We start from the raw sequence: 557443 nt of genomic DNA on the forward strand, positions 1-557443 counted from the left end.
TTAGGCTAAAGCAGGTGATTCTTCTCTTTTTTAACCTAAGCAAGATAAATGAGATTCAGATGATTTCAGCGCCTATATGATGCTGTGGATTTTGCTCTGTGCACATGGAAGCTTAAATACTGCTAGCTGCCTCTGGTGTGTATTCGTATTTACAGCTTGCATTTGTCACAGTGAAGTCATGTTGCCTTAATGTACCCCCCTAACCAGGGATTTGCTTCTTGCCTTTGTTGAGCACTGCTTCTGTCAAGTGCAATGACCGGCCATGTATGAGATATGCCATGGCAGCAGGCACCATTAGGCAGCAGATCTACAGTAAATGAAGAGAGCCAGTGGTTTGGCTCCGTTCCGTGGTAGCACATAAACATGAGGATTAATCCTTAAGCCCTTCAACAAAGGTTCACTACCATCACTCAGTCCTTATCAGGCTGCAAGCAATGCGTGTAGCCAAGAGAGGAGATGATAACAGGAGGCATGGCTCAGCGCTTCACAATAAACCTTAATGGCAACAGTTGCAATCAGCTGATCTCTGAGGGGCGATGGGTGAATGGATCATACCTGGCTGAGCGTTTACACATGCAAACACATAAACACATGGTTCAAAGGTTCAGCGTGCAGACCAGGGCTGGTTTGTGTATCTTTGTATGCTGCTGCAGCATACAGTGATATTTTGCACGTGCATCCAACAATGTGGCATCGCTCTGATTGTTTGAATCTGACAAAATGCCTCCTGCGCAAAACAAACTCAAGCTGTTTTTCAGTGTGGCATCAGTGACCGGTGAATGGGAGCAAATTCCTGCTGCCATGTTCCAAAATCTCATGGAAAGCCTGGAAAGGTGGTGGTGATGCTCGGGCGTCCACATACTTTTGGCCATGTAGTGCCCCGGTCATAAATCAGTCTCCTGAGCAGATATGAGCCTTTTATTTGTTATTTCTGTTCTACGAATGGACGTCCACACAACTACTCAGCGGCAACATCCTCACTTTTAACTGATGAGCATTTTAATCTCCTGTTAAAAATCCTGTCCTTCATAGCAGTGAGCTACTCTGTCTTATCATACGAGGTTTTCTTTTCTTAGTATGTGTATGTGAAAAGCTGCTGCTCCTGTGCAATCAATGCCAGGTGATGAGATATGATGAGGATGGAGGCAGATTAATCCCCCTCCCAACCACTCCCAACCCCCCCTTCCCCTCTCTCTCCCTCTCTTTCCCTCTCTCTCTCTCTCTGTGATGCTGCAGCTCCTGTAGTCTCTCCAGTCTCCAGTAAACAGCAGTCATGGCGACAGTGGTCCAACCGCTCTCTCTGGATCGAGGTAAGGCGCTCGGCTGTCTGCTTGCCATCAGAGGGCTGCTTTTTTTGCGCGTTTTGAAAACTTCTCCAAGGATCTGGCAACCCGGGGTTGATCCAGGTGTTTTCGCCCGACTCGGATTTCCCTCAGATTATCCTAACGGGTCGGTATTTCAAGGCAATGTGAGCTCAGGCTGTTCTAAAATAAAAGCGTCCAGCCTGTCTGTTCCGTGCGTGTGTTTTGCTGGACGGAGCGCTCGTTTCTTCTGTCACATTACTGCGGGGTCTTCGTGGGCACATTCATTAATTCGCCGTCATTTATTTGAACATTGGATACCCTCGCACCGCTTGCAGCGCCTTTCGTTTATTCCCATTTTTATTATGTAACCTCCTCTGTGATATTATCCTGTTACAGCTCGGTTTTTGCGCTTCCTCTGCAAAGAGGCACGGAAATCTACTTTGTTAGATAGACAACTTTTGTCTTTCAATTGGACAGGTGCAAAACAGGCAGGCTGGTGTCCTCATGGGGAATATGAACAGCCTTTTTTATGCTTGCAAACATGCAGAATGCAAGCTTGCACACAAAGGCTAATGATGTTTTCTGATTATGTTACCCAGCCTGTTTGGCTAATGCACCACAGGTAGTGTTTACTAAGAGCTGAGGCAGCGTATGTAATTGTAGACCATGTGACTTAAACACATATTTGTGCTTCCCCTGTTCTCATTCATAGGGTGGCAATGCCTGCAGGAGGAAATTTTGCACGATTAGCATTTGTTTAATTTCCCTTCTTAAAGAAAAGAGCTGCTTTGCTACAACAAATACTTTTAATAACATCACAATAATACCACTGGGAGGATATTTTTTTTTAGAAATACAACATGTCCTATATACAAGCTTGAGAAGTGCATCCTCACTTTAAATCTCTTTCTTGCTCTAAGTGTCTATTTTTAACTATAATAACTGAGAAAGATCCCAGTCTTACGTTCAGACCAAATGCATCTCAGCTCGTGAAATCTAATATTGCAGAAAGCTTGCATGGGAATTGGGTGCTGTCAAATATAGAGAAAGGAGACACCTTGGCTGTTTCATTGGTGCCAAGTAAAGCTAGCATCGGCTCCCTAGTCGCTTCCAAGCCACAGGAGGCGATTATTAATACACGTTATCTGGTGGGAGCATAAATTATTATGCAGAAATTAATCTGACTGATGTCACTTGTTAGGCAGAATCCGAGTAATTAGCCGCAACTGATCGTTTTCTGCTGTAAGGAATTAGATTTTTGTCCATGTGCTCGATTGCAATTTGTTCTTCACTAAAGCTTCATGTTTGTGGGCAGTGAAGCCTCACTGATGCACAGTCTGCAGGGTGCAGGAGTGCCATGCCATGCAGAGTTAATGAAATGAGTCTATGAGGTTGCACCTGGTAGATAAACACTATAACCCACAGTTTTTCAAGCCACTCGTCCTATAGAATTATAGAAAAGGGCTTAGCTGTTCTGATTTTACCATCTTGGGAAAATGTCAGCATTCAGCCTTGTCTGAACTTCTGTTGGGACGGAGATTCAGACGTGACCTCAGCCTGTACGAAGGCGAGCTGATCCATACTCACATGCTGTGGCATGAATAGGGCCAGTCAGCGGCTGGCAGCTGTAATGGCACGAGGAGTAGTAATGATAGTTTCACACAGGATCCGTCAGAGAGAGAGGCAACATTACAGACTCTCTTATTTCAGCTGCTGCCACTTTGGAGAAAACACTATAATTGCTAATGAAAAGGCAGTCTCGCCTCGTGTTGGGAGTCGGCTTTTGCCGCCGAGTTGCTGAGTGTGTCAAACACACGCAGGGAGGAAACCGGCAGAGATGTTCATTTCCAAAGCTCCCACTTGGCTCGTTGGGTCACAGCAGGATGAAAAGATCTTACATCACTGCCCTTCCTGTTATTGTCGGAGGAAATGACTGTGATAAGCAAGCACCAGCACCCTATATAGAACAATGGGTTTGAACCTCCTTGAATGTTTCATAAAAACAGTCCGCAATCTCTGTAGAGCTGGCATTTAAGTACATACAGGCCCAGAGATGACGCTCTATTTGATATGAAAAATGAGAGCAGAGGTTATTGTTGGTGTATCTCAGTCAGTCAAGGAATTTAAAAAATGGTAGAGACACTAGTTTCGGCACGGACCCCTTTGCCAAATCATCTGTGTGTAATGATTACAACCACAGCAAAACAAAGCTCTGAAGCTAGCTGCATAGCTGTGAGCTACATGCTAATGCTAGCATGCAACATGCTCTCAGCGAAAATGCTAACATGTTGATGTTTAGCGGGTGTATCGCTCACAATGTTCACCCTCTTTGTTTACAGTGTTAGCATGCTAGCACATGCTAATTAGCAGTAAACACAAAGTAAAGCGGCCAAAGGTTTAACTCTTAACCCAAATTATTCAACAAATAATTTTCGACCTGATGACGGTGTTTGATCATTTCTGAGGACCATGAATGTCTCTACCAAATTTAACGCTTTCAAAAGATGTTAAAGAGTTTCAGTCTGAACTGAAAGTGATGGAGCGACCAACAGATCAATGATCGCATCCTTTGAATCACAGTGCTAGCATGTCTAAAAACCCCACTTGATAGGAATTAGCCACCTTAAATGAGAATTGACTACTGTGAATAAAATGCATGGCATATATTAACAGCTGATATCAGACTCATATCCTGTATATCTCCATCCCATAATTGAAGAACTGTCTGCCTCCACTTACAGCAGGTGTTATCAGCCCTTGATGATAAAAGATTGACGTTATCTACAGTGCCTCCGCTTCAGTTCGTGACTTCCTGCATTTCCCAGAATGACCTTTGATAACCCAAAAATGCAGCTGCAAACGTGCTGCCTTCAGCTGTTGGTTATACAGGTAGAAAGATGGAGCGATAGCGAGCTGGTACCTTAGGAAGGGCTTGAAAGCAATAGATTTTCAATTTGAGGGAAAGGGTTGGGTCGTGCTCTTTACACAGAAGAGAACGCCTTGTAGCTGCATCGCACTCTCGTCTACAGACGCGAGCTCCTCTTTTGAGAAAGTGGTTTCAGTTCATTTGTCCCTGTGAGGCTGTCGAACATCACTTCACAACAGTGACTCCAGAAAGAAGCCTTTAGTCCTTCGAGTCTGACTTCTGTTGCTTTTCTTCACTATGTGGCGAGGTTTGGTTAGTTTAACAGTGCTGCGCTGTTTACAGCCTCCTGTCTGAACAGACTGGGAGGAATAACTGCAGCACTCTACTGCCCTAGTCCTTGTTTTCCCTCAGAGAGATCACAGCGAGTTCAGTGATTTGAGGCCAGACCTTATTCCCATCACATGCTCTCAGTCACACGAGCAATTTGAAGGATTAGAGGGCTGCTGACAGGCTGACGTCACTCATAGCTGGTTATATCTCAGCGCACGTCCTTTTAATACAGAAATAAGGTTCTTAGAGGCTTTGAGGGACACTGTCCAGTAATTAGCAAGGATGAGGAAGACAATAAGCGCAGTGTTTCACTCTCTGCTCTCACCACAGGCTCCTGCAGGAGCCATTAGCCCTCAAGGAGTGATTTATTTGTCCTGCTTTGAAGGGATCGTCGCAGTAGGGCAAATTAGAGCTAATTCTCCTGGCATGGGCACAGGACTTGTTTAGTAAAACCCTGCCGTCCCATTTTACTCATTCTGAGTGTGATTATTTCAGTTTTAATGGGCAGAATTAGCAGCAGAGTAGCCAAGGGCACCAAGGACACTCAGGTCAAAGTGGCGGCGGCAGATGGCAAGGCCTTTTCAGGACGTTTCATTCTAGCATGCAGGGCACCCAGATAGCATCTCTCAGGGTACAAAGGTAGGAGTGGAGTCAGAGAAAGGTCATTTAAGCCTTTTCTGCCATCTGCCGAGTGACATTTGAATCAATAATCAAAGCCAGAATTTGAAAAATAGGATCTTCAGGTTTCAGAGATTGAATCCCGGCCGCGTGGTTTAATGAGCTCAGCCTCTGATGTGGACGTGTTTATTTACATCGGTGCAGTTTTGTCAAAATGACACTTCTAAGTACTGAAAATGAATTACACTCAGTTCTGCCTCTATTATAAATTGACTAATTATACCAGAAAACTGGAGCGCTGCCCAGTGCGAACACATCCCCACAACAATGCTGTGAAGCCTTGTGGAGCGTTGAAGCCTTCATTACGTGTCACTGTGGCTTTGTTCAGCTCTGTGCCTTTTCTCTAATCAGCGAATGATGAGGATGACCTTTTTTAGTCACAGCCTGATGTTAGAGGAGCTCAGGGAAATGAGTTTCCAGAGTGCGGTGCCACACAGACAATCATGGTTCATCATCATCGTCATCATGGTTGTTAGAGCATCACATGGCTTATTCAAACTGTGACCTGTCAAGAAATATAAATACACTTTTGTTAAAAAGTGATAATAATCCAATAATCTTTCCATCTTTTCAGTTCCTTCCATGAACGATTTTGTTCAGCTTTTTCTGTTTTTCCATTTTTTTCTAACTTGGTCGATGAGAAGGCCTTTCTACAACCTCCAGAGAGAGGCAGACGTGGGATAACTTCTTGCTGCATTCAATCCATGTAGCTGAGTGTTTTTCCAAGAAGAGAAACATTAGAGCATTATGTTCTGGTGTGTTTATGCCAGTGTTAGTGGAGAAACTCCAAAATGTTGTTAATTGTTGTTGAAATTAGGGATTCGAAATGGTCGCTGGTTCAGAGACTGACTCTAGGATATGATCGTTGCCCTCGACTCGTTCATACACTGTTCAGAATCTGCAAAAATCCTGTTTTTTAAATGACAAAATACAGTACCAGACAACAAAACAGCTCAATAAGCGCACCATTATCACATTTATGTTAAGTGTTCTCGTGTTTGTCTGTTCCAATTCCCTTTCACTCCATCTGAAAACACACAGAACAACAAACAGCTTCATCTTTTGTTCCCGCTTCTCTTCCTTCGTGTTGTCTTTGTGTGGTGAAAACTTGTAGCAATCGTAACAGAAGTTGTTGAGGCCTATTAATGTTGAATGTTTTGCCCGCGGCCCCGTAGGCCCATCCGTGTTGAAACGCTGCCTTGAAATTGATGTCACGAGGTGATATTTTCGACATGGCAAGTCAAGTACACTATACGTTTGGCATTCAAGTGATTACGAACCGTGTGAATAATGCAGTTGGACGTCACAACAAAAAGTAGAAACACCATGACTCATAAACCAGGAATCGTGACAGATTTTGCAATTGCTTCCCACTTAATCTCCATAAACAGTTCTGGTTTCTGTTTGTAGTCCGTTTAGTGTTGACCAATCACGCTTTGGTTGCAGGTAAAGGTGGGGTGGGGAGCAAAAGAGGCGGAGCGCATTGATTTAGCTTTTTATTAGCTTTTTTGTAATTGACCTCCATTCATATTCAGCTTTCTGTTTATAGAGATTACCCAAAACGTCAAGATAATCAGACTGTCAACAAGCACTGGAGCACAGAGGAGGAAGTCTTGGCCCAGATATCCATTATTTGTTAGCTGGGTATCCACTGGCTGCACTCGAAGCCCCAAAACGCCGGCGACGCTGGCTAAGTTCCTGTCAGACGATAACCGATGGGCTCAGAGATTGCTTCCCACTCTACTTCCAAACACAGTAAACACAATCCTGCCTGAAGAGACCACAGGCCCCCTGGTCCTTCACACATTCATTCAGGATCTTGCGGTTTGATGTGTAAACGAAAAGGAATATTGCATGAAACTTCTTGGAAAATGAAACAGTCTATTAGCCAGTATTTTAATTCTGTTTGAAGAGCGAGAACACCCTTGAAATTGATGAGAGCATGTAAGTGGAGGGAAGAGCCAGCAGTAAAACCTGCAGGGCACAGGTTTTTTGAAGCTTTTCGAGACTTTAATGCTACATTTAACATTGGTTTTTGGCAGTTTAATAATGAATAAATATTGGGAGTCCATCATCAACACACAATGGATGCTTTGTTCGGTCCAACTAATTGCGAAGTCTTGACAGTCGCGTAATTAAAAAACTTGCATTGAACTTAGCTAATTTAGTCATTAAGTATGACTAACGAGAATACCCTCGTCCTAAGTATAGCAGAGGGAAATTAACTCCTGACAGGATCTCTGCTGGCGTTATCACTCTGCTTAATATGGCACCGCTGCACTGCACTGACGCAGCGTATGCACAAGTTATTTTGACTGGTGTTATAACTCTATAAGATATCAAACGTCTCTGTAATCACAGCTCATGATTGTGCAACATTGTGGTACCTCAGTGGGTTTTTTAAGCTTTTTCTGGCAGATAATGAGAGAGATACTTTTTTCTTGTGTCACTGTTCTTTAAAAAAAAAAAAAAACCCACAGCAGCATCAGCTCCCTTTTCTTTCCCTTTGGAGAGGAATCAGTCAGACTACACAGTGAGAATAACCTAATTGCACATAGTCTGTCTGCTTCAGAGATATGCTAAATTTGGCAGACTTGCAGTTGTCAACTTGGAAGTTGAGCGTATACTTTCCATTGTGGCTGATGCAAAACTCATCCAGATGTTGCACACATCTGGGCTCACTGAATCCTGTGAAACTGTCCGTCTCTGGCTTGAAATACAGCCAGTACTGTACGATGAAGCACTTGAGAGTGGAACTTGATTTCCCTCCACTGCGTTTCTAGTGAAACAGTGATTAGACGTTGGCGGTGGTGACGTAAGCGTTCAGATCTATCAGGCAGGCGGGAACAAGAAGGCTGGAATGCTTCGACTGAGTTACACAACAGGTAAGAAAAGCAGAAGCTTACTTCAGTGCAGGGACTGCAGACTGTGGAATGACATGGGAAAAACGAGCTGGTAGATCAGTAAGAGAGGTTAAAGGTACATAATCAATATTTTCACATTAATGATGCATGTATATGAAAAAATGTCAATCAGAGAATTAACCTCTGACCTTTCCCTCAGCTCTGCGGAGCTTGTTTCAGCTTGTTGTTTTAGTTTTTACAGCCCGCAACCTTCTGACAAACGCAGCAGGACACTTGAAAACCCACTGCACACTGCTCCAGAACCGCAGGCAAACAAAGTTAGCGGCTAGCTGGTGACCACAGTGGCTTGCAGCTGAAGAGCCAGATATTTCCCTCAGGAGTTAGTGGAGACCAAACAGAACAGAATTAAAGGACTGAGATTATGGAACTTGCATTGATTAAGTGGCCAGAGACTCCAAGTGAATACTGATGTTGCTCTGTGTCTGCTGGATTTGTGCAACAACAACTGTATGCTAACAAGCTGGTCATGTGAGCATAATGATATGTCAGTGTTCGCAGCTTGTTTCCACTGCTGCCAAGCTGCCAAAAATTCAGGTTATGCAAGTTAAAGTAGCAATACTGAAGAGCTGGGCAACATGGCTGAGATAATATTATGATTTCAACATCAAGTTTGTCTACATGAGACTATGGCAAATGTATGAGAGGTCACTTGATCTCACCGCAATGAACTGTGCTCACTTGTATAACCTTCAGTAACACATTTTGTTCCTTTTATTAAACTTTGAACAGGATTTAAGAGACATAACATGATGGCACTGAAAGCCGATGAAGGATTTGTACTAAATGATCACAAACAGCAGAAGTACAGAAGTAGGCGCAGAGAAAACTACCAGAAGTAAAAGCACTCATTATGCAGGATGATCCAGAGTTACATTAATCAATAGCATAAGATCACTGTGTGTTTTTTGCATGGAAAAGGAAAAATAATGTAAAGCAGCTGACTATTTGGAGTGGAAGTTTTCCTATAAAGTATTTTGAAAGCAGCAATGCGTGGCTTGATATGCTGTTTATTATTTATTTACGACATGCTGTAAAAGTGTCAAACCTAGCATGCATGTTAGCACGTAGCAGAGCCGATAAGTCATGGGAAGGTATCATGTTGGCTGTATTACCCTCCGGCCGAAGTTATTCATAGACTGCATGCATATATGTAACAAGCACACCATGTGGGTGTTGTGCACATGCTTGGTGTTACTGTGCTTCACTTCTTCTGTCTTTTCTCAGCTGAAGGTACAACACGAGATGCGTGTGGTAACTCAACACGGTTATGTCAGTGTTGTCAGAGTGCACAGGGTCATGCCAGGTGCTTTTCCCCCCGTCTCACCCTAGACTGTTGGGTAATGTAATATGTCATTTCGCTGCACATCTGATGGGGGGAATCATTTCCCATTAATGTGATGTAACTGTGGTTCCCTGCAGTCATCTCAGCTGCTTTGTCATGTAACAGAATCATCCTTGGATGCCTCCCCTGTTCCCCTGGGTTTTTACACCCCATCTGATGTCCCACTTTTACATCAAGCATGCAGAGCTCAGGGTACTGATGTGCACCCATGAGACATTTTTGCCTAAATCCATGTGGTTCATTTGAGTTGAAGACACAAACAAAAGGAAGACTTTCTTTTTTTTTTTGCTCTGTATTATGTGCTAGAAATAATCCAGCAGTCATGTGCACAACAGTACCAAAAATGCTGTGACAGCAAAGCAGAAAATCTTCCCAGACATAGTTTCTGTGTGAGATTCGACATGGAAACAGAAAAGGGAAAATGTGCCAACACAGTACCAGCAGACATTTCATTACCTCTGAGCTGCTCATATATGATCACCTCTTATTACCACTCATTTTTGTGTGGAAACCTGCAATGACATTGTCCTGTAATCACTTTTTCTGCATCCATGTGCTGCTGCATTTAGATAAAACTGCGACAGGACATATATAGACAGGAGCTGTCAGTCAGTAGAGGTAACATTGGAAACTTCCACTGAATTTGAACTCATGTGTTTGATGCAAAGTTTATGGAAAATTACCCTAATTCAAGTGAGAAAGATTACATCAGGAAATGGGCAGGCATCACTTCTGGTTAGTGAGATGAAAGCACCACCAGAAATGACTGCAATATCAATCTTTGAAGTTAAGATCCGAACGCCTCGTCACGTCCTTGATGTGGATAACGAAAATGGTGCTAATGAGCATGTGAAAGCAAATAACGGCAGAGAGGGGGAAAATCTTTCCTGGATGGCCCTTGACCTCTATTTAATGAGAAAGAAATGCTCATAAACCTCAGAGACAGATGCCCTTGCTGCTTGGATGTGTACCAGCTCATTACAAGCTATTCAGAATCAGTGTTTTTTGATATTCAGGCACAGGAGGAAAAAATTGACCCGTTCACCTTGATAGAATGTATTAATATGGCGTACTTAGCAGAATATCAGATCTTTGAAATCCCATACGGTGCATTTATTTTTCAGAAAGTAGTTAAAGGAGCTGCTGCCAGTATTTTACACTGCATCATATGACAATGTGAAAACAAAAGTTTCAATGCTTGTAGTGAGGAACTACAGAGAATTATCACCTGAATCTGCGGCTTTATGGGGCTTTAAAGGGAATTTCAGCTCATTCTTTAGCTGTCCCGTTCATAAATTTGCTTTTCATCCATACAAGGCTGGTGTTTTCTGTGGAAAGGCTCTAAAAAGCCACTGTTCAAGCTGCTCAGCACCGAGAGAGACTAACTGGTGAACATAGTGGAGCATTTAGCAGCTAAAGAGCAGGATATTTCCCTCAGGAGCAGGTGGAGACCAAAAGCAGAGCAGTAATTGTACTGGGTTTCCCGACTTGTTTCAGCTGCCTCCAGGTGGTAAAAAACATCAGTTTTTGCAGGTTTGAGTAAATCAGTGAGCAGGCAGGTGGCATTGCATGGATAGAAACATATGTTTTTCATGTTTGTCATTGGAAGTCAGTTCGCCCGAATCAAATAAAAAAAGCTTCTTTTTAACTGCTGGGTGCAAGGTTGATCTTTTACTGAAGCAGTGTGTGCGACACTGTGTTAAGAGTTGTACTTGAAGACTTTGGAGGGTGGTGTCTGTTTTCACTCAAAACCAAAACTCCAGAGCTGAAATGCAGGGATTGAGTGATATCTGCTAACCACCTTACCGGCTGCTGTCGTAACCTGTCTTTAATTCCAAAGCCAATATAATTAGTTATTTAGAGCGCACGTAACACAAGTCAGCTGGAAGTATTAAATAATGTGATCTGAGGCCAATGTGATCTGTATTAGCTAGCTATCACTATCATCATTCATTTTAACAAAAAAATCCAAATAGTTGCTGGCTGGACATGAAGTCTGAATGAAATCAATGCAGCATTGTCACTGAAAATTGCATTATAGTCTATGTTGTGCAAGAAAGCTGTAGAAACAGTAACTAAGGGGGAGGCAGCTGAGTGAAAGGTCAGTTGGAGAATGACAAGCAGGTTTTGGGACTGCATCTGGCAGCAGCACACCGACAGCAACAGCTGGTTGGACAAAATAAATCCGAAGAAATGTTAAATTAACATTGTGTCTAATTTATATACACAAACCTGCTTTTTCATGAGACTGTTGAATAGAATTGATTGATTAATGGCTGAATAGCATTATTCCGACGACTCGCCCCATTACCAGCTTTCATCTGCCAATACAACTCTCACTGGACTAGTTCTCGTGAGCTGCAACCCGCCTCGATGCGAACTGAGCCTGCAATTTCAAGCAGATCAATATAATCCTCAGTGCTTTATTAGAGGGCGCTTGAAATAGAAACAGGCATTTGATTTCCGTGAGGCGTGCCCATTGTCTCCATATGTAGCATAAAGGTGAAATGCAATAAAGGGTAAAATCTTAGCGTGTTTCACGTTTCCTTTTTATGGCCTCATGCAGTATTCACACAGCCGGAGCTCGAGATTACTTCTTTTCTTGTCTCCCGAAGGTCTGCAAACAGTAAAAGCCCCTCTGTCTGCCGTCTGCTTTATTGAGTTACTCTATATTCCCAGAATTCAATATCAGTGTGTGTGCCCGTGTGTGTGTGTGTGTCATGCCTCAGTTTCTGTTTATCGCTGTGAAAAGAGACTCTGGCACAGCCTTGAAGTAAGATGACTGTGTGGAGAAACTGATTAGTCAGTTTGTGTTTGCTTCACTGCTTGTTATGATGACACTTTATTTTCTAATAGTATATATTCTTTCCTTGACATAACATGAATCCCCTCAGATTAGGGCTGCAACCAGCAATTATTATGTGATGTGTACATTCAGTTTGCTACGATATAAAACTGAGAACAGCGGATCTCCATGTGGCTGCACTGTTGTTTAATCGACTAGTATCGGCACGATTTGCAATACTAGACTGCGTTGTCAATTTCTTCATCCCATTTCGCTGCACACACATGATGCACAGCCATGTGAGGCCGATGCAGAACAGATGTAGAGTAATCTGGAGAATGTGTGTGGGACTGTTTTGTATTGATCAATCCATGTTGGGCAACCAAGCGTGGATGGAGCTGTGGAAGGTCTTGCAAAAAAGATGCTGTTGTTGTTGTTGTTGCTTGGTGGGGTGACATGAATCTAAACCAGGACCGTAGGCCGCCATTCGAACAAGGTGTGAGCGTTCTGTTTGGAAAATAATGTTCAATAAAATGAGAAATTCATAAACTGTGGAATAGATCTAAGCAGGATACGTTTCAAAGCAGTCAGAGAGTTAACTTTGCGGCTCTTTGAAGCTGCTCTTATCAATATTTTTACATTAACAATGGATTTATTGTCTAATTCTGCAGTTCACCCCGGCTCTCTGGGCTGTCTTAACATCTTTCAGGTCCTTGCTTTTGCTTTAAGGCCCACAACTTTACCGTCTTCAGCAAAAAGCTTTAAAAACCCGCTTTAACCCTAACCCTGCCCTGCAACAAACGGCAGGCAAAGTTAGCTAACAGCAGATGAAGAGCCAGATATCTCCCTCAGGAGCTGGTGGAGACTAAAATAGGAGCTAAAAGGAGAGGAAATAGTGGAATTACATTTGTTAAATGGACAGAAGAGTAATTTTGCTTTGCTAGCATGTTCACCATATCAATATATGGTGATTAATGTGTCAACACTGTGTTTGCAGCTTCTTACTTTGCTCCAATGTGGACAAGATATCTATCAATGCATGCTTAAAGAGCAAAAATTTGAAAAAATCTCATCTGTCTGGGGAGACAAAATAATTAATTGTTCAATCAAATTATCCTGATAGACAATTAAATCTGTTGATAATAAACCAACGTATTTTGAGGTGAAACTAGAACTCAGGGAAACTCCGGAGCTCCACCGTGAAACTGTACCAGTCACCTCTCTTTGTGTGGTCACAGGTCACACACACTGAATAAAACATGTTATTGAGTCCAGTGATTGACTACCAAATCACTTCCCTCTGCTTCCATTATGTATCTCTATTTGGCCTGCCAGTTTCAGAGGGCAAGAAATTAATCAGCCAAGCTGACGGACTCATTCGGCTCAGGCTAATTATGGGAGGAGAGCTCAGTAGACCCCAGAGTCACAGCTCTAAGTTAAGGCTTACGGTTTAGTGTAAATGCTTTGTAATGCCCTCAGGTGCCTACTCTTACCAGGCAGTGTTACCTTTGAACAAATGAGTGCCTGACTTACTCCCTCTATCCTTTATTCTTATGCATAGAGCTGAGCCAATGCAAACGACCCATGGACGGGACTTCTATTCTATCTTTCTTGCCCCAGCTGGCCTTGACTAAGTCTATTTCCATTATCCCACCCATTGATTCGCTCCACCGCCTTTCGCATGGCTGTGCTGTTAATGTAATTGAATGGGGCATTTTTTTCCACTCTGTCCCCTTGGCATGAGTACCCGCACACTTATACTCACACCCATTCTGTCCTGCCAGATGTTGCCAGGGCTATCGAGCTGCTGGAGAAGCTGCAGGAGTCGGGTGACGTCCCCGGTCACAAGCTCCAGTCTCTGAAGAAGGTCCTGCAGAGCGAGTTCTGCACAGCCATCAGAGAGGTGAGTCACTGTCAGGGGAGGGAACCGCTGGCCTGTGAACACCAACGTGACTCATGTCTTTTCATTCCTTTTCCTCGGTAAGACTGTTTATTTTTTTTATTTTTATGACCTTTCTCATGCTTGCAGTCCTTGCTATTGTGCTCTTGCTCTTCCACTCAATCATTGTGCTCGGTGATGGGATGTTGTTTCCTCGGAGATGCTGTTGATGAAGTTGCTGCTCTTTCACCTGTTAAATCCCATTTGCTGCGTTGTCCATCTCAAGACCCACTTTTTCTGTTTATTCCAAACAAGCCAGGAGAGTGGACTTCACTTTCTGTAAGAAAAGACGTGGATGAGAGATACTAGACAACAGTTGGTTGTAACTTAGATTAAACTTTGCAGGGGAGTTTCATTATAAGCCGATTTAAAGCTCATACCTTGCATGAGCCTGTGTTAAGTCATGCTTTATTACCTTCTGTCATGTCTGAACGAGTAGAAAGACTCATGTTTCAGGAGGAGCCTGAGGAAAATATTCTTTGTTGGTTTACACTGGCAGCATATCATAGCTTTGTTTGCAGTCCTTAAAGTAAAGTGAATTTCTTGCATTATTCAGCTGAATTTGGCCACTGGTCTTTCAGCCAGTGTAGCAGCTGTACAGATGTTGACTATAAACTAGCTAACAATGTATTCACTGACTGTGTGTCCGGGGGCGTGCCTGTGCTCACCAGGACCTCCAGCTGTGTCTCTCATTTCCCTCCAGCACCTCCAATATAAAGTAGATTCATAAAGTTCAAGAATAATCACACATTCTTCACTCAAGTTGAACCATTTTCAGCTCGTATAGACATTTGCCACAGGCGAATCTGTTTTTATTTGCACCCATTCACATCTTTCTATCGACTTTCTATCTAATCATGCTGCCTCTTAAATTTGGCTCACATCTGAACACACTTTGAGAAATGGGATGAATGCCTCATTAGAGTAATACCATATTTTCAGCCTTCTATTATTTGAAAAGAGTCTTAGAGAAATACAAACTGGAGAGAAACAGATCTTTCTTTCAAAGTGTTTTGCAGCGCATTTAAGAGGAACTTTATGTCGCATTTTTTGTTTCGCTTGTTACAAAAACTCAACATTGTTAAACTATTGACTCTGGCAGACTCTTTTATACCGAGACAGAACTTTTCAAGAGGCTTTTGGTGATGGTGGTATTATTACAGGGACGACCTTGGGAAGTAAACATCAATGTGCCGGCTAAATAATGAGACGATATGAAAAAGACAAAAGCATAGCACAAGCTAGCGTATTTATCCTTTCTGTTAGATGTGTGCTGCCTATTCCCTCAGCACCAGAATGCTGCACAGGATGAAAACTTCAGTCTCTGCAACACTTTTGGTCACGGCCGATTTAGTTTATAGTATAATTAGCCGCACAGCAAGTGATTTACATAGATACAAAGTCACTTTTATTCATGTAGCATTTAGCATTGACTTTGTGTCTAGCTGGTGCAGCCGCCTGCTATTGCAATGCTAAAAGCTGTTCATGCACTATAGTTGTGCTGTGATTTAATGATACTGCAGGTGAAACACTCCCTGATTATGTTATAGTATACAGTGATGCTAAAGAAAATAGTATGTTGGGGGGAATTATGGCAATAAAAGCAATATCTGAGCATACCTTTATGTCACTGTTGTTACATCAGTTGAAAATGACTGCAGCATAATGAAAATATCAGAGATTATTACTACTGTAATATTGTCTTAGTGCCGCTGGAGCTGAAAAACAAAACCCGGAGGTACAGTGAATTTTTAAACATTAAAATCATCACAAGGCCAGAAAACATTATTTGCATTTCATAAACTTGATAAGCTTGTTACACTAAATTTTAATTAAGCAAATCACCATTAGAAATGGGTTTTAATCACATTTTGTGTGAGTTCTTGTTTTTCTCCTCTTATTAAAATGCTTTCATTCACATGCGAGCAGAACCGCCACCCACTGATCCATCAGCTTACCACCATTCATCAGGAGGACTGGCTAGAAAACAAACGAGAGCATTCACTCTACATGACACCACTACACAGGCTGATAACCACAGATCTGGTATATTGAGTGTCCTGTCTGTTGTGAAGCATCACCCAGTGACATGTAATTGTTGAGCAAACAGGAGTTTGCAGTGCAGAGACACGGACGACAGATGCCACAATGGCGTCCGCGTTGCAAGTTAATTGTAAACAGAGCGAACACGTAAATTATCCTGGAATGAAAGCAGACAATTAGCAGCAGACTCGATCAGTATGTCAGGGAGAAGCTCAACTTTATTATCTGGAGGGAATTGTGTTGTAATTAAAGGGACATTAAATGAGATTTTACTGCTTCAGAGCACAAAATAACCGACATATATTTTGAAATATTGATCAGTGACTCAAGGATTTCTCAGCCTACTGCTAAGGTCTCTGCTTCACCAAACTCACTTTTTAAGCCATAAAAGTTTCTAGTACCATCTGTTTGTAGCATAGATATTTATAGAGGGTAAACAAAGTAACCCTACAAATTGAAACACAGCTGCAAACAGGGCTCATATTATTTGAATGCTAGTTTGAATGCTAATTTACAATACAGGTGAGTTAATAGCAATGCTAACAACCGTACATTAGCAATGGCAGTGCCGGTCTGCGGGTCAACTATCAGACGGGTTAAGATGACACTTTATGCTGACATTCATTGTATCAGGCACTCACAAAGAATTGTAAAAAGTTACAAGCAAATATTAGCATGCTAACACGGTAGACTAAGATGTGTTTGCATTTAGCTCACAGAGCTGCTAGCATGGTCGTGGAGCCTTGCGGAAGCAATATAAGAAATCCTTTCGCCTAAAAAATACATTTTTATACAGTTTCTTTGCTAAACACATGATAGAGGAAACTAATTTCCGTTTCATTTAGCACGACAGAACAGAGGTCATACGTAGAAACAGTAAGCACTGGATTTGACGCTTGACACCATAAGCTAGCTTTGACAGGTTTAGGTGTCTGAAACCATTAAAGGTTATGGTCAGAAAGATCTTGAATTTAATTAAAAATATAAAAGGTTGAGGCAATCTTGTGTTTTATACAGCCCTGACCTTTTCAGTACTTAACCAAGACCACAATCGTTCCCTAACTTTATCCAAGTGCTTTTAGTAACCAAAATATGACCATAAGGTCATGTTGATCATGCTTTCGTTGCCAAGGGAGGATATTGTAGGAAAACAAATGAGGTAAGTTGACAGTGAACATTTTGCAGATCTGTTCAGTAAGCACATTACCTCTTTGTTTTGATAAGAAAAAAAAAAAAACCACCCCACAATCTGGGCTGCATTATGTTTCCCACAAAATGCTCTTACTGATGCAAATTAGTTTGTATGAGCATAATTTTTAGGAGGCAATAGAGCTTCAAAGAGGTTAAATCTTGACAGCCCGTGTCAAACAAGCTGTATCACTTAAAAGTAGTACAAAAACCTACTTTGAGATAATTGTACTTTACTATTACTGTTTACCTGACATATATTTCTACTCAGAATACTTACAACAAATATGTATTTTTTCTACGTGGAATAGAGGTCAGTGAATGGGCCTCCATCAATTACATAATATACTTATATTTCTGTAATCCTTTCAGCATGTTTCTCATTGAAACTCATTAAAAGCTTTATTCAATAAATGTGGGGGTTCATCTATTTTTCAGCCAGTGTCTCATAATAATGAAATGTTTGCCAACACTGGCAATAACACCAATTACGAGGAATAGCTTCTGACAGAACATTACGTAAAAAACCCTTGACATCACACAAAGTGACAGAGAGGAAGAAAGCACTAGTCCTCTCCTTTCACTGGGTCCAGCTCTGCTCCGGCCTGATTGGGGAAGCCTGGCACATCCTGACACCAAGTGTACGTCTGGCGACCGGCTGACTGATCTCAGTGCCAGTCACTGGAGTGCAATGACAATGACTCTCAAAAAGCTCTTAAAAGGGCCTCAGCAGCAGCAGCAGCAGATGCCCTTTGCCAAGAGGCAAAGATGCACCCCACTTCACCCACAAACAGCAGGCTAAACGCAGTCACCACAGAAACCATCGGGGATGCTCTGGGATTTAAGTGGGCCACTGCAAAGCTGACTATGGGTTATAGTCGATTACAGGTTTGTGAGAGCCGATAATACAACAGCTTCCCTCTGTGGTGCTGAGCCAGCTGGAGGACAGGTTGGACGTGCTGCTATTGCATAGTGTAGATTATTATTGTTGTTACGCAGAGCATTAAAGGAGTTGTTGTGGTGGAATATCGCAGTTCTCAACAGCTGTGTCCTCTGTTTGTATCGGAAACAATCAGGAGACGGGCCCACGGTGGGGGGGAGTCTCACAGGCAAAGCAGCAGTGTGGCTGGATTTAATGGTCTGACATGCAAGAGTGTTTTTGAATGTGTTTGTTTGTGACAGGAGGGAGCGTTCACAACCACAGGCTTCAATTATCGGATGATCTGTTCTTCCAGTTCTTGGCGTCCTTCTGTTTCAGGCACGAAAAGATCTGTTTTCAACTTCACTTTGAAGAATCAGAGTTTCATCCCACTTACTGCTACGTAGATACATAAAGTGTCCTTTACATCACCGACAAACATTCATCAAAGTGTTGTCTTTGGATGTGCTTGTTCCTGCTTTGTAGACAGCCATTGATTCCCATTCATTTTAATTTGCAGAGACTTAAAAATAACTTCATTGTCACTACTTCAATTTTTGCATATAATTTGGTTTTTGGATTCGATTTTTAAAACTTATTTAAAATCTCAGATGTCAGAGCTTTCCACCAGCTCTTGAACGCATCGCCCTGGAAGAAAACAGCAGTTTCGACTACAGAATGATAGACGCAATTTCAATAACATAATGACACTAATATGAATCCAGTCGCCACCTGGAAGAGCAAAAATGTATTCATGAGTCTGTAAAAACTAATAAAAAAAAGCAAAACTGGTGTAATACTAGCATGACACTGGTCTAATCCTGTAACGGGGCCAGTTTTCCTCCACTTAAAGCCTTGTTGGGATTAAATCATATTCTAACTCATTTTGACTGCCCTTACTTCTCTTTCCTGTGTGTCATCCATCAGTATTAACCACTCTCAAGTTAAAAGAGCCATAAAACACAGGTTAAACTGCTAAAGTCCTGCCCTCCTGTTATTCATTTTGATCACACACACCTCTGTGACATTTCATTATCACAGATGACCTTTCTTTCAAATCCGGGCCTTGTGTGATATGATTCTTTCCTCCGCAGGCACATACGTGATGTAGCCCATTTCACAGTCTGCTGGGCCAATGCAGAGCCCGTTCAGATGAACATACATATCCTGACTGCAAGCCCACCTCCAGACCTGATCCTGTACTGCGTCGGTAGAATTTACCAAACATGAATCAGCCTTGTTATGGATGACAGGGCGCCTGTCAATATGAAGAATGAACAGCAGGGAAAAGAGTGTGTTCAGCAGTGTTGGGATAAATGACAAAGAGAGAGAGTTTGATGAGCTGGTTGTCTTTCTCCGCCACGTTCATCAATGACGGGCGGGGAGGGGGGGCGGGATCTCAGATCTGTGCGTTAGTCTCACTGCATCAGCTTGAATGAGTTGTCAGGGTCAATCAGCCTTGCAAATGGGAAAGGAAGGACACAAGACGAAATGACTGGGAGAGCTAACCAGCTGGAAATGATGGAGAGTGGGAATTCGCAGTATATTGGGTTAGAGAGTCCCACATGACGAACGCAGGAAGTGCAAAAAGCACGGCGAGAGCGATCGCATCTCTCATCAGCTTTCACATTGCAGTTGATTTTCCACTTCAGCAGAGATTTTCAATCAACTTAATTGAGTGCGTTGTTTTTTATGGATGCCACAGCAAAGCGAGGGCGGAGGATTTGTGTTGATTCCACGGCGATTCCCACGTCACATTAAGTTAAAGGATGAAAGGTACTTTTAGTCAGCCCGTGCAAGTTCAGTGTTTTCCCTCTGCGTCACGGTCAGCACCACCGAGAGGCAAAGTGTATTGTTAAGCCCTGTGCTGGTTTTCCAGCCCATCCCCCTGCATCCTTTCAGTCTCTCTGAGTCAGTAGAGGAAGCAGGAAGCCATGGTTACAAGCAGTGTCATCTTAGTTTGCCCCACAGGCATCACTCTGCATTCCCCGGCCTTGTAGGTGCCAGTGTCCGTATCCTATCAGGAATAACGCCTGTTTGTGCTTCGCCACAATCCACTGCTGAACAAGGCCAGAGGAAAACATGTAGAAAGGGGTTGGCTGAAGGTGTCGGTGTTGTAGTGATGGACAGCGAAGACGTCAGAAGGGGAATTGAAAAGATGCCTGCAGGATAGCTGGCCTTTTTAGAGCAAAGTGGAGACACAACAAGAGCAGAGGGACATTCAAAAGCACACAGCTATTTGTTCCTTGTCATGGCTCTGTTATGCAGGGCTCAACATTCAGGGAACATGCAGAGAGAAACTGGATGTGCGCAGTTAATTATCATCATAGAAAGAAAATTAATATTAAACCCATGTTACTGTCTTTTTTAATAACAGTGAATTAAACATGTATGTGAAAGGGGTCGCTCATAGTGCTCAATCCACACACCTGATTCTGCACTTCTGCTATCCTCTACCTAGCGTTTTAGCATCTTTCAGCTCATCGTTTTGGCTTTTCCAGCCTGCTGCTTTACTTTGCAGGTGTAGCAGGCAGCTGTTTTTGGCGAAAAGCTCTAAAAACCCAGCTTAGCCACTAAAGAGCCAAATTATTTCCACAAAGGAGGAACTGGAGACAAAAATGGACTAAATGGAGACTGAATATTCACCAGGTGGCAGAAACAAGACATTGAATGCTAATGTCTGCAGGGTGTGTAAATGTTCGCTACTTGATAAAGGGATGTTGTGTTTTCAGCTTCTTTTGCTCCAAAATATCAATTAATGGTGCTTTATGGTTATATAATACAAGATAAATGTTTAATTTTCTTTGAATATCCACCAAAAACTTCAGTGTGAGCAAACAGGACTTAAAAAGAAACCTCATGTCTTTCTATTTTTTAACTATGCTTCAGCACTGTCAGACTGTGTTAGACATGCAGCAGAATCGTATATTCCATCTAATAAATGAGGAAAGAATGCAACATTTATTAGTGCATCCGCTCATCAGAAAGCAGTTTCCAACACACGCACAATGGTCATTAATTAAGCTTTCAACTGCAAAATAAGTAAGTGTAAAATCCATCTCTGATGCACCCTGTGAGAGAGCTGAGAACTCTAATTTAACCCACTGCTGTGCTGCTGCTCCCTCTCACGCAGATGCCAAATATCGTATGAGCACTGCTGCTCTATCTGTAGCACTCCCGTCCTGTTTGAAAAGAGCCATTACTAAACATTTATGTAACAGAGACCAATGTTTGCAGGCCTGAAAGCCATTACTTTAACAGATAGATGAAGCCAGCAATGCCACTGATTCCATGTCTGAATGAATCAGAACGAGAGACAATTACAGGTAGAATGAATCGGTGTAATTAGCAGTAGCTGTAGTGTTTAGAAAAAGGATAGCGGAGGGAGAAAGGAAGCCACTTTGCAGGCAGACAGAGGCCTGAAAACCTTCCATGGCATTTATAAAGCTGTGCTCAGCCTCAAAAAGTGCAAAGGTGGAAGAAGTCCTCGGGAAAAGGTGTCATTTGGGAGTTGAGTCCCCGTGTGGACTGCAGGCTGCATTCTCCGAATGCATCAGCGCTATAAATCTCCAAAAATGTGTTGCAGTCTGAAACGTAGAGCCGCGCTCCACAAAGCTGCTCATTTGGTCTTTGAGATTCATGAGCAAACAAGACAACAGAAGCTCAGGGATATTTTTTCTCCACTCTGAGATCTCTACTTGCAAATATCTCAGGGTTTGTACCCTATAAGTATACATCCTTTTGATGATTCAGAGAAGCGGGGCCTTTGTAATGCTGTTCTGTGGTACGTCAAAGCTACCAGGCGCGTTCGCTTGCAGGCAAGCTGCGATGCTTTGATGAGAGACATCATCTAGTGAGCGGAAACAGATGATTAAAATTCATCTCTGAGCCACAGCATCTGATATGTCATGGACAATAGTTTCAAGTTTGTTTTGCACTGACAAATGTACAGAATCACTACTCTGATTAGGATTTATTTGCTCATTTGCTCAATAAACTGCCACAAATGTAACATTAAAACAAGCGGACGTGTTTGTGCTCCATCATTGCTCTGCAAAAAACATTCCTTCAGAGGCTTTTTCCAATCAGCTCATACATCTCAATCATTTCAAGCTTTCATCTCCTATTGTCAGGTTCATTATTTGGTTTCAGCGCTGGAGGGAAGTGGCAAATAAAATCTGAAAACTCTTTTTAAACAGCAGCGTTCAAGACTTCCCTCCCAGAGACGGGTACTTTTGTGTTGCAGTATATTAACCACACATCCTCATTCAACACTGCCTTCTTCCCTCTTCTACTCTTTGAACAAGTTCAGTTATAAAATGTCTATAAAAGACACGTCTTAACTGGAAAGGTCAGCTGTCTGCATTGATTCTGTCTGCCTCAGCGAATAGGCACAAAACCTTGTTTTTCACCCAAATGGCTATACAGCAACCCATATCTTGGCACCGATTCAGACCCAGCAGTAATGTATCACTTTGTGTTCTGGAGACTTTTTGTGCTGTCTGCACAAGTCCAGGACCAGCTTGTGCCTCCGTTTCCTGAGCGAAGAGTTAAGATCTTTTCTTACTTTCTTACTTCTTACTTAAGTAATGCATGCATAAGGTGCTGCACACATGAGCTGCATTATGTTAAGGCTAAGATTATGTAATATTCAAGGCTGGGACCCAATAACTCCCTTAATACAGTAATTGAAATATTCTCTTATCTGCTCTGAAAGGCGTCTCACTTCGCTGCTGTCTTCACATTTCAAAGGGATTCAGTTTTACATTCTGGTCTTATTGAATTTGACATAATCTTTAATTTGCCCATGCTCACCTACATATACACATGTGGGCATAATAAGGAAATTTCCACATTGTTTGCATGTGTCACATGAATGTAAACAGACTTTTTTGGCTATCTTTGGGAAGTGGACGACTCTGAGCCCGAGTGCTGGATGTTTTCCATCAGTCAGCTTGTTAATGCAGAACGTGTCAGTACAGCCAGCTGTGAAGGAACCCCATTATTTGACTATGGAAATGAACTGTTTGAGCTCAGACGCAGCGAGGTGATTTCAGTTTTCAACCATGTGAAACATAATTATAACACCTGCCTCTCTTCATTTCTGTCAGGTGTACCAGTACATGCATGAAACAATTACAGTGAATGGCTGTCCGGAGTACCAGGCGAGGGCCACGGCTAAGGTAAGACCTGCTTTAGAGATCTGGATCTGAGTTATTATTTGCATTACAAAAACATTCATTATGACTGCAATGAATGTGCCGACCTGTTAAATCACATTACGCAACGATGTCGTTCTCATCTTTTCTTCTGGCCTAAGCAGAACAAAATCGAGTGTTCTACTTTGCTAATGGCCCTCATTAAGAGCGTGTGTGTAATTAAGCATTTACCGACTTTGTTGGATCAAGGCAAAAGGCTGAACCTCAATACCACATGCTAAAGCACTACCGTAAATATATTTTTGTCGCCATATCACAGTTTCATTGTTGACCTTCATGATTGGCTGTATTTACACAGGATGTTCCCATCTAGCTGCATATGTGAGAGATTAGTCCGAATAACTGCAATTAAATTTTCTGCCTGTAAGTGCTACTTTAAGATTGAAAGTAAGCATAAGTAATGAACATATCATGTTGTCAGAGCACTGAACAGGATATCTTGGTACTTATTTGGCGAGATATGGACTAAACTTTGATTTAATCTGTGGCTTTTATCAGAGGGTTTAAGGTTACGTTACATTTTCATCAATGCAATTAATGCTAGCATCAAAATCAGACATGTATTTTCCCAAAACAAAGACTGACAGCATATTAAAAATGTAATGTCTTAAAAGCCCCCTCTTCTTCAATTCCCAGCTCTTCATCCTTGATTCAACGATCTTCACTTACTTAATGTCTGTGATTTGAGCCATAAATCTTTCCTCAATTCCACATAACGTTCACCCTGAGTCATCAGATGAGCAGAAACCAGATTCCCATCTTTAATCTGCTTTTCTCCCATAGGACACACATTTTGTTTGCCTGCGATGTCACTTTTTATCCTGTTACACAACCTGGATGAAAAATGACTCCGTAAAAACATGTAATGATAAAAGCACATTTGCTTTGGTATTGTCACAACCGAGTGACGGCTCACCGGGTTGGATTGATTTCTTCATTGTGTTCTTGTTGATCAAAGTCTTTAGCGTGAATTCAAGTCAAACCAAAATGAGCTATTTCTATATTCACTTTGCAGGCTTTGATTTAATCCTGATCCACAGCTCGGATCAGACTTCTGAAGAGATGACAGCTCGCATCTGCTCATTGATGTGACGCATATAAGATGTCAATAACTGAAAGATATCACGCTTTCTTTATATCTTTGCTTGTTCCACTGAATCATTTATTATTTCAGGCAGATATGTTTTGTTGTCACAGGTGAAGGATAAAATCAGAAAGGTCATTTCCAGGCGCAGTGTTAATGGATAAGATATTTTGATGCACAGTCGAGAGCTTGACCCGGTCACTTGAGCAGGACTTCTCATCAGTGCCTCACCTGTGAGAGGCACGAGCCTTTGTGAAAGACAACAAAGAGATCTGGCTTGCCTGATTTCATAAGGAGGATGAGGATGATGAGATGCGTGGAGAGGAAGAGATGAGAGCACCTCTCTGTCCTTTTGTGATTCAGTGTCCAGCTGGGTCCACTCCTCTTCAGTACATCACATGGAGTGGGTGGATGATGTTCATAGAAATGGATGACAAAAGCAGAGGGATGTGTGTCTTTGTGAGTATGCAGAGAGATTACGTGAGGCTTCAAATGACCAGATCTGTCCTGCTTTGTTGGCTCCTCCATCCAGCACTCTGCCCGCAGCACAATAGTGGAGAGTCTGGTGAATTGCAAATGAACACCTGGTTAAAGGAAAAGCTCAACATACAGATAAACACGCTTATTCACTTTCTCGCTGAGAGTTCGATGTTAATACCTCTCATATGTCAGTCAGTGCATTAAGTATGGATTTAGGATCAGCGGGTGATTATCTTAGATTAGCATAAAGTCTGGAAGCAAGGGCTGACTTTGTGGTTTAAGAGTAACATGCTGAACATATTTTGGGAGAACAGCCAGATGCAGGTGTTTTTACATTTGTGTACAAACTAAACAAGATAAAACATGTTAATTAGTGAGCTTTAGCTGTGCTGGAAGGTGTTTATGTGAACTTAGCTGTTGCCCCCTGCTTCTACTAGCTATTTAAGCTAGGTTAATCACCTCATAAAGGCTAGCTGTCTCCCACTGCTTCCACTAGCTGTTTAAGCTAGGCCAATCACCTCTTAAACTTTGGAGCGAGCCAGGCTAGCTGTTTCCCCCTGCTTCCACTAGCCGTTTAAGCTAGGCTAATCACCTCTTAAACTTTGGAGCGAACAGGGCTAGCTGTTTCCCCCTGCTTCCACTAGCCGTTTAAGCTAGGCTAATCACCTCATAAAGGCTAGCTGTCTCCCACTGCTTCCACTAGCTATTTAAGCTAGGCTAATCACCTCATAAAGGCTAGCTGTCTCCCACTGCTTCCACTAGCTGTTTAAGCTAGGCTAATCACCTCTTAAACTTTGGAGCGAGCCAGGCTAGCTGTTTCCTCCTGCTTCCACTAGCCGTTTAAGCTAGGCTAATCACCTCTTAAACTTTGGAGCGAACAGGGCTAGCTGTTTCCCCCCTGCTTCCACTAGCTGTTTAATCTAGGCTAATCACCTCATAAGGGCTAGCTGTTTCCCCCGCTTCCACTAGCTGTTTAAGCTAGGCTAATCACCTCATAAGGGCTAGCTGTTTCCCCCTGCTTCCACTAGCCGTTTAAGCTAGGTTAATCACCTCTTAAACTTTGGAGCGAGCCAGGCTAGCTGTTAGCCTGTTTCCACTCTACAGTATATGCTAAGCTAAGCTAAGAAAATCAGCTGCTGGCTCTAGCTTTGTACTTCATGCACAGGCGAGAGTGATATCCATGTTCTCATTTCACTCTTTTAAGGGAATAAGCACATTTCCAACTATATCCAAGTATTTAGGATGCACAGTATGAGGCATTAACATTATCTTATTAATTTCTGCCATTACATATTACTGCATTTGGAATATCTCCTGTCATTTGTGGGGTGGGCACCATTGTCTGATCTCAAAAAGTACACTTTTATTATTGACTAGGTGAATTTCACTCTACAGAAAAATTGTGATGGTTAAGCTGGGCAAAAAAGAAGTTTCCATCTCTTTTTTCTGAGCCTGGAGCAACCATGAAGACATGATTTAAGCAGCTTTAAAACTCCTTCTTACTTTTCTTTCTTTTCCCCAAACTTTGAGAAGTTACTGCTCCTAAATCTGCATTAAAATTGCACATCCACTGGGCAATTAAGCACACAGCTAATGGCCTGAGCTGGCTTAGCTGTGGGCACGCGCTAAACTGGGAGCACTGGATATTTTTAGACATTTTTATTCTCTTCAGAGAGAATCACCAAGCCCGGCCACGGTGCCAATTGCATTCAATCAATATCAAACATAGCCTGAGAATAAAAGGGATGCATACTGTAGCAGCGGTATTGGAAATGAAGTCTATAAGCTGCCGGCGTAATGGTGACGAAATATGTGAAACATGCTTCTGTTCATCGGCCTCTCATACTTTATCTGGTGAGACGGCAAATCTCCTGGCAGCTGAGATTTGTGTTTCACCTGAACCATTCGATTCTCTTTGATTGCTTCATTAATTAAATCAATCCAGCCTCTAATTCTTGGCTCGAGGCCATTATTACTGATCTTAATAGAGACGGGGACTATCAGGGCTGCATGGGCTCAAGAGAAAATAATGAGAGCTGATGATCGAGTGATATATTAAGCCCTGCTGTACAGTCTAGTGTGGTTACCAAATAAGTATCCTCTAGCAAGCTTTTGCATTTAAAATGCCTCCTGTGTTTGAGAGGCGCCGGCCATCTGCCAGATTGTTTTTTTGTTCACAGAACGCCAGATAAAGTTGTGAAGGTCGATGTGCTGTGAGGTCTGGGAGGCGACGGCATGCATGCTGAGGAGCTGCCTCTTAGCCTCACAATGGGACTGAGAGGGAGGGAGGAGGAGAGGAAGAAAAGGAGGACAGGGCGAGAGAAGGCAGGGAGAGGGGAAGTTGGTAGATTACAATAACCAGATTAAGACGGGCAGCGGGAGAGAAGAGAGAAATGAGCAAAACAGTTTGAGCAGGAATGAACGCTGATATGAAAATGCATATGAATATGGAGCAGAGAGCAGAGATGGAGGTGCTGCCTGGAGGGAGCATCAAAGACCTCAAAGTGCCAAGATACTTGTCTGCTGCTGGGGAATTTGGATACACATCTGCAAAAGCTTCTGACAGAACCTCCCCTCCTCTGCTTTTTTACCCTCCCTTTTTCCCCATCTACCTCACGTATCATAGATGATGTCGACTTGACAGCGAGGCACCTGTGGCAATTCATCTGTGGATCAGCAGCCACGTGGTGTCTCTTTCTCTGTTCGCCTGCCATTAGCTTTCCCAGGCTCGGCTAACAAGCTCCTGGGTGCTTTGTTCTGAATGTACAAGGAGCGGGGAGCTTGGCTTGGGGTTCAAAGGAACCCCATAGCCAGAGAGCAACATCAACCAGCTGGTAGGGATACAGAGGGTGAAAGTTGTCTGGCTGCTCCTCCAGCGTGAACTTGGATGTGTTAATCCATGTGCTTAGAGAGCCAGAGAACTTCTCATGTGGAGTCTAAATCCCCGGCCCTGACTAAATCCTGAGGCTTTGTTATAGCCGTCCACCTTCACCGTCATTTTGTAATACTTTCAAAATTGGTTTCCTCCTTTGCAGTCACTGTGAGCGTAATGTAGAAGACTGCGAGACTTTTACCGTCTCAAAAGTGTTATGTTGATGCGGGCTTGCACATTTGCATTGGGATGAGACGCCTTGATTACAATGATCAAAATATTCAGTGCAGTGATGGAGGCTTAACTTTCCCATGTTGATAGTGACTCCCAACTGTGAACTGAAGACTGCTGTCCAGAGAGAGTGGAGCGAAGCAGGACTACATTTCCCTGTTGTCTCAAGTGACAAATATGTTTGCTTTGTTTTTAAGATGCTCTGCCAAAGAAGATGTATTTGAGCGCTGAAGTCGATTCTTGACCTTTGAGAGCAGCATTTGCAGGAAACGTTCAAAGGTCCACAGACAGACTGTTATGATGTTTTGTTTTGTTTTCCTCTTGACTGTGTGCAACCACCAACAAGCTCTACTAACAAAAAAAATGTAATGTAAATGTAAGATGTTGGACCATAAGGATGTCGGTAATGTGTCTCAAATCATAGAAGCAAATTACCCACTTAACATGCAGGTAAAGAAAGGAAATCATGTTGAGGCTGGCAGGAATTCTTTTGTCTATCCTGTATAATTTCTCAAACTAAATATGTATATTTTTAGGCTTTTTTGATAGTTAACAGTAAGATAATTGCGTTTTTTTCATCAAACCCTGCCTTGCTCCTCCTCCGCCAGGCCACAGTTGCAGCCTTCGCAGCCAGCGAAGGTCACTCCCACCCACGGGTGGTGGAGCTGCCTAAGACGGAGGAAGGGCTGGGCTTCAACGTGATGGGCGGCAAGGAGCAGAACTCACCTATCTACATCTCCCGCATCATCCCCGGAGGCGTGGCTGAGAGGCACGGCGGCCTAAAGCGAGGGGATCAGCTGCTGTCTGTCAACGGCGTGGTAGGTCGAGCCAGTCTCACATTCTGATACGCCGCACAGAGACGGAGTCTTGATATATGGATTGGAGGCAGAGCACTGATAAGCTTTTCTGCCCTTATTTATTATTTAAGCGTGCCTCCAAAATATATCCTCAATTCCAATAAGGAGGAGTGTTTGATTTCCAGTTTGATATGTGAGTCAACAGTCAGGAGCGCTATTGAGATCAAAGTGCTGCACATGTCTTGAGGAAGGAGCAGAAACACTTCTTCAACCACTCGAGAGACCTGAATTACACCGACTAAGCCTGCTCATTTTCACGTAATATCACGGGGTATTAAAAATGAAGGAAGTACTCCTTCTTCCCCAAGACGAGTTGCTATTTTTAAGAATATATTCAAATCAGCCTCCTTCAAAAAGTCCACTCTTTCTCTCTGTCTCTCGACCTCCCGCAGAGTGTGGAAGGCGAGCACCACGAGAAAGCGGTGGAGCTGCTGAAGGCGGCCAAGGACAGCGTGAAGCTGGTGGTTCGCTACACTCCCAAAGTGCTGGAGGAGATGGAGGCTCGCTTTGAGAAGCTCCGCACGGCCCGGCGGCGCCAGCAGCAGCAGCTCCTCATGCAGCAGCAGCAGCAGCAGAACCTGACCTCTCAGCAGAACCACATGTCGTAGGTGAGGCGCTTCATTGCTTTAAGGGTGAGGGGTGACTGGAGGCGGGACACCAGGAGCCAGCACCAAAGAAGAAGAGGATGAATGAAGGCCAGTCTCAACTTTTAATTGGCTGGGACGCACTGGAAGAACGTGCTTGTTTCATCATATGGTGCTTTACATTCACGCAGCTCCATACGTTTAAGTTAAGAAGTTGGTCAACTGCAATTAACACCTCAAATTTTAAGCCTGAAAACTTCAAAACAGTCACATGTGCTTATATCTGGGTGCACTGAGGCTACAGGACACACTCATCTTAGCTTAGCACAGAAAAAAACAAAATCCACTGGCACCTCTAAAGCACACTTAGCGGTTAGCTTAGCTTAAGACTGAAAGTAGTGGAAAACAGCTAGCTGGGTCCAGAATCAGAAATGTAAAAATGACTGTTTTCTGGGGATTTTCTGTTCGCCACAAAATACTTACAGCACAGAAATCCCCAGAAATCTGTTAATCTGTACACAAACCAAAGTGGGCTTTGAGCTTTAGAGGTGTTGATTGGTGGATTTTTAGCTGTTTTCCCATGCTTTCAGTCATTATGCTAAGCTAAGCTAACTGAGAGAAAGGGAATAAGTGCATTTCCCACCATAGCAGCAATCATGATGACTTTAAAATGATTTTAAAGTCGGCAATAACAAACAACAGATTTGCTGTTTTTGTTTTGTTTTTTTAGTAAAACAATAACTGATCTAGAAACTCAAAATTCACAGTATGGCACTGCCTCCCATGGCTTTATTTTGGCTTGGGGTCCGGGTCTAAGCAGCTGAGCCTGAACTGGACTGAGGTCAAGTGGAGATGAGCGCAGATTATCTTTGAGCTTCAACATGGACTTTTGGATCTGAAGTGTGTGCTATTTTAGGACTGCAGGAATGCAGTAAAACAAATGAAAAGGGGAGAGTGGATGCAGATTTCCACATTCAGCATTTATCATTCTGCCGTCTTTTGCATCTATTTTTGACTCCAGCTGATTACGAAGTGCTTTGTAATTCATAAGAGTGCTCAGTCGCTGAAAGTGTAAAAACTACCATCGCGCAAGCACAGAGCAAAGGAATATAGATGGAGGGAGGTGACATGGAAGCAGGCTCAACTCTCCTTTTGAGTTTACATTCGCTGTGCTCTGCTTTGCCACGCAGCTGCTTTTATTGGCCCGTGTGCAGGTAGCAGGCATTTACCCATCAGCACGAAGCCTCATACCTCAGCGGCGTATTTTGCAAATGTAGCTGCCAGTATCTTCTGTGCAGACGTCGCTGCTCCTGCTGTGTTCTGCCAGTGGTTCTGCTGTACGGGCTGTAAATTATTCAAGCTTAAAACGATTACATCTGTGGCTCATGCTCTGCAGGTACGCGGATAAGCAGATGCAGCCTGCAATGCTGTTACTTGGAAGCTACAGCTGGATGGAGGGTCTGCATACTTTTAGACAATATTTATGCACTCCAAATTTAGAACAAAGCTCTGCCAGTCACACTGAACCATATTTTCAGTGTGTGAAAATAACTTAAAGGCAAGAAGAAACTTTTCAGACAGTCATCACACAAGCTAAATCAGATCATGCTACGGTTAATTCGGCCCAGGCCTCTCGAATTATTCCCTGACGTACTGCAGGCGGGCATGTGGCCAAGATCTCTGTGGCACTGCCCGTTTGATGCTAAATCCCTCAAGCATATCTCTTGTCTTGGGCTTGGCACAGTGCAGCTTGGGAAGGTATTTAGGAGCTTGTAACAGTGTGTTGTGGTGGATCGACAGACAGGGAACCGAACAGGGATCGTGTTTTATCAATGCCGCCATGCTGACCGCAGAGATTTGCTGTGGCGGCCAAGAGACTGCCGACCAAGTGACACACACAGGCAGACAGGACTGCGACATAAACAACTGGTTTGCCTGGAATTTGTCTCTGTCGCATGCACAAACATCGCACAACTAGCTGGAGCGAGATCTGAGCTCCTGATCGATAATTAGTTAGCGAAAATTTACTGCTGTCGTCAGAGCCTGTGCGGTGGGTATAACTCTGAGTTTTGTTGTATTGTGGTTCGCAGGGTTTGTCTTCCAGCAGTTTATTGCGAGGCAGCAGCAATAGCATCAACACAGCCTGCCTGTGATTGTAGCAAAGACAAAGCATTCGCAGGGTCTCTCATGCAACACAATGAACCGAGTCACTGAATGCGCCATGCTAGCCACCATTGTCTCTGCACTGCCACACACACGCCTTCACAAACCTCGCTTCTAATTAGCAGATTTCTACATGAGAATTCATCACACTTTATATCTCCAAAACGTACGAACGTCTTGTTTCCCTTCCCAGGGAAAGGTCAAAAGGGAAAAGAGGAAGTAAAGCTACCAGACGTGCTACAAGTACACTCAATTGTTATACTTCCTGTTGAAAAAAGTGTATAAACTGCACCTGAAAATATGTTTTCTTGCATAAAAACACGTTAGCAATAGTGGAGGAAGTGTAAGAAAATTAGGACACGTAGCACCAAAAGTAGCCTTTCAAATTAAAAGTCCAGCACGAGCACACACCTGCAGGCCCAATACTCAGGTGAAGACACACATCTAATTGGTGCAGGGAGGTCCTCTTCAACGTGGGTAAGCAGTGGACCGCCTCTGTAATCTCTTCTGATGTTGCTTTATGTGTGGTGATACATGGCGAGCTATGTTTTTTAATTAAGGATTAAGCTTTCTTGTATTCAGGATGACATTTGAGTAGTGTGATGGCATAAAGCGAGGTTTTAGCGTTGGCAGGCCTGATATGCATACACGCCCAGAACAGAGTAATCTATTGTACGTGGGGAACTTAAAAAGTTTGTGATAATGGATTTACAAGGATTTGAAGCTGTTATGAGACCAAAGCAGCAATTAAAAGCTCTAATCGTGTAGTAAAATCATCAGGCAGTACAGAATTAGCTTGATAAGAGTGAATAAAACATCCAGTCTCAACTGGCTGCGAGCTCTGAGGCATTGCTCTCAGTCTCTTCCTCTTTGTTTATGTTCGGCAGGTTGTTCCAAAAGAAGAAGAAGTGAAGGAGAGCGAGGAAAGGTGGATCTCAAAGACCGTCTGTTTGTGTTGAGGATCCCAAAGGAATCTTCTCCGTTGTGGAGGGAACCAAGCAGAAGACTCTTTCACTCTCTCCCTTCCAGTGTACCACCGATTACTGAGCAAAAACAAAGAGAGAGCCGTCTGTCCTAAAATTGGTGCTTTGAAAAACAAGTATGAGGGAGGCTCGCACTGAAAGTCGTCCATTTTAACTTTGTATTCCCTTTTATAAGTTGTTCTCCCCCGGTCGTGACTCTTACTTGATCTCCCCTCAGTTGTGTTTTTGTTGTTTCGTTCCTCCATTTTCGGTTGCTTACAGGCGTCCATCGCACCGTGGCACCTTTGCCATTTTGTCATAGATATCATTTGTACAGTGGTGTTTCTATTGATTCCTCAACTGGTGCTTGTGTCTCTGTATGAATGACCATTGGTTTCTTTTCTTGTGTCAGACTCGTCCTGTTTTGGATAAACGTGAACTCTTTTTTACCTTCTATATTGTAGCAGGAAAGATTTTGTATCTTGTAGGTTTAGCAATAACACGCATCCTTCGGTTTTTACGTTTCACCACTAAATTCATGATCGGACACATGCATATATACAGAGTTTATGGCGTAGGTGCAAATGTAAATCACTGTAAAGCAAACTGGGTCTTATGTACTGTAAGGCAGCTTCTTCGTCCAAATCCTCTGTGCCATTTAAAGAGATTATTGATTTACAGGTGGCATGAGCAATTAATGTGCAATAACTGCGTTAATTAACAGACTTTGTAAGCTACTCCCGACTGAAATTTATGGAGAAAATATATGTAACCAAGAGATTTTAACAAATCAGCCCTCAGAAATGAGGAAGCAGACTAACAGAATGTCACCAGTTTCCATTGGGAATTAAAATATGCTAGAATTATGTTTATTTTCCAGACGTGTCTATTTTATAGTTTATGAGATCAGAGATTTATCATAAAGTTTTATTGTTCCTTTTAAATATTATGTATTCTTTCTAAGATTATTATTTAAAATCGATTCATTGTATAACAGCTGGATATTAGCACATAGTAGATTTCCTCCCTGCGTTTCTGTTCTGACAATCATTTCCCCGCCGCCAGTTTATTCTTCTGTCATCTCCATCGTTGGTGCTAAGCGCTCCTCCTTTTGTTTGCACTGCAGATCACTTCCTCGTTTTTCATTCCCCGTAGGTGGCGCTATTTTCCTTGTTTGTTCCAGGCTTCACCGCTTAGGCTGCTTCGTCTTTATCCCAAACAAATCCAAAACATTAAGATGCATCACTTCCCTTTTTTTGCCCCCGGAGAGAGGAGAGCCAATCCAGACGCTGCATGCTCAGAACAGCGAATGAAAAGCTGTGATGAAGTTTTAAAGTTTGCATTGTCACGAAAATGTTGCATCTTGGATTTAATGACTGAAAGTGAGGATTTCATTTTCACCTTGGATCCTTTCTGATCTGCGTCACATCTAAATGCACAAGTCCGGCAGAGCAACTTTCTTCTTCTACATGCAGAACGCGTGCCACGCTGCCACATGTTGCCATTTCCTAAATAACCCGTTAGCGCCGAGGCCACTTAATGCCAAAGCTTTTGCATTGGGTCGCCTCCGTGCTCAGGTTGTACAAAACACTCCAACAGATCCCTTTTTGTATCTTTAAATCACAGGTACTCTTTCTTAATTGACTTACATTTTTGAAGCTGATGGTCCCGTACTTACCGTGAAGATTCAAAAAAAGACAACAAACTGTTGATATGCAATTGTTATACATACTATATTTGTATAAATAAATCTATGTGCTTGTGTACAGTGAACACCGTGTCGACCCTTTTTCTTTATGCAATCATTCAGTAGTTAGCAGACTGTGAACAGGAGCAACTGTGTTATCATTCTGACACCCAGAGAGGCACTGATTCGTTAATTATGAGTAATTATTTAAAAAAAATAAATAAAAATTTGCAAAAATCTAGATGTACTCCACTCAGGTTGATAAATTCCCCAGAAGAATATAGTTGTATGTAGCATAAATGAAGCCCTGCTGTAGAAGTAGTACACATTTTACAGCCAAAACTTCATTTCTCTTAACAAGGACACTTCACTGATCGCCTCAGTGAGGTAAAACTATGAACACTATGAGATCACTGAGACCGCCCTGTGATTTAAACCTTTACCTGTCACCTCAGGACATCTGCCATGTCTCCTCTGACGTGTCCTGACTGTTGAACATCGCCTGGCTTTCCCTCTGCGCGCTGCGCCCAACAACATCCCTCATTCAGTCCTCCACATTCGACCAGCGAATGATGAAGTAAAAGATTAGCTGTCATTTCCGTGCATGTGTGTGTGCGCAGTGTAGGAGGTAATTGTCACAATAGCACCCCATGATCTAAGTGCAGCTGCTGAAGCTGGAGTGATTAAGCCTTGTGCACCACCTCTGAAGGCTCATCCAGGTTCGCAGCCCTGGAACAGAGAGTCAATGGCCTTTTGTTAGCTCGCCACAAAGAGCAACACTGAAACCAATAGAGAGGCTCGTGTAAACGGAAGGTATTACACTCAAATGGTGACAGCAGAAGCACAAAGCAGAGCTGTTTCTCCCCCGACAACATGTCGCACACACTGTTAAGTCCTGTTGGAGCTGTTCTCCACCCTGAATAAGCAATTCTGCAGCAAATGACCAAAGCCTGAGGTGACAAAACTCAAGAGAGCAGGTGACATTAATGCAGGTGACAAATCCCTCCCCTGTGCCCACGGCTGTTAACCAGGAGTGCAGAGAGCCTGAATCTCACACCTTCTCAGATCACACTGTAGCTGTGATGAAAGCAGAGAGTTTAATGATGAAGACAGGTTCAGCTCTGATACACTGGAGCCGAAGCACAGACGATTAAACGGCGCTGGTTTTCTGGTCAGCGTCTCTAAGTAACACTTTCTAACGTATCGCCTTCTTGATCTCTTTTGTAATCCTCTATCTACACCTCCGCGCCCTGAAATAGCACAGAGAGCGTTAACGCTGCCAACGTTTCATGCCTCCTAACAGTGATATCACATGACAATAATCACCATGAAGCAGTCGCTGAGGTTGAAATATAAGCAATAGAATATTAAAAATATCAAAATTTAACATCATACTGTGGTAGACAGGTGTACAGTAATGATAAAATCAAGCAGCAAGCATACACAGATGAATAAACGAGCAATAAATACACTTCCATTGTCAAACTGACAGTCAAATGTCTCTTTTTTGCTTTAATATGTGAATGTAAGCGTGTCAGTGCTGCAGTAAAGTGACAGTAATGAGCTCAAGAGTTCAACAGTCTTATGGCCTGCAGGACGAAGCTGTCCCTGAGCCTGCTGGTGCGGGACCAGACGCTGCAGCACGGTCTGCCAGACGGCAGCAGGCAGAACAGTTTGCGGTGGGGCTGACTGGGGTCTCTGTTGGCCCTCTTCCTGCACCGCTGGGTGTCGAGGTCCTCCATGGATGGCAGCTCCGTCCTGCTGATGAGCTGAGCGGCGTCCACCGCCCTCCGGAGAGCCTCACGGTTCAGAGCGCCGCTGTAACTACCACGCCAGGAGGCGATGCAGCCAGTCAGGGCGCTCGCAGTCGTGCACCTGTAGAAGCTGCAGAGTCTCCAGAAGGTGGAGGTGATAAATGGAAGATGGATGCATCTGTTTTTCTTCTGTTGTGTGTGTGTGACCAAATGTTTTATCATATTTTAAAAGGTATACAAACAAATGAAAGGTATCATGCACATAGCCAAAGTAAAATATGGCCTCGGGTGAATGGAGGTGAATGATAAACACCTCAATACCTCAATATTAGTAGATCCATAGAGAAAAATGCCACTGAGAACAGGAAGAAGGAAAAAACAAAAATCTTAAAAAATGGAGGTAAATGTGTATTCTTACAGGACTAGCTTAACTTTGTGAAAAAGAAATGTGTGTTTTGCAGATAATCTGTTTATTTTCATGCTGCAACAGGCAGATATCTAACATCCGAAGTGTGTTTGTGCAGAGGAGAAGCAGGTTTTCAGCCTTTCAGATGTGAGTTTATTCACGCTGTTGTTTGTGGAAGAACTTTCTTTGAGCATGTTTTTACGTGTGGGCGTGCGATCCGTCACACTCGGATAAACAAGGCCTTGAGAGCGCATGAATGGACTGTTTATTCTCACCTGCAAAGCATAAAGACGCACCAAGACGTCTCCACTTGCAAGTGTGTGTATAAAATTCAACATTAAGTGTGACTTTTAAAAACACACACTCCAGGTGCTATTCCGATTAAATTCTCTGAACGCCTTAAGCCGAAGAAGCGGCGCTCGAAGCGGCGCTATCGTCAAAATATCAGCCGAACAAATCAGAAATGCTACGTTTGAGCATTTCCAGCAGATCAGAGGTGTAACTGCAGTATATAATCTCCTGTTCTGTCTTCTTGCTTAGACAGCTGTACAACATCACAGATTCTGCCGGAGGGCAGAGTTAATTCTCCAAAGAACCCAGTCAAACATTCAACATAAGATCAGCATCCCTCACAAATGTGAGAAGATGTATGAATGGGGTTATTACACAGAGACTGTAAACAGCTCCCTGAGCTTTAAACCTGCTCATCACCAGAATCCAAACACAGAGGCTCAATTTGACAAGTGCTGATGTGGGAAACACCTCTCTCTAGTGGTCTCACTGAGTACTACAGTAATGCCTGTGCTTGCCTTTAAGTCCTGAGTCCATTTATTAGTAATGTCCACTTTCAGATAAGAAGTTCACAAAAAGCAGGTCGATTTCATGCTCCACCTGGACGACCTTGACGCGAGCTCGTGGTGCGTCCTGTGTTGACGGCCCAGCCTCAGCTGAGCGAGGGACTGAAGCACAGTGCGGCCGTGGAAAAATGACATCAGTGACATTTGGAGTGTCGTACGCAGCCGTGGAGGTTAGTGAAATACAAGCCGCTGCAGGAATGTCCACAATGTCTCACAGAGCTGCAGCTCGGAGACGCAACCGCTGTGGAGGTGCTGGGATTTTCCTATAGGCAAATAGATGGATGGATGTGTATGTGGACATGTTTAAGGGAATGATTCAGCATAAAATCATTTACAGGCTAACGTCTCGCCTGCTAACTCGCCTCCATGTGAAGTTTTACCAAGCAGACAAAGTATCCAAGAGGGTTTTTGAGGTGATGTCTGAGGTAACTGTACTTCATTCAATTTCATTCTACATTATACTTCTGCTCAAATACATTTCAGAGAGAAATATTATACTATACTGTATACACTGTAGTAGTATTTTTATATTACAATAATGCTGCTTTTACTCAGTAAAGGATCTGAATACTTCCTCCACTGTTTCAAGTATTTTGTACTTTTGCACCTCTACAAGGAGGGAATATTTTTTACTCACTTATCTGACAGCTTTAGTTCCCAGTTTCTTTACTTTTCAGATTATTAATTTAAATACAAAAATACTCACAGTTGCCATTTTATCATCTCACACAACAGCATTATACACTGTATCTGTGGGTAACCATACAGTATATTAGAAACACGTCTCTAAACATGAGAATACGACACTCAACAGCAGAACAAACTGCAGCCTCCAAAATGACCTTAAAGTTGTTTTTTAAACACTTTTAAATCTTCATGAAGTTTGGCTTTGTTGCAGGGCTGCATTAGTTTTAGCCTGGTGTGCCTAAAAAATGGATAATAAAATGAATAAAATTATGTTGCAGGGTTTTTTAATATAGTTGAGAATAGCTTACTGTTGACCAGCTGCAACATAGAAATGATCCTTAATGACTCTTTGATGATCATTTTTAACTCAAATTACATTTAGCACAGAGAACTTTTGAACTTTTACATTGAGCCACCATAATGACGAATCATGCAAGAGAAGCATAAAGAAAAACTGAAGTGATACAATGTTTGAACAGTAGATGTTTTTCCTTTAATTCAGCAAAGACTGAGCACATGAGAGCAAACAGAGGCAAGAAATACAATTCAGGGAGCTCAAAATGAAAATACAAGAACAATAACCACAAAGGAAATATAGATTTAAACTCTAAAAATACTGCATACTTTACCAGCATGATGAAATACATGATGCAGCGTGACAAACATGTAGCGCCCCTCCCCCCAGAGTCCCACTATAAGTACAATTAGAGGCCATTTGTTCTCCACTCTGGTGTTGAAGGTATAATCAGGGGTGTTAATGATGGCTCACATTTGGAAGGAGAGGACAAACAGGTACACACAGACACATCAAAAGCACCGAGAGGCACTAAAATGTGATCAAAGTCAGACAACATGTGCATTTTTTACTTTTAAACTGGAACATTTTCACTGGCTTTTATTTACTGGGAACATCTATGTGTCTGTTTTTGTTTGAAGCTTTGCAGAAAAACAGATTTCAGGGGGATAAAACGTCCTTTTACACTGCTGGAACGACTCGTTGCTGTAGGTTACAGCACTGGCAAATGATTAATGGTATCAGCTGACCTCTATCAGTTTCTAATGTGATCTCCACACCTTGTTAGCTGGAGACGAGCCCTGCGCGAGACGGCCTTGTCACGTAATAAATAACTTGCCCTTTTATTGTGATAAAACCACCTTTACTGGACGCATTATTGTGTAAAATGCACAAGAATCTGCTGTCAAAAAGTATTCATTTCGCTGTGTATTCAAAGCCGATGATGCAGTTTGGACGTGTTTTATCTAAAATGTTGCAAAACCCTCCAAACTATGACTAATCAGTGTTAGAACGATGGCATCTGCTTTCACCAGGAGGTGATGTGCTTCACTTCTTCCAATGCTGTAAAAATGCTCAGTAGTGCGAGCTAGTCGTCAGTTTTTGGTGTCATTTTGACGTTTCTAACTTTGCTTGCTGCTGACACCGACATGTTTACGGTGATTTCACATTTATCAGAGTGAACAACACAATGCTTACTTGTTTTTTTCCACTATTTTAGCTCATTTTACCTCCTACGTGATGATTAATGAAATATCAGAACACACGGTGACAAAGAAACAGAAGAGTTTCCAAAGATTCAAACAGAAAAAGCTCAAACTTTTGTACAAAACAGTGAAAGATTTAATATTCAAGACAACATGGAAAGAAAGACACGAATACCGCTTAAATACCACTTCATGTTGGAATAAAGCAACATTACATTAACTGCCATAATTAAATACGTCTCACTGGGTATAATAGCATGTATAGAATAAATGCGCATTTACATTACATATTTACAATCTCATGTACAATATAAAAGCGGCTTGCCACAGGCCCTCAGACGCAGCTGAGCCTCCTTCAGATCTGCACAAAACCAGTTCTTATCTCTTGTTGCAAATGCAGCTGCTGTTTGGTAAAAGCAGGGCGCCCGCCTGTGGCAGCGTATCCACGTCAAAGCCGAGTACCCTTCACAGGACGTGGTAGACCGGCCTGGATCCGGGGCTCTCCGGCGTGCAGGGCTGCGAGTCGGAGCTGCCGGGGGAGAAGGTGGCGGTGTCTCTCAGAGATGCCGGCCCGCAGCTGGGCTCCACCGAGGACAGACGGTCCACGATGCTGGAGAGACACTCCAGACTGGAGGCTCCGACTGCCTTATCGGCCAAGCAATCTGAGAAGAGGAAGAGTCGGGATTTCAATGCAGGGATTTGTGTAGAAATGCACAGCATGTAAGTTTATTAAAAAACACAGGAAAATGTCTTTCATTCGTAAATTTCATCCAGTTTTTATGGGTTTTTATCCACAATATACTTAAATCCTGGTACTACTCCACAGGGCAAAATAAAACATACATTTCAAATAATCTACCGTTCAGTTATTAGTTTTTTTAAGCCCTATGCTGGCACAAATGCATGCCATGTTCATATCAGGCTGCTGTTGCTGTCCAGAGGTCTTACCATTCTTCGCATATGAATAACCGTTGCTGTAGTTTGCATTCAGCTGTTGCCACACTGGACTGTTGCTGTCAGCCTGCAAGGAAAATGAGAAATCAAATTCACCCTTGAATTCTTGTAAACACTTAAAAAAATGCAAACAGAAATGGTGTGGTGGACTTGTGGAAATATACGTGGACTGGGAAGAAGCAGAAAAAGGGGCAAGAAAAGCAACCAGTGCCCTTCATGATATTCTGGACAGGCCAATAAATCCTGAATTCCAAAGTTATGGGCTTCTTTATTTCACATCCACCTTAAAGCCAAAGTGGCAGTGTGTGCTCCCTTCCCCTGCCCGGCTCTGAGCGTGGCCAATCGATTGTATCAGTGGAAGCAACACCAGTTTGTGCAAGATGACACTTTCTCCGAGTAAATCTGCAGAAAATCCTGGCAGCGGTGCAGAACATGCAGTCAGGATGGAATGCAGAAAAGCGCCCAGTTTTCCCTGCCAGGCTTCAGTAAGGTGGATTTAGCTCAGTTTATTAGGGCTATAAAGTGTCCAGTGGTGGGAAAGCCATTACTCCATCCAGCATCATAAGTTTTTCAGATACACTGTCACCTTCACACTGTTGTTGGGAACAGCTAATTCATCCTGACTTGTAATAACACACAGAGGACAGAGATACATGTAAGACTCCTGAAAAGATGTTTGTATTAAAGAATTATGGAAGAGTATGACATGCATGGAGAGGCATGGTAATTGAGGTCTTGGGGCAAGACAAGCTTATTTGATTAATAGGTTTCTAAATGGGAAATCCAGGCTGTATTTTGAAATGAAATACTCCACATGGTAATGAGAAACTGCACCAGTGCTTTGCTTAAGCTGGAGCTTTTGTTGTTCACTTTGGTCAACACTAAAGGCCTTTTTGGGTGATGTTTCTACGAGCTGAAGTGCTGTCTTGCATGCAGTTGTAGTTACTTCTCTGCCTGACATTGTCCAGCAAACACCTGCAAGATGTCTGCACCAAGAGGCTGAGCATGAGGATCGGAGGTCTTACCATGCCATCAGAGCAGCTGGACAGCGGGCTCCCAGGCTCCGAGCCGCTCTCTCCAGGTAGGCCGTAGTAGTTTTCCACCTGCTCTCGTAGCAGGTCCTGCAGGCTCTCGATGTAGTGGATGGCGTTGCGCAGGATCTCCACCTTGGGCAGACGTTGGCTGGGGTTGGCCGAGGTGCAGCGCCTCAGAGCTTCAAAAGCGTGGTTGACCTTCTTCAGCCGCCGGCGCTCGCGCATGGTGGCAGCCCGTCTGCGGTCCACAAAGTTGGACTTGCGCTTGCAGGCTTTGCAGGCCCACTGGAGACAGTGTCCCGGCTGGTGAGGGGCTCCAGGGACCCTGACGTGTTCGTCCTCCTCGGACCCAGCGAGCTCCACGCCGGGGCCAAACTCCAGGCTGTCTGGAGATGAAGCACACGCTCTGTCATAGTAGACCTGGGATGGTGAGAAGACATCCATAGCTGGTGAAGAAAGGGGCCTGAATGGATGGAGAGATGGGCGCAAAGGAAGGAAGCAGGGCAGAGGAGTGGGGTGAGAGAGAGGAGACCTCTGAGTGATATGAGGGGTCTGTTGCCCCGGGCCCCCCTTATATGCCCCCAGGCCAGAGCCTAGGGCCCACATTGGCCAGATCTAATTACCATGGCCCATTGGCCCAGCCAGAAGGCAGGCTGGGGTTAGCTCAGCTCCCTCCCTGCCCCATCCCAACCCGCTGCCTCTCACCCCCCAGTACCCTGCAGAGTTTCCCACATCTGCACTTACTGGTGTTTTCCTACTCATCACCACTCTGTGCTTCCAAAGGCGCTTCTCCTGCAAGGCCCTGATGAATACGATGCTTGGGAATGTTTGTCTGTGAATTTTTTATGCCTTAATCACCACATGACCTGTTCATAAACAGTCAGAAGTGCTCCATTCTGCTTGATTTATCTGTAACCGGCCTCCAGGCATCACGTCAAAGCTGACAATGAAAATGACACTCAGCTATGAAGACATAAATATTAAAGAGAGTGTGTTTTGTTTGGTCAAACTGTGCAGAAAAAGAGGGTGACCATGTGCATGAGTACGCAGGCCAATTTTTACGGTGGAGACAACAGCGTTGCAGATGCAGCCCAGCTGCAAAGGAAGGTGTAACATTTCAAGCCCTGTGAATTCACATTAAGACCCCTCTAAACACCCCCAGCCCGTCGCTGAAGGTGCTGCGAATGAGGTGATCCCTGTTTGCCAAAGCTCATTAAAGCAGTAATTACACAATTGACACCAGTGCGCAATTCCCTGCACCGCTCTGCTTCCAAGGACCAAATTTTAGCCATTAAAAGTTATTGACACAAGTCAAGTACTCAATTCAGCACAGGACAGATGGCCACTGTGGTGCAGGAGTTTTTATTCAAGAGGAGGACTGAGGGTGCAGAAATCACTTTGATTCGACTGGAAATAAATTTACTGGATATTTTCAAGATATCCCACGAGGCTTTAGACGTTTTATCAAATGTAATTTTCTTCACATCAGCGTCTCCTCAACAGCACTGCGGTGAGGCTGAACTGTCCCTCTGCAGAACTGAGTCCGGCAGACGCAGATCATCTGATTGCAGCTACACCCTGACGAGCTCGGGTAATGATGCTGTTGACAGCTTACACGGATACAATGCGGATATTTCTCACAATGTGTCAAAACGTTTGTCGGGGCCCCTGCTCTGGGAACCGCGCGCACCTAAGAAAACACCTCGCCTCTGAATTGCCGTCGGAGTTTGGATTAGGCACAGCTGAAGAAGACATCGGCTCGGCTGCGCCCGAAGCTGCTGGGAAGATCAAAGGCTGCTCGGGCTGAGAACACGGTCGACAATGAGAAAACCTGCATCAGCCAATCGCTAATTGATGCCGGGGATTAGATTGGCGCAGCACATGGCGTTACTGTGAGCGCCGGAGCTCGCGCTGGCGCAGCGGTTGCGCACAGGCCTGCGCTGTGATCTGTGCGCACGGCTGGTCTCTTGGGAACTCTCTGAGTTTGCTTTTTTGTTGTTCTCAGGGGTCAGAGACAGAGTTAAGTGAGGGGCAGGGGGTGATCTTTAATGTCCATCTTCCTCACGTCTGAAAACCTTATTTCTTCTAAACTGCCTCGCGCTTTGACTTAATGTGCTGCTTGTTTGGCGCAACACAAGAACCCTGACAGAGAGGCAACTTATCACTTAACCTCTCTGCAGAGCAGATTCCTCTCAAAAAGCCCGTATTTAATTCTAGTGTTTCTGTGAGTTTGTTTACGTTTGTTTGGGAGTTTTAATGTTTTCTCTGTAATTGAAAAAGTCGCATTTATTTTGAAGTTCTTAAAGGAAAATAATAAAGTTTAACAAAAAGAAAGATGCATTCTTCTTGCAGGCTCTTTCGCCCCAAGTCCATTTTACACTCCCCTCAAGAATTAGTGAGACAAAAAACATTTTGAGTGGCAACACCATTTGTTTGGCAGCGAGCAGAGAGAGGTGCGCTGCCAGCCCTGCTGCAGTGAATCCTTTTCCTTCAGGATATTCAAGGAAAGTCTGGATAAATCAGAGCAGTCGGGCTCCAGGCTTATCCACCCTCCTATTACAGCTCGCCTTTCATCAGCTTTGACTTTTAAAACACTGCCTTCACAGCCAAATGAGAATTATATGGTGTCATCAGTAACACCAAAATCCCTGTAAAGTTAGACAAGAGAGGCTCCAGGAGGGTTTGTGGGTCTTTGTGGGGAGTGCGTGTTCAAAATAAGAGGTTCAAACACAGCTGGATACTGAGCTTCAACAGCAAATATAGCTCTTCTAATAGTGCAAAGGTTTGCGCACAGTATGTCAGCATATATAGTTATAAATCTGGTTTTTGGTCACATGGAGTTCCCTCACAGACATTAAATTAGCAGACAGCATGGAGCAGCACAATGCAGTGAAGTAAAACTGCTATCAGATTGAGTGAGTGAGCAGGAGCCCATTAAAATCACATTACTGTTTAGGGATATCGTGTTTCTGTCTGGTCTCTACAGAAAACAGGATATTTGGTAAAAGATATGAATAGTTCTGATGAAAAGAGCCTCATAAGAGCTCTGCATGTTTCTCAGCTTTTAAATCAGCTCAGTGGTGGAGAAAGTGGCCATATCATTTGCTTAAATCAAAGCACCCATTCAGATGGATAAAAATATCTGTGACTCATACAGAGAGTCCTCCATTCAGAAGCGTGGTATTTTCACTTAAAAGTACTGTAGTGTGTATGGAGGATGCAGAATGGCCCAGTTCAAGTTCTTTATTATTAGGTCACTTATATTTTTGTATTATTATTATTAGTGATACTTGACTTTATTTTAACCACTCGTGCAGTTTCCTGTTGTGGTTTAAATACACTTTAGAAGGACATTTTCATCTGAAAGGCAACTTGTAGCTATGAAATACATGTGGTGTTTGTGAGTAAAAATACTTTGAATATTCCCCTCTTAAATGAAACCGAGTACAAAGCAAATCCTAGATTTGACTGCTTTGAATGTCAGCACACAGAAGACAACATGCTGTATGACTTACAGACACAATAACTGCAGTAACACTACTGCAACGCATAAACTAAGACGAACTCCGAGGGGACTTTAGTGCTACTCAAGAGCCCGCCGCTAAATTAAACAGCAAATTCAAGACAGTCGATCAATTAAAACCATAATCGATGCTGCTGAAATGTATATTACATCTCACATCTACATTTCGCAGCTGTGGCCACAAAAGACCTCCTGAACTCTTCTGTGGAGCATTTTGGCATCTTTAACCGGTCACTCAACACATGTTTTCAGACACTAACAGCACAGAAAAGAGGACGACCTTCACACTGGAGCGTGGTTTCAAGTCTCCCACTGCTTCTTTCCCATCAATAAGATAAGGTTTTTGAGTAAAGTAAAGGTGATAAAGGTAGAAAAACTAGTTTCTAAAGAAGAAAAGCACCTCAAAATAGTGCAGGATTTGAGTAAAAGTACTTTACTTTGCAACACTGCTGAAGCCACATTCATGTATTTTCTCAAGTCTTCCAGATAGCTTTGATTTCCAATCCTGGATGTTAGACTGAGGTCTTTAGCTTCTGATGAACACATGCGACACTTCGCATGGACACACATGTGCGTGCGTGTGTGTCTGCAGGCCTGAGAGATGAGGCAGAGTCCCAAAGGTCAACCGGGGCTTTGTGTCGTCCACAGAGATCTGAGGGAGTCCTGCACACCCCGACATCATCAACAAACGCCCCCTCTCATGTCAACATACGACAAACAAGAGTCAATGGATTTCCACACTGATAGCATCACGTTTTAATAGCTGCCATGTAAACGCTTTGCCATGTGACAAAGAGGCAAGCATTGATGAATTAAGACTTAATTTTGCTTCGCTATCCCAACAGGCTTTGCACCACAGCCTGGTTTCCACGTCCCCAACATACGATAGGAGAGGGGAGGAGAGGCACGCTGCGTTTGGAGGAGGACTCGAGTTACTGTTGCAGGATCAGTCCTGCTGGAGGCCAGTTGGAACAAAGCGAAGCAGCCTGGCAGCGAACGACTCCCGAGCACATTTTATGGACCTCTAACAGCCGTGAATGCTGGGAGAACTGGGAGATCTTGCTCTGATGATGGAGTTTTTTTCTCTGTTTGTGTAAAACTCTGAGATACAGCGAGGGAGCTCTAAGTCTGTTTCATTTGCAGAAAATTTTACCCACCATTTGTCCCTGAGGTCACACTTGAAACATGGAATTTTTGTGCTTTTGGACATTCATGACTTATAGATAATACATGGTGTGATGCTTGCATCGCCTCTGCTTATCCCAGAGGTTTGGATGCGCTTACTTTTCCAGCATAGAAGAATGAGGAATACAGCAGTTTAGAGTATTGCAAAGGTAGCAATTTATTTTCTTGGTCAGTTATGTACAAATACTTAAATACAACATCAGCTTCCGTAAAGAGTTTGTGTGCTTCTGAATACAAAATAAATAAATCTAAACATCACGTTATTATAAAATATGTACAAATTTGTTGCTCCTGCTGTACAAACGACGGCTGCATAGACAAACAGAAGGCAGAATGGCTGAATAAAGTGGAAATAATTTAGAGATAAACAATGGAAATTTTAAATCTTGAAATTGTTTGGCAAGGTCTTGGCTAGCGTTTCAGTCTTCGGCGACGTCCTCGCTGAAGTGGACTTTCTCGTCGCTGGTGATGCTGTTCACGATGGAGGACAGGTGGAGGAGGCTGGAGGACGCAGAGGACTCGCTGGTTCCTGAAAACAAAGGAAACTGATGGTTTATTCTTGTTTATTTATCAGTTTGTTGCTGGTTGCAAGTGCAGGTTTGACAGATGTACCTTCTCTCTGGTTCATCATTACTGCGGTGGAATGATCAGCAGAGGTCGACCACGTCTCCGAGGCCTTTTTCCAGTGGTACTCATCACTGGCCGCCTGTAGAAACACATCACACGTAATCAGTCGAGTTTTTTCTCATTCTGTGGATAAACATGAGCATATTTTTAACTGATTACTGCCACACTGAAAAACACTTGTAAGGCCTGACGCTTTTGAATGAATAAGACAAGGATGAATATTACCAGAAGACCGACGGGATAACTTCATATTATCATATTATCAGTGGCTGAATATCACACATTTAGTCCAAACACAAAACATATCAGTGATATTAACATGCAGGAAACACATTACAGCGTCATTGAAAGCACCACAGTCTTTAAATGTCCATGCAGGAGTATTACAGGGAGGTTACTGATCCAACAGGGAATAAGAGTACAGTATAAAATCATTGAATATCTCAGACACACCGAAGACTCCTAAGGATTATAATAGGAATACTGTAAGGGTCTTTTTTTGTGATGGGTGGCTTCCACTTGTTGCTTACACTGTGTTCTTTGGCGTTAAAGTTGTGGGACGATCCGTTTTGCGGTTTCTCCTGCTCGTCCAGCGTCTGCAGGAGGTCCTGCAACCGTTCGATGTAGCTGATGGCGCTGCGTAAAATCTCCACCTTGGGCAGCCTCTGGTTGGGGTTGGCCACGGTCTTCCTCTTCAGCGCGTCGAAGGCCTCGTTGATCTTCTTGAGCCTCCTCCTCTCCCGGAGCGTGGCGGCCTTGCGCCTGTCCGAAGGCGCAGACTTTCTCTTGCAGATCTTGCAGGCCCACATGAGGCACTGGCCCTCGCAGTGCGCGCGGAGACCCGGAGGGGCGAGGACGTGCTCCTCCCCGCTGCTCTCCCCCCCGGTCTCGGACGGAACATTATCCTGGCCCGGGGACAGCGGGCTGTCGTCGCCGTTGTACAGAGGGGACACCCCCGCCATGTCCAAGTGCTGTAGTGGTCCATGGTCCCCTTCTTCCAAATAGCGCAAATCATTGAAAAGATAAGGGTTGGTCTCAAAAAGGTCCATCATATTGTTGCGCCCCTCTCTCTGTTTTGACTGCGGGGCTGTGGCATTTAAACAGAGCGGCAGGGACACAAGTCACCAGGCTTATATATAGAATGTGAAACTCTATCCAACACTTTGGCTGTCCCTCTGCATCAAGCATCTTTTCTTTTTTTCAATGGCACTTTACAACCCACTGACTTTGCGTAGGACATGCATGTACATTAAGGCCTCCAGGAGCTATTGAAATGTCACCTCAGGTTTCATAACAGGTGCTTTACATATCTGCATCCGGACAAAATGGCAACACAGTGATATATTCCCCGCCCTGCCCCTGAAAGTGAAAGACATAAAAGCATGAGCAGGGCAACACTGAATGCTAATACAGAGTTACTGCTGCGACTTTCATACAGGAAACACCTCATAATGGGCTTATAAGTTCTACTAACAGCTTTATTCGTGCCTTTTAAGATTAATAATATGCCACATGACAGAACAACCTCCTGCTGCATGACCTGTTTTATATCCTGACATGAAGTTTGCACTTATAAATGTTAAAGGGTCATTTCTAAAAGATTTCCAGCTTTTTAATCAGCAGTTACAATCAATACGTTGTTAAGAATACATTTATATTCAAAGATGGCCTGAAGCTCATTTTCACAATTATTCATTAAAAACTTATTTACAACCCGCAGACGCTTCATAAAGTATGTCTTGTTGTGGTATTTAGAGTAATCAATACTTTATGTTGCATTAAAAAGACTAATCCATGGAAAATGATCACCTGGCCCTGCAGTTCCCTTCAGGGCGATTTAGCCTCTTTCAGTTCAGTCTTTTAGTTTTTACAGCCCAGCCCCTTTAACGTTTTGGTTCACAGCTCTCATCAGCATCGTTTCAGGCCCGGCTGGCAGCTGTGAAAGAGCTCTAAAAGCCCACTGGACGCTACCTGCTCAGCACCAAACAGCCGACAGACACAGTTAGCAGCTAGCTGGTGAAATAGTGGAGCGTTTAGCAGCTAAAGAGCGAGAAATTTCCCTCAGGAGCCGACGTGGACCAAAAGCAGGGCGAGGAGGAGAGTGAAAGCATTTATATTCTTCAGGTGGACACGAACACGACTCTGAATGGATACTGATGTTGCGTCCTGTCTGCTGAGCGTGTAAATAAGCAACTATTTGCTCAGAAGCTCACCATATCAGATTATTAGGCGATGATCTGTCAGTGTTGCGTTTACAGCTTGTTCCTTCTGCTGATGAATTAAAGCGTTACCGAAAAAGCATCACCATAAAATCATTTACAAAGCAATTGTTATAACTCATGTATGCACTACTAAAGCATTTAAGCCTGTTTTTGACCACAACAGCTTGCAGAATGAGTGCCTCTGTTATTCTGTCACACAGAAATCAGACCTGAGTGTTTCACTGGAGCTGTAATGCTCAATAGGCAGGTTGAACTGTCATGCCCTGAAAGTATAATATCATTCATGTGCCGAAGCCATATAATCCTGTACACGCTTCAGATGTGTTGCTCCTGTTTTAGCCGGCGGGAATGGTATGGCCAATTGTAACTTGTAGAAAATCCCAACATAGATGCACCGGAATGTGCAGAGTCAAAACAGCTCTGACAAATGCATGCAAGGGACGTTAAAAATAGAAACGTGGCTCTCAGATTCATAAAAGACATAAAAGCCCGCGAGGACGTGACATATAGCCTGTGGCATTTTTGCTACAACCTTGAAAGGTCTACAATTGCAAACTTCACAGGCGGGAATGTGAAGGATTCCTATTTTTGTATGTCTGCAGTTCTAGTGGGGTTTTACTTTTACCCTATGGGTGTCCCTGCCCCCTCACTCCTGGCTCCTTCGCTCCCAGCTTCTGTTACGTTGTTGTGGAAGGCTAAGCGTCACGGGTGCTTTTCGGCGTTTGTCATGGTGTCGGAAATACTCTTTCCAGCCAACGCGGTACCTCTAGGTCTGACAAACGCTTGAATATAATGTGTCAGTTATGCGGCATTCACGTCATATTATACAGACTGTTATTAAGAGCAGCCAAGTGAGAAAAACTATTCATATCAGCCGCCTGGTAGTAATTCCAATTAGAGGTCTCTTATTTGTCTGAAGCTCTCCTTCTATCTCTGAATCATAATTAACCTGCAACAATAAACTGGTGGCAAAGAGGCTGCTAAAGCCACCAAAGCTGACAGTTAGGGCAATATAAAATCCCATATTATTCATGAAGGAGCTTTGACTTTGCTTTTTTTGAATCTGGTTTTCCTTGTCAGTGAAATCTATGTTTAAATGTTGGTCTAATTTAAATTTATTGTAACTAGTGTTAATCTTGGTGTTAATAGTGTCCACACTCATTTCTTCCCCCCTGACTAACAGTGTTGTTGTCTCACAACTACTAATATCAGCACAGCTCAGTTATACTGACATTTTTTACAGTGGGTTTTCTCATTCGAGAGCATGCTGACTCACTGCTGTAGCCCTACTGAGACACTCAGCCCCAATTAACTGTATTAGTTCCACCTGTGCAAGTCACAAAGCCTGCTGTGACAAAGCTACTGGTTTTTCCATCTCTGGGCTTCTCCTCAATCAGTTAGCTCAATACAGGCAGACATTTGGACTGTTATTGCAGGTAAAGCATTAAATTAATGAGGGTTATGTTCTATTTAGATTATACCAGCAAGCCAACATGCGAAGAAGCCAAAACTGTCTCCTGTACATTTAGTTTTTAGGAAAGTGCTGATTTGAAACAGCAATATAATGAGGAAATGTTTATAATGAACACATTTCTATATAAACTTTCCTACACTATCAGCTTGTGGCACAGCAGCTTTTATGTTTTCATGGTTTTCAAATGCAAGACATGAGTCGCTATCTCTGCTGAAGTCCTGCACTTTGAATGCCCCAGCCCTGCAGGTGTGTAATCAATGTAATTGATTACACAGGTGCATTTATCAGCACATTGTCATGTGACTTTATTTTAAAGCAAATGGCACCCATTCACATGAGAAAGTCAGCTGATGTGACGTGCACAATATGTCCCTGTCCAAACGCTGTTTCCTCACTGCTAATGCAGCAGGACAGAATATAGATGGATGTGTATTTCATTATCAGATCATCGTGCAGCTCATGCTGCAGTTACCCCAGAGACCTTGCATTATTAATGTATGATCAATCACGTCCATAGAAGCCATATAAAAGTGCCTCGATGTTCTCTGGTAAAATGCTTGCATGTTATTATCACTGGTGTTAAAATAGAAAGCACATTTTTCAAGATATATGTATTTCATCAAATAGTGCAAATCCATGACATTTCCCTTTTTTTTATTCAGAAGCGAGTATTCTCAGCGGCAGTCACTTGTGGAAAACAATATAGCTTTTATTATTGGCTTGTTGCTTGTGAGCTTGCCATTCGGCAGAAATGATATGTATGATATAGAAGAGGGTGACTGTGCATATGAATGTGGTGCATTCATTCTTACTGAGTGGGAGGTGTTGGTTTCTGAGCGCGCTTTGTCAGGTGAGATAGATTTTGTATCCCATAGTTATCCCAAAAATCACAAAACGTGCTGCATTTCCTGTCAATGACACTTTTTTATTTTCATGCGTACAAACAGTCACTGTGCAAAGGAAAAGTGACAAATGATGATGAATGAACGATGATTAGGAATACATTGGAGAAATTGCTCAAAATGTCTTCTAATATAAATTAAAATTAAGCCCGGCTACAGATTATAATTGGCCTCGATCACTGAGCTGAGATGAAGAGTCCACTTTTTTGCGATGAATGGAGTTGTTCCCCTGCTGTGCCACAACTGTGTATTTTCTCCCCCGGGGCTACTGTGCATCCTGAACCGGACCATAAATTCCCGTCAGTGTCAAGGGGTTGACGCTTCAGCTGTCAGGGAGAATCATGGGATAGCATGGGTAGAAACTCAAACTGGAGGATCTGGCCTCTCGGGCAAGGAGGTGGACTGCAGGAAGTGTAAATCTGTCCAGAATCCAAAGAGGCTCAGAGTCAACAGCTCTGCAGTCTGAACTCTGCATCTAAATACTGAAAAAATATGATCCAATCTGTATATATCGTCTGTCTAAACTGACACAACCTTATTTACAAGTTCAGTATGACATTTCACTTCTTTACATTGTGCTGTGTGTGGTAAATAAAATGCTCATTTGACAGCAATTGATGGACACTAAAAGTCAAAAATCAGTCTCAGTGGAATAGCTGGACATTTTTGAGAAATGCTTACTTTTTATTTTGCTGAGAGTTAATGGGAAGACTAATGCCGCTCTTGTATCTGTCTGTTAAATATAGCAACAAGGAGACATTTTAGCTTAGCTTTGCACACTGGAAATGTGAAAGCAGCCAGTTTGGCTCTGTCCAGCAACAAAATCAAATTACAAACACCTCAAAAGCTCCATAACACATTTTATAGTTGTTAAATACAACAACAGAAAAAATGGTGTGCAACACGTGCTAAATATGAGGCTAAAGCTAGCAGAGTTAGCTTATTTTAGCAGTAAATCAGGAGAGCAGGGGTAAATAGCTAGCCTGGCTGTGCCCAAAATCCAACAACCAGCACCTCTAAAGCTCACTAATCAATACATTGTACATTTTTTGTTTAATAAAATGACAAACAAAGATTTATGTAAAAACAAGTGCTAAATATGAAGCTAAAGCTAGCAATTATCTTATTTTAGCTTTAAACGGCAACAAGGGAAAACAGCTAGCCTGATTGTGTCCAACCTTAACAAAACCTGACAACCATCACCTTTAAAGCTCACTAGTCAACACACTTATTTTATTTGTTTAATAAAACAATGTACAAAAAACATATAAAAGCAAGCGCTAAACATGAGACTAGAGCTAGCAGCATTAGCTATCTTAGCATTAAGACTGGAAGCATGTGGAAACTGCAAGCCTAGCTCTCCCAGACAAGATGTGATGTGTTAATTGGTAAAAATTAAAGTTACTGGTAAGCGTATTGCTTCACTTCGAACAGAGCCAGGTTCAGGTGGGTTTATTCCCCTGCATCCCCCTCCTGTATAACCTGCTTCCAGCCACATGCAATTCATGAGGAAGAAGAGTTAAAACATTTTAGAGTAGGACGTGATCCCAGCAGGGTCAGTCAGTATCTCCTCCAGTGGTAGTGATTCAAACATTTTTCTTAGGTGAATAATTGATCAGGCACAAAAAAAAACAAAAACACTGGCGGCAGATTTATTCCTTTATCAATCAGATCCTTCTTTGAGGATGGAACAGAGTCATTGATTATTTCACTTCACATGTGGAAAAGGAGACAATCAAGGTCAAAATCCATGAATATTATTTGGTATCCATGTCTTAAAAAATATCAAGGACATATTCACCATTCATTTTCCTCCAGCCGGGTTGAGTATGTGTGAATTGATCACATTAACTAAATAATATTAATATCTTGCCGGTCAGTGGTCCCCTTACCCCCACGAAAGTATTCATAGGCTGATGCTTTGATGCTCTGAATGCTGGGACTTCATGATTTACTGCAGTTTATCTGTTGCCACTTTGCCTGAATGCTTACTTTGTTTCTCTCTCTATTTGCTCGTCTCATATTTCCAGACCGTTTCCAGATCCCCAAACTCCAAACCCGCAGTATCATGTTGTCCCCGTTCTCAAGTCGAGTCCATGTGATTTTTCTCTCTCCGGCGAGTGTTAGAAGAGGGATCCAGTTAGGACCAGTGCTGACATGGGGGTCACAAACAGAACTGATAATGAACATGAACTGTAGGACCCCTTCGCTCTCCACGCCCATCACACACCTCTTACCCCCCACTGCACCTCCTGCCTCAGACAGGCAGCACACTCATTGCACTGTTTTAGAGGAAACTCTGATGACCGTGACCGACACACCGTATATAACCCAGCTCCACACCTGGGATATGAATTAGCCTATCAAGGGTTAAGTACCCTGGTCATGGGCCCGATGACAATGCCTCACCTGGGATCATGACCCTTTGACCTTCGGGGTCTCCAGTCCACTGACTCAGGCTGCAAGAGAAGCTGGTGGATGAGTGGAAATGATCATATCTCAATACTGGCTCCTGGTCAACATAACTTAAGTCTCAAGTGAGAGAAACAGGCAAACGTTTATAATTTCATATAATCACTATTCGGTTTTTACAAGGTAGTTCAGGATTAGACAATGTGGGCTGTGTTTTCGGATGAGTTGCATGTTAGTTTAAATTTGTTTAAACTTGAATCTTCCTTAAAAAAAGTGACATGCGAACCTTTTGCGAAGTGCTTCTTTAGCTAAGACTGTCAGTCATAGACAGGAGAGGAGCAACTCAGTGCAGAAAACTGCAAATATAAAGAAACAAGGACAACAGGTGGTTTCAGTGAGCAGCAATAGCAAGAACACTCCCTCCCTCTTGCAAAATCTGCTTTCCGGAGATTACTTTGCAATCAGTATGACCAGTAATGAGACGTCTCTTGCTTGAAGCTCGTGCTTCTATTTCTGTTCACGCTCAATATTAACACTCTGTCTTATTTTTGAAAGTGCTGCCTCAGATTATGAGCAGAAAATGGATTATACGTCAGGGACATTAAACTGGACGTGTCGTTTCCATAGGAGAGATATCGGTTAAGTTTAGAAAAACAGCCTAAATTTCTCTCACAGCTGAGAACCACTTTGCAGGAGCTGGAAATTAGGCAGGTTGCCAGAGTACCATGCAGACAGTATTTGAATTTAAGCATGCAAATCTTGCACAATTCCAGTAGACCGCACTTAAAAAAGAAATTCTTTTTGCAGGATTTAACGCACAACTCACTATGTTTACAACAAATGTAATTGCTGTTGTTTTATTGATATGGAGTAACCAAACTTCAGGCCTATATGCACAAACGCAGAGAATTCCTCCGAGCCTTCCTGCACAGGGCTGGAAGAGTGCCAATCGAGGCTAAAGTCTTGCACAAACAATGGCTCCCCTCGTTGGGCCGACCAGACCCTGAGACGGTCAGGATCAGCCAGGAGCGCAGTCCCTGCCGGCATGATAGCATCTCCAACTGAAAACACAGCTAATCTTTTTGGCCTGGCTCCTTCAAACTCACAGAGCTAGACTCAACGGTGGTCAAACAAAGCGGGGAGTAACTGTCTCTGGAGCTAAGCTAACAGACGGCTCCTCTCACTCGTGCCCTGAGCTGCGGGTTAGATGGGGGGCTTGGGTTTCAAAGGCGAAAGGGGAGGCAACGCTGATGGCATCTGCCTTCTCTCTGGTAGACGACGCAGGGATTCAGTTCAAAGGCCGAGCGGCTGAAGTACATCAATTAGCGAGGGAAAGAGCTCGCTAGCTTGCCCGCTGGCCAGCTAACTCTCTATGACCTCAGAGCATTGCATTATGAGGCATGATGAGAGTGTTGCACTCCGGTCACATAATGTCAATAGCCGCTTGCAAATGGACTAGTATTGATGGACTGGCTTAAAGAGTTGTTCCTGCAAATGGATGCAAAGAATAATAACTCTTTAGTATTGGGAAAGGAGGAAGAAACACCAACAAGCTTGCAGGTCAAGCAGATTTTACCAGCTGTTCACGTCCTTTTTTCGCCATTGTTTCAACAGGTTTCCACTGTAACAAACGCTGAGAAGAGGCCCTCTGCAGCTTATCACCTGACAGCCGATGGTGATTTAGTTTGTGATCTGAAGGCAGTGGTGTACGGGCCATACCAGGGCAAATCCCAGCGGGACGCCGCATCGGTGAGCCGGTGCACTGTCAAAAAAATCCATAAAGTTTTTACCGGCTGAGAGCAAGCTGCATGCAATCACAAGCAAGCAAGCAAGCCCCCACCTTTCCCAGAGCTGAATTTCCTTCCCAGTGCACCCTTGTCTGAAGGTCCCTCCTGATTGATTCTGTCCTCATTCAGGAGAGTGATGGATTAGATTAGCCTACTTGCAGTTCAGTGTGTATGTGTCTGGTATTATATCCCTGTGTGCCTGCCAGACAGAGATCGGGGCTTAGAGAGGGCACTGGCCTTGACCCGTCAGCAGACGATAGGAGACTTCTCGTCTGGCCAGTGAGGTGAGACGCTGACCCCGTCGCCCCCCCGGCCGGGCCCTCTGTGTTTCACTCTTCTTCATGTACTTTCTGATAAACGTCTTCAAAAAGTGCCTTTCATTGCACAAAGAGTTTGGAAATTGAATCCAAATCAAAAGGAGATTATTTTTCCAGGCAGCCCGTTGTTTTATTCCCAGCATCGCTTTGATGTCGCAGCCTGTAAACGATATGCTGGAACATCGCTATCCTTAATATCACACTACCTCTGGGAGTCGGGGATGTAGCCAGCGATAACACAGAGTGAATCCAATCATCAGCGAGTGTGACTGTAGCCATGGCAACCCGGGTGACAATGATCCACCAATATTAGTTTTTCCTGAAGTGTCTGAGCCTAGAACAAAGCGTGTTTTGTTACAATGAAAATTGGACTCTTGAATAACAACAACAGCAGACTTATTTTTTGGGCGGGGGGGATAAAGCGCCTGGCTCCAGGAGAAACTAATAGGATATTGATGAATGTCAGTGTTGACGAGTGAGACGAGGGGCTCTGCTGCGCTGTATAATTGGTTATATGGGGTCTATCATTAAAACAACAGATAGCAAGAGCACTGAAGCTTTGGCTGGATGCAGGCAATAACTCGATAGCCATAAAGCCGCGGTGGGTAAAGAACACAGCCATGTCTGACTCAGCCATTACGGAGAGCCTTTGTTACCCAAAACCCACGTTTTATCCCACTGATTCACAAATATAGTTAATATGAGCCATCTTCCAAAGGCGAATCATCCAGAGGCATTAGACATGGACTTCTCTCATCTCTCTACATGTCTGTAAGTCCTCTTTAGTATTTTACACAATATTTTGATAATCATTTATCATGCAAAGATGACAAATGGCTCCAGCTTCACTGGCTTCAGTTTATTATATGTATTTAGTTAATAATGATCTACTAATTCAAAGAATAACTGATGGATTCTTATGAGCTGCAGGCCTCATTTTAATTATAGTGTTATGAAACTGTTCATCAAAAAGATGTAATATTAGGATATGTCATCCAGAAATAATGACTATGGAGGATGAATGAAGCGGACACTCAAAGTGAACGCACAGTTTATTAATATTAGGACATCAATAGCATATTGTTGTTACTTTTAATTAGATCTCCTTTTTCTTCTCAGGTCTCTTAAAGCTCCTTTAGTTTGGGCAGTCAGCTAGGAATAAAGGATTTTACCTCATCAGTGAACTGAATAAGCATCTCTGATATTTTACAGTACATGCAAATTTAAATTGCTTCCAAATTCACAAATTTAGAATTATCAACCAGAGCCAGCGTTGTTTTAAGTTGGCTTTGTAAGACACTTTCATTCTCGTCCTCTTTATCATTGAAATGTCTTCTGAAATTCCTCTGCAAACATGTCAGCCCGAATAAATATGAGTGTGGATGATGAATTGAAGTGGACACTCGAAAGCTTTGCAGCCACCTTTTGACCGTCTTAAGTCTTGTGACACTTCAAAATCCTTAAACTTTGGAAATCATTAGCAGATAATGAATTTTAAATCGTCATTGAACTTACTAGGCATGTTTTCGGGATATATTTCAGATGCAATATAAGCCTTCGAGGACAGATACCTCCTTAAGTACTCTTCATTATTTTAAGTGTTGTGAAACTGTTCATCAAAGAGAGGCATGTTTTCCAGAAATTAATGAGCGTTGAATGAAATTGATGCTAAAAAGGTCCCTTTACAAGGCAGCCAGCCAAGTATGAAGATGTATTCCAGTTTGAAGTGTTTTAAAGGTTAAGAAGGATTTAAATAAGCAGTGAACTTCGTTAGCATCATGTAAAATAACCCAAATAAACAGAAATCCCCTTGACTTCCCGCTACAATGTTTATGATGGTCCGGCTTGGCTGGAAGCAATAAATAAAATGTGATTTATAATTGATCCCTGTAATGTTGACAAACGGGCTGAAGGCTGTGTGAATACATACGTGTGTGGCCCACAAAATGTAAGAGAATCCTGAGATTCCCACTTTTGACACTCGCATGAATTATTCTCAACAGGTTGCTCTCCACACCCAAGACCCTCCGGACTAGCATTACTGTCTAAACACAGGAGAGGGGAATTGAGCATTGATGATTGTGTGTGTGTGTGTGTGTGTGTGTGTGTGTGTGTGTGTGTGTCCTCGCCAGCGAAGCGTGCGTGTATTTGCATGCACGCACCGAGTGTGCAATGCTGCAGGCATGGTAAGCATTTTATTCTGGAGGTGTGATGCTGTTGATGCTCCTTCACGTGCAAAAAGCCGCAAAGAACAAACCGCAGTGTGAAGCTCGAGGATCAACTGTCCTGTCCGAGGTGCCACACGTGCATGTGTACGCACACACACACGAGCCGTGGCTGGTGTTGTGCATGCCGGCGGCCCTGAAGGTCATCACCACCTGTTTGATACAATAAAAAATCTAGTGTTACTGTAGTGGAAGTTATTGGAGATAGTGTTTCATTGTGTGTGTGTAATAGTAGTGCAGGTGCATGCAGGGAAATGGTCAGATGGGTGTAATATTATTGATAGGGAAGCATCAGTCTGCGCTCCTGCGGCTATTTTATTTCATTGTCTTCTTGGTGGGAGATAACCAGGAAGTCGTTTACTGAGACAATGTTTTTGCAGAGAAAAGAGGTTAATGAAGAATATAATGAGTCGTAATCCGCTGTAGAAATTAATTGTCCATCCAAAATAAAGGTCAAGACATGCCTGCCAGCTCTGCTCGCAGATTGAAAATCAATTGCTGTGAGAAGAGAGTATCTTTCTCCAGAGAAAGTCCCTGGCTGAGGTTTTAGGGGATGGTTGCCCTTAATGACTTAATCCAAGTGCAGTCTCAGTGGTCTCAGTGTATGTGTGTGAGTGTAATCCTCGCTGTGAGATGGGAGGCCAGAGCTGACCTCACTGTTTGGTTTCACAGGGTCTCCGGGGGCCCGCGGAGGTTCTGGGGCTGGTCCTTACAGCAGAGCGGTCTAAAACACTGACATTCAGGCCGGGGTCCGCGGGGACCGCCGGGCCCCGGCTCCTGTTACCGCCGAGTTAGTCACGCTCTGTGAGATTTATGTGTGGAACAGTAGTGAGGGCTCTGGTTGCACGATACCACCGAATTGTCGCGATATTAAACCCCTGCAGTATTGAGATTGTAGTGCCAAAGACGCCCAAGTATCACAGCTTTGTCCATCTATTGTACATATCAGCACGCATGTCAACACAGACCGATCAGCAGCAGGACGTGGTGAACTTTAAAAGATCATTTCCTTAATTCACATTCAGCCCCTGCATCACTTTTTGACATGATTTCTGTGGTCAGATACTCTGAATTATGCAAGGAAAGGATGGTTAAATTACACCTCCACACTTTAATTAACGCCATTTTAGCCTTCTCCCCCAAATGGCCTTGGGGATTAAAAAAAAGATGAATTCTGCTTCTTCTTCTTCTTCTTCTTCTGTGGTTGGCAGGCATTGAAAAAGTAATTAGATTATCAATAGTAAAAAGACGAATTTTTAAAAATTAGCCTTGGTGAGTGTTATACTGTCACATATTAAATTATTATTCCCATCACGGATGCATTAATGTGCACGTGTGTTCACTGGTGTAGCTGGTCAAGGTGGAGCTAATTTGAACTCTTTTATATACTGTTGAGCATTTAATCATATCAGTAAATCATATCTTATAAGCTCATGCTTCGTGTGTAAACTCCTAATTTGTGAAGTAACCAGTAAGTCCTGTTTAGCTGTGACGTATTGACTGAGTTAAGTGACATAAAGGAGCATAAAATTGAAACACTTGTAATGTAGAAGAACCTCAAGCTTGTATTTAACAACAGTACTTACATCCTTTACTGTCAAATCAAGTTTTTTTACTCTATCAGATCAACACTGTGAAACGATGGCAAACTGGAGGCTTAAATTTTATCCGCTGAAATCAAAAACATTTCTCCTGCACTTCAAAAACTTCACTTGTATCATTTCCTCGTATAATTGAGTCACAGTTTCCAGCTGAAGTTGACTTTAAAGAACTGTGCAGAAACGAGTGTCTTTATCTGGAAATCAGACGATGAAACTCAGAAATTGCTTCAAACAATCAGACTTCAGAGGAGGCTGAGATGATCTGAAAAAAAGAAAACTTTAAAGTTTAGATTAATTTCACTCAAAAACAACTAAATGAGATTGTTGCCGCGCCAGAAAAAGAGCTGATAACGTTTCTATCAGCATATCTTTATCATCTAAATGTAAAACTTTAGTGCTTTTTTCTCTAAAGTTGATGCTTCTTCTCCTCGCGCACCAGCACAATCTAATGATGTCAGTGGTGACTTCTTGACTCTGACTGTGCTAAATAAAACTGGCAGTGCTTGATTATGATTGTAATTATATATGTAATTATGATTATTCAAAGGTCTGGATGCGGGTGGTGGTTATGCATTAATGACTGTGTAACCCCTGTGGGGTTTGCTCAGCTTTGGTACAAATGGCATTGGCAGGAATATAAGTTTAAACAACGCAGATGTCAATGCCAACACGTTTTTGAGCGTCACAAATCCCCTCAATCCCTTTTGAGGGCACTGTATCATCACAAATTCCTGTTCGATACTTGATCAGAATGGATGTTCCTCTTTATTTATCACCGGCAGCAATTCAGTTGTTGCTCAGCAGACGCCTTCACGCAGGTTACGACAACAGCCCGACAGAAAAATGTGCCAGCGCATCTTCATGTGGAGACCACACAGCTAGATAACTGGATGTGTGGTGGTCGTTTTTAAAGCAAGCACTTGTCCTGGCTGACATTTGGACAGGCCGCTGGTTAATGTGTTGTTTCACACTGTTTAGCGTTGATAGGGTGGGCTCGTGGTGTGGATGGAGTCAGGCGGGACCACCTCTCTGGTGGCTGACCCTGGGTGCTCAGGGCAGGGGGACAGGTGGAGCGGGACCCCCCATACTTAACCACGGACCTCCAATAGAGAATGCTTTGTCATGTCTCCCCAGGTGGATTATCAGATTGGGATTCTTCTGCATTTAATAGGCTTTTATGAAGAAATCGCACCACATTTCATATATTATATGTTCATCTTGTGGCAAATATTCAGGCTTATTTCCAGCAAAAATAAATCTACTATCATGAGCTTAAAGCATCTTTTTTCAGACATTAAACTGGAAGCTGGACTTTTCAACTGTGAATGTTGGCTAAACAAAAGCTGTGTTCTTACACCTCGTTCTTTGTGTAGGAGGTTTTTAGCATCCCTGTGCTACACTGCAGAGACATAAGGGCTGCACACACGCCCCTGCATGGATGCAGACCACAAACAGGCAGCATAAACAATGCAGGGTCTGCCTTGTGTTTTATCTCCTTGCCACCCACAGTTTACACCAGCGGGGAGCTGAAACTTTGCGCCGCCCGGGGTTCATCTGAAAGCCCCCGGCTAATCACCATACCCGAGTCCATCACAGAGCATGGCTCCAGCCCATTAGGACTAAACCACCCTCTGGCTCCCAGTCAAATTATCAAAACACAAACTGTAACTTTAAACTGCTATTAGACATTATTTCAGTTTCCCACCAGCCCAGTTCCGCTGCTGGCTGAAAATCAAGCCTGCTTGGTTGGTGTATTTGGCCCTTTGGAGGATTTCAGACATTGTTATAAGAGAGCAGCGCCGATGTTTGAGACCCTCACGCTCATTTGGACATTCTTGGTGAGTGAGGAGTTCCTTTGGGGGCGATGTTTGAGTTTTGAGTCATTTCTTCATGCTTCTCGAATGGAAAGAAGACAGTCAGGATGATGAACAATAGGAGGGAATGGAGTCATCTTGGACCAGGGATTCCCCTCTTTCCCCCTCTGGTGTCCAGGACTGACCTGCTTGACCCATTCTTAACAGTGCTTGACTTGAGGAATGCACATCTTCACTGTCTGCAGCAGACGCCTAATAGCACCCTGAATTCATCACTCTTTATTTAGCCCTGTGAAATAGATTATTCACTGATTCCAGAGCTGTTCTCCGTGCTCCTCCCACCTTGGCAGATGAAAAGCGACGTCAGTGGTTGTTGGTTGTGTTTGTCGGACATGTTTTCCTTGATTCCCTCTCCCCGTGTGGTCCCTGCCGGCCTGCTTTCAAAAACAGCCTCCCGAGACACAAGAAAGACGGAGCTCCACGCAGCGGCTGAGTCTGACCTCACCACAACAAGAAGAACCCACAGTGTACTGAAACATGCATCACACCATCCAAATGGCCATAATATCATAAAATACGTTTGATGATCGCACAGGATGAAGCATTTTCTGGATTAATGGAGGCCAGTTTAAGATAAACTTTCCAAATCAACAAAGAATTAGCTCTACATCAAGTTTGAATAAAGTATATTTCAACAAGTCGTCAGCACCTGCTTCAAACTGAAGTACAGTGTTGAAATCTTAATATAATCTTGATGTACAAAGAGCTTCAATTTTCAAACACTTTTATTTTTATCTTAGATGTCTGCACATCTTTTCATGTGCAAATCATCTAATCAGTGCTACATTTAATCATAACGTTGCAAAAAAAAAAAGTGTATTTAATGGTGTCTCATAGGCATGCATGAGCTCACAATCAGAGATTTAACTTCACAATATGTCCCTTTAAGAAACATTTTCCCTCCATCACTCATAGTCAATTGGTTTCAATGACTCCACCTCATGTTATGCCCAATCTTAATATTTTGTTTCAACAGGATGAACGTTCAGTTGAGGAGACACATGAGCTCTAATTGCCGGTTTCAGAGTGACTTTAAATTGCAGACTGCATTTAAGTCTAATCCCTTTTCACTTTCAGCCCCTCCAAACGCTGGAAATAAAATATGTCGAGGTGAAGCTGTTTTTAAACTGAGGTTATACACACCAAAATCGTTAATACGCCACCAGTGTGTGCCTGTTCGTGTCCATGTGCTCCATGCTAACTGGGCTCACACAATGTTGAGTGATGGTAATGTCCTGGAAGTGTCGAGGTCAGCGTTCTGATGATTTTTGTGACAAAAAAAAATAAAATAAAATAAAAGATGTTTATAGCTGTAAATGTACCCAACCACTCCTTTTCTCTTTCTCTATGAAAATACGTTTAAAGCATTGTTTCATATTGTGTTTTAATATAGAATTTTGCATGTATTTCTTAACCAATTTCCTAGAAAAACTGCAGTATTTGACCACCTAATATTACATTCCATTTGGCTCCTGAGATGCTAAACAATCTGTTTTTCCATGTTTGAAATAATGCTGCTACATGGCTTTGCACTATGTTAGCATCAGAGCTAACAAGCTACCCGATGGTTAGCTGCTGTTAACATCACATAACAGAATCTGCCTGTAAAGGACTGGGTGTATTATTTCAGCCTTTGTCATCTACTGTAGGAAATATTTTCCTTGTCAACAAAGGTCTTCACCTCGGAAACAGTCGGTACATTCGGAGGAAGGAGGTCTGGCATGGTGGGTAAAAAGGGAGGAGCTATCGGACAGCCTGGGTAAACACAACGGGGTCATCCAGGGTTCAAACCCAGGAAACCTACAGTAAGGTCTTCTGTCTTTCTACTCTGTTATTCTGCCTCTTCTGCTATTTGCCAAACACCTCTGAAATTACTTTGGTCACCACAAAGGTCACAATTCCCCCTTTACCTCTCCTGTGCAACCATGAAACTTGTCCATTACAGCGATTCAGTCCTCTGCAGAGTGTGTCTGCATATAAAAAGTGTGTGCATGCATGTTATTGAAACCGCTGTGCCAGGTGAGATACATCCACAGAGACACTCCTGGTCAGAATGTGTGGAATTTCAAAACCTGTCTCCCCCTGCAAGGAGTACGAAGATGATTTGCACCCATGCGGCCTCAGCGTTATATCACCGCGAAGAAGTCCTCACTCCACTTCACTGTGCCCCCGGAGTTAAAGTTACATGATGAATGACAGGGCAATCAGATCGACTTTCCAATGCAGCGAGACACTGCCGCCCTTGAGACAGCGCTGGAGGAAGAACTGCTTCACCGCCAGGCCAAAAGGACATCGTGATAAAGAAGAGGCGGATACAGAGTGTGAAACTTAACAACAGATAACAACTGATACGATAAATTTCTCTAAGTGATCGTGCTTTATCTGCACCAAATAAACTGATCTTCATGACCTAATTATCATGAGAAGAATATGAAGCGGTGGGCGGAGGGGGCCGGGGGTGGGTTGGGGTGATGGGGTTAGAGGGGATCGGGATGTCACTGCTCCGCTGAGCCTTCATTGAGGACTTGATGGATGCTCTGTAACCAATGGAGATAGAGTGCCCCCACAGCCAGAGCGAGCACACAATCTTCTCAGCAGATTAACTTCCATTGATTTATTGAGATTTACCTCTGGAAAGAAAACAGCTGGCAAAAGGACAAATACCAGAACTGTCAAGGGATACATTCAACAGGAGAAAAGCCAGCTCATTTGTTAAAAAGATGATTCTTATCACTGTAAAGCTCAATAGATTTAGCGAGATAGCATTAGCCTACTGAGCAGGCGGGTGTATGACACAAGAAGATGGATTTGTGTGGTGAAGAAAACAAGGCCACAAAAAAAAATCCTTAAATAATGGATGTTTTTTGTGTCAGGGGTGATTTCTTGTTTTTACCTGTCCAAAGAAACACAAGGGAAAGTGTAAAGAATGAGTGTTTATCTGCTGTAATGTGTGCTACAATTGCTAGCATGCCTGCCTAACTAGCTTACTAGCTCCAAGTGTTACCTCCAAACCCAAGGAGCACATCATAAACTACAGGTTACATCAGTTTGTTGGATTATTGGTTAAATTAATCCAATGATAGTAATAATGTTTACAATTAGCACATTCACTGAATTATGTTTCCCCATTGTGTCCTGCGTCCTGTCACAGTTGATAGCATCTCTGTTCTGCTCTCCATTGAATTTGGGGGAAGCTGACTTTCCAGCAACCCTTGCCAACATTACCCAAGATAAAACATATGTTTACCAAACACGTTTGTTTGTCAACATCAAGCCAATAATTTCTATCAGTTTGTCAATATTTCTTTTTAATACAAGTCAACTGGAACCATTAAAAAAAGAGCTAAAGTTAGATTAATTAACTAGCTAGCTAGCTACAGCTATAAAAATCGTTGCTGGAGTGAGTATTTGTCTACTTCAGCCCAATATCAAGGACCTGTTGTTTCAACAATAATTAAGACTGTTGAGTTCTTAATCTGTGCCAGTTATTATTGTGACTATGTGCTGTGTGAGAACTGAAAGATTGGCAGGCGCTGAATCGGTCGATAAAGGGAGGCTGAGGCTAGCGAAAGGTCAGTTGCCATCCTGTATATTCAGCAGACATTAGCATTCATTTGGAGTCGTGTGTCTGCACACCTGATGCATGTAAGTCTAATATCTCTTTTGCTTTGTTTTGACATATCTGCTAACTGCTAACAGCCCTCTGCAGTTGAAAAAAAACAAAACAATGAGCAAAAACAGCGATCGGAAAGAGAATAAAAAAGCTCCACAGACTCAAGGAGAACATTTACTATGAAATCTAAAAAATAAAGATTGGTGTAGCTAAATGGCGCTGAGGGCATGGCTGCTTTAAGGAGCCTGCGCGTTCTAATAGGCTTTCTTCTTATCATGCGTGAAATGGCCTTGCTGCTAAGTACTGATTTCACAATTTTATCTAGGACGCTGCTAAACCTGCCAGAGGTTAGAGATGTCTGGGTAGGCTGAATAATTCAGACTCAGAGAGGAGGCTATTAAGTATAGATTATCTGAGAAGTTGAAATCAGAACAGAGGACGTAATGCTGGAGGCTGATGATAGCTATTGAGGAAGAAATCTATAGGCCTGTGGGATTTAGTTGAACAGAGGCAGAAAAAAGTGCAGTTTCGCCTCGTTCGGCCAAGTGATCTCTGCTTTCTCTCTCCCATATTCCTACTGCTCCCCCTCTGCTATTAACACTCCTCCATTAAAGTGAAATATCAGATGTGGTCTAACATGAACATTAACAGAGCTCCCATGACATCAGCTCCACGCTTTGGCCAAAAATCTTGAATCTTTGGCACAAAAACATCAACTCAGCTAAGTAGCTTTTTTAGTGTACTCATAATGCCTTGAACATTGACTTGGGGTAAATTGTCTTTTATGTGCATTATGACTCAAGGGGTGCACTCCTATATTTTAAACTGCATCCATTACAGACTATAAATGCTGTCAACACTCCATAAAGAAACTGGCAGTGTGAGGCTTTTGCAGAAAACAAGGATCATCAAATTTTTTTAGTGCACTTTACTCTGTATTTTTTGTACAATAACAGAAAACAAACATCCAATATTGGCATCATTAATCCACGGCTTGGACATAGAGCTGGTTTAAGTCCCATTACACATTAAATTAAGTCACGCAAAGACATAAGATCTTTAAACCATCATCCCACAACATCTGTTTTTGTCCCAGCCTCCTCCAGACAAGTCAGGACAAGTCCGGTCATGTCGAGTCACTTCGGGGGTCTTGGGACTTCAGGGGCTTAGAGTCATATAATCACACTTCACACATGCAACATGGTTTCACGTTAAGTCAGTTTACATTACAAGCCATGTTACAGCATGTCATGTTACGCTACAGTTAATTAGCTGCTATTAAATTAATCACATCTCATCAAGCTGCATCGGAGCATTTCATTCCGGCTGTGTGCAAAAGAACGCTAAAAGATAACCTTTTGGGAAAGATATCCGTGGACATCCACTAGACTTTTATATGCCAGAGCCTCTGATCTGAAGTCCAAAGGGACCAATTTGTGTTCAGTATTTGTACAATAGCAGCTCGTACAGTAGTTTCCTCCTGTGAATGCAGCCGTGTATTGGATGCAGCTGTAGTTGTGTTTAGGTGTGCCTCTCCGGGCCTTCTGTGTAATAATGTTACACGGCTTCTGCTCGACAGATGTGCGCCTCTCTCCTTCTCCTCACACACACACATGCATACAGATGTGCATGGAGGAGAGGAAGAGGGAAGTCCCCCTCCTCCCTCCTGAAGATCCTTCCACACCTTGTTGATGGGACCGGAACTTTCCTGTGTTTCGCCGGGGTGGGCCCTGCTTGACTCATGGGGCCGAATGAGAGGGGTCGTGACCCGTGCCGTGAACTGCTTCCTGTTTCTGTTGAAGTGGCCTTCCGAGGCCTGCGGTGATCACAGGAGAAGCTGGCGGCCAGCCGGAGCGCATCCAGTCTGAGGTGATGCTGCCACAGTTAAAAACATACATCAGTGGAGCGGTAGCTGAACGGGAGCGAGGGGAAAGAGTGAGGCGCTGTTATTTACTGCTATAACGGCTACAGGGAGAAATACGTTCACTCTGTCAGGCTCGGAGGAGGAGAGGCTGTGTTAGACTGGGGGCTCCATGGAGCTTCATGGGGGAAGTTTCACTGATATTTCCGTCATAGTGGTTCAGATCCGTTTTTAGGTTCACGTCCTTTTGATGGGTAATTATGGTTTATTACAACCTGGGTCCAATTTTAATATGAATGATAACGGATTAGATTTAGAAAGTGCTTTATCACGATACTCAAAGTGCTTCAGTGAGCTCACCAATGTGCAGCCATTTTGCACCAGAACACTCACATCAGCTGGAGGTGGAGAGGAATACTGAGCCGATCACACAGGGGGGGTGATTAGGTGGACAGATGGAGAGAGCCAGGTTGGGAATTTTGCCAACACCTGGGAACCCCCTACTCTTCGCGATAAGCGCCATGGGAGCTTTAATGACCACATGAGTCAGAACCTCAGTTTAATGTCTCATCCAAAGCACAGCGTCCCCATCACTGCATTGGGATTTTTTTTATTAGGACCAGAGGGAAGACTGATCCACTTCCAGCAGCAATTTAGTTTTTCCCTGGAGGTTCCCCATCCAGGTAGTAGCTGAGCCCGCACCTGCTCAGCTTCAGTCATTCAGCAGACACAGGGCTCGTATGGCTGCTGACAGAAGCGGTTTTGGCTTTAATTTCTGTCAGTAACGGCAACATTGTGTTCACAAAAGTATCTGATTTCTGGGAATTCTGCAACTTTGTTGCAACAAAGCTTACGGGACAAGAAACGGGAGGGGTCACATGATCAGACAGGTTGTACAGTCAAAGTCAAGTCAAAGAGTTTAACGTCAGTTAAAAACAAGTGTCCCTGAACAATGAAAGTCTTCCAATCTGAATGCAGTTTTAGCAATGAACCAGGAAGGATAAAAAGTGAGACATATAAAGTACAAGAATAATACACATATGCAGTATCAATACAAATATACAGTAACAAGCTGGACTAAAACTGAAATGTCAGTAATAATCCGTCACTGTACAAGAAAATGGTCCAACTGTGATTTATCTTGAGACTCCCTGAGGGGTCCCGACCCACAGGTTGGGAACCACCGCCTCTCCCTTCACTGCAATGTGACAATTGTCCCTTTAAAGCATTTGAAAAACACCAATTAAAATGGTACGATTAGCTCCAACACTGAGACACAATGCAAACCCGGTGGACAACAGTTAGACATAACTGTCGAGTGGCTGTAAATTCCAAAAATCAGGAGAATAACAAAGATGTTGTCTTTGCTCCTGGAAAGCTGACTCTTGAGTCGTCAATCAACTTTCTGTCAAATCAATGCTCTTTCAGCCTGAAATTACCTAATCCTTGTTGGTCAAATACATGTTTCAGATGAGAAGCTCAGAAAATCAATGTTAGTGCAGGAAAGGTGTCATTAATACCCCAAATCACTGTGGTTAAGGTGACAATGGGGCACTTTGCAGCAATTACAGATTGGATCTTTTAAAGATACACTCTTATCTGACAAACCCAGTCACCTTATGTGATTTCTCCCCAGTCGATGGCTCCTCTGACCTCCTTGTGCCCTGCTGACAACTGTCATGGCTGATTTAGGATTATTTTTAAATCAGGAGCTGTCGAGGACTGACGGGACGGGGATGGGGTACCCGTATCCCTGGAGGCCTTGTAAATCTGGACAGTTTACTACAGAGAGGGGGAGGAAAACGGCCCTGTGCTCTCCCTGTCCAAGCCCGGTGTAATCCCACCACTTCCTCTCCTCCGCTCTGCTGCCCGGGCTCACGCCGTAATGCATTTTCTGTAACTAACAGCCGTTGTTTCCCGATTGTCACGCTCCCATCCCTTTCTCTTGGAATGTGTGTGTGTATACTTGTGTGTGCGTGTGTAGCAGCAGGATAGGGTGTTGGGGTTTAGAGCTCTCTGCTGTCTGGAGAGCTGTGGAAATGGAAGGAAGAAAAAAAGAGACTGCTAGTAGAGGGTCTGGAATTGCAGTTAATATTAACACTACCCTCCTCCATTACCATCCTCCTCCTCCCCTCAGTTCTTGCCCTGTGAGTGAGCTTTGGCAGCCAGGCGGGGCGCTGCGACCTGGGCCTCCTGCTTCCGTCACACTCGTCGAGTCTCCTTCTCGAAACAAGAACACATGGATGTCAAGTCCTCTTGCGCTGGCAGTCTTCTGCCCCTTTCAACAGCTTTTACTCCTTTAATTAGCCATGTCCCCCCATCTCCACATATAGGGTGCGTGACAGGCCGAAACACACATATACTCAACACGGGATGGCACACCGAGGGCAGCTTGGCAGCAGTCGGGGGGCAATCAATTCACGCTCTTGTCTCTCAGTAACATCCTTCACAACACTTCCTGACAGGTCTGAGTCGAGTAGCTCATGCGCTCCACAGCACTTAGTGAAGCTGACGAGGAGGTCAGATCCCTCAACGGAGCGCAACAGGTTTACGGGAGATTGGCCAACCTCGCCCCTTAAGTGATGAGAGCATCGACAATAAAATTCACCCGCCCCCTGTGGCTGATGTTAACATTTTAGCCGACGCTCTAGTCGGTGTTGTGATAAATGATGAGGTGTCATCAGAGGGCAACAGCAAAGCCAGAACAAGATAAAATGCTCTTTTAGTTAAAAAACTTTAGTGTTTGAGCTGCACACAACAGAGGAAGCGGCCCCTCGCGGCTCGTGACTGCGAGTTGTTATTTGTTGTATTTTTAGCTTCTTTCAGATTATTCTGGTGGCTTTTGTTTGTTGGAAAATGAGACAATCTTGGTGAAAATTCAGCAGTTGCATTCAACCCACTTTTTCCAGATCAGACGCACCCAACTGTCTTTTTTAATAGTATATATAAGTGAGGACAGCATGGACAATTTCATGTACTGAGGCTCCATGCTATCATATTATTGAGCTCTTTGCTGCATGTAAAGTTTGTGTTTGTGGAAATGTTTTGAGGGAGCAAACAAGTGAAATTCATCTGCCGAGCAGAAGATCAATACCACGCAATTGATCTTCCCATTTAACCTGCAAGAATGTGAATGAGCATATTTCTCGAAATGTCAAACTATTCCTTTAAAGACACTATGTGCAGAATTTATTTTATTATGTCCCAGCAGGGGGCACCAAAATCAGAGATGTTTGAATCCTGCACACGGTGGCTTTAAATCTACTCAATTCTCTCGCAGACACACCTGTCAGACACTCACACAGCTCATTACTCAAACTTTTTTAGATGTCCAGATATTTAAAGCCCCGATCTCTGAGCCAGATATGAACATCGCAACCAAACCAGATCAAAAAATAACCAAACAAAGCAGTAAAACCAGCCTATTGTGTTATTACGATCAGTTGAGAAACACTCCAAACAAACGCCTCGCAGCTCAGACTCTTATTAAGGATTAGCTGCATAAAGCTGAGATACTAGTGAATTAGTATAATCTAACATAGCTTTTAACCAAGCGTTTCCACGGAGCTCCAGAGCCATTAATCTTACAGGGACACACAGAAGATAACGGTGCACACGTTCTCATCTCCTTCCAGGTAAGTTGACCAATCCTGACGTATCCCTTTAAGCATGGCGCTAAAAGAAACAACAACAAACGTGGCAGGAATGAAAGATAACCTCCATACTTCAAAGCTGTCTGCAATCAGAGCGCTGTGAACTCCAATAATCTGCTGCACAGGAGGTGAGGCTCTCTTGCATGAACTGTGTGTTTTCACTAAAATAGATCCCGGCCGGCCAGGCTGACCCCTGGGGAGGGGGTAACACCGCAGGTCCTCTGCAGGTTGTTGCAGGGAATCAGAGCGGCCAGCAGCCCGAGCTGAGGGCTAAAGGTTGAGGGGTGTGTGAGGCAGCCTATGACCTCCCGATTTGGCTCGGGCGTAACAGCCGAGCTCTCAGGGGGAAACCCCTGCATGACCCGGCTCACCCTGCGTGCAGGCCTCGTCCAGTGCCACCCTGCAGCCGCCGCCACACCGCCTGCACCAAGGTGGAGGCACAGGGAGGCGAGGGTGGAGGCAGCTTTTTTAATGGGAGACAAAGGTTCGGCGGTGTGAGCGCACTGGGACTAATTCCACTTTAGTTCAAGTCTAGGTTAAATGCGTTGGGAATGAGTCAATGCTGGCTGAGGAGAGTGTGACTAACAGTGAGGGTCAGTAACAGGGAGCCCTTTTCTGGCTGCTTTCAGACCAAAAACAAGCTGAGAGGAGGGCGACTGAGCGAGGCCTCTGTGCAGAGCGAAACAGATGAAATGAATCCATCATCAGCTCAATATTCTCCCCCTCCACCCTCGACGGTAACGAAGGGTGCTTTAAGGGAACGGGCGGGGGTGAAACGAAGTGGAGCGTGGGATTGTGGAATAAAGAGGCCTGACTTTCGAGTTGTCATCAGCATTCATGCCAGACCTCTGCGATGTTTATTTCAAACATCCAGGTGGCTGATCATCTGCGATCAGCGGCCTTTCTCACAAACAGTTAGCGCCCACAATAAAACCATTCGCAGAAAACTGGTCACGTGCAGGAAAGCAGGAAAAACAAAACACTTGATGGAACCCTTAAAAGCCCGAGACGCGTCTGCTTTTCCTCCACAAAGAGACGAGAAACTAGTAAGCAAGCGCTCCCAGCAGGTACGATCGTACATGACTCTGAACCCCCAAATCCTCACAGACAAATCCAACATCTGCTTTGTCTGTTACACCAAAAGACCAAAGAGAACAAGTTGCCGTATGTGTGCACACACACACACACACTTATACATGCAGGATTGCTCACTGTTAACTGTCTGCTAAGCTTGGCTCCAGATGAATGAGAACATCCAGACGATGGCAGCGCTGTCGGCATGAAGCTGCTCATACAAGGATTTCAGAAAACTGGGAATAACTTCTTTGGAATTTTAGAAAGTGTCGTTTGAACCTCTGTCAGTCTTTGAAGGTGTTGCTTTGGTTTGAACATCACTGCTTTAAGTGCGAAAAAACTGTGACGACGCTCATTTGGCTTCCTGGGTAGAAAGCAGATGTAATAAACACACACAAACACACACACACACACACACACACACACACACACACACACACACGCTGATGTGAATGTCTTGTCATTTATCATAATTTACATTAGCGGTTGGAGCTGGAGCTGAGGGGCTGCAGAGCCAGAGCTCGATGTAGATCAGATACCAAAACATGGAAACAGGTTTTTGGAATTCCACACATTCTGCTCGAGACTGTCTCAATTAAGGTCGGGCGTCAAACCTCAACACTTGTCGCGTAAAGACGGAAATTTGTGTGAAGTATCTAAAGGCTCTTACACCCTCGGTCATGTTTGTTTTGTCTGCACAAATAGCTGCAGCCAGGAGATGTTTTAGCTTAGCTTAGCACAAAGGCAGCAGGGGGAAACAGCTCACCGGGCTCTGGCCAAAGGTCTGCCCACCAGCACCTTTAACGCTCACTAATTAACATAATTACATCTCGTTTGTTTAAAATGTACAAAAACTGAAGCATTTCGAAGGGTTCAGGGCCAGACTATTTCCTGGCTTTGAGCAAATGTCAGGCAACCAGCACAGACTCCAGGAAGCACTGGGTCTGGTTACTTCCTGTTTCCAATCTTTATGCTAAGCTAAGCTAACTGCTACATAATGAGAGTGACATCGATCCTATAAATGTATTTCCCACAATTATGAACTATTCCTTTAGGACTTGGGCTGCAACTACACATTTTTTCATTATGTATTTATTTATTGATATTTGTATTAGTTTAATTGATTGCTTAATCTATAAATTGTGGAAAAATTCAAGGTGACCAAGTCAAATTGTACATTTTTTCTTGCTAAAAGTTCAAAACTCAAATTTTAAGCTGCTGTTTAAAAATTATTCATGTAGTTAATCAATTAACTGAGTCATCAAACTTGCTGTCGATTAGTTCTCTGCTGACTGATGATTAATTAACTCATTGATTTTATTGCAAGTTAAGACATTAAATACTAATGAATTAGGATGTTTGACACCGTAAAATTAAAAAGAAACATGTTTATGCCCTAAAACATGAATATTATTAAAGCATTGTTTCAGTATTAGCGCCAGCAGACAACAAAGTGTAATAAATCCAGCTCCAGTCTCATTGGAGACATTCCTCCTGCTTCACACACACACACACACACACACACACACACGCTCATGGTGATCACCTCCCCTCCAGGACAATGCAACAGATAAGCAGCTCGCCCCTCATTATCACTCTGGGCCCAAACAGCAGCGCGTCGCTTGGCTAAGCTGCATTTCCTCTCCACCACAGCCAACATTTGCTCCTCTCTGCTACCGTCCCCTGATCCTCAGCCACTGGCACCCTCAACCAATTGTTGTTTACTCATTCAGGGCAATGAGGCTCGCCAAGGAGCCAACTGCTGCAGGGAGGAGGAGGAGGAGGAGGAGGAGGAGGAGGAGGAGGAGGAGGAGGAGGAGGAGGAGAGCAGGGGTCAATATATGTTAATGTCCAACCCTCCCTCTTTCTTTCTGCTCTGTCTTTATGCGTCTGCAGAAAGGAGGCTGGCAGAAATAGAAAATCGATGTACCTCAGGTCATGCTTGGAGCTGATTCTGTGCGTGTGGGCGTATTCATATGCTTTCATGTGTTAATTGTGGAGTGTGTGTGCTCATGGAGGCGTCGTGAGGGGAGGTGGGGATGAAGTGCAAGTGATGAAAAAATGCATCCTGGTCTAACACCTCAGTGCTTGTGTGATTTGGAGACCTAGAGAGGCAGAGGTGTTAACAGAGGAAAGGCAGGTGCTAGGTTCAGTGTGTGTGTGTGTGTGTGTGTGTGTGTGTGTGTGTGTGTGTCTACGCTCAGCCCTGAAGGAACACATCCTGCACACTGAATGACACTATTAAAAAACCAGAAGAAATGCAAGACTTGTTGCACAAAAATAATCCAGGCACCTTTGTGCTCTGAGTCGAATTGACTTAATTCACCATCACAGCCCTTCATTTTTGAAATTACTGGAAAAGCAGATACGCAGCAGTGTAGCTGAATCAAAGCAGCGGCTCGATGAGAGGGAGGAAAACAAACACAGGCGCCAACATGTTGCACATATCCTTTTATGTGTTACGTGTGGGACAACAAAGTCCATCAAACCACACACAGCACCAAAATTCTCCTTTTTTAATTTTATTTCACCTAATTTTCCTGCAGACATGCACAGAAGAATGAGAAATAATCCAGCAACCTGTATCACTTTTTCATAAGGAAACCTTTGAAAATGTTAACTAACAGCAGCTACACATCAGTAATGTAAAGTGTCTCACTTTCTAATAAGCCATGAGCAAAAGTTAGTGAGTCATCTGCCATTATGGATTTTCTAAAAGTCAGCAATTAAGGGTTTTTGAGCTCCTAAATCTGCAGGAATTTATGTAAATAAATAATTCATAAATGGACTGCAGGGCTTTCTTCCAGGTCAGAGGTCATATGGCGTACTGGAGGGGTCTACCTGATGGACTAAGGAGCAAAAAAAAGACTGGAGGATGAGCAGCAGCCAGAGGGATTTTTCACAACCTGGCAACCCAAAAGTAGCTCTAAATAATGTCTTTTAATAATCTAGAAAACATGAGCCATCTCTTACACCTTGCACGTCTTGTGTACGATCACCTCTTCAGAATATAATCAGGGTCATTTATTATGAACAAGTTGTGATTTCAGGTCCTGTAAAAGTTGTAGTTCTGCCCCCACAACGGTCGCTTTGTACATTCCTGTCTTACCGAAGCCGTGATGCACACACAGGGGAAAAAAGAGATGGAGACTAATTTTCCCATCACGCAGAAAAACAGGCACAAACATCAATTTTGACAGCTTTGTGCTCCTTCTGCCTCTGTTCCCGGCAGCGAGCTGCATTATCCGCATTAGTTTCATCTCTGTTGTCAGCCCATATTCCTTTCTGGAGACAGCAAAGCCATTTCCACAGCACAGAGTGTCACCGGCGTGGCATTATGGCCCGTAGAGGTGAGGCAGTAGGCAGGGGCAGAAAATAAACAGTAGTAAACAACAGTAGCAGTGGGGAGTGGGCCTCCCTGCTGTGTTGATTATTGGAGGGCTGTACACAGGCCTGATCCCCCCCCGGGAGCTCACCGAGCGGGAACGGCTGCTGCTGGCTGCCCACAGAGAGGCCAACAACATCTGGGCCTCAGCTCAGCTTAGCTCACCTCATTACAGTCTTGTTGTTGTGTTGGAGCACTGGCAGGGAAAACAGGAGCAGTAACAAGGAATCAGCAGAAAATGGGGGAAAAAATGCTGCGATTTGATGTGAGAAGACGAACCAGGATGTAATTGAGAAGCATGAGGAAAGCGGCTGAGGGTCAATATGTGTAAATTATCTGTGAAAACTGCTCTTATCGGGGTAGAAAAGACTGAAAAAACACATTAAACCACAAACCACTGTGAGGAAATCAGAAATTCTGCCACAGTGACTTTCATTATACACTTTCACACACCTGAAAAAGGCTGAGTGGAAAAAGCATCCATCATATCAGCAGCGGCGGCAGCACTGTCTGGTTACAGTGTCTGATCTTTAATAACAATGCCAGCACAGACCTGGAAAAACAGTCGGCTCTGCTTTAGTGTTTCTAAATATATTGTTTACAGAGATTCCAGAGCAAAGTCAACCTGGGCACCATTTGCAAATGAGTTATTTATCCAAGCAGGGATTTATGTTTTCGCCTAAAGGCATTGAGGCAGCAGAGTGTATTCACGTTTTCAGAGTTGTCACGTGGTGTACATTCATTAAGCATATATTTCTTTATCTGTACTGGACTTGGGAAATGGCTGCAAGCCAGTTTCCTAATGGCTGCTGGTGAGTTCATCTGAGCATCACTGACTCACCACTGACTGTCCTCTGGCTCCCTCTGCTGGTGAAATGTGGCAATCATAAAGAAAGAAAAGCTGGTAAAAAGTGTGTCCCTGCTGCAAAAGTACAAGACAAACCGAGTAAATGTAAAAAGCGTTTAAAAGGTAAAAATTTGGGTGATTTGTAGAACTTTTGCTAATGCTAATTCAATATGCTAATGACATTTCACAGCCATTAAGCTTTTTTCCTCTATAAAACAAATAACTGATTTCCATCTAGCTGCTTCAGTTTCAGGGTCTTGGTTTTGTGTATACAGCCTCACTGGGACACTTGAACATAACAAGCGCTTGAACATAACACTTATACTTTTTCCTTGCAGAACAAGTCAAATAGTGTGAAACAGGCTTTTGTCTGCTCTGACCTCCAATTTAATCCAAAAACTTTAATCAGAGCTTGTCATTATAGAGCTGTATATATTATAGTAGATGTTAGGATGATTGTACATCAAGTTCACTCAATGTCTTTGTAGCCACATCCAGAGGCCAAAAGGTCAAGTTCAGTTAAAGAACAGCTACCATGGCCTTGTTTCAGCAGGAGGATGATGATGCTGCTCATGGTCTTCTTCCTTAGTTTTCACCCCATATGTTCAAAATCATTCTTCAAGGTTCATCTTCTAATTCAAGTATATTCCTAACGTTGAAAACCTGTTAGGATTTTGTATGAACATTGATATAATAAATGTACGTACAATTCACCACAGTAAACACCAGCAGTGCTCAGAGGAGAAGAAAGCCTTCTGTACAGTTTTAGGAAGAAAAAAATGACATGAAAACTCTTTGTTCCTCCAATTTATTATGAAAATGTACAGGGGAATTAACGGTAGGACTTCTGGTAGCGGGCACGAGCTCCAGGTCCACCGAACTTCTTGGACTCGCAGCGACGTGGATCGGCGACCAGCAGGGTCCTGTCGTACTGGATCAGGATGTCCTTGATCTCTTTCTTGGAGGCTTCATCCACATCTGTAACAGGACAAGAAAACATATAACGTTATCCTCCAAGTCCTTCTTTATACAAAGTGTTACTAGATTCTGTGTACTTGAATTTGTTCAGAATACAGTTTACACACAGCAGTAAACAACGTCCTGTGTAAATTCAGATTTTCCAATCCAGGCTAAAGAGACCTTTTGCTACACTTAAACTTTCATTCTCATTTAGCTCTTTGCTATAAAAAGTTATGAGCCTTTTGGAATTACACATTCAGTAACAACTGAACAAAGTCAGCAACAATTACATTGTGTAGAACGCGTCCCCTGACCGGGGACTTTGTATGAGACGACAGCATTTAAGCCCCAGACTCCATATTTATCTGTGTAGCAGACATTCAGTCTTGGCCACTGCTCACAACTGACTATAGTACCAAAATTTAGTTGAAATGCTGTGACAGATATGACCACTCCTGAGAATTCACTCGTTAACGTCAGAACATAGTTGGCACTTTTAATACAGCACTTATAAAAAAAATCATTTGTATCTTTCACATAAACATTTATTGTCCTGAAATACAACACATGCTTATAAAACACCACTTAAAGAAAAACACTTGCATGTATCTGGGCCAAATTCATTTGGTTGAAGCATTTGTACAGAATTTAATACTCACACTTCTGGTAGTAGGCAACCAGGGCTTTGGAGATGGCCTGACGGATAGCTGGAAGGCAACAACAAAAAGTAAATAATAGTACTGTGAGAAAAAACGAACACACACACACTGACCGCTAATAGGTAAATGTGATAAGGAGAGAATGTTCTGCCATACCGTAGATCTGTGCCACATGTCCACCACCCTTCACTCTGACTCTGATGTCAACTCCAGCAAAACGCTCCTTGCCCAGCAACAGCACTGGCTCCAGAAGCTGCAAAGAGAGCATACAGTGAGGTCAAACCACAGATTGTCAATCAAGAAAAGCAATTATGGCAACCTGGATGTCTGCAGGTGTATAGTCTATATAAACACCCTCCTCATGTTGCACTGCTCATCCCCCTGTCACTGCCCCCCTTCACAACAAATGTTTATAGGTGCGGCCCTCCATCAGACAGGTGCACCCTGATGTAAACCACCTTTCACAGGGGGGCTCACCTTGTACTGGAGAGTGGCAGGCTCCACCATCTCCAGGGGTCTGCCGTTCACCTTGATCAGGCCATTCCCCCTCTTGCAGTGGGCAACTGCTGTGGCGGTTTTCTATGACAGAACCATCATCATCAGAATCAACTGAAAGGTGGTATTTAATGTATACATCAGTAGCTTTACGCATTAAGGTGAATACATGTCCTTTCCTTCTATTCTAATTCAAACATGTGGTTGATCAAAACTTGTTATTTCTCGGCTCATGTGACGGATTACGATTTCTGACCTTTTGACAGTAAAAATGGAATTAATTTAACTAACCTTTTCATATAAGTACAACGATTGCTTGAGAAGTCATATAGTTAAAATTAAACGCTGTCATCTTCTGTGAAGTATCACATACCCAACACTGCTAGCAACCAGGTTAGCAAGTTAAGCTAGGTCTGATCCATTGCAGTTAAACCGACCGGCGGCTAACGCAGTTATCATCTTACAGGTACTTCACAGTCATGTACAACCATAGCAGAGCTTCAAGCGAAATTTCAGTACGTCTTAACAGTTGGTATAACAGCTTATTTTCACGGGTATACCGGTGCAAATCTACGACACGCCACCACTTCATGTGAGCTAGTTTAGCTAATGTGCGCTAGCAAGACAGGGAAGCCACAACACCGCACGTGGAATAATTTCTGTATTTTACTTACTTTACGTCCAAAAACCTGGACAGACTGCAAAGGACCTTTAGCTGGCATGTTTCTGAAACACACAGGGAACAACAGTTACATTAGAAACCGGTGAATGACAATATTTTATACTATTTTGGCAGGTCGGGCTGAAGAACGTACCGTCTTCAGCTAGGGTGCCGTACGGAGAGACCGAAGGGGTTTCACATGCCGAACATCAGGGGCTATTGCGCGACAGTTTAGATACGATTTGTGGTAGGATTTACGACATTAGCTCTCGCTCTACCTCCATTTTACATTTTGTTTTGCTAATCATTGTAGCTGTTGATGGAAATAGCTGTTTCTTCGTAGAAAATTGTGGTTCAGTCTCTAGAAATCAGCATATATTTGATAAATTGACTTACGCTTTGCAGACAGTTTTTTGGGTGCATAAGTAGGTCTTGGACATCGCTGAAAAGGGGACTTTTGGGTGTCTTTTCCAAAAAGGTAACATTGGTGCGGTTACATTGTGCATCCATATGAGTTTAAAACCAAGTGTAGGTATGTTGTGACGTCAAATAAAGCATTTTTACATCTTAATGCAATTCACGGTGTTCATTTTGTATGTATATTAGAGTATCCACATATAAGGTATATTGACTGGTATTTATATACATGTGTTTAGGCACTTCACTGTTTCTATTGTTCCGGTTCGATGCTAAATCAGCATTTCCTTGTCTCAGTTGTTTAACTCCTAATATTTTGCATTAAACTCCAACCAGCCAATATAAGCCCGGTTCTTTGTGCATTTCTTTTGCACGGTAACATCAAGATCATCACTTGATGATAGCACAAAAATATCTCAAAGTGGACAAAAAGCCAGTTTTAGAAACAATAGCTGATTCTGGAGTAAAAACAGAAGGTCGGTGTCAAATTCACACTGGTTTTGTGATGTGAAATGCTTTCATGTGCCATGATGTTACTATCCCAAGAAATGAAGTTTTAGCCTGTGACAGCAAGCTGAAATCCAGGCTGTTGAAAGGATGAGACAACTGTTTTTTAGATTAATTAAGGTGTTGCAACAGTGAGGGAGGAAAAAACGCGGTACAGCAACCTCACATTGTCCCCTTACTCTTGTTTTAGTCACATACAACTATATTAATAAATCATTATTTTACGCATCATAGTTTTGTGACTTCACATGGGAACCTCTTTTATTATGACAGCAATAAAGTAAAGGCATGCCATAACAATCCATAAAACCTGATTACATAAAGAAAACAACAGGAAAACGGTATTAAAATCTGAAGCTGAACGTTGTCTGTCATCCAAACTCTGAAAAAGAGACAAAAAGTCATCAAAAGCTGAAAATCTGGAGACATTTGGAAGTAATGAGTACATACTACCTTAAAAGATAAACTGTATGTTCAGAGGAGGACAACTAGCTGTCTAAACAACAAAAGCCAGAAGAAGAAGCAGCAGCACTGTTCTGCTGCCAACTAAAGACAAAGGTCTGGATACACAAGACAAAAAAAGGAAAGAAAGAAAGAAAGAAAGAAAGAAAGAAAGAAAGAAAGAAAGAAAGAAAGAAAGAAAGTAGGAGTCTTAATTTCTTTGCATGGTTGCTTCTAGGAATTCGGATCAGATGCACCCAGCTTATATACTATGTTGATAAGGATGATTATATAATAGCTTGTTGCACGGCCTGTATGTCATTTAAGCTCGCTGTACACTGTACATTTTTCTTGTGAGAGATATGTCATCAAATCACAAATCATCTCATGTTGAATCCCTCGTAAACTGTGATTTGTCAGTAATGTTATGCTTTAAAAACTCATGTTTTAGTGAGTCTCATCTTCAGTCACTTCTGTAAACCTCTACACAACAGCACCCTCTAGTGTTGGTGAAATTATTAACACCATTATAGCTGTGACATCATCGCCATCTCAGCTGGGGGCAGGCTGTATCATCAACCAGATGGTGTCTGGCGGAGATCAGCGAAGAGTATTAATTTCTCCTACACTACAGGGTGACAGTTTGCCTCAAACTACACAAACTCCCTGCACCTTTGTTTCATCAACCCTTATTTTTAAGCTTGTGGCGAGCCAAACCACAGAGATCGTGTGGTTCAGCGCTGCTTGGGGCTGAGGAGCATAGGGTCAGGGCGAGGGAATTGTCCATGACATGGGAAAAAGGAAGTGGCGAGCTTTTGGGACATCACATCATCAAATATCAAACTGTGGTCCTACACAAGAGACAGGCTTTGATCTGACCACAATGTTGGACAATGTTGACGTGACCAAACTAGACCCTGCAGTTTGTGGGAGGAAACTGCCATCAAACGATCCCCTCTCTGCTTTCTCAAAATTCAACAAAACAAATGGAGTCTTTGTGGTGATTTACTCAACCAGATTGATGAGGGTGAAAACTACCAGGCGCCTTCTCTGTACCCTTTATAGGGGCACTTGTCAAGAATATCGAGGTCTCACATCATGCAGTGCGACTCTGGAGGCGAGAGAAAAGCAGCAGCTTCAAGGCTCAGTCTTACCCTTAAAGGAGGGAAGCAGCAGGGCCATTCCAGGGTCAGAGAGGGACTGAAGATAGATAGCATCTTGGGAATCTGTATACAGTGGTGTGAGTCATGGTGCGGTGTGCAGTACCTACCTATTCCTGACATTTACTACAGCAGGACTGGTGTTTACAGTGTCAGCCACGGGTGAACAGGCACCTGGCTTCTTTTATTGTCAGAGGGAATGAGTACTCTCCTCGGGAGCCGTGCTTAATAATGTTTTTTGCTTCTCTCAGTCTCAACTTCATGCTGCCCCGACTCCTAAATTCTTCATTTGTGTGAGAGCATAGATTTACAGGTTTGACATGACAATCAGCCATCTTCTCCAGTGAGGCCTGTGAGCATTTTGGAAATGGAGTTCTATTTTTAGAGGTGCATTAATCCAGTTCTTGGCCACAAGCTGTAGGCACAACATACGACAAACTACCTTATATGTCATTATCACCCTTTAAATGTTATGGTGAACATATTAGAAAACAGCTACATCAAGAGCAATATTTGCATTCATGTGGAGCCTGTTTTCTTGCCGCATGATTAATAGAAATCACTCCTGAGGACCATCTTTGACTCTGTGGGGGCACCAGCCTTCTTCTATGGAGTGGTATGCTTGTGCAGCAGCTTCCCAACTGCTAACAGGAAGAGACTTAATAGACTGGTTAGGGAGGCCAGCTCTGTCCCGGGATGCCCCCTCAAACTGGTGGAGGTGGTGGAAGAAGCCATCATCCCTGATGGAAAACATGTCTCACCCCACGCAGCACCTTCTGAGAACACTGGGCAGCCCCTTCAGACGCAGGCTGCTTCACCTGCTGCGTGTGAAGGAGAGATGATGCAGGTCTTTCCTTCCTGCTGCTGTCAGACTTAACAATTAACACTGCTCTGTTTTGGTCTCCATCAACTCCTGAGGAAAGTATCTGGCTCTTTAGATGCCAGAGGCGTCACTAAGTTCACACTAATATAATCTGTTTGCCGTTTGGTGCTGGGAGGTCAGCAGTCTGCGGGCTTACAGTGAACCAGAACAGTACATAGGTGCGTGCTAATATATGGTATGAAGCTGAGAGAAACTGCATAGTTTGCAAGTTCATAAAGTCAACCCCGCACATTGTACATAGTCATTTGATCCAAAAATATGGCATAGTGCAGCTTTAAAGTAGCCTCTGAATTCATGTGTCTGCTTTCATACAGCAGTGAAAGGAGCAGAAGAATGAGAAAAGTTCTGTGCTGGAATGAAATGAAGACATATGTTAGCCGTTTGGACCTTTTCCCTAATTCTCTCTTGCAGTGACAAATGGCGCCGGCTCCATTGAAGAGTCATTACGTGAAGGTCTTAGTCCCAGTCTCTTGTTTTCTATGCATCACTCTCTCTTCCAGCGCCCTTCACCTTTCAGTTTATGCATGAGGAGTTTATTAGCCAATAGATAAATGTTGCTATAGGGCGAGAGTGCCAATATCTACAACAGAGGCAGGCAGACGGAGGAAGCACTGTGTGGGGATCCCGGGCTGGATGATAAGCTTTCAGATAAACCCCTGTTTGTGTTGTGGGTCACTGGGGGCCCGCCGTCACCGTCTGCATAGGAAGCACGTTAAGGCCGGCGAATCGTCGCTGATTTCCTGCTCTGCTCGGCAGCCTGCTAAAGCATACAGTCCTTTTGTGTTGCTAACTGTCAAGTCCATCTTACAATGTCCAGACCTCTCAACCATTTAAAGTTAAACGCTCTCAGGTTACTGCTTTAGGTGGTGGTATTTTCAGCGCAACCTCTGCAGAGGGCTGCCAGCCCAGCACCATCAGATTATAACTTATTCTGTTGGCATACGGCAGATAAAATCATTCTGAGAACATCCGAGATTCTTAAATCCCACTTTTTTTTTTAAAGAGGCAGACAGCGAGCTTCAGTGCTTTAGAAGAGGTGCAGAGCTTACAGAGGGAGGAGAGTCTGCAGTCATCCAGTAAAAGAGCTGGCAATAAATAAAGACCACACCATATATGTGCATTTCCTCTCCACAGCCTTATGGAAACACATCACCTGGAGGCGCGACCCCTCGACCTTGTCTTGTCACAGCACCCTGAGCATGAGACAACGCTCTCAGATTTACAGGGGAGGAGATGCTGTTCCTGGCCGGCCATAGCGTCTCATTTGACCATAATAGGCCTTGCGGTGGTTGAAAAAGTGTTGCCGGTAATTGAAGTTTCCCTGAGCAGAAGGAGAAGATCTGCTAAACCCGGTAGGCGGAGAGGCCGAGAGGGGCGCAAAAGGTTTTGTGAGGTATACAGAAGTGCGGTCGCCCTGGTAACAGGAGAAAACTCTTTTGGGCTCATGAGGCAGAAAAGTGTCCTCCCTCAGAAGCAGCTGTGAGGCCCATGAGTCTGCAAGTCAAGAGAAATATGATTCAAGGCAACAGGTCTTACCTTTTATATCCTTGTGCGAGGATCCATAAATAGCTCCCTGTCTCACCATTTTCCTCAGATGTACCAACGTTTTCCATTTTATGACACAGGTACAATTCACATATTTGTCTTAAATGATCAGATACATGTGGAAAACACATACATCTGTACACTTTCATTCACTTTCAAGACATATTTTGAACCAGTGCCCAAAATCCTGGGAGCAAAACACCTTCATTTGTCTTTTTTGTCTGCATATTTTTAAGCTTTTTGATTTTTCAATGCGCAATCACTCTGTGGTGAACATCCCTTCTAATATATCTGTGACTGGTCTCACTTCCAGTCACCCCTGGAAGTGAGAGGTACCAAAATGGCTGCCACCCTCCCCATGCCTGCCTGTCGCTGTGCCATGGCAGCAGTAAATATTGACGTCTGCCTGAGTGGACGACAGCTCATAGCGCTAATATGTAGCCCCGTATTGAACCCTTGTTTGGACTTGAGCCCCTTCCATTAATTTGGCTATTTCAGCACGCATTTACCGCATAGCAGTGGGCCTTGCAGCTGTCCTGTGCTCTGTCAACTTCCATGTGGCCTTGTAGTTGGGGCCACAGGATAATGCAGACGTGAGTGGGCTCAGGGGTGCAAAGGACATATCGTCTCTACTCCCAGAATGCAACCTTTGTTAATGTTATGAGTGAAACTTACAGACCTTCCCTCAACATTTACTTTCCTTTTATAAAAGATGCATCTGTGTAGGAAATTGGAAAGAAACATGAAGACTTGTAGCAGCTTGAGTTTTCATTTTTAGATTTTTTCAACACAGTAATAGGCCACCCTAAATGACTTTTTTGATTGCACCTGCTTCCAGTAAATAGATGGGATCTATTTATTAAGTCTGCTGTAACATCCGGCACGTTGAGGAAGGAAAATGTGTTGAAACCATGTGTCCTGTAGTCACGAGGATGCAACATGAAGCAGCTGATCGGCAGAAGGGTCCCAGAGGACGATGCTTTCACTGCACTCTGCAACAGTTCGACTGGTGTCCATGTTTTTACGTCAATGTCAGCCATTAATTTATAGATTTCATTTAAAGGTTTCCACGTATAACAAATACTTTTGCTAACAAGGCTTAAATCTTGTCCTTTTATTAGAAAAATATCTGCAGATATTTGTTGTTTTAACTATCATTATCCAATTTTCTAATGCATAATAGTTTTAACAATTGAAATATTGTAAAATGTGACCTCACTTAATTGATTCGAGAAAGACGTCTCTGGAAGCCTTGTTACTTTTCACATAAGACAGTTGACTTGGTTAGATATCTGTTTTATGAGCATCATTCAGGATAGTAACTCTTGTTGTGTTCAAGGCGCTTCTTCGACTTCTGTGGCTGTATTTGGACTAAATGAGGAGTGTTATTTAGCACAAAATGATTTAATCCAGCTCGAGCAGGAAACCTCATTATGTATCTCAGCTGGCTTTTGTGTTTATAGAGCAGGTTGAAGGGCTCCAAGCTGCACTTGAAACACTGAATTCATGGCGCTGATCTGGCAGTACAGCAGGGCCAAACTTGCCAACATAACAGCCTTTCATTCGCCATTTATCTGCGCTGTCACACATGCACCGGTACTTCCCCCTCGATCCATCTCACACACACACACACACACACACACGCACACACACACACACGCACACACACACACACACTCAGCTCGCCCACACAATCTGCTTCATCACCCTCCTTCTTCTCTTGTTCCATCTCGCTCTCGGTCCACCCCTACTTATTTCCCTCCATCTCACCCCTTTTGTGTGAGTGTGTGTGGGTCGGCTCTGCTCAGGGTTCACGTATGAGGCAGTGGCAGCGGGGTGAGAGCGGGGCCACGTGGGGTCTGGCTGACATCTACAGCGATAAAGCCAGAGAGGGTCACCGCCATAGCAAAGCCCTCTTTATTCCTCACTTTTATTCCTTCTCTCTCCAGTGTTTCTATCTGATGTACTCTGGAACACTGAGCTCCAGCCTGCTTCGGCCTTTGACAACATCTGGGAATACAATGATGAATATGATTGCAGCCAGCCACTAGCATCCCCTCATTTCTCTCCCTGCCTTTGCTTGTGCCTGCACACACATTAAAATGTCCAAAAGATGATGAAGTGTGACCTTGACAACATGATAACTACATGTTACAACTTGTGGTCTATTTCTCTCATCAGTGCACATAACTAATGATCATCACGTCATGCTGCTGTCAGCTGTTTCTTGTAGTTTGTCTTCAGTCTCAGAGTATATTCAGTCAGTTTATTAGAGTGTTTTTGGTATCCTCTTATCTTTATGGTATCCATATTGTGTTTCCTCGTGTGTCTTAAGTCTGTGCTCAGTCACTGTGTTCCAGGCTCCCATGGGGAGAGGAGACAAGGCTGGGAAGCTCTGATGGGAAAGTGGGCCAGCGCTCTCAGCCCTCCACTGGAGAGCTCCTTAAAAGGCCTGGAGAGATGATGTCGTGGACTCTTTCCTTTCCCCCCCCTTATGTTTTTTTTCCTCCCTCCTACATCAGCGGAGAAGCCCGGCAGCAGGAGCAGAGCCAGGCTTTGGCCAAACTCATCATGCACATCAGAGAAACACACGACGCTGATGACTTCATTGAGCTGAAATAAGGCTTCCATCCATCAGAGGCTGGAAAGGCTTGTTATGAAAGATAGGATTTCCCGGATTGGGACTTATTCTGCTTTGTTGTACTCACTGTGTTTGCTTAAAGTACTCTTTGAATTTTAGAGTGTTGCTAACATTTGTGGAACTGCGGCAAAGTTCCCTTTATTTGCAAAGCAAAAGCAGAAATGAGGAGAAAATGCAATATCACAACAGCAAGAGATGCAGAAGTGGTCTTTTGCAAGTTGTGTTTGGCCAAGAGCGAAACCTTTTTATTTAGCCGCTTTCCGCATATATCGGCCGGACCTGCTACATCCTGGTGGCTCTGGCCAATCAGAACGTCCCAAACACGTTAAATAACGGATGTCTTCACACGCAGCTGCTGCTCTGTCTATTTCAGCAAGCCCGGCTAATTTTTTCCATCACAGCCTCGGCGACAGGGGTCAAGAACCACTTCATGTACACAATGCCTGTAAGGCCAATACAGATCCCTATGCCCTGTTTAACCCCACTAACAATCATTTTGGAGCCTTTGCACTGGCTTTTCCTCAGTGAGCTTCCAGCGCCTGCGTAAAGATGCATCAGGCGCGTGTTGCTGAGCTTTTCGCCCTTTCCTCACGAGGCTCCCATCTCTGAGCCATCTGCTGTTATCTGGGGAATGTTCTCCGCACACTTCATGGACATATATGTACCAGGGCTTTGACATCTTTGCTATTTTTAGTGTCGGCCGCCACTGGAGGTTGTTATAATGATGTCACACAGGCTTTCAAAATAAATCTGATTGTTTATCTTTGGTTGCACTTCCTGCCCACTTTCCATGTCATGCTTGTTTGTGTTTATGCATCTGTCAGAATGGATTTTCTTTGGGGGGGGGGGGGGGGGGGGCTGCATCATTGTAAGGACTTTATCTACATATCTATCTACTATACCTTGTATCTTAATTAGAGTTCACAAATTTGTTCTTTTAAATTTTGTCTAACACTTATTTGCTTATTTGCCAATAGTTAGGTGAGATGATTGATAACATGATCACATCTGCGACATCCTTTTAGCTTGGATATGTAGCTGGAACCATTAGCGAGTTAGCTTAAATGTGTTGCTGGAGCCAGTAGCCAGTTAGCTTCAGTAATTAGCTCAGCAAGAAGCCGGTTAGCTTAAAGATGTAGCTCAGCCAGTTAGCTTAAATATGTGTCTGGATTCAGTAGCCGGTTAGCTTAAATATTCAGCAGAGCAAGCAGTCAGTTAGCTTCACCTATGTTAGCATAAAAACACCAAGTTGCTGTATTAACCCCTGTAAGCCATAAATTGACATGTTAACACTTTTGGTTTTGCACATATTAAACAATCAAGATGCAGCTTATTAATTGGTGAGTTTTAGAGATGCTAATAAACAGATTTAGCAAGGGATCCAGGCCAGCTGTGTCAGCTGTGTCTATTTCCAGTCTTTATGCTAGGCTAAGCTAACCAGCTGCCGGCTCCAGCTGCATATTGAATGTCCCTCTGTGTGGTGCCAATCCTCTTGTCTAACTCTCAGCAGGAAAGCGGATGAGCTTACTTCCCAAAATGTCAAACTACTCCTGTTAATATCATCAGACCGAGTTTAGGGTACGAGTACAGTTGGGAGAACGGCTACTGGGGGAGTTAGGACATGAGGTTGGAAAATCAGTCTACCTTTGGGCTAAAAGCATTGAACGGTGAACACTTATGCTCCCTGTACACCATAGACAACACCGGAGTGCATGCTGATCCCATGTGACAGCTGAATTGTGCTCTGTTCAGTCTTTGTTTGGAAACTCAGACACAGGAAAGGGGAAGTCACCCTTGAGGTGTTTTGCAGGGGTGAAACAGACTCTGCAAACACCGACATCCCTCCCTGCTTTCCTCTGCCCTTGCATCACTCCCGCTCCCTCTATCATCTTCCCCTCCGGCTCAGGTAAGAGCACACCGGGGCTGTTGACAGGTACCACATGTGATGAACAGCGTCAGTCGTCACCTTGTCTGCTGCGACACAGCCACACCTCGCTGTGAGGCCCATGCCTAGCAGATAGCACAGCTGAATGAAACGTTACAGTAGGTCGCTGCTGTTGACAGTTTCCCCCGGACAGCAGTCCCAGTGTGTCATGTTGTCCGGGACGAGCAGCCGACCTCGTCCGCTACGTCCAGAATGCACTTCATTTACATTCCTGTGGCTGCACTTCGGCCTTGGGAGATGAGGATTGTGAATATTGGAACTAAAACTGCTTTGACCCAATTTATAGTGCGCTCTAAATTTAAAGTACATCAGAGATAGCAGTTCACTAATCAGGCTCCCTTCACTGTGACAAAAAAGCTACATTTATTTGCATTTGCATTGACTAAAACCATGGCTAAGATTATTAGAGATCAATGGAGGACACTTGTAGTATGGTACACTTTAAAGGGAATCACATTAAATCTCAAAGAGTAAGGTTGGTTTCTTTCTTCTTCTTCTGTTTCATGCCATTTTTCACTAAAAAATTGCAGTCGAGGTGTCAGTTTGCAAAATGACTTTGTTCCGTCGCTGGTCGTCCTGTATAACATCCAGCAGGAATCCAGTCAGCGCTGCTCTAAACCTGCATTACCTGGTGTTTTGCCTCTCCTGAGCAGTAATTGATTGTCCCAATAGTCATATCTTTTTGCCTGCAAGCTTCATTCTACAGTGTGCTGCACAAGTTAGTGCTGATGATACTGTCAGATGGCTGCATAAAGGGTAATAATCAGATGTGGGTGGCTTCACTGCATGAGGGAGAGTAGCACAAGTAACACTTATCTATTTTTAAGCTGCTGCTGCTGCTTGAGGGCTTCCTTTGTGAAGTGTGCGGATGGAACTGAACATCCTCTCTGTATAATAGGGAAGAGTTAAAAGCTGGATTTTAAAGCTGGACACAGTTCTTGTTTAAGTAAGTCTGAGCTGGACGTGATTTGCTTGATTTAAAGACAACTATCGCCAAATAGCCTTTTATGGGTTTTCGAGTGCCCTTCAGGAATAATTCATGTGTTCAGAGATGCGGCTGGATGGAGGTTTTAACCTCTGGCCGAAACAAACTGCGTATGATAGATACTAGTCATGGAAAACACTGTATCCATTGTAACTTGCTGTAGATTTTAGGATCCCTAAGGTCGTGGGAGATGAGCACAGTTAGGAAACGAGATATATGACACCTGTTAATTGAAACGTGAATCTGTCCACATGTGAAGCGAAGTGCCTTGAAGTACTGCCCATGACAAATGAGATGGTCTGTGACCTCTGACCTCGGAGAATGCACCCACTGGGCTTGCACCCCCTGATCATCCACAGGGTTGAGTTCAGTTCACAATGTGTGAGCGGTATTTAAACCTGATAGGGCCGGGGCTTTAACGACTGAACACGGCTCTGTTTTTCCGCTCGTGCTTCTTTTCATCAAGCTGAATGGAAATAATGAGGGCAGAGGGTTTCAATGGCTAAATCAAGAACTCTAAAGCAGGAGAACCAAAGCTTTGAAATGATCTAAGAGATAAATGATGCCAGTGGAAGTACGGGAGTGTCCTTTTCGGTTTTCTTGGGAATCATTTTGTGGAACCTTTGATTCTGTGTTGAAGTATTTCAAGCTCATGACTATTGATGATTATTGCTATCATGCACAATAAAAATAGCCCATTGGGAGAATTAATGATTGCGTCACAATTTGATGTTCATAATTTTCATTATAACTCCAAGGAAGAAAATAAATGCTAATGTTGCTGTTTGTTAACATGTTCAGCCTATCAGCTTCATAAAGTGATAAAACTGTATGTATGTATATTTTTCAAGCCATTCCTCATTACTTCATACTATAAAAACTCTTCCTTTTGAAGATACCCACTGAATTAGACTAGCTTTGACTGATGAAACCTCCATTAGCTTTCTAACTCCATCACTTATACTGGAGTCAGTTTAAGAGGGATGTCTTCACAGCCAGTACAGACAGGAGGAACAATTTCAGTGGCCAATAACTCTCTTTAAATCTACATACGGGCATGTGAGGACTGTTTTAAGGCACACTTGAAAAAATGTTAACATATCCTTTAACACAGTTCCTGTCTGGTCATTTGTAATCTTGCAGTTTCCTTAAAGGCTCCTCCATAATTTTGGTAATCAGTACAAGGACATAAAGCATGTTCATCTTCATCTGGCTGGAACATGATATTTATTTTTGACAGCAAAAATTGATGATCTTTTTTTTCCATGGCTTGCTTGACTGGAATGATTCATCGTAGCTTTTAGCACTAACCCATTACAGGCTTCACCACAGCTCCAGATTTTGGCCTATTATTAGCCTCTTTTCTCTAGGAAACAAGGTCACTCAAATAGCCTTGTCTTATTAGGCTGTCACTACTCATTTGGCTTTAAAGAAACACACATCCCAGAATTTAATGTGTCTGCATCGTACACTAAGTCCGCTGTTCATTTGCACATACCTGACATAACGCCGGCACCATACATTTGAACTGAGTAAGCACAATCAAACATCCATTGTTATCATGCCGGTGTAATGGCCTGGGATTGAAAGAGCACAATCAAGTGATGCTCCAGCTGTACAGCCCCTGCTAAGTGAAAGCGACTGCCCTATTTCTGTCTGGGGCTGCAGCTCAGCTGTCGTCTGCGAGTAGATCACCTCATGAACACCCCGCATCTCTTCACTAGATCTTCCCTGCCGTGACCTGCACCCCAGTTTTGGTGCATGTTGCTCTTGTTGAGATATCACCTTTATTAAGACTGCCAGGTGGCACAGATTATTTTGTCACATGGTGGTGCATCTGTCAGATGTGATATACTCTATGCATACACTGAGATGGCACAAAGAGGCTGCAACAGCTCCAGTCTGTCCCTTCCTGCCCTGACCCCAAAAATGCAAATGGTGCATCTGTGCAATGATCACTGAGTGTCCCCTCTGTGCCATACATGAGGTGTTGCGCAATGCTTAACCTATTTGGTCCAAATGATTAAGGGACCCAGAGCGGATTAACAGTTCACAAACACACGGGGAGACACAAGCATGTAAAGTAGCGTCCACAGCTGAGGAGAAGGCCACAGCGTGTGACCACTGGCCAGATCAGGTTGCTATTATTATTCGTCTTGATGAGAATGGTCTGAAACAATCTGCCCCCCTTCTTTCCCCACCTGCCTTTCTCTGAACTGCCTCTCCCCTCTGTCCGTCTCTGCCAATAGGTTTCTCTTTGTCCACTTCACTGCCTGACTCGGGACTGACCCTGAACAGAGTCTGCTTTCTCGTTCCACCCTGCCCCTAAATACTTTGACAGTTGAAGCCCCTGGTGACATTGGATGGGAAGGTGAAGTTCTACACATAGTTAACATGCAGTCAAATGGAGACCCATTCATCAGTGATGGATGTGAGCTGAGCCTGGTCCAGATGTCACCTTGGTGTTGTTAGTTCATGGATGAGCTCTTGGAAGAACAGTGTTGTATTCCTTTAACTTTCACCTGATACCACAGGCTGGGACAAGCTTTCATATCCACGGTGACTAATTGAAAGGGTCTGAAGGGCTGAGCCAGCACTATCAGGGTATTTCTCAACATCACTTTTTAGACATCCCCTGATAACATCAAAGCATGACTATTTCTATCTGCCCGATAGCGATGCTGTCTGGACCCATAAACTGGGGAAGGAGATGAGTGTGTCAGTGTCGCAGGCGCCAACAACAGCCATTGGGTGACATGGGAGCATGGGAGCAGGGCGTCTGGCTTCTCTCAGATGGGACTGAGGTGTCCACACTTCACCAGGCACCCCCCGTGAGTGCTGCTTGTCTGGGTCACCTGCACTGACATGCTGGTGGCTATGACTGGATATGCTTACTGTAATGCAATAAAAATTAGGGATTTCCCCTGTTTGATTGTGTGCAACTGGGACTTTTGGAAGGCATATCAGTATTCTTTGAGACTGGCGCCATTGGTAACTCCTCCGATACTCAATATCATTCTTGATTTTTATGACAAGCAAATTACCAAGTTGCACCACCTGCCGTGGAGCTTTATTATCCCTTATTATGGAGCTACAGTCGGCTCAAAAAGAGCATCTAGGCACTAACTAAACACTCCTGAAAGCTACACTAATAAAATTGTAACTAATAAAATTCTGTTACAGCTAATAAGTAAAATAAGTAAAGATTTATTTTTAAGAGGTTACACAAAGGCAGCCGGTTATATTAGCTTAGCATAAAGGCTGGAAACAGGCAGAAACTGGCCTTACTGTCCAAAAAAAAGAAAGTCTGGGCTGCAGCTGTTCATTACAGATATGAGTGTTATTGATTTTCTCATGGAACTCTTGATAATTAAAGGAAGCAAGCATATTTCTCAAAAATGTCAAACTATTGTTATAATTAATGAAAGAATTCACTGACCCCCAAATTAAAACAGATGCAGACTTACACTATGGGTCAGATAAAACCCTCCAGAGGTGGACAGTTTTGACTGATATTTGACTGATCTCTGATAAATCAGAAGGCCAGTTTCAGTCGATATTAGCTGCTGTGCTAGCATACAGTAACATGAATTTAAGTGCTGCTATAGTTTGTTATAAACACCCAATCAAAAAGTCCACCATCCCTAGAAACACAAACAATCCAAGAGCTGAACTCCTTCCTCTTTTCCAGCTGTCTTTCCAGGACACTTGACTTGGACAACTCATCTGGTTTCAGGAACCCCACAGGAGAACAGTCCCTTCAGAGACACTAAATTACAGCAGTAAACTTGAGCTACCTCTGGGGGATCAGTCATAGGTGCTGAGGGCTCTGATAATGAAGTCACACCGCCGTGAGCACGCCGACAATGACGCGACTTTCAGGTCTGTCAGTGGGTTCGAATCAGCTCGCTCATGCAAGTCTCAGCGGCTGAATGCAAACAGTGAGAGTGCTCCAGTGTAATTTTGTGGTATTGATACACTTGAGTCACTCCCAGACACTTTTATCCTCTCAGGGAACAGGAACAACAGCAAACAGTCATCAGAGATCAAAGCAAGGGGTAATGAAAGACAGGAGTTTGTCCAGAAGTCTCATGACACATGCCGCAAGACCGCCCTAATAGTAACAACTGCCTGTCAGAGGCGATGCTGACAAATGATTTTCCTCTTGCGATGTATAATGTGCTTCCTGCTGAGCCCTCCAATGTCTCATCTTATAACAAATATTGAAAATTCTGATTCATCCTTTGGCGTCACATCAATTGCCACAATAGTTCACACTGATTGCAAGCAAACATTGCGGCAAAAGTCATTTCAGTGACAATTTCATCACGTTCAGTGTTAGTCCGTTATTCTCTGCTTACTAACGCATGTCGTCAGTGACATCGCTGAGGTAAATACAGCTGCTGAGGGGGCACAGCAGCATGCATAAACAGGATGCATCACTGTACATCCCAGATGTTTGTTACACTGTGAAGTGGCGCATGCGGATATAAGTTAAAGGGTTTCAGTGCCTTTCAGAGGCCCCTCTTGCGTAACTGTATTGTTTACATTGTAGATTTTAAGCAAACTGGAGGGGAGATTTACAAGTATGGTGGAAATTCCTTTTTTTTTTGCATTGTGTCCTTTTTACCTGAAAAATACAGGTAGAACTGAGTCATGCTTTGATTTTGAATTTAGGGAGTAATACATTTCTGACAACATATATTAATGAAATCTAAGGGCATTTGTACTTTTACATGTGTATGCATTTGCTATCACATATTCAAAGCCTTTAATTGTTCTGAAAATGAAATGTGATTTATTCAAAATACCCCTTTAAAACAACTGAAGCAAAACTGTCAGATAAGCACTGATTTTTGCTGCTTGTGCAGCATGCATTAACACAGTCTGCAGCTCTACAACTCACTTGTGTACATCACACAGCACATTCTCATTACGTCCAGAGCTGGATGTGGCCCACATGGCTCGCCTCGTGCTGTCAGTCACCGTAAGGTCGGCCCTCCACGTCAAACAGCAGCTTACACATCGCTTTCCCTCAAGCCCTCCTGATATCAGCACACTGAAGCCGCTGGCCAACAACTTCCTGACACTGACGCTGTTGGTGTTCCACCATCCCTATGACTCAGTAGAACCACAGTAATTTCCCATGACATTTCTGTAACACTGAGCATCAGTATCAGCTGAGCGGCTCATACTGTCTGTGTCTTAACCTCCATGTTCTGGCACAGAGTCACTTGTGCCGCAGCCCAAGTCTCATTTACTGCCTTTGCAGACAATAAATTATTTAAATCTGTCTACATTCAGTGGCACTGACATGAAGTATGGCTCTGAAATGAGAAAATGAGGGTGGCGTGACTTCACACAATGGCTCATGGTCACAGTTGTATAAATGTTTTGGATCATGATTTTGCTCGAACAGCTTGTTATTCAGGATGTCAGCCTCAAGTTCAGTAGGTGGGTGGTATCTAATCAAGCACGAGCAGCATCATTTTCAGTTTTTGAAATGTCTTTAAACCCCCAAATAACATCATTATGATCTGTAATGACACCTTGATGTAAAAAAAAAGAAAAGAAAGAAAAGTGGCTGCATGCTTCATACCCACAACTTGCGTATGAGGAGGCAACACCGCACCCCCCGCTAAGTACACATGGGTGTTTGCCAACAATAACACATGGTGGTGCCAAAATAAAAAAACACTTTATGCCTGGCCACCTTGTTTTTACTCCAGGTTGAGCTGGACCACCCCAGTGCTGAAGTCCTCTAGACATTCCTAGCACTTCAAGTGTTACCCATCAAATCATTACAGGTACTTTGTGGTAAGAAGCCTTTTATTTTCCCTCAGTGAGCAAATGTTTTCATTAGATGGAAACTAAACATGGTACATATGACATAGTTTGATTTCATTTGAAGCATTCATGTGTGGAGGAAGGAGGAAGCATCTCTAAAATGAAAGTTTATTTAGTTAACATGACAAAATGCCATTTCCTGGAGAGAAAAGAAAAAAGATAAGTCACAGCTAGTATATCAAAGTCAGGAGGGACACAAGTTCATTTTAACTATGAAAACAGCATGAGACAAAAACAGTAATAGAACAATGTGCAATATTGGGGATGCAGTCTTTGGTCATAGAGTCAATGGCCAGTAATCATATTCTTAATTGATGTACAGAAGCATGGGCATTGCTTGACGCAGCCCATAGGAAAACTGCAGAGATCCATCCATTCATTATTTTCATCGACATTTTCCTGTCTTCTCCTCTGGTTTTGCATAGTTTTCTGATTTATATGCTTTATATTGTTGCCATAGCGCTCTAAATTTGTCTGACATACCTGATTTTCTAATGGTTTCATTGACAGATACGTGATTAAGAACATACTCACGCTGCATGGTTGATACTATGACTTTGCAGACAGCCTAAAATTCTGTGCATATTCATGTGTTTTATGTAAAATGAATGAATGGAGCTTTCTTAGCTTTAGTCCTCCTACCACTGAGAAGAGCCACGCAATATGGTTAAACACTTCGTATGTAAATTGGACCTTGTGTTGAGATTTAGTGAAGCTATTCATGTATTGTTTAATGTCCTCTATTGTTCTTAGAAACCCCAATGATATTTTAGATTCAGTTATTTTCACTGATGTAATAATAAATGTCATGGCTGAATTCAGGGTGAACTATGACCTTTATTATGTATCCAGTAATATCACAGTAAAAAGTCTGAATACATGACAAAATGGAGCACAGAGGAGATGGTACAAATACTTGCTACTGTATGTAACAGTGCCTCTCTCTCTCTGCCTGCGAGCTAGCTGAATGTTATGTAATATTTTCAAGTACTCTTGTCTTATTTGGTGTACACAGTCTATAAGGGATTACCCTGTTCACTCTCCCCTCATAATCTGCTGATGATGACGTTATACTGCAGCTCCTGAGCGCCAGATCTCGCGAGATTCTGGAAAACAATCCAGCCGCCCTCTCTCGCTCTCTCTCTCGCGTTTCCCCCCTCCTCCCCAGCCCTCCCTTCCCACGCCCCAGTGCGCTGTGGGATAGTGGCACTATAAAGTATATCCTCTCTCGGAGAAAGATAAGAAGCCCGAGACAGGAGGGGGATGAAGATGGCGGACGCCAAGCAGAAGAGGAATGAGCAGTTAAAGCGATGGCTGGGCTCGGAAACGGACTTGGAGCCTCCTATTCTGAAAAAGAAGAAGACGAAGGTGAAGTTCGATGATGGCGCCGTGTTTCTGGCCGCCTGCTCAAGCGGCGATACCGAGGAGGTGCTCCGAATGCTTGACCGGGGCGCTGACATCAACTACGCCAATGTAGACGGTCTCACCGCACTCCACCAGGTTTGTGTTAGCCTGCTATAGGTGTTAACGTCAGTCACTGGGATTGCCAGCATCGTTAGCCGCAAATATCGGTTTGCCATTAGCAACTGCTTGTCCTGGAACACCTGTCAAATGGAAGCCATTCTCATCCCGTTGTTTACCTACCTAGCACACCCGTCCTTTTCGACGCAGAGTAACGTTAGAGATGAACACACTGGCTTCTCTCTGAGCTTGGCTATGGCATGATTGTTGCTTAAAACCAAAACAACTCTGCCAACTCTGCATGCCGTTTTCAGAGTGCAATCTACATTAAGCAACAAAGTTGAAATCCAGGACTAGTTTTTGCCCCAGTAAACTAGCCTGAGTCAGTATCTTCAGTCGGTGGGTGCAGTCTAATTGCTGTGCTGCTGCATTTCACATTATAACATTGGGTCGTTTTCTGTTGTAAATTACATTTAAGACGAACAGCCATCAGTGTTTTTATGGTTCAGTGGTGTTGCTGGCTTAAACTAATCTCGGATACTACGATCGAGTCATACCCGCAGCTTAACATAAATGTTGTCATTGATTGAGACACTCATCCAGTCAAAGTGAATTCCACAACGATGGCTCTAACCTGGCTAGCAGTAAAAGTCGTTTTGTTGATAAACCCTCCACCGCGACTGCGACTACTCTCTGGAGGGGAAGCAGGAGCTAGCTAGCGTTTGGTACAACGTCATTCGGTTGCAGGCTAATGTTGCCTTTGCAAGGCCTTAACTGTGTACTACTTTTACGTAATATTAACATTGTTGACAGCTGTGTTTGGTATATCAGTTAAAATGCCATGAAGTGGTTAACAGTGGTAAATTACTTCAGTGTAGTATTAGCTCAGCGGAATGTATGCTACATTAGCAAGATAAGCTAGCTGTCGTTAGCTGTTTTGGAGGTTTAGCTAAGGTTAATTCATTCGTTAGCTAACTCGAGAAACTACGTCAGCGGATACCCCTTTGTCTCCAAATGTGACTTTTGGTGGCTGTGGTGTTTTTGGTTTAACTAGAAACATACGTGTACCAAATACTTTACTACTTGGCTGGAATATCAGCAGTGCTAAGCTAAGCATTTGCCCGCTAACCACGGTGGCTAACGTTACGGTTACTAGCCCGTGTACTTTCAAAGCCAAATAATGAAAATGGCAGCCTGTTTTGGCTGTCGTTAGTCAGTAACGTCAGCTGGTACCTTATGTCCGAGGGTTTTTGAAACTAGACATGGCAAGTTGTCTGATTTATGTGCTTCATGAGACACCGGTCCAGGGATTGAAACGTTATAGTAGCTGGTAGTTGCAGTTAGATCACAGAAAGGAGAGCTCTGATATGGCCAGGTTGCCAGGTTGGATTCAACGATGTGTAACGTTACTGTACGTTCAGTAGATTTGCTTTAAGATTTACATTGCTTCCGTTTGGGTTTGCAACTACTTAATTGTTATTTATGAACACGTCAGTGTAATTTGTGGATTCGTTTATATTGTCTTCTACCTGGTTCATTCTTTGCTGTGCAACCTCAAATCTGTTAAACAAGCAGAACATGAGATATCAACAGGATCCCTTTTCAGATAGAAACATGTATTTTACTGTAACTAGTGTCATTCATTAGAATACGATTGTAGTATGTTAATGCTGGCAGCTGCTGCACATCAGTAACAAACTTTTTCAGTTTTTAATACTTATGGAATTTTTGTAGGTTGTGATTGAATTTGACAGAGGTCTGTAGCTAGATTTGTTCCCGGTACATTGCATTTATGTGTAACATGAGGTACCTGACACCTCTGGGGCAAGACGACACCCCTGGTACTTTATTATGGCCAAATCAAAGTTCCAGTTATTGCTGGTAGAAGCAAGCATTTACAGTTTCATTCATTGCATCAGTCAGGATGCTTTCTCCATGTAGTTTTTTGGATAGCAAATGCTTAAATGATCTAATGATTAATGAAGGAATTCTTATATTAAATGTTTAATGCTAACATAGATTTCCAGTGAGGTCACCTCATTACTCATGCCCACATGTCTAGTCTTAGTAAGCCTAAGCACTGCTAAGTGCACCACCTTGCTACATGGTCTGTTTGTTGTCCAAGACTTTACACCTATTAAAAGTTTTAAAAGCAAGCTTTCTCAGATAGGTCATTACCTTTTTGTTTACATGATTATTTATGTGAATATTCTCTCTGTGCGTTTATTAATGGTGTTTTTAAATCAACCACTGTTTGTGCTCAGGGTCTGCTATAATTAAATCTGGAATTAGCATGGCCCCCTGCGCAAACTCATTGGGTGGAAACGTTGCCTTTTTTTGGGCTGATGTCCAGGGATGAGCTAGAGTGAGGAAAGAATTTGATTTGCAGTGCAGCTCTACAGACCTAACCATCTCTGGAGACGAGAAGCTGCTGTTTGTGTGTGTTGTCGGCCGGCATGTGATCCGGGGGTTTGGGGTCTTATAAAGGAGTTGAAGGAAGTAATACAGGGATTTATGTTTAAATTGCTAATCTCAGAAGTGCAGCGAGGTCGAGCTGATGTTATGTGTCATTTTTAGGATGAAGTGAAGAGGAGATGGACAGTCAGAGACATCTGATGTCTGTCTTGATGTCTTTGTCATTCTTTCCCTTTTTTTTAAAGGCAATTAACACATACACATATATCACTAGAAATATTGACAGTTTTATTATTTTATTTGCAGTAAACTGAACTTTCCTGTTCTGTTTAATGACTGACCCCTCTGGCTTTGTTGTGAAGTGTGTCATGTCGTTACATGAGGGCTCACTCCTCACTGGGTGCAGCGATATCGCTCCCAATGCTGGTGACCGGTGCAGGGTTATAAATACCAGCGCCACAAGTTCTCCTAACTGGGTTTCAAGAGATGATACTAAGTTTGGATATGACTCAGAGTCTATAGCTCTGCTTTGTAGTGCTGCCCTGGCATAATCTCACATTTAGGTTAGAGGTTGTGTCTTTGTGTGAGTCATGGACCTTCAGTCGCTCAAAAAATGACTATTTGCAGAAGGGCCTGCAAAAATGCTCTTGTCTGTTGTCTTCACGATGAAGACCACTGCAGTCTGCGTTATGCATATGGACATTGTTAGGGACGAGGTTTGGCGAACTAACTGAAAATAATCTGTGACGTCTTCAGATTTTGATGAATGCAACAACACCAGAGTGCAGGGTGTGACTTTGGATAGGTTTCGTACTTTCCAAATCACATTTACATTTTGTGATGTGATTGACTGAGGCAGATCGGTTCACCCAAACAGACGCTGAATGGGTTCAGGTAAAGAGGATGTACAAGTGAATGCAGGGTCCGGTAGGCAAGTGGAGATTCCAGATCCCGTCGGCTAAACTCGTCTCATAGGGTAGCATTCCGAGTCCTGTCGTCCTAGCCTGTGCATTCCTCACATGACAGTCGCTGGAAACCATGGCAAAGAGAGAGCAGAGCAGACATTCCTCAGCTGTCACCTAAACCCCTCCCCACCAGTCACTCTCTTTCTGGCCTGCCTCTCCCCATACAATGCCAAGGCCCAGCTGACTGTTGCCCACTGAGCTCCATCAAGGCAATTAGTGCGGAGGTAACCAGGGCTTGTCGCTTCACACGAGAAAATCTCCACGCTGACCCACACCTGAACTTTTTTTCCTTAAGTGTCCGCGGCCTTTGCTGATCCCCAGGACAGAGGTGACAGGACTCAACCCAGCTTAACATCTCAGAGTTGGGTGTTACAATGCCTCTGCTCTGTTGACATTACACACCCTCATTATGGCCCTGAAGTCGATGAACATTATCTTGCACTGTCTCCATGACAACGACTCAGGGAAGGTTGCTAGTCACTTGTGTTGGTGGATTTGCATGTACAGAGTGGGAGTTGCGTAACCGACTGAACAGAGAAAGAGTCTTTGGCAGCGCTCAGCAGTTTGAAATGAGAATCAACTTCATGAATCTTGTAATGGAACAATTACGGAGCATGTGGCGGAAGACGGTGCGGTGGCTGTGTTTCTTTTCATCCAGACCAGCATCAGTCATATTAACACATTACATAATTGCTATGGATCTCACTGCAGCCCCAGCTCGAGATTCTCAGCTGTGCCTGAGGCTCGCAGTTGGCTAGAGAGAGGAGCAAAAAAGAAAATGCCTTTGACATGTCCTCTTCCTTCTGATAAAGGCATCATGGCATCCTCTTACAGACCCCAAGCCCCCCGTCTTTCTGCCTGAGGGAGAAACTCCCGCCATCTCATATGAGAGGCCCCTTGGCCGGGACAGGGAAAGCCTCATGTTGCTTTATAGAGCTTCCCTATTGCTCTCACCTGTTTTGCTATTTTACACAACAGAGATGCAGGTGAGTGAGTTATGAAAGGTCTAATCCACAAAAAGCTGTCATCCCTCTCTCTTGATAATCTGCCTGCATCATAACTCCCTGATCTGATGACTGTTAGATAAGGACTACCTAGGATTACATATTTTGAGGGTGAGCTGTAATACACAGTGCTGTTTTTTCAGCAGCTTGTGTGGGGTGTGTGGGGATGTACAGCACGTAGCCCACAACATTTAGGAAAATGAGGCCAGGTGACAAAATAATGCTCTTTTGCACGTAGGTTTCATTAGAAACCCTACTGATATTTGGCACCTTCATTATACATTAATGGTACATTGAAGACATGTATGGTCATCAAAATCAGGTTTTCAGGCTTTCAGATAACTTTGAGAGGGAGATGGACAAAGCCTTTCTGATTGCACAGCATGATTTGTACTTTATTTTAACTTATTGAACATCAAGGTCAGGGTAGTTAAGACATCACTTGGTTTGACTTTGAAGTGCAGCGTGTCATTTGATGTATTGTCCATTGTTCGAGTGCCATTAATTAGTTGTGTTCTATAAATTACCCATTCTTTAGACACGGCTGAGTTGGCAGCAGGATCTGATGAGCTCGACCATTGCGTGTAATACAGTCCATGGTACCAGGGTGCTTTGGCGTGTTGAGCAGACAAGCTGCCATGTAGAAAGATGGCATGCCTGTTTCTGTTGTTTTAATCATGGAGAGAATTCGTCTCTTAGTTCCTGCTTCTATGATATAACCGGCTGAAGAGTTATTGGTGGGGAGAAGTGCTCCAAGGCTGACATAATAAAGGTTAACTACACTTAAAATGTTAGCGTAATGAAATAAAACATGTGTTGTTGGGTTTTTATGGAAAGCTATTCCAGTACTAACAGGAGCTCGCTGCCCAGCAGTTAATGCCCATGCTGTCTTCAGGCATTTGATATTTGCCCATTTTAGCAAAAGTCTGCTTCTCCAAAGGTTTCACGAGGAGGCTTTCAGGGTCTTTGTGAAGGCTTAAGGCCGTTGTACAGTAGCAGCTAGTCACTCATGCATTTCTAACATATTGTTGAATACATTAAGATGCAACTTAATAATTCATGGACTGGAATCTAGACAGTCTAGATTTTATTGTTCTTTGTCTAGCTCGAATAGTCAACAGCCAATCCACCTTGAATGTGATATGCTTTTGTTATGTTTTAGCATTTTGTTTTGGCTAATATTCAGACCTGCTGCTTGCCATATGAGCTATGATTATGTGTCATTGCTAATGACACATCTTTCTTTGATATTTCAAAACCTGGTCTCAAAGCATAAGCCTGCACAGACTCCTGTAATTTGGCTCTGTTCAGTGCGTACAAGAGACTAATCATAATTTAATTTACTGTATTCTTCTTTTGCCTCTTGGGGCCATTATTCATCGTTTTGATGAGTGATCAGTTTCTCCAACGGCGCCGCATTCTTGAGGGTACAGTAGAGAAATTATTATTGCATCATAACATAATTAACCCCATGAAACAAAACAGATCTTGCAGAAGTAAACCGTAGCCATCTATTAAAGATCAAACAGATGGCAGGAGCAACATTAGGAGTACAAGAAAGAAAGCATGTCTGGATCAGTCTGGATCAACGCCAACCAAACCTGGACACAACAACAGAAACAGTAGTAGATGGACAGTGCAGTTAGATTAAGGGATGTTTTATTACATTTTCTGCTGCTATCAGCCCATTTGCATTTCAAAAACCAATCAGCAGCTGCGTCGTGTGCAATGTTTCACCAATATTGAAGGTGCTAAAATGTGTCTTGAACTTTAAACAGCAGGCACCAAAGAGTCTCATGTCCCTTTTTGTTTTGAATGATGATGAATGATGCACTGGTATGAGATAAACGCCATAGTCCTATGTTAACCCTGATACAAAGAGGAATATGCCACCCATTTCAATGCTGAATTCCAGTCTGCAGTGAATCACTGTGGCACTATTGTAACATCAGCATGCTCGATGACTGAGGGGGTTAATTTTAGAATTGGAGCCCCAGAACATGTATATTTTACCTGTGTATAATTGGCAGGTCTCTCCCTGTCAAGTTGGCCTCGCTCACAGTTTCATTCAGCTTTTCTACCAACCCCATAATCAACAGCAGGAAGTCCTTGTGGTGTTTGCGCGCCAATGCTTTGCAACATGCCAGGTCATCTGCTGATTGTGACACGTCAGTGTTGTTCTCTAACACACTGTGTCATGAGAACACGTATGACTTAAAAAACTGACAGCCGCCGCGTAAGCTAAATGGGTCAGAAGGACTGGTCTCTGCTGTCTTAAGCACAGCATTTCTAACAGAGTAGTCCATTTGTGACGGAAGTTTCTTATTGAAAGCAAATTCACATTGTTGGCTCGATGCAGTGGAAACATAACCTGAACACCGTCATTTTGGGGGGATCATATGCATCCCGATTCTGTATATGTCAGTGCTGTGACAATGCACAGCAGGGATAAAATCCCCACCAGAGGATCTGGAACGATGAGGGTTTTCTGAAATATTTCAGATGAGCGTTGCTGCAGGTTGGAACTGGTTCACCTGGGGTCATAAGGAGAATTCCTCAGTAGAGTCAACCTGCTGCCACGTATATGAGCTGTGCTCACTTGACGGCAAGGCTACGGTCACTGACTTGACCTTAACCAATAGAGGTGGACTTCTTATGTCCCACTTAACTTTTTAGCCTGATGCAATCATAGCATTCCCGTAGCAGTGCTGCTGGAAATGCTGTCGCCTCCTTTCTTTTTGATGATGTCACTCTACTACTTTGATGCGTATTTGTCACCCATACATGAGGCTGCAGCTCTTATCTCTGCATCGTGGAAGAGCTCGAGAGGAACTTGCCAGGTGCTTTAACAGAGTTGTGCCCACCACTCATTTTTCTGTCTGCTCCCACTTCTCTAAGACGTGCATAGTATTGAGCTGCCGTGAAATGTTTGCGGGATGACTTCACCTTGTTTTTTTTCCCACCCTGTGGCACATAGTGTCTGTCTTCTACTTAAGCCAGGTCTTCTTGAAGTCATCCTGCTGTTGTTAGCTTGGCGGCGGTCACATGCCTCACGCTGAGTGTTTTTTATGAGCTGTTTTTGAACTGAAAACACCTGGACCCAGAGACTGAATTCCTCATTGTCTTGCAGAGCAGCGAGTACAATTAAGGCAGAGATTGCATGTCCATTTGTTGTCTGTCGAAGGGTGAGGTTACATTCCTTCCATTTATTCTCAAAATGGCTGCATCTTCGGCTGACTGACTGAGGGACATAGAGGTGAACATTATGGCCCATTACACACAATCTGCACTTTGTGTTATTGTTAAGCCGTGAGATACAGAACATGATACCCTCACGTTCTCAATTGGGAAAGTTATTCCTTATTGTCTGTACCTGTCACACAGCACATTACTGTATTTTGAAAGTGCATCATATGTGTGAAATGGTGCTTATTTCACGATCTGTTTTATATTACCACCAAGAATAATATTATACTGATACAACATTCAAGCCAGTATCAGCTGATAGGACAAAGAACTAATCTATGCTGCCTCTCTAAAAGTCTTTACACTTAATTGGCATGTATTTTAGCAGTGATCCCTGAGTGGCCATGTGATTGAATGAAGCCACTGTTTGCTGTGATGCTGCCCCATTACTGTTCTTTTGAGTAAGCACATGCGAGTGATCCTCTTCCTGTAGATAAATAGCAGTGTCAGTAAATGGGCCTGGACCATGGCAGTCTAAGTACTTTGGCTTGTGATTCAAATGGACTTATGTAAGTATGGCCTCTGCACTAGCTAGAAGCTGATGTTCCTTCTGTTAGTTTGTCTGTTTTTTATGTTTTAAATCATCTTAAATGGTTTTAGCCCTTGTTGCATGCCAAATGTCCCTCACTGGACAATACAAAAGCTGTAACTGCTAAAAAAAAAAAAAAGCTATCTGGTGAAGGAAGATAAGTAGGCTTTTACTGTCAGCAGAGTTTCCTGCTGGTGCCATTCAAAGTCTTCCAGTATATACAAATTTCATTTAAGATTTGATAACAGATTGAACTGCTTTTGCTCATCAAAGAGAGGCAACACAAGCATATCATTTTGATAACAAGACCGAATGCAAAATAAGAGATAGATGGAATGACATTATTACGGTGTCCTCAAACTGAATTTTATCCCCATGTTTTATAGAGCATAAATATCCGGTCACTGAATCCAATCAAGCTGAGATGTTAATAGACTGTTAAATTAATATTTAATTAACCACAGCCGCAGCTGTTTAGAAAACAAAGAATTCATTACAGGGCAACAATAAGACACAGTCCAGTTACAGTCCTCAAGATGTAGGCCCCGGGCATTTTATGGATTATGTTGAGTCAAAGAAATGTGGTTCCTTTCCATATATTTTGATATTCAACACCACAGTGCAGGAATCTTTCTCGATGATTAATTGATGACCACAGTGTCATCTCTGGGCCAGTTTTAAGCCTCTCATATCGATTATCGATCATTAACATGGCTAACCAGCCAATCGGGAGCTTGCCTCAGATTTGCATGCATATCCCTTTGTGTCTTATTCAGGTTGCTTGAAGGACAATAAAAATGGATGCTCTCCTGCTCTGCGTTTTCAGGCCCAGAACTTGGGGAAGAAGGGGGGTATTGCTCGTCTTTCCTTACTGAGGTGGTGATGGTAGGAGGGATCAGGGTGTAAAGGGTTTCAGGCCAGAGAGGAACAGGAAGTGGCTGTTTATTTTTCTCATTTCCTCTTTGAGGCTCCACTAGTGAGCCTGCTTCTTCCACTCTCTCTGCTTTTATTACTGACACTAGTGTAACATAGACACATGTACACACATTCAAACATACAGTTAGCCGCACTTCCTTGCGTAATAGTTTACTTAAAAAACGTGAATCGAAGTCTTGCTGTGGACTACAGTTGTCCTTTTTTTGTAGAGCTGCAAAAAGAAAAAGAAAAATCGCCGCATTGACAAGCGCAATTTTAAACAGGATTTTTGTTCCATTTGTTTACATGAGTGATTATTACATTTAAGGTAATAAAACACTGTAAACACTGTATTCATCTTCTAGTAGTCCACTCAAAACTATGAATTAGTGTTGGTCTTTGCGTGACAGTGTACCAGGAAGTCATCATGCATTGTGACGCAGTGTTACTTTGGTGATGATCCATATTTGTGCTGGTAATGGATAGAAATTGGTAGCTTGCCTGCAGGGCAGACCCTGGCACCCACACTATCCATTTAACCTCTTGGGTTCAGAGCTTGTTGGCGTGAGTGGTGACACCGTGCCAGTACGCTGGGGTAAGAGGGGGTGGGAGGGGGGGATGGGGGGTGTACTGTGGACCATTCTCAATGCCTCTTTAGTAGACTGATTGTCAGTGACTGCTGACTGAGCTATCTACTGTCCTCCGTATAGTAGCCTCCACATAAGGGCTCTATTATATGGAAATATCAACAGAGGTTGTATTCTGCCATCTCTCCGTGGCTATCTGACCTCTCTGCCTCTCCCCCCCGGTGCCCCCTCTCGCCTCTGGACCCCTCACATGGAAACTAATTTGGCTCTCAAGTGGGGCTATTGTTTTGGCTGCCGAGCGAAAGCCCAAGTGAAACATACAGTTACAATCTCGCCGGCATTTTTTTTCCCCCCTCTTCCTCAATCCTGGTCTTCTTTTTCCATGGGAATCCCAGGGCCATATATGGTCGTCCTCAGTAGCAGCAGCAGCAGCAGCGGCGGCAGCAGCAGCGAGAGCACCGAAGGCAGAGGCTGTGTGTGTGTGTATGTGTGTGTGTAGTCTGGTTGCAGCTCCCAACAGGGCTCATCTAGTGGAAGGACCCAGCTGGTCGCCCTGCAGCATTCTAACCCTCCCCCTCGTACCCTCTGGCCTCATGAACCCTGCCAATAGCACAGGAGCTGTGAGCTCTTTGTCTCAGGCGTAAACAGACACACACATAGATGTACACCACCTTACAGAATGAAAATTCACATTGTAGTCTCTCTCACAAGTTATAGATTGGCTGATTGTGTTGTAATTATTTTTTATTCACGCCTGGCTTATTCTGTTTCCAGTGTAATTTTTACTTTTTACATCACGTCTCTCATTGTCTGGGCTGATCAGTCTAACACACACACACACAAACGCAGACAATAACGCTCTCATACTTGCATGCAGGCGGTAAGAAGGAATTCCTTTTGTGGAAGTAGCTGCACGCCTCTGAGCCAATGACGTAGCCCGTGAGGAGTGGCCAAAACGCTGATGCCTGAAGCCCCAAGGCTAGGAGTATTACTTATCTGGGAATTTCTCCACTGGTATGTTAGTCCAGGGACTTGCTGCTTACCGGTTCTGTGCTTTCAGAGAGAAGTTGTAGAGGAGTAAAATAAGGGAGAGAGAGGCCGGTTGTGATCTCCAGGAGAAGCTGCGTTGTTGTCCATACTGTTGCTTCATACAGGAGAAAACTGGTCTTTCCCTTTTGAGGACAAACAAAAAACAAGTCCTATGTTATTAAGCTTTGTTGTGGATGCCTTAAGCACAAATTCTGAAAGCCAACAAGCCTCCTTCTGTCTCCATTTTGTACATGCAATGTTTGAGAAACCTTACACCATAATACCTAGATAATGTTTTGGCTTTCCTGACAGATACTAGAGGGTTTCAGCCGTCATCCATCTCACCGCAGAAATTACAGCAGTTTCACTCCCCCTCGCATTACACAAAGAAGAAAACTAGAGAGGATTTACTGAAAGCAAGGGCTACTGATAGCAAGGGATGGCAAAAATTAGGAAGTGGAGTTTGTATTTAATGTGTTTTCTTAGGGAGAATGGTAGTGATATCACCTCTTGTTTCCACGCGCCATGTTTTTTTAAAGTGCGCCCAGTGTCTTGTGGTTGTGTAGGTGCTTTGATCCACGCCAAAGTCCCTGATCATAATGGAAGTGAGAGTGACTCAAACCTTTTGCGGTTTGGGGATTTGAACAGCTGTTTCAGAGCTAAGCAGTCCCCCCTCACTTTGATGATTATTTGTTTTGTTACTGTTGTAGTTTAAATGTCACATAATCAGCTGATCATCTGTGAGGAGATTTTTAATTGGGACTGTTTATTTAGTTGAAAGTTCACTTGTCCTTATGAAAACTGTTGACAGTGAAGTCTGTGGATTATCCTGTGGATTCTGGACATTGTTTCTGAAAATATATGTCTCTGTTGTGTTGAGAATGACAGTATTCAATGATTGAGCACTGCAGACCAAATTCCATTCTCCACCATTGGCAAATAAAGCCTAAAGCACAGGGGTGGATACCACAGGGAAAAACAGAGTAAAAATAAAGGAATTTTTGTGCCTGATTAAGGTGAACTGATGAAGGTGTATATATGTATGTGGGATCATTTATATGGGACAATATTGCAGAAGTGAACAGAAGTAAATTGATTGACGTTTTACACATCTGACAGAATAACTGTCACCAGGCCATCGTGTGAGAGGGCATGTTGTTGTTGAAGAAGAAGAAGTAGATTCTTGCATTGCTTGCATACTGTAATATTTCTCTGTAAATAGTATGCAATTCACACGCAATAGATTTCATAATAAGGTATTGGGCACATCCCGCAACCCCGAAAGGGATAGGCGGTATAGAAACTGGATGGATGGATGGATGGATGGATGGATGGATCGTATTGGGCACATACTGTTTTAGCGTACTAAACAGCATTTTGGTAGTCAATTTCAGAATCAAGCAGTGACTGAATGTTGGCTAACGATATAAGAAATGCTACACTAACATCAACTAAGATAGAGGAAACAAATGCCAGTTATCTCCCAAAACAACTACTCCAACTAGCTAATGAATTACCTGATGATGTCGATGAACTTGTCGAGGTGCGCTAATGTTAGCTGCAGCTGCTGCAGAGGACTTGGCTTTCAGGCTATCAAACGTGGTGCACTCTCCAGCTTTTATATTTTGTGTTTGAACCGGACTTCTCTTTGCATGTAGCATCACTAATATTGCAGTGCGTTTTTTCTGCATCGAGTTTTGACTTGACTCGACTCCCCATTGACCTGAATCACTGTGTCTCGCTCTCCCTCTTTCTCTCTGTACTCGAAAGTACTCTCTCACCCAGGTGTGCTCTCAGGTACCAAAATTTGCCATCAACTGATTTAACGTGAATCAGTGCTCAGTAGTGCCAACATAATCTAGTCGGTACCCTTAAAAGTTCCAAGTTTGGCACCAAACCGTAGCATGCGCCATTGTTATTGTCACTGAATGTGGAATAGCTGTTTGTACAGTGGGCTCAGTTGGCTGCCTGTGCCACTGAGGTCCCTGCCACTCTCAGCAGTAAATAGTGCAGGAGCCACAGCAGCAGTTTTCTGCAGAGTGCTTGAGTTGGCCATCTGAGGGTGCTACTAAAGGAAGTCAAGGAGGGGAGGGGTCTTCAAGTGTCCCCTTGATGTGGAGTGCTGCTAAATTAAGCTTGGAGCGCTCTACACGATGGCCCAGAAGATAATAAACCTACTCTTTTATATGCTCTCAGTAGCTATACCCCTTTGCTGGGGTGTCTCTCTGTGAAGCGAAGTGTGTGGTGCAAAATTTTGTGGTTGTCTTCTGTGCTTATGGGTTGAGACACTCTTGTTGTTAACATAGAATGAAGCTCATGACCATGACCTCTTTTTGTAACTGATTTTATTCAATACAAGATGTAAATCTGGCTAGCTAAATGTATTTTGATACAAGTCTTGTAGTCTCATAATAATCAGATGTCTGATGTCCTGCTAGCCATCACATCCACACCTGCAGAAACATAGGCAATAACTTCACTGTGCCTTAAAAACACATTAGCTACAGTTTTGGGTGAATGGCTGAACATCACCAATCAGGGTGTTGTATTTCTTTATGTCAAGTCCATTGTGTTTTGAATGATATAGATTAGAGACTAGTAGTCGTGGTACCCACATAATTGGACTTGAAGACTTTTTACCCCCATATAAGGTCATGAGAACCACTCCAATAACAGTTAAAAGTCATGCCCACAAGAGGTTAAAAAAAGAAAGATGGCACCTCAAGACGCTCCGTCCACATTAATTTTTCTGATGCTGTCTCACAGCGGTTTGCTTTTTGCACTGCCTTCGGGGGCTATCCGAGCAACCCCCGTGTGCTTTAAAATGAAGTCCTTTCTCTATTTATTTATGTTTCTTACAAAAGCCTGACAAGCCCTGAACCCATGTTCCCTTTTTGGCTTTGTTGTCGTGGCAACGACTGGTCTCCTTTCTTAGGTGCACGTCATGGGTACATTTTTGGGCCCGCTCTGAGAAAGGCTTAGCCCATCTTCTTTGCGGCGCTAGCAGGGAGTAGGGCTTGAATTCCTCTATATTATTTCAGGATTAGACTGGTGCATATGATGGACGCTGTGTTGTTTCTGTCCTAATCTTATCCATATTTATCCCCACTGGTTTAGGAAAGTTAATCTCTTGATAGCGCCTATAATCAACCCCACGCGGGTGCAGTTAATTGATGAGTGTGTGAAGTTGGAGGTATGTATATGTTCCTGTTTTAGTTACCTTCCTGTCTTAGGAATTTGTTGCCCAAGCGCTGCTCTGCTCTTTTGAAACCTTGTCTGACTGTGACAAGTCAACAGGAACAACACTGAAGTGGTATTTGCATATATCCAGCATTTATGACTGCTGTTTATCTAACAAGGTTAGGCCTGATGACATGTTCATGTTTGTCCATGTGAACAGTATGTTCTCCAGGTGTGAGGCCAGTGTGTATTTTTTTATGTGTCATGTCTCCTTGGGTTGCTGTACATTATCTCTGGCTGGCTGGGCAGGTTTCTCTTGTCTGCTCTTTTCACAAAGTGCCACTTGAGGCCAGTTCTTTCTCGACAAATACACGCTGACCGTCCAGGCGGCGATGTCTGGCTGATGTTTATTTTAATGTGCTCCCCTGCACCAGCTCATAAACACAGAGGACACGTTTTGTGATTTAGAGCTGATGTTTTGAGGAGCTGGAAAAGAGCATAGTAAGAACAGTCCTGTATTGTGAAATAAGATTCCAAGTGGTCTGTCACAGCTTCAAGGATCAAATGGGCTCTGCTGAAGCATTACAGTAGATCCTGCTGCACTATACATTCCTACAGTATAAACATAAGATTGCCTATGGTTTTATTTTTCCATTTTACAGCACTGTTCAATGTGACCTGATGAACCTGATGAAAGATCATTTCAGTCTTCTGAGATTTCTCCCTGTTACACATTTCTCTTTAAAACCCTTAAAGAATTTTTTTAATGACACCTCCTCTCTGTGGGTTATGAATTTTCATTAGATTAGATCCTTGACTTAAATGGACCATGGTTCAGATTTTTCAACTTCAGTTAATTCCTAATTAGATATTAGTGATTTTTACTGATTTTCTTGCTCCTCTGCTAACCACATCAACAAAGCCTAATGGATAAACAGAGTTTAATGTACACTGCTCCTGAAAAGCTCTATCGACCAATTAAATGGAGCATCCTGTGTCCATTGATTAGGTTAGTACATGATTTTTTTCCCTCTTTTTTCCCCCCTGTTACATCAACTTCCCAGAAGCCTCAGTTTCCATTAGAGAGGTCTTTTTATCAGAAAGGGCGGCGAGGACTGATCCTTAGTCCTCCCTGGCAAACCAGACATGATACATCAAGCGATATCTGACACACTGTGGCCACGTGGCGTTTCGCCAGTCAGTATTTCTTTTCTTTCTCAAAGCAGCAACCTTGGCTTTCTCAGGTTTACTGCATGTGTTACTTGAACACAAGTAAGTAACAGTAACAATGAATTGAAATCATTGAGAGGATTCATGCACAGTTTGGATCAAATACTAATCCTGCAATACAGTAAAAGGTATCGTCACAAATCCAACATTTTATATGCATTTTGTCCTGGTCTCCATCTGTTGTACTGTATGACTATATATTGTAGCTTAGCGGACATTCAGGCTATTGTGTAGTTGTGATAAAAAAAAATCACACTTTTACCTGTGGTTTACTTTATTCATGTCTTCATCCTACTCTTCTCTTTTTTCGTGTGTAGTCGTGCCATCCATCTTGTATTCCCTATTCACCCAGCAACTATCTACCTCTGACGTCACACTGTCTCAGGAGCTAAAATGCTGTTATCAAAGGGATAACGCCCTGAACTTACTGCCTACCTGAGCAGCATGTTTGTGTCGCTGAACCTCTTGCTTTTCTTTTTTGGCCTCCCATTTTAACAGGTTTGAGCAGCCTGTGCCAGACTCCCAGTCATACATCAACACTAAACACAAGTAAAAGAGACCAAAAAAAAAGAGAGTATGAAGCCGAACCAAACGCATCACAGCCGGCACATGATGCAGCGGTGTCGGGTGGAGCCATTGCCATTCAAACACTTCCATGCTAACATTACTGTTTCCTAGAGTTACATGACACGATAAGAAAGACGGAAACTCATTCTGAAATGTCATCGCATTGGAAAAGGGCAGGCACGCTCGTGTGATCTTGTGATCTCGCAAATCCAGCTGTTTCGTTAAGAAAATTTGGAACGCAGCAGCACAACATTATCGTTTTCGATGACAGCATTTGACCCTCCCACCCTGAGCGTGACATCAGAGGAAAATGGCCGCCTCGTGAGTATGGTGAATTGCCTTCACGCTCAACAAGGCCTCCTCTTTTCTCCCCATCTCAGGCACACTGGCCAAACAGGTTTAAATGGCAACATGTCTAAGAGTGAGTCATTACATGTCTGAATGTTCCAGTGTGAGCACAGTACAGGTCCTATACGTCCTTTGGAGGCTGATTGTGATGTGTGACACAGGATTAAGCCCACAGTGTTTCTTAATATAACTTAAATGAAAGCTCAAACTCCCCTTCGACCCCTGCTCCTCTGCTCTGTCGGATTCATTCACTCTGCCTGCTGTCAGATCTAAAATATTGCCTTTTAGATTTATATATGTATATATTTAATGAAATTAAGAGGTGAATGTTGGTGCAAAGTGAGGTTGCTGTGCTGCCCCCCTGACGTTACTGCTCATCTGTGCATATTCTTGTCTGCTGGCTGAGGATTTTGCTCCCATGCGCTTGAATCAGAGGAGAGGGGATGCCATGGTACTTTCTCTTGACCACCTTCTTCTTTCTCTTGCCCCTCTGGCCACTAAACTACGCATACTCTTGATGCAGGCTGTCACTCTGGCACCTGTCAGCTGTAGACAATTACAGCCATTAAGGGATTACTTTGTTGGGCTCCAGTAGCTGCTGGGAGGAGCCAGTGGACGAAGGTGATGCAAAGAGGGAGGTCACAGTCAGCGCTGCGTTCGCCTTAAGGGGCTTGTTTCCATTCTTAGAGAGGGAGAAGACTTTGAAGAGATAATAAGTGTGTGGGTAGTAACCGAGGGGGAGGATTTAGATGGAGGGTACAGAGGACAGGTTTAAGACAAGAAGCAGAAAGCTATAAAAAAAATCCCTCCCTTTTCACCTCTGTCATTTTTCTGCAGTCACAAATGAAAAACACCAAACATCAGAGACCTGACGTCTTCTGTTAGAGGGGGTTCTTTAACACACAGCAAAGACTACAGCTGACGGCCATCAGACAGACACCATGCACATTTGTTCTGCGCCTCCACAAACAGAAATAACCCGTCACTATTCTGTATTTTTGATGCAAAAATGCAAACTGTGGAAAATGATTCAGGGTACAGATTAGTCGACCGTTTTCATCTCCAGTTGGAGTCAGTCTATTTGTGTGAAGAGAGACTACTATAGTGAGACTAAGGGTGGACCAACAGATTCACTCGGCTTTCACTGACCGCCTTGGATGGCAATTCAGCAGGCTCAGTCAGCTGTCGATAAAGGCCCATCTGTGCCCCTTGTCTTTATTTCGAATCCCATAAGGAAGTTGAATTCAGTGCAATGAGGATAATGCAGGACAGGCACAGCAATAAGGCAACACATGAATGTGACCGAAGAGTGTGATTGCCCTTGAAAAAGAAGCAGCCATACTCCCGCTTCCTCAAAAAGATGGAGTTAATGATCGCATGATAGCAGAGTTAATGTAAGTGCAACCAATGTGACTGTAGATAGATAGATAGATAGATAGATAGATAGATAGATAGATAGATAGATAGATAGATAGATAGATAGATAGATAGATAGATAGATAGATAGATAGTCTGTTACACTTGATTACATGTAGTGGCTGGACTTATCCTGTTTGGAAGACTTATGCGTCCCAAAGCTTGATTGTTAAAGCCATGAAGCACATGTCGTCTTTGTTGATAGAACCAAATTGTGGACTTGGATGGGAACCACAAGCTGCCATGTGCTGGGACAGCGTAGCCACATCATTTGACGTGCCATTAGCAAATTCACGAGGGTGACATTTCCCTGATGACGAGAGCTGCTGACTGCAACGCTATTAAAGTCATATTTCTCCTTGTAGCCTGCGCTCTAACAAAGTTGGATGACCCCAGTCTGTAAAATAAGTCCATCTGCACCTGGAGAAACTCTGTGCCTGAGCACCCACACACACAACCAAATCACATCATACACAAACACACACGCACACCGTCAGATAAGCTCAGCGAGGCCTTTGCAGGCGCTCTTCGGCTCTGGCCATGTACGGCGTTGTAAACGGCCCAAATTTGGACAAGGATTTCAGCCAGATAGTCGTGTGCCCCGAACGTGAGGCCGCTGTGTGTGCGTGTGTATCTGTTTCCCTTGTCAACGCATTTGTTGTCATAGCAACCTCAGGAGACAGAGAGAGACAGTCCAGGCGCAGTGTGCGGTGATGGGGGCGAGGGGGCTGGGGTGGCAAACTTTGGTTTTCATATTGCACAGTGGTTATTGTTGTGGATTTGAAGTGCAGACTGATTATTTACAGTGAATGTGTGATTCAGTCAGTTCATAGCTGTTGAGTGTTTAGCTTAGCGTGAGAGATGGCTGCAGAGACGTGCTGTTTTTTCCACTCGAGGACTTTCTGACCAGTGCTCTGCAGATCACCTGCATCATCATGTGTCTTTGATGTGAGGTCATGTCTTAACCTCAGGGCCTCTGCGTGTCCTGAATGCAGAGTGCACTACAGCCTCTCCGTCGGTGCTTCTCCTCACTCTTCTTTTGGATGTTGAGCAGAAATATGACCTCCTTGACAGCTTGCTCCCTCTCAGGCGTTTGGCCAAGAAAAGCTGCTTTTGGTCAAATTGTGTACAAATTATGTGTAATATTTTAGATTCAGTATACAAATATATTGAGAGGTCTTGTAAAAATGTCTGCGATTATGTACACCGAGACGTATGGGTGAAGTCTAAGTGTAACACTTATTTATTTTGAGAAGTTTCAACTTATTGGTTGAATTGTTCAAATATATACTAATCATGTTTGTTTGGAGACGGCAGTGGCTTAGTGGTTTTCTGTATTGCTAAACAGTTAGAAGGTCCTGGGTAAGCTTGTTGTGGCGTGAGAAATTTCACAGCGGTGCAGAACCATTCCCAATACAGATGGCTTTTTTTTTCTTTTTTTGTAGTATTTTGGGGGCATGTCTACTTCATTAAACTGGAGACAATAGAGATGAGACAGGAAATGAGGAGAGAGGGAGATTGGTGACAAAGGTCCATGGCCTGGCTTTAACTGCAGGGATGTTGCAACAAGGCTACAGGGTTGGAGTCTTAAAACCAAGGCCACCAGAATATCCCTAAAGACAGAGATATTAAAGGGCTTTCTTTAGACCACATTGAACACATGCATTGAGCCAAAGGACCATGACTTAACAGGAAAATAGATAATTTATCATACAGAAAGTGATGAAGAAAACATTATAAAAACACACTAAACAACATTTAACTGCTTACAAAATGCAGTTCGCCCCTAAAGATCTTATAATAATCTCATAATAAGGCACATTTCCCTTATACATTTAAGCAACACTGTTTAACAAACAGTCAAGTGCTGATTAAATGTATAACGGAAACCTCAAGCACGCCCACTCTGGTGCAAATTCTGCTTCATAATGTGGGAAACATCACAACAGCTCCCACTTCATGAGTCAGAAGATCTCAAAATAGGTCTCACCCACTTGCAGCCACTTTTTATTTCTGTGGGTATCACTTTTGTTCGCACTGTGCCGTCAGTCATATATGGTTTGATTCGTTGCACTGAGGGGATCAGAAATGGTTATGTAACATCATGGGTGGCGTGAACAAAATGAGACCAGTGCATGCTTCGCGCCAACTGTCCTTCGATGACAGTTTGAGTGTGGGATGTGCCGATCATCATCAAACATCCAAGATATTTTTGTGGATGGTCTGCTAGTTTGCAGCCCAGCATCTTAACTTCTCTTTGACTCTATGCAGTGACCAAAATAACCTTCAAGAAATTTGGCTGCATAACACTGTCTGTACCACCTGCCCCTGCAAGTATAGGCTTAAGTGCGCCATGATTTGGCCTAACAAAGATACTTCAACATGAAATTTCACTTGTATTCAGACGTCCCTTAAGGTGCTCCAGATTTCTCCCACACTGAATGACATGCGTGTCGGGGACATGGCTCTGGGGACGTCCTCAACCAAGACGCTGGCTTTAAATCTGTAGCTTGTCCCCAGCACCAGAGAATGGCACGTTCTGCATAGGACTGATTAAATGAAGAGGGCAAACACTTTGTGCAAAATGCGCTAAATAAAGCTGTTTCACTTTTGCTCAGCCACAGATGTGGATTTAATCGAGCCATTCATCAGCTGCTCCGTGTGAGAGAAGAACGTATGGTGCGCTCGTGTTTGTGGTTATTCCAGTGGTTTGATTTATTACACTTGTGAAAATATTTGGTTAGCAGGCAAAGCTGACTTTTTAAGCAAAAAGTGGTCTTTCAAGGTGCTTTTAAAACGAATCCTCTTACTGTTTGCATAAAGAGCAGCATATAGGCACAGCACGTCCAAGCCTCCATCAGCAGTACTACGCTATGTGGTATTTCAAGCACCCCTGCTATGTGCAGGCATTCGCTCCGACTGCCAAAATTCCCCAACAATTCTGAAAGCACGTGGCAATCAATCGGACACAGCGCAGTGCTTTTTCCATGCAAGCTGTAACTATAGCACAGGCCATGCTACCGTCGTAAGCTCATGTACATGCACACATAAACACACAAAGCGCAGGTCGCTCTCCTTGCTTCTTACACTGGCCTGACTCTCCCCTTTGCTCTCTCTCCCCTCTCTCTCAGGCATGCATAGATGACAATGTTGACATGGTGACTTTCCTGGTGGAGCATGGAGCCAGCATCAACCAGCCTGACAACGAGGGCTGGATCCCCCTCCACGCTGCAGCCTCCTGCGGATACCTAGACATAGCAGAGTAAGTACTGATAGGCCTGTTTACGAGGCAGTTTCTAAGAAGCAGTATCTGTTTCATCAGGGTTGATTTCTGCAAACTCACCCCTGCATCCTGTTTTCTATCTTGCTTATTCTAAGAAACTTTTTTTTTTTTTTGTAGCTGCCACACCGTTCAGTCTCAAGTTCGTATGAAATTATCTGAGCACTAAGGTCAATGAGGTTCCTGTATAATGGTCCAATTGATGCTACACAATTTCAGTGGGATTGTCAAGCACAAAGCGACGTTGACCGCAGCTGAGGTCTGCACCATCCCGTCACCTCTTTGAGCCCCCTGTTAGTGACCTCTGTCTTTATAGTATATTAGTCGTTGCAAGTCGGATGTCCCCTCAGTATGGCCGAGTGCAGGGCCGTAATCATGTTTTTTTGGCCCAGTAAAATGGGATTTTAATCGTTATGACAGTTTTAAGGTTGCAGAGCAGCAGTCTTTACCGGTTTCACCGTTTGTTGTAAAATTAATATTGCTTGACTAATTTCCTTTGAGATGAGAGGTGTTTTTTTTCCTGAAACTGGGCTCTCTATGCAGTAGAAAGGCAGATATTTTTGGAATTGGTGCTGCATGAGCAGAGATAACAGAAAAAGGACTGTGACGTTCCTTTTTGCTCTAAAGGTAGAAAACCCACAACGACCAGAATGCACTGCGAAATGGCAAGCGCTTCGTTTTGGCTTGTCCTGTTTTTCAAGCTGGAAAACTTTTGAGGCAGAGTAACAGAATCTCAGTTCGACAGAAAGTCACATTTGTTCATTCAGCCGAATCAAACAGACATTCTTGAGGCCCCTCTCTCAATCGATCGGACTGTCTGTGGAAGCAGCCGTAGAAAAAAAATGCACATTTACAATATGTAGTTTTAACAACAGCCCCAGAGAAAGTGAGCTGGGTGTGGGCAACATAGAGGGAAGTAAAACATCGCTCTTTTTCATTTACTACCCACATTATAATGATACAAAGCTAGTTGAAAATCTGCAAGGTTTCCTTTTTATGCCATCCTCAATGCCCGCCAATAAGCGCATGCTTACCATAGAAATGCCCATGGTGCTATTTCAGCTAGCATGTCAGGATCAGCATGTTAGAAGCCATCATTTTCAGAAGCATACTGTTCTTGTCACATTTTGACAGGAGCAGAAGCACATCTCATAGCTCAGATACACACAGATCGTTGTCAGCCACTATATGTGGAATCAAGCTCCAGAGTTGCGTTCTAGTATTTACTTGCCGCTAGTCCTTTTCAGGTAAGAAGACTGCTCAGAGGGCACAGAACACAACACAGAGATGTTATCAGAGGATATTTAAACAGGCTAAAGGGGGCTGAAGGAGCTCAGTCGTGCTCATTGTTTAGCACAGTGTGCTGTGACCTGCTTTACTTCTGTGTTACATTACAGGAACCTGGCTACAGATTTATCCCCACTATTGATGTTTTCCCAAAGAGTAACAAGTGCAGCTATCTGTAGGAGGATAAGCATGTAGCTTATGTACAAATTAACTGCCAGGCACATTTCTGCATGGTAATATCTTTGTTTCAACAATGATGTGGAGAAATCATATGTTAACCACTTCATTAAAATGTCTTCTCAGTCGTAGTGTCATAACTTCTCAGACCCAGGAAGTCTGTGTCCATGAGCGCAGCATCAGCACTGGGCTAGTATTACAGAAAACAATAAGTTTTTTGTTGTCACATAATGAATGAAAAGGTCAAGTGGTTGGCCTGATATGGGTGACTAATGGAGACATCATGTCATAGAACGAAAGTCTGCAACCTGATGTGGGCGGTGAGCTCTCAGTAGACCCATTTTAATCCCAGCATCCTCAGTCGCATTGACGGGAACTCCGAAGCAGGACTGTATCTCTCAGCCCCTGGTGTCACCACAGTCATCTAATGGTAGGGTTGGTTAAAAATCCCACAGAGAGACTCCAGACCACAAAGCCATCAAACCTAGTAAAGCTGACCCAAAATAGGCTGAATAGAAAGTCCAATCAAGATGATATAAAACTTTGAAACGTAACTGCACTCAGTCAGTTGCCATTTGGGGGGAAGTCACAAGCACTGAGCCCGTTTCAAGTGGTGTGTTGGCCTAATGAGAAGGGCCTGAGTCTCACCGCAGCTTTAATTGGAAGCAGCTGGAGTCAAGATGTTGAATGGTTAAAGAGGCCTTGAATCTCTGCTGGTGGGAGACAAAGGTAAATAAAGGGTTAAACCTGTAAGTAGCCCAGCATACGAGGTGAGATGCTGATTCTGGTTGCGTGTGTTCGTCTTGTTTTCAGTTGATGAGTCTGTAAAGGGTCATGCAGACATAGTTTTAATATTTATTCAGTTCAAACTAAATCATCTGTGAAAATAAAGATATATACCAAGTAATGTTTTGGTTAGATCCACAATATGATGATTAAAAAAATAATTCCACTGTCGCCATTGTCTGAATGATTAAAAAAAGGCATCACAATTATCATAAATATATTCAGCATTCTAGCTTTGTTGACAGAATAATCACTGCTGTCAGGGTTTGTAGGCTTAGCCATTGGGAAATTTTTTCTTGTCACTTGTCACTTCAGCCAAGTAGATGAAGTCCTCTTCTACGGAGCATTTGATCCGTAGCAGTGAATGCTTCGGTTGCATCTGTTGTTTCAGCACTGTAAGAGGAGCCGACAGTAGCCTCGTGTAAAACCCCGGAGAGTCGTAAACACCCATGCCACACACCTGCCTGGATCTGTGCCACTCCTTGTCCAGACTCCTCTTTTTCTTTATTTTTTAGGTGAGGCATGTTCACTGTGTTTGCACAGCCTGATGGAAGACCCTCTGCCTTTTAAACACAGTGCTGATGCAAATAGTGTGTCACTCAGCTGAACATGTGCCGTGGTTACTTACCATTGTCTTATAGTGTTTGCTGAAACTTCAGTGTGTGCTGACGAACAGTAAAAGACTTTTGCATGATGAACACGTCCTTGTCTCTACACATGGGCCTTTACCTTCATTTGGGTTGGTTTCATTTTCCCCCATCAGTATTTGGTATATAACAGATTATTATGCTTTTAATTAGGGCTGCACCCAACAGCTCAAAGCTTCGTTTATGACACTGACATTTGAATTCTAGATCAATATTCAGTAGATCATAAGACTGTGATGTTTATTGCAACTTCATCCACGTTATATATCTGCTGTCTTACCTTTGAAACACAGCTCATGTGTTTTGTGGCCGTCAGTGTTGATAGGGCAGTATGCCTGACCTGTGACCAATCAGATAGCGCTGTGGGTGGAACATGTGTTGGCCATTTGAAGCTTTGTTTGAAAATCTTAGTAGAACCTTCAAATGTAAAAAATCAGAATGACATTTGGCCCTACATTTAATTACTAGAATTAATTTATGTAGTCAGTTGGTGAACAGAAGATGTCAGGAAGATGAGACTGGTAAAACAGGAGATGCAGATTGTGGTGTCAACCAGTTCTGGCATTGAACCAAAAGCAACATTACACAGCCCTTGTCCTTCAACTGTTTCCTCATCAGTTAAAGGAAATAACAGTTGCCTTTAACTCCTTTCCTTTTCACCCCGTCAAAGGTTAGAGTTCGACCTCGACCGCAAAATTCACCTGGACCATTTCACAATAATGCCGCTCAGGGAAGTTTTGAAGTTTTGTTTGTGTATGCATCATCTTGGCTCAAAGCTAACATGTTTGTGTGTATTGTTATTGCAGGTATCTCATCAGCCAGGGTGCCAGTGTAGGAGTTGTGAACAGTGAAGGTGAGACACCTCTGGATATTGCCGAAGAGGAGGCAATGGAGGAACTCCTGCAGAATGAGATCAACAGACAAGGTGCAGTATGACAGACATCTTGAACTGAACCGTCTGGGTCATGCCTCTCTCCCAGTGCAGCCTTCATAAAAATCTACTTCACTGTCTAAGTATTTCCAGTGAATTGAATCACTGATTATAGACCATGGCTAACATAGCTGCAGCCAAAGAGTTATGTATTTTAATGCAAAAAGAAAGAAGAAGAAGTGGCGACAGACCAATTCTACATTTTTGTGTTGAGACTCTGCTTTATTTATTGTTATTTAACATTGACAGTGCTCATTAATAAACATTGCTGAGGCTGTTTCTTAATCTATAGTCCATGTTGTGAGCACTCGTGTGATGATTCGAACCTTAAAAGTTGAGTCTTTCTATTTTTGGCCAGGGCATTCTTGAGATGATGAAAGGCTCTCCCCTATGGTGAGAGGCCACGCACAGACGTGTTAACTGGCCCCGGGCCAGAGGGGTGCTCCTCAGCTCATTTTCACTAATAAAGGTCGGCTGGCTTTCCCCTCTCTGCAGCACAATTTGCCCTTTTTAAGCACGCTTTACAGCCTAACATTTTAATACATGTGCTTGCATGCAGAGAGAAATGCTGCATTTATAGTCACAGCCATTGATAGAAAGGTATGAGATGCAAGTTGGTAGCCAATCACGTGAGCCTTATGGACGCAGCAGTCCCATTAGAAATATATATGCTTGTCCACAGGGTCAGAAGATGCACAGTTTCCATGTAACATGCTGCATGTTTCAGTGCATCGGTGTAAACTGTCTAGTGTCTGCAGCAACTTGAGAAAAAAAGGCTAAGCTGTCAATCTCCTGACGGTCCTACAAGTTAAGGCCCAAATGCTTGAAAGCACATGGCACCCATTGATAATTCCACCCAGAGCGCTGTTTGCTGTTACGCTCCTTGGCCGTGTTATATAACGGCGGCGAGACAAGTACCCACCCGAACCTCAAGCATCTCGACCAGCAGCAGCTGTCATCTTTGATTTGCCAATGCCTAGTGGATGTGCTGCCTGGTTCAGAGCATTCACACGCTGTCTCCTCCAAGATCAATCACGAAGGGACGCAAAACCAAATGTGCATCTTCATTTGCCACAGTTAGACTTCACAGAGCCAAACTGCTGAATATGTTGTCATCATGTGCACACCATATATTCAAGTTTGAGCTTTATTTATTCATTCATCCATGCAAACTTGCATGACGCTCCTTTGGAGATAAAACCCAGCTGAAGAGTGAATTCGCAGTGATCCTGGCCTCAGGGCAGCTGCAGACAATCCACAGCTCAGTCCTCTATGCTAGAGGTAGCAGGCAGCATTATGCAACGAGCTGTTGTGTAACGCTTCTGTATATTTGTAATGTGATTTTCTCCCCTCAAAGAGATACCAGTCATGGGGTTAAACTTGTTAGCATGTGGCCATGGTTTCCCCTTGGCAGGGGCACCCTCCAGATCCTCTCCTTGACCCTGATTGGGTCAAGTGATTGGACAGCCCCGCCACCCTCCATCCCTCCTCCGTCAGCAGCCTCCTGAGGGCTTCTGCCTGTCCTTGTAATGGACTGAAGGTGGACAACATCAGAAATGTTTCTGACTCACGCTCCCTGGTGCTGAGAGGACAGGGGTGTAATTTGGATCAGGCTGACAGTAGTTTCCTCTCAGCTCAGAATAAAATAGTTTTGCCACTTTTTTTTCCTTTTCACATTTTGAACAAGCCAGTAAATATACTTTCCTCTGGAGATCCGGCTGCTTGCTTTAGGGTAGATTTCTATAGATATTTCATTTCAGCCTTACCAGACATACTGTAGGGTATTGTCAGTGAGGTGAAGGGGGAGGCAAGTACTTCCCTGGTCTATTGGATTTTCTCTTTATCTTCTCAATGCTCAGTTAAAAGATGTGCTGTTCTCTTGTAAAAACTCAACTTTGAACTGCTGCCAATTCTTCCACTCAGCTCTTGTTCTGTAGTCCTACTTAGAGGCCATTAGGCTCTCTGCTTTTTATAGACACAGTGTAGGCTACTTCCCAAGAGATCACGGGACGCTGCCCTACCTGGCCAACTCCCATTGCCTTCATTAATTGAACTCCTTTAAGGGGGTTTAGGTTAAATTTCCTCCGTAGTGTAGATGCATTTTCTCCTGTCAAATACGGGTGGTTTCACTCGACAGCTGAAGTTTGAATTATGACGTTTCTGGGGTTGTGTCACTTTGATTTAACAGAGTCACACTACACATAACTGACACTGTAAGCTCTTTTAATGACAACATGCCACAAAACAAGTGAAATGAAATGTCTTGTGCAGTTTGGTAAAAGTCTGACAGAAGTGAATCATGTCTTCGATTTTGATTATGTATCTCATGTTTAATCGTATTGTAATGTCATAGAATATACCTTTAGTCATCTCAGGTCCAGTGCCTGTCCCAAAGTCACTTGGTTCAAAATGAAATTCAGATGTTTAGGCATCTTCTTCACATTTGGTTTCACTTTCTGAGACCTCAGTTCGCTAATCCTCTTAATGAACAACATGTCCATTGTCAAACAAGCCGGAATAAAACAGTGTCCTTGGTGAGTTTAATGTTGCACATGTTGGAAAATGGATGGATTTTCACTGACATTTTAGCCTTGTAGACAGATTTTCAGAAATCCAAAAGAGCAGAAGGCTGACAGCAGGTGTCTCAGTGACACTGTTTAGCAATCGAGTGTCCTCTTCTTGCTCTACAGATCTTGAGCTCTTCTCCAGCTCGCATGGGCTAAACCAGTGGGTAAAGCCAGACTAGCAGGCACAGGTGTCCTCTTTTATTGGTTTGATAGCTTGGGGCAATATTGAAGCTTCCTAGGGTGTCATGAAATGAGTGATGATGTATCCTTGGGAGCAGAACAAAAACCTATAAGATCAGCTGAAGTTTTGGCTCCAGCCCCAGAGCACTTCTTGGATCACTGTTTATGTAGCTCAGCACCGTTAACGCTCAGCGACGAGTCAACGACTCACGCAGCACTACATTTCAAACCGTCTCGTGTTCCAACCAGGTGTCAACAAGACAATACAGGCCTGTTTTCACGGCCGCGCCACATGCAGCTTATAGCTTAGACATATTGGCCCACTTAAACTGGCTGAGGCCTGTGTGTTTGCAGCCACTGTTTCATTGTCAAATTGACAGAAAATTGGCACAAAACTGTTTGCTTAAGCTGAACAAGTGCTTTACAACACCCTCTAGTGTTTAGAGAGGTTGCCAGAATAATGTTCTGTCTGTTTTTCGATTGGATAACGTGAATACAGGTAGAGGAGTACATGTGTGGAAGCTATGATTATTGTCACATTATCTTTGCAGTTAAATATCCAGATATATGCCTACTGTATGCACTGACATATTTTCTGTTCTCTCCAATAATCCATGGTCAAAAACTAACAGAAGAAATTCCAATCATTCACTTACATTTCTAAGACAAGTCGAAGTCTTAATAAACCCCTTGATGAAATTGTGCCTCATTCCTCCATTCTCTGGGTTCAGTGTTACAGCTGGCAGCTTGTTCCTAAGTAGCAGGTAATCCTTCGCTGCCTCTCTGACAGTGTCAGTCTCCTCTGTTGCTTACCAGGGGTGGACATCGAAGCAGCCCGGAAAGAGGAGGAGCGGGTCATGCTGAGGGACGCCCGGCAGTGGCTCAACAGTGGCCAGATCCAAGACGTCCGGCACGCCAAGTCCGGAGGGACGTCGCTCCACGTAGCTGCTGCGAAAGGATACGTCGAGGTTTTAAAGTAAGCTTGACCTCACAGGTAGTAGATGGAGTGTAAATTTGATGTCTTTCCATGCTGGGACAAAAATGTAATGACCAGCTCAGTGCAGTCAAGGAACTGATGAGGCAGAGCATTATTTTTCTGTAATAATGCCAAACATCTTGGTCTCTGCATCTCGTCAGTGAGCTGGTCTGACATTGCCTCTGTAGGCTGTTAATACGGCTACGCTGCTCAAGGATAGGAACTGCAGCCGTCTGTCCATCTGCTCTGGGAAGCCAGCCAGCACACTCTACTGCCATAGATAGCTCTAAGATCTCTGATGTTTCGCACGACTACCATATACAAAACTGGGATGTAAATGTTTCCCCCCGTCATGGCAGAGTTATGGGATGAGATGTTAGTTTTAAAATTTTCCGACCTCATTTTGCTCCTGCAGTGTCCATATGTTTAGGGGATGGACTCTGTAGCTCATAAATCCAGCCTGGGGTTACAATGCTGACGTACTTCTGGAAGCCTGAACCTTGGCATCACCTTGAAAGATTAGGTTACTCAAATCTGAGAAACCCACATTTGCTAATTCTTGTTTTGCTTCTCTCACACTCCCCGCTTCTTCTCTGTGCAGGCTTTTAATCCAAGCAGGGTATGATGTAAATATTAAGGACTACGATGGCTGGACTCCTCTACATGCAGCAGCACACTGGGGCAAAGAGGAGGCATGTAGGATACTGGTGGAGAATCTATGTGACATGGACCTCATTAATAAAATGGTGGGTATCTGGACATGTCGGGTCAGTGAGTGTAGTGCAGTCCATGTTTTAGGTAACTGTGATTGTATTTCTATCTCTCAGGGCCAGACAGCTTTTGATGTAGCAGATGAAGATGTTCTGGGATACTTAGAAGAACTACAAAAGAAGCAAAATCTGGTGAGTCAGCGTGGCTGCTTCTTGTATAAGGACTGAGTTTTAATGGTGGAATAAATGGGTTTCATTGAATGGGCTCTGAAAAAATACTTTCTAAACTGCGTTTGAGTGAAAATGTGCATCTCATTTTTACCCTGTAGACTGTGTGCCTCTCTCTTTTCCCCTGTTTGAAATGTTGATTTTTGTTTTCTTTATTCCAGCTGATGAGTGGCAAGAAAGATGTTAAGAAATCTCCTTTGATTGAAACGACAACCACAGGAGATAACAACCAATCACTGAAATCACTCAAGAGGTAAATAGCTCAATGGTGGTAAATGTCTTCTGAATTCGTAGCTGTCTGTAGCACAGGCATAACGGATTAAACTTCTTTTTGAGTATTTCATTCTGTGTCTTTTGACTGCGACGCGTTTTCTCTCCTGCAGTTCAGAATGCTGCACCGATCCTCTGCTTCTGTACTAACGCTGTTCAATCTGTGTGTTGCAGCAAAGAAACACTGCTGCTGGAGCCAGAAAAGAGCGCCCCACGCATCGAGACCTTAGAACCCGAGAAGGTGGATGAAGAAGAGGAGGGGAAGAAGGACGAATCGAGCTGCTCCAGTGAGGAAGAGGAGGACGAAGATTCAGAGTCGGAGACTGAAGCAGGTACTGTGTGTGTGACTTATTTTAGACTTGTGTGGTATCAGTAAATCTGAAGCTGAAGCGTTTACTGGTTGTCAGTTAAATTATTCACATAGAATTTAATTTAGTTACGGTTGTGCCTTTTTACCACAACATGTTCAGAAAGCGGCACCTTTACATGGCACAATAACTTCTTCTCTGAGCACGCTCTGTTTTTATTAATTGTCTCACACTTACTTTCCGTTTGACCCCTCCAGACAAGAGCAAGCCTTCAGCATCGGTGAGCAACAGCACGACGCCCACCTCGACCAGCATCACCGTGTCACCTCCAACTAGCCCAACTAACCAGGTGACGACCCCCACTTCACCAGTAAAGAAGGTACGGCCTGGTGGACGAGTATTAATCGTCCTGCCCCGAGCGGACAGCTGCCACATTACTGGCATTTGAAACAAAGCAGGACAGTTTTCTCAAATCAACAATCAGTTGATTGACTCAAAAAGGCCTTCGAGGAAAAAAAAATGCTGCAGCTCAGCCACGATGCGGTCATGTGACTGTTTACCGTCAAACCTCCTCAAGCAGGATGTGCACCTCCAAGCCAATGCAGTTTTGTTCTGCTGTGACATGCTGGTGCCTCATTATATACACAAATCAATACAAAAAATCACCATCTATTTAGTTTTCCTCCCCTTTGAACACCAACCTAATTTCACAGCTGGCTGAAGACACTGAGGGTTTACATGAATGAGTTTACATTTCACACTCCAGGCCTTCACAGAAATACTTCTTCCTGGTTGTGATTAGCTCGTCATGTTCAGTACAGCAAGCACACAAAGCTAACAAATGCCACAGAGGCCCTGAGAATGACAGCTACGACTAATTTTCGGTGGCGTTTAACAAACATGGCAGCGGTGGGGATGATTGATGGCCAATTCTGGATAATGTTAACAGTTTACTGTATGACTGTTAAGATGCCAGGAGGCTAGAGTGTGCAAAGCAGTACACTGGGTTAGTTGTGAGGAATAAAACTTCCATGGTAGTGTTTTCCCACTTACAACTCTGCTGCCCTCTGCTGGCAGAATGAGGCCATGCATTTAACCAACGTGAACCTGCTAAATTTTCCCAAGGGCATGTCTGCTTCCTTCAGTGTGCTAGTTTAATCAAATACCCATCGTGTTAACTGTTGGAGAGGCATTTAAGTGTTTTGTGTGGCCAGAGTTGAAACAGGATACATTAAGAGCTGAAAATGAAATCCCCAAAGTAAAAGCTGTGGCACTCATTCCATTGAGAGTGACAGCAGACACCACCTACACACTGCGTCATCATTTCACACTCCTGAATGCAGCCTAAATAGGGAGGAACCATTTACAGTATTCTGTCTCTTTCTGAACGTCCGCCCTTTTGTTGACGTCCACCTACCCGAGGCTTTCTGAACGCGGTTTCCTTTTTTTCTGCTTCTTTTCTTGCAATGATCTTCTTGTTCCGGTCCTTCTTTAAAGCCTAGCGCTCACACATCACAATGTCTTCTGTCTAACAAGAGTGAGCAAAACATTAACAATGTCCAGTTTTGACACTACCAAATGTTTGTTGGATCTGCCACTTACTCCAACTGAGAACAATAATGGTAGTCCCTGTTTTGGCGGTAAGCATTGTGTGGTGTGACTAGGCTGTAAAAAAGTCTCTCCTTGCCATAAAGTGTGTTTCTTTTGCTGCTGCTTCTGTCTTATTCTGGCTTTTTCTCTGTCTCAACCTCTCTGTCCTCCTCCCTCCCTCCCTCCCTCCCTCCCTCCCTCCCTCCCTCTGCGTCTTTCTCATCCCGGGCTCTTGTCTTGGTTGGCTTTAGTTTGATTGTATTACCCCCCTCATGCCTGTGGCGGAGCCAGGCTGTCCTGCATTGTGGCGTCAAGGCTTGCGCAAAACTGGCATTTCTCTAGTGCCCAAAAAACCTATGGTGAGGCATTGGTGTGCACCAGAGTTGTTCTCTCATCCTACATGCACCTGTGCACTGACAGAGTTCTTAACAACACTTCCCCTAACCTCCCCGGCCCGATCCAGGTGACGCTGACTGAACCTCCCTCTCGCTGACTTTCACTCATCAACCCTACATGGTGTTGTTCTCACTTGTAACCAGCAAACGCACTGTCCTTATTGTGCTTTCACCGTGTGTCTTTGTGGCTTCTGTGTTTTGTTTAGTCGCTTGATCATTTATTGTTAAAAAAAAAATATATATATATGGCCAGACCTGAATCCAACCAGATTTAAGTATCCTTCCACCACCTTTTGTGTAAAGCATTACATAAGTAGCATATTTTGAGAGTCCAGCAGTAGTATTGTTGGATGTGATGTTACCTCTTAACTAGCATGCCCTTCCTTAGAAATATCCTCTTACGGTCTCATCATTTGAACTTAGAAATTGCAGCCCCTGGAGTTGAATCCGAGCCGTCTTTAACCACTGTTTTGGCCCTGTTGACCTTTCTGTTACTTACCAAGATTACTAAAAACCCTTATTTAACACCTCCACTCTTTTAAATGTTTTACTTTGTGCACTAAACCGCTGCCCCTTCCTCAGGCCCCTCAGCCCACTGCAAAGGTCTCAGCTAAAGTGGAGGAGGAGCGGAAAGACGAGTCTCCGGCGTCGTGGCGGCTGGGTTTGAGGAAGACAGGCAGCTACGGGGCGCTAGCGGAGATCACAGCCACCAAGGAGGCTCAGAGGGAGAAGGACACGACCGGGGTGATGCGCTCAGCCTCGAGCCCTCGCCTTTCCTCGTCCCTGGACAACAAAGACAAAGAGAAGGTCGACAGTCACGCAGTCACATCCTTCATTTTAACATGACGGGCTCCTTTCATGGAGTTCTCATTTAGCAGCTGGCAATTGTATATATACATGCAGTGCGTACTGTATATATGCAGTGTGTACTGTATGTAGTGATATTTAACAGCTCTTCCATAAAAAGTAACTCAATGGGTCCTGTTTGTTCCTCTGTATACAGGAAAAGGATAAAGGGACCCGGCTTGCCTACGTGGCACCCCCCATCCCCAGGAGACTGGCCAGTACTTCAGACATTGACGAGAAGGAAAACAGGTGAAGCCCCGGAGCCGAGCGGCTCTGTGCAAACATGCACTGGCATGAGCGGCACCTGCTGCCCACTGCTGTGTGTTGCAGGCAACACAATGCTCTGCATGGTGTGTGTGGCCCTAAGAAGCTGCCTTTGGTTAGGTTGCTATGTTGTACAGCAATGGATTTTGTAGAGGGTCGATTTCATAATGGGTAGAATTGGGGTTAATGGGGGAAGACTAAGATTTGTATCACAAAACATTAGTATCTATATCAGTGTCTGTTTCTGGAAGCCTGGGGTACAATTGTAGCTTGTGGTTTCCCAGGGACTCTACTGCTCTGATACGTAGTGGCTCATATACCCGGCGACGCTGGGACGATGACCTGAAGAACAGTGAAGGAAGCGCCTCCACCAACCGAACCCCCAGCTACCAGCGCAGGTTAGCTTCTGCAGCGACACAGATCTCTGCCAGACTTCCATCCCTCGTCCGGTCATCAGATCTCTGCTCCATCTGATCTGATGCATGTATCCATTATGAGGTTGACTTGCATTGCTTCGGAGCTAAAACCATCACGTAGACAGCATTGATAGTTGTTTATCAATCATCTACTGTACATTTTGCTCGGATTACGTCATCAGAGATATGTACGTACATGCTTCCATGCACAGCAGCAGCCACTGAGAAAGCCATGCAAATCAGCCGAACGCCTTTCTCTATCACTGCCACAGAGTCTGTTGCATGACTGCACCTGTCCCGTCAGGTTGCTGTGCCAGTGACTTTGCAGTGCATTACTCAGACATTTTAACAAGCTCATACACCTGTTTGACTTCCAGATAAAGTCAGATTCTCAGCGTTGTTCATGGCACAAAACCTTGGCTTGGACTTATGCTGCATGCATGTCATGTGGGCAAAATACTAGACTCCGCCTCCTTAAGAGATCATCAAGTCTTCTTGTAAAAATCGTATGAATTTGAACGCGTCACTGTGTGTGCTGACTGGACGAGGTGATTGCAATCAGCAAAAAATTACAAGAGCCTTTGTTTACAGCATCTTCAAACACGATTCAACTCGTCAATTTAACTGTTGTTGCTCTCAATTGTCCAATCAGCAGCGAGCCCCACATGGCATGCGTGCACCAATAGTGTGCAAAGCTTTAATAGTCTTAAATATGTATGTTTTTTTATACTGTATCTGTGTGTGTGCGCCTCCACTGCTAATATGCCTCTCTCGCCCACCCGCCTGCCAACACGCCAGCACGTCCCATACGCTAGCACTAGGGCGGAGCGGCAGCACGCGGGACGTGCCAGCCAAGTCTTCGTCCACCTCCAGCTTGGACCCTAACACCTGTAATACTAAACCCTGGCAGCCACCCACCTCCCACTACCAGTCTTACAGCATTTACCGCAGGTACACCAGCCTCACCGGGGCACCGCCGTCTCTACACCCATCTGTCCTCTCTGACCATGTGTCTCTGCCCTGCTGAAGTGCCTAACATGTGTTCCATGCCCCCTCTGGTTACATCTAATGTCCAAATGAATACTGGAAGAGCGTTCTGGTTGTTTTAACATTCAGAACTGGCCTCTGGATGAAGACTGGTTCACTCGGTTTAGATTTAAGAGTTTTGATGATGTTTCTTAGATCTTGGAAAGAGAATTTCAGATTTTTTTTTAATTGCAACTGCAAAGCTTGAACGCTGATGTCATTGAGTCATACTGTGACACTGCAGTACTATCAATGAAAGCTTAATTTTCACTGAAACTGCAGTATTTAAGCTGCACTCCCTTCCTGGAATGACAACAGACTTTGCAAAGACAAACAATTGATCCTTTCAGTTTCCTGCAGAGGGTGTCACTATGACTGTATTAAGCCTATATGGCATAAGCCTGATAGACATTTTTGTTCACAATACGTACAGAGCCATAATTACTAACAGCAGAAACAGGAACTGCAGCATTCAGACTGGCTGTCAAAGTGATGTTTCAAACCTCTGCAACATAGACCAGTGAAGGGAAGCCGTCTTCTGCTCCATGTTTAATGTTTAAAAGCATCAGTACGCAGGGCCTTCCTGTCATAGAGAATACACTGTATTTCTCCCACTTTTGATCACATAAAGCTGTACTTTCCCACTCGCTTTTATTCCTTTTGCCCCTAATTTCATACAGTCCCAATGCTGATATTTCAATACTAATTCTCTCAGTCTGTCAGAGCAGCTGTCTAAATTATTGTGATCAACGTCAAAGCTGCCATCACGCTGGCGTCCCGCTCTGTCTTACCGGTCACTCTGCTGTGCTTATGTCCGACTATTCGCCCTCCAGTGGCTCTTTTAGCAGAAGACACGAGGACCTGAGCTCCTCGACCACCTCCTCCTCCACGACCACCACCACCTCCTCATCTGTTACCTCGCCCACAGGCCATCGCGGCCTGCTCTCCAGCCTGGGATCCTCCTCCACCCGCACTGGCTCCACCAGTCTCACCAGCAGGTACGTGAACAGGACACATGATGGTGCACATGTGCTATACAAAGCTTGTAGATAATCCACTAATTTTGTAACTCAGTGGCTTTTCTTACAGAGGGTTTATTTACGTTTTTCTGAAAAGCTGAAGCATGTTCCTGGTGTTTTATTCTTATTGTGAGCTAAAGAGCTGCTGTTGTGCTGGACTGTAAAAAGCACCCTGTCATGTTAACACAGCCATTACAGAGATGCTAACACTTTAACCATCATGTCTTGTGAAATATTCTTCAAACAGGCTGCTAAACAAACGAGCTAATGTCACAAAGTAAATAATGGTGATATGCAATCAGCAGTGAAGTTATCTACTGTAAAACCAGATGTCTCGCTAACGAACGAGTTCACAATGTTGTCACACAAAGTCAGTCACAAAATCAGCTTGCAGCCAAGAAAATGCTTAGAAATAAACCTTGTAGCGTGTTATATATGGGTGCAGGGATGCTTCAGCGTCTGACCTGAAATGTCTGCTGGCTGACATGTGGCTTCATTTAAAAGCCCTCAGCAACCACAGATTTCAGTTTTTAGTAAAAGCTGTTGAAGTTTGGAAGCTTGTTTCTGAAGCTCTGGTGTGTGTGAACAGGTACTGGTCAGAGGAGAGTGCAGAGAGGGAAAAGGAGAAGGAGAAGGAGTCTGCTGCGGTCATCCCCACTATAAACACTGGCTCTACTACGACCACCACATCGACCACTACCACCACCGCCACATCGACCACTACCACCACCACTGGCACCGTCACTGGCTCTGAAAGGCGCAGGTAACACACACCTTTAACCCGAATAACACATGCATGAGTGTCCTTATATGTGAATACCTGGAAACACACCTTACTGCTAAGTTATGTACAGAAGTCATGTACTTTTTCTGATGAAATAATGAGTTGACACAGGAGCAATAAGGGGGAAGAATGAGTTCAGCTCATCAGGATCAGAGTGAACAACTGGCCTGTTATTAGATATGAGAAGTTGCCAGCTTATTGTTGTTTGCCTAAGATATGATGCATATAATACATTTTGTTTGATTACATACAATTTGCAGGTCAGATTTTGGTAATTGCTGTTACCATTTTGGGTTTAGTGACTTCTAAAATCCCATGTCTTTTCTTTCTTATCTTGACATGAGTTAAAATTGCTGGGGAAAAGGCCAAGTGCTTAACATATTACCTTGCTTTGCTGTCTGTAGACATTTACAGTATTTGTTTATGCATTTCCCTGATATTTCCAGTTCAAATAGCCTGGACATTGTTGGAACAAAACATTAACTGTAAGCAGCTTCCAGAAATAATTGGCGTTAAGCTTAAAAGCGTCCATCAGTCAAGCAGTGATCCAGATGCATTTCCTCTGTTTGAGAACATGGCGTGTCCTCTTCAGCTCACAGTGTGGAGGTGAAGCGAGAGTGTGTCTGTGCTGGTCAGAGAAAGTGTGTGTTTGAGTGGGGTCGAGTGCACGCCTTCCTGTTGCCGTGCTGAAATAAGCCACCTGTCGTGGTGGGAGTGGAGCAGGGCTGTTTCAGAGCCTGGGCCGCTCCAGTGACTTCTCCTTATAAGGAAGGTGGGCAGAAGCTGCACATTTTCCTCAAGGCCAAGACTCCGCTCTGCTCTGAATGAGTTCATACTTCTGTGTGGCCAACAGAGGCGTTCTCCACTCTGAGACAAAGTGCCAGAAGAGCTCAGTGTTATTTCCCAAACTGTTGCCTGTTGAGCCTTTTTACCACAGTGACTTAAAGTAGATTAAAGGATGGTTTTAACGTTTTATCTTGGGTAACATTTTCCAGGAATATCCTCTTTCACATACATCTTCATTACAGGAAATCTTCGTCTACCATCTTCTTTTTGACATAGCAGCTTCACTTTCATGCTCTCTAGTATATCTGCAGCCATCTTTTAATCACAAGTCACCTTTTGTAACCTTAAGGCGCCATATATGACACGATGACAGCTACCAGACATTCATGAAAGAGATGTTAACTGGAAACGGATCTTCTCATTTCTCGCATCCACAACAGGAAACCTAGAGCCGGAGCTTGGCATTATTGTTCATACTGGCAGATGATTGAGCTTGTGTGTCTTTGTGTATGTCAGGTCATACCTGACGCCAGTGCGAGACGAGGAGTCGGAGTCCCAGAGGAAAGCTCGCTCCAGACAGGCTCGACAGTCCAGGAGGTCCACCCAGGTTAGTCAACCTGCGTCGTCTTTCATCCGTCGACACTTTAACCTCTCCATCCCTCGTTAAACGACACCATTCCTGCATCAGCGAGTAAAACGACGGCGGAGTCTCCCATCAAAATAAAATGTTAACAAATGGTGACATGGTTTGCCTCATGGTTTAATAGCCATAGACGGTTTAAATAAACGAGACATCGCTTCTGTGTCCACAGGCAGCACTTCACGACCAGGCGTGTACAAAGAGCTGATCATTTTACAGCTGCGCCCTTTCAAAACTGACCGAACCGCACTGTGCTGCAATTTATGACACTAAAAATGAAAGATTGTAAAGCATAATTAGGCTGTTGACTCGTTAGAGGAGAGCTCGAGCGAATGCAAATCAGAAGATTGAGGTTATAAAATGTAAAAAAAAAAAAAAATTACCCAAGAAAGGAATTTAAATTCTGGAGATCCTTCATCGCTCTCTTCTTCCAGGGTGTGACTCTGACTGACCTGCAAGAGGCTGAGAAAACTATCGGCAGGAGTCGTCCCACAAAGACCCGGGAGGAGGAGAAGGAGGAGAAAGAGAAGCAGGACAAGGAGAAGCAGCAGGAGGAGAAGAAGGAGATGGAGACCAAGGAAGACGATTACCGATCAAAGTACCGCAGCTTTGAAGAGGTTAGTTTCTGCTTTGAGCTTTGGCAACAACTTTCCTGTTTGACTGCACCGACCCGCTAACCTGTCCTGCCTGTCCACCACCAGCGCTACCGGCCTTCGTCTTCCTCCTCCACCTCCATCATTTCGACAGCCAGCACTGCCTCCGTCCCGTCCTACTCTAGCACCACTTTGTCATCCAGTTCCAGCTCCCTCAACAGGCCTAACAGCCTGACGGGCATCACCTCCTCCTATAGCCGCTCCTCCAGAGATACGGAAAAAGGTCGGTAACTTGTGCCAATGCCATCCGAAACACGCGATCTGAAAAGTGCCTTGAGTAGTATTGTTTAGTAGTGTTTAGTGAGTATTTGTTTACACTTTAAAAGTTACATCTTGTCCAGTCTTGATGCTCTCTTGGAGCAGGCGTGCTAACACTGCTAAAACGCCAGCTTTGGCGAGTATTAAAACAACTGGGACGCCGTGTAGAACATAAATAAACCAGAATGTGAATGTTACTAATCCTTCTTGCCATAGACTCAACTGAAAACAGCACAAAGACAGTATATCTAATGTTTGGGCTCATCAGCTTCATTGATTTTTGTAAATATCTGCTTATTCTGAATCTGATGCAGCAACATGTTTCAAAGACTGATGCTCCAAAAACACCTGTTTGGATCATTCCACAGGTAAACAGGTTGATTGGTAACAGGTGATAGCATCATGATTGGGTGTGAAAGGGGCATCCTGGAAAGGCTCAGTCGTTCACAAGCGAGGTTCACCGCTTTGTGAACGCATGACTGTATAAAGGAGATTACTACATGGGCTCAGAAACACTTCAGAAAACTGTTGTCAGTAAACTCAGTTCATTTACAAATGACTGCAGTCTGTTTTTATTGACGTTTTACGCAGCGTGCCAACTCTTTTGGATTCAGGCTTGTATAGTTAGCTCAGCGTGTGGATGCTTGACTGTCTCAGTTCCACCTGATGCTGGTGTCTGTCTCCACAGGTCCACATTCACATGGGCAAACTGCCACTCGCTGATTAGGGGCATTGAGACAGAAAGGAATTGGGTTGCCTTTTAAATTAAGTAGCTCCTTTCTTAACGAGTAAATCCATGTAGCGTCCCTGGGAAAATAGAAGGCAGCTTTAGTCTGTTCAGCTGAAGGAAGGAAACACTGACTGCTTTGTTCTCCCGCGACCAAAGCCTTTTTTTTCCTTTTCCTATGAACTCGAGCCAAGTCCAGTTGTTGTCCTGATTGTGCCCTGCGAAGCAGTCAAATCATCGCCTTGTTTAACCCGAACTTTTCCATTTTTTACTTTGAATTCTCGCTCGGACTTCTGTGTGGGAATTTGCATGTTGTTATAGTGAAAATAATAAGGGTCAAAGGTCAAACTGGGATCAGCTTCAGAGGTGTAAAGAAGGAACAGATGTTGTAATCATGTTGGTCTTCGTCCTTCTCGATGGACAGAACTGGACAGAAAGGAGGAGGAGAAGGAAGGAGAGGACAAGTCTCAGCCTCGCTCCATACGGGATCGCAGGCGGCCCCGCGAGAAGAGACGCTCCACTGGGGTCTCCTTCTGGACCCAGGATGTAAGAGACCCTCAGAGATCACTCAGTGTTCACAGCGCTCTGCGTGAGGGGCTGGACTTCACAGACGCTCCTCTGCCATCATTGGACAGTCGTCTGTAACCATCCAACCTTTTTTTCATTCCAGGGTGACGAAAATGACCCTGACCAGCAGTCTGACTCAGAGGAGGGCAGCACCAAGGGAGAGCCCCAGGTACCCCACACGCACGCACGCACGCACGCACGCACACACACACACACACACACACACACACACTGCACAAAGCAGATAAAACTGACTTTTAAGCAGGAGCCCTCCAGCCAGAATCAGGCCAGTCCTATTGCGTTCCCTTTCTGCATTTCTTCTCCACTCTGGTGCTTCCTCATGTCTCATCTCATGAAGTCAAGCAAGTCCAGCAGTCTTTGATATTCACTCCTCTTTCCTTGTGCAGCTCTGATTTCCTCCCCTCCCACTTATCTTTCCTTGTCACCCTCTGCAGCCTTTGAATTTTTATTGCCCCCCCCTCCCTCTGCTCTCCGTTTCCATCTTCTGGTGATTGTCTGGTTGCTGTGGTGACCTTGCAAACCAAAAAGTGGTCCCAGCCGTAGATCGGTGGGTTTTTTGAAAAGGGAAGGAAGCCTGGGTCTCCGGGGTCAGAGCACACATTAACAATGAGTTTTTCCAATTTGAAATTTGGATATGAGATTTACGAAAACACTTTTCAACCCTCGTTGTGCTCATTTGTGCTTATGAAGTCACTGTTAATGAGAGTTTCAATCGGCGTCAAGCAAACTGAACATCAGAAATTATTAACCGGTCCCTCAGATACGAATATCTAATTAAATGCATTCATACTGTCCGTGGAAGACACAGCACAGGGCAGAAAGGGCAGCGTGGTGGAACTTTTGCCGGCTGGATGAACTTCCTGTTGGAGTGGGAGTGTGTTTTGCAGGGCGGACAGTAGTCGTTAACTTGAGTACAATCAGCAGAGAGATGAGAAAGCAGCAGAGCGCTGAATAGGAAACAAGCAATTATCTCTGCATGGAGATGGAAAACTGACAAGAAAAGCTTTAGAGTGTCTTCCTTTCCAGCCCAGCACTCTGAATTAAAAGCAGCAAAATGTAAAAACAGTGCAGGTTTGCTGGAGAATAGGCCTTTCGCCAGCCGCGCAGCGAACGGTGCCGAGCTCGGCGTTTATCTCATCACTTGAACTGTGTGTTGATCATTTCCCTGGAAGGCTGCAGGACTTCTTGACTCAGATTGTGGCATTGTTGTGTCACCGCCCTCTGTCCGCCTCAGGAAGCAGACCGCAATTTTAAAATAGCTGGAAGCCCGACCCTCCAAGCTGACCTCCCTATCTGATGTCTGGCCCCGCTCACAGGGCCGCCGCCGTGGCACTGCAGGCCCGGGAGGTGCAGCACGCCTCGAGGCGCTGGCTGGCACGGCGGCTGTTTAGGAACACGAGTGTGTGTTTGTAATGCAGTGTGTGTAGGAGGCCGACTGCAGAGGAGTGAAGGTCAGGCGCTGATACGAACAGGAAGGCTGTAGAATATGAAGGTGGAGGTTGAGTGAAAAATGAGCAACATGTCTTCAGTTTGTTTCTTATTCCTTGACTTTAACTCTCACTCTCTGTTTCTCTTTCTTCCAGAGTGACAGATTGTCCAGGTACGTGTCACCGCCTTCGCTCTATCTCTATTATGTTTTTATGTCTGTGTTGCTAAACAAGTCGATTTTATCTGGCTGTTACAGGAACGAGATCACGTCCTGCTTAGATCGCAATGACACTCTGTCCAGCCGTGGCTACGGTGAGAGTCGGAGGACATACTCAAGCCGACTGGACAGAGACGACACCACTGACTATAAAAAGGTATGCCCTGCACTGTTTTAACTGGTTCTGCTTTTAATGCAGCATTTCTTAGTATATATGTCTGTAATGAGCACTTCATCCCATGATGTTGAAGTAAATAAAGCCATACTCCAGGTCGTGGGTTAAAGGTTTGCTTCAGCTCGTTTGGCAGCAGACTTTTATTTCCAGGATCGACAGATGATGCACTTTCACTCTTCAACACAGAAAACTGATTTTTAACTTACTGATGTATAAAGGAAAAATGTTCCATATTCAAACCAACAGTTTCTGTATGTAGAGTTCCTCGGTGGTCTGATTTTTCTGTTTGTTCCCTTCAGCTCTACGAGCAAATCTTAGCTGAGAACGAGAAGTTGAAGGCCCAGTTACGCGACACGGACCTGGAGCTGGCGGACTTGAAGCTACAACTAGAGAAGGCCACACAGGTACAGCCAGCTCGCACCGCCTCGGCCGATCGGGATCGATCACATCACGCTGAGTCTTCTCACTCTGATTTTTCTCTTTGCAGAGGCAGGAACGTTATGCCGACCGATCACAGCTTGAGATGGAGAAAAGGGTAATGACAGAGCCAGTTCATACCGCAGCTTTATTACAAATCTCCATGAACTTTACTGATAAGATGAATAACTTCTGTCTCTCTCAAGTTTATCTCAACCTAAATATAGAACCCAGCAGTCCTTCTGTCACTTATTTTGCTCAGTCCGACCTGCTTTAAACATGCTGGTAACACCACCACTGGGTTTATGTCTGAAGGTAACAAGCAGGCCCCAATATCATCTGGGTGGTGGTATGATCTTAACCTGAGTTTTTGTATCAGTCTACTCTCTGCTGCTGGCTGCCGTGTCACACATAGCCGGGGTCAAAAAGGACTTCCCCCCCCTCCTCGCCACCCAGAACACCGCCACCTTCTCTCTCACCTGTTTTTTTTTTTTTTTATTTGTTAAACCACGGAGGCAGCGTGTGGTCACCTCTTCTCAAGACTGCTTATTTTTGTTATTTCTGTGTGAACGTGTGTTTAATCTCCATTTATGCAGGAAGTGGAACAGTTGCAGGCTGTTAAATTTGCTGCTGAAAGAGCCCGTGCATGTGTGTGTGTGTGTGTGAGTGCGTGCGTGTGTTTTCATGGTTTTTCCCTCACTCGTTCATTAGTCATGCCGGCGTCTTCAGCTGCAGCTGTGTAGCCATGAATCCACAACCCCTGGATTTTTAAAATTTATCCACTATTTAAGCTATAAGACCATCCTCCATGTGTCCATCTGCCACTCTCCACAACCTTTTATAATCCAGAAATGTCCTTTTTTTTTGTTCAAAAAAAGACATTCTGACCCCCCGTCCATCAATCATTGACTTACAATCCAAACTCTAAACATCTCCATCATCATTTCTTGCCTCTGAATTTCGTTTCTGTCACTGAATATCTAAGTCTGAACTGGCTGTTGCTTGCAGACGCCTCACAAGACATGCGTGTGTTCAAGTGTGTGTGCTATCGCTACACCCTCACCATCTTCCACACCTCATTTGATGCATTGTGTAGATTCTGCGTGTTTTCTGCTCGGCGCCTCTGTGAAATGTGCCAGCTAACCTGCTTTCCTCCGCCCCGCAGGAAAGAAGAGCTCTAGAAAGGAAGATTTCTGAGATGGAGGAGGAACTTAAGGTACCGCCACACACAGTCACACACGTAGACGCAGCATTTTATTCTCTGCTCTGGACTGATGGGTGTAGAAGATGTGCATTAATGGAGTCAGAAAGGCAGCTAGCGTGTAAGAGGTACTTGTGAGCTCCAGCATCGTGCTAACAGCTGTCGCCTCAGTCTACGAGTGTCTCTTCATGTAGAAATCAGTCATCTCAAATGTCATGATGCTGAAGAGATAATTAGAATATTAGACCACATTTTACATTCACCATTAACCAGCTTCTCATTAGCAGCATATTGGCTCTTTGTTTGTCCTTATAAAGCACTTATGAAGGCCTTAATCTATTGGTTTAGGTTTAGGTTACACCTTCCTTAGTATCAATAAGCACTAATAAGGAGGTCATTGAGGGCCTTGTAGTTGTAGAATATAGTGATGCAGAATAAGTGCTTCGTATTGATGTGTGGAGAGCCAATAAGCTACTGATACGCATGCTAATAAGCAGCTAGCTAATGGTCAACATGTGGACCTTAAGACAAAGCGCTACCAGTTATTCTAAAGCACTTCTCAGCATTTCATATCTTGAGTGGATTGTTATTACTTTCAGTAGGAGTGATGGGCTGAGCCTCAATAGTGTAGTAGTAAAGTATGAACGTAGTTTTCCTCGAAATACTTGTCATGTCTGTTTCTAAGGAGGCATTAATACACAGTGAAAATGAGTCCTGTCAGGAATGTATTGATGATATGTTAAAGTATTGATGGTCACACAAACATCAGAGAACAAACTCTGCCACAGACTGTCTAACGTTGTCAGTATGTCCTTGAATGCACCGCAGCCTCCGCTCTGCAGATGTAATTTCCAGAAATAAAGCGTTTTATCTTCGGTTCCTCCCCTCCGTCCACGCGCTGGACTCCTCGTACGCTTGAGAAACGCGTCGCCGTGCGGCTCTTATTCCCTTCAGGGCGCGTCTCAGGTCAGCTGTTGTAATCGAACTGGACGTAACGTTTAAGCTCTTCGATTGAGACGCTGCTCTTCCTGAACGCTGAGGAGGAGGAGGAGGAGGAGCGTTGTTCCCGTGGCTCTGATAACTGAGTGTGTTTATTTCCAGGTCGCAGACAGCTGGCTGATCTTATCAGTGTCACTTTTCCATTCTGTCTACAAGCATCACGCCGAGGCGGGAAGCTCTTAATCATTCCTTCGGTTTTCCTAAATCTGTCCCCATTTTCTAACAGTCTTCCTTTTCTGTTTCCCTCCCTCCTCCTCCTCCTCCTCTCGGCCCCTCTTTTCTGTTCATTTATATTGTCCTGTCTTTCATTAATCCTCTTCTTGAAACCCACTCCTCCTCCTCCTCCTCTTCTTCACTCCCTCCTTCCATCCTCTCTGCCCCCCCCCCCCCCATTCTCCTCTGTTGTGGTTATTGTTTCCCCTCCCCTCCCTCCCCCTCCCCCCTGCAGAACCTCCCCCAGGTAAAGCAGGTTCAGGCCCTGCGGCAGGTTAAAGAGCGGCTGCAGGCTGAGAACCGGGCCCTGTCCCGCGTGCTGGCCAAGCTCTCGCAGTCCGCCTGCAGCCAGCTGCCCACCGTCGACCTCTAAGCCACGTCCGTCTGTCCACCACCATCTCCTCTTCCTCCTCTTCTTCTCCTTCTTCTTCCTCCTCACTTCCCCTCCCCCACCCTTCCCACCCCCATTCTTCTCATGCTCCATTCGTGCTCTGCCCGCAGCCATAGACAGGCAGGTGCCCTCCGCCCAACCACCACTGGTTTTGTGACTCCCCTTTCCGCCCCTCTCTGACTCCCCAGAGCTTTTGGTTTTCAGATTGGGGAGGGTGTCTTTTTTTAGTTTTGACAACAGGACACTCTCCTTTTACAGTACTCAGCTGGCAGGTGATTTCCCTCTCAGCTCACAAAAAACACCCTAAATATGTCAGATTAACAAATGGGTGGAGGAGAAGCTCAGGTAGGTGTGTGTTAAGGCTGGGAGGCGTCTAAATTGACTTCATTGTGAACAAACACACCACGTCCTGTAAAGGAAAGTGTCCTCTCTGTAGTTCGTAGTGGTGAAGCTCTCGTCAGAGGGAGCTCAGTTGTTCCGTTTGGCTTGTTCTGGCTTCTTTGCATGAAGTGGCTTCCTTTTTTTTTTTTTTTCATCAACTTTGTTGGTCCAAATCTCCCAAAATTTTTCTCTTTTACTCCCCAAATCTTAATCTGACTGATGACATCAACCAATGTTAAAGTCAGCTGCATGCACCAGCAGGTCTGTGTGGACGCAGGTTTAGCATCGTGCCTGATCAGGATCAAAGTAACATTACAGAACAGATGCTGAGGTTTTATTTTGAAGGGGATTTGAAGTTTATTTTTGGAGTCTCGGTGTTGTGCATCAGCAGAGAAACTTTGAAAACTGTAGCTCCTGTACATGTTTTTAAAGACGAGTCAACATCATCTGTAGAATCTGAAGACACACGGCAAATGTTAAACTTATGGTACCAGAATCTATGACTTCCCTCTGCAGTCAGAGGGTGTTCTGCAGTACCTCGTCTGCCTGTGAGGCGTTCAGGAGCATCACTGTGGATACTACAGCACCCAGCAGGTGTTAAGAAATTTGCACAAATGAGCAGAACATACCACCAACAGTCATGTTGGCGGTGCGTTCAGGTGCGTCCCCGTTGGATTCTCTGTGTACCAAGAGGCCACGCAGAGGTGCAGAACAGCTGCTAGCTCACCGTTAGCATCCTGAGTAACCAAAACAACCTGCAGCTTGGCAGTATGTCAGCCTTATTTGTAGAAAAATAAAAATCCAAATGAGCGTCTCCTGACTCCTGCTGGGCTCTGTACGATAGCACGCAGTGATGAGTTCAAGTTTCACATGTCATAGATCAAACAGACGACAAATAGCGCCACTTTTTTTAACCCTCCGCTGTGTATTTCTCTGGCTGCTGGCGAGCAGCCGCTCAGATTCTGCATGGCTTTTCCTCTCAGGATCTTTTGGCCTGTGGCGTGCCCGCTTCCACCCCCCCCCCCCCCCCCCCGACTCGGAAAGCAAAGGATGTGAATTTGACGAGAGAGAGAACAAACCCCAGAGATGCTGTGTGACTCCCAGACTGCTTACACAGGCTGCAATTAACGATTTGTCAAACCGGCCTGACTGCCTGAACGCCGCGGCAGACCTGTCGAGACTTGTCTAAGCCTTCTCTCTCTGTCTCTTCCTCCCTTCCCCGTTTCCTTTTTGTTCCCTTTCAGATGCTCCCAGACTTGAAAGCAGACAACCAGAGACTAAAGGACGAGAACGGAGCGCTCATTCGAGTCATTAGCAAGCTTTCCAAGTAGAACAGACCCCCGCCCCCCGCCTGCCCGCCCCGTCTTCTGCACCCCCTAGTCCCCCATGGCAGTGACTAATGGAATTGCACATTTAGATATTAATTGCAACAGACATCAGAGACAAGACTCCTTCTTTCTTTTTCTCCTCCCAGCTCCTTTTTTTTTTATCTCCCTTTCGCTCCTCCACCGCCACCGCAAACAGCATCCATCCATCCACCCCCCCACCCACCCACCCACCCCCCCGGCCGCTGTCCCAGTAGAACCACCGAGTTTACAGAGCAACAGGAAAAAGGGTTGATCAGCATGTCGAAGGGCGGGGAAGCCTGAAAACTATTTAACCAGTAAGCCTTAGATGTACATACAGAGAACAGAAACACACTCGCATCGATCTCTTCTCTCTCGGCTGTCACTGAAGAACAGATATTATCCAACACCTGATTTTATTTGTGCCACCATGTTTTTGTTTCCTCTCCCTGCGTTAGCGTTGTGTGCTGTGCAGTTTCTTCTCCCCCCCCTCCCCGTCGCCCCTCAAAGTGCCACCTCTGAAGCCCCCCCACACACACACACAGATCATCAATGCACACACACCTTTTTTTTTTTTTTTTTTTGTACCTCTGTGTGTCTTCCTCCAAGAGGGAAAAATGTTGAATTCTCGCTTTAGCGAAACGAGGCGGACCTGGTGGAATTTAAGCTTTCACTGTATGTGCAATATGCATTTCTTTTTTTTTTTTTTTTAATGCTTTAATGATGAGTCCATCACAAGTAGGATTTTTTTCACTCTTCCACCGCTTCCATCGCTCACCTTCCTCCTCTCTTTTTTTTTTTTTTTTAAGTTTGTAGTGTAGTTGGTTTATACTCTGTATTTCTCACTTTGTTTTAGCAGGTACTGAGTGATGCTGTATATACCTGTATGTATTTGTTTGAGACCAGCACATGGCATGCGTTTATGGTTCCCGTCTGTTACTATTAAAGGTATACAAATTCCAGAGGACAAAAAGGTGTGTTTTAATTATTTTCTTTTATAGCCTAAAGACATTGGATACAGTACAGTAGAGCCTCTCTCTAACACGGGACGGCTGGCAGTGTTCAGTGCTTTTTCTTTTCTTTTTTTTTTTCCTCCAGTTTAAAGTAAGTGTTCACATAATTGTGAGATAAAACGAAATAATCGCTTCACTACATTTCACTTTCATTGTATTCAGTATCTTGGAAGAGTGCTGTTAATTTTGTTTCCAGTTTTTTAAAGCTGTAGTATTATAGCCGAGGTGTTGTCACTAAAAAACAAAAAAAAATAAAATAAAAAAAATAAAAATAAAAGAGTATCTTAGGTATCGCTAACCCAGTCCTTTTTACAATGTCTACATGCACTGTCAATGCCATGTGAGGAGTCTTGATGTCAGGTTAAAGCAAATCGCCACCATCAAATATTTCATGCATCTGAAAACATTTTATGCATTTCAGTGGCCTTTTAAGGATATTTTAGTAAAAGAAGTAAAAAAACGTCACTGCAGATGGACTGATGACCATCTACTCTGGTTTAGACTTTGTTTTTTGTTTTTTTCTTTTTTTTGTTTTTTTTTTTCGTCATCTTGTAAAATAGGTGTGTGGCTTAATACATGCAAGCTGTGCTGTGACTACCAACCACTGAAGAGTTCATTAAAAATAAACTTGTACATTGTAAAGTTCCCACGTCTGATTATTTTCATCATTTTTTTTAATTGATTTCGTGTTTTAAAGGTGGATCTACCTGCGCTGCTCTCATTCCTGCACCTTCATGATGAGTTAGTCTCATCTTATTGTTTAGGATTGATCTCTGGCTGCTCTGAGGCGCGTTTCGCTTCTTTCTTGGATGAAATCGTTCACGCATTCGTAGCTGAAGGTGTTTTATAATCACATTTCTGTTTAAATTTGATTTTGCGACATATTTCAGAATATTTGTCTTCTGGTTTTTTGTCACTAACTCAGTGTTATTGCTGCCTTTCTTGGCCAAAACACTCGAAAAATGAGGTTTCAAATCTCAGTGAAGCTTTCTTTGTTCAATAAATGTTAAATAAAAATTAAAAAATACACCTCGGAGGCTTCTAACTCCATCCCAATACGATGAGGGTGAATACAATATTGTTTGCTCTTAAAGTAGCTTTGAATAATTGACCTAAAAACAGCGCTCTGTTGCTCTGGATGGTAAAACCTCACTGAATTGTTTCAGAGGAGCTACTTGCACAACCAGACAAGATGAGGGATGAAAGACTTTCTTTTTATAATGTTGGTGAACTCGCTCTTTTCAGGTTGTTAGAAGCTCGTGAGCAGTCGTGTATGTCTATGAAAATGCCATTCAAAGACATTTATCTGGTGCTTCCACTGTTGCTGCGCTCCATCATGCCAGTAGGTGGTGCACAGCTGTGCAGGCTCAGGTGCATTTAGCATCATTTCCCTCCAGTGGAGCGAGAGTGCAGTCCTGATCGGGGCAGTTCAGCCTGTTTGTGGATCTGATCCTCACATTTAAATGCAAGCGTGGTGCTCAGCTCACGTCCACGTAAAGTAGACATGCAGGGGTCACGAGTGGTGTTCCTCAGCCTCACGCCGCAGCGTTGAAAGACCTCCAGAGCTTGAATCAGCAGACCTTCTCAACCGCTCTGCCTCTCCAGCAACAGGAGGAAGCGTCTCTTGACAGCAAGTTTGCGTCAACAGATCATGCCGACGGTCCTCCCGGAGCCTGAAATCCCTGCCGAGGCGTTCTTCCTGCTGAAGCTGCACCGCTTCACTGCTCTGTATTATAATCCCAGATGGCAGCAGATTTGGAATTAAGTGCAGCCCAAAGTGTGCACAAAGCAGACGTAAAGCAGCAGAATGAGACAGATTCCTCGTCATTGTGGAACCAAGTTTGCAGAGAGCTCTAGTTTTCCATGTATTGGGTGCGACTTGTTCTTTAAACCCATGATGAAGCGCTCCGTTCTTTAGATTAAGCTCTGGGGATAAGCGGTCGTATCTGCTATAATTGCCCAGAGTCATGCAAAAAGCGTCTCAGCCTCTCCTGTTTTCCACTGCCTCAGCACGTGGTTAAGAAGTCTGGTTTGTGTCTGCGCTGTGACATGGACGTGCTTCCTCAACCGTCTCGAGGAGAAAGTCTTCATCAGGACTTTGAGAGAAGAAGAAAAAAAGATCTTTTAGACAGATCGTTGGCCTTAAAAAGTCGTCCCATGAAATCATAGTAACAAATGAATGCTGTTGTTTGCCTGTCTCAAAGGCGAGCTGTACCTGCATGTGTGCACTCTGATGGTAAACCTGCGTCTTTCTTCACATCTGCTGCAGATGATAAATGTTGCTCTCATCAACACTTAAGCGCGTTCAGTTGCAGGCATTTCAGCTTTGAAGCAGATTCATTCATTTTGTTTTGGCTCATCTGTGAAGTCTAAGGACTAAACATAATAAACTGTTTTATGCATGCTGTCTACAGTTGTAAATGAATCCTGCTCAGTGTTGCTAGCATAGTAGCAGCTGTGTGCAGTGCAGTGCAAATCAATCTGCAAAACATTACCACATGATGGCAAAAGTGGCAAAATATGTGGACAGACCTCGTAATGCATGCAAAGCAATGTGTCCACTTACTTTTGGCCTTTTTTTTTTTTCCAGAGGTAGTTTTTTCATGCTATTGTTTTGTCTCACTCCAACTAAAGAAGGTTTAAGGCTTTTTAGACAATTCCATCATGAAACTAGCCAGGTCCATGAAGAGGAGCCCTGACCTGAACCCCATCCAGTCAGATCTCAAAATCTAAGACAATTAGTAGTGAAGTGGAATAAAACATAAAAGAAACACCAGCAGACAAGTACTTCAGTGAAGCACCAGTACTGTGACCAGTAATAAATCTCAGCAGGAGCTTTCGAGGCCTAAAAATAATTCTCCTGATTGCTGGCTGGTGTCTTTGATTCCTGATAGCAGCTCCACCATCAGATGACGTGTTGTGCTTTTCTAGGTTGGAAATCATCCACAACAAAGGAATTAGATTCTGGCAACTGGCGTCACACACAGACACTCACACTCATCCTCTCCACTCATTTTATTTCCGCCGTGGCCTAATCTCCCTCTCCTCTCCGCCGTAAACTGCAGCAAGCCAAACAAACCTCCTCCCCAATTGCCATTTTAAACCTCCAGCACACGCTAGACTTAGACACACTGGATGAGCAAAAACCATCGGCCGGGACAAACAGCAGCGGGGTTTTTCTCCCATGGCAAACAATGACGAATCGAGGCATCCTGATGGTGTGGCGGCTCGAGTCTGTCACTGAAACAAAGACAAACGGTAGTGTGGATAAATGAAAAGAGGATACAGAGACTCACTCTTTGACTGTCACTGAACGCAGCACAGGAACATTCAGGGGGTTATGAAGGAGACTGTCGCCCTGAATGATAAATTCATCAATCAAATAGTCGGTTGACAGAGAATTAATCAACAAGTATGATCAGGAAAGTCCTTTTTGAAGGTGAAAGTGGCTCCAGGTTCCCACTTCAGCTGCTTTTCTTTGTTTTATGTGAGTGAAAATTGAACATTCACAGCCCTCGATACAGAATTAAAGTGATTGTTTGCAGCCAGATGAGGAGCCATAAGGAGAAGCTGGAGGGCAGAGGAAGTTAAGGAATAACTTAAATGATTCATATGAACAGGCAGCATAAATATGTGTGTTTATCTATCGTTATGTGTAGTGCTGACTTGCGTTTTTATCTATAATTCAATTCAATTCAATTCAATTCAATTCAATTTTATTTGTATAGCGCCAAATCACAACAGAAGTTGTCTCAGGACACTTTCCATATAGAGCTGGTACAGACCAAGCTCTTTTATCTACAAAGAAACCAACAATTGCCCCATGAGCAAGCACTTGGCGACAGTGGCGAGGAAAAACTTCCTTTTAACAGGCAGAAACCTCGAGCAGAACCAGACTCTGGGTGGGCGGCCATCTGCCTCGACCGGTTGGGTGAGAGAGGAAGAGCAAGAGAGGGAGAGTGAGACAGACAGACAGACAGAAATGCAGACAGAGAGAGAGAGAGACAGAAATGCAGACAGACAGACAGAGACAGAGACAGAGACAGAGACAGAGAGAGAGAGAGAGAGAGAGAGAGAGAGAGAGAGAGAGAGAGAGAGAGAGAGAGAGAGAGAGAGAGAGAGAGAGAGAGAGAGAGAGAGAGAGAGAGAGAGAGAGAGAGAGAGAGAGAGAGAGAGAGAGAGAGAGAGAGAGAGAGAGAGATGCAATCTTTGTAACAGTGACAGTGGATGTAATAACAGCAGTAGCAGTTGCAGTGGATGTCAGGCAGGGCCAAGGCAGGAGACGCAGCTGAAATCCACAATCCAGATTCAGCCACTGTCCATGGGAACCTGCAAGACAACAAAGCACAGAGACTCCGGGGAAGGAGCTAAGTTAGTAACACGCCGTGGTAGGACATGAGAGCGTGCGGATGGAGAGGGACAGAAGGACGGAGGAGCTCGGTGTATCTTTGGATGTCCCCCGACAGTCTAATCCTATAGCAGCATAACTAGGGGCTGGTCCAGGACAAGCCTGAGCCAGCCCTAACTATAAGCTTTATCAAAAAGGAAAGTTTTAAGCCTACTCTTAAATGTAGAGACATGAATCTATATATTTGTTAAATCCCTCCTGAAGCCGATGAAGCAGCCTCCAGGAGGACAGACTGCAGGCGTCATGCATCAACCTGCGTACGACATTGTGACATCAGTATGGTAATGATGAAGTCATTCCGCTCCATTGATCTGGGCTGCGTTGCAAAAAAAAATCATCAACTTTGAGAAGTGGTGTAGCGAAATGCATCATCTAAATGTAAATCCACTTCCAGTTTAACCGACGTGTTTCAATGCACCAGACAACAGAAAACTCTGTTGCTTTGTGCGGTTAAAGATCTGTTGACACCAGTAAAACAAGCCAGTTTTCTTAATTATGACAAGCTGAGTTGCACAAAAATGCTGATTCAGCTGCAATTGCATATAAAGATTTAGCTCAAATTTACATGATGATTTAAATTAAGCACCAGGCTCAGTCTGCTGCAGTGTGATCTGTTAGCCTTTACAGCTGAATAATGTGAATGCGACTCCTTTAAAGCTGCAGACGGTCTGATTCCTGCGCAGACTTTCACTGTTTTGCAGGAAATGTGTCACCCACAGCTCACTGTTGTCCTTCTGCTTAACTTCCTTCCTGCTGCTGACCATGACCACGCACTCACAGTCATGTACTGTACGCAGAGGAGGGTTAAACCACAGCAGGCAGAAACACTTCAAATCCACCATCATCGGGGAACGATGACAAAAGGCAGCTCCAGGATGGTGATGCCAGCAGCCGGACGTCCACCAGAACTCCAGAAGTCGTCTGCTACAGCCAGCAGCTGGCTGGCTTAGCTTATCTTAGCTTAGCTTAGCATAAAGACTGGAAACAAAGGGAATCAGCTAGCATAGCTAACAAATCCACCGCCTCTAAATCTCAATATTTAACCTTTTATATTTTGTTTATTTAATCTGTTAAATACCTCATTGTCTCCTTTACCTGCACAGCCATGACGAACATGGCTGAACGCCTGATTTCCCAGCATCCCTCTCTCCTCATCCCGCCTGCAGTGGAGGGTCTCTGCAGAACCGCTGGCCCACTCGACATCTGTGTGCAAACCCAACATCTGGGAGTCTTGGGAGAAACATTTCTAGAATACTTACTCACTCTTGGATAAACAATTTCATGGGGGAGTGAGCTCCCAGCGCAGGCGGCGCGCTCCAGAATTACCCACCTAATGGCTTTCAACTGAAACATTACTGTCAAATAAAGGAAAACGTGTGAATGCGAGAGTGGCCAGTAGGTTATGCTTGATATGAATTTCAGGTTATTCGCGACGCTCATTCAGAGGGAGCATTCAGAGAGGGTGCAGGGTAGTTTGAATACATGTAAACAGTGAATCAAACACTCATAATGGAGCCTGAGCTCTCTCGCTTTGGGAACTCGTCGCTGGAATGTTAAAGGATTTGGTTAAAGGCAGCGTTTGTGTTGGCACTGAAGGAAACTCTCAGCGACAACCTTCGTGCCCCTCGTTCTTTTCTTCCTCCTCAAGAGCAGACAGAAATATGCTAAATATGCAGCAGCAGGACCTGAGTCCATAGATCAAGGTTTATTTTTAGGAGAGGCGCCTTGCTCCCTTGCTCCACCCTAGTTTTCTCATTATCTGTGACAGGGTTGGCACATGCACAGATAATGGCCTCATGACTGGTCTTCCCCTCACCCATGTGGAGGGTGGATGTCGCATTTTTAGACCTGCAGAGCGAACAGCACGCGTCCATCCACAGCCTCTTTTCAGGGGAAAAAGTGACATATCAATAATAAACTCGCCTGAAAGTCAGTGCACCCTTGGGTGCAGTAGACTCACACAAATCTAACACCATATGGCTCACACCCTTCAGCTCAGTTAACTTATAGTGCTGTTATCCTTGCATGAAATTAGGTTTCTGACAGCACCTATAGCAGGCTTAAATCACCGCGTAAAGTAAAGTAATGGCTGCATGCACAAAGGCTGAATGTGGCTATGAATGCCGTGCAGAGTTATTAGGATGGAGCCATGCATCAGTATGCAGCAGGTTGTTAGATTACATTTCCTCTAAGCTGGCATCATTACACAGGAGAGCTGCACAAGGGATGAAACAGCGATGCTGGCTGTGCGGCTCGTTTCTAGAAAGCTCAAACACCGATGCTGGACTCCAGTCTGCTATGTGTTTTTTCCTCAGCTCAGATTTCCATTTTTCTGAGCGCTTTGGGGACTTTTCGCCGATGTTGATTTAAAAGTTGAGACTTAACGTTTGCTCCTGACCTGATACAGTTTTGTCATTTGCTGACGCCTCCAGGCTTCCTTGAATCATCAGAGAAGGTCTTCTGACAACCAACCAGTGGTGGAATAAAATTAAGCACAGTTACCTTAATGTTAAAGCCGCTTGCTGCTGTTGTTACACTTTAAATTTCCCCATACGACATGCATCATGCACAAAATATATAATGGGTGTATGAAATATGATGCAATGTTTACAGCTTTAACTACCCGGCAGCATAGAATAACATTACAGAGAAAATGTGTAATGTGTGAAGTTTTGTCATTATTTTATTTCTCTCTGTGATTTTCTCTTAAGCAAAGCTCTTTGCTTTCAAAACCTGCTGAGAAAATGACTGAAGTAGCTGAACCGTAGACTTCTGTTGTATGTGAAGGACGTCTGACTGAGGGTGTTTCTTAAAGAACTGAACGTGGACATAAAGCCGGTGCACGACTGCCTTTGCAGCCTGTAAAGACGCAGAGGTGAGCAGCAGGCTTTCAGTCACTTGTCAACCTTCCCTTCAGCTGCGCTCACTTCAGCGTGTGAGACGAGATGAACCGGGAGGCTCTCCTCCGATCAGGGCTGCCTGGATGAGTCATCCGGCGCCTGAGGGAGTCAGCCTGTGAGATCTGCGTGGGAGAGCTCGAGCGTCGTCAAACGCTCCTCTGCGGGGACGTTGCTCTCCAAATGTGCAATTATCAAAGGCCTGTTGAAGACTAGAAATCAGCGACATTGTGCTGTCTGTCTAAGTCAGAGTAGAGGAGGTGTGGAGTCTTTTAGAAACATCACTGAGGGAATAAATTTACCACTGAAGTTACTGCTGAATGGTGCGTTCAAGGTCCTCAACTTTTAAATGTCTGCAAAAAAATGTCCTTCTGGAGGTGGGAAATAGTCCAAATCAGTGTTATTCAGAGCATTTTAAAGGATTCACTCTGAAATAATATGATGTATTTCCACTTCACAGGGAATAGTGTCCTTGATAAATGTTTGATGCTGAGCAGCAACTCAACATTACATCCATTATCAGTTAATCTCTCCTTAGTTTTTATCATTCAATTATTCATTCAGTCTATAAAAGGTTCTTCAAGGATTTCAGGGACCAAAAACATGTGTCAATTTACCTCATTTTGATGTATTATTATTATTATTATTTTCTTTCTTTATTTGGACTTGCACTCTTACAAAGCTGTAAACAGTACTTCTCCCAAAGCAATAATAAAAAAATGAAAATAGAGCAAGGTGAATGACAGACTTCATTATGAGGTGAAGTAAAATATTAAAAATCTCAGTTTTTCAAGGATCAAAATTATGCTTTAATATCTATGAATATCATGAATCATCATCTTTAATTAACATACATGTTATTTTGTAATTTCTGTTTACAATTAGAAAAATGAAAGAACAAATATTACAAATTACTCTCACAGTTAATTCATTTATTGGTATTTTATTTAACTTTCTCTCTGGTCATCACTACACTGTGAAAAGTTAAAAGTAGGATAAAGCGTGATTATATATGAACAGCTGTCTTTATTGTAGTGTCACAAAAGTACCATAAATGTCTTTTAAAAAGTGCCATAAATTGGCTTAGACAAATACAGGTCCCACAGGGAATATTAAAGGACTATTACAGGCTTTTTATTTTCGGGCTGCGCTCCACAATGACTTCGGCTTCCATCGGAGATGTTCGGGTATTTTCGGGCTCGCCCGGTGTGCCGGAGGGCAGAGCGAGCGCAGCTGCTCAGAGCGCTCGCGACAACCGCCATTCATCTGAGCGGACCGAGGGCACACCTGGTCAGACCGACGAGAGCAGTTTAGCGACCGAAAGAGTTTCACACAGGTGAGTTTCTTCCGGAATTCACACTTCTGCGCCTGTTTCGTCCACTTTTGCGCACTTTGTGTGACTTTTACTGGAGAAAAAATCAGGAGAGATAACCGGAGAGTTGCAAGTTTGACGCATTTAAGCTAGCAGCAAACTTTAGGAACCTGCTATTCTTGACGTTATGTACGTACACAGCCACGACGTGGACCTGAACGACCCAGAAAAGACTATTTAAAGTTTATTTTGTCTTGGTGCTGACTTTATTTCCCCCCTACCTGTCAGCAGCACCCGGGTTAATCGCTTGAGGAATGCGGTGCCATTAGGAGCAGAGCCGAGAGCTGAAAGTTCAACTTCAACTTTAAGTTAATTTTCACCAACTTGAGGAACTTATCTAAAGGGATCATGGCCACGGGCGGGTTTAAGTCGAACGCCACGACGGACTTTTTGGAGGAATGGAAGGCGAAACGGGAGAAAATGAGAGCCAAAATGCTGGGGGACATTGCGGCAGCGACCGGGGCTCCTTTGGGTGCCGGCAACGCAAACAGCACCGGCGGCCGCCACGCCGCTCCGCCGGGCACCGAGCTCACCAACAACGGCAACCCGGACCGAAGCGCCGCCAACTGCCTCCCCGCCTCCTACTCCGTGGCTCGGTCCTCCTCCGGCACAGCTTTGAAGAGACCCGAGGAGGAAGCGCACCACCCCGCTGCACCCGCAGCCACCCCGGTGAGCAACCTGAAGAAAGCCCCGCCTCAGATGGAGAAGGCTCAGTGCGCGACGCCGGACTCCAGCTCCATGGCGTGCAACGACAGTGACAAGGAGAGCCCATCACCCAGCAAGGCGAAGGAGAAGAACAGCTCTGGTCCCAGTGCCAGGAAGGGGAAAGGACAGATCGAGAAGAGGAAGCTGAGGGAAAAGAGGAGATCCACAGGTGTTGTCAGCATACCATCCAATGAGGTGAGTCAGTCCACGATGGGTTTATTGTGATACTAATGTGGGACTTTGCACGAATCCCCTGCAGGGAAAGTACATTTTGTCTGGGCTGTCATCTCCACAGGGACGTCAGAGGACAGTGTAAGACACAGAGCAGGTATCTCAGCAGGAGGGGGGGGGGGGGGGGGGGTTGTTTATGCCCAAGGGCCCATGTTGTGGTGGAGGTGGCTGTCAAAAATACTGCCGCGACCCGGTGACAAGTGCTGTTTGCTGCATGAAAAATCCTCAGGAGTGGGATCAAGAGTAGAACTTGACTGATACCGAGTCTGTGAGGCCGATACTGATATCTGAAAGGTGAAAAAATAAACATAACACAAAACATTTCTTATAAAATCCCTTAAAATTAGTTTATAAAGAGAATAAAGACCAAAGCATCCACTCAGAGAACATGCTGCAGTTGATCAATAATGTTGCTGCAACCAGCAGTTGTTTCCATTATCTGTCAATCTGTCGGTCCTTTTTCGGTTGCAGTTGTTTAGTCTGAGTGTTGTCACAAAGGAGGGACAAATGAGCCCATTATGATGTCCTCAAGTTGCTCGTTTTGTCTTATCAGTGGTCCAAAACCCAAATGTTTTCACTTCGTAACAACATAAAACAGAGAAAAGCAGTAAATCCTCACATTTGGGAAGCAGAAACTAGTGAGTATTTGTCTTATTTCACCTGATAAATGACTAAAACTGAGCGTTGAGCTGATCTTTGAAATGATCAATGGACTAATTTTTGAACTCTAACCAAGTGTCAAATTTAGCAAACGTGACTGTAAATTACAAACAGTAAACTTAATTGGAAACACAAGACAAGTCTAAAAATGACTTGTTATTTTGGTCAGACTGTATTCTGGAAGAAAATAAGTGGGTATGCTCTTAAATACTTGTGGCCACGGGTGATTATGGTCCGTATACTTATCAGTCATGGCTTCCACAGCCAGCGTGCGTCCATGTAAAGTCAAATAAATGACATAAAACAGCAGGAAGCTTCGTCTCCCATAATGCAGTCAACCAGCTTTCTATTAAATGTCCAAATATAGAGGGATGCAGAGGGCGACCTTTGGTGCAAGGTGACAGATTATGAGTGAAATCTTGGTGCCTTAAGTGTGTTGTTTTTACATTTTAGTGTTATATTTGATCTGATCTGAGCCTTTTTTTTCTCTCTTTTATAACCTTACACATTTTATGTTTCTTGGCCGGCTCATCCTGGGACCAGGTTGGAGAAATGTTCTTGCTTCGACACATCCATAAATAATTCAAATGGAGCTAGAGGAGCACTTGTTTTCCAAAAGCCTCCAAATTCCTCCCGTACATGTGTCTGGTTTAATCGAGCCTCTGATGCGAGAGAAATGTAAGCAGCTCTCAGAGAGCGAGGGCTTGTGGGCTGCTGGTGGTGGTGGTGGTGGAGGTGTGTGTGAAAGCGGTGTTGGGGCGTTCGTTGTTATTGAACTGAAATCATGTCACACTCGTCCTAATTCCTGTGGTTTGGACACATGCAGGAACTCTGGTGTGAGGCTCTGCCAGCCAGCAAGCTCTGCCGGCCAGCGCGGTGATTATGTCTTCAAAACACTCAGATTGTACAAAAAAACCCTGTTTTTATTAAGGTGGTGGTGCTGGTTCCCGTACCCTCGTCTCTCACTCGATAGCCACCCTGAGCTCGCTGCCCCCGGGCCAGCACAACTTGGAGTTTGACCAGTTTGTCGGTTGCCGCTCCACATCCTGTTATTAGGTGCTCAGCAGTGCCGAGCAAAGCCGTTTGAAAGCTGGTCACATGCCAGGCTGTAATACTGGGCTTCAGCGCTCCGGGCTGTGCCAGATATGTTAGATCGGGCCCATAGGCAGCTGATTATGTAGTAAAAGAGGGCGAGCAGGCTGTTACTGGGGGAGCTGGGAGGTAATCTGATGAAGTGGTGGGCTGATTTGTTTCAGCGAGGCGGGAAGGAAGAACTGGAAGTGTCAGACTCTTGGAGTGTCCCGACTGTGTCTTTGCACGTGTAAACGTTTCAGAAACCTGGATTAGCCCTTAATCTGGTGACGAGAAACCTCAAACGTGCTTGTTGGAATCCTCTGATTGATGGGTGGAGTTTTCTGATCGCTAACTGCCATGTGAGCAGGTGCCTTATCAGTTTGAGTTACGTAATAGAATAAAAAAATGTGCTGAAGAGAAAGTGAAAGTCTGACAGCGGTAAACAGACCGGATCCCAGATACAAGATGTAACCAGACAACAAGTTTAATTTTGACCCGTCATCACCTTACTTATGTAATTAACGTTAATTAGCGGCAGCGACCTGCAGCTGGCGACTCGTTGTAATGGGCCACAGCAGCAGTTAGTGGTGGCTAAAAATGAAAAGCTGCTACCTTCGTACACCGCTCTTTGTTAATGAGAAAGAGAGTTACCGATGCTTTTAATTATAAAATACGTTTTATTCTGTTTGACGCAGTGGAGTCCTGACAGCCAGAAACTAAACTGAGTTCATCGTCAACTGCTGAGATGACTGAATCAGTGCGGAAAAGAGTTGATGTGATGATTTAGCCTTTAAAATGTCAGAATATGATGAAAAATGACACTTTTTCAAAGCCCATGAAGATGTTTTCAAATTGCTTGTTTTTCTCTGAGAGTCCAAAATGTACATTATGGGTGGATTAGATGGATTATGAGGGTATGGGGCCCCGGGCGCAGGTGTCTTAAAGACCCCCGACACACACACCGGAAATGTTATTTGCCATATCTTACAGAGGAATAGGGACCCCTTGGGCCCCTGGACCCCCTGGATGAACAAGCAGTTTGACTGTGTGACATTTTCCACTGTTTGGACATTGTGTCGATCATATGATTAATGGATTAATCAAGAAAATAATCATCAGATTTATCAATGGTGAGAATAATTGTTAGTCGCAGCCCTAAAATATTCACAAATATGTGGCGTTTTGTCAAATAAATGACTGTTAAATCGACTTAACAGTTCAATTAATTAATTTCTAAGATAAAGAAAATAATGTGACGCTGTTTATTGAATTAATTCAGTCTTTTTCTGACACACTTTATCTTCACAGACGACATATTCAGCTCAGAGACACTCAATAACAAGTTTTCTAATCCCACGATAGTAATGGAAGTTTTATCTCTCAGATCACAGGAAACTTTGGAAATCAGAGGGAAACATAAAAATGCTCCAACTGACTAATATTCATTCATTTTGTAAAAAGTTTCCCTTTCTCCTCCTGTTGCATGAAGAGGACCAAACTATGCAAATGAAGACTCGCTCACACAAATTCCCTTTGTCATGTGAATATGAGTGGACAGGTGTGAATAGAGATGCCTGGGATTATCTCCCCGCTCGTTCTGGGCGGCACAATAGCTGTTGAGCGGGATTTGAGAGCATCAGGGGAACTCAATCTTATGCCTGTTGAGGCTATAATGGCCTGATAAAAGCTCCGTGCTTCGCTGGAGAAAAGACGTCCCTGCACAGCATCAATCACCTCCCGAGCTACAGGAAGGTGTCTCCTTTCTCTCACCCCGCTCGCTGCCTCGGACTGGAGGGCATTGTTGCCGATGCTGACCTTTGACCTGCTCACAACGTTGCTTATGCAACAGAGGAATGTGGAAGCGAGCGAGCAGAGAGGTCGAGCATCTCTGTGAGGTTTGGGTTCTCGCGTCTGGAGAGGCTGTGACGTGAGCGAGCTTCCCGTCTGACAGCGTGCAGTCTGAGGGTGATTCATGCCGCTCATTGTGCAGCTTTTTACGGCCTCGCTGAGTTATGAGGCTGCGGTCAGGCTCTCCAGGCGGGGAGTGTGAGTTTTGCTTCATGTGCAGGGCTGGATGTGCCCAGCGGAGGCTACCGCTCCGACGGCCCCTCGCGGCTATCTGTCTGCAGAGTCACTGAAGAGGTCAACAGGTTTAACATGCGATACTGTGCCGAGCGCTCGGGCAGTTAACACTCCGGTGAGACGAGGACACGGCAGACAAGAGGGGTCCTGGTTTAAGCTGGCCCTTTGGAAATCCAGTGTTTTATACAAACACATCTTGACCTCTTCAACAGCAATGGCAGCTGATGGGAGAGCGCAGCCCTTACAAACCCTTGAGCCTTGAGTCACTCGCTGTAAACACAACACACTGCAGCTTTAATACACAATGTGACACCATCACAAGGCGTGAACAATAATGTTTTTAACAGCCTTAAAGCTGCTTAAGGGAGCAATAAGAAGGAGGAAGTGAAGTTTTAGAAGTCTTTTACAAATAAGACCGTTTGAAAATCATACGAGCTCAGTTTTAATGTGGAGATTAAACAAACACTTTGCTGTTTTTCAGGGAAATGCATGTAAATGTGTGTGCCGAGGCTCAAGTGAGGCTCTCTGTGCTGAGTTTTGGCATCAGCTCTTTCCTCTGCTCTCTTAAAAACTGCCTGCACTGACATTAATCAGCAAATGCCTTAAATTCAAACACCCCTGCCTTTGTTTGTGCCCAAATTAGTTTCCGCTCCATTTTATTCTGCGGTGGAGTTCAGTGAAGGGTGAAGTTGAACTGTATGTTTGGATGAGGGCCACGCTGAGAGCCGAGTTTGGGCGACGTGAGGTCCAGTTTTACCCCAGCGCAGCTGCAGAGGGTGCGTGGTTCGACGCTGGTTTAATGAAATAGATGCTAATGTGTGTGTTTTCGTTGCCTCTTCGACAAGAGCAACCACAAATTTGTTAGAAATTAACGTGTTCTGCTGCTGCTTCTCAAGCCTCCACAGTAATTTCTGAATAGATTACCAACATATTTACTCTTTTGCCTCATTAGTCCACATGTTGAAACGTGAGTGTGTGTTTGTTCGACAGTGCAGCTGCATAAAGTTACACTCCTAAATCCTTACAGCTGTTTGCTTATCAAATATAAATAGGCTCACAATTCACAGGTGTGCAGAAGAATGCAAGAATGTTAATTTGCATAGCGTGGAGCGTGTTTCACTTGCTGTTAAAACCTTCTCCAAACAAGGGCACATCATCACAGTAAATACCACAGGGATTTAATCATGGGCTTAGGTAAGCAAGGAGCTATTTAGGCAGGGTGCTTTGTTTCCTTCATTTCACTTGTTAGTTGAACAACAGCAGTGCTGAACTCTTTAATTAAAACACGTTCTTCTCCAGGTGAAACTTCCCAAGCCAGAAGCACCAGTTATGGTTGACTTACGCCTCTGCCATGAAGTCGTTACCAGCTCGGCCCTTCTCCGCACTGGACCGGGGGTGTCTCAGCACTTCATAAAACACGCAGCGCCCTCGTAACGGGCTGCGGCACGAGGTTGTGTTCAGTTTGTAGGAATGTTACGTAAACTTGAGTTCCCATTAAAGTGACCCCCTGACTAGGTGAGCGACCATTGTGCTGTCAGATGGCATCAGATCACTGGATTAAGGCTGTGAGAAGGAAATGTTAGAGTCTGCCACCAGTGAAACAGCTCACCACCTCGCTCCATCCTCGTGTAGGTCAGGAAATGGAGCCTCAGGACTCAGGTATTAGACACATCCAAAGTCAGAACATCTGATCGTGGCACTTCATCCTTTCTCTTTGATATTTGCTGTTGGAGTTTTGCTTGTTATTTGCACAGAGTTCAAAGTCTCTTTTATCCAGGTCGCTACTCTTGAGTTATGGCTGTTAAGAGACTTTTGGTGGAGCAGACTGTAGATGATTACTGAAGAACAAGAACACACAGTCATGATAAACCTGCACGGCCCCTCGAGCGCTAACGTCTAATGCACACATCTCGTGAATGAGACGTGATCTCAGCGAGTCTTATCCCACATCTCTTGTTGACTGAAGGTAATATAGTCGACTTCAGCTGCTGGTGAAGGCCCTGAGTCATTTCTCACCTCCCTGCTACTGCTTGAGTGACACGATGACGGCTAATCTTTAACTGCTGAGTGTGTACATACCCGACACACACAAGTTTGGCTTCAATTAAGCATTGTATTGCATTGGTGTCAACTCTAAGCTCTAAAATAAGCCCCTAAATAGAGCAGAAATGATTGATCCTGTGGAATTTGCATCAGTCAGATGTTGTAAAGGCTGTGCTGAATGATCTGGTTAAACTCACTGTGCAGCATAACCCATGTAAATATTTAACCAAATTCACTTTGACTGTTTTCTCTGCAGGCGCAAAGCAATGTCAGGGCGAATAGTCTCGTCTCTGTCTGACCCTGGATTCAGGTCATTGTCTGAAAGTTCAAACTATCTTCACTGTTTACACCTTTTATAGAAGTTCATTTAAACATTTTTTAGAGCCTCTGTCATAATTTCTCCTTCATCGCGTCTTCATTACCGGCGTTCACGCTGAGAACATTAATGTGTGCTGTGGTAACTGACACGCAGCTCATAGAAATTTACTGTTTGGGATTTTAATCCTAATAGTTTATGGAGGCATGCGAAGATAAGCGATAATCAGTTTCATGCTTCTGCTTTTGGGAAATAAATCCCCCCCCCCCCCGTGTGGTTGTTGGGGAACTTTGTACTTAGCTGCCGGGCGTCTTGCTCGTTTGATGGCACGCAAACACACACTGCGGGGGGTGTGAAGCAAGAGAGTCGTGGATTAGAGGAGTGTGTGAGTGCATGTTGTGATTTTGTGCGTCTGTAATGTGTAACCTATTTGCCGGACATTCCTGTGTGTTTGCTGACGACTGTGGGGAATTTGTGAGTCAGCCCTAATCAGGCCACTCTGCGTGATTAGGCATTTGGGAGCCGGTCTGTTTGTGTTCATTAAAGTAGAATTACTCGGAGACCCCAGTCTCATGTTTCCCATTCTATTCTATTTTAAATTCTGGGACACTTTTGGTATTCCCGTTTCTCACTCCTCCAAACAGCGTCATCTGAGCTCTGCAGATTCAGAGGTTTTTACACTGATCTTTTAAAGCGAGACTTCAGAAACAACTTAATCTTCCTCCTCCCTATGACATGAGAAAGTTTGTTGATTGTTCGGCTTGTGTATACTTGTGTTACTGTCACACTACTGTTCAGCACTTTTAAGATGTTTTCAGCTTGGGAAACAAAGGCAGAGTCAGCACTCCTGTGTCCTGTAACTGCCTCTTCTGACCACAGTGGCCACTGTTCTGGAAAAAGTTACATAGTTATACTTTAAGAACTAAAAAAAAGCAACAATACAAGTTAAAAAACAAAGTATCAAAATGAAAAATGGCCCCATTCAGGCTGTTAAACTGTTAATTATTATTCATGCTTGTTTTAGGAGTATTTTAATGCAATGCCAGGTTCAGACGACACAATATTTTTGTCTGTTTCGATGATCGCTGTGTCAGGTTAGGCAATTACAGACCCGACATCTGCCGGATCGCGCTGTAATCGTGTAGTCTGAACCCTGCATAAGGTTTTCCAGGTGGTGCCTTGATCCTCGCATTTTCTGAGCACATCATAGTTTTTGTCTGTAAAATGTTTTTTTTCTGCAAAGTTACTGCAGTTGATAGAAATGCTAACCTAACCTTGTCTGCAGAGGCACACAGTGTGACACTTGATTTGAACTCTTGATTAAAAATCAGAATAGGAGCAGGTGAAATGTTCCCTTTGTTGCAGTAAACCAGCGACAAGATCTGTCATCTATCTAAATTGCATAAAAATAGGACCACTGGTAATGTTTCATCTTCATATTTGACTTTCAATTACAGCTTCACGACTAAGCCAGTCAGGATATTTAACGTCAGTTCAGTGTTGACTTTTCCCAGCTGGGACTTAAGGTGTGTGAACAGGTAAAACGAATAACAGCAAACACAGACACACTGTAAAATAGATCATACAGTCATCAAATATCCAGCTGCTAACCATTACAGAGTAAATCTAGACAACATGCGGGTCAATCAGTCCATCCTTCAGAGAGGAATTGATTCCAGTATTCTCATCTGTTGCTTTGCACTTGAGGAATACTGTTGTGATACTGATGCCAAAATGCATCTCACTGTAGTTTCATTCAAATTGTGCCTGAAATATCACGAAACATTTGGACGATCCGTTCCCTCAGAATCAGACCAGCGATGCCTGAGGTTTCATGTTTGACGCAGCCACAGTCCTCTGCTCACTCTGCCGTTTTATACATGAGGGACAATAAGCCTCAGTTGCATTTGTATGAGTGAATGCACACCAACAGACTGATTTTGTCTGCAGTCTAGCAGGTTTCACGCACCGCCTCTGTGCTTTATGTCACAGTGGATCTCGCTCTAACTGATTTCTCCTGATAAGCATCAAAGTTTATCTGACGAGCTGGTTTAACATGCGTAACCCAACCTGCACTTGAGGGAAGAGGAGCAAACATAATTTCCTCCTGTTTCGGTCGAGAGGGAAAGTGAAAGAGTCAGACGGAGGAATGTTGGCCAAGCAGGATGATGTTTTTGAGTCTGGCCGGTGTTTTGTTTGGCGATTTTGCTTCTCATTTCTTACCGACGCGGAGGACAAACTTAATTTTCACAAACGGAGCTGCAAGAAAAAAAGATTCAATCCTGAACTTCAGTGGTGCTCTTGGCATGTGTTGCCCTTGAACGAAAACAAATACGATTTATTAGAACAAGACATATGAGGATTTATGTGGTAATTGAGGCCGAAGTGAAAATATTTTCAACACCAGCAGATTGATTTAGTTTTCTGCTTGAGACAGACTTAATATTGGATAGATGTGGAGGATTTTCCCCCCATGGCTGTTTGAGAAATTGCACTTAGGCCACAGAAAGTCGCACTTCAAAAGGACACAGTATTGAAAACACAGCTCAGAGAAACAGCCCAGGAATGCAGTTGAACCCTCGAAATCGAATAAATATGTGGCTCTAAACTGCCAAACGCACGAAGCCTTGATCTTTAAGCCTTTCTTCCCCACAAAGGAGCCTGAAACCTGCTTAAGTTGAGGGAAGGGCTACCGATCATCAAGCTCATGCCTCGAAGCTTCAGCGTCTTTGTGTCCATGTACTCGTGCACGTGTGTGTTGTGTTTACCAAGGCCATGTACCACTTGGACATGCAACCCTGGAGGAAGTGATTTTATACTGCACCTCCCACAAAATGCCTCATTTTCTCTTTCTAGCTCTCTTGCTGGACTTGGGACGACTACATTGGCACTTTGTTTTTGTATACACGAGCATGTAGATGTGCGTTTACGTTCATTTCCATTTCTGTCATTTTCAGTCCAGCTTTCTTCATACTGACAAGGGCAAATGTACATTTCAGCTCACAATACTGGACAAGACAGAATAAGCTCGGAAACAGAGCAGACAGCTGCCAGAACCGATAATCCACTCCTCTGTGATATGCAAATCTGTAAGTCACAAACGTCACAATCAATATTAATGCTTGCTCTCAATATCTGATATCTCAGGCGGAGTTTATTGCAGACAATTCAGATTTGGATGGCAGTAAAAGTGTAATTAGTTGTGTGATATGTGTGCTATTATAGCCACACCTAAGTTTGAGAAGGAGCCATTGTTACAGTTGCGGTGATGCTATGGTTGCACTGGTTCTCCCATGAAACCGCTGAGCGCTCCATAACGGCTGCTTCCTGTACGTCGGTGTTGAAGTTTACTACCTATAATCTGTTAGCGTTATTAGTAATTGATTGATCATGTCATGCCTTTGCTTTGTGGTTTTTAGTCAAATCAGCCCATCATAATGTCAGGAAAATTACCTCAGTGTGTTTATATGACTGTATATTTAAAAGCAGTCAAATAAAAGCCAAGAAAGCGTCGAGCAGACGGATATTACATTGTGGGATTAAACGCTAACATAAGGCAGCACGTCCTGGACACCACCTGCGTTTTCATCTGCATTTTATTGTATTACTTCATTTATATGGACAAAACCTGACAACCGTTAAATGTGCCGTGAAGTCTGAGGGTAATATATTCTGTCGGAGCTTTTCTGCTTCCAGCATGTGGTGAGAAACACCTGACGTTAAACCTGTTGTACTCGCTCCGTCCAGTCGTTATCATGATTTTGCACGACATCTAGCCAGCAGCCAAACTGAGCGCAAGATGGTTGGATTGCAGAGATAAAACACAAAAATCTGAACTGAATAAGTGGAAACTCAGAGAGTTCAGTGCGGACACAAATAGATTGGTTGTTAAGTGCCTGGAGTCGTGATTAACTGCCCTCTATAGCAGCGAGGACGTGACTTATAGCCACAGTTACATTATGATGCCATGGGACTGATATCTGGTGACCTTATGTTACAGTGCGATATGACGATGTTGAGTAAACATGGTGGTATAGCAACAAGGATAAACACAACAATAGCCAAGCTGTCAGCCTTGACATCGTCGGCACACCCTGTTAGCGCACACACATACACAACAGCACAGATAGATGGATGGAAAAAGGTGTTTGAGGGTGTTCACATCCACGTCGGGTCAGCAGTGAAACTCTTTTTATTGGTGCTCTTGACTGGCTAAGACAGTCAGCTGACCTCAATTCAGCTGCTCATGTGTTTCACAAGAGTTCTAAAGCACTGAAAGCTGGCGTCACATGAGATTTATAATCGTGTTCATCATGATGTGAATGTTACCACCCTGAATGTCAGCGTTTTAACCTCATCGTCATTGTATGCTGCAGTACAGCGTCAACACAACGACGCCCAGACAAACACTGACCAGAACAATGCCACACATAGCGAAGATCCTGTTTTGTCTCCTCGACACGTGACTGATGCCAGATCATCAGACGTTTTTGTCTTTGAACAAGTCTTGTCTGACTCATTTGGACCTTTGTTGTGGGTTTCTTTCCGTATTGCTGCAGGTATTGTTTTATTGACCTACCTGATCTGTGTTCACTTCGCCTTGTTAATTAGGTCGCTGGTTATTGACTCAGAACGCCTGCGACGCTGAAGGCATCCCATGTCCAAACAGACTGTCGGGTTTAGGCATGCAGACAGACAGGCTGATAATAAATTATAATACTGCATCTGACAATATCCATTCCCACTATTATACAGCTGTCTGTATACACCTCTGCCCTTAGACTGATGTCTTCTGACCGCAGTAAATTAACGTAAAGTACGTTTCATGATCACAAAGGAAGGTCAAGGCACAGAGCTGCAGCTACGCTTTGATTCATGTTTACTCTGATCTCTGACCTTCACACCTCTCCTTTCTGCTCTTATCATGCTGATTATTAGTTGCGATGATTTGAGGCTCGTAGATGTTCAGCTGTTGGAAAAACACAAAAATGCCAGCCTTTACCTTTTAAGGTGCTGTATCTGAACTGCGCCACAGGACGTAAACAATTCTGCTTTCGCTTTCTGGTAACTGAGGAGAGATGCAACAAACATGAGCTCGCAGGCCTGAACGTCTGATTGTGAGACTTTCAGTGATGTTTGTTTCCTCAGGGGTCCGTCCACTCACCGCTTTAATTTAGCGTCTTCCATGCTTTGAGCTGTACTTCGTCTACTGGGCTGATCACAGCAGTGGGATTTTCCAGACCTCAGGGCCACATTCCTTTTTATTTCTTCTCTGACTACTTCCCCGATATCTTCCCTCACTTGATAGTAAAACCTTGCGTTATTAATGCTGCAGCTAGTTTGGTTTTTACCTTTTGCTGTCTGGCCACAAAAATGCGTCCAAAGCCGTGAGTGAAGGTTGAATAGACCGGCGTAGAGGCGTATCAGTCATGCCTTCATGTTCAGAGAAAGAGAAGCGCGGCGGTAATTTTTAGCATAGCCGTGTCTCGTAGCCCTCTCTCCTCTGTGGGTATTAACCTTTGCCTGTGGCGCTGTCGGCCTCCTGAAAGATTCATAGCCAATGAAACTCCTCAGTTCAGCGTGACAGATTGGATTTTCATCACAAGCCGCCCGGGTTGATTGTATGCTTTTCTTCCTACTGTATGTCATGAATCCCCCTTTTCACCACCAGGTCCTTATTTGTCTTCTTTGTTGCTTCTCCTCGCTCTTTGGCCTGTGGACGTACATGCTTTATTTTCCTTTGTCCTCCTCTGATTCTCATAAAAATCCTGCCGTCCTCAGCTATGTCCTCAAACATCTCATTAGTAAATCAGTCCTCGAGCCTTCATGCATCCACAGTCATTTGTTTGCAATTTCAGGCTTCAAGCTCATAAGTAAACATGAGGTATAGCCGTGTCTGTGCCCTCTGTGCCCTCTCCTCTCTCTTTCTCCTCAGCTCTATATTTCCTCCTTCCTCCCCCTCTTCGCCGTTGGTCCGGCAGCCAGACGTGGAGCTGTCCAGGCCAGGATGAATGGCCCAGTGTCACCAGCTCTATCTGTCCACGGGGCTGGATTTATCGTCCTCGCTTCAGCCTGAAAGGTCACACAATCAAGTGCAAACAGTCGTCGGCCCACCTTTATCTAGGGGACGGGGAGAGTGTTGCACGGCCCCCTGGGAATTCTTTTGAGACGTTGCTGAATGTAAACAGGAGTGCAACAACCTCATGACGGTCACAGTGGACTTTCAAGTCGCACTAGGCGTGATGTTTACATCCGGGTACACCTGCTTTAATCACAGAGCGGAGCTGCAGTATGTAGCATCACCAAGCTGAGGCACAAAATTGGGCCTGTTGAGTCTCTTCAGGGTATTTTGGGCGATTTTTGTGGTTTAAAAAAAGTTGTGTGCCGCTATCTGAGAAGTTGAACTTCTCTTTAACCTTTTTTCATTGATTGAGGCTGAAAAGTAACACGAATGGTTCAGTTTTGGTAACCTAAAAATATCAGTTTGAGCGGTTTGGTCGCAGCCTCGGGGTAAAGGCTGCCTGAGAGGGAAAGTTTTTGGGAAAGCCCTGACCTCTGAAGGAAGTTTGTTTTTGGAGATTGGGGCTTGATTTTTGTTTGACTTGGGCTCAAACAAAAGTAGTACTGACTCAGATTATTTTCATGTGGAAATAATTTCTTCCAGTTTGCCGTTTTCTACAGTAATTGAGTGAATTCTGTCTCCTGAGCAGCAGCATCTTCTGGTCGCTCTTTGGTCTGAAGCATCACAGTTAATCATGAGTGCTGAGCGTGTTTCTTTCTGTTGACGAGTGAAGGTCACTTCCATTTGAGGTTTTCATTGTTTGATTGTCCATTGGCAAGTAGGCAGTTTGGTAATACCCTTTTGCTGGTTATTTTCATGCAGATAATTTGCTGGATCCTTTCTTGTGCCTCCACCAGGACTGAAGTTTCATTCGAAGAAATAACCAACCTCAAAATTCGATGAATCAATTTCTACAGCTTACAGAAGAGCAGCCATCTGATATCTCCAGAGTGACGAGCTAAATTGAATTTCTTATTTGCAGTGCTCTTTTTCTCACGGCTCCATCGTGTTGGCAGGAGACGCTATTTACATACTGCATGCTTTTACACTGTAAACCAGTTTTTCATTTCCAAGCTCATGTACTTGTGTCGTATCTTGTGCTCGTCTCTTTCACGGTTGGCGGGTACTTGAATTTAGAGCTGATTCAAAGTCTGCGTGGTGAGCAGGCTGTAACCTTTCCCAGCCAATGCTGTTAGCTGTCAGGGGGGAGTTCAGACTGTGCTTAGCATGACTCATGGTCTAGTTTGGTGTCTGCCAGCGGACAAACACAATGGACTCTGTACACAATAGTCCTGCCTCTCTCCTGCTGGAATGCAAAACATGCTTCAACGGTTTCCGATACTGTATATTGTGTTACTCGGCAAGCAGGCAAGGTGCACAGCCTAACCTACAAACACACAGAGACCGACACCACGAACCTTTGGTAATGCTAAATATGCTGGCACAGTATTTGGCAAGTTGTTTTTAATAGTTTTTCCTTTTGCACATTTTCATGTAATGAAACTTTTCTTATAAGACACCCCTTAAAAAGTTTGGTTTTGGAAGGTTTATAAGGTGCTGGCAAGCATCTGGACCAAAATCCATTCATTAACAACTTTTTAAACATTCATAAATAGTTGTAAAAACATTTTATTATGAACTCATTAGCATTTATTATTGCAGAGGGCTTTCTCTGTTGGCATATTGCTCAGTGAGAAGAGCCCTTATTGGTAATGACTGAACATTAATCTGTACAGAGCACTGTTGCTCATAATAAACTTTCAGAGATTTTTCACAACCTGGCAACCCAAAAGTTCCCGTTAATGGCTCGTAACTCATCTATAAAACATTAATCATTATCATTATCCAGTCATCCGTTTGTAAAGAGTGTCTTATTGGAAAGTGGTACCGTGTTCCTGGCACTGATTCACCTTATAGCCAGTTCCTGAATGTTTTTATATTTGCTTTCTGTGTAAGTTTGAAGTAAATGGCATTAAATAGACTTGGTGAATTAGTCTGACGGAAAAGTGCGGAAAGCCAAAGGCCAGTGCGATTAGCATCAAGAACAGACAGATAAATGGATGAAATGAAGAACCACAAAGTCATTTCAAGCTTCTTCTGTAACAGATCAACTCTCAGCAGAGCTTCTGATGTCAGACCCAAGGCGCACTGACGAACATTAGCGTGATTATTGTGCCGGTACAGCCCGAAGAAACAGCCAATCACATGCTGACTGTTTGGTTTATCCTCATGCGCTCCAGACTTAATGTTCTCACCATCTCCCTCGGAGGAAAAGAGGATGTTTATTGGAGTTACAGTAACTCTGATGAGTAAAGCGCTCTTCTGAAATACCACGGGAGGTAATGACACGCCTCGCGGTGTCACATGTCACTAAGTTTCCTAGCTGTCTTCATCGCTAGTCCACCCTCCTCCCACTCACTCAGGGTTAATGGGAGGCCTGTCATTGTTGAGAAAGCGTCCACCCTCCGCTTTGATGCTTCTCCTCCCTCCCAAAGAGTCCTCTAAGTGGGGATTCAGCATGTCGTTGCTCACAGGAGGGATGAGGAGGAGGATGAGACTGTGAGGGAGGTTACGTGGCGGTATGCGATCCTGTTGTGTTTGCACGACGCTGCTGTGTTGTCTGAGCTCCTGCCATGAAAATCTGAGTAAATCACGACTGCCTCGGTGGAGAATGAATTATGATGGGGATCGATTTGCCCTCGGGATCGCTTACATAATGTTACAGAGCATGTGCAGTTATGCAACCGAGTCCTTGCACAGGAGCCATCCTGTTGCACCTCTGCCAGACTTTTGATTTTGTGGATGAAACTAATTTGCGAGTAACTATTTAAGTCTGGATTATTATTTCCAGCAGGAGTCATGGACGCTGATGGACATGGTCTCTGTGCCTAAGTGTCGGTCCAGGACCCGTTGTGAGCGAGGTGCTTTCAATTAATCTGGCCCTGTTTTCCAGCTGGCTTCCTCATTTACATGCAAAGCTTTGCCGCGGCCTCTCTCTGCTTCTCTTCAAGCTCAGGACGGCCCCTCTTTCCTCAAGTGACGCATGAAAGAGCAGATAAAGAGCTTTAGTCTTGAAAAATTAAGAGGGTGCAATCAGCTGTCTGCGGTTGTATATTATGTTGCCGGCGTTGCAACTGAATATCTCTGTTGTGGCACTGAGGAGGCATTGCTTTTCACCCCTCAGACTTGAGTGTGAAAGCTGTGTGTGCAGTGTGTGAAGGTATAACGATGCAGGAACTTTTTAACATCACAAGCAAGGGTTCAGTGTCGACAAAGGGAAATGTATTTCTTTCAAATCTGTTTTTTCCAATCAAGTTTAGGCCGAACGAGCTTGGGTTTGGCCCCAGGACATGCCTGAATGCACATTCTTTTGCTTTGCACTCTTTGTCTTCATCCCTTTCTCTTCCTCCCTGCATATTTCCCCCTCCTCATGCCCCGATGAGCGGTTGGTCTTCTTCCAAGGATATCCATTATCGAAATACTGAACTAATTCCCCCACTCAATCTCTTGCTTTCCCTCTTCTCCTCCTCCTCTCACATACTCACCAAATCCGACCCTCGTCTTTTTTCTCTCTCTCTTTACTCTGCTGAGCTCGATAAGCCGCAGCAGGGCGCGGGGTCGTGGAAGACTGTGGAGTGACGGCAGCCATTTCTGTCCAGCGGCGGAGAAAAGCAGTTCATTTGTCCAGACCCGCAGTGTAATTTTCCCAGAATCTCACGAGGAGAGCCAGCGTTCTCATGAATAACAAACAGGGCTTTGCTCGGGGGAAGGAGTTCACAGGAGTTCTCCATCTCTGCTTTCTCACCTTAGATCTTCGGGCTGCCTCTGAAAGCCCCACCGAGTTTATTGCAAATTTCTGGGGCGATCCTCTCTGCGGGCTAGACTTAAGGAGCGGGATGTGCATGCAGTAAATCTACCTGCTACAGCAGAGCAACAAACATAACAGAGATGCAGGCTTTTCTCCCGTAGGGGCAGTGTAGATGAGCCCTGATTTGTGTCTCTCACAGGAGGAAGTTGACAAGCCAATGTGGCATGCACACACGTTTATTTAAAGACAATTATCCCCCTGCTGCTGCCGCTCTCACACACCTATATGTTCCAAAGCAGTGCAGCGTCTGAAGCCCTCAGTTATATTTCTTATTCACGTCCTCTTTGTGTTGCCTTATCCAGGTTAAGGGAGGCTCCAGAGCTTAATAGCTGTCAGCGAACCTCGTGGCTTTTCTAATCTGACATCCCCACAGCTTTTTGGTGCAGAGGGAGGAACTGGCAAATAACCAGAGACATGCAGGGACGCAGAAGGGGGGCAGGGAGCGATAACTATCCACATCCTCTCTGTTATTTGTATGTAAATAGAGGGATGCAGCGATGCGTTGAATCAGCCCTCCAGCGGGAGCTAGAAGGGAACTGAGAAGGGAAATTTTATTGTTGCTCTGAGCTCGTCCGCTGACTGTGGCTGTGCTGGTGCACGAGGTGGGGTGGAGCGGTGAGGAATGCACTAATCACGCAACGGCGCTGCCCTGCCCTTGCCAGCCACCCTGCCTTTTGTCTGCACTTGAAAACAAAAACAAAAACTTGCAAGGTTTCAAGCATTTCTCTCTTTCACGTTGACGCATTGATAGAAAGTGGGGAAATGGTCATTGCCTTGGTCTTGCAGGAAGAGCCCTCAGTTTCCCAGTCCTGTCTTCTTCTCCCATTGTGGCAACAGGAATGCTGTGACACAATCAATAATCTAGGCCGACGTGAACAATAGCTCACAGTGTCCTCCCTCTGCTCACAGCTCCTCACCTGTCCTAAATTTTGTAAAATGCCCTCTGATATCAGCACCACTCATCGGTAATGATGACATGTAGCATGCAAACACACTCAGGGTGTCTTATGAGTCGTTGGTGTTTACTTTAAAAAATATTTTATGAGACAATAAAGTCCACAGTTGAACACAGCCAAAAACTGTGCGCACAGGAGCTGCGTGCTTTGCATAGCGGAGAGATTTACTCTGAGCTGAAGCATAAAACTTATTGTTTCCCAGAACATGCTGTGCTCTGCTCTCCTGCAGTAAAACTATATTGCAGCTCTGGTGTTCTGATGTAATGTTGTAACCAGTTGCATTTTTACTAAAATAAATCTTGGACTGCATATGGTTTGGCGGTTTGGCCCGGAGCACGGTGCGTTTCTCATTAGGCTTACGCTGTTTCCCTCCAGTGTATTTTCAGATTATTTTCCATTTGGAAGTGAATGATTGACAGCAGGAAGCAGACAGAAAAGCTCTGTGAAGTTTCTGTATGTCTTGTTCAGGGACAGTCATCACGTTGACTCATCGCCTTTCTGCAGTAATTTTATTTGCTTTCTTTTTGCATATTTTTCTAATGAAGAAGCGAGTCAACCTCTGAGCTCTACATATTAATCTTATCATTTGAAAAATTACTATTATGAGAAATGCCTATGTGTTTCTAATCTTTCCAACATGCTGTGAAAGTGTCTGAGTTTGGTCGCACAGTATAATTAAACATTAAACATTGTTTTCCATCTGCAAAGAGAAGTGCTGCCAAATTCACCTCCTGGCTGATTGACTGGTGAGATTAATACTTTCACAAACAGAAACTGACAACAAATCTCAGAACTGACTCAGGGTTTGTGATGCTGTTGAAGGTTTGTTAACATCCGTGTATAATTGGGTGGTGTTTCCGGATGACAGTGTTTTTTTCCTCACTCATCAGGGCGCGATTGTGACTGATTGATTGGGCTGTTTGGCTCGACTTTTCCCAACTTGTAAGAATTCAACAGCGGAGCATGCTTCTCTGATTAGCCGCCCTGAAGCTAATGCACAGTGTGATCAATCAATCAGTCGCCTGCTGAGCCGAATCCTGCTGCATTTCATCGTATCAACGCTGTTTAGGCTAAAAACATTACAGATTGTCCTTTTTTAGTTAATGCTGTGTCTGAAACACTGCAGCTAAAACTCTGAGGGTTGCAGAACGGCACCTCCCTCTCTCTGTGGCCAAGATTCATAATTGAAGTGGTTCCATAACAGCTATTCTATACAAGCCAACAACTCAGTGACTCATATTGGTCAAACAACCAATTATTGCCATCATCAAAGAACCAGCTCCTCTTTTTCTCTCTCTTAGTTTGTGCCTTTCATGGCTCGTAACCACCAGACAGCCCTCGCCTCTGAAATGACTCCGTCAGTGTGTCGGCTGGTTGAGGAGATGTCAGGGTTGGAGAAAACACCGGTCGAAATACGAATGACCCCGGATTGTTCCAGATGTCCAAACAAACCGCCAGCGTCTGAGCCGTTCACATGCTGATCAAAGCTCCGTGTGTCACATGCTGCACCGGGTCCAGTTCCCTGTCCTCCTTTCAGCAGATTGATGCCAAGATATATTAGATTACAGTCGGAGCAGGGTCAGGTAGCTGAGAATTCACTTTGGCTTAGTCTTAATTGATGCATTGAGGTGATTAAAAGCTCTGTGAGTCCTGACCGATAACCAGAAGAGTTTGGCGTGGAGGCATTAAGTTTCTGGGTTGCAGGTCCATCCGTCCATCCTGTTCCTCAGGTTTGCCTGAAGGGAATTTCTTCATGGATTAGATTTTGGTGGTCAAAGATCAAGACTTTGACCTTACAGACACAGTTTTGACCATAAGTCAAGCAAGCAAAGGATGAAATGATGAAGTGATAACATTTTATATCCAAAAGGCCAAAGATCAGCTTCACTGTGACATCAGAAACACTTTTCCGGTCATTATTCGACACCACCACCATAACCATGACCATGTTTCGCGTTTGATCAGATACTGAATTGGTGACGCTAACCTTGGGCGTCCACCTTCAAACTGTGCTGATTGTTTAGATCTTCTGCGCTGCCGGGTTTAACATGTGTGCGTGAAGCATCCACATTTTACAAATGTGTAGCTTCTTTGCAGCAGCATCCATATTTGAAGTGTTGTAGTCATTGACCATTGACCACTTCAGCTGTTTCAATGCAAAAATGCAATATACATATGTCTTTGTGCGGCATCATCTGAATCAACATTAAACTTCCAGCGCTGTGTTCAAGAGGGTGTTGGTCTCATACAGCGCAGCATGTCCCGACAGGACGCGCGTGTTCGCAGGTGTACGCCTTAAACGACCCAATACCGTCTTTTGAGTCTAAAACAAAGGGCTGCTGTTACGTGAGGTTAAAGCCATAAAAGTATCACATAACTTCAGATAATACTGAGGTGAATTTAAGTAGCTATTGTTGGAAAGCGCACAGAGGATTTACGATGCCTGCATCTCACTGTATCACTGGATTTAACCACTTCCTGGTTGCACGGCTACATACATCAACAAATAAAACTTGTATCAATACATTAGACTCATCTTTTCAGTACAGTGTACAGAAGATTGTTCAAATTAAACCTTAAAAAACAGTCAATTTCCTTTGTTATTTAAGCGTTGAGGAGTTAACTAGTTAGGGAATAAGCAGCTGGTTTGCAGCTCCCAGAGGTGGACAGCGGAGGGTTAACAGGCTTTTAAGAGGAGTTCTGTAACGCTCAAATGTTAATACAAATGTTTGTCTTTCCTCTTGCCTGCAGCGCTTTTCAGGGCCAATTTAATCTGTTATTTTACAGCCTCTATAAATACATGCACCCAATCACAGAGTATAATTATGTAATGCAGAATGCAACCACATAAAACGCGGGCAAGCACGGTACAAGGCACACAATAGCATGTTGGTGAAACCCTAACCTACCAAACTTTTCCGAGCCTGTACAACACCACAGATGTAAGACCCTCAACACACACAAAGGCGGCTCCAAAGACAACCTCGTTTGACAGAGAATGGTGAAAAGTTCAAGCAGGCCAAGTCTGTGTGGAATCTCCCCGCAGTAAAACAGTTAAAAGGACAATGAACATACGATACAAAGAGAAACCGATACAAGGCTTTTACGTAGCACCAGTGATTGCATTTGCGTGACTTCTTTAATAATAGCTTCTATTTTTACCCTTTTATCATCTCAGAGTTTGCTGTCGTCAGTTGAAATCATTAATCATGACGGTCAGCGGCTAAATGTTATATGTTAAAGATCTGACGACAAAGCCTTTAAAGGTGCACGATGCAGGAAATGATGCGGTTTAGGCTGCACAATAAGAGGAGAATAAGAAAAGACAGGCAGAGGGCAGGGACAAATCCACCGCCACACACTTCTACTCATCATAAGTGGTGGTACTTTTCTATGAGTCTGAGTTTTTAGGAAAATCCTGCAATAAGAAGCCTGCAGTTAAGTGGCTATTAATTACTAAAAGGATGTGTGCGTGAAGACCATCAATTTCTGCACGTGTTCGTGTGTTCAGAGCGCGGTCAGTGACGTCAAAGAGATTCTGGGAAAGTCATCTTTGTGTTTACTTTAATTACGTGCTTTGCTGCATGTGAACACACATTATCAGATCGCTCTGTCGGGAGCTTGTGTAACCGGTTCGGTCGTTGGTCTTCATTAGAGAGCAATTCATTTGAAATCGCTTTAATTTGCGCCGCTGTAGCGAGTTCTTCTTCCCACATTTACTGATTCATTTGCTTGTTTTTCTTTCAAGCATGCTGGGATATGTAGTTGACTTAAAGCGGGACTCTGGGGCTGCTTCAGTTTCTACAGTCCAAATTCCATTTTGTCCGCAGGGAAATCCATTTAACCACTGTTTTATGGTTGAAATTGCAGTGTCGATTGCTTCAGAGAGTTTGCCTTGAGGAGAGCAGATGGTAGCTTGCAGTTTCCTCAGTGTGTTCTTGCCCTTAAAGGATGAGGAAGGAGGGCATGTGCAAAGCCACCCTGCATGGAAAAACAGACCCCTGCCCCAAAAAGATAAGGGCCAGTTTTGACCCCATTAATGCTGGGAAGGATGTAATCGCGTGGAGAGAGAGAGAGACCGCAGGCATGCAGCAGTGAGAGGCAAACCATTGTTACCTCCAGTGGAAATTACATAACATAATCACAGGCTGCAGCCACACACATGTACTGTAGGCTTCCCCGTCCATAGTCTTCTGCCTCTGTCAAATCCCCCCACTCATTGTTGAAGAGCTTCCAGAAAAGCTGTGCCACATGTTTATTTTGGGCAGGATGCTTGTGCTGCATCCCAGTTCCAGACAGGAATTCTGAGCAGGTTTTGAGTGGACAAAATTAAATTTACTCCAAGATGTCAGCGTGAATGCTAAAGTCGCTATATTTGTGTGCAATAGGAGGTACAGTACAAAATCTTACATGTAGCCTCCTCTTTTTTATATTTAATTGGCAGTGGCTTTCCAAAGTCACCGTTTGTGCTTGTGGCGTGTTTGTACAAAACCGTAAAATACATGGATTTTGTCACACTGAGCAGTTTTTTCCCCCCAAAATCTTTATTTTGGGTTCGAGTCTAAGCTAAATAATAACTAGAATTAGCGCCTCGCACAGTCAAGTCACCGGTTGAGCTCACGGTGACGTTTGTGCTAAATTTGAAGTTTCTTGAAAGCGTTACTGAGATATAACATTCGCAAAAATGAGACAGACAACCAGAAGACATAACGCCTCTGCTCACAGCTCCAAGTAAATGAAAAGCTGGATGTTTGTATTCTGCTTTCTGCTAATAACAAAATGAGACAGGAGGGTGAAAGATGAGATTCAGATCTTCATTAATCAGATTTTATCCATGCGAAACTGGATGGAAGTAACAAATCACTAATTTGCTTGGAAATCCTTTACACTTGAGGACTTCTTTCTGTTTAGCCTTGATTTGATCTCAACACAGAAAAAAACCTTTAAATGGAAAAACAAGAAGGAAGGTACCTCAAGAAGTCGTACAGACATGAAACAGAATGGCAATATCTGCTAAAGGAAGTGCAAGAATGTGGATTAGAGAAGACATAGAGCGACGTCAAGGTGCCACCAAGTGCTGGTAGGACCCGGACCACGAAACCACTTCTGCACCACGGAGACCTGGAAAGAAGACAGGCTTCACATATACACGAGGGGCCCTCAGAGGGAGGGGATGTGAGAGATGCTAAGAGAGCATGAAGCAGATAAAAGCAGACAACGCATGATGTAAAACACGTTATGAAACCAGCCCTCTTGGAGCGCAGTCCTGCAAACTGCCAGAGCAGAATACCACAGAGATTACCTTAATGCACATACTTTATTAGTCTGGAATTAAGACAGATTTCTGAGGACAGTCCACTGCCTCAGGCCTCTTTATCTACCAATTTATCACATTTCACCCCGAACAAACGGCAGAGCATCAAAGCTACAAGAGAAGAAGAGGAGCAGACATGTTGGTTTTGTGCTTATATCTGGACTTGGTCAAATGCCAGTCTTGGCAAAACATCCTTTGTTTGTCCTCAGCCTGAGGGTACGGCATACAGAGCAAGCCCACCAGAGCACAAGAAATGCAACTGACTCGTCTCATGTTTTGATACAGTATGTGCCTGTCGAGGTGAGATAAGACCGTACCTGCCAGTGAAATGAGACTGGTGTCTAAGTCTGATCATCGTGAGGCCTTAGATAATATCTCTTCAGTTATTGAACGCCGGTTCTGTTCGGGGAGCAGAAGCCTGTCTTGTCATATTAATCTCGCACCATGCATTCTTCTCAGCGCAAAGTCAACACCGCAGCATCTTCTAGGTTTGGCCTGGACGCAGCGCTTTATATCGGGCTCCACACACACCAACATCTGCAACGGGATAGCAAGCCCGGTTTGGCCGGATTGGTCAGTGGCCACACAAGTTTAATCATCCCACCAGATGTAATTTTCATGTTCGGCAGCTGCACGGGGGGGGGGGGGGGCAGAAGAAAGGTTATTTTCCTGAGTGTCTGCTACTCATCTCTGCTGGCGAGAGGAGCTGACTCTGGAGAGAATGTGGTGTAACCTGCCAAAGCAAACCCGCAGAAACTTGATGAGTGTCCCACTGCCGCGGCTCTGGGGATCAACTCGCAGTTCATTGAAATTCCTCTGATATTGGAACCTGGCTCGCCGCTCGGTGCTGTACCTTTTTTCAGACTGATTACTCTTTCTTCCAAAACTTGAGACTTGCCACTGCGGCTCTTACAAATTTTCATGTTGATGCATGTATATCTACAGAAATATGCTTCTGTCCTCGTTTTCATTTGTTGTTTTTCGCCTGCAAATCATTATTTTCTACTCAAATGCTGCCAAAATCCTGCGGCTCTGAGTGCTGGTTACTGAGCTGTCAAATCTTGTTCTATTGCTCCACTTAGGAAGGAACTGAAATAACCTGCCTATTGTCGGCTTTCTGCAGTTACCTTTGTCATGTAAACGAGAAACTTAATCCTTAATCAGCAAAGGCACTGAACCTCGTTAAAATAGATTGTTCTGAAGAGACCTAATTTCTGAGCCTCGCAGACGCATAACTGGGTTTTCATAAGAGCTCACGAGAATAACAAAGATGTAGAAAGCGGTGGTGAAAGAAACACAGTATTGAACATTTAATCAAGTAAAAGTACAGGCTGATCTCCAGCAAAATGTGCTTATAGGTATCAAAAGTAAAAGCACTTATCATGAGAAATGACCCCTAATATATTATTGATATGCTAGTGTGTCCTCACCTTTATGTTGCAGCTTGTCTGCTTTATGCTGTTGGCTCATTTGATGCATAACAATACTATTAAGATGATAAAGTTTTATATATAAAAGCTCAAAGTTAGCGGACTAAAGTGTAATATTCCTGTTTCAAGTGTGCATGAGTCGAAGTAAAGAAGCATTAAAAGGAAATAATACAGTACAACTACTTCAGATATGTAGATTTAGTTGAATAATTAAGTAATGTAAGTGCAGTGTGCACTTAAATTAAAACAGTTAAATGAAAAGCCGTACTGTAGTCGTTTGTGCAGTGTGTTCACACAGTAATAGCTGTAGCTGTAGACCGAGGCGGTACTTCATTTGTACACTTGTGTTTGATGCATATCTGCATACTCTGATGTGTTTGCATTACTACTTCTTTTACATGGTCACAGTTTCTTTGGTTTGAGCATGGATGCCATTAAGATGCACATTTGCTTTCAGACAGTTCTGCACAACATGCAGTGTACCTTAAAACTGGATTATACTCCCTTTGTGGGCCTCCATTAAAGGCTTCATTGTGCTTTATTTCACTGTTTACATCTTGGTCATTTGTTGTTGTTTTTGAAGCTGCAGCGGTCTCATGTCGAGGTCATTAACGCCTCATCTCTTTGCATCACAACTGTTGTGCTGTTTTCCTGACTGCACCTGCCTCCAGCTTACGCAGACACCTCACTTTTAACACTTTTTAAGGTGAATTAATCAAGTCTTTGTGAAGACTCTTTAATTGTTTCGGTTTACAAGAGGAATACGTGCACGCACAGTTGTAAACAATGCATGCTTCAGCACATAAGTGCTACCAAATGGTTTGGGAATGTGTTGTGGAAGTGACGTTATTGCCTGTCTTGTGGTCTCACAACATGTGTGCAGCTATGAACACTGAAAGAAACGTCTCCTTTAACATCTTATTTCACCACTAATTGCCAGTCATGAATAGGAAACTCTGTGGGTGTCACCTCCCTTTTGTTTTGATTGTAAATCTTTTTCTTTTTTATGCATCCGTCATCCAGTTTGTCTTTCTCCCGTCTGGAATGATTCCTCTCTCAACAGGAGTCACCGTGAATAGACGTGAAAAGGGGGAACGGTGTGGCATGGAGAACAGGCTGGCAGAAGTGGGCTTTAAATAGATGTTTTCCACTCATTGTTTTTCTTTCTAAGCCACGTCAGTCACAGCTACAGTAGTCCCAGAGGCCGCTCTCCTGCCGGGCTGTGCGGTAGGTAGATGGTGCTCAGTCTGCTGTTTGTTTGGAAGAGCTGCTCCTATGGGCTGTGACTGGGCTCAACTGTGAATTCCACATATGGGTTCAGCCGCGCAGGCTGTTGTGTAATATGAGGCACAAATGGGGGTTTGGGGCATGTGAGTAAGCCCATCTAATTGCACATATTCTACCAGAAATACATTTGCAAGTGATGAACTGAGGCCATATTCAGTCCAAGGTTAGCACTGCTGCAAAAACCCACTGCCTTGGTTCATTTCAGCGAGACCCCTGTGTCGGCACAGTGGGGGTCTCGCTGCAGAGGGCTCGAGCCAAACAGTGTTTGTCCAACAGAGAAGTGCAACTTGGCTCAGCTGTACCCTGAATGTGTCATGTGGCAGTGCAGTGCTGAGGCCAAACAGGTACGAGTAAGCACACAGAGTACCGTGTAATGTAATCTGTATAATTCTGTTGTTCACCTCACTGTTGTCCAGACAAAAGATAAATTGTTTGTTGGCATTTTTTGCCATCTGATGAGCCTCATGTCACCTGCACCACCAGCAACACGCCCAAACCACCGAAACCTAAAACATATTCAGATTTATTCTGAATGCCCAGCGAAAAAGACTGATTTCTATTCTGAACAGATTTTGGCAAAGCCTGTGCTCTCGTGTGATTAGTAAGAAATCACGATGATAGATTTGGATGTGCAGACTTCTTTTTGAACAAAAAAGGACAATTTGAAGCTGTTTGAAGCTTACTGTATCATTATTGCAGCAAATACGTCCAATAATCCAAGGAAATGTTTTCCTCCCACAACAGAAAGTCTATAAACAAATAACAGTGGGTACTATAGGAATTAGAACAGCTGGATTCAGTTTTTTGTCCTCGAGGGGACCTCACTAGGGGTCTAGCTGTTGTGTTTCAGATGGTGTCAATTACAAAGAAATTGCAAATTCACAGACTAGTTTTCAGTGTGTAGACGAATGTTTGTGCCATTTCTCCATTAAAATGCAAAACGAGCCAGAGCTAACGAGACAGAGATGATTTATTTCCTTCAAAGCAGCCTAATCCCACCGCTGAATTTGATTCTTAGAAGACCGTCGTTGCCCAGCGAGATGCTTCGCCTAAAATAATTGAATTGTGACCTGCTCTGCGGCTGCAGGCTATGCTGCTTGCCAGAGGTATTTGTTTTGCTTCTGCAAGACACTATCTCCTTAATTAGGCTGTGATTTAGGCTTAGAAATTCCTCTCTAGATGGCCAGGCTCTTTAAAGCGACGAAAAGGAAATAATCTCTGGAGAAAATCTTTGCTTTCCGAGCCATTCTTCACTAATGGCTGGATCAAGGCTCTGAGCAAGCTACAATACCAAAGCGCTCTGGCATCTTGAGGACACCGCAGTCTGTTTTGTTTGGTGTTTGATTGAATGCTAAATTTGTCCGGCCTCAGTTTTGAAAGAGACAACATCCCCTTGTGGCTCAAGTATGTGCTTACTATAGGAATGTTTTTACCGTGAAATGTGTTTTAAACACGTGCTAGACGTTTCCTGGATCTCAAAGTCTGCCTTAATGCCAAGCTTGGACGTGACAAAGAACTCAAAAATTACACAAACAGGCATGGAAATGATCAGTTTAATAGACATAAAACTACAAACGTGCAGGTACTAATCCCGGCTGATCTTATCGTCCACATTATCGTATACAAATGGACACGAGTAACAGGTCATTTCACCTGTAAGTCTGACTGATTTTGAACTACCTGTAGTGTCTGATTGTCACATACTTCAAAAAGCAACAAAATAAATCCAAAATAAGATGTTTATCATATCATTTTGGCACAAAAAAAACACACGACATCATAGAAGCGTGTCCTCTGACCGCGCTTGTTTCCAGGAGTGTTTTTGATCTCTCGTCTGTAAGACTCCATGATGGCACCACCTGTGTTTGCCAGGAGATGTGACACAACCGCAGATCTTTTATTGCCAGGTGTGTTGTTCAGGTGCTGGTCGGGAAACAGGACGGTTAAGCACTGCCATCAGGTGCCCTCAGGCTGCTACTGCTCTCCAGCTGCCCAGCAGTCAGTCAACACACACACATGCACACACAGGGCGAGGCTGACTCACCCCTTCTTGTACTCTAAACAGCTGTCTTCATCAGTCACTCAGCAGGTACAGGTCGTGTCATTTATGGTGTTTTGTAGAAGAGTCTATTATTCCACAAAGGCGTGTCGCGGGCGTGTTAGGCGTCAGTGTTTCAGTAGCTAGGCTGTTTAGCATTTATTAATTCTGATTCTGCTTCCTGTCTAACCCTGGTTCAGATTATTATTCGGGTCTGAGAGAAATATGATACGTTAAAAACCCTCTATACAGCTTGTTTGAGTTGCCACAACAATGCAGTTGTAAATAATGAAGCATTTTTCTTTTCTCTTTGGGAAAAACTAAGAAAAATATACTCTGTGTCTGGCCAAACAATACATTGAATGCTTGTAGCTGTGCAGATGTTTTTTGTTGAGTTGGACATGCAAACAGCTGTTTCTGGTGCAAAATGCCATAGTTTTGGCCTTATATATTTATAGATCACTGCGTTCTTAGACCAGCTGTGCCTGCATGACATTATTCTTAATTCAGTTTACAAGAAGAAAGACACCAAATCACATGCAACCTCAACTTTCATTACTTCCATTGTGGTTCCTCATGTGAAGAAAGCAAAGATGCAATATCAAATCACAGCCAATCAAATCAGTCGGAACAGTAAGCATGACATGCTTACTCAGCAATGGAGCCAGAAACTCAGTGAATTCAAGCCTCAGTGTCGGGAGTTGTTAAGTGAAATATTGTGCATATATATAAAGTGAGAGTGGTGCTGCCATGCTGATTTCCTCCATCAGAATTGGTAAACCAATTAACTGTAATTAAAATTAAAAATTGATAAGATGACCCAGACATAAACATCACAGAATAACCCCACCAACACTGACAAAGCCGAACCCGAACGAAAAGGATTCATAAATCAGCAGAGTAATCAGCATAAACACTTGTGCAGCCAATCAGGAAGCAATTATTGTGCATGTTGTAATTCACCCTGTTAAGATTTTAACGTGCATAACTTAAATTTCACAGGCTGGAAGTGTGAGATACTGAGTTATAGTGAAAAAGCCTGAACTCCAATGTTTTGGCCATTCCTGATCAAATTATTTGAATGCTGGACTTTGCAGCGTAGTTACACAGGACCATTATTGCTCCAGGTATTATTCCAGTCCTGCTGAGCCCTGAACATAACCGTGGATTGTATTGCGTTGTAGTCTATAGGATCGGTAGGTTAGTTTGCTTGTAAAAATCCACAGCGGATGTTGGGCAGCAGTATCATCGAGCACTCTGACAATGTGTGAAAGCCATTTGCACTGTGGTTACTGCTGCCACTTTCCTAGCTTCCTGGACGCTGTGGACCTGGCTTTACTCCTGCCCAGCATGTCTGTGGTTCTTTTGATAGGTCTATGAAACCTGAATAGTCCCAGAGTTGTTGGAGTGCTGAATGAGCGCGAGCCCTCGGCCAAGAAAACCCGGCGTCAGCAGCCAAAAAACACGATGGCCCAGCAGAAGGGCAGCGAGCACTGAATGGCACTTGGCTCTCTGACCGTCTCGTTCTCATTAGATAAACCCAATCGGCAGAGAGGCGGGACAGATTTCTGCTCCTCAAGCGGCAGAGCTCCAAGATATCTCCTCTCTTTGCGGGGTGTGCATCGTGAGAAGGGTCTGCTGACACAATACCTCTCTGTCTAAGCGCTGGTCTTGTTTCTCCTTTGCCACATGGACGAGTTCGGTCCGTGCCAGGTTGCAAGGTAGGAAAGGGCCAGTGCGCTCAAGAGGCTCTGTGGGTAAAACAGAAGAGTGGTCTGGGATAGCAGATGTTAAACAAGCCATTTGGCATGGCGCTGAGGGCCAGGGTGTACGCATGGGGAGATACCAGACATTCCAAGGAGGAAGTTTATGGAGAATTTGAGGCTGCCAGGCACAGCTCAGGGCCAGGGGTCACTTTGGAGTCTGATGATAAAACGCCCATGAGATAAGCCAACTTTGAGGCACAGGATCCCCCTCCTACCCATCTCTGTCACCAGTGTGAACATGCATACAGTCCCAAAGAACACCATGAGCAGGTCAGCTTAGGATGTTGGATGCTGCCTCTGCTTGTCATCGTTCTTTCTTCTCTTTGTGTGATTTTTTTTTTTTAGCTCTTTTTCCTAACCAGTGTTAGTCATCGGTTTTGTTCTGCTGCAAGTGCTGCTCAAGCATATGTAGTAAAAGTGCTGGAACGCCCCCGCTGTGCAGTGGCTTGGTAGGACTGGTGAGTTTATGCTTTGTGCCGTGCTGTGCAGAAAACATCAGGACAGGAAGGAAGAAGAAGTGCGCATGCCAGCACCGGAGCGAAAACAAGATTAGGGGTTAGACAAAACACAGGACCACTTCCCCCTGCGGCCTGTGTACGGCACACAGCGTGCACCCCGTTATTACCGCTGGTTTGCAGGAACAGGATTCATTACCAGGACGCAGGACTCGGGAGAGGCTGCCGGGATAAACGCTCCAGCAGCCGTCACCAGCAGCCTGCCCCCGCCGTCTATCTGTCTTGAGTTACAACCAATCTGGTCTGTGGTCGGTACATACAGATGTTAAAGCTATCGGACCTCTCTCAAGGCAGCCCAAAGCTCTTCTGCTAACTGAGGGAGAAAGCAGTTATTACTCTATGTCATGTATTAAGAGGATGAGTGTCAGTATGGGCATGTCAGGATGGCTGACATTTGTGTTACTCTGCGGACCATATCCATCAAATTTCCCATATAAATGTACTCTACTACATTATACTTATTTAAACCATTTAAACTATTGATTTTCCTCTTAAACGTCCTCTTAATTTATAAGAATTAACATCGCTTTTGGCTGAGTTTCTACATTTCTGGTAACAGATTGTCAATATCTATGATTTTCCAGGCAGCTATTGATTTACATTAATGACTTTGATATTCCAGTGACAGACTGGGTGATCCATCACAATGAACAGGAAGTCTATTCATTGAGTGTTACCTCATAACAGCGAGTGTACTTTGAGAAAGTGAATTCAGTCTTGATGTTCTCTGTGCCGGATTACACAACTCAAGTTTCAACTCACAGCACAAAACAGTAGATATCAAACTTGTTCGTACAATGTTAAGTGTATTTAGCTAATGTGCTAAGCATGCACAAGTCCTGGTATGGTCCTTTAAGAGGAAAACGGTATGATATACAGCATATAAATATCATATTCGGGAACGAGTGCAGCATCATTGTCAGTTTGTCTTTTGCCCAGTTGAAGACGAGAGCGAAGAAGCGGCTGACTTGCTAACTGGGCTGTAACTACGAGCTGCATGTTTTCCATTGAGAGGCCAGTCAGCAGACCTATGAGCAGGAGGCTTGAGCAAATACACAAAAAGATAATGCAGCACAACAGGACTGGTCTATTTCCTGGGATGGCAGTGCCTGCAGGAAATGGAAGGCAGACCACAAAAGCAGGCATCGGTCAGTTTGTATGAGCCACGAGTTTGACTGACGTGCACTTTTGTATGTTGTTCCCTCAGTCGTCATGGATGCATAACTGAGACTTAGGTACGTGCGGCGTGTTTTCAAATCTGGCACGAATGGAGGTGATGGGTTTTTATCTTGAAAGGCACGGATTCCATCTGAAGTCGCTTGAAAAGCACAGCAGGTCTGGCATTTTCTCTGCAGTTATGCAAAACCAACGTGTTTGCATAAATTCAACCAGCGGCTAAATATTTATCAGGGATCCAAAGCAAATCCACGTAATTACACAATTTTCCATGATCTTCAATAATTCCATGGCATTAAACAAATTCAGTTAATGTCATCCATTAGCGATGTCTTACGGTTTTACACCGCCTGTCATGTAACCCTTGGTTTTTCCGTTCAACTCATTACATGTTGCTTACCTGCAAGTCTTAATTTTATCAGCCTCTTGATTTTAATGTCTCCAATAAGCCCCTCATTCACGGCTCGATCCTGGTTTGAATCCTTAATGATTGTTTTGCACCTTGAGCTTGACAGGCAAACTACTGTTTTCAGATTGATATGGTGATTCATTGATGTTCGGCTCGGCACAGCGCGAGTGGTGTTCAGTAAAGCTTGGTAAACTAGCGTTACTCTTAAAGCCTGTCGGTTTGTGCATGTTGAGGGGTCACAGTCGCAAGACTATTGAGGTCCGCTGAGGGTCAGAGGCACGGCGTGGAGCTGCAGCGAGTCTGTTAAAAGCAGGGAAGAGGTTCATTTAAGGTCTCCCACTGGCCTTTTATACACTTCACTGTGCTGTAATCCACGTTTAAGCTCTCTTAGCCACGCAACAAGCTGTTTCAAGGCTTTGCAGGAATAGCCATGTTTCTACCTAATTGTTCAACGAATATAAATTAGGTGCGTTTCCATCAACTTCTTTGGAAGGAATAGACTCGGCCAGTTTCGTCAGGAGTTAGCGGTATGGGCTAAATTACGCGTGGCAACAAGCAAGGTAGAAGAAGTAGAGGTCGCAAACTGCAAATGAGTGCAGTTATTTGCCAACCAGCAATAAGAGGAGGAAGAAGAAGGAGAGAAAAATGGAGTTTCATGTCAGCTAGTATTGGCTCAGAGCAGAAACAGTTGATCAGTGATGCGAGTTCATTGTTTTTTGTGTCAGGAAAAGGTGAAAAGGTGTTTCCATCTCAATTAAGTGCATTAACTGCAAAATGTCCGATGAGAAACCTCAAAATGCACATAGAGATATGTTGTAGCGACCATAGCTACGCCATTGTGGATGTACGCCTCCTTGAAAGTGCAGTTAGCCACAGAGCTGTGATAGGTCAGCATTGGCTACTTGTGTTTTCTCCCATATGTTTTCAATGCCGGTGGCCATCTGTGATAGGCTGTAGTATCAAGGATGTGGTCCAGCCCACTGCTGCCGCATATCACAAAGCAAATCAGACAGCGCAGAACTGTGGGGAATATTGTTAAAACACAATATGACCTGATCATGTGCGATACATATGATCGTTCTGGGGGTCCTATTGATGGATGATACCCAACTGTAAATTCTAAATCAAACCTTGCGCCTGTCAGCGTCTAACTGATGTTGATAAAAATTGGAGCCAGACTCTCCGACACTCTGCTGTGGGAAGCCCTGTTATTTCATACTTGAAAGGGGAACAAGTAAAATATACATGCAGATGTTGCCAATAAAAGGTTTATTGCTGCAGTTTTCTGCTTTGAAACTGCTTGTTGCGACATGCACGCAGACACCGATACCTCTGTGAAATCGGCCTGCTGATGTATCGGTCAGCTCCAGTTTCAGACTTCTTGCCAGGCCCAGCATCTCCGAGCAGGGGCCGTGTGGTTTTCTGTGGAGGTCTGCGGTGTTGGAGTGTAAAGTCCCATTTAGACAGAGCGAACCCCCCCCAAAAGCTGTAAATACTGCTCTGTCCTCTCACCCCGCACGCACACACCCGCAGCCAGACGCTTTACAAGCCCGCTCCAAAGTGCTGCTTCGTTCCAACCGACCGTGGAGGTTATAGACCAGAGGACAAGTTTGGTAAACTTACAGTGCACTGAGGGCTGTTTCCCACAGATGTATTAAAGCTTTTTCAGACATCTCTGCTCAGCCCTGCTGAGTCCGAACGACTCTGCCCTCAGGCCTCAGCTCCGTCTGCCACGTCCAGAGGAATGCTGATGCTGCTATCTCTGGGTCAACAATCACAGCCGGACCCCCTGTTGTTTGTTTGTCGACGTTTCTTCTCTTTTTTCCTGCTGCACCCCCTGTGTAAAGCGAACTCATTTTGAGGTCTGGCGGAGTGCTGATTAAAATATTACAGTCTCACTTGGAGTCAAAATAAGGGTCAAGCAGACTTGGAGTTCAAAGCCAAAAAGTGCAAGGCTTTCACTTGATAAACACTCGATTTTAAAGAAAGCAACCCGGGGCTTTGTGGCCAATACAAGCTTTGATTCTTGAGAATGTCTTGTACGCTGTTTGACTCGACTCTGTCCCCAAACAACCCTCTCACAAAAAAAACCCAAAACACCCTGTTGTGCAAGTTTTGGGACTTAAATCAAACGAAAAGGCATCAGATTTTGAAGACTGAATGAAACCAGACAGGATGGACAATGGTGACAAATCTCAAAGGGGGTGACGGAACATCTCAAGAATGTCCAGCTCCAGTTTCTGCTGGGAATTTATTCATTTCTAAATGTTTTAATGCCTTTCATGCCCTCGTTACTCCTCTTCCTCGATTCTGTGTCGGTCTGTGTACCATAATTACTGCGTGCTCCCATTTTGGCCTCAAATCAAGCAGAATTCTAAGTTTGTTGGGGAAAAACAGAGCACATTCTTCCTTTCTGCATGCTAAAATAAAACAGGGGCAGGCGTCGAGTGCCCTCCGCTTCAGACTTACCAGAAACTCCTGATGATATTTTGATAAAGAATGCTTCATGTTTTGGATGAAGGTCACAGCAGGTGACAGTTTTCTCTGCAGGATTAAATGTGACGTTTCTGGCACAGATAGGGAAGGCCCAGTCACGGCTTTTTGAGGCTGTCAAATGATGTCTCACTCCTGCTCAGTCGACGTACCTCTCCTGGACCTAACACTGACCTTGGCAGTCTGTGGTGTTACATTAATCAGCCAGCAGCTCCAGGGTGGATGTCCTCACTTTGATCTCTGCCATACCTGAGCGCAGCGCTGTGCCCGTCTCCACCGTCGTCCGAGCTGACTGGCACTCCTGATTAAAAGACACCGGGCATCAGTGTGCCAGCATCCCTCTTCTCTAATAGATCATCGTAATGAAGTCACTGTGCTGCGGCGGGCGGCAGGTGATTAATACACACAGGTCATTAAGCCTGTTGTATAAGAGTGTGCCTCCGGCAGAGGTGCCCTTTGCTTGTTTGGAGATAAATCTGAGGACTAAGTGGACAGGGCACTGGCAGGGTGACAAGGCAGCATGCATGTTCAAATTGGATCTTAAGTAGCTTGTCTTAGAAGAAGAGGGCCAGACGACCAATTTCAACAAACATCCGACGTCTCTCACCAGCGTTAAATGTACGCTTATCGCAGATTATAATAAATAATGAATGAATTCCGTATAATTAAAAGCACAGCATGTAATTACAAAAGACGGAGTTTGATGTAGATACAGTAGATCAGATGTGAAACAAACAATGATAATATGTAAGATCAGCTGGTGCTTCAGGGAAGTTTTAGCTGCTCGAGGGGGTAAAGGAGATTGACAGGCGGCTAAATGAAACACACCTTAAAATTAGGGATTTTCAGCTTCTTAACATTGTTGTTAGATGTTTTTGTACATTGTAATGCAGAAATTTCTCATATAATGCCTTTAAAACAGCCACAACTGGTGATGTTCAAACAACCCTTCGACCAGCAGGTCAGCCTAAAGTCCAGTCCTGAAGCCTGTTATTGTATACTTGTTGTTGAAGTCATTGCTGTTGGCACAGTTACTGCCTGGGCCTAATTTGCATTTTTAGGACGGTTATATTAAATGTATCAGACATAGATCAGACAGTAAGTGTTTCGCTTGCTGGGTAGAGGCCCAATGGAAATCTTCCTGTACGTGTTTGCATTGCTGCAGCAGCGGTCGCCTTGGACGCCACAGACGTCGACAGTTTTTTGTGCAGGCTTGAAGTCATGGCACGTCGTGAGGGGAGCAGGCTTCACTTTGAGTATTTATTTTCACAAGTTCAAATCAAAGAAAGGCTCGAGGAATGATGTGCAGGGATAAGGAGAACCTGAGAGGGGCTTAGTCTTCACTAGCTTATCAGCTTAACAAATGTGTTTAAGATGTAGGTAGATTATGCAAGACCCTGATGTCTCATTCAGAATCCACCTCTGCTTGCAAAATGAACCCCTTCATTATTGTGAAGAACTTCGCGTCCTCACCTTGTCAGAGCTTATTTCATAGTGAAGAAACATGAAATATCGCCTCTTAATTAAAACTTCTTTTAGATCTTCGTATGTCTGTGCCCCTTTTCACATAAATGACTGCATGTACACCATCTGTAAAATCCTTCAGTGTAACCCGCCCCGTCTGAGTGTGCTTGCTGCTGAACGTTTGGGTGACATCAGCCTTTGGCAGCCCGTCATTTCTTGCCTTTTTTTTTTATATCCTCTGTCTGCTGCTGCAGGTCTGCTGCCGCACCATGTGCTCAGCTCACTCATGAGACAGCATCACTTTGACAGTCACTGAAAAGGCAAAGAGCAGGGAACTGAAGCACGCTGCCTGCTGTTGTGCAGACAGAGAATTGTATGAATTTAGATATTTGCAGAGGTTTAGAATAGATGACCAATCATTTTCCTCCACAAAGAGAGAGTTTCCAGCCACAACAGGCATTCCAATAGACCGTGAAGCTCTGCTCCAGACGTAGCTCCTTTTCCTGTGCTAGGTTACTGCTGAGGCTGGAGCAGATCGGCGTACGAGTCTTACTCGTTTTACTAAAGTAAACACTCTTGTGAGCCCGTGACACTTGGCCCTGCTGTAAACAGGAAACAGAGAGGATTCTGGAAATCTGGCTGCTTCATCTCAGCTCACACTCATGTTTCTTATCTCTGACTTGGCATGTACTTAAGTCATCATCATAGGAAGCAGTGGCGCTCAGTGTGTTGACTTTTGGCTGCATTTTATATTATTTACCCAAGTTATGGCTCATTATGGGGCATTTACTCTTACTGACCAGCATTAATAATCATGTATTTCAACAGCATTGTAGGATTTTGCATACTGTCAATTAATCTGAAAGTGCTGGTGCTGCACGAAATGCTCTCCCATCATGCATTATCAGTTAATCAGCATCGGTGGGGCACTGTGATGACCTGCTTGTATTGGTATGAGCATGACTGTTACCATGATCCTTTGCATGTCTTTTAACTCATGCTTATTGAAACAGAATGATCTCATGTTTGTAATAACTATTAGTATTGGACCCTTTGTAATGTGAACACATCAACATCAGTCGAAGCATCACTCATTCATCCATCCACACCTTGTTTCTGTGGCCCAAGGTAAGAAATTGGGCAGAAAAATACACAGGCTCATGTTGATGATGTCAGGAGCAGAAACATCCCTTATATGGCTGCATGCAGATCCCCCTTTTCCCTTTATTTGGAATAGAAGAAAAGCACAGCAATTTGGAATACTAGAGGGCAAAACGGGCCGCATCTCCATCCAAAATAAACTTTGAGATTCCCAATTCCACATTTCAGGCAACTGGGTGCATAGCAGAGTGGTTAGTCACAGCACAAATCACCAAGTGTTGACACAGACAAACTTCTGTTTAATTTCATTCAACTCCAAAACCTCTGCCCTTTATTCCCCACACATCGGCCGTAATCTTGAGACGTTAGCAACCACGAATTGTTGCAAGAAAACATTTCATGTGTAGGCTTGTGTGGGTGTGTGCATCCGATGCAAGAACACCACAAACTATGGAAATCAAACAAAAGTCTGACATGAATAAATACCTCTCTGAATAAAGTAGTATTTATTGCAGGCCATGCTCCTGTTATCCGGTCCAGCCTTGTGCACATGCATGTTAAAGATGAGAGAGGTCTGGGGAGTCGCATCAGGAGGAGGAGGAGAGCGCTAGCGCTGGACTGAAGGAGAGTCAAAAAGAAAAGGAGCTGGCGTTTTCCCCAAGGACAGCTGATAAACCGTTTGGCAGGAAAGGCTTTGCAAATGACTGCATTCCTTGTTAACCTTGTAAGGCTATTTTTACCACTAAAGAGCCTGTTGAGCGGGCACCTTTTGTTCGCCCTGCAGCGTGAAACAGGAAAGACTGGTTTGCGTTGTGACCCTCTGGGAGTTTGGCTGCGATCTCTGTCTCTCGTCACGATCCAACCATCCATCCTAATGTTGAGCTGTGTTCATGCCATGCATCCTCACCGCTCCCGACGCATGAACCCAGCGACTCCACCGCACAGATCACTGCAAAGTAATGCAAATAGGAAGCTGAGGTCATGCTCATATATAATGACAAAGCTAAGATTGCGAGGGATAAAGTTGGAGGTCTTCCCAGGCCATGCCTCAATAATGAAAGCTAACTCCCGATTCTTCTGAAAAGGATGTTTGCTCTCTATGTTTGTACATGTCTTTTATTGTGTTTTCAAGGGACATTCCACTGGTCAGAAATCCCCTCTGACTGTCCCCGGGAGGTGAAAGGCCCTCAAACAGGCTGTCTTCCTGTTGCCGGACTGAAGTCCATCTAGTGTTTGGTCGTGTTTGAGCTGTAGCTCCTCAGGGATTCCTAGAAGCGAATGTGATCATGTCTTAAGAGGATTAAAAAGGAGACCCTGGACATGTTCAGCCAGAGGTCAGCATCGCTGTTATGGTGGGAATGACCTCGCCTGTCACCTCGCATCTCTAAGTGCATCAGCATGCACTGAAGTGACCGGGCCTCATGCCAGCACCTCGTTTCTTTACTTCATGTAAATGAGAAAATTCATTTCTTAAAATCAGAGGAAGGCATTAGAGCAACCTGATTAGCACAGCAAGGTTTCAGCTGGAGAGGGCTGATTTCTCGGCTTTGTTTAAGGGTAACTAACGAGTTTCTAACAGGATTTTTTTTTTTTTTTTTTACAAGAGCCCATGTGCATGGAAAAAATGTGCATGGAAAGTGGAGCTGAAGCAGAACTGTGGCGGAGTTAAAGGGAACATCAGCGCTCGCGGCCGTGCATCTCTGTATCCAAAACAGTAAAATCAAAACGCAGAAATGAAGAACTGGTTGTTTTAGATGCATTTGCATGGCAAAGATGAGCTGTTCTCGCTGCAGAACGTGGTCAAACTGTCCTGTCAGTCTATGAAGAATAACAGTAATTATCCTAAATATACTCTTACAATGACCCAGCCAAGGTTCAGACCTACGGCCTGGCTAGTGAAGAAATTAGATTACCGACGCGCTGCATGTAAAAGCAGGTTTCAGAGGAACCTCGGGCGTGTTTTGTAGCACACAAAGTTGTGGCTGCATCCCATTTCATGAATGGCTGCTATCAAATTTGCAGGTCCTACATGTCAGAATGAGCAAGACTCGGGTTATTTCTATGCATATGAACTTGGTTTCTTCTTTTCTAGATCTGGTTTCTGTGTACATGTAAGTGTATTCTCTGTGGCCGTACTTCATCTATCATTCTCTTCTCCCTCTCTCAGAGCCTGGATGAGCTGGATGATGACGACGCAGGGGAGAAGGAGCGGAGGGAGGAGGAGGAGCTGGTGCAGGCCAACACTTTCCAGAACGAGGCCATGACAGCTGACCCTGCCACCGGCCACTTACTGGTAAGACGTGACATGAGTCTCCTCCTTCCTCCTCTCATGATATTGCTGGTGGTATCCGGCCATGTGGATAGTTTGGGTTGTTTTTTGTCCTTTTGATGACCTGTGGCCCAAACATTACCCTTTGGCCTCCAAATAACCCCTGTAGGTGGCTCCCTGTGGCCACCAAGGTCTATTAGGTCTCTCTTGGGGATGAGGCAGCGTGACTCAGTGAGATAACCTGTAAAGATTCCCTGTGAATCCTCACAGATTGCACAGAAAAAGAGTTGATCGTTCATTCATGGCCTAAAAGGCTTCCAACAACCAAGAAGAGACACGATGTCTCTGCTGTAGTGCCTGTGAATTCAGGTCTGCATTGCCTGCCAGAGCCTCGTATGCCGTTCTGCTTCTCCTCCACACTTCACTCAAGCAGACTCTTGTACAGATTGATGCATCGCTGCTGCCAAACAGAGGCACTGTTGCCCAAGGAGACACCCAGATAGCTCAGGAGCTGAGTTTGTGTGAAAAGCTGCCGTGATGCAAAAACCCGAAGGTGTCTCTGCATTTCATCATCACTGTGAAATTGGTGAAAAGCAAAAAGAAGCACCCGAAAATGCTGTTAAAGCTGCTCGGAGAGAGGGTTTGTCTGGTTTCTGGTTTTATATTTTCAGTCATTCAAGTGTTATAATCGAGAAAAAATAACTGAATAACTGCTGGATTTGAACTGTTAGGTGGACAAAACAAGCAATTTGAAGATGTCACCTCAGGCTTTTTCATTGCTTTACGACCTAAATCAGTAACCAGTGCAGCAAATTATCATTAGACTTATAGATGATGATGAGAGTCATTATTTGCAGGACCGAAGCAGCGTCTCTTGTCTCACACTGCTCAGTGTTTCTCAATGCAGCTCAGGTCCACACACTTCAGAGCCGCAGTCATTAAACTTCATTTGAAAGCTGGTGTTTGGATCCGCTTTGTGTATAAAGGTGAATCAGAGTGAATCAGAGACCGTTGATGTCCACAGAATGAATCTTTTAATCTTGGCAAGTAATTCTGTGTTTATTTGATGGAAGTGAACTCATGCAGAGACACCCCGCTCTCCCTCCAAATAAGTCCAGGAGGCGCCTGTAGCGTGAGGACGTAAGTGAATTAGTAAAACTGAAACCAAATCAGAAACGACACGCTTGTAATTCAAGTCTTTTTGTTTTGTGGAGAGCAGTGGTTCGTATTCAGTAGAGCAGGGTAATTTCAAACTCCTCAAATACACGGAGTGACTTTCACTAAGAAACTGAGCACGGAGGGATATGAAAAGCATCCAGCTGTGTAACAAAGAGTGAAACCTCCACTCTGTATTTCTGTCAAACACCTTCGACATGAAAATTATTATTCGAAAGAACTAAAGAAATGAAAATCAAATGGCTCTGCCACTGTGCAGCAACTCTCATATATGCACCTCTGAGTTGTATTCCAGATGGATCGGCTGTTCAGCATCAGCACGCTTATTTTGTTTCGGGCTGGAACCGGCTGAGGCTGTTTACGAGAAGCCGGGGCTTGTGTATGAAACGTGTACACAAACGCTGCACTAACAGGAAGATTGTGACAGCACCTGCTGAGATGTTGCACGGGCAAGAAATGAAAAGCCAAGGGTTCAGCTATTTACATAAGTTAGCCTGCACATAAACAAACATCAAGCCATTCAGTAAAACGGGACCTTGTGCAGCTTCCCCGCAATTCGTCCAACGTTTAAACAGAATATGTCCGTTCATGCCCGCCGAGTCTGTTCTCACTGTCACGATGTGAGGCCTGATGCAGACCAGATGTGGCTATGCAGAAACTAACCATTAGATGTCTCACTGTCACTCATGGAAAACTGACATTCATGCTCTGCTGGGGGCTCATAAGGAGGCAGACTGGGAGAAAAGAGGAGCAGATCCAGTGTGGTCAGCGGATTTACTACAGAGCTGTCAGTTGGACATCTGTAGAGACAGAGCATCCCAAAAATGTGCCGTTCCTTGCAGGCCCCATTCATCACCGGGAAGACAAGCAATTGCCATGTCAGGCCCGTTATGATATACGGCATCCAGCCGGGCCTCTTGGTTATCTGGACAGAAAGTTTTTAAAGAGACGCTCTGTTCAACTTGCTGTAGGGCTGTTAAGTCTGCAGGTCTGCAGGGTTTCCCAACCAAAACAAGCTGTAACTCTCCAGTGTTCGCCGCTGAACACTTAATGGAAACTCCACGGAGGATGTTGGATATGAAATGTTTTATCAGATGTTTTAAATTCTGCAAAGATGTCCTTTTTCCATCTCTCTCCACGGACCCGTGTTCCATCTAAATTTGCTTATCGAGATGATGCGATCTCTGCGTGCGTACTTGTGCACGGACGCACATCTCCTCTCCGTGTGACAGGACACATGTATGTGATATGTGCAGCCCCAATGATGGCTGATCAGAGAGGCCCTCTGCAGGCATGTGGTCCTGGTTATCAGGCCTTACCTCTCTCTGGTATGCAAGTCCTACAAGGAAACCTGTTTCAGTGATCCGGCAGCCAGAAGCATATGGAACATTCCTCTGGATCATCTGCATTTAATGTGGCGCCAGGTTCACAACAAAGCAGCTCAGGTCCTTTTCTGCCTCTCCTTCACATGGAAAATGCATACTGCTCACAATTCCCTTGCTGCACTTTTTAACAAGCCTCATTTGCATTTTTAATTAGCACCTTCCTTTCCAAAAAACTGTGCTGATGCAGAGCATCTTGTCTGAACAGCATGCGGACGTTCGCTAGCCGTCACGTGGCGTTTCCAGCCGGGAGCAGCAGCAAACTGAATATCGTCTTGCTGCCTGAAACAATATTTGGTCACATTCACACCCCTGTTGATTCAAGATTTTAAGGATTGCTGTTATATAAGCCAACTTAATCACACCAGTGTTTATCTTTGACAGGACTGCTACCAGTAAAAATACTTTAGCTAGTTGGTGAGAAACAAAGCAACATTTTCACAGCAGACCAGCGACACTTGATTGAAGCATTAACATGGAGAAGAAGGTGCAATTGCAGATGAACCAGTTGGAATTTTTCATACTGCAGGCATTGCGTGGGTGCAAGAAAAAATCATGTAAGAAAGAGTAAAAAGGGGAAAAATGCTTTTGACTAACACACATGCAACAGCTGCACCCGTCACAAAAATGCCGAGAGGTTAACTCGACTTTCTGCGGCTGTTTACACCGCAGTTTGAAGGTCAGCCTTGTTTTCATCTTCAGCCTTCAATTTACGTTGCAGTTTGGCATTTTGACACCTTCTTCTTCATCCAGAATCAAAGACGCGGACAGCAGGGTTAGCATCTTAATTGAAATGTTGTGTGAGAGAACTGCAAAGCATCTGTACTACAGTCATAGAGCTGTAAGGTACAGCAAGCGCCGCATCAGCTCGTAGTTATGAGCAAAATGTGCATGTTCTGAATAGACTGCAGTAATAAGTGATGGAAAAACACTTCTGATGATTTCATTAAAACATACAGAGGACTCTCTGGTGATCTTTCCCAGCATAGAGACTTTCCAGTTGCCCAGTTGTGCTGAGTTTATTAATTTGGCCGGTGCTCTAGATGCCAATCAAGCACACTTACGTGATCTCGAATCTATCGAATGCTTCCAGTAAAACGATGATTTTTATCAGCTTTGTACAGAGAAATACTCGGCAGCTGGATGGAAAGCCAAAGATCACCTTTTCATGGACTTTCCTTGTGAGATTTAGAATATAATGAGCTGTCCTTGCAGGTACAGGTACACACAGAAATGCACATGGAGCAGTACCCTGCTTGAGCTGAGCGATGAAGTTTTATTGTTGATATTTGTCTCTGTTTTCTTCGTGGCTCTGAGCTCCGCGGCGGGGCTTATGGGAGCTGTCAGCGTAGCTCAAGCATGATAAATAAAGTTGCACAGGCTTGTATTGTGTGCAGTGAAGAGGTCGTACATGAATTACGCTGACCTTGTCTCACAGAATCATATCGCAGACGGGAGGTTGCACACCGTGAAACACCGCCGAGAGCTGCAATAGTGACGTGGCAAATGAAGTCTGGGCTGTTTTCTGTAAACACGGTGTGATTTCAGATTTAGATTTTTGACGGCATATCAGCCACAGAGGGCTGAGGATGATCAGTTTATCCTAATAGAAGGAATAATGGCCTGCAAGCTACTGTATATGATTAAAACCAGTTTGATACTGCACAGTTTATCCCGGTATTAGTCACTTCCACTAGCTGTCAAATACTTAACACAGTATAAAATGTCCTTAATGTCCCCTTACAGTACGTAATGTTACTGTGATTACTTTATCATATACTGCAGAGTTACATATTACTTCTTGCAAATATGACAACAAAACCAAGAGGGAGGGACGTCTTTCTCCTTTCAGTGTGGATGGAGTCACAGTACAGATTAGTGAGGGTGGTGCCCTGTTGGACGCTTAAATGGCGTTTTCTGTTTATGCATCCGCAGTAGGATGGACCCGCTGCCTCAGTGCGACCAGCTGAGACTGTCTGCGGGATACAGACTGCGCTACAAGATAATGAATTTGCATGAGAGTGCAAGTGATTATTAACAGATCAGAAGTGGTGCTTTTATTTATAGCACAGAGTTTAGTTACAGTCAGTGCAGCTTAGAGGGGGTCTGGTGAGGAGAGGCCATTAAAGAACAATGAGGTTCTATAGTTTATCTTATTCTGAAGATATTCATTTGCTGCTCCTGTCGCAACTTCAAACTCAGAATAAAGCAGATATTTACAAAAACCAATGGAGCTGACGAGGTCAGACATTAGATTAGCAAATGATCACACTTATTGATGTTGTTCTCAGGCTCACAGTTGTTTTGGATTGGACTTGTCGGACGTACACAGCGCTGTTTTAAACACACATAATCCTTTGATTTGCTGCTTCTTTTGTCCTTCAACAAACTCTCTCATCACTGATGTGGTGAGTCTGATTACTCTGGAGACATTTTTAATGTCACTGTTTGGTCTGTTTTGATTTGTCGCTTCCTGCAGTCGGAGGAACGCTTCGTAACACCAGGATTTCATTTTTACCAAACCCCCGCATTACATCACATTTGAATCAGTCTTGCTCTTTTGTTTTGACATCACGGTGCGCAAATGAGGATTGGCATAGCCTCGCGATGTCCGCTGACCACCGTGACCTTCCCTCACATCGTTGTTTCCACTCATATTTCAACCCTTTTTCACCTCAGAAAGCAATCAGCCGCAGTCCGCAGAGCCTCGTCAGCTGGACAGCGGACTTTGAATGTTAACCTTCCTCATGCTTTATCCTCTGCAACAGATGTATTAACATTTCTGGGGAACCCTGAAAGCAAGCAGTTATTTCCTACATAGTCAAGTTTCCGGCTGGAAGCCTGCAGACTGGGTTTGCAGGTCAATTGTATCTTCAAAGAATCCTGTTTGTTTATTCAAGTTACACTAGACTGTGGAAGCAAGAGATGAATTTACATTTAGACAGCATTTTTCTCTCGACATCGTCATCTGTATTGAACGGTGGCTCTGCTACAGGGAACCTGGCTTTACAACCACTTTGAAAACTATATCTCAACTAAAATCTTACCTCTTTTTCAGCCTCGTCTCTGCTGATTTGGTAGCGCTTAATGCAAGCCGATGACAGAAATCTTGTTAGAAATGACTTCTGAATTCAACTCTGGGAAGTTGTGCTGGACATTTTTAGCTGTTTTCTGACATTTTATGGACTAAACAATCAGTTACTTTGGAGAATAATTGACATATTACTCAACAATGACAGATATTTTGCCGACACTTTATATAAAGGTGCTTACATAATGATTGGTTTAGACAGGAGTTTTGCTGACAAGCTTCATCAGACCTGTTGGTCCTACTTGTGTGTCTCATGTAGCAGATACACTCATTTTCGTTTATGCAGCTGTCTGCACTTCACCTGTGTTTCACCGACGTAACCGCGACCTGAAGCGGTTATTTACACTTCAAGACAATTTCCTCACATGCGAGGTTGATGCTCGATAAAAAGGCGCTGAGTAAATATATTTATCTACATTTTGGTTACTAGGCAGAGCAGAGTGTGCTGCTTTGTGGACAGAGCCAGCCACACACACACACACCTCACACATCCTCACACAAGTTTGCTGAAAGCTGTATGAATGCTAATAAGCAGCTAGCAGCTAATTGAGAATATGCGTACCTTAATATAAAGTGGTACCAATACTTCTTCTTGTGACCTAGATGTATGACTCTGACCTTCTGACTTCATCTTGATCCTCAAACTACAGAGTCTGTAACCCCACTTTGCTCTGTCTGCCTCTGATTTTCCAGAAGTCTCCGTGGTTGAAGTCCCACATTGTATTAAACTAAATGGGTTCAGGCCCAGTCTGAAATTGGAGAACAGCAGACTTGTAGAGTAGCACCATCTGTCTGCCTTTGACCAAATTCCTAATAAGACTATGACAGATAAGATAAGGCTCCAACTGGCGGTGCAGGTATGGCAGCTGTGTGATTACACCAAATCCTCGAAAATGTCAGTTTATAAAGCAAAATTTATCAATTTGCTCTTAAATCCAGGTGTTGCTTGAACTTGGTCTTATGCACAGATGAGGTGTTATTTAGCATATGACATGCTGCTGCTGCTGCTGCTGCTGCTGCTGCTGCTGCCCTCTTACTGTCCTCCATCTTACTAAATCTATCCAGACCTGAGCCAGGGAAGAGACGAAGGCCGGGATTTCATCCACAGTGAATGGATGATATGTCACCGAGACGGAGAGGCAGGCGCAACGTTCCCCCTCACCCGCTGAAGCCAAGTTCTGACTGATGAATTGCAGCAGAGCCAAGGCCCCTCAATCAAACCCGGGACCCTTCACTGCACAAGACCTTAGGAGAGACGAGATGCGTATTCATCTCACAGCGTCGGCGACACGCACCTCATTTTTTTGAAGGAAGCGCCATTTTACCGAAGGCGACTTTATTGGAGCATCACTGCTGTACAGATCTAAACAACCTTTAGATCATACAATAATGGAAAAAGAAGATAAACATGCTCCTCCATATTGCAAAACAAGATTGCCTTTCACACCTCGAGGCTACGGAGCTCCCGCTGAACTATTAAATGCAGCAAAGCTCATCTATATATCAGCTCAGCAGCTGCGATTCACAAACGTTCACACACAACCTGAAGGCTTTCTATAAATGCCGCTTCTGATAAATTTCTCTTATCCTGTAGGTGGTATTTTGTGTTTTCTCTTCTCGGGTGAAGCAACACAACCCAAGGCAGACGAACACAATAGATGACACCTAAAAACTCATTCTGGTATATACCTCTGTTGTGAAATTGCAGCACTGCGACCCCGATTCCATAAAAGTTGGGAAGCTGACTGAAGCATAAATAAAACAGATGTGATAATTTGCAAACACTCGTTGACATAAACTCAATATCCAACATCATGCATCCTCTAAAGGCTCAGCCGTCCACAATAAAGTTTTACTGCTTTCTGGAGTAGCACTACTGTTAAAAACATGCTTAAACCTTCACAGCCTTGAGTTATTAGTTATTGTTTTTGCACTGAAGATACTCCTTTCCTTTTTGTTGCAGGATACCCCCAGATCTGGGAGCGGCCGCCACAAGAGGTGAGACTCATTTTATTATTCTGACACTGAGGGTTTATCTGCTTGGGCATCACTGGTAATATGTGAAGAGAAGAAAGAGGCCGGGATGAGAAGCAGCACTTTGAGTCATTAATTAGGAGAACAGATTCCCTCTGACGGGGTCCGAGGGCCTTTTCCTGGCATGTCACCGTTTTATTTGTTTTGGTTTTTTTTTTTTAGTGCTACCCTTTCTGAGCTTTTATGGCTCAAGAAAGATGACTATTGATGACTGCTTTGAACAGTTAGTTGACAGAACACCATCTGGACCCTGGACACTTTGTTCACTCTGGCAGGGGGTGTTGAAAGAAAATCGTTTTGCTTTGAAAGGTCTGGAGTCTAAAATGTGTGGTTCAGTTCGGTCAAGATTGCTTTGGCATTTGATAAGGGGCTTTCAAACTTGAAAAGAGAGACGGCAGAGAGCACAAAATAAACGTTCTTTCATCTGCTTTCATGTTACAATAATAAGGATTATTTCTGTTGTGTATCTCTGAACTGCTGAGGGAACATTGTCCAGCTTCTTCGTTAGAGTAATCCTCACAATGCAGCCTGTAACACACAATCAAAATTACAAATGCTGAGAACCTCTGTGTGCGTCCCGTGTGTGTTTTTGTGTTATTTGCACCCAAACTGAAGTTGCGGCCAAACCTCAACATCCAAGTTCACCAGCTGACGTTCAATCTGCCCATGTAATTATGGCTGCTGCTCTCATCAGCTGGCCTGGCTACACTTGGACGCTCTGCAGCTCCGCAACGGATAACCCGCCAGGTGGGCTGGGCAGCGCAAGATGGCTGATAGAGCAACTTTATAGATTCGTGCCTCTCTCTAATTTACTCCCTTTCCGTCAGCCGTCACCTGTCTCAGTCACTTTATCTCCTTTCCGTCTTGATTCAAGCCGTCGCTCTGCAAAGTTTGTCCCTGCTTTCCACAGAAACACCTTTTGTGTTTAAAAAAAGATTTCTTACATGCAACATCGCATCAATTCCTTTCAAATATCTTTTAATAACGTCTGGCTTTTTCTGCAGTTCGACATTTCTGCTCAGTTTTAAATGTCCCAAAATTGACGTAAACTCTCCAAAAAACCAAATCTAGTTTCTTTATTATCATCTGTAGCTGCTGGTTGTTAAGGACATAGTTCATTGAAATTTCAATATCAGCTGCATATACTTTTTGGTATCAAAGTACAAGTACTGCAACAGTGTACTGCAGTACAGAACTGGGGTAAATATATCTGGTTACTTTCATCTCTGACAGAAGTTTGGTAAAACGTGCACACTGACTTGAAGTGTTTGTAACGTTGACTCAACTCAAACTATGTTTAGCTACTGCTAGCTGTTCATTTTAGTAGCTGTTAGCTACAAACCATCAGCCGCAAGAATATGTCATGGTAACTATGGTAACAGCATGAGAAGACCTCCGTCTGTTCATCCCAAACACATTTTCTGTCGTCCCCGGGAAGACGAGACAACGTCGCTATCGAGTCGTGACGTACAGTATGTGCTGCAGCTCGTCTTGGATAGTTCAGGGGGCCTGGGAGATTTAAGCATCCAGAACCAAAGCACACCTGGGTCAACTGTGCCTGCTTAGAAAGCTTGAAGTCTCAGCTTCCATTGAGAAAAAGACGAGTGGCTGACATTGATCAGCTACACCTGCAAGCCCCCACCCATAAATTGTTCTGATTATGTCTTTAAAATGACTGATTGCGGTTTGTCTTGATGTGTTTTTGCTGTTTGAGGAGCGGCACATATCAGGGCGAGGCGAGGAGTTAATGAGATGGTTGAGTACTGTGTGCTGTGGTTTCCAGTGTGGCTTTAACTTCTTCCACATTGACGCTTGAGTTTGTGAGAGACGTTGTTATACCTGCGGCAGCTGCTGTTAAAGGCTCTCCTGTCTGTGCTTTCTCCTCCCCACCTGCTGAGGCTCCCAAGAGTGTGTGATTGGCTCAGCCTCTCTCTCCCTCAGACCTCACCCTGCGGGGTGCTAATGGGCCACGGTGTGATATTTAGTATCAAGGCCATGCTTGTTTAGACTTGGCTTCAACACCCGCTGAGCACCCAGGAGTGCCCGTGTGTTGTTTGTGTGTGAGTGTGTGTGTGTGTGTGGGTGCGACCGGGGAGATATCTCTCGAAATGAGATGACATGCATGGATGTAGGCACACAAAGCATGTCATTGTTTTGTGTTTGCCTCTTTTTCGGCATCAGGGTGAGAGGATGCGTTTGTTGTCACGCTTTGTAACATATATGTGTGCGTGCGTGCACAAGCGTTTTGCATGTGTGCTCGCGTGTGTGCGCTCATGCCGATAAAGGAATCGGTGAGAGAGACAAATGAAATGCACTTTATCTTGGCGTGGGCGAGACCCAAGGACAGCGTTTCAAGGACTCCGTCTTGATCAAAAGCGATGTCCGCTGCAGTGTTTGGCTCTCTGTAAGAATGAGCGAAAATAAGCTGTTCTTCTGTAAATGTCAAGGTACAGAAAAATACCGCCTCTGCTTGTGTACAACAAATGGCTCAACTGCCTGAATAGAAAAAAGGAGAATGGCTGAGAGGAGTCCCAACTTTAAGCCTGTGTTTTACATGATGGAGCTCTGTAGTTCATTAAGTCTTTATCCTGTGTAAAGTCATGCTGGCTGATATGAAAATGTACATTTTGATGTATTTTGTGTCCTCTGATAAGCAGAAATCAGAGTGACTGCTGAACCAAAGCACCCACACATCCATAAGTTTAACCCACAATGCCATCAGCAATCTCTCACCGTATCCATAATATGGTGTTTTATGGCAGCAATGAACATGGATATTACACTTATTTATAAATGTTTCCATAAACGTTCTTTACCTTTGTAACTAAATTAGGATCTAAATTGTTTTGTTTTCCTTTAAAGCCTCAAGCAACAATCGAAGCTGAAAAACAGATTTGGTTTTCCTCATTATGAGCGTAACGCTCAGTTTTGCGGCTGCAGGCTGCCTCGCTCTCGATAGTGGACCAGTTGCAAAATAATTGCCTCCATTAGTCACTTTGACTCCAAAACATGGGAAAACAAGGTCCATAATGAGATAATATTTGATCGAAATATGAAGTCTTCCAGGACAGGAGGGCCATAAACACAACGTCTCTTTGGTTTATTAGATGTAGATCAAGCTTAAACCAGCGAATAATTCAATAAGGCGGCAAAGGACATTATTTTACTTATTTTGTATTGTGCAGGTATGTAGATCTTTTAAAAGGCCTGTTCATGTTGAAATAATGCACACGCAGTTTGTCTCTCGTTGTATTGGTTTGCCATCTTACGCACATAATTTTGACAGCCTTAATGCCCTTATATTTGAAGATTGTTTTGGGTTTTGGAGTCTAAACATGAAGATCTGTGCTTACCTGACTACATCGTGTTGAATCCACTCAGGTCACATGTTAAGAGCAGACAGTCTGTCTGTTAAATCTGAGGCAAATGCAGCGTAATCCTTGGCCTTGGGGTCTGAGTTGCACAGTGACTGTGAGATACTGCTGTGAGAGGAACCGGTCATTCTGCCCTTTGTTTGCCAGTGACCCCAAAGGCAGCCAGGGGAAACAGTGTGCACGTTTAAGGAAAGTTCCTTCACACCTGTCTGGGTATTTAGCATTTTAATGGTCGTATAACCACAGCCACACTCCTTCCCACCGCTATGCCATAGAAGAAATATGTTGTGACAGTCTGTCCGATCTCAGAGGTAAAGGTACTTTGTAAAGTAGTCTAATAGAGGGAACATGGTGTGTGGCAGATCCCGAAAGCAGTGCAGACGGTCCAGAGGAGTTCTGTTTGTCCTTCGTCTTGCCAGCAGCCAGTTTCAGCTGTAGAAATATGCAGACAACCCCCTTCAGACAATTCAGTGAGGCCTACAGGCTCCCCAATAATTTGATTCCCAGGGAGATTTTATAAACCCGGCGCAATCTGTTCCTACCGGGGAGCGGGAGTCGTTACAGTCGTTCCAGGTTTCCACGTCAATAATTGTTGAAATAAGGTCAGTAAGAAAATGAATATTCCCTCCCAGCTGCCCCAGAAACATAGCAGCGCGGAGGTGCAGAGGAGATAAGGTTAATGTTCTGCTCGAGCTGCACACAAAAACCTTTAAAACCTCCTTTTTTTGTTTTCTCACCAGCTCAAGAACAGTGACGCACAAGTTGCCGGCGCCGCTCTTGAGCCCATTTGAAGTTATAATATGTAAATTGTTCCTTAATCAGAATCCTTTTTGCACCGAAGTTGCAAACCCTTGACGGCCTTTTCTCCATTAATGGAATAAAAAGCAGAGGGGTGTTGATAATGCATGCCTAATTGAAAGGGCAAACACGCAGAAAGATGTGTCATCCCATTGAAGTTTAAATAATGTGGCTATGATTCATACCTTCAAACAGCCTCGTGTGAATACAGTATTGGACACTTTGAGCAGTGGAAATGGACACAAAATTCACTGTTTTTCCTACTTTCTTCTGCATGTGAAGAGTTTGAAGTTAAAGAAACATGAGCATTCAACAACTTGTTTTGTGCGTTTGGGACAGCTCTGCAGGGCCGGGCTCTGAGGAAGAGGTGGGCGGAAACAGCAGACAGCGACACAACCGTCACGGCAGAGATGGAGGAGCTGCAGCACCAGGAAATTTGGAGAAAAGGATGGAGGAGCTTGAGAAGGTTTGTCGTCTGATGCTGTCGTTCCTGCTCGTTTACAGCCACTGCTGATACAAATTATACTCAACCAATCCATTATTAAAAATTTGGCGTTCAGTGCGTCATAAATGTCGACTAAAACTGGCGTCATAGCTCCTTTGCTTGTCTGTGGACATGGCTTCTGCCTGAGTTTTCTTTGGCAGTGGTGCTTATTTAACAGTGAAGACAACAACTCCCATGATCCCACGCTCCTTCACAACATCATCACGCTCCATCTTTTGTTATTTAAGATAACTAAATAGTAGAATTGGTGAGCTGTAAAAGTCCTTTAGGGCGTATGTTTTTATTTTGAGCTAGGCTAACGGTTTCCTCCCTGCTGCTAGCCTTTATGCTAAGTTATGCTAATGACCTGCTGGCCATAGCTCCATAGTTAATGCACAGACACGAGAATAGCATCAATCTTCTCATGTGAGCCCTGGCAAGACAGCAAATCTGTGTATTTCCCAAAATGTCATCCCCCAGTGTGCCCGCTGTTTGACCATCGCAGTATCAGCTCCACGCTGGAAATAGGTCATGAGTTCTGGAGGAGTATCAGCAAATCCTAAAATGAGTCTCAGTGGCTTTTCCTTCCTCTGCTTCCTTGGGTGTAACCAAAGCTAAATCAACCCCAGACACCATGGAAATGTAAAATCACAGAGGAAGCGTCGGCTTTGTGATTGACATCTGCTATCACTACCAAATCCTATCAGCTTCTCAGCGCTGCTGAGGTTTGTGATCGTCCCTGAAAGCCTGTTTTGGCCGACTGAAAGCCTCTATCGACGGCACTTTGTTTAGATGAATTTCCGCTCCTTTGAGCAGACGTCCAAGTTCTGATTTTCTGGCTAAAAACTGCGGCTCAGGACTGGCAGAAATTCTCCTCAGCGTTGTTGAAGAGATGACCTTTTATAGTGCAGATATGTCTTTTCCCTCCTACACGGCTCCTATCAGACACTCAAGCCCTCACTGCAGTCAGCTGGGAATCAAATGTCACCCGGGTGGCTTTCAGAGAAAGGTTTTTAAAGTAAGTACTGCTGTGACCTCACTGACTTTCTGTGTGAGATGTGTCTCCGAGTCAGATGTTTAGAAACACTTTAAAAATCACGTTTCACACACTTACTATTGTGCACGTTGTTTCACGGGAAGACAAAGGTCAGCTCTTATGAGATTACTGGCAGGTAAATCTCTGCGACTCTAGGCTGAAACTGTAGACTTTATTGAAAAAACTGCACAGGTACAGAGATGTACAGTATGTTCGAGTGTCATAAACATGCCCACTACCGTTCAAAAGGTCGAGTCGGTACAGTGAGGCAGCTGAGAGGTCTTCATGCTTTTAGGTTGTAGAAGTCCACTTTACAAATAGATGTTATTTTCTATGAAGGCTTTGCAAAAAAAGTCTTGTTTTTTTGTACACAAGGAACAAAATATCAATATAAGAAATCACCAGGCATTGGTAAAAGAAACTGGAAGCTTAGCATCAAAATGTGTGCAGATGTAAACAGGAGCAGCTTCCTGTTTTAGCTCCAAGTGCCTGTAACAAGCTGGAGACAAAGCTAGAAAGCTAATGAAGGTTAGCCTCAGGTTAGCATTATTGGACTTTAAAATACTAAGTGTGTTATCAAAACTTAACTGGACAGCAGAGAAGCAGGAGTCAGATATCACTGACGGCATCAGTATCTCAAGGCAACGCCACCAGTCCACACACACTCACACACACACACACACTCACACACACACCCCTTCAAGTGCACCACAAGAGTGAGGCTGATGAATTGGGGCTGGAGACCAGATGAAACCGTCCAGATCAAAGTAAACCTTCTACAAATATTTAGCATCGTCTGCGAGTGTGTACGCTGGTGTTATCACAGTGTACACTGCAGAAAAACACGTCCCAAATATATTTAAAGTCCAATTTTAAGCACCGTTTTGGTTCAGTAATGATTCACTTGAGCTTTTATCAAAGGGTGCCTGAGAGGAAAATGACTGCTTACGACACGGCGGGAACATGGACTAAATGTGTTTTAATGGTTTCGTTCTTCTTCTTTTGGGCCAAAAGTATTTCAAATGCAAGTTTTTATGGATGTTAAAATAGCCATTATTGAAAGAAAGAGGACAAATATAACCCTAATCCAGGTTTGGAAAGTCACAGAGGCACGTTAGATGACACGTTTGGTTCAGGGTGAAACCACTGATGAAGATTTAACCTGCGTTTCTGTGCTGGTGTGAATCAGTGACGTTTGTTCAGGCGGCTTTGAGACGAGTCGAAACGACTTCAAAGCTGCTGTTAACTACAGCACCTTTAAAAACCAGGACCAGCACACGCTCATGTCGGCCACATTATGCTCTCTTTGTCTTTTCTCCTGTACCTGCCCACCTGGTTTCTATGGAAACAATTCATGCTTACCTGCCACAGAAGGAAAGTAGAAGTCCTGGTCTGATCCTCATTTCCCTCATAAACAACATGTGTTGGTTCATGTTAAAAAGTTGTGTGTTAACGGCGTGCAGTAAGGAGCAGCAGCCATTTATTCCCCTGTGGTTGTTGGAGGAGGCTGACAGGAACGCGCTGGCTTTTAGTCAAGAACAATTTGACAGACACACAAAAGCTCTGTGGAAAGGAAGCATTAATGCATTGTTCACAGACAGTCTGTTGTGTTGATTATTACAGATCGGGTATTTTGGCGAATTAGCTTTTTATTGACGAATGCCTTTTAAAACCAGATGTGCTTCGAGTAAAATGTGCTTTCAATGAAGTGCTCTCGTGTAAGCTGCAGCTTTGCGTGATTAATACACAGGCCTGAATCTACTCAAATGCCCAATTCAGCTGTTTGAATTTGAGCTTTTTAAGCGACTCTTTCACCCCGGTTACGCTGTTATTAAAATGGGATCTGTATCCGGATCCGTTATCCGGATAATAAACAATCCGATCTTGCCTTTTTCTCCACACCTGGTGTGTTTAACACATCTTTGTTATCCTCACTGAGATCAGATCTCTGTCCTCCAGAGCAAAACCTGGAAATGAGTAAATGGAGGTGACGGCAAATAAGTCCCACACTCCCTTTAAAAAAGAGTTTTTAAAGTTGTTCAGTCAGAAGAAACTTAAGAAACTTTGTGAAACGCTGTTACGACAAATTCTTCATTATTTGTCCCCTCTTTAAAATTCAGCATTCATTTCTTTGTGTAAAACATGTTTTGGCACTTTGTCTCAGGGTGTTGTGGTACTGGTATGCAAGCAGCTCTGTGACTAGATAAATTATATGTCTTGTTAGCAGCAGATCAGATGCACAGACTGTCATTTCATACCGTATATCACTCATTTCCCACCGAGATGGCTTTCCTTTTTCACATACTTCTGTCGAATGATGCATCTTTCGGTGCTTTCATGGCACAGAACAGACGTGTAATCAGTAATTAGAGGCCTGTCTCTTTCAGCCATCTCGCTTACTCGCTCTCGAAATTCCAACAAAATATATTTAACGTTAGCTAATAACAAATATCTGCACCAATGTTCTGTTGTGTACAGACGCCAGCGTGCTGCACAGACTGTGTTTACACCCGTCTATGGTCCAAACACAATGCGAGTGTGTTTAACCTTTTTATTTTTTATTTTTCCTGTCAGGCAGCAGGGTTTCGGTGCTTTGTGTGCCAAAGTGTTTTGGATCTGACAATTACCATTTCTCATAAAACTGAAGTAATTACAGAGTACTTGTTAGTCCCATAGCGACTCGTATGAAGCAATGCCCCATTTTCATCTGGTGGGAAGATTCATCATTCATGTAATCACGGTGCTAATTTGTGTGTGCGTGTGTGTGTGTGTGCAGGAGCTGGCCAGAGAGCGTCAGGAGAACGTCAGGTTGCTGAAGGCCCACCAGGACAAAGACGACCTCATCGGGAAGCTGAAGGAGGAGATTGACTTGCTGAACAGAGTGAGTCCAGCCCACGTCGTTTGCTGCTCCGGTGTCTGATATTTTGAGCGCTCCTTTGTGTGCTCGTGTGTGGGCGGCTCGTGGGGGTTGTAAATCATCATCTGCCATTTGAGTGGAGTTGTGTATAATAGCTGTGTGTTTTTCTGCAGCCATTTTCCTGCATTTTAGCCCGATTTGGACACTGGCAAACCTTTATTTGTGGATTTACACATTTGTTTCAAGAAAGCATTTCAGAGGTATCTAAACACAAACCTCACCAGAGGCTCGATGACTGGTCAGTGCGGCAGAAACAGATTTGCTGCCTGGTGGGTAATGATCAGACGTGATTGTGTGTCTCAAACAAACTGAGAAAGACTTTGTGTGGATTTTCGGTCATATTGGACAGACGCTGTCGTGGGCCTCATCTCAGAGAGTTTGGGCAGATCGTTTTTCGTTGAAGAAAGCGAAAAAGAAAGAGATCGATAAGTTTGTGAATTGCGCTCCGGCAGCTGAAAACACCACAAACACCCCAGAAAAAGATGACAATCAGCCGCCATTTAGAAGAAGAAGGTTTCATTTCACAGCTGGAAACGAATGAAAAGGTTTTCCATGTTCAGCGTCCTCTGCAGGACTCAGCTCGTTGATTACAGTTTGATGTTCATCATTGAATTAATCTGATTTAAACAAGTGAGCTATATAACAATTCAGCCCTCGTGCTGCTGTCATCATCGGGGAAATTAGCTACAGACCAGGCTGTGAATGTCTTTATTTCTTTAATATGGGGGTCTATGGGGACTGGCTCTCTTTGGGAGCCAGCCTCATGTGGCCGTTTGAGGAGCTGAAACTTCATTTTCCAGCCCTGGAGGTTGCTGCCTGCTTAAGACGTGAAAAGGCTGACACGAGTGATGATAAGCCATCTTATTTTCTGATTATTGTCAGATATTAGAGCCGTCACACTCGCAGGGGTCGTGTGTGTTTTTGAGATTGGTTTGGCCTCAGCGGTCGGGGTCCTGTTTCCTCCTCACAGTGTGGTCAGGGTTCACAGGTCAGGAGAGACTCGTGTAAGCTGAGCGTGCTTTATATTCAGCAGCCGGAGCGAAACCTCCCCGAACCCTCTGAACCCCTTTCACCCCGGACTGTCAGCCGTCCCTCCTCAACTCGCAGCCTTTGCCCATGTTTTCTGAGTCAGGAGGCTGGTGGTGAAATGCATCTCAGTTTTTTGGCGTCTGTGAAGGGAGACGTAGCGGGAGGGAACAGATCTGACAGACTTTCATGTCTCAGATATTCTGAGAAAAGAGATCTTAGCTCTCCCCCGCCGAGCCAATCAAATCTAAACAAGAGATCGAGCTCCGCCGACAAATACAGCAGTTAGCGATGTGAGCATGTTCAGCGACCGGTCGATTGGATGTTGCTTGGTTATTATCTCGACACTCGAGTCATTACGATACACACTGCGCCGCCCATCTGCAAACAATAAGGGTGCAATATTGCAGGAGGCATCAGGTCGATAGCATCACATGGACAGGAAGCCGGTCATAAGAGAAGGGCTTTATGTAAGGACGGCCGACGCGGTGATAGCCATCAGAAATGTCCCTGAGAGGGGCCGCCGCAAGGCCTGATGGGAAAGCGGGAGATAACGGCTGATCCAGTCTGCCGTCTCCGCAGAGGAAGATTGAATCCTCAGTCACTGTAGAAGTTTATTTAGGAGAGAGAGAAAAGATGAAGCTCGACCGCTGGACCTGTATCTGCCTCTCGATACGCTTTGAAGAGGAATCCTGTAATGTAGAGTTCAGATCCGTGTGAGCTCATGATGACATCTGCCAGCTAACGATGAAGCTGCAGATGTTAGCCTGAAAGCTGCGTGGAGCTCTGCGGGTTCATCACTGTGAGCGGCTGTTTTCACATTGTTATGATAAAAATATTGATCATAGGGCTTTCAGAGTCCACTCCAGCCAATCTGCTCTGAAACATGTCGTTCTATAGATTTACTCTCGAGCTGTTTAGTTTGACTTTTCAACTTCCTCGAAGTGCAGTTGGGCTCACTTTGCAATGATGATGGAGGAAACCCAGAATGAGGAGTGTCACTTTGATGAGGCAGCGCTGCGGCATCTGAGACTCTCTCTCATTTGCAACTAATTGAAGCTGCTAATGTCTAATTTGTTGCTATCAAGGCAGCTTGGCTGAAGGGGAAACCTGGCAGCGAGTAAGGCTCGCTTAAACTCGCAGACTAACGCTCCGACCCGCCGGGCGCTCAGCGGCGTGGAGAGGCAGGGCTGTAAATATTCATGTGTCCAGGAAGCGCTCACCCCAGAGCTCTCTGTTTCGCCCTTTTCTCAGGACCTGGACGACATCGAGGACGAGAACGAGCAACTCAAACAGGAGAACAAGACTCTGCTGAAGGTGGTGGGTCAGCTGACGAGGTAGAACCACCCTCAACGGCCTCCCTCCGTCCCGCCCGACGGACGGACGGAGCGTCCCCGTTCTGTCCTTCCTCCTGCCCTCCTGCCCCGGGTCAAGTCCAGCAGCATGGCCTTTTATCTGTGTGATTCTGTCTGAACCTGTAAAGTAGTCATCCTCAGCCTCGCAGCCTTAAACACCCCGAGGAGGATTTATCCCATTTGTCGTGAGAGCTGAGCGAGCGTCGTCCTGTCCTGACGGTCTCACGAGGCTCGTCCGTCATCGTATACATATTTAATGTAAATTTATTGTACATAGGCCATTTAGATTGTTCATGTTTTGGGTTTTTTTTTTTTTTTTTTGATAAGGTCTTAAAAAGCAAAAGTAAAATGAATGTATGTGCTGCACAAACACGCACACTCGAAGCCTTTTAGAGGTTGAAAAGCAGTGTGTGCACACAGCAGCCACCCAGGTAAATTTAACAAGATCTGAAGTGTTTGAATTGTGTCTCAGTTTCACCAGCGAACTTGTGACGACGGAGCTTCTGTCGAGGAACTCTTGGACCAAATTCAACATAATTACTGCGACAGCACCAGCAGCCAAAGTGGGCGTAGTGCCTTGCAATGCGTGTGAGATTTTTATTTTTATTCTTTTGTCAATCCTTAAAAAAAAACTGTTAAAGCCTGGTGCTTCATTAATGAACATTAGTGCCAGGTTGACTTTGTTCCATTAAGTCTTTTGAAAAGCAGCAGGGCATCTGCACGCCTCAGTGACGATTCAAAGTGTGTCCAGTTTTAACGATAAAGTGAACACAAGCAGGACTTTATACCAGTTATGTGCTTCATGCATTTCAGCGTTCACACCTGAGTATTATAGCAGTCCTTGATGAAATGTTTTAGGGGGAAACCCGAGCCTCGTATATATGTGGATTCTTTGTAAGAAGCATTTTGCTCTCTGTAATTCGTTTACAAGTTACTCTAAGTTAAGTCTTTGACGGCCGTCTAGCCGCTCTGTCTCCAGCGTGGAAGAGGTGTGGAGTGAGCTACAGTGCGTTTTGTTTTTGTATGATAACCAAATGAACTGAAGGAACATACTCTTTGACATGCATCTCTCTCGTTTACTCAAGGGAACAGGCTTGGCTGGCAGCGGCATTTTACTTTCTGTATGTAGATCGTTTTGCTCCGCGAGGAGCTGCTCGCCGAGCGTTGCAGTTAATCTGTAGGTTTTAGTCCATCGGTAGATAACTCTGCTTCCACACACACTGGCACATTTTGGGGTCAGGATGAGCCCGTTGCAGACAGACATCACAGACCCGTCTCTCTTCCCATTACATTATGCATGTACAGAAGATTTAGACATTTAATAAAAGTTTGATTATCTCTCTCCTCAGTCGACTCGCTTGTGTTCATTAAGACTAATTTGATGTGATGATACCATGCCATGGAGTCAGTAATGCAATGTGACGGTGGCGGGGGGTTCACTTCCTCCGGCGAGCTCTCGGCACACGTACGCCGATGCTTCAACGTGCCATTCACCAGCCTGACTGCAGAAAGGCCTCCATCCTGGGAGGTGAAGCCTCCACCCGCCCCACAGAACCTCTATTAGGCTGCTGAAACGCATTAATTCCCTCACTGGGCGACAGAGTGAGGAGGGACGCGTCTATACAGGAAGGATATCAGCACTAATGTCAACTAAATATCCAGAAAATGGCCTCTCAGCCGATCGGCAGTGCTGGAGGGCTCTCCATAATCCCTATTAGCATTTTTATGACAGTTGTAGGGTCTGTCAGTTGGAGTAGTCACAGGGGGCAAAGACAATTCATCTGCGTCTGGTTTGTCACCAAACGCTGCTCGTCCGCTCTCACCGTCAGCGTCAGGCCGAGGATGAATTACAGGTCTGGTCCCACGTGAATGTGTTGGTCTGCAAAAAAAAGTGGCTTTGCAAGAACATGTCATCATGGCGGCAACCTTTTTGAGATAAGTGACAGTCCGTGTTGTCATTTTGTAAAGCAGGAAGTGTAACACTCGAACAGATGCTGCAGATTAACGCGCCAACGGGAGCTTCTGCTCTGTGTGCAGCAGGGAAGAGGCATCCACAGATGACGCAGAGGTCAGGGTAGGTCAACACAGGATTTGCATTTTTAGCATATTTGACATTGACTTTGAGGTCAGTAGAAATGTAGAATTACTAACTTTCAAAGAGCATTTATACCTTCATGTTGGGAAATAAGTAACACTTTATGCTGCGGGGCCTTCATCAACTATTTAAAGTTCAAAGGGAAAATGTTAGTTTAAAGTAGTTTGTAAGCAGTCTGCTCTTGAAATACAACAAAATGTAGATAAAGATACCAATAATTAAAATCTTTTATTTATACATTTATAAACCCTCTTTGAGACCAGGGAAGCACACTTTAACAAACACAGGAAACAGCTCGAGGTTTAACTGCCAAGTGTAACATACCTGAAAGGAAATGGCAGAAGGATCCACTTGTTGTGCCAAACTGCAGTGAAATATTTGCTTATTCTGTCTTCTGGCTCTGCACAGGTATGTCTGTTCTTTCTGAATATATATGTGCTGTTGATTGAATTACAGCTCTTCACTGTACAGTTTCCATGCAAATGCGCCAACCGAATGTTAAAGAATTGTGTGTTTCCTATTCGGGAGACATCACCTGCACTCTCTCTGCTGGAAGCCATTCAGATTCCTGCTTTTAGAGGAGAATTATTCCGCTTTCTAAAGTGTGATCAGCCTGTGTGATAGCTGAGAAGGCTTAAACCTGATGGCATTTAATTTAGTGTCACTGTCTTGTGCAGCATAGCTTGAAACGATCATGTGTCCAGTCTGGTTTGTTTGTATGTATCTGCCTCTGCAAAGTGCACCAGATCCTGAGAGGCTGATAGCCGGGACAGAGATGAGAAGCAGGCCTTATCTTGTCCTTGTAGAAACCAGCCATATTTCATTATCAGTTGGTTTCATGCTCTCGGTTCTCCGGCCAATCTCCTCAATCTCCAGGGTCCCTGGTGCAGGGAAGCACTCATCCACACAGAGGATGTCAGGGGTCAGGATGGCAGAGAGAGCGACAACGGATGGATGCAACGATTCTGGACATATTTGTGCAATTTCCTCTGCCTGTTCCTTCAGCTCGACTTTATCACAGCAGCCCATTTTCTCAACCGCTGGCCTGAAAATGACTCGTGCCTTCCTGCGCACCTTTTAAACCTCATTATCTCAAAACTGCGTGATATCTGAGGTGGTACTCTAAAGCCAGTATTCAAATGAAAGTGTCCTCGGTGATGGGAGATGATTGCGTTCAGGGCTTCTCTGGCAGCCTAATGTCACGCTGCACTTCCAGCAGAAGCAGCAGTCTCGCAGCATCTCTCTCAAGTTGGCGAGAATTCTGTCACGTCACCCTGAAAGTGCTTTTTGAAGCTGCTCGGCCAGCCGTTTCCTGAAGACACACAGCGCCACGTTGCAGCTGGAACTGCAAAAAGCAAGACTTCAGCCACTTCGCATGCACTTCCCTCAACACCTGGGCCACATGCGGGGCTGCCCTTTGTTGAAATGCCCTGTAAAAGTCAATGGGATTCTGATACAGTTCACAAACTGAGAGAAATCAACTAATGGCAGTGTAAAGGCATGACATTTACCGAACAGCATAATTTAACTGTGAGTAATGGAAAAGTTTGGGTTGGGCTGCCAGAGAAAATACTGAAGTAGAGGAAGACAAATGGGATTATTTTTTGTACTATGAGTCATCACAACCAAGAAGCTGCTGGATAATGAAACAGAATGTGATAAAATACCTCTAAAAAATGGAAATAAATGCTAATAACAATGCAAATGAATGTAAAATGTTAACGTTATGCTGATAATGGTGCATTATTAGCCAGGATTGATTGAAACGCCATCGTGCGTTCCGTTTAGAAGACATTTTATTACGTTTTGATAAGTGATTATTACTTTATCCAGCAGCTATTACATTATCAGCCGCTATAGAGCACATCCGAACACTCTCTACCCATTCCATCTGCTCCATTTTATCAGTGCAGCTGTCACCTAAATCACTCTCTCACCAAAATGACTTCTGCCGACGCCCTCCACCCCTCATAAGCCATTATCCTAAAAAAAAGGCATGTATTTGAGATGGCTGTGAAAACCCATATTCTGCTCTGTCCTTTGGCCTGTTGGATGCTGTTTGAGCTGGTCTGGCTTCTACAACTTTATTTCATCTCCTGTCCTGAGGCTTTGGATCCGGCTCTGTCCATTTTGACTGGTGGATCTTTGAATTATGGTGCTTATATTTGGGTTTTGTTTTTTTTTTAGGCAGCAGCACTGTGCATGTTTTTATGGTATTTATACAAAAATAGCAGTAGAGTGGAATAAAGAATCAATTTTTTCATATCCAGAAATTGAGTCTGCCACAGTCAAACATATTCTGAATGTAATTAAACTCACTTTGATTTGAGCTTCAATATTCATGAGGAGGCTCCGCAGGCTGGAGAATAAACACGAAGCCCCTCCAGCTGACAGAGTTTGCACAGAGCCTTGACTTGTCTCTGCATTTGGAATTAACAAAAGACGACCATTTTCTCCTCAGACTTCCACCTGAGTGCCTCTTACTTCATGCAGTAATAACGGGCTGGTTCGCCTCTGTGCTGGGCGTAACGCTAGCTTCGCATGAATATCTGATAGCAGGCGGTGTGTGTTATCCATGAGCAGCGCGTCGGACCACAGCTCATAGTCATGGCAGGATTAAGTAGCTGCGGAGCCCCCCGGGGTAAAGTTGGGTTGTGGGCCCCAATTAATTTTTGGTTTGACAAATTTAATGTTATCCTGGAGAATGTACCACGGAGCAGCCTGAAGGCCTGTTTGTAGTCATATTCACACTCATATCTGTGATTAATCCTACACCAGCTGAGACAATGAACGTGAGGCTTTCAGGGCCCTGAAGGTTAAAGAGCCCTCAGGCAGTTGCATTTGCAATTTTTTTTTTGCACTTATTTCCATAATCCTTTCAATACTATTTTTCTTTAATAATATATCCAAAAATAGGCGATTTGATACCTACAGCCAATAATCATCTGTCATTGCTCATTAACATGCACACGTTTAGGTAATTAATGTAGAGAAGAGGAATGATTGATGTTTGGCAAACCTTTAGGTGGCAAGGAAGCTGTAACCTGAAGAGACTATTAAGGATCTCTTTACCTCATTAATCATGACATGAGGCTCCCTCTTACATGATAGCACATCAGCCATTTTTAATGATAAAAAGTGTCTGTATTGATTGGTATGACTGGGCCTGGTATTACTCAGCATCGAATCGGAACCCCTGAAAGAGCGAAAGCAGTTTTATGACTCATGAACTGAATTATTCTGGGTTTCAGGGGAGAGTTTTTGTGTCCTCTAAAGGGCAGAATACCACTCTAAGGGAATAATATACTTGTATTTTATTTGACCTTTGCACAAAATGTGGAACTCAAATGCTGCTCAAATGCCATCGTCACCTTGAGACTCCGTCCTGCGGAGGCAAACAACACACATCTGCATGCACAGGATGCACAGCAGGGGCTTCACACGGACGTTTCGACGGGTTTTAGTGTGGTAAAACAACAGCAGCGGCACAGCAGACCTGTTCAGTTTGTTGCATACACGCACGCCATGCTGAAAGCGGTAACCCCCTCGCAGCATAGCCAGAGGATGACAGACTTGAGTGGCTTGTTTCTCTGTTGGGAATTAAGTCATCTGTTCCCAAGATCTCTTCCTGGCCCCCTTGGGTTGCCATGGCAACGGGATACGATGAGCGTATCCCAATCAATCTTTTCAACAATTGTGTCTGGTGAGGACCCCCCAGCACGCGAACACACACACACACACACACACACACAGAACACACATGAAACCAGCACACTGTGTAGAAAATGCCAAAGCATTGACTGGCAGGACAGATGGAGAACACTTACTGTAGACGTGGTGACAAAGTGCTGCTCTGCATCTGCACCCACAGACCTTTAATGGCTGCTGGAAACATAATGGATGCTTTATCTTCTGAATGCATCATTTACTTGAACCGCATGAAGATAAACAAGCGTTTGTGCTCCAGAAACCAACTCCTGAAGAAGACGGAGAGCTTCCCTCCCACCGATCCCTCACTTCCTGCTCTCCTCCAGTGGGGGGCAGTGTTCCCAGCCTGGAGCCCACAGCTGTGATACCCAGAAGCCGCTCATGGCTCTTGTGTGATCCTTGGTGACTGGCTCTCCTGGTGGAACCCACCATAAGCATGGCTACCCACTGCCCAAACCTCCTGATGCACATTTCATCTTCCGCCTGTGCTTTGTTGTGAGTGATGTCAGTGGAGCTTCTTCTCAGCAGCGCTGATGCACTTCCTGTACGACACAGTGAGTTACGCAACAACCTACGTGCTGCTGTGTGTAAATACTAATGGATAAATGCTGGAACACAACCCCCTTTGATCCTCCATGTGCTATTATGATAATCTCATTCCTGACGCCTCTTGTTTATGATGGATCTGTTATTGACTCTGGTAATCAGGCTGCTGAAAATGCTGCTAGTTCAGTTTGGTTGTTGCTGTTTCCATCATTTTTTCCCATTTGCTCATCCATTTTAATGGGCCCCAAACCTCTAGAGAGGGAGCATGTGAATTTGAATGTTGTTGATGACTCACAAAGTCCACGCCAAGCAGAATAGGAGGCGGCTCTGGGGAGCATCAACAGCCTCTGAAGGTCACTTGACACTGTTACCATGACAGCGCCGGCCTCCCTTGGAGAAGTTGTCGCCGTTTTGTTTCGTGTTGTTGCGTGGCGTGATTTAAGAAGGGACGTGCGTGAATGCAGCTACTCCTGCTCGGCAGGTACGCACACACCAACATGAGCATCCCCTCCCTCCTCCTCCTCCTCCTCATCAACACTACCGAGTCAGCAGGGGAGAGGCAGAGGTGCATGTTCAGCCCTGAGCAGAGGCTCATTCTGAACTTCCCCCTGGGAAGGACACACAATCGCACACAAGCATCATCACGCTGAGTCAAAAATAATCTCTCTGGTGAATCCTGGGAGTGTAGAAGCCAAAGTGGCCGGAGTTTCACCTCCCTGCCATCCTGCAATATGTAAACAGAGTGTGAGTACAGATGGATCAGACACACACATGCGCTAATCATCCATCTGTCATCTGCACTTACTCTGAAAAATGGCTGTCAACCACTTAAATGCTGCCGTCCCCGTCCTCTTTGTCCTTCCATTCATCCATCAGCCATCACCGCCCACAGATACCCGCCCTTTCTATGGAATACATGCATCGCCAGACGGCTCACAACTGGGTGCTAGCTGAGTAGGAGGAGTGCAGGGTTCATCCATATATGCATGATCTTTCCCATGGCAGCTCACTGGGGAGCTGACTTCATGGGAAGTCCTAACAAGGCAATTATCCCCATTAGGTGTCATTTGACTCCAGCAGAAGGTGTCCTGAAGATTTGGACCTTGAATGCCTCTCGAGCCTTATTGCTGGAGACTAATGTTCTCGTTTAAAGGGCCCCATGGATGCTTTTTGGGTATTTTAGCCCATTAACTGTAAATTGCATATATTTAGAATACTGTCTAGCATTTTCCAGAGTTTTAATATTGTTTTCTACCTGTCAGTCAGTCACTGGCTTCTGTTTATTTCCCTGTTGCATGACAGACAACATGCAGAGACTTTAACCTTGCTTGAGGTGGTTAATCCTTCTAATGACTGACAGTGAGGGCATCTTCACAGGGGAAATCAGTTTTTAGGCTGCTTTAAAAATTCATGTTTGGTGCTTCCTGATCCAAGCTTTTACACTCACCTGTTGCTGATAACTAAGAGTTCCTGCACACCAGAAACTCTCCAGGACCGGTACATCGGATCAAAAACCATATTTATTTCAGATGTTTCACTCCTCAAAACAGCATCAAGTAGATTCATTAATGTCATAATTAATGGACTGGATTGTATTTCATTCATTAATTTTCATTAATCTTACCTGATGAAGGTCTAAGGCATCAAACAGGCCATTAAACATGGGTGCATGTGATTTTTTTTAGCATTAGAATATTATTATTATTATTTATTTCCATTTTACTCATGTATACATAAATATTGTTTGATGAAATGCAGACAGAAAGGGATGAATCGGTGCTCTTAACTTTTGTCAGAAGCTGCTGCACCTGTTGCATCATGATCCTCAGACAAGACTTTGTGTTTCTACCAGTGAAACAACAGCCTTGTGCGAAACTGTTACAGATAGAAAACTCGCCTCTGAACGTCTGTGTGGATTAAAAAAACAGAGTTCATGCTAAAATTAATAGAACAAGAAATGCACTCTGCAAAAACTCGTTACATCCAAACCTTTTTGGTACAGTTTGCATCACACCTGGTTCCACAGAGAGAAGTGGCCCTTTTGTGGCCCTCAGCTTTAAAAGCCTGTGCACGGCTCTGATGCTCAAACCCAGACGGCAAACAATAAAAAAAACATTGAGGCTTTGGAAGGAACATGTGAATTTGGTTTCTCGTGACCCATTAATTAATAAATCTTGTGAAAAGCAAACTTTTCCTGAACAGCAGAAGGATTGTTTTCTCCAGCTGGACTCGCCAAGGTTTGATATTTTGCCTGTCTTGGTGCTGCCAACTTTTGCGTCGTGTGCCTTTAATACCAACTGTCTCAATGCTTTCTTTAAAGTAAACTCTTGCCAACTGAGCTGCTGAAAAAATGAAATAAGTGTGTCTCTGTGACTGGATGTGTGTTTGTGTGCGTGTGGCTAACGCTTTGCTGCCATCCTCTTTCCTATTTCTTGTTTTCTGAGTTGCTTCACTGGAGCATTACGGCGAGCTGTGCTGAGAGGGCCACCTGGAGCATCCTGGGCAGGTAACACATGGCTGAAAAGGTCATTCTCCATGTGGTGCTACCCATGATCCCACAGTGGCAGGAACCATCCACTGGGCGCATGATGGTGTACAGCAGATCCAGGAGAAGCAGTACCTGGCTGGTATGAAGTGGCCTTCAGGAGGTTGTGAAACTGACCTTTAAAACAAAGAAAAGCAGGACTGTCACCTTAATACTTCCACCAAACGTCTTAAAAATCTTATTGTCTGTCTGATTGCTTGACAGTCTGCACACCGACACAGCTTCTTCTCAGATATGAGGGTCATCTTGACAGGTTCTTGATGTGTTTTCCGAATAATCTGAAAATCTGGCTGTCACATCAGATGTTAAAATCCACAAAGGACCACTGTAACTTTGGCATCCATGACAGGAGAAAGGTCATCTTGACTGCAGCATATGGAATGACAGAGGCAGAGAGGGAGCAGGAATAGACTGGAACAGCAGATTTTGTGCTCTTGTTTACATAATGACTGGCTGTGGGATGGGGGGGATATTGCGGGAAACATTGTGAAACAGCAGTGTTAATGGTTTTGAAACTCCTCTCCAAAGCCATTAGTGATTAGATAAAGACTGTAGATGGATTTGTAATGATGCTCTCGTGCCTGCTCTCTCTCTTTATCTCTTCCCTCAGCCAGATGAAAGACAGCGAGAGTCTCACAAGGCCTTTGTTGAGGACATTATTTTAGCCTTACACTCACTGTATGGCCGCTAGACCACCTGCGATTGCACCTGTCTGCTTTGATCACCGGTTAGTGGTAAGAAATAGGAAAAATGTAAAGTTTGAAAGAGAGCTACTTGTGGTGCTGCAAAATTTGACTGACGTTAAATAGCCCAGTCAGAGCCCGAATCCACCCAATCACCACAATAGTAGTACAGTTTATATTTTAGATGGAGTTTTTCGGCCTTGCCTTTGGGCTCCTGTTTCATTAGTTTAATTAGGAGAATTTCAGGGCCAAATCTGACATAAAACATAACAAGTCCTCACTTATAGGAGCAGATGTATGCTGCTACAAGGCTTTTATTGCAGAGCTGACAGAATAGTAATTTGAAAAGAATAAAAATCAGCCTAGAAGTAATAATAGTAATAGTCGTAGTGATTGTTACTGGATGAGGTGCCGCTTCATTATGGCCAGATGGCGGGTTGTTTAACACCAAACACTTAGAGTAAAACTATATCTAGTCATGTCTCCCCTAAAATATACTGTCACAGAGCTGGATTGGTCTGGAGGTGTATTTTCAGCAGCACAGCAGGACTGATAATAGAAATATTACAGGAATATAAAACACAGGCAGCAGTGTGTCTCGTGATCCTCTCACTCTTCAGCAAATCCTTGTTGCTACTTTGATCATAAAGGTGACACTACACACTGCATACACTGTACAGGCTACAACATAGTGCAGAATTGTGTATCTATAGTATATAGTTTAGAGAATATTATAGATCCAGGATCAAACTGCCAGAAAGTTGGGACTCAGTTGCATTATGTCTGCTATTTCAGCAGCAGACAGCACCATTGATTTATCAATACACAACACTGCCAGATAAAGGATCAATTAGTCAGCCAGACTAGACCAACACATTCAACTAAACAACCCCTCTGCTCCTGCACTCTCTCTGCTATTAGGAGATGGAAAGGGGGGATGGCAGGTTAATAAGGGGGGTGCATTGTGGTCATTTTGCTAACAAGAGGGATAGCATTCCCCCTCTTATCCATTGATTACAGCCTCTTTTGGGGTGAAAAGGATAGTACAAAAAGTAGTTAAATTTATCTTTAGCTGGCTGAAATAATTTTTACTTGCCAAATCCAATGAAACATAGCTGAGCTGAGAGAAAAATCTGGCAACACTTGACTGGCAGCACATATCTAACGCTAATGAATCTTCCTAATTAACCTACATCCGGCTCCTTTTAACTGCCCCGCCATGTTTCTGTGGGACTGTTTGGAAACTGAATCTCAAACACTTTTTTTTTTGTTAATTTTGCGTTTAAGAAGAAATTTTTTGCCGTCTTAGAGTCCAAAAATGTCGCTACGGGACAAGTTACAGGAACAAATAACCGTATTTGTGTTACTCTCTCTGCCGCTGCTAACAGTTAGCTTAGCTAACGTTACAAGCGTTAGCCAGCTAGCATCCCAACTGCGTCATTTGTTCTCCAGCGGTAACAGTCAACGGCGCGACTCAAACCGGAAGCTGGAAGTTACCTGTCCTGGTATTATCAGTTGTCCTTGAAGGATTTACTAAGATGCCAACTGCTTCACAACACCGAGGTAAGAATCTGCAGCTTGTACAAATTCTATTGAGGTTGAGTTAATGTGTTAATGTGCCTGCTCTTGTTTGCTAACAGGCTAATATTAGTAAGCTAGCTATGACGTTGCTTAGCTGCTCTTTTCTGCTGTGGGCCAGTGGCTAGCTAGATGCTATACCTGAACAGTATTTTTATTAAGTGCTTTCATGTCTTGGCTGAGCTCTTTTGCTTGTTGTTTGGCACATAATGTGGTGCTTTATGCTGCTGATTTTATGAAGTGCTACTACACTTTATACAGACACTGAAGATTATTGAGACTGTTGTGGGATAAACTGGTCCCCATCATTAAATCCATTGGATGGTCATCTCCTCATCATTTCACATAAGATAACAGAAGAGCAGACATTTTCCCAGCAGTTGATGTCACTGCTCCTGTCACTCTCAGACTCACCACCCATCACTGCTTTTGCTGGTCATAAAGCAATTTATAAGTACTATCTCTTCCCCAGAATCCACCTGTAGGTTTGTAACTGCCCCGGTTTTATTATTACTCTCACATCTGTGCTGAGCTTGGTGTTTTCTTGTTGGTCTGGCCTGCATCAGTTAACACTAACTATCCACTTGACATAATCAGCATTCACATGAATAATGGGCTCTGTATGCAGTGTCTGACTGTAAGTCTGTAGTTTGTTTATCTAAAACCTTCTGAGTCTGAATTGCTGCAGCGATTATGTTAGACCACAGAGGGACAAACAGCGACAGTCTATCTATTGATTTGACACTGTGGCTTTCTTTCGTTCTTTCTTTCTCACAATACATCAGCTTTTTTTCCAAATAATGCGCACAAACGCTGATAACCTCACCTCGTCCGTGTGCTTCCACTTTCTTTGCTCATTTTCTTTCTCTCTTCAGATATCACTGTTATTCTCTCCAAGGTAAATCTCACCATCCACTTCTCACCAGTCTCACAAATACTGCCATTTTGAAAATCACTGCTTTTCAAAGATGCATTTAAAATGTTGGTATTAGGTCTTTGGCGTGGACTTATGTGGGAGGTTGTCTGCTTGAACTGCTATTTCTTTTGCCAGTGAGACAAGCAAACGAAAAGAAGAGGAAAACTTTGGGGATTGAGTTGCATCTCCATGCGTTCTCAAAACACATTCGTTGTCCCTAATTAAAAACTCTGTAATTAAGAGGCATAATGTGATATTTGCTGCTAATTTAGTGTTTTATTTGCAACTGGAGCAATTGATGTGTGAAAACGATACTGCACCTCTCAGTGAACTGCCTCTGGAGTCCTGAAAATAAAAATGAAATGTAGAACGGCCAATATTATTTGGCATGTTACTGAAATTAGAGAACCATGCTGGTGTGCGGACATTCTTATCACTTTTTCAATGTTTCAATGCTTAGTATACAGAGTAGCACTGCACTGTTCTATGTTACTAATGGATGTTTTCAGGGCTTGGCAGCTCTTTCAATGTACTCCCCATGTAATGTCCATTCTTTGTAACTGCAGCAGCAGCAGCAGCAGCCACTTAATCACTAGAAAAGGGCTTCAGCAGGATGTTGATTTATCTCACACAGTCAAAGTGTTGGGCTGGACAAAGAGATGGAGTGCTTCACTTTCAAACTGCTTAGAGGAGGCTGCAGATTCGCAAGGGTCCCTCCATTACTTTTAATCATGTTAAGCAGCCAGAGGATTGCAGTGAATGCAGGGAGATGTGTCTATAGGATCCAAAGGCTGCACAGAAGTGAAATCTGTAGGATAAGCTCAGCTTGGAGTGTATGGGGAAGGAGACTTAGCTGTAATGGCATTATACAATGGCACCTAGCTGCAGGCGCTAAAGAGCGAGAGCAGCTGATCACATGATGTGCCACAGTGGGTCCACTTACATCGCATTGGCCTTGGTGGGTATTCATCTGCTTTTCAGATGGTAAGCCTCTCTCAGCCCCTCTTCCTGTGTGTGAATGGAGGCTATAAACAGGCTGAGACGTGCCAAATATTCAAGCTTCTCTCATCGTTTCCACAACTTAACTGATCTCAAGACTAAAACAACAACTTTTTGATTTGCAGTCAAGTGAGGGAAATGTGGCAGTAGGGAAAGCCACTTGACCATGGGCTCCATTCAGTATGCACTTCCAGCTGACAGGCTGATGAGCTGCAATCAGCACTCCCTTTCTGACTGGTCCATGCTGTGGCAGTGATTGTTGAGTTATGCTGGAGGAATAGTCAGCCTGGGCAGCTTAGAGCCAAATATTAGAATATATGTTTTGTTATTCATTTGAAACACTGAAAACAATATATGGAAATATATATGTGGAGAGATAATTGTGCAACAGGTCATGACACTAGATGTTAAGCAGCCTGTACAGTATAGTCTCCAACCTGGTGGGGTCAGTTTATGTTTGTGGTAATCCTGTTCTGTGATACAAAAGGCCACACATGCCATAGACACTTGAAGGAAGAAATACAAAACAGAGCAGTGTATAACAATCAGGAATGGCTGCTGAATACTTGTCCCTCTGCACTGGCCTGTGAAATAAGACAGCTGATATACTTTCATTGAAATTAAGTCATGTCAGTGTGTTTATATGGGCCACCAGATGATAGCTTTATACACTTCACTGGGCTAAGGAGTTAATACAGCAGCTAAAACTGCCTGACTGTCATTTTTACTTATTCAAATGTTTGTCTAAGCAGCACATCCTCATCTCCATAGGCTGTGTCACCAAGCCGTTAACAATGTTTCGTAACCTGAGAGCTTCAGTATTCATTTTTACAGCGGATTCCCATTTATCTTTTGATAGGACTAAATTTCAATTTCCTTTTTGAATCACTGTAATTTTTAAAATAAGGGTTCAGGGCCCATCTGTTGGAAAATGGCCTGAAATGAGACCTGCCTGTTATTTTGGTAGTAAATGACCACCAGATCTAATACTGTTGTTCTTCTAAAAGGCTAACGGACATAATGTGCAAAGTAGAAAAAGCTTTTGTAATGTCCATTCTACTCTAAAGCAGATGGAAAGGAAGATTGTTCATAGAAAATGATTAGATAATGATTATGTAGTGAGTGTGTGTCGTGAGATTTCCAAATGGAGCTCTACTCATACCGGTAAATTACTGAAAATGGCAAGTGCACCTTACAGTCTAATGCTAACTATATATAAGGAGATGTTGGAAGCTTTTTATTGCCTCTAGTATCGCCATACTTCAAAGATGCCTGTTTCATTACTTGTTTCTTCTCTTGGGAAAGTAAGCACTGTATTACTGTAGCATACCACTGCTAGAACTCCTGAAACTAACTTGTCATCTCTCCTTGTAACCAGCCAATTCCAGCTATATTTGTCAGTTTGTCTGCTGAGATTGCACAACCTGTTTCAGTCTAAAGACTGTAATTTCTGTCCTGATGTCTGAGAAAATCAGAGACCCCTTTTTAAGGCTTTCAGAGCTGCTCTTGAGGATGAAATAATATCGCAGATACAGTAAAATGTGTAAGTGTAAAGCTCCTGTCTACAGTCTTGCACAGTGCTAAAACTAATTTTTTGGAAGCTAAATGCTGACATGACGCCTGACCTCCCATTTTTCTTGCCCCTGCTGTTGTGACACTCTGCCAAAAGCCTTTAGAAAAGAAAGTTTTCGATTACAGCCTTTCGGCAGAATGACAGCTCTTCCTCTTCGTCTAAGTTTGCCTGCTGGTCCGCCTCCTTTCGTTTTCTTTTGCTCTCTAAAACCATCGAGCCAAACTATTTTCTCTGAGGTGTTGGGACGAGTGAATCTTTTGACCATGACTGATAACCATGGATGATCTGAGATGAAAATTACAGTGCAGAACCACCAGCCGTATGAAACACGATGGCATTGCACAATCTTCCAATCCTCTGAAAGGAGCGAAAAAACTACCTCAATGAGTACATTTCAGTAATGATACAAGCCTCCTTGTGTTATGTGCTGAGCTAAATTATAGATAATTCTGCCCACAAAAATGATAGGGTGTCGGCTGCTCCTGTCATCTCTGCTTAACCATTCTGTGATTAATTGTTCTGGCTCTGAGATCAGCTCTGATCCCTACAGGTGTGGATGGATCTGCTTTGTTCTTCAGGAGAACTTTGTTGTTTTGCTGCTCTTCATTTAGAGCACAGGTGGTAATCAAAACTTGAATTACAGTGTGATGCTTCATAATTACTCCGCCTCCTTTGGACTTGTGCTTTTCCTCAAAATTTTCCACAGATGGCCTGTCTTTGTTATGTAAGTGGATGCTTATTTTTCTGAATAAATTAAAAGTAAGAGATGAGATTCTAGCAATAGCAGAGGGAATAACATCCATTAAATAAGAAGTCTGCAGTTTTCAGTTTGTCCTTCACCTGCTTCTCTGTGGCTTTTGCATACATTTGGTACTTAAATGGCATAATGTGTAAATGAATTATTCAACCTCCTTCAAGTGATCCCCGTCCAAGCAGCATGCAAACTGCTCTAATTTATAATTTGAAGAAAGGATAACATTTCTGAACCAGAAAATTTCCTCTATCCTTGAACAATCAGTAATTACATTAACCTTTTTCTCCGTCACTGTTTCTGAATGACTCTCAATCAAGCGAGTGGGTAGTTCCCACCTTATGAATTACAGAGCAGGACAAAGTCAGTGGACAGCAATGACAGACTGAACCGTTTTAAGACAAACGATTAATAAAAATCATTTTAAATAAATGTGTTTTTTTGTCATTTGAAATGGTGCAATTACTCAATCGAACAAGACCGGTAGGATAACAATATGACTGAATGAGCTGTTGTTTGAGTGCTTTTGGAAAATTAGTTGTTTTTCACTGAAAGCTGTCAAAAAAGGTCAATATTTGTTGGAAATATGGCAGTAAATGTTTGTTTCCGTCAGTGTCCATGCAGTAGGACACCTCAGTGGCCAGTGTTTTGTTTGTCCAGGGCACCAGAGTGTGATAAAAATATATGTTGGTAAATCTGTCTGAATTATGAACCTGATGTCACTCAATATGTCCTGAGATCCACAGGATGCAAGTCATTTGTTCCAGGCTGGGAGCTGTGGATCTGTAACATGTTGTACCAGTAGCCTACAGCTGTGAGACTCCACTTGCGCTGACATCACGTGACAGCCCGACTAAAAATAACCCTCTCTCCAACACATGATCAGGATGATACCCGCACTAAGAATAGGCCCACTGGAGGGAAACGATATGATAGTAAATCATCAGTGAAGCAATGGCTGCAGTGCAACAGAGAAAGAGTTGAATTATTTGGCCTTGAAACAATGTGATATCAGCGAAGCCTGTGACAGGATAATTTGCTCGGTGGAACTATTGCTTGGTATCTGTCAGGTATACACACCGCAAATTGACTGGAGGAAGGATCTGTCGAAAATTAATCTAGCTGTAACCTTGGAGGGCTGGGTAAACAAAGGCAGCTTGTGCAGCCGTTTTGATCATTTTTGGTATTTAACTGCTGCGTTTGTCTTTTTTTTATGGTGGGTTACAGTGAGGGCAACAGCAGAATAAGATTCAAATACACCTGACTTGTGTAATCAGCACACACTACAATCTACCATCAATAAATCCACAAGAGTGTATTCAAGCCATTTCTCTGCCAGGGAATGATCATCTGTGGTGGGTCTGGAAAAGACCTACAAGCTAAGCAGAGAGAATTAAAGGATCGCTGCTAACAGCTGATTATAGGGAGAAGGAAGCTGCTTGGATGTGTAGGGGAGGTCTTGACCCTGGAGGTAAATAAAGTCTTTCTCTCTTTGCAGCCTTGGATGCAAGCGAGCAACAGTGCTGTGAATTCATTGCTAACTTCCAGTAGAGGGAGTGTAGGAGTGCACTGACCTGGAAGAATGAAGGGAGGTTTGAGGATGGGCCATATGTATGTAGGAGTGGCAGGACAAACAAGAGGTCTGTGGGCCTTTTTCAGGCTGAGTGGATCAACCTTAAATAGGTCTTGGCATGATGAGTGTATCAGCTTGTCTATATGTCCCCCATCTGCTATTAAATTCATAGAGCCATTAATACTGAGTCAGTGGGCCCAGACGAGCAAAAGTGAGTTTGCTCAAATTTGCAGAAATGTAATGTGTGTGCTGCCACCTGACCCTGCCTGATTTGTCATTAGTTTGTCAAGAGGATTTTTTTTTCCTAGGATACCTAACCATTATACATGCTCAATATGTGCAATGATAACTGTATGACTGTATTACTGAAATGCAAACCGATGTCATTAAGTGTTACTGACAGGAGCAGAAGAGGAGCCTCACAGTTAAAAATCATTCATGAGAAGTAGTTAAGGCATTAAATATATATATCTTGATTTTATTGTCAAGGCATCATACAACAAGAATTTTGAGCATTATAATTAACACAAGCCAACAATAAGGTTGATTTTCATGAACTTCCTAAACCCTTTATTTACTGTTAAAAGGTATACTTGGAGCAAAATCCAAAATGTATAACAGTACCACAGTTCAGCCTGCAGTATTTTCGTTATCAATTAATCTGCTCATTGTTTTCTAAAGTAATCGACTATTCATTTGGTTCATCGAATGTCAGTAAACTGGAAAGCACTTGTCCAATAGTCAATTAATCTATTATTGAAGCTGCCGGTTATGATGCCGTTATCATGTTCTTATGTCAGCGCATCAGGTTCTTGTCATCTTTATCTGAAAATAAAGTTATGTGGATTTGAACAATCTTAGCTGTGCAACACGTATTTCCATCACAGTTTAAGGGAGTTGCTATCCTCAGTAGGTGAGTGGTTACTTTTAACAACTTCTCACAGTTGGTGTCATGTGACTTCCTTAATGACTGTTGTTCACACAGCCAGCCACACTCAAGTTGATTCATAGATTGTTGATAATGACCCCACAGAGGTCAAATACCTGGGACTACCCACCAGCCAGGTCAAACTGAAGAGAGGAGAATCATTTTCATGTCCAGTTGCCCTTGACAATAACATTGTCTGATATACGAGATTGCATCTCAAGACTTAAGGACCACCTTTTTTCCTCTACATGTCATATGATATCCACACTATGCACATTGATTTATTTCATGGATGGGCATGTTTCGTTGCCCTTGGGTGAGCAGAGAAAAGATCTCATGTATCAAGGATCATTTCACATGGGATTGAACCACAGAGCAGCCTATCACCATGTGCAAGAGCCAGGTAATATATTAGCTTTGAGGCACTCTATGTGGAGTTGGCTGCACTGTCACTGGGAGGCAGACAGGGAGCCATCTTGGCTCCTATAATAAGATGATGTGCTCTCAGGCAAACATGCTAGCCCCATTTATCAAGCACCTGAAAATGACTGGGCTGACAGACGGGTCGATGTATGATCATACGATCACAGGTGTTATCATGTGTTGGTGTGGAGGTGTCGGTGCATGGCTGGCCCAAATATCTCTGGGCCAAATGCGATAAGGCTAGTTGAAGGTCTGGATGCACTGATAAGAGGAAGTGGCTCACCTTCTACTTGGATGACCCCTGAGAGGATCAGGGTGGCTGTGGTGAAGGACATTTCCTCATAGGCATTTATGTTGAGCTGATTTCTACATTTCTATTTGGAAGTGGAGGGTTTGCTGAGCTTTTGTTGAGATTTGTTGAAACTTTACTTGTATATCAGGATATCTTCATCTTTAAAATATCTTGATGACCTAAGCATGTATGAAATGCATGTCATAACATACAGCCACCTCTAAGAACACCTGCTCCTCTGTATGTAGCAGACTAGATATGATCGCAGCTTCCCATTTAGTCCGTGATGCGTTCAGTGTATTTAGGGAATTACCCCACCATGTCTCAGCCTTAAGATAATCTCCTGAACTCAATTTTGCCATAACAATAGAAACCATTAGCAGGCTCAGCGGTGGTGAAAACATTACAGGATTTTTCCCCCTCAGGATTCTTGGATTAGGTAAGTGTTAAACCTGCTGTCTTTGTCAGTTTGTGTAACTTCACATTTTTTCCCCCAAACTAAAGTCTACAGTCGTTTTTGCCATAATTGGATCCAACGATTACAGATTAACATTGTGTGTGTCTCCTTATGGGGCTTGTCTTTTGAGCGTGCATCTCTCCCCCGGCCTTGCAAGCTGTTGGCCGGCTAAGGCGCAGAGCTGACCGGAAACAGGCAAGATGCTGTGTGTTGTAATCTGTGTGCTGCATTTGGAATAATACAGAATTTGTAATATCCAAAGGGAGTTTGCTGTTTACTGTTGCAATACAGAGGCCATGTTGACTGTGGAAGCAGGTGAAGAATTCCAGTGGAGCTACTACCGCACATCTGGCTGCCTTCAAAAGCAGAACCTAATTTGTTGGGAAATAAGTAACTAATGACTCCTGACAGCAATCATTCAGACGAGAGGAAGTGAATAATGGTGAAGACAGCAAGATGCACCTCTGTTGATTTTCCATTTTGTTTCAAACACTTCTGACCACTTAAAGTGACTTTCCAAGATCAAAGAGCTGGCTGTGAATCTTCAGCTTTCAGCATGCTGCCAGTTTTCAACAAGCAAATTTGTTTCCGCAAATGCAAAAGTCATTTTTTTGAAGGCAAAACATAACTTCACAAAGTAGCCGGGTCCACGTCATGGAGTGTTGTGGGTGGTACATCATTGATCTGCCTCACTGCGGTGATTGAGAATCACAGAAGGTGTGATTGGAAACGTCACTTGAGAAATTCTTGTCATTCAATAGTGAATCTTAGCCCAGTGGTCCTCTATTTGCCATCTTCTTGGTGAGGCTTTAAGGGATGGCAGGGAAGGTTAAAATCAATATAAGAAGATTAATCCATCCAACAGCATACAGAACATTACTTAGAGCTGTTTACTCGCTTTACAGATCTGGGAAATTGGCAGACATGTCTGAGAGACTTTAAGCTCTTAATTTGAATTTCAACAGGCCTATTACCCAGACTGCCTTATCCAAAAAATCCATTGATCATGTCCAGTTTTAGCCACGTCACTCATTTGCAGTAGCCAAATTCGAATTAATTATGACAGGATTTTTTTTGTTTTGTTTTTACGAATGTTCTTATTTTTTTCATTCTCATTAATTTTTTAGATTCACATACCCATGAGTCACCCTGCTGACTGTTGATGTGACTTATTATGCAGCAGCATTGACGAGTCGATGACCGTTAGTTATGCATGACATTTCCTCCAGAGTATGACTACGGTCTGTGATCTTTCAGACAGGCGGTTCCATTTGCTGACTGTGGTGGTAGTTTTCTCTTTTCTTTTCTTTGCAATGACGTCTTGAGATGTGTAATTTTTGGTGGGAGCTCGCTCATTTCTATGCAGATTCATTTGCTGCCCTCATGTCCTGTCACCTCTACTTGTCACCCTTCTTTTCTGCTCTTACCCGCTCCTGAGCATCATCATCTGCAGCGGCTCTACCCTTGTCATCTGGCCGTTAACGATCAGGCAAGCTGACAGCTGCCCACCATTTACCCATGAGGCCTTCCTCTACGTACAGATTCATGGTGGAAGGAAAGGTGCAGCTTCAAGCTTGATCTACATGCATAACACACAATGTGCTCCTCCTTTCCCACATCAGGCGGCGAGTGTCAGTGGGAGAGGGGAGAATGGGGGATGCAGAGATGACACAGTGGCGCATGAGTGTCACATCATCCATCAGTCTGTCACAGGCTGTGGCCAGGCTTCTCCCAGTGATGCTGTCGATCTGTAAACAAGAGAGAGAAACACCAGGCTTCCCGAGGCGCCGTGTGTGCAGGCAGTCAGGGCAGGGCAAGCCTCTCTCTCTATGAATCACACACCGGCAGAGGGCTGATTGGACCAGAGCGGGTTTTTTCATCCACACAGCCAGGTGTGGATGACTAATGCTGCTGAAGAATACTGCTCGTAAGCAACTGGCCGTATTGGAAGCATGAAAGCAATTAATGGCCTGGTGACATTTTCTAATGAGGGAATAACATTGACTGGCAGAAACTAACAGGAGTTTTCTGCGTCAGCACCTTGAAAAGAGCAGTCTGATTGGTTGGTTGGTTGGTTGGTTGGTTGGTTGGTTGGACTGAATGATCAAAGAGTGTATCCTCTGATGTTTTCTTACTGAACTGTTTAAAAGCCTAGGCACTTAAAAATGCTCATTATGTCTCTGTTTAAATGGCGTGTACAGTGGCATCTACCATATATCGTTTTTTAAGTCATTCTTGACGTGGAAGTGACGTTGATTGGCACCTATACTGTCACTGCTGCCAGATCTCAGGTGTTGGTGAAGTAATTGGCTGCTAATGGCCACATTCAAAACCATCCCAGCACCCGCTTACAAAGCCAAGCACTAATCAGTTGTGTGTTGTATGTTGGAGGGTAGGGGAAGGGACTCACGCTGTCCTTTATTGCCCCTCTAATTATTTTCCCCATCACATGATTAATATTGTCACTTTGATTTTGTTCCGAGCCCATTAGTCGAGAGAGACTGTGATAGAGGACACTGTGTGTACAGCGAGGGGTCAGCGATGTTTGCCGCCCCATCACTTCCGGGCCTCAGAGGCGTCTCTGTCCTCCAGGACGGGGGGGACTCTGAGCCAGGCTTATGCAGCCAGACTTGCCGCCTGCCTAGTGGGGGCTGCTGGCTGGGATAGGGCCAGGGCCACGACTGGGGCCAGGCTATTTCTGAACAGGACCAGGGAGGATGCAGCTGGTGTTCCTGCTGTTGACAGTGTCAGTGTGCCAGCGGAGCCCCTCCAGAACCAATGAGCTCTTTTATATCAAGAAAAAGTGCCATTAAGGCCAGTAATCACTGTACAAGCCATGTCCAGTGCCTTGGCTGGGGACACCCAAGGACAAGAGGCTTGACTTAGAAGGATTTTTTATACATGATATACTGAGCCAATAATGGGCTTTACATAAAAGTAAACACTGCTTCATTAATGCCACTTGCTACCGATGAGGTCAAGATAAGATATGAGTTTCAGTACATATTCTCTCTTTAAGGACATTCTGCAATATTGACTTCATCTTTCTCGTAATTATCACCTGCTCATAAAGCTCATGTGATTTGGTTGAAAGCTCCAGAATCCCCACTAGATGGACTGTGTGGTAGAAATGATTTTTCAGTCAAGTCTTTTTTGGTCAGGTCCAAAATCTGTTCACATTGTTGTGAATGAAAATATTTTGTAGCTTTAAATAGACCCTTGATTATTGGATTCTTGTATTAGGAAAACAAACTATGCTGGACAGGAGGATGACCTTTCAGTGCTGGATAAAGACAGATCACCGCAGGGAGCCATATGTGACTCACCAGAGGAAGCAGCCTGTCTTCTCTTGGTTATTGGAAGAGGCTTGACACCTTATGTTGAGACTTAGTGTTACACTTCCTCTGATTATTTATGTCAACAAGTCCATATCATATAGAAATATATCACCATATACCATATTATGTTGCTGTTAAAAATACCATAAAGTAACAAAATTGAACCCATGCTTTTCAAAATTAGTGCCTTATTTTCTAAGATGCAGTGCATAATTGACTGATTGTGGGTCATTTTGAATTTTATTTATTTGGGAAATGATTTGTGCTTTCATCCTTCCATTCTCTATACCTGTTTGTCTTTTGTAGGCTTGTGGGGGACTGGAGTCACCTGACATCAGGGCAAAGGGCCGGTCAACTCTTTGGAGGAAACTCCACACATGCAGTGCCATTCGCAATAAATTGGACATGTGTAAGTACCGCACACTTCGATTAAGGTTTCTAATCCCCAGAATGCCCAATGACAGCTTAATTCAAGTAGATTCTGAGGCGTTTGTTAATCATCTGACTCTGGTGATTACAGTATATTATGTGCTTAAGAACCCTTACAGCTCCTCCTGAGCAACACCTCGTCTCACATGTCATGTCGACTGGTTTTATGTTTTTATGGAAAACACAAGACAGAGAGCTCTATTCATCCTGCAGCCTGTCGGTTTGTGTCTGACCTTTGAGTGCAGCTGGGCTCTGCTTTTATTCAGTTCTCTTGTGCAGCCAATAGAAAGCCTAGTTTGCTACCTGAGCGGACTAAAAATGGAATTATCAGCCACTTTCCATATTCATGAACCCTGTGTCACATGATCACTTTCCTGGCACGGCTCAGCTGGCCCATTTCCTCCTTTGAACGTCAAGCCTTGACATAAGATTGAGGCTTTCATGATAATTTTATTAAAATTTTAATTTGCCAATTATCATAATGCAAATTTTAATTGACAGAATAATTACATAAATCATTCCATATGTGCAGCTGAAGCATTTTGGCATCAGTGGCGTTAAATTACAGAGAAGAGAATTTCAAAACAATTGAGGTAACATTATGACTTACTGGCACTTCACAATAAAATTGTGTGCACTCACTATACAACCTCTCCACTGGTTTTGAGGCCAGTGTAACAACATATTCAATCACTCTAATGAAGGATTGTCCTTGCAGGTGTTTGTGTGGCTTTTCTATAGACAGCCTTCCTCTGGGGAAATCATCTTTCCTTCATGGGCAAGTTCTTGTAGGATGCTGTGTGTGTGTGTGTGTGTTTGTGTGTATGTGCGTGCATATGTGTTTGTATTTGTTCATGTGCAAGGACAGGTCATGACTTACTATGAACTGTCAAATATACACACACACACTCACACATATAAACATGCTCGCAGGGATCCCAACATCCTCGGGGAGGGGATTTTTTTGAAGCGTCCTTGAAGGTGACGGCTGCCCAGAGGGGAAGAGAAAAACAGATAGGGCATGTTAATATGTGTAGAAAGGGTCATCTTAGGTTACATGGCCTTGCCCACCATCCTTGGCGTCTCCTCACTACCCAGCCAATCACAGCCAAGGACTCAGTGATGCAGTGCCCCTCTTACTGGAGGGATTCCTAGGAACTGCTGTGTGACGATGCTGGCTTAAACAGCCCAGAGTCTCTCCTGTCTCTCTCACACCTCCTCCTCCTCCTCCTCCCCCTGCTCTCTGCCCTCGGGTTTCTATCTCCCAGCCTTTCACAAGGTTCATACGCCGAGTGTGTTTGAACAGAAGACGATCTAGCGCCATCCACACTGCTCCCATAAGACTGGCTATACAGAAGGCAGACAGAGTCATCATCCAGCCCTCTTTCTCTCCACCTCCCTCTCTCCTCCAAACAAGGCTCCACCTCTCACTATCCCTCCCTCTCTCTCTCCTCTCTTTTTCCTCTCTCTTTTCTCTCTCTCTCTCTCTCCCAGCCTCACACACAAACACACACACACTCTTTCTCTCCAAGACTCCCTTCTCGTACTCCACATGAGCGTGCTTCCTTGTCAGGGCGAGCAGATTTGATGCTGAAGGTGTGCTGCTGTTGCCAGGTAAGAGCGCACATTTCCTCTTTGGGCTGCCCCAGAAGTTACAAAGAAACAGGACGTCTCCTGCCTGTTTGTGAGTGTGTGTTTTTTTTATGCCGGCGTGGATGTGTGTTGGTGTGTAGGTGACATAATCAGGAGGGGTGGGTGATTTGAGCGTGCCACAGGGGAAGTACACTTTGCTACAACTCCCGACGCTTCTCTGTGACACCAATTTTGGCGCCTGTTTTCGACGCGCCTTTCATCGCCATGTGCACTGAAGGGCTTTTGTGCGTGGCGTGCTTGCTGGGAAGCTGCTGTAGGTACAGGGTGGAGCGCAGCTGGCGATAGCAGATCGGCTCCAACATATAGAGCATGTCTCTGGTTGCGAGGGGAGACCACGGTGTGGATGTGTGGGCGGATGGAGAGATGAGGAGGGGAGGGGAATGGAGATGGAAGACGAGCAGCTGCTTTCATCTCATGGAAGCTAATCCCTCGGTTTGTTCACCTCTCTCCATCAGATAAAATGGGCCGGCTGTGGCTCTGGTGCCCCGTCTCTTCTTTTTCCCCACTCTCCTCCATCCCTCAATTGTGATGGGTTTATCTTGGGCAGGGAGGAAAGAAGCAAGCTATTGATTCGGAAATGAGCTGTAATGCCATTTGAAAAGAGAACAAGACATCCCTCTCTGTCTGTGACTTTTCTCCTGCCTGCTTTGTGTCTGACTGTACCTTGTGCTGATAATCTATTATACAAACTCACCAGTGATAATGAATTCCTGCTCAGTCGCAATCTTTTAAGCTCAGGAGTCTATACAGTGAGTGAGCAGATACAATTGAAAAGCCACTTGAGTTCCATATGTTACCCAATATCTCAGCTATTGTTATGATTGGTGGGAACCCCCCTTGCTCTAAAGGAGGCTTATCACTTCCCACAGGTTAACTGATAGAGCGCCAAATGGCTACTGCACAGTGCACACAGAATGGATGGCTCCTGGCTTTCTGCAAACATGTCAAGCATATCCGTGGTGATTGTAGCGCGGCTTCGCTGACAAATAAGGCATCGTTAAAACATGGGCGGCCTATCACCTCTCGCCTGCTCCCAGATTACCTAATATCTCAGGAGGCAGGATCAGCCAATGCGACGGGAGAGAGAGGAGGGGAGGGGAGTCGGGGTTGCTCAGGTGTTGCTGTTTAGCCCAGCGCTTGGAATACATTAGCCAGGAAGCTCCCATGTGTCAAACTGTTACCAGGTGACGGAGGGAGTGAGAGCGAGGCAGCACTCCATGCTTCCCCCACCCAAATCTAAATGACCCCTCAGCTCATTTCCCAAGGCAGAGCTTATGTTTACATACTCTGTGGGAGCTTCTGCAGATGCTCCATTTCATAAGCACTAACTGAATCAGACAGGCCGAGGCTGTGCCTGCCCTGATGGATGCAGCGTGGACCGTTGGCCGGCAATAGCTTTTTGAAACACCTTGAGGGTATTTTTCATGCCCATGGGTTTCAGGGAACCCTGGCTGAGTGTAATCATCACCTGGGACTTTTTTGAAATTGTGTGATAGGAGTTTGGGTGAAGATGAAGCTCAAGTGATATTATGGATTCTTTTTGGTTGTGAAAGCTCCACACATCGTCCTCTGATCTTATTTACAGCAAACCTGAGGGGGCAGGAGCAGGTGTTGACTCCCAAACTAATCAAGTGGTCACTCAGCTGTCTGTTGTTGATGTTGTATCAGGCTTATTAAAGAGCTATTAATGAGAAGTACACGCCCAAAGTCCCGAGACTCATGTCTTAGCAGCACTAACCTTTTGTCTGGGCTGAGTTATCTTGAGTGAACTTTTCAAAAAGCCAAAGGCCGTCAGGACACAAAGGGCATCTGCCAGGATTACTTTGCATCTGGCTGAAACCTCTCACTTATGATCAGTTTATTAGAAGACGTAGGGAGAGGAGGTGGAGGCAGGAAAAAGCAAAGTGTAACAGAAGCAAGGACAGTAAAGACAGTGAGGCAGGTGTTTGTTTCTGCTCTGGATAGCAATACAAAATGGAGGATATAAATAGCATCTCTCTTATGATTTGACCTTGTGTGTGGCCGTTTGGTAGTGGGCGCCTGCCATGTGAGCAGGACGTGCACAGATGAGTGACGCTGTCACCGCAGAGGCCAACTCATGCTGGTGGAGATGGATGCCTCAGGGCTAGTTTTTCTGCTCTTCTTGCTTGGATTGTCCTACATGCCCATGTACCTCCTTTATAATCATCATGTCATTGTCTTTGCGTCATTCTAACCACTCATGTTAAAGATAACTACAAATATGAATATTAGAAATGAATAGTAATTACAGGAGTAGCTTTTTTTGAAGAAACTCAGTTGGGTATGAAAACATTGATTGAAAACTGAAAAATATATTACTGTCCCTAAGTTCCAGTATCGATCAGTCTAACTGACCTTGAAATGAAAACGAGCAAAAAACACTACAGTCAATCAGTAGATCAGGAGAATTGAGAGTGACACATGTTGAATATGGATCCTTCCTCAAATGTGCTTCTGTCATCAAAAACCAGAAAAATCGACTTGCACAGTGTTGATTCCTCCAAATGAACATGACTGCACACAGTTTTCTATTAGCTGTGTTTACTTTCTTCATGGAAATGAAATATTGAACACCACTGTAAGGCAAATTAACCGTGCCTTCACTTCATGTACGTTGGACACAGGCTTATTTTTCACATGCTGTCTTTTTCATAAGTCTAAATCTCTTAAGCTTATATGCAAATGTGTTTGTCTCTCGTCTTTTCCACTGGAGGACAAGGCTTAAAATGTGAGTGTTGAGTTTATTAGTTTGCTAAAATGCTAAAATGTTATTATTTCATCAGTCTCATCGGTCTAAGTCAATAAAACAAACCAAATTAAAGAAAGCAACATAATTGACCTGAATTGATTTCATTTTCATTATCTTCATCCTGAAGGCTGAACCATATTTCAGTCATACTAATAAAATCATTTTAGCTGCTTTATGATGAGACCGCGAGGACCCAATGAAAAGTGTTTCAGTATTCTCCAGGTTCCCGTTTATTGTTTCTGAAAGTCTGCTTTCCATTTTAATCCTCATGAATTCTGTATTTTACAATTTTAGCACATTCATCAGAAGTGTCTAATACTGATGGATCAGTAAAATATTTGATGAATATTTAAAATTGAATAAATATGTTTGATGTAACACATCAGGTCACAACAGGTCATACTCCATATGCAGCGCGAGCACACTGGGTGGGTGGGTCTGACCTCGTTTACGATGCTTGACCAGAAACAGACGCAGCGTTTTCATTTTGTCAAAGAGAATATCTGACTCAGTTCGACAGCCACCAGGTCTTTAGTGAACTTGCGTCTTGTATCTGCCGATGTGGTCGCACTCCTGAGCGTTTGTAGAAGTGATGAGCTATTGGTAGCACGCTACCTCTGTCTCTCAGAGGACCTCTTCCACGTGTGTGTGTGTGTGTGTGTGTGTGTGTGTGTGTGTGTGTGCGTGTGCGTGTGCGTGTGCGTGCGCGCGTGTGTGTGTGTGCGCGTGTGTGAGACACCAAAACGTAGCATAATTTACTTTCTCTTCATTTGGAGCAGGTGCTGTGAAGAATGCCTATCATGATTGGGAAAAAACCTGCTTCTTAAAAATGCATCCACATTTTGGCAGTTTCCATGGTGTTCCATGTTCTGTGTTGTTATTATCAAGTTACACTTTGGTCCAAATCAACCTGATGAAAACAAATCAGAACGTCACGTCCAATCCAGTGAGATTCAAAGGAAAAAGAGTGATCATTCTGCGTCGCAATCACTTCACTTTCTGTCACATGTACAGTAATAAGGCACTAATTGGAGAGGGTCCTCCTCATAGCTTTTATTGCTCGGCTAACTGGTATCAGCGTTGCTGTGGAGGCCTGACACTGATAGGCTAATTAGCTTTTCTAAGTCCTAATTTGAAGCTCTGTGTTGGTGACACGGTGTGTAGAACTGATGATCTCTGTGGACCCTCTGAGATAAGACTCTGATTACATGATCAATCCACTTGCTTGATGTTCTTACAAATACACACATACGTGTTCTCTACAGAGCTAAACGGAGGAAGATACACATTCTTTTAAATGTAATGCATGCAAAATGTTGATATTTTTACTATGTGACAAGCTAAACAATCATAATTGGAGACATTTTCACATAAAATAGCCTCCGTTTGCCACAATAAGAAATGCTTGTTAGTATGAACCCCAACAGCATCCATAGCGTGGCAGACAACAGAAGACCTTCAGAAACTTCAATGAGTATTTCAGAAAAGACTCACGTTGTTTGATAATTGGGGTGTGCAGTACACAAACATCACTGCAATGATCATTTGGCCCCAAAGATGATGATTTGACCAAAATTCAGAAAAGCATCTCACGAATGACAGCTTAAGTTCTCTCTGCTAACTCCACCATGCTGCTTGTTTGACAGTGCAAAGCTGCTGAATTAAACAGAGCGTGAGTGGGACCTCTCCTCACAATAGAACAAGGCTTATAAGCATGTTTTCATTTGTGCAGAAAAACCAAAGCATTGTTCGTTCTGCGACAAAAGCCTATTCTTCCATGTGTACACGACTGCATTTAAATTCACATTTATCTGCTGCAGCGTGGTCGAAACTATTGCTGTTAAGTTGCAGTGAGTCTGAAAGGATCAGCGCCGCAGCCTGAGCAATGTCTAATGAAGCCAGTAAAATAAACAAGCCTGTGTTGGATATGTCTGCCTCGGTTTGCAGATACAACAGTCTGCTTAATTAAATACAGCAAGTGAATGGCTTCAGAGTAGTCAGAGTGAATCAATGTTACATTGACAGCATTCTGGTTCGCCTTCCCAAGGAAAATGTTTACAAAAAATAATATTACAGGCTGTTATTCATTTTGTGAATCCACCTCTTTATCTACATCCACAACTGCCTGCCATAAATGCACAATAGACTGTACAAAGTGTATTTAAGGAGGCTTTATTTCACTGCTTTGTCGTGACTGTCTGTCAGAGAGGTTTTCATTTACAGAAGTTATTTTCGGTCTATACGTACAGCGACGGTGGCGGAGGAGAGGTGTTTCATTGTGATAGGTAAGGACGAGAAAATGATTTTACGGCAAAACTTACTTCCAGTCTGAGAGCTGTAATTTTAAAATCCCCTTCAGGGGGAAATTGCTTTTGCCCTCCTACATTTTTTTAATATCCTGATTCATACTTAGCAGTGGTAAAACGCATCATCTGCCCGTAGCATTTCTCCTGCCGCTGCCCGAAGGTGCTTTGTGGGGAAGTTATTAGAGATTAATACCATCTGGGTGTGTGGGACTGCTGAGGAACACAAGCCTTGGCCTGCGTGCTCTGTGTCTGTCCTCCTGAGTCCCCAGCCTCGCCTGTACATAGTGGGCGAAACATCCCCTTTGCCTAATGAAAGAGTAGATTAATTATTACTGAAGGGCACGCAGCATAAAAAAGAGGCCCTGGAGGACATTTTCTATGTTTCATGAATGTAAAAAGGCATTTTAAAAGAAGGCCATCCCTCTCTTCCTGTGCTTACCTCACATCCACCCAGCCCTAAAGACACATGGGGGCATCCCATGATGCACCTGCTCGACAGGCTGATATCAAGGCTTTAACTTAGTAGCAAAGGAAACCGAGGAGAAAGTGCCACCTTACCTCCAGGGTAATGTCTGTAATAACCTAACCAATTGCTCGCTTTGTGTAATTGTCTGTTTGACTCACATTGTTTGGCTTTTTTTGTCTGAAATGATTAGATTAGAGGTGCTCCACACTGGTCCCCTGTTGCTTTAGCCACTCTGTATTGACAGTGTTAAGTGTCGGCATGGAGATGAGCCTAGAATCCAAATTATTCTTGTCTGTTCTTCGTCGCCCATTCACAAGTTTGTAAGAGTGAAACAGCTGCCATTTTTGGGGGGGGAAATTTAGTATCTGGACCAAGTGTCACAAAGGCAAACACATCAATTTGTGCAAAATGACACATTCACAACTCAAGCATCATGCTGAGTCTTATATAAGGCAGAAAAGGCTAATTGTGTCTTTACAGCTTTTCACAATTCTCCAGAGCCTCCGTCGGCGTCCCCAGAAATATGTCAGCGCAACAAGGGGAAACAGAGAAAACTATGTCCAAGTTAGTTGCCTCTTGGCTCTGCCACAGCTCCCTCGCTGCTACTGGGCACCCTTGGAGGATGCATGAGTCATAAAGCAACGCGACACCCAGCAGTGTGTGATACAGTGGCACGATGGGATAAAAAAAAGCAATTAAAATCAGTGTCACCCTGCACCGCCCTGTACGTGACTCAAATGACCTTGGATTTAAAACATATCACAATAATCTCAATATGTGCCGGAAAGCCTGACTAGTTGTCACAGATATACAACTTATTGCCTCTTTCATTTTCCACTTCTCTGCCAGCTCCGTGCATATTGGACTGAGGAGAGCAGACACTTTGCTGCATTGTTTTCCTACCAATCAAGGTCACTGCACGCTCATTAAATTCGCTGTGGACGGATTAAACAGAGTAAATGCACAGGCACATAATCAGCATTACAGCCTTAATATTTTCAAGTGACCCCACTGTGACGATGATTTAATTCTTCTCTCTAATACAGCAAGGCAAGAGGTGTCATTAGCTGTTGAACCAGTGAGTTAGACAGAAACCCCCTCCCACAGTGTGGCTCATCCCTGCTGTGGAAAAGAGATTGCGAGGGAACGCCGAGTGATAAGGAAACGGCATTCCTCCCTTTCACCCCACCTTTTCTCATCTCTGGCCCCGACGATTCTCCATTACTGTTAGTCGAACTGCATGTGTGCCCTCCGCCGCCGACCGCTGAGATTTGCCTCTGATGCAAACATCCTTGTTTGTCACCATGGCAACCAAGTCTCCTGCCTGCTGTAGGTTGTCATGCCAGCCGCCTCCCCCATGCTCCTCCTCACCCGTTAGCGCTGTACTGTAGATGACACGTGTGAGCCCTGTACACCGTTCTGCATGATCCGTCTTCATAAGCTGCTCCTGGTGCGTCGCGCTGCTGTCCCCGCACCTTCTTGAGATGGTCCTCTTTTTAGCAGCCGCTCAGAAAAACGATGCACAGCATTACACCCTCAACTACAGGAATGTTTTCACTTGAGAGAACTGCCAACCAGCACAGCCAGAGTCAATTGCTGGAATAACAGCACAACCAGCAAAAGCCCACAGCTCAAAAGACAGAGAGATATAACAGCAAGTGGCCTCAATTTCCTCTCCTCTTGTTTACTCTGCCATCTACCAACCCCTTCATCCTTGAAAAATGGAGCCGCCTGACATGTTTGTGGCTCCCATGAAGGATGATGCAAATGTGGAGGCATATAGATCCACGCTGTGCAGAGTTCATTCTCAGAGCCAAGCTTCTTGGGGGGCAGACAGAGGCCCTTCTTCCAAAACATGTCCACCCAGCCAGACAAAAAAACACTCATTACCACAGCACCACGGGGCAACCCGGCCCACTTGGGGATAATAACTAGGCATCTGCTTAAATTTGATATAATGCTGTGGAACCGGGTAGTCTGGGGTCTGTGATAGTGGCAGAAATGATTGTGCTCTGTGAAGCTGTTTGACTCCTGCACTTAACTGCTTAAGCTGAAGCATTTGAAGCTAACTGAAGCTGCTCTGTTATTCACACCGGAGGGTTTAACTTGATCTTTACAATGAAGCCTCAGGGTAATCTGTACTATGTTTTGAGAGGATGATTACACTTATTTACTGCTCTGTAGAGAACCAGAAGTTAAGACTGTGATGATAATGAGTGACTTTTTTCCCCTCTGTGTGATAGGATGGACCTCAGGCTTGAGGAGCCATTTTGCTGCTGGTGAAATTTCTGAGATTACATTTGCTGTTCCTTATCTCCTAAATTAACTCATTACCTTGACATCCTGCTTTCCCTCCCTGGGAACACATTGGCCTTGAATTTATAATGAAACATGGCTGTCCCCTCACGTCCCACATGCACGGCAAGAGACTCAGCGAAAGCCTGTAACTCCTCATGCTGATCTTGCCATTGATTTTGACTCCACGGCCAAATAAATAACCTTGGGGAGAGGGGGGCTGAAAAAATGAGAAAGAAAGGAAGACGGGACCTTGGGTAAAAATAAAATGTCTCCTATGTCTGTCTGGGTCTCCTCTGAAATGAAATTCTATCCAACTGACAGTGTGATTTTTGGTTTCTTAGCATGGTGTCAACATTTTCAAAGCCATCCTGACAAATAGGCTCGGTGCCAGTTGGCCACTTGAAGAGTTGTCCTGATTGTTCGTAATACAGTGATGTTGGCCAAATAATTTGGTGAGAAAATTCTTTCTCTTGGACATATTTGCTGCAATAGGAGCCTGGAGATCAAGCTGTCACACGGCATTGTCATTCTTTGTCTGCTGTCGTGTCTGAAAATGGCTGGGGAGATACAAAGTACATGGTTACTCTCTAAATTGGGTTCAATCAGACCAACTAGGCAAAATATTTCAGTCCTGTCAATCACATCCTTTCCTTGAAGCTTACACTAATTGCATATGCAAATTGCCTAAGATTATGAGTTTCCACCCGCTGTAGGGTTTGATGATTGCGAGTTGAGATAATGATGGATTTCCTCACATTCATTTCTTAAACATTGTTAATGAAGAGGCAGCCACTTACAAATATGGATTATGCATGCGTTGTGCATTGCAAAACAATCTCTGTAAGGCTGCCTCCATTAACGACAAGTTTTCCAATTAAAAGTCCCAGTGCCCAGTACCCAGACTGAATATTAGTCACCTTAATGCTGCAAAATCACAAATAAAGAAAAAAGAATAGCATCCCATTTCTGGAAGGATCCGTTTATGTTCGGGTTTTGTGTGTGATTTTTAGGTGAACAGACCCTTTAAGGGAGGACAAAATGTGATAGTGACCATGGAGGCTGTTGGAACCATTTTGGTTATTTATACTCAATGCCAGTAAAGGTGCAAGAATATTAAATAGGTAACTATAACAGGGAAACCAAAATGTGCAACAACAACAGTGGTTGCAGAGGAGCAGTGACAAAAGCAGCTGAAGGAAAATGAGATCAGTCATGAAGGTGCAGACACCCCCTAACAAGCTGAGCGAGCCAACAGCATGTTAGCAGTGAGATGGCAACAAAGAGCCATGAAGTAGAAAAGCTAAAGCTTCTCCACGAGGCAATACAACCAATCATTTGATCCTTTTTTTTAACCAGTACACACAATTAGGCTCATTCAGCCAGCATGATTATTCATACTGCAGTCCAAAATCAATGAAGCACCTTGTTTTCAGTGATTAATGATAATTTATTCTGCACGGAATACAAATCTTTTCTAAAACCTCAAATCAAATTCTTTTGACTAACAGGGATTTCTGTCTGTTTCACTGTGTAACATAATGAGACATTTTCTGGCGGCCACGCAAGACACCCTTGCTCTTCAGAGAAGGTGCTGAACCTGTTCAGTGACAGCAGGAAGGGCAACCTCCATGTCAGAGCGTCACACTAGCACACACAAACATCCTCGCCACGCTCAGCCCTGCAGCACCTCCGGACCTGTTCACAGATTATGAGAAGCTTCAATCAATAACTCTGGATCCCATCCTCCCACTCTGGCTGGCCAACCCCGCTTAGAGCTCTCGTGGGGCCAGTGCACCAGGCAAACACAGACCAACATCCCTGACTGGCTGCCGACCTGTTACTTCTATGTGTTCAATCAATACAAAACTCAGTTTTATGAAACCATAAGCACAACATCCTCGTCGTAGTGAGCAGGCCGGAGTTGCTGTCGTCATTGTGATCAATCAGGGGACTGTTTGCTGTGCAGATTTGGAAGGAGTGGGTGCAATGAGGCATCATATCCACTAGATACTGCTGCAACCTGAAATCTGTCTGTCCCCTTGGAGAATCAGACATGATGTCTGGTGGCCAAAGCATTGTTGCATAACAGACTCTCGGAACAACACCTTCATCTGTTCATCTGTAAATACCCAAGAATCAGACAAACAAGGATAGCTCAGCTCAGGTTCCACAGATGAAACACAGCTTCATCAACACTTCAACACAACCTTGCTTTGTTTTGAAAGAAAGAGAAAGTTGAAGCGTTAATTATCAGCCCTAATTAAATATCACACAATTTAGTTCTTGAATAACTTGAGGACAGGCCACAGAGTGTCAGAAAAACAGCATCACTGTTGGCACATTCATTTCTGAAGACCCGTTAACATCTCTTAATTGCCCTTGGTTCCACATTGGTGCACACAGATTTCAATTTTGCCAACACAAATTGCGTTATAATTTGAAAAGGCAAAATCGAGATACTGTACTTTCATCAGTAGTTCACTCCTGAGCAGCCAAGCAGTGAAAAATTAATTAGATATGTCAGGAATCTTATTTGTGGAAGCTTTAAATCCCAGAAACGTGTGCTGTAGGACTGTTGAGTTGGCTGTTTGGCTTGATTGCGTGCACACTGTTGTCTCCTCTCTGTTGTTGATTTTTGTGGTTTAGCAGCTGTGAGAAGCTGTTTGCTCTGCTCCCAGGAGGATATATCCTCTCTGGACAAAAAGCTCCTCTTTTCTTGCCCTTTTACTGTAAATCACCTGGTGCTGATTGAGCCCGTGTATCATGATGTTGTCCCTCCGTGTTGTCTCACCGTCCCTCTCTGTGTACAGTGAACACAGTCAGTGACTCATGACTCCATCTCAGGCTTTGGGGTCACTACATACTAACTGGCTCTGTGTTTACTCTCCGTCTGCCTCCTATCTCCTGCACTCCGCCCTGTTGTCTCTTCCTCTCTCACACTGTCCATCAGTCTCTCTCTGGGCTCGCTGGATGCATATATAAAGAGATTTGGGTGGAAAACACACAGTCACAGGGCAGCGTGTGGTTGGTTGAATTTGCAGGATGAATGTGTTCAGAGCAGGAAAACTGAGAAGTACACAGTCTTGCCCTGGAGTGTAATATCATTCATTTAATGTCAGTTAAAATTGTCCCACAGAGGCTAAATTATTGTTTCCCTCATTGACCTGCTTCACCAGCCCTCCTTTGATGTTTATTTGACACCGTTTGTGAGCTTGATGTTGTGCCTCAGAGGCATCGTTGCCGACTTGAATGACTGGAACACAGGCCAGACCTGTGTTAACATAACAAACCTAACATTTATTCAATGTGACCCAGATTCTTTAACAGAATTTGGATCATCAGGGGGTCTGCGTGATTACTGAGGAGTCAGTAAATCATGCTAATGCTCTCCTGGTTCTTGTGTTTTCAATCCTTCACATTAACCACATACTTAAGCAGAGTTTATCTTGTAATGTTATTTAAAACAGGATTTGGCGTCGTTCAGAGGCTTAAAGGGGTTGTGGCTCCCGTAATCTGATACAGCCGCTGAACTAGTCTTTTAAATGTTGAATCGATATGTAGCTAAATACACTGGGTCTCAGGTCTTGGTGGTGTGCCAGCATGTGGATCAAAATGACTCCTTGCCTGTCGATAAAAATAACCCGACGCTCAGTTTGTCTGTCTATAGCTGTGTTTTGTCCTACTTCAGCCTTGTAGGAACTGCACTACTTTCTCACCTCCTCTGATTCTGACCTCCACAGGCCTGGAGATGCCGTCTGTCACGCAGAAGAAGTGAAGTACATGGTTTTTTTAGTGACACGGTGGGATGATGTCACAGGGCCTTGCCTTAAAATGCTAAGCACCCCCGAACGTCCATTTATCATCTGTGACTAAATGTTTTAATCAGAGCAGGTGATGATATAATCTGCTTAATGAGCTATCTTAAGCACAGGTTGTAGAGAAGCATGGAAAAACCAGGTGAGTAGGTGAGGATGACCTGTGAATGTGCAAAAAATAGAAATAGTTATTAATATCCAACAATGATATAATCAACCATCGCAATATTTCAGTGTGGACATCATCATATACCAGTTCATTAGACACTGCCCAGCCTTAGATAGATGGATGTAATATAATATATGCATACAGATGGGTCCCAAATTAAGGAAAGACATGAATAAATGAGCAGGGAAACTTTATGAATGCAGATGCTTCTGTTCAGGGCATGAGGGGTCACTTAATGATTTGATGAGTATGAAAATGGAAAATGATGTGATCGCAGCCTCTTTGAACAGCTATGGTGTGTGAGAAAGCCATCACTGTCAGTTATTGCATATTTTGTATTTTGAAAACTAGATTTGGTGGAAGGATAGACGCATGCAGCCGGTGGCTATGGGTCACAAGCAGACATTAAATGGACTCTGGTTCAGATCCCTGATCTGCTTGTCATAAGAAGATACTGTTTACTATAAGCTTCAGTAGCACTAACATCTCCTTGTATCTAACATCTGGGTGTAAGCACAAAAATCTATGTGAACATTGGTTTGAAGGCATCGCCTCCCATTGAAAATATGGATATATTTCTTTGAAAGATAAACAGAAACTCTGAGCCTTATACACTATCTCCAAGTGGCTCAAGCACCTGTATTACATGTTTGTGCCTCTTGGCAAACAAGACACTTGCCTGCACCCCCAGTGTAAGTAACTCTGTTGCAGAGCAGAGGCTAAATGCCTCAGTAACCACAGAGGTAGAGTCAGATTCAGCACCACAGCCTGCAGGACAGCTCCCACCCTCCTCCACAGCAGAGGCTGAGGCTGAGGCTGAGGCTGAGGACCACCACAGGAGCCAACTTCACACAAACTTTCTCATTAACTTGTGTAATGAGTTGAGCGTATAGATGCAAAGAGTCCCAGACCCCTCCGTCCCCGGGGTGGCTCCTTCTGCCCCACCATCAGTCAGCGAGTCAGTGTGTCAGATGTTTTATTCAACACAGCTGCGTGTATTTTTGGCACCTGGCTGCTTCATCAGACAGGACGTGGTGGTGGTGGTGGTGGTGGGGGGTGTGTTGTAGGTCTTCAGAATGGGGTCACGATTGCTTCATGTTTCCAAACCTGCCGGACCACCGTAGGCTAACATCAAACAAGCAGAACACCTGTTTCCAGACAGCGTTCCTCGTTCAGCCTCCGCACAGATGAAAGGAGCAGAGAGTTTTCCACCGGGGGGAAATTGAACTAAGATCAAAGACGTGCCGTTGTTTAAGTGGTGGAACAGAATGGTTTTCAATTGATGAATGTTTGGGGTCTGTGTGTGATGCAAAGTTTGTTCCCAAGTAACACCGCTTGGTTTGTGATGTTGGGGACATGTGGCCCTCATGAGGCTTCAGAACATTTTTGGGGTATTTTCAGATACAGATGTAATTTCTGTGGAAAATAAGGGCTTCAACACTTAAGGGCAACGACACGATGATGACAGGATATCACATAGGCATAGACTTTTTATGGTTGTCTGACAATGCAAAGTCTCTGCTGCCAGCTTCCAGTGGTGACGATGATGATTTTTAAGTGTTCATCAGTCGTCTTTTATTGAACAAATGAATTGGAATCGTCTTAGCTCAGATATTGATCCCTCTGTCTGACCAACCTACGTTAGCCGTTCTAATGTTAGCAGTGATTTCCCACCTTTCCTATGACAGAACTAGATTCAGTCCACTCTCTGTTTGTTATATTTGTTTTTTTTCCACTTTGCTTTCTAGCCTTCATTTTCTTAAACTTTCTTGCATCCACATGAAAAAATGATTCTCAAAACAATCCTCAGTAGCCTCAACAGTATACATCTCAATTATTAATGCATAGTAATATCACAGTAGTTGTGGCCATGCATATTCTGCAGCTGATATTTTTAGATTGCAGTTATATGTTCAAGATAGTTTCCATAGAGGAGCAGCCTCAAAGCCCCATAGCCCGGTGCTGAATTGTAAAGCCACAGAAATGTCAAAATTTCCATGTTGTCACACACAGAGAGAGACAGACACTGGCTGAATTTCATGGGCATGAGTTTGAAGTGCATCCCCCCAGAGAAAGATGGCCCTCACATCTTTCATTTCCTCTTTCACTTTGAGAAGATATCAGCCGAGTGGAGAGCAGCCAGTGAACCGAGAACAATATACATATTGGATTACCACACCACAGGTGGATATCTCCAGCCTGCATCCGTCACCACAAATGGACAGCGTCGCTCAAATTTGCAGCTCGGCTGAAAAGTGAAAGGAAAAACAAACAGCCAAATAATTGAGCCACATGTGGACATTATCAGCATCCATGTGCCTCCCCTTGCTAAGTCAGAAATAAACGGTTGCCAAGGGTTTGCTCTCAGAGGGTGTTTAGGAAGCTGGTACATGTAGATGAATGTGACTTGCTCAAACCACAAAGGATGAGTTACATGTTTCAATAAAGGGACACCCTGCTGTTTGCACATTAATTACATTTCCAAAACAGAATGCAATGAAAAGACCGAACAGGGAGCTTCTCAGTAAAAACTCTCTTTGTTCCTTTAAATTAATTGTGGTGGAATATTTCCATAACAGGCCCACAGATTAAAGTCCTAAAATCCAGGGGATAGTCCTGAAAAACAAAAGATCAACAGCTTTTGCTGCGCAGATCATGAGTTCTTTTGAGAGCATCAGAGGATTTGAAAATTGAGCAAAGACAACACACCATGAAATGCCATCGCATCGGGCAACCACTCTGCAATGGCCAAAACATAAAATGTCCCGTCTTCCTTTAATTCACCATAAAATGATTTTCCTCCCCCCTTTATAGAGTCTCCACTGAGGTTAGCAGCCATGGTTCCGCAAATATTCATTAGGCAGAAATACAAAATCAGAGCGATTTACTGGCATCAGCCACCTTTTGCCCTATCAATTTGAATGCATAGCATATCCGTAATTCATTCAGTTGCAGTAATGGGATCGCATCACTGTTGGAGTGGCAACCTTCAATAACTGCAACTCCAATAATGGGCTGAGCCCCTTTTATGCTCATCATGCCCTGCACCTACATCAATGGTAATGATTGCTCCTTCATCAAAGTGTGGAAATGCTGTATCCAGGCCGTGCACCTTTCACTTCATATTCATTAAATCTGCCTTTAGCCAGCCAAAGTCTTGTTTGTATTCTAGCCTCACATATGTCTGAATATTAGAAAGGATGTGCTATGTGAGAGGCATTCAGTAGAGCTCAGGTCCTTTTTCACCATTCTGTTTCTTGTTTTAGATTTTAATAGAGCCTGTCTAATACTGGATTTGTACATGCATTAGTACATGCATTTATTTTTCAGAAATATCTTTAAACATGGTTGTTTAAGAGCTGTGGTTAAGGTATGTTCACACTTAACAATATAAACTCAATAGATCCTTTTGAAAATTGGAATTTGTAATTTCCAGAAATGGTGAACTTGCACCGAAAATTGGTGCAAATCCACATGTCCTTGAAGATTCAGTGTCCTGGACAAATTCCAGTAAAATATTCTCAGTGTTTATGGACCCTATTTTCTCACGTTTTTCAGTGTTTCACTGTTCCAACAATCGTCAGCTCCGGATTGGTCGAAATAAACCCTTAAGTCACCGAGTCAGATGTGCAAATATTGGGAGAGCGACAGGGAGGGTGGGTGTCAGGCAAACAGGTGAACCAGCATGTAGAGCCAGAATATTTTCACATTAACTTCTTTTCACCGTACATTTAAATACGTCAGACTTGAAGAGATTTTCCCCGTAAAAAACGGTAACTACCGGATAATGGAAATCCTGGTTGACAGACTCACTGAAGTGGGACAGCAGCTCACGAGGGAGGGAGTGATTTCGTCATGTTTTTCTGCAGTTCGTCCTCTCTGACTGGTGGAGGGAGTGTGGTTTGTGAATTTGGGCCCAAAGATGCCGCTCAGAACAAAATCGTGACAGAAACCTACACAGTACTCTGTGGAAATGTTCTCATTTGGTTTATTTACATGCACTTAATGTGAGCAGGAGAGTGGCAGCAAGTGAGCGTTCATGAGCAGCCAATGATGAATTACATGGCGGAGGGTTTGATTAGCTTTTTATCAGCCCAGGGGACTCTTGGGGATGAACTGAGATTTAAGGGCTGCAGAGAGCTGACATGGTGTTGTTTATTTGGACGGTGCGTGCTTGGCTGGAGTGCAGCGTGCCACAGAAAGATGAGCAGCAGACTACCCTCTCTACATGCATTTAACAGCCCCTGTCCTCTATGATGGACTCACCAGGCTTATTTTTAAAGAAGCTTTGCAGTCATGTCAGTGGTAACATAGCAGGCACGTTTTTCCATGAGAAAAACCCAATGTTTTCTGTGGTAAATCAAGTTTGATCACCTGGAGAGGGCATGGGAGGGTCTCGGTTATTTATTAATCCTCAAATTGGTGCTGGAAACCAGTATTAATCCTCTGCATTTAGTCCCACCGTGTACAAGTGTTATCTTTGCTGCCATGAAGGGAAGCACTCCAGCTATGCTATAGATTTTCTGTAAGGTTCAAGGTCACCTTGAGGAATTTTAATGGAAAAATCTATCTTGGAATAAGATGATAACTGAAAGCAGGTTAGACTATACATGTGTGGCATGTGGGTACATACTGTAGACTGAACGTCTTGGAACACCTACATCTTATTTACTGCATGCCTGAAATAACTGGAAGATAATCACACATGAATAACATGCTTAGAAAGAACATCTTGGCTCAGAAATCTCTTTGGAATTGAAAACTCAGGGTTGATTAATAATGAATAAATCTCATATTATTCTCACAGAAGTCCTTAACTCTGCAGAATTCTAATCTTACACACAGAGAATGCTAAAGGAAAAACATAAATGACTTGGCCAGAGTACAGAAATGGCTTGTTATCAGTACAGCATGTGTGAAAATATACTTAATTATACCCACAGCAGACAGCAGTTTCTACTGAAAATAACGAAATACTGCAAATTAACGAAACAAGAGAAAATGTACGTCCACTTGCATTATTAAAAATGTCTAGAAAATGTTTTATTTGGCTGTTTTAGTCGTTGGGATGCATCTTAAGACAGTACTCCAGTGTTTCACCACCTTTTTAAGTCAATGAAATAATCTTTGCTAACTTCAAGATTTATTATTGTAAAATATGAGCAGGAAGTGAGGTGTGAGTTTCCGCTGCAGGTGACGACCAAATACTTGTCGCCTTGTTTGTGTAACTCTAAAGAACTGAAATCACAAAGAAGACTGAAACAGTGCGGCTTTGAAATGTTATCAATATGGCAGAAGCGCGCTCCACCTCGTGTGTGTGCAGTCTGTCAGCATCCATTTCCTTCACTTTGAGCTAATACCCAGTATTGAGCAACAAGCAGGCGTGCTCCAAACAGAAGCCGGCGCTAAATAGCCGTACCTAATAAAGCCTAGTATTTCCAAAATGGGAATCGGTGCATCCAGAGTGTCTGAAACAGTTGGACTAATGGGCTTTGATGACAGTCAATGTGCAGACCTCACCTCTCCTCACAGATTTATGGGATGGGAGACCAGAGGGCTCATATGCTGGTAAAGTGGATATGGATTGATGCTATTTACAAAGCACAGACACACATAAAGAGAGAGCATTAACCTCTGATCACTTTAACAACCAGCAAACATTTTAAATCAAGTTTACTGTAGATTTGAATAGACGAGGATGCGTCTCACAGAGCAACTGAACAATCTGTTGACGTGCATCCATCCTGGTCTGGTCTAATATTAGTCTCTATTTTATATACATAATTGTAATCTCCAACCAAAAATGATGTTTTTTGGACAGAGATGATTGCAGAGAGCCATTCAAACTGTGTTTACTCCAGCTAAGTTGGCAGCAACATCAGTATCCTCCCCAGAGACAGTGGCCTGTGGGTGTGATTAAGCAAAGCTCTACACTGGCTTTTATTGAAGCAGAGGATTCGGACACCCTCGCTGCTGTTGGTTCATGGTCAAAGCAGTCATGTTTAGCATGCCCTTAATGTGGCTTTCACTCATGCTGACAATGCCTGTAGCTTCATGATAAATGGGTTTCAGCCCGGTTGGAGTCGTGATAGATGGTCAAACGTGTAATCATGCCAATTGAAAAACCTGCTTCTGAATTGGATAAAAGATTGGATTTCTGGCACATCTGACTTCTTCAAAATCGCCACCGAGGTCACCTGGAGCCTGTATGTTTCACTGTTCAGCATCAGTGTTGGTCAGCACAGACTGGGATGGACGTTAGGAGTGCTAAATCTCACTTTCATTAGCTTGCTCCTCTCTCAAAGGGCTCCTGGTCTGCTTCACGTAAACAATATCCAGTTAGCGTCTTTGCTTTTCCTGCTTCCAAAGATAGCCTCTATGGTGCATCCAGACTGGTGTAGCGAGGTTGACTATATTTACCACCTTAGTCTAGACGGCAGCTGTGTTTGGCCAGCTGAAGTTAATGGCTAACATCTAAGCTGCTGGATGTACTGTACAGACATGCAGCCTGTCAGCGACTCCACTGAAGTCTTCCTGAAACTCTTCCTCATATCATCACCCAGTAGAGCCTTTTATTTATATGCAAATGCAGTTTTAGTGAAGTGTGAGTCTTAAATTAGTTGGAAGTAATCCTGTACTTTTTCATCTCCCCTTCATCTCATCGGTAACAGTTATATCATGGCTTTTCGGTTTCCTTCCTCGACGTGTAAAAGATGCATTGGCTGTTCTTAATCATGGGCGGATGAAGGAGAATGTGCAGCTTTTTTAACTTTTAAAATTACCTCTTTTTCATCATGTTGAAAGCTTCCCAAAACTCAGAAATGTTGTGCTTTAACACTTGACTGAACTGAAATACGGCAGTTCAGTTTTAAGTACCAAGCTGATTCGTCTAAATGCGTGTGCAGATCTTCTGAGAAAATCTGTAATAAGAAAGTCATGCAGTCTCTTAACTCAACCTTTTACCGGAAAATATGAAAACATGATTCTTCTACTTTTCGAGTCTGCTTGATGGGTGTTCTGCCAACCTTAATGAGCTCCAAAGAGGCATGTTTTCCTCTTTGTAACCCACTTTCAATCTCCTGAGGTATTTTCCAGGACAGAATACCAGAAAATCTGTACATATTAGGCTGAAAAAGAAGGTTAGCATGGAATATGAGCCCACCCTTTAAGTCCTATGTGGTGGGCTCTGATGTTGAACACAACTCATTCTCAAATCTAATCAGCAAAAGCTGCTTTTGTGGTTTGTTTTTTTGTGCTAGAACTGGACCCCTTGACACATAATACAATAACATGATATAATATTCATCAGCCGGCATGCTGTTGACAAACTCTTGGATAACCACACTATTAATAATTGAAAAGGGCACAGGCTTCAATGCAAACATAAGGGCAGGGACAGATGCATCATCTTGTAATGGTTCAGATTATCGTGTTTCTGCAGAAAATGGGAAAAAAGGTAGATTTAAAGTTTATTTTGTTCATATGTTGACTTAAGACAATTTTAGCAGATTTCAGATAATGAAGGAAATGTTGTTAGAGGAGTAAATTAAAACGTCCAAGGAGCCTGTCCAGTCCTCCCCGTACAGAGCGGTCAGAGACGTAGCCAGCCTCTGACACTTCTTATGATGGCTGCCCAGACCTGTCACCGTCCATAACCCAACACCCGTTCGATTCCTGGGAGACGGAGGCGGAGGCTTGGCAAAGGGGGCGGAGATGCCGGAGATCTGAGGTGCTTCCAGTTCACCACAGGCAAGAGCTTCCTCCACCCAGCCCCCTGCCCTTCTTTTGGCTCCAGAAGCAGCAGTAAAAGGTCAGTGCATCCTCTGCTGCCTGCTGCGTTATTTGCCCTTTCTGCTCGCCAAGATCCCCCATTGACCTCCAGTCAGATTCCTTCCCTCGCCAATGAACTCGGTGGCACTCCTGCAAATGAGATTTAAGCTGTGTCTATGCGTTGCTCACTACCTTTCAAACAGCTGTAGACACCACAGCTTCTTTTCTATTCAAACATCCATTAAGTTGAGATTACAGTCTGTATAAGTGGACCACAGAAAATAGAGGAATTACCTCTGATGTGAACTCCTTTTGTGTCCTGTTGTCTTCAACCACGTCACCCTTCTCTCTTTACCTTCTTTATCTCCATTCATTCTCTTCTGTACTGCATTTTCCAGGCTGCGATACTAATACGAAGGACCTCAAGAATTAAATGTATGAAAGGATTCCTGTCCTGTGAGAACCACTTATCTCCAGAATGTAAACTAAAAGCAAACCTGTTTTCAGCTTTTGCAGAAATGGATTTTGCAGATAATCCTGTTTACTGAATGTTTTATTTAGCTTTAGAAAGTAAATGAACACTACATTGGTCCTTTTTTAAATTTCCTTTTACTGAATGTATGTGGGAAGAAACAGAAAGAGAAGAAGATGAGAAGGATTTGGAAGCTTTGACATAACAGAGATTGTAGAAACAGTAGGACAATAGAAGTATATCCCTATTTTTTGTACATTCAGTGAACATATGCTCCTATTTTTCAACCAGCCAAATAAGGTTGAATGATAAGGTAACATCCTCCTACAGTAATAAGAAATCAGTATAAGATAGCTGTGATTGATGACGTACTATATGCATTTTATTCTGTTACTTGGGTGCTTATTCATGTGTGTTCATGGTAACACTGGAAATTTTCATTTTGGATTCTGGATTCTTTGTCCGTATAAACAGCCTATCTTGACTGCGTTCTACAATAACCAGGAGGATATTATCTCGTTACCTGGATGCTCGGCTTAGCAGCATTCATAGCACAAAGTGTGCTGAGTGATGACGAGATACTGTAGCCCCACCTGCTGTACAGGAGCATACAATGTCCAGCCATGTTTGAGACACAAGAGAGAGAGAGAGAGAGGGAACACATCTCGGCTTATTATTTTTAGGCTGCGTGTTTCTGCTTCTCTGCTCTGTAATTATGCATGCAACTGGCACACGGCAAGTTATTTATACTGTGGAGCGTGTTGCCCAACTGCCACGAATCCTCTGATTGGTGCGACTGCTTTTCTAGGTCAGTCAGTGGATCAGATACACGCACACACACACACACACACACACACACACACACACACACACACACACACACACACCAATATTCTCTTTCTCTCACACACAGCCAAATGCTTCCACCGGGGAAGGTGATGTGCATTACTCGCCTGGTTGCTCCTCTTCCTCCCCAATCTAAATATAAACATGACTCACAGCAAGCGATGGCACTTGCACTGACTCAAGATGGCGGCATACCTTCAGTGGTTCTTTACTAAGTCTGACAGGTTCTCCTTCCTTCCGCTGTTGATGGGATATTTTCCTCCCTTCATTGTAATGTGTGTGTGTGTATTCTACTGCTGAGAGACACACCCAGGCTTTACAGTGTGTTCCTGACTGCCAGTGAAAGACTGATAATTGCTGTTGCCTGGGAATAATCTATAGGTAATGAAAGTGGCACTGCCAGCTGTTGTGTGCTGCTCAGTGGCCCCAGGGGTGGTAATCAGGTGGGTGCTCATCTGGCGGCTGCAGAGGCAGGATGAGGCTTGGCTGTGCCCCATCGCCTCTCTCTCTCTGTCTCTGTCTCTCTCTGTCTCCTGGGTGTCTGTGCCCTCGGACAGGCGTTGGTGTAAAGGAAGCAGAGGCAAAATGTGTCAGTGTATCATTTCTTACCTCAGCACCATACAGTGCGTTTGCTGTAATTGAGAATAAACAAAATGGATGTGCATGGCTGTCAGGATGCACTGTGGGGCGTGCAGTACAGTAAGCCTAGATAAACATGAACAGATAAACTACTCGAACCAAACTCTGAAGGCTCTGATTCAACAGTAAAACCATGAGAATGAATTGATATGGTATATGAAACTTTAACTGGCAGACGGCGACTCCTGAATTTGACAAGAAATGGTCCACTAGAGAGAAGATGTGTCACTTTTTTGGATTTGTCTGGACACTCGGTCAATCTACAGCAGGGTTACGGAGTGATGGTTCTTCTTCCTCATAAACACCTTCGGTACAAAGACCAGCTTGCGGAGAGCACAGAAACCCTAACAGCTGCCGCCATTTGTCATTTCAATCAGTGAAGTCAGACGACTGCGCTGGCAAAAGATGAGAGGCTGCTGGTTGAATGTTTTGTCCTCTGCTATTTGCTAAAAAGAGAGGAGAGATAACAGATTTGTTACCGTCAGAGCTTTGCAAACGTGCATTTTGCTAACCACGGTGTCAGAGCAGAGTCAACCAGCAGCCTTACCGAATCGTTTTCCTCGTCCACACCCTTTAATTTTCACTGTCACATGCAGTGAAATGCTGCACTGTAGAGCTCTGGCTTTTCATCCATCAAAACACGGCTGGGTGCTCCTTCCAGACTGTCACAGAGTAAGCCCAGCAAAACCAGTATGCTGGCATGGCTACACGTGGTCCCTGGTGAAATACGTTATGTTGATACGATTGATGCTTGTACTGTCACCTTGTTTGCCCACATGCAGAAGTCATGTGAGATGACACACTGCTTTATATAAGGTGCTGATTGGTGTGACTGGCACTCATGCAAACCACCCAGATTGAACTCATTTCAGCCCAACCTGTTGGCCTGACTGCCGGCTTTGTCCCCGTATTGATCATCGCAGCTCCACCAACAATGCCTCATTGCTGATTGTTTCAACCTTGGATGTTTTCTTTTCTAGCTTCAGCTCCTTTATCGCCACCATCCTTCACACTTCACTCTGACACATCCCTTCTCTCTCTCACAAAGCAGAGAGAAGATAAAAGAGCTAGTTTTTCTTGAGTTTTATTTCATTCTGTCCATTTCAGGATCGGCAGAAGTCAGATTAGTATCGCTCTTGATTCCAATGTCATAATTTCCCAGAATACAGCTGAAAATCAGACCTTTTCTGTTCTTGCTCACATTGCTCTCGCCCTTGGCCTCAGTGGGTGAGGTCTGGTTGTCTCCAGTGCAGGCAGGCTGGAGTCTGAAAGCCAGCAGCCTGAAGGAACAGAACCTTTAAAGTGCTCTCTGTCACTTTACATTTCTAGCTTTATATTAACATTGCAGGCTGCAGAGCAAAGGACACGAGGGAACATTAGCTGCTACTTAAAGCAGAAGGCCCTCAAGCTCCGGTTGAGTTCAAAGTGTCGACCACAGAAAGTTTTGCTCCATAAAAAAGTCTTGTTGCACCTTTTAGTAGAACTGGACTGGTGTTTATTCGCCTTCTCTTAGCTTCAGCTGTATGTTTGCTCTGCTTCATCTTGCCTTCTTGAAAACAGGATATTCGTTGATCTTTAAAACCCTCTCGAGGAGGCCCAGATGTCCTCTGGTCTCGGTTGTGATGTGGTACATGATGAAGGGGCTTATTTTCTAAGGCCAATTTTGTGCTCGGTGAGGCTTAATTTCTTTGCGTCCAATCAATGAGTCTTGGGTCAAGCTGTTGACGTGCACCGTGTCTCAGTCCATTCATTGAGCCGCTGTCGAGCAGGAGAATGTCAAAGGAGGTGATGGACATCACAAAGCCTGTAATGGAAATGTAGCAGTACGGTATGTTCAGTGACTGGCTATGAGTCAGTCACATCTCCGTCTACAGTGACCACAAAGAAATGAGGCGATGTGTAAAATCACACCTAAGCCTACATCTGAGCGTGTCAGTTAAAAAGATGCCGTTCTGTGGTATTGTAACATCCATCAAGCTCCCTGCGTGGCCTGATGTACTCTGCACTCTTTTTGGTGTCCCGCAGGCTCTCTAGAAAAAACTGATGAATATGACATTTTTTTTGGGTGTCACCCCCCCCAGTCCCCCTTCAGTCCCCCTCATCACATCTCCTCCCTCCACCTCACTGACGGAGTAGTGCAATCTAGACATGCAAATATCCCGGGAGTTGGGTGGGCAGTCAATGTGGCCAACTTGGGAACATAAATTACATTTGCATGCGATTTGAGGGGATCAGGGGCTCAGTGGGAGCTGCTGTGCACGAATAACAAGTCAGAAGAGGGGCTTGATTGCACTCTTCTGTTTACTCTTCAAGGTGCTTATTGTTTGTCCTGTCTCATGCTGCTACTGTCCTGTGCTTAAATAGCCACTTATGAGCCATGAAGCTGACGAATGTACTGAGAGTCATTTGCTTGTTTTATATGGTAATTGTTTACTTATCACATATTTACACTCAGTTATAACTATAAAAACAATCTGATAAAACATGCTCCCTTCATCATAGTTTTCCCTTGATTACCTTCAAGAAGGGTTTATTGCAGGTGTGCTGTATTAGACTTTCTTAACAGCCTCAAATACATTAAGATATTCATTTGTTATATTTGATACATGCCAGAAATGAAATCCTGAGTGTAATGCCATATTTGAAACACTTCATTTCTTCGTTAAGTGAACTGATGAGGTAAATACTATATAGGCGAAAGCCAATATTGCCCATTGATTTATTTTATTAAATGTATGCCATTCACAGAATAGGAGATTGCCCAATATCAACATATTCCCAGGCAGAGTTTGAGGAGGACGACTTTTGTTCTTTGACACAGTTAACATGTGGATCGTGCATGTCAGCATCAGGAAAAATCTGCCTAATATTTTCACAACCGCTGTACATGCAAGCGCTAAATTATTCATTCATGCAATTTCTGTCCGATCCACGCCACGGCAACGAGCAGCAGTTGTGTCCAGCGCAGACTAGCTCACATGACGCAACAGGCCACCTTATGTAACACACATCTCTGCTGGAACTGGAGCAGAAAACCACACAAGCAAATCATGGGACTCTCCCCACCCACTCCCAGAGAGCTCATCACCTTTTTTAAAAACAAGGTTGGCTGTATGCATATGCAAAAAAATCATCAGAAGAGTAATTTAACTTCCCAGTCAGTGGCTGGTTGCGTCTTCATTAGGCACTAATTAGTAATCAATATATGATTTTCCTGGAGAGGGGTCTTTTACGGCAATGGTAATTGCTTCTTATAATATGATGAAATGCAAATGGAATAGGATCAGTCCTGAAGTTGTGGGCTGAGGCTGAGCTCTGCAACAATGGAAGCCTTTGTTTACCAAGCAATGATAATGAATGTAGTGTGGCACTGGGAAATTACAGTCCTCATTTTGGCATTTCCTATGGACATTAAGTTCCAATTAAAAGGGGAAATTGAGCATCCTGAAATGAAAGGATTGACTGACATTGATTATGTGGACGATATAATGCCGAAGCTGAACCAATTCAATATCCCACTTCTAAATGAGCATCCAAATGTACGAGTTACGATAATCAAAATGGAACAAAATAATCCCATAAGAAAGATTTCTTAATGTTTCTACATATATGTGCTGTCATAGTGTTAACCCTGGCTGAATCCACAGTAAGCTGTTGATTAATTTGCATCACATATAGGCTCTATTAAACACTGAAAAAGCAGAGTAGCATATGTTGCATTTTATGGTAATATATGGGACAGTGCCAGGACTCGGCAGGGACACTGTTCTACTCAGAGAGTCACTTAGTTTCTTTCTTAATGGGTTTTATCATATGAAAGGCCAAACACAAAAGGGAGGCACAGACTTGAATTATGCTGCTGCTGCTGCTGCTGCTCGGAACAACTCGGATCAGGAACAGGAGCTGTAAGTGCTCCAATGGCAAGGAAAAAGAATAAGAGGGCATGAATGAGTGTTCAGAAAATGACTGAAGGAGAGAGTATAATTATTACATGTACAATGAATCCAAGCACATGCTTTCATTAGATGCTCAAGCATTTCCAGGACAGTCCATGATATTTGTCACGTCCCTTCCTGAAAATGACATTAAGCAAAACTCATAATACAACATTTTGGGAAATCTGCTTATTTGCTCTAAGAAGCTGAATGTCTAAATGAAGGCTGCATCTCACAAATTATTTCTTTGCACTATTGCTAGAGCTAGCCTAGCTTATTAGTGAGCCGAATCCCAACAAGGCTTTTTTATTTGTTGTGTCGTGTGTTTGCAGTAACGTGTACAAATAGATCATGAGATACTGTGCTTTAGCGAGCAGTTAGCTCAGTTTTTCTCCACCAAAAATACCTTCAGTCAGTAGCTCCAAACATGGGTTGAACATGACGCGCTAGGAAATAAACTGATAGATAAACTCGTCTCCTAGTCCAGTGTTTCCCAACCTTTTTGAGCCACAGCACATATTTTACTTTAGAAAAATCACAAGGCAGACCACCAAACAACAATGTCATAAAAAGTATATTTATTGAAATATAATGAAAATCTAGTCTCAATTTACTCAATTTGCTTACTCAGTGTGGGACCTGGGCCTGTTTAGTTGAACACAAAGCTGATATTCTTGCAGGAATTGAAGAAAGACACACAGGAAGATTTCACCTGATTGGTGCTCTAAGGCTTAGAGCACCAATCAGGTGAAATCTTCCTGTCCTAGTCATTGGAAAAGAGTCAGTCACTTATTTTTAGCAGATTTACCCGCATTTAAAAAGCCCATATATTTGCTAATTTTGGTGTAAAGGTGGTATAACGTTTGCAGTTAGCCGTGGTTGAAAAGGAATATCAATGTATGTTGAGTTGGGTCTCTAGACCTGTGAAGACCTCTATCAGTGTACTGAACCCACAAAGCTTCAAACTTGGAAATCTAACTCGGTAAGACATCAAACAGGTGAATTTGTCTGAATGTTGGAGTAGCCCTTTAAAGTCATGTTACACTCAACAAGTTATTTCAGAGTCCCTCTTAAACAAACACTGACGTGGCTCTGCGGGCACCCGAAGGTCAAATTCTCACTGACGCCTGAAACCTTTTGTGGGTTTCGTGTAATGAAAATCAGTTCAGGTTTTTTTTTTCACGTTTAATCCGCACCCTTTACTGTCCTGTGTTTGAGCAGTTTGAGTTCAAAGAGAGAATGAAAGCAGTGATTTAACTTCGTCCTTGGACCTCACTCTCTGGGGGTTCAGGGAGTCTAGACAGAAGTTCTGCTTAACGATACGCTTCACCGTTGAATAGGTTGCTGATTAGAAAGTCGACAGAAGCTGGTCTTAGCTATGCTGGATACTCATTTCCTCATTTTGCCAGGTTTGATTAGCTGTAACATCGTTGTTTTGTGAAGTTCTGAATCACTTGTATTTGAGCTGTGATGTGATGATAAATTCCGAGAAAAAAAAACAACAATAGGTCAAATTAGCATGTCATTTTCTGCAAAGAGCAGCACGATGCTCATTACTCTTTGTTGTAAATCTTCCCGGTTACAGAAAGCCGAAGTGTTGATTTCTTGCGTTCTTCCTCATCCTCATCAGGGCAGAGGAGCTCCACTATTGCAACCCACGCTTGTGTCTCCATACTGCGCCTCTCTGCCTCATCTGCAGCCCTCTGCTCTGTTAATTATGGATAATGGACGTGAGCTGGGGAGGTAGAGTCCCTTCTGCCAGAACAAAAACAACTGATTAGGCAGAGCAAGCTGCGTCACAAAGAGACCATGACGGCATTACCTCTGAACTTACCTCAGAGCCTTTCGAGCTGGTCTGAGCCCCGAGCGAACTCGTATCCGGTACTGTAGGTGGTAATAACACCGTTTGAGTCTGTCTCAGATCATCAGATCTGGGCTTGCCGGCTCACAGAACTGGCCTTGATAAATTAAAATACAGTCAAAGAGACTGTCCAAACTTTGATTGCGTCCCATTAACCTATAACTGCAGCTACCCCCTCCTCATTTCTTCAAACGCTCTATTCTTTTCACACAGAAGTTTCAAAAGAAGTCGATGTTTGACAAATCACGATCAAAGCTTTCAGGGACCTCAGCCGTTTTGTCCAGTTTGACATGCTGGACGTTGTTCTGACTTCTTAATGAAACATAAAAGGTCGTAAAAGGTTCAAATAGTTTGACTCAGAATACTGAATTATGCCATTTTAAAGGGCCACAGATCCTGCCTGCACCCCGCTGGCTTCGCCGCTGTCTGAGAACAGAGGTGGAAATCAGCCTGTCACTTGTCACTGGACTACACTTCTCAAATTCTGGAAATAAATAAATAAGTGGAAACTTCCCATGGGTATTAAGGGGAATTTATGGGAATCAAAGAAAATAATGTGAATAAAATGGAAACATAGGGGTTATTATTATTATTATTATTATTATTACTACTGTATTAAACATGTCTTTTACAGATAGAAACACACCTTTTACTGTACCATATCAGAAGTTAAACTTGAGTTAAATAAGCTGACTCACTTAACGTTGTATTGAACTTTCATTGAACAAAAAAACAGAATAAAATAAAATGTTTACACCCCTTCAAAAAACAGAGACTACATTCCACAAAATAATTGGCCTCCTTATCCTCTCCATGGACTTCCTTGAAGTCAGACAATCATGCCTCATCTTCACTGTCCAAACTAGTTGAGGATGGTTCTGTGCCAGGCTCAGAGAGCCTCAGCTTTGCCCAGATGGCCACCAGTTTTTCAACTCGTGCACTGGTCAGCCTCTTGTGTGCCTTGGTGTAAGTGTTCCCAAACAGGGACCAGTTGCACCGGAAGGTGTCTGATGTTGGTGGGATCTGGAGGGTGATGGAAAGTGCCACAGATCTGCAAAGCTGCTTTCACTAAGTGGCTGATGAGATATGCTGGCACAACTGCCATATTCCATCTTGTACAGTTTCTGATATTGAAATTGTGCATAATTTCCAAATTTCCCCAAATCCCAGAGCTTTTTCTCAGTAGGAAAATGTCCTAAAAATCTCCTAAAAATTTACTGAAAGTTATCGACCCTTTGCAGCCCTCTGCTTGGCTCCAGTAAATACTGTAAAGAATTGAGAATATAATCACATCCCCCAATTTTCCTCTTTATTTTCTATTACTGCAGTATTTTCTGGGCTTGTTCCACTGCTGCCTTGTTGACTGGAAACATCGTCTCAAAGCAGAAAACAAATCTTTGATGTGTGGGGGCAACACATTCAGAATTTTTGCTGCTCCCTTGACCCTTGTTTGGATCCTCATCTGCAAAGGTTATGATAGTTCTTCCTTAACAGTATGGAGATTGGTCAGTGCTCCCTCTCTCTTAGGAACAAACCTCCACAGACGTTTACTGTATCGTCTGCAGCAGGACTAATTCAATTCTTCCGTCCTTTGCTGCCAGCTGCATGTCCCAGTCAAACATGCTCTCATCAGACAAACTTGATTAAAACAGTCTAATCTATGCGGCTGCTAGATGATGCAGTTTGTGCGTGTGTATGCGTGTGTGTTAGTGTGTGTTTCTGGCTTGATGTCCTGATGTACAAGAGGACCTTCGTTTATCCATTTAAACACTGACAGTGGGCCAAAAATAAGCATGTAAGGCCACAGACAGCCACCTCGATGACAATCCCCGTGTAGTTTGTAACTTGGAAAACATGTTCCTTCAGCATGAAAGGAGAAATGAGTCTGTTGATTTATGCACCACGCTCCCAACTTGTCAGCTGACCTACTTTTACAAGGAAAAACTGCGATCTGGGAGTGGATCAGAGTAGTATTATCCACTGATGACACAGTACTCCACTGTTAGGACAGCTGATTTCATTCACAAAATCAGAGTTTGCGTCTTGTCACAGGTCAAACATTCGGCCCCACCCAAAAAGTCATTTTTGAAAAACCTCGCAAAATTTAGCTAATGCAGCCTATGGAAGCCTCATGTAAGATTTGTTTGTGTTTCTGTGTGCATTTTTGGACAGAACAAAGACTTTGATTTTGTCCCACATTTCTTTCCGTAAAGTCCTGCTGTGAAGGTTAATGGCCGGAATGAGGAATGACTACAGTGACCAGTAACTTTTCATACATGCATATGCATAAAAAGAACAGAGGCCGCTCTTTAATCGAAGTCCCTTTTGCACAGCTGACCTTCACCGTGTATTGCGCATGACTAACTAATAAATTGTCTCACACAAAAGACCATTCTGCTCATCTGGATAATGCTCATATCAATTGGCTGTAAGGTAATGACTGAAAACTGACACTTGGCAGCTTCCTCACATTCAAATTGCTGTCGTGTGTGTGCGAAGGCACGTGCATGCACGAAGGGTGGAGGGAGAGGAGAAATAAATGTTGGCCCGGACACAATGAGGTATATTGTCTGGCGTGGAAACCAAATTTCATGGGAGCTCATTAGACGGGCCACCTCAAAGATTCCCAAAGAAAGAATTGCCGAGTAGGATGAGCGCAAAATTGAATTTTCTCTACTCTCTTAACTGCAAAATAACCCAGCACTCAGTCTGCCTAACGAACTGGATGTGATCTACAGTGTTTGAGATCAAGTACATGCACCCACAGCAGGAAGTGCAAACATAGTCTTTAAATGTTCAAGGTTAGTCCTTCCTTCCAGTCTTGAAATGAAAAGCATCATTTTAAATGGAGTGTATTTAAATAAGGTCTAGTGTGTATGTGTGTGTATGTGTGTGTGTGTGTGTGTGTGTGTGTGTGTGTGTTTGCGTGTATCTGCATGTATTTTGGGTGATGGTGGGTGATTTGTGCTTATCATAAGGTCGCAGTTGCCATTTCAAACACTGAAAACTGTGGATTTTCTAGAATAATGCCTCAGTAGTCCAGCTTTGTATTTTCACTCCTCGAGTTTTTTATGTTCTCTTTTTTAAGCTAGTTTCACATCTCAGGAATTAAAATGGCAAACGGTCATTACTGGAGTAGCTGCGATAGAGTCGAACCCTTTCAGGCGCTATCTAAATGCAAAAACAGAACTTTATTGAACATTAAAGTCATTCGTGAGCAACATAATTCCATGGTTTTAGAGAATTCTCTACGTCTTTTCCTCGTTGACTTTTCTTCGTCCATTCTGCGGCGTTTCATCGACACATTTTGAAAGCAGAAAATGTTAAAGCAATCTGAAAAGTGAGCTGCATAACTCCAGGTTTTGGTGTCAAGTGAGTAAAGGTTGCTTTTAGACCCTGGAATCCGCATTGATATTCAGCAGCATAATGGGAGAAATTCATCAAAAGCACAGAAAGACATTCCCCCCTCCTCCAGCCTTGAATGAGCATGATTGTAATGGAGCTGAAATACATGTTAAGCTTTAAATGTGAGGCTGGTCTTTTGATTTCTTCTAAACTACGTCTGCAGCTTGTAAAAAGCTTATGTAACATTTGCATACATTGTGTATATTTAGGTTTCTCCGGAGCAGCATGTCTGCTGTGGGCACTCGTTCCCAAACTGTCCCTAAAGAGATCTAATTGCCTCTGTGCAGAAGTCTAACTTTGGGTTCGTACATCCCATCTCTCCGACTCGATCAGTGGAGCGCACTAATGAGTGTTGCCTAGCGACCGTTAAAACAGGGCTGGTAAAGTCAGCGTTGGCAAAAAGACTCCTGCTCAGTGAGATCTTTTTCTTTTCTTCTCAACTTGATATTCATGTGCCATCTGCCTGCAGTAACAATGCCCATTTTCACATGAACGTCAGAAAGGTTGACTTGTTCTGCCAAGACATAATTATGTTCCGTTCTTAATTAGCGGCCGTCCTGAGGCTCTAATGCCGTGTCTTTAATGCAATAACATGGATGCATGGATACAGATTTGGTCAGTTATATATAAACCTTCCATAAATGGGTGAATTATAGCTCTATGCATTCATCTTATGCCTCTTTCTCTGCCAAAATAATATCCTGAAGATGAAAAACATCCTGCATAGACAGAAGCCATTTTTATCTCTGAATTGATTCATGATACCAGTCACACCAGGTGATTGTGGCCTGAGGACTGGGCAGGACAGTTGGCTGTATATGTTTAGAAACGAATAATAAAATGCAGCGCTGAAGTCTTCCACAGAATTGTTATGACTGAAATTATGGTCTGTAACGTCCCATCACCGAACATTAAGATATGGAGGAAACGCTCACATCACGGAATAATGATTTCCGCAGAGATCTGTCGAGGCGGACGAGCCAAATACGAGTCAAATTAGCACTGATGGCAAATGCTCCACATTCGCTTTGCACCTGTGGAAGCCAAATAATGCAATTTGATTGCATGATTATCCAGAGTGCCGACTCTGAGTGCTGTCATTCAGTTTGATTGTGTTACATGAGAGGATTGAGTCCTGATCAACCCGAAGCAGAGAGGAGGGAGAGTTCAAAGAGTATCTGATCCACTTTCCAGATTGGTTCATATTTTGTGAATGTATGAAACGTCTCATCAGCAGTGCATGTTTTGCTCGCTATCTTGCAGTCCAGACGGTACAGCAACGTATCACTAAAACAAAGACGGATTGTCTCTCATGGAATTGCATTATGGATCTCGCTTTAATCCTAAGAGCATTGCCTTAAACAGCTTACCCCGACTGGCTGAGACTTAAGATGCTCTATTTCAAATTAAACAGTGTGTGATCGATGTTGGGCTCGAAGTGGGTCATCCTGACCAGAGGTGACCAGCGAGCCTCGCAGTACGCCGCACACGGTCATGGTTGTCTCCTCCAATAAACCATGTGAGGCTTCAACTTATGCAAAGTCTGCTTACCTTTCAACTCCTGCATGAAGAGTGAGTCGAGTGTCTCAGGTGCAATAATAGATGCAAGAATAATACTTGTGACAGTTTCCTTTTCTGCATACACTGAGCGGAAAAGCCTGTGATTGAAGCTGAACTAACTGTTTAAATGCAAAGGGTAAAGGCTTTATCATTCAAGGGCAGAGCACCAGAGAGGCAGGGCTTGCCAGTGCTGTGTCATCATCATGCAGGGAGGCCATCTGAATGTTATTATGCTGTCTGATTTGAGTGCCAACTTCAAGGACATCTACTCTACCCAGACGCTTATTGAAGTTCTTTGTACCACTCAACCAGACCCAAACAACATTTCTTTTATACAACAAATACATTTCGCTGTATTTACTCAACCCTTAATAGGTTTACTTCATTTACTTAATGTTGAGCGCTCACATTGTGCTCCATTCAGCTGGTTTGTAGTAATGTTCATGATGAGGGCGTCTGTGTCTCCAAGGTAATCGCTGTTTTCTGGCTCCATCGCAGGAAAACATTTAAAAATAAAAAGGGTTCCTTAGTGCGTCTAAGAAAATATGGCCCTTTGTGACCAATCAAAGTGCCTCTGCAAGAGAAAACGCCCTCCACATTAGAATGAAAATGATTTTCAGAAGGTCAGATTTGATTTAGGGATGCTCCCCGCAGCTTTAAAGTTCTGTTTATCAGCAGCGTTCCACCTACACCCAGAGCAGCGTGCCGGCAAAGCCTTCAGTGGCTTGAGAAGTAAACATATGCTTGCCAGAGAAACTTATCTCCATAATCATAGTGTGTTTCATCAGCTTATGTTCTGCCTCTGAACAATGAAACTGAAGCCACGGATGCCCTGCGATGGATACGCCTGTTTCCTATATTCCTGTCACATATTCATTTTTCGTTCGCGTGCATTCAGTTTTGATTGTTACCCTTGCATTTTCAGCTAAGCAAATGGGCAAAAATGCAATTTATTGTAAAATGTCAAGCAATTTAGTCCAATGACAAAGCGACATCTGAGGCAGCATAATTAGAAGGCACAGCGGCTGTTTTTTTCCCCTCTTCAGCATCTGTAGTGGCGTGATTATCGAGTGTTTTGATGTCAAGAGAGAGAAGCGTTGAGTGACAGGCCTGGCCAGACTGGAGCAACAGATCATACTGTAACTGACAGCCGAGACCCATCCTCTCTCCTCTGCACAAAAAAAACAAAGCAAACAAAACATTTAATTATTCTTCCAGCCTCAGCAGATAGAGGGAGAGCAGAGCCGACGTGTAGGAATGAGTTTGGCTGGGCCGTTCGAATGTGGGTTCACTGTTAATCCTCCAGAGAGATGGGAGTTTGAACACTAATACCTCAGAGTGGGAAAAAAAAGCCCTCACAGGAAAGCCCTGGCCTGGCACACAAGCTAATTTAATGATAAGGTTCTATGGTCTAAGGGTTATTTATCATGAAAATCTCTCACAATGACTTATTCCATCAGCAGCAGCAGCAGCAGCAGCAGCAGCAGCAGCAGCAGCAGCAGCAGCAGCAGCATCCCAGTACAGTGAGCCTCTCTTCAGTGACTGCCACAGTGCTGCTGCAGGCTCTTCAACTATTGTTTTTTCTGAGGTGCTCAATGTTATTTCTCTACTTGCAGAGGAGAACAAATATCACTTTTAAGCTTAAATCTATAAATGCTTCATGGGGAGCTTGTCTTGTTAGTCATTAGCCCTGCGCCTCTGCTCATGAGCACCAGGAGACTTGGTGGGTCTGCTGGTTCTACAATAACTTTAATAACGAGGGATTCAGACGTTTTCTCTCTCAGTGCTCACTGGGTTTCTCTCTATTCAAGTTAAATGTTTGTTCTGAGGTTCTGGCCTGTATGTGTGACTACAGGCATCAAAGTCTACAATCCTGCTGTGGCCAGATGGTGTATTGAATATGAAGAAACACGTTTGACCTTCACTGACCACAGCTCGTTTATAACTGTGACGCTTTAGGTTGTTCTTCTGTTGTTCCTCGAGGATAGGGTGCATTTATTTTGCATAGATTTCTCAGTCAGTCCCTCCGTTTCTGTTGTGAGTACTGTCAGGTTGTCTAGGCAAATAGCAGTACTTGATGGAACCGCTGACATCTTGTTTGAGCAAATTGATCCGCAGACAAAATGTAAGGCTGTCTCACTTAATTACTTCTGCCTTTCTTCTACTTGTGGCAAAATGAGTCATTTGATAAAAGAAAAAAAGAAGAATGTCTAAATGTGCTGCTTGATTTGATTAGAATGCTGACAGATATACATGAATTTGAACTCTTAATATTGTTGCAGTGACTTGAAACCAGGAAATGAGTCGAGAACCTCACAGCTGCAGTTGTTCATAAATGCAGCGTCTTTGTTTTGTCTGTCACAAGGAAGAATTTTGCATGACACTTGCAGAATGTAGTCATTGCATGTACCTCAAGTGCAAGAGCAGCTTTGAATTGCTCTATTTAAGAAAAAGATGCCACAGTCTTACCGTTCACACATTTTATGACTGACCTTACTTATGGGTCACTTATGGACATGCTGTTTTTAGCAGCTTCTTTCAGGTTGTGACCTTTATTCAGATCAACACACAACAACCCCGATTCCAAAGAAGTTGGGATGCTGAGTAAAACATAACAGACATACGTAATAGCTGGTTCATACTGTTTGTTTTTATGTAACTCCATATCTATAAGAACTACGTCAGCAAAAGCAAAACATGGTGTCCTAGTCTGTGTAATTATTTTCTCTGGGCAAGAGAGAAGAGGCACAAACTCCAGATGTCACTCGACGTACAAAACAAGCCGTCCGTCATGTATGATAAGTAAACAGCTCAGAAACAGGGGAGATACCAGACAGTGTCATATGGCAGTCTCATTACATCCCACAAAAACACAAGTGCCCTTGTGCAAAGGTTTGGCACAGCAGAGGTGTATTCATCTTTTGGCTGTTTGCTAACAGCCTGGTTGGGATCCTTCTGCCAAATTCTTTGAACCACATTCAAGTGTGCCTCAGAACTGGCTGTTGTCAAGGCTGCCTGTCTGGTGGGTAGGAAACAACCAGCTTCAGAAAAACAATGGAAGTGGCTCCATCCAGCCTTCAAACTCTATGGAGAGGATGGCATGAGATTTCCAGAATGATGAAGGCTCTTCCTCCCAGGGGTAATATCTCCGTACCGGATATTGGCTTTGTGCCCCTGCCGCTAAACAGAGGGGCCGCCATTGTTCCTTAAACACTGGTCCCCTCAGCTTCTTATTAAACAGATATTGAGATCTAAACACCAATATGAGCCTAAGCTTAATATTGTGTGTTTGTGTTTTTCATGAGACTGTCCTTCTTAGTCCATATGAGTGCTGCAGTGTTGTGTGCACTGGAGAATATTTGATGTTTTGCCCGCAGGAGTGAGATAAATGGACAGTGAGACGGTCACCTAGGTATCTCAATTGCAGATATTTGAATGGAAGAGGAACACGATATAGTCATGCTGCTGATGTTGATAGACCATTGGTTATGGTGACTAAATGCAACAGATGCATTGGTACTGTTCAGGCTGTTGTAGTAAATGAAACTGCTAAAAACACAGGATATTTGCTCTGTGTCATATGCTCATTTGCTAAAAAAATTTCTGAAAGCACAATAATTATCAACAATTCAAGAGGCACGGAAACTTTGTGGGATGGTTGATTTGCAGTTCTGTGGCTTATAAAATCACAAAAGACCTGATGTCTTAATATCTTGATGGTTTATCACATATTGTGCATTTCCATCGACCTTTTTTAAGTTCATGTTCAATTTGTGCATTAAAAACCTGACTGGAAATGCTGGAAATCTGAACAAAACTAAGAAAATATTGCAGAATAAATTAGGTATTTCCATCATGACTTTCCTTTGTTTGAGGTTTGACTGGCACTCTTTCAATTATCCTAATATTGCCTCAACAGTAGTGAATGGAAACATGCATTAATTCAGATTTTCTTGAATATTGGTTAAAAATTTAGTTAAATTTGGATGGAAACTTGGCTATAGTCAGTCCAGCTAATGCTATCACCATACAGTACTTCAACAGTCCTAAGATGCTATCACTTGACGTAAAGCATCAAATATTACACACTTGAAGTTTAACAAAGAAGTATTTTAGCATAATCTACAGATGAGTAATATATAACTGCTATCTGAACTGTTGACAGAGCATAACATGACGTCAGCAGGAACAGTTAAACAAATACGGATGTTGGCTTAATTGGCTCGTCTACACTTCACACCGTGTAATGTTTGGCACAGTTGATCCAACAAAAAGTCCTGAGAAGGCCGCAGTGAGGACTTTCCATGGACGTTGCTCCATATGCCACTGTAGTCCGGCTCGGCCACTCTCCTGCCGATGAGACTGATGGCTTCGGCCCACAGACCAGCAATGAAACCTCCACGATAATAATGTTTGAGCTCACCTCCAGCAGGCTCCCAGGATGAATGTTTGCAGGGGATATTAGAGTGAAGGCAGGGCAGCGTGCGATGGCTCCTTTGAATATGAGAGCACAGAATGAAAGACAGCCTACCCAGGCTGTGATGGTGCAATCGCTGTGAAAGCTACGAAACAGGGTAAAACACACAGATGAGCATTTTTCTTTTTTTGATCATTTCCACCTCAGGATGAGGATAATGAAAGACGAACACCCAACGTGCTGCTAAATTCATTTCAGCTTGAACTGTGCGCTGTTAACTCTCTACAGTTTAGAAACACTGCTGATTGGGTTTGTAATATCTGCTAGACATTTAGGCAACCTTTCAGAAATGTGTGTAATAGTTTAACCTGTTAAGTATGATGTGTGTATAAACAGCAAGATGAAATTTACTGAAGTATGGTGATGAACAGTGGTTGATTTCTTGATTTCAGGGTGTTCTCTGCATGTGATATGAGTGCTTTAGCGTCTTACTTTCAGGCCTTCAGCTGTGAGGTTTTACTGTGGGGTCCTTAGTCCCCATCACTCCGGATAAAGGGTCTGTTCTTCACCTCACCAATGTAAAAATAGACATGTCGTTAGGCCCTCTTCACCAAACATACTGAGTGTCATTTATTGGTGTCCCCGGGACTATGAAGTCTCCTTAGGACCGTCTATCCCAATGGGCAAACAGTGAGGTGTTTGTTTTTCAAACCCACCTGACTGTTGCACATTCATGAAACACCTTTTCAGTAAAAGCACAGTGTTGGCTTTCAAAGCCCTCCTGCTGTCCTCTGGTAAATATCAGCTTCTAATTAGCGGCTGTTTATATCTTTTGTGGCATCGTTTTTTGGAAGGGGGCCGGCCAGCTCTGGCGCTGATTTTCTGCCGTTAGCAATAAATGAAGAAAACTTCTGTACGTTTTTAGCCAAGGAGTAGAGAATCTTAGAAAACGTAGCTGCTTGGTGTTTTTTTTTTTTTTTTTGTTCAATTTCTGATTAGGAACTTAAAAACTTTTGGGTGAAGTTTGCTTCATTACACTGCAGCTTGGAGTCCTGCTACTGGCGTACAAATTTTACACCCCCTACCATGGTGTGATATTGGCCACCCCACTTAGATCTAATTTAGGAGGGTAACACGTCCTCGTCTCTGTGAAGGGAACCTGGCTTCCCTACACCCGGTAATATCCCCAAATTTCCCTTTAACAGCAGTGTGCTTGCAAGAGCCAATTAAGAAACCCTGTAAGGCCGGTGAACAGCAGCTTCGGCCGTGTCAGAGATGGACGTGTTAAGGCTTATGACCTTCTTCAAGATTAAATTAAACTTGGATTAAATTTAACCAAGCGGCTGTGGAAGAAGTGCATGTATTTCACCCAATCTGAAGTTTTCCCCTTGCTTTGATACGTTACATTTCAGCTGTGTAGAAATGTGCCTGCGTTACAAACACAGACAGCAGTTTATTGATGTGTTTCTGCCATTTCTTCACATGAAATATTCTACTCAATCCACATTTGATGCTGTTTAACCTTTCAAAAACAACGTTTTCCCTGCTTGCTGCACACAAAAGGAGGCACACACCTGTATTAATGGGGCTGTCTAACAGCACCCTAAATTACATTCAAATAACCACAATAACAAAAAATCTATTAAAAAAACTCTCATGTCTGCATTCGCTTGGTTTTTAGATTGCCGATGATGATCCCAAAAGAGCGACATTCACGCAAAGTGATTCTGGGATAGCCATCATGCTACTTATTTGGGAAATAATTTGAAAAGTTTTCTCTGCTCTGTTGGGTTGGAAAGCTCAAATTTTTTATATTTTACTTTTAAGGTGATGAAGTCATAAACATTCAGCATCATTCAGCACTGCCCTATGGCAGTAAGGCTCTCATGTGTGTGTATGTAGGGACAGGTATAAATACTCTCTTTTGATTCATATAGCTTGTTTCTCCTTTGAACCCATTAAAGTGACCCAACATATGCTGTTTATGTATTACCGCTTGATGACGTGCCATCTGCTGCCTGCAAACGAGACCACCAATTTCTGGTAGAGGGCTGAGGTTGCTCTGAGGCCAGTCTCTTATTCTGAAAATCCAACTGATTGAAGCTCAGACTAACTGATTGTAAGATTAATTATTTTAATGTGTTCCTACTGTAGTGTTGAGCACACACTGTGAGCATTGTTTCTGTTTGTGAGGTAGAATTGATTCTGGAAAGCAAAATAGTGCATGATGAAAGAAGATGCCAGGTGTTGGACATTTAAAGTTTCCTATCTGACTACTATGGATGAGATTATACTCACACTCTGCCTCTAGAAAAAGGGATTTAAAACAAATGAAAATAGCTCAAATCACAGGCTTTGCCATGAATAACTGGTTTATGTTGTTAATATTTCTAAACTAACACTGTGTCACCTGCTGTAACATCCATCAGTGGCCTTATGTACGTCAGTGTGGTGTGAAAAAGTTTAAATGAGGGTTGCTTGAGATGAAGTCAGGTGATTTGCTAAATTAATACAGACACAAACAGTGACACAAAAAGGTTTCTTCTGGCTGGTTGAATCACTTACGTACGTCTTTAAGGCAGATGTTTTTATGCTTCTGGACACTGACACTATGATATTTCTTTTTCAGTGATCTGCCATTTGGAAGGAGAGACTGGAGGAAACCCCTCTAACTGAAGATATTGTAAGTGTCTGGCCTCTTCAATGAATCTATCACGTGACCTGTGCATGTAATGGACAGTATAATGTGGGCCATTTACAGCATGCTATAAAACCCAAATTCCAATTTTCCTCCAATTGTGTAATTTGTAAAAGTGGCCTAATTATATTTACTGAAAAGGACATCTTACTCTCCTGTTATACCCTGATGCATACACACGGTATCAATCGAATCAGTAAATCCAACAGGGAGTCAGGATGCCTGATGGCCTCTGGTCTCATTTGAGATGCAGGCATTGTCCTGTTGCCTCCTTTAATGAGATCTGGAGGCGTGCAATCTAATATTCACCACTGAGGCTCCAACATGGCCCCTGAGCCTGTAGCCCAGAAGACTGTGTGCTAATTCAATGGAGTGAAGTCAGCTGTGATCAGAAGGACTGGAGTGGCCATTCAGTCAAGAGGATGAGAGGCATTAGCCTTTTCTATACATGATGTACTAATAGTCCACATTTGTGTTCATCCTTTATTTTGTCGAGTGAACGGGTGGAAAGCTGCTTTGGGGCTGAAACAATCTTAAAAGCCAACAGAGGTTCAGCAACAAATGAACATAAAGCCTGCATATAAATAAGAAATACAAGTGTTGCAGAGAGAACATTTTCATGCTGGTGTCAGTTCTCCCAAAACACATTTCGGTACCTGTGTGCTACGCTGCATCAAGTACTGTGAAGTGCTGAGAAGCTGGACATCGTACTCAAAAGTAAATAAATAAAAACACATTTCAAACATGGAAGTCTGCAGGTCTTTTAGCAGAGTTCAACTTGCGAAGACTTCAAAGGTGTGAAGAAAATAAAATAGGCCTATATGTGCATCTGCCTCGCACAAATCTCCCCCAAACACTGTCTTAACACTGTGGTTGGTTGGCACTTGGATTTCTTTTGCAACCAAATCCCAGGAAAAATGGGTTTTTTTGTTAACTAAGATTTGGTTTTGACTGTCGTAAAGTCTAAATAGTGTTGCATGTCGTCTTCAGATAAATTCAAATGACAGTTGGGATGATATGGATAAAGATAAAGTCGTATAGGTTTGTGTTCTGCATGCAACAAGATGAGTTCTGCACCACGCAGTCAGGCTGACCTGCTAAGTCAGAATACTCAGGATGAGCATGGTGTTTCTCTCTCGCCAGTGGCTGATACAGCTCTTTATATTTTCTGCTTTCTTACACTGGACTTCAGTCAGATGTCACTGTGATGTCTGGGGAAATGGCTTTGACCTTGGCAACCTTGGTTTTCACACTGGAGAATGGTAGAATTCCTTCTGTGTGACGTGTAGCTCTGCTGGGGGGACCTCAGCGTTCACATGAGCAACAACAGAGAAATCGAAACGGGGACTTATTGGACTTCCTGCTCCTGTCATGTCGTACCTCCTGGATGGATAATGGGCGGATGGATCGACTGGAAACTTTCTGTATTGTTGTTGCTTTTTTTGACTTAAATCTAACATTTTGCCAACTTTTTTCAAAGGAAAATGACTACCGGCTGCTCAAGGAGTTGCTAGAGGTCGACACATATTGTTGTGAGGCAGTTTGCATATACAAACATTCGGTATAGTCCCTAATGGTTTGCAATACTGTATGCATAAAAAGCGCTCTTTGTCAGGAACTGGTCCACAGAAAGTCTTCAGGGAGGTCTAGATTCAGACAGTAGCTGTACTCAAGTGGCTCCACCCATTATCTTAACCAATAAGATTAATTCTGCCTTCAGAGCAGCACTGCCTCCTAATTGAAATCTACCTTTATTTAGCTCCGTTCACTCATTTTGAACAGTATGATTTCACCTGCTAATATAGTGCACCCCAGAGAGCTGGGACTTCACATATTGGGACTGATGAGCATTAATAAATGCTTTAGCTGTTAAGTTGGATGATAATTCTCATGAATCTTTCCATGGAGGGTATCTGGAGGGGTTTTGCTCGGTTCCTGGTTCGGAGCTCAGATTTGCAGAAATTACTAATTAGCACTGTCTGATTTGACATAGTGGAGCACCCACTCCTCTCGATGATGAAGCTCCCTGCGTCTGTCCCAGCTGTCACCAGTGATTGATGCAGTGTGCGCTTCCCACCTTCACTTGCCAGTGTTCTCTGCTGTTTACGCCTCATACCTGATCTCACATCCAGAGATGTCTCAGCCTCCTCCCATTAGCACGCATATTAATCACCCTTCATGCCAAATGATTGCGTTAAAATCCCAGTGTGCGGTTCCACATTTTGCCTGAGGGAAGTCATCGCGTAGAGCCTTTATTCCTCCTTTTAAACGCTTCTTGTTCAGCAACCACTGATAATCCCCAGAAAGGATTGTCTCCTACTGTACCACTAATCCCCTGAGTTCCCTGTGGTCCACAATAAAAGCAAAAAAACCCCAAAACAAAACAGAAAAACCAGAAATGCCCTGACCAAATTATCCATGTGATAAAATAGAGCCCTAAATGTGACTTCAAGCATCACACTTTTGTTGTTTTGCAGAACTGATTTCTTTGAAAATACTTCTAGTGTGTTATTGCTTTGCTAGAGTCAGTACCTTAATTTACAGTATGGTACAGAGTTTGGGAGTGTTGGGAGGTTACAGAGTTGCCTGGGTCAGTGTGACCGCAGCAGAATCATTGTGAAATCCACTTTACATTAAAAGCAAGCATCAGTGGCTTCTGCAGAGCGCACCTGTGTAGCTGCACAGCACTCACCTGAGCCACACACACAGGGAAGGCAGCTAGTTTTAGTTTTGCTTTCTTTAGTGTCTGTTGACACACCCAGATAGTCAAGTATGCTGAATGTTTTCCCTTGACTCTTAATATATTATCCTTACAGCTCATACTGAGCGAGAAGTGATGGATCTCCCGGTGAATGTCAGCTCACAGGGACTGACAACCGTCTCATTCGATTTCTAAGCTCTCACTTAGCCAGGTCTCCCTGTGAGAGCGAGCAGGCTTAGTGCTGCAGAGTGATTATGTAGTGCAGAGCAGAAATAAAGTAAACCATACATTACATTTTACTGTTCTGAGATGTGAAACAGCACACATGTATGTGTAGATGTCTGAGCTTGGCTGTGTTTTAGTTTCATTTAATTTGTCACTCATGAATGCAGACTGATTTTCTGGGGACGTGATGGAGTGACTGATGACTGACAACATGCTATTATTCAGTCTGTGGTACAACACATTCGTTCTGAATACTTCTCTGATGTCAGTTTCGAAGGAAGTCTGTATTTTTGTTAGCCTTGCTAGCAGCTTGGCTAAAGAATGGCAATGTCAGTCGGTTGGTCACTTTGATCTGAGATGTCTCAACAGCTATTGGATGGATTGCCGTTCAGACATGAAGAAAACTTTGGTGGCCTCCTGACTTTTCCTGTAGCGCCACCACAAGGTTGATGTGGGATTTTGAGTGAAACATTTCAACAAGGGGTTGAAATTTGGTATCAGCATGCAAGTCTGCCTTAAGATGTAGTGCCATCATCACATCAAATTATGTCCAGAAGAACCTCAGCTGTGCTTTGTATTTAGTGCTATTTAGCAAATGTTAGCATGCCAACACACAGGACTAAGGTTGTTAACATGGCAAAATATCAGCATGCTACCATTGTCATTGTCTTTCTGATCGTGCTAGCATGATGAGGTTAGCATTTAGCTCAAAGCTCTCCGGCCTCACAGAGCTAGCATAGCTGTACCGTCTTAGTCTCTGAGACAGGGGAGTCAGGGCAGTTTTTTGGAACAACATCTCACCATTCATAGCTTCAGAAGTATGATGATATTTCCCCAAATGGACTGGACCTCTATCAGTAACACTCTCATTCAGCCTTTTGCTGTGTCATTGCCAGCACAAAATGAAATCCTCCTCCTTCACTGTCAGGGTTAGTATTCAGCCATGTTTCCTTTTCAGACGGGACTGACAGCACTCCCTGTCCTCCTTTTTTAATCTCGCTCCGCTGCTATTTCATTTCCGGCCTTGTTCATTGAATCAATCTGAGGGATGCTACTCGATAATGGTCGGGTGACACCAGGCAGGCACAATTCCATGTCAGTGGCAGATTTCGGTCTTTCTGCAAACACAGGAAGTGTAGTTCTTTAATTGATGTGTTATAATCCACATTATGAAAGCCGAGCTGATGCCTAATGCGTTTTTATTGGGGAAATGGGAAATGAGACACCTGTTTGACAGCTTTATAGATTGGTTTCATTTAGAAAAATATAAAAACGGCTATTTGTTAAATATGTTAAATAATGAAAATGAAAAAATTGGTGCCCTGTGTTTTCTGCAATACAGAATAGTGCAGTGTTGATGCTCATTATGTTTTGAATGTTTTCTTTTCATCCACCACAGGATTAGACTGTGATGTGAACAAACCATAAAACACAGAGTGCAGAAAAATTTTAACGGAAAACATGGCCGGAAGGAAAGACGTCTGAAAGGGCGGGAAACAAGCAATCAGATCATCAGAAAGTTTTTGAGTGAACCCCCAAGCCAATCAAATTTGGATTGAAAATGATAGCGCTAGTGCCAGGCTACAGTTGACCCTCGCTCACCGGTGCTCGTTATGCTTAATGAGACGTCGGCTATTTTGAGTTTTAACTCCGCACAGTCAGCGTCGCATGTGAAGTTGTTTGGATGAGTGATTCTGGAGAAAGCTGCAAGCAGCTCCGCCGGAGGCCAAGCAGCCAGCCCATTCCCAGCAGGCACACTCTGAACAGGCTGCATTTAAAATTCAGCATTAGATATATAGAGTAGTATTTCCTCAGTGACTCTGGTGTATGCTCGAGGCTGCCGTGTAGTGTTTAGTAACCATCAGATGGGGTGGCTCGTCTCTGTCAGCGTGGCTCCGTGATCCTTACACAGTGAGAAAAAAAAGAGTCCCCTCTGGATAAGCTTAAGAGAAGGCAACACATGGGAAAAGATGGCCTGGCATGTTCAGAATGACCACGGGGAAGCCATTTCCCACAATGCTCCAGTTCCCCTGGCTCCTTGGTGTCGATCTGTCCTTTGTGAGCCAGAACATCTGAGACACATTGCGGTCACCATGGGCTGCAGGAGATATGAGAAATAGGAAAGACAGACCCTGTTTGCTTCTCTGTGGAGAGAGGAACGTGAGCGTCATTGGTATTGTATGAGCCGAGCTGTCTTCTGGTTTCCTTTGAAGGCTGTCGAGTTCATTATTTAAATTTCACAAAATTAGCATTCACCTTTAAGAGTAAAGAAATTGCCGTACTCTAATTAAACATTGCATACACTGGATTTGCACTGCAGCACGTTCTGCTTTGATAACGGGGAACGGGGAAACAGTAAATGTGATCATCAGTTAATCAGTCAATTAGCTGCTGTGCAGAACAGCAGGGGAAATTCATTTAAAAGTAATTTAAATGTCAATTTATTTAGATTATAACTGTGAAATTTTAATCCAGTGCTGTTGCCAAGCTCTGCATTAAGACTTAACACATGCACTGTGGCAAAATCTATGGAAAATATGTATGTTTTAACTCAGGCTCCAACCTGTTTGTCAAATCAGATTCTTCTCTATTGTTGCGTCCTACCTGCTGGATGGATACATGTCGTCCTGCGTCCTACGTAGTCACAGAGCTGCGCTGTATTTATCCTCCACATGATCATCCTATGGAGGTCATCCATTGTCAGACAGACATCATTCTATCAACTCAGGGACAAGTGTCCTCTGCAAATGTAATGTCCCAAAAAAAGCCAATCGGGGAGCAGATTGAATTCGGCCCCCTGACGTGCAGAGACATGTGTTATGTCTTCAGAGACAGACTTCAAACTTTTGAGTTAGTCCATTTTCTCTTCATGTCCACACAGGAATAGAAAGCAACAGTGAGGAGGGGAGGGGCGTCAGCTGCTGGTGTGTGTTAAATTGAAAGCAAGTTTTCTGGTGCCTTGAGTTTATCACCTGAGAGACGGCTTCACGACTGCCGCGTATTTCAACGACCAAACGAGATGCACACCTGAGATAGCTCACTGCCTCGCAGTTAGATATTGTTATTGTCACATTGGGACCTCACTGGTAACACAGAGACTTTGTTGAAGAAATACGTCTCTGTACTCGAGGATACAGCGTAATTACATTAACGAAAGCACAAGCAGTCCTTATTACATCCACCAAACGGGGTATATTTTTGGTCACGTCTGTTTATTTGTTCACAGTCAGGCATCTCAAAAATGTGTGCACAGATTTTCAGTGCAGTTTAGTGGAAACTCAGGCAATGAGCTAAAGAACATGTGATTAGTTTTTGGATCCAGGAATTTTTTTTTTTTGGAGATAAGGCCCTTTTTGCTGTTTTCTGATAATCTGCTGTTTAAGGAAAAGAAGCCGGTACGTGCACACATGATTGTCACTGTGTGTAGTTTGATGCGTCTCTGGATCCTGATGAAAATGGTACATTTTACTCTGTGCACCCTTGGTGGAAGTGTGCCTTCTCTGTGGGCTTTCTAGACATCGTTTTCTTTTCAGTTGTGGTTGTAGGAAGCAGCAGCTGAAGGTATGTGAAAGCACTTATGATCATCTTTTGAAAAATATGTCTGTCGAGACATTCCTCTTGTGAAAAGCATTTGATACGACAACATGAGATAATTGTTCAGAATCATGAGAGTGTAGTTTGGCTTTTCTGGTGGAAGTTGGCAGTGATGTTGTCTTTATGCAAATTAAATCCGGAGGCTGCTGTAAATAATGCAAATGACTTAATAGCAACAAAACAATCCAAACCATCTACTGGTGGCTCCAAAATGCATGATTTTTAGGGTGTGAGAACACATTTGTCATCATTTCCTCCTGTTTTAAAAAAGTTGAAGCAGCACGGACCAATACTCAAAGATATTTCTCCACGTTGCTGGCACCACCAATATCAAACATGGCTGGCTGATATGAGTCTCTCCAATTAACAAGCAACTTGCTCACAAACCGGGATTTGCTTGAAATGAAGCAAACAAAAAAGTGCGATGAAGTAAAACTCCCTCCTGCCACAGCTCAGATTAAAGGGAACAAACTGACTGCAAAGCATTCTCTGCGCTTCTCAAAAACACTGACTGTAACTCCGTTTAACATTATTACTTGATGACTGAGAGCCAGAGAGCTGGTGAGGTAAAAAAAAACAAACCAAAACACCGTTCCAACCCGCTTTGCTGATCGCTGACAGGAAGAGGCAAATCGTCTCATGTTCCAAAGGTGGCAGAAAAGATGGGAGGCATCATATTAACAGGATCAAAGTCGCTGCGTTCTAATCTGTTCCTCGACTATGTGAAATATCTGGGCCAGGCGAGCCTCTCAAACTGCTCTTAGATCAGCTTCTGGTGACTCATCACGATGCCTGAGCTCGAGGCGCTCTCAGACCGAGTCAATGTCAATACGGAGCAGCGTTTGTTTTGTGTAACACCTCGGGGAGGCTAAAACATCTGAGTTTGGGAAAATGTGATGCTGTTCGAGTGGGCGGGCGTGGCTGTGTGTAGGTGTGAGGTAAAGACTGTGAGTCTAATCCTTCTTCCCCACTCCTCAGAGAGGGTGGGTGGGGCTTTCTTTCCTCATGTGGGATTAAGCTATGGCTTGGTACATATTCAGAGACTAGAAGAAGGCCACTCTTACCGCCTGAAGAACAAACAGATTTGGCACATTCGGAACAGATGAGCACAAAACAGCAGTCTTCTGGACTCTGTCATCTCCACACTCTGCTCTGCTTCTTCTTCTTCTTTATTTTTGATATGATAGTTTCTCATCTTCTTCACCTAATTAAATAAGAAGCTTATGTTTGACATCCCAGATTAGAGTGTGAGCTAAATTCTCTTTCTTTTCCCACCTAATACTGGCTAAACAGTCCAAAGACAAACGGATATTGTTTTCACTCATTTGAATTTCAGTGGTATTTTGTTTTAATTACCGCTCTTGTGTAATTCCACTTGTTGTTTTTCACTTTAAAATTCCTTGTTGCTGTATTTTTCCTCTCGCCGCTGAAGTAAATCCAAAGTTTAAGCTAAGCAGATGTTCGGTTGTGTCGTGTCCTCCCTGTAGGCGGCTTCAAATTGGACTGCTAATTGATTGATTGGCCGACTCCAGAGCAATTCAGTTGCCACTCATCGTCACTGCGGCCCATGCCCATCTTTCTTCCTCAGCGCCACGATGGCACACTCTGAGGCTAAGGTAATTGCGTTGAATTGTGTGTTTAGCAAACTTAATCTGGCAGGGAAATATTTGAACAGACTACAGGGGTGAACTCAATCACACTGATGATGCCTCGTGACTTTGCATACGAGCGCTCGCAGCCAAAAACTCGATGGATTAGTAAGACTATTGAAAATCATTTATGCAGCATGTCGCTCTCAGACACGGATTTGCTGCTGTAGCTGTAGTTTTTTTTCACTCTGTCTTCATGTTTTGACATTTTCCTCAACATATGCAACATTCCTCCATAATGAGCTCCTCTAAGGTGTTTTGCATCCTATGAAGGCCACATGGCCTCCTCTGACGCTCTGTTTGTTCTCTTAAAGATATGTCATTACTTCACTTTTTCTGGGTGGTTTAATGGTTCAGGCTGTTGATTGTTCTTTCAGCATCTTATTCTGAGGCAGTGGTAAGTGGTTCCCAACCAGTTTGACTTGTGAACACTTAAAACAAAGCTTTGTCTAAAGGATTGGTAACACTTTACTTCAACAGTCCGTAAACAAATATCTCCTGAAAAGAACTGTACAATTTTGCACTAAAGGGTAAAATCAGGATCGCAATCAAAATCAGGTTGTTCGACTTTGATTCATTGACAAACTTAGACATGATCATCCTCTAATCATCTCGTGACCCACTGTTCTAGTTTGGGGCCTAATGTTTGTGAGGTGGCTACAGACGTAGCTGTGTCTGTACTGAGCCTCAGAAAGGAAAAGGGATTTCTCCGCCGAGCTGACGGCGACCTGAGCCAAAACACCCAGATGCTTGTTTAATGCTGCGCTGGCTCATAGTCGCTTGTAAATTGAACATGGGAGTGTAATTCTAGGTGTCTGTTTGTTGTGTTCAAACACCGGCGAACCTTCTGCCTGCATGGCTTCATCAGCGCTCCCCCAACTTCAGAGAGGATTTTTAATTCCTCCTGTGCCCGATGCAATTATTCCCATAGAGGATGAGGCAGATTAAGTTGTTTTTTTTATGTTGTTATGCTCTATCTTCTGTGTAGTGTCTGCTGGGACCATGTTACAAATTCTATTTAATGTGTAACTTCACCATTAGTAGTGCGTCAAAGTAGGTTTGCAGTTGAGTTGCTAGGTAACAAAAGGCCTCCTAAGACTGTGCTGTTATTTCTGAAAACTACGTCAGGTTTTTCACTCCTCTAAGAATAAATGCTGTGCTCACAAGCTGCTTTGTTAGACAGATAAGCTGAGGAATCTTGCCAAAGCAAAGCTAAAATATCTAATTTATTAGGAGAAGCAGAGGAACTTTTGTTCATCCTCAAACATGCTGAAGAATCAGACTGTCTAGTAATGGAGATGGACTGTAGATGTGCAGCTTGAAATGGGAATGAAGCCCTATAGAAAGACAGAAATTGAATGTTCTACCTTAAAAACAGTGGAAACACATTTCACTCACTTCAGCAGCTCCGTGTTGGGGCCTCATCACGTGAATGAGCAAAAGCCTGCATGTAAATACTAAAGCCTGCTAGAACTCAGAACAAAGAAGTACCGTCAAAATCCCATCAGGCCTTGCAGATCACACCTGAGTGCAAGATTTGGTTTGAGTCCAAATCCTGTTTTCCATTAGACGACACTCACCTGAACTCAGGAGAACCCCTGTGACACGGCCATGACATCATCAAGGATTCAAGAATCAGCGTGCCCTCTCGACCTCGCCTATTATTAATTCATCTTAATAATTGTATTTGATATTATTGGTATCAATAACTGTCCTTAATATCGGCAAACAACCAACCCTGCTGCTACCACATCCCGACTCCTTTGAACGTGATGAAAATGCCAGTCCTTTGAAAAAATTGCAAGAACAAAATGACACATGCACCGCAATTGTTGTAGACAGGTTCAAAATGATGTGAGTGTGATGTGAACATCTTGGGTAGAGTCGAAACAAATTCTAGAGTGCTTTTACCTCCAGAGCATGAAAGCAGCAAAACATCATGTGTCCCACCGGAGTAATTGTCACAGCATGGGGTCTTATTGACAGAGCACTCTACCCCTTTCAGGCTGGCCCTCTCTGCGGATGCACAAACTTTATTTTTTTAACAGCACCGAACTAATCATATCTTTTAAATTCATCCTGGAAAATGCAGAAAGTAGCAGCATTTACAGATTTATTTATTTTATTTTTTTTCCGCAATTTCCAAGCACACCTTGTCCCCTCGCACTTAAAGATGAAAAGCATCAGGCGTCTTTCAGGGCATCTGCTCTCGGTAATAAGAGTGAGGCAGCAGGAGCAAATGAAAGCCTAGTTGGGCCCTCAAAGGCAAGGGAGAGGAGCTGGAGTCAATGGACCCCTTTGCCCCTGGAGTCAAGCTTTTTACAGGCCTCGAGCTTTGATCATCTGCTGGAAAGCCCAAGCTGGAGAAGTGCATTAAAGGCACTGGAGGGGCTCTCTTTTTATGACGCTGGCACATTGGGCTGCATTTTGTGGCCTTGGTGCATTGCTCGTATTAAAGGAGCTGTGTGTATGAACTGGCCGCTTGTCAAATTCAGATTCTGTTGATAAAGTTCGGATGTTTTAAAACGAAAAAACAAACGAAAGGAATCACTCTAACTGTTCCAGGATACAGTGTGCTTTTCATTTTATGTGCTGTATGTAATCTGAGCGTCGTGGCATTTGAGAAGTGAAACACTTGTGACTTTTATTTCCTGAATTAAAATGCTATCACTCTCATTACTGCCATCATTCTATGGTATCGTGTACCAAGACTATTCTCACTTAAACTATTAAGAAGGTCGCTCAGGTTGAATCTGCATAATGTGATATGATAACTGGATTATCAGTGCAGCAAACATACGAAAGGTGCCGATAATAACACCCATCTGATGATGCTCTTAGATACTGACACACAGAATATGAAAGATGTTCTTAAAGGGCTTGTTCCAAACGTGGAAAACACGACTGCCCCTCGAAGAGAAAGAAGAAAGGATGGACTGCAGTTTCTATGAAACAGCAAATGGATTTAACCACTCATGTTCTCATAACACTCCCCCAAAATCACGACAAGTATCTGACATCGCACAGGTGCATGCGGCTCTTTTGCTGCTGTCACCATGGAGACGACCCCCCTCTGGCCTAGTTTATTTTTCTGCACTTCCTGGCACATAAACACGAACGCAGCTCATGCAGCGCTCCACGGAGAGCGCACACACCTGTTCACATGGTACGATTTACATTCTGCTGCCATAACCCAGAGGAGGGTAGAGTGCCTGATCTCCTCGTGGGCAACATACGCCAAGGTTATTCAGACATGGCATACACTGGACGTGAAGGCCAGCGGGCGTTATTTATGGAGCGCGTTTCATGCTGCAGCGGTGTAAAATGCTGAGAAGCATTGTATGCATCTTATAGAAACTGCAGTTTTTCATAATAGATGCCATGAAAAATATCTTTTTTTTTCTCGCCTTTCTAAAAATGTTTCACCTTTAAGTACTTACTGCAGGAGATGTGTAAGATTATTAAGGTTTTATTAAAATTTTCATGATAAACAGAACAGTGTTAGGGTTGCCCATTGTTTCGCTTATTTATTTGTGCCTTTGTTGACTCCGTAATCTATAAAACGGGAAAACAGTATACAAATACTCTGTGAGATCAGCCTGGTGCGGTAGGTTAAACTCTAAGTATACCATATTTCTATAAACATAATAGTCAAGAATTTCAAACGTACCTTCGAGCGAGCTCTGTTTTGAAGAGCCAGACTGATTTTTATTGCCTGTAAATTGCTGTTTTCACCTCCAGTTCAGGCAGTACGCTGCATACAAATCATCAATGTAGCTGAGGCATATTCAGAGATGAATGGCTTTTTATGGTTGGTCGTTTGTGTTTCTTGTAGGCGCGTGCCTTTAATCTCCTGATGTTTCATGTGGAGTTTCTCTGTATTCTTGTGGAGCCGCTGAATTTCTTAAGTGAAGTGAAATAGACCGTTTTTTTTTTTATTTATCAGAGATCTCTATAACCATCTCCAGTCTCTCTTTTATGATATATCCCCGTTGCTTTCTCATACACTAGCTGTTCAGGGTCCCATTTCATCATGCTTCATTCAGCTGTATGAATAACAATCATCTCACCTCAGGTAGCTAGATAGATGGACAGACAGATAAACCATTGTGGGAAATAACAGAAATGAGATAGGAATCAGCCATCCTTAGTCAAGATGGAGCCCACTCTCAAATGGCGGTCTGTCAACCAAGCGCACAACTATCTCCTGCTCCAGCAATTGCACAGCAGACCAGACACGTGTCGACATCCATCATGATCATACGTGACCTAAACTGGTCTAGTTCATGAACAGTGTTTACATAGAGTGAGTAGCACAGACGTAGTGACACAAGAGACATTGCTTGACCGAGCATTGGCCTGTATATCAGCACGTACCTAGCACATGGGACTGTTTAGTGGTCTGAGAAACAGGATTGTTGTGTTGCGTTGCAGTGTGGAGTAGCTCACACTCAAACCTTTAATTTTGTTCTGTGGAGGATTTAAAAATGTTAACAAGCAGCTGCACAACTGGTTGTTAACATTGGCTCTTTTGCCTCTTAACATTTATTATAAAATTACAATTAATTTACATACGAGATAACAATCTGCTTTTCATTGATGATCTTTCAACCCCTTTCCCTACAATATACGCTCGTCAAACATCGTGATTATGCTGTGCACAGTATGGTTAAAGCTAGGCAATGTAAACACAAGGAAACTTAGTTAAACTCTTCCCCCACTTAAAGGATAAGTCTGCTTATATTTCATGCTCTTGCTATTGTGAATAAATCACATGAAAAGACCAAAACCAACCATCAGCTGATCCTACTAGCAGGTGTTTTCCATGTAGCCAGACCCTGATACTGCCCTTTCCTCTGTACCATACAGCTCCATTGTTGTCACACATCAGTGAGCCTCACTGTTGCAGTGGGCGACGTGTTCCCTCATTACCATGAACTTGGACACCACAGTTTATTTTCAGTCCAATATACACCTTTCTGCCGTTGTCAATACTCACTAGAGCACCTGCTATGTATGAATCCATGACTGAAAATAGTCCCCAACAAATGTGCTATTTCACCATGTTTATTTATGATTAATATTTATTAAAAACTACAGGGCCCAGCTGTTCTAGGAAATTACTGAGCATTCTTTCACAATGAAGCTATGTATTTGTGACCTATGTGTAAAGAGATATGTTTTCAGTATGGGACAATGGGCCACATGTGGGGTAAGGAAGTAAAGAAGTACTGGTAAGGGACCAGTGTGTTGGATTTGTTGACATTAAGAAAAATGCTGAATTCAGTCCAACCTTAAAGCGTGAAAAAACATTGGCTTTGTTCATCCAGTCATCCTCTCTGTGACTTCCCACTGCAGTATAAGAACACGGTACTACTCTCTGCACTGGAATTAAACGTTGGCAGTGAACCTAATCGTATTGTTGGCAGTTGCATTTTTTACAGAAGGTATTTGCAAATGCTGTGTGTTCTGTAGGAGACAAGGTGCTTAAATCCACGGGAAGTCTTCTTTGGCTTGCATGTACAGTATTTAGCTCACTGTGGCAGGTCATTTTAGGACAGAACTATAGAGAGCATAATAAACGTGAATGAGATGAGATATAAGAAGGGCAGACAGTTCCCAAGAGTTTATAATTGGCCATCACCTGATAAGCTGCAGTTATTTGAGGACCGCGTTTACAGAATCCCTGAATCAGAGTCTGCTTTGGATCGCCTCAGACACCTGAGAGCTGCATCTCCAAAGTTTCTCCTCCTCGCTGACAGTGAGTCACCCCCAAAGTACCTTGACACAGGGAGTAAACAAGCCTGCCTCTGTTCATCATTGTAATCTTGTTTGCTCAGAGGGCAGTGTCTGTGCAGGACAGCACACTGCCACAGGGATGAAGGCCCGCGCTGGAGATATTGTGATCCCTGTTTTCATGTCTTTAAAGGAGACGGGATGTAGTGGCCTTGCAGCTCAACATGTGTGCACACAAGTCTGTGATGAAGATGAAGGGTGGCCCGCGAAGCTGCTTCCCAAAAACTGTGGGAAGCACGAGGGAAAAAGAACAAAACAAAAGAGGACTACAATTCAGGCTTTTGCAGCACTGTTGTTAAGATTTAGGATGGCCTTCAGCTTGAAAAATAAAGTTCATGCAGAAGGTTAGAGTGTATTTGTCCAATTACTTACCCTTTTGTAAAAACTAACCCCTGACTGTTGTAATTTGAAATGACTGCCTCCACATGAGGGGAGTTTACCATTCAAAGTGATCTCTGGGGTTCATAATTACTCTCCCAGTGAGCAGCCATCAAGCAGAAAGAGAGGATCACAATTTTGTCGCAACAGAATAACTCATCCACCGATAGCACAGCTGCTACAGAGTCTGCGTTTCACCGAGCTGCAGCATATCTCCACCCAAGACCTGATTCGACTCCTTTGGTGTGAAGAACAGCGGGTGGGGTGTTGTGATGGTGGATAGGAGCTCGGAGTCACATGGGAATTACGAGTGAGCCTTTCTTGCAAAAATAGAAGTGCAAAAACGATAAAACGCAAGTCTCAATCTGAAGTTACAGCTTTACTGGGAGGCGTGTTTTTTCATATCATTCGTTCCACCGTCGGGTGTCAGTTTCTGCACCTTGTAACATTTATACTTCACTGTCACTCAGCAAACTGAGTGCAGCTCACAATAAAACCTTGTTATGGATGAACAGAACAATGCGTCTGGGTGGCAGCAAAAGGTGAAAGACCGCATTCAGCAATAGACAGAAGGAAGAGCTCAAGAAAAGAGTCGAGAAAAATAAGCCTTATTCCTTTTACATTATACATTACATTATTTTCAGAGTGGGATGTATTTCACTGGCTGTTTGCAAAACAGCAGTTACATGAAGCTGATATGTAGAGACACACTGTACACTTTAAATATCTTCAGTGTTTGGCCCATGGAAGTGTCTTCCTTAGAGCAGATGGTAAGCCTGGTGGAGACCTATGCGCATACAGATTCACCTTATGTAGATGGTCTGCACAGCGGAGCATGGCTGTTATTGGTCGTTGTGATGCATGCTGGGGAAACAGTTGCTAAGCAGGCATTCATTTTGTGGTGGGAGACACATAGATGTAATGTCAAAGCACAAAGGATCCAGCATTCCCCTCCTCATCCATTCAGAAAAAAGGCTTTCTGATATGAAGGATGCTTTTATGTGCTTGGTCTCAGTGATTTTCAGGCTGCGAGGTTGTCTGTCTCGCAGAAATGAGTTTCATCTAGCTCAGAATACTGTGTGCTAAGTTTGTGGAGCTTTTGAAGAGGGAGGACTTCCTCTTTGTTTCCTCTTTGCCTTTGCCTTGTTGCTACAGCACATCACATTCAGTCATAGAAGTCAGTCTTTTTGTCACACTGGACTGAAGTCCGTCTGAATGCAGCCTTAATCCTGTTAGTCAGTACAGTTCCTGTCTGTCCACAAACACTCCCACCTGCTCGGAAAGTTCAGCAATTTACAGCCGCCGCTGTCAAACTCCAGGCCAGCGTGTGTCTGGTGTAAAGCATGAGGATGCACATAATACAAAGCACATTCTGGTGTTTGTTCATACTGTTTTTGTGTCTCCGCATCCTTTATACATGTGGACCTCGCTGACATATCTGGGGCTTTCTGCCTCGCTGCCTGTCGGAGAGGAGAAACACTCTTGATTGGCAGGTTAAACTCTTCAAGGTCAGGTTGCTCTACAGCTCACCCTCTCAGCGTAGATTACTGTGGTAATGTCTCCCCTGTCGAGTGTCTCCCATCCCCCCCTCGACTGGTTCTCAGTATACACTCAGATCTAAAGATTGTGTCCTTGCCTCCTCATCATGTCGTTACATAAGCCACTGCACAGGTTGTTGAGCATGGAGATTGTGCTGCATGTAACATTTGCAATATCTGGGATGCTGTGAGAGAAATGAATGTCATTTCTGATGGTGATATCAGTAGGTCGGGTTGAGGAAGGGAAATGGGAAGCGCTTGCGTGATTGCAGCCCCAGAAATTGGGCAACATCTGGCTGGGGTCAGTATTCTTCACAGGGATTGCATCGTTTAAGTTGGTCTTTGCCCAAGATAGTGTTCAAATAGTCTGCACTTCAAGTCATGATGATACTGAGGTTGGATAACGGTAAGCCTACTGAAAACATGTCAGCTTTAAGTGTGGATGATTGACATGAGAGCTATGGCATCCGGGGAGATCTAAGAGAGCAACACAGAGGTGGACAGATACCTCCAAACAGAGTGATATTTAGACGCGGAATAGTTATCATGAATCCCTGTATTTTGTGGCAAAAAGCAGTTAAAAACTGATGAGCAGAAGGATCGGAGAAGAAAATGTGAAAACACAGCAGGAAGCAGGAACTGTGTTCCATGAAGCTTCACAAAGGAACTTGTGCAGATGGCTGCTGAAAGCCACAAAGGCAAATACTGAGCTGCTAGCGACTGATATCACGATGACATGCTCATTGTGTTCCGATCATGCTATTTGTTATGCATGCATATTTAGCAGCGCATTTGAAATGATGATGCATCATTGATTCGCACACGATCGCAATGGGACTCGCTATCACCACAGCCTGCGCACTCTGTATGTGATTTCCATGTGAGAGCAGCTGGAAAGTGTGCGAAAGTGTCAAGAGCATCCCATCAGCCCTCACTGGGACCCAATATACGACTGATATATGGTGTTATTCGGGAAAGTGAAAAGGGCTGCCACACGTTAACACCCACCAAAACAAACACAAAATGTTCTTGTTGGTTCGAAGCTAAAATTCATGGACACATCAGGAATACTTTTCAAACAGAAAATACTGCACTTGGCTGACAGTTCTGTTTTATTATATCAGATGCACCGGGAATGCCACTGAGTGACTCATAAATATAGTCCAATCTAACTTGAATTACTACATGTTTCTCAATAGTGGGTGTAATTTTAATAAACTAATATTCTAATGTGACTGCGCATCAGCAGTAACATAAAGCATTCGTGTTTGAATGTGTCTAGTGCTGTGAAAGATGCCGTTTATTTACATTTTCGCTTTCCATTCGAATTTCAGATTCTGATAAGGCACGACAGGTGCATTGAAATGTGAATGAATGCGCCTCCTGAGAATGCTTTTCTTTTATATTCCTGCCAAGTAGAGGTAATGGCTTTTAATCTGTGCATCAGTTGGCTGGTAAATATACTTTTCACAGTGTGAGGGGGAGAGTGAATGGCAATCATCGGCAGTTGTACCACATTCACACAGCTACAGTGCTCTTCCTGTGCTGGCAGATCACTTTTCACTGCTAGTTGTAGCTCCCTAGAACAGGGACGTTGATAGTTTTTGGTCCGTAGATTCATCATAATTTTGGTGACCTGCTGACCTTTCGTACACCATCATGAGATTGGCATCATTACAGAGCAAACAACCACAAAGATTTTTGTCGACACCATGAAACAGAAAATGAACTCTCACATTTGAGAAGCTGTCAGTCAACGTATTGATTAATTGACTTTGCCCAGCATTGAAATCAGTTAAGCTTAACTCCATTGACATCATGGTACATCATTAGCCTTGTGAAAGAAGTGTAGGTCACAGGCGTAGACAGCACCCAGACCTCCACGTTCCCCACCGGGGCTGTACTGGAAGTCTTCCCACACCTCCACAGCAGGCAGCATCTGTTGGGAAGGGACCCCCAGCTGCTCTCTACTGGTTTTCCAACAGATGACTGTCCTTTCCCCGAACATGGCCAATTGTCTGTGAAAAGAGTGCATCGGTAATGGATATGTGCCACCCCACCACTGACATGCACAGATTGCTGAGCTGATGGAACAATCAGCCGGGGCAAAAGATGTAGGCTTGTTTGTCTGCGCCTTGCTTCTAGATGCAGTTGTTTGAGCCCATCGTGCTCTCTGATTATTCAGAGATTTCAAATCCAAAGCAGGCGTGTTGTCTTTGTCTTAGTTTTTTTCCTTTCAGCTGAATTTTACAACAGATGTCACAATTTTCTGTCCCAAAGATCCGCAGTGTAACAACCCCAAGTCCATTTTGGTTGTTTTGGCTCTCTGCTCATTTTTCTTTCCTCATATTTTCACATGCAGTAGAGCAGATAATCTGTGAGGTGATGACGGTGAATTATACCAAACAAAGATATTTTTCTAAGGAGCCTCTGAAAGTATGTCAGGGACACCTGCAGCTCGCTGTGAGAGCTAGCAGAGGATCGACCACTGTTTGATTCATTTGTACAAACATGGTCTCTCTTTTCTTTTTCATCTCCAGAGCTGAATGACTGCTGGAGAGCGCGGAGGAAGCACTGAAAGAGACACTGCAGCACAGAGTTAAAGGTTAGTTTTCTCTTCTTTTTGTCAGGTCTCCATGCTTCAATCCATACCTTACTTTATTTAAAATAATGATTGTAGGGTCCCGTTATTCCATGTTTGTATTTATTTTACATTTTCCTACAATGTTTTCATGCTAGTTTCACCAGATATTTTATCATTGTGTTATTGCACTTTTAAAGTTGTTTAAGATTTAATTGAGAATTCATTAGGACGTAAATTTAATGGACCATAAAATGCATTTGCCCGTGCTGAATGTCATTCTTTTCCAATTCCAAATGATAGCTTTCTGGGTGCATTAAAATATTCTGTGTCACATGAATAGGATCTTCAAATGTTCACGAGGACGGACCATGTTGTGTATAACCTTTTCTACACAGTCCACTGTGTGGAAAAAGTTGCTCTGTGTGAAATGACTGAAGTTGCTTAGTTGCATAATTTGCTGGTTTGATTAAAGCTCATTTGACTGGAACACACTCAAACCCAGAGTGTACTGTAAACTTACAAAGAGGCTGACGCTGTGAATAAATGAATAGAAAATGAGCAAGTCTGCTTTGACCCTGGAGGACACGGCTGCTGCTCGGAGCACCAATTTGTGGATGCACCCCGTGTTTAGATGCTGCGTATGGAAAACCGGCGAGCTGTCAGATATGCAGATTGCCCCTCGGCATGTTTAGCCTTCACGTCGAGAGGATGGATTACTTATCGGTTCAGTGCTTATGTGCAGAATAAAGGCTTATTGATTTTACCTTATATCGCGGGGGAGTAGAATGACATGATGATTGTACGCTACATCCACCTGCCGTCGTACGAGCTGTGTTATCAGGAGACAAAGAAAAACAGGATGAATCATGTGTCATCTGGGAACGTGACAACGACTGTTTCTCATGCTGAGTGCTGAGCACAGAGGAAGATGACACGTTCCCGCATGTTAAGATGGAAAGTTAGATCTACAGTGTGTCGCAGGAACTTGACAGACATTTATTTACATGAAAATCTTCAGGATTCTATTTTGAGATAACAGGAGTTCGTAAATTACATGAAACTATGATGTTGTTGGAGTTCTGTAGCTCAAAACAATATTTTCCAGTGTGGCAAAGCAGAGACTTTATTCGTGCTGACTCTGGCATACGGCATTTGATATAACCTGGTTGTTTCATTTGTATTTTGTCATGCATTCAAACTTGTACACCCCTCCCAGCGCTGTCAAACCCCATCCCCTCACTCCACACTTCTATGTTAAAGTCTGTATTGAAGCGCCAGTGCTGGTTCAGGCAGGGTTCAGTGGCTATTTACCGAGGCGCTGTGAGGGATTCTGGCCTTGTTAAATCCTATTTTGTTTTGTGAGTATGGAGCTCGGCCTCCTCCAGGCTTGTGAAGGTGGAGGACGAAGCCGGCGTGCCGACTGGGGACCCAAAGAGCAGTCCAATTTTTCATCCTTATTGCTCGTGACATATCCGAAGTGGCAGAGCGCCGTCCACGAACAGAGGGGGGAAAGTGTGAAGCGTGCAGCTCGGATAGAGCGAGAGGAGTGCATCTCTACTTCCGCCTTCTCGAGTCCTGAGCAGGGCCCCAATTTTCTTTGTTAAAACAATGCAATTCACCAGCGCTCATCAGGGCAGACAGGGTTAAACTAAGAGTCCCAGGGTTCCCTGCTTCTCCGTAACTTACTCCGCCTTCAGGCTTGTAGTTTCGCCAGAGAATAAATGCAAGTTTTGAAGCTTACAAACAGAGAAGTGTATTAGAGACCAGCTTACTCCTTGACACTGGCTAAATGAAGACGTTACACCCACCTCCACCCCCCCTTTCATCCTAGCTTTCTGTAGGCTTGAGCTTCCTTTACAGGCCTAATTCTTCCCAGTGACTTGTCATATTTGTTGAACCATCTGTCTTTTCAAATCACATGTGAATCACTGCCTGCGTGTATAATTTGTTAAATTATTCCAATGCAAATGACGTACCGCATTTTGATTAAGACAGCTCTGTGTTGAGGAAGATTTTGTGCCAATCAAGTGTCGTAATCTTAGCTTGATTTTAGTTTTTGCTGTGATTGCTTCTTGTTTTCCTTCTCTCTTAATTTCATCCTCTAAGTCACATCCTGTGTGGATGTGAACGAAGGAAACGAGCTCCCCGTATGGTACCAGCAGTAAGTAAGTCCAGGAGTGAGTATTTTTGTTTCCTCATGAAAGGAGGAATCAAGTCTTCTTACTCACATCACCACAGTGTGTTTTCTTAAACGCTTCTCTGAACTGAGTAAACAGTGTCACATGCAGGCAGTGGAGTGATGCAGGGCCATGAAGGGCACTGTCAAGGTGACTTGTGGGGTTGGCGAATAGGAGGTGGGATCTTTCGTCGCGGAGGTGTAACTTCAGAGAGCCTACGTGACTTCCTGAGAGAGATTTCCCCCCACTTTTCTTTCGCTTCCATTCTCACGGTTGAGATTAAGATCTCTTGTTGTAATTATTGCCGTGTGAGGCGGCCTAATTCTGCCAAGTTGATAGCATCACACCCGTCAGGTGCTGGAGAGGGTTTCTGGCACCAGCTGTTCATGTCCTCTACATGTTCCAGTGGGCTGCAGTGGATGCTAATGGCACCGTTATGTGATACATGTCTGGTGATCGACTTGTTTCTGGAGAGCTGCCAATCCCTCCCTCCCTCCCTCCCTCCCTCCCTCCGCTTCCCTCCAGTAAACGCAGGAAGTAGAAGAGATGATGACAATGAAAAAAAGGCAAAAACCCTTGGGTGTCTGGTGTTTTTAACACCTCTGCAGTCCCAAGAAATGTATGTCTGGCCGCCTTTCCCCCCCAAACACAGGTGCTTGACAGGCAGAGTCAATTCTGCCTAATGAGCAATTGTGCTGCCGTGTACTGTACTGTCTGTTGTGCACAGCAAGGCACGGATCCAACCAACAGATGAGTTTAGGTGCTTGTTTATGAAACTAGATTCCCAATATTGTAGACCATAATTCATTACACCTGTAATGTATTAAAAGCAATTAATGCATCTCATAACGTGAACGTGATTGTGGAGATGATGAGCGTTACGCAGAAGATGGCAGAGCTTTCTTCTGTCATTTGTTTATGTTGTTTAAACAAGTTAGAAATACTGAAATATTAACGCATTAATGGTGTTTGGTATCAACAGCAGGACAATTAAGGTTAAATGGCAGGCAAAGCAGACTTAGACATGAGCACCGTGGCTGATTAGGTTATGCTTGCTTAGTAAAATGCTTCAGATGAGCCAGAGTAAACCAGCTAAACCCTGTCAGCACAACCCACAGCACACTTCATTTCACTGGATGATCTAACAGGAATTCTTTGCCTCAGTAACTGAATTACTTGGGACTCTCTGATCTGTTGCCTGCACTTGGCAGGAAGCAGGATTCTTTATTTTGGTGGACTGTCATCAATACAACTGTGGGTGTTCAGATAGGAGAGAAGTTGCCTTGATCATAAAGCTTGAGTGATTCAAAGGAAATTAAAAGGGACAAAATGGCAGGCTTTAAAGCGAGAGTAATCAATTGATTTCCTGTATGGCAGGCAATTAATTACATGGTAATAATTCATTGCAGTGAGGTTCCCACCCCTGGTTGCGGTTTGTTGGTGTGTGTAGGTGCGTGCGTGTGCTGGAGTCCACGTTCGTATGTCAGTGTGCATTTGTGTTCGCACTGGAGCTTGAGCAGCATGTAGGTAGGTCTGGAGTGTTATCTCCCCCCTGCAGCTTATGGATCTATTGAACTGGGAGTGATGCAGCTTAATGTTGGGTGACTGTCACACTGCACGAGTTGACAAACGAATGAATTTAAAATAACAGTTGCTGACAAATCCGAAGCTTTAGTGGCATCAAGATGAATTTACCGCGTAGCTTAACGAGGATTTTAGTGGATGAGATGTATTTAAGTATCGTGTTGGACATTGCCTTTTCTTAATATCGCAGTCAGGGACTCTGACTTTACACGCGCAGGGAATGCGAGATTGTGTTTGTGCTCGGGAGTTGATGTTGGCGTGTTTATGTCACTCTGAGCAGAGGAGCAAGTCCTGTTGAGTGGTGGATCGTGACTTTCCTTCCTGTGTGGGAGCTGCTGCCACTCCCACGCATCTCTCTGTCTCTCTTTTCTCCCTCTCTAAATCCACTGGTCTTTAACCTCAGCTCATTTCTCACTTAACCACCACTTCTACTTCATGTCACAGCTACTCGTAAAAGAAATGATCCCCAACCTTAGCCATATGATCGCTGGTGGAAGTTGCTGGGCAGTCAATCATAAACCACACCACTTGACGACAGCAGTGCTTTCAATGAATCGCTGTGATAGGGTTAACTTATCGTCATTCTAACAACATGCTTCAAGGTAAAGTGTGCTTTCTGCCCACGAGCACCCACACTGGCATGTCATTTTCTATATGCGTGATAAGACTGCCATGTGCCTTCAATCATATGAAAAACAAATAGAGGAATCCTACATGTGCATTGCCTGTGATGCATAATGCATGTCGTGCCCTCCCAGGTTTTCAGTTTCGATGTTAAATGTGTCTCAGCGATGGCGAGACCGCACACAAAACAACGCTTTCCGGTGACAATTCTAAACAAATTTAGCATCTTCTGAAATTTTACTCTCGCTGACCTTGGACGCTCTGTGTGGCTGGGCAGTAACAGGGTTGCTTAGGTAATTTAATTACAAGACCCTCCACGGGCAAGGGTAATTACTGCTGTCTAAATCCCCACTAATCCCCCTTCTGAGTCCCCTACACAGACTCGGCCCAGGGCGCTCTAACAGGCAGCGCTGACTCCTCGATCCCGTCCCAGACAGGGGTCCTTTAAAAACGCACCGGTCCTGTCTGCAGAGACGCTCACCGGTTGCTTGACTTGTGGAGATGTGTTCTCTCCAACCTGTGGCGTGCGTTCGCCTCACTGTGCCTTTCAGTGCAAAGGGCTCCGGTCGCCACAGCCAATGAATTCCTCTCACGTCGCCTCTCCTCGCCTCGTGTGTGAGTCGAGGGGACTCTTAGGTCAAAAGGGCCACTCATCTCTCCATAAGAATGTCGTAATTATCACTGCTGGGATGAATAGACGTGACCTCTGTGAGCGGCGGCGGCGGTGCCTGGTGACTGGGGTAGAAGAGAAGGAGAGGAGATAGAAGCTATGGAGCGTGCTAATAGAACTTTCTCCAGAAAACAACCAGAGCAACTAAATATTCTCTGCAGGCTTCATGTTTGAAAGTTAAAATCAGATAAATAAGGTAATCTCTGTAGCAGTGGTGCAAGGCCGTCTACTGAATACGCTTCAAGACTATGCATTGTGCATACTGGGGTTGGGCGGTAATCCGGTAATAAGGTATCTGCTCATTCATGAGATGGAGCGGTGAAACTAACTGCGTGGTTAAGCCGGTCAATAGCTCAGTGACCCGCCCAAATTCCCCATAGAAAGACCAATGACGATCCAGAAGGAAGTAAGCCCAGAGATCATTTCTTGGGGTATGAATTATGTTTTGTTTGCGTGGCAGTTCTTGGTAGAGGCTTTTAGCTGAGTTTCTCCCCGTCATTCTGATATGCTACAAATTAGGATTGGTGCTTCTTAGCGTGAGCATTGACCGTCTGAACTGCGCACGTTACACTGTCCTGCAGTGATTTCTAATTGGTCACAGTAATACAGTATACCCCGGGAAAATGCGGGGAAGGTTTGACAGTATCAAAATTTGGATATCGCCCAACTCTAATGCATACCTTACATAACTGGCTAACTTTTAAATTAAAGGAGCACTGATTGATTTGTGAGCTACTTGGGGACAGCGAAACAGATCACCTGAAGCTGTTGCCAACATCCCAGCAATCATCTGTCTGTTTACACATCCATCCATAGTCCTTTTAGCTCCTGCTAAGGCCTTCATTATGCTCACTAGCTCGTAGCTAACTTTTTGCACTCTTTTCTGAGTGTCCTTGATTGCACAGATAAGAAAGCCCACAACTTCAAACGGATATCACACCCTAATTAACTTGACAGGATCATAACAATCACACATTTCATGAAAAGGGAAATAATCAGATAATGCACCAAAATGAACAGAACTGTCTGATATTTAAAACCACAGTTAAGTAACTTTATTAGCCGCTGAAGTTGTTAGCAGATTAAAAATGGGAATTTTGGGGGAAACAAGCAGCTCTTCAGTCTTTCTCTACCCCTCTCGTAACCTCGGCCGGCAGCCAAACATCTGTGTGACATCAGCAGCATTGGAAAGCGTGGCTGACCCAAGCAGGTGTTGTGTGTCTAATTGTGTGTACCGCGTGTCCCTGTGTGTGTGTGTGAGTTTATGCACAGTATCTGCAGCATGCATGTGAGTGAGCGAAGCCGGGCGGTGCTGAAAGGAGCATCTGTGTGTATTGAAAAGAGTTCTCTGAATAACTCCATATTTGAACAGCCACTTATTCCCCAATAAAGCTGTAAGTGATTCGTGGCAGCTTCCTGCCTGCAGGAGGGAGAGAGAAAGAGAGAGAGAGAAGATGAGGGGAGAGAGAATCAGAGAAAGAGATTAAATGAGAGCATCAGCTGTAATTAGGGCTACTTTCCTCTATTTGGAAGTTCATGTCTCTGTCTCAGAGAGAATTAGCACTACATACTCTGGGTGGGCTAAAGCAATACCAGCTGAATGCACTGAAGGGCCAAAAGACAGATTTTCATAACCTAATACAACAAAAAGGCAATAAATATCTGCAGGGATTGATATGGAGGTTGACAATAGGTGCTAATTTTGTGAATCAAGGTGAAGGGTGCCAAGTGTGCCATGTGCAAATGGAGTGATGACAAATGTTCAGCGTTTAGCACCAGAGCTGCACATGAAGACCATTTGAAAGAATCTGTCATTGCACAGCGTCAGTGGCTGTTCCCATCTTTTGCCACGGGCTCAAAGCCCACCCACCTTGACTACGCATCCCATACTAGCACTCACTTGCCAACTGAGTTTGCATGCAGCCCAGTGCCCCGAAGAACTATGACCACTTTGGGCACGGCTGCACTGAACAGTTGATGTTGAGTGCCAGCACTGTAACAAAGTGGAAAATAAGGCTATGGAGGTGGTGGCTTCATGCAGGAGACTGCAGCCCTTCAGCTTCCTGCTCAGTCCTGACCAATCACATCCGCTCAAGAAGTACCCTTTAAAAGCAACGCCCCTCTGCACAGTGACAGTTTGGAGAGTTCAGCTTTACATGAGGAAACCTATATGGAGAATAGCAAGTGCAAAATAAGCTGCCAAGGGCAGATACTGTCTGTCTTAAAACTGAATTCATGTTTGTAGACATACTGAAAGTCCAGCGGTCACCTTGTTTTCCATGCATGATGCAGGTGCATGATTTTATCAGGAAAATGTCCTTTGTCCCTTTGCACACAGACACAGCGTAGCAGTGAAATGACTTAATTACCTCCACCTACTTGTCCCCAGACTCAGAAAGAGGGGGGTTTGGAGCTATGCCCGCTACAGGATGTCAGTCGAATTAAAGGTTATTTAATAGTCTTTTCCTGTTATAAATAACAGCACAATGATAGAAGATATATCATTTTTGGAATTCCATTCTTGTCCACATGTAATGCAGTTTCAGTGTAAAAGAATTTGTGTACTTTATTCAAAGTAAATGGCTGAGTTCTAAAAGCTTCTTCCCATTCTGAAGCTTCACATCCTCTCTCTTAGTGCTTGAATGAGACCGGCGATTTGCAGTGTGCAAAGGTGACCGTTCAAATGCTCCTGACATTTGGGAAATTGTCCTTTTTGTTCACCCATCTCCCTTTATTTCACCGCCTTTTTCCTTCTAAATGCCATTTCGCCCTTTTCATTCCACTTTCACCCTGTTGATCTCTCTTCCTGCTGTTTCCTTTCTTGTTCTGTCCAGGTTGGCCACTGACAGGCTCCTGGTTTGACAGATTTGCTTTTTTTTTTTTTTTTTTTTTCTTTGGCTTTTCTGTTCATATGTCTTGTCTGGGTCTTTTGAATTGTGCCTGTGTGGGACTTGACTTGTGTTAAAATTTGAAAGGGTTTGCTAGGATGCTGATGAAGCATTTTAAACCTGCTTTTTGCTCTTAACGTTCATGTCATCATTTCTTTCTCACTCAGTAATGAATATGGGTAATGTTTTTTGTCCTGTCTTGATATTCAGCTGTCAGTGCTTCAGTTTTTCTGCAAGATTGAGGAACTGTTTTTATCACTGGTAAAGTAAACTTATGTCAACCTCATTATCCAGCTCAAATTCTCCAAGATACCAGAGACACTAAATTGTGGAGGAATTTTCCTTCCTTAGCTGTGAGAAAGTGAGATTTTAATGGTTCCTGAATGAAAGCCACAAATATTCTTCCCATCAGAAAAAGGACGTTCACTCAGTATAAATCTTCTTCCATCAGTCTTTTAATGGCGATGAGGTAATTGTGTTAACACAGATAAGTGCTGCACCTTTGCAGCTCAGTGACGTCCACAGAGGGCAGTAAACTGCACCCAGGGACCCGGCTCAGTCATTAGCGATTTATAGCTGCCTACATTTTGCTCTGTAGAAAGCCATTAATCTCAAAACAACTACATCCCGACTTTCCAGAGTGTTTACCGTCTTTCTCGGAGAAATTGTTTGGCCAGAACTGTTATTTGTCTTCCATCCAGTTTAACGTTTGCAAAGAAGATAAGCTTTTGGAGGTTTGCAATTTTCATCCCCTAGCTGTGAAAGCGGATGCCTTCTGCGGTGCTGGGATGTGTGTTTAGCTTTGGGGACAGACAACAGATATTCTTTATAGAGGCTGACCTGCACCGCTCAGCATGGATGCACTCCCTCCTCTGCTCATTAGGGCCGAACTTTAAGACTGCTGGGCCACAAATCTGCACCGGCCACAGCGCCTTGCCCAGTAATCGATCTCCCCAAGGCCACATGACACAAGACACACACATTGCACACACAGAACCAGTCAACCAAAGCTTATGTACAGAGGAGCAAGCTGTGCCGTGTCCAGGCAGGGTGTTAGTTGGTAATCATTAACACAGACTCCCTGTTTGCTTTGCCTCCGTCCCGGCTATACGTCTGTTAGCTTTTATGCATGTGGTGTGTGTATTGTCAACAGGGCCATGTGCCTCACTGCGCTTTATCAGCCTGTGCACTTTATTTACACGCTGGTTCTCTCCATACGCACACATCCACAGACACATACTGTATGTACATGCAGCACACACACACACGACATCTGTTTACGCCCTCAGTCGCATCTCTCCCAGAGTTACAGTTTGCTGCCGACTTCCTGTTTTCGAGCGGCTCACAGATGAGCGTAAAGACAGATGTGTTGTAGAGCAGAAAATGGCTCACAATTAATCCGTAGGCTAAACAAGCAAACACTTGGAAGGTAAATTCAAGGATCTCCTGGGGAGAGGATTGATTGGATGCGAGATGACCCCTTCAAGGAAATGAGTGTGTGGCTGGTTGTGGCTGAAAGGGCAGGCAGGAAGCACAGAGAGGACAAACATACCAGCAGGGTGCTGCAAACCTGCTCATGGACTCCAATTTAAGCACATTTCATGAATGCAGAGTTTTGGTTTTGCAGGCTACAGAGCTTAATAAACTATGTTACTCAATGGTCTTGACCGAAGAAGAAAATGCAAAGGTGTAAAGAAAGTATGAATATGAATTCAGGCAGTGTGGGCCTGTTCAGATCAGATACCTGTCTTCAGGTATGAGGAGGTGTTGGTTTTCTCGTAATATAACTTTAAACATGGCTCAGCTTTTCCTCCTCCCTGGATGGATGCTGCTGTTTTCTCTGCCAGGTGAGGGCAGTGGATGAGGGCAGTGGATGTAATGCGTCTGCTGCAGTGGAGTTAATGAGAAATCCACTGAATGACCTCTTTCAATCCCTAATCTACTTTACATCTACCGTTTTTATTTTCCATTTTTATGATCTATTGCCAATCATTAGTTGTAATCAAGGGCTGTTTGTTGTGGTTATCATGACATTCTCTTGGCTGGAAACTGAAGCTGGCAGCAGGCTTAAGCACTTCTGCATTTCATGCCAATAAAGCGCCATTAAACATCCACACCTCCATCAAGTCAGGTGCCGTTGGCCCCGCTGTGTCCATTCGAGTGGTCAAATGAGACTCGACTGCTTGGCAGATTTTTGCTGCCGGTCCTCCTCTGCCTTCGCATCTGCTGCCCCCTCCCTGGGACACCCGAGTGCCACATCTGGTCGGGCTGAGAGTCCAGGGGACGCCAGGCAGCTCCTTGAGGCAGAGCATTAGCATACACTTAGTCTGGGAATGCCCTTGACTTGCTGTCTGAAGAATTGCACGTGAGCAGCATCAAACAGACCAGCAGGACCCGAGCAAAGACAGGAATAGTGGAAGGAGAGGATGGAATAAAGAAGAAGAAGTGTAAATTTGCAGCGTTTGTTTAAAAAGAGTCAGAACTGTAATCATATACAGTATGAATGCCTCATTACCATTATTCATTAATTACGCCTTCTGATGCTATTAGGCTTTCACAAGTGCTTTGTCTTATTTCAAGAGGAAGTGTCATCTGGAAAGCTCCACAAAACAGGAATACGTTTGTTGGTGGTGTGTGGAAATGCACACCTAATAGTGCCCTGAGTTGATATTTGTTTTCATGGAGCAGAAGGTGCGAGTGGGTGGGGAAAATGTCAGGAAATAGTGATCTGAGAGATAGAGGCGATGTGTGCATTTTGTCCGACAGACGAAGAGCGAGCGAGCGAGGGAGGGATGGAGAAAGAGAGAAGTCGGGGGAGGGGGCTGGAGTAGGTGGGCGGGAAGAGAGGAGGCGAGTGTCACGGACAGGGAGAGAGAGAGAGGGAGGGAGGGAAGGAACAGCGAGCCGCTCGCTTGCCGGAGCTGTTGACTGGGTGTTCGAGTGTGTGATCGTGAGTGCTTCTTGAGCTGCTGTGTGAAGAGAAAGGGGGAACATTGCTTTTTGAGCCGTTATTTTTTTTTCTTCCTCTTCTTCTTCTTCTTAAAGCACCACATCGAGCTCCCTCAGCCAAAGCAGAAGTTGTGTGAAACCCTTCCTGGGATTGTTAAGAGGAGCCAGGAAAGACAGCGTGCTGCCAGGTAAGAGAGGAGTGAAACGGCGTGAGAGCTCTTCGTCATGTCGCTGCTTTGAAGATGAAACATCTCATGAGAGAACGCTGTTTTTGATATGTGCACGTGTGTGTGTGTGTGTGTGTGTGTGTGTGTGTGTGTGTGTGTGTGTGTGTGTGTGTGTGTGTGTGTGTGTGTGTGTGTGTGTGTGTGTGTGTGTGTGTGTGTGAGTGAGTGAGTGAGTGAGTGAGTGAGTGAGTGAGTGAGTGAGTGAGTGAGTGAGTGAGTGAGTGAGTGAGTGAGTGAGTGAGTGAGTGAGTGAGTGAGTGAGTGTGAGCCTGTCAGCAAACATGGCTCGCAGGGCAGCTGTACTGTAGTTGTGACTGTGGAGTCAGGTCGTGTGGTGGAACAGGAGGAAGATGATGAGGAGGAGGAGGAGGAGTGTGTTTTTGACAGCAGCTCATGCGTGATGACAGATGTCAGGGAGATGTCAGATTTACAATGACGGGCGAGACGGGGAGAAAAAAACAAATTTTAAAGATCAGATTGGAAAAACTGAAGACTTTTTCTGTCTTGTTCTGCAACTGTTCTTCTTCTTCTGCCGTCAAAGAGTGTGTCTCTCTCGCTGGAGATCGGTGTTGACATTTCTTTACATATAACCTGAAGTATCTGTCTGGCTCACGTTTTGTACTTCCCTGATAAACCGGTTTAGAATATTAGTCTGTGAGTAATCCCGTCTACATTTAAGAGTGAACCCGGCTGCGTGTGGCTCTACAACTGTGGCATCGGTGACAGGCAGGGATAAGCAGACTCCGCGGACGCTTGGGTCGAGCTCAGATCAGCGGTTGCTCCTGAGGCTCAGAGGTGACAGTTATGGGTCCACAGAATCGAGGAAAGACGTGCCGTATTCAGCACTTGTATCTATAGTACGGTAATCCGGTGGCTTCCCAGCCCAGGGCTCGCTTTCTTTGTCATTTAATGAGAACTTATACTGTAATCGAGTCACTGCACTGCCTCCCCTGCTGTTTGTCATTTCCCCTTTGTCGTTCCTTATCTCCCTCTCTCTATCCTCATTATCCCAGATTCAGCTGAAACGAACGAGCCGATCTCTCTTCCCTCCGTCCATTCATGCATGCTGACGTACAGTAGACTATTAAACAAAGACAGAGCAGAGGGCTGGAGGCTGAACAAAGCTTCTTTGTCCTTAATAACATTTGCGCTTTTATTTTTTTTTCTTGTCTCATTTAGAAACATGAAAGAGGTGAAGCTTGGTAGATTGTGGGGCTTCAAATAGCCTCCCGTCTATTTGATTCCATTGTCTCGTGCTGGAACAAGCCATGAAAGCCAGCACGCAGCTCCAGCCTTTTCAAACGCAAAACTAATTCAGTTGGATTTCAGTTCCATTTTGACTTCATCTTCCCACCACCTTCCAAATCTTTTATTCTCCGACAGGGTCCAATAAATCCTATTCACGTTGCCACAGCGCCTTTGTAGCTCCTCTGAAGAAAAAAAGAAAAATCCTGTGTCCCAGAGCGGACTTGAACACTCTGCTCACCTTTCATGTTCGTGTCGTCGTTGCACTAGATTCACATGTAAAATCTGGAGTCATTTATGGAAGCAGTTTAATACGATGCTTTCTCTTTGAGGACAGTTGAATCTTTTTCTTGCAAAAATGTTGCGCCTGCCGGCGTTGTCATGTGATTGAACAACTGTTTGTTGCATGTGTGTGTCCGTGGTGTGTGATGTGTATCCAGCTGTGAGATCTCCCATCGCATCAATAGTTAATGAGCGTCTCTTGCGCTCATTCATATGGCCCATTCATACAGTGTTTTTCTTTGTCTAACAGCTGTAAAGCCTGGAGTGTTGTGTACTGCACTGTACTATTAGGCAGCTTAAACACAGCTCACACTGAGGTGGATCTGGATCCAGGCAACATGCTGACCTTCACACAACCTTGCAGTGTCACAGTGGGTTGGTTATTAAGTGGTGGGAACATTTGAGAGTAATGACTTGTCTCATAAATCTTGTAAAAGAGGGAGTGAGAGACGTGGAAGTGTGAAGGAGGAGAGAAAATGGTACTTTTGACATCTGTTCAGTTTTTGCCATAAAAGAATAGATTTGTGAATGTCCATGCTTTTCCTGTACATGGGCGTCGGTGTGTGCAAGAGTCCTGACCGGATCACTCCTTCCATAGACGTTACAGCTTCGCTGCCCCGAGCGGCAGGCGGCTCCTTTCGGTCCACTGGATGCAGTCCACTCTCTCCGTGACTCATTGCACTCATCCACTCTGATTGGCCGGCTTCTCCACTCCGGGGAAAGACAGGACGGAGAGGGGTCGGCCTCTCATGAGCAGGGATCAGCCGTTCTTTTCACACAGCGTCCCACTGGATGCACACTCACAATGCGTTTGGTCTGAATGTTAAAACACATGCATGAAGTCAGGGCAGAAAGAACAGGAAGCGCCGCTCCCATCTGCTGTCATCTTTTTGTGTCACAATCGCAACTGGCAGCCGGAGACATTCACACATTTGAGCCAGATAACTATTACTGAGATCTTGCTTCTCGAGACAGTCGATGCTCCATCTAGCCTCATCTACAGGCAGGTTTTTTTAATCCATCTAAGGGATGCATTCAGGCCTCCAGCCTCCCCATCCCTTTGTAGATGACGCTGTCACATGTGACAGCTCTGAAGCAAACAGGGCGTGGAGCTCCCTGCCTGCTGAGACTCTGGCTTGTTTGCCTCTTACAGACAGACCCGGCTGAGACGAGGTCCAAGCTGCTCCACCCAGTCACCCAGCCAGCAAAAACCTTTTTTCCCCCTCTCCTCGTAGTGGAAAGAGTGTGTGCGCTGATTCAGAACCATGGACAGCACTCCTGTGCAGAGGCAGAGAGGCGGCAGCAAGCAGAGGAGGGTGAGATTTCAGCACCACCTCTTGTGGAGAGCACCAACAGTCCTTAAGGATCAGACAGCAAACATGATGCTCAGTGTCAAAGCTGGGACATGTGGAGGATATTAGCTTTGTGAAGATTTTTCAGAAGATGATGCATAATATATTGATTAGAGAGATAAATTAATTAGATAATATACGGAGGAGAACGACAGATGTAGCTGAGGTGCAGGCACAGCAGTACTCGCATATTTACCAGCTTTAATCTATTTGTGTTTACGAACCAACAGTGGCTGTCAGAGTCCACGGGCAGTGCTCAGTGCTTAACCAGGTAGCCTGGATAAATAAATAAACAGTAGCCAAATATGCAAAGCCTGCAAACAGGGTTTGTGCTCCTTCGCGCAGTGCATGGAGTTCACTGGAGCATGAAATCATTGTTGGCTCGCAGTCAGGGATGCTAATCATGCTCTCTCCTATAGCTCTATAACTTTCTATCTTTGTGGACACAAAGGCATGTCAAGAAAGATTTGTATTGGATATATTAGAGAGGAGTTTTGGTGGCTGAATTATTGTGTGGATGTATAATACGTGCAGTGTCTGGGCTCTGACCTCGTCACTCCCCAGAGGAAGCGCAGCGTGGGGGAGTGACGATGATTGCTTCCTAAAAGTCGATGTTGTTGTTAGATTTTTAATTTATCCTTATACCAGCAATCACTCAGTCCTAACTGTAGATTCAGCGCTTGCTCCTTGATGACGTTGCAGATGGGCGTATTAGTTCTCGTTACATTGGCAAAGATTATAACCACAAATCTTGGCTGTAAGCTTTTTTCTCTCTCTCTCTCTCTTCAGCGTTCTCTCTTTTGCCTTCTTCAGCATTCGTGTATCATGCCCACGATGAACACACTCTCCCATAGCAACATGCTTCATTTCACACTGCAAATCACTGTGATTAATCTGCTTTGGATGTAGTAAATGTGATGCATGAGTCAGTTATGGCTTTCTCGATCCATTTTATTGATTCTGATGCATGGTTTTAATATGCAAACGCCTGCGAAGTCATTGTTTAATCTTAAATTAAACACACCCATCAATACTGTAACATTTTTTAATAACTAAAGCAACATGTTCTGGTTATGAATCACCCAGTTTCTGGAATGAACTCCATGTATTTTACATCTTCTGTGTGATAACGGTGAACACAGTAAGAGGGTGCGAAATCAGACGTTAAAACGGCTCGTTTCTATAAGGGCTGTTAGATGAACGCTCGCTGTCGTCTGCCCTCTGATCTTTGACGATGGAGTTCACAGCAGAAAGAGTCCTCAGAGCCTCGTGACTGCGCTGATACACTAAGAGCAACCAGAAAGATAAGAGCCACTTCTGTTCATGCATTTACGCACACACGTCCACACAAATATGCAAACATGGGCTCAGCTTGACATTGATTTTGTGCCTTGCCGCATGTCCTCAAAGTACAAAGGATCTCCAGCCCCCCCCCCCCCCCCCACGCACCCTGACAGAAACAATAAAAGCTGCACAAGTCTCGCCCTAAGGCGTCTGTTATCACCAGTGGACAGCAAAATACCCGTCACTCCTCTCCCCAGCCCCCCCCCCATCCCCATACACATGTCCGCTAATTGAGGCAGCTAATAAGTAACCAGGGTCATTTGTATATGTATGCATTAGCATAATTGAATAGGCATGAGTTAAGTGTTTTCCACTGGTGTGTTAATAACACGGTCCAGAAAAGAGGCGAGTCCATGTGTGGCTGTGTTTGCTCGGCTCAGCGCTGTCAGGAACTGGGAGGCATCCATCCGTCCAGTCTCCGCCCCTTTTACCCCGCCTGTCAGCTGCATAAAGATAAGGTGTGGTCATTTTTCTTCATCCTCTCAGATGTCCTTGTCTCTGTAGGCTGTGAGTCGGCCGGAGCTAATAAACTGGGGACCGTCCCGGTGTGAAAACAGGCGTGTGTGTGGCAGGTTAGACAGACAGCAGTCCGTCTGCTGCAAGTTCATTTTCTTGTGTCAAAGCGACGGGGCTGGAGAGAGTTCACACATGTGCTGTTTCCTTTGTGACCTGACCGCAGAGGGCACTGCCACCTCTGGAAGGTAGTCAATTCCTCTTCAAGCCCACATCCCATCAATAAAGCCTCCTTCAGGCGGAGGAGCCCTGATGTCGACAGAAACAGTGATGGCAGGAGGTGGGGCACATGAAAGGAGAGTTGACGTGAACTGTGCTCGAAGTGAAGAGAGGGATGAAGGGAAAGAGGGCGGCGATGGGGCTGGAGCAAGGATCTATTTTCCATCTGGGTGCGCTGCAGCTGTCGTCCTCGTCACTGCGTCGTGTAAATCAGTGTGCTGTCTGCTGCGAGAAAGAAGAGCTACTTTTTATCAGCACATCTGACTCCACAGAAGGCTGCATATTCACCAGAGACCTCTGTTTACAGAGAGCGAAGGGGCAAAGCTGACAGCACCGAGAAAGTGCAATTTCTTTTCAGCGCTGAGTGCACAGGTTACTGGAAAGTAAAAGGAAAGTGGAGAGTAGCACACCTCAAACTTATTTAATTGTTGCATAGCAACAACCTACTGCTATTCAGCAGTAAAAGCACCAAGTACAGCCTGTTTATTGTTTAGCAGAATGTGAAATAAGGGTAAAGAAAGAAAGCTGTTTTTAGAACCGTGTATATCATTATCAGTACTTTTTGTGACGTGGTCAGAAAGTATTGACAGACGCTGCTGAAAGTCTTACCTCCTGTCATGAATTATCCGATCTCGCACCTTGTGTCACCTGGATTGATGTTGGTTAATGAGGGTTTTGAGCGCCTCAAAGCTCACATTAATGCAGAGACAGTCCCATAATTTCCTGGATCAGAGAGAAAAGATCCTGAGTTGATATGATGAGAGCAAAGTGCAGGTTTAGATCATTATAAGACAGGAAAAGCATGTAAGAGTTTGCCTGGAATATGAAGCTGTTAGCAAGCCTGCCAGATGATAGCACGATGCAAGACTAACAAAAAAACAAGAAAACTTACCAATCCATTTCAGAATCTGTTTATTCTTCCTGTATCTTTAGTTAGTTAAGAAATGTATGGAGCTTCAGTTATTGGGCTTTCTGAATGAATAATATCAGCATTTGTTTGCATGAACCTGCATTGATTCTCACACTCTTCTGTTTCATGAATGTAAGAACATGCATGTGCTGAACTGATGAAGGCATAAAATACTCAAAAACCAGGCACATACAAAAGTAAAAGTGTGTATTTCCAGTAGGGCTGCAACTAACGACTATTTTAATAGTCGACTAGTCACCGACTATTGAAACGATTAGTCGCCTAATCGGATAATTATTAATTTTTTCTTAAATTAAGCATGAGGTTGATTTAATTATGTGGCAAATGATAATAAACACAAGAAAGATGGGTACAATGAAAAATACATCTTTTATTGAACATACTGCGGATTCGTACAAAAATTAAAAAAAAAATAAATTAAAATACGTTTATCAGGCACAGTCTGGCATAACACTCAAGCTCTCTTTTATAGCGAAAATATGGTTATAAAATGTACAATATATGTCATAAAAACCGTATTGGCTTGAATGTTACTTGAATCTTACCGAGGCGAGTCAGACTCCGTTTCGTTCAACTGACCGACGTGCTTTCTCTTTAAATGTTCACTGCCATGATACGCAAGGTCTGCTTTGCAAACCTTGCAAGTAGTCTTTTTATTCGCTGTATCCAGGCTAAAATGCTCCCAAACTTTAGAAGTTTTGGTACGTGTACCTGATGTTGACACCGCCATTTCCGTATATTACCGCTCAGAGACAGAGACGCTATTGCGCATGAGCGACTCTCGGCAGAGATTATAATCAGGTGAGATGCCTCATTCTGTTGGAAAAACGCGTCTGGCGACTATTTCTATTATCGATTTTTGTCGACAACGTCGACTAATCGTTGCAGCCCTAATTTCCAGGTGTCATGTTGCAGTTAAATCTTGTTTGAATGTAGATAAAGAACCTTCAGTGTGTGGCAGAGACTCCATCCCACCCAGAAGGCTCCTCTTACCGCATGTCTGTTCACTGACCTTCTTAGAGGAAGAGAACCAATTTTAGTTTTTTTTTATTTAGTGTTATCCAACTCCTCTTTTGTTTCTTTCTGTTGATCAGAGTCTTTGATTTTCTCACAGCTGTCCATTGAAACAACAAGGACCAAACACAGCCTTTGTCTTTGTGCTCTTACTGCAAGTGCAAAAATTGGATTTCCACCGGATCTTCTTTCCTATTTATCAGGGTCAGTGGTGTCAGTGTCTCTCTGTAAGCTTCCAGTCAATCCTAGTTTACTGCAATTAAAGGATCTATCATGTTAAAAGGCTGTCACAGGAAGGGAAAAAGCCAGGAGGTTATCTTCAAATCAGGCATTTTCTCCAAACACTGTCCTTTGATGCATCGACATGCCTTGAAGGCTGCAGTGAATGCAGGATAGTCACTGATCTTGGATGTCCACTTGGGAGTATATTATCAGTTACCCCATCAAGGAGGTCCACTGTGGGAGAAACAGATCCCATTACAGATGTGTCTCACAGGGCTTACAGTTGCAGCGCCCGGGCATGAATACACACCCACGCAAATGAACGCTTCATGCATTCATGTCCAACGTTGTGATTTATGTCTCTTATCAGACGCTCCTGATTCATTTCAGAGCTTTGCACGTTTCCTCCTCCTGATGAGCGGAGAGAAAAAGTTCAGCGGCAAGCGGGTCATGCAAAGGGCTTCTGTGTGAGTGCATCCACCTTCCCCCTGCAGTCATTTTGGTGAGGACTTGCACAAAAGCCAGATTTGAAACGCCTGGTAAAGTGCAATCAGTGCCTTTTGCATTTCTTTTGGGAGATTGCCCCCCTCCCTCCCTCCCCCCTCCCTCCCTCCCCCCTCCCCCCTCCCCCCTCCCCCCTCCCCAAAACACGCACACTTTGTGATGAATACCAGGAAGCCAGGATGACGTGAGCAGAGAAACCAAAGTGAAATGTTCAGACAGTCCAACAGTACCTGATTTCTTCACATCACCTGTGTGTGTGTGTGTGTGTGTGTGTGTGTGTGTGTGTGTGTGTGTGTGTGTGTGTGTGTGTGTGTGTGTGTGTGTGTGTGTGTGTGTGTGTGTGTGTGTGTGTGTGTGTGATCACTGTGATAAACGGCACATTGAGCTCATGCATTATTCATCTGTCGTCACCTTCAGCCGCTGCCAAAAGTCGTGACTGAGTTATTTGGGGGGAACTCGTTGTTCCTGAACATTCGAAGGCCAGATGAACAAAATCCACCTTTCCACCTTTGAGTTTATTGCCAGGGAGCACCTCAGCGTGGAAACCGGGTACATATGTTAAACAGCCTCTGTCATCTCTCCCAAGGCCGCCTGCTTGTGTGAGCAAAGTTAAAATCCCAGGACGTCTGACTGGCAGAGTTGAGGAGGCCAGGTTGCTGTTTTAGAACAACACAACTTGTGGAATTAAAGTGATTTTACTAATCTTTTCCAAAGTCATCCTCCACTCAGTGTAAATCAGGCTCTCTCTGTCTTTCTTCCTTCACCAAAGCCAGCCCTCAGTCTCTGTGCCATAACTGTCAGTATAAATAACCTCTCTGGCTGCTGATATGATAAACCCCCAGGAGAAACAAATTACCCAGGATGCACAGTGAGAGCGCAGAGAACGAGCTGCTGGATTATGGCGGCTCGAGTTTGACATTCACTGCATACTCTGTGCTAATTGACCCTTTCCACCAATAGTCACTGCGTGGTCAGAGTTCACCCTCGAGACTAAGATGTCTTTGGGGAGTGAGTGCAGGGGCCAAGATAAACTGTTTTACTGCTTTTAGAGGGTAAACCGCTCTGATCAGCTGGCTTCTGTCTGCTGTCAGACTGCTGGTTTGCATGTTGTTGCATCACACGTTTAAAAGCAGAAACCTCTCCCTTCGCTCCTGCACTGTGCTAATTGTCGTTGCATCTTTGTTCAGTAGTTTATTTTGCATCTAACATGGATTGTGATCATTCTTTACATTACTCATCTCGCTCAGGATTTTCTTCCAAAACACTGAATGAATTTGCTTAAGATTCATTCAGTTTAGTTTAATTTTGGCTTTGCTCGTTCCAGCTTCCCAGATGTTGCTCTTGCATCCTGCTCTTTATTTTGACATTTAAGAGACTGATTGATTAATCACTGACTTAAGAAAATAATAATTAATTAAAAAGTCTGAGCTGCATTGCTAGCTTAACGTTCGTCTGCCTCTTTCAGGGATAGCTCTAGTAATTTTCTGTGTTTCTAATAAATCCTACGAAGAGGCCAAAACCTGCAGTGTTCATCCTACTAACAAGTTTAGCTTGATATCACGTCTGACTCTATGCCATATCCTGCATGTATTGGTCCAAAAAGTATTTAAATCCTGTGGGAAACTCTCTCCAGAGCACCAAACTTGTGTTAATCCGCAGCTGAAAGTAGTCCCCAACAGATGCCATTTCCTCCTGTTTGAGTAGCATTTGCTAAAAAGCCCAGAACAGAAGTGTATGCATGTGACCCGTTTGGCCAACACGTGGCTGGTTTTTGTCTTCATGGTGTTTTATTGGCAATAAGAAAAATATTGCAATCCTTGTGCTATCAAAGGCACTTCAGAAGTCACTCTGTGCATTATCTGAGACTTCAGTGGTAAAGAGTTGGGTTATTGATTGCCTTTTACCACTGCAGCACGCATTCTTATTATGGCCAAAAGGTGTCAGTCCGATAGATGGAAATTGCTACAAGGTACTGCAAAATGATTTCCATGTAATTACATTCTTCAAATTTGTTTTGCAAACAATCACTGAAAATGTGCATGTGTGATGAGTGACAGAGGCAAAAATTAATACAACGCAGACGCTGACAGGAAAAAAATGGAGGTCAGTGTTTACAACAGCTCTGTAATTGGAAACAAAACGTGATGTCAGTCAAGTTATTCTTTCCATGTTTCCTTTCCGTCTGGACGACAGTGGGAAAGTGTGGGTGGAGCTGAAGGTTTAAGAGCTTGTAGCGAGCCGAGTCACGCCCACGAGGCACCTTTTCCCCCGAATGCAGCAGTCAGATCAGTGACAGCGTCTAACCTCGGGTTCTCTCCTGCACACGGCTCTTACCCCACCTGCCTTCGCCCCTTCAGTCCATCAATCAGTCCAGCCTGCATCAAGCTCTGGTAAGCCTGACTGGCACTAAGGAGGGAATCGAGCCTCAGAGCACGGTGTGCGGCGCTGGAGGGTTCATATACATGTATATCCACACATTTCTGTTTGCTATCATGTGCCTCTAAAAGCAGCGTGGCTCAAAATGGCAGCAGACTGCTCAGCCATCGCATGCCTACAGTCAAACTCTAGATGCTCTGTGAATCTCCTGAGATTCGTCTCTCCCTGCAACTCGCCTTCATCAGCTCCAGCTCCTTCACAAGGCCACGAGGTCAGCCGCTTGTGCTGGTCAGGGTCCCTCCCTGTCAGGCCCGACTCGTCCGTGCTTCTAATGCTCACAGGGCCACCCCTGCATCGATTCCTTCATTGATCCCGTTCGGCTGTTCGTCCCTGAGCATCCAGAAAACATCCTATCATGTCTGTGCGCACATTATTATACCACTCACACAGTATCTGAGCTGCATCCTCCTTTGTGTCAGCGTGATGAGTGGTGACAGCGCTCGGAGTCACATCTTTTGTTGTGTGCGCGGGCATATTGTGCGCTGCTGTGTTTACCAGAGTCAGTCGGGAGCTGTTTGCGGCCCCAAGGCAGCACTGAGCGGGCGGGTGGGCGGGTGGGGTTGAGGGTTGAGGGTTCAGGGTCGGCCATGAGTGTCACACTGCACTGAATGGGCGACCTGCACGTGCACCGTGTCCCTCTAATGATTAAACGCCTCATGGTTTGAATCTTGCGTGGCCATTATCTCTGCCCGCGCTGTGTATGTTTTACCACTGCCCGCCTCTGCTCTCTGCTGGTGCATGACAGGGCAACAATGGATGGTTTTGCCCATAATTGATATATTTTTAATGCAAGTGGTAATTTAGAATTCTGGCAACACAGTGTTGAAATTTAGACCAGGTCATTTATGAACCGGGAGTGTCTGGAGAGGGTAATGAACAGGATGGCCATCCACATTCATTAAGTGGATTAATATTACACTTTTACACAGGAAGGAAGAATAGATGTGAATGGAAGAAGAGAGCTATGTGGGAAACAAAGTTTTTTACTTTTTGCAGCTCACAGATGGCTGTCGTCTCCTGGCGTAGCCAAGAAACTCCAGCTTCATGTATCTCCTCTTCACAGCATTGTTTCCACCTCTCTGGATGACTCCACCTGCCCCCCCCGTCTTTCCAGGCCTTATCTTGTCAAACAGTGTACACTGATCAAACGATTGCACAGTTTCTTATTCCTTCACTGACGAGATTCTCACCAAACTGATCAGAGAAAACTAAGAAAACCAGCCAGTATTCACCTTTTAGTAGCTAAAGCTGGAACTGTCGATCAATCAGTCGATCAATAGACTCATCATTTCAGTTCTATGGCAGACATAAAACACCCTCAGTCACAGATTTTGTTAGTTTAAGTGACAATTGCTTGAAATTTGTAGTGACGTGGACACAAGCTTTAGATACTGTGCCAGCTCAACAGTTTCTTTATCTTAAAGTCACTACTGCTCCCTGATGAGGCAATAAAACAAAGAAATTCCATCATTTTAGGGCAAAAATGTCTCTTTTCTCCATATAAACGTGTGTCAGAGTCTCTGGTCCACATGTCCCACAAGGTTTCCATGTCCCGAACAAATGGGAGAAATTCTGTTCAAATATTATCTGGAATATATTTATGGACGCAATATTCTCATGTTTTGTTTTGTTTTTTTTGTTTTTTTCTAAGTGACTAATGGATGTGTCCAGAAATTGGTGCTGAGTGAGAGTGCTGCAGCTACAGAGCAGCGCGTTTGCACACCGTCCACTAAAAGTGTTTGTTTCTGCCGCTGATTGTGAATAACGGATTGTTATTCTAAGTGTCTGAACACATAACGGAAAGGACCCCCACAGAGAAAGACCTTTTTGTTAAAGAGCAAGATCCTTTTTGTTTCACCAGAAACAGCCTCGTTATCGCTCTCGCTGCTGCCACCAGACTCCATTTACAGAAACAGTCATTTTATCGTTCGTCCACTCGACAGATGCAAAGTAAAACGCACTGAAACACTCGGTTTGTCCTTCCGCTGTTCCAACAGCAGTCACCACCGACCCCGGTTTGCTTGAAACAAACCTTTAATTCATCAAGTTAGATGAGAAAATATTGCGAGAGGGAGGGAGAATCAGAGGAGCAGCGGGGAAAAGCAGCACGTAGAGCCAGAATATTTTCACATCTAGCTGGAATTATTTTCACCGGACCTTTAAATATGTCAGACTCCTGTAAAAAAAAAAAAAAAAAGGAAAAAAAACCTTAATTACCAGATAATGGAAACCCTGCTATGCTGTGTTCGCAGCTGTCTGTATTTTGTCTAATTTGGCCAGAATCTGCTCGGTTGTGAGCAGATTTTTTTTCTCTTTTGTGTATTAAGAAACATGTGGCTTAAATTGGTGACAGGAGCTTGAAAAGGGTTCCCTAACATTCAGCGTGCCCTCACTACAACAGCTGCTGGAGCCAGTTAGACGTTAATAAACACAAAAGAGATTAGAAAATGTCTGGCAAGCTGTTAGCTGCACCTCCAGGCTGCTGTAAAGAGAACAGGTTTTTTATTTATCGATTGTAGTTTGCTTTAGATGTCTTTCTGTCTGAGCCCCCTTAAAGCTCAGATCTGAGACAAGTACATTGATTTTAATACGATGTCATTGATCCTCCATCACACATTGAGAGTGTATGTTATGTTATTTTATGTTTTGTGTGTGAGAATCATGAGAAAGAAGGTGACAAAGTGACGTTTGAGGAGCGCGTCCCACACGCACAGCCTGTAAAAAGAAACACGGTCAGCTGCTGCAGAATGTGCTTCAATGCAACAGACAGATTTGTCACATCTTTATTTTAAGGGAGCTGCGTTTTCACACTAATTCCCGATGTTCTGCGATGTGTAAGGGATGGCTCAACACCACGCACCATCCTTGGTTTCCATGACGACCGTGATCCCTGTATGATAATCGGATTCCCACTATAGCTGTGAAAAAAAAAAACTCATTCCTGCCGTGATCCAAGAAAATCATGACATGTGAGGAGTTGGAGCGCGTGACGATAAACAGCCGAGCGAAGAGACGCTTTGTACCTGAGCCAGCCTGCCCGGCCGGCCGGCGACATAGAGCAGGGAGGCTGGAGGACGTGAGGGGAGCTGAGCCATGTACTGAACGACGACGATGGAGGAGGTGTTAGCAGCCGTGGCTGAACAATCCATTTTGTATTTAACGTGCACTTTGGTATGAGAGGAAGAAGAGCATCAAGAGGAAGAAAAGAGAGCATTATTGACTAACCTGCTTTTTACATACTGGAGGAAGTGGAAGGGCAGGAAGTTGATCACCTGTTTTCTGTCTTTCTCTTCTCATATTTAACTGGATAGTCCCATTGAGAGTCTCACTGAGAATTAGGCCTCCTTCACACATGAAGTCTGGTTCATTTCCTTAAAAGCCAAAGAAAATAATGATGCCAGTCCTGTTTGTGTTCACGCTGACTCTTCACAAACAAACCAGGAGCTGCGAACGTGGTCAGACATATAAGAGGACTCCATCATTGGAGAGAATTCAAGATTTACTAAAATTCATGCAGCACTTTGATGCTTTTTACTTGTAATATTTTAGACTCTGGAGTCACAAGGAGGTCGCAGAAAATAACGAGCAGTTGTGCAAATTAGCTGCAAATCAGCTTTGAATAATGACGGCCAGATAGGAAGATGAGAAAGTTGTATTTATGGAGGTAGTTAAAGTGTAGTGACTCCACTTTTAATGAGGAAGTAAACTTGAACACCATCTCAGCACACATTGCTGTTTTAACTCCTGGTCCTTTTGTTACCATGATGCAGATCGCTTTTTTAAAAGTCGGTGGAAGGCAGTTGGATTTAGTTGCAGTTTAGCTTTTTAATTCATGCATAAATCTACTGTCATTCAGTCCAGTAGTGCACAGACAAACCCCCACCTGAGTTTGCAGTGTTTTTAGGTGGGCTTGGTCTTGTTGTTTGGTCCGTACTGAGTTTGATTGGGAGCTTTTGACAGCCTAAATGAGCTGAGCTAACACATGCGACTTATTCGGAACCCACAGGTTAAGTTTGAAAGCATCCTAAAATGTCTTTTTCAAGAGAGCCCTAACCCAAAAACACAGCATAAGAACAGTGTTTTCACAGTCAATGTGCTGCAGATCAGATAAAAAAGGTCCAAGAACACATTGCGGGAAGGATCACGGAGAAAGTTCAGACACTTATTTCATTATAATTTTATATAAAGAGTGACGCAAGATGTGCATCGTTATCTGGAAGATCAGTAACTGAACTGAATAACAAACATCTACGTTCAGTTCTGCCGTTTTAATTGCTTCCTTTTTCCTTCCAGACACTGAGAGGCTTTTTACTCCACAGCTGAGAGAGGAAAGGCTGGACTGCATAAACTCCTTTCACTGGCACAGTCTTAGCCTTTCACATTCATCTCCAGCTCAGAGTATGACAACGATAGAGCCCCACTCCTTTGCACAAGACAAATGACCTTATTAGCACAGAGGACCATTCAAAACAGGGTCATGTCAAGCATGGCAGAGCACTTCTGAGGAAATACAGACCTGCTCTGCAGGCCGGGCTGTTTCTCCAGAAAACCATGGAGAGTGCATTTAGTTTTTGTCCAAAACGAGTTTTCCAGCCTGTTTGGGCTTTCAGTGCACATCAAGAGGCTCGTCCAGAACCACTGGAGGACGAAGCAGCAACGTCTAACTTAATATTGTCCAAGCACCTTCTGCTGAGGCCGATGTGCTGCTGAGGACACATTTGTCTCACCGTAATGAAGTTTTTCTATGTACTGATGGAGATATGCCCTGAGGACAGCACTCCTTCTGTGAGTGTGTGTGAGTGAGTGTGTGTGTGTGTGTGTGTGTGGGCTTTCCCCCCTGTGTTGTCATAGCACTAAGGGGGCAGGAGAGATAGGCCAGGCGCACAGTGTCGTCCCTTGTGGGAAATTAGTGTCTGCATGCATGATTACAGGACAGGACGGGACGCCCACGATTCATTTTCCTTTACGTACATGAAGCCCTGCAGCCCACTGCATAATCTACAGATCACTATAAGTTACCTCGCTGAATAATTCATGCTTGCAGGTGTGTGTGAGCGAGCATGTTTGATGCTGCGAACAATCAGTCTCGAGCAATTTGAGGGGAAGATGGCGTCACATTGACCTGGCTGCTCCAAAGGTCACAGCTCTTATAGTCCTTTTAAGAAGTGCAGCGCATTGATTCGGATCTGGCCAGATCTGCTGAGAGCAGAAGGAGCTAATGAGCCCAACATGCTTTAGTGTCCAATCACAAACCATCAAGCCTGATGCATAATGGCAGACCTTAATAGCATGACTGATAGGCTAATAGACCAATCATATTTGTGTCAGTCATCTGAAATAGGCAAATAGGCTCGCTCTTTACAGTGGATTCAATTGATTTGCATAAAGATTACTGTTTGCACACAGTTGCTCCATTATTTCGAACGGGATCAGCATATTTGCTTTGTTGGAGGAAATTTCTCCACAGAAAAGTCAACAGCAGACTTAAAGTTCCAGCAGGTGAAGGTTAGAAATCCACATTTTATCAAAGTAAATCACAAAAGGTGTTTGCAATGGAGACGCAGTTAATTGAGACGCTGTGAAAGGTCACACGGTAAAGTCACAAGACGATAAACAAGATATAGAAGAAGAAGAGGAATCTGTTTCTGCTGTGTGAACCTTCAGGCCTTTAAAAAGGTTCAAAGAAAACAACCTTTAATGGTAAAAATCTCCCTTTGCTCACATCTTATAGAGATGTACAACCCGTGTGTGCTTCATTATTCAGTCATGATCCAAAAAGGTTGGAAATACCTGCCACAGATTACTGAAACTTGTACTCAACAGTTTTCTGACACTTGCTTCGGGGAGACACGTTCTCTGCATTATCTTCAGAAGCCCCCGTATCATTTCTTTTGAAGCTCACATCAATGAGGATCCGCACGCCTTCCCCTTTAAGACGGATGACGCAGCATCGCTCATCATTCAGACCTCTTCTCATCTTCAGCCTCTCTCCTGACTGCTAACAGTCCACCACACAACTAGCACAGCACTGTTAGCTGCCCACGCTAATAGTGTTAGCTGCTGACAGCCTCCAAGCCATGTAGCACAAGCGCTAGTTTATGTCCATGTAGCTTAGCATAGCTGCCTGAGCGTTCTGTGTCATCACAGAACGGGTTTCAGAAGACGCGACCTCCAAATGTCCCCATGTTTTCACCTCTGCTTTTCATAGGCCAGATTTAGACTTTTCAGATCATTCACCCTGGCTTTTGCCCCTCAGGTGAGCCACGCTCCTCTCTCGATGTTTACGCAGGTTGTCAACACCTGACAGCGGACGAAGTTGGGCTGACAGTTGGTTTCCGTTTGCCTGATCGGTGTGGACTGTCGGCCCACAGCTGAAGGTCAGAACAGGGCAGCCTCACACACACACACACACGCACACACACGCACACACACACACACACACACACACGCATTCACATGAAAAATCAGGCCAATTTAGGAGGAGATTTATGGAGGATCCAGCAGACATCTGGAGGGAGCTGGAGGATGCTGAGAGTAGCCCAATTAGACAGAAATGAACGAAATTTGAGTTTGTGTAAAGCTAAGCAGCTGAATTTTCTGCTGAAGTATTCCTGCTCATGCTCAGATGGCCATTCATGAATTTAGTTTAGTAATGATTCACTATAAAATAGAAGTCTTCTTGACAGTTAAATCCCAGTTTTTTGTTGTTTGGCTCGTCTCCTGTGGCTCTGCAGCAGCCTAACGACAGTTTGACGTTAGCATTATGTCATAACAACAAATAAAGCCATGCTGTCTGTTCCTCTTAACATTATCTGTTCTTCGAGACGTTTCCCAGAACTCAAAGCCGCTGCACCCTGTTTGTGTAAACCTGACAGCAATGAGGCAACGAGGATGTGATGAGCCCCAAGTCGCGGCAGCACCCTCGCAAATGTTCACCCTGACAAGTGGTGCACTCAAGTGCCACCACAAGATTTTCCTTTGTGCTCTCGAAGCTCGTGTGAGAGCTACACAAAATTGTTCTCTGTGTCTCGGCTAAGCTCTTTAACAGAGACAAAGCGGTTGTCATTTTTCCTAACACCACCTAATTCCCTTAAATGTCACAGGAGCACATTCAGCTGGTGCTGAATGGAGCAACACTGTCCGACCCGGGGAAGCTATTTCCCTGTTGGGTGCTCCCTTTTTAAAACGTGTCCCTTGGCTTTGCCTCCGTATGTTTTTCCCCACTTTCAGCTGCTCATACGTTTGCTGTTGTTTTACTTCGTCACTGTTTGGTTTTCCTGGTGGCAAAATCTGAAGCAGTGAATCACAGAGCAGCGCCGCCTCAGAGCAACACCGCCTCTCAAGCTGCTTCTTCTTCTAACCCAAAGAAGATATCATTTCTGACATCCGAGTAGATGCTTGACTCTTTCTCGCCCTCCTGCCTCTTCGGGAGCAGTTTGGCCCGTCGTCGTGCCTTCTTACAGGAACATCGTCTCTGAACGGGCGCTGATATTCCTCCACACCCCTTCACGGGACAGCCGACAGCTTGCTCAGTCAAGGATTATCAGCTGCAGATGGCTGAAGACAATCAACATGATACAACAAGGGGGTGGGAGTTTTGTAGCAGTATGTCTTCAGCCAAGTCAGAGTGATACAGCAGCACCCTCTTTGTAATATTTCTTAATTTTCTCTCCAGTTTATCGATTTCTATATATATTTAGCATCAGTTTGACCTTTCGTACAAAGCAGGACTTATGATTGAACGTCCTCATTCATAACAGCTTCTGCACCAACTATAAACAATCTAACTTGTGTAATGAGATGTGTGGGCTGCCCCTCACTATTAATGGCTCCTATAAATCACCTATTTATCTGAGCTGTGCCGAGCTCACGACTAATGCTGACTATCAGCCCTCCTCCCTCCCCACGGTGAGCCACCTTCAAGCCATCCTGGCCAGTAATCTTGATTAATTCTGTTTACCTCAGCGCAGTCATTACAGAGAATGGCCGCTGTAATTTCAGCAGGCAGCGTCTTGAAGTTGAGAGCTCGACCTCGGTCCTCTTTCCTCTCAAGGTTACCGAGATTTCACACGTTTCTCTCTCACTGCGACGCCAACTGATTTCCACGTGTATCCGGGTAGATTAGATAGCAAAACTCTCGACTCAGAGGTGATTGCACAGCGTTACAGATGATATAGGGCGTCACTTTTTTTTGAATCAGTGGAACGAAGTAAAATAACACAGCAAGCAGCGCTGCACGCTCTGTGACGCTGCATCTCCATTTGCCTAATGATCACGCAGGAGAGGGTCCCACTCCAGCTACAATGCTGCCTGATTGTATGGTCCTCAGCATTAGCAGAGATGGCTTGTGCCAGGCCGGTCTTACTCCACATCAGTCGAAACTCTTTTGTTCATACACAGTCCCTCCGAAGAGAGCATTTATTTTTATATAATCGCGCTGCTGCAAAGCCCTCTCATTCACCTCACATCGTAGAGGGAACATGGGGGATACAAATCAGCGCACTTATGTGCCATTTTGCGCCATTAGATAAAGGTTGTTTGACATCTCTGATTAGTCATTATGATGTTTCGCTGTTGTGGCTCAGTGAGTGTAAAAAAAGTAAAGAAAAAGCTGGATGAACCGAGCTTTTATACCGCAGCTGCAACGCTTGTGGCATAGTAATAAAATGAAATTTTGCTCGATATAGGAGGTGATCCATCTCCATAATCATGGCTAGTCAGAGCTGAATGTACTATCAGCAGCAATTTCATATATTCAATTTGAGCTAATCATGCTCGCTCCATAGCTATTTTCCACTTAAGTCATTGAACTGAGGAGAGATAAAACTGATTAAAGTGATATTGTCCTACATGGTAGAATGTGAAAGTCTTCATGAGTCTTAAAGGAGGCTGTGATAAGCAGAATCTGACACTAGGTCCCACAGCTGGATACAGAAGTTAGAGTTCAAATTTCTCCATATTTAATTGCTTAAAATGCACTTCTACTTCATGCCTGGAGGTCACAATATTTTCTGTAACATACACCACCCAGATTACAAAGGGCAGAGACACAAGAAAGCAAAAACCCTCAATGCTTGGCCTTTCCTCTCCCTCCCACACTGATCCCAAATGGAGACCCATAATAGACCAATTTCAGCTCTGCCTGGAGCAAGCCAGTCCCTTTATTCATGTACTCCGGTCTCTTCCTCTTTGGCCAGATTGCACGGGCACAGGGAGAGAGAGATCCCCCCTTCCTGGCAGGATAAAATGAAAGAAGATGGTAGAGTTGTAGGTGTCTGGATAGGCACAGCAGAGAGCCCACATTATGGATGATAATGGACTGTTTTGTATGCCCGGCTCGCTCCCTGCCTCATATTGTTCGTTGCATGGGCTCCCAGGGTGCTGCACCTCAATCCAAGGTCACAGGGGCTTAGCTGGAGTGCCCACACCTACAGTGCCCAGGTCCCCCCCGGTGGAGCAGGGCCGGTCCAATCCCAGCGAGATCTGAGGTAATAAGCAGCGCTCCATCCGGCTGCACACGGGGAGTGTTGAGGACTGTAGACTGGGATTCAGAGCGTGGCGAGGGGATAGAGGCTGTGTTGTTGATAAAAATGTTGGAGAAATACCTCTCAACTACTGAAATGAATCTAGAAACCAGGAGGGAAAAAAAGATGTAAATATTTTAATCAGCATTTCTATTCCTGCGTCCTCTTGTGTTACTGTTGCGACCTTTCAATTACTGTATTTCTCAGCAGAATAATAGTGCTTTATATTCCAATAAATGTCGTTATCACAGATTCCATTATGCCTCTGCGGTGGTTTTAGTGCAGCTACAATGAGTTTTGTTGAGCGTGTTATAAAAGCACTGTAAAGCTCGCTCTCTCATTGCTCGCTGCTGTTATGCTTGTTACTGCAAAGAAGTGTTTAAGACTTGGAAGTCGCATTTATGCCTCCCCCGTTTTACAGCATGTCTTTAATGCAGTCTCGCAACCCATCGGCTATCGTTTGAAATGATTTATCCTCTGGGGGTTTGGGCCAGTATTTTGGGGCCTTGGGTGTAGCCAGAGGATAGCTGGATAATGGTTATGGCTCCTAACACTTCCTCTTCCATTGTTTACAGTCTGATTAGTCGTAGTGTTTGAGGTCCAGATGACATTTTGGCTATTCTCTATTCAGAGATATCTGCTTATGAATGCAGATCAATTTAAAAAAGCTAATAAAAAGCTAAGTCCTGGCTTGAACATGGTTGTTCACTTCTACTCGGACTATGCACAGAAACCATAATGCTTCAGGTCCCAGAAGACGCCTTGGCCTTCACCTTCTGCATTCATATGCAGATAGCTGTTTATAGAGATCACCTAGAGGTATACTGCATATTCATTATTAATTATGTCGGAGAAACATGTATCAGAGGACACTGAATGTGTTATTTTCATAATTGGTTTTATATTTGTATTTCGCATCCAAGGTTCTGTTCCTGAAGGCTGCTCCGCAGTGAGTCCGGGAAGCTGAGAGTTTCAGCACATTAATCCCCAAAGGGCTATAGATAGCAACACCCCAGCGTATCTACTGTATGACATATGAGATACACAAAATGCACAAGGCAAGAGATGCCATCGGCAAGCACGATTACAAAGAAAGTAGGGCAGGATGAGCCGGCGTGGGGCAAATCAATTGACACAGTCAGTGCAGCACCGTGCAGCAGGTAGACGTGGTGCATACCCAGCGGCGGCAGTGTTATGAGTGAGAATTTATTTATTTAACCTTTATTTAACCTGGAACTAACTCTCTTGAGAGACGGTATCTCTGGCCAAAATAGCAGGGCAAAATATTTAACATGAGAACACACACAGTTTATAACAAGGGTCCTCGCTCATTAAAAACAATTACAGCCACCGAGAAGCTCATCCTGAATGCAGCTAAGCTCAGGGTGTTTAATATGAAAAGACAGTTTGTCTAAGTATGGACTCTGGGGACTTTTGAATCTATAGATGCCTCACTGTCTTCATTAAATGATTTTTTGGAATTCAGGATGCTTCAGTGGTCGAATTCCAGACCTTGAAACATCTGTGGAAGCATGCACAGACCCTGGCAGTGGCAGTGTTGTGCTTTTCATTAGTGGTGCTGTCTATCTAGTCGATGTTTTAGAAAAGCTGGCTCTGTCCAGCCCCTCGCTGTAGCCACGAGAGTCCTGCCGAAGGGGGAACAGCAGGGAGGATTTGGACGGCGTTCCTCTGTGTGCTTTGACCTCCACCGTGCTCAGGAGTTTGGCTCTGTGTGGCGGTGGTCCGCCGGCCTCTTCTCTGCCTGATCGGATTGGGCCGCAATTGAATGACACAACTGTTTGCCGGTGCCCAGTGGAGGACGACTGGCATTCTGCTCGTGCCAAGCTGGCTCTCTGCTGAGACGTCTCACTGGGAAAATATCCCTCCAATCCAGCTCCAGCTCCCAAATCTCCTGCTGCTTACCAAAAATAAGATTTATCACAGCAGCACATCCTGCCTCGCTTTGTCACCTCATAATTTAAATTACCAAATGGCACTCATGCTTAATTAAAAAGGCTGATTTAAAATTCAGAGTATCTTGTTTTTAATAAGACATTTGGAAAAATCAGGCCAGAACTGACAGGGTGGTGCACAGCTCAAGATATTCCAATGTGTTTACTTACGCTTCATTTGCTCATAATAGATCTACTCAGTACATCATGGTGCTGCTAAACCAGCACTGATACTTGTGGGTTTGCGGCCCCTCTGGACTTCCTCCTCGTGATGCTGTCGAGGTTTTCCAGCTGGCCAGCTGCAGCGCTTTCTGACCAGAGAAGGGGAAATGAAAAGCATCAGCACGGGTTGTTGCTGGGGACGGATGTCAGGAAGGATTGCACACTGGAGCCGGCAAACCTTGACATGCCATCCTCCATAAGAAGAAAGTAATTGGCCTCCTAATTGCTCTCAGAGGCATGTTCCACTGCCCGGGCCAGTTCACGGGCCTGCCTTCAGCCGCGGTACAAGTGCGGTGTCAGCCCTGCGTGATCTGACCTGAACAGCCGACAGATGGGAGAGAAAGGCTCTTTCTTCTTCCTCTGTATTCGATTGCACTCCACCAGGCCTGTCACGCTGCGTCTGCAGCTCTGTTTATCTCCCTCAGGGGGCACTCGCTTCTCCAGCCAAACGCCCAGTCAGTGGACTGTTAAATCAGATTGGGATCGATGGGAATTACATTTCTACTAAGCGTCATCACCGGAGACACACCTCCGACAGCTTTTTTTGTCTCTTTAAACACACAGGCACATTAAGAGATCTGTGATAGAATTCGTCATCAGACTTATCTCTTCATCCTCGCTGCTAATTAGAGCTGAAATCCAACAGAAACACCACCAGAAAATGTAATGCTGTATGAGCCTGTCTCAACACAGAGCGCAGCAGTGGTGATATTTCTTTTCAGGCTTAGATGAAGTGTGATTTAAGGGCATTAAGTGGTGAAGAAGATTCAGTTTTCACGTGGGAATGGCTGAAGTTTTGCTCGAGAGCATAGAGACTGTAAGCCAGGAACGTCACCACCTGGACATGCAACAGCAGAGCGTCACTGATTTCCACCAGCATTCTCATGGAGCTCCACACGTTGAACAGCCTGATGACTTCTGCTGCGTGGCTCATTGTTCTGCTCTGAATTTGAAATGTCGAGAAAAGGCTTAAGCGTTTGCAGCATCTGTTAGTCATCTCATGGCTTTAGTCATAGTCATCTGTGAAAGCTTTTGCGCTGCATCTGAATGAGCAAACACCTTATTTGAGTCCATGTGGACTCTTCAGGCTTGTTCTTTGTTAAAAAAAAAAAAGCGTTGATGGTGCAGCTATAAATGGGGCATCGGTGCAGTCACAAGGCTCAGTGACTCGTGAGAAGCCATGACAGAGAGGTTTATAAGGGGGAAAGATTTCCACAGCCCACTTGGAATTAAGACGTGCAGTGAAATTGGATGTGTATGGGGGTTTGGGCCTGGGCCTGATCCACTGTGACAGGGTGGTGTGTCAGATGCACTTCTCTGCAAAGTCCGCAGATTGGAGTTTACTTAGACAAATTCTGTGGCAGAGCTTCTCTGGAGGCAGAAATGACTTCGAGTGTTGTGTAACTGAGCTGGCAGAGCCAACAACAATCATGACTTTGTGCAAGATGGCAGCTGAAGCTTCAAAAACCAACTTCAATTTCTGGATGAAAATGGCGTATAATATGTATTTAATGTATATTTATTACATCCTCTTTCCCCTCTTAGCTTTCATTGTTTGTGTTTGTAGAAGTTAAGATTTTGACAAAAACATCACTATTGCTAAAGAGCTTTAAACTCTAAAACTCTGATAATTAGCTTCATCAGGACTTTGTGAGTCTGCTTTCATGGACGGTGGCCCAGCAACAAAGCAAACAACTGACCGACTGATCGTTTACTCCCATCCAGCCTGGATGGAGTTGCTCAGCAGCTCTTCCTGTTTGCATAACCAAAACATCTACTTGTGGTGAGTCCTGTATGTGCCTTCAGCACCACAGACAGCTCCCAGAACAGCAACAATAAACGTCTTTCAGTTTACTCGATGAAAACATCCAAATTAATAAGAGACGTTCTCCATTTCAAATAACAGACACCCCCATGGACCTAATTTATTGGACTCACAGGACCGTGCGGTACCCAAAATTCACTGAAGCGTACTTCAGCATGGCAGCATGGATGGTACGCTGCTGGCTTGGCCACAGCCAGGAGTGATAATTATCATGTGGGCTGTGGGAGGTGTGTGGGGGGGCTCTCTGTTGTCGCCTGGAGGTACCACTATAACAGATGTTTTGTTTCAGAGCCTCGTCTGCAAATTCTGGGATCATGGTGATTACGGTCCCGTCTCCAAGCGTCAACAGTCAGGTGGTTGTAGCTGTTGGAGCTGAAGGGGTCAGAGGTCAGTGGCTGGTTGTTGTTTGAGGCGCCGGAGTGTTCGGGGTGAAATGATTAACCTTTATACTTCTAATTTAGCTTTTCTCGTCAGCTAGCGAGGGGTGTCTCCCCTGAGACTGCACAGTGTGAAAAAGAGGAGGAGGGAGATGAAGATGCAGCGCCTAGCTAGTTGAAAAGAGGGCAGAGAAAGCTTCAGAATCACAAGTAGTGCTGGAAGGATGAATCAAGTAACTGATCAACAGCAATTTCAGTGTTCCGTAATAATAACTTTAGGTCTTCAGCAAACATCCCGAAGCTGCGTTTCAATGTTTGAGCTTCTCAAATGTCAGGATTTGCTGCTTTTATGTGTTTTATATCACTGTAAATTCAATACTTTTAGGTTTTGAACTGACTCTCGGTGAAACAGGACAGGGTCAGCTGCAGGGGACACCTCTGTAAGCATGGACACATTGAACATGTCGTCCCATTTTCACCGGCTCTGTACCGCCGAACATCCATCTTAGGGCTCCATCTCTGTATCGTGCTTTCATGGCTGCAGACTGTATTATTCAAGAGCAATTTCAACCCAATTTCATGGGCTGTCTTTATACGGCTGCATCTGATCCCAATCTGCAGACTTGATGCTCACAGGAACAGAAATCTCTTTGATGGTATCCAGTTTGCCTGTCAAGAGTGCGCCCTACGTAGGTTTCTGTTACTAAACCCAGTGACAGAGTCAATTCCCCATCTCCCTCCCTCATCCTTCCCCTCAAGCATATACAACATCACCCCCACCCACCAAATCAGTCCTTGGGTCTGCACTGAAACTGTCTGTAGTAATAATAATGATTATAAACCAAGTTAAGTACAAGAAGCTTCCAGGACATGAGATCAAGTAGCCACTGGTCAAAATGGCTCGTTAATATAATGATGGAGAAGATATGAGAAGAATAAAAGAACAGATTATAGAACATAAACAGGCTGCTACATGCAGGACAAATCAACATTAAGCACACATACTGTATGTATCGATCAATATATGACTGCAAACAGCCATCATGGGGAAAAGGAACAAAGTAGGTGGGATGAAAATGAATGCTGAGGACATGGTCCTAGTAGAAGTAAGATAGTTGTGGCTGATCGATGGGAAGCATTTTTAGCTTGCTGAAGTGTGATATTACAGATGGCCACCCGGCATTAAATGTCTCATCTGAACTGAAGCATAAAGTTTCTCAAGTTACATCTGCCTGTTTGGAAGTTTGGCAAAGGACCCTGAAGACGGCAATAGATAGAACGTCAGATATAGTTCTTAAAATGAAAAACTCCCCAAAATATTCTGAATTCTGGACAAAACTAAAACATGACTGAGGTCTTCAGGAGAGTGAGTTCACTGTGGATCTATTTCTGCTATGCATGAGACCCAGTCTGGCACATGATTCGGTGGAGTTAACCCTCTCTGGCGTCACCCCACCAGTTATTACAGCCTACATGTGGCTGTGAAGATGAGATACATCAAAGCGTTAGAAGGAAATACATGCACACCTGTTTCCTCTGTCTTTTTCTGTCCAATCTGGCTCTCTCTGAACCTCTGGAGCTTTTCCTAACCTGGGGTCACGGTGATAACAGCGCACTCGCAAATGAGAAAATCAGAGCTCATGCTAATGCAGCACCAGAGACGCCTGATGGCAAACCATCAGATGAGGTATTGTTGGTCACAATGCCTTTTTTTTTTTTTCTTTTCAATGTCAACCTCACAATGTTATCTATCAAGCTGCCACCACTGTCAGTGAGTTCAGTCTCACTCTTCCAGCCACCCTGGCACCGCCGAGTATGATTTAGGGAGGCTGTTGTGTTAAATGATAGTGCCAGTGAGATCCAATCTGACAGCTCACTCTAGTTCAATGAAAAAAATGATGGAAAATGATAGCATCTTTTATTTTCCTGGCTCTTTGCTACCCCTTTAAAAGGTCAAATTCCCATCCGCTGGATATTCATCAGGTACTTCGGGGGTCATTATTTACTTTGTGCTGCTGAAAATACAAATGAGCACAGCTAAATTATAATTTTCTGACGATTGTTGAGCTAGTTGAACATTGGCAGGCATGCTGTTTTTCAAACAAAGTGTGTGGGTAGAAATGTTGTGAGAGGCTGTAGGCGTATGAAAGGATGCCCAGTGGGGGAAAGGCTTTCTAATGGACAGACAAGGAGAAAGGGAAAACATCAAAGTGTGCGAGGAAACAGACACCATGAGGAGATACTGAATTAAAGGGAAGTCAAGCTAGCATAAACTGGCATATGAAGCCATCCTAATCATCCCATTCTCCCGCATCAGTGACACATGAACTATTATTTCCGAAGTCGCATTATTTGTCACCCTGAAATCACGCTCCTGCATCACTCTGCGACACCTCTGTCGGATTAGCAACCTGTCAGCTTTGTGTGTGTGTGTGCATTGAAAAGTGGGGGGTTGAGAGATCTTGCGACTCAAATGTGAAATCAGACCACCGATCTGTTGCAAGTGTCAATTAGATTCAGGACGTGGGTGTTGGTGGTGAAGAATCCCAGGATGAGCTGCTTTACTCCATCAGTCAGCCTGAATGCTGATGTTCGGTGATCTAAAGTTCACCCCGCCTTAAATGGGTTTTGCTGCTGCGTAATTTAGCCCCTTGGCATAAACTCTCTCTGAAGCTGAAACTCACACAGTCCATCTGTCTTTGTCAAGTCGAAAATCGGATAAGGCAGTGCATATTCTGTCTGTTTCTGAAAATGTCAGTGCAAGTTAAAATGAGTTTCAGACACCGAGCAAAAAGTGGAGTCAGGCCACGGGCAAGCGTTGCATGAGACGTGCGTCTTCTTAAACGCACAGCTTAGCGGAAACACCCCCCTTTGCCTTTTGAATCATTTTCTTTTTCCCAAAGTGACAGATCAGATGAGACAGCGTGTGTTCACCTCTTAGTCACCGAAGCTCAACCACTTCTTGTTTGAGCCAATCTCAGCCAGCATCATCAGTAAACTGCACGCACGCCACACTCTAAACAGCATTAAAAGGTCAGCTGCCAAGTGTCGGGAAAGAGCACTTGAAGGGCCATCTGCTGGAGAGCATTAACAGCTCTGGGGACGTGTCTTTTTGACACGGGCACCGGCAGAAAATGACAAAAGGCAACAACGGTAAATAAGGAAGTGGAACGGCTCCGTCTGCTACGTCACCTGTAACCACAGAAATAACAAAGAGGTAACAGTAAAGAGCAGGCCACTGCCTCCCCAGACCAGGTCCGAGCATTCATGGAGCGATGACCCCGACCTCCGACCATTTACTGCAGCAATTGCTTTAATTGTAGTAACACGCACAAGCAATGAGCATTTTAAAACGAACCTTGCTATCTGCCTTTTGGTGGAGTCCCAACTTCACGCAGTATTCCCCATCCGGTTATTTGCCTTGATAAACCGTGTCAGTTGTGATATCTGAGGCTGAGCCCGGCGGGAGGCGTGAAGGAGTGGGCGGGAAGAAGAACAAGTGAAGTCGGAGGATGGAAGCTAAATAAAATCAAAGCTACGGGGCATTTGTTGTATGTTGTTCCTCCACTGAGATGCGGCCAAAACATTCATGTCTGCCTCAACACAATTAGACGTGAAGATGTAGAAATGAGCTGGGTGGATGTGTTAAATGTAGGCTCACAGTGGTTTTATCTGCTTTAGTTTATTCTTTCAAAGCAGAGAGAGACAGGAGCCTTGAAATGAATTCTTGACCTTTGGGAGTAATCTGTGTGACGCAATAAGCTCAAATGTCCACCTAGCAGCTTTCCAAACCTCCGCATGTTCGTGGGTGTTACCGTGCATTGGTGGCTCTGTTAAGAGCAGACACATTGCAGTATCTTCAGAGAGGATTAGCAGCACTGCTCTTCACCTTAAACCTCGTTCTCCTTGACAGAATGAACCAACACCTCTCTGTAGCCCTTGGAGTACATTTATTGCCCTGCTCCAAGACTCAGTCTCGCTCCTTGACCGTTAAAATCCTGCCACTCGCTCTCTGCCTCTGCCAACCTGTCACACAGCCAGTGGTTGCCAGGCAGATTTCCCTGAAGGGTGACCCTGAAGGCAGGCAGTGGTTGAGCAAATAGCCTCCCTTTATCTGTATGACTCACCTACCAGTAGTCGCACCGTGGCCCCTGGCCTCGCCTCCCACATCAGACTGATTCCAACAGACACGACTCCCCAGGCACTGCTATATTAGCCCTGGCCCTCCACCACCTCCCCGCTGCCCCCTCCAGCCTCGCAGCCAACTAAGCACGCAACCAGGGCTAAGGGTCGCTAAATGTGGGAGGTGGGTTTTTAAGCTCCTTCAAACTGTAGCTGCCAGCGTGATGGAAAAAGGAGCAGTCAGCCAGCTAACTATAGCGTTTGATCCCTGTTGTTTGTCAAATAGAGGCGGGGGCCGAGGAACTGTGGACCATTACAGACCCCCAACAGTTCATGTGTGAGTAATGGCCCCTTGATGGACAAACCAATCTAAATGCGAAACCAAGACGAGAGCGATCCTTACAGTCTTTTCTTTTCACTGCTGCAGGCTTTACTTTTCCATTGGAAGTAAGGTGTGTGTATTTAGTCTGAGCCACATTACTACTTTATTAAATCGAGACTGTGGTCATGTGGCCACAATCATGCATTCAGTGTCTTATTAGGTGAAAACCTTCAGGCTTTTAGGAACCAGGCAGAAGCAACTGAACTGAATCAACTAAGTTATTGTACACCAGCTGTTTATACTGTGCCTTCATGGCCTCCATCTGTATGAAGTGTGGAGTGAAATGTTGATTTAATTAGTTTTCTATGAATAAAAATCATAAAAGCTGCATTTAACAGCAGGAAAGTGCGAGGCTGTTGCGCTTAATATTTTATCACGTGATCAGATCATTTGAAAAATGCATTGAGGGCAAAGAGATCAGCTTCACTTTGATCGCTCGTTCTGCACCAGCAGAAAGGCACAACTTCACATCTTTGAATCTCAAGTCAGAGCAGAGAAATCTTCACTGATAAAGGCCACAGCGGTGTCAGTGTTCGATTTGTGTGGAAGCTGAATCATGAAAGGTCTGTTTGCACCTGGCCTGCCTGCAGAGACCTCTTATGTGTGCTTTTTTGTTTCTCAGTATTGATTCAACTCATTGCAACATCATTTATTGCCAGATTCAGGATCTAAATGTGAGACCCCAATGGGCTTTCTCTACACTTTACTCTGCTCTCTACTCCCCAGCCAGTCATTTAGCCGCTGGCTGACAGACCCATTTTCCAGGGGTTGTGCCTCCTTGCAATGTCTGTCATATAAATAGACCGAACGTCTCCACCAACATCTCAGGGAGTATGTCAGACCCACGCCGTGTGAGGAACAAGAGTAGATGATAAGAACTGCTGGGATCTGGGGCCTCTGAGTCCTTTTCTCTGGCAGACAACAAGGCGGCTTTTTCTAACTTTCCTCAGCGCTTTAGAAGCAGTAATTGAAAATGGGGGGAATCTTTGTGCACTGGCTTAATGGAGCTGTCCTGCCCCTGCTGCAAAGCGGGGTTAATAACTTTTTCCACTTCCATTACCCCTTGAGATTGGCTTCAGGTGAGTAAAGAGGGTGCACCGGACGAGGGGAAGTGGCCACGGGGCCTCCTCAGCCTCCTCTTATCCCCGCTCACTGCAGGCAGCTCACCTGACAATCATTTACGTGACTTATATTCATAAAAGACTCCCCGCTGTGTGTGTGCGTCTGACCACAATATGTGGAAATACTGTCCCCGAGCAAATGAGTTCCCGTCAGATGGTGGTGGACACTTGACTGACAGCCAGTAATTAATGTGTCAGTTCACTAACTCATGTCCTCCTCATCCACCTTAACAAAGTTCAGGTGCGCTGTTCGGCTTTCTACCTGCGACTAGTTTTTCCTTTGAGCTTCATGTGAGTCTGCTGGGCTGAACTGGACTGATGTTTGACGTATGTCGCTGCCAGTTGATTTCATAAAATTGAGTTTTGTCTTGTTGTGAAGCAGCAATGACACCGCAGTTTGTTTGATGGTGGTTGACTGCTGGTGATTTTTGTGATTTTCGTTGATGGAGAGGAAACAAAGGCAGGGGAGAGTGAGAGGAAGAGGGAGCACAGTCGGATCTGGAGTTCATCCGAGGTACAGGTTGAGAGTTTCCGCATGAATTGCTGTTTCTACTAGAATGACCCAACAGACTCATTAGTTACGTTTGTATGCACAACATAAGCCGGCTCTTGGCGTATGCTTTGGAGAAGGTCTGTTTCATTATTTGCCTGATTGCCATTAAGAAACCACTTAACAAATACTGACCAATCCATCAGCAAGTACATATGAACAGACTCGGCCCTCTATTACAGGGGTCCTCAACTACATTTGTCCAAGGGCCAGAAGCCAGATTTTCAAATAAAAAATAAATCTATTTAGGCCTATTATAGTTCAATATTTCCACTCTCTTTATTAGCCTATATCAGTGTGAAGAGCCCCCTACAGAACATTGAAAATCCAGGACAAAAGTTTGATCTTTAAGTGGAAAATGCTCCCAGATTTCTACCAAGGAGGCAGTCAGTGATCAATACAAAACCCACAGTTCAACAACGAATGAATGAGTCCTTATCTCGACAAAAAAGTCCCAGGAAGCAAACCAAATACTCAGTTTGAGACTCAATGCCACAGCTGGCCAATGAAAATAAACCTGTGAGGCCTCTTACGTCTAACTCCGACCACTCAGGAGTTGCCTCCCATGGTCTGGCCAGTGTGCCGGTGTCAGCTCCAGGGAATGACCATGAACTCCCTCTCAGGATGGACTGCACCTCCTCCTCTAGTGAGTAATAATAACCGCGTGCCTTTTCTGACTTAATTAATATTCTGCAGGCCAGATGGGAAGCTTTGGCAGACAGAAGTAAAAGTGTTTTATTTGTTGTTCCTTTATAAAAATGTGCCAATTGTCCCGCAGAAGCATGAATTTGTGCAGATTGTGAAATGCAGCAGTGAAAAAAAGAGACGTTTTAATGAGATGTACCAGAACAAGGTCACTGAATCTAAACTCTCGAGAAAATGAAATACTGTTAAATATTCTTGCCATTAGCCAGATGTCATTGATGACTAAGGCCAGACCTGAATGGCGTTTGTTCCTCTGCATATAATATTGATGCTGCAAGAAAGAACAAATTCATTCAGCAGCATTGGATAATGAAACTGTCTGTAAAGCACTGAATTACTTTAAAATGTCAAATTTATCTGCTGAATGTCTCCCCAGCTCAGTGTAATGGTGTTAATTATTTGATGCAGCGCTCTATTATGCATGCAAACACAAGCTTTAATTTGCTTGTAATTACACTATTTTTGCTGCCTTTGGATCAAAAAAGTGTCCTTAATATCATTGTTAGTTTATCGAGATCTGGAAATGAGCTTTCCTGATGGTTCCTTTAAACAGCAGGATTTCTTACCTTTGAACTGTGATCAAACCGTAAATGATCAACCGTCTATTCAGAAGGCACGTGATACGACTTCATTAGCATTTCGTTTTCATAACGGGAACATGAGCCACTGATTGTGGCTCTTGTATTTGCGTAAGACTCGAGCAGAGTCTTGGTTGGCTTGTTTAGTCAGAGCACTTCCCTATCGATCCACACTATTGATCCCTGCACCACGGCAGCATTTGTGTGTCTCTCACTGCTTTTTAATTTGTCTTTGACGAAACACTTACGCCACTATTAGTCTCATCCTGTTTAAGAGTCACAAGCACAGCGGTCCCTTTGAATTACTCACCATCTTGACATGACAGAGATTTGAGGTTCAGCCTTGGCAATTTCAGATGATTAAATTTGACATCACTTTGGAGGAAGCAGAATTCTTTTGTGTCTGTCGACAGTTCACTTCACTTGGACTACAGTGTGCTGATTTGATATCAGAAATACTGAACATATTTACTGATAAAGACACATAATCCCTCAGTTCCTCACCTATTTGGATGTACAGTTCAACCTTCAGGCTAAGAAATGATCAATCCCACTTATGCATGCTGCACAAGATGAGCATCCTGCACATGCAGAGGATGAGCTCTCTCATGTTGAAGCCTATCCCTTCATCATCAGGCTGACATATAACAACTGCCAAATCATTTTGTGATAATTAACAGATGATTCTTGATAAAATGGGTTTAATTGGTGATTTACTGGGTGATTAACTCATGAAACCCAATAAAATGACAAGAGGGAAGTGATATCGGCTAGAGGCTACGTGCACTCTCCTTACTGTAACGTACAGTCGGCTGTGATCTGTCGAATATATCGAATTTGACAACAAAATGGGCCACATTAGTCCTGGGTTGGGCTGAGTTTGGCAGCTTTATCACTTCCTCAAACAGCATGAGATGTCACACCCGGCTCTCTGAGGAAGCTGGCCAAAGCTGAAACCAGTGCGGAGCAGAGCGATCCACATGATGCCGCCATGCTGCTCAAAGCTGAACTCAGGAAACATCCTTTTCGTCTCCATGTCAGCCGTCATCTTTTCCACCCTACAGGAAAGGTCGTTAACTGTATTGTGACTGTCCAGAAGAATCCACTGGTGGAGGAAACCAGGGAGGAGGGGGAAAAAAAAAACATGAAAGGATGATGGAGGAGATAGCAGGAAGGACAGAGGGGGGTAGAGAGCGAGGGAGCTGACCCAGTTAGAGAGGGAGAGCACAAGAGAAAGATGGAGAGAGAGTGAGGTGATAGGAGGGAGCTGTGTGCCAGCGTCTCCACTGTGGTTGGGGACCTGCTGGGCCATCTGGCGGCGCTATAATTGGGTTGGGGTTTTACACCTAAGCGACACACCTCCGAAGAGACGGCTGGAGCAAAAAACGAGGAAAACGAGCAGCGGCGGAGGGAAAGTTGAGAGGAAGTTAGATCAATTGATACCACTAAATTTATATTTCCATTCAGCTCTTTTAGCTCGTATCGGCCACAGGTTACAGGACAGGGAGATTTAATGTGACACTTTATCGTTTGAGGGCTGCGGGATGCGCTTGCTGTAACAGGAAAGCGCAGCCATTTTGTGCAGCAGCAACATCGTTATTCAAAGCTGTCTTCCAACAGTGACACGGCAGATGTAAGCGTTGTGTGGCGGTGGATGTACAGTGCGATTACACAGCGATGATGGCCCTGGTGAAGGGAAAAAGGTCAACTCGGCTCTCAGGTTTCAAGGCCTGATCCACTCTAAATGACCCAGGCTCTTCAAGTGGACCGCCTGCTGTGAGCTGCTGCAGACGCCGGAGATAATACGGAAGTTGTCATTTCGTGCTTGAGTGGGCAAGTGGTCGTTAAGGTGCAAATATGAGCTGAATTAATGTTTCCTCTTTGCCGACGACGTGAGGCCTGATGCGAGAGGAATGACGGACTCCGCGGGTGGTCCTCCGTGCACACTGCTCACATTTGCTCGCCTTCCATTTGACATTTTGCTTCGCAGATAGAGACGCCTTACGCAGTCCTGAGCAAAAGTAGGCAATGCAGCATTTTTTCATTCAGATGCATGTCTCACTCTGCATATTTGAAAGGCCTCTAATTCACTGGAATGGTGTCATTTACATAAACATTTTGCGCCCACTGTCTGCCGAGTTCTTCAGGGTAATTATTGCCTTTTCAGAAAGCAGCTCCCTGCATATTACACATCCTTGTACTAGCATCTTAAAACATCGTGTTTGCATTTCTGTCCCTCACATCAGATATTAGCTCGCTTTGAAATATTGAGTGCAAGCCTATGTGCCCCCCCCACGCCCCCAGGGCATAATCAATTCTTCCTCTATAGAAGAAGCCTCCCACAGGCACTCTGCAGAGCATCATTGTGCTCCCTGAAAGTCCTCGCCTGTGTTGAAGTATCTCTGTCATTGCCAAGCGTGCCTCTCAATGGCTCGGCCCCCACACTAACCTCGCAGCATTTCAAAGGGAGACCAAAGGGACGCTGAGCGAACATGGACATGCGTGGGCGTCCGTCCAACAAAGGGGGAGTTAAAGAGGGCCGAGGTAACCAATGGCTAATAGCAAGAGAAGGTTCATTGCCAGTTTCTGCTTGGACTTAAATCATCTTGAATGAATCCTGTTTGATTACAGGTTTAGTTTTTGGATTCTAGCTATTTTTTTTCTCTTTTTGGAAGTGTTCTCTGCAGCAGTTCGCGACTTGCCGCGTCTTGAAAATGTCTGTTGGTGGCAGACAAAGATGTTGTTAAGCAAGTGTTAGCTGAGTGTTAAAATCACAACTGGAGAGTGCAGTGATATCATGCTTTCACAGTATGTTGTGAGGCAGCAGCTGGCACACATGAAGTGATTGTGAATCCCACCTCATGCTAGCAAGTCACTCGCAATTCCTTTTACTTGGCGAATTCACAGGCGGCACAAGGATGTAACCTTGGTTAAAGGTTCATTATTTCAGCTCAGTGGAGTTTTTGTTCTGGATGGATGGAACCCTGAATGTCCAGTCAGGTTATGGTCAGCGAGGTAATGTTGTAATGGTTAGCAGGGTTTGGCTGACGCAGGCATCAACAGTCATCGACCACCTCTACCATCGTAACACCATAATTATCATGATTTAAAGGCCTCCGGTCTCCCCAACGAAAGCCTCACCAGTAAAACCAATGAGAGTAATTTATCAAAGCATTTAGTGCCGTTGAACTGGTGAATGTTTATAGCATGTATGAATTTTTCTCAGGCAGAAAGCACAAAACGAAGGATGGTTTATTCTAATTATTAGAATAATGCGCCTGATTTACCAAAGGAAAAACAATAAATAGTGTTGTGTTTAATGACACTAGTTCCTGCCCAGTGAAAGCATGTTTTAATTTAGGTGCAAACATAAGAATTATTTTGAAATCTACCTGATTTGCCCCTGCCCTATAAGAGGGTCATAACATATCCTCTACTCTACATTTACTACGCAACAACGGAACAATTATTAAAGAAGTGTGACTGCAAAGCTTCATGCAAAACAATGAACCGTCATCATCATCGACCAGTATTAGTGGCTGTATTACTACACTGACTACACCGTTGAATGTTTTGTCATGTAGTCGAGAATATCACCATGACAGAAATACTCTGAAACATCATGATGTGATTTTAGCCCCTGCTCTGTACTGGACACACAGCCTGTCCGACCAGTTGGAGTGGCGAGGACGGCACCAGGATATGACCCTTCATTGGCGTTCTTGGCAAACACCACCAGTTGTGGTAACCAGAGTTCCTGGCTAAGCCACATGCGCTCCAGTTGTCGGCGTGTTTTCCCTCCACTTTATCTCTCTGGAGCTTTTCCAGCACTCCCACTCTGGCACCACCTCTGCACTGGACCACAGGTGGCTTCTTGCTACCGGTCAGCTCACCCTGCTGGTTTCTGGTGCCTCTGAAGTTAATTGTCTCAGCTTGTGGCTCGGCCGCTGCTGGCTAGCTTAATTGGCCACTACTGAGCCGTGCTCGCTGGTGGCGAACCGTCGCCATCAGCCTGAGCTTCTGCCGCTCTTTGTTTTGTTTCCTCAGGGGCCGACTTCAAAAACGGGCTTCGGTATAACAGCGTGTTTAGCTGCCTAAAATGGGGATTTCAATCAAATCACAATGAGTCTTTTAACATCAGGCCTGGTCTGTAAATGGGCTGCTACAGGTGAATTCAGCGTTACCGTTAAAGTCAGCACAGTGTTCTTTTAGGTTTGTGTGCAGATAATCAGATTTGTTTTGTTTGCCCTGCTGCAAATGACAGCCTATCAAAGTCTGTTTAATTAAAGTGTTACCTGTCAGTCTGCGTGACTTCTGTTTACAAACCCTGGTTTTCTTAAAATTGAGACACATGAACTCACAGTAAATTAACCAAGTCTCGTAATTATATGAACATTCCCGCTAAGGAAACAGGAAAGACAAGTGTCTGCGATGCATAGTGCAGCGCAGCGCCGTTGCACTCCCACGTTTATCTCAGAGTATGGATTATGTGCTTCAAAGTCGTGAAAGGCTCTCGATGTCGAATCAACAGCAGAATCAGTTTGCCTCATCGTCTGGAGAGGCTGGTCGGGACTGAGGCTTCACTAAATGTGTTTAGGGATTACGCCACTATTAGTCTCCTCCCGCTTCCTCTCCAGCTGGTGTTTGTGTTGGAATTTGAATAATCGTATTGCCTCTGGTTCTTTGATGTTCTGTATTCTCCAAATGTGTCTCCCTGAGCGACTGCTGTTATACATCATGTAATGTCCTGACATTTAATGTGACGTCACTGTTGGTATTCGGATCCGTACACAAAAGGACATAAGTATCGATTTAAGTGTGGAAACATGGGCGTTAGTTGGATTTATTCTACCTTGGACAGCACACAGGTATACACATACAGTATCTTATTGTGTATAAAGCAGCGGTGGAACATTATCACTGCATGTTTTTGAAGTCCTTGATAACTGGTATTAGTTTTGTTGGTTATTCACTTTCAAATCAAGTGTCTTTGTTTGATGTACAGATCAAACGTGCGGCGGTTGTTGTGTGATATGAGACAAAGTGAGGATATTTGCTGCGCTCTTCCTGCTCTTTGATAGATATACAGGGCCCACTGATAGAGAAAATGACAGTGTATTTGGGGCCAAACAAAACAATTAGGGTCCATTAATGCCGTGTTGCCTCACTTGCTGATGCACATCCTAAAAAGAAACACTATATTCAGGATGATGTCAATGTAGCATCAAAGTGCTTGAACATAATTTGCATCCTCTACTAACTCAAGCTGTGGTCAGCAAGGTTAAGACTAAACTTCAGATCAAACAAATATTAGATTAAATCAGGTTAGCTGCTCTGGCAAAGTGCTTATAAAAACATTTGGCTTTCGCTTTGACCTTTGCAGTTTTTCTTTGCCCAATTTGATTTGAGAGTTGTGTTGTCTGCAAACTATGAGCTGAAATATTTACCCACATCTGTATCAATAACTGGGAATATGTCCTTTGAGTCAGCCCCTTCTCCTTCATTGACTGTAGGATGCAGGTACCAGGCAGGTGATGCTGGTACCAGTCTCAGCAGTAACCGCGATAACCTAGATTTTAGAGATACAGGGTCGAGGCTGGAAAGTTGCCAGGCTGAATTCCCAGATCATCTCAGAAATCTTGAGCTCAAAGAGTACAGAGAATGAGAAATGATCTTCCCTCCCCCACAAACTTCAGTCAGAGCCAAGTAAACAAGGGAATACGCTACACCACGGCTACTCCAGTGAAGCTGTACAGCGGCTGGGAGTAAATCGTAGTAGTTTTTCCCCCTGGAGATTATTGTAGAGCTAATAATCAGATTTGTCCAGATATATTCAGGAGAATGAAACACCGGAGTGTCCGGATACAGCCAGACTGGACCTGAGAAGCACAAATATTGAAAAGACAATTTGTATCTCTGCTGTTATTCACTCTAAATTGCCTCGCTGCCTTTGCAAACCTAATTTTGTATATTCAAAGAAACATGAATTGGACTTTCTGAAGCTCTCTTCTCCTTCATGTTCTTAAAGATTATACTCGGATGAATTGCCGTTGCAGTTTGTCCTCAGCTCTTTGAGGTTTAGAAACGGATATCGTTAGAAGCCAATCCAAGGGTTACGTTTAGATTTTTCAATTACACAGACACCTTTAAAGTCTTTCTGTCGACACCAGTGCAACGCCCTTCATGAAACAGAACTAGAAATGGGGAAAATATGACCTTAATGAGCGCTGCACTGTGGCAAAGGAGCAGAATTCTGCCATTAACCATCACTGTGTACTGGTGGAAAAACTCTACAACTTTAGTGTGCCATTATCCTCTTGGATCGCTATGGCGACGGAGCCAAATTACAACCTGCACAGAAAGAGAGGACAATAAATAGTTCCTGTCTGCAGTACGTGTCACGGCGCTGCAGCCCGACAGTCGTGTGTCATGATACCAAGAAGCACACAATCACTGGAAAACCCAGGAAGATGCCTGTGTTGACTAACAGTGCAGTATGGAGTGGTACTGTAATTGGCATCATTGTTGGTACTTTTTCTGTCCGAAACACTCAGTTTTCATAGAAATTATGTCCGTTTTAACATGTATTTGAAATGTTTTTCAGCCTCCCAGTTTCACACACATCATTTCATTCATGAAAAATCAAGTAAAACAAATTTATTTAGGCTGAAAGAAAATGAATCTGCAACAATTTTGCTGATCAGTTAAGTGTTTTTAAGCCAAAATGCCAAACATGAACTCGTTCCACCTTCTCAAATGAGAAAATTTGCATATATATGACAGTATATTAATCCTTAGCTCGAGCCCTAATCGCTTAGAATCATACATATTTGGACTACAACACGAGTTCCAGCTCAGTGTGTGATATTTTGGTACTTCTGACACCGTGGAGCCACAGATTCTTCATTGTCATGGCGGTATATGTTAAGCGTCTCCTTCTGTCGTCCTGAGGCAGAATTGAAATCGTGTGAACTTCATGTGGAACCAACCTCCCACAGTGAGAGTGAGGTGATAACACGATAGCATGCTCAGGGATGAGGCTGAGGCCGCATACAGTACATTACACAGCACTGCACATGCATGGCCACATGAGTGGATCCACACGTACAGTATGCACACGCACACACACAAAGCACCAGGTAATATAAGCAATACATTGTTTCTGTCTTGCATCTCACCAAAGACCTGAATGTAAAGTGAATACACCTGTCGTGTACAAAGAGCACGGCGTGATAAGATAGTGGATGAGTAATCTTCTCCGCTCTGCAGCGTTATTTACTGTACTTCTGGGTCGTCTTGTAAGAGCACATCATTTCAATTAAGCCAGTAGCAGTGCTGAGATTTACAGCCAGTGCTGTGTGAGAGTAATAAATAAGCGTTTTATCTCTGCTCTGTGATGCTAATCTGGAGTTTAAGCAATGAGCGAGTAGCTTTGTTCTGAATTCAGCGAGCTGGCCAATTCATTCTGGACCCCAGCTGATGTTTACCCAGGCTGAGCCAGCAGCTGCTCGCCCGGTCTGCGTCAGCTCAGTCATCTGACAAGGCGAGCGCGCTGCCTCTGACATGCATCTGTCACAGCGGCGAAAAAAGCATCTAACCCCCTCTGCTTTGTCTTTCTCCTCCTCCACTCCTTCAGCATCTGCCTGGCTTCCCAGCATCGCCACCATGAACGAGAGTCGGAGGGAAGCGCTGGCGGCGCCCGAGCCCACCACCACCTCCTCCGCCCCGGCTGGCTCCAACACCACCAGCATGACCGGCCCCGGCACCGGCGAGAAGGACGAGGCCTTTTCCAAGCTGAAGGACAAGTTCATGAATGAGCTGAACAAAATCCCACGTGAGTACTTTCTCCGCCAAGTCGTGTGCACGCTAACTAGTTAATGGCGAACATGTGTACCTCAAAAGAAAGCGTTAGCAGCTTCTTTTACCACTGAGCGGTGACGACTTCTTTAACTCAGAGGTGTCTTTGTCTCTTTCTGCCCTTGCATTGTACACTGTTTTGTTCTCAATTAATACAAAAATACTATTTTGTAAGCCTTTCATACAGAATAACATCTATTTTTAGGACTTTCTGCAATATAAAAGCATGAAAACCATTCAAAACCATAGAGAGGTCCTCTCTCTATCCAAACCTTTGCAGGCTTGTGTACATACCAGTAAGCCGATGATTGGTGCTCCATGATTACAGGCCTGGTTATCCAACGAGCCAAGGGAGATAAACATCTCGCAATTCAAGCAGCATGCAAAGCAAATTCAAGCAGAACTACAATCATCTCAAACAGTAGGAGTAAAAAAACATGAATACACATTGCATACCTCAAATGTATCTGAAATAAATCAAAAACACTCTTGCGTGCAGGTGTCACGCCTTCCATCCATGCTGTCATTCAGCAGCCTCGCAGCTCCATGTGATGTGTTTATGATTACACTCCCTCTGATTCAGAGCGAGTCTGCATGCTTCTAGTGTAACTCTGACTCAAAAATGATTCAGCAGAGGTTGTGAGTGAACTTTTGTCGCTGACGCACGAGAAAACATCAGAGTTGACCTCCAACAAAGACTTCAGTGAATCAGGTTAAGACATTTTTTACTGCATCTTTCATCCCGTTGCTTGAGGCAGAAACAAATCCGAGCTCTTCCCGCAGTGATGGGCTCAGACGGAAACGTCTTCCTAAATTATGTTATGACAGAAGTAACCACATTTGAAGTGGAGAATAAACATCTGGCAACAATAATTCAAGTGTTTGACATGATAAAATGTTAAACTATGCGTGACAGGCTTTATTATTTGCTGTTAGGTTTTCAGTTTTTCTGTCTGACTTGTGCTTCCAGTCAAATCTACCTCTTCATTTCCACACAGCACAACACCTCCTGCACATCCACCTTACCGCCTGGAGAATTTTGCAGTATTAAGCACGTGACGTCATCTCGTCATCCGCCTGGAGGTCCGAGGGTTCTTTTTCATTTAGCAGAAATCGAAATATAGATACATCCACAGGCTCGTGTGGAAGTAATTCTCTCAACAGGAAATGGCTCCTGTGGAAGAGAAGCCCTATTTCTTCCGCAACAACACAAACGACTCCATCACCACGTCCTTCTTCCCACAGATGTAATAGTGCAGTAGTCAGTATGAAAAATTCCTCCTTCTGCAGAGGAGTGTTTCTTTGTACCACGTTGAATGTTTACCAGAATAAGAGACCAAATTTATATTCAGATAACTCTACTCTGGCTTCTACGAGCGGCCTCGAACGAGCCGTTTTCATTGAGGGTAAATGGGAAGGCATTTCCAAAGCGTGCTTTGCAGCAGAAGGTGAGCGAATTGGATCGACGTTGTTTAGCGTTGTGAATCCAATATGGGGCCGTTGAGGCTGACGTCCCCTTTGGCTCAGCATCGAGTGTCTGTCACTGAAATGTATTGCTATTCCAGCCGCATCTCGCAACGGCTTTTTCACATCATCTTCAGAAATAAAGTGGACGATTCATCGTTGTTTCCAAATGTTGACGTACTAAATCAGGGCTTCACTAAGGTGCACATATTCAACGTTAAGTAGTTGCTTATTGGCATGCATATTAATAACATTTTGCCTTATTCTGAATGACCACAGTCTACCACTACGAGGCTCTATAATCTCTAATTACTGCTGAATGATAGAAAGTAAGGAAGTTGTGCATGAACTACAATCCTAACAGTTTAACCTTGAACCTAAATAATCCTAACCTTGGATTAAGGCATTAATAAGGGCTTTATAATGACTGATAAAGAGCCAGTATTCAGCTAAAATGCATGCTAATAAGCAGCTAGTTAATGGTAAATAAAGGGTGAGTTGTGTACCATAGGCAGAAAAAGTGACCTGAGAGCTTCCCAAAAACAGCCTGTCAGTTACAGAGTTTTAAATTACTCTTTTCTCACTCCATCACCTCAATCAAAAGCGGTGAGGTTGCAGCCCAATGCTGCCAAGCTCATGATGAATGCCCCAAGACTTGTTTACTCCACGGAAATATCGATACTGTCTGGAGTGCGTCGGGTAGCAGATTTAACAAGGAATATGCGAGAGGAGCCGCTGAATGTGCAGCCTCTCTAATGCTGCTGCAGAGGGGTTTCTTCTGGGCTTATAACCCACTTTAAGCCCTGCAGGCTTTGGGGCTGGTGGCACGGAGCTGTCAAAGTGGCCTAACTTGCTGCTGCATTTCCGTCCATCGGGATCTTCAGGACACGTCTCCGAGCAGGAGGTGCTCCCTCGGTTGGCTGATGGCAAAATGTAGAAGACTTTATTTAAATCTTTCTGAATTTACTGTGCTTGTTCTTTTGTTGTAGCTATTCTGAACTTGTTGCAGGGAAAAATAGTCTGAAAAATATGTTTACATGCATATTTTATCCAAGCCGACGTCTGCTGGTTGTAGTTTGGTGAGGTTTATTCACAAAGACGTGGTTTGGTCATGGTTTTCAGATCAAATTTGATGCGACGGAGTGCTGCAGGTAACAATCATGAATTATTCTGGTGAGTATTTCCAAAGTATTCTGGGAATTGTTGGTCTAGAGAAAGGCACAAAACAGTGAAAAATGTCCATCAGGAGTTCCTGGAGCTTGTTTTGTCTGACAAACAGTCCGAACCCATCATAAAAACTGGAAAACCCTGAAGCTCTGCAGCAATGAAGGCAATCAGAGAAAATGAGAGTAAACCAACATTAATGTGTTAATGTGCTGAAAACGTGTGTGCCATAATTCCCTCTGCAAAAATTAACCCTTTTAATCAATTAGTGAATGATTGAGCCTTCCACTTGCACAGAAACATGAGCGCGCACACACACACACACACAGGTTGGACTGTGTAATCGTACTAAACCATACTGCGACTCTCTTTGAGAAGCGATGTTGCCTCCGAGGAAACGGCCGTATTGAATTTCTCAGTAAGTTTTCTAAACACCCAAGGGTTTACTTCCCGATAACAATTAACCTCTGAACACGGAGGCTGTTTGATCCATGACTGCTGGCTCCACCAGCCATTACTCCAAATAACGCAGACAGGCGATTGACATTTCAGGAAAATAAATAATGTTATTTCTTTCTTTTTTTTTATATCAGGAGCCGTTTGCTTTCAGGCAGTCAAAGACAACCTCAGACATTTTGAAAAGATCTTTCTTTAAATCCTGAAATCTTGTCCTTCTAAAAACATTATTATGTGCAAGTTTTGCCTCAAATTAAAATAATACATGTGCTTTTTTTCCACTGGGCCAGCAATTTGTCATGTTTTGTCAAATTTAATATGAGAACACTTGAAAATTGTTCCATAAAGCGCTGAATTGAACTCTGTCTCCCACCTGAGCTAACCCCAAAGTGATGCCTGTTATCTTTATTTGCTTTATTTACACACTCCAGAGATCTTCTCCTCGTGCACTGTTGGACTTTCTGGACTCAAGAATGTCATAAACTGATATCGAGACAAAAGGATTCAGCGGTGTAACTCGAGTCAGAAAAACAGGAGTTTTAATGCGTCTCAACTTGTTTGACTTTGTGGCTGCTCAGAGTCAACAGACAGCAGAGTTTATCAAAGGGGATTACGGTGGCGGATCAGCAGAGCTGTTGGTCTCTGCCTGCCTGCTGCTCAGGCGACGAGCCTTGCCGTCTCCTCTCTGCCCCGGCTTCACCGTCGGGGCCTGGTCCAAGCAAAGGCGGATCAGACTCCAGCAGCACCAGCATCCCTCTGAGTCCTCAGTCAACAGATGGGAGTCAGATCTCCTGTCCTCTCACCTCTGCAGATGTCTGAAAAAATGTCTGACATTTTTTCAGCATCTGAGGGTGAGATACACGTGCTGGAGCTTGACATGTGCTCTTTGTCATAATGTTCCACCTCAGCACTCAGAAATAGCTGAATATGAGCAGCAGTCCACATAGTTAGTCTTTTTATTTTGTTACATAAGGCTTTTAAGGCTTAAGCGATGCCTGGCTGTTAGATCAACATCGATTATAGACGGCCGAAGTCTGCCCCCTTTTCAAGCTAGCCTCGGTTCCACTCAACCAAAGCGTTCCTTTCAGTGGTCCTTCTTCAAACCTGAAAGTTAAATGGACGTTTGTTATTGAGCTGGACAGCAGAAATGCACCTTGTCATTTTAACCTTGATGAAAAGCATCGTTTTGTTAGCATCCAACTGCAGACCCCTGTAGAGTTTCTGTAAGGCTCGTTTGAGCTTGTTAAATGCTAACAAAATGAACGAGTGAGTAATTAGCTGAGAAAACCCCGTGAACACGATCAGCTTTCACAAAGACAGATGAAAACAAGTGTACAGCTGTGCTGAAGCTCTCTGAGGCTCAAACACAGCGCTGCGCTGGGGAGGCATGAAGGTTTGAGCAAAGTTTAATGGCAATCCCACAAATAGCTGTAGAGAAATTTTACTCAAAACAACCAAATGTCAACCTTATGTTGGCACTGGAGGACAATTCAGGGGATCGCCAAGCAAGTTGGATTCATTCTGTGGGCTTCTTGAATATCTGTAGAAAATGTAATGGAAATCCATCCAGACGTTGTTAAGATATTTCAGTCTAGTGTGGCTAAAACCACAGATGTGGGGTGGATTCAGGGTCTCTGCAGAATCTTTTCATTTGGGAGTTTTTGTGCTCGTTTTTAGTCTTAATGAAATGCGCCAGGGTTCTCCGAGGTCCAGCTCTGCACTCTTAAATTCGGTGTCACCCAAGTTTAAATGGCCAAATGAGCTGAACCAAAAGTGAAACTGCCACAAACACATCAGTTTGAGTGAGTCACCCCATGTGTATTCAAGTTGAATATGCCTGTACTCTGAGGCTGTCCACCACATTTAACTGCTCTGCTTCTCTTTGTGCCTCCAAATGACAATCACCGCTCCTCTGTCTCATGTCATTATCGCTTCTATTGTTGGAAATCCACCTCACGCACCGTTAATGTAATCACTCCAACTCATGGTATTTCCTGGACGTGCTTTGTGTTGACGGGTGCACATTTTCCGATAATAATCAGAATAATGGATGCATGGATAACGGACAAAACCGAAATGCCTAATTTAACCAAATCACAAAGAAATAGACCAGCCCATTTCAAATGAAATCTTGTTGGGTATAAAAGGAGGAACTGGCACACAGGATCTCTGAGTACGCGTTTCATTATCGTCTCTGTGCTGCTGTATAACCAGTCACAGATAGTAAGACGCTCCCTGCTGCACTCATATTGTTTGCTTAAACAACCCACTGCAGGGAAAGGGCGCGGACAGAGTGTTGCTCTCGTAAGCATAACAAGATATAATGTCAAGGTTAATTGACCAACAGGGTCCTGTCACATTGGATTAGTGTGGGCTGCTGAAGTGGATATAACCCAGATGCAGTATTAAACACACACATGCACACACTCCCCGTTTGAACGCATCCACCAAACCCCATCCGGTTCTTCAAACACAGCCTCCCAGTCCTTTAGAAATCAGGGCTGTATTACTGATAGCCATGATGGCCAAAACGCCATGTATATGGACTGAAAGCATTTGTACATTAAGTTGTTGAACTGTGGATGATCTTCACGTACACATGAGCTCATAATGATCTCACAGTGACAGTACCACATACAGTAGGAGTGACTCATAGCTCTGCATTATTTCATGCAGTTTCCCTCTTACTGTATATCTGCGGTGTGACTTTTACAGCGCCTGCGGTGTGCGTAAAGGACACAAAATGTCAGCCAGCGAAACTTGGCTTTGTGCTTCATGCTGACGTTCGCTGCTCTTTGACCTCCTTTCACAGCTCTGAAATTACATCTGATAAGCTTCTCAGGGAACCCAAACTCAGCGTGGTGGTGCCTCTGAGCCAGAATCAGCTGGGCTGAGGTTTTGGCAAATTACATTTCCTATTCTACTGGATAAATATAGATCTGTCACTCTCAGCGCTGTGATGGTATTATTCAGAGGAATTAATATTTCCACTGGTATGCCTGGAACCACGAAACTCAGAATCTGTTCTCAGAAGTAATATGAGTTTGGTATGAAAAGGACGGAGGTGTTTTCTCTTCATTGTTACGTTGGTGGGCTGAGTTATGGCTCAGTGGTTACCTCACAGAAAGAAAGAACAGATGCTTTTATTCCCCAGGTCTCTTCTCTGTCAGCGTCTCCTTCCACTGATGTTGGGAAATTCAGAACCCAAACTGGAATCTGCATGTGTATCTTCAGTATATCGTTTATTAGCAATCGAGCAGGTGCTAATAAGACAGATTCGTGCAGAGCACTCACCTTGCGTTGGCTTTAACTGATCGGTACGTTGTGCAGGCTTCGCCAGTCATCAGCTGAACGTTACCACCCAGTCATATTCATACTTTCTGTGTGTGCATGGCTTCCTTTATAACCTGACATTATTCACTGAACACACTGCTAATACCCTCATTTCAAGCCATTTGGTGCTCCAAGGCTTCACCCTCCGTCTTGTGTGCTAAGCTGTTGGTGTTGTTGACTTTAAGATTTAATGTCTGTGTGTGTGTGTGCTTGTTAAGGTGGGATTAGTCCTCCCAGCAGAATCTTTGGCCTTTCCTAAAGCCAAATATAACCGTCTAAATGTTTGCTACAGCTGCTCAATCCTGACTGAATCGGATAAAGCTGAAATATTTAGGAGCATAGAGACAATGTAGTTAGCCATCGTGAGCCATTGTTCCCCAACAGGTGAAAACCGTAAAGGTATCAAATCACCTGAAAGCCATCTATGGCTGTTGATCTGGAGCCTAACAAGGCTTCCACACAGTGGCCAGAGTAAATGTAAGTTGGTCTGCAAATACGATAACCTCCACGAGTTGTTTATATATAATCCTACAAAGCAGTTTTCTGATATTTTCTGTCACACTTGAGATTTTTTATCCGGATCCCCATAAGAATCAGGAAGTAGAGTTTCATTACGGCAGCAGTTCAGCCACAAACAACATCAACTTCACAAGATTATGTCCTGCACTTTATTCCACACGCTGCCTTGTGCAAACTGTGTGCTGTTTGCTTTTTTCTTATACAGCCAAGAATCACAAATTGCACATGTGCCTCAAAGGGTTTGACAGTCTGTACAGAATACAATGCTCCCTATCCTTCGACCCTCTGCAGAAATACAGCTGCAAAAAGTCCAGAATTAAAGACAGCAGAGAGTCCATACAGCGCAGGAGATGTCACTCACTGCCTGAATCACTTTGAAGGTTTCTCATTGTTGAGTGCTCTGCTTTTCCACCCTGCCACACCATTCAACGACCGTGCTGAAAAGAGATTTGAGCAAACATGGATTTCATCACGGGCAACCCACCCATTAGAGAAACTCCATTTTCCATGCCATGTCGCTCGGCGGAACAAGAGATAAGTGCTGGGAATTGAAGTGTGGTGTGCACGCAGTACTCCCTTTCACTCGCTCTTTCACTTTCTCGCTCTATTTCTCTCTCGAGAAACGACACTCTCACAATGTAGTTAATTAGGGGATGCTTTTATTGCTTTCTGGGACTCAGGTTCCTTTAATTAAGGAACACAGAATTGGCTTTCGTTGGAAGACGCACACTTGATGAATACGATAAGGGCAGCGTTCGTGGATTGACTTCCACTGTAACTGGCTAAATGACGTTCCACCAGGCGCTGATGAAATGCCGGAGTGACTGTAGGGTGACAAATGCATTCGGGGTCATGAAAGACAGATTTTACAGGATATTTATTTAGATTTCTTTTAATCAGAGCTTCCATTTGGTTCCTTCGGAGAGGTGATTGCTTATCCCTGTGCTTTGCCGGCTTGAAATACGAACCTGTCACGTCTCCGACACTTCCATTAAAACACTGTCTTCTTGTCTCACCGTGTGTTTGGATTTGTGTGTGCGAGGTAAAAGTAGCTGGAATGTGCCGCGGTATCCTCGGAGGTTTAAGCCGCTGACAGATGCTGAGGTTAGCGTTCTCCGACGTTTAGTTTTGAAGTGTCAGCAGGATTTTTGAAAAGAAGTGGAGATGCTGTCTGTCAAGTCAGTCACTCAGGCTTTGAGTATTAACACATCTGGCACCCGTGAAGCCTTTCTAGGGTTATAAATAGTAGTTTTAATTGTTAAGAAATCATTAATTTAAGCTTTACGGATCAGTTAAGGTGAGAAGGTTGTGACAAATCGATGTGACTGATTCAAAAGAGCTGCACAGCATCTGGACCATAAATTAACAATGTATTACTGGATATTTCAGAACCTGGCAACCCAAAATTAGCCGTTATTGTAGTTTTTAGCCGGCCTAGAAAGCATTTGTAGATGTTTAGTTAGGCTCTGACTCAGTTTATTTCCGTATAGTTTCATCTTCCTAAAGGAAACGCTGCTGGTTTTGGGTGGCTCATTGTAAACAAGTCTCATCCAGTGTCACCTCCATTACCGCAGCGCTCAGAGGCGAGGCCGAAGCTGTAGACCCCAAAGTTATTTTAGAGCATCACTCACTGTTTTTCCCTGGAGGAGAGTGCTTATTGATTTTGTCAACAGAGCATCGATTTTTCTCCTCTCCCTCTCCCCTCGGACCTTGGCAAAGAAACCACAGCTGAATGCTGGTGAGCAAAACCCCAAAGTGATAGACTGTAATATACTTTTCTGTCTTGATGGGTCTTTTTGGACTTTTTCAGATAAAGTCTTCAACGGGCTGGAGTTTGACCTGCTTTATGTTATCTATTGGTTTGTCGGATTTATGAGCACTTTTGAGATAATTCCTAAAATGAACCGTGGCAGGAAGTGTGTTTCTCTTATGTTTCTCTCTCTTCAAGAAGAAGACGGATATTTATTTCTTACATTTTCCAGATAAGTCCGTCCAAATTGCCTCTGTCAGAAGGATTCCTTTGCTTCTCAGAGTACTAAACGCTGCCAAAACCAAAAGCATGCTCCTGAAATTGGCTCATTTGTCTGTTATTCCTCTCTATTAAAATGAGGGGTGGGCTGCCAGGTGTTTGGTGTCTGCTGAGAATGAAGGAGCGACGATTATGACTGCTGAAGGGAGAAGTCTGTTGCAAGGTCTCTCATTATTTTCCGCCCATCTGGACGTCATGTTGTGGCTCCGGTGCTTAAAACATCCCACTTCTCCCTCCATCATTGTGTGTGTGTGTGTGTGTGTGTGTGTGTGTGTGTGTGTGTGTGTGTGTGTGTGTGTGTGTGTGTGTGCGTGTGCGTGTGCGTGTGCGTGTGCGCGTGCGTGTGCGTGTGCGTGTGTGTGCGCGGTACCCCTGTGCAGTACCCGCATGCATGCTCCAGGGAGCTCTAGCTGACTGCTGACGGGACTTGAGATGGGTGTCAGTGTGTTTGCAGATGGCTGTCACTGTGCTGCTGAGCTGAGGCAGTCTGTAGGTGACTGCTGCTTGTCCGGCGTCTCCAGGCAGGTCAGTGCAGCAGAGCAGCGACATACGGCAGGAAGGAGGAAGCAGAGACTCATCTGCCACTCACGTCAAATCACCTTCTCTGATTTAGCACCTCAAAACCAGTTTTAATCACAAAAACCTGACTGAGCAGGCTTTCTACAGGTCTTAAAAAGCACTTATTTTAGTTTCCTCACAAACAAATCTTCAAAAATATGAAGCTGTTATAAATAATAAAAAAATAATAGGCAGTGATGTCAATTATTAAATGTTTTCCTACGTGAGTTTAGCAAAAACTAGCTGGAGAATCCCCAGTATTATTGTTCCAGACCTTGAACCTCATGTGAAATTCATATGATGACTGTAAATTGATTATTTTTAATTAATCCATCCATCCATCCATTCAGTTTGTGTTGCTTAATCAGGCCCATGTCACGTTTAATGAGTAACTGATGGCACAATCAGGACTTGTTGTTGCAAACTGCTGGGAAATACTGACAGACGTGTGATATTAATGTCAGTAAGTTCATGAACTCGCTGAATAATTATCTTACTGTGTAATCTATTACTGGTTTTCAGTTATATCTTTCATACTTTGGCTGTTGCGACCGTGAAACAGGAAGTGCATTGCAGGTGCTCAGCCCTTAAACTGCTCTCAGATCAGTTTCCTCATTTCAAGGCAGCTGCTGCTTTATTCAGTTTACTACACGAAGCTCGTTTAAGGTAGATAATCCATCACGTCGAGCGTTTTGTTGTCTGGCTTCATGTGGTTTTGAAGAAGCATGAAAAAATATCATCTGTTCATAAAAGTAGAATCCATTTGCGTCTTCAAACAATTCAAGCTTAACAGCCCAAATGATCTTACTGCAGTAAAATGTGCAGAAACCACGTGGATTGATATGTGAAACAGTATTATGACATGAAGCTGCTGCGCTGCATCAAAAGGAGCCAGTTAGCCAGGCTAGATATGCTGTTAGAGAAGAGGGGGCTTCTCCTCTGGTGACCGCTGTGAGGGGATTCAGAGGACGGTAACATTTAAGGTAAAGGTATGAACAAGCCCAGACTCTATGGTTCAAACTCATCATAGATCAACAAAAGTATTTCCCACCTTCCCACAAGCCAGTGAATGCACCATCAAAGAAGAGTTTTCTAATCGGCCTTCGGCATAAACACAATGAAGTGACACTGTCCAAAGTGAAAGAAGACATCTTGTTCTGGCCCTTTTTTATTTTTATACTGTCTCCAAGGTTAAAAAACTCCTTCAACCTGCAGACTACTTTGAAAAACTGGGAAAATAACTTCAAAATAATAATAATAAGTACAGCCGAACCCTTCTTTTTTTTTTTTTTTTGGTTTGTTTTTTTGACATTTTAATTCGCCTGAAGGTTAAAACACAACGAGCTGTGTGAGTCTGGTTAGGCTCACTCCTCCTCACACAAAAGCAACACGGCTCAGCTGGGGGGCATGAAAGAAATGTTTTGACAAAGACGGGGTTGCTGGGAAATCACTAATTTCACTGTGGGATTACTGACAGGTGGTACAAAACTTCACATTAAAGACGCCCTCCCGCTGTCGTTGTCTAACCCCTGAACTCTGAATGTTCATGTCGAGTTTAAGCAGTGAGAGTAAATCCCAGCACAAAAGACTAATTTCATCCTGTTTTTGAAGGTAACACAGGAAAGCATGTGAACAGTGTGCGTCCATCCCCGTGAACCCTTCATCATCATCACCGCTCGTCATGCCCTCCCCGCCGGTTATGTCTCTCAAGCGCACCTGGCAAAATTGCCGCCACCCTCAGTCCCAGCAGCCTCTGCGTTGCCGGTGATTGCCGTGAAAGTGTCAGATGTCTGAGAATCTTTTGTTTAAATGGCAAGTGGGAAATGCCAACATCTGTTACTTCCACTAAATTGGTTGAAGCTGTGCAGTCGAGCCTCGTCCTGCGAGTCAGGGCCGATCGTTAGGAGTCTGCCACTTCTTGATGGACCCAGGCGCTGGCTTAGGTGCTGATCCGGTGTGCCAGCGCTGCACGCACACACATTTTCCTGCTTTTATCTCACCTGTCAGTTGCTGTAATCACTTTTTGGCACTTCGGTTCAAACGCTTTGGCCCACTTCACTGAAATGTTGTTTTCTTCTCCGCAAGATGCAGTATGGGTTTGTTTCTCTCAGAAGTTTGATCCAAACTCTGTCCCGTTTGCTCTTTCCGCAGTGCCGTCATGGGCCATTGTCTCTATTGCCTTCGTGGCAATCATCCTGGTGTTAGCATGCTGCTTCTGCATCTGCAAAAAATGGATATTCAAGAAGAAAAACAAAAAGAAGGGCAAAGACAAGGGCAAAAATGCCATCAACATGAAGGACGTGAAGGACGGAGCCAAAACCGAGGTAAAGACTTAAACTGTTGCTCCTTAAACTTCACAAACCATCCCGACATGCTAACCTAATACAGTCTAAACATTTGGACCCTCTGCGCATGACGTTACAGTAGATTCATCTGTAAATATATTTTAAATATATCATTCTTTGCTGCGTTCGACAGACATTTTCGTTTCATAGTGTTAGCTCCTTAAATGTCCTATGGTGGCAGATTTGATTGGTCACATTTGTAACAACTCGACAGCACATTCATTATTGTTTTTAACAATATGGAAATAATTTCACTGCAAGTCAAAAATGTCTTTTTAATGCATTGGCTGCCACTGTACTGTATGTATTTGTACAGTGGGGGAAATAAAAAGCCAGCATGTCGAATTCAAATCGTTAAACATGTTTCCACTGCAGCTATTCACATGAAATTGAGAGCAGACATTGGTGATAACTCAATGAAACTACACGGATAAAGGATCTGTGACTTTCTAATCCTTAAAAAAGTTATGTGCAATAAAGTGGAATGAAACTCCTCTTAAGATTTCCAACTGGCAGTCAGGAAGTTAGTCAGCAGAGTAGCCAAAGAGGCGAGAGCCAATCAAAAAGAGCTCCACAAAGACCCGTGTGCACTCCACCGCCACGGCCTCCGTGCACCATCACCCCGCAAGACTCCATTACTGAAGGAAAGGCATGCTGAAGCTCATTTGAAGTTAGTTAAGCAACACTTGGAGAAGCCTGTAGATCACTGGGAGAGCGAGCATCTTGAAGCTTCATGAAACAAAGGCTTCTCCACCAAGTGTTCAGTAAACGTCAGGCAACATGTTCACTGCTTTTTCCAGCGTCATTCCCACTTTATTGCACAGAAGTTATGATCTGTGTATTTTTAATGAGTTAATACCGACATCTGGTCTCAAGTTGATGTGAATCTTTGCATTGGAAATGTGCTAAATGAAACAAAGGTGTTGAATACTCATTTCCTCCACTGTTTGTTCTACATGTTTATTGATGCCAAAGAGACACGAACATTACGTACTATGATACTTCACCGCTTAATTGAAAAAGAACTGAGTCTAATTACAGGAGAGTTAATGGAAGTCGTTTAAACGGCTTCAGAGTGAAGAGAGAGTATTTCACTCTCTCTTCTCTTCTCCTACTTTTTGTTCCTGTGAGTGTTTCTTTTTGTCATATGAGGACCTGCTCACTTGTTGAAGTGTGAGTAACGTTTGCCGTGTAATGAAGTGGTATCCACCCAGAGAAATGACATCACCAAACGCTAAACAAATGGGAGGGAATTTAATTGAACGCTACCTTTCAAATACGTGACGGGGGCCGTCCTCGGTGGAAACATGTACAAAGTGTGTTTAATTTGCTGCAACATCTCTGCTATCAGAGGTGGATCGGAACAGTAGACAGAAACCACTGACAGTGTTTTCATACTTCATTTGACTCACTTATTGTAGAAGACGGCGTAAATTAAACCTTAAAGACTCACTTATTGTTGGAGGCTTCAGCAACCAGCAAGGTCAATGAAACAGCTGCAGTACAGTGCACCACCTGGCTGAGAGGAGGAGATTTTCCATTAATTTCCAATATCCTGACTGTCTTTGAGGCTTGTAGTTTCTATTTCCAAATTAGCATTCATCACCATAAGGACCCTGGTTATTGGTCACTCTAATAACTAATCTCTGAGATCGGTGAATGTGCCACTTCCGAGGCAAGCGGTCATTTCTCCTGGTGTGCCCAGACTCTGGTGTGTTAACTCCTGTGTGTGGTTGTTTTAATTTGTGTTTCTTCCTTCTATGTCCTCCTTATCTGTGTTGTGTCTGATGACTGTTCGGGATGGTCACTGGCGGTAGGTTCCTAATTGCTGTTGGATCTTCTTAAGCCTGCTGCTCTGATGTTTTTTGTAGCCTCTTGACAACAACTTACTCCCGTAGAACCAAATATATGTAACTATGCATACAGTACATGTATATCTACTGTATATATGTGCGTACAACCTGCATATGCACATATATATGTATGAGAGAAACACTGGGTGCGCATTGACAAGGTTGAACCATGCTGATGTTTGTGCCAAGCTAAAGTCTCCTGCCTTTTGAATCTTTAATTTCCATTTCAAACGAGTGGCGGCGAGCAAACGTGGAATGATTGAGAGGCTCTACAAGTAAATGTTCTTTTGAAACTGGTGATGAAAAGGAAGCTTTTGACGTACAGTAGCATTCGCACTCACAGCTGTCGACCTGGGTGAAATAAATCACACCTCTCCTGGAGCACAGACGCATAAAAAGCTGGATTAACCTTGTAAAACCGAAGGAAATAAAGGTTTGATAAATTAGGGGATTTTATTTCCTCAATCATTTTACCTGCTCCACTTCTCCCTCTTTCACGTGTCAAAGACAAACCTAAAGACCACTCAATTTGGATTCGCTCCCAAAAGGCGGAGGCAACGTGGCTCAGCGGAAAATTTTGGAAACCAATCAGTGTTGTTCAGCCTTTCGCTTTCACACGAGCAACTTGACAATCTGATAGGAGCAGGCCCCCCCGATGTACATTACAACCCCTTTTACCAACACCTACCCACCCACCGCTGGCATGATGCTTCTAGCTACCATCGGCGTAGGGGATAACATAAAGCTTCAGGGGTTATGATGGCAATGTGACTGAATGTCTGAGGGCGTAACCAGACTTGGGAATGGGGACTGACACGAGAGCACCGGTTTGTCCCACAGAGAATGCTCTGCATGCCTAACGAAAGAGACTTCTTGGAAGGCAACTTTTGACGCTGAATGAATGACCTTGAGATCTAGTTCTTGCCTCTTCAATCGCATGTTGGTCTTATAACAAACTCCTCCACCCCCCACCCCTCCTCCCCTGCCCCCCCCTTTCCACCTATGCCACCACCTGCTACCCTTACCTCAGTGCCAGGCTAGCGAAAGGGCAACTCCACGTCTCACTCTCTGCCACCTCAGACACTTCCCAGTTGATATGTGTTTTTGCCAGAGACTCGATCTGCCTGAAATAACATCAACGGAATTGTCTTACTGTGATCTTTTCCGGAAGCATCTCTCTCTCTCCTTCTCCCTGTCCTCTCTCCATGTCTCTCTGCCCTCCCCCATTCTTCCTCTAATGCCTGCCCATTGCTCTCATCTCTGGCGCCATCATTTGATCTTTCCTCCCTTTAGACAGAAACACCCAGAGATTGATAGAAAAGCATCATCAGGGGACCAGGCCCGGGGCTTTAGTGCATCACAGAGCATGTCCTGGTGTTAACTGCTATGGTGTTTTAGTGCTTGCTTCCCCCCGTTTCCCCCCTAAAAACCATAAAACAAGTGGCAGCTTTTGCAGGAGTAGGTCCGCTGGCAGGACCTGGGCGGGGGACGGCTGGCTGGGTGCTAGCAGCAGCGACAAACAGGCGACACTGACTCTTGGTGGGTGTCTCCTTCAGGCCTTGAAGGATGAGGAGGATGCGGAGACAGGGCTGACTGAAACGGAGAAAGAAGCCGAGCCCAAGGAGGACCAGAAACTGGGCAAATTACAATACTCCCTGGATTACAATTTCACAGAGAATACGGTAAGGATCTGTTCTCCGAATCTGTGTGTGTGTGTCGTTGTTTCGAAAGTTCCTTCGTAAGTATGCTCACGCTTCTGAGGTGGTCCAGCTCTTCATCTCTGCAGAGTTAACAGGATCTACCCAGGTTGTGCACAACATTCTCCTTTTGTCGCATTCAATGGTCACTGGAGCTTGAGAACAATCTCGCAGGAGTATCATAGCGGTTGAGTTTGTGCATTCGCCACTTAGCCTTGTAAAGGATGCAGCTCGCTGTGGGGATTTAGTCCGCCTGTGAATTTCTTTCTTTCTTTCTACTTGATTGAAAACAGCCCCTGCAGATATCCATCTGCTTTATTTTTCTCGGAGACTGAGTTTTAAAAAGCAGAATGAGGAAGCACATCAGCTTCGTGGCGCCAGATGTTGTGTGACAGATAATAGATGCGGTGCGTGAACACAGCGCTGTCCCTCACTGGGCTAGCTAACTCCCCATTATAAACAGAACTGACAGCCTGAGATTAGACAGTAACACTCACTGCTCCTACACACACACAGTCACACACTTGCACAGGTACATCTCCCTTTCTACACAAAGACAAACAAAACTGTTCTCATGGAGTTTTTATCCCCTTCATTGGTCAGCCCCTAACTTGTGCAAGAGTCAGTAATGGTGCTAATCAAATTCAAAACCATTAAAGTTCAGTCAGTCAGACCCTTTCTTCTTTTAGAGAAGTGTAGAGTCATTTCATAAAAGGGGTATTATGTGGACAGTATTACATTGGCAGAGTTGATCTGTCATGTCGTGGGAGGCAGTGACAGGTCTCAGGATGAGGTTCCTGATTGCGGCGGTAATAACCTTCAGAGCGGAGCTAAAGTGTAATGAATGGATGACAGTTTTCACGCTTTGTGACAGTGACCTCAGAGAAGCCAGGCTCGGCTCATCGCCGCTCCGGCTGCCTCTGAAGTTAAAGGAGCTCAGGACAGACAGACCTAAAAACCGGGCGAGGCAGCCGTTCATCTGACCCACTTTCAGCTCGGTGACGGGCGCAGTCCAGAGGCACGATGGCCTTCAGGAAATGCTTTTTTAACCCAGACCCTTTGAGCACATGCGATCAATGTGAGCACCGTGGGACTGCTGCAGGTGATGGCTTTAAGGCCTGGCTGTAGGTTCGTTTATGAAGCAGGAGGCTGTGTGAGATTTCAGTTATCACTGAAGAGGTGGCAGCTCTGAAAGAGAGAACTTTATGGAGAACAAGGATCATCTAATCTTTGGGTAATTTGCAGTCGTTTGATCACCGTTGAAGCATAAAGATGGTGCGGTTTTTTGATGAAGAACCAGCCCGGTATCCCTGGAAATCATGCTGTGTAATTCTGCAGCACAGGGTTTAAGGCTGAAGTATAGTTGATATAAAATACTCAGTGTGCCGTCTGACCACGTCTGAGGGCAAAGACCTCTCTGAAAGGATACACTTGAAAGCGGGGCAAAAAGCCGGCCGTCGTGAAGGGGCTGAAAAACGTTTCAGACAGCTTCCTTGAAAGCATGTTTGTTGTTGCGCTGATTCATGCTCACAGAATGTAACAGACGTAGTGGTCTGCAGGAGGAAGAAGGGAGCTCATGAGAGACCCTTCCCACCTTCATACTAAACCCCTCAAACTGCACTTTCTCACCTCCCTTCATGGACAGTCGGATTTTAAAGCTCCAAACGTTCCCTGACAACATTAAGCTTGAGCACTTTGACACTGAGGCCATTAATCCATAACACTCAGCGTCAATACTGGCAGCCATGTACTGTGTGGAGCAAAGTTAGGATGATAGAGTGCTGTGATCTGCAGGGTTTGCATGATCATCCAGTATTAGCCTTCCTTTGAAAAACTCCTGCTGTTCAGTCTAACTTCTGATTTTGGGTCTGAATCATTTGCACCCATAAATCTATGAGATGTCAAAGATGAAGGGCCGTCAGTGCTAGCAGCCAGTCAGCATAGTGGGTCATGAATAATCAATCCCAAACAGCCTGTTTAAGTTGACTTTCCACATATGATTGTCATCCCAGTTTGTCTTAAAAATTAGAAAATTCGCCTCATTTAAAATCCTGCCACAGGACTGATAAATAGTGTATATGAACTGGAAAAGAGATGATCGCTTAAAAAGGGGAAACACTGACTCGTGTGTGCACAGATGCTGAGGCAGGAGGATCAGGCTGAGTGGGAGAAGACGTGCAGATTAATGTCAGGTCCTCGTGGCCATGAGTCTCCGCTTTGTTTCTGTCTGTTAACCACCACAAATGGCTGCTGCCCCTGGTGTTGATGATTCTGGGTTTATACACTAATGAGAGGAAAAGGTTTTGTAAAAGATCCAAATCACTCAGGGAGCGACGACGCGGCCGCATCAGGCAAACACACAGCAAATGAAGCACAAAGAGCCCTCTCAGCGCAGCAGGAAGGGAATTATAATGTCATTCCTACTTTCAACATCATTACCATTTCCATTGCTCTTTTTGCAGGTCAAGTGCAGGCCGGCTGCTCTGTGTCCAGGCAGAATATGGAGAATTTTAAGCTCATTATTAAGAAGGGATGGATTTCAAAACAGTCATTTCTTTTTTATCATTTATTTCAGAATCCCCCCTAGACAGTTCATTTCACACAAATCAGTAAATATTAGCCAGGAAAAGGACTGTTGGTCCTCTTTGGACGTGTGTGTGTGTGTGTGTGTGTGTGTGTGTGTGTGTGTGTGTGTGTGTGTGTGTGTGTGTGTGTGTGTGTGTGTGTGTGTGTGTGTGTGTGTGTGTGTGTGTGTGTGTGTGTGTGTGTGTGTGTGTGTGTGTGTGTGTGTGTGTGTGTGTGTGTCACAGCAGAGCCATGATGCACTGGGACAAAGCTCTCCAAGATAAGCTGCCAGGGGCTGAATGGCCATCCTGAACAGCAACACACAAACAGAGAGGGGTTAATATCAGCTTAGTTAAACAGAAACACCCTCACAGATGTGCAAACACGAAGCCGTGGCTGCTTTTCTCTGCACGGTCAAAGGTGTGACTGTCAACAGTCAGGTGATAGCAGGTGGAATCAGAGCTGGAATATCAGATCGTTTGATTGGTAGAACCATAGAGTTGATAAATGGGAGGAGGTTCTGGTTCTAGAGGTGTTTTTCCTCAGAGTTGATTAACAAAAGGACGCATGACTCTCCTGATAGTTTAAGGATCACGTGTCGATTTATATTATGGCCACCGGTTTTAATTCTTCTGACGTGCTACGACACCCCTGAGCCTCGGCTGCTGCGGCACAGAGCAGAATGGCAGCCGTCACCAAAGTGACTGAATTCATCTGAAACTGATAAAAAATTGAAGTGAACTGATTGAAGCTGCAGTTTTCTCAGCAGAGTAGTCTGCATCTTCTGTCCACTGTTAGCGCCACATTTAACAGGATCTGAAGCTCTGTGATTGGACGTTTCTTGCCAAAATGCATCTTGGGTGGTGTAGTTACCTCACGTTTTATGCACACAGGCTCGACTTTTTTCAGTCAAACACAGACAGTCCAAACCACAGAGGAATCAGGGGCGCCCAGAATAGCAGCTCTGTTTGGCCCGTTAAGCTTGTTAGTAGTCACCCGAGGATGTGGGATGAGTCGTTTTCATAAGTGTATTTTAGAGTATAAATTGTTAAAAAAAAACAACAGATAATTGAATTGATTTAATAATAACTATTAGTTGCAGCTCTGGCTATGATATGTAAATTACACAGAGTGGAGCGCATTCAAGAAATAAAACAGTTAAATGAAGTGGTAGCAGCTGGAAAATTACCATGTAACACCAAATTACTCTAATCGGTTATTGTAATTTAAGGGGGTTTTCCTCAAAGTCACTGCTTTCACTTAAACCAATTTTGGGGAAATTAGGATGAGAAGGTGATTTTAGGAAAAGCTCGGCAGACTCACATTTGGGCACTAAGTGATATTTGAGGAAAAAGCGATGAAGTTAATGCATGATTTTACTTTCAGGAGTGCTCTCCGCTCAGCCTGGTGTTGAACAGAGGTGTTCCGAATGAGATTTGGGAAAAGCCGTCGTGAGTTGATGTTGTGAACGTCAGCTGCGGCTTCGCGCGGCGCGAGGAAACATACGACTAGCCGAGGAACAAATCCGCATTTCCGACCACGTCCTGCTCTTATCGCTCCTCCAAAGCAGCGTCCTCTTCCAGTAAAGGTGGTGTGACATGCTGTCTCTGCCGCAGACTGTGCTGATGGACGGGTGCAAATCAGAAGGACGGCATGCAAGGATGAATTACTGCACTCAGAGTTCAAGCGTCATTTCACAGCACTGCAGCGCTAAACATGGTTACATTCAGGTTCAGGTAGATCGCAGCCGGAGTAGGTATGTAAATATTTCACAGTAAGTGACGGTGAGAAGCTGCACACACAGGTGCAATTACAGAAGCCATATTTACGTCAGAGTGGTCCATTGAAATCCATACCGGCAGTCATTTCAGCGTGTTTTCAAGGTAACGTCAAGAAAATGTTGTGCACACCCTGGGGAGCGGTTAATCAATCGAGGATGCCTCTTCCTGTCCATGATGTCTACATCTTGTGTTCGCTACGCTCATGTGTGATGTTTGTTTGCGTGTGTTTACAGCAATCTGTGTAATCAATACTCCATCATTTCATGAGGACCTTTCACACCACCACCCAACACAGATCTGTGCAGCGTAGTGCCGAGGCAGCGTGTAATATGGGACTGGCCACATTAACCTGTGCTGTATCCAGTTCAGGTGTGGGTGTTGATGCTCACATACAGAGATGAAGGGCAAAGTAAACTCACCTCATCCTCACAACATAAACTCATCATACATAGCATTGTGAACACTAACAAACTGTGAGGTACATTTAGTTCTTTTCAGTTTTAGTTATGTAAACGTTTGCCGTGGACAGAAGAACTCTGGAGGAAGAAATCATTTAATTAGTCGAATTAAACATGAATGTGTGGAAGCGAATTGCCAAGAGTTTTTAAAGCTGAAGCATTGGACGGAGGCCAATATAGAAGCACAGATGGAGCTGTGATTAAAGTAGAAACATTAATTGATGAAGACTTTGGTGCATTCGTTGGGACCAGGACCTGATCCTGGGAAAGCTCTGCCGGCTAACTTAGCTAGAGAGCTACGTACACGTATTTATATGTAGATTTCTAGACTTTCATTTGTGTCCACATTTGATTAAAGTACACCTTTTTTACTTTATTCACCTTTTCTTTTTGAATGTCCAAAAAAAAAGCTGTCATCTGTTGGCTTTTCCTAAATTAAAGTGATGGTTTTCAGAGCAGCTCTGCTTCTCACAATATCTCAAAGTGTAGGACAGAAGAACCAGAAAAATGTTTGATTTTCCGTCTGTAAACTGGTCTTCCTGCATACTGGTGGTGAGGTTAGCATTCCCCACCTTTTTATTTACCACTGTGTCACTTGAGGCACCACACAGGAAGCCGATGCAGCTCCTGACAGCTGTAGAGCAGCATGGCTGAGTGCCCTGGTCAGCCTCCAGATTGCTGCTTGATGGCTGCCTGATAGGAAGTTGATTGACTGACTAGCTGGGCCTCCTGAGAGGCCTTTGAGTAGAAGCTCTGACTGGCAGGTCAATCAGCCTCCCAGGCCCCCTGTCGTGGTTATCAATTATTGGCCTTATGTGAAGAGAAACAGCCCTCTCATTCCTACTCTGACACATCCTGACCTTTACGATCTCTGGCGCCAGCTGACATAACCTTCGAATATCACCCAGAAAAATGACACTGAGTCATCATTATGAAAGAATAATGGCGAGTGATATCAGAAGAGAAGACATCCGACTAAAAAATCCCATCTGAGAGCAACGATTAGGAAATATTTCTAGTTTCTCTTTGAGGATGTTGGTGGGATGAAGGTTTGAGTTATGATCAGTCATTAGTGGACAGTCTGAGACGCCCTCTCTCACTTTTCAACCCTTCGTCTTCCTCTTTCAGCTCATTGTGGGGATCATCCAGGCTGCAGAGCTGCCCGCCATGGACATGGGCGGCACATCTGACCCGTACGTAAAGGTCTACCTGCTGCCGGACAAGAAGAAGAAGTTTGAGACCAAAGTCCACAGGAAGACCCTCAATCCTGTCTTCAATGAGCAGTTCACCTTCAAGGTACGCCTCCCACGAGCCGCTGAACATTTGCCTTTTTGTCGCTGGAGATCTTTTGGTTCCACTGGGGGGGGGATGCTTGATTCCAAGTCTGTGAAAAAAAACAAAAACAAAACAGGACAGGTGATTATAAGCGCTGTCAAGATGATTCTGTGAGATAATGTCAAGGACAAGCCAGAGTCTTATCTTTCCCTCACTCTTCTTCTTTTGTCTTGTAACAAGCTGTTTCCATGTAATAAGTTTTGTCCCAAAATTGAAGGCAATCAAGCATCCCCCCCCCCCCCACACACACACACACACACACGCGCACACACACACCTCACCTGTCTTTTACCTGTCCAAGCTTGCAGGCCTGATAACACACATCTTACTCTTCTTGCCCAGTAATTAAGAAATCTATGGAAGTCCAGGAGCGACAATATTAGATTAAAATGTGTGAGGCTGAAACTTTCTTCAGAGTTTGAGAAGCTTGTTGTTTTACAGTCAGAGGACTTTTTTTTAATGTGTTTTCATGCTTTCAGGTTGTAGAAAGTCCTCTTTTCAAAGAGATGCTATTATGTATGGAGGACAAAACGCTGTTCGACCAGACTGACGGCCGAGAGGGCAGAAAGAGCCAGAGAGGCTCACCTGTTGCTGTTGTCGTCCCGCTCAGGTGCCCTACGTGGAGCTCGGTGGAAAGACGCTGGTGATGACGGTGTACGATTTTGACCGCTTCTCCAAACACGATGCCATCGGTGACATCAAGGTGCCCATGAACAAGGTGGACTTCAGCCACATAACGGAGGAGTGGCGGGATCTGCAGAGCGCCGAGAAGGAGGAGGTGAGACTTACGAAGCCTGCGTGGGCTGACACACATGCCGAAAGTTCAATCACTGCGGGGAAAATGGGAAACAAGTGGGTTTGAAATAATTTTGTGACCCCCGTCTGTGCGTCAACACTCAGATTTGTACATCTGGTCGCTGCCGTTTCAGTAATAACAGTGTTTTTATTGGTGCCTGCATAAGTGATATCGCAGTGATTATTTTGCTGTGTTCAGCAGGCCGTTTGTGCTCGAACCACAGATGTGGCGCCGTGGCTGAAGTAATCCATCTCCCCTGGAAATGTCACTTAATCAGATGTCCACACTTCCCCTTCAATTAATACAAGTGTGACTTTGCAGGCAACAGTTCAGGAGATTCAATTTTCATGGTAAATGTCACGGCATATAGCACATGTTGCCAGGGGAACCTCATTTTTAGCATTACGGCGCTTTGATTTAAAGGTTAATTATAACGGTGTCGAATGGCTGCTGGTGTTGTTTGAGTTGAAGGGCATCACGATGCTTCCTTAGCGTTCGGCCGCACGGCTGCACCTGCCAATTTTACGCCCGGCTTGAACCAGCAGAGCGATGCTTTCATTGTGGAAGCTCAGCGGAGAGCCGAGGGAGGCCGTTGAATCTGCCGCTTTCCACCCTCTGATGGACTGATGAAAAGTACTGAGGTGCTTCATTATTGCATTCATGACTCAAATGCTTTGATCACAGAGTGCCGCTGAGCAGTGATTTGGATACAGATGCAGTGATGCTTTTGTCTGTTTGTCAAGTGTCTGCCTCAGGAGCTGCACCTCATTGTCTTGGCTGTTTAGCATACGTAGCTTTTAAAGATTGCAAACAAAACTTTGATTGTAAGTCTAAGTTTAAATAAGAGGTTCAGCATTTTGGGAAATACACTCACTTGTGTATTGTTGTATTTTGCTCAGAGCCAGGCTAGCTGTTTCCTCCTGCTTTCAGTCTCTATGCTAAGCTAATCTACAGTAATCGCCTCCTCGCTGTAGATTCATACCTACTTTGAGTTTCAACATACCAGTTGCAGTAATGCAACATATAATGCTCAGATTAGGACGAGGTGCAGGATATGTAATCAAAATTCAGTCAGAATAAATGAAGGAGAAATTATTTTAAGTGTTTTAAATGACTCCAAAGTCTGACATCTACCAGAGCAGCATCAACCTACAACTTATAATCAGTATAAATCAGCAGGAATTTAAGAAAGGGGGCATTTTATTCCTTTATTAGAGAGTCAAGAGATGACAGATGACAAGAAAAGTGGGGAACACAGGAGGGAAATAAGATGCAAATAAAGTCAGCTCCTTAAAGTCCCAGAGCGCCACAAAAGTCCATTTCTGTGACAGGAAGTGGTTCATTTTTCAGACTGTTTCGCTCTTTTTCCATGTTTCTTCTGAAACACTGGATACTCATTCCTCGAGGCATCCCGAAACATTCAAATGAGGAGGAAGAGTCGCTTTCTCGCCGAGCTGTTCGCAACCGTAGATATGTGCAGGCTGTGATTGGGCATCGCGAGTACACCTGTTATAAGACATAATAAGCCAAAAAGTGTTGAGAGCGGCTGGGTTTAAACCACAGGAAGCTCTGTAAGGACTGAGCAGATCAGCCCAAACACACAAACAAAGAGCTGCTCTTTCAGCTGTAAAGCAGAATAAATAAGATGAGAGATTTAGTCCATCCAGGTGACACAATCCTCTTTACTTTAAGGTCAAATATGAAGTATCAGGTTCTGAAAATGCCCTTTAAGTTGAAAAGCAGCTGTTGGCCTTTTACAGTCTGTAGGACGTATTAAAGCGCCTGGTCACTGCTCTTCACTCGCATAATTAACTGTGGCTGTTTCTCCGCTGGCCTCCAGCGGGGGTGTGTGGGGGGGGGGGATTTGTGTTGATTAAAGCGAGGTCCTTCTGATCAGCGTCAGGCCGTTAAGTCACTGGTTTTGCAGTGTAACCAGTCAGGCCAGTGGACGGTAAATGAAATGCATCACCACCTTTTACAGCGTGAAACGCCGCAGCCGTTTCCAGCGCTCCGATTCGGAAAGAGGAAACGAGCTTTGATTGGAACTTGATGAAAGACTCCTGAAATAAAACAAAGGTCGATATTCAGGTCCGCGTTGCCTCCGATTTATAATCTCCGTTCAAAATGGCCCCAAGTAAAGCAGATGTGACCTGAGCGAGAGTTATCAACTGTCTGCTGCCCGTGTTGATGGTCGCCGCTCGCCGCTCAGTGTATGATAATGAGGCTCGTGTTGTGATTTGTGCGAACCAGTCAAGTGATTGCAGTCAGTGCTTTTCCAGCGAAGTGATGGCTGACAAACCAAAGTGGGAGCCAGTATTAGAGAGCGCTCAAACCAAAATAGTAAAGTGGAAGATTGAAGACATGCAGGGAGTTGTTGTGCGATTGATTGGATGCGACTTTGAGGCTCTGACTCAGATGCGCTGTGATACGAAGCGTCGCTTTTGTCACGCCGCGTCTCGCGTCCAATCGATGCTTTTTGTCACTTAAATGTTCATTGAATCTCTTTTTCTGCCTGATGTGTTTTGATCTTCAGCGTAAACGCTTTTTGATTCGCACACTTTGATAATTGTCCATTTGCACACCACAGCAGAGAAGACACACATAAAACACACAGATAATGAAGCATTTTCATTTCATAGATTACTGAAGTACTGAGGAGCAGTTTGGAGGTACTGGACTGCACTTACTTTACTCCACTATATTATTTCATGAGTATTTACTGTCCAGAATCACACTGATAATACACACTGTTATCAACAAATATATTGTGATTTATTGTATGTATTACCACTGAACTGCATCAATAATGACAAGCCAATAAATACTAATCTTCGCAGTGAGTACCTTAACTCTGATGCTTTTACTCAGGTAAAATTTTGCCTGTAATGAAAATCTCTTGTTCCATCATCATTTGCAGCAGCAGCTGCAAAATAAATGTTTTGACATTGCACACGTGCTGCAGCTGAGTTTCTCCCTTCACAGGAACGGCAGTGGAAGTAAAGGATCAGTGTGTGTTTGCTGTGATTTCTCTGTTCTTCAGTGTTTGGACATTATTTTCCGTTCATACTCTAAAAGAGCCGACAGCTGGCTCTCAAGATGACTAACCTCGTGAACAGCTTGTCCTGCAAACAGATGAGCAGAACACTTTGGACAAAAGAGTGTCAGGAAATATTTGTGTTTGTCTCCGAGAGGAAAACTTTTCATTTTTATTGTGATCTGCTCACGTTCTGGATAAAAACTGCTGATTTTACACAGTGTTCAAACGTTGTTTTTCACCATATCTCACCTGTACACCACTTGTTCTGCTTTCTGAATTTTTGCCGCCATCTTTAAAGAGGATGCTGCTGCAGTGTTTCTGGAGGCTCGGCCTCGTGGATTGATGCACAAAAAATACTGGTACAAAGACACAAGTTCACAGCTGGATTCACTGATTTGCCCGCAAGTTGATGAAGAAAACATTTTCTCTGATTTCCTCCAGCTGATCTTTTTCGACTCTAGACAAAAATCTTTGCTTGTTGATAAAAAAACTGCTAACTGCTAGCAAGTTAGCTCGGTTAGCCCTGCAGCTAGTGGTTCTATTAGCTGACTGAGCTAGGAGCTAAACCTGAGTACGTTCCTTTACTCCCTCCTTCGCTGCAAATAGCAAGCTATGCACCAGACAGCGCTGTGTGTAAGAACGTGTGCACTAAAAGCAAACATCTTTCCATCAGGTATGTAAATGTTATGCATACATCCACCTTTATTCAAACAGGACACTGTAATTACTGTAAACAGCTTCATAACCCAGCGTCAGTGTACTGTACTTTAACCTTAAAACCATTAAACGTTTCATCTCGACAGCCAGGTACACGCAGCTTTCATTATCCTGTTCATGGAGAGGAACCCAGTTAACATCAACACGTCTAAACTGTTAAAAAGGCAAACTGGAGCTTGAGCTCTGGTTGACTGAACAGTTTCTAACGTGCTCTGGGGGGGAATTTACGAGCCTCTCAGTGAGCATCTGCTGCGAGCACGTGATGCGGTAAATTTGGATTTCAGTAGTGGCCGTTAAAAGCGTTCTCACCTCTGCAATGTCTCTGCCCGTCCAACAGCAAGAGAAGCTGGGCGACATCTGCTTCTCCCTGCGATACGTTCCCACCGCCGGCAAGCTGACCGTGGTCGTCCTCGAGGCCAAAAACCTGAAGAAAATGGATGTGGGAGGCTTGTCAGGTGAGGAGAATTGTACTGGTGTGTGTGTGTGTGTGTGTGTGTGTGTGTGTGTGTGTGTGTGTGTGTGTGTGTGTGTGTGTGTGTGTGTGTGTGTGTGTGTGTGTGTGTGTGTGTGTGTATGTGTGTGTGTGTATATGTGTGTGTGTGCGCGCGTGCCCACTGACGTTCCTCTGACAGGCCCTTTGTCTGTAATTATACATGCACTGCAGCTCACACTTCGCCTCTCCTACAACTCTGCTAACAACCACCCAAATACATCACTGGTCACAATTAAGTTTGTGGAAGAAAGACGACGGCTTTGCCCCCAAAAGTTCAGATTGTGAGGAGACCGAGCTGCTCAGAGCTGATGTGACACAGATTCCTTCTGCGGTGGAGCTCCAACAGTAAACCCACACAGGATTAAGATCGATTGATGACAGTTATCACAACACGGTGTGCACAAACAGCACGGGGTCAGTCCGTCTTCTCCCATCAAACCGAAGAGGAGCCGGCGTTCCATCAGGGACGCGTTTCTTAGTTTCCCTCGTAGAAGTTTTAATGTCGTGCTGTGAAGCGCAAAGGGACGAATCTCATTTTGTAAAACTGTGGGCAGCGAGTCGGCAGTGTGGGCAAAGGTGCGTAGCAGAGCCAGCTGTGTGCAAATTACAGCTCTGAGTCCAAACACACCTTAATCGCTGTACAATTAGAAAGCTGGCACACAGAGGCTCATGTTGGACTGGATTTGGGAAACCAAGACTGCTGAAAATTATAGTTTGTCCCACTATAACTGTTGTCCTTTAATTTTGTTCCTGCCAGGCTTTAAAGACCTCGACAGTTTTCTCTTTTTGTTTTCTCCTCGTCCTCCATCACTTTGATGTTAATATCTTTGGGGCTTTTTGGGCTAAATGATTCTGATCTTCACTTACAGCCTTGAAGGATGTGATGTCGATGTGCTCGTGAGAGAAACCGGATGAAATGTTTCATTTAATTTAAAGCTCCAGCAGACAGGACGCATCGAATTTAGAAGCAGAATCCCACAATGTGACGGCGTTAACGAGCCAGCAATCATAAGATGACATGACATGATGCAGAATACACTAAAAACACCTTGACCTCAAGCTCACTTCTCCCTCTTTCCCTCCTCCTCCTGGTCTTTTGAGGTTTATCAAAGCGTAAATGAGCAAAAGCCTGTTCGTCGTTTTGTGTGTTTGACGCAGATGGATGACACAAGTCAGTGTCGCTTTCTTACCTGTTTGCATCGTCATTGCACAGTTAGCGTATCGCACAGTCTGATGCAGATTGTTACCAAGGCCGATTTTGCACGGCGTGTCCCAGATTGCTATCATCTATAGGCGCCTTGACTGCGATTCACACGAAAATCCGGCATTTAAACACTGAGGTTTGGATGTAATATTGATCATTTGTGCACACAGAGCCCACATGCACACACTCAGAAGCAGAAATATAAAATCAGACATTAAACTGCCCCTCCCTCCCTCCCTCCCCCCTCCCTCCAGCCTCTCCTTTGACTTTCTTCAGTGGTTTCATTTGAGATTCCCCGGCGTGCACTTCCCTCCCGCCTTGACTCTTTCTGCTGCAATTACCATACACCTGGGTCCACTTGCTTTCTGCCTGACAGCCCAGCCTCTCCATATAAGCCTAAACATCCTGCAGTACAGTAACACGGCGCACATTAAAAGCTCAGAGCTCCCTTTCATCTATCAGACCGGCTCGAGCAGCCATTTGGCCGGAAAAAAAAAAAGAAACACCTCCCCCGCTGCCATTTTATGCTGCTGGCATTAGCTCTCACCTGTGCCCATTTGCATTGTGGGATTGTCAACATTTTGAGTCGTCCGCCACATCAGCCAGACAGTATGAAAAGAGTGTGAATCTGTTCCCTTTGAAAGCCAGGATTCGCTGGTACAGAGAGGAGAAATAGCAGGGAAGCCAGACAGTTTGACACCACATACCGTATGTCACAGTTAATTGGAGCATGTTTTATCCGTGTGCACTGGTCTGTGCGCTTCAGGCTGAATTATTAGCTTGCAGTAATAGCACAGCGCATGCTTCTAATTACACGCAACCAGAATATACTCTAAATTGCAGTTTGAGTTTTGATTTTGTTTGTTTGCGACTGCTTTGCTGCTCTGAGACTGGGCTTAAAAGTATAGCAGATGGATGAAATAATGGGCAGGTCTGTAATAACAATAATTAGCCTCCATCCACAGGGCGGCTCAGCCGGAGCTTAAGGAGGAGGACAAGTAATTGATGGCCTGGGATCAGCCTTCTCCTCTATTGTCATCCTGTTTACCATGCCTAATTATGGCTCACAGAGGAAGATGTGGGTATTACCATTAACCAATGTATAATCAGAAATAATTCTTTTGATTGGCTCCTCATGAAACATCCCTCCAAATCTACCTCCATGCTCTTACAGAAACACACTTTTAAAGGGATGTTTTGAAAGGTGCAGTTGGCGTTCGGTGCTCCTCAGGGTTGTCGGTGATGCGGCGAGCACCATGCTGTTTAGCTGTCGTCTCAAAATAATCCCGGCCTCGTTGCAGGCGAGTTACTCCTCTCTCTGCTTGAGCCAACCACACGGCGAAGTGTAGTTACCATACATATCCATTACGTTAAGTTGTGGACAGATTTCAAAGATCTTGAAAATCCAGCAGGTGGTACAACAGCTGAAGGCTAGAAAGTGAGTTAAAAAAGGAAGTTCTGGCAGCAACACTTCATTTAACCTCCAGTGGATGTGTTGTGTTATTTTCTGCTAACGGGCAGTAAAATGTCACTTATTGTCTGTTTAAAGTGGTGTGTTTTACAGTATTTCAGCCTACTACAGTACAGTGCATCCCCGGCATGGCGCGCCATCAAAGGTGAGTCAGACTCCAAAGCGTGTCGGACACAAAGGCTAAGCGTCTTGGAATGAGGACACACGTGTTTGTAGAGGAAGTGGCAGAAAAGTGTTTTGTCCCGTCCTCTTTGTACCTCTGAAGACTTCCCAGAGGGCTGTGAGGCGGCACATAACCAGGTAATGGCTCGCGGTGAGCGAGGTTATCAAAGCACACGGGCGCCGTGTCGGCGGTAATGAAGCCGGCTGCCCTGACCCGGTGCTCCGGCTCGCCGTCAAACCTCTCGGCTGGAGGGTTTATTTGTTTTGTTCCTCTGGCTTTTCCAACTGAGAGCTTGTCTCCCAGTCAGTAAAGCGACGGGCCGGAGGGATCGTTAAGATGACGAACAGGCCCGGAGAGAAGAAAGCAGTTTGAAAGAGAGCGTTTATTCAGTCCTTGTCCATGTCTGTCAGACTTGTCGTTAATTCCAGAGACGCAGACGCAGATAGTGAGGGTTACGGGAAGATTTCTAAGCTTTTGGATAATGAAGAAGCTCATTTAATCAAACAAGACTACAACACAATATCTGTGAGATCACCCTCAGATTCTGAGTCGGTCTCTGTAAACGCTGGCGTTCGTGCCGCATGTGTGTCATTCATCGCCGAGTTGAGTGTGTAAAACTAAACCGACAGTCACCCCTGGGTGCACCCACCACGGCAAATCCTAAATGATGGGGGGAAAGCTAAGATGACAGCCAGGCTATATTTGGCACGACTCTGCCAGCGCCCGCAGCAGCCACACTCGATGAACACGGAAGTCTGTGAGCAGGAAGCGAAATCTTCGTTTGGTGTTTTACGTCTGAGCGCATGTTATAATATTGAACCTTGAGAGGCTCGACCTCGCCGAAATTTGGCAGTTTTTCACAGCTTGAGATACAGACTGTAAGTAACCTCTTTAAAATTAGACAGCTTTAGTGGCTCAACTGAACTCCGCAGCTGATTTGGCTCAGAGCTCATCACTCCAGCCTCCTGGGGGAAATGTATGGACCACTGCTGCTTTATCGCCTCATAAAACTATGGCCAGGATCCAGGACTCAGATGAGTAACCCACAGGATAGCGAAGGCGAGCCTCTGTGCTGTACACATATGCGAGGCAGCGCTCTTGCATCAGGAGTGCTGGCATTCATCCTTGAAATGGGAGAGATTACACCCATCTGGGATAAGACGGTAAAATGTGCCGGATATGAGGTACGGCGAGCCGCCCAGAACTCAATAATGCCAAACTCTCATCTGCTGACCAGAAAGATAAGGGGTGTCTGGATAGCACTGATGTGGCGCCACAGGTGTGTTTTCCTTTTCTCGGCCTGAGGAAGGGTTATCTGGCATAATCCCATTCAGCTGCTGTATTGTGTTTATTCGGGCACAGTTACAGACATGAGAGGATAGATGACACGTTCCGAACGTGCTGTCGCTGTGTTTCAGCTGTAGGCAGTGATAGATCGTCAGCACAGTCGACAGCATCAGTAACAAGGCATGAGAGGCCGAAACCAAAAGTAATTCATCTGTAGTTATGTGCTGGGCTAATAAGCTCACTTCCACAGTGCTAACCTGGCGTTACTCCCCAGACTTTTCTTAGCTTATCTTTAACTAACTGCGTTCTTTTGTGGGGATGCTATCAGAGTTTAGGCTAACGTTAGCAGCTCTGCTCTGATCTTTATTGGCTTTGTGGAAAGTTACACCCCAGCATCCACAGCTGAGTCACTCGAGATATCTGCCAAACGTATTAGTTAATCCTCATCCTAAGACACGCTAAACCTCTTCTCTTGTAACATTAAAACATACTGTTTGAAGCTAAGCTAAGCAGCCAAACAGGGTTATGTTAGAACAAAATAAGTCTGATCTTACATTTTTACCCATACTGCTCCTTTTACGTGCGTCAGCAGCTAGTGAGGATGTTCCCTTTTATCCTAGTTTTAGCCTCAGTCTGTTAGCATGATAGCATGTACCAAGTGCATATTTAAGATCCCTTTAAGGTTGTCCTTTTAATAAAAGTCAGCTGGAAATGTTTTAAAGCCAGCCAGAGAAGGATTTTTAACTCAGGAAGCTAATGTTGTAATGCTAGCTAGCTACAGCTGATCATATATGCAAACAGTATAAATAAACAGGTATTGCACGATTTCCATGAGCCAGTTTTTGTGGCCTTTTTCTGTCAGTTTCTTTTGATGTCACATTCTGTGTTGAAAAGGTTCTTTAAATTAGTCTTGTTTTACCTAATTCAGCAAGCCCAAATCTCACAGATCGCTTTTCTTTGCCCTTTTCCATTTCGTGCTTTTGTGCTTGACTTTCTTTAGATCTGTGTGAACTTGACGAGACAGAGGTCTGCCTACGCGCCATCAGTGTGAAAAAAGCCGAAAAAGAACTGAGGAATCTGTGCGAGCGCTGCCAGCCACCCGTGGCTGATGAGACAAAGAAAACCCACAGAAACTTCACTCGTTCTCATCATCCGAGGGGGGTTAATGTGACAGTGCTAGCAGCTGATTGAATCCCGCAGAATAACACGCAGAATTGTACGATTTCGAGTTTAGTTGACAAAATTCGTGGTGTGTATTTCTGTGAGTGTGAGAGGCTGATCTGATGGGTCGAAGTGCTGTTAAAAAAGGCTCTTTCTGCTGCGTGAAACACGAGGTGAGGCTGGAGAAGTTCCTCATTTAGATACTGGTGGATGTACTCTGTTCCTACACTAAGTGACACACAAAACCCTCATTCACTGTTCTTCTCATCCCAGCACTCCAGCTCTTCTCAGCAGGAGTGTAATAATGGACACCCACTCCATTAGGTTACCTTTTCGCTCACGTCTCTGTCGACTATTTATTCCTCCTGCTTTTTCCCCTCTTACTCTGTTTGTGTGGGTTTTCTCTCTGTATTCACATCAGCTGTCATGGATGAGACAAGTCTGCAATCAGGCCCTTATCCCCCCTGAACTGGATAAAAGATGAAGGCAGCCGGGCTCGGTCGGTCTGTGCTGTTGCTACAAATCCCACAACTGAAAACATGGAGATATTTTTCAGATCAAAAAACATAAAGACTCTGGAGATGTTTTTGTCTTTCTCAAGCAGCGCGTTGTCTTCAATGATAAATGAAACTGAGTTGTTTTCATTCATTTTTTCCTACTACAGCCCTTGTAATCGTCCTGGTTGTAGGATCAGGGATCATTAAGCGTCATTATGCAGCCTTCACATGTGGAACCAGAGTTTTCAACAATCTGCTGGACATTTTTCACACTAAAAACCACTGCCTGTGTTTTATTTGTCTTGTATTTATAATGAGAGATGTCTGTTTTGGCTGTTTTGAGGAGGCGTTAATATGTCATATGTTTTCTCTAAGAAGACGGATGTTCAAAGAGCACAAAGTGCCAAACACTCATCTGTAGTCTGAGGATCAAATGGCAGCGTGGCAGACTTTCAGAGGCAGACAGGCAAAAACATGCTGCTCTTTGAGTGTGCACACATCCCTAATGGAGCAGTGATGCTCAAAATTGCTGCTGTTATGTACAGTACTTACTCTACAAACTTACATTCAGCTGAAAGGAGAGAAAATTACCTTCATTTCTTCTAGGAAAGGGCTGATGTTGTGCTTTGAAGTTTTTTCTGTTAAATTCAGTAGTTTTTCTTTTTGCAGCATCTAGTGACCATTAGTGGAACTGCAGCTAAAGGCACTTTATGTTTACATGCACCCAAGAAACCAGGTTACTCATAGGGGCCGAGCAGGACGTTGGGCGATACATGTGCATGCGCTGTGATCTAGTTACTGTAAAGTCTTTGTTGTGAATATTTGCACGTGTAAAGACACAATTAGAAACCTGATTAACCGTAAACGCGGCGAAGAAACGACCGAGCCTTTCCAGGATGGCCCTCTCATACCCAATCAGGATATCACCTGTTACTCTCGTGTCTCATCAGTTTTCCCCCGTGAGCCCGAACCGAGACCTCTCCTCCAATTTAGTTTTGATGACAATTTGGAGATTGCAAACAAATCAAGTGGAGTGGCGTCACGTCATGAGCCAGAGCGACTGGCCGTTGGCTGTTTGCCGACGCACACTCTACCTGATTGCCAGGACGAGGACTGACAAAGCAGACCACTTGGGGGCCACTCGAGATGGCCTTCTGACAAAATGAGACTCTTGAATGTGGAAGGTTAACTGAGTGACGTAAACACACAAGACTGTCATGTCCCTGCTTTCCAACCATGGCCCATTGCTCACTGTATGATTGAAGGTTTGTTTAAGGCGCCTGTAAAGAAACCTGCAACCTCCAGCCAACTCTGCAGTTTCCTTCAGCTCTACAGAGGTTTTTAGTGTCTTTCAGCTCCTTGTTTTGGTTTCACAGTCTCCCTGTGAGATAGCCAGATATCCCCTCAGGAGCTGGTGGAGACCAAAAACAGAGCTCGAAGGAAGAGTGAACATAGGACATCTGTCCATGTTGCTGTGTCTGCCAGTGTTTTTGCGTCTTGTTCCTTATAATCCTTCTGATCTCCTCTGCAGATCCATATGTGAAGATCCACCTGATGCAAAACGGCAAAAGGCTGAAGAAGAAGAAGACGACAATCAAGAAGAACACCCTCAACCCTTATTACAACGAGTCCTTTAGCTTTGAAGTCCCGTTCGAACAGATCCAGGTACGCTCCCGTCCATTCGCAGAGTTCATGAAATGTCTCAAAATCCTGGCGATGCTGTAGGGACAAATTGTGCTTTGAGAACCAGCAAAGTTTTTTTTTTTTTTGCATAAAAATTGGTAAGTGGAAGCTCATTTACCAAATAATCAGTTTAGAGGCTTTTCATCATAACAGTATAATCAAAGGCACTTCAGTTTAAATCAGCGTTGGTTTCACAGTCCGACGAGCCTGTTTCTCAATTCCTGTTATTCTCTGCACTTGTTTTTGCCTTTAGCGTATATCTCAGTGCTATTTGCTGCGTGTCTGACAGTGATTACCGTGCACGCCGTGACTTAAGCAGCAGTATATTCAAGACGAAGAAGAAGCAAAGCTTGAATCTGTTTCCAGAACATCGTGGAGGAAACGATAAAGAATGCACAAACTGTCAGAAAAGAACAGCAACGAACAGCATTATCTCTTCAGGCAAGACTAGAGTAAGAGTAATTGAGTCAAATTGATTAAGGCTGTCACAGCTCACAAATCACGGGTTTGGGTCCACAAGCCTCAGATTCAATTTAAACAGTGTTGATCCCAATCAACCCCATCCAAATCAAGGCCTTATTTTCTGCTGCTTTTAGCCACATTAATCATCTCATCACCAAGAGCCGGCTGGTCGTTAAGTAATTATTAGTGCCACTGATTGAATCATAAACTTGTCATTGATTAGGTGTATTGAATGCTCCCCTGAAAGTTAAAAACACTCTTAAATGATCTAATTTGACCGTGACCAATCAGTCAAACAGGCTCCTTAAAGAACATGTTGTAAATGTGAAACTAATGGACTGTTTAAACACCCTCGTCCTCACTGGAAGCTCTTAAAGCTGGAGAAGCCAGCGGCCCCTCCTGTCGGCTCAGGTGGTTCGCACTGCAGCACGGAGCCTCGTTGTCTTCAGTCATACGTACGAAAACACGAACATGTTGTTAGCAGCTGTCAAGCTAGCATGTTAGCTTTGGGAAATGCACAAAAAATGCTTCTAAAAACGTCACCTGCCGTCTCTTTAAGGCTGCATCGTGAGACTTTAAATAAAGACACTTTGAGCTGTGGTGCACCTACAAACTCACCTCTGCCTGATGCTTCAGGGATCCTGTTAACATTCACAACAAATTATCCAGACTTATAGAAAGCTGCTAATTGACCTCTCTTATATGCAGAGGCGGAGTTGTGAATTTTAGTTCAACTTGACCTCGGGACAATTTGTGTAATTAATCCAAAGGTTTTAATTGTCTCAGGGATTGTGTGAGAATTGCAAACAGTGCGTATAATTGGTGTCCTTCATCACACGAACTGAGAGTTTGTTATTAACTGAGGTTCCACATCCTCTTTAGCAGACACACAGTTAGCTCTGCAGTCAGTGACACGTTTACATCCACTTCATCAGAGGCTCTTCCACAGAGCGCCCATGATGCACTGCCATGTTTTTACAGTAGCCCAGAATGGACAAACCACTCACTGGCTCTACTGACCGTTTCAGCCAGAGATGCTCCTGAGCAGATGGATGAAATGTGATGAGACTGATATCAGTGTTCTCATTTCACAAGCTAATAAGCTTATTTCCTAATGTCGAGCCGTTCTTTGAATGATTGTCCATAACGTGATTGTTATTGGTAAATCAATCGCGGCCGTGACAACAGAAGCAGGAAAACATCATTGACTGGTCAGTGACGATTAACAAAAAGCCTGATAATATCCAATCAAAGAGAGGCGTGATTCAATTAGCACTTTGAAGGTGAGCTGTCCCTTTAAAAACCAGCTGACCCTAACCTGCCGTCTGGGAGCCGTATTCAGCGTTTCATTACATGGCGCGTTAGGCATGCTCCTCTAAGGCTGAGGCTCTGCGCTCACGCAGGTGGCGGCAGCAGCCTCCTCTCAGCGTGCCAGTGGATCGAAACTTAATCAGGGCTCTTTGTGCACTAATTCATATTCTCTGCCAGAGATTGATGCCCGGGTCACTCCTCTTTGCGGCGTCCCTTTGAATAAACACATGGCGAGGCTGAGTCTCCGACCTCTGAGTAATCAAACATTCTGCCGTGTTTGGCTGTGGCTGTAGCTGAGGCCCGGTCTGGAACGTCACTTACTGTTAATCAACATTAACGTGTGTCGGAGCGCCTCGCCCTCTGCGTTAGTTACAGTGAAGACCAGGAACTGTTTCACACGGCTTAATGCATCGTTTCTCTCCTCTGAAGTAACTGATGCCTCAGTGCAGTTCATTTTCTCAGGATGTTTAAGTATCCAATCATGTGTTCACAAAGTGGTGACCCTCGCTCCGTCCTCGCTTGTGGAAACTTTGCTGCTCAGAGACGAGCGTCAGACGTCTGCATTCAAACTCTCTCTTCTCTCCCGCTCTACAGAAAGTGCAAATTGTTATAACTGTTCTGGACTATGACAAGATCGGCAAGAACGATGCCATTGGCAAGGTCTTTGTGGGCCTCAACAGCTCGGGGACGGAGCTGCGCCACTGGTCCGACATGCTGGCCAACCCCAGGAGACCCATCGCCCAGTGGCACGTGCTGAAGCCTGAGGAAGAGGTGGACGCTCAGCTCTCCACCAAGAAATAGACAGGGCCCTTTCAGCACCTGCCTTGTAGTACTCTTTAGCCAGTATGTGTAAATACCTCAGTGATATATGGGTCCATCCATGTAATCCCCCCCCCCCCCCTCTTACCCCGCCTCTCTCAAATCACAAACAATCCTGATTGGACGTCCCACTCTGCTTTTTTTCTATCAGGTTCCCTTTGTTTCTCGCTTTTTTTTTCCTTTGTTCCTCTTTGATTCAGCAGTTTTTGTTACATCTCCGTGCCCTTAATCGCCCCCCCCAACCAAATGCCCCCCCTTCTTTTAAGCAATATGATCTGTATAGATAGCGCATGACTGAAAGAATTTATTGTACCACAGTTGTATATATAAGTATGCAGACAAAAATGATTTCTAGTTTATGTGTTTGTATGTTGTTACCGTTTCCTAATCTGTGTATATCTTGATGTTTTTAATAAGATGTTCTATTTTAAATTATGTAAATGCAGATATAGAGGAAAGCCAATATTATATATCCCAGGATTTAAAAATTCTACCTTATTACCTTATTGCATTCCTGAAAAAAAGGAAGAATCCAACCTGCAAGACACTAGTGGAAATATATTCACACTGTAAAGGACGATGTCTGGCTCTGAGCTCGGCGAAGGATCATCCTAGAAAAGACGAGCAGACGAATATATACACACAAAACTCCAAAATACACGGCCATTAACGACTATGGTTCTGAGGGAAAAAAATTATGCTGCTGGAAATTATACAAGCACATGATTTCTTATGACTTTTTGTACTTATTTCTCAATCAGAGGACCTATACGTTTAGCTTGATGCGCACTGTTACCAGAAACGACAGTTAGCATTTCATTTCTCCATGTTCGGCAGTTTCCTCTGAGTGAAATAGGTCCTCGCTTTAAAGGTGCGTTCACTTGTACCGGCTCGTTTTCTTTTCCAACAAATGGAAAATATTGCCTCCGAAAACAGAGTGGAGTCCTTTCTCGACCCTTCAGAAACAGACCCGCGTGAAGAAAAGCACCAAGCTGTAGCCATTGTGTCCTTAAGCTCCTTTAACGATGTTTTGTTGACTGCTTACTTTGAACAGCCTCGTCGTTGTTGGAAGTATGTCGCATTTAGGCCGGGGTCCGATCTTTGAGAGGGAGTTAAAAAAAACACACAAAGAGTCGTGACTCTGGTTTTAAGAGGACTATTTTTTAGAGCAATTCAACGTCTTGACTATTTTTAGTAAACTGCATGATTTTTTTTACGATCTTTACTAAAGGCCGGGGCGGGGGGAGATCTACTGACACCAGGGGTCGTCTCTTCTGATGCGATCCCCTTGCCTTCAATCAGAGGAGAGGAAAGAAAAATCAAGAGTGACGTTTAAGCTCTGGGTCGGTGCGTGCGAGCGCGCCGGCGGAGGCGAGGCGACTTTCTAAACACTGCCATTTTCAGGGAGGTGACTTGTGTAGAGCCCCTCTCTTCATGCACACTCCCACTTGCTAGTGGTTGTAGCTTTGGTTTATCGGGAACAATGTCTTTGGCTGCAACGGTGCCCTGAATCGCAGTCTTTGCTTTGTGTTGCCTTCTCACAGTGACAATAGAGTTAGCCATGTTTTACTGCCAATTTTAACTTTTACGTGGCTGCTGTTTTGCACTGGATGTCTTTGAACGAGCTCGTCGACTTCTTTCGAAAGACATTTGCTGTTTATTTCAGGACACCTGCGGGGGGAGCCAGGACTCCGCCTGCCCGATCGGCTTAATTAAAAACAGGAAGCAACGATGACAAATCACAGCCAACAGCAGTCACATGGTTTTGTGTTCTCGTTGGCGCGGGACTACACCAAGAGAGAGCGAAATAACCGTAAAGTTAATGGTCTGCGTAGGCTATTAGTCCATCATGTCCTTTACTACGGGTCCAATTAGCAGAGAAATAAGTTTGAGTCCATGAAACCATGAAGTCTCTTATCTTGGAGGAACCTCTTGCATATACTCGATGCTAGCTTCAGGAGGACTTTCTAAATGTTTTCAATGTTATTGTGTAGTTGATAGCACTATTATGAAAAGCTACTTGTCATTCCATATGAGTCTCTGAGGACTGCTTTGTGTATCACTGTGACTGCCGTGTGTGCTTAGAGATGTAGAGTTATCAGTAGGTAGCGAAACCAGTTTGTTCTGTAGTGATGTCGTAGCGTTTAATGCCATTTTCCCTTCTACACGCAGACGGAGCGAGAGCGCGTGGCGTCGCCCGGCGGTTCAAAAAAAACAAAAGGCGGACGGACGTTTTATCCGAGCGCGAGCGGGTGGCTTCACACAGCATTTCGTTGAGCACTGTGCAATACTTGTATGTTCATCCCATAGTGTTAACGCGGGCGGCGTCGCCCCAGAAAAAAAGATTCTAACTCTTGCGGATGACTCCAGTCCAGAGAGACGTTTCTCCTTTCCAGTGACGTGGTTAGGACACAGCACACGTAGATTCAGCTGACAGGTTGGAGCTTGACACCTCGCTTTGGGGTTCCCTCTTCTTTTCTCCTCTTGCACACAGTTCCAGCATCAGAAGCTTCAGGGAGTATTAGTTCAATACCAAACGAGAGTCGACATTTGAATATTCCCTTAAAACGCTGTGTATATATTTACATAATCGTGTCAAAATGTATATCTAGAGTGACTATAAAGTGACATGAATATGATTCTTCAGATATCATTTACTATATCTCATCACCATTAAGTCATTTTCATGATTTTTTTAAATTTTATTTTATTTTATTTAACAGCTCTGTTCATTCAAATGGCCCTTTTATATTTGAGATGAAAACTCTGAATGTACAGTATGGACTGTGTTGGTGTAGATTACTTTAACCGTGAGATTAGATGTACTTTGCACTTTTTGTTCTTAATATTTCTTTGTGAGTTTATTTCATGACCCTTCGGGCTTAAACTCCCCGTCTGATAGCATATTCCAGCTGAATATGCTGAAATACAGCTGCATCCCAGACCCTCTTCAGCCGAGGGATCGTTTTATTTGACATGTCTCATGTAGATTCATGAATTCCAGTACAGCTTCAGAGTTAAATGGTAAAAAAAAAAAAAAAAGAACAAATTAAAGGTAAAAGTGACCTGAGCAATTCAATATTAATGCAAAAAGGTTGTACCAAGAGATTAATCGGCTCAAACCTGTGGAAACACATCAGGGAATCCAGTAATGGGCAGCATTGCAGGCCCCGTTGGATTGTGTGGAAAGCCCACAAAGAAGAAGCCATTAACCTGCAACGCAATGCTCCTCTTTATTGCCATTTCCTACCAAAGCATGCTCGCATAATCAAACCCGAAATTCTCCTCTTGTAAGGAAACACCTTCTCAAGCTCTCTGTGTGACAAGGAACTCCAGATTCTCTGCGGTGACACTGACGAAAAGCCACACTGACCTTTCCAAAACAAAGCTGTGTAAAGTATTAGAATCTGATGCTGTAGAAAGATCCTAGTTGCCTTTGTGTATATCAACTGCCTGCTTGAGTATTTTGTGTGTGGAACTTTTCTCTGTAATCTCGTAGAACTGTTTGGGGTGTTTTTTCCTGCCATATCGCTCGCGGCGACGGCGAGCCGCTGACAGTTATATTTGCTGTGTATACCTTCATTTTTGACGAGGTGTTTTACAGTTTCGTTTCACTTTGTGTAGTGATTCACTCTGTGGAGTTTTCTGACTGTTGTTATATAACTTCATATACACAAATGATCAATAAAAATGTTTTATTTCCTGTTGATACAGAAGCTTATCATGTCGTGTTTTCCTTCATGATGTGAGCAGAAGATGCCGTCACTGCCCCTAATTGCAGCTTTAATAACAAAAACGACCTTTTTACTATTACTACAGTGTTTGTACAGTCCTGACTGTAGAGAGTGACTCACATGGAAGAGGAAAGTGTCTGCAGGCACTGCTCGCATGGCAAACTCGTTTTAATCATGTTTGCTGAGAACTGGCTTTGGATCGTGCTGACCAGCCTGGAAACATGGTCACTACTGCCACCTAGAGGACATGAGGGGGCATAACAGCGAATGAGCCCAACAATAGTAAGTCAAGCTTTGGGCACAAATCAATTTCAATCAGTGAATATTCAGTGATGTCCACTGGAGACACAACGTTTGTCCTCCCACCAAATGGGAAGTGTCACATCGATGTGAAGCTCAGCTGAGAGTGGATCTGATGAAGAGAGCCGCCTCTGCTCGCAGAATTGTAGATTTCAGGCTGTTCCTGTTAAATGAAGCTCATTTTGGGGTCAAAGGTCAAACATCACATCAGTAGAAACATCTTATGAATGTGTATAATCATCTTATTCCACACTTCCTGATAAGTTTACATATATATTCTTTGCCAGCTCTTCATTGAAGTTATTTAATGTTAAGGTTTAATGGAAGTACTCCTGAGTGCTCCACTGGTCTAACTTTTAATGGCTCACTGCAGTCCATTACTGCCGTCTCTGTGATCTACATTGGAATAATCAAAGCTACATGATCAAATTAGGCTCCATTCTGGCTGAGGAGTGACCAGAGTCACGTGTCATCCTCATTTGGTGCCTTTGGATAATACTGTCCCTAATATTTCGCCTCGTAAAACTGCCCGTGCTCTTGTCTCTGTGCCAGCTATTAATTATGGAATTTTATTCTGAAAAGGTGGGGCGTTTTCTTAAGTTTATATATTGGGTAGTTTTATTCTGAAAATCCATGGCAGCCATGCGGAGGTGACGTTTAAGTTTAACTGTCAAGGTAGTCAGCATTAGCCGTTATTATACTGGAAGTTATACAAGCACAGTCTCTACATATCGTTTTGGAATTTGAAACAATATCAAGAGCGTATTATTTTAGGGTGAATAAACCACTAAAAACCCAATCTTCTGTCAGTAAATATATTCATTGGTTTGACTAACTCACTGGATGTTATCCCAATAAAAGACATCATTTTCCGAAACAATGCTTTTATTTTCAAAAACATTGACCGGAATAAGTACATTTGCCTTGGCTAGCTTTACTCGCCTGTCATCACACACTACCGTCACAGCTGCAGCAAACCGCTCTGGCGCTGCTTTCTGCGTCGACAAACGACCTTTCAGTTGCTTCAACTAACTGAAAATGTTGTCCTACATCATCGGCGTAAGTATACCTTAATGAAAGGTAGCCAGAAATGTTTTATTGTAGTTAATTCCTTTGCATTAGCTCAGGCTAACGTTAGCTAACATTTAGTTCTCCAAACCAAGTTCAGCAGTGGTGGGCCTGCCCACAGGAATGACTGACTCATTTCTCCTGTTATGGATTTAACAAAATTGGCTTAAGTTAGTCAACATCCCGCAGTGGGCTCAAGCATTTGGTAGCTACTGCTAAAGCTAATGCTGGTGGTCTGAGTCACTGTCTTTTCTGGCCTTTATCGCAGCTGATCCGAGGCGGCTTCGACGGCATTATCAACCTGATCTTCAGACTTTTCTTCTCAAAGAGGCGACCAGCCATCACCTTAGAGGACCCGAGCATTAAATATGCACTGCGGCTGATAGACAAACAGGTAACCAGTCTGAATATCACCAGACAAACTCTGCACTCTGCAAAAAGTCTGCAGCACGACAACGTCTTTTTCTGTTTCCAAACGCAAGAGATGCGTTCAGGGACCACCTTTGCTCTCTCATGTTAGCCTGACGGACTCTTGTGCTTGTTGCAGATTGTCAGTCATGACACGAGGAAGTTTCGCTTTGCCCTGCCCTCACCTGAACACGTCCTCGGCCTCCCTATTGGTCAGTATGTGCACTCATAACTTAGTAATCAATAAACAATATTTAATAATGAAACTAGCACCAATCATGAGAGTGAGTGCTGCTCCTGATGTTTTCTACTAATCTACATTAACAAAGAAAATTAAAAACAGGCATAAACTAATGTTCAGTATTCATGTATACACGTACAAAAACAAGCATGCAGTAAATGACCACATTACACAGGTAAACACAAGTTAAAGTGATGCAGAGAGCTTGAAGGAAACAAACGTATGTATTCATAGAAAGAGTGAAGTTGGGTTTTCTTCTTGTTTCCAGGGCAGCACATTTATCTGTCTGCGAAAATCGACGGGAAGCTGGTCGTGCGTCCATACACGCCGGTGTCCAGCGACGATGACAAAGGCTTCGTGGACTTGGTGGTGAAGGTAACGCCTGGAGGACAGGTGTGTCTGTGCAAAGCCGCCGTCTTATTTTTCTAACCCGGCGTCTCCTGCTGTCTGTGTTGACAGATTTATTTTAAAGGCGTTCATCCTAAATTCCCAGAGGGAGGGAAGATGAGTCAGTACCTGGAGAGCCTCAAGATCAACGACACCATTGACTTCAGAGGACCCAGCGGTCTTCTGGTCTACAAGGGCAAAGGTGAGCGAAGCGAGCAGGTGAGAAGACGTCGGACAGACTGAGCGGCAGCTGACTGAACTTTCCCTCCGCAGGTGTTTTTGCCATTCAAGCAGAGAAAAAGTCCGAAGCTGTGACCAAGACCGCCGCACATGTGGGAATGATAGCTGGAGGAACAGGTGAGGAGAACCTCTGCTCTCATCTGTACGAGCTGTTTTTCAACCAGGAAGTAGACGCGTCTCGTTTCATGGTCGCACTTCTGCTCGTGTTCTCTTTAATGTTTTTCTCACTGAAAGCGTTTAGATTAATGATCGATCTGGCAAATAGTTTCCTGGTTAAGTGACGATAATACATTAAGTTTATTTATGTTAATGTTAAATAGAGAAAAGTTTCATATTTTAGAGGCTGAAATCAGTCCAGTTTCCCGTCATATGACTAATTGATTAACTAATTGTTGAAGCTTAAATCGTTTTGTCTGTATAATGTCAGAAAATTGAGCAAATGAAAGTGTCAAATCGTCACACCTGAGAAGCTGAAACCAGCAAATATTTAATATTTTTTACTCGAGAAAAATGACTAAAACATTTATTCAACCATCAAAATAGTTCCTGATGAAGTTTCTGCCGATCGAGTGATCAATTAATTGTGACTCCTGTAGTTTAAGATCAATAAAACCAACAAACGCTCACAACTGAGAAGCTCAATTTTTCCTTCAAAGACGATTTATCAAAGTTGTCCATTGGACATAAACAGAGCAGAAGCTCTGACTAGAAATGTGGCCAAAAGTATGTGGACGCCTGAACATTGTCTGACATTCTGACATCATGAGCATTAATATGCTGCTGCAACAGCTGTTAATATAGTTCTAATCATTAATAATTTCAGATTTTCTAATATATTGACACTGATAACCCGGTGGTTTCCTTCCAGAGTTCGAGCAGTTTTGGTGGCTTCAGACGGGAGTTTGTCATGTGTTTTGCTCTCACTGGTTTGCAGAGGGAGAGGCTCAGCCGGGCTCAGACGTCACCATCATATCTGATCAAACCTCTCCCTCGCAGGCCTCATGAATGTCACTGTGCCTCCTGTATCTGCTGCACATGTTCACACTGTAAATATCTCAGTGTGTTTACTGAGTAGTGAAGAACCAAAACCATGAGAAACACAGATGTCCACTTACTTTTGGCCACATATTTGTTTAATGAAGGTGATTCTGTCTGAATCCTGTTGGAAAACCTCTGTGGACTCTTTCCTCCAGGAATCACCCCCATGCTGCAGCTCATCACGGCTGTGATGAAGGATCCTCAGGACGAGACCGTGTGTCACCTGCTGTTCGCCAACCAGGTCACATGATGCGCTGATGTTCAGTGTCTGTGTCTTCCTGTGTGATGGAGGTGGAAGCTAACGTGCTGAAACCTGTTTCTTCTTGTCCCGTCGCAGACTGAGAAAGACATCCTGCTGAGACCGGAGCTGGAGGAGATTCAAGTGAACAACCCGGAGCGGTTCAAGCTGTGGTTCACCGTGGACAGAGCGCCTGAAGGTCAGTGCGAAGGACAGACGCTGCTCCGTGTGACCGCCGCGCCGCTCCGTCTGGGCTTCGTTTAGGGGTTTAATACACAGAGCGCAAGTTTCAGTCGACGGGACGTTTCATCTTAGTGACAAATTCCTCTTTTTTTTTTTTTTTTTTTTAAACCTGATACTGCTCTGATCCTTCACATGTACTCACCCAGGGCTGCAGATTTTTCATTATTGATGAACTTCTTGATTAAATGACAGATAATCTGGAACCTAAAAATCCCAAAATATTCAGTTTATCATCAGGAAAAACTCAAAAATAGCAAAGTTTGACTTTTGAGAAGCTGGAACCAGCGACTTCTCTGCTGATTAATTTCCTGTTTATCAATTAATCGCCTCATTGTTATCAGTGGTAACTGTACCACAAAGTCAACTGCTCTTATGATCTCATCAGAAATGTACACTGTGCTTAAAGTAAAGGTACACATTTTGTAGAAACACTCGTCTCAGACTGTTATAGATGTTGTAGTATTGGATGATTGTAGTTGATTGTAGTTCATAAGCTCATCTTCTGTTTTGCATTTCAAAACCTAAACCTGAAAAGTAACAGTATCATTAAAAGTACAACATTTCTCTTTGAAAGTGTGAACACTCAAAGTAAAGGTACCTCATGCACCTACTGCATGTCAGTCAGACGTGACATAAATATCTGTCACCAGTAGGTGTCACTAGAGGGAGGAGTGTCAGTGTTACAGTGAGATGATGCACTGAAAGCCTCCTCACATTTCCACATTAAAATACACTGAATGAATTTACCAGCCATACGTTTGGATGGAAAGTCTCATTTCTGCATCACTAGCAGGGATTTTAACGTTTTCTGTGTTTCAGACTGGGAGTACAGCCAAGGCTTCATCAGCGAGGACATGGTGAGGGAACACCTGCCGCCTCCCAGCGACGACACGCTCGTCCTGATGTGCGGTCCTCCGCCCATGATCCAGTTCGCCTGCAACCCCAACCTGGACAAAGTGGGTCACTCCAGCAGCCGCAGGTTCACCTTCTAGACGCGAGTCCACACCGAGGATTTGGAGGTTTGGACACACAAGAGCATCCGGTTATTATGTCCTCTACCCCGACAGCATTAAAGCACTCGTACAGTCGCACTTTGTACGCTATATTTATGCCATGATGTTCATCGTGCAACAGGATCACAGCACGGACCAATGCATGCCATCAGCAGCTGTCCTGAAGGGCAGGAGACGGTGAATATCTGAGCGTGTTTGGGGTTGAAGATGAGTGTGTGTAGGATGGAAAAAGGCTCTAAAATTCAAACGTGATTCCAGATCTGCTGCAGACGAGCACGCTGACCTGCTGTGGCCTCGGTTCGCTCGAGTCGAGGCTCGCTGGCTGTTTCCTGAGTGCCTTAACACATGCAAAGCTTTTTTTATGCACAGTTAAAGAAGTGTGACCACTTGCTTCATTTATAAGGAATATTGTATGAGTTATTTCATTGTTGCTGCTGAGAGTGTGTTACAGCCCTGTGAGGTCCAAGATGTCGATATTTAGCTGAAACGTGTTGATTTGTTGAACGTGACGTCGTTACTGATGCGACATCAGTAGCTGCTTGTGTTTGGATATGCAACATAAAAATCAACTGTTACTGAGTCTGACACTTTTGATTTTTATTCTGCGTTTGAAGGAGATAGCTGAGGTCATATGAAGGTCACTGACACCACCCATTAGCTCCTCGCTCCCTGAGGCCACCTGTGAACGTTAGATCTGCTGGCAGGGATGGAGGGACGGCGTTGTAGGTGAGGGACGGTTTCTCTGTTTTTACGTAAACGGCCTCTTGTACACCATCTGTCCTCCCTGTCCATAATATGCATGTAGCTGTCCTCAGATGAGTGTCCCTCATCTTTCAGTCCTGACCTGAGGAGCTGGTCCTCTGTGCTTGTTTAGCTTCCTGACAGATGAGTCGTTGCTCACTGCGCTGACCTGCACGCTCTGCTGGATGTTTGTCCTCTTCAGATGCTCCATTCATGTGTAGAACGATGATGTAGTTGCATTTGTTCTTCCTGGATCTTATAGCTGTTTGCACAAAGGTCCTATTAGTGTGTCCACAAACCTAAACACAAATCTGAGGGACACACATTCTATACATGAGTGGAGCCTCTGAAGAGGACTGTCAACAAACATCCGTCTGTTTTTCAAAGACACACAGAGACGGAAACTGTTCCACTGGAAAGACCAGATTCCAACATTTAACAAAGACCAGGCTCAACACAGAGATGACCTGAAGGATAAGGGACTCGTTCAAGGACAACATGCATACATATAGTGGACAGGGAGGACACCTTCTTCTTCTCCACTTAGTTGCCTTTAGCTTCCACCAAGAAGGAGAGGTGTTTACGTACAAATAGAGAAGCCACCTTTTAGCAGACGCTGAGGTCTACAACATCTCTTACCTCCACCTACATTACTGTCCTTTCATCCGCTCCCAGCCACCTGTCCTCAGGTGACTCAGTGACTGCTGCTCAGCCACAAGTGTGCAACCTGAAGCATGACCTGACGGACTGTCACGCGAGCTCCCTCCTAAAGAAAAACTGAAGACAGGGAAAAATGCATTTTCTCCTTTTTATTACAAAAAATGAAAAAGACTTTGGCTTCCTGTTAACTTTCAGTTACCATTTATCTTAAAGGAAAACAGAGTTTCATGCTGAGAACTGATGAGGATCAATACCTCATGTCCGTGCTTAAAGTATAGTGCTACACCAGGAGTGTATTAGCTTAGCATAAAGACGAGACGCAGAGGGAGAAGCTGTAAGAAACACATCAAGCAGCACCTCTAAAGCTCATTTACTAACACTCAGTGGGTCAATCTGTACAAAAACAAACCACTTGTGGTTTTAGGGAGAGTTACAGGCTGTAACCATCAACGTGAACAGTCAGATTAAACGAGCTTCGTGTTAACGAGTGAGAGCCAGGCTAGCTGACCCCCCTGCTTCTAGTCTTCGTGCTAAGCTAATCACCTCCTGACTGTGGCATCCATCCTCTACCACAATGCTCACAAAGACAGCAAATAAGTGTATTTCTCAATAAAAACTGTTCTTTAAAACAAAACTTCCTGTGGTGGAATCGAGCCCTGCAGGCAGTTTTGGTTTTATTCCTCCAAGTTTTCAGATTTCAGCCTCAACACCAGCCATGTGTCAGTGAAGGAAATGAAGTGCGAGCATGAGGTCGGTGTGATGAGAACATTTTCACTGTAGTAAAGTGTTTAAAAAGTCTTTTCACCTTCAGAGGAATCTCAGATCTGAAAACCTGGACATATAAAGCCAAGACTTTCCCTGCGGCTGAACATCAGTAGAAGTTTGCTGTGAACGATCTTAAAACAGAAAGCAACTTCATGTAAACTGACAGGAAAACTAAGGAGTATGCTGACCTGATAACTGAAAACAACACAAAGGCTGGAATAATAAAATAAATGCACAAAGAGGTATGTTAATCTGGCATTTTCAGTTCATGCACTATATTTGGACAGCTTCAATAAATATGTGGTCATGAAAGCTACGGCTGAACGATGAAAATACTGGAAACAGGTCTCACGTGTTCTACTACAAAGATTTGTCTTGGCACAGTTTTCACAAACCGCAGCGAATCAGTCGCCGGCGTTCTCCGTTTCTGCTGCGTCGACCTCCGGAGGGCAGACGGAGATCTCCTGGAAAAACTCGTCGTCCTTCAGCATGCTCTGAAACAAAGACGAGCAGAGGCCACGAGGCTTGAGCTCAGGTTTGTGAGGACGCAGGCCGGTTCGCTACAGGAGCAGCTCAGTGTCTCACCGTCAGATTGTTGATTCCCTCAGAAAAAGCTCCGATCTGTCGAACCGTCCCCTCAGAGTCCTCCATCTGCCAAACAGAGAGCCGGGCGACACGAATCAGACACAAAACGAAGCAACTCGTTCAAAATGCTTTGATCCAAAGACAAAGCAGAAGCTGAGGCGTCTCCCTACGTGTTCCAGGTGGTCCAGGGTCTCGTCATAGACCCGGACTCCCCTCTGGAAGCTGCTGCTCTTGGGCATTTCCACGTTCATGGGGCAGACATACTCCTCACCATCTTCCTGACGTTTCTTCCTCAAAGTGCCAAAACCACCGAATGAGAGACGTCTGGGCTGGAGGAGGAAGGAGGAGACAGTTAGTCATCGAGGGGTTTGCTGCATTTCTCTATTATCTGACTGTAGATTAAGCATTTCAAGGTTTCAGCTGCTGGTCAACAAAACAAGAGTTCAACACATGAGAATATTGACACTGCTCTCATTTCCGTCTGTTCAGAGTGAAGCTAAAGCCCAGAGGGAGTTAGCTTAGCATACAGGCTGGAAACACAGGAAGAACTGGTCCAAAAATATTCTCATATCTTGTTTAATCTGCACAAAGACTGACAAGTTGCTGTTATTTACACTTCAGTTTTTGTCCGGATGAAACCGGATATAACATGTTAATCTGTTGCTGGTAGGAGGATTTTGTTCACGTTGAGCAGAGCTGCATTTCACAAAACTGTTCCTTTAAGAAATACCGGCAGGTTAATTCACAATAAATGGGAGTAACTTAGTTTAAAACTGGACCACTTTCATGATAAAAAGTTAAATGTTAAAGCAGCATTTAGAGCAGAAACCAACACTAAAGCTAAGTGTCTCAGTGAAGCAGCTCCTGACGTGGACAATAAGGACACATCGAAGGATGAATATTTAAAGCGCCACAATTCATCAATAACAGACGGATCAAGTGTCGGCTGAGTGACCCACAATGAGTCCAGAGTGTAACGTGTCCTCTGGCTGCAGCAGGACAAAAGAAAAACCAGTTGGATGGCGTTTTACTCTGCGTGAGGTAAGTGAAGCTGATCTCAGCGCGGTGACAGAGCGGCGTGTTGGTGACGCAGCGGATGGACACTTGCCTTGACCTTGGCAGTGGCGGTGAGGACGGCGTAGTCTGGGTTTTCCAGACAGTCCTGTTTGAGCCGCTGCGCCTCAGAGCCGATGAGCAGGTGGAAATGCGTTGCCAGGTGGCGTCTCAGCAGGGTTTTGTTGGGAGGAATGTTGAGCAGAAGGGCGAGCGCCTCCACGTTGAAGCGAGGCTCCAGAACCTTCGCAGCGAGCAGACGTTTGAGAAGGCATCGTGGGGAGAGGTCAGAGCAGAAAAAGGGGTTTTTAAATAGAGGTACACACAAAGAACGAGCAAATCCTTCAGGCTAAACAATGACCACAGCGCTCTTAATTATTTGCACATTAAAAAATACAACTAAACAATGCACACAAACCTACATGCACGTGAAGTAAAAGGTAAGAAGCTTCTGCAGGAGAGACAGGAAGTTAAAAGACTCAAGGCCAGATTAATCTTTATTTAATATAATCCTGTTAATCTGCAGGAAGTAACTTAAAATCCCCTGAACTATACTCAGATTGTGCTCCTGATCGTGACCCCGCCTCCTCACCATCAGCCCTCCGTGAACGCCGCTGCCCCTCAGATTTGGGGCATATTCTGCCAAATCCACCGACCGCAGCCACTCCATCACTCTGTGGTTGGTCCACTGAGAGATCTCTGCTGGTGTCATGTTGTTCTGCAACACAAGGGAACAAAGATCCAGATTTCGGGGGCAGACACATCTGAAAGAGGTTCAGAACAAAAAGCAGGAGAGGGCTGTGGCTTCCTGTGTGATACCTCATCAGAGGGTCTCCTCCTGAGACAGCTGGGTTCGTAGGAGTTGAGGCGGAGGACCTGAATGGCCCTCTTGATGCTGAGATGATGGAGAACGCTGCCCACCTTCAGAGACAGCAAGTCCTCCTGGGAAACAGCCACAAAGACAGAGTTATCACAGCCACCATGATTTATTCATTCAGGGGACGTTCAGTCAGAATATAAAACAACTTTTAGACCTTTTGCCTGAAAACTTTGTCACTTCAATGTCAGAAAGTTGGCGGCTCACCACTGTCATGTAGTGCAGCACGCGTCCGTCAACACGGGCCTCATCAAAGTGACTTTTATACTGCGGGAGGCCGATGTCGTCCAGCCACCCTGAATGAACACCACGCACTTCATCAAAAAGGGAGAAAGAGCATTTTTGTCATTTTCATTACGTACGATGGCGCCACACTTACTGGTCACCCAGTTGTGGTCCAGTTTGCCCTTCAGGTCGTCGTCCTCAGACCCGAGAGCCTGCAGGGCCAGCTGCAGCTTCTTCCTGTGCAGCGGCTGCTTCATGCACAGCTCCTGATCAACAGAAAGTCCAGGTTAGACGCAGGAAACTCCAGCAGAGACGGAGGAAGTACAAGCAGTAAAACCAGTGTGGAAACAGTAAAAGTCCCGCTTTCAAAACTTCACCTGAGTACAGAAGTATTATCATCAAAATACACTATACATCCTTCATATTCACCAGTTTAATTAATTCAATGTAATAAATTTATTTTGTTTTAATACAATGCATGGAAACTAATTTTACTGATTTCATGTATTGATCTGTTTTGACTGAATGTAATTAAATTAATTGGATTTAGTTATTTGAACTTGATGTATTTAGTACAAATATGAATTGTACTTACTTTCCACCACTGGCACTGAGTAATACAGTGAGGCTAAAACACCTGAGAGTTAAGTGTTTCCTGCGTCTTCCTTTTGGTCTTGTCCAAAGTTAAAAACTTTAACATGTTTGTGGTGTAACATCAGCAGTATGCTGAGTTTCAGAACATGAGCTGCAGATACAGAAAACAACGTTTTCCTCCGTAAAACACCTGAAAGCTTCACGTCCCACCTGGTGGCAGCAGCCTCACCTTCTCCACGTCATGCTGCGACGCCTGCAGCAGCGTTTGTCCGGACTTGATCCAGCTCTGACACTGTGCGACGTACAGCCCGAGGCCCTGCTCATGCAGCCACCCGCAGACTTCATCTTTACTCCACCGTGAGAAAGGAACATCAGCAGCACTGACGGAGGCAGGGAACGAATACTGATCACATCAGCAGGTACAACCACTGATAGAACAACCGATAAAGAGCAGCACTCACACAGTATTACAGGTCACGCCTGTGTGATACCTACCTGTGTTTACATTCACGTGACCAGCCAAGCCGAGGGCCGGCTGTGGCTCTGACTCCACCCCTCCTGAACTCCATCTCTGCTGCATCGTCGAGGTTGAAAGAGGTGGAGTGACTCCTCTTCAGTCTGCAGGAGCGTCACATTATCAACGACCAAAACTAATCGTCCTTTCTTACTTTCAACACTGAACCCTGAACGTTACCTGCCAAAGAACTTCCTGAAGCCTTTGGACTTCTTCTTGGTCTCAGGTGAGGACGGCAGAGGAGCGCCATCGTGGGACTTTCGCTGGGGGACGCCGGCCAAGTCCAGGTGCTCTGTGCCTCTACGCTCCGTCTCAGCTGTAAACGTCAATACATCCACTTTAACGTGACAACAAGGCAGGATGCCTCAAAACAGCTTCAAACAAAGCACCAGCTCAGCTACAGAAGCACCGCTACGACCCGATGTTGAGCTAAAGGCCTTAAGAGGAGCATCATAACTGACACCACCCATGCAAAGACGAGCTAACTAACAGATGCTTCCCAGCTTTACTGCCAGAAAGCATCAAAAAGGCTTCACTGCAGATGGTCTGAAGTCATGGATAACAGACAACTGGACAGAAACACATCAACCCAGAGAAAGAGGCTCCAGAAAACATCTTTTCAGAGATGATTTAGAGCAGTGAGTCCCAACATTTATCCCCATAGTTTAACTCTTATCATTCAGACGACAGTCAAAGAGAAAATCATTATTTGATTGAACTGCAAACTGATGAGATGTCACCAGTATAAAAATGCTGGGAACCACTGACTCAGAGAAAAGGAGAAAGCTGACAGAGCAGTACGACAGCATGTGACCATCACTTGTCCTGCAGAAAGTGAAATGTCACACTGCAGCGTCAGCGCTGTGTTCATTCACATCCAGCTGTATGATCCAGAGCAGCCATACTGCCGGCCAACGAGCCCACTCTGCTCTACCGTACCTAACGCAGGCGCGCTGGCACTCCGGCTGCGGTCTTCACAATTTACAGAGCCGTGAAAGAATTATGAGGATGAGTGACAAAACATAAAAACGTCTCAAATCACTGAAAAATGTGAGAAATTCCAGGATCTCATAGAAAATAGGAGCTCAGTTCACCGAGGTTTGGGGTGCTGGCCGTCTGCTTGCCTCCACGCAGCTTGAAGAAGCCGCGGCCGAAGGAAGAACGAGCCTTCTTGGTCCCGAAACTCCCGTCACTCGTGGCGTTTGCTTTGGTAGGAGACGAAGAAGCAGCTCCTGCTTTATTTTTGGCCTGTGAGGAAAAAGGATTTGAAGCAGAAAAGTCAGGATATGTTCAAAGATGCACCATTTCACCAAGTGACAAGACAAGAAGCTGTAGTTGCACTATTTAACCACTAGGTGTCAAGGCAGGATAGGCTCATAAAGCGAGTCCTGCGATTGGTCGACACACTGCGAGTCATTCATTCATCCTGCTCACAGGGATAAACTCACATTCAAAGGGTCAAAGTGAGAATGAGCGAACACTCAACACTCACAACAGCTGCTGGAGATAATATGATCTGCAGTGCCTCCTGGTCTTACCTGGTCCATGCTGCTGGTTCGGGCTGAGCCGCCCGGCTGTGGGACGTCTAACGAACTGAAACAACATCGAGTATTTAAGCTTCAGTCAGGATGAATGTCAGGAATTTATCATCTACACGGAAACTGACAATCTGCCTCGTAAACCGTGAGCTGAGCGTCTACTGACGCAAGCTGCTGCACTGATATCAGAATACACTTAATTCCACCCATGAGAGGAAATAAAGCAGAAACAAAAGCCGTTTTAACAACATTTAGGAAGAATAACTCAAGCTGAAAGCCTGGTTTACCTTTCGGCTGCCTGTAACTGTCGCTCTTGGTCCAGCTCGTTCATTTCAGAGAGCACGGCTATACATGGAATAGACTGAGACAGCAGAGGGAAAACATGATTAATTGAACATATTTTCTCTACAGCAGAACATTTACACAGCTCAAAAAATAATAACCACAACAGAAGCTCTGGATTCCAGGGAGGAACGATTTCAGGGTGGGAGGCCGAAATTGAGCTTTTCTAAAGGAAGTCTGCAGTCTGGGGTTCATCCTGTGAGAGAATTGTTTTGACAGAGGTTGTGTTTACCTCGCCAGAACTCCTTCCTGCCTCCCCCACCAACGCCAGCGTGACTTGATCCACCTCCATGGATACAGGAACCGAGGGATCATCTGGGATATCGTCATAGTCGTCCTCCTTTAACTTCTCTGAGCGCGGACAGTTAAGACAGTAATCAGGGATGTACAGCAGCTGGACGTTTAGTCGCCTTCTCAGGCTAAATTAAGGAAAATAGGCCTTAAATGAGGTTTTTCTTGATGTTTCGTGGTCTTAAAAGGTGTTTCATCTGTTTGCTGTCACAGATCTAAAGAATGAAAAGATCTTTAGGTCTCAGCCTGAAGAAAATGTGAAGCAACAAAGCAAACTTTCTTTACAGCTCAGTTTTCACGACATGTCAAAGAGCCGAAACGGTGACCTTTAAACAGAAGAAACCGTCCTCACAGAGAAGAAACCGATGCACTGACGGCACTGACTGTGCCTCGTACGAAGGCAGGATTTACTGTTTATAGTCAAGTCAGACTCTAGATGTCTTCATTTATATCTGCAGGAATATCCTAAATAAAAGGAAAGTTTTCAGAAGTCTGTCTCGCTCTGCATCGTATCAAATACTGACCTCTGCATATTTTTCCTAATTGCTGTTTGTATAATGTCGAGGACGCGACAGCTGCGCTCTGACTTTGTTTTGATGGGGCTTAGTTTCTGCTTGGCAGCGTTAGATTGATAAAACAAACACAATGATGCATCACCTCATGTTTCTTTCTGTCTGCTGTGTGAGACTTTAAGGCCAACGTTAGTACCGATGTAGTGAGAGCAGTGTCAATATTATGGTCAGTAAATAATGGAGGGTAAATAACGAGGAATATTAATGTTTGATCTTTAGACGCAGCCTGACCTTTCACCTGCTCCTGCACTTTCTTGCACTTTGTAAGCGACTCCTCCAGCTCCTTTATCCGTCGTTCCTGGAGATAAACACACATGATGTTCCAGCTGTAAATCAAAGCTGCTGCTCGGACGCTGCTTACGACCACAGCGTCACTTCACACCGTACCTTCTCATCGTTAGACGACGCCAGTGACTCCAACGCCCTCTTCATCTTCAACACTTCTGTATCTGATAAAACACAAACAAAGTGATGCTTTACACTCACTTCAGCCTCGCCTCCCCCGGCTCTGAAACCAGCCAGCAGAAACCAGAGATAATGAAGCCGCTGGGGCTCAGCGTGCCGGTCAGTGCAGCTCTTGTTTCAGTTTGTTGCTGCAATGAACTCCTGATTCAATTTTCACCACAAATGACAATAACAGGGGCTTTCTGAGTGTTTTACCAGGAGGGCTACACAATTAAACCTGAACCAAACACTCGGTAATCTGAACCAAACCTCATGTCAACATTAGAAATAAATGAATTGATTACATGTATATGAAAGGGGTCGTTGTAGAGACGCAGCCCCAGAAAATCACCCAAGTCTACAGTTGCCCTCAGCATTACGGAGCATTTTAGTGTCATTCAGCTCATGGTTTTGGTTTCACAGCCCATAACTTCACTGTTTTGGTCATAAACCATGTGGATACTACCACAACAAAACGCTGGAGAGACACAGTTAGAAACCAGCTGGTGAACAATGTGAAGCAGCTCAAGAGCCGAATATTTCCCATGGTAGAGACCAAAAACAGAGCTAAAAGAGATAATAAGCAACTGTTTGCAAACACAAATCAATTAATGCAGCTTTTAAGGAACAAAAACTATGAATAGTGTCATGTTTGATATTACAACAGATTATATATGGCTACAAAGGTAAATGACAACTTGCTTGTACATTGTTCTTTGCTAATAACAAAGAGATTTCATGCATTTGACTCTGCTCTTGAAGGTGTTTCAATAGTTTAAACCTGTATCTAAAATGAAGCCAGCTATCTGAATCCAGACCTCCACAGTATGCCAGTCAGAGGCCTACTGAATGGACACACTCTGGTTTTAGCTAAACGCTAATGAGTGGCTCTAAGTAAGTAATTACATTTGTATGTTTGCTGCAGCCTGTTTTTAAGCAGACATCTGAAATCTGTAGTTTGACTGATTTGATGTTGTCAGTGTCTGAACAAACAAGCAGTCCCTGACAGAAGACTAAATAAATACCTATAATCAGGTTATACTGTACAGCACGTGTTTACAGGCAGACGCGTATAAGAGACTCCTGTTTAAATAAAGGGCATTCCTCCACCAGCGTGGATAAGATAAGGCCAGCAGTGGGTGGAACGGGGGAGCACGACAGTCAAATATGTTTGATATGGAGACGACAGACAGGCGGGCAGATAACGAGTGAGAGAAGAAAAAATGGAGATGAAAGCGAAGTACCCACTATTTCTTCAGGAGGCTGCTGGAGGGAGTTTTGGTGTTGTAGGAATGCAAAATGTCTCTTTGTCTAATCCTCATAAACCCTTTTCTAATGTCAGAGTCCATGAAACAAGAAGCGCCCAGACATTATTAAAGCAGCTCCCACCTCTCTCTGCTCCCTCTGCTCTGCTGTGGCCCTCCATCCTCAGCCTCCTCAGCTCCACCTCCCGATCCTCCAGCTGCCTCTGTAGAAGCTGCAGCTCCTCCTGCAGTGAGAGGAGATGTCAAGTCGTCATTCTCTCATCGGACTTCGGTACACCGATAGAAACCATTTAGTCTATGTTTGAAGCTTTAAACTGTTTAGTCTGTAAAATATCAGAAAGTATTGTGACGTTTATTTTTAGCCAAACTGGCAGCTCCGGCGACAGCTGTCAGTCGGTTCAACACTTCAGTCCAGACTGAAATATTTCGACAACTATTCAATGAGTTCCCTCTAAATTTCATACAGATGGTTGTTTGACTTGTCATCTACCGCCATCATCAGGTCAGCATTAGCAAATAATAACATGCTAACACGCTAAACACAGATGATGACCGGGCTAACATTGTACCTGCTAAACATCAGAAAGCTAGCATTGACAGCGCCTAAGCAGTCCCTCACAGAGGACGCTAGCTTGGCTGTAGACTCTTAAACTTGTTTTAAATCATGGAAAGCTGCTTCAGAGCCACAGAAGACGTACCATCCTTTTTACGAGCTACGTATTGCTCCTCGTGATGAGTCACCTCAAGTGCCTCTTCATCACAACATAAGTAAGAATGAGTCAGTCAGTGGGGCAGCTAGCGATTCAGTTAGTTAGTTCAACCCCCTGAACACACGGTGGGTCTTGTGAGATGATTCAGTGGAAGCTCATTCTATCCACTAAACCGTGAAAAACACAACTGGACACACATCAAACTGCTACGAGACGACTCAAAGGGTGCTCAAAGACATCACTGTGGAAAGAAGACAATTTACAAGATGTTTGTCCATTCAAAGAAAACAGGTGCTGTGCTCTAAGTTAGCTAAAAGAGGACTTGAACCTGGTGCAAATCCTGAACCTGGTGCAGGTGGAGGCACTTACAGCGAGTGTGGTGAAAGTCAGGAAAGCAGTGTGCAGCAGAGGAGAAGGAGCAGGAGCAGAGGGCCAGAAAGGAGAAGACTACAGGCTGGAGATTAAACCTCGTTCACCTCGTCTCCAGTGAACCGCTCAGTGCTCCACTTTGGACGCTTGACAGGTTAACATGTTGCAGAGAGATGTTACCATCACAGCAGAAAGGGAGGAGGAGGAGGCGAGAAAGGAGGTTAAGGGAGCAAAGAGATGATATAATTTCAAATGAGAGCAATAAATTCAGATCTCCTGGTCAAATATAAAATAATCAGGTGCCTGCTCGCTGGACCTTCAGCAGTGACCTGCACACACTCACTCTGGTAGCTTTGAGTTTCTTCTCACACTGCAGTCTTTCATTCTCCATGTCAGTCACCCTGAACCGCAGGTCGGTTACTTCCTGGTAAAAGCCCTGGGGAGGAGAAAAGCACTCCCGTTACCCATTAAACTCAGAGAGAAAGCTGCACTGGGGAGGTTTATGGAGACTGTGTGGGAGAGAGGTCTGATTCTTTTACAGGGGGAGATTTCCTGCCAAAAGCACCAAACATTACTTTCAGACTGATGTCCCACTGGAGAGAATCTGAGCAGCTCAGTCGGCACATGAAGACCAATCCTGGACTTAAAGGGAAGAGTCACGGTCAATTATTGCGAAAGTGCTTTTTACTCAATCAGCAGCAACAGTGCACGAGCCCTTTGGAGACTACATGTAATATTACTTCAGTTTAACTCCACTGTTTTTCCTCAGTTTTCTTTCTTTTCATTTACAGGCTCGTGGCATAGTTATAGATTAGCCATGGAGTCAGCTGCTGTGTCCCAATTCATTACAACATGCTAACTGTATACACTATGAATTTGACCAACAGACCATTTCCTCCTGCAGTTTATTTGGATTTGTTGCTGCTGTGAGGCGCACCTCAATTTCTGAAGCAGATATAGGAATATTTATCGTGAACAGACCAACGGAAAGAGTTGGTCACGCAGACTATGCACCAATCAGGTGCTAAAGCTCAAACAAATACAGAAATCAGAACATGCCATCATTGCTTACATGGGACTGACATGATGTGTCTTTTAGGATTTCATTGAAAGCTTAATTGAGGCTAAAAGGAAGCAAAAATAAACACAATCTGTTGCTTTCAATTCAGTCAACTCCCTTCACTGTCTGGAAACACCACATAATCCCCAAATATATGCCCCAGCGAGTGGATGAAGTGTATGGAAACTCTCACAGCCTTTCAGACCCTCAGAGGGGGGAGAGGTGGAGAGGTATGGGTATGGATGTGGGTGGGGGTGTTCTGGCAGGAAGCAGCTGCTGGAGCACAAGGGGTGTTTAAGCCCCTCGTGTAACCCTTAAGTTCACCCTGCACCACATGACCGATGAGTCCTCCAGCCGAGTGAGACGGACCTTTGTGACTTTAAAACAATGGCTGTGCGGCTGCCAGGACTCAGAGTCACACTTCACATAAAAGAAGGTGCAGGTGAAATCCCTGCTCCACTTTACATGTTAAGCACGGGGGTGTACCTCATTGTCTCTGTGGTCTCTCTCCACAGCCGTCAGCTTCAGCTTCAGACTGGACACCTCGGTCATCAGCTCCAGCTTCTGGGTCTCCAGTGCCGACCGATTCAACAGCTCCTGCAGAGCAAGATGCACAAAGCTGCGTTCAAATGCTACGAGGAGAGATCACAGTTTGGGATAACGTTTTCGATTTAACTGCAGAGGAGAGGTGACTTTGTAGAGGCCTTACCTGTTGCAGCAGCTCCTCAGTAGCATTTAGTTTCTCCCGATGGTGCTCCAGGCAGGTGTCCAGGTCCCGAATCTTTTCACCTTGCACCTCCACCTGGTCTGTTAGAACGCTTACCTGGACGATAGTGGGACATTAGTATTAGCACATGCTGTAAAACCACATAATCATCTAAAACATGATTTTGAAAACAGAAAGTGTCTGCATTTGGGACTAGACCCGTCATAACAGGGAAGTGTCATTTTAAAGGATGGTGATATCATTATGAAAAGACCCAAACCAACAATGAACTGACCCTACTTCCAAGTACTGTCAGGCAGTGCCTGATAGATCTTATTCCTCTTTGTCACAGAGCTCCATTGTTGTCCTAAAACTACTAAAAACACACATCAAAGAGCCACATCTTTGCACCGGGTGACATGTCATGTCTTGCTTTGTTGTCCTTGATTTAGCGGTTATGGCTATTCCTGTGTACACTTGGCCAATAAAGCCAATTCTTCTATTTTATTACCATTCACACGGACATTGCATGGCACATGGTCTGTAAACAATGTCCGTGTGATCTCTGTTTTCAGATTTGCATCCACGGTATGAATGAATGACTGCAGGGCTGAGAGCCACAAACAGGGCAGGGACATTGGACAGTGATGAGAGACGGACCGTCAAATTGTTGGTTTTGGTTTTTTTACACAATAATGCTAGCCTTAAGCTTCAGCATAATCTTTTAAGTAGAATGGGATTCACTTGGAATAGATACGTGCATGTCATCTAAATTTGGTTGCAGTCCCACAGTGTGGTCAAGTGTAATGCCAGTTTATGTAAGTCGGCCATGCCTTGAAGAATTCTGCAGCTGCTTATAGAAAGAGGGTATAGCTCACTAAAAAACAAGCCTTTTTCCTGCTCATCCGAGTACTCTGAAGGTCCAAGTTTCTGCCAAGTTACTTGAAAATCTGTACTTTTTCTAAAAGCTATTCTGCTGATTAACAGACAAACATACAAACCCACCAGCGAGACCGAGAATGAGGCCTCTTTGGCAGAGGTAATTACTCAGAAGGCAGCCGCACACAATACTACTTCATCACCCATTCAAGAGTAATTGTTCTGCCACAATGAACGGTTTTGCTCACAAACCTGAAGAATAAGACATTCTTTGTCACTCTCCAGTCGTGACAGACGCTCTTGGTAAACTGCTTCTGAGCTGTGGCCGTTGGTCTGAAATGAGAAACAATACGTGTTGATTTGTACAGTCGGAACAAATGACTGCATTTGCTGCATCTGTCGAACAATGTTTTCGACTGCTAATTCTGAAATCCAGCTCTGGATGAGGAGTCCAAATGGAAATACACACCAGCCTTGAGCCACACTGATTTTCTAATGGGTGCGTGCCACTTAAGTCTATAACCACATAACCTCCCTGACAGTGAACTCACATGGTTTTCCCTTGAGGGGAAAAAACAGATATGAGAGTTGAGTTTTCAGAGAAACATGTGAGGGTCAACAGAGCTCTCACATGCAAGTGATTTGGAAATTGAATCAAAAGCAAACTCTTCTCTCAAATATCACACATGGAGAAATGAGGCTGTGAGGGAAGAAAAACAAGAGCCTGAGCACCGAGAGATGACAAGATGGAAACTATTTGCAGCAGGACTCCTATAGAAAATCCATCATTCACAAAGCGTGTCATAACAACACCTTTACAATAAACAGAAGCAGGTATACGGCATGGAGCGCTATCAACAGACACAGAGCAGATCAGAGAATGTCACACCAGGCTGTAACCTTAAAACTGGACTGTGCAAAGACATATTATCATGCAGACATGGAAAATGAGACACGTCTTCAGCACAACTGTAAAAGCATCCAAGAAGCATCGGAGATGGACTGAAACACAGGAACACAGAGGAAGGAAGTGACCTGAGACACATTCTGTCCAGATGCTGAAGATAAATGCATCAAAGACTCACTGGAGACATGTTTACACCTAATTGCTGGGCAAATGTGAAGCCAGCTTTTGAAATGTTGCAAAAAGAAAGGAAAATGCCAATTAGGCTCGTTTCCATTAACTTAACACAGAGCAGAAGAAACAGAGGTCACGAACGGGAAAAAATAAAACTAGTTGTTTGTCTATCTAGTCTAAGTTTTCGACAGCAGAAAAAGCTTCTTCTTCTCTCTGCAGCAGAAACAGCTGATCAATCATGTGAGTTATATGTTCGCTATACATCAGAACTTATTCAGAAAAGGTCACATCAAGCGCATCAACTTCAAAAAACACCTCAAGGGAGCTTGCAGAATCTTCCCCTCAAACATTTCTAATGCAATACTCCAAAATGAGCATTAAAAAAACATCATCATCATCTTGACTCTTCCAAAGTGCAACTACATTATCACACAGTTGATGCTACACTGAAGTTAGCTGTTGTTCACCCGATGTCATGAAAGCAACAGGAGAAAGCAGCTCAGATGATTTCAACACAACTGACCCCTGATCAGCTAAATCCCTGAATGATCTGTGCATGTGAGAGTAAGTGAGCAGCAGCCTTTGTCTAGCTAGCAGTCAGCATGAACAATCTGTATATAAATTCACACTTTTTCATTCAGTCTTTTCACATTTGGGTCAGATTCCTTCTGAAGCACATTAAGTCTGCCTTGCATGTGAACTGCGCTGTAATTGCAATCAGATTTGTGTCAATGGAGACACAAACGTATGGCCAAGTGTATAAAATCTCATCTGGATTTCATCTGACACTTGAAATGACAAACGTAAGGAGTGCCAGAGAGAAATGCTCCAATCATAAGTTACAGCACCTCAAGAGCAACAGCACACAAAGAGCAAAGAGTTTAATTTTAAGGACTCAGAGCAAACATGCGTGTCTAACAACAGTCACAAAAAAGCTGTGAATGGACGTTTTTACCAAGCGTCCGTGCAGCCACTCTGCCAGCCCCTCGGCGGTCGAATCAGGGATCTGGCATCGCAGGTTGTCCCGCTCCTCGTTGTCCATGAGCTCCAGCGCCCCCCGCAGGTCCTCCAGTAGGTGCAGCACCCGAAGGCCACCCAAGAAAGGTGACGTGGGCGACTGGCAGTCAAACAGCCCGTTGGAGTAGTCCATGGCCTTGGAGCCTGGAGTCAGATGTGGGATGACAAACATTTTATTTATTTCACACAAATCATACAGTGAAGTTGTGAAATTACTGGCAGCCTTTTCAAAAGCAAAACCTAATCTGACAAAAAGGATTTACAGCCACATTTGGTGCTGATCTGAGGGGGCGGTGGGAGCAGCGTGACTAACGAGCCAAAGCTGCAAACTTCACTTTTTAATGCAACCGTATGTTTACTTCCCTTTTCAGGAATGGCGAGCTGTGTTTGTCGCCGCATGCTACCAAATGTCTTCTTCATCTGGTGTAGGTGCCATCAAACAAACAGAGCAGACACACAAACTGTGTGCAGGTTCATGAGCAGAGCGGTGTGTGTGCACAAACACAGAAATATACATGTATGTTCCTTCCATCAGACTTATGGAGCCGCTCATACTCATCAATTTGTTTTATAAACCTCAAACATCGGGAAACAGGGTCAGCCACAGATGACTGAAGACAAGCCCTTAATTACATGTTTCCATATAAATACATCTACTAGTTTTTCAGTTATAAGAACAGCAAAAGAGGCCATTTCCTGTATTACCCTCCACTGATCTCATGTACCTATAAGCCACCATCAGCAGTGATATCTAACAGAGGTAATCAATGGTTCAGTTAACAGCTCTCATACTAAAACAGTCAAATTAACATTGAGATCAAGCAGAAACGCCTTATTTTTGATTTCTACCTTAACATTTGGACTGTCTTTCTATGAAAACATGTGACTGCTTGGTCTCGAGCATATGTGAGGTATGCGCACTCTGTTCTCATATATACCAGTCTGTGTGGGAAATGGCATGTTTGCACTGTTTATAGCTCCGGCAGCTGGAGTCTGAGTGTAATTCACTTGTTCATAGCAGCAGATTCAGAAAACAGTCGGGGCGCGCACCAAATTCAATTTAGTTGAGATTATAATTCACTGCTTACAGTTTACTGCCGTTCACATATTTTATTTAATAAAGCATTTTAATTAAAAGCCATACATCATCTCACCCGAGAACATTTAGATTTTACACGACAATGAGCATCTTTTAGCAATAACTGTACTCCTACTCAACATTTCGACAAGTTATATTCAGACACTTATGGGTATTTTTTTCCACATCATGTGATACAGGATAAGCAAATAATTAAATCCTGTATCTGTACAAATCATATTTTCTGATTGTTCTGGGAAGCAAACGCAGTCGCGTGTTGACTGAACTCCTGATGCTCCCACTGTGTGCTGCAGCCTGCTCCACACCATCTGTCATCTGTCTTAAATGTCAACCATAATGAAGATGTCCAGCAGTCAGAGAGGGAGCTAAATAAATAAATATCCAAACAATCATGGCTTCCCCACAGTAGCGAGGGAGTGGGGCTTGATGACGGCTGTGGTTTCTGCGGAAACAGGGGGGACCGGGGGATGTCACGTGATCAGCCGCCTCGCTCCCATTGGAAAGGTCAGCGCTATAATTACACACATCAGCGGAAAAGTAGGGACTCTGAAACTGAAGCCTGCTCTGCTCATCTGCAGCGGCACCAGTACCCAGAGCGTGGCCAAACGTTCCCAAGCCGGAGTTTGTATTCCAAACTCACAGAGCTTGAATAATCATTAGTTTCCGTCACTGCGGGGACAATGGAAACTTTCATTTCTCATGGTGGAGGAATGCAGTGGAAGCAGAAAGGGCCAGTGAGCTGGCAGCACAATTTCAGCATTATTCCAATCTTTTATGTATATTCAGGCCGATTAAATTAAACTGCAGGTTGAAGTAGAAGGAGAAAGGCACATTGTGTTACCGTCCACTGGATGTAGTATTCCCAGCTTGCAAGTCAATGGTTTCCAGATGTGGCTAGACCCCATAGTATGCCATGCCTACTTAAGAAAAAAAAAAAAAAACTGCTATAGCCAGGTCTTAAAGTCCAGCCTTACCTGCAATGATCCCATCCATTTGCTCCAGGGCTGCTGCCAACATGTCGCTGGCGTCAGACATCATCTTGTGCTCAATGAATCTGAAAGAGGAAAAAAGAAGCATTAGAAACAAGAGGGGGAAGATAAGAAGGATCCATAAAGCAGCGCGCCAAAGCTGAGACACGAAGACTAACAGTCTGCTTCAAGCTCGCCCACCACAGACGGGGGTTCCCCAAAACTGACAGCAGACAGCAGGATGAGAAAAGGAGGCAGTGAATAAACCTTAAGTCTGTGTTTATGGAAGTGAGACAACTTAAAAAGGAGAATAAACAGCCTTCGTGATTCATTCAAACCAGAAGAGCAGCCATCCTCCACTACTACTCTCAGTACGATTAAAACAAAACCAAAGACCACAACAGCTCACTAAACATGGCATCAGTCAGTAGCCTGGTCAGATTTTCTCAAGCTGAAATCCAGCAGGAGTCAGCTGCACATAACGACGGCATCCCTTAAAAATCAGGTCAGTTTCATACAAAGAGCTCTGAGTCAAACTGTGGTGAAAGACTATTTGATCTAATTTATCTGAAGCAAAGACAAAAACAGAAGTGAACAGTGTAAAATCTGGAGTTTCTAAACGATCTTTATCCTCATCAAAGCTACAGATAACAATATTTCTATTTTTGCTTCATCTTGTATTGTTTTTGTGTGACCTTGAGTTTTGCCTGAAGACTGCATGAAAATTGTGAAAAATATTGATCACAATTCTCCAGAACCTCAGTTGACGTGTTCAAATCGCTCCATTTTGTCTGATCAACAGTTCAAAATCCAAAGATACTGCATTTACCTTTGAAGAAAACAGGTAAATATTCAAAAAGGAGCATGTGGAAACAGAAAATCTGAACATTTTTGCTAAAACTGCTGCAGATTAAAGTTGATTAATTGACAGAAATCAATCAGCTCTAATCCTCATCAATCCTCATTATTGATCCCAATTTGGGAAATTCTTTTAAAAAAGCATACGTGGAATTTAGGAAGTTGTGATTGTCACCCTTTTCTGACATTGTATGGCCCAGACTATGACCTGATTCATCAATAAAATAATCATTAGCTGTAGTGCTAATGCCCATTGTTTCCTTTGTTCAGAGCACTGCTTTGCTCCTGCACAAACATCACTTTCAAACTACAAAGCCTGCATGTTTTTACATTTGAATTATCACTAATTCAGTTATGGCACAAGCTCTCATTCTTCCTTTTCAAATGGCTGCTGCATCAAATTAACCCTGCAGGCTGTGCCACAAAACACTGGCTGTCTGAAAGACAAAAACAAAGTGATCTCCTTGACTTATTACCCAGCAGGCCTTATTTCCGGCAGTCACGGGTGCTCATGGGTAGGCTCCTATCCGGAATAATGGCACTATTCTCCCAGGGGTCTCAGGCCTCGTAGCTCTGGCATGCTCGGCATCTCAAACTTTCATAACAAAGTTGGACAGTATCCCCATGACGGCTGTCTTCAAACACTCATCACATGTCTCTCCTTTACTTCCACTGACCATTTATCACTTCAAACTAAATCTGATTTGAGGTAGTACACAGTATGTGGACAGAGCGGCTAAAGTCCAAGACGACATAAACATAAAAACAGTGGCTCTGCTTGTTCCCATGGTACGGGGGCAGGGGCTGCAGGGTTTACTTCATTTCCTCCCTCTCTGGGGTCACAGTGTCACACCCAGCAAGGTAAAACATAATTAATCCAATGGTCTCAGTATGAGCTGGGGGCTGCAGTTAACACAAGGAGGCTTATTCGCTGCCTAATTTCTACATCACAGTTCCAAAACATCGTACACACTGCTGTGCATTTCAATAAACACAGTATGCAGTAGCTTGATGACATCATGAAGTGTGAGCTCATCAGCTTCACTGATTTTTGTAAATACCTGTTTATTCTGAATCTGATGCAGCAACATGTTTCAAAGACCGGGAGAGACGTGGAACGCCCCAAAAACACCCGTTTGGATCATTTCACAGGTAAACAGGCTCATTGGTAACAGGTCATAGTATCATGATTGAGTATGAAAGGGGCATCCTGGAAAGACTCAGGCGTTCACGAGCGAGGATGGAGCGAGGTTCACCACTTTGTCAACACATGATTGGATAAAGGAGATTACTGCACGTGCTGTTTTTATTTTCGTTTCACACATCGTCTCAGACTTTGTACATTTAGGATTGATTCTGGTGTTGTGGACGAGCATTTCACGTCATTGAAAAGGAAGAGAAAACAGGACTTCTGGTCAGCAAACACACCAGAAAAGACCTCAGATTTCAAACTAAAACAAAGTGTTTCCAACTAAATTTTACAGTTCCCACGAGATATTCAGGGTGGAGGAATGCCGCAGTTACACGTTTCACAACAAATGTTTTCCTCTGCAGGTATTTCCATAGTTTCACTCTCACCAGGGTGGAAGCTGTATTTGGTCAGCTGCTTGTTTCACTCCATGGGAGAAACCTAAAGCTTGTCCCTTTTCCATAAGGTCTTGTGTTGAGAATCCAAAATATTTTCTCTCTCTGTGTGAGTGCAGAAAACAACAAATGCCATGAAGAGAGGAACGCCGGTGTGTGCTCTCTTATGCTCTACTCAACTGTCTCGTGATAAAAGCCACATCAAATCTGGTATCATGAGTCGCATGAGAAGTCCCACTCAGTAGACTCTTAACAGTCAGAATGATTTCTAGGAAAGAATCACCAGAAATTACACGTGCTCTTGTGCAGGTCATGTGGCATTAAAGTTTGCCACGTTAACTAGTCTGTCCACTCCTCAGAAGTGTAAAACCAGACCCTTCAAAATGCCAGGCGGAGCGACTTTCCACCTCTTTCCCCATCAGCGATGAGCAGGTCATCCATAAAGAATTTTCAGACCAAAACCTCAAGAGAGAAGCCCACAGATGAGGGTCCGTCTCTGCAGCCACGTGAAGTGAAGTGTCTGCAATGATGATCGATGACGCCGCCACAGCGTAGGAGTGAGCATTACACACATTCCTTAGCAGGTTAGTTCTCCCAAAAACCCAACACTGGTGCCTGGTACTGACATCCCCACTGACCTGTGTGACCCCCCCCTCCCACCACACTTCAGACCAAACCATGAGGACTTTATTCTGTCTACAACTGAGGCATCAGGCTGAGAGTCAGTTATGTTATGTGATATATCCCTTCATTAACACGACCATGGTCACTGTTATTTTGACTCAACACCACATAGACTGCCCTGCACTAAATGTGTATTCATCCACCAAAGAAAATAGTCCCCAATAAACGTGCCATTTTCTCCTTTTGTCAGGTAAACACACCTTCTCATTAGCCAGTGTTAGCTTACTGTGTGCCAAGGACAAAATGTTCACACTACAAAGACATGCAGAAAAAGCTTGAGGAAAGACTTCTTTGTCCAAACTATGGCAATCACCACATGTCCTGAGTGCACTTTATTTGAAGCTTGAGACAGAGCCATCGTGTTCCTGATCTAACACTGACACAATCTTGTTAAAAAGACATCAGTGCCATCGAGCTAAATGCATCTGACTGACAGCAGTGATATTTCCAAGTCTATTTTATAGAAACGCACATCTGTCTGAAAGGCAGACTTGACATCTCTAATGCTGTAAGGTGGTTTTAACATCAACCAGATGGAGAGGAAGATATATGGAGGGGGAGGGACGCATCTGAAAAGAAAATAGGCTGGGATCACTTGACCCTGTGCTGAGTGGTCGGGGTCTACAACACACACTCACACACATATGCACAAACACATGGCTCTGACGGTGCCTGTTACAATAGCCTTGTTCCAGCTGTGGTACAGATGTGCAGGTCAGAATTGGACCGGCTCAGAGTACTAATAGAGGCTGCATTATTTGCTGAAGTACACTGATATAAGCGGTAGCAGCAGTCAGGAGTTTAGAACTGCTTGTTGGATGCAAAGTAAAATTATGTCTCACTGTTTATGAGTCTGAGGCTTTCAAAACAACTTTGACCAATTTGCTTTCTGCTGGTTTCAAATGACTTCCCTTTAAATGCCAATAACGGTGTCCCACAAGGCTCAGTATTACATCCCTTGCTATTTACATATAAATAGAATCTATTTTCCAGCTTCACATTGTTAAATTGATCATACAGCCTTGTAAGTCATCAGTACCACTCAGTAAAATCCCCTTAGGCCTGCAGCTAACAATCATTTTTGGTATCGATTAAACTGCTGATTATTTTCTAGACCAGATTAATAATTTTCTCTATATCAGAAAACAGTGAAAAATGGCAGCCTTATTCCGTCCGTCCAACAGCCTGAACCCAAAAATATTCAATTTAAGATAATAACCTATAACTTAAAGAGTATGGTTTGGTAGCACATTATTTCCATAAGTTATATCATATAAAAGCCATACCCTCATACTCTATGCTCTTTCTTGCAACAGATATTTTGTTTTCAACAAGAACTTCTAAACAAACAAAACTTAATCAACTAAACTTTCAGTGGTATTAACAGAAGAAGTTGTGCAGCAGCAGTATCAGTATGAGCAGTTGTTGTAATAGCAGTGATGATGTAGCATAGTTTTAACTGCAAGTACAGTCCAAAACCCAAAGATGTTTAGTTCTGTATAAGAGAAAAGAGCGGGAAATTCTTGCATTGGAGAAGCTAGAATCAGAGTAGGTTTGTCATTTTTGCTTGAAAAAAATGACTCAAACTGCAAATCAATCAATCGACTAACTGTTTCAGCTCTGACCTCAATCAATCGCAGCACAGCAGTAATGGTTAAAGCAGTACTTGAAGAGGTAACTTGGACGTGAAGCCTTGTAGAAGACAATCCACGTGAACTCCAACCACCAGTCAAACACCCTGCCTTTCTGTTTACACCCCCCACCCCACCCCCGGGTTTCTGTGAGGTCGGACTGTTTGACAGAAACGACAGCAAAGACTTTAAACTAGTGTTTTATTTCGGCACAAACAGCTCTTTGTCTTTGAGACACTCACATGATAGCACTGCGACACTCATCCCAAGCTGCTGCACTTTTTCCATGTGGCCCCAACTACATTACAGTCAGAAATCACATTGGAGGCGAAAAAATAAAAGAGGATTGTGGAAAGGGAGAGGAAGAACTGAGTAAGAGATCACAGCCAGGCCAAGAAAAACTGCCTTTCATTGCTTTTGTTATAAGAACAGGTCTTAGAAGAGAAGCGACTTTAAGCATGAAGTCTTATTTAGGGCATCATTTCTCAGCTGCAGCTGCGCACTCAGCCTCAGAAGATAAGGGAAATACTACAGGAGTAGCTACAATGAGTAAAACCATAAACGGGCTTGAAACAGAGGCATCCCCACACTCAGGAAGACCTTCACTCAGTCCTGTCAGGAAGCGTTTCCTGGCACATTCTGGAGAAATGTCTTCCTCTTCGCCAGAAATTGCCATTTCCCAGAAATCTCAGCACTGACTGCACTATCAAAACTAAAAGCCGAAATCCCAAAAGCCACTCGTTTCCGCTCATATATAAAACTGGCCCTTTAATTATATTCCAGCACGACAAATGTTTCAGATTAAGTTGAGATTTTAATTCGATTTCAGAAACATGTAAACATGCCAATATATCATGTGACTCGAAAGTGACACCTCCCTTCTTTCAAAATACACCACAAGAGTACTTGTACCAAGAATGCAAGGAATCCAAGTGTCAAGAAAAAAGGATGGCTGAGATAGAAAGGCCCCTGTCGATTTTCCTGACACGTGGCTTCAAGAAAAATAAAACTAAAGACGTTGGGGTCTGCGCTTTGTTGATTCTGCTGCAGGTCAAGTTAGCTGCGAATACAAACTAGTGGACTTTGACTGAGCAACAAACAAACGTCCGATGCCTGTGGAAGCAAAATAATTGGTGCTAGGAGATTAGATCTATTTATTTGTGTGTTAAACTATCAGTGAGCGATGTGAAACTGTGTTTTATTATGCGAGTTCTCCCACTGTGATATCAGATATGGCTGTGCAAGCAAGTGTGCAGCAGCATGGATTTTCTCAGCGGCCAACCATGAGCAGCCAGAGAGTGGCTGGACACAAATATGGTTATTGTCAGAGAAGGAAATAAAATCCTTTGTTATGCTTTCAGTTCTGTGCCCGGAAGCTAAGACATCATCAGGCGTACGCAGAGTGGAGGGCTGCCAGCAGGTCATGCAGCGCCTCGGGATTTTCCTGGCCAACTGCACTCTGCAGAGGTTTACCCGAGCAAAGGCTGCACAGGTCTGAGGCTGATAATGAAAGGGGCTGACACTGGACCAGAAGCAGCTTTAAACTGCTGGCTTTGTGTTGGCTGCCGCTGCCTCTTCTGCAGTAAACGCTGGTGGGAGCCAAACTGGGTCTGACTGGAGGTTCACCGCAGTGATTCATGATTTGGCTTGTACATTAATGGGCATGTGATGCATAAATTAGCTCAGGCTATAATGCATGCAAGGTTAGCATAATTCAGCTCACTGAAAGAAACTGCAATGCCCTGAAGAGCACAAAATCTAAGGAAATATGTCTCTTATGATTTGTCGTCCCTATGAATGTTATATGATGCGCATTAGTGACTTTTGTTTATGGCAGAATCACTGTAGGCAAACAGCTGCATAAGCAGTAAGCAGTGGTTAAGTAATACAGTAATTCTGCCATAAACAAACCAGAAAATAATAATTAAACACCACAACAACGCTGCAAGTCCTAATAGTGATAGCTATGGCAATTCCTTCTGATACTAAAGCAAGAAAATAATAAAATTAAACGCTATAACTTCACTATAATCTCATTTAAGTCACCACACATACTGTAGCGTTGAATATTGCATATACACATAGAAATTAATGATATATCAGACACTCAAAGCACTACTATCAAGGAAAAGGAGCTGAGCTCGGTTAGTTCGTTAGCAAACACAAATATTTTATAATTAGCGACGTTAAGTTCAATTAAAAGGAGTACAAGAGAAAAAAAAAGTGCGTATTAGCCCCGACTTTTAACACAATTAAGCTAGCGGTCCGACGAAGCCCGGACAAACAAATCGTCAAAACTAGCTAACTCTGGCTCGAAAATTCACTTAAACTTCGGTGAACTTACAGTTTTCGACCAAGAAACGTGAGAAGAAAGAAAGGATCCTGCAGTCTCCGGTAGCTTTACTCCAAACACTTTTCACAGGAGCTTCATTGTCGGCGTTCACCTTCCCATTGAATTTCTGTGTGGACTCAAGTTTTCGTACCAGTTTAAAAGCCACTCTGAGCAGTGTCAAGACGGACAGACAGCAAGGAGAATTCCGGAAGTGACGCCTTCAAAATAAAATGCCTCGACCGTTGGTAGCGGTTGCCGACATTCATCCAGCATCGGTAGTCAGATGTAACTAAGTATCTTTACTCAATACTGTACTTGAATACAAAAATCATGTTTTTGTTGAACTGCTCATGTGTTATTTTCACACTAAGGCCCTGCCTGTGACGAGGGGTCATAAACAGAAAATTGTTTATTTGCTTTTGTCTGTGGCCTCACTGTCCGAATTATTTGAAAGTCCATACCGGAAACAATATATGCTATTCCGCTGGCGTTAAAGATAATAGTCTAAAAAATTAAGGAAAAGTAGTGATACCACAGTGTAGAAATACTCTGTTACAAATAAAAGCCTTGCATTAAAAATGATGCTTGAGCAAAAGTAAAAAAAAAAAGCATTAATATCAGAGGTACCAAAAGTTCATTATGCAGAACAGCCCATTATACACTAATATACAATACTGGATTATAAATAGTGATGCATGAATGTGTTCATCACTTTAATGTAGCAGCTGGTAAATGTGTAGCTGAATCAACTGATTGCTGGGCTGTTTACAGTAATCTATAATAATACATCATCACTTGCCAGTTGATGATATTCTGTATCAATAATCTGAATCCTCAAAGTAACTGATGTAATCAAATACACGTACTGCAGTAAAAGTACAACATTGGCCTCTGACATGTGGTAGAGTAAAAGTATAAAGCAGCATAGAACAGAAATATGCAAGTACAAGTACTTAAAAGTACAGTACTTGAGTAAATGTACTGCACAGAGGTGTGACGTCTCCTAATGATGGATTTCAGTTGCTCAGTTTTATCCTTCCTGTAGCTTCATCTAGTCTGCCTCTTGGTCTATTTCCAACAAAGTACATAAATATTGTGCATCATAAGGCTTAAAACTGTGAAACTCAACAGACAGACTGTGAAAACCACATATAATAAGTAAAGTCACCGCTTTTTTTTTAGCATCAGTAAGAACAAGATAAGTGAGCGCAGTTCACAAAAGAGTTAGCGAAGCTCTAATAATAAAGATCAAGTGTGCGAGTGGGTGGAAGCAAAGTGACAGCAAATTACACTGAGTGCAAATTAAAAGCACTACGTTTAGTGAGTTAAAAGTCATATTCAATTCCAGTGTAGTTCAGAATAGTGTGAGTGTGAAAGACTCCTGATAAATATTTTCTCACACGGCCTCTTCAGACAGTCAGAGGTTGAGGAGGAGAAAACACAGACGGTTTGACCAGCAGGTGGAGTCAGAGCTGTTCTCATGGTCTCTGCTCAGAGCATCACAGTAGTCACCCTGAAGAAGGAGCCTCCACTCAGCCTCATAACTCAACAAGCGCATGTACTGTAGACAAGACGTAACAGGCTGTCCCCAGAGCAGAATAATCAAAGTCTCGCTGACTGTGGTCTGGAGGACACACAGGCGTAATGCATGATGGTGTTTCATTTAACGTCAGCGTAAAGTCAAACTGCACTGACTCATGCAGAAACAGATAACAGCACAGCAGCTTATGGTGCAGGACGAAGAACACACGCTTCCATAAACAGTCAAATCATAAAAATCTTTTCAATAAAGAGGAGATCTCCATGATGTCTGACATCCTGCGCACATCACACACTCTCATACACTCGCTCTTCAGCTGCATGTATGACTCTATGGGGAAAGCAGACGCCATCGACAGCAAATCTGCCATTTTTGGAGGATACCCACCGTCACCTGTACACCATCACCACCAAGCAGTGACCCCCAGGGATGAAAGGTGAGCTGCCCCAAACTGCAGTTCCTCAGATGGCCACTTGAGGCTAGCTACAAAAGTGAGTCAATCCCCATAGACCCCCATATTAAAATGCCCAACTTCACAGCAGAAATGAACATGTTTACAGCCTGGTACAAAAAACGATGATGGTCTCTATGGCTAATTTTCCCAGTCATGACAACTGTAAGAGTTTTAAAAAGTTTATAAAATGAGGCATGCACTGCCAGACTTTTCCAAATTGCGCCTGCGGTCTGCTGTGACTTAAATAAATGTAATGATACTTGAATTTTGCATGGACATTAATGAAGAATCTGTATTAAATGTGGATTGTTTGCATCTGGCTAATACGATGATCAGTCCTGATACCTGCAGACAATCTTACTCGTTCATCACTAGATATCAAACGTTCATACTTTTCCAGATGTTGCAGACCTGAAAGGGAGCAAATCTCCCGTTGACTGGTCGTGACACACTGCACAAACATATACAGCTTTGTATGTTGTCAAAATGAGAATTACTGAATCGTCAGGTACTTGAGCCAATTATAGCTTTAAAGGCGAGATCAAGCACGAAATCATCATCGTCCTGTGATAAATAAATAAAAATGGGAAAAAAATCATCAAAAACAAGAAGATGCAGGCTGTTGCTCATTGACTTACAGAAAGAATAACTACCACAGTTTCCACACTAAACAAAGCTAAACAAGTTTCCCATTTGCTGACAAATCAAAATAAACCATCCTCCCAAACAGAAAGTGGGACAACAAGAACACAATGTCAGATCAGGTCCAAATGGAAACTAAGTCTTATTACCAGGACACAGGGAGACCTGAGTACATTCAATGATATTTGTTGTGAAAACCACGCAAAACCTTTCGTGAGCTAATAAAAAGCAGCAGGAGAAACTTCCCGACCCACAGAGGAAGATGCAATCCTCAAAGATTGGGAGATTGACAGCTTTCCTTGGACAGCGGTTATATATTCCTCATGAATTTCATGCAGATACACAGTTTATTCTCCTCCACGAGCGGCCTCAGCGCCTCTCTGTGAACACATCGGTGTCAGTATGTCTGGTGGCCTAAGTGCTAGCTGCTCTTACAAATGACTCTCATAAGACATATTCCTCTGAGGGGAAAGCGCCCTGTGCACCTCATCATACTGCAATCATAGCAGTAAAAGCAATTAGTACTTTTTTACAACCTTCAGTCTTTTACGATGTTTCCAGTCCGGCGCTCGCTCTTGATGAAATCCTGAACAATTGCTGCAGCTGATTGGAATTCTGACACATTGCTCTGATCATTTAAAGGGGAATTATGCCGCTGAAAGCTTTAACTCGGCAGCCAGCTGTCGTTCTGGCTTTCATGAAGTGTTCCGTCCATCTCGCACAATCTCTGAAGACAATGTTCCCAAGAATCCCACCATGCAGCATTGGTGACTGTAGTGGCCATGGCAACCTTGTGCTGGAAGTATCTTTACAAGCCCGCAACAATATTTAATGGCGCGGTGAGAGAGCCAGAAGCGGCTCGAAGCCAACATGAATTGATGCCAAGTTGTTCTGGTTGCAGCTGGAGTGTTGAGGTCAAGTGCTCCTGTTGGTGCACATTAATGGAGGTGGAAGCACTCGGGTCGCAGAAGCATCCAGCAGCGCAAATAGAAATCGGAATTCAGATCTGAGTCACCTGCCGGTCCTAAAAGCTGCATTGAATCGTCCACATGGCGAGCTGTGTGTCAGTAGATCCCACCGTGGGCTCTTATTTCCCACAGCTGCACCTGCAACACTTTCAGCTCACACACCGAAAACATCTACAGTGTCTGACAATCAATAAGCAATCAAAACACCGAAAACAATCGTTCGTTTTGGCCATTTCTCCACCGGCATATTGTTGGATAAATGTCAAGTCCACAGACAGACAATATCCAGAGCGCGCCAAGATGAGGTGTGTGGAGGACAGCTGGAGAGGTCCGATGTGTGCGCGACCCTTCGCTGTGCTGTTATTGTCAGCGGGAGTAGGACGTCGAACAATCGCAAAAGCTCAACGGACACAAGCCTGAAAAGAAGGTGTGAGGACAGGAACTCTAAATCCAGATTTTACCCTTTTTCCTGTCGCCTCTTGCTCCTTGTTGTTGCCCCCTACTGCTACAGCTGCTTTTCTCCCTGGAGGAAAAAAGAAAGAAACAACATCTACGTAGCATCCATCCATCCATCCATTATCTATACCGCCTATCCCTTTCGGGGTTGCGGGGGGCTGGAGCCTATCCCAGCTACAATGGGCGAGAGGCGGGGTACACCCTGAACCGGTCGCCAGCCGATTGCAGGGCCACATTCAAAGACAGACAAACATTCACACTCACACTCACACCTACGGACAATTTAGAGTCATCAATTAACCTAATGAGCATGGTCTGTTTTTGGTCTGTGGGAGGAAGCCGGAGTGCCCGGAGAGAACCCACGCATGCACGGGAAGAACATGCAAACTTCACACAGAAAGGCCCCGCCTGACCCGGGGATTGAACCGGCAACCTTCTTGCTGTGAGGCACCCGCACTACCTGCTGCGCCACCGTGCAGCCCATCTACGTAGCATGTCACACTTTGTTGGAGACAACAAACAGATTAAAATCGCTTTATATGACGAGCTTTGAACGCCGCTAATTTATTCTTAACAGCTCATTACTGTTTACACAAATTAGTTTACAGCACAAATCAGCAGTGTCAGTTCTTATGGAGCCCATGCAGTTGAGTGTATTAATGCTGCCTGAGGACCACGTGGCTCTGCTACATATAATGTCAATGCTGGTGCAGCAGCAATAAACAAACAAGACTCAGGGTCGTGGCTGTGTGAGGCTCTACTTAGGCTCAAAGACTTCAAGGTGAATGCTAACATCACTGCTCACACTCTCATGTCTGTATGCTGAATATGAAACTAGTGCCAGCAGCTGGTTAGCATAGCATAGCATAAAAACTGGAAACTGAGGCAGCACGGCTAGCTGAGCTCTGTCCAGAGGTGCAGTCTTCCTGGAGTCGCCACTGGTTTCTGTGGCAAAATTCAAGATATAACATGTTAATTAGTGAGCTTCAGAGGTGCTGTTAGGTGGATGTTGTTCCTTTTGATCAGAGCCAAGCTAGCTGTTTGCCCCTTTCTCCAACCAACCGGCTGTCGAAGGGAGCTTCACATTTATCAAACAGACATGAGGTGGTACAGTATCAATCTGCTTGTTTAACTTGGCACGAGTTAACTGCAATTCCCAAAATGTGACTGGTGTAACTGAAAAGCTGTTCACTGATTGAAGTTTTACTGCTAAAAATGAAGACAGTGATAAGATCGAGTTCCTGATGAAGTAACAAAGCAAACTCCAGTGGAAGGAGTTTCTTTGAGTCTGCAGAGACTCAGAAGTGTTAAGGCACCATACAGAAGCTAAAGAGCAGCTGTGCGACATGATTGAAACTCTCCGCCGTCAAGCCCATGGGATTTGCTGAGATACATTTTGAAAGGACGAATGATCCCTTCATTAGCTGAGAGTTGAGGGAAGAGACGCCGAGACGGTTTTATTTCATCATTCAGTTCCCCGTGAGATCACATTCCTTTGTTGTACCTTATGTAACACACCTGACAGGGCGATAATTAATGAGACGGGAGCTCAAGTGACAGGGTCCCCAAGGGCCCTGAGCCCAGCCTTAGTGACGGGTTCAAATCCATCCCCTTATGTACGCCAACTTGGTAAAGTGGTATTCAACCCATCATTACTGCGCACTTTTCTCACCCGTCTGAAAGGAGTCTCATCCCACATTGATCATTATCATTCTTCACACTCACCAAATGCAACCACTGAGTGATTTGTTTGATGGCTGTTTCTCTGTCTGCGTGCTCGCCGTTCATCCAGCATGCATTACATTTTGTCCATATGGAGCTGCACAAAGAGCACGAGGGATTTACATGGCTAATCTCATGTGACAACTGATTTACATACTGTGACAAGACACTAGCAACCGTCACCACTGACTGCAGGCATCGAGCTCTGCATTTCTATTCCTGGGCCGCTGAAAACGGTCATTGGGCTCTGCGTGTCACAGGGGCGCCGTCCCTTCTGCCTCTTAAGTGCAGGATGTACTGACGAAGAAAGGAACACAGTGCAAATAGCTCTGTCCATCAGTCACACAGAACCTCCTGACATCCCATAATTATTCTGATTGTCAGGAGGCTAATAATGAAGGTGCGGCTGCCCTGCAGAGCATTGCACTCAGCTCAGGCAACGCGAAGAAGCCGGGAGGAGTGGGCCACAAATGTGCTGCAAAGCGAACACATTTGTGCGAATTAACTCAACGGCGTCTAAGATGAAGCGAGAAGAAGAAAAGAAGAAGGAAAAAACAATGCATCAGAACAGCTCAAAGCTTGACTGAGGTTTGACAAAGACTGGGGTTTTGGTTCAATGGTGGTAACAGGAGACCTGTCTGAAATCTGAAAATACCACCCACCAACACAAAGCAGATTATTACACATAACCCCTGCTGCCTGATAAACACCCGTTTCATTCAAAGTCCAGTGTTGTGGTGATTTTCTCAGACGTGGCGAAGCTCCTCCACAGCCACAGAAGACACGATATCACCCGTTTTCACAGGCCACGCCAAGGTGATTACGGTTTGTTTGTTTATGAGCAGGATTACGTAAAAACTACCAGCCCAATTATCATGAAAGTTGGTGGAAGGGTGGAGCTCGGTCCAAGGAGGAATAGAAGAGTGGACTATGGGCCTTGATGGAGATCTGTGCTCTCAGAGTGCCTTTCTGTTACTTAATGAATTTGTTGATGTTTTAATCGAAGTAGTGTAGCTGTAGCTGGATCCAAATACATAAACTTCAGATGATAGAATTTCACAGGCTGTTTCAAAGCTTCATAAAAGGGACAAATGTGCAAAATGTAAAATATACAGTATATATATATGTATGATTCCAATAAATGTCTTCAATACAAACTTGTAACTTCAAAAAAGCATGTAAGGGACAACAGATGTATGTGGGAGAATGCATGCGTTCATCCTCACACACAGTAGCTGTATGTCAGAGTCATGTCCAATATTGTGATGGAAATAGTCGTAATATTTGCACACCAGCGTGAGAAATGAGCCCCGACTGAAGCAACAAGAACCTGATTTTCTTATTTAACTACAGTCTGACTCTGGTTGCAGTTCGTAGAAGTTTGAAGTCATTCTCAAAGCTGTGACAAAGATGTGATTCACCGTTTTTCCTTCTACACGGCGACCAATATTGTCACAACTTTCCAGCAAAGACGTTAAAACTCACAGTAAAGAAAGCAGCAGGCAGTAAAACTACAGACAGTGTGGCCTTAATGTGTCTGTGAATTCATGATAAAGAATTACTGCCTCGTAAACATTGACACTGTGAAGGAACCGAAGCTTTAAATGATTGTGTATTTTAAATCGTACTTAACAGTCCTTTGTAATACATTATTAGTATGCTTACTTAAAGAGTACTTCATTTTAAATATATTTAAGTATATTTCCAACACACCATATACTACAATTGTACTGTAAGTGTGTTTTAAATGCTCATGAATCCTGATTTTCACCGCTGGACTTCAGTACACTTAAAGTTTGTAAAAAGTTTAGCAACTATTCACACTTCAAGTATGCTTAACTATAACTCAAATGGTACTCAAGGACTACTCGAGTACACTTAAGAGTACTTGAACGCGACAAAAATAGCACAATGACAAACTTAGTACTTTAAAAAGTATAGTTTAAGTCTGTTTCTGTGTTAAAGGCTGATTATTATTTTATTGCTGCTGCACTTTCTCTTTAATCCTGTCTTGTTTGAATATTGCGTCACAGTATCTTTGCAGCGAGATTACTGTCGTGTATCTGTGTATTCATCATCCTATATTCACGTTTTGTCTGAGTTGCACAAACACTTTGGCTCAGCTAAAGAAAAGTCACTATTTTGACAAAACCAATGGAAAAACTACCAGTATTTGCTTTTCTTGCAAATACGTTGCTTTGATTTTGTTGCAACTGCTGCGGGAGAGCAAACGAATGTTTGTCCTGGAGATATGCTCAGAGGACACAAAGGAAATATCACCACTTCACATTCTCCAATACTGCCAGTAAAGAAATACACAACAATCAATGTATGAGGGTTTGTTTATACCATAAAAACAGGTTTATGTATTTGCTTTTGTATTTTATAGCCTATGTTACAGTTCTGGACTTCGCTCCTGTTTAACTTTGTCCATCACGTCTGTTGTCTTACTTCCTGTGTCACTTTTGTAAAGCTCCTCAGCTCATTCTTGACCTTCAAACCAGAAGCTTGTCGAGACTCAATGCCTGCTTTACAAGCTTTTTCTTGAGCCCGTCATGGAGATAAATCCGATGTTCACGCCGGCTCGGTTGGTGTTAGGATATCATTGCTGTTGTTTTTTTCAATTTTCTGGCTCAATTCTTTTACTCGTGTTTGCCCACATAGAAAAAAAAGCACATCAGTCCACGTTAAACAGTACGCAAAGACACGAGACAGATGAACACATGCGATGAAATCTGAAAACAAGTAGAGATAACACTACTTTGACACTTCTGTGAATGGTAATTGATAGAGATAGAGAAGTTAGAAGAAGTTAGAGGTAAAACATGTGGTTTCTATGCTTTTATTTAAAAACACGGTGCAGAACATGTTTATTTGTGTGTCTGGAACAGTCACTGGCTAATTGGAGAGTTTCCTGAGCCAAAAGCATCTGCTTGATTTATCTTCTGCCAGGTAGAGCGTAGGGAAACCTAGCAACGGGCTGCATAGACCGATCTCGTCTGTACTCTCAGAGAAACGCACACATGAGCATCACTTGCAACTCTCAGCTGGGTAGACAGGACACACTGTGCCCGGGAACATTACACAGCACACTGACCTGAACATATTCCACCCTGTTGATCCTTCCAATACAAGAATCCAGATGAGCATATTTTGGGCAATTGCTCCTAAATTGACCCAAATTGCTCAAAGCCTCTTCTAAAGCCTCTCACATAGCTGCACTACTGAGACGACCGCTCAGACACAGCGAGTGGCTTCACACATTCAATTACACTCGGGAACGTTGGCATCTTGTGCCTTTTCACGCGTGCTGTGGCGATGCCGTGCAGAGGGCGCTCCAGCAGATGGCGGTAATGCAACGCTTTCGGGGCGCCGTAAAACTCAACAGAAGAAGACGATGAGGTGAGGCCGGATGCACGTGCACGAGGCGGAAAGGTCAAAAAATTAAAAAGGAACTTTAAAGGAGAGTTGGACGCTCAACTGGACAGAAGAATTGTCCTCTGATTGCTTCTCTTGTTCATTTGTTTAACCCTTATGAGCTTGTCCCTGCAATGTTGCTGCTTTCATTCATACCGCACCCAAACCAGCATTTTCCCTGAAATGTCGCAAGGTCTTGTGGGGGGAAATTGGCGGCACAGATTTCCCTGAACATGGATCTCTGCTCCCACTCACACATGACCCCATGCAGGAAATGTGAGCGAGGCGTCTGACACCCTGTGGGTTAGAGGAGTCTGGCTAAGCCAACAGTTTTTAATCAAAAAGCACACAGGCAAATGATTCATGTGTTAAACTGTGTCATTTTGTGCTTGGACTAAATATACAGCATTCAAAGGCCTTTTGTTTGTTTGTGCTCTGCAGCTTTTATCGCCCTGTCCCTGGTTAAAAAACATAACCTGGAAGGAGACAGATAAAATATGTCGCTTGGCTGTTGCTTCTTGGCAAGCGGAGCACAGCAAGATTTTGGAGCATCATGGGTAATGTTTTAACAGACTTGAATAAAAATCTAAATTGAACAGTTTGCAGGCAGGACAATGTCTGATGTGTTGTCCACACTGCGCTCCAAAACACTTTCTGTTGCCTCAAGGCAGCAGAGGCCAAGATATCCTGAACTTTAGTCCGCTGCAGAGTAGGTGAAGCTCCAAAAACAATGCATCCTACATTTCCCATAATGCAACACAAGCATTGGATGGATTGTCATGAAGTTTTGTACACACACTCAGGCTGAACTCCAGCGCCACCATCAGGCCAAAGTTACAGAGGCAATGACTTTCACATCAGACATACTTTGTAATTAGCATATATTAGCATGCTAACACGCTCAGCTAAGCGGGTGAAAATGGTAAACATTATACCTGCTTAACTTCAGCATGTTAGCATTCTCACTGTGAGCATGTTAGCATGCTAATGCTAGTATTTAGCTCAAAGCATCGCCTCATGGAGCCGCTTGGATGGCTGTAGACTCTAAAACTAAACATGCTTATTTCAAGTACTTAATATAAATCCATAAAGTCTTCCGACAGTGACTTCTGATGTAATATCATCATAATTTGGTTCTTTCAGTGATGACAGTCTTTTTCTCTGTTAAACATCAGACCTTCAGCTGATTCTGATCACAGTGTGTGTAATCCCGTTGGGTGTTTCACCATTTTCTCACAATAGCCCAGCCCTTTAGTCAAGATTCACACATGCTTCTGGTCTGTCTGATGTGTGTTTCCAATTTCAGTAACTTGATGTTTTGTCTTGCAGAGTGGCAGCGTATTGGCCTTCAGTCTGACGCTTCGCTTAAACTCACTCTCGCTAAAGCGTCTACATGATTTGGCATCTAATAAAACTGTCTCAGGGAACAAGTTTGCTGTTTAAACTCACCTTAAGGGGAAGCACAGCTCAGTAAACAAACCTCTAGTTTCATGAGTATTAAATGCGAGTCAGATGGTACATATGCTCCGTGCTATTTCCAACACGTTGTTCTGCTTGTTTGCATTCGGTATATTGATACCAGCATAACAACACCCACGTTATACAGTGTAGATAATGGATTTGGACGAGAATCAGGAATCAAGACAGTCGATGTTGTCGCAGACTGAGCCTGAAGGGTGTGGGATTTAGTATGCACATTAATCATATACAGGGCAGGTGAAGCAAATGTTTAAATCTGTCATTTATTTCCACAACACCGTCACTGTGAGGGATATGTAGGATAAATACTAGAAATGTCTATTAGTTTGGTTCCTCAAACAGGAAATAATTCATTATCTAAACTGCTGAAGTTAAGTAAAGATACCGCAAGTATGAAGATGTGAGTGGACGACACGAGGAGCTTCAAATGTGCGGGGGATGTGATTACAGATGAGCCTGTGAGTGGGCGATGCGGAGAGTAGAGCCTGATCCAATTAATTCAATTAGTTGTAGCCTAATATGCTAGAAGTGGATGAAGTGATACCCCCCACTCGACTCTCTGGACGGACAACAAAACGGATCAGGACGGCCTCTCTCTGCTCCGCTGACTGATGAGATGTGGCGCGTTTCTGTCATAAATGTAATTATGTTTATATTGAGCCTCCACTCGGCTGTCTGTCTGACTATAGGAGATCACATTACTGCCTCATCCTGGAAGATTCGTCCCCCTTCAAGCAACAGACACTTCATTTATTGTGTGTGTGTGTTTGTGTACTTGCACTTGTGTGTGTTAGACGTTTCAAACAGGTAGTTGAAGGTGAGAGCAATGTTTATCTGTTTTGTGATGGAGAGACTGATAAAACTCAGCCACCCTGACGCTGCCATAACAACTCATAATATATGCATGGTCATGGTTGGTATAGAAATGAGAACTTATGACAGCTCAAAGCTCCTCTAATCAATATTTTTACGCAATAAAGCCACAGAAAATCAACACGTGACTCTGCTGCTGCCCTCAGAGTGTTTTAGCATCTTTCAGCTCATTGCTTTGGCTTTACACAAGTGTTCAGCACCAACCTGCAGACAGACACAGTAAGAGACTTGCTGGTGAACACAGTGGAGCGTTTAGCAGCTCTGGAGTCAGACATTTCCTTCAGGAGATGGTGGAGACCAAAAACAGAGCTAAAAGACAGTGGACATTGGACTCACATTCATCAGGTGGCCAGAAACACAAATACATGCTAATGTTGCCGTGTGTCTGCTGGATGTGTAGTGAACTGCCTGCCTACACATTCACCATAAGAAATGGATAAGGTGATAACAGATCAAAGTTGTGGCCAGAAGAAAAATCAGTTTATGCGTCTTGAAACATTTGCAGCTGATGAATGCTTTAGAAACATACAAAGGCTTAAAAAACAGAGAGTTTTTACCAGATTTCACAGATTTGTGTAACTTTTCAGCCTCTTTTAGCCATCTGTTTCTCTTAGCCAATAAATGAAGCTCTCAAATGCTGGTTTCCAGCTGCAACAGCAGCAAGCTCTGATAAACACAAGGTGCTCAGCACCAAACGGCAGGCAGACAAAGTTCGAACGACTAGCTGATGACAAGTCAAATATTTTTAGCTAATCCTCTTTTTAATATCTTAAGTATAATTTGTAGGGTTAAGTCTTCTTTCCGCATGTGACCAAAACATAAATTATGCAGGTTTAACAAATGAAATTCCATCTATAACAAGGAATTCCTGACATTTGTCTTTATGTGCATTGAGAAGTAAAAATGACTTTTAAATTTAAAAAGTTTAAGGAAGATTTTCAACCAGGCTTAAACACCGCATTAATGATATTTTATTCTGCAAACCCTCAGTGGCTGGCTGTGAAGTTTCATCTTCTGACACTTCTGAACTGCAGCATTCGTGTACTGAGCGATTACCCATCATAAATATCTCCTCCATTACAAATCCTCCAGCTGAAATACAGATGTACTGTACTCTTTTTGCATGTCTTTTAAGTATGAAAGCGGAGCAAACGGACCAACAAAGGTTAGTTTGAATATGAAGTGTTGATAGCTGTGCTGTGAAATCCCCAGATGTGAACAATATTGGTTAAGTGTGGGCGGTCCTCTGAGTCCCTGCTTTAGTAATCCTGCTCTAAATCTCCTCCAGGCTCAGCTGTCTCAGAATGACTGAGGGATAAACCCATGTGTACAGTAAACACCACCTCTGCCTTCCAGTGAGATAATATTACATCATTTCTGGAGGGGATGGAGAGCTAATATTAGCTTTGACAGTATGGAACATGTTTCTGGTTTAATAGACTCTCCGCTGCTATGCCAAGCTGCTAATACCAAACACATAAAAGCAGAAAATTAGAACATCTTGTACATTTTGCAGTTCCTCTATTTTGGTTAAGGTACAAACCTTAAAAGAATAAACTCATTTCCTTTCAGGCGATGTTAGATGGGAAGACTGGTACCACTCTGACAGCTGTCTGTTTAAAATATAAGGCCTTAGCCAAGTTTAAAAAGACCATGAAGAGCTCTAAAAGCATAAAACCCACCTACCAGCTAGTCTAAAGCTCACTCATCAATATCTTCTGCATTTAATCAGTACAAAAAATGAAGCATGGGTTGCCAGTTTAGATAAACTGAGCTAACTCCAGCTTCAGGTTATATATTAATTTAGCATATTAGCCAATTAGCACTAATCACAGTTGTACAGCTGAGGCTGATAGGAGTGGAACTCATGCTGCAGGTGGTTGTCACTGAAATACTGGACAGATTGACGTTTTGAGCTGATGGTGGCAGCACATTAAAAGTTATAGTTCTTCCCAAAGTCATGAAAATTCATCTTGAGGGGAGATTTCATGGTAATCCATCCAATACTTGTTGAGATTTTTCTGTCTGGGCCAAAGCGGTGGACGGATCGACGCTGCCTGGAGCCACACTCAAAATATCAGGGTGGATTACAACTTTAAAGGTATAATCTGCAATCCAGCAAACACATTTTAGATCGGGGCTTTAATCATAATGACGAACACTGCTGCTGCTGCTGCTGCTGCTGCAGTCAGGACTTTGATTTGAGTTTTGGACGTTTGCAGCCGAGCTTGACGAGGCCAAAGTCACCTGTGCCCAGACTGCAGGTGCATCAGTCAAAAACAAAATCATCATATGCTGATGAGAACAGCCTGTGAAGCTGTGTCAACAAGCTACAGGCTGAAACTAACCAACAGGGGTATAAGAGAAACATGTCACAGCACATAAGCTGCTGCTAATTAAAGCCCACCTTAATGAACATCCTGCATATTTCTTCTTTTTTTGACACATTTGCTGGTTGCCTTTGTTTCCTGTCTTTCATCTGCTCTTTTATTTAGATTATTTTTTCCTGCTGTATCCTGCAGCTATGTGACTTCCTCCCTGGGTTTAATCCAAAAGTGAAGGATGCAGTTTCTTCAAAATGTGAACCGCTGCAATAAATCTGTGATTTTTTTTTTCCTCTTTGTTGTTGATGACAGGAGAGAACAGCCTGAACTCCTCAGGAAACCTCGGCAGGTGGTGCTGGACCGGAACCAGGAAAAGACAGACTGTTCGCTTTTCAAACACTGTACTGCAGGTGTTTGACACTAATATCACAAGACAAACAAACTAAAATCCCACCTGACGAACGGGTGGTGCACTGAAGAGAAGTTTGGAAAGGTCGCTCAGGGTCTGTCTGCTGTGCTGCTGCAGCACAACGACGATGGCTTGTGTCAAAGGATTAGTTAAATTTGGGGGATGTCAATCTTCAGCTGGATGATAAAATGAGAGTATATTCCCTGCGCACCCTCATCAAATAATTATGGCAGCATACATTATTAATAAGGTCAACATCATCACAAAAACAAAACTGAACAACAGGACAAAATGTGCTTGCTTTGCTCCAAATTCATGAGTTCGTATTTAGAGTGTAACGTTGTTTGTGAAAGAAAAAAAGGTCAAAGTTTGTAACCAGTCAGCTTTCGTTATGCAAAAACAAGCGAAAAGCCTTGAAACCCAGCGAAGCACCGGTCACGACCGAAAGGTCAACCATCGTCGAGCCGGCTCGATCCTGCTCCAGTACACCTGACTGCTGCCTGAAAGACACGCTGCGTGATTCCTGCTGATGTCCTCATGTCGCCTGTGTGATTTTAGAAGTTATCAGCCTTTCTCTGTCAAAAGAGCTGTCCCTTTTTCCCCCGCAAAGCCTTGAATCCATCCTTTCAACCATTCAAACAGAAGTCAGACAGTAATCTGTAAAGTTAAATGTGTCGGTGGCTCCTTGATTTAAACGGCCACCTGTTACAGTGAACAGGTTTCCTCTTTAGAGCTTTTATATTCATCTTCAGAAAAGTGCAATTCATGCGTTGCATGAATGTTGTTGTTACAGAAGCAGCAACTCCCAGCAGTCCCTCTTGTTGCTTGTCACAAATGGTGGAGAAACGCCACCTGGGACATTGTAATAGGTCTCTGTGGAGTCTAATCCCAGTTGGCCATTCCCAGTAGCCTTCTGGACGCTGCTTGTGTACACAGTCACAGTAAAGCGAGTGTCATTACGAGAGTGTTGAGAATAAACTGAGTCTTGCTTTGTGGCTGAACAGCCTCTCATTAGCACCATTGTTTGATGTAATACTGCTCTTTCTTAAACCAACAACACAACAGAGGTGAAAGAAATGTCATCGGTGCTCCTCAAACTGCTGGAAAATGCCGTTTGAAAAGCTCAACAGGAGCTCACTTTCCTCAGAGATTATTTCTTTATTTAGAAAGTAGCTCCAGTGAAAGGAGCAGTATATTTTAGAGATGGCAAAGTCACCTTGTCGGTCAGGCCACCACTTCGATCCACCTCAACAACTATTGGGTGAAACTTCCATTAAAATCCTGTACAGACGTTGGTTCTGCACAGAGTATCACTGTAACTGCCTCTGATGATAGCGCCCCCATGAGGCTCACATCTGTGGGTTTCAGTTAAAAGTCTTCAAAACTATTGAATCCTGACCAAATACCTGCAAAACTAATTACATTCCCATCAGCTGTACTTTGTGTTAAATGCTAATTAGCAACTGCTAGGAGGCTAAACTAAGAAAATAAACATGCTTTAAACTAGCATGTTGTGGTGAGCATGTTAGTACACTGATGTTAGCATTAGCCCAAAGCACAGCAGTACAGCCTCACAGAGCTGCTAGCACTTTCTGTGCAGCATTACAAATTTCAAGCCAGTGTAGAATCCAGATGTTGGTCAGTGATCTAAGATAAATGCTTTGTTGCATTGATGTATAATCACCAACTCAAATATGTACCTCACACATTTAACCAAATACCTGCATCTCTCAATCAACGTAGTGCAGCTCCTCCGTAATGGGACAGGATACTATTTTCCTCCAGATCACGATCTGACCGACGAGGACAAAACATCATCTGCAAATAGAAAAAAAACAACCCAGCCTAATGTCATCAAAGTGAAGGCACTCGAGATCTTGGCCACATTTAAAATACCGTCCTTCAGTGTGACAAGGTGAGACGCTGGTCTGCTGTTTGTCATTGTACTTTGTTAGGTGACCTTTGACCCCGAGCAACATACTCTGGAGGCTGAATAAAAGCCGGCTTTGTCTGCTGATTAGCAAAGTAATTAATGCAATAATAAATGACCAAATTGCTGTGTTTAATCCAGTATATCCTCCCAAAGAAGGGAAGTTAAACCTGTGAAAAATCAAATATTAGATCCTGTTTGCCTGCTCTGTAGTGCTGCCTGGTTGCTGATTTGCAAGTAATTGCATATTGTGATAAAGTGTTGTTGATAGATGAAGGTTGAAGCACTGATATAGCTCGTCTCTCCTTCCTTTATATATTAATGGCTGGTAGCAGCAGTGGCATCTGACACAGACCGCAGGTCAGCAACACTTCCACCGTCTAATGCTTTAAAGGATCGACCTCTGGTTTACTGCATCAGTTCGGTGGCAGCCTGTCAATGTCTGCTGAAGTTCCCTTTGGCTTTTCCTTTATAGCTGCTTAGTACTGAGACAGCAGATACACCAGGATGAATAAGAGTTTCACAGTTCATACACGGCATATGAAACAGCCATCTTTGTGCTGCTGCCTCCCCAGATGTTGCAGAGGTTGTCACTGCTGGAAGCTGGATGTACTGACAATGGTCACTGATCAAGCCAGTGTGGCCTGACATGAAAACATGAGAACATCTCACTTTTTAACGAGCAACTTCTTTGACATTTACTGTGAGCTCAGAGCACATGATGCTACCAGCACATGAATACAGGGCACAGGTCTTTGGGAGAAATATCGTCTTCCCCCCCTGCTCCTCCTCCACTCTCTCCCCATCTCCCTTTGTGTGTCGGAGGTGGGTGAGTCCTGAATGAAAAGTAACACCCTGTACTTTGATTCCAGGGACATTCAGCAGACACCTTTAAAGTTCAGCACCAGCACACTATTTCCTGATGTCTGGCGCGCACACACATACACGCAGTAAGCTACACAAACACACACAGAGGTGAAGAAACTCCTCGTCTAGCAAGATTCGATCTACAGACTTTTCTGCATTCTGCTCCACTCTTGCTTGAGTCTGAGCCCCAGATACACCACATTGGATTCAGCTGCATTGTCTTTGTTTAAGGTGTGTGTTTGGCTCTTTGTGTGTTCTTAGAAACACAAATTCATCGCCGCTCAATGTCTGAGCTCTATTTTACAAAACACGTCTTCAGAGCGAAACGACCTTCCCGTATGAGCGTTTTCTGATCTGTTCGCAGGTGCAGCATGTTATACACCTCCTGTTCTCACCCTGCACTTCCTGTTTATCCTGCTCCTTACACTGTCTGACATTATCCAGTTAAGGCAAAATACAGCTTTTTTTGGTCAACCACTGATTCCAATGTCAACATTTAATAATAAATCCCTCTTGTATTTAAATCAGAAGGGACACGTGAATGAAGTAAAGATAATTGTGTGATATGGCAGGTGATAGTCTCTGCCGTTTAGACTCTACAGGGGCCATCGAGGGGAGTAGCATCGCCTGAGCAGCAGCAAGATAAATCCCCCCACGGATTCGAGACACCGGCGGCGGCTGATGACTCTCCTGAGACTGACAGGCCGACGGGGTGATGAAGCTGAAGAATCTGCAAAGACTGGCCGGTGACGGGGAGGTGGAGGAGCGGGTGTAGCAGCAGCATGAAAGATGATAGGCTCACAATGAAGGTGTGTCACTCTGCTATTGGACAGATGTGAGCAGCTGCTGAGAACAGCTGATATCTCAACTGAAGGCCCCAAACAAACAAACAAACAAACAAACAAACAGCAAAGCCATTATGGGTGAGGATGCGTTAGAGGAGTGAATGCAGGACGCTGAGCGAGCAGATGAACAGTCTTCTGCATGTTAATGACTAATGGAGATATGAACTAGAGCTGCAGCTTCATTAGTTACTTGTTGAATAATACCAATAAAGTCCTTTAAAACCGACTATGGGGAGCAGGGGAGTAACAACTGGGCATGCTTGAGGAAAAGAGACATAAATCATAGTTAAAATACTTTTGTGAATACTGGTTTCTTACTGGGCAAAGCATTAACAACACTGGCATTCTGCAAGACCTATAATAATTATGCACAGTTATAATATGGTGCCAAAGCTGTGGGGGGTGCAGTACTGTAACCCAAAGGTCCCCAGTATTTACTGTAGCAGCAGTAGGAACCCGTTAAGTATCTTATTGGTTCCTGAATCATACAACACCATTAAGCTGTAAAAGCGTAATAAAGTCTTACCAAATAACATTTCAGTCTTCTTCAGCGCCCTGAAGAATGGAAACATGCACATTTACACTTCCACTTTGAACAGGGCAAACTCCATCTGCTGAAGAAGATCACGTCATGTGACCCCAAGCTCCAGAAGAGCCATGAAAGAGTTGTTTAAGGTCAGAGAAAGGTTGTGATTGTGGTTAAAAGAGCTCCGCGATGAACTGCTGGCAGCAGAAGGGATGCCGACGGTCGTCCACACTGCAAAAAATACAGTTTATTCAGAGGAGAACCCTTCTGAAAACCTTTTTTTAGCATCAGCTTCAGTCCTAAATGATATTTTCTTCAAAGTGTATAAGACGTTTTTGTGTTTAATGCATTTTACCAAATTCAGGAGCTTCTAAAATCAGTGTCGTTGTTTCTCTGAGGGATTTGCTCTTACAGTCACTCCTTACATCAACTGTAATTGCAGGTTTTGTCTCCTCTTTGCTTGCACCGCCTATGCATTCATTAACTAAATTTTCTAGTGTGTGCGTGCAGCAAACTCAAGGTCATAAACATAGCTTTCTATCTCACCGAAGCTACAGGATGCCTCACACATGTCAACATCGATATGTGTGCCTTGACTCTGTTAATGGGATTCTGCCAAGGCCATGCATGTACTTAGTCATATTTCAGTTTGCTTGCAATTACCCCCTAACCTCAATAATGTAATGGCTTACTAGGCTTCCCAGGCAACTAGTAATTTCTAAAGCTACTTCATTAGCAGTTATACCTGAAGGAGAAATTAGGTTGTTGTGGGAAACAAGCGCTCTCGTTCGCTGACATTGATGTTTGTGAGGGAGAAGGGCAGTGTGCAGCATTAGCTGTGGGTCACTGGCAGGACTTGGCTCATTATTTCCCTTCATGGATTCAACATCACACTGAGAGCAGAGCGGCGCACAGCCTCCTTGATTAGCTTGACAACTGGCTGCGTGTCCATCAAGATGTGCTCTCAGGACTGATGAAAGGTTTGGCCGGCGGAGGCCGTAATGGATTTGGGAAGGACAAAGAGGGAAAGTCAGCGGACGTCCAGTAATTGTATTGCGGGTGTGCTCAGACCTGTTGGCTGCACTCTGTGAGCTGTTTAAGAGTCCAGCTGGCAGGAGGCAGCAAAGGAGAGGATGCAGGCCCTCTGCCACCTTTTGACTTGGCATAAAAAAAGTTTTGGTTTACTTGTACCTTCACCTGAGTGAGGAGAGAGCGCATTAGTCCAGATTCATCTGTGGGTTTCATTCTCCATGTGATTAATTTCTTATCTGTTTTTATGTCCTTTGTGTGAAAAGCACTTTGAGCTGCAATTCCTGCATGAGAAGTGCAATACGAATAAAGTTTAGCATTATCATTATTATTCACTTGAACAGTTAACAAGTTACTCTAAAACCTGATCAAACAGACCAGACTTTGTGAAAACATTTCCCCTCATGCTCAAATTGCTATTAAAAGGTCAGAGATAAAGACAGAGGCCATTAGAGAGTCGGTTCCAAGTAAGGACTCCAGTTTATTGTACATGTCCTCACCGCTGTAATCAGCAGACATAATCATGTTGTTCTCTAAAAGTTAAGCTTGAATTTGGAATTAAATGCAAAATCAACAGTTTTTGCAAACCACCTCTTTTCCTCTTTATATGAAAATGAAATAATGTAATATGTGACTCCACACAGTGGTAAAAATGACTTTTTGAGGATTCCTTTATTTTGCTCCTCTTTACTATTTGTTTATATGGTTTCCAACAGATCTGAAGCAGCAATTGGCAAAAGTAAAATATAGCGGTAAAAAGCAATTTCCAGGCCTGAACAAAGACGCATCAAGCAGAGCACACTGCACATGGGAACAATGAGGACTTGTCTACCCAGTGAGCAATTTTGATTATGGGCAGAGAAAAGCCTCTCAGTGATGCGGCGCACTCCCCGTCTTCATTGCCAGCTTTCTAACAGCCAAATGGTCTGCTAACAGTGATGTGAATGTTCCTGACACAAGAACAAGAACATTAATACACGCCAGTCACTGCGAGAAAAGCCTGAAGTGAATGCGACCGTTTTGCACAATGACTCGTGAGTCAGGCACTTTTTAATAATACATTCATGGACTCGCAGTTCAAAGCACTTCCAGCTCATTGAAAATTTCCTGCTCACCTACGACTTTGAGCCTGTGATCCTGCGATGATAACAGGTCCTGTTCTGAGATCGCAAGAGGCACGTGGGCTTTCAGTGTCATAATACGCTTGGCAAAAATAGGATTGATGGGACTGACGATGACTATGAATCACTTTCAGCTTTTTTTTTTGCCTCATGCCACCTCACACACCAAGGAACACTGTGGAATCTGTAACATTTGCAAACACCTTAAGGCTAATGAGCGATTCCACATCAGTGCCAATAGGCTGTTTGTAGTCATGTGACGTTGAATTCAGATGGAGGACAGGAAGTGAAAATGGACAAGATGGGGGAAAGTTCCACATGACTTCGGTGCCAAAGTGCTCCAGGATGACTGTTGTTTGGTTTTTTGCTCGGGATCCTCCACACCTTTTCATCCCACGATGTAGACTACTTCCTGCAGGATCTTCCAAAATGAGTTGATGATGAGTTGATTGTGAGCAAAAAATGTTTTTTTTTTAATACAGTCCTGTGCTGAAATATATAATGTTCTCATGTCTGCTGACATTATTCATTTGTTTTGAAAACACAAGTATAAAATTAGACAAAACATCATGGAGTGACAACACCATTCATCTCCTCTGAAGCTCTTTCAAGTGAATGTCTGCTGCCAGGCTTCGAGCTGGTGACAGTGAGCGAGACACAGAATGACTGATGCGAGATGGATTATTCTAGATTCGTGAGCATGAACATGACGTTAAGAAAGTACGGCGCTAAGAATCTAATCAGCGATGCCATCAACAGAGACAGTGCTAATGAATGGGTTTCTGGCTGTGTTGAAATGAGCACTGCACTATTCCCATCAGACCGACTGGCACTTAAATGAATCAGCGCTCGTTCTGCTGTACAACAAGCTCGACAAAAGACGCTACAAAAAAATCGAATTTCCATACAAAAGATTATATATTCGACCGTAATACTTTTCTGTGAACGTCCATAGATATTTTCTAAATTAAACCCAAATGAGACCAAGAACCATACTTTTTCTGTAAGAATGTATGTGTTTGATAAAGACTTCTGCTGAATGGATTGTCATGAAATCCGAATGTCTTCGATGGTCCATTTGCTTTTCCTGCACTGCCACCAAGAGAGCGACAATTTTGGATTTTGGAGGAACATCTGAGCAACTACAGGATGGACTGCCATGACATTTGATTCAGACACCCATGACCCCATCAGGATGCATTGTACTAACTTTGGTGATCCTTAACTTTTCATCTAGCGCCATCATCTGGTCCAAGTTTTCACTTATCATATCTCCACATCTATTACATGAAGTGGCACAAATCAGGATGAGTTGTAAAAACTTTGGTGATCCTTTAATCTAGCGGCATCATCACATCAAAATTTTATGAATACTTGAAAAACTAACGACGCTCATCCATCTCGGGTGTACTTTGTGTTTAGTGCTAATTAGCAAATATTAGCATGTTAAACTAAAATGGTGAGCATCCGTCAGATCAAAGTACCGCTGTGTCGAAGCATCATTAGCAAGGCTGTGGAGACTTTATTTACAAGGTAATCATCATTATCATCACAAAAATTTGATTTAAGGTATGATTTGATGATCCAGTCAGCGAGGACATCTTGTCTGTAGGAATAAACTGTCTCTCTCTAATGTTGCATCTCACAGTTAACAGGCCCCCAGTGATGTGAGGACCACTGGCTTTCCTGGTGACTTTCCGGTGCAGGATTTCCCCCCTGGTTTCCAGTGGCCCCACATCTCCGACCCTGTCACTACTGATTGCTTATATTTGCAATTATGCCTTGTTTACTTCTGTCATTCCCTTCAGCTGTGCTAAGACGCTTATGTAACACAACATACGATGCATGATCATCGGCGCTGCTGTCTCCCTGAGAGGAATCAATTTGCCACATCGGTTCTCACCTTGCCCTTTCTGATAGCTCAATCCTTTTTCTTTCTTCTCTTTCCGATGTGTGTTCTCAGTCCTTCCTGCCTGTATGGGCGAGCAGTGGGGGGTCCCTTCATGGTTACGAACTATTACGGACACCACGCTGCCCGCAAACCAAAAACACAGCATGGCCTGAGTTTGAAGCTTATTTCCTATGAAACATGGCGCTCAGAGACAAAATATACTGAAGCAGCTGGATGGTGCCTTTGGGTTTAGAGCGCTCAAACTGCTTTGTAACCGCAGACGTGTGAGTATTTTGCATAACATTTAGTGTTTAGCATTTGAGTGCCATCTTTTGTGTGAATTCTGTCAAAATGTTTGCAGAAAAAGCATTCACAGGTCAATGTAAGAGAAGGGCAGGATCAAATTCCTGTCACCCTGTTTCCACTGTGCAGCTCGTATGGACAAATGTGATGCACATATGACATGACCATGACTCTCGCTTCGCTGCACAAGGGGGGCGGGAAATCTATTAACCTTTAAGGCAGCAGGAGAACCACCCTGCTAGCCGGGAGGGGAGCAAATGCATCTGTATTTAAAGGTTAGTGGAGATGTGGAGTAATCAAGCACAGACGTGCAAAACTGGAACAGGGAGGGGGGTGGCGGCGGCGGGATATTTAGGAACATAAACACACAAATTGCCGTTCAAGCTCACCAGAGTGTTTGCATGTCTCCTCACCAGGCATGTTCGAAGCAGTTTATTCAGGCTCTGGTGGAACAGAGGATCTTGCCAAGGTTGTCAACTTTCCACTTCACGTTGAACACCAGCGGTTCTTTATCTCTCACAGAGGCTGTCAAAATGTTTCAGTTAGCGCGCGATGCAGCTCCGGTGGGTTTGATGACAAAGAGAGATAAAATGGCACTTAGGAGGGAGGTTGACGTGTTGGTGAAACGCTGCAGTCTGAAGGAATTACAGCTTGACAGAACCGGAGAGATGATGATGAATTTTACACAAATAAGGAGGAGAATTGCCACAATCAAAATCACAATCAAACAACAGATTGACAGTTTTACATTTATTTTTTCCTCACTTTCCTAAGATTCAGGAAATTCTACTTCACATTATTAGGCAGGGTGTTTCCACAGCGTCTCACAGCAGAGGAGCCCGCTCTGCCTGACATGCAGAACGCCTCTGCCAACGTCAGAAGAAATTATTACATTCTTGTGAAATTGAGCTTCAGGGAAAAATGAGGAGTGGGGCTACAACACACACAGCAAAGGCCGCATGTTTAATGAGTGAGGCGACTGCACAGGATCGAGCTGAATGCATCTGAAATCACAAACTGCCCACTGCCCTGTGTCCACTCACGCCACCACGAGGGTGCAGAGAGCTGCAGTCGTCTTCAGGCCATATTCATGTATTTAAACTGCATTTTCTATTTGACTTTAATGAGGCACTTTAGGAATGTAATTCATGGATTTATTCACTCATATGCATACATATATTTATCCATATACTCTGGACACATTTGTGCTATGCACTTAATGATGGCTATATTTACTGTTGGAACCAAAGTAGCATTTTAAGCATACTCTGCATTTACATACAGTATGTGGGCTGTTTGTGGTTGTAATTGTGTGAATGTCTTGTGCAGTGGATTTCCTTTCCAGGTTTCACCACACTCAAATCATATCACTTTTCTCTAGCAAAGCCCTAAAACTTTTACTTGTCAACTGGATTATAAACCAATAACAAAGCAATAGCTCTTGAGCCAGACTCTGCTAATTTGCAGCTTTAAAGCTATTTACCACATGCAGCAGAGCAAAACATATAATTTGGCAGTGAGTAGAATATCAATCATGCACACATACAAGTAAATATATAGCTGACACCAGCTACAAGAACCCACGCTGTCAAAATGACAACCAGCAGCTACTGATGATGTGAATGTAACATTAATCCAGAGCAGTTCAAGACATGCGACTCAAACATGTCAGCATGTAGCAGCATAACAGAAAAGTGGCATAGGAAGCTTTTCCAGAGAAAACACTCAGAGCGTCCAGACATGCAGGAAAGCCTGCTGTGACCTTGAGATTTATATACAGCACACGTTCTTATTAACCTGGGCTGCACAGTGGGTCTCAGCCAGAGCCACACTGGACTGGATCAGAACCAGCAGAAAGCAGACAGCCGAAGAGGAGCCGACAGGAACATGTTTGTAATAATCCACCAGTGTGTGGAAGCCAAGTGACTTGACGGTTTAATTAAAATTATCAGGGTCAGTGCATCAAGAGGCTTAAAATGAAAAGTGATGCAGGAGGAGTTTTTAATTTTTATTGCATTGCCATTTCCAGATGGCACAAGTCCGAGTGAGTAAAAATAATTCTTCTCAAAATCAGGCAGGAGAAGTTCTAACTATAAAGCGTGCTTTACATCGAGGTGGTTATTTCTAGGTCCCACCACAGAGTCTAGAAAGCAAAGGCGGTCATTTTGAATGGTTAATGAGGAGAGCAAATGTCTTGATCCTCTGTGGATCCCTGCCCAAGGCCATATTAAAATGGCCTTGGGCATATTATATCTCATAATGAGATATTTAATGGATAGCTCTGCACGCCTATCTGACAAAAATTCATGATCTCTCGCACATGCGGGCTGGGCTTCAAATGGTCAAATGCCATTTCTTCCATTTTACGACATGCCGTGCGTGTAAAACTGCTAGCATTATCCCACTGATGGTGCAAAAGTAATCAGAAAGGCCATTTTGAATCCATCATTGTGTTAATACCACACAGAAAAGGTTTTAGGCGAGGAGCACTTTGTCGAATTGAGGACTTATTCAAAGAAAGCCTTCAGTCAGAGTGACGGCTGTATTCAGACCCAGACAGACAGGACCATCTCAGACGTTAAACAGGGAGATTCATTTCACAGCATTTCATAGTGAGAAGATAATAAGAATAATAATAACACGTCATCAATCAAGCTGTTCGAAGACTTTGAGACTTAATTTATCCACTGCAGCGTGTACAGTTTCTTGAGGTTCATTCAGTTCAAATGAAACCCAGATGAACGTTCATTGTGCGAAGCCTCTCTTCACCCACATGTGTTATCACTGTGACAGAAAATTTCTCAAAGCCTCTCCACAGGGGGCTCAGAGGGGCCACGGCTGCCATTAATTCATTAGCAAACAAGCAAGCGTAGATCCGCTCTCTTCACATTCTCCAAACAATCTGACTCTGTGACCCGTTTACAACTTTTGGTTTATTCTTCCCGCTCATGGACGTTCTGCTGGTGTGTGGGGTCGCGGCGATGCTCTGAAAAGTATAATGGAAGCGTGCAGTGTGTGATTGCACATGAAGGCTTGTGGGCTGCACTGAAATTTCAGCCTGCAGCAACATTTGCGGGGACAGTGGAAAGAGCCGCCGTTCTAAAAGCTTCGCTCCTTTTGTACCTTTACAAGTAAGAAATTACACATCAAGGAAAACCCTGGATTACTGTGATTTACTTTTCATTGCCGATTTTGTGGGACGGAACAGCTTTTCACAATAAAGAAAGAGTGGGACGCGATTTCCCAAAGTGTGTAGTAGTGTGTGTACATACAGTACAGCCATTCTCACCAGAAGTCTGTGTGCGTATTTTTGAAGAAACGTGTTGAAAGCCAATTTGTTGAAATGTTTACATCCATGTCAGACATGACATTTGAGTAAAACGCTGTTTACTGATAACATAAAATGGTAAGATTTGAAACTGGTCATTTCTGTTTTATTTTGAAAACTGTTGCACCAATAATGACCAAAGAAATGCCTGCCAGGTAAGCGTGGTCAGATATTTCCCTCTCACTCCAGACTATACAAACACTGCCTACTCTCACGCTCTGCAAACTGTTCTTTTTGCTCGTTGTGCTTGAGATTGATGGCCATTGATGGCTTCTGGTTGGACAGCACAACGGATGCTTCCTGGCAACCAATTCCTCAACTTCTAATGGTGCAACTGGATTTAGTTAATCAGCAGACTCCACACACAAACATAGTGATGGATTTCATTAGCACAACCCAATTTAGGCGATAAGCCATCATGTAAATAAGTAGAGCCACAGAGATCTAATTGTTGTAGATCAAGTCCACTTTTCTGATCTAACAAATAAGATTGCATTGTTGGCCACATTTGACAAATTCAAAATGGATTTGCTGATCAAACTGATGATGGAAGTGTTGTTTGGGTTCAGTTTTTCATAGCTAACACATGCGAGAACAGCAGAATCTGTCAAAACGTATAGGTAGGACTGTTGGTTAATTGGAGTTGGTTCTTCAAAAACCATTTAAAAAACAGCCTAAAAATTGAGTTATCTAATCTGGAACCATCAAGAACCTGTTTCTCTCGCAGCATTAATGCTTTTCCTTCGTGTCCTTGCTATTTCGGTCTCTCCACTTCTCAAACCTCTGCCCCCCTAAAAGCCTGACAAAAAGAAGAGTCTGACAACCGAGATTGCTGGCTTTTACATCCCTGCCTCGTCCATTCCCCCAAACTATTACCCCTCGTCTGATAATCCAGTGCGATAAAAAGGAGAAGCGGCGTCTCTGTTAGCTGTGATTACACAACAGTGTTATCCCTTCCTCCTGCTTTGGCCTTTTGTTGCAGGTGATGTGCTGATGAGCAGCTTCTCCCTACAGGCACGCTATCTCCACAGCTCACCCATACAGAGGGTGCAGACAGCCAGATAGGATCATCGCCTACCAGCGAGAGGTCCGAGCCAGAGGCAAGGCCGGCTTTTGGTTTCATCTAGTATGCTGTTTCACAGACTGTGTGGGTTTGAGACATGAATCAACAAGTGATGTAAAGGGTTTGGAGTTTGCCAGATGAATCGACTTTTGATTTTCAGTTTTTATTGTCTTCACCAGAATAAGGACCTGTTGTGTTTATGCATGTTTTTAGAAGCAAAGGCAGACATCAGAGATGATTCTTTAACCTTATACAAGTTGCTCTAGTAAGGGAACTTTGTCTGAGCATCGTTCTCTCACTGTCTAGCTGCAATAATCCTCTAATCCACGTGAGAGAAGTTTTGCCTCTCTGACTTCTAACAGGCCGCCCAAACTTACTGCTGAGGTTTGCTGCGGCTGCATGAGGCCTGAAAGAAACACCTGCAGACACTACTCAGGGCTGAAAAAGCTTCTGCACGATATGTTTCTCAGGTTAATAAAGCAATTTAATCAATATTTAAATTTACATTTAATATTGTCCCAAAAAGACGCAAGAACTGAACGTCAGTCATAAAATAAATGTATGGTCTTTTGAGTGAAGACACAAATGCAACAATTATCCATCAAGCTTTATATATGAGGTTTCTACAGGAAACCAAAAATAGTACGATTACAATACAGAGGTATACATGGCATTTCTATTGTTCTATTGTATTTGTACATTATGACTGAAAAACTCAATAACTAATAATTTGTTATTTGCTCAACTGATTTTTTTTTTCTTACTTAATTGCATCCCACGTCCACTTATGAAACCAAATATTCTGTTGAAGTCACTTATACGTAGCGATTTAGATATGGACCAGTAATCAATGTCACAATGTCCTGTTAAATTCAATCAATAAATTGATGAATTGGTTTGGCCAGAGCAGTGGTGTTGACAGACGTTGGGGGTGGGGTCTGCTCTGTGGGCTGGAATAATCTGTATTTTTCTAATTATCAACAAATCCCATGAAAGGACCAAAACCAACAAAGTGTTTGTCCACCTGAATACTTCATGATTTCCCTGCTTCCCATCTGTGGCACTCAGCCCAAGGCCCATTGGTTCGGGTGATCTATAAAAACAGACACCGCCTCCAGCTGCAGAAATAGTATAATGAAGGAACATCAGCCAGTGCAACAGCTGGACAACAACAATGGAGCTCTATGACACAGTTATAAATTCTAAAGCAGTTAAAAAGAATGAAAACGGAGCTAATAGTTGCAACTGTAGTAAAATTTACATTGTATTTGTCACTTTTTAAAATTTGTGAAATTCATTTTTTAAATTAAATCGACTCATTTGCAACACTCCAGACTCCACAGAGCCTCAATCAATCACCTGGGAGAGGACTTGTGTTGTTTTTCTGAGTGAAAAGATGTGTCCATCACAGCAGGTGCTGCCCAACAGGTGTTACATAACACAACACCTATCCACTCTTATGTAACTGTAACTGCAAATGTTGTGCTTCATTATCTTTCAGAAAATGGTGGGAAAAAAAAAATTTGACACAGAAGAAGAGGAAGAGGCTGAAGAAGAGTTCCTCAAAAGGAAGCTTCATTCATGGTTTTGTGCGTGGGTGCTGGTTTAAGAATAGGTCACACATTGTTGAGTCAGTGGAGATAGACGATGGAGTGCAAGTGGCTTAAAACCACCATCTTTCAGCCCTGTTTGTTTGGGTGTCTGCGCTGTTGATTTCTGTGGAATGTACCTCAGGATTCTGATAAAGCTGCGGAGGCCTTGTGACTTTTTCTGGCATTATGTGTTCCTCTTTGTCTCTGGCTATTCAAGGAAGGAGCATATCGAACAATTGTCTTGTTCCCCTCTCGTTTAGGGACCGTCTGAACATGTCGCTTAACCTTAACCTTCACCTTAAATGTTTACAATCTGACTCACATTGTGAATGAAAAAAAACGTGTTTCAGTCTTCATCTTCTTCTCAGTTCCAGATTACAATATTAACATTCAACTGAGCCAATCAAATCTCACTCAACATAATGTATGAGACATTAAGAAAAACAATCTCCTTAAAAAGGGGGGGGGGGGGGGGGGGGGGGAATTAGCCTTGTGCCATTGTTTTGGCTGATGTGAGATTATCACGCCGTTCATCCTCGCACGCCATCAGCTCGTTCTCCAGAGGATAACTCTGAGAGTTTGTCGAGTTGGCTGACAAGCGCTCGCCACATCCCTGCAATATCCACAACCTGCGCCTGCCGCCACCAGGAGAGATTAATGCCGCGGTTTGCTCTAAATTGGGTTTAATTATAGCTCTGCGAGAAGTGGGGAGAGTCTCTCCGGTCCAGCCCCGTATCTATCGAACATCCAGGTTACCATGACAACAGCTCAATCAAAGACAACACCACTGAATTGTGGATATCTGCTCTGGAGTAATCTCTGGAAATGATGAGACATGGTGGTTTCCCATGAAGACAGGAAATATACAAGTATGTGTTTACAAAGAAGAAATATCTGCTAATATGTATTTTTTACTGATATGCTGGTAATTAATTTGGAGAGCGCCGGGGTGAAAAAGAAGAGGGAGGTGAAAATTGAATCCTCACTGTGGAGGAGAGAAAAGAAAATCAAATGCCATGAATTATATAGCAACATGTTTAATTCCCATCTCCTGGTGGGAGCGAAAGGGATTATTGATTATCTCATCTGAAAGAGAATACATTAGATGCAAAGCACACACTTCTGTCTGACTGTGGGAGGAAGAGTATGGATGGCATGAAAATAATTTATATCCCCTGGCTTTTCTATCAGAGTTTTGAGCACTTCTGATTCATTTTGATGGAAAATGTATTGATGAAACAAGCTGAAGTGCATAAAATCCTTAAGTGGATGTTAACAAAGATTTATTGGTGTCAATATATCGTCATTTTTTTTATCTTTCTAACCTTTTCAATGTTATTTTCTGACGGATTTGTTATGAGTTACTTCAAGTCTGCAGTCCTCTGAGTGGATGATTGAGGCAGCTCTTATATGTATAAATACTAATGTTAACAGAAGTGTTGTCATGCTGACCCCAGCCCTGCCAACCAATTCTGAATATCCAAAGTGAATATGTTGGTTTACATGACCTGTACCATGACCTGAACATTGCCATGTTCTGAATAATTGTGGAATATTAACGTGCATGCAAGTCATAGTGAACACAAGGCTCAGGATGAGTGAAAAACACTCATAGTCAACGTAAACTTCAGATAACCCTCGCTGATACCATCCCTGCTGCATCGCCTTTAATCAGAGACATACGACCGCAGACGGCGCATTAATTATCATCATTACAGTGTCCTGAGGTCGAACTCGCTACTTCAAACTGAACGTACAGTAAAAGGGAGCCGAAAATCAAAAGACAAAGCAAGGCTGCAATATTTCATGGTGCATTCAGTGTGTCCTTGTAATGAACACACCAGCATAAAGAAGAGAAAAGTCATGATATAATATCAAAACTCTGCATGTAGCAGAGCATTCAGCAGATATACTGTATATATATACTTTATATATTGAGAGAATGACTGTTTTAATTGATAAGTGGTCCAAAGCCTGCAGTTTATTAAGAGCAACTCTGATATTTCTGCCTCGTCTGAACCTTAAAAGACAAACCACCTGTTCGAGTACCGCAGCCTCTCTACGATTCATCGTTTACGGTTCGTCTTCAAGCTGACAGAATGAGATAAGATGGGGGACAGAAAGAGAACCCATCAGTGCCAAACTTCCTGTGCAGCTATTTAATAATTGAACATGAGAAAATGAACGACCATGTTGTCAGATAAAGTCGGTGGTTTCCATCAGAACCACAGAGGCTTGCAAGAGAAAATACTCTTCTCTCAGTCATGCACTGAGAATAAAAGGGAAATGTAAACAATGCACATTTGGTAGGATATTGCTCAAGTTTGTGTAGTGAAGAAATAAAGGATTCACTTTTGACAGTCTCTAACTGATGGCATGAAATATTCCATTAACTCCATTAAGCTAAGTTATACCCCAGCATCTCGACCTAATTTCACCTAATTAGTGTTAGCTAAATCTGTAGCCTCCAGGAGATTTGTGTCCGTTTTGAAGGACAAACACATGATAAAAGGCTAATTTCAAGATAACAGACAGAAATGCTTTCAGTTTGTTTTATGTCTCGGTTTTCTGATCATCGCATTCTGAATCAGAGGTGCTAGCTTCACCAAGCATTAGCTTTAAAATAGCTATATGAAGGGAGTTAGCTTATTCAAGCATTAGCTAGCTTTAAAATAGCTAACGAGAAACCTGGAGGGTCCAGTTTATTGTTAGTTTTAAAATAGCTATTAATATAATGATAAACTTTATTTGTTTAGCATCTTTCATACAGGAATTGCTGTTTATTTAAAGCGCTTTAACATAGGAATTAGCTTTATCAAATGGTAGCTTTACAATAGCTTTATCTGGAGAGTTAGCTTCATGAGGCGTCAACTTTAAAATAGCTGTCCGGCCCAAAAGAGAGGGAAAAGAGACGGAAGGCATTTCTGTTCTTTACGTTTGGTGTATAGTTACCATTTGCTTCCACAGTTTTTTTAAATATTTACCCCAGAGACAAAGCAGATGTCACTCCCTGTGATTAATCATGTGAACTGCTCTCTCAACTGGTGCAAACCTATCATTAAAACTTGGGCTCTCAAAAGCGCCTTCATGAAAACTTCCAACTTCCAGGTCTTGTTCAGTAATGAGTATAATTGGAGCCACGCATCCAGACGGCCCTGGTGGCCCAGGCTCCACTGTTAATGTGAATTAATGGTGACTGTAGTGAGCAGCTTCTGGTTAAGATAATGACTTCACCTGAGGGGTCCTGAGTGGCAGCCAGGCAGACGTAATTGTTCCGAACATCCCAGTGAGGCGCTCTCAGCGTGATCACTCACAGCTTACCGGAGTGTGTCTGTGGTGAGTGTGTGTGCACGCCAGTGTGAAACAGAGATGAAAAGAGGGAAAGACTGACTTATGAATTCAGACTGGGCGCCATTATAGAGTGGAGCACTATAAGGTTTAATCATAGCTTACAGGCCTGGTATAGTTGGCACCATAAGAAGTTTATTATATTCTATTTCACTACTTTATTTCTGCAGAGCACTGCCCATCAATCGAGTGAAAAACTGTAAATGAGCCCGAGTGAGCAAAGAAACCTAATTTCTAAGATTATTATTATTGTTTCTGGGAATTTTGCCTTTATCTGACAATGGTCCGAAGGTCCCCATGCAAATTGTGTTTGTGTGGTATATGCCTCAGCTATTGCAAAGTCTGTATAAAATATAGATATATATTAAGTTTATTAGTCCTGTGTCAATTGTCCTTGCATGCTTGCAGCAAGCAGCATGCAAAAGATATTACAGCCCTCATGCACCAACGACAGACCTGGTTAAGACTCTGCAGCCATGCTAGCAGCTCTGGAAGGCTGTACAGTAGTGTTCTGAGCTAAAGGCTAACATCAGAATACTAACATGCTCACAATGACAATGCTAACATACTGAGGTTTACCAGGTATAATGTTTACCATGTTCATATCCTTAGTTTAGCATATTAGCATGCTAATAAACTCATCTAGAGGGGAAAATTAATGTGCATGCTAAATTTCGCGCTGCTAGCTAAATAACAAAAATACACACATGCCTGATAGAAAACATGCAGCTGTAAAGGTAATTGACTAAAATCATACATGTGGTCCTCAGAAGAAAAGATAAAAGACATAAACTGCATCATATACAAACAAAAGTCTAAAAACATCACAAGAAGTATTCTCATTCATCCAGGTCGTGGTGCTTCTGAGCGCTTTACAAAGGCTTCTGGGGTCCAGCTGCCTTTGAAAAGCACTTAGAAGGACATGAAGCATAAACTATTTCTCCTGCTTTCTCCTGTATCATAGATGCGCAGCTGCATAGGTGCACACTAGAAATGTCTTACAGTTACTAAATGATCAAATGAAACAGAAAAGGGAGCTTTATTTACTATTTTAGTTGGCTAGTTAGTTTAATTGCTACCTGTGTTAGATGATGGGTGTGCCACTAAGTGGGAGGACAAATCTGACAGTCTCTGTAACATCCTGCTGTGACAAATGAGTCTATAGATAGTAATGTTGAAGGCAACATGCAGCGAATATATCTCATTACTTATATAAAAATATACCACAATAAAAAAAAACAATTCCACAGTCACGTGTGGAGCTGATAGGACTGCTGCAGAGGGAACAGGGCGATGAAAGATATCTGACTGTGTGGATGTGGGTGCAGACCTGGCAGTTAACCTTTAAATGGCCTAATTAAACCACAGAGCCATTAGGAAATCCATGATTAAATCAGACCTGCTCCATGAGGGGAATAAAAGATGTCTTTTTAACAGGTTAACCACAAATCAGACATTTTTCTTCAACGGGAGACGAGCTGGTGAATGCATTCCATCCTCTTTCGCAATATAATTGGTGAATTTGTGTGTTGATTCACTTAGAGGACGTGTTGAACTTCACTGTGTGAAACCACAAACAGACAGCATCCGTTAGATGCGTTACATAACAACAGGGCATGACACATAATAAATGTGCACTTAAAGTGGCTAGAATCACTATTTTTATAATAAGATGTATCAAATGACAATGTGAGAGGGAGTGCTGGAAACAGAGGATCATCACCTGAATCTGTAGCTCGCCTCGGCTTTATGGAGCCTTCAGACAGACACCTGCTGACAGATATTCACATTGTCTGTAAACACATTAAAAAATCTAGAATGTTTGGTCTGCAAAAATATAAAATATACATTATTTGAGCACAATTGTAACCTGTGCAAGAGCTGAAACCTACAAACACACTGCTTTAAGATATGTCCAAATTCTATGATATATACTAAAACTATGAAATACTCTGTAAACAATATTAACACATAACTGCGACATGCAAAAGCTTCCACCAACTAATGATGTTCCTGGAGCTGTTTCACCATAATTTCTGTCCTTTTAATCTCTTCTAGCGACAAGTGGATCCTCCATTTGTGCACATAATTGTGGGACAACAGTATCTGTAAGCAAGTCAAATATAAAACTAATTTAACATCAACATTGAGATCTTTGAGTGCACTTTTCCAGGAAGTAATTCCAGGAACACTGCATTACTCCTGTGTAGTATAAGTTCTATATTTTCATTTCCCACTGTTGATCGAGACTAAGCACCAGCTATTTAAACAGCTCAGTGTCTTCTCATTTCAAAAAATATATTGAGCGTGGAGACTCCACTCTCTGCACTGTGTAAACATAAGAAAATAATCCCTGTTATGTTGCTGACACATTCAAATCTACCAAATGGCACTCACGGGCAACAAATCCCAGCTTCAGCGGCTTCGACTGTTGTGAGAATAATTAACACAAAGCAGTCTTTTTAGGAGGGCGCTACGGGGGCAGCCAGGGTGTCATTAAACTGTTAAGTGACAAATTGATCCAGCCTCACACATCGCGCCTCTGTGACTGATGCTGGGAGGAAAGTCAAGCAAAAACTGAAAGCTGCTACAAACCAGTGCTCGAACTAAAAAAACAAGTCGAAACACTTCCCCGGCTCTTGAGAGAAAACACTGTGTAACCCAAGTGCTTCTTTGAGATTGTCTTTTCCACAATTAGTGTGCTTGACATTCACAGACGACTGGCTCTCTCCCCCAGGTTGTGCTGATGCATTCAGATTTCTGATGATGTTCTCACTGTCTCCAAAATAATCAATTACGGCTGTAATTTCTCTGTTGTGCTCGCTGTGTTTTGTTTCAGGCAGCGGCGCAGCATGCTGGAAGCCACCCATGTTCCCGCTCATGAATGTTAATGATTAAATCATTTCTCACTTGCAGCCTCCCTTAATGTCAGCCAATGTAACAGACCATGTTCTTGAAGCATGTCTGTCGCCACAAGGCTCCTCGGCCGCCCGCTCTCACTGAAATACACAGCATCATAACACTGAAGACGGTGAACAGCTTTCTTTTTTTATGCTACCTTGTTAATGATGAAAACCTTCCTTTGGTTGTTATAATACTTGAAGCAAACAACATTTCTTCTCGTATTTGCTTGATGTATAACTTAGAGAAATTCCACTGCTGTTTACCCTCTTGTGTAAGCACCATAAGCTGAACATTTTGTACCCTCCGTCAGAGATATGAACACTTTCACACTGCCGTCTTGGTGGCCACTCCACTGACATTTACCATGGCATTTGACATTCTCAGACTCTGTCCTCCCGCAACCCAACAGAAGGAAAGGGAACCAAAGTTTAGAAACAGAGATATAACCTTTTCTTCAACAGTTTCACTCACAAAATGTCTCTACTGGCCACATCAATTTGTGAGAAATTGTTAAAGATTTGTTCTGTATTGCTTAGCCTCACCACGTTTAAAGCACTTTTGTCAAACAAAGTTTTATAACTAGGTTCAGGAACAAAGACCGCATTTGAACACATCACACTTGCACACAAAGATATTTAAGCTCGCCTGATCCTTTCCCTTTGACGCAGTTTCTTGTGTTGTTGGAGGCACTAACCAAAAACTTCCAAGCAGCTGAAGAGGTGGCTCCCCCATCCTGATCTTGATTCCCCCCAGCTCCACCTGGTTTCTCCACCACTGCTTCAGAGGGCCAGGTTGAATCAAATCCCGTTCAAGCTCTCCCTGTTTCAGAGCTGTTCCTTCCGCTATTCTTTGGCTTTATATGAAGCTCAACACGCAGGCATGTCTGACATTTCCGTCTACCTCTTTGGACGAGACGAGACAGATGTGATTGATTAGCCACAGGTACAGATGGGGTCTTTGGAAGGAACTGTTATGGTTTGGGGGTCTTGCTTAGGCTGTTTCCTGTTTTATTTTGAAGGTAATTCTCCTTATCTGTCATGTTTTGTTTTACTTCCTGTTTTTGCATGTTTTGCCTCCTGTTTTCTGTATCACCTGTGTGTCATTAGTCAGTAGTAGTTTCTTTCAGTTAATCTGTGTTCTCTGGATCACTCCTCAGCCTTTTGTTCCTGCCTGTTTAGTGTTATTAAACGCTCACCTTTTGTTTCGTTAGACCTGTTTAACTGCAAAACATATCAGGAGCTCTCAGTTACGTCCTTTATGTATGAGGACTGGTTGCTCCTCTGTCATGCTTGGAGGTCATTAAATGAGACTAAACCTTAACTTAGAATTTATCTTACATCAAGCTTGTTTTGAAGACACTGCAATGCAGACACCATTACAATATAAATCAAACCTGATGGGATAACTGCACAGAAGCACAGTTGGTGCTCTAAATTTTTTCCTCCTTCTTTGTGTTTGGGAGAAAAGAACAGACAGGCAGTACAGACGGAGTGGGCAGTGATTGCTTTTGTGTTTACAACTTAGCATTAACATAATCGCACGCTAACCTTTCATCATCTGGCGCTCCCTCCCTTCAGCTCTCTAATTCGTAACCTATAACTGCCATTTAAAATGCATTTTAAAGTGGAGTTGATTTTCTAGCAGTACTCAAACGTCCCAGCAGGCTCGGTCGCAGCACAAATGCTGTTTATTTCCCTCCACAATGCTACCCTGGACATTAACAGAGGACATTAACTCACAAAGGCAATCTATACAGGAAGCTATTGTCTGGCAGACAGCCACTTTTGGATTCAAGTCCTTCATCTCAGAAGATTTGGGGTTGGGAATAAACCACCATGGGAGTTAAAACACACAGAGATGCACCAACTGCAAAGGCTGACACAAAGTTTGGCATTGTTATGGATACTGAAGTTATTCATGATGGCAAAATGCCACGAGAGGCTTGCAAGCAGATCTTTTAATTGTCCTTTTGTGCTCTAAAGAGCATCGTCCTGTTAAATGATTACATTACGGTCCACGCGGCCCAGAGTGCCAAACTCCAGGCTGTATGAGATCCGTATCAGTTGCATCATATTGAACTGAGTCTGCTTTGCCAAATCCAGTTCAGTGCAGCAGCTGCTTATTTCGTCCTTCTGTCGGTTGATGCCAAATTCTGGAGGTCTGCCAAACACTCCTCATGGCTTAAGACAGCATTCAGCACATTGTTCAAAGTGTGACACAATTAACTTTTCTAGCACAGGTTTTTCTTCCATATTATATACTAAAGCACTGACTTCTAATGCGCATGAATTCATACATGTATTGTAAGAGGTACAATGAGAAACTTAATGTCAATCTGGTTAGTCAAAATGAGCTCACGGGAGGTGAATGTAAAGGTGCAGGAAGGCGCTCCTAATCCAAGTATCCTTTGACATTGGTTGACAAATGTGAGCATGCATATTGTACGTGTCACTTTAAATGGATGGAAATAATGTATGGACTCACTGAATTTCCTTTTTTTTCCCTCATTCTTTGGGTTAAAATGGTTGATGTATCCTTTCACATTAGCTTTAAAAATGAGGAGCTGTTTCAATGATCACTCCTGTATATGTGTGCTGTCGGTCGATCACATGGCTCTGTCTGGGTGTGAAAAGGATTTGTCTCTCCACTTCATTTCCTCTGCTGACCTCTCTGCTTCAGGACAGGTGCCACAGGAACCGCGGCTCCAAAGTTTTGAATTACCCTCAGCTGTATTTGTCACTCTTGCATTGCAGCTATTGTTGTTCTCTCTTTCGCCACAGCAATTTCCAGTTTCCTTTGGCTACAGTTTTGTGCCCCCTCCCCTGCTGATATGGCATGTAAGGTAAATAATAGAAATACCCAGTGAAAACAGGCTGGATAAGGACTGTGCTCCTGCAGTGGGAGCTACAGTGTCGACTTTGTCGTGACAGAAACAAAAGATCCTTGAACTTGAACCTTTTGATTGTCTGGCTTCCTCACTATTTTACGTAGAGTGTTTTATGGCTTTGGTTGAGAATAAAGTCAATTTAATTGCAGTTTTCCACAGACATGCACATCTCTCATGGTGATACCAAGTACGCATTTTTAAATTATAACTATGTGTTTGAAGTTATAAGAATAATTCAAAATCCAAGCCCATCCTTTATTAACTTTTCTAGTTTAAACGGACAACAGTGTGTGCAAAAGTAAAAGTTCAGCATTGATCACACACTGTGGCTATATATGTAAAATTAAAGAAATAATCATGAGATTAGATATGCAACTGTGAAAGATGAGGAGTAAAAGCTTTGTGCAATCACACAATGTAAGTCTCAAGTGTGCCAAAATAATAACATCAAAGAGATGAATCATATTAGATTTTACATGGATAAATTATGACATTCATTCTCAGACTGAATAACTGGTCATTTTGACATGTCAGAGCGGTACCTGACATTCAATTACATCAGCTTTCTAACCTGTTGATTCTACGCTTTAAATAATTTATATATAATGTTTGATTTACAGACCACCTGCTGCAAGCTCACAGCATAATTAATTGCTATATGTACACACACATATGTGCATATATACCTACACACATACACTTTTTTTAACCTCTAATGCAATATTCAATAATCTGTATTGTAGCTGTAATAAGCTATTCTAATGCTTTTTTTTCTTATTCTTTTTAATGTCCCTCCCATCATCCCCTCCTCAGGGTCACAGGGGACAAAGACCTGTTGGGGGTTGGAAGGATGGAGTCTAAAAACCAGCATGTACTGGACGAAACGCGGCAACGCATACATGTCACCAGTACTCATTACTGGACAAAGTAATCCCGTTACTGCCCCAAGCTGTCAGGGCTCACTAGCAAACTGATACGCATTGCTATTGGTCGTGGCGAGGGTTGGACTCCAGCACCCCGCCGCCTGTTATTCCAACGCAGCGAGCGCGTCTGACCAGTCGTTCCTCGTTGCGCGCTGGATATGGATCAGGACGCAGCGTGCCTCTCTGCTGTCTCCCGCGGACAGGCTGCACTTTGCGGCGCATAAAAACGTGCCCAAATGAACCGCCGCCCTCCTGGCTCCTCCGGCGTGCAATGGCTTAACAGGAGAGACATGAGTGTCCGGACGGAGGACAGCATCACCTTGTGCCAAAGGGCTCTCCAAATCGTTACGGAACTTTGTCTCACGGGAAACGTAGACCGGGACAAATGTTCGGATATATTTCCTCTGGAGAGCAGCATACCAGGTAAAGGACACGCAGGTAAATGGAACAAAGTTATTACTTTATCTTTCCCCTGTTTCCTACATTAATCACTTTCGTTTGTTCCCTCTGAAAGACAGAGATGGAGTAGCTGTAGAGTAGCGTTTGGAGAAAGTAAACGTCAGCTGTCACTTGTTCAAACTTTATTACACCACTTAGCTGCATGGATTTTATCGTGGTGAACTGTGGTGGAACAGCTTCTCTACCTGTTACGCATCTTGCTGCAGCACAGCCCAGACTGCTAGCAACAGGTGGAAAACAGACCGAGGCGGACATCTGACTGAAGACATGATTATTCTGCCTTTCTCTCGTCTTTCTTTCCATTTCTCACCTTGAAAGCTACATTTATAGGATGCACTGAGCATCTGTCAGTCAGTACAAACTTTGCATTTAAATGTGAGTAAGGACAGGAGACGTTAGGAGCAGATGGGACACAAATGATTTTTTTTTTTTTTTTCACTTCAGTCTGAACATGTGATTCTCTTGTCGCTGTGGCTCCTTGACAAAGGTTTTATATGACTTGTGCATATGCTGCCCCCTCTTTCTTACAGCTTGCTTTCTCTCCTTTTTCTCTTTCTCCCTTGCATGTTTGTCTGTCATATTTTGTCCCTTGCTTGCTTCTTTCCTTTTTATGTGTCTCTGTCTTCCTCTGTGGGTCTCCATGATTACACGTAGACATCTCTATTAGTCTCCTAGCTGTGGTCGTGGGTTTCTGTGGCCTCGCCCTGTTGGTAGTCTCTCTCTTTGTCTTTTGGAAGCTGTGCTGGCCCATTTGGAGGAGCAAGACTCTGTCAGCCCACGTCGAAAATGGCCTCCACGTGGGTTTCCCCGAGGCGCCTCCGCCCAACTCCCCGCCCATCACCGAGTGCAAGGCAGCAGAGGTGGAGAAGAAGTACCCGCTGGAAGTGAAGGTGAATGGACGGAGCTCTGTCAAGCTCCTGGAGGCGGCCATGAAGATCAGCCAGACGTCTCCGGACATCCCCGCCGAGGTGCAAACAGCGCTGAGGGAAAAGCTCAGCCAGCAGGCTAAAATCCAGAGGCAGACCACTGAGCCAACCTCCTCCTCCAGGTACTCCACATGAACCCACTGCAGCCCCTCCCTGTCTGCCCTGTACTGAGGACACCATCCTGATGACAAGCTATTTATACACATGTATCTGGTGCTTACAATTACAGCACAATGGCAGCACTTTTGAACCCACTTTCATTTGTTTCCCCCCACCCATGCTACAGGAGGGAACACACAAAACCGATGCCCACACAATGCAGAAGCTGTTCTGACAGTTCGTGACAGAGTAGCCACTGCCCTTGAGGTGCTTTGGCACGTGTCATGTAGAGCATCAGGGACTGGCTGGTGACCTTGAAACGCTGTATTGTGTGTCTCCTGCACTGTCTGAACAGAAAAAAAGATCACTTCCTGCAGGCTCATCAGCCAGGGCTGCCGTATATCTCCATGCTCCAGTTCAAACCCTATAATCTATAGTTCGTGCCGGTCAAGCTGCTATGGTAACAGCGGGAAGCAACCCCAGTAATTAAACAACCAGCTCTTGGTCCTCTTTGTTTTCCAGCACTGTGTTTAAACTATAACGTCCATAATTAGCAGTGCTGTGGGGTTGGAGCTGTCATGGTGGAAGGCTGGTTTCTGGTGGGACGCACCGGGCAGCTGCGCTCAGTTTCTCAGAGGAAGTCGTTAATGGCGACTGCTTTGGTTCGTCGTTAAGCTCGTTAATTAAATTATATGGAGACCAAGATCTTCATGACTGAAACGCCCACCAGGGATGCAGAAAGGCCAGGTTAAAGATTACAACGCCTACTGTGTCCATCCCTCCACCAACTCTGCTGACAGTGATTGCTGATGTTCATTGATTATTTCCTTTTTGAATGACAAAATGGCAAAAACATCTACAGCTTGCAGCAAACTCTTAATAATTAATGATTTGATTCATCATTTGATACACAAAATGTCAAAAAGTGAAGAAAATACACATCACAACATCTTCAAACTGCTTTTTCGGCATTCCAGAACCCCACAACATTCAGTTTACGATAATATCAAACAAGGAGAAGCTGCATATCCTTACATTTGAGAGGCTGGAACCAGGAAATATTTGTCATTTGAAAAATACTTTTAATAATTTCAGCTCTAATTGTTTTTGGGGCACCAATAAGTACCATAGCATGATTCAATCTGTCTTTATAATCCATAAAACAAACTGTTTCACACAAGTAGTCTCTGATGAGCTTGTACTCTCATCAACCCTCATTTTCTTAGATATCAGTTTTTGGGGGATAAAAGGGGTTTGCAACTCTCTGAATTTTAAGAATGAGGATGAGAGAGATGAAGAAGTCGTACTCATTTTACATCCAACTTCTTGGATCATGTTCACGATGACATTAGAGAAAGCTGAAATAGAAAGCAATAAAATTAGGGTTTTATCTGTGGCGTTAGTAATGGATTTGGTGTAATCCTCCATGGATTGGGTTTATATGTCTTGGTTTAAAGAAGCTTAAATGTCAACAACACAACTGCAAGACAAGAGGTGTGGGCACGTGTGTTTTGGTTGTGTTTCAGGTGATTTTCCGTCCTCTTACAGTTTGTACTGGCTCTTGGACAACACGCAGCCTTCTGTGCTGTTTACAATACTTGAATGGAGTATTCAATTTTCAGCTGTGCTTCCTGTGCCATATCATTTGTGCCACGGCTGTCAGATCGCTGTGATTGTCTTACTGTCAGAAAGGAGGAGGTCCAGTTGCTAGGTGACGAGATTGGCGAGTCAAACACGGCCATGGTTTTTCTCGAAAGACGTCAACTTCACAGAATTTTGCAGCATTCAGGTAATTTGTACAAGAGCTCAAACCTGAATGCTGGAGATGTGTTTTTTTTCCAAACCCATGGTCAGTGCAGCAGAGAATAAATTGAGTTGTGATTTTATGGTCTGGCACTACTTTCAGGTAAAACCAGCTGCAAAACAGAGCAGTATGCTGAGTGTTCTTTGGTGTCAGTGTCCTCAGGCCGCCTACAAAATCAAGGTTGTGGGGTTGATTTTAGGCACATTAAGCCACTTTACCAGTCTCAACATACTGCATGTACACCATTACTGTTATTGCCTTATTATTGATCCATATTGAGAACTACAGCCACTGTAGGACTCGGCTGCAGTATATCAGGCGAATATTATTATTATTATTGTGCTTCTTTCTTGAAGGCTAAAGACAAACCAAAGACCATTTTTTGAGCTATTCTAACAGTAATATGTCAGAACACCTTCCATGAGTGCCACATTATTATGCATCATGCTTTTTAGATAAAGTTCTCTCCTGACAAACCATTAGCACCTATCATAACAAAGCCACTCATGCATAACACTGACACTTGAGACATTTACCCGATGCCCTTTACCCTTTTCAACAGGCACAATTCATTCCGGCGCCACCTGCCTCGTCAGATGAATGTCACCAGCGTCGACTTCAGCATGGACACAGTGCCTCTCCGTCAGTCTTCTACAGCAAGCATCGGAAGAATAAAACCCGAACTCTACAAGCAGAAATCTGTGGACTCAGAGGACGAGGCCAAAGAGCCCGTGGAGACTTGCGGAAAGCTCAGCTTCTCGCTGCGTTACGACTACGAGGAGCAAGCTTTGGTGGTGAGGATCCTCAAGGCTTTGGACCTGCCTGCCAAAGACTTCACGGGCACCTCCGACCCATATGTCAAGATCTACCTGCTACCAGAGAGGAAGAAGAAGTTCCAGACGCGCGTCCACCGCAAGAATCTGAACCCCATGTTCGACGAGACCTTCTGTTTCCCCGTGGTATACGATGAGCTTTGCAACCGCAAGCTGCACTTCAGTGTCTACGACTTTGACCGCTTCACCAGCCATGATATGATTGGCGAGGTGTTGGTGGACAACCTCTTTGAACTCTCTGATCTTTCCAGGGAGGCTGTAGTGTGGAAGGATATTCATGCAGCAACTACGGTGAGTTGGTGTTCACACTAATACACCGCCAACTGGGAACTTATACCATTTGAAAGGTCTAAGCATGAAGCATTGCACTGAATCACCTCTGAGAGCCTGAATTCATCAACATCGTCCCACAAAAGTGGCAGGTGGAACGCATTGCATAATTCAAATGCTTTGGGAAATGCATTGAATCAGCCAAACGCCCACACACACTTTTCAGAAACTGCTGGCTATTCTACGGATGCAAATATAGGCACAGAATAAAGCGATCTGATCAGATAGATGTATTCATTCTTTTTTCTTGTCAGCAACAATATGTTCTCAAACTTTAAAGTCTTTACACAAACAGGCTGTGATAGCATACTGTGGAGAGCATGTCCTCATATGAACTCTCTCTAGGAAAGAATGTGCTGATTTAGCCCACAATGAATTCACTCCTACGTTAACACTTATCACAGTTTACTGAAGAGCTTTATTTATGAGTGTTTTCATTGTGATATGCACTGGGCCATTCTTGTCAGGGTCACTTTAACTTCTGTAGGCTACATTAATAGCAAGGGAGGAACTATATGTTCAGAATAAAATATTAGACCAACGATTTCTCCATTTCCTCAATAAGCTTGTTGGTGTTAATTTGCTTGTTTTATACCAGGCTTGTGTCTTAGAAGCAGTCAGAGTTAGGATTGTTTAAGTTTCTTAATGGGTACATTTTGGAAAGGGTAGCACATTATCAGAAAGGAAAGTCCACCTTTTGGGGTTTCATGGCAAACAACCACAGCCTGGTGTACCTTCTATACTCGGTACATGCAACGTCAGGAGGAGTAACAAGGCTACAGCACAGAGAATGTAGATAATGTTGACATGGATAAGAAAGGTGAACTTTTTGGGTCGCTTTTGGTTTAAAACATTTCCAGGCCTCCAGAAAAACTAAAGATATATTCATTCTTAGAGCTAGAACATTTAAATGTCTTGTAAATTTGGAGATAAATATGCCTTTTTTTCCTTTTTAAGTACTTAAATTGCTTAACACAGTATCCCTTAAGCCAATCCTTATCCTTGCTTGTGTGGTATGACGATTGTATTTAGCTCCTGTAACTACAGGCCATGGATTGACCTGAAAACTCCTCTGCCAGTGCACCTCAGGGCAGCTTCAGATTGTGGATTTATAGTTCAGATCAAGGTGTTGGGTGTATCATCCTACAAGTGTGTATGTGTGTGTAAAAGAGTTTGTAAAGGCATATGGAGCATTTTCCAATGCTGAGCGGACTGGAAAAGAATCTTTCTTTTCAGTGATGCATTTGAGTAGCCGATGCAGCATTGCTTTCAGATACTTTGAAGGTTTCTGGTTCAATAGAGTTCATTTCTCAATTAAAACCTAAATGTTTATCTAATGGTAAGATATATCAGGTGTCATTTTGCTGTCTGAACATAATTTCTTCTCTGCCCTCAACATGCAAAGCAAACATGAAGTCCTAGAATAGCTAATTAAAACACTGAGCTGATGATGGTGATTAAAGTCAGAGTCAGAGGATCACCAAATTTATTCCAATTCATCTTGAGTAGGATATAAATATCTGAACCAAATTTCAAGGCAATCCATCCAAGAGTTGAGATGTGGTCAAAGTATTTAAAATGGGCACTCTGTTGTCTTTCTTTCGTGTCCTCCAGGAGAGTGTTGACCTGGGAGAGATCATGTACTCGCTGTGCTACCTTCCCACAGCAGGGAGAATGACCCTAACAGTCATCAAATGCAGAAACCTCAAAGCCATGGACATCACAGGCTCTTCAGGTAACCCGACAGCAAATAAGATGTGGCTCACATCAAACGCACAAACTGAGCCATAAATCAAACTTAGCTGAGGGGAGACGGCAGGTGGCTATTAAGGATGGAAATGGGGAGGACAAATAGAGAAGCCAGGAAGAACAAATTATTGAAAGTCTTACCTCTGGCAGAATAGGGAAACACATGTCTGAGCAGTGCGTTTAACTGAAATTTCAACACAAATGAATTATCTGTAAAATGTGTGCATACATGTCTCCCAGACCCTTACGTGAAGGTTTACCTGATATGCGATGGACGGAGACTAAAGAAGCGGAAAACAACCATCAAGAAAAGCACACTTAATCCAGCGTACAACGAGGCCATCATCTTCGACATTCCCCCGGAGAACGTGGAACAAGTCAGTCTGTCCATCATGGTGATGGATTACGATCGGTGAGTTAAAAGCAGTCACTAGAGACTGTGTGTACAATACACACGAAGAAGAAGTCAGCAGAGTTCAAAGATGAGGAGAAAATTTAGGGATCTCAAACACAGAAACTGATCATCAAAAGCATTTAGGTGTGCGATTGTGTTCAGCTGGTTCAGACCTGACCTTGATGAACTCGATGTAATCTAAGACTGATGAAATACGCATTCACTTTCCAGGACTACCAGAGGCTTTACGACGTGCATCCAAATGAGTGATGATGTGTGTTTTGCTATCAGGGTTGGACACAATGAGGTGATTGGTGTGTGTCGCACCGGGCCAGATGCTGAAGGTCTTGGACGAGATCACTGGAATGAAATGTTGGCTTACCCACGGAAGCCCATCACACACTGGCACGCTCTGGGAGAGGTACAGTCTCATATTTACAGAGATTTCTAGAGGCTCCTGAACGTGACATTGATCCCAGCTCGGTCTAGTTGAGGTTCTTCCTTCATTTCGTTTAGTTTTCTTATTTGATATTACGAAATACTTCAAAATCTGATGAAAGAACGCATTATCAATGCAAATAGTAAAAATGCCATTTGCTGTGCTAATGTACTATCACTGAAAGCAGAATATGAACAGTCCTCATACACGAGCAGCAGAAACAACAGGTTTTGATACACAGGGACATACAGTCTGGGTTATAACATCCAACCTACTCCTTCTAAAAAGGTATTTTCCTGTGAAAATCCCCAAAAACCACCCCAAAAAATGATCTTGGAGGGATAATTTGAGGTTTGCGTTACATGCAGAGATACCAAATGTGTCTTACGGGGGAAACAGCGAGCCTGCGTTGGTCAAAGGTGCTTTCCAACAACTCCAATACTGTCTTACTGAAGTCTTGCTTGTGTGTCCTTTACTCATGTAGAATTTGAGACCAACATGAATAAGCATGAATAAGTGCTTAAACGCAGCATCTCAGACATCATGTCCTCATAGAGAAGCTGCCATCTTTGCAAACAAAACACAGCTGGCATACTGATGCTCTGGTGTGTAGTTTGCTTGCTAAAAAGACACCATGTGTAAATACTGTAAGACAGATCCACAGTTGCTGGAAGGCATAATTTTTATTGGGAGAGGCTAAATGTAATTTCACATTTTACATGTTATCAATGTTTCTTCCTCTTTTGCCACACCCACTCTTCATCTGACGAATAGGAAAATGCAGGTGATTACCCATTTTCAGTGGTAAAACTACTTCATATACTTCAAAAACTGTAATCATAGGCAAAAACCATGTCCTCTGTAGCTCCTGTCAAAACATTGTTCTGCATCATTGTGTAAGGAGATGAGAATACAGTCAACTTGGATTTGGTCATTGTTCATGTGTAAATTCTTGGGGATACTTTGCGCTGTGAAATATGTAAATACGTACAGCAGTAACATTATGAATAACACACATGCTCACAAGCTCAATAGGGAAATGTGTGAGGTTTAAAATGGAAAATATATATTCTTTTTGGGAAAGTGCGTGTTTGAAACATACAGAGCAAGCCAAAAGAAAAAGGAGAGGATGTTGCTGTAGGAGTGCCTAACAATGTTTTGATAGTTTCATGAGTTTGTGAAGGTGAATGCAGCCTTGTCCTACCTTTATTGTCCCTTCACTGGCGTTTTTTGTGTGCAAAACTGCACACAAAATGTAAGACCCCATATTATATCATGGCATACAAATCGTATGCTCTAACTGAGTTAAAGTTGTCTTTGTGCATATGTTCAATTATGCAAATCCACTGATATTATATCTTGTCACTGTTGATGTTGGAGCTGTTGCATATGCCAGTATCAGAATCATAATCGGCTTTATTGGCCAAGTACAAAGAATGTGACTCTCAATGTACTTACACAAGAACAGGTATACAACTAAGAACAAGCACAACAAAGGCTGTACAAATAAATGGAAAATAGGTAGAGAGCAAAGAATGGTCCGGACTGTAATGTACACAGGTATATGAAAAGTATGGGTGTTCATACAGTACATAAAAAGTATATACAAGGCAAGTGTTCTGTGAGTTGTAAGCAAACAGTATGAGGACAAAGTGCATTGATAAGCTCCTAAATCAACCTCACACATCACTGTGTTAGTTTAAAGCTGTTCCGTCCCCTGTGTCATGATCTGACCCAGCTGGGCCAACACTACTCTTTTGCCTATGATCACAGTACATCCTGAGGACTAGAGTCATAACTTGCTTTGATGCCACAAAAGGACGGTAAAGCCTGTGTAATGTCTCGTGTTTTGTGATATTTTACCTTGCAGTGGCCTGGAAGAGCAGCAAGCTTTGAGAGTCAAGGTTCGTGTCCTTCGCCCAAACCTCCGCAGACACCTTGACGATCACAGGTAGAGTGATGGCACCACCTCTGTAAGAAACCAGATGTGTGTACAGAGTTACTGGGAAGTCGTGTTGCCTATCAGTCTCTTGTGAGCATGCTGTAAGAAAATCCATTCCACCCCATTTCTTATATGTTTATACAGGTTGTATTGAAATTGTTTTCATTCGTTCATTTGGACTCCAGTTCTTCAAGTGCTCTACAGAGCTGGCTATGCACAGCATTCACCGTCATTCAGTACAAGCTTGTTTTCCGTAAGACTGCTTTGAAATCCTCAGAAAGGCTTTATTTGTGAAACATGTACACAGACCACATGAATGGTAGGCCTCGCTGTGAGAGTTCAACAGTGATTCACTCGCAGCCGGATCAACGTTTTCAGCATTTTGAGTAACATTTTTTCTGGCCCAAGAGCTCTTTAGTGAGTAAGCATTTTACTTGGAAGTGGCACAAAGCTAAAGGGCTATGCCGCTCAGTGCCATGAAAACATTTGCTCGATAAAAAAAACAGTCAATAAATCCACGTTTTGGCTGGAGAATGCAGGTAATTAAGTGTCTACAAGGGCTGGGCAAACCACTCTTAAAATTCATCAATCACAGCTGTCACAGATGTGTTAACCGGCCATTAAGCAGCCATTGTGTCAGAACAGCCAACAGGACTCTCAGATCTGGTGAAACTGTAGCAGATACATGTAGCAAACATATGCAGAAAACAGGTGAAGTCAAAGTGTGTTTGAAATAACTTTACCTGACTGAAATGAGAACATAATTGCAAATTGAACGAGCAGCATATAGAAATTTGTTAGACTCATCCTCTTATGACTCTTATATCTATATTGAATATAATTAACTGTTATTTACACTGCAAATGTCCCTCATGTTGAGATTAAAAAGTGAAACAATGCTAATGAACAATGGTACGCTGGTTAAACAGTGCGTTTATCTGCTCCAGCTTGAGCTCAAAACATTAGCATCTCCAGCTAACTAGCTTACATTCTACAGTAGCAACCAAACCTAGCTTTACATGCAGGGCCAGGAGCATTTTATACTGCGTTATTTAGTTGATAAATAAAGATGCCCCATTGACAATCGACCATGCAGTATTCCCCACTTTGTGGAGACGCAGTCCTGGATGTTACTATATGAGAGTTAAAGCTCTGACCTGTTTACGCTTCACCAACCCAGACCCGGTAAGGCTGCTTACCTTTTGTCCTGGGACATGCTTCTTTGGCCCCAGTCTTTAAGTACGATATTTATGAAGCTGGGCTGAAACAACTCACATTGAAAAGTCAAGGGGAGGCGACATTTTCATCTAACTCCTGAAGCTAACATTAGCATAATAAGTGAGCTTGCAACAGGTGATAAGTTCTGCTAGCGACGGTCGTGTTAGCCGACAAAACTGAAGGTCACCTGCTACAAAGGAGCTGGAAATAAAGAACCTCTTGTTTTGAAAATGACTATGGATGTCGAGGGAAAATCAGCCAGCGCTGTTTCTAGGTCTGAACAATATGCAAAAAAATAAATTAATTAATTATTGCAATTAAATTTTGAGTTATTTTAGAGGCTTTATGAAACAAGCACGTTCTGTTATTTCTGGAAAAAATGACTTGAAGGATGGAGCATCTCTGTGGCACCATAACGCTTCATTTAATGGTACATTGTTTTTACCTTTAGCAAAAAATTGCAGCTCATGGGATTTGGATATTGCACTTGGCCATATTGCGTTGTGTTCAGCCATTACTGTCACTGTAAACTGCATGATGACAAATGCTCAACAGGCCAAACGACACAAAAACAGAGTAATCAAACCTCAAATTTAACCAAACTTTACTGTACAACTATTCCTCACCACTTACAAATTCAGGGAGTTAGAATCACACACACACCCAAACACTCAGAAATGTATTTTTTACTTTAAGCCATATGAAATTAAGTTCAATGCATCAAACACACGTCATCGACTCAACAGCTTCTTGTGAGTAATAAGAAACTAATAAGAAACCAACATAGCAAATAGAAAAAGGCTATGTACTGTTAACTTACTTGCACATGCATATAATGATGCTTTTTTCTTCCCCTGTGCTGCCCTTAATGTTAAAAAGAAATATTTTTACCTGTAGCATGCCTCTCACCTCTTTAAAAACACACCCATTGAGAGAAAACGTAAGAAAAGATCGTGGTAGAGTATTTCAAATCTCATACTTTGTGTTTACATTTGTACATATACTTGTCAATGGCACTCTTTGTATATACTCAAAAGTGGAATTTAAGAAGTTGTCGTAAACTTATGGAAATCGAGACATCACAATGTACTTCTATCGTTTGGTGATAATTTGAACAGCTCGGACTCGTCTGAGTGAAATTTATACACGTTCTGTAATAGTCGTGAACAATTAGTCCAACTGGAGACCAAGTGAAGCCAACTCTACCTTATCAAGTTATTACATGTTTAGGACTTTAGAGCTTTGAGCTGTAAATATTTGCATATTGGCTGAGTCCATTCGCTGTAAATAAAGATGGACGACAGTGACGGTTCCTCTAAACTGAAGCCAAAACAGCCTGTTGTCGGGATGCAGGATAGGTGATAAATCCGGCGAACTAAAAATCAAGAAGAAATCGCCTTTATTTGTCGCAGCACACAGAGAGTTACAGGACTGCACACGTCATGCAAGTGAAATTGTTCCTCTGCATTTGACCCATCCTTGGTCCGTCTTCCTCCGCGGCAGACCAGGAGCGGTGGGCTACCAGCCGACTGGCGACCGGGGACCCAACTCTCTTCGTCACCATTGGTCAGGTGGTGATCTTCTTGCATGTTTTTAGTGGGGGTATATTTTATGGAGGATACCCCAGGTGAACACGGGGAGAACACGTTAACTCCACACAGAAAGGCCCAGAAAGGTCAAAGTACAAGTGTCAATTCTTCTGATGAACTCTAGTTTGAATTTGTTATTTGATGCTATAAAAAAGGGGTGTTGCACCGTATTTGGCAGCTGGTGTGTCGGGTGGATGTAGGGGCAGGATCTCATTACCACGGTTAGACACCCCAATCACTACTGTGCAGACTCCGACTCCACATGACGCCACCGCCATCCGTATTCGGGATATTTTGGCTTCAATTTCGTACGACATGCGTCGTCCATCTTTACACACGGTCTATGGTTGAATCTATATTGAGCAAGAACAACTGCAGTTGCTGTCATGATGTGTACAGTTTGTGATAACTTTTGTAATAATTTAAAGTAAACATTTGGAATATGATTTGTTGTATCTGTTTCATATGTATTTTAACAAGATAAATAAAAAATGAAGAGCCACAGCACGTCTCTCTAACTCTTGTTCTGGTGATGTTAAACCAAAGTTTTACCACTTGTCGCTGCTAGCATTTGTTCCTTTAGCTGCTCTAACTTAACGAGTTTTCTCAGAGGGTTTATTTCATCAGCTGAAACATATTCATTAAGTTTTCTGAGTCTTAGTTGGCTCATTAAGAATTGCATCATGTGACACTTTGACATCACAAATATGCTTTTTGGTACTTTTTGATCTTTACAAGTTAACTTTAGCTAGCTAGAGCTAAAGCTAGCAGGAGAAAAACTAATTAAATTCACTTTGCTGCTCAAAGGCTACCGGCTGCTTTTAAGGTAGAATGTTTACCTGCATGCTACTCAGTGCATGAGCTGACATTGTGAATCAGTCAACACTTTAAATTTCAATACAACAACTTTGAGCTCTCCATTTGTTTTTTTTACCAAGCAAACACTTCAGTGATGATTGTATCTTCTAGCGTTTAAAAAATTTATGTGAAATATGAATATTCTACTTCCTCACTTTGAGGAAAAAAGCATCTCATTGGCTTTCAGAGAGGACTGTCCGGTTTGCATTTTATCTTCTCGCCACAGAAAATGTAGGTTTTCTCGTGGCAGCTTCAATTTTGTAAGTGGAGTGAAAAACTCGTGTCTATCCCAGAGCTACATGATTCCCCTTCAAGAGTGAGATAAATAAATACAGAGGGAACCTGGACCTGTGCACACAGAGGGTGGGTGTGTGTTGTGAGCTAGCTAAAGCTAACAGTACTACAGCAGTACAGCTAACAGTACTGCTGCTGCATTGGTTATTTATAGTGAATAAACCTGGACTACAAAAGCACTGTAGTGGTCAAAGTAATACCAGTAAAGCGAGGTTAGACTTCACAGACAGTCTGAGTGATAACAGTGTGCCACCCTGCCGAGCTCTTCACGTCTGTCTCCGACTGTAAATAGTGGACAGAAGTCGCACGCTGTCAATCGATAACAGCCAGTTTAATTACGGTTCTGTCAGTTTTTCTTGTCTGATGCAGCTTTTGTTGGAGGCTTCTCAACATGCTGTCAAGACAATTATTAGAATAACGTTTCCCTCTCACTCGAGTGGAGAGCAAGAAGTGTTGTCTGCGTTTAAAATGGCATAATTACCAGACTTAAGTGACTTCCAGATTGCTGAAAAGCATGAAATGAAATATTAAAAAGAGAGCATTTCTATTCCACAAATCCAGTTTTATACTCATTATAAGAGGTGCCAAGCGAGATAAAAAATATAGCTGAACTGGTTCAACTGGAAGTAAAGTATCAGTCTTTTTGCAAACACTTGTTATTTGCCTCTGAGGTTTGTATGGCACCACGCAGCCTCTTTCAAATGCTGCTAACGCTCGAGCTAAAGCAAATAATAAATGCTACATAAGCACTCTGCTGAGCGACACCGAGTTTGTGAGATGCTCTTAAGACCATCAAGACAAAATAAAAGAGGAGCACGGTCCCCTCTTTCCCATCCTGAATCCGTTTGATGGTGAGACATAAAGAGAACATTTTGATCTTTCGTGCTGCGTGACATGCAGCACAACTTCCTTTTGATCCACCTCATTGGGTAGAAACAGACAAAAGGGGGATGTTGCATTAGTTTCCCTGGCAATGAAAGCTGCCCACTCACTGAACGCTAAACCCATATTTAGAGTGGAGTTGTATCTTTAGTTAGCAAGGGCTAATAGCTCCATGTGGTGATGCATATGATTAGCGCTTTGTCGTTTCCTGAATGCTTATTTCTGCTGGGTATTTAACGCCACTGCTCCATGAAGACTTAGGAGGAGATGGAACCGGCCTCGTGGCTAGTGGCAACAATGCACATGCAGGATTAGTCGTTATTTGTGGGTAATTATCAGTCCCAGTTTCAAATTGTCAACACGGAGGATGTACAATATAGACGAGAGCTTCTTTCAAATTCTACTCTTTGAAGACATGTCTTGTTTTGAATAATGCCACCTTGTAACACCTATAATTAGCCATCAGGTGCTTATTAAAGAGCTTCAGTGATGCCAGTTTGTACAACCTTCATTTCTCTGCATACGAAGGTTTGTTCTTAAATATAAAACCAAGCTGTGTTCATTATATCCATCTGGGATCGCGGATGTTTGTATTTCCCGGACAGCGGCACTTCACAGCTGAAGATATTGGTGCGCACACACCAGTTTATTATTGGTTGATTTCCCATGGAGAGCTGGACACAAAGGGTCAAAGGTCAACTCATTAACTGCGAGGTAGCAGTGGCTCGTTCTATTCTAAGAACAATTACAGTTAAAAGGGGAAATGGACAGACAGTTATGTAATGCCATCACCCATTACAGCCTGACGGTTGGTTTTATGGCCCTTGGTGTCTCCATTAAAAAAAATTCATGGCTTCCAGGCGCGTGTTCATGCTTAGAGTGCATCTGGTTGGAGCTGGATTATATAATTCCAATCTGAAATTTACCGTGCAAAAGATTTCCAGCAAATAGGCAAATGATGGATGATCAGTGTAGTGTGGAAAGCTGAAAGACGCATGCTAATTTTCAATTCAACACCCAAGAAAGCTTAAGCATTCTTTAATACTATCTTGATAGGTCATCTTCATGGAGGGACTGTAATCCCCCCTGACATCCAGCAACATCTGTCGAGAGTCAGACGCGGCAGTGCGGTTGCTTAATGATTCCTCTGTCTGGCAGAGTATCAGAAGATCATCTACATCTCGACACTGTTCTGACATTAACAGTCCTCTGCTGTCTAGGCGAGTGGAGAGGTTGGGTTGAGCCTGGAGGGCGTTCGGTGGAGGGTCACTTCATCTCGCCTGGTGCTTAAGGAGCCGTGATTGAGTTTTAATCGTGCAGCCACTTAAAATTTAAGTGGAATTCCTTTGTCTTTAAATAATTGCATAACCTGCTCAAGTACTTAAAATATCACAAGAACAAAATTGAAAGAAGTGTCCAGAGCTGAAACCAGAAACGCCACCACCAGCAGAGAGGAGACGAAAGGTTGCAACACTCGCTTAGAGAGGGGACGCGGAGGGGAAACGTATTGATGTAGGTGGCTATAAATACATGTTTCGCCCCATGGGGAAGAGCACAGGAATCCTCTCTCATTACTCTCCCTGCCTCAATTGATTTGTCCTGACAGAAACGTCCAACTCAAGAGTGAGCGTGACGTGGATTCATATTTAGACCAGAGGTGGACCTTTTGAACCTAAAAGTGTGAACGCTTTAATTGCAGCATTCAGAAAGCCCCCGAGGCACCAGTGTTGTAATCACCAGATTTGTGTATGAGAGAAAAACCTCTGATGGCTCCAGAAAACACGCGTTCTCATTTTTTTTATTTAGATTCGTATTTGACGTGATTGATGTGATGTTGCTACCGGTTTTAATTATATCTAGCTTGTTTTTGAGAAATCAGGTTTCATCCTTCAGTTTGGATCGTGTGACTACAGGAGCGGCGGCAAACTCTTCCTTTAGCATCAGCCCACCATTACCATCACACAGACTTAAGACTTTGGACAAAGATTCAGGAGAGATTCATGTCCGTCCTAACACAGTCACCACGTCTGAGGAAGAGTCTTGAGAAAGGACAGGGGATGTCAGGGAACAAAGCTAACGTTAGCTAATGTTAGCTTTGAATAATTAGGCACTCGTGGCCAATTTTGATTCAGATCAACTGCAGAATTATTTTGACTGTCATTAAATCCTCGGTGGGTCAGGCAGTCCTCTGCTTTCTATCCTTCATGTGACAAATGCTGCCACAGCTGGGGGGGTCAGTGAAGGATCCCTCAGAGAAGTGGCTATTTGTCCTCAGCTCAGGAGGGACCACAGACATCAGCTTATGCAACCTTTAAAATCCAAGCTACAACAGCTCGCACTGGACAGCGAAAGCACTACGTATTGTGAAATCACCTTAGCATAATACATCGAGCTAATCTGTGATTATGTGTATGATTCCAAAGAGAAAGTGTGTTTAATTAAGAAATGCTCAAACACACAAAGACAGCCTTTCTGTCATAACACACAGATCCCTTTGCTTTACCATCCAATGTTTTGTCCAGATTATAAAACAATTAATCCCAGCGAGCATTTTTACACCGCCAGAGATGCAGCCTGAATCTCTCTAAGGCCTCTTAATGACTCTGTCTCCTGTGAGATCGTCCCTGCCGCTCCGCTCGCCTCTGATACCCTCTGACTCACACTTGTTTTAAGCCCTGTTTCAAAATTAGTCTGAGGGTGGTCATTAAGACATTGTGATATCGTCACTGAGACGAGTTACAAGAGGCTTTGCTGTGGCTCCAACAGGTGTGAGCAGCGGTACTATCATCAGCGCTGTCGCTGCGGCAGGAAGATGCGGTAATAACAGGTTGGGAGGAGAAGGGTCGGCCACTCCAGCTGCTCTGCTGATTTACATGGCAAGCAGAGGTGGAGGAGTCGGCATGAATCACCGTAGAGACAGAGAGGACGCCGCGGAGGATGTGAGGCTGAATCTAAATGCGGCCGTTTATCAGTGATCATTCCGTCACAGGTATGTCTCATCCGGCAGTATGGCGATTCATAACCGGAGACGCTTCCGATGTCCAAAGGAAGCAGGTGGGTTAGGGCATGCAGGGAAGCATTCACCAGAACAGAACACATGAAAACAGACGTCAGACGTCCTCCACTCACTGCACAGGAACAAACAGTCAGATCATGCATTTATGAGTAACAAACACACAGAGATACTGTTTCCTGCTGTACTCCTCTGCAAGATTGATCACCGGCATGCTCATGAAGAGCAGCTTGCAGATACACTGCAGACACATTCCCTCAGTGCCAACAATTCAGAAACGTGAATTTAAAAACAGACATTATTAGATAGATAGATAGATAGATAGATAGATAGATAGATAGATAGATAGATAGATAGATAGATAGATAGATAGATAGATAGATAGATAGATAGATAGATAGATAGATAGATAGATAGATAGATAGATAGAGGGCACTTGCTACCACAGTCTGGTAGAACATCTGCAGCATCTTTTGCTACTGTGAGGTGCGGATGAGTTGGGATGGTCAAACCTGTTGAAGTTGTTCAGCTGGTTCCCTCTCTCCACATCTCCTTCGATGGTGGCACCCCGCTTTAAGCCGCAGCTGGTGATGATCTTCGTCCCATCCCACACCTCCCTCATGCAACTTCTGCTCCAGTTTCCTTCTGTACTTGTCCTTCGCCTTCCTGAGCTGGACTCTGAGTTCCCTCAGTACATCCTTGAAAGTCCTTTTCTTCTGATTAAGAAGGCCCTTGATGTCACTTGTGATCCAGGGCTTGTTGTTAGCATAGCAGTGTACAGTCCTTAAGGAAACAACAAAGCCCATACAGAAGTTGATGTAGTCAGTCGTGCAGTTCACAGCTCCCTCAATGTCCTCGCCGTGTTACACAATGTTTGCAGCTATAATCTCCACTGAGGCCTTACAATGTCAGTCTTAGCATTCTGACTATGTTCATCGAATTAGTGTTAGCATGCTAACATTTGCTAATTAGCACTAAACACGAAGTCTTGTTTTGCTGCTAGCAAAACCAGAGTGAGGAGAGATTAGCACATTAGAGCCATCTGACCTCCAGACCTGAACAAGACTTGTCAAATAAAGAGTGGAGTTAATCCAAAGGCCATGACGGAACCATATTACTGTCTCCAGAGGACAAGAGTTGCTTGTCCAATCATTGGCCTGATGTAGACACATGGCATCATATTGATTTCAAATAAATATAAATACATTGCATCATGACCTCCACAGTATTTCCAAGTCAATATGTGAGTGTGGCGCCGATGTCAGTACTGTATTCGAGCTGCCATGAATGAACAGCCTGAGCTCCTACACTCCAGTGATGAGTCATGGTTTTGACCTGTGTCCTTACAACGTGTTTGTGGGCGCCGCCGCCAGGAAGCCGTTAAGTAACTGCATGGGTTTATATTTATTCCCTGCTATACATGACGAAACAACAACAACACACACACACACTTGAAATGACTCATGCACAGGCCCAGCGTGTTCTACAGCAGCGTCCTCCAATTCAATACGTCTGCATCTTAACTGGACATTATTATTCAACGCAAACAAGAGCTCCTTCTAAGAGCATCAACTTTCTTTTGATAGAAGTTGTTATTGTCCAGTCCTGAGCTTTTACATGGACTGCTGAAGCTTGAAGCTGGTGCTCTTCACCGCTTTCTGATGAGATTAACACTGCACCATTCAAAGAATCCAGTCTGATCTGACCCCTGCTTTGATGTCGCACAGTAATGAAATTCAGCATGTCCCTTTGCTTCTTCTTCTTCTGAAGAAGAAGGTTTTTATCTTTTAATTGTAATCACTGATTTTAGGAGAGGTGCAACATGCAACTCTGCCAACCGTAATCAAAGGTGAAGATGAGACGTTGTGGTTCTCAAACTGAGGGTCAGAAACCCGACGAGAGGTCATAAGATGATTGCCAAGACCTTCGAAAAGCCTAAATTGTGATTAGATTTTTTACACTTTTCTCTAAGCTCTCCTGTGAAGTACTGCTGATTTATCTTCACAGCAACACAGAAATGACTGAAATGAAAGAACGTGACAAACAAGAGGAGGAAGATGTGATTTGATTAGACTGCTTACAACCTCTAGACACGCACCAACACCTGATGCCAGTCTGTAAAAAGGCTTTTGTGTGAGCACTGAATGTTTCAAAGGAAGAAACATTTTAAAGAGTTTCAAAAAACCTTTCATTAGAGTTTGTTCTTCTCAGTTTGTTTTTCTTTAATCTCAATTTAAAATGTTAAATGTGCAAAAAAAAAAGCAGCAGAGGAATAGGAAAACGTGGGTGAATAATGAAATCTGCATTTCACCTTTCAGCAGCAGGTGCTATGCAAAGCCAGGTGCATTATGGTCCATCAAAATCAGCCACTAAAGAGAGGAAGGTTTTAGCTGCATGGAATAAAACCTGGAGCCGTTTCATGTGTAAATTTAAAAATCTGAGCTGTTCATTTGGATTTCTTTGGTCTTCAAACATGTTACGGTTGCTGTTTTTCGGGTTGTGTTTATGGTAGAAGCATATAATGTATGTTTATGTACTACATGTTTTCTGTCTTATTCTTAATAACCAAGGCTGGTTTCTCTTGAGGACAGTAAAGATCTTGAGATACGGCCTGCCAGGGGAAAAGCACGGGCTCATCTCTGGAACACCAAACAATCTTCAGCCACCAGTGTCGAGCGTAGTCACATCAGTTTGTAGTTAAACAGCAGAAAGAATATTTCTAATTAAGCAGCAGCAGCGATAGGAGCACAGGTGGCGTCTTCAGATTGAGCCCCCTGATAGCTGAACCTCCTCTTATGAGAGTCTGGTTAAGTGTCACAAAAATTAAAGATCCTCTGTTACTATTTTCATCTAGATTATGTAACAGACTGATGGCTGCATTCCCGAGTTAGACAGGCACTAAAGCTGCGCACTCATGAACTCACTCTCCGAGGGTTGCAATGAGGTGCTGATAGGATGCATGGCAACATCAAATCTTTATAAGGCCAGAGGGATCGGGGCTCGAAAAGTTGCGGGATGCTGAGGAGGTGCGGAGATTAATGCCCTGTCGGACAGGCTAAATCTCCTTTATACCTCTGCTCACAACCAACTCCCACCTCAATTTGGAGGAGGTTGAAGATAAGCCCAAACCGCAGCGTCTCCAGGGCAGGCTAATTCATCCACAGGCTAAAGGCGACCAGAGAGCATGTCTCAGAGCTGGTTTCCCCGCCGGCATTCTGTGTGTTTATATCAGGACAACACACTGAAGTCTGTTTGCCATGAAGAAACCAGCACCCAGAAAGGTCAAAAAGCCTCACATTTGAGTTTTATTGTTTTTCATTCTTACTCAGCCTGTGAATTCACTCCTAATTTAATAAGGTGCCGTGTGACAAAAAGAACCTCTCGGGTTAAATCATGATTGTTACTTGAGTGCTCAATTCTCTGCCTAATTAATAATATAACAGGAGGCACATTAACCACTTCAGTTAACTGAAGTGATTAATGTGTCGATTTAAGTCCAGTAAGTGGTAGAAGAATAACTCAGACCCTTAAATAAAAGCAGCAATGTCACACCATGAAGTAAAGTTTACTCAAAGTATTAAGAGTAAAAAGGACTTAAAGCAGTTATCGTCAAAACTTGCTCTGATTCACTCTCACCACTCCCAGAGAGTCATTTTCAGCTGCAAATGAAGCATGTACACTGTAATCATATAAAACTCTCTTCCTTGGACACTTTCTATGTCTTACTTTGTGGTTTACCCCCAGAAAAAAAGACCTATCTACTCCCCCGCTTGCCTGAACTCATGGCATAAAAGCAGGATAATGTGACGAGCCATCGTTATGTTTTCACCAGTTTCATCATATCATAAAATAGACATTTGTCTTTTCTGTCATTGGATGTAAAAAAAAAAAAGTTCTCTGCACCAAAACAACATAAAACAGAAATGTTCTAATAAAAACGGAGCACCCTGAAGCAGGCGGGAGGTTTCTGTATCACGTGGCAGAGCGAATGAGCCTTAAAATGGGTTTTTATCTCTCATGGCGCTTACCAACAGGCATAATCTAATTTAATTGTAATTAAAGGAAATCGTAAATAATTAATAGGAACCATGAGCGGCTATTCTGCACAGGCTCGTGACAGCCATTACGCCGGATGCTGTGGAGTTAAATACGCACTGAGGCACACATGGGAAATTTAGATGTTATGACTGAAGACATCACTTGTATCGTTTTGTTCCTCCATGGCTACATTTACATGCAGGCAGTGGCCTCGACCAGATGCTGTTTACACTCTGGTTAGAGTCTTTTATGTGTTCATGTATTCACACAGAATATTTTTGTAAATATGTCTCCACTGGCTGAGAATCAACGAATTAAGCCACAGATGAAGAAAACCTGTCAGTAACTGTCAGTTATCTTCTCCCCTCCTTCATGACGTGATCCCTTTTTAGACAGCTCTCACTGATCTTAATCAGGTTGTCCAAACAAACCTATCGAACCTTTTTAAGCATAACCTCCTTATAATTCATAAAACACAAGTTTTCATTGTGAACTCTTGAAGGAATTATGATAAACAGTCAACAAAGCAGTATTTCTTGGGTGTTTCAGCCACTCAACAACAACCTGAAACCGCCTGATGAATGTAAATCCAGTCTTTGCTCAGTTCTGGGAGGAAAGCTAAATTAAAAAGTAATTTCCAAAGTTTAGATTATTATTTATTTCACTATTTAAGGGCACGATGAAGACCTGAACACAAGCCACATTCACAGAGCCTTCACTCTGCTCAACAGCCAAAGCACACAGCTAAAACAACCAAAGAGCTGATGGAACAAGAGCCGAGCATCACGGAGATGAAAACACACATGTGCCAAAAAAGACACCTGTGAAGTATGAAAGATTGTCAAGAACACATTAGTGAGAGAATTCTGTTAGACGTTTGTAAAAACATCAGGAAAACTCATCTCTGATGCAATATTGATTGATCCACAGGAAATAATCTGCTCAAAATTCATCCAAATCACTCATTTTATATAAACTTCTGCAGTGATTGCATTCAGTATTTGGGAGTAGTTTATCAGTTGTGTTGTTGTTATGCATTGAATAAAATATGAAATATTCTTAAACTCTGTCAGTCAGTTGTGGGTCAACACGGGTCGCTTAAGGAAAAATGCTGGAAGGCACAACTACAGATTATACTGAAACCAAACTCATCCTGCACACTGTATTTGTCCTTACATGTTCAAAAAACCTACAGCTAAACAGGAAAACAGCAGCACAAATAAGGACTGTTTAATCGTCTGTCAGTAATTTAAACATCTCTAATTAAATCACGAAACACAAAGCAAATGTACAACAGAAAACGAATCTCAGAACAATCTGCATCACTCTAATTAAAATACAAATATGGAAAATGAGCCAGTCAGTGAGTCCCCAGTCAGAGCTAAACGATAGGGCCCAGGAACCGTCAGTCATGCAACATGATCCAATGATCCTCTAGTCTCTGCTAGGTACTAATAAGCAGACAACGCCCCCCCCCCCCCCACCACCACCACCACCACCCCACAGCGAGCCCGCAGCCGCTGCCACACACACACACAGCCTTTTTGATATGAGAGGACACGTCTTGACTCCATGTGCACCACCTTAAAATGCATTCTCTCAAGCCTAATCCATCACAACAGTGAGAGCAGAAACAGGTGTGGATGTGAACTGAACCTGACACACCGGCAACACCTTGTTATCAAATGAGCTCCAGCAGCAGCAGCAGCGGCGCAGAGCCTTGGGAACTCGTTGTTCCCTGGTGCCACGCAAGTGGCCAATTGCTGCACCGGTATGTCAAGCCAGCCATTTTTCACAACATCATCAATACAGAATCCACACCTTTTAAGGTGAGGTGGGCGTGCAGAGGCCGGAGTGGTGTACAGAGACCTGCTCAGGCCTCTCCCAGTCTCTATGGTAACCTGTTGGCATACAGCCGTGTCTGGAAGGCTTTAATGGCTTGTCACTGCCATGACAGCAAAACAGCAGTATGGCATCTACAGTCCGAGCCTGACTGACACTGTTCCTCAGTCTGACACATTCACTGAAGTCACTGTTGGTAAAGAGCGTGTTTTCCCTGCTGTGCGCTGGAAAAGTCTGTCTGGACAGACTGTAAATCATAATTGGTGCAAATGGACAAAGACGAGGTGTCTGCACCCACTAGGATACAAGTCTGAGCTGCTCTGACTGGATGTGAAGGTTTTTCTACTGTTTTTTAATCAAATAACCACACAAAGCTGGAGTATGGAAATTTGGCCACCTGAGAAAATTGTTTAATTTAATTGATTAAACATGAAGTATTGAATGCACACAGGTTAGCTCTGTAATGTGCTCTGTCCAGATGACTGTATTAAAAGCCGTTTTCTACAAGGTGGTGCTCCAGTGCCACCTAGTGGAAGAAATATTTCACCACCGACCACTTTGACATTCATTTGACCTAAAGCAGGATGATCCGTCATACTGTTGCACCATCAGGGTAAGTTTAAGACTCTCATGATTAAACTGGATTATATTTTTTTTTACTTTTAAATCTTATTTTTATGCTATTTTAATGTTGTTTTTCAAATCTCAAATGCAGAGATTAAAATAATTCTGATGCCAAAAATGTGAATACCTGTGACTCTAAAGTCTAATCTTTAAGTTCAAAAGGACGAGACGAGATGAACTTTAACCTTTAAGACCCCAAACGCCCCTCTGTCCTGTAAAGCTCCTCCTCTCAGGGTCGTGGGTCTGACCTTTCAGCCAACAGTTGGGTCTTTTTGTTGGAAACTCTGCAGGTCTACACTGCTACTCCTGAGCCTCAGAGACTAAATTAGCTCCTTAAAAAGTCAGCTGTGCAGCACCTGTTGGGTCTGAACGCAGCCCCACCCTCACTGCCAAAATGACACTTCTTACCACTCATATAATGAAGTATTACAACAATTCAAGACTGTCTGCTTTGAGAGGCGCCTTTTCAAAAGATGGTGACGTATCTGAAGAGGTTTCTTGGGTTTGAGTTTAAAAAGGAAGGTCACCTGACTTGAACGTATTAAAATGTGTTTTGATTGATCAGAAATACTTTTGAACTCTTGATCACATCCCTCATTTTCACATTGAGGGAAAACGTCTGTTGGCAGATAAAACACACTGTACAGGTGAAATACTGCTGGTATGCAACGACAAGACAACCACAAAGCAAACTGGAGTGAAATGAACACCAGCACACATTCATCAGGTTTAATAATCAACCACAGCCTGTGAACAGATGAACTGGTGAATACCGGCATCACAAAGTTTAGATCAATCAGACGTTACATACACAATCCCTGGAATAGCTTTTATACAACGTGGAAATAGGCACCAAATAGTCCAGAAACAACTCAGCCGTCCAGCTGTGATGGAGTGGCCCTTACTTCCAGGAGCCAGACTTGCCCTTGGCCCCGCGGGAGGTCTTGGATGCTTTGGAGCCCCTCTGGTGGTCGCTGACTCGGTTGCGGAGCACGTAGATGTCGTACTTCTGCCTCTTGAGCTTTTCGGCCAGCTCGAACTTCTCGGCGTGAAGCTGATGGAGCCACTGCCAGAGGTCCTGCGCCTTCTCCGCCAGCTTCTCCTGGTTCAGGTGGTCAATGTTGAGCGGCTTCCGGCGCTCCATCAGGGCCTTCTTCTTCTCCTCTCGTGCCGTCAGCTTCTTGCCTTTCTTCTGGTCCACCTTCTGCAGGTAGCCGCCGAAGGACTTGTTGGTGAATATCTTCTTCTTCTTTGCCTCCTCCTCGGCTCGCAGTTTGGCTGCCTCCTCCTCGCGCCTCGCCCTCTCCTCGGCCAGACGCGCCTGGCGTTGGCGCTCCTGCTCGGTGCGGACGCGCTGTTGTTCTGCTCTGTCGGACCGGCGACGCTCGATGCGGTTTCGCAGCGCGACAAGCTCTTCCTCCTCTTTCTGGCGGGTGGAGAAGTGCAGCTCGATCAGGGTCTGGAGGTCGTTGAAATCCTTCTCAACTCTCTTGCGGTGCAGGTCGTCAAAATCCACCTTCTCGCCATCAGGGAGCTTTGGAGGAGCAATATTTGGCAAATAAGTTGTCTTATGCCGTGGTTTGGACTCCTCCTCGTGCTCACTCTCTGCTGCATGCTCTTCATCATTCTTCTCCTCCTCTTCATCAACCTCTTCTTCTTCCTCCTCATTCACCTCCTCCTCCTCTTCCTCCTCGTTTTCGTACTCTTCCACAATTTCCTCAGTGTCTGACATGATGGCGCCTCGGACGCTTTCTGGTGAGGAGAAGGCAAGATGAACACCAAGACCAGCTGGTATCCTGCACTCGAGTGATAAGCGGGGTCTTGGCTGTGCAGCTTGGGGATTTTTAAGGGTTTGCCTTCACCATGTGACCGTAGGCTGAGCAAAGTCTCCAGAGTGTAGGTCAGCAGCAGGGCAGATTTTGAGACAGATGGAGTAGTCTATTTTCTCCTCATCCAAGTCTTGTCAGCCCCCCCCCCCCACATACCCCCCCCTGCTCCCTACTCTGACCCTGCAGCACTCCTCATTCCTTTCTAAGGACAAGATGAGAGACTATTTCAGATACACAACAGATGCAAACACACACTTGTGCTCTCCGGCCCCACAAAGCAACACAGAGTATCATCCAGAACAAATCCCATCCTTACTTTTAAAGGCCTCCCGAGCCTCCTGCGCTGACAAGAGACAGAGATGTGGAAGCAGAAATATGGAGGATAAACAGAGAAAATGTACAACAACTCACCAAGTCTACGGATGTCTCACAGCAGTCACAGTTCAGGAGCTCGCTGATCCATTGTGATCGCGTGAGGGGTTTAAAAACTTTCATTGACAAAGCACAAAGGAATCTCTTCAGCATGTCAGAGCCGGAAAGGATTTTAATGACAGGAAGTTACAGCTGTCACATTTTCCACAATGAGCCATCACCTTGAATAGCCTGTGTCCTGCAGCATTCACACACTAAGATGTTGTTTTTGAGTTAGAAGACTACACTCTGATCTGACGTCCTGAAGAACGGAAACCCAGCAAGGCCTTCAGAGCTACAACCAAACAGGGTGAAGCTGCTGTAGCTGCATGCAGATGAAACCACCAAGCTTTCAGACATAAGTTAAAAACAATGATGTTCTCCTCTTTGTTCTCTTAACTGCACCTTTATTTCCTTTGTAACATTTGGGGCAACTTACAAAGTATTATTGCACTGTAACTGTATTTTATGTCATTTTATGCATCTTATTTTATCTCATCTTACATTTAATTTTCTATTTTGTTCTATTTCAATTGATTTATTGTGGATTTTATTGCTTGCTGCTTTTAAAAGACAGTACAATGCTTTTTTTTTTGCCTACATAAAGTCTTGTCTTGTATCACCGTCAAATAAATTAAACTGCCAATCTTTGGAATCAGAGTTCTATCTTTCTCATTTCATTGTCTTCGTCTGTTTTGATGTCTCTGAAGTCCTTTGTAATGTTACTATTATAGCAGTCAGTCAGTCAGTGCATTTGAAAGATTGGTATTTGTGTACCAACAGTTATTTCTGTAAAGAAAAGCAACACAAAGCAGCACAAAGGACCTTCACTGAGAACAATGACGTTCACGACCAACATCACCATTCCAGTCCTGTCTCCACTTTGGAATGTAATTAAAACATTCTTGCTATTGCAGGCTTTCTGCTTTCAGCGCTGGCTGGATTAAAGTGTAATTGCTCCCACACGGCAACATTTAAATGCTGATGTCAAGAATTTGCGTTCCCAAGTCTTGCGTATGAGTGGAGGAGGACAAATGCAGCTTTCAGAGGATGAGATGACTGACAGGGAGAGACAGGTGCTCTGTTGTGTCTGAGAATCCCAATTAAATTGTTCCATGCGCCTCCTTAGGATAAAGCTTGTGGCAGTATTGTGATGTGGCAGACAGCACATTATCTCCAGGTGCTTAAATTTCAGTAAAATAAATCTTCTGGAACTCTGACTGAAGTGAAGAAGGCTAATTGTGGCCTTAGAGGATCAAAAAACAAATTGCAATGCCTGTGAGGATGTCCCACGCCTGTCTCGTCCCAGAGTGGACTAGGCTCCACTAAAACATGCCTGTGCACAACATGAGGACAGCAGGTGGCCCCAGTATAATCAAGGCACTTTTGGTTGTTGGTGGCAAGGGACAACTGTGTCTATCAGCAGAGAAAGACACCAAATGACATCTATAAATAGTGACACTGTCTGCTGTTTAACACTGTTCAAAATGAACAAATAGACTGATGCACTAAAACTCCTGAATGTTTACATTCAATGCCACTGCCATCAAACTGGAAACAAAAACGGTAAAGAGAGATCGACATCCTGCTTGGACATTTTAATAATAATAAAGCCAGTTACATCTTCTGTGCTGGGATCGGAAAGAAGCAAACAACCCTGGTTACACAGTGACCTCGTGTGGTCAAAACTGTGCAGTACAGTTCAGTGTGCCCCACAGCAGTCCCCTCCACCTGGGCAAGCTTGTCACCAATCCTGAAAGATTAGGCCCAGTAATTATCCATGACAATCAAGGCAAATATCAGTATGTCTGTTTTGTTATGGATGCTGTCAAAAAAAAAACAGTTAAAGGCTTCTGACCTTACACACCTGACTTCACATTTCCAGTCAGTACAATGGTGAACGCTTCCATCCTGACCATACAAATCTCTCTTCACTCACCCATCACCACATGCAGACGCCAGGACTGAATTTGCAGCTGTACCCTCAGCAGCTCCCGTCTTCTTTTTCCGCAGTTGTGTGTGTGCTACCAAAAAAAACCCTTTGATTTAGAAAGTGGAATTAATTAATTTTTCAACTGTACCACAGGCCCCACTGCTGTATGTGTAAAAATTTAGCTAAGCTGCTGTGATTAAGTGGCAATTGAGGGTATGTGTAGCCCATATAATATGAAGCATCGGTCTCTGAAACTCTTTAGTAATAAATTTTATAAGCAATTCTTACTTGTTGGGAAAAGCCATTAAGTATGAAACAACAACACATGAAACAACATTGACTATTTTTTAAGATGTTAGTCCAGCATCCCAAACTACATATCATGCTAGGCGTACAGTTAAGCTAATTAGCTAACTGATGCTAACTTTAGCTATCCTGTTCATTCCAGGCCTCTTAGCTGCAGTGTGTTTATGTAACTATTTGCTATTTACTTATAGCTAGTCCTCTTAGCCATAGAGTCGCTAATGTAAACTATACAGTATTACAGATATGACCCAAATTAATCAGCTTGTTGCTTGAGTTGTGAATCCCCCCATGTTAGCTAGTGCTATCTTATAGTTTAGCTTCAACACATAGCCTTAAGAGGCTTGAAACAGACAGAAACCCCTAAGCAGCAATTTAGCTTTGACATTTAAACTTCAGAAAGGGAATATTCCATCAATATACTAGCTTTTTACATAATTAATTAGCAAAGATGACAATCCTTCCTTGCTAGCTTGTGTTAGCTTATAGTTTAGCTTCAACGCATACCCTAAAGGGACTTGGAACAGACAGGAACCCATAATCAGTGATTTAGCTTTTACATTTAAACTTTAGAGAGGGAATAAAATATCAATACAGTGTCATTTTACCACATTAATCAGTTGAGTTGTGAGTGCTTCCATGCTACTTGTGCTAGCTTATAGGTTAACTTCACCACATAGCCAAGAGGCTTGACACAGACAGAAACGCTTTTTTCCTCTTCTTTTGCCATTTTTAACCAGGCAAACAACAGAACTGGATTTAAAGAACTGCTCCGCATGACATCTGAGGACTTTTGATTAGAACAAGTACAACCACTGATAACAAAGTAAAACGGCAGTTTTCGGATGGTCATCAGTGCAAGGGAGGGACTGTCTGTGACACTGAGATTTTTGGCCACAGATTTGTATGAGGGACATTACCACTGCTGTTGTAGAAAGACCAACACCTTCCTGTTTTTACCCCAGCCTCCCAAACGCAACTGTAATTCTGATGTCTCCATCTGCTCTGTTAGTTACAAGTTTTGTATTTGTATTTGTATTTCTATACTATTTCCATTCAAGGTGAAACCTTTAAATCCCTGGGGTTCCAATACCGCATAGGAAGCATGACGGTATCACAGATTGTCCTCTCAATGTGTGAGGCTCTCTATGAAGTCATGAAGGAGGATTACCTTAAGGTAACATACTACCTGTAATCTTACATTGGGCTGTACCCTTATGTAAATGAAACATTATCACTAATTGTAGCATATTGGATATGTGTGTTTGCTGTTGTTTTGTACACACTAACATCAGAGGCCGCCTGGAGAGCTATTCTATGGGGACTTCTTTGAGAAGTGGCAGTACCCAAATTGCCTGGGTGCACTGGATGGCAAACACATCTATATACAGCCACCTGGTTATTCAGGCACCACATTCCACAATTACAAAGACCACTTTTCTATGGTATTAATGGCAGTTGCAGATGCACATTAAAAATTTGTGTATTTGTGTGCTGTCAGATGGTGGTTTGTTTGCCAACTCTGACCTCTGCAGAGCAATGGAGGCAGGCCTTCTTAATGTACCCCCACCAGAACCCCTGCTTAACACCGACACTATCGTGTCGTACATACTTGTTGCAGATGATGCATTCCCCCTATGCACTGACCAGCAGAAGCCATTTTCACACCAATAGCTGGACCATGACCAGAGAATCTACAACTACAGGTTGTTGAGAGCTAGGCGGGTTGTGGAAAACGCATTTGGCATTCTTGCCAACAGGCTCCAAGTCTTCAGAACAACCATTAGTCTAGATCCTGACAAGGTTGTCAAAATTACACTTGCCTCATGTGTGATCCACAATTTATTGAGAGTGCGCAGAGCAGAGCCCTATGTGCCACCTACCTTGACAGACCAAAAGACTGATGACCATGAATTCATCCCTGGATCCTGGAGGCAAGAATGCCAGGGGGCATTCCATGATGTGGCAAACAACAGGGCACACAATCCAACACAAAGGGCTAAAGAACTGAGGGACATGATGAAGGAGTACTCACCAGAGGGCCAAGTACCATGACAGGAGCACCTTCATCATTTATATGCATAAAAACATGTCTGGAGGAGATCTTTAAGTCACAGTGTGTTATGCTTTCTTGCTACAGTGCAATTGGGCCACTCATTAAGGTGGCAGCATGACTTGCTGGTGTTTGTCAACAAACTAAAATATAAAATGAGATGAGATGAATGTTAACTTTCAACCACTCAGTTAATCAAAATGACTGTACAATATGCATGTTGTCAGTCATGTTGGCTCATGCAGCCCAGTTTGATCATAACTGCTATTTCCTGGTGGGTCCTCCATCTGCAAGGGTCAACAATAGATGGATAAACAGATCACCAGAAAAAAATAACCAAATAAGATGTTGCAAACTGTCAGAACAGCCATAACCAGTCACTGTAGAAATGTAATATATCTATATGCGTGTTAGGGCTGGGCATCGTGGCCAATTTCCTAAATCGATTCGATTTCGATCCATAAGGTTCTAAATCGATTAATCACAATTCAATTCGATTCAATCTGCTCTTAAATAATAAAAATGGCTCAACTCTGTGTTACAAAATCCATCCATCCATCCATTTTCTATACCACGTATCCCTTTCGGGGTTGCGGGGGGTGCTGGAGCCTATCCCAGCTGTCAACGGGCAAGAGGTGGGGTACACCCTAGACCGGTCGCCAGTCGATCGCAGGGCACAAACACACAACCATTCACACTCACACCTAGGGGCAATTTTACAGTCACCAATTAACCTAATGAGCGTGTTTTTGGTCTGTGGGAGGAAGCCGGAGTGCCCAGAGAAAACCCACGCGTGCATGGGAAGAACATGCAAACATCACACAGAAAGGCCCGACCCGGGAATCGAACTGGCATCCTTGTTGCTGTAAGGCACACGCACCACCTGCTGCGCCACCGTTACAAAATACAAACGTACTTTATTTTTCTCTTCACCATAAACAACAGGTTTTAAGTGCAAACTTGTAAATTGGACAGTTTAAACTTTAACTGTAAACAAAACTGTCTCAAAAGTGCAATTTTGAAATTTGAAAGGAACTTCAAGTGAAAGTGTGCTTGAACTGCAACATTCCATCACTGCAAATTGCAATAAGGAATTGTTTCAAGTGCAAAAATATTAATGGTAACAAAAATAAAAGCAAACTTAGACTGTCTAAAGTCAAGTCCTGTTACTGTGACTTTGTTCTCACTTAAGAGACTGTGAGATTCTTGTGCAGGAAAAGGAGCTCATTGACATGTTCTGGGGTTAGGCAGCTCCTTTTTGCAGTGGCGATGTCACCCGCAGTTGAAAACATCCTCTCTGACGCAATGCTGGTCCCTGGGACACAAAGGTATTGCATTGCCGGGCAAGCCAACAGTGGATACTCCCTTTCATTTGACCTCCACCAGGTCAGAGGATTTTCATTTAGCCCAGCAGGCGTTTTGGCCCTGTATCTTCTGATTTCGTCTTCAGCCCTCTTTGCTGTAGTTTTCTGTCCATTTTCCTTTACTGTTGGTGAGAAAACTGCCCCAAGGAGAGACTCCAAGGTGCTGGATTTCTTATGCTTCTTGGGCGAAGTCGCTTCCCCCATCTCCTCCTCAAAAAAACAGAAACAAATAAATAGATTGAAAATCATGTTAAATGATTTGTTGTAGCAGTTGCAGCATGCATTTGCAAAATCGAGCTAAATTCCTCCTTTTGGACTGGGTTAGTTCACAATTTATTGAGTACTACTCTTGGAAGAGTTAGCATCTGATCCATCATTTCTCATCTCTAGTCTTTCTCTTTTCTTCCTCCGGCACCGGCCTTTTATCCATACCAAGAGCCAGAACAAAAACCCACTGTGAGGCGGCATTTAGCCACTACGCCACACACCTGTGGAACAGCCTGCCGGAGAGCCTCAGGACTGCAGAGACTGTTGATATTTTTAAAAGAAGGTTAAAAACGCACCTTTTAAATCAGGCTTGTAACTGACCTTTAAATTCTTCTTACATTTTTATCATTTATCTTATGTTGATGCCTTTTATTTTGCTGTTTTAGATTTTGTATTATTTTACCCTATTTTATCTACTTTACTCATTATCTTATGAACTTCTCTTCTTTTAACTGTTTAATTTGTTTTCTAATTCCAGTGTTTCCTCGGTGGGTCCTCCACACTGAGAGATGTGTCTGATCTGTTACCAGGGGTGCTGTCCTCTGGCTGGTGGGGGGACCGCTGGTCTGTCAGGATCAGGCGGGCCCGGGTGCGGGCGCCCCCTGTGCTCACGGTCCCTGATGACTCCTCTCGGCGTGGATGACCCCAAAGGTGGCATTCTCCTCAATCCTCAGTGCCTTGCCATGTCTCGTTACCCCTGCTGCTGTCTGCGGTGAGAATGTGTGTGTGTGTGTGTGTGTGTGTGTGTGTGTGTGTGTGTGTGTGTGTGTGTGTGTGTGTGTGTGTGTGTGTGTGTGTGTGTGTGTGCGTGCGTGTAGTTGAGGGTGGGTGTTTGTACATATGGAGGGTGGGAGGGATGGATTTTTAGTGTTGTTCTATTTTGATTTATATTGTTTTTAACTCTTGTGAAGCACTTTGTGTTACATTTTATTATGTATGAAAAGTGCTATAGAAATAAAGTTTGATTTGATTTGATTCCTCCCTGAAACACATAGGTACACCCAATAGGATGAATTCTGCTTAAGGATCCATTACTGTGATGGAGTGATGGAGTATACTTTTTTGTAGTGTTAACAAATTACACTTTTTAGAAGTATTTAATCCACTCCCACTGATTCCCGCTAACTCACTGCATGGCTTAAGGTACATGGTTTTAAAGAGTTGCACAGTTGGTTTACACATTCAAGAGACCAAAAAGACAGAAGAGGGACCGATTTTTTGTCCCAGTCTGCCCCTGTGTGTGAGCCAAAAACTTAAAGCCCAAACATTTTGGACAGCTGAGCTGAAAAGGATTTTAACAAAGGAACCGAGCTTTAAAGCTGCCAAAGATCATGAAAGTACTGAAATAGTTGCAAAGGAAACCACTAACATGTAGAGATAAATTCAGCTGTGTAAGACACCACAATCTGATTTCAATATATGAGTCAACATTTTTGATAGAAGCATTAAAGCTCTGTATGTACTCAATAAGCCCAAAGCTCTGAAAACATTACCTGGACCAAAACAAACTGTTGTGACTGTCTGTGTGACTACAGATAAATATTACATTTTGATTAGAATTGAAGTTACTGAAGCATCTACGTGGTCTTTTTCTTCCTTTTCAGTGAATGACAGAACACCTCCAAGACATGTTTGTTTATTTCTTTTTTAAGAAACACGACTTTCCCCAAGTTATGATTAGAATTTAAAGTTACACCTGCATTAATGAATATTTTTCGCTTTGAATCCAATGACTGGATTGTGAATGATTTCCAGCCAACAGACATTACAACAAAGTTTACTGTATTATAATTATTGTTATTATTCTGAATCTTTGTCACCATCTTTGCATAAAGCCTTAGAAAGCTAAAGGAGACGTTGTGCTTAATCCTAAATATACAGGCAGAACATGTGTGGGCTCATTACGTGTGTGTGTGTGTGTGTGTGTGTGTGTGTGTGTGTGTGTGTGTGTGTGTGTGTGTGTGTGTGTGTGTGTGCGTGCGCATGTTTGTGTGTGTGTGTGGCATGAAGTGCAGCAGAGCGGTGATTTCTGGGATCAGTCTGTTGCTCCTTCATCATTTCAATGACCTAATTCATTATTATATATAGTAATTATTTATTTATTTATTTATTTATGTATTCATAACTCAGCAACTTTGTCTGTTTTTGTCAAGCTGCTGTTTCGAGAACATTTAAGATCAGTCAGTATATTTTGGAGACTGAATTAAATGGATGATGAAGATTGATGATGATTTTGATTCCCTCTCATTTTTTCTTTAATTCTTTTCCTTTTTCATCCTCAGCTGAACGTTTTTGTTGAATTTCATCTTTAACTGTCCCTGCTGAAAAAGCTGTTATTTGTTCTGATTTAAGAAGAGAAACTTTTAGTATATTAACAATAACAGCAACCTCAGTCCACAAACTCAGATGATTTGGGGCCTGGTTTGTGTGTCTCAAGTGTCTCAGTCTTCTTCCTGAGCTGCATAAAAGATGTGTGTTTGTACGTGTGGGAGGAAACCGGAGCACCCGGAGAAAACCCACGCAGACACGAGGAGACCATACAGACTCCTCACAGGAAGGCCCGCCTCCTGTGAGGTGACAGTGCTGAGCACTGCACCACGTGCTGCCCAATCACTTAAAAATACAAATTATAAAGTTATGATAATCGTTATCAATAAATTTATAATTCTGATTTTTAGTCGTTTTTTCAAAAAGAATAGCTGAGCTTTGACTCTAGAATCCGTCTTTAGGATTGAAACTAGAATTGAAAATTGCTCAGCTCGCCCTGATTAGATGACGTGAGGTACTGCGTGTGTTCAGGGTCACGGCAGAGTCGGTGCAGGCTGACAGGGTTTTATTCCTGTTGGTTGTCAGGTTCTGGACGGAAGAAGGATGTCACTGTCCTTACAACACGCCAGAGACCGGTCCTCACTGTCCTTCCAATACGCCTACCAAATGTCAGTAGACCGTAAGCCTGGTGATGCAGCGGATCAGCAGGGGTCTCTGGGGGGGGCTGTGCCCCCTGCTCCTCGTTCTCCGGGAGGGTCTGCGCGCTGTCCGTGAGGCCCACGGCGCTCCTCTCCTCGTTCTCCGGGAGGGTCTGCGCGCTGTCCGTGAGGCCCACGGCGCTCCTCTCCTCGTTCTCCGGGAGGGTCTGCGCGCTGTCCGTGAGGCCCACGGCGCTCCTCTCCTCGTTCTCCGGGAGGGTCTGCACGCTGTCCGTGAGGCCCACGGCGCTCCTCTCCTCGTTCTCCGGGAGGGTCTGCGCGCTGTCCGTGAAGCCCACGTCGCTCCGCTCCTCGCTCTCACAGAGGCTCTCCTCTCTCTTTTTCTCAGGTGAGAACAGTTGTCTTGGGGTTTCTGCCAAAGTCCTTCGTTTCTCTCTGACTGTTCTCTCTAACTGCCCTTTCGGCTGGCTTCTCTCCTCATGGATGGATTCTAACATGCTGTTTGAGATGTTGGAAATATCATCCAATTTCTGCGCCTTCTCCAGGAGGCCTTCCTCCCTGTGCTCCTTGCTCTCCGGGTGGCCCCACAGCCCCGGGAGCCCCCTGCGCAGCAGCTCTCTGTGCACCACCAACAGGAGGCCCACGTCGCTCCGCTCCTCACTCTCACAGAGGCTCTCCGTCCGTCCAGCCGTTCTCTCTAACTGCCCTTTCAGCTGGCTTCTCTTCCCATGGATGAAATCTAACATGGTGTTTGAGATGCTGGAAATATCATCCAATATTTTCTGCTTCGAAGCAAGTTCTTGCTTTAGCTTTTGCACCAACTCTTTGCCCTCTTCATTAATTATCTTGGCTGACTCCAACTCCTTCCTCAGCAATTCAATCTCATCCTTCTGCTTTTGGTTCAGTGCATGTTTTGCGTCACGGTCAGACCGAAGCTTGTCCACTCTGTCACAATAGGCATGCAGAGCGTTGTCAAGATTAGTTTTGAGATCACGCATGATTGGTGGTAGCTTCTCCTGATCCTGACAGGCTGGCTCCTGCTCTTCAATCTTTGCAGCTTGTGGCTTTTTAAGCCTTTTCTGTGATCGTTTAAAGGGATCGTTTAAATTATTGTCTGTCATTGGCATTTTGTTCGTAGTCCTTCACAACCTGTGAAATTATTCGTAGATATGTCGCAGTTTGTGTCTTTATCTCAGATCTGTATGCGAAAATGATTCACCTTGTGAGGCTATATATAGATATGTGTGGCTTTGATGACTTTGGACGTCAAATCAAAGGCACTCCTTTGATGCGCTTCAAAGGCAATGGTGACGTCATGATATCATATGGCGTCGTGACCTTCTATGAACATTCTGAAGAAAACAATCCAAAATGATTTAGGTTTGTTTTCTTTTGAATGTAATCAACCAGGCGGAACATGTGTGGGCTCATTGCCGCTTACGTGGCGGTGTTTTATTGAACGTGTTATTACTGATGGCTGGTGTTTCAGGTGCTGTAGAATATGGCAAGCCGTTCCTGTCAGAAATATATGGCGTGAAGAAAAATGAATTCAATCCATGGTGCTCTTCTGTCGGCTGGGAGCCGATGGAGCAATTTGTGCTGGTCTTTACAGACAACAACAGAACAATGCGTGTAGCGCCTCGACATGATAACTACTTACACGGTGCTTTCGATACAGAGATGGCGTATCTGTGATAGCGCTGGATCTGGTGGGTGGAGAGACACCGATGGGGAGGGGGTGGTGGCTGGTGGGCGGGAACATGTTCCCGTATTGCATACTACCGAGACACAATTACGAATGGCTCGTTTGGAAGGGTGTTTTCAGAAACACTCGAAAAAGCGCGAACGGTCTTATTTTACAATTTGTATGTGTGTGGCAGCACCAGAGACCCAAAATAACACCCCAAAACCCAGAAAAGTTGGGTTTTCATAATATGGGACCTTTAAGCAAGCTTGCATTTTAGTTTCGTTGACGCGCTTAACGTTAAGGCTCATGAAGATAATCAAGCGTTACCTCCTTAAGGCGAAAGCAGAGCAGCAGCGTCTGAAGAAAATGGGGCAGCAACGCCTCCGAGTTGAGGGGGGGGGACATCTCCGTGTCTGAAGAATGTGGACCATAGCTCCTCAGCAGCAAAACGTTCTCAACTGAACAAAGCAGACCATTGAAAACAAAACAACAACAACAACAACAAAAAAAAACACGTAGAACACTGAAGCTCTTCTCCCGCGTGCAGGTGAAGCAGGACGACCACGTCTCCTCCCGACGATGATCCCTTGTGGCTCACCTGGTTCGGCTAGCCTGGCCTAAGCTAGACCGGCCACGCCTCGCCTGACTTAAGATAACCTGGCCTCGGCTGGTCTCGCTTCACGTTGGAGAAAACACACCTTGACGACAGTTAACAGTCACATCCTCACAAATTTAACAGCGTTTTGGTCGGCAAACAGTCGATATGCAAAAATACACAATTAATTCATGGTTACTAATACATTGCCTGCGCCTTCTCACTCATGTCGCTCCCATCTCTTTAATCCATGCCGACATGAAGAGCACCCTCCTTGTTACTGACAATGAATGTAGGCTACTTTCGGCTGCTGACATTAACACTGCCTAAAGCAAAGACCTGTTAAATGTACAGATTTCCGGGTGGAGTTTGGTGTTTGCGACCTATTAGGTATGATTTTCTGCATATAAACTCAAAATGTGCAGTTTAACTAAGCTAAGCTAGGCATACTGACACAGCATGCCTCTTTATTTATATTATCAGTTTGTAACTGCATTTGATCAAGAGATACAGTCCGTCTCAATAACACGCACAAACACAGTAAAGCAGCTTCACTGCTTTGACCACACATTCCAGCTTCCAGAAAATTAAAGCCAGTTTGTCAACACTTGGATGCACAGGAAGCACAAGCAAAGTCCGACATGTTGAATCTTCTTGCCTGTAAAGCTCGGAGTTCTTCATAATATCCTGCAGCCATTTCCAGAGGCAGTACTTCATATCTGGATGTTTCATCACACGCAAGTATAGTCGTTGCAAATTGGGTGCATTTTTCCCCATTCTGTATTCACATCTTAGAGTTTTTGTTAATCAGTATTGTCACTCGGAAACATATGACTCTCTCATATTCATATTATTTTGATAATGTCAAGTTAGTTTGTGAGAGTTCATGATGGCTGTACATACAATAGCCATGATCCTTAGATGCTCTGGAGAAGAAACCAATCAGAAGAGCGTATTGGAGCTCAAAAACGTCAGTTAACAGCCAGTTTTAGCCTTCATGTGTGACTGAACTCTGTTTTTCATCTTCTCTTTTGATTCATATAGTATACAAAAAGGGCTCAGACATAAACAATCCAGTCACAGACCTGTTTCTTTTGCGAGGTCTAATTTGTTTATGTCAAAGTGTTCATATGTTCTGGATTAATATCGATTCATCAGGTGAATTGAAGTCTTAATGTCTTGGGCGATGCTGGCACTTTTAGTTGTACTAAAATGTAAATTTTGACTGTTTTTCATCACAGATTGAATTAAACATGGGAAAAATCTTAATATTCTGTTTAAGACTTGTTGATCAGGTTTTTCTGAACGGGTATTCACGAGAAGGTCTCTGGGAGCGTTGGGCCGACTTAATTTTTCAGCTGTTAGCTCTCTGTTCATCACATTGTTTTTGTACCTTAACCTGCCTGTTTAAGCCACATGGCTTTCAGGGTTGCTGCAATATGTCAGTCAGTCCGTCACTTTGGTGCCAACTGAAAAGCCCTAGCAAGCCAGGAGTCACCCACACACCTCTCCACTGGTAAGACCCTTGACATAACTCTGCTGTCTCTACAGCTGCACCCAGAGAACAGGCAAAGTTCTTCTATGGCTTTTTTTAAAGCCACTACATCATAACACCAACTGCTGCTGGGTTCTGGGGCCTCTCCAACAAAGACAGGGTACACACACACACACACTGGAAGCCCATAGCCGTCCTGTCGTGCAAATCGGTCGTCCAACCTGAGTAGAGAAGCGAAAGACTAATTGAACCAGTCAGTAATTTAATTTTAGTAATTTAATCTCTTTGTGTCTTCAGGTGGTGGAGGACTTCACAGAGTTCTTTCAGGAGACCTACACCAACTACAAAGTCACCTGACAGGAAGCGCTGAAGAAGACCCTGCATTTCATCCACTTTGGAGTGACTGGAAGTGAATAATGTTGCTGCTGGCTCTGCTGTGGAGGTTTGTCTCCCAAAAAATGATCACACATCACACATCATCAGTAGGTCAGGTCAGGGTGTGTGAAGGCAACTCTGATGTCTGCCACGTTGTTCTGCAGGTGTGTACGGCCTGATTGGCCAGATGGGCCTGGTCATGGTGGGCTGCCAAGGATGCTGCAGAGCCATCAAGAAGACACTGTACATGCTGGGATTGGTGAGTCTTAAAGTTCAGCACTAGAAGAGGTTAAATTATGTAATGTTGCAAAGAGAAAAAAGTAAAAATACAAGCCAAAACAAACAAAAACAATGACAAAGAGGAACAGCGATCACAAGCTTATGTTTCCAACCACAAACTGAGACGATCCTGATGGACGGGAACATGAGCGCCGTGTTCACCTCTCTGCCTGTCACAGGCAGAACCTTCCAGAGGTGCACACTCCTCTGAGTGTTAGAAATGTCTGTGCAGTGTTTTGGCCACTGGTTAACCTTCAAAACATGGATCTGTTGGTCAAACCTGCCGCCCTGCATTGAATTTCCTGTTCGGACCTGAAACAACAAACGCTGTAAATCCAGAAACACGTTGAGAAAACTGACTCGTTTTCTGGTTTAGTTCTTCTTCTTCCTGCTCCTCATCTAATACAGCTCCACTATTTTCAGACTGATTGTGGTTTTATTCCCATGACAGCCACTTTTGTAACCTCACTGTACTGTGATCTTGGAGGTCAGAGGTCAGACTCACAGAGATCAGCAGGTCCAGGGTGCCCTTGGTGTCATTCTGTCCAGCTGGATGGCGTCCATGGCGATGCTCTGAGCACGCTCAGTCTCATCCAGGGCTGCCTTCACCACATCTGCTGTCTCCTTCATGTTAGACGCCTGCTCGCTGAGGGATGCCGTGAGTGTTAAGGCTCTGAAGGGGGTTTGTCTTCATCACGGCAACTTTATTTACATGTCATGTCCAGACGAGCTGAGAGGACCAGCTGATGTGGGGCTTTCACACACGTTCAGTCATTTGCAGACACCCACACTTTGCATTAAAACATTGGGATAAACTGACTTTACATCTGAATAGACTGAAACCATTTTTTGGGCTCTGGAGCTTCAGCAGTAGCCTACAGTGAATACTGAAAGCTTCAGCCGATGCAACGTTTGTCTCTCAGTTTAATTAAAGCTTTTAATTTCAAGGATTCTGCTCTCCAGTTGTTGTTTGTTGTTACTGGAAAAAAAAGGTTTGGTGTGTTAAGCCTTTATATTTAGGATTAATGGAATTAAACTTTATAAAATTAAGCAATGTAAGGACATTTAAGGAAAAAAAAGGGATTGACTGCAGATGGTTATTGGATGGTCATGTGTTCTTTTTGAGCCGCGTCAGGCCAAGGTGCGTTTGGCACGCTCCCGACGAGCAGGGCCGGGCGCACGTGACTGGCTGCGCCGCTGGCTTCACCAAAGCAGGAGCCATCCTGAGCGCGCAGAGCAGCAGCTAACACCACCATTATGAGCACGAGGAGGAAAAGGCAAACAAGCTAATGCACTGCACGCAGAAAGACAGGTGCTGATTTTGAGGACAGACAGGAAGGACATCTCCAGCACCTGAAACACCAGCCATCAGTAATAACACGTTCAATAAAACACCGCCACGTAAGCGGCAATGAGCCCATGCGTGTTCCGCCCGGCTGATTACATTCAAAATAATAATAATAATAATAATAATGATAATAATACATTTTATTTAGAAGCGCCTTTCAAAACACTCAAGGACACTTTACAGAGTGGGTAAAAACACAAGCGAAATACACAGAATAAATAAGAGCACAGTGATTAAAAACACATCAAGTTAAAAACAGGCTAAAAGGAGAACTGAAATTAAAGAGAGAAGGCAAAAGAAAACAAACCTAAATCATTTTGGATTGTTTTCTTTTGAATGTTCATAGAAGGTCACGATGCCATATGATATCATGACGTCACCATTGCCTTTGATGACATATGATGTCATGAAGCGCATCAAAGGCACTGCCTTTGATGACATCATAAAAGGCAGTGCCTTTGAAGCGCATCAAAGGAGTGCCTTTGATGCGCTTCAAAGGCACACATATCTATATATAGCCTCACAAGGTGAATAATTTTCACATCAAACACGAACTACAATTTACAGATCTGAGATAAAGATTGCGACATATCTTCGAATAATTTCACAGGTTGTGAAGGACTACTAACAAAATGCCAATGACAGACGATAATTTAAACGATCCCTTTAAACGATCACAGAAAAGGCTTAAAAAGCCACAAGCTGCAAAGATTGAAGAGCAGGAGCCAGCCTGTCAGGATCAGGAGAAGCTACCACCAAACATGTGTGATCTCAAAACTAATCTTGACGACGCTCTGGATGCCTATTATCACGGAGTGGACAAGCTTCGGTCTGACTGTGACGCAAAGATTGAATTGCTGAGTAAGGAGCTGGAGTCAGCCAAGGTAAATAATGAAGAGAACAAAGAGTTGGTGCAAAAGCTAAAGCAAGAACTTGCTTTGAAGCAGAAAATAGTGGATGATATTTCCAGCGTCTCAAACACCATGTTATTTTTCATCCATGGGAAGAGAAGCCAGCCGAAAGGGCAGTTAAAGAGAACAGACAGAGAGAAACGAAGGACTTTGGCAGAAACCCCAAGACAACTGCTCTCACCTGAGAAACGGAGAGAGGAGAGCCTCTGTGAGAGTGAGGAGGAGAGCGACGTGAGCCTCATGGAGGGGGTGCACAGAGAGCTGCCGTGCAGGGGGCCCCCGGGGCTGCGGGGCCACCCGGAGAGCAAGGAGCACAGGGAGGAAGGCCTCCTGGAGAAGGCGCAGAAATTGGATGATATTTCCAGCATCTCAAACAGCATGTTAGAATCCATCCATGAGGAGAGAAGCCAGCCGAAAGGGCAGTTAGAGAGAACAGACAGAGAGAAACGAAGGACTTTGGCAGAAACCACAAGACAACTGCTCTCACCTGAGAAAAGGAGAGAGGAGAGCCTCTGTGAGAGCGAGGAGGAGAGCGACGTGGGCTTCACGGACAGCGAGGAGACCCACGTGGAGAACGAGGAGCAGAGTGATGAGGACCTCACGGAGGGGGTGCACAGAGACTCGCTGCGCAGGGAACTCCTGGGGCCGCGGGGCCACCCGGAGAGCAAGGAGCACAGGGAGGAAGGCCTCCTGGAGAAGGCACAGAAATTGGATGATATTTCCAGCATCTCAAACAGCATGTTAGAATCCATCCATGAGGAGAGAAGCCAGCCGAAAGGGCAGTTAGAGAGAACAGCCAGAGAGAAACGAAGGACTTTGGCAGAAACCCCAAGACAACTGCTCTCAGCTGAGAAACGGAGAGAGGAGAGCCTCTGTGAGAGCGAGGAGGAGAGCGACGTGAGCCTCATGGAGGGGGTGCACAGAGAGCTGCTGCGCAGGGGGCTCCCGGGGCTGTGGGGCTACCCGGAGAGCAAGGAGCACAGGGAGGAAGGCCTCCTGGAGAAGGCGCAGAAATTGGATGATATTTCCAGCATCTCAAACAGCATGTTAGAATCCATCCATGAGGAGAGAAGCCAGCCGAAAGGGCAGTTAGAGAGAACAGTCAGAGAGAAACGAAGGACTTTGGCAGAAACCCCAAGACAACTGCTCTCACCTGAGAAAAGGAGAGTGGAGAGCGAGGAGCGGAGCGACATGGGCTTCACGGACAGCGAGGAGACCCACGTGGAGAACGAGGAGCAGAGTGATGAGGACCTCACGGAGGGGGTGCGCATAGAAGTGCATGGGGGGCCGCACCCCCCGCACAGCACCCCGCAGGATGAGGAGAACAGGCCCAAAGAGCCCCTGTGCGGGTGGTATGAGCAGAGCAAGGAAGGTCTCCTGACGTTGCACCTAGAGCTGATGCACAGGGGGCTCCCGGGGCCACGGGGCCACCCGGAGAGCAAGCGGCAGAGAGAGGAGGGCCTCACGGACAGCAAGAAGCAGAGGGTGCAGACCCCTGCAGAGACTCCTGCTGCTAAAGTCAAGGCCAGAAATCCATTGCGTCGCCAGGCTGACCGTCTACTTAAATTTGGTAGGCGTGTTGGAAGGACAGTGAGGACCGGTCTCCGGCGTGTTGCAAGGACAGTGACATCCTTCTTCCGTCCAGAACCTGACAGCCAGCAGGAGTAAAACCCTGTAAGACTGCACCGACCACCTGATGGAACCCTGCTGCGTCCTTGAACACACACAGTACCTCACGTCATCTAATCAGGGCGAGCTGAGCAATTTTCAATTCTAGTTTCAATCCTAAAGACGGATTCTAGAGTCAAAGCTCAGCTATTCTTTTTGAAAAAACGGCTAAAAATCAGAATTATAAATTTATTGATAACGATTATCATAACTTTATAATTTGTATTTTTAAGCGATTGGGCAGCACGTGGTGCAGTGCTCAGCACTGTCACCTCACAGGAGGCGGGCCTTCCTGTGTGGAGTCTGTATGGTCTCCTCGTGTCTGCGTGGGTTTTCTCCGGGTGCTCCGGTTTCCTCCCACACGTACAAACACACATCTTTTATGCAGCTCAGGAAGAAGACTGCGACACTTGAGACACACAAACCAGGCCCCAAATCATCTGAGTTTGTGGACTGAGGTTGCTGTTATTGTTAATATACTAAAAGTTTCTCTTCTTAAATCAGAACAAATAACAGCTTTTTCAACAGGGACAGTTAAAGATGAAATTCAACAAAAATGTTCAGCTGAGGATGAAAAAGGAAAAGAATTAAAGAAAAAATGAGAGGGAATCAAAATCATCATCAATCTTCATCATCCATTTAATTCAGTCTCCAAAATATACTGACTGATCTTAAATGTTCTTTCTTGACCCTGGAAACAGCAGCTTTACAAAAACAGACAAAGTTGCTGAGTTATGAACAAATAAATAAATAATAATTATTATATATAAAAATTAATTAGGTCATTGAATCAATCAAAATCAATCTATTAATAAAAAAAAAAATCATTTGGAAATGGAATTAATTTGTGTGATCACTGCTGATGAAGGAGCAACAGACTGATCCAAGAAATCACCGCTCTGCTGCACTTCATGCCACACACACACACACACACACACACACACACACACACACACACACACACACACACACACACACACACACACACACACACACACACACACACGTAATGAGCCCACACATGTTCTGCCTGTATATTTAGGATTAAGCACAACGTCTCCTTTAGCTTTTTAAGGCTTTATGCAAAGATGGTGACAAAGATTCAGAATAATAATAATAGTTATAATACAGTAAACTTTGTTGTAATGTCTGTTGGCTGGAAATCATTCACAATCCAGTCATTGGATTCAAAGCTAAAAATATTCATTAATACAGGTGTAACTTTAAATTCTAATCATAACTTGGGGAAAGTCGTGTTTCTTAAATAAGAAATAAACAAACATGTCTTGGAGGTGTTCTGTCATTCACTGAAAAGGAAGAAAAAGACCACGTAGATGCTTCAGTAACTTCATTTCTAATCAAAATGTAATATTTATCTGTAGTCACACAGTCACAACAGTTTGTTTTGGTTCAGGTAATGTTTTCAGAGCTTTGGGCTTATTGAGTACATACAGAGCTTTAATGCTTCTATCAAAAATGTTGACTCATATATTGAAATAGACAGATTGTGGTGTCTTACACAACTACACACCTGAAAATAAAATGGGTACCCAGTGTGTCAGTGATGCAGGCCTGGAGCGATGCCTTTGTGCTTGGGAGCCAGAAAAAATAACGGCTTCGCGCTACAGCGCTAAAAAAAACAGTGACCACCTCACTGCAGTGACGGCATCCTCCTCATCCCGTCTGGACCAGCATGTTGCTGCAGCGTGGGCTGCAGACGACCTCTCCCGCTCCCCTGGCAGAAACTCACCGCATATCGAGCAAAGATCCTCGACTATTTTTAGCTGGCGTCTTCATGCGCGTCAAGGGCTCGCGCCCGCGATACCGCTGCAGTTCTCGGCCAGTTCATCTCATCATCCTGGACTGAACAGCACGAGAGGTGTCCGACCGTGATTTACTCCTTTGCAGGTATGGATTTTTGAGTATTTATACCCTTAAGCTTTAAATAACATCTTGTGATTCGTTGTGTGTGTGCTGTGAAAACATTTTAAGGCATTTCGAGCGTTTCGTGAACATTTTTTTGAGGATTTAATTAGTATATTGCCGCACCAGCTAGCTTAATTTTGTCCTCTTAGCAAGCGGCACTGGATAGCACCTCCTATTTTGATATGTTGAACAGTCATGGACGACAGTAAAACCTTTGTTTTCCTATGTACATGTGCATCTTAAGGCGCCCCTAAAGTTCCATATTAAGAAAAAAAGCTATATACTGCGCTCAGCGCAGGAGATACCAAAACGTCCCCTCATTTAAGCTAGATTGATAAAAGTACTATACCACTGTGAAAACAGTCCACAAGTTCTGCATTGAAAAACTTAAGTAAAAGTATGTATCAGCAAAATGTACTTAAGAATATCAAAAACAAAAGCACTCATTGTACAGTAAAATGCTCCCTCTCTGTGTTTTACTATTATACAGGATTAATATTATTGCTGCTTTAACACTAGAACTGCCTTTATAATCCAAATTACTTTGTTTTAAAAACTACAAGCCTATCATTCTCTGACTTTTCCTAAATATGTATTTTGTAGGTTTTTTTGAAGCTTATAAGGTGCTTAAATATAGCACAAAAGATTTCTGAGCATATACCTCTGACCGCCACAGCGGTCACGCAGACCGCAGTTGAAAGATGATACATTTTGCAGGGTTGTTTTCAATGGCTATGATTTTTTTCCCCCACATGAAAATTAAATCTTAAGAATAATACAGCACATGCTATGATATGATGATGATGATATAGTAGAATAAATGTTACATATTATCTATTATTATAGAGTGTATTTTAGCAAATTATTCTTTTTAATGGGAGATGTGAAGCAGCGGTAAAAAAAAAATAAAATAAAATGAACAAATAAAAAAGCCTACTACTAAATTGACATTAGACATTGAAAAGTTTGTGATCCTGCTCTAGGCTGTGATATTTTGTTGATTTATCATAATTTCTGGTATAAAAAAATGCAGTCTTGGTGTGCTGAGCACAAACAATGGAATTACGTATAATGGTCTGGCTGACGCGCGGCGCTTGGAGGGGGTGCTCTAATGCAGGTGGTCCTAGTGTTAATGTGCATGTTTTGTTTTATTATTGTAGATGTTTAAGGTTGAGATAATTTTAACTACTTTATATACTGTTGTGTAGGCTAATCTGTAAGATCATCATAGCCTGTTTACAGCATTGCTGTCCTGTGAGATCCACGTACTGCATCTCCAAAAGAAAGCCAACTTGCATGAGCTCAGAAAGGTCAGGATATGAAAAACAGTCATCTGAAAAGTAACTAGTACAATATTTCCCTCTGAGATTTAGTGGAGTGGAAGTGTTAAGTAGCATAAAATAGAAATACTCAAGTAAAGTACAAGTACCTCAAAGTTGTACTTAAGCACAGTGCCTGAGTAAATGTAATAAGTTAATATCCACCACTGAGAATAGATATATTTTTTTGTAGTTTTAGACTACGATACCTCTCTCACTCCTGTGCATAGAATTAATTTGGGGAATTAAGAATTAATTTGGTGGGATCGCCCCCTAATATTTTGTGTGTAATATGTTTTATACATATTATTTATCAACACAGCATTTATTTTTGATAATTTATGTCTATGTATATTGTTTAAAGGACAGTTTCATGGTTACTTACCTGTTACATTTTAATTTTTACCTATTAAAGAAAAAATGTGGAATCAAAACATATTTACCTGTGATATTAACCTGGTAAGATAGTAGCTGGTACATTGGTGTAGATTTATTAAACCAACATGACCATTTAAATCCTTAAAGGTTTCAAGGATGAACCATAAAGAGGCAGGGCCAGCGGCAGGTGGAAAGAGGAACATATTGTTTTACTTTTCAACATGGGCGAGGCTAGCCCTTTTAGCACCCCTAAATTGAAATTCAGCACCCCAAAAACCTGGAGTAAGAAATGTTGTTATTCTAAAAATTTAGTTCACATTTGACAGGCTTAGATAATGTCCAAAAATCAATCCATAGTTTGTGATTTAAATCTATATTTTAAGAATGAAAATGAAAACACCCCCGCCTAATGGTATCATCCTCTTTTCACTAACGTTACTTCAAAGTTACCTGCAGTTACCGCTCTGCAGGACCACAGCCCGTCGTCCAGCACGATACAGACACTCTGAGAATCCGCTCAGTTGTTGTTGTGAATGAAGTAAGTTGTTCCAAAGCTGTCTCACTCTTGTTTCCGTTTAGAGTTGTTCAGATTCCGATACCAAATCGGCGAGTAACGTTACTAGAGTTCAGGCACCGTTTACCAGTTAGCGTTAGCTCAGTTAGCACCGTTAGCTGCATTAGCTCTGTTGGTGCTGTTAGCACCATAGACATAATATACGTATATTATGTCTATGGTTAGCACGGCTACAGTCGAACTGCAGCGATCCGAAACAAAAAGAGCCGCTACAAATAACCAAATAACTGAACTTCCGGTCAGTCGTCATGGAGACACGAAGCTTTGCCAGTGCTGCGGCGTTTGGACCAGGGTGAAAACAAACGTGTGTACGAGCTGAAAAACGAAATGACATATCACTGTATACCACCAGTCTGTGTGAAAACATTAAGTGTGGCTGCTGCACACAAATGACTGTAATTAAGTAATACTGTAATTAAGACCTCAACTGTCCTGCCCGCAATATATTTGTGTATGATTGTCAGTGCCAGGAGAAAGGGAGAAAGAAGGAGAAGGAGAAAGGGAGAGCACACAGGGAGAACCAGGTGAGAATAGAACAACAATAAATTGACATACAGTGAATAGTGGCAAGCAAAACGTGAACTACACATACTCCTATACTAACTTAAGTAGTCTTTATTACATTTACTTTGTGTAACATATTATTGTACAACGATACTCATTGGGTGCTCAGCACCCCTAAAGCTCTGACCCTAGAATCGCCCCTGCTTTTCATACAATCAGCCACCCAGGAAAAGAGCCTTGACAGACAGGAAGACACCATCTATCTATCTAAGAATGAGTGGACCACAACACGGCCATTCATCACTAAAGGAAGCCTCAGCACACATTACTGGTGTTCTGTATGTCGTGTAGAAAACACATGTTGCCACCAGGGTGGTACAGTTGCTGTGCGACACATTAAGAGCAAGAGCCACCAGGAAAAACAACAGGCCCTTCAATCCACAGCTACATTGGACAGATTTTCTGTGTCCACTCCCTCTGTTGGAGGGATGTCAGATCAAGAGGTGAAGGTATGCTATATGTTATGGTCCTGTGAAGGTTCAAGGTTAAATAGTTTTATGTAATGTACTGTATTGTCATGGTTATCCTAAATTACTGTCTTGTCTAGGATTTGTATTTCCGTGTTATGTTTCCCAGTTTTCTTAGTCCTGTGTATGTCTTAAATGCCCATTGTGTCTAAAATTATTTAAACTCTTTGGGGAGTACTAATATTTTTTTTTCTTACAGACAAGGAGGGCTGAGGTCAAAATGGCAGCAACACTGGTGCAGCACAATGTGCCACTTGCTGTTGCTGACCACCTGGGGCCTCTTCTGAAGTAGTGTTTCAAGGATTCCAAAACAGCCCAGGAGTACAGGTGTGCCAGAACCAAGACTTCATGTATAGTCAACGAAGCGCTGGCACCACATTTCATGAAGGAGTTGGTGGCACAAATGAGGGAAGGACCATACACCCTCATCACAGATGGATCCAATGACACAGGTATTTCCCAAACCAATGAACACGATGTTTTTCTCCTCCACAATAATCTTGCATAATTTAATTTTTAACCCTCTGTTTTGGGAGATGGGAGGCTTTATATGCTTATATGCGGCCATTGCAGGAGTAGAGAAGATGAACCCCCTGACTGTCTGGATCTTTATGAAAGATCAGGTTGTCCACCGCTTCCTGGGGATGTGCACTACAAGCGGGACGAGGTGTGGGACAGCAGAGGTCATCTTCAGCAAGATCAATGCCACCCTGGAAGAAAAGGGTATCCCATGGCAAAACTGTGTTGGCCTCTCTGTGGACAATGTTCACATAACTCCATTGCCTCCAGAACCCTGAAAGAACACCCCAGTATTCATGTACATGGATGCCCATGTCATGTGGTCCACAACACCGCTAAATGGGCTGTGGTGGGGTTTTTGGACTTGAGTATAGGCCTAATTGTACTTTACATGTGACTTTATATTTGTGTAGTAATTACATGCATTAACTGAATGTTTATGGTCTGACTCATATATTGCAGGTGTCCAAATTTGATCTGGAGGACCTGGTAGTTGATGTTGGCTACTGGTTCAAGGGTAGCACAAACCGGAAGGGGTACTTGACAGGTATGCACTTGTGACAGTGCCAATTATAATATTGAAATACAGTGCTTTTGAGTACATGTAATTTATAATTAAATATTTGTAACAGAATTTTGTGAGCTCCATGAGGCAGAGTACATGGAGATTCTCCAGCATGTCTCGGTTCGTTGGTTAAGCCTTGAGCGCTGTGGGACCCGGATTCTGAGGCTATATGACCCTCTGGCCAGCTACTTCAAATCTGCTAGTACGGTCCCTCATTTCATTTTCATTATACGGCTACTACAAATACCATGGAATTGTTAAGTGTATACTTCTGATATTGCCAACCTTGTTTTGTTTTTTATTCAAGATGACAATCAGGCGAGGTTCAGGAGACTTCAGGAAGCGTTCTCTGACCCCATGACAGAGGTGTACCTACTGTTCTTCCAGGCCACCATACCAGCATTCACCTCATTCAACCTCCTGCTCCAGAGAGAGCAGTCATCAATATTCTTATTGCATGATGAGGTACATTGGGAGGGTGGGATATGCTTCTGCTGTTGTGTGCTTTTTCTGTTTGGTGTTTTTTGCTGGGAGCTTGTACAACAAGTGTCACCCACAGATTTACACCTGTAAATGTCTGTGTTGTAGATGGCAAACTTCATTCGGAAGCTCTGTGCAAGGTTCATGGTGCCTACAGCGCTGCAGGGCCACAAGCAGCTTCATGAAATTGCTTTCAAAGAAAAGGCAAACCATTTGCCAGGTCAGTGTTTGATCATTATCATTGTTCACTATCATTATTGTTAATACTTCTGATTTTACAAATGATGAGACCAGACTACAGGGGAACCCCATGTCATGCTTAGCCTTGTACCCAGCCTTTTCTCATCTCATGAGGAGAATAACCTGATAAGGTTGTCCTAGTTTTTTGAGCTAACTGGAAGCTCAGTTGTTAATCATTGATCTGTAGCATTTCTCTTAACCTGATTTGTTGTGTCTGTGACAGGAAGAAAGCTGAATATTGGCTTCACTACCAGGGCTAAGCTCAACAGGCTCCTGGATGATGGAGACATCACACCACAGCAGATGGAGAAATTCCATGAAGCTGCCTTGGCATTTCTCATCAACGCTGTGGACTACGCTCTGAAGAAGCTGCCCCTACAAGAGCCACTGCTCAAGCACGCCAAGTTTGTAGATGTTCGGCAGAGGTTGGAATGTGGCGTAGAAGATGCCCTTTACTTTGTTGAGAGGTTAGGATTTTTTCAGCAATTTCTGTTTGTTATCTACAATTAAATACTCTGAATTCTATACTAAGGCACTTTAACACTAGGGAAATTCAATACTAAGACACAGTATCACTAGAATTTTGTCTCTAAGCACATGAGCCATCCTTAATTGGCTTTTTTTTTAAATGCTTACTCCTTTGGGTTGATGACCATGTATCAAAAACAAATAACTTGTAACTGTGATTTCTTATATTAGGTTTTCCCACCTGCTCCCCTACCATAGGCCACAGGAGCATGACCTACTGAGTGACGAGTTCCTTGAATACCAGACTATGCCAGTGCCACCCCTGCAGGACCCAGAGGAAATTGAGATGGGGAGCTTCTGGGCTGAAATGGCAACCCGAAAACATAAGGTAATAATTATTCCTGCATACCAAGATTAAGATTAAGATTACTTTATTAATCACAGCACACACATGCTACAGGGAGGAGGAGACTGTACACACGCCATGCTTTGTGTGAAATTATTTTTTCCGCGTTTGACCCATCCTTGGTCCATCGTTCCTCCGCGGCAGACCAGGAGCGGTGGGCTGCCAGCTGCCAGCCAATGCCGGTGCCTGCGCCCGGGGACCCATCCCTTTTTCGTCACCGTTGGTCAGGCGGTGATCTTCTTGCATGTTTTTAGTGGGGGTTATTTAAGGAGGAAACCCCGGGTGAACATGGGGAGAACATGCAAACTCCACACAGAAAGGCCCCCTTTTTCCTCGAGCAGCAGGCACTGAAGACATGGTGGAGGACACACCACCAGCGCCCACAGCGGGATTCAATGGAAATAACCTCTCAAGCGTAATTGTTTTGTTTTTTTCCTTCTTTTTTTTTCCTTTTAACAGATGTATACTGTAGGGTGATGCATAGTTAATTTTGTCTATTATGCATCTATGTGCTGCTTTAAAATTGTATGTACATTTTTAAAGCATCATATAGATGCATGATTTTGTCTTAATAGACAAAATTAACTATGCATCAACCTATACTTATCTGTCAAAGGAAAAAAGAAGAAAACAAAAAACACTTGAGAGCTTATTTCCACTGTCTTCTTGATTCATTCCTCACAGGTGACAGGAGTAAGACTCTTCCAGAGGCTTCCAACAATTGCAAAGCTGGTCTTGGTGCTGCCCCACTCCAATGCGGATGCAGAGCGAGTCTTTTCATTGGTGGGACTAAACAAGACCAAGACCAGGAACAGCTTGGCCCTGGATGGAACCCTGTCATCAATAATGACAATAAAGATGGCGGGCCTGGAGCCCTGCTTCAAGTGGGAGCCCTCCCCAGCAATCATCAAGGCCTCAAAAAAGGCCACAAGTCACTACAACAAGGAACACAGATCTTGAGCACAATGATCTCCTCTCTGTGGCTCTTTGTTAATGTTCATTTCTGTGTCCCATCACCTGAGGAGACAGAGTCATGGAGTTTGTGTGTGTGTGTGTGTGTGTGTGTGTGTGTGTGTGTGTGTGTGTGTGTGTGTGTGTGTGTGTGTGTGTGTGTGTGTGTGTGTGTGTGTGTGTGTGTGTGTGTGTGTGTACTGTATGTGTGGTGGAGTGTAGGCTCCATAACCAGTATTTTCAGGATTTCCCCCCTTACATTATTATAAAGTGTTTGTTTTTTTGCTGTTTCCTTGTGACTCCACTTCTGATGTTTCAACAAACATTTGAGTGAGAATAATCATCTTATTGTATTGTTTGATTAAACATGCATAAAATGAGCTATGCTGTGTTTTATGTCTTCCCATCATGTATGCGGCAAAATTTTGGTTGGCTCAACCAAATCTCACTCCAAGGTTTTTTGAAAAGTTGGCAGCCCTGTGCTACATTAGCCGCTAGCTGCGCTCCTCGTCGAACACTCCTCTGTTAAACTCAAACACGGTTCTGCGTTGAATAACAGTCACTCTGAGACTCACTGTCCGTTTATCTCCATGTATATTCCTCAACAGCGTCTGCACTCTTCATAGTGTTTTTTCTCACGGTAACATTTTCACCGCCATGCAGCTCTTCACTCTCGTTTCTTCGTTCGGCTCTGCACTCTTATTAGTCAAGCTTTTGGTCACCACAACAAATCACATCCACACCTTAACCAATTAATTACCAGAATAACATTTCTCAATCAGTACTTCCTCTTTACCCTTGAGACTTTTCAAAATAAAATGAAATAATTTAAAAGTGCACATTTGTATCCTTTTAAAACTTTTTTTAAACTTATTCATTAAACTCTACTCTTAAAGAAACTATTTTAACCTTAATGAAATATTCTTTTTAACACTTTTAATCACAGTTTTAAATGAACATATTTAAACTATTTATTTATTATCCATTTTTTAACAGGGTTACATACGACAGCACTGCACGAGGGCAAGACGGCTGGAGAACACGAGGCAGGGACCAGGAGATCGTCACTGAGGCGAGATACACAAGCATGAGCAAGGGGATCATCTGGCACCAAAGTATGTGAGAAGCGTGCTTAAGAAGGAGAGTCCTAATTAGCAGAGATAAGTGACAGGTGTGTCAGGTAGCCATGCAGTGAGTTAACGGGAATCAGTGGGAGTGGATTAAATACTTCTAAAAAGTGTAATTTGTTAAAACTACAAAAAAGTATACTCCACCACTCCATCACAGTAATGCATCCTCCATCAATAATAACACGTTCAATAAAACACCGCCACGTAAGCGGCAATGAGTCCACACGTGTTCCACCTGGCTGATTACATTCAAAAGAAAACAAACCTAAATCATTTTGGATTGTTTTCTTTTGAATGTTCATAGAAGGTCATGACGCCATATGATATCATGACGTCACCATTGCCTTTGAAGCGCATCAAAGGCACTCCTTTGATGCACTTCATGACATCATAAGTCATCAAAGGCACTGCCTTTGATGCCTTATGATGTCATGAAGCTCATCAAAGGCACTCCTTTGATGAGCTTCATGACATCATAAGGCATCAAAGGCACACATATCTATATATAGCCTCACAAGGTGAATAATTTTCACATCAAACACGAACTACAATTTACAGATCTGAGATAAAGAGACAAACTGCGACATATCTTCGAATAATTTCACTGGTTGTGAAGGACTACGAACAAAATGCCAATGACAGACAATAATTTAAACGATCCCTTTAAACGATCACAGAAAAGGCTTAAAAAGCCACAAGCTGCAAAGATTGAAGAGCAGGAACCAGCCTGTCAGGATCAGGAGAAGCTACCACCAAACATGCGTGATCTCAAAACTAATCTTGACAACGCTCTGCATGCCCATTGTGACAGAGTGGACAAGCTTCAGTCTGACGGTGACACAAAACATGCACTGAATCAGAAAAAGCAGAAGGATGAGATTGAATTGCTGAGGAAGGAGTTGGAGTCAGCCAAGATAATTAATGAAGAGGGCAAAGAGTTGGTGCAAAAGCTAAAGCAAGAACTTGCTTCGAAGCAGAACATAATGGATTATATGTCCAGCGTCTCAACCGCCATGTTAGAATCCATCCTTGAGGAGAGAAGCCAGCTGAAAGGGCAGTTAAAGAGAACAGCCAGAGAGAAACGAAGGACTTTGGCTGAAACCCCAAGACAACTGCTCTCACCTGAGAAACAGAGAGAGGAGAGCCTCTGTGAGAGCGAGGAGCGGAGCGACGTGGGCTTCACAGAGGGAGTGCACAGAGAGCTGCTGCGCAGGGGGCTCCCGGGGCTGTGGGGCTACCCAGAGAGCAAGGAGCACAGGGAGGAAGGCCTCACGGACAGCGAAAAGCAGAGGGTGCAGACTCCTGCAGAGACTCCTGCTGCTAAAGTCAAGTCCAGAAAGCGTCGCCAGCTGACTGTCTACTGACATTTGGTAGGCGTGTTGTAAGGACAGTGACATCAGCCTTCCTGTGTGGAGTCTGTATGGTCTCCTCGTGTCTGCGTGGGTTTTCTCCGGGTGCTCCGGTTTCCTCCCACACGTACAAACACACATCTTTTATGCAGCTCAGGAAGAAGACTGAGACACTTGAGACACACAAACCAGGCCCCAAATCATCTGAGTTTGTGGACTGAGGTTGCTGTTATTGTTATTATACTAAAAGTTTCTCTTCTTAAAGCAGAACAAATAACAGCTTTTTCAACAGAGACAGTCAAAGATGAAATTCGATACAAAGGTTCAGCTGAGGATGAAAAAGGAAAAGAATAAAGAAAAAACAAGAGGGAATCAGAATCGTCATCAATCTTCATCATCCATTTAATTTAGTCTCAAAAATATACTGACTGATCTGAAACAGCAGCCTGACAAAAACAGACAAAGTTGCTGAGTTATGAATAAATAAATAATAATTATTATATATAATAATTCATTAGGTCATTGAAATCAAATCAATCTATTAATTAAAAAAAAATCATTTGTGTGATCACTGCTGATGAAGGAGCAACAGACTGATCCAAGAAATCACCGCTCTGCTGCACTTCATGCCACACACACACACACACACACACACACAATAAGCCCACACGTTCCTGCATGTATATTTAGCTTTTTAAGGCTTTATGCAAAGATGGTGACAAAGATTCAGAATAATAACAATAATTATAATACAGTAAACTTGTAATGTCTGTTGGCTGGAAATCATTCACAATCCAGTCATTGGATTCAAAGCGAAAAATATTCATTAATGCAGGTGTAACTTTAAATTCTAATCATAACTTGGGGAAAGTCGTGTTTCTTAAAAAAGAAATAAACAAACATGTCTTGGAGGTGTTCTGTCATTCACTGAAAAGGAAGAAAAAGACCACGTAGATGCTTCAGTAACTTCATTTCTAATCAAAATGTAATATTTATCTGTAGTCACACAGACAGTCACAACAGTTTGTTTTGGTCCAGGTAATGTTTTCAGAGCTTTGGGCTTATTGAGTACATACAGAGCTTTAATGCTTCTATCAAAAATGTTGACTCATATATTGAAATAGACAGATTGTGGTGTCTTACACAACTACACACCTGAAAATAAAATGGGTACCCAGTGTGTCAGTGATGCAGGCCTGGAGCGATGCCTTTGTGCTTGGGAGCCAGAAACAATAACGGCTTCGCGCTACAGCGCTAAAAAAAACAGTTACCACCTCACTGCAGTGACGGCATCCTCCTGATCCCGTCTGGACCAGCATGTTGCTGCAGTGTGGGCTGCAGACGACCTCTCCCGCTCCCCTGGCAGAAACTCACCGCAGGTCCTCTTGGGCAAGTCCGGTACACAGCAAGCTAACAGCTTCACCGAGTTGAGTAGCTGGTTTAGCTGCACGTGGATGAAGTCTGTCAGATAAACTAATGTGAGCTACATTAGCCGCTAGCTGCGCTCCTCGTTGAACGCTCCTCCGTTAAACTCAAACATGGTGCTGCGTTGAATAACAGTCACTCTGAGACTCACTGTCCGTTTATCTCCATGTATATTCCTCAACAGCGTCCGCACTCTTCATAGTGTTTTTTGTCACGATAACATTTTCACCGCCATGCAGCTCTTCACTCTCGTTCCTTCGTTCGGCTCTGCACTCTTATTAGTCAAGCTTTTGGTCACCACAACAAATCACATCCACACCTTAACCAATTAATTACCAGAATAACACTTTTCTCAATCAGTACTTCCTCTTTACCCTTGAGACTTTTCAAAATACAATGAAATAATTTAAAAGTGCACATTTGTATCCTTTTAAAACTTTTTAAAACTTATTCATTAAACTCTACTCTTAAAGAAACTATTTTAACCTGAATGAAATATTCTTTTTAACAGCGAGGATCAGCCCCGCCCCTGCTGTGTTCCAGCCCTGGAAAACACACAGAAAGAGTCAGAGCAGATCACCAACACCACAGCCACAACATTTAAAGCTTGTTTCCATTGTTAAAATCCTTTTCAGCTCAGCTGTCCAAAATATTTGGGCTTTAAGTTTTTGGCTCACACACAGGGGTGGACTGGGACAAAAAATCGGTCCTGGCATTTTGGACCAGACCGGCCCACCACATTCGATAACGCTCACCTCTTCTGTCTTTTTGGTCTTTTGAATGTGTATACCAACTGTGCAACTATTTAAAGCCATGTACCTTAAGCCATGCAGTGAGTTAGAGATAGATAAGATAAGATAAGATAAGATAAGATAAGATAAGATAAGATAAGATATACCTTTATTAGTCCCACAGTGGGGAAATTTCAGGTATTACAGCAGCAAAAGTGAATAGCAAACATAGAGGGCATCAGTAAAAGGACATTAAATATTAAATATCAACCAACAATATAAACAATATAAACAAGGAGTAATGAAATATGAGCAAACAATACTGATATTGCACATTGATATGAATATGAACAATCAGTACTGACATTTCACATTGAATGATAGTACTCCTGACTGGAGTAATGATAGTGAATAGTTTCCTATATTGCACATAGGAATTGATATATTGCATTGCAAGTTGAGATACAAATATCTTCACAGTATGAATGAACACAGTTAATGTGTATTATAGTGCAGTCATATTGAAAGTCTTGTGAGTGTGTGGTCTACTGGGAGCACTGCTAGTTGTAAAGTCTGACAGCTGCAGGAAGGAAGGACCTGCGATAGAGTTCCTTCACACACTTTGGGTGAAGCAGTCTCTCGCTGAAGGAGCTCTCCAGTGCTGTTAAAGTGTCCTGCAGAGGGTGGGAGTCATTCTCAATCATGGATGTCAGCTTAGCCATCATCCTCCTCTCTCCTACCACCTCCACTGAGTCGAGGGGACATCCCAGGACAGAGCTGGCCTTCTTGATCAGTTTGTCAAGTCTCTTCCTGTCAGCTGTCGAGATGCTGCTCCCACAGCAGACCACTCCATAGAAGATGGCTGATGCCACCACAGTGTCATAAAAGGTCTTCAGGAGTGTCCCCTGCACTCCAAATGACCTCAGCCTCCTGAGCAGATAAAAGTCTGCTCTGGCCTTTCTTGTAAAGTGCAGTTGTGTTATGAGTCCAGTCCAGTTTATTGTTCAGGTGAACACCCAGGTACTTATAAGATGTGACCATCTCAATGTCCCTTCCCTGGATGTTCACTGGTGATGGGGGGGAGTGTGGGCGGCGGCGGCAGAAGTCCACAACCAGCTCCTTGGTTTTATCGGCATTAATCAGCAGGTGATTCTGCTGACACCAGTCCACAAAATCCTGAATGAGTCCTTTGTATGACCTATCGTCCCGATCTGTGATGAGGCCGACAATGGCAGAGTCATCAGAGAACTTCTGCAGGTGGCAGGTGGGTGACAGGTGGGAAAAGTCAGCTGTGTAGAGGGTGAAGAGGAACAGTGCCAGCACCGTTCCCTGGGGGGCGCCCACACTGCAGAGGACAGTCCCTGACACACAGTCCCGTGTCCTCACATACTGTGGGCGGTTGGAAAGGTAGTCCACTATCCAGCATGTGAGGTGTTGGTCGACTCCTGAAAGCTCCAGCTTGTTCCTCAGGATGGCTGGCCTGATGGTGTTGAAAGCACTGCTGAGATCCAGGAAAAGGACCCGAACAGAGCTCCCCGGCAACTCCAGGTGAGACAGGGCTCGATGGAGGAGGAAGATGAGGGCATTGTCCACTCCGATGCCAGGCTGGTACGCGAACTGCAGCAGGTCCATGGACGAGCTCACCAGGGGACGCAGGTGGGCAAGGACCAGCTGCTCCAGGGCCTTCATGAGGTGCGACGTTAGTGCCACCGGCCTGTAGCAGCTAGGGTCCTTGGGATTCAATTCAATTCAATTCAATTCAATTCAATTTTATTTGTATAGCGCCAAATCACAACAGAAGTTGTCTCAGGACACTTTCCATATAGAGCTGGTAAAGACCAAGCCCTTTTATCTACAGAGAACCAACAATTCCCCCATGAGCAAGCACTTGGTGACAGTGGCGAGGAAAAACTTCCTTTTAACAGGCAGAAACCTCGGGCAGAACCAGACTCTGGGTGGGCGGCCATCTGCCTCGACCGGTTGGGTGAGAGAGGAAGAGCAAAAGAGGGAGAGTGAGACAGACAGACAGACAGACAGACAGACAGACAGACAGACAGACAGACAGACAGACAGACAGATAGAAATGCAGTCAGAGAGAGAGAGACAGAGAGACAGATATGCAATCACAGTAACAGTGACTGTGGATGTAATAACAGCAGTAGCAGTTGCAGTGGATGTCAGGCAGGGCCAAGGCAGGAGACGCAGCTGCAATCCACAATCCAGATTCAGCCACTGTCCATGGGAACCTGCAAGACGACAAAGCACAGAGACTCTGGGGAAGGAGCTAAGTTAGTAACACGCCGTGGTAGGACATGAAAGTGTGCAGATGGAGAGGGACAGAAGGACAGAGGAGCTCGGTGTATCTTTTGAGGTCCCCCTACAGTCTAATCCTATAGCAGTATAACTAGGGGCTGGTCCAGGACAAGCCTGAGCCAGCCCTAACTATAAGTTTTATCAAAAAGGAAAGTTTTAAGCCTACTCTTAAATTTAGAGACAGTGTCTGCCTCCTGGACAAAGACTGGAAGATGGTTCCACAGGAGAGGAGCTTGATAGCTAAATGCTCTGACTCCTGTTCTGCTTTTTGAGACTTTAGGAACCATAAGTAGACCTGCATTCTGAGAATGCAGTGTTCGAGTGGGGCAATAAGGTACTATGAGCTCTTTAAGATAAGAAGGTGCCTGGCCATTTATGGCTTTGTAAGTAAGGAGGAGAATTTTAAACTCTATTCTAAACTTTACAGGGATGTGGGGTCTTTGGCACAGGTACCACGCAGGACGTCTTCCAGAGTCGCTGCACCTTTCCCAGCCTCAGACTCAGGTTGAACAGATGTCCAGTGATCCCGCTAAGCTGATCAGAGCAGGATCTGAGGAGTCTGGGACTGAGCTGATCAGAGCAGGATCTGAGGAGTCTGGGACTGAGGCCATCCGGTCCTGCAGCCTTCCTGGTCTTTAACCTCCTCAGCTGATTTCTCACCTGGAGAGGTGTGAGAGACAAGTTGGAGCATGGGGGCTGAGTGTCTTGTGAAGTGGATGGGGAGCTGGGAGGAACAGTGGGGGGTGGTGTTGGAGATGGCGAGCTGAATGCTGTGGGGGGGGGGGTACTCGGGCAGAGCGCTGGCAGATCAAAAGAGGGCTGCTGCAGTGCTGGTACAGCTGGGGAGGGGCAGATGCTTCCTCAAACCTGGAGAAGTAGCTGTTCAGCTCATCTGCCCACTTTGAATCCCCAGCTGCCTGAGAGTTTGTCTTCTGGTGGCCTGAAATGGTTTTCAGGCCTCTCCAGACTCCCCTGGTGTTGTTCTCCTGCAGCTGTTCCTCCATTCTCCTCCTGTATTTGTCCTTCCCCTCCCTGATTTTCCTTCTGAGCTCCCTCTGAACAGTTTTCAGCTCCTCTTTGTTTCCTGACTTGAAGGCCCTCTTCTTCTCCCGTAAAAGAGCCTTTATGTCAGGATTAATCCAGGGTTTGTTGTTGGAGTGACACCGTACAGTCCTGGTGGGTACAGTGGTCTCCACACAAAAGTTTATGTTGTCCGTCATGCTGTCTGTCAGACTGTCGATGTCCTCCTCATGAGAGTCGTTGAATATATCCCACACGGTTGTCTTGAAGCAGTCCTTCAGAGCCTCTTCAGCCTCCTCAGACCACCTCTTCACTCTGTGGGACACAGCTGGTTGCCTGGTTAACAAGGGGCTTGTAGACAGGCAGGAGATGAACCAGGTTGTGATCAGCTCCTCCCAGAGGAGGGAGGGGTGATGATTCGTATGCCTCCTTGGTGTTGGCATAGAATAAGTCCAGTGTTTTATTGTCTCTGGTGGCACATGTGACATACTGGATGAATTTCGTCAGAGTGGAGGACAGAGAGGCATGATTAAAATCCCCAGAGATCAGCAAGAGGGCCTGTGGTTTCTGAGTCTGCAGCCTGCTGATCACGGAGTTGATGACGTCACAGGCTGCTTCGGCGTTAGCGGAGGGAGGAATATACACAGCCACCACTATGGCGTGTGAGAACTCCTGCGGCAGATAATATGGCCTCAGACTAACAGCCAACAGCTCAATGTCCGGGCAGCAGTGCTGCTCTTTGATAGTGATGTGCCTGGAGTTACACCATCCATTGTTCACACACTGCCAGCCCTCCTCCTTTCCTCTTACCACTCTTCTCTGTCCGGTCCACCCGTATGAGTGAAAATCCATCAAGCGCTACAGTCGCGTCTGTGTGCTGCGTTCCCAGCCAAGTCTCTGTGAACAGTAGCGAACTGCACCGTCGAGCAAACTGCACCGTCGAGCAAACTGCACCGTCGTCGAGTTAACTGGAATCAGTGGGAGTGGATTAAATACTAAAAAGTGTAATTTGTTAACACTACAAAAAGTATACTCCACCACTCCATCACAGTAATGTATCCTCCATCAGTAATAACACGTTCAATAAAACACCGCCACGTAAGCGGCAATGAGTCCACACGTGTTCCACCCGGCTGATTACATTCAAAAGAAAACAAACCTAAATCATTTTGGATTGTTTTCTTTTGAATGTTCATAGAAGGTCACGATGCCGTATGATATCAGGACGTCACCATTGCCTTTGAAGCGCATCAAAGGCACTCCTTTGAAGCGCATCAAAGGCACTCCTTTGATGCGCCTCATGCCATCATAAGTCACCAAGGGCACTCCTTTGATGTGCTTCATGACATCATAAGTCATCAAAGGCAATCCTTTGATGGGCTTCAGACATCATAAGTCATCAAAGGCAATCCTTTGATGGGCTTCATGACATCATAAGTCATCAAAGGCAGTGCCTTTGATGCGCACACATATCTATATATAGCCTCACAAGGTGAATAATTTTCACATCAAACACAAACTACAATTTACAGATCTGAGATAAAGACACAAACTGCGACATATCTACGAATAATTTCACAGGTTGTGAAGGACTACTAACAAAATGCCAATGACAGACGATAATTTAAACGATCCCTTGTGCATTTCACAGAAAAGGCTTGAAAAGCCACAAGCTTCAATGACTGAAGAGCAGGAGCCAGCCTGTCAGAATCAGGAGAAGCTACCACCAAACATGCATGATCTCAAAACTTATCTTGACAACGCTCTGCATGCCTATTATGACGACGTGGACAAGCTTTGGTCTGACGGTGACACAAAACATGCACTGAATCAAAATCTATCAGAATATGTTGAGGAGCAGAATGATGAGGCTGAATTGCTGAGGAAGGAGTTGGAGTCAGCCAAGGTGATTTATGAAGAGAACAAAGAGTTGGTGCAAAAGCTAAAGCAAGAAATTGCTTCGAAGCAGAAAATAATGGATGATATTTCCAGCGTCTCAAACACCATGTTATTTTTCATCCATGGGGAGAGAAGCCTGCCGAAAGGGCAGTTAGAGAGAACAGACAGAGAGAAACGAAGGACTTTGGCAGAAACCCCAAGACAACTGCTCTCACCTGAGAAACAGAGAGAGGAGAGCCTCTGTGAGAGCGAGGAGCGGAGCGACGTGGGCTTCACGGAGGGGGTGCACAGAGAGCTGCTGCGCAGGGGGCTCCCGGGGCTGCGGGGCCACCCGGAGAGCAAGGAGCACAAGGAGGAAGGCCTCCTGGAGAGGGCGCAGATATTGGATGATATTTCCAGCATCTCAAACAGCATGTTAGAATCCATCCATGAGGAGAGAAGCCAGCCGAAAGGGCAGTTAGAGAGAACAGACAGAGAGAAACGAAGGACTTTGGCAGAAACCACAAGACAACTGCTCTCACCTGAGAAAAAGAGAGAGGAGAGCCTCTGTGAGAGTGAGGAGCGGAGCGACGTGGGCCTCACGGACAGCGAGGAGACCCACGTGGAGAACGAGGAGCAGAGCGACGAGGACCTCATGGAGGGGGTGCGCATAGAGCTGCCGCACGGGGGGCATGGGGGGCCGCACCCCCTGCGCAGCTCCCGGCAGGGTGAGGAGAACAGGCCCAAAGAGCTCCTGTGCGGGTGGTATGAGCAGAGCAAGGAAGGTCTCCTGACGTTGCACCTAGAGCTGATGCACAGGGGGCTCCCGGGGCCACGGGGCCACCCGGAGAGCAAGCGGCAGAGAGAGGAGGGCCTCACGGACAGCAAGAAGCAGAGGGTGCAGACCCCTGCAGAGACTCCTGCTGCTAAAGTCAAGTCCAGAAATCCGTTGCGTCGCCAGGCTGACCGTCTACTTAAATTTGGTAGGCGTGTTGGAAGGACAGTGAGGACCGGTCTCCGGCGTGTTGCAAGGACAGTGACATCCTTCTTCCGTCCAGAACCTGACAGCCAACAGGAGTAAAACCCTGTAAGACTGCACCGACCACCTGATGGAACCCTGCTGCGACCTTGAACACACACAGTACCTCACGTCATCTAATCAGGGCGAGCTGAGCAATTTTCAATTCTAGTTTAAATCCTAAAGACGGATTCTAGAGTCAAAGCTCAGCTATTCTTTTTGAAAAAACGGCTAAAAATCAGAATTATAAATTTATTGATAACGATTATCATAACTTTATAATTTGTATTTTTAAGCGATTGGGCAGCACGTGGTGCAGTGCTCAGCACTGTCACCTCACAGGAGGCGGGCCTTCCTGTGAGGAGTCTGTATGGTCTCCTCGTGTCTGCGTGGGTTTTCTCCGGGTGCTCCGGTTTCCTCCCACACGTACAAACACACATCTTTTATGCAGCTCAGGAAGAAGACTGCGACACTTGAGACACACAAACCAGGCCCCAAATCATCTGAGTTTGTGGATTGAGGTTGCTGTTATTGTTAATATACTAAAAGTTTCTCTTCTTAAAGCAGAACAAATAACAGCTTTTTCAACAGGGACAGTTAAAGATGAAATTCGACACAAACGCTCAGCTGAGGATGAAAAAGGAAAAGAATTAAAGAAAAAATGAGAGGGAATCAAAATCATCATCAATCTTCATCATCCATTTAATTCAGTCTCCAAAATATACTGACTGATCTTAAATGTTCTTTCTTGACCCTGGAAACAGCAGCTTTACAAAAACAGACAAAGTTGCTGAGTTATGAACAAACAAATAAATAAATAAATAAATAAATACTATATATACTAATTAATTAGGTCATTGAAATGAAATCAATCTATTAATAAAAAAAAATCATTTGGAAATGGAATTAATTTGTGTGATCACTGCTGATGAAGGAGCAACAGACTGATCCAAGAAATCACCGCTCTGCTGCACTTCATGCTACACACACACACACACACACACACACACACACACACACACACGTAATGAGCCCACACATGTTCTGCCTGTATATTTAGGATTAAGCACAATGTCTCCTTTAGCTTTTTAAGGCTTTATGCAAAGACGGTGACAAAGACTCAGAATAATAATAATAATTATAATACAGTAAACTTTGTTGTAATGTCTGTTGGCTGGAAATCATTCACAATCCAGTCATTGGATTCAAAGCGAAAAATATTCAATATATTCAAATAATAATGCAGGTGTATCTTTAAATTATCATAACTTGGGGAAAGTCGTGTTTCTTAAAAAAGAAATAAACAAACATGACTTGGAGGTGTTCTATCATTCACTGAAAAGGAAGAAAAAGACCACGTAGATGCTTCAGTAACTTCTTTAAGAAAAAAAAAAAACAACCCAAGTCTAACTCTAAAAAGAGATATTTCATCAAGATCACTTCATTGTACGTTTCTTTTAAAGTTTCACCAAAAGTGAACCGTTTGCACTCATCACTTCCTCTAAAAAGCATAAAATTCAGCCATCTTCAGGGAAACTGGGAAGCTTTCAAGGTTTCAAAATAACCTACGAGAAACTGCAAGGTAAGTTAGGACACACTTTGCCACAAAGGAGATCTCTGCTCAACTGATTTGGTCTGCTTGTCTTGATCAGCGATTGGGCGCAGACACTTCAAGTTGAGTGGCTGAGAGAAAAGAAGGGTGGAGATTATTATCATAACAGAAAAACGCCGTTTTTTACGGGCGTTCTCGGAGGACTTCATTACGGCGTAGAAAGCGGCGTTCTTTTTTGCGCATTACACGTGGCGTATTCCTATGGCAAGCCATTCCTGTCAGAAATACGCCACATTCAGTCGCGTTTCAACTGCATTACGACGTAAAAAACGCTGTTTTTTTCAGACTTTACGTCGTTTTTTACGCCGTAATGCGCAAAAAGAACGCCGCTTTTTACGCCATAATGAAGTCCTCCGAGAACGCCCGTAAAAGACGCCATTTTGTGCATCACAATGCGCGTAAAATACACGCGTTTGTGCGCATCACAACGCGCGTACGTTATTATCGCAGTATGATAATAACCTCCACCCTTCTTTTCTCTCAGCCACTCAACTTGAAGTGTCTGCGCCCAATTGCCGATCAAGACAAGCAGACCAAATCAGTTGAGCACAGATCTCTGTTGTGGCAAAGTTTGTCTTAACTTACCTTGTAGTTTCTCATAGGTAAATATTTTGGATGATAGGCAGGAATATATCCCATAAATTAACTTCATCATTATTTTAAATTCCTCTTCCATGCATCGTTTATTTATTTCTTTTTGTGGTTAATGCTTCTATGTCATTGTTGATTCTGACTGCTGTAGCCACTGAGGAATGAAGCAGGAAGTGGTGCAGTGGTTAGAGCTCCTTGTAGCAAACCCCAGCCAGACAATGGTGAAGCGTACTGATGTTTCACAAAGCATTTATTTATGTTCAGCCGTCAGCCTTGTTTTGAACACAAATGTACTTTTCTGTCCTTCACTCCTTTCTTCATGAAACACCGTAAGAGCTTGTTCCCATTCCAGCTAGGCACTTATGACTTTTATACATCTCCTTTGCATTGGACAGCAACACCAAGTAATCCGTTTTTCCTCTTCCCGTATGATTTTTCGTACTTTATGGATACGTCTCCCTCATGTCAAGTGACGCTTCTTAGCTGTACACTTCCTGTGCCGCCGGAAAGGCACCAAAATAAGAGCTTGTAACATTAAAATACACCTTCAAAAAAAAAAAACATGGAGGGAACGGTTATTTTAACACTAACAAAACAAAGGCTTACAAAAACTGATGAACTGATCAACAGTCATTTACACTCCTGCTCTGTAATCAGTGTTCTTTTAGCTTGCAGGTTCGAATCCAGCGAGTGGCATTGTTTACTTGGACCTTTTGCTGTTTATTTATTTATTTTACAACTCTGTCATGCACCACCTTGCTATATTGTGATGTATTTGTTTGGACATAAACCCACTGACTTTGCAGCCCTGTGTTAGTGAACAAGATGGCAGAAACCTGTGTGGACTTCCAATGTCGATGTTTTGACGTTATTTATACTCCCCTTCTATGCTTTGTTAGGATATATAGACATATATTTTGGGTACATATACTTTTTTTTTTTTTTTGCTTTGGTAAGCCTTCTGGTAGAATCAGGAGGGGAGGAAACACAGCTAAGATCATTATAATGCTCCACCTATCTGCAATTAAGATATGAAATTATTGGACTTGGGTTGAACATAATATTTCCATTACACATCTGCACAAAACATAGGCAAGTATATATAAATAAACAGAATGTGAAATAAACAGAGTATACAATAAACAGTAGAATATAGGTTAAGTTAAAGAATAGCAGCAGGGATTGTGGTAAGTAAAAAACAGAAAAACAAGCAGCATGGATATACAATTAAGCAAGTTTAAAGTACATATGAGAGAATTACCTGAGGTGACAACTGTGATGCAAAAGATGCTCATTTAGCGTTCAGCAGTCTGATGGCCTGAGGGAAAAAGCTGTTGCAGAACCTGGTGGTCCTGCACCGAATGCTGCAAACCTCTTTCCAGAGGCCAGCAGGGCAGACCATGGTGACCATGGTGGGGATGTGAAGAGTCCCTGATAATGTTAATGGCACGGGACATGCAGTGTTTAGGTGCAATGTCCTGAATGGAGGGTAGAGAAGTCCCAATGATTTTCTCTGCTGTCCTCACCGCTCTCCTCACATTCTTCCATTCAGCAGCACTGCAGCCTCCACACCACACAGAGATGCAGCTGGTCAGGATGCTCTCTGTGGTGCTTCTGTAGAGAGTAGTGAGGATGGGCGGGGGCAGGTGGGCTCTCCTCATCCTGCGCAGAAAGTGCAGGCGTTGCTGTGCTCTTTTCACCAGTGACGCAGTGTTCACAGACCAGGTGACGAAGTTTTGATATTAGTTTTGGCCCCCTGACTAAAAGCAACTGGTTAAAATAGCATTTCAGTTAGCTCAGTTAGTTAGCAGTACTGGTTAGTTGTGTTTAAATAACGTCAAAACAACAACACAAATGAGAGGAAAAATTGAAAGTACTCACAGGTTTCTGCTATCTTGTTTACTAACACAGCTGCAATGTCAGTGGTACCTGCAAAAACAGTGTCAGCATGGGAGAAACAAGTGCAGAAACTTTTAACACTTCAAACCTGTGGTCCCATTGTAGGATCCATCACAGTGAGTTGTATGCAACTTCACAGCACACAGCTGGGGACGACAACAGTGGCTCAATCTCAAGCAGGGACAACAACTTTATCTCAGCCTAGTATACTAGACCTGTTTCAGAAACAAAAAAAGTGGCCAACTTCAGATCAACGTAGGGGCGGAGCTACGGGTGGGCATGGGCGGGCGTATGCCCGCCCAGATTGACAGCTTGCCCACCCAGTCAGAAATACAAATAAAAAAAATTAAATAAAACGATTTTCATAGTTATGTCCCATTTTATTAAAAACTCACTTGTTTGGGTCTCTGGTGCTGCCACACACATACAAAGTGTGAAACAAGACCGTCCGCGCTTTTTTGAGTGAGATACGGATCTCTGTAAGCATCCTGCCTACAGCTTCCACACAAGCCGTTTGAATTCGGCGCTCGGTGTCTCTCCACCCAGCGCCACCTTCTCACAGATCCGCTGTTAGGTTATCGAAAGCACTGTTATGAATCATGTCCAGGCGTTGTTCTGTTTGTAGTGTGTACTACCTTAATTTGATGTTGCATTTGTTGATAAAATGTCGGGGCACCACCTTCCTCAGCTAAGAAGGACTGCAGAAATTAACTGCTATAACGCTGATAAATACTAACGAATGAACTAACAGTAAACCAGTCTGATAACCTGAAGTGTAAATTCTGGATACAGGGATCGTAGATATTCAGTTCAAAAGGACACCGTCTAACCAGGACTTAAATCAAAATATCATTTATTAAGCGGAATTGTGGATAATGGGTAATGTACCATGAATAATAACACAGAAGATGGGAGGTGATATGACAGAACACACAAGAAACTTATGGCAACACAATGGTAAATAAATTGCCGATAGTGAGAGGCAGTCGAAAGGGAATAATGGGGGCGCGAATGCAGAGTTAAGGGAATGAACGATTAATGGAGAGAATTTGGACGAATTGACCTACTCTTAACCTCACGGACCAACTCTTATTCAAACCCGCTTAGCGTGCCTACTTGGTTGCTGGCGTCCCGTTGTGCTCTGCTCCGAACTGGCTCGAAGACGTTCCAGATGTTCGTCTCTGGAACTGATTCGGCGGTCGGTTACAGATGATGGACTACTCCGGATGGTTGTGAACCGGACCAAGGATCAACAGCTGGCCGCAGGGTTTGGTTCGGTTGAGTCCGTGACAGATTATTTTAGACTGATAGTACAAATTAAGAGTCTCTTCAATGACCGGTCGAAGAAGGCTACAAAATTAGTATTACTTGCCAAAATTTACTAATGAAAACAAAACAAAACGTTGGGCTAAAGAGGAAGTTAACTTTGAAGCTTACGGCAAATTATAAGAATAAGTCTTCTGAAGATAATTTACGCTACTCGGAATGGCTTGGAGTAGCTTGAAGACGAAAACTTAAGGAGCAAAACGACTGTACAAAACTTATGATAAAAGTAAAGAAAAGAACTCAGCTGAGGGTAACTAGACGTGAAAAAGAAAACAAAGAACTACAAAACAAAACTAACTAACTAACACAAACTTAGACGTAACTAAAACAAAAAAAACAAAACCAAAAATCTACTGACTGTATCGCGCACTACACGCAGTTTTTAAAGATCGCTCCGGGGCGTGTCGAAAGGGCAGGCCATCGAATCATGTGAGACGGTCTGTGACGCGCGATCGCCTCAAGGAGCTGAACTAATCAAAGAATCATACGAGGGGCTCATCTGCTTCTCACTATGGTCAATCACATATAATTTCAATGACCAATTTTCAATGGCATTTCAACATTGTTCACAGCAGGCATGAGACACTTTCTATGGTTGGGTGACAACATTAAATGATAATCATGGTACAGTTTTATCCCAACAGGTATAATAACGCAATGAATAACTAATACAAAAATAAAGGTAGGAATAAAGAGAGGCAGATTATATTTGTCAAAAATGATTATCACGATTACGGTTACTTATCGATAAATAAATAAGTCAAGCATATTCAATCTGACGGTTAGGAAACTCTGGATGGCAGTATAGTCTTGTGGTGACAATTCATACAAACTTTTATAAAACCGTTAAAATCACAACTTGGTCATACTTCAGGTCAGAGATACGGGAAAAACATCAATATTATGCGTACCCCAAGTTCTGCAAGTTGAAAACATGAAAAGTTAAGTTTAACATAAAAGTCTGGTTATCCTGGGGTATTGGGAAAAAGCACACAAACATGAGTCACTAGTTGCTTCAAGGGATGTCCGGTTTACGACCCATCAGCATTTGCTGATGTTTGTGGATTCCTCTGAGGCCTGCCATTTGTCTCTTCAGGCAGTCTTGTTGTGTGGAGTCCTCGGGCTATTGGGGAAGTAATTAGCATAGAGTGGGACATCCTGATTTAGAGATAGGCGCTGACCTTTTGGCTCTCTTTCTTCAGTGTGTTAGTAAAGTAGTTTACTGAGCCAGACTTCCTGTCTCTCTTCGAAATCAGATTGCATTATAGGTAAACCAGATGGTCTATAATTCAATCGGTTGGCGGGTTTACACCTCCATTTCCCTTGAGTATCACCAGAAAAGGAGGGAAAGAAGGGGTCAGTTAAAGGCCGGTTCTGCTACATGTTATTGGCTGTAAAGAGGAGCACAAATCGCTCCATCGGCTCCCAGCCGACAGAAGAGCACCGTGGATTGAATTCATTTTTCAAGGCATGGAGGTGCATGCCATGAACTCTTTTTTTTTTTTTTCCATTAATAGTAAAGGTGCATAAACTGCGTTCACGTGTTTCCTCCACTCCAGCCATCCACTTTGTTCAAGACAAGACGATTTCTCTTCCTTCCTTCAAACTCTATTTAAACTGCATGTTTAACAGCCCAGTTTAATAATAATAGTAATAATAATAATAATCGGGGATTAAGCCCCAAACCCCCTAGGTAGGTGCTGAACACTTTCTAGCGTAACACAATAGTGATGTGTCGGTCGTGTGTCGGTTTGAAGTGAACGATTGGAGCCAGAGAGCGAGCCGCTTTGGCCTTTTTTTTGTTTTGTTTTCGTTTTTTTCTCGACTTTTTTTCCGTTCAAGCTGCACGTGATTGGTCAAATACTTGATGTGTGACACACCTTAGCAATTTTGGCGAAGTGGTGATCAGGCCCGCCCAGACTTAATCCACGCCCGCCCATCGGTCACGTTCTGCATCCGCCACTTTAGATCGGATCTAAAGTGATGGATAAACGAGTAACAGAAATGATAATCACTGACAACCAGCCATTCACAGTGGTCTCTGACGTTGGCTTTAAACTAGAGATCGACCGATATGGATTTTTCAGGGCCGATACCAATTGTTAATAATCAAGTGAAACCAATAGCTGCTATTTAGAACCGATATTCGTTTGCAGCAAAAATGAAAATTTTGGTGTCAAAATTTAGAGTAACACACCTGGGATTAGAATGAATACAGTATACTGTTTGTTTGTTTTGTGTACACTGAAAAAAAGACCTTAACTTTTTGTAAAATAACACAAACACAAAATCTTCATTGAAATGCCTTTAAGTTTAATTATTTTTAAAACAAAAAGTGCAGGGGCCTTCCAGCAACATTTCTTAAAACTGTTAGGATCCTACCTTCCTGTCTCTCCTTTTGTGTCTGGCTCTGATCCAACCAAAGAATGCTGGCCATGCACTCTCCTTCACCACAGACTGCTGGTCTGGATCCACAGAATCATCAATGAGCCTAACATGCCACTTCATTGACAATGAATGGAACAGAAAGCAGGTTGTTTTGAACACAAAGGCAGTGCATGGATCTCACACTGGAGAATACATCAGAAAGACATTCCTGGGCATGCTTGAGGACTGGAAAATAAGCAAAGACCATGTAGCACTTGTGCTTCGAGACAGTGGAGCAAATATGGTGAAAGGCATGACGCTCGCTGAACTTCCAGACCTAAGCTGCACAGCACATTCTTTGCAACTCTTGGTGAATGATGGTCTGTCAAGTCAAAGAGCAGTGACAGATATCATTGCAATACTAAAGAAGTGTGCCATCCATTTCCATCACTTCATTCTTGCCAAGCAGCATTTGAAAGACATTCAGAAAGACCTTGGCCTGCCACAACAGATTCTAATCCAGGCTGTTCCAACAAGGTGGAACTCAACACTCCACATGCTGCAAAGAGCGCTGGATCAAAAGCATGCTCTGAACATCTATGCAGGTGAACACGGAGGATTTGCATGTCCCACTGCTTACCAGTGGGACATTGTGTCCAACTTGGTCGATACTCTACTCAAAATTGAGCAAGTGACAATGGAGGTTAGCCACAATGATGCATCAGCGTCCTGCATCATTCCCTGTCTTGCTGTTCTGAAGATGTTGCTCCAAGAAGATCAAGGACCCTCAACACATGGCATCGGAACACTCAGACAGGCCATGATGGAGAGCTTGATGAAACACTTTTCCAAGCTCGAAGACATGAAAACTGTGGTGCTGGCATGTCTCCTGGATCCTCGCTACAAGAACCATGCATTCTTATCTCACACAACACTGTCAAAGGCCAGCGAGGAAGAGCAGGGTGCTGTAGAAATGGGTGAGCCCGATGACCAGAGAAACCCCAAAAGGCAGTGGACAGATAAGACATCCTCTCATATTGAAGATATGTCCAGCTCTCTTCTCGGACCCCACACCGATGAGTCATTGGCCAAGACCTCCATCAAAGATGCTGAACCTGTACCTCGAGGAGCCAGTCATAGACAGACATAAGAGAGTCAAGTGAGCGAGTCTTCAGTGAAGTCTCTGCACTTTATGTGACGAAGAGAAGCAGCCTAACAGGAGAGCACGCTGAGCAGCTCTGCTTTCTGCACCACAATCTGTGTGCTACTGAATTGAGAGTACTAACTCAGACCCAAATTTCAGAACATTTCAGTTCAGTTTATTTTGTTGATGTTTCAAATTTCAGGGAGCTATTTTATTTATTTATTCATTCATTCATTCATTCGAGTGAGTTTTAAGAAATGCTGCTGGAAGGCCCGTGCACTTTTTGTTTTAAAAATAATTAAAGGCATTTCAATTAATTTGTGTATGTGTTATTTTACCAAAAAGTTAAGGTCTTTTTTTCAGTATACACAAAACAAACAAACAGTATACTGTATTCATTCTAATCCCAGGTGTGTTACTCTAAATTTTGACACCAAAATCTTCATTTTTGCTGCAAATGAATATCGGTTCTAAATATCGGCTATCGGTTTTACTTGATTATTCATGATCGGTATCGGCCATGAAAAATCGATATCGGTCGATCTCTAAAAGAAATTATAAATTACATCCTGAAGTCATGACAATAGAAATAGGTAAGCTACTGTATGGCTATAATGTATTTCAGAGTAATTGCTAAATGCACTGGATTAAAAGTGAATAGTTCCATAAAATGTGCACAAGCATTAATGAAAAGCTTCTTTTTAGGTTTCATTTCAGATACATTTATGTATATGTTACTGAAGATGCATGTTTCCGTGTGGGTGTGTGTGCGTGTGTGTTTGTGGGTGTGTCTGGCACAGGGCTATATTCTCTCTCTCTCTGGCAGAAATGTGACTGTTTTTCTTCTTCTGCAGAACAAAGAGGACAGTGTGACCAGTCAGCCCACGACTGTTGTTTGCAGCTGCCCGCAAATACACACTGATGATGATGATGATGCTGATGGTGATGATGAAGGAGTAGTGTGACCCGGCTGATTCGAACCGAGTGAAAGCAAGCATCTGACAGGTATACAGGCATATGTCCGCCTCATATACTGCATGTCTAAATATGCTTATTTACATCAGTAATTAAGAAATTCTACTTCGGTAAAAGATGTGAGTACATCTTCCAATTCAATTCAATTCAATTCAATTCAATTTTATTTGTATAGCGCCAAATCACAACAGAAGTTGTCTCAGGACACTTTCCATATAGAGCTGGTACAGACCAAGCTCTTTTATCTACAAAGAAACCAACAATTCCCCCATGAGCAAGCACTTGGCGACAGTGGCGAGGAAAAACTTCCTTTGTAACAGGCAGAAACCTCGAGCAGAACCAGACTATGGGTGGGTGGCCATCTGCCATCTGCCTCCACCATTGTCCTTTGTCAAGTCAACAATAGGGTTGGGCGGCAATCTGGTAATAAGGTATCCCGCAGTATCTAAAAATAGCAAGGGTATTAGTTTCATTACCGTCATTAAAAAAGTGCTGCGCATATAGGTCTATAGGGGTCTAACATAATGTGTAGCATTACAGCGTAACATAATGTAGCATCGACATAACAAAAATGAAGTTCACTCTGTTTAGTGTATCTGGTTGAATTTTTACTTGAGAAAAAGATGACTGTGCAAAAGTATATGCTAAAAAATATTAACCTGAGCAGTTTTACAGATGTTTTAACACAGGTATGTTGAGGCGTTCATTTAGGAGCATCTGGGCAGAGTACTGTTATCTTGTCCAAGCACACAGAGAAACTCCTCTGCTGAAAACACTTTCAGCCTTTTTTCTGCTTGCTATTGTTCTTAGCTCTCATAAAAGGACGAAATGCAAATAAAACAGTAAAATAACACTTACCTCTGTGAGCGCTCTGCTCATTCATGAGACTGAGCAGTGAAACTAACTGCGTGGTTACGCCGGTCAATAGCTCAGTGACCCGCCCACATTCACCATAGAAACACCAATGAGGATCCAGAAGGAAGTAACCCCAGAGATAGGTTATTGCATGAAGAGCGCTCCCTCCACTCTTGAAACCCTCTCCTTTTTATGTAAACAACCAGGACCTTCATGATTGATCTCAAATTAATGCAGAGTCATTAGCAGCGTTTTTTTGAGCTGGAATATAACTTTTGACCACAAAACAGCAAAGATAGGACATACTGTATGATTTAGCAAAGTTTTTCTCTGCTACTCTTTGGCTGCTAGCTCGCTGAGTTTTCGTCGCACAGTGTGGAGGCAGACATCTTCGTGATCATCAGACTATCTGCTTTCATATGATACTGGGCTTTTGTGGTTTGCATGAAGTGGTGAAATCAGCAGATGCGATACCTTTGATGTGTGCTATTTTCGTGTTTTCGTTACATGCACATAATTTCTTGGGGTATGAATTATGTTTTGTTTGGGTGGCAATGCTTGGTAGAGGCTTTTAGCTGAGTTTCTCACCGTCAGTCTGGTATGTTAGGATTAGGACAAGTTAGGATTGGTGCTTCTTAGCGTGAGCGTTGATCATCTGAACTGCACGCATGTCATGCTGCCCTGTGGTAATACCGTATACCCCGGGAAAATGTGGGGAAGGTTTGATGGTATCAAAATTTGGATACCGCCCAACTCTAGTCAACAACAGTCTGCCCCTCTCACCCAATATGTACGGAATATGTACGGTGGCCCTTTCAAAAACCACAAAACACAAGTCACAATATTGGTTAGATTTTTTTGGTGATCTTAATTAAGCTAAACTTACATTTAATCACAAAGGATGTATTTTTTTTTATGAACATTGTAAATAATCCATGATGGCACTGTGGATGGTTGCCTTGGTGCTGTGCTCTCCTTTATTTATGTTTGTTGGTCACATCTTGAGCTGTCCCTCTTCAATACATACAGTCCTGCCACCATGGGAGAAACACTGCAGGAGCTACCTGAACTCATTGGCACTGTCATCAAAGGTGTGGAGGTGTTGCATGATCTGACCTCAGTCGCCTCAGCCTGTGCCCTGCTTCTAGTTATGATGAGCAGTATGTACTCAAACTTACTGCATGTTATGGAAACACAGTGGTGTTTATGGAGCATGTAAAAACTGAACTTCCTTAGGATGGTGGGCCTTTGTATGCTCCAAGAGACATGATTAGTACACACATAACAAATATTCTTCAAACCACAATGTGAAATGCTTTTACACTGATTTTTCAGATGGGTTTGGTAGGAATAGGAGGTTTTTGTTTTCTCTAAATATGTTTATAGCATCATGACCTTCTATGAACATTCAAAAGAAGGTAATCCTAAATATACAGGTGGAACATGTGTGGGCTTATTACAACTTACGTGGTGGTGTTTTATTGAACGTGTTATCAATGATGGCTGGTGTTTCAGGTGCTGCAGATGTCCTTCCTGTCTGTCCTCAGAATCAGCACCTGTCTTTCTGTGTGCAGCGCGTTTGCTTGTTTGTCTTTTCCTCCACGTGCTGATAATGGGTTAGCTGCTGCTCTGTGCACGCAGGATGGCTCCTGTTTCCTATCCGGAAGCAAAATGAAAATTTGTGTGTGTGTGTGTGTGTGTGTGTGTGTGTGTGTGTGTGTGTGTGTGTGTGTGTGTGTGTCTGTGTGTCTGTGTGTCTGTGTGTGTCAGTGTCAGAAGGGTCACAGAGAGGATGGTGAGGCAGAGAAGGAGAATGGAGACGTCGTATTTTCAACATTTGTTCAGGTTTGCATCAACTCATGGGAACCATTGAGGCGGTGATATGAAAGTGAACGTGGTAGATAGCTGCCAGGAGAAGCTGTTCTGTCTCCTTTTCTCTTCACCTTGTACACCTCAGACTTTCAGTACAACTCTTAATCGTGCCGGGGGCGGGCTGTATAAAGGATGGACAAGAGGAGGAATACAGAGCAGTGGTGGACGATTTTGTGGCATGGTCTGGTAGAAATCACTTGCTGCTTAACGTGGCCAAGACCAAGGAGATGGTGACTGATTTCAGAAGGAACAGGATGACCACGTAACCACTGCATATTGTGGGGGAGAATGCGGCAGTGGTGGAGGAATAGAAATACCTCGGAGTGCACCTCAACAACAGACTGAACTGGAAAACCAATATCAACACTGTTTACAAGAAGGGGATGAGCAGACTCTATTTCCCCAGGAGGCTCAGATCATTCAACGTGTACAGCAAGATGTTGGAGGTCTTTTCCCAGTCTGTTGTTGCCAGTGCACTCTTCTTTGCTGCAGTGTGCTGGGGGAGCAGCATTGGAGCCGTTAATGGCTGCAAACTATACACTTTTGAGGAGGTGGTGGAGAGGAGGACAGTGGACAGACTGTTATCCATCATGGATAACCCTGAACATCCTCTCCACCACCTCATGGACAGATGGCGGAGCTCCTTCTCCAACAGACTGCTCCAGCTCCGCTGTCACAAGGACCGCTTCAGGAAATCATTCCTGCCACGAGCCATCACACTGCACAGTAGCAACTTAAACAGTTAATCCACCAACGTCACAAACTCCATTATCTTACATATTATCTGCACTACTGCAGTATTGCACATATGGTCTACTGTTTACATTTATTTGTCATCTGAAACTGAATTTTTTTGCAGTCAATGCTTGTTTATATACTGAGATATATTATTATAAAATACGTGTTATACATTACAATACATATTATATAATTATATATTTAGTTTTACTTAGTTATATTTTAATTTTTCACAAATTGCTGAGAGGGGATGACACAGCAAATGAGCTGCAGGTGGGAGCTGAACTGCAGAGGACTGACAGCCTCAGTACATGGGACGCACACCTTATCAACTGAGCTGTGGAGGGCGACCCTGTAGTCAGTTTCTTTGTCTTACATCTGAAAATTGCACACTGTAATGCGTTTATTATTAATACAATAATAACATTAGAAGGAGCCAAAAGAGGCCCTAGCAACAGATCATTCATTACTCACTACATGTAGAGCGAATGATGATTAAGCGACAATCCTTTGGTTGACTACACCCGAAGTTAAGATGCGGACTGGCGGGAATTTCTGCCACCATGAAACTGAACGTGTATTTCTATCTGACCGCAGCCTACACCTCTGCTAATGGTGGATGCACAGAGCCTTGTGAAGCCGTTAACTCGACCAACGTTAAAAAAAAGCACCAGTTTCAAACGAAACTTTAACCAAGCACCATGAATGTGCTTCTAAAGGACTGAATGCCATGCAACTCTTGCTAACTACTCACATTACTACTGAAAGTTTAACAAGTATTGTTAGAAATAAGACTATGGACTGTTAGTCTCATATTAGCCCACGTTACTCCTGGCAACTCCTTGAACAACGTGTCCATTAATGCCAACTTGCGAATACTAGTCTCCCCTAAAGCAGAATCCGTGTGACAGACTTGCTCCTCCGGGACCCATTCGTCTGCCATCCCAGCCTGTGAAATTAGGCGTAGATATGTCCAAGTTAGTCTCTTTGTCTCAGATCTGAAAATTGCACACTCTAGTAAATTTACTTTGAGAACATATAACAACAACTATAATAATAACAATAATTACTCAATCATTACAATTACAATTAAATTTACTTTAATTAAGAACATATAACAACAACAATAATAAGCCCCACAGCCCCTTTACTTTATTTTTCCTTCTGCGCTCCCCACCAACTTGTCAACTATCCATAGCCAATTTACAATCCTGTTGAATTAAAAAGAAAAAGACAATTCAAGCACTTAATTTATTTTTCCTCCTCCGCTCCCCGCCAACTTCTCCTCTAACTGAACTTGGTCCAGAAACAAAATCTGACGTTGCTCTCCTGGAGGTCGTACGTTCGCGGCCTCAGATACACGCCGTTCTCATAGCGGCTGGCCTCTTTCTTCTTTAAGTTCATGTTAAAAAGTGTGTCCATCAAGGCTGACTTGCGAATACCAGTTTCCTCCACCCCCTGGCAAAGAGCTCCTCGAGGTCGTCCTCCTCTCCCTGCGGGCCGTCCCTGACGCCCCGCTCCTCTCCCTCCGGGATCATCTCTGCTATCAGTCTCTGAAATTAGTTGTAGATATGTCGTAGATTTATCAATAATTATAATAATAACAAGAAGAACAGTAATAACAACAATAATGAGAACTCTAATAACAATAATAATAATAACTAGACAAATTCCCCTCGGCGGGAAATTTGGAGAGTGATACAGTGCGCAAACGCCGGGCCGTGTGCCAAACGCCGGGCCGTGTTGCTGACAGAGGTCAGTGTCCAGTACTAAAAACACAATGCAAAGCTAACATTAGCATATCAAAAAACACATTGAGAAGGTCTCAAACATCATTATAATGCCTTTACCAATCATTTTAGCCAAGGTTAGCATGTTAGCATTAGCATGCTAACATTAGCATGTCAAATATCACATTAAAAACCTCTGAACCATCATTACAACGCAATGAACATTCATTTTAACGTATGTTAGCATATTAGCATTAGCATGCTAACATTAGCATGTTAGCACAACAACCCGACATCAACAGGTATACCTCCAGGCACCAACAAATTCATAGGACCTCATGTTAGCATTAGCATGTTAGCATTGTGGCTAACGCTAACAGGCCAACATCAGTCATTACATCACTAACAAATACAACTCACCAGTAGGTAGCTTGGCTGTGGCTGGTTAGCATGTCACTATAGAGCTTAATGGAGAACTGATCATTTGACTGAGCTGCACAGCTGCAGCTAAAGCTACATATGTGTGTGTGTGGGAGAGGCAATTAGGCTCAGAGGTTGCCACGGCAACTTGAGATCAGGCCACCTGCGGGTCTGCGAGACTCTGAGAAACGTCTGAATTTGGCCTCTGCGCACCCTCCGAACAAACGCTTCTCACGCCGACAACGAAACTCCTATTGCCGAAATTTCTTCACCGTGAGAGCCACAAGGCTTTGCTGTACACTCTGATCACTTTCTTTTTTCGCTGGGCTGAAAAATGCGGATTTTAGAGCGAGTTAAAAAACGGCTGGTTTCTGTCTCTCCCATTTTTCATTTGTATTGGACCTTATGGGCGAGGTCAGAGGCGCTCTCCTCGCTCAGAGGCTCACAACTCAAAAACCGTAAGTCCTGTCGCTTAGCCAGGCACATCATGAGAATCAGCGCAAGCGGCACTACAACCTTGGAAAGTTTCGCGCAGGTACAGCGAAATTTGTGCTTTGGAGGAGCGTGGAAAACAAAAGTTTCACGCAATTTTCAGAGCTTCTCTACACTCTGGCAGTTAATCCCCTCCACTCTAGCGCGAACATTCCGTGCAATACACACCCATTATAAACTCACAATTTTTCCCAAAACGCTCACGGTCATTGAACTGCGACTGCTCGAAAACTATACGACCTATCAAAACGAGACTTAATACACCCATACACGAGACTTGTGTCTACGTTTTAAAGTTGGAACGGCATCTCTAGGTCAAAGTATGCCGGAGCAGTAGCTCGTTGAAAAAGGGGGAGATTTTGTCGCATTTTTCGCCGTCTCCCATTTACTTTGAATGGGATTTTTTCGTGCGTTTTTCGCGTCTTACGACGCGAAAAACGCGTATTCTGTAGAGAAAAATAATAGCCATCGATTCCCGATCAAGCCGCACGTTTTGATATATAATTCGCCTGGGTGCTCGCTATCGTTTTAGACTAGTAGCGAACCGAAAAAAGTACGGAAGATGAATAATAAGAAGAAGAAGAAGAAGAAGAAGAAGAAGCGCACAGAAGAACAATAGTGGTTCAGTGCTTTGCACTGAACACAGCAGGGGCTTCGCCCCTGCTGTGTTCAGGCAAAAGCACTGTATCACTAACTATAATACAGTAATAGCTAACTAACTACTCACATTACTACTGAAAGTTTAACAAGTATTGTTAGAAATAAGACTATGGACTGTTAGTCTCATATTAACCAACATTACTCCTGTCAGTACGCTTTTGTTTAACTATTTCCTTTTTAGAAATATTACAACACGTGAAATTTGACTATCCATAGCCAATTTACAATCCTGTTGAATTAAAAAGAAAAAGACAATTCAAGCACTTTTCCTCCTCCGCTCCCCGCCAACTTCTCTAACTGAACTTGGTCCAGGAACAAAATCTGACATTGCTCTCCTGGAGGTCGTACGTTCGCGGCCTCAGATACACGCCGTTATGATAGTGGCTCACCTCTTTGCTGTCTAATTTTGTATTAAACAATGTGTCCATTAATGCTGACTTGTGAATACTAGTCTCCCCTGAAGCAGAATCCGTGTGACAGACTTGCTCCTCCAGGACCCATTCGTCTGCCATCCCAGCCTGTGAAATTAGGCGTAGATATATCGTAGTTAGTCTCTTTGTCTCAGATCTGAAAATTGCACACTCAAGTAAATTTACTTTGAGAACATATAACAACAACTATAATAATAACTATAATTACTCAATCATTACAATTACAATTAAATTTACTTTAATTAAGAACATATAACAACAACAATAATAAGCCCCACAGCCCCTTTACTTTATTTTTCCTTCTGTGCTCCCCACCAACTTGTCAACTATCCATAGCCAATTTACAATCCTGTTGAATTAAAAAGAAAAAGACAATTCAAGCACTTAATTTATTTTTCCTCCTCCGCTCCCCGCCAACTTCTCCTCTAACTGAACTTGGTCCAGAAATGAAATCTGACGTTGCTCTCCTGGAGGTCGTACGTTCGCGGCCTCAGATACACGCCGTTCTCATAGTGGCTGGCCTCTTTCTTCTTTAAGTTCATGTTAAAAAGTGTGTCCATCAAGGCTGACTTGCGAATACTAGTTTCCCCCACCCCCTGGCAAAGAGCTCCTCGAGGTCGTCCTCCTCTCCCTGCGGGCCGTCCCTGTCGCCCCGCTCCTCTCCCTCCGGGATCATCTCTGCCATCAGTCTCTGAAATTAGTTATAGATATGTCGTAGATTTATCAATAATTATAATAATAACAAGAAGAACAGTAATAACAACAATAATGAGAACTCTAATAACAATAAGAACAATAATAATGATAACTATAATACAGTAATAGCTAACTAACTACTCACATTACTACTGAAAGTTTAACAAGTATTGTTAGAAATCAGACTATGGACTGTTAGTCTCATATTAACCAACATTACTCCTGTCAGTATGCTTTTGTTTAACTATTTCCTTTTTAGAAATATTACAACACGTGAAATTTGACTATCCATAGCCAATTTACAATCCTGTTGAATTAAAAAGAAAAAGACAATTCAAGCACTTTTCCTCCTCCGCTCCCCGCCAACTTCTCCTCTAACTGAACTTGGTCCAGGAACAAAATCTGACATTGCTCTCCTGGAGGTCGTACGTTCGCGGCCTCAGATACACGCCGTTATGATAGTGGCTCACCTCTTTGCTGTCTAATTTTGTATTAAACAACGTGTCCATCAGGGCTGACTTGTGAATACTAGTCTCCCCTGAAGCAGAATCCGTGTGACAGACTTGCTCCTCCAGGACCCATTCGTCTGCCATCCCAGCCTGTGAAATTAGGCGTAGATATATCGTAGTTAGTCTCTTTGTCTCCGATCTGAAATTTGCACACTCTAGTAAATTTACTTTGAGAACATATAACAACAACTATAATAATAACTATAATAAAAATAATTACTCAATCATTACAATTACAATTAAATTTACTTTAATTAAGAACATATAACAACAACAATAATAAGCCCCACAGCCCCTTTACTTTATTTTTCCTCCTGTGCTCCCCACCAACTTGTCAACTATCCATAGCCAATTTACAATCCTGTTGAATTAAAAAGAAAAAGACAATTCAAGCACTTAATTTATTTTTCCTCCTCCGCTCCCCGCCAACTTCTCCTCTAACTGAACTTGGTCCAGAAACAAAATCTGACGTTGCTCTCCTGGAGGTCATACGTTCGCGGCCTCAGATACACGCCGTTCTCATAGTGGCTGGCCTCTTTCTTCTCAAAGTTCGTGTTAAAAAGTGTGTCCATCAAGGCTGACTTGCGAATACCAGTTTCCCCCACCCCCTGGCAAAGAGCTCCTCGAGGTCGTCCTCCTCTCCCTGCGGGCCGTCCCTGTCGCCCCGCTCCTCTCCCTCCGGGATCATCTCTGCTATCAGTCTCTGAAATTAGTTGTAGATATGTCGTAGATTTATCAATAATTATAATAATAAGAAGAAGAACAGTAATAACAACAATAATGAGAACTCTAATAACAATAATAATGATAACTATAATACAGTAATAGCTAACTAACTACTCACATTACTACTGAAAGTTTAACAAGTATTGTTAGAAATAAGACTATGGACTGTTAGTCTCATATTAACCAACATTACTCCTGTCAGTACGCTTTTGTTTAACTATTTCCTTTTTAGAAATATTACAACACGTGAAATTTGACTATCCATAGCCAATTTACAATCCTGTTGAATTAAAAAGAAAAAGACAATTCAAGCACTTTTCCTCCTCCGCTCCCCGCCAACTTCTCTAACTGAACTTGGTCCAGGAACAAAATCTGATATTGCTCTCCTGGAGGTCGTACGTTCGCGGCCTCAGATACACGCCGTTATGATAGTGGCTCACCTCTTTGCTGTCTAATTTTGTATTAAACAATGTGTCCATTAATGCTGACTTGTGAATACTAGTCTCCCCTGAAGCAGAATCCGTGTGACAGACTTGCTCCTCCAGGACCCATTCGTCTGCCATCCCAGCCTGTGAAATTAGGCGTAGATATATCGTAGTTAGTCTCTTTGTCTCAGATCTGAAAATTGCACACTCAAGTAAATTTACTTTGAGAACATATAACAACAACTATAATAATAACTATAATTACTCAATCATTACAATTACAATTAAATTTACTTTAATTAAGAACATATAACAACAACAATAATAAGCCCCACAGCCCCTTTACTTTATTTTTCCTTCTGTGCTCCCCACCAACTTGTCAACTATCCATAGCCAATTTACAATCCTGTTGAATTAAAAAGAAAAAGACAATTCAAGCACTTAATTTATTTTTCCTCCTCCGCTCCCCGCCAACTTCTCCTCTAACTGAACTTGGTCCAGAAATGAAATCTGACGTTGCTCTCCTGGAGGTCGTACGTTCGCGGCCTCAGATACACGCCGTTCTCATAGTGGCTGGCCTCTTTCTTCTTTAAGTTCATGTTAAAAAGTGTGTCCATCAAGGCTGACTTGCGAATACTAGTTTCCCCCACCCCCTGGCAAAGAGCTCCTCGAGGTCGTCCTCCTCTCCCTGCGGGCCGTCCCTGTCGCCCCGCTCCTCTCCCTCCGGGATCATCTCTGCCATCAGTCTCTGAAATTAGTTATAGATATGTCGTAGATTTATCAATAATTATAATAATAACAAGAAGAACAGTAATAACAACAATAATGAGAACTCTAATAACAATAAGAACAATAATAATGATAACTATAATACAGTAATAGCTAACTAACTACTCACATTACTACTGAAAGTTTAACAAGTATTGTTAGAAATCAGACTATGGACTGTTAGTCTCATATTAACCAACATTACTCCTGTCAGTATGCTTTTGTTTAACTATTTCCTTTTTAGAAATATTACAACACGTGAAATTTGACTATCCATAGCCAATTTACAATCCTGTTGAATTAAAAAGAAAAAGACAATTCAAGCACTTTTCCTCCTCCGCTCCCCGCCAACTTCTCCTCTAACTGAACTTGGTCCAGGAACAAAATCTGACATTGCTCTCCTGGAGGTCGTACGTTCGCGGCCTCAGATACACGCCGTTATGATAGTGGCTCACCTCTTTGCTGTCTAATTTTGTATTAAACAACGTGTCCATCAGGGCTGACTTGTGAATACTAGTCTCCCCTGAAGCAGAATCCGTGTGACAGACTTGCTCCTCCAGGACCCATTCGTCTGCCATCCCAGCCTGTGAAATTAGGCGTAGATATATCGTAGTTAGTCTCTTTGTCTCCGATCTGAAATTTGCACACTCTAGTAAATTTACTTTGAGAACATATAACAACAACTATAATAATAACTATAATAAAAATAATTACTCAATCATTACAATTACAATTAAATTTACTTTAATTAAGAACATATAACAACAACAATAATAAGCCCCACAGCCCCTTTACTTTATTTTTCCTCCTGTGCTCCCCACCAACTTGTCAACTATCCATAGCCAATTTACAATCCTGTTGAATTAAAAAGAAAAAGACAATTCAAGCACTTAATTTATTTTTCCTCCTCCGCTCCCCGCCAACTTCTCCTCTAACTGAACTTGGTCCAGAAACAAAATCTGACGTTGCTCTCCTGGAGGTCATACGTTCGCGGCCTCAGATACACGCCGTTCTCATAGTGGCTGGCCTCTTTCTTCTCAAAGTTCGTGTTAAAAAGTGTGTCCATCAAGGCTGACTTGCGAATACCAGTTTCCCCCACCCCCTGGCAAAGAGCTCCTCGAGGTCGTCCTCCTCTCCCTGCGGGCCGTCCCTGTCGCCCCGCTCCTCTCCCTCCGGGATCATCTCTGCTATCAGTCTCTGAAATTAGTTGTAGATATGTCGTAGATTTATCAATAATTATAATAATAAGAAGAAGAACAGTAATAACAACAATAATGAGAACTCTAATAACAATAATAATGATAACTATAATACAGTAATAGCTAACTAACTACTCACATTACTACTGAAAGTTTAACAAGTATTGTTAGAAATCAGACTATGGACTGTTAGTCTCATATTAACCAACATTACTCCTGTCAGTACGCTTTTGTTTAACTATTTCCTTTTTAGAAATATTACAACACGTGAAATTTGACTATCCATAGCCAATTTACAATCCTGTTGAATTAAAAAGAAAAAGACAATTCAAGCACTTTTCCTCCTCCGCTCCCCGCCAACTTCTCTAACTGAACTTGGTCCAGGAACAAAATCTGACATTGCTCTCCTGGAGGTCGTACGTTCGCGGCCTCAGATACATGCCGTTATGATAGTGGCTCACCTATTTGCTGTCTAATTTTGTATTAAACAACGTGTCCATCAGGGCTGACTTGCGAATACTAGTCTCCCCTGAAGCAGAATCCGTGTGACAGACTTGCTCCTCCAGGACCCATTCGTCTGCCATCCCAGCCTGTGAAATTAGGCGTAGATATGTCCAAGTTAGTCTCTTTGTCTCCGATCTGAAATTTGCACACTCTAGTAAATTTACTTTGAGAACATATAACAACAACTATAATAATAACTATAATAACAATAATTACTCAATCATTACAATTACAATTAAATTTACTTTAATTAAGAACATATAACAACAACAATAATAAGCCCCACAGCCCCTTTACTTTATTTTTCCTTCTGCGTTCCCCACCAACTTGTCAACTATCCATAGCCAATTTACAATCCTGTTGAATTAAAAAGAAAAAGACAATTCAAGCACTTAATTTATTTTTCCTCCTCCGCTCCCCGCCAACTTCTCCTCTAACTGAACTTGGTCCAGAAACAAAATCTGACGTTGCTCTGTTAAGGGGCTGTATAGCCTATGCAATAGGACCCAGAGATGCAGACCCGAAATACAGAGGTTGTGTGAAAACAAACAAATTTATTAATAAAAAGGGAAACAGAAAACACGCTCAACGAGCGGATAATACCAAACAAAAGACGCACTCAAAAGGAGTGGAAAACAAAAGGAGCACCGACGAAGCGGGTATGACAAGAGGCACGCGTGGAAGCGGCAGGCAGGCACTGAAACAAAGGAAAACACAGCTCACTTAGAGACTGGAGAAAATGTGGACAACAAACAAACGTAATTCTGACTTAGAGAGAGAGACTAAAGACATGTACTTACGAACCATACTACCAACAAAGACGAGGAGCTCAATGGAATAATCCGGCGACGAGGAGCTGGAAGTCCACGTCTTAAATACTCTCCCTGATGAGGGAGAGTGACTGCAGGTGAGTAGCAGTGGGAGGAGCTGGCAGCAGGTGAGGGGCTGCCCAGCCACGGATCCAGGGGTAGACAGACAGACACACACACAGGGATAAGGGAGAGGAGACACACAGGGAGAGACAAGAAGCCAGGATCGTAACAGTACCCCCCCCCCCTCAAAGGTCGCCTCTTGGCGGCCTAGCAGGACGATCTGGGTGTGTCCGATGGAAGTCATCGATGAGGGATTGGTCTAGGATGAAAGACCGGGGTACCCAGGAGCGTTCCTCCGGACCGTAACCCTCCCAGTCGACCAGGTACTGGAAACCCCTGCCACGACGTCTTACGTCCAGCAGGCGGCGGACAGAGAAGACAGGATCCCCGTCGATGAGTTGGGGGGGAGGAGGGGGCTCGGCTGGAGGGCACAAAGGGCTAGAGGAGACCGGCTTAAGCTGAGAGACATGGAAGGTGGGATGAATCCTCATGGAGTCGGGGAGCTTCAGGGTGACGGCTTGAGGGTTGATAACCTTGGTGATGGGAAACGGACCGATGAACCTGGGGGACATCTTCCGTGATTCAGTCTTTAATGGGATGTTTCTCGTGGATAGCCAAACAGACTGACCTGGCTTATAATCAGGAGCAGGGGTCCTGTGGCGGTCTGCGGCACGTTGTTTGACCTCCTGGTTGTGCTCAAGAGCTCTGGTGGCAGCCTGCCAAATCTCCTTAACCCTCCTGAGGTGCTCAGCGACGGAGGGAACAGCAATCTCAGACTCCTGTGTGGAAAACAGAGGTGGCTGATAGCCCAGGGAGACCTCAAAAGGAGAAAACCCGCTGGCCGAGGAGGTGAGCGAGTTGCGGGCGTACTCCACCCAGGGGAGAAGGGAGCTCCAGTCCGTAGGATTCTCGGCACAGATGCATCTCAGAGCTGTCTCCAGGTCCTGGTTGGCTCTCTCGGTCTGGCCGTTGGATTCCGGGTGGAAACCGGAAGTCAGGCTGACCGTGGCCCCCAGAGCCTTGGCGAACGCCTTCCACACCTGAGAGGAAAACTGGGGGCCCCGGTCAGAAACGATGTCCAAGGGGATGCCGTGAAGGCGAAAAACATTGCTGACCAGCAGGTTGGCAGTCTCTAGGGCGGAAGGAAGCTTAGGGAGAGCGACGAAGTGAGTAGCCTTGGAGAAGCGGTCAACAATAGTGAGAATGGTGGTGTTACCTCGGGAGGGAGGCAGCCCGGTGACGAAGTCCACGGCAATGTGAGACCATGGTCTGCCAGGAACGGGAAGAGGACGGAGAAGGCCAGCCGGTGCCTTGTGAGACGCCTTGCCGCGGGCACAGGTGGAACAGGCTGCAACAAACTCCCGAGCGTCAGCCTCCAAAGATGGCCACCAAAAATGCCGACGCAGCAGGGAGATAGTGCGGTTGGCACCAGGATGGCAGGAGAGGCGATGAGCATGAGTCCACTGAAGCACCTGGGAGCGGACAGAGTCAGGGACAAACAGTTTATTGGGAGGGCCATTACCTGGGTCGGGATTCTGGCGCTGTGCATCCCTGACCACCCCTTCAATTTCCCAGGAGAGGGCAGCAATGATGCGATCCTGGGGAAGAATGCTTACAGGCTCCCTGGAGTCCTCGGGGGGCGAAAACTGTCTGGAAAGAGCGTCTGGTTTAGTGTTGCGGGAGCCGGGTCTGTAAGTGAGAGTGAAGTTAAACCGGCTAAAGAACAGTGCCCAACGGGCCTGACGGGAGTTAAGACGCTTAGCAGACTTGATATATGCGAGGTTTTTGTGGTCGGTCCAGACCACGAATGGTTGTTCTGCCCCCTCTAACCAGCGTCTCCACTCCTCCAGGGCTAGCTTGACCGCTAGAAGCTCCCGGTTGCCGACATCATAATTGCGTTCTGCAGGAGATAGGCGACATGAGAAGAACGCACATGGGTGCAGACGATCGTCAGACTGGGCATACTGAGAAAGTACAGCCCCCACCCCAGTGTCGGAAGCATCAACCTCGACCACGAATGGTCTGGAGGGGTCAGGTTGGATCAAAACTGGGGTGGAAGTGAAGAGTGTCTTAAGTCTCTGGAATGCCTTGTCAGCCTCCACTGACCAGTTAAACTTCACCTTGGAAGAAGTTAACTTAGTCAAGGGTACGGCTATTTTACTATAGTCCCGGACAAACCTACGGTAAAAGTTAGCGAAGCCAAGGAAGCGCTGTAACTCCTTCCGGGTCTCCGGGACTGGCCATTCGGCGACGGCCCTGATCTTTTCGGGATCCGCCTTCAGGTTGCCCTCCTGGATAACGAAGCCGAGGAAAGAAACAGTGTTAGTACTGAACTCACACTTCTCCGCCTTAACAAACAAGCGGTTTTCCAATAGCCGGGATAGGACCTGCTGGACGTGTGACTCGTGTTCCTCTGGAGACTGGGAAAAAATCAGAATGTCGTCAAGGTAGACGAAAACGAACCGATTAAGGAAGTCGCGGAGCACATCATTAATAAGAGCCTGGAATACGGCAGGAGCGTTAGTGAGACCGAATGGCATGACCAGATACTCAAAATGTCCCAGAGGTGTGTTGAACGCGGTCTTCCACTCGTCCCCCTCCCTAATCCGTACCAGATGATAAGCGTTGCGCAGGTCCAGCTTGGTAAAGACCGAGGCCTGTTGGAGAGAGTCAAATGCAGAGTTAATGAGAGGTAAGGGATACTTATTGCGAACAGTGATCTCGTTCAATCCCCTATAGTCAATGCAGGGACGGAGGGACTTGTCTTTTTTGGAAACAAAAAAAAATCCTGCCCCAAGTGGAGAAGTGGAAGGTCTAATTATCCCGACTGCTAGTGACTCCTGAATGTATTTCTCCATGGCCTCCCTCTCATGGCGTGAAACATTGAAAAGTCTGCTGGAGGGGAGAGGGGCGCCAGGAAGGAGGTCAATGGCACAGTCGTAGGGACGGTGAGGCGGGAGAGATAGAGCCTTCTCCTTACTGAATACCTCTCCGAGGTGGTGGTAAACCACCGGAACCAGAGAGAGATCCAGAGGCTCAGGAGGTATGGTAGGGGCTCCTTTGTCTCCCCCTGTGGGAGGAATGGCTGAACGGAGACAATTTGCATGGCAAAAAACACTCCAGCCCAAAATTTTTCCCTGGCTCCAATCGATCTGCGGGTTGTGTTTCTGAAGCCAGGGGTGCCCAAGAACGAGAGGTGAGTGTGGAGAACGGACAACAAAGAGTGAAATTTCCTCCTGGTGATTACCGGAAATGGTGAGTCGGATGGGTGCAGTACGGTGGGTTACCTGGGCCATGATCTTTCCATTGAGGGCGTAGGCCTTGATGGGCTCCTCCAGCTCCTCCAGGACGTAGCCCAGGTCAGCTGCCAAGTGTTCGTCCAAAAGGTTCTCCTCAGCACCAGAGTCTATAAGTGCCAGACAAGAGAAAGTCTCCTCCCCCACCCCCAGAGAGGCTTGGGCTTGGAGTTTGCGAGCCTTGGGGAGTTCAGAGTTCTTGGTGATTGGGCTCGTCAGTACCCCCAAATCTACTGACGAGCCCTGTCTTTTTGGCCGACTGGGACAAGCAGTGAGGAAATGACCAGTTCGTCCACAATACACACACTCACCCGCGGCAACCCTGCGCTGACGTTCGGCTGCGGAAAGCCGGGCTCTGCCCAACTGCATGGGTTCCTCCCTGTCGGTGGGCGAAGGCGGAGAGACGAGAAGCTGGTCAGACAGGAGCTCCCGGGAAACGGCCGCTGATCCCTGCCGACGGAATGGCGGAGGAGCCAAATGAAGGGAAGAGCGGCGCCGAGATCGTTCCCTCCTCCGGTTGTCCAACTGGACTGCTCTGTCGATGAGTGCATGAAGATCTGCGGGTTTCTCCTGGGTGGCGAGCTCCTCCTGCAAGCACTCGGAGAGACCATTAAGGAACACACCCTGTAGCGCAGTGTCATTCCACCCAGAATCGGCAGCTATGGTGAGGAAATCTACGGCGTAATCGGCAGCGGCTTGGGAGCCCTGGGTAAGCCGGAGCAACCGGCTGGAGGCATTACCCGTGTGGTCGGGATGGTCGAAGACCAGTCTCAGCCTCCTCTCAAAATCAGAGTACGCTAGAGAGCTAATGTCCACGGAGGAGTTCAGTGCCTCCGCCCAGGTTAACGCCTTGCCCCGTAGCAACCCGAACGCGTAGTGAACACGAGCGCGATCGGACGGAAAAGCTCGGGGACGCTGGCGGAAAACAATGTCGCATTGTAACAAAAACCCTCTGCACTTCTCCCGGGCGCCGTCGAACGGTTCAGGGTTAACAGCCAAAGAGTCGGGAAGAGCAGGTTCAGACGGCCTAGCCGTAGGCTGCGACGGAGAGGAAAGGAAGCTAGATAGGCTGGACATATGGCGAGACAGATCGGCAACCTGTGCCGCCATATGCTGAGAGGATTCACACAACGCCTGTAGTAGCTGCTCATGCTGGCCCAGCAGAGTGCCTTGCATGGTCACTGCTCTCCGTACGGGATCTGCTGGGTCCATACTGGCCGGATTATTCTGTTAAGGGGCTGTATAGCCTATGCAATAGGACCCAGAGATGCAGACCCGAAATACAGAGGTTGTGTGAAAACAAACAAATTTATTAATAAAAAGGGAAACAGAAAACACGCTCAACGAGCGGATAATACCAAACAAAAGACGCACTCAAAAGGAGTGGAAAACAAAAGGAGCACCGACGAAGCGGGTATGACAAGAGGCACGCGTGGAAGCGGCAGGCAGGCACTGAAACAAAGGAAAACACAGCTCACTTAGAGACTGGAGAAAATGTGGACAACAAACAAACGTAATTCTGACTTAGAGAGAGAGACTAAAGACATGTACTTACGAACCATACTACCAACAAAGACGAGGAGCTCAATGGAATAATCCGGCGACGAGGAGCTGGAAGTCCACGTCTTAAATACTCTCCCTGATGAGGGAGAGTGACTGCAGGTGAGTAGCAGTGGGAGGAGCTGGCAGCAGGTGAGGGGCTGCCCAGCCACGGATCCAGGGGTAGACAGACAGACACACACACAGGGATAAGGGAGAGGAGACACACAGGGAGAGACAAGAAGCCAGGATCGTAACATGCTCTCCTGGAGGTCGTACGTTCGCGGCCTCAGATACACGCCGTTCTCATAGTGGCTGGCCTCTTTCTTCTCAAAGTTCGTGTTAAAAAGTGTGTCCATCAAGGCTGACTTGCGAATACCAGTTTCCCCCACCCCCTGGCAAAGAGCTCCTCGAGGTCGTCTTCCTCTCCCTGCGGGCCGTCCCTGTCGCCCTGCTCCTCTCCCTCCGGGATCATCTCTGCCATCAGTTTCTGAAATTAGTTGTAGATATGTCGTAGATTTATCAATAATTATAATAATAACAAGAAGAACAGTAATAACAACAATAATGAGAACTCTAATAACAATAATAATGATAACTATAATACAGTAATAGCTAACTAACTACTCACATTACTACTGAAAGTTTAACAAGTATTGTTAGAAATAAGACTATGGACTGTTAGTCTCATATTAACCAACATTACTCCTGTCAGTACGCTTTTGTTTAACTATTTCCTTTTTAGAAATATTACAACACGTGAAATTTGACTATCCATAGCCAATTTACAATCCTGTTGAATTAAAAAGAAAAAGACAATTCAAGCACTTTTCCTCCTCCGCTCCCCGCCAACTTCTCCTCTAACTGAACTTGGTCCAGGAACAAAATCTGACATTGCTCTCCTGGAGGTTGTACGTTCGCGGCCTCAGATACATGCCGTTATGATAGTGGCTCACCTCTTTGCTGTCTAATTTTGTATTAAACAGCGTGTCCATCAGGGCTGACTTGTGAATACTAGTCTCCCCTAAAGCAGAATCCGTGTGACAGACTTGCTCCTCCAGGACCCATTCGTCTGCCATCCCAGCCTGTGAAATTAGGCGTAGATATATCGTAGTTAGTCTCTTTGTCTCCGATCTGAAATTTGCACACTCTAGTAAATTTACTTTGAGAACATATAACAACAACTATAATAATAACTATAATTACTCAATCATTACAATTACAATTAAATTTACTTTAATTAAGAACATATAACAACAACAATAATAAGCCACACAGCCCCTTTACTTTATTTTTCCTCCTGTGCTCCCCACCAACTTGTCAACTATCCATAGCCAATTTACAATCCTGTTGAATTAAAAAGAAAAAGACAATTAAAGCACTTAATTTATTTTTCCTCCTCCGCTCCCCGCCAACTTCTCCTCTAACTGAACTTGGTCCAGAAACAAAATCTGACGTTGCTCTCCTGGAGGTCGTACGTTCGCGGCCTCAGATACACGCCGTTCTCATAGTGGCTGGCCTCTTTCTTCTTTAAGTTCATGTTAAAAAGTGTGTCCATCAAGGCTGACTTGCGAATACCAGTTTCCCCCACCCCCTGGCAAAGAGCTCCTCGAGGTCGTCCTCCTCTCCCTGCGGGCCGTCCCTGTCGCCCCGCTCCTCTCCCTCCGGGATCATCTCTGCCATCAGTCTCTGAAATTAGTTGTAGATATGTCGTAGATTTATCAATAATTATAATAATAACAAGAAGAACAGTAATAACAACAATAATGAGAACTCTAATAACAATAAGAACAATAATAATGATAACTATAATACAGTAATAGCTAACTAACTACTCACATTACTACTGAAAGTTTAACAAGTATTGTTAGAAATAAGACTATGGACTGTTAGTCTCATATTAACCAACATTACTTCTGTATTTGTATTCTGTATCTGTAAATTTGACTATCCATAGCCAATTTACAATCCTGTTGAATTCTCCTGTCGGTCGTACGTTCGCGGCCTCAGATACACGCCGTTATGATAGTGGCTCACCTCTTTGCTGTCTAATTTTGTATTAAACAGCGTGTCCATCAGGGCTGACTTGTGAATACTAGTCTCCCCTGAAGCAGAATCCGTGTGACAGACTTGCTCCTCCAGGACCCATTCGTCTGCCATCCCAGCCTGTGAAATTAGGCGTAGATATATCGTAGTTAGTCTCTTTGTCTCAGATCTGAAAATTGCACACTCTAGTAAATTTACTTTGAGAACATATAACAACAACTATAATAATAACTATAATTACTCAATCATTACAATTACAATTAAATTTACTTTAATTAAGAACATATAACAACAACAATAATAAGCCCCACAGCCCCTTTACTTTATTTTTCCTTCTGCGTTCCCCACCAACTTGTCAACTATCCATAGCCAATTTACAATCCTGTTGAATTAAAAAGAAAAAGACAATTCAAGCACTTAATTTATTTTTCCTCCTCCGCTCCCCGCCAACTTCTCCTCTAACTGAACTTGGTCCAGAAACAAAATCTGACGTTGCTCTCCTGGAGGTCGTACGTTCGCGGCCTCAGATACACGCCGTTCTCATAGCGGCTGGCCTCTTTCTTCTTTAAGTTCATGTTAAAAAGTGTGTCCATCAAGGCTGACTTGCGAATACCAGTTTCCCCCACCCCCTGGCAAAGAGCTCCTCGAGGTCGTCCTCCTCTCCCTGCGGGCCGTCCCTGTCGCCCCGCTCCTCTCCCTCCGGGATCATCTCTGCTATCAGTCTCTGAAATTAGTTGTAGATATGTCGTAGATTTATCAATAATTATAATAATAACAAGAAGAACAGTAATAACAACAATAATGAGAACTCTAATAACAATAAGAACAATAATAATGATAACTATAATACAGTAATAGCTAACTAACTACTCACATTACTACTGAAAGTTTAACAAGTATTGTTAGAAATCAGACTATGGACTGTTAGTCTCATATTAACCAACATTACTCCTGTCAGTATGCTTTTGTTTAACTATTTCCTTTTTAGAAATATTACAACACGTGAAATTTGACTATCCATAGCCAATTTACAATCCTGTTGAATTAAAAAGAAAAAGACAATTCAAGCACTTTTCCTCCTCCGCTCCCCGCCAACTTCTCCTCTAACTGAACTTGGTCCAGGAACAAAATCTGACATTGCTCTCCTGGAGGTCGTACGTTCGCGGCCTCAGATACACGCCGTTATGATAGTGGCTCACCTCTTTGCTGTCTAATTTTGTATTAAACAACGTGTCCATCAGGGCTGACTTGTGAATACTAGTCTCCCCTGAAGCAGAATCCGTGTGACAGACTTGCTCCTCCAGGACCCATTCGTCTGCCATCCCAGCCTGTGAAATTAGGCGTAGATATATCGTAGTTAGTCTCTTTGTCTCCGATCTGAAATTTGCACACTCTAGTAAATTTACTTTGAGAACATATAACAACAACTATAATAATAACTATAATAAAAATAATTACTCAATCATTACAATTACAATTAAATTTACTTTAATTAAGAACATATAACAACAACAATAATAAGCCCCACAGCCCCTTTACTTTATTTTTCCTCCTGTGCTCCCCACCAACTTGTCAACTATCCATAGCCAATTTACAATCCTGTTGAATTAAAAAGAAAAAGACAATTCAAGCACTTAATTTATTTTTCCTCCTCCGCTCCCCGCCAACTTCTCCTCTAACTGAACTTGGTCCAGAAACAAAATCTGACGTTGCTCTCCTGGAGGTCATACGTTCGCGGCCTCAGATACACGCCGTTCTCATAGTGGCTGGCCTCTTTCTTCTCAAAGTTCGTGTTAAAAAGTGTGTCCATCAAGGCTGACTTGCGAATACCAGTTTCCTCCACCCCCTGGCAAAGAGCTCCTCGAGGTCGTCCTCCTCTCCCTGCGGGCCGTCCCTGTCGCCCCGCTCCTCTCCCTCCGGGATCATCTCTGCTATCAGTCTCTGAAATTAGTTGTAGATATGTCGTAGATTTATCAATAATTATAAATAATAACAAGAAGAACAGTAATAACAACAATAATGAGAACTCTAATAACAATAATAATGATAACTATAATACAGTAATAGCTAACTAACTACTCACATTACTACTGAAAGTTTAACAAGTATTGTTAGAAATAAGACTATGGACTGTTAGTCTCATATTAACCAACATTACTCCTGTCAGTACGCTTTTGTTTAACTATTTCCTTTTTAGAAATATTACAACACGTGAAATTTGACTATCCATAGCCAATTTACAATCCTGTTGAATTAAAAAGAAAAAGACAATTCAAGCACTTTTCCTCCTCCGCTCCCCGCCAACTTCTCCTCTAACTGAACTTGGTCCAGGAACAAAATCTGACATTGCTCTCCTGGAGGTCGTACGTTCGCGGCCTCAGATACACGCCGTTATGATAGTGGCTCACCTCTTTGCTGTCTAATTTTGTATTAAACAATGTGTCCATCAGGGCTGACTTGTGAATACTAGTCTCCCCTGAAGCAGAATCCGTGTGACAGACTTGCTCCTCCAGAACCCATTCGTCTGCCATCCCAGCCTGTGAAATTAGGCGTAGATATATCGTAGTTAGTCTCTTTGTCTCCGATCTGAAATTTGCACACTCTAGTAAATTTACTTTGAGAACATATAACAACTATAATAATAACTATAATTACTCAATCATTACAATTACAATTAAATTTACTTTAATTAAGAACATATAACAACAACAATAATAAGCCACACAGCCCCTTTACTTTATTTTTCCTCCTGTGCTCCCCACCAACTTGTCAACTATCCATAGCCAATTTACAATCCTGTTGAATTAAAAAGAAAAAGACAATTAAAGCACTTAATTTATTTTTCCTCCTCCGCTCCCCGCCAACTTCTCCTCTAACTGAACTTGGTCCAGGAACAAAATCTGACGTTGCTCTCCTGGTGGTCATACGTTCGCGGCCTCAGATACACGCCGTTCTCATAGCGGCTGGCCTCTTTCTTCTTTAAGTTCATGTTAAAAAGTGTGTCCATCAAGGCTGACTTGTGAATACCAGTTTCCCCCACCCCCTGGCAAAGAGCTCCTCGAGGTCGTCCTCCTCTCCCTGCGGGCCGTCCCTGTCGCCCCGCTCCTCTCCCTCCGGGATCATCTCTGCCATCAGTCTCTGAAATTAGTTGTAGATATGTCGTAGATTTATCAATAATTATAATAATAACAAGAAGAACAGTAATAACAACAATAATGAGAACTCTAATAACAATAAGAACAATAATAATGATAACTATAATACAGTAATAGCTAACTAACTACTCACATTACTACTGAAAGTTTAACAAGTATTGTTAGAAATAAGACTATGGACTGTTAGTCTCATATTAACCAACATTACTCCTGTCAGTACGCTTTTGTTTAACTATTTCCTTTTTAGAAATATTACAACACGTGAAATTTGACTATCCATAGCCAATTTACAATCCTGTTGAATTAAAAAGAAAAAGACAATTCAAGCACTTTTCCTCCTCCGCTCCCCGCCAACTTCTCTAACTGAACTTGGTCCAGGAACAAAATCTGACATTGCTCTCCTGGAGGTCGTACGTTCGCGGCCTCAGATACATGCCGTTATGATAGTGGCTCACCTCTTTGCTGTCTAATTTTGTATTAAACAGCGTGTCCATCAGGGCTGACTTGCGAATACTAGTCTCCCCTGAAGCAGAATCCGTGCGACAGACTTGCTCCTCCAGGACCCATTCGTCTGCCATCCCAGCCTGTGAAATTAGGCGTAGATATATCGTAGTTAGTCTCTTTGTCTCTGATCTGAAATTTGCACACTCTAGTAAATTTGCTTTGAGAACATATAACAACAACTATAATAATAACAATAATTACTCAATCATTACAATTACAATTAAATTTACTTTAATTAAGAACATATAACAACAACAATAATAAGCCCCACAGCCCCTTTATTTTTCCTTCTGTGCTCCCCACCAACTTGTCAACTATCCATAGCCAATTTACAATCCTGTTGAATTAAAAAGAAAAAGACAATCCAAGCACTTAATTTATTTTTCCTCCTCCGCTCCCCGCCAACTTCTCCTCTAACTGAACTTGGTCCAGAATTGAAATCTGACCTTAATCTCCTGGAGGTCGTACGTTCGCGGCCTCAGATACACGCCGTTCTCATAGTGGCTGGCCTCTTTCTTCTTTAAGTTCATGTTAAAAAGTGTGTCCATCAAGGCTGACATGCGAATACCAGTTTCCCCCACCCCCTGGCAAAGAGCTCCTCGAGGTCGTCCTCCTCTCCCTGCGGGCCGTCCCTGTCGCCCCGCTCCTCTCCCTCCGGGATCATCTCTGCTATCAGTCTCTGAAATTAGTTGTAGATATGTCGTAGATTTATCAATAATTATAATAATAACAAGAAGAACAGTAATAACAACAATAATGAGAACTCTAATAACAATAATAATGATAACTATAATACAGTAATAGCTAACTAACTACTCACATTACTACTGAAAGTTTAACAAGTATTGTTAGAAATAAGACTATGGACTGTTAGTCTCATATTAACCAACATTACTCCTGTCAGTACGCTTTTGTTTAACTATTTCCTTTTTAGAAATGCTAGAACACGTGAAATTTGACTATCCATAGCCAATTTACAATCCTGTTGAATTCTCCTGTCGGTCGTACGTTCGCGGCCGCAGATACACGCCGTTATGATAGTTACGTTACGGCGGAGTCCGGTATGCTGTTACTGAGCCAGTTTCCGTAAAAACGAAAACACTGTCTGCTGGGTCGATCTCAGCAGGTGTATATAGTCCAGTTTGTTGTCCAAGGAGCGTACATTGGCGAGTCCGATAGATGGCATAGTCGGCTTGTGTGGATTCGCCGCTAGCCTAGCCCGGATACCCCCACGCTTTCCCCGCTTGCCTGCAGCGCTTCCTCTGCGGGTGCGCTGCAGTAGTGGGGGTCGGTGTCGAAACGGACCGCAGACGTGTGTCGGGTTTAATTTGCAGATTGCTGTGTTGCCGATGTCAAAAAGAGTTCCATGATTGTATGTGCGCATTGGGACAAACAAGCGCGACAAAAACATAAAATCGTCGAACACACCGACGAAGACAAACGTATGGACACCACATTATCAGTGTCGGCATAAACAGAAGTTGGATAAGTAGCCATGTGGCTAGTATGCTAATTTACTGTTGAATCGCCACATCCCCAACTTGGACTGTGAATTTCTGCTAAAACAACCCAAATTCAAATGCAAAGTTTACGGTTTTAAGGCCCCCAATACTGTTATTTGAAACATGGAGTGGCATTTTCATGATTTCAACTTACATATTCTGCAAAAAAAAAAAAACGAAACTCAAAATGGGAAATTGCAAATGGGTACTTACTCCTCCCTCTCTGCAGTTGCTCCCCCGTGCTTGCCTTGTCCGATGTCTGTCGCTCTCTGAGCGGGCTCAAAGTAATGACATGATTGTGATTGGATAATCAGGATCCAATCAGTAACCAGCATTATTTAAATCATTCAATTACAGGGTGTTTATTAGTTGGGAGACAGAAATATGTCATGTCCATTCCAATGGACTTTGGGTTGGAAGGGGTTAATTTCAGCCAGTTGAGGCTGTTATAATTTCTGTTTTATGTGTAATGCACCTTTATGTATTAAGACAATACTGTATTACGGCTGTTTTACGACTGCCACTCTGTTATAATAATGCTGCTGGTGGGCTCAGATGGTCATAGCTGCAGCAGGGTAAAGCTGTGTGTGCTGTTTGTCCACGCTCTGCACTCTTTTGCATTATAATGCCCGTTAATATGAGATTTCCTCACTAGTGGATGGACTTTCACCATAGAGAGGGCTGCCATTTTCCTGTGGCCACTGATGAGAGGAGCTGTTGCCACACCAACTCCTGGATGTCTTTGAGAGTTGCAGGCAAAACCCCCTCTTACACTTTATATAGAGAGCTCTGTAAAACTTTGTTTGCTGGCCAGCACTGCATTTTTTGGGGTTAAAGACAATTAAAGGACACCTTTGAATTATTTTTTTTTTTTTTTTAATGTGAAAGAGACATTCCTGGATCGAAGAAGTATTTATTTTAATGGACGAAGAGAGAAAAAGACTGGAATTACAAAAGGACAAGTTTCATCACTGTCAGAAATCCTACTGTAGTACATCAGTTCTATTGTTCTTTAAAAATTCATCTGTTTTCATAAAAGAACTTGAGATTTATTTGACGGAGGTGTAAGTTTCCTTTTGGGTTCAGACTTACAGTATTAATTTGAAGTGTGATGAGGTTTGATGTACTTCAGTCCAGTAAATTGTAAATAAAATTGGATGGATAGTAAACTGCTAACAAAAGCCTGACTATATTCTTATTGGTTATACTACCACACCAAGAGTCACGGTCAGGTCATGAGAGATCGAGATTGTAAAAACTCATATTTTCAAGTTAGGTGGCACGATGGTAAAAGTGGCAACACTGTCGCCTCACAGCTAGAAGTCCTGGTTCGAATCCCGCTGTGGGCGCTGGTGGCGTGTCCTCTACCACGCCTTCGGTGCCTGCTGCTCGAGGAAAGGGGCCTTTCTGTGTGGAGTTTGCATGTTCTCCCTGTGTTCACCTGGGGTATCCTCCTTAATAACCCCCTCTAAAAACATGCAAGAAGATCACCACCTGACCAATGGTGATGACAGAGAGGTGGGTCCCCGGGCACTGTTGTCTGCTCCTGGTCTGCTCCTGGTCTGCCGCGGAGGACGGACGGATCAAGGATGGGTTAAATGCGGAGGAAGAATTTCACAGAAGCATGATGTGTCGTGTTCTTCAAAAGCATGGAATGTGCATGTGTGTGATTAATAAAGTGAAGTTCTTCTTCTTCTTAGGTTGACACATTGAAATTTCCATTTCACTGAGCTGGCTTGAACCAAGCGTGCCAAACATACGCTGTTACTTCTGAAGCTCTGGAGCCCAAAAAATGGTTTCAAGGACATCTAAACAACATTTAAAAATAGATAAGTCTGTGGTCATTTTAATCATTTTTGCAGGCATTTTTAAACTGCCTTTCCCACACGTGTGATATCTTTCAGCTGTAACAGCTATAATACCTCAGCTTTAATTCTGACTCCTCATCTAAGAAAGTAGAAACCCTAAATACAACAACAAAGACACAGACAGGTGTAAAAATGTACAAAACATAACAGATAATCACTCAAATTATTATTAGAAAGTTTCACTTTTTATTGGCACAAACACAGCAGATACATGAAGACCTACAACTTCAATACAGTCTGATTAGATGTAAAGTCAGTTTATCCCAATGTTTTGATGTAAAGTGTGGGTGTCTGCAAATGACTGAACATGTGTGTGAAAGCCCCACATCAGCTGGTCCTCTCAGCTCGTCTGGACATGACGTGTAAATAAAGTTATGTTGCCGTGATGAAGACAAACCCCCTTCAGAGCCTTAACATTCACAGCGTTCCTCAGCGAGCAGGCGTCTAACATGAAGGAGACAGCAGATGTGGTGAAGGCAGCCCTGGATGAGACTGAGCGTGCTCAGAGCATCGCCATGGACGCCATCCAGCTGGCCCAGAACAACACCAAGGGCACCCTTGACCTGCTGATCTCTGTGAGTCTGACCTCTGACCTCCAAGATCACAGTACAGTGAGGTTACAAAAGTGGCTGTCATGGGAATAAAACCACTATCAATCTGAAAATAGTAGAGCTGTATTAGAAATCAGGCCTGTTTGAGTCTCTGAAGTGATGGATGTCAACTGTGAGAACAGAGATGAGTGATTTTTCATGTGTTTGTCTGCGAAATGTCAAAAATCCTGATGTCCAGCACAATGTAGCTGAACCCAGACTGATGTGTTAAAGTCAAAGGAACAATCTTAAAGCATGAAGAGACTCAGTTTCCAAGGAAATCTTCAAAGCAGTGGACGAATGAACAGACAATGTGCTGTTTATTTGACCAATAACAATACGTCCATTTACTACAAGTGTTATCAACATTGGACCAAAAACTGGGGCTCCACATGTTAGAGACAAAGTTCAGTCAACTTTTGGCTGAACTGCTGTCAGGTGACTGCTGGTCTCAGCGTAGTCATTCAAAGCTTCCCAGTTTCCCTGAAGATGGCTGAATTTTAGTGATGAGTGCAAACGGTTCACTTTTGGTGAAACTTTAACAGAAACGTGTACAATGAAGTGATCTTGATGAAATATCTCTTTTTTTGGTTATTTTTCCTGATGGAAGCATTCATAGCACATGATTCATTCAAGGACTGTTGGAAATTTGCTAATCTGATGATTATTTCTGTTTTTACAGTTTCTGGTCATGATAAATGGTTTCGGGATTGTGTTTAAATGGAAACATGCTCTTCAAACCTGCCGGTCGGTTGTGAGGTCCAGAGGGTTATATATATGTGTGTGTGTGTGTGTGTGTGTGTGTGTGTGTGTGTGTGTGTGTGTGTGTGTGTGTGTGTGTGTGTGTGTGTGTGTGTGTGTGTCAGAGCTGTGTCGGAGCTGAAGCTCAGTAACACCACGGGTCGTCTGGTTCAGCTGGAGAGGGAGGTCGGGCTGCTGAGACAGAACAAGCTGGAGGTGAACCGCATGGCGGAGACGGCCGACTGGATCACCAACCAGGCCAACCAGAACGCAGAGGAGGCCCAGCAGGTCTCACACACTCACACACACACACACACACACGCACACACACACACACACACACACACACACATTTTCATCCTCTGCGGTCATCCCTGCAACACTTGGTTGTTTGTGTGAATGAGTTTGACGTGGAGGTGAGAGATAGAGGAGGTGGAGGACCTGGTGGAGGATAAAGGGGAGTCGGTGCTGCAGGCGAGGAGGAGAGCCGACGAACTGCAGCAGGAGGCCAAAGAGCTGCTCGCCCACAGCAGCAGCAAGCTGCAGAGACTCGGAGGTGATTGGTCACAGCATTTGTTGTATTTTCACGGCTTCCCTAATAACTGCTGTCATTTCCACGTTTCCATTCATGTATTTCTGATGTATTAGAGGCGTCACGATGAAGATCGTCCACACACTGAATACTGCAGCCTCTCAAAAGTTTCATTAGGTAACATTTCTGCCATCAAAGGTTTCATCAGGCAAACATTGATGTGACAGAAAAACAGCTCCACCTACATTTGGGAGATCACATGATCCAAAAAAGTCATCATGAAACTAAATATCAGTCTCAAAGATGCAGTCAGTATCCAGCTGTGATGATCTGTTTTCCTTTAGTTTCTAATTTGTTGTCTTTCTTTACTTGATTTGTAAAAGTACTTTGAACGCAACACGGCTGATTCAAAGAGCTTTACAGTTCAGGGAGACAATAACGAAAGACATGAGAGAAGAAAGCAAAATCAGAAGAATCAGTGTGCTGTAGCTCAGGGCCCAAAATCAGCTACTGGAACTGCAGAAAACCAGCAAATATTCACATTTAAGAAACATCTGGATTGAAAAATTACATTAACTGTCAGTCAGTCATCAAAATTGATGCAGATTACTCTTACGTAAGCGTTTCAAGTCACACTGGAAAGATGTTAAAAACACTATCAGATCAGTTCAAGAAAAATGCAAATAAATAGAGATAAATGTAAAAATACAACAGATAGATGATCGAATTATTTCTCTCTTCCTGTGTTTTCAGAGTTGGAGAGCTCCTATGAGTCAAACCAGCTCATCCTGAAGGCCAAAGCTGCAGAGCTGGCCGAGCTGGAGCAAACCGTCTGGCGGATCCTGGAGGAGATCAGCCACAAAGTGACGCTGTACAGCACCTGTCTGACAATCAATTTCACATGCTGTCAATTTCACATTGACACCCCCAATAAAGGAGTGGTTCTGCAGGTGGTGACCACAGACCATTTCTCAGTTCCTATGTTTTGGTCACTTTTGAATGCTGGCAGTGCTTTCACTCTAGTGGTAGCATGAGACGGAGTCTACAACCCACACAAGTGGCTCAGGTAGTGCAGCTCATCCAGGATGGCACATCAATGTGAGCTGTGGCAAGAAGGTTTGCTTTGTCTGTCTGCGTAGTGTCCAGAGCATGGAGGCGCTACCAGGAGACAGGCTAATACATCAGGAGACGTGGAGGAGGCCGTAGGAGGGCAACAACCCAGCAGCAGGACCGCTACCTCCGCCTTTGTGCAAGGAGGAACAGGAGGAGCACTGCCAGAGCCCTGCAAAATGACCTCCAGCAGACCACAAATGTGCATGTGTCTGCTCAAACAGTCAGAAACAGACTCCATGAGGGTGGTATGAGGGCCCAACGTCCACAGGTGGGGGTTGTGCTTACAGCCCAACACCGTGCAGGACGTTTGGCATTTGCCAGAGAACACTAAGATTGGCAAATTCACCACTGGCGCCCTGTGCTCTTCACAGATGAAAGCAGGTTCACACTGAGCACATGTGATCGACGTGACAGAGTCTGGAGACGCTGTGGAGAACATTCGGCTGCCTGCAACATCCTCTAGCATGACCGGTTTGGCAGTGGGTCAGTAATGGTGTGGGGTGGCATTTCATTGGGGAGCCGCACAGCCCTCCGTGTGCTCGCCAGAGGTAGCCTGACTGCCATTAGGTACCGCGATGAGATCCTCAGACCCCTTGTGAGACCATATGTTGGTGCGGTTGGCCCTGGGTTCCTCCTAATGCAAGACAATGCTGGACCTCATGTGGCTGGAGTGTGTCAGCAGTTCCTGCAAGACGAAGGCATTGATGCTATGGGTTGGCCCGCCCGTTCCCCAGACCTGAATCCAATCGGGCACAACTGGGACATCATGTCTCGCTCCATCCACCAACACCACGTTGCACCACAGACTGTCCAGGAGTTGGCGGATGCCTTAGTCCAGGTCTGGGAGGAGATCCCTCAGGAGACCATCCGCCACCTCATCAGGAGCATGCCCCGGCGTTGTAGGGAGGTCATACAGGCACGTGGAGGCCACACACACTACTGAGCCTCATTTTGACTTGTTTTAGGGACATTACATCAAAGTTGGATCAGCCTGTAGTGTGTTTCTCCACTTTGATTTTGAGTGTGACTCCAAATCCAGACCTCCATGGGTTAATAAATTTGATTTCCATTGATAATTTTTGTGTGATCTTGTTGTCAGCACATTCAGCTATGTAAAGAACAAAGTATGTAATAAGAATATTTCATTCATTCAGATCTAGGATGTGTTATTTTAGTGTTCCCTTTATTTTTATGAGCAGTGTGTATATATATATATATATATATATAGAGAGAGAGAGAGAGAGAGAGAGAGAGAGAGAGAGAGAGAGAGAGAGTAAAACCAGGCCCACTGCAGTGGCTTTGAGTAGTCAGGTGCATGACAGCTGTGTGCAGTGGCAAAGTATGCACACAGCTGTCAGTGGCACACAGCTGTCATGCACCTGACTACTCAAAGTCGCTGCAGTGGGCCTGGTTTTACTCTTTTTGGCCACAGTCGGTTTTTGTTATGTGCACATCGTCCATTGTATGGTTTTTTGGTTTTTTTTTTAGTTTATTTTACATTCCTTTTTGTTTATGTAAATTTGGTTTTCCTTTTTGTTTATTTTATTAACATCTTGTCTATTGCTGGATTTCTAATTGATTTTGTGTTTGTGTTGAACAGGAGCTGTGGGCCCCCGGTGCATGGC

At 43.8% G+C, this 557443-nt stretch overlaps 12 protein-coding genes across 22 annotated transcripts; 7 read left to right on the top strand and 5 right to left on the bottom strand.

Moving 5' to 3' along the window:
• Window positions 1-1074: 1074 nt before the first annotated feature.
• On the top strand, window positions 1075-34543 carry lin7a (lin-7 homolog A (C. elegans)). Of its 2 annotated transcripts, none has more exons than XM_070991990.1 (6): window positions 1075-1310; window positions 14014-14132; window positions 23430-23501; window positions 28813-29022; window positions 29454-29669; window positions 32696-34543. In XM_070991990.1, the coding sequence occupies exons 1-5, from the start codon at window positions 1274-1276 to the stop codon at window positions 29667-29669; spliced, it is 654 nt and encodes a 217-aa protein (XP_070848091.1). In that variant the 5' UTR covers window positions 1075-1273; the 3' UTR covers window positions 32696-34543. The 2 variants fall into 2 exon arrangements, with proteins under 2 accessions (XP_070848091.1, XP_070848090.1); XM_070991989.1 differs by having other exon boundaries at window positions 1113-1310; window positions 29454-29665.
• Window positions 34544-40126: 5583 nt separating this feature from the next.
• On the bottom strand, window positions 40127-42093 carry myf5 (myogenic factor 5). Its single transcript, XM_070992095.1, has 3 exons — window positions 41641-42093; window positions 40610-40682; window positions 40127-40323 (listed from the first exon to the last, which is right to left on the bottom strand). Exons 1-3 carry the CDS (start codon window positions 42091-42093, stop codon window positions 40127-40129), a joined length of 723 nt encoding a protein of 240 aa, XP_070848196.1.
• Window positions 42094-46776: 4683 nt separating this feature from the next.
• myf6 (myogenic factor 6) lies at window positions 46777-48036 on the bottom strand. Its single transcript, XM_070992043.1, has 3 exons — window positions 47515-48036; window positions 46970-47063; window positions 46777-46886 (listed from the first exon to the last, which is right to left on the bottom strand). Exons 1-3 carry the CDS (start codon window positions 48034-48036, stop codon window positions 46777-46779), a joined length of 726 nt encoding a protein of 241 aa, XP_070848144.1.
• Window positions 48037-77023: 28987 nt separating this feature from the next.
• rps16 (ribosomal protein S16) lies at window positions 77024-79194 on the bottom strand. The gene is made up of 6 exons (XM_070992050.1): window positions 79161-79194; window positions 79020-79071; window positions 78328-78429; window positions 78007-78103; window positions 77851-77898; window positions 77024-77209 (listed from the first exon to the last, which is right to left on the bottom strand). Exons 2-6 carry the CDS (start codon window positions 79065-79067, stop codon window positions 77064-77066), a joined length of 441 nt encoding a protein of 146 aa, XP_070848151.1. The 5' UTR covers window positions 79068-79071; window positions 79161-79194; the 3' UTR covers window positions 77024-77063.
• A 17274-nt stretch (window positions 79195-96468) lies between these two features.
• Window positions 96469-145034, top strand: ppp1r12a (protein phosphatase 1, regulatory subunit 12A). Of its 3 annotated transcripts, none has more exons than XM_070992385.1 (26): window positions 96469-96877; window positions 117401-117531; window positions 121253-121371; window positions 124941-125100; window positions 125702-125846; window positions 125928-126002; window positions 126200-126291; window positions 126483-126640; window positions 126874-126995; window positions 129184-129408; window positions 129605-129696; window positions 129996-130109; window positions 130926-131078; window positions 131987-132151; window positions 132762-132935; window positions 134259-134349; window positions 134817-134999; window positions 135084-135258; window positions 136445-136566; window positions 136691-136756; window positions 138192-138208; window positions 138293-138410; window positions 138728-138832; window positions 138916-138963; window positions 140011-140061; window positions 143275-145034. In XM_070992385.1, the coding sequence occupies exons 1-26, from the start codon at window positions 96641-96643 to the stop codon at window positions 143359-143361; spliced, it is 3225 nt and encodes a 1074-aa protein (XP_070848486.1). In that variant the 5' UTR covers window positions 96469-96640; the 3' UTR covers window positions 143362-145034. The 3 variants fall into 3 exon arrangements, with proteins under 3 accessions (XP_070848486.1, XP_070848489.1, XP_070848487.1); XM_070992386.1 differs by having other exon boundaries at window positions 96563-96877; window positions 126874-126965; XM_070992388.1 differs by lacking the exon at window positions 130926-131078.
• A 7900-nt stretch (window positions 145035-152934) lies between these two features.
• pawr (PRKC, apoptosis, WT1, regulator) lies at window positions 152935-212344 on the top strand. Its single transcript, XM_070992560.1, has 7 exons — window positions 152935-153030; window positions 153298-153966; window positions 192223-192348; window positions 199937-199971; window positions 204519-204645; window positions 208476-208580; window positions 210897-212344. Exons 2-7 carry the CDS (start codon window positions 153415-153417, stop codon window positions 210981-210983), a joined length of 1032 nt encoding a protein of 343 aa, XP_070848661.1. The 5' UTR covers window positions 152935-153030; window positions 153298-153414; the 3' UTR covers window positions 210984-212344.
• Window positions 212345-235312: 22968 nt separating this feature from the next.
• On the top strand, window positions 235313-382650 carry syt1a (synaptotagmin Ia). Of its 6 annotated transcripts, none has more exons than XM_070991556.1 (12): window positions 235313-235445; window positions 274843-274896; window positions 293333-293397; window positions 304365-304456; window positions 343552-343749; window positions 355447-355619; window positions 359050-359175; window positions 365123-365290; window positions 365940-366107; window positions 370217-370334; window positions 377687-377820; window positions 380206-382650. In XM_070991556.1, the coding sequence occupies exons 5-12, from the start codon at window positions 343581-343583 to the stop codon at window positions 380410-380412; spliced, it is 1263 nt and encodes a 420-aa protein (XP_070847657.1). In that variant the 5' UTR covers window positions 235313-235445; window positions 274843-274896; window positions 293333-293397; window positions 304365-304456; window positions 343552-343580; the 3' UTR covers window positions 380413-382650. The 6 variants fall into 6 exon arrangements, with proteins under 6 accessions (XP_070847657.1, XP_070847661.1, XP_070847656.1 ...); XM_070991560.1 differs by having other exon boundaries at window positions 359059-359175; XM_070991555.1 differs by lacking the exon at window positions 304365-304456.
• Window positions 382651-385376: 2726 nt separating this feature from the next.
• cyb5r3 (cytochrome b5 reductase 3) lies at window positions 385377-389919 on the top strand. The gene is made up of 9 exons (XM_070992390.1): window positions 385377-385523; window positions 385801-385926; window positions 386080-386152; window positions 386450-386556; window positions 386641-386770; window positions 386842-386925; window positions 388002-388087; window positions 388184-388283; window positions 389147-389919. Exons 1-9 carry the CDS (start codon window positions 385503-385505, stop codon window positions 389317-389319), a joined length of 900 nt encoding a protein of 299 aa, XP_070848491.1. The 5' UTR covers window positions 385377-385502; the 3' UTR covers window positions 389320-389919.
• A 956-nt stretch (window positions 389920-390875) lies between these two features.
• On the bottom strand, window positions 390876-414965 carry LOC139350787 (liprin-beta-1-like). The gene is made up of 25 exons (XM_070992389.1): window positions 414794-414965; window positions 407699-407778; window positions 405564-405769; window positions 403783-403863; window positions 402655-402768; window positions 402432-402542; window positions 401229-401321; window positions 399931-400030; window positions 398485-398546; window positions 398329-398395; window positions 397467-397585; window positions 397180-397253; window positions 396893-396947; window positions 396449-396602; window positions 395535-395670; window positions 395336-395458; window positions 395070-395220; window positions 394401-394512; window positions 394229-394317; window positions 393964-394086; window positions 393737-393862; window positions 393200-393388; window positions 392262-392420; window positions 392092-392157; window positions 390876-392000 (listed from the first exon to the last, which is right to left on the bottom strand). Exons 2-25 carry the CDS (start codon window positions 407760-407762, stop codon window positions 391911-391913), a joined length of 2664 nt encoding a protein of 887 aa, XP_070848490.1. The 5' UTR covers window positions 407763-407778; window positions 414794-414965; the 3' UTR covers window positions 390876-391910.
• Window positions 414966-453755: 38790 nt separating this feature from the next.
• Window positions 453756-465907, top strand: syt10 (synaptotagmin X). Of its 2 annotated transcripts, none has more exons than XM_070991971.1 (7): window positions 453756-454060; window positions 454736-455129; window positions 457473-458034; window positions 459688-459808; window positions 460063-460234; window positions 460508-460637; window positions 462526-465907. In XM_070991971.1, exons 1-7 carry the CDS (start codon window positions 453859-453861, stop codon window positions 462595-462597), a joined length of 1653 nt encoding a protein of 550 aa, XP_070848072.1. In that variant the 5' UTR covers window positions 453756-453858; the 3' UTR covers window positions 462598-465907. The 2 variants fall into 2 exon arrangements, with proteins under 2 accessions (XP_070848072.1, XP_070848073.1); XM_070991972.1 differs by having other exon boundaries at window positions 453889-454045.
• An 11949-nt stretch (window positions 465908-477856) lies between these two features.
• tnnt2c (troponin T2c, cardiac) lies at window positions 477857-478687 on the bottom strand. Its single transcript, XM_070992018.1, has one exon. It carries the CDS (start codon window positions 478685-478687, stop codon window positions 477857-477859), a length of 831 nt encoding a protein of 276 aa, XP_070848119.1.
• Window positions 478688-498058: 19371 nt separating this feature from the next.
• LOC139350816 (uncharacterized) lies at window positions 498059-508073 on the top strand. Of its 2 annotated transcripts, none has more exons than XM_070992424.1 (10): window positions 498059-498308; window positions 501828-502080; window positions 502202-502351; window positions 502610-502694; window positions 502780-502914; window positions 503020-503177; window positions 503301-503412; window positions 503656-503899; window positions 504132-504288; window positions 504991-505636. In XM_070992424.1, exons 3-10 carry the CDS (start codon window positions 502331-502333, stop codon window positions 505264-505266), a joined length of 1188 nt encoding a protein of 395 aa, XP_070848525.1. In that variant the 5' UTR covers window positions 498059-498308; window positions 501828-502080; window positions 502202-502330; the 3' UTR covers window positions 505267-505636. The 2 variants fall into 2 exon arrangements, with proteins under 2 accessions (XP_070848525.1, XP_070848526.1); XM_070992425.1 differs by lacking the exon at window positions 504991-505636 and adding an exon at window positions 506254-508073 and having other exon boundaries at window positions 498205-498308.
• Window positions 508074-557443: the final 49370 nt, after the last annotated feature.

Source organism: Chaetodon trifascialis, chromosome 22 (assembly GCF_039877785.1).
Source record: "Chaetodon trifascialis isolate fChaTrf1 chromosome 22, fChaTrf1.hap1, whole genome shotgun sequence".
Lineage (NCBI taxonomy): Eukaryota > Metazoa > Chordata > Actinopteri > Chaetodontiformes > Chaetodontidae > Chaetodon > Chaetodon trifascialis.

Coding starts and splice junctions, on each gene's coding strand:
- lin7a (XM_070991989.1), top strand. CDS start 1,274: ATGGCGACAGTGGTCCAACCGCTCTCTCTGGATCGAG. Junction 14,133..23,429: donor TCTGCACAGCCATCAGAGAG/GTGAGTCACTGT, acceptor CATTTCTGTCAG/GTGTACCAGTACATGCATGA. Junction 29,666..32,695: donor TCTCAGCAGAACCACATGTC/GTAGGTGAGGCG, acceptor TATGTTCGGCAG/GTTGTTCCAAAAGAAGAAGA.
- myf5 (XM_070992095.1), bottom strand. CDS start 42,093: ATGGATGTCTTCTCACCATCCCAGGTCTACTATGACAGAGCGTGTGCT. Junction 40,683..41,640: donor CCAGCTGCTCTGATGGCATG/GTAAGACCTCCG, acceptor TTTTCCTTGCAG/GCTGACAGCAACAGTCCAGT. Junction 40,324..40,609: donor TTATTCATATGCGAAGAATG/GTAAGACCTCTG, acceptor TCCTCTTCTCAG/ATTGCTTGGCCGATAAGGCA.
- myf6 (XM_070992043.1), bottom strand. CDS start 48,036: ATGATGGACCTTTTTGAGACCAACCCTTATCTTTTCAATGATTTGCGC. Junction 47,064..47,514: donor TTAACGCCAAAGAACACAGT/GTAAGCAACAAG, acceptor GTGTTTCTACAG/GCGGCCAGTGATGAGTACCA. Junction 46,887..46,969: donor AATGATGAACCAGAGAGAAG/GTACATCTGTCA, acceptor CTTTGTTTTCAG/GAACCAGCGAGTCCTCTGCG.
- rps16 (XM_070992050.1), bottom strand. CDS start 79,067: ATGCCAGCTAAAGGTCCTTTGCAGTCTGTCCAGGTTTTTGGACGTAAA. Junction 78,430..79,019: donor TCCAGGTTTTTGGACGTAAA/GTAAGTAAAATA, acceptor GTTCTGTCATAG/AAAACCGCCACAGCAGTTGC. Junction 78,104..78,327: donor CTGCCACTCTCCAGTACAAG/GTGAGCCCCCCT, acceptor CTCTCTTTGCAG/CTTCTGGAGCCAGTGCTGTT.
- ppp1r12a (XM_070992385.1), top strand. CDS start 96,641: ATGAAGATGGCGGACGCCAAGCAGAAGAGGAATGAGCAGTTAAAGCGA. Junction 96,878..117,400: donor GTCTCACCGCACTCCACCAG/GTTTGTGTTAGC, acceptor CCTCTCTCTCAG/GCATGCATAGATGACAATGT. Junction 129,409..129,604: donor ACAACAAAGACAAAGAGAAG/GTCGACAGTCAC, acceptor CTCTGTATACAG/GAAAAGGATAAAGGGACCCG.
- pawr (XM_070992560.1), top strand. CDS start 153,415: ATGGCCACGGGCGGGTTTAAGTCGAACGCCACGACGGACTTTTTGGAG. Junction 153,967..192,222: donor TCAGCATACCATCCAATGAG/GTGAGTCAGTCC, acceptor TCCCTCTCTCAG/AGCCTGGATGAGCTGGATGA. Junction 199,972..204,518: donor GGGAGCGGCCGCCACAAGAG/GTGAGACTCATT, acceptor CGTTTGGGACAG/CTCTGCAGGGCCGGGCTCTG.
- syt1a (XM_070991556.1), top strand. CDS start 343,581: ATGAACGAGAGTCGGAGGGAAGCGCTGGCGGCGCCCGAGCCCACCACC. Junction 359,176..365,122: donor ACAATTTCACAGAGAATACG/GTAAGGATCTGT, acceptor TTCCTCTTTCAG/CTCATTGTGGGGATCATCCA. Junction 365,291..365,939: donor ATGAGCAGTTCACCTTCAAG/GTACGCCTCCCA, acceptor CGTCCCGCTCAG/GTGCCCTACGTGGAGCTCGG.
- cyb5r3 (XM_070992390.1), top strand. CDS start 385,503: ATGTTGTCCTACATCATCGGC. Junction 386,771..386,841: donor TCTGGTCTACAAGGGCAAAG/GTGAGCGAAGCG, acceptor TTCCCTCCGCAG/GTGTTTTTGCCATTCAAGCA. Junction 388,088..388,183: donor ACCTGCTGTTCGCCAACCAG/GTCACATGATGC, acceptor GTCCCGTCGCAG/ACTGAGAAAGACATCCTGCT.
- LOC139350787 (XM_070992389.1), bottom strand. CDS start 407,762: ATGATGTCTGACGCCAGCGACATGTTGGCAGCAGCCCTGGAGCAAATG. Junction 397,586..398,328: donor AGTGCAGGAGCAGGTGAAAG/GTCAGGCTGCGT, acceptor GTCCGCGCTCAG/AGAAGTTAAAGGAGGACGAC. Junction 395,459..395,534: donor TTCAGGAAGTTCTTTGGCAG/GTAACGTTCAGG, acceptor ACGCTCCTGCAG/ACTGAAGAGGAGTCACTCCA.
- syt10 (XM_070991971.1), top strand. CDS start 453,859: ATGAACCGCCGCCCTCCTGGCTCCTCCGGCGTGCAATGGCTTAACAGG. Junction 454,061..454,735: donor ACCAGGTAAAGGACACGCAG/GTAAATGGAACA, acceptor GATTACACGTAG/ACATCTCTATTAGTCTCCTA. Junction 460,235..460,507: donor ATGGTGATGGATTACGATCG/GTGAGTTAAAAG, acceptor TTTTGCTATCAG/GGTTGGACACAATGAGGTGA.
- tnnt2c (XM_070992018.1), bottom strand. CDS start 478,687: ATGTCAGACACTGAGGAAATTGTGGAAGAGTACGAAAACGAGGAGGAA.
- LOC139350816 (XM_070992424.1), top strand. CDS start 502,331: ATGCCACCCTGGAAGAAAAGG. Junction 502,915..503,019: donor CAGCTACTTCAAATCTGCTA/GTACGGTCCCTC, acceptor TTTTTATTCAAG/ATGACAATCAGGCGAGGTTC. Junction 503,900..504,131: donor GCCCTTTACTTTGTTGAGAG/GTTAGGATTTTT, acceptor TTCTTATATTAG/GTTTTCCCACCTGCTCCCCT.